Source organism: Dendronephthya gigantea, unplaced genomic scaffold (assembly GCF_004324835.1).
Source record: "Dendronephthya gigantea isolate DGI-Jeju-01 unplaced genomic scaffold, DenGig_1.0 000020F, whole genome shotgun sequence".
NCBI classification, from domain to species: Eukaryota; Metazoa; Cnidaria; class Anthozoa; order Malacalcyonacea; family Nephtheidae; genus Dendronephthya; species Dendronephthya gigantea.
The window spans coordinates 136,913-585,054 of record NW_021163030.1 but is presented as its reverse complement, the minus strand read 5'-3'; the positions used below and the strand labels follow the sequence as shown (position 1 = coordinate 585,054).

The 448,142-nt window shown below is 36.0% G+C and overlaps 58 protein-coding genes, 2 long non-coding RNA genes and 1 other non-coding gene across 77 annotated transcripts; 27 read left to right on the top strand and 34 right to left on the bottom strand.

The window, feature by feature from the left end:
• The first annotated feature begins 7,931 nt into the window (after positions 1–7,931).
• Positions 7,932–20,320, top strand: LOC114521354 (endothelin-converting enzyme homolog). The gene is made up of 17 exons (XM_028541770.1): positions 7,932–8,695; positions 14,142–14,195; positions 14,360–14,476; positions 14,740–14,820; positions 14,969–15,096; positions 15,325–15,547; positions 15,722–15,820; positions 16,273–16,359; positions 16,609–16,712; positions 16,793–16,851; positions 17,268–17,322; positions 17,429–17,496; positions 17,599–17,729; positions 17,855–17,920; positions 18,063–18,155; positions 18,654–18,730; positions 19,374–20,320. Exons 1-17 carry the CDS (start codon positions 8,009–8,011, stop codon positions 19,660–19,662), a joined length of 2,418 nt encoding a protein of 805 aa, XP_028397571.1. The 5' UTR covers positions 7,932–8,008; the 3' UTR covers positions 19,663–20,320.
• Positions 20,321–20,712: 392 nt separating this feature from the next.
• On the bottom strand, positions 20,713–29,369 carry LOC114521353 (endothelin-converting enzyme 1-like). Of its 2 annotated transcripts, XM_028541768.1 has the most exons (18): positions 28,509–29,369; positions 28,355–28,408; positions 28,124–28,240; positions 27,519–27,599; positions 27,299–27,426; positions 26,784–26,960; positions 26,210–26,432; positions 26,034–26,132; positions 25,621–25,698; positions 25,422–25,525; positions 25,290–25,348; positions 25,152–25,206; positions 24,776–24,843; positions 24,395–24,525; positions 24,097–24,162; positions 21,905–22,000; positions 21,605–21,681; positions 20,713–21,423 (listed from the first exon to the last, which is right to left on the bottom strand). In XM_028541768.1, the coding sequence occupies exons 1-18, from the start codon at positions 29,214–29,216 to the stop codon at positions 21,324–21,326; spliced, it is 2,421 nt and encodes an 806-aa protein (XP_028397569.1). In that variant the 5' UTR covers positions 29,217–29,369; the 3' UTR covers positions 20,713–21,323. The 2 variants fall into 2 exon arrangements, with proteins under 2 accessions (XP_028397569.1, XP_028397570.1); XM_028541769.1 differs by lacking the exon at positions 26,784–26,960.
• A 498-nt stretch (positions 29,370–29,867) lies between these two features.
• LOC114521404 (arfaptin-1-like) lies at positions 29,868–33,081 on the bottom strand. 2 transcript variants are annotated; one of them, XM_028541848.1, is made up of 3 exons: positions 32,942–33,081; positions 30,576–31,276; positions 29,868–30,250 (listed from the first exon to the last, which is right to left on the bottom strand). In XM_028541848.1, exons 1-3 carry the CDS (start codon positions 33,006–33,008, stop codon positions 30,098–30,100), a joined length of 921 nt encoding a protein of 306 aa, XP_028397649.1. In that variant the 5' UTR covers positions 33,009–33,081; the 3' UTR covers positions 29,868–30,097. The 2 variants fall into 2 exon arrangements, with proteins under 2 accessions (XP_028397649.1, XP_028397648.1); XM_028541847.1 differs by lacking the exon at positions 32,942–33,081 and adding an exon at positions 31,940–32,165.
• Positions 33,082–33,732: 651 nt separating this feature from the next.
• Positions 33,733–41,335, bottom strand: LOC114521563 (tyrosine-protein kinase Tec-like). The gene is made up of 21 exons (XM_028542036.1): positions 40,980–41,335; positions 40,380–40,475; positions 39,999–40,080; positions 39,493–39,627; positions 39,019–39,077; positions 38,874–38,939; positions 38,643–38,707; positions 38,498–38,557; positions 38,345–38,399; positions 37,865–37,929; positions 37,651–37,775; positions 37,153–37,221; positions 36,861–36,925; positions 36,557–36,663; positions 36,248–36,333; positions 35,790–35,923; positions 35,593–35,657; positions 35,394–35,512; positions 35,194–35,270; positions 34,852–34,932; positions 33,733–34,692 (listed from the first exon to the last, which is right to left on the bottom strand). The coding sequence occupies exons 1-21, from the start codon at positions 41,136–41,138 to the stop codon at positions 34,606–34,608; spliced, it is 1,857 nt and encodes a 618-aa protein (XP_028397837.1). The 5' UTR covers positions 41,139–41,335; the 3' UTR covers positions 33,733–34,605.
• A 546-nt stretch (positions 41,336–41,881) lies between these two features.
• LOC114521470 (microsomal glutathione S-transferase 2-like) lies at positions 41,882–44,906 on the bottom strand. The gene is made up of 6 exons (XM_028541933.1): positions 44,671–44,906; positions 44,202–44,245; positions 43,122–43,177; positions 42,836–42,906; positions 42,651–42,732; positions 41,882–42,315 (listed from the first exon to the last, which is right to left on the bottom strand). The coding sequence occupies exons 1-6, from the start codon at positions 44,741–44,743 to the stop codon at positions 41,970–41,972; spliced, it is 672 nt and encodes a 223-aa protein (XP_028397734.1). The 5' UTR covers positions 44,744–44,906; the 3' UTR covers positions 41,882–41,969.
• Positions 44,907–44,992: 86 nt separating this feature from the next.
• Positions 44,993–48,281, bottom strand: LOC114521441 (mitochondrial import inner membrane translocase subunit tim16-like). The gene is made up of 5 exons (XM_028541896.1): positions 48,174–48,281; positions 48,027–48,111; positions 46,782–46,924; positions 46,373–46,438; positions 44,993–46,001 (listed from the first exon to the last, which is right to left on the bottom strand). Exons 1-5 carry the CDS (start codon positions 48,174–48,176, stop codon positions 45,915–45,917), a joined length of 384 nt encoding a protein of 127 aa, XP_028397697.1. The 5' UTR covers positions 48,177–48,281; the 3' UTR covers positions 44,993–45,914.
• Positions 48,282–48,350: 69 nt separating this feature from the next.
• On the top strand, positions 48,351–51,521 carry LOC114521461 (leucine-rich repeat-containing protein 59-like). Its single transcript, XM_028541922.1, has 7 exons — positions 48,351–48,506; positions 48,609–48,668; positions 49,202–49,465; positions 49,562–49,646; positions 50,724–50,876; positions 51,118–51,171; positions 51,367–51,521. The coding sequence occupies exons 1-7, from the start codon at positions 48,402–48,404 to the stop codon at positions 51,489–51,491; spliced, it is 846 nt and encodes a 281-aa protein (XP_028397723.1). The 5' UTR covers positions 48,351–48,401; the 3' UTR covers positions 51,492–51,521.
• Positions 51,522–51,918: 397 nt separating this feature from the next.
• Positions 51,919–53,476, top strand: LOC114521365. Its single transcript, XR_003686799.1, has 3 exons — positions 51,919–52,066; positions 53,164–53,257; positions 53,363–53,476. It is a non-coding gene; the product is annotated as an uncharacterized LOC114521365 (long non-coding RNA).
• Positions 53,477–53,513: 37 nt separating this feature from the next.
• Positions 53,514–59,779, top strand: LOC114521364 (NACHT domain- and WD repeat-containing protein 1-like). Its single transcript, XM_028541781.1, has 7 exons — positions 53,514–53,598; positions 53,879–54,095; positions 54,911–55,113; positions 55,236–55,566; positions 55,778–56,505; positions 56,639–56,851; positions 57,171–59,779. The coding sequence occupies exons 2-7, from the start codon at positions 53,930–53,932 to the stop codon at positions 59,679–59,681; spliced, it is 4,152 nt and encodes a 1,383-aa protein (XP_028397582.1). The 5' UTR covers positions 53,514–53,598; positions 53,879–53,929; the 3' UTR covers positions 59,682–59,779.
• Positions 59,780–63,163: 3,384 nt separating this feature from the next.
• Positions 63,164–67,663, bottom strand: LOC114521584. Its single transcript, XM_028542068.1, has 4 exons — positions 67,572–67,663; positions 67,392–67,444; positions 65,201–66,702; positions 63,164–64,909 (listed from the first exon to the last, which is right to left on the bottom strand). The coding sequence occupies exons 2-4, from the start codon at positions 67,395–67,397 to the stop codon at positions 63,988–63,990; spliced, it is 2,430 nt and encodes an 809-aa protein (XP_028397869.1). The 5' UTR covers positions 67,398–67,444; positions 67,572–67,663; the 3' UTR covers positions 63,164–63,987.
• An 893-nt stretch (positions 67,664–68,556) lies between these two features.
• On the top strand, positions 68,557–71,236 carry LOC114521487 (zinc finger protein GLIS2 homolog). Its single transcript, XM_028541955.1, has 2 exons — positions 68,557–68,656; positions 69,813–71,236. The coding sequence occupies exon 2, from the start codon at positions 69,837–69,839 to the stop codon at positions 70,947–70,949; it is 1,113 nt and encodes a 370-aa protein (XP_028397756.1). The 5' UTR covers positions 68,557–68,656; positions 69,813–69,836; the 3' UTR covers positions 70,950–71,236.
• A 186-nt stretch (positions 71,237–71,422) lies between these two features.
• Positions 71,423–77,837, bottom strand: LOC114521486 (zinc transporter 9-like). 3 transcript variants are annotated; one of them, XM_028541953.1, is made up of 20 exons: positions 77,657–77,837; positions 77,092–77,202; positions 76,790–76,886; positions 76,499–76,597; positions 76,003–76,094; positions 75,463–75,533; positions 75,126–75,199; positions 74,895–74,997; positions 74,716–74,771; positions 74,388–74,523; positions 74,230–74,269; positions 74,071–74,142; positions 73,475–73,624; positions 73,304–73,364; positions 72,916–72,978; positions 72,811–72,842; positions 72,244–72,341; positions 71,866–71,979; positions 71,701–71,763; positions 71,423–71,503 (listed from the first exon to the last, which is right to left on the bottom strand). In XM_028541953.1, exons 1-19 carry the CDS (start codon positions 77,799–77,801, stop codon positions 71,719–71,721), a joined length of 1,659 nt encoding a protein of 552 aa, XP_028397754.1. In that variant the 5' UTR covers positions 77,802–77,837; the 3' UTR covers positions 71,423–71,503; positions 71,701–71,718. The 3 variants fall into 3 exon arrangements, with proteins under 3 accessions (XP_028397754.1, XP_028397755.1, XP_028397753.1); XM_028541954.1 differs by having other exon boundaries at positions 71,451–71,518; XM_028541952.1 differs by lacking the exon at positions 71,423–71,503 and having other exon boundaries at positions 71,576–71,763.
• A 101-nt stretch (positions 77,838–77,938) lies between these two features.
• On the top strand, positions 77,939–79,614 carry LOC114521382 (V-type proton ATPase 16 kDa proteolipid subunit-like). The gene is made up of 4 exons (XM_028541811.1): positions 77,939–78,117; positions 78,192–78,350; positions 78,804–78,828; positions 79,165–79,614. Exons 1-4 carry the CDS (start codon positions 78,033–78,035, stop codon positions 79,370–79,372), a joined length of 477 nt encoding a protein of 158 aa, XP_028397612.1. The 5' UTR covers positions 77,939–78,032; the 3' UTR covers positions 79,373–79,614.
• A 26-nt stretch (positions 79,615–79,640) lies between these two features.
• Positions 79,641–86,283, bottom strand: LOC114521381 (heat shock protein 75 kDa, mitochondrial-like). 3 transcript variants are annotated; one of them, XM_028541808.1, is made up of 15 exons: positions 86,044–86,283; positions 85,240–85,307; positions 85,012–85,084; positions 84,738–84,820; positions 84,249–84,640; positions 84,030–84,139; positions 83,744–83,817; positions 83,614–83,661; positions 82,413–82,984; positions 81,858–81,915; positions 81,632–81,767; positions 81,271–81,359; positions 80,906–81,063; positions 80,520–80,592; positions 79,641–80,268 (listed from the first exon to the last, which is right to left on the bottom strand). In XM_028541808.1, exons 1-15 carry the CDS (start codon positions 86,159–86,161, stop codon positions 80,167–80,169), a joined length of 2,154 nt encoding a protein of 717 aa, XP_028397609.1. In that variant the 5' UTR covers positions 86,162–86,283; the 3' UTR covers positions 79,641–80,166. The 3 variants fall into 3 exon arrangements, with proteins under 3 accessions (XP_028397609.1, XP_028397610.1, XP_028397611.1); XM_028541809.1 differs by having other exon boundaries at positions 85,240–85,277; XM_028541810.1 differs by lacking the exon at positions 85,240–85,307.
• Positions 86,284–86,374: 91 nt separating this feature from the next.
• On the top strand, positions 86,375–91,512 carry LOC114521433 (phosphoglycerate kinase-like). The gene is made up of 11 exons (XM_028541886.1): positions 86,375–86,525; positions 87,194–87,244; positions 87,383–87,535; positions 87,611–87,678; positions 87,871–87,947; positions 90,007–90,110; positions 90,197–90,316; positions 90,478–90,592; positions 90,699–91,059; positions 91,139–91,237; positions 91,410–91,512. The coding sequence occupies exons 1-11, from the start codon at positions 86,464–86,466 to the stop codon at positions 91,448–91,450; spliced, it is 1,251 nt and encodes a 416-aa protein (XP_028397687.1). The 5' UTR covers positions 86,375–86,463; the 3' UTR covers positions 91,451–91,512.
• A 3,203-nt stretch (positions 91,513–94,715) lies between these two features.
• LOC114521323 (cytoplasmic FMR1-interacting protein 2-like) lies at positions 94,716–105,656 on the bottom strand. 2 transcript variants are annotated; one of them, XM_028541725.1, is made up of 28 exons: positions 105,417–105,656; positions 104,548–104,589; positions 104,019–104,096; positions 103,631–103,914; positions 103,171–103,399; positions 102,916–103,020; positions 102,550–102,768; positions 101,991–102,104; positions 101,783–101,860; positions 101,535–101,582; positions 101,221–101,390; positions 100,814–100,964; positions 100,330–100,563; positions 100,013–100,086; positions 99,555–99,651; positions 99,328–99,404; positions 98,955–99,066; positions 98,608–98,727; positions 98,112–98,311; positions 97,776–97,863; positions 97,492–97,635; positions 97,219–97,309; positions 96,994–97,124; positions 96,555–96,627; positions 96,286–96,380; positions 95,793–96,031; positions 95,540–95,687; positions 94,716–95,370 (listed from the first exon to the last, which is right to left on the bottom strand). In XM_028541725.1, exons 1-28 carry the CDS (start codon positions 105,621–105,623, stop codon positions 95,212–95,214), a joined length of 3,807 nt encoding a protein of 1,268 aa, XP_028397526.1. In that variant the 5' UTR covers positions 105,624–105,656; the 3' UTR covers positions 94,716–95,211. The 2 variants fall into 2 exon arrangements, with proteins under 2 accessions (XP_028397526.1, XP_028397527.1); XM_028541726.1 differs by lacking the exon at positions 104,548–104,589.
• Positions 105,657–107,650: 1,994 nt separating this feature from the next.
• On the bottom strand, positions 107,651–118,047 carry LOC114521416 (periodic tryptophan protein 2 homolog). The gene is made up of 21 exons (XM_028541866.1): positions 117,935–118,047; positions 117,758–117,870; positions 117,244–117,338; positions 116,920–117,019; positions 115,193–115,336; positions 114,475–114,610; positions 114,221–114,323; positions 113,665–113,701; positions 113,250–113,387; positions 112,548–112,755; positions 112,173–112,321; positions 111,632–111,779; positions 111,245–111,395; positions 110,823–111,003; positions 110,657–110,750; positions 110,458–110,511; positions 109,982–110,084; positions 109,798–109,863; positions 109,485–109,703; positions 108,973–109,198; positions 107,651–108,686 (listed from the first exon to the last, which is right to left on the bottom strand). Exons 1-21 carry the CDS (start codon positions 117,950–117,952, stop codon positions 108,560–108,562), a joined length of 2,610 nt encoding a protein of 869 aa, XP_028397667.1. The 5' UTR covers positions 117,953–118,047; the 3' UTR covers positions 107,651–108,559.
• Positions 118,048–119,200: 1,153 nt separating this feature from the next.
• Positions 119,201–122,644, top strand: LOC114521585 (putative mediator of RNA polymerase II transcription subunit 26). Its single transcript, XM_028542069.1, has 2 exons — positions 119,201–119,675; positions 119,860–122,644. The coding sequence occupies exons 1-2, from the start codon at positions 119,367–119,369 to the stop codon at positions 122,080–122,082; spliced, it is 2,532 nt and encodes an 843-aa protein (XP_028397870.1). The 5' UTR covers positions 119,201–119,366; the 3' UTR covers positions 122,083–122,644.
• A 1,436-nt stretch (positions 122,645–124,080) lies between these two features.
• On the top strand, positions 124,081–127,642 carry LOC114521438 (putative tRNA (cytidine(32)/guanosine(34)-2'-O)-methyltransferase). 2 transcript variants are annotated; one of them, XM_028541893.1, is made up of 4 exons: positions 124,081–124,685; positions 125,586–125,974; positions 126,252–126,557; positions 126,687–127,642. In XM_028541893.1, exons 1-3 carry the CDS (start codon positions 124,398–124,400, stop codon positions 126,523–126,525), a joined length of 951 nt encoding a protein of 316 aa, XP_028397694.1. In that variant the 5' UTR covers positions 124,081–124,397; the 3' UTR covers positions 126,526–126,557; positions 126,687–127,642. The 2 variants fall into 2 exon arrangements, with proteins under 2 accessions (XP_028397694.1, XP_028397693.1); XM_028541892.1 differs by having other exon boundaries at positions 126,252–127,642.
• Positions 127,643–127,684: 42 nt separating this feature from the next.
• Positions 127,685–135,342, top strand: LOC114521437 (liprin-beta-2-like). Its single transcript, XM_028541891.1, has 21 exons — positions 127,685–127,985; positions 128,105–128,344; positions 128,710–128,781; positions 129,011–129,131; positions 129,206–129,247; positions 129,640–129,758; positions 129,834–130,020; positions 130,110–130,274; positions 130,363–130,403; positions 130,835–130,905; positions 131,254–131,322; positions 131,419–131,626; positions 131,834–131,891; positions 131,995–132,083; positions 132,344–132,417; positions 132,594–132,642; positions 132,725–132,850; positions 133,047–133,232; positions 134,128–134,316; positions 134,852–134,911; positions 135,189–135,342. Exons 1-21 carry the CDS (start codon positions 127,707–127,709, stop codon positions 135,222–135,224), a joined length of 2,481 nt encoding a protein of 826 aa, XP_028397692.1. The 5' UTR covers positions 127,685–127,706; the 3' UTR covers positions 135,225–135,342.
• Positions 135,343–136,274: 932 nt separating this feature from the next.
• On the top strand, positions 136,275–137,415 carry LOC114521411 (DPH3 homolog). Its single transcript, XM_028541858.1, has 3 exons — positions 136,275–136,403; positions 136,517–136,591; positions 137,330–137,415. Exons 1-3 carry the CDS (start codon positions 136,296–136,298, stop codon positions 137,387–137,389), a joined length of 243 nt encoding a protein of 80 aa, XP_028397659.1. The 5' UTR covers positions 136,275–136,295; the 3' UTR covers positions 137,390–137,415.
• A 331-nt stretch (positions 137,416–137,746) lies between these two features.
• LOC114521410 (transmembrane protein 185B-like) lies at positions 137,747–141,641 on the bottom strand. The gene is made up of 7 exons (XM_028541857.1): positions 141,072–141,641; positions 140,080–140,256; positions 139,691–139,898; positions 138,902–138,985; positions 138,512–138,688; positions 138,186–138,309; positions 137,747–137,977 (listed from the first exon to the last, which is right to left on the bottom strand). Exons 1-7 carry the CDS (start codon positions 141,107–141,109, stop codon positions 137,769–137,771), a joined length of 1,017 nt encoding a protein of 338 aa, XP_028397658.1. The 5' UTR covers positions 141,110–141,641; the 3' UTR covers positions 137,747–137,768.
• A 96-nt stretch (positions 141,642–141,737) lies between these two features.
• Positions 141,738–146,196, top strand: LOC114521409 (fatty acid hydroxylase domain-containing protein 2-like). Its single transcript, XM_028541856.1, has 8 exons — positions 141,738–141,842; positions 142,626–142,701; positions 143,020–143,111; positions 143,363–143,466; positions 143,620–143,741; positions 144,835–145,037; positions 145,219–145,491; positions 145,611–146,196. The coding sequence occupies exons 2-8, from the start codon at positions 142,636–142,638 to the stop codon at positions 145,774–145,776; spliced, it is 1,026 nt and encodes a 341-aa protein (XP_028397657.1). The 5' UTR covers positions 141,738–141,842; positions 142,626–142,635; the 3' UTR covers positions 145,777–146,196.
• Positions 146,197–148,078: 1,882 nt separating this feature from the next.
• Positions 148,079–149,501, bottom strand: LOC114521400 (nucleoside diphosphate kinase-like). The gene is made up of 5 exons (XM_028541839.1): positions 149,259–149,501; positions 148,789–148,890; positions 148,578–148,637; positions 148,399–148,451; positions 148,079–148,279 (listed from the first exon to the last, which is right to left on the bottom strand). The coding sequence occupies exons 1-5, from the start codon at positions 149,379–149,381 to the stop codon at positions 148,159–148,161; spliced, it is 459 nt and encodes a 152-aa protein (XP_028397640.1). The 5' UTR covers positions 149,382–149,501; the 3' UTR covers positions 148,079–148,158.
• Positions 149,502–149,626: 125 nt separating this feature from the next.
• LOC114521448 (KICSTOR complex protein kaptin-like) lies at positions 149,627–152,821 on the top strand. Its single transcript, XM_028541904.1, has 12 exons — positions 149,627–149,868; positions 149,969–150,039; positions 150,135–150,225; positions 150,353–150,410; positions 150,502–150,577; positions 150,756–150,829; positions 150,968–151,068; positions 151,218–151,319; positions 151,428–151,527; positions 151,875–152,010; positions 152,113–152,295; positions 152,451–152,821. Exons 1-12 carry the CDS (start codon positions 149,640–149,642, stop codon positions 152,538–152,540), a joined length of 1,311 nt encoding a protein of 436 aa, XP_028397705.1. The 5' UTR covers positions 149,627–149,639; the 3' UTR covers positions 152,541–152,821.
• A 644-nt stretch (positions 152,822–153,465) lies between these two features.
• Positions 153,466–155,370, top strand: LOC114521425 (probable 18S rRNA (guanine-N(7))-methyltransferase). Its single transcript, XM_028541875.1, has one exon. It carries the CDS (start codon positions 153,467–153,469, stop codon positions 154,310–154,312), a length of 846 nt encoding a protein of 281 aa, XP_028397676.1. The 5' UTR covers position 153,466; the 3' UTR covers positions 154,313–155,370.
• Positions 155,371–157,861: 2,491 nt separating this feature from the next.
• Positions 157,862–165,075, bottom strand: LOC114521421 (condensin-2 complex subunit H2-like). The gene is made up of 22 exons (XM_028541872.1): positions 164,811–165,075; positions 164,233–164,334; positions 164,020–164,075; positions 163,836–163,908; positions 163,644–163,712; positions 163,485–163,561; positions 163,277–163,316; positions 162,995–163,112; positions 162,878–162,925; positions 162,486–162,685; positions 162,193–162,256; positions 161,695–161,826; positions 161,250–161,306; positions 160,816–160,886; positions 160,416–160,503; positions 160,034–160,129; positions 159,614–159,675; positions 159,398–159,499; positions 159,221–159,281; positions 159,063–159,103; positions 158,547–158,591; positions 157,862–158,426 (listed from the first exon to the last, which is right to left on the bottom strand). Exons 1-22 carry the CDS (start codon positions 164,940–164,942, stop codon positions 158,286–158,288), a joined length of 1,875 nt encoding a protein of 624 aa, XP_028397673.1. The 5' UTR covers positions 164,943–165,075; the 3' UTR covers positions 157,862–158,285.
• Positions 165,076–165,726: 651 nt separating this feature from the next.
• On the bottom strand, positions 165,727–175,195 carry LOC114521436 (DNA damage-binding protein 1-like). Its single transcript, XM_028541890.1, has 30 exons — positions 174,900–175,195; positions 174,108–174,218; positions 173,756–173,904; positions 173,322–173,397; positions 173,086–173,200; positions 172,789–172,886; positions 172,516–172,671; positions 172,329–172,412; positions 172,029–172,145; positions 171,525–171,627; positions 171,357–171,435; positions 171,135–171,243; positions 170,906–170,958; positions 170,661–170,786; positions 170,410–170,459; positions 170,206–170,319; positions 169,886–169,990; positions 169,554–169,714; positions 169,302–169,348; positions 169,137–169,232; positions 168,653–168,894; positions 168,408–168,572; positions 168,000–168,094; positions 167,591–167,695; positions 167,425–167,490; positions 167,070–167,262; positions 166,849–166,932; positions 166,612–166,714; positions 166,346–166,469; positions 165,727–166,207 (listed from the first exon to the last, which is right to left on the bottom strand). The coding sequence occupies exons 1-30, from the start codon at positions 175,107–175,109 to the stop codon at positions 166,127–166,129; spliced, it is 3,417 nt and encodes a 1,138-aa protein (XP_028397691.1). The 5' UTR covers positions 175,110–175,195; the 3' UTR covers positions 165,727–166,126.
• Positions 175,196–175,581: 386 nt separating this feature from the next.
• On the bottom strand, positions 175,582–183,143 carry LOC114521324 (lamin-B2-like). The gene is made up of 13 exons (XM_028541728.1): positions 182,186–183,143; positions 180,222–180,504; positions 179,943–180,128; positions 179,622–179,747; positions 178,957–179,177; positions 178,674–178,858; positions 178,380–178,494; positions 177,320–177,398; positions 176,909–177,016; positions 176,669–176,788; positions 176,464–176,567; positions 176,062–176,263; positions 175,582–175,913 (listed from the first exon to the last, which is right to left on the bottom strand). The coding sequence occupies exons 1-13, from the start codon at positions 182,512–182,514 to the stop codon at positions 175,746–175,748; spliced, it is 2,226 nt and encodes a 741-aa protein (XP_028397529.1). The 5' UTR covers positions 182,515–183,143; the 3' UTR covers positions 175,582–175,745.
• Positions 183,144–184,993: 1,850 nt separating this feature from the next.
• On the bottom strand, positions 184,994–187,576 carry LOC114521325 (archaemetzincin-2-like). Its single transcript, XM_028541729.1, has 4 exons — positions 187,556–187,576; positions 186,771–187,450; positions 186,009–186,349; positions 184,994–185,799 (listed from the first exon to the last, which is right to left on the bottom strand). Exons 2-4 carry the CDS (start codon positions 187,330–187,332, stop codon positions 185,428–185,430), a joined length of 1,275 nt encoding a protein of 424 aa, XP_028397530.1. The 5' UTR covers positions 187,333–187,450; positions 187,556–187,576; the 3' UTR covers positions 184,994–185,427.
• Positions 187,577–190,636: 3,060 nt separating this feature from the next.
• Positions 190,637–192,642, bottom strand: LOC114521326. The gene is made up of 4 exons (XM_028541730.1): positions 192,535–192,642; positions 192,028–192,095; positions 191,207–191,527; positions 190,637–190,885 (listed from the first exon to the last, which is right to left on the bottom strand). The coding sequence occupies exons 2-4, from the start codon at positions 192,074–192,076 to the stop codon at positions 190,773–190,775; spliced, it is 483 nt and encodes a 160-aa protein (XP_028397531.1). The 5' UTR covers positions 192,077–192,095; positions 192,535–192,642; the 3' UTR covers positions 190,637–190,772.
• Positions 190,939–191,010, bottom strand: Trnap-agg. The gene has a single exon. It is a non-coding gene; the product is annotated as a tRNA-Pro (tRNA).
• A 492-nt stretch (positions 192,643–193,134) lies between the features above and the next one.
• Positions 193,135–195,557, bottom strand: LOC114521391 (ubiquitin-conjugating enzyme E2 A). The gene is made up of 6 exons (XM_028541824.1): positions 195,453–195,557; positions 195,210–195,290; positions 195,075–195,100; positions 194,880–194,969; positions 194,294–194,382; positions 193,135–194,104 (listed from the first exon to the last, which is right to left on the bottom strand). Exons 1-6 carry the CDS (start codon positions 195,494–195,496, stop codon positions 193,976–193,978), a joined length of 459 nt encoding a protein of 152 aa, XP_028397625.1. The 5' UTR covers positions 195,497–195,557; the 3' UTR covers positions 193,135–193,975.
• Positions 195,558–195,908: 351 nt separating this feature from the next.
• On the bottom strand, positions 195,909–206,222 carry LOC114521431 (protein diaphanous homolog 1-like). The gene is made up of 26 exons (XM_028541885.1): positions 205,982–206,222; positions 205,681–205,866; positions 204,565–204,663; positions 204,340–204,467; positions 203,895–203,963; positions 203,380–203,449; positions 203,073–203,197; positions 202,848–202,965; positions 202,486–202,596; positions 202,249–202,367; positions 201,819–201,935; positions 201,553–201,668; positions 201,382–201,446; positions 201,167–201,280; positions 201,056–201,092; positions 199,403–199,821; positions 199,114–199,336; positions 198,750–198,874; positions 198,596–198,664; positions 198,402–198,488; positions 198,206–198,274; positions 198,019–198,102; positions 197,698–197,827; positions 197,187–197,545; positions 196,787–196,967; positions 195,909–196,518 (listed from the first exon to the last, which is right to left on the bottom strand). Exons 1-26 carry the CDS (start codon positions 206,009–206,011, stop codon positions 196,268–196,270), a joined length of 3,501 nt encoding a protein of 1,166 aa, XP_028397686.1. The 5' UTR covers positions 206,012–206,222; the 3' UTR covers positions 195,909–196,267.
• A 1,556-nt stretch (positions 206,223–207,778) lies between these two features.
• On the bottom strand, positions 207,779–214,736 carry LOC114521489 (GRB2-associated-binding protein 1-like). Its single transcript, XM_028541957.1, has 5 exons — positions 214,355–214,736; positions 211,744–212,026; positions 210,168–211,154; positions 208,821–209,218; positions 207,779–208,410 (listed from the first exon to the last, which is right to left on the bottom strand). The coding sequence occupies exons 1-5, from the start codon at positions 214,442–214,444 to the stop codon at positions 208,261–208,263; spliced, it is 1,908 nt and encodes a 635-aa protein (XP_028397758.1). The 5' UTR covers positions 214,445–214,736; the 3' UTR covers positions 207,779–208,260.
• A 2,911-nt stretch (positions 214,737–217,647) lies between these two features.
• On the bottom strand, positions 217,648–222,948 carry LOC114521494 (transcription initiation factor TFIID subunit 7-like). The gene is made up of 12 exons (XM_028541962.1): positions 222,695–222,948; positions 222,054–222,126; positions 221,910–221,962; positions 221,736–221,816; positions 221,381–221,486; positions 220,738–220,796; positions 220,586–220,658; positions 219,926–219,971; positions 219,561–219,775; positions 219,234–219,346; positions 218,833–218,893; positions 217,648–218,443 (listed from the first exon to the last, which is right to left on the bottom strand). The coding sequence occupies exons 1-12, from the start codon at positions 222,755–222,757 to the stop codon at positions 218,430–218,432; spliced, it is 957 nt and encodes a 318-aa protein (XP_028397763.1). The 5' UTR covers positions 222,758–222,948; the 3' UTR covers positions 217,648–218,429.
• Positions 222,949–223,472: 524 nt separating this feature from the next.
• On the top strand, positions 223,473–233,208 carry LOC114521493 (cation channel sperm-associated protein 4-like). The gene is made up of 16 exons (XM_028541961.1): positions 223,473–223,496; positions 224,185–224,271; positions 224,703–224,800; positions 225,538–225,574; positions 225,768–225,971; positions 226,488–226,650; positions 227,302–227,380; positions 229,695–229,753; positions 230,171–230,281; positions 230,908–230,972; positions 231,065–231,175; positions 231,292–231,370; positions 231,521–231,603; positions 232,421–232,534; positions 232,726–232,836; positions 232,962–233,208. The coding sequence occupies exons 1-16, from the start codon at positions 223,479–223,481 to the stop codon at positions 233,148–233,150; spliced, it is 1,608 nt and encodes a 535-aa protein (XP_028397762.1). The 5' UTR covers positions 223,473–223,478; the 3' UTR covers positions 233,151–233,208.
• Positions 227,414–228,747, bottom strand: LOC114521495 (oocyte zinc finger protein XlCOF8.4-like). 2 transcript variants are annotated; one of them, XM_028541965.1, is made up of 2 exons: positions 228,598–228,747; positions 227,414–228,488 (listed from the first exon to the last, which is right to left on the bottom strand). In XM_028541965.1, exon 2 carries the CDS (start codon positions 228,460–228,462, stop codon positions 227,743–227,745), a length of 720 nt encoding a protein of 239 aa, XP_028397766.1. In that variant the 5' UTR covers positions 228,463–228,488; positions 228,598–228,747; the 3' UTR covers positions 227,414–227,742. The 2 variants fall into 2 exon arrangements, with proteins under 2 accessions (XP_028397766.1, XP_028397765.1); XM_028541964.1 differs by having other exon boundaries at positions 227,414–228,485.
• Positions 233,209–233,280: 72 nt separating the features above from the next.
• On the bottom strand, positions 233,281–237,949 carry LOC114521626. Its single transcript, XM_028542125.1, has 10 exons — positions 237,742–237,949; positions 237,144–237,610; positions 236,595–236,621; positions 236,459–236,503; positions 235,718–235,845; positions 235,404–235,521; positions 235,119–235,289; positions 234,788–234,898; positions 234,436–234,487; positions 233,281–234,152 (listed from the first exon to the last, which is right to left on the bottom strand). Exons 2-10 carry the CDS (start codon positions 237,324–237,326, stop codon positions 233,833–233,835), a joined length of 1,155 nt encoding a protein of 384 aa, XP_028397926.1. The 5' UTR covers positions 237,327–237,610; positions 237,742–237,949; the 3' UTR covers positions 233,281–233,832.
• Positions 237,950–238,419: 470 nt separating this feature from the next.
• Positions 238,420–246,858, bottom strand: LOC114521343 (SCY1-like protein 2). Of its 2 annotated transcripts, none has more exons than XM_028541752.1 (19): positions 246,180–246,858; positions 245,391–245,548; positions 244,710–244,809; positions 244,497–244,541; positions 243,968–244,114; positions 243,530–243,751; positions 243,234–243,347; positions 242,979–243,104; positions 242,519–242,695; positions 242,180–242,302; positions 241,837–241,950; positions 241,467–241,599; positions 241,154–241,272; positions 240,847–240,947; positions 240,546–240,658; positions 240,297–240,343; positions 239,629–240,046; positions 239,357–239,536; positions 238,420–239,019 (listed from the first exon to the last, which is right to left on the bottom strand). In XM_028541752.1, exons 1-19 carry the CDS (start codon positions 246,321–246,323, stop codon positions 238,844–238,846), a joined length of 2,757 nt encoding a protein of 918 aa, XP_028397553.1. In that variant the 5' UTR covers positions 246,324–246,858; the 3' UTR covers positions 238,420–238,843. The 2 variants fall into 2 exon arrangements, with proteins under 2 accessions (XP_028397553.1, XP_028397554.1); XM_028541753.1 differs by having other exon boundaries at positions 243,530–243,745.
• A 325-nt stretch (positions 246,859–247,183) lies between these two features.
• LOC114521518 (lipase maturation factor 2-like) lies at positions 247,184–254,587 on the top strand. The gene is made up of 21 exons (XM_028541987.1): positions 247,184–247,278; positions 247,481–247,531; positions 248,081–248,197; positions 248,304–248,500; positions 249,352–249,380; positions 249,521–249,619; positions 249,742–249,892; positions 250,141–250,214; positions 250,314–250,392; positions 250,539–250,683; positions 250,836–250,929; positions 250,997–251,214; positions 251,285–251,390; positions 251,604–251,700; positions 251,799–251,917; positions 252,167–252,236; positions 252,466–252,520; positions 252,682–252,919; positions 253,157–253,271; positions 253,607–253,776; positions 254,093–254,587. The coding sequence occupies exons 1-21, from the start codon at positions 247,197–247,199 to the stop codon at positions 254,406–254,408; spliced, it is 2,622 nt and encodes an 873-aa protein (XP_028397788.1). The 5' UTR covers positions 247,184–247,196; the 3' UTR covers positions 254,409–254,587.
• Positions 254,588–257,552: 2,965 nt separating this feature from the next.
• Positions 257,553–264,145, top strand: LOC114521344 (melanopsin-like). 2 transcript variants are annotated; one of them, XM_028541756.1, is made up of 2 exons: positions 257,553–257,743; positions 263,066–264,145. In XM_028541756.1, exon 2 carries the CDS (start codon positions 263,092–263,094, stop codon positions 264,070–264,072), a length of 981 nt encoding a protein of 326 aa, XP_028397557.1. In that variant the 5' UTR covers positions 257,553–257,743; positions 263,066–263,091; the 3' UTR covers positions 264,073–264,145. The 2 variants fall into 2 exon arrangements, with proteins under 2 accessions (XP_028397557.1, XP_028397555.1); XM_028541754.1 differs by lacking the exon at positions 257,553–257,743 and adding an exon at positions 258,257–258,280.
• A 176-nt stretch (positions 264,146–264,321) lies between these two features.
• On the bottom strand, positions 264,322–267,640 carry LOC114521455 (crustapain-like). The gene is made up of 8 exons (XM_028541912.1): positions 267,460–267,640; positions 266,511–266,751; positions 266,075–266,282; positions 265,769–265,998; positions 265,436–265,527; positions 265,127–265,285; positions 264,863–265,058; positions 264,322–264,697 (listed from the first exon to the last, which is right to left on the bottom strand). The coding sequence occupies exons 1-8, from the start codon at positions 267,616–267,618 to the stop codon at positions 264,390–264,392; spliced, it is 1,593 nt and encodes a 530-aa protein (XP_028397713.1). The 5' UTR covers positions 267,619–267,640; the 3' UTR covers positions 264,322–264,389.
• A 5,496-nt stretch (positions 267,641–273,136) lies between these two features.
• LOC114521480 (melanopsin-like) lies at positions 273,137–274,210 on the top strand. The gene has a single exon (XM_028541946.1). It carries the CDS (start codon positions 273,157–273,159, stop codon positions 274,135–274,137), a length of 981 nt encoding a protein of 326 aa, XP_028397747.1. The 5' UTR covers positions 273,137–273,156; the 3' UTR covers positions 274,138–274,210.
• A 234-nt stretch (positions 274,211–274,444) lies between these two features.
• LOC114521511 (cathepsin L1-like) lies at positions 274,445–276,156 on the bottom strand. The gene is made up of 6 exons (XM_028541978.1): positions 276,150–276,156; positions 275,843–276,073; positions 275,510–275,601; positions 275,202–275,360; positions 274,938–275,133; positions 274,445–274,761 (listed from the first exon to the last, which is right to left on the bottom strand). Exons 1-6 carry the CDS (start codon positions 276,154–276,156, stop codon positions 274,454–274,456), a joined length of 993 nt encoding a protein of 330 aa, XP_028397779.1. The 3' UTR covers positions 274,445–274,453.
• A 149-nt stretch (positions 276,157–276,305) lies between these two features.
• On the bottom strand, positions 276,306–279,373 carry LOC114521510. Its single transcript, XM_028541977.1, has 4 exons — positions 277,923–279,373; positions 277,538–277,725; positions 276,584–276,824; positions 276,306–276,355 (listed from the first exon to the last, which is right to left on the bottom strand). The coding sequence occupies exons 1-4, from the start codon at positions 278,434–278,436 to the stop codon at positions 276,306–276,308; spliced, it is 993 nt and encodes a 330-aa protein (XP_028397778.1). The 5' UTR covers positions 278,437–279,373.
• Positions 279,374–279,383: 10 nt separating this feature from the next.
• Positions 279,384–284,998, top strand: LOC114521429 (counting factor associated protein D-like). Its single transcript, XM_028541882.1, has 10 exons — positions 279,384–279,539; positions 279,724–280,067; positions 280,449–280,633; positions 281,840–282,080; positions 282,317–282,515; positions 282,628–282,854; positions 282,991–283,082; positions 283,240–283,398; positions 283,862–284,063; positions 284,332–284,998. Exons 2-10 carry the CDS (start codon positions 279,767–279,769, stop codon positions 284,601–284,603), a joined length of 1,878 nt encoding a protein of 625 aa, XP_028397683.1. The 5' UTR covers positions 279,384–279,539; positions 279,724–279,766; the 3' UTR covers positions 284,604–284,998.
• A 21,825-nt stretch (positions 284,999–306,823) lies between these two features.
• On the top strand, positions 306,824–336,778 carry LOC114521506. The gene is made up of 33 exons (XM_028541974.1): positions 306,824–307,062; positions 307,364–307,572; positions 307,872–308,193; positions 308,373–308,564; positions 308,749–309,028; positions 309,310–310,410; positions 310,613–310,891; positions 311,103–311,315; positions 311,439–311,929; positions 312,385–312,555; positions 312,805–313,224; positions 313,634–314,788; positions 314,957–315,170; positions 315,284–315,424; positions 315,548–315,750; positions 316,043–316,294; positions 316,413–316,661; positions 316,766–317,257; positions 317,362–317,667; positions 317,791–318,018; positions 318,274–319,035; positions 319,419–319,674; positions 319,919–320,822; positions 321,349–321,580; positions 321,731–322,946; positions 323,056–323,266; positions 323,573–331,677; positions 331,843–332,993; positions 333,071–333,446; positions 333,627–334,036; positions 334,174–334,908; positions 335,251–335,479; positions 335,679–336,778. Exons 1-33 carry the CDS (start codon positions 306,928–306,930, stop codon positions 336,761–336,763), a joined length of 22,725 nt encoding a protein of 7,574 aa, XP_028397775.1. The 5' UTR covers positions 306,824–306,927; the 3' UTR covers positions 336,764–336,778.
• A 322-nt stretch (positions 336,779–337,100) lies between these two features.
• On the top strand, positions 337,101–349,989 carry LOC114521259. Its single transcript, XM_028541625.1, has 14 exons — positions 337,101–339,641; positions 339,875–340,551; positions 340,720–341,703; positions 342,132–342,527; positions 342,982–343,277; positions 343,386–344,046; positions 344,593–346,341; positions 346,499–346,930; positions 347,158–347,301; positions 347,441–347,623; positions 347,718–348,575; positions 348,758–349,078; positions 349,375–349,680; positions 349,897–349,989. Exons 1-13 carry the CDS (start codon positions 337,123–337,125, stop codon positions 349,647–349,649), a joined length of 9,495 nt encoding a protein of 3,164 aa, XP_028397426.1. The 5' UTR covers positions 337,101–337,122; the 3' UTR covers positions 349,650–349,680; positions 349,897–349,989.
• A 1,113-nt stretch (positions 349,990–351,102) lies between these two features.
• Positions 351,103–370,948, top strand: LOC114521258. Its single transcript, XM_028541624.1, has 8 exons — positions 351,103–351,888; positions 352,161–352,290; positions 352,482–356,607; positions 356,846–357,421; positions 357,502–363,838; positions 363,948–367,072; positions 367,290–368,493; positions 368,811–370,948. The coding sequence occupies exons 1-8, from the start codon at positions 351,191–351,193 to the stop codon at positions 370,531–370,533; spliced, it is 17,919 nt and encodes a 5,972-aa protein (XP_028397425.1). The 5' UTR covers positions 351,103–351,190; the 3' UTR covers positions 370,534–370,948.
• A 4,353-nt stretch (positions 370,949–375,301) lies between these two features.
• LOC114521261 (formylglycine-generating enzyme-like) lies at positions 375,302–383,797 on the top strand. 5 transcript variants are annotated; one of them, XR_003686795.1, is made up of 9 exons: positions 375,302–376,130; positions 376,473–376,547; positions 376,645–376,727; positions 376,880–377,002; positions 377,194–377,422; positions 378,062–378,121; positions 378,437–378,543; positions 381,443–381,481; positions 381,782–381,858. XR_003686795.1 is itself a non-coding variant. In XM_028541630.1 (8 exons), the coding sequence occupies exons 1-7, from the start codon at positions 375,714–375,716 to the stop codon at positions 378,530–378,532; spliced, it is 1,083 nt and encodes a 360-aa protein (XP_028397431.1). In that variant the 5' UTR covers positions 375,302–375,713; the 3' UTR covers positions 378,533–378,543; positions 383,777–383,797. The 5 variants fall into 5 exon arrangements, 3 of the variants coding, with proteins under 3 accessions (XP_028397431.1, XP_028397429.1, XP_028397430.1); XR_003686794.1 differs by lacking the exons at positions 381,443–381,481; positions 381,782–381,858 and adding exons at positions 379,183–379,272; positions 379,414–379,758; XM_028541630.1 differs by lacking the exons at positions 381,443–381,481; positions 381,782–381,858 and adding an exon at positions 383,777–383,797.
• LOC114521262 (N-glycosylase/DNA lyase-like) lies at positions 379,046–380,793 on the bottom strand. The gene is made up of 4 exons (XM_028541631.1): positions 380,000–380,793; positions 379,679–379,858; positions 379,412–379,461; positions 379,046–379,200 (listed from the first exon to the last, which is right to left on the bottom strand). Exons 1-4 carry the CDS (start codon positions 380,649–380,651, stop codon positions 379,072–379,074), a joined length of 1,011 nt encoding a protein of 336 aa, XP_028397432.1. The 5' UTR covers positions 380,652–380,793; the 3' UTR covers positions 379,046–379,071.
• Positions 383,798–383,829: 32 nt separating the features above from the next.
• Positions 383,830–386,963, top strand: LOC114521260. The gene is made up of 4 exons (XM_028541627.1): positions 383,830–383,976; positions 385,532–385,755; positions 385,991–386,099; positions 386,216–386,963. Exons 1-4 carry the CDS (start codon positions 383,886–383,888, stop codon positions 386,878–386,880), a joined length of 1,089 nt encoding a protein of 362 aa, XP_028397428.1. The 5' UTR covers positions 383,830–383,885; the 3' UTR covers positions 386,881–386,963.
• A 3,862-nt stretch (positions 386,964–390,825) lies between these two features.
• Positions 390,826–392,524, top strand: LOC114521611 (DELTA-stichotoxin-She4b-like). The gene is made up of 5 exons (XM_028542102.1): positions 390,826–390,883; positions 390,976–391,063; positions 391,438–391,479; positions 391,813–392,263; positions 392,353–392,524. The coding sequence occupies exons 2-5, from the start codon at positions 390,982–390,984 to the stop codon at positions 392,453–392,455; spliced, it is 678 nt and encodes a 225-aa protein (XP_028397903.1). The 5' UTR covers positions 390,826–390,883; positions 390,976–390,981; the 3' UTR covers positions 392,456–392,524.
• A 1,132-nt stretch (positions 392,525–393,656) lies between these two features.
• On the bottom strand, positions 393,657–396,764 carry LOC114521408 (vacuolar protein sorting-associated protein 28 homolog). The gene is made up of 9 exons (XM_028541855.1): positions 396,593–396,764; positions 396,491–396,513; positions 396,362–396,399; positions 395,987–396,076; positions 395,697–395,802; positions 395,109–395,210; positions 394,864–394,917; positions 394,544–394,635; positions 393,657–394,269 (listed from the first exon to the last, which is right to left on the bottom strand). Exons 1-9 carry the CDS (start codon positions 396,645–396,647, stop codon positions 394,155–394,157), a joined length of 675 nt encoding a protein of 224 aa, XP_028397656.1. The 5' UTR covers positions 396,648–396,764; the 3' UTR covers positions 393,657–394,154.
• Positions 396,765–397,542: 778 nt separating this feature from the next.
• Positions 397,543–407,147, top strand: LOC114521481 (chitin synthase chs-2-like). The gene is made up of 12 exons (XM_028541947.1): positions 397,543–397,954; positions 398,837–399,070; positions 399,462–400,158; positions 400,284–400,681; positions 401,054–401,129; positions 401,410–401,603; positions 401,962–402,100; positions 402,383–402,638; positions 402,931–403,400; positions 403,914–404,056; positions 404,566–404,692; positions 405,032–407,147. Exons 1-12 carry the CDS (start codon positions 397,622–397,624, stop codon positions 405,439–405,441), a joined length of 3,477 nt encoding a protein of 1,158 aa, XP_028397748.1. The 5' UTR covers positions 397,543–397,621; the 3' UTR covers positions 405,442–407,147.
• A 189-nt stretch (positions 407,148–407,336) lies between these two features.
• LOC114521578 lies at positions 407,337–417,572 on the bottom strand. 2 transcript variants are annotated; one of them, XR_003686811.1, is made up of 4 exons: positions 417,457–417,572; positions 409,087–409,354; positions 407,830–407,878; positions 407,337–407,709 (listed from the first exon to the last, which is right to left on the bottom strand). It is a non-coding gene; the product is annotated as an uncharacterized LOC114521578 (long non-coding RNA). The 2 variants fall into 2 exon arrangements; XR_003686810.1 differs by having other exon boundaries at positions 407,834–407,878.
• A 1,527-nt stretch (positions 417,573–419,099) lies between these two features.
• LOC114521564 lies at positions 419,100–429,754 on the bottom strand. The gene is made up of 19 exons (XM_028542037.1): positions 429,520–429,754; positions 429,200–429,299; positions 429,029–429,078; positions 427,504–427,825; positions 426,826–426,970; positions 426,404–426,558; positions 425,964–426,012; positions 425,318–425,469; positions 424,454–425,015; positions 424,071–424,190; positions 423,440–423,562; positions 422,410–422,641; positions 421,981–422,276; positions 421,725–421,877; positions 421,419–421,509; positions 421,022–421,190; positions 420,737–420,800; positions 419,836–420,164; positions 419,100–419,475 (listed from the first exon to the last, which is right to left on the bottom strand). Exons 4-19 carry the CDS (start codon positions 427,822–427,824, stop codon positions 419,338–419,340), a joined length of 3,099 nt encoding a protein of 1,032 aa, XP_028397838.1. The 5' UTR covers position 427,825; positions 429,029–429,078; positions 429,200–429,299; positions 429,520–429,754; the 3' UTR covers positions 419,100–419,337.
• A 1,871-nt stretch (positions 429,755–431,625) lies between these two features.
• Positions 431,626–435,016, top strand: LOC114521504 (protein saal1-like). The gene is made up of 6 exons (XM_028541972.1): positions 431,626–431,841; positions 432,167–432,250; positions 433,175–433,254; positions 433,465–433,524; positions 433,771–433,883; positions 434,916–435,016. Exons 1-6 carry the CDS (start codon positions 431,626–431,628, stop codon positions 435,014–435,016), a joined length of 654 nt encoding a protein of 217 aa, XP_028397773.1.
• Positions 435,017–435,489: 473 nt separating this feature from the next.
• LOC114521503 (WD repeat-containing protein 25-like) lies at positions 435,490–437,719 on the bottom strand. The gene is made up of 5 exons (XM_028541971.1): positions 436,885–437,719; positions 436,538–436,668; positions 436,091–436,261; positions 435,875–436,015; positions 435,490–435,729 (listed from the first exon to the last, which is right to left on the bottom strand). The coding sequence occupies exons 1-5, from the start codon at positions 437,615–437,617 to the stop codon at positions 435,490–435,492; spliced, it is 1,416 nt and encodes a 471-aa protein (XP_028397772.1). The 5' UTR covers positions 437,618–437,719.
• Positions 437,720–440,317: 2,598 nt separating this feature from the next.
• LOC114521468 (visual system homeobox 2-like) lies at positions 440,318–445,007 on the bottom strand. The gene is given in 4 exon segments (XM_028541930.1): positions 440,318–441,150; positions 441,153–441,240; positions 443,387–443,631; positions 444,755–445,007. Coding segments are annotated over 4 exon segments (783 nt in total). The 5' UTR covers positions 444,963–445,007; the 3' UTR covers positions 440,318–440,908.
• Positions 445,008–448,142: the final 3,135 nt, after the last annotated feature.

The following is a 448,142-nucleotide window of genomic DNA, read 5'->3' as shown; positions in this document are numbered from 1 at the left end:
ATAGGAATATTCTACAATAATGATATTCTTTCTGAAAATATCCTACAAGACATGTGCTTCACCAAGTGGAATTTTCACGTTCTACGTCCTACCTCAAGTTGTAGTAACTTCGTCGTCGTCTTTGTGACAAAAATGCGATTACTAGCAATCATGCAAGATTGATTGACGGTCTCGTTGAAAACGAAGTTTAAACATAATAGTATTTTATTTAAAGAGATTTCCCTTTTTTTTCGCTGATTTCAATGTTTTCGTTTTTAACTTTTGTTTGCTCTCCTGTTTTGGCGCTATGGAATATTCTTGGCTCTGGTGATTGTATTGTTGACACTCTGTGTTAAATATGAATATTGATGAAGGAAATTAGCATTTCAGCTTGCATTGAGACTTTTAAGGAATCTTTCAGCAGTTCCATTGTAAAAATGGAATAAATGATGTAATAGTAAAGTGTTAAATACCCAGCTAAAAATTGTATGTCTGTGCAACTTTACACTTGAATATAGTTGATATTTAAATAGATTTCTTTTGAGGCTCAATTTACGCCCATATAAAGTAAAAGTTTACAGTTAAGACGTTTTCAGTAGAGTGGTGAAGCAAGCACGCACGCAATATTTTGTTGGGTGGGGGGTATATTCATATATTCATTGCTATATTCCTAGATCGTAGCCAGAACAATCAAATCACTCGCATGTCCGAGATTTTATGTTGCATGCATGGCGAGTCTGGTTTATCCAAGTACTATATAATCTATTTATCAACCGCAATATGAAAGACAGGACAGTTGAAATTGGACGTTCTTCATGGCAGAATTATCTTTTCATAACAGCCGTCTGATAAAAACGTTCTTGGTCAACACTGTCTGTTCACAAGGGCAAGAATGTTAAATATGAAAAACCCGATGCACTAATATCACGCTGTTTTAATCCTTCAGCTTCGTAAAATGTAGTCATTTGCATGATCAATTTGCCTTATACCAATAGACTGTGGCAATATCATTCACATTAACCATTGAAACAATCCGTTAGAAGACTTTCAATGTCTTGCGGGTAGTAGTGGCTAATACCCCTCTTACCATGAATACCCCTACCCTTACCGTAATACCCCTCTTACCATGAACGTGAATGAGAAAAAACATGTGAATACGACGGTTAATACTGCAGTATGCCGACATTTCATTCAACTTTATAAAAAAACCTTGAGTGTCCTCCTTCAATAAACTTATCTGCGATAACATTTAGTTATATTTACCTTTGCAAGAACCAGTTTTAATTTAACCGATTTTTAACTTATATATGTGAGATTCTGTATTATAGATCTCCAGAATACAGAAAAATGTTTGACTGGAAAGGCCTTTAATTCCAGAGTATGTTCGCAGTTTTCTGCAAGTTTGTCTGACCTCGTAACACACTGAGGTTATGCAAATATACAAATACTATTGTAATGAACTAACCATATTTTTCCTGCCTGCGTTTGCAATCCTTCGTGACATTAAATGTATGCATTTAAAAAGTTATGATTATTACTTAATGAAGTCTATGATGATGAACATCTGGTTTACGTTTTTGCCCCTCTCCAACAAACAGAAATTTACACACGCGATGAATATCATTGGAATCAATCAGTAAAATCATATACTCTCTCACGAAAATCTAATGTTAAAGCTATAAAACTGTCGACCGATCCATTCCTGCCCTCAACTATAAAAGCAAAAAAAATATGTTTATGTAAGCTATCGAATCATGCAAGTAAATGTGATATATCTCATTTCTGCTGAAGTTTTTGAGATGAAATCAGTTAATTCCATAGCTTACTGGCGCTGTGCCTATTTTTAGCTGTGTACATGTGTACATGCATATTTGTTTTTGGATTCAACTATTTTCCCGTACAAGGGAACCCTGAGGCGGTGTTAGTTTGTTTTAGTTCTAGTACAGGAAATCGTAACCACAATTAAATAAATTAATCATCATAGTATGTTCATATAAAATTAGTACACATAATATGGAGGAATGATAAACAGAACTAAAACTAGTCTAATAACAAATTTAATCTCTCTGAAGCATCTTATACGCCTTTGTTTTTTAGTAGGACTTTTTGAATGTTACTTTTTTAGAGATTTTTTTTCTAAAGCGAATACGTCTGAATTTGATATGGATTTAAAGTCACAATACGAGAGTTATTTTTTAGGGGGGGAGGAAGAATATTCGGATGCAAATTGAAATCAAATTTATCAGGATTATTACCAATCAAATCTAAAAATTATTCGGAGCAATCGTCTCGAGTCACGACCTCTTTTTGAGAGTTTTTCTAAATTAGCCGTGTAGTTTATATAGCAAATACAATGCACTGAATGCAGATGTAAAGTGTTGTACTGCTTGTAGGATATGCAATTAGATTCAAAACGATTCTGTCTGATAAACATTTCCTGTAACAATTTTGCTTATATTTTTGGATTATGGTTATTTACGTCATATTTACGTGTTTAAAAGCTATCGTCTAAACACTGTGAAATATTGATTGACACTGATCACTGCAAGGCAATCACGCATTTTAATTGCCTATAATCTGTATATTAATACTTCAGTCTGATTTTTCAAATCTAATTATTGAATATTGTCATACTAAAATAAATGAGAATCAATATTTACATTTCATAAATATTCAGCCGTCAATATCCTAACTTAGGAAGAGTATAAACTTGATGTTTAGCCATAGTGTTCATCTTGCCAAGAAATAACCCAGCTGAGAAGCCATACTACGTTATAGTTACTCACTGCACCGAATTTCCAGCCTGTTCTTGCCTGCGTTCCTTGTAATTCATTTCTCAGTGCAAGTTAAATCCTAAATTTTCGACTTTTTTGGCATCTCTAGCAACATCTTGCACTTACTCTTATTACGAAACTGTTTTCCGTGTTTTCATCTAATTAAAATCAAAACAAAAGTATTTTATTGAAAGAAAACCCTCGCAGCGAGCTTGCGATTTTTGGACATGGCGATGAGTGAAAAAGAGTCTGTTGGGTTAGATCAACACCGTTTAATTCATGCATGCAACTATTTCACGCTATACCTCTAATGAAAACTATATTTCCTCAGCTCCTCATTGGCTCAATGTTTAATTTCATCAATGTTTTAACTTTATACAAGAACAGTTTATTGTTCAGCTTCCTTTCTGAATGAAGCCATGTAATATCCAAGTATTTTTGCTTCATGTTTGTTGATAATGTTATTTAGAAACTTCAATGGAAATACTGAAAGTACGATACCTAGGGATTAGGTAGACACTTTCACCGCGCGCTTTATATTGGGTAATATGGATTCGAGCCATAAAACTTTGCCAAACAGACCAATGTGAAGTTGTAATTGTTGCTAACTAGAATGTTGCAAAATACAGCTATTAAGTCGACTAAGTTTCATCACTGATACTTAAGCTATAGATGCACAGCGGTATATGGCCATATAAAGAATATTTATATTATAAACGCTGAAATATATCTATTTAGAGTTCGCAGGTAGGTAATTACTGTTGGTAATTAAAATAACGTAGTGCACTTTAAAATGACAACTGAAATAGCAACCCTTGCCAAAATTTTCACTCTGTTTTCACGTTCAGTTATTAGCGAAGATTATACTTTCCAACAAACACCTGCGTACGACGACGCTAAGTGTATTTAAAAAATGCAAGTACTGAAAAAAGCAAACTTCACTTATCGCTGATAAACCACGTTTTAGTGTGAATACAAAACACATTTTTTTAGTAAATAATGCATTCGTCCATTCATTCATCCGTCCATTTGTCTTTGACCGCCTACATTTGAACTCGTCACAGAAGAGGTCAAGTCGACCGTATTATTTTGGGCAAGATGCGTTCTGAATTTGTTTACTAGTAACAAAACAAAACATTGTCCGCTTCGGTCGATATCAAGCTAAGACATCGTGTGCTCGTGTGCATTTAAGAAAATTCGTCTTTTTAAACAATGATGCTTTTGGGTAGACGCTGAAGAGATTTTGAGTTTTTATCCCTATTTCCTCTCACGTACATCAAGTTGTTTACAAGAAAATATTCAACAAGGTACTCTTGAAACCGCAGACGGCGCAAAATTGACCATATTTGCATGTACATTCTTTGCCGCCATTTTTTTTGTATGATCAGCGATATTATACATCCGGTGATAGCTCCGATACAACCGATGAAATCTACCTTACTGCTGCACAGCGCGTTTTACATGCAGAGTTGAATGATTAAACAAGCTGTTAAATATCTTTGAATGTCTTTCGCCTTTTAGAAAACAAAACGACTCTTGGGGTGTGATTACGGTATATATAACAAAGAGCTTGACGAAAAATTGTGTCCACCAAATTCTACCCAAATTATGAAAATTATCAAGCATCAACATTAGCTTACAGTCTTATTCATCTTATTCATTGTATGCCATAAAAGCACTGCCATAAAACGGCTATCCGTCATCGTGATAAAATTTTAATAGCGTACAGGAAATTAAACTATCATTGTGAGCAACATGTGTAAAAAATATTGTTCCTTTTGGCTCGTGCATGTCAATGTGGGCTGCTCAAACGCAAATTGTCTTGAAGACTTGAGGGATCAATTCAAACTATGACGTCTGCATGTCTACTTCCTTGTTTCACAACTATATCTTGCTAAAGACTGACTCGTCTGCACAGCGTCAGCCAACTTAAGTACGCATACGGCATATGTTTGTCTAGAGAAGAGTGAAAAAACAAACATTCGTGCAGCTATATAATTGTTGTGCTTCGTATAAATGAACCTTTGAAAATAATCCTGGGTCCACTACATAATTTGCATTGTACAGGCTACCGCATTTCTGATTATACATACAATACTTTGTTTAAGAAACGGTCTTTTCATCATATTGTAGTATTAGTATAGTATTTATTTCGGTGGTAAAGTTTCCTTTTGAAGTTCATGTCTGTAATTTTTATCAACTCCCTATCGAATGTGACATATATCCTCTATATTCTAATCTATATGTCTGTACAAACTGGCATTACCATAGCATTACCAATTGAACATGAAAAAAATGGCAGCGTGCATGTGTTTCAGATTACACAAATCACACATCAATGCATAATCTTGAAAAAGAATGAGAAAAAAAACCTATTAATATGAATCCTTAACATAATGACCAGACAAAAAATTTAATCAGTTTTAACTTTCTGTGCGTGGTTTTATAGCGTTGTGGTAGAAGACAAGCATTTGCTTGCCGATATTTTCGTTGTTTCATTAAACAAGTTGTTACACATTCATGCATGCAGTAGAAGCCTGCATGGCTTGCTGTCTCAACGGTTAACATGCAAATAAGTTATGCCTCATTCATTTTTTCAGTTTACAACCCCACGACAAACTAAAACTAAACAATAGGATTTAAAACTTAATTCTCTAAAGGTACAAGTATGTAATAAACGGGTTATCTTATGAGGAGCTTTGATTGATAATAGCAGTCTTGTTGCCCTCAGGATGATATCATGAGTTACCTGGGGATATAAAATTCATACCGTACGTCACGATGAATTATATAGATGTATTAAACTCGTATCCAGGGCTGTAGTATATAAAATAACGATTACCGATCGACTCGTTTGGTATTTCTGGCAAGGTTATCGTAGCGCCAATTTTCGTTGACTTGTCGCTCTTGCATGGTGAGAACTAGGAGTGTATGGAGATTTGTCGACTTTGACACTAGATTCCGCGAGTGTTATAATCTACCTCTTCCGTATCAACAAATGAAAACGTTTTCTATCTCTCCGCACAAGACTTTAACTTGTTTATTTCTTTTAAAAGTAAACTTGTAATAGTCATAACAAATTGCCTGTTGATAAAGTCGGCAAATTTCAAAGTGTCTGTTAGACGTTTTAGCTTTCAAGCGCGCAATGCGTGACGGTAGTTGATTATCAAGCAACTTTGAGTTGCAATATCGCTTTGCTTAGAAGCGATTTTGTTTGTAAGAAAACTTTGCCAATTCTTTTTGCTCCTTTATTAAACTAAATCGCTCCTAATCATAGCGAAATCACAACTCAAATTGACTTGAATGGGCAGCTGTGAACTGAGTTCATATGAAAATTTTAAGAATTGACAGAACATAAGCAGATCATGCACGCTTTTATTAACTACCCTTTTTGCACGACTTTATATTACTTATTGAAAAAAAAAACAATCTTCCTTGAAATAATTCTTTTATCCTGATTTCACAAGAGAATACCACATTTCTAAGTTTAACCACCAAAGAGGTTGACATCAGCCAAACGCATAGTCAAAGATGTATACATTTAGGACGATATGGCAAATTTATAGTACAACAAAAAAACAATGAAAATGCACAGTTATCACACAGTTATCATACAGTTATACACCATCTTTGTTCTTTTAGCATAAATATATTTTCTACTGGAAGACTACGAGGTATATATATAACAACACACAAATATTTCTTCAACCTAAGACGACCTATATCGGCATAATAAGGTTTATTACCATGCAGCACAGGTGTATGCGTGTGGTGATTAAAATGATAATACGGCTGTAAGTTAATTTTATTGTTTGACAGTTTGACCCCATAAATACATCAGTACTCTATATGTATTCATTTCAATCAATGTTTAAAGTTAACAATAGATTTAAACTATATATAAATATAGTTCCTGTACTTAATTCTATCTACTCACGATGTTTGGTCGCTGGAATTTCGTTATATGATCGGAAATATGTGTAACTGACAACAGTATATAAGATTGACGTCATTCATCTCATTTTGATATTTTTTACTTAGCCTTGACTTTTCTGTGACTGCATCGGATCACTTGTGCAAGTGATTTGTTTAATATGAAGACGACAAGTTGATCGATTCATATGTTAACTGACATACAGAGAAAGCATAATTTGTCACGGAAAGATCAGAAACCAATCTTCAAGTTATGAAGATGAAAGATATAAGCACGTGAATTTCCTAATTTGTCTGAAATGAAAAGCTTTTGGCAATTCAACATGCATACGCAGTATATATAAAAATTAGTGAGTTAAACAAAAGTGGGTTTTTCTGCCATTATTGTGCCATACATGCAGGCCCATACTCGTTTCGTTTGAACCACCGCGCGGTTAGAAGAACCACTCAGAAGTAAATTGGATGAAATAAGGCATTTGGCAAAACAGAACATCTTAGATATACGAATACGATCAGGAAACATGTAGTGCATTTTGAAAAAAGCATTCGTCACAGGTCAAGTACTTTGCCCTGTGTACCCGAGATGCTCTGTTTCGCTCAAATTAATATATTTTGTATCAACTTCAACTGTATAGTTGACAGTTACAACACTACGATGGCAGTATCACTTTGATAACTTTTCAAATGATGGCAGTACAACAATTGTAGGACCATCCTTCCTTATGAAAGCAAGGGCAGAAAGATCACAGATGCCGCCGATCCCGTGCACACTTCGATATAGATCTTTATTTGTACACTAATAACTATTTACTCAAAATTGTTTCCTATATTAATTGAATTCACCGCAAATACTAAGTAAAAGTGCTCAAGTTGTTCCTGCATGGTTGATGAAACAATGTTGTGCTGCAGGCCTCGAAAATGTTGCTACATGCAGGCTTTAACACTAGTTGCTTCAACTTGATAAAAACCAATGTTCGCGAGGTGCAGAATAACATTGTCTCATGAACCGCTGGGAACAACTTAAGGTGGGCCTCGGGTACTACGAATTAGGATCATAGAGAGTGTCCCAGACTGTGAGTTAAAATTTTGTAAATAATACGTGCATACAACATAATCGTTAAAATTTCTATCTAGAACTTATCTATGTTTGTTGGCAATGATCAAACACGAAACAGCAGGTGAATGTTTATATCTGAGCAATGATGTAATAAGTACCAGTTTTGTTTAATAACTGTATCAAGAGATCTCACTGAGCCATACCAAGGATTTTGTAAATAAAACTCGTCGAAGTTAATATGGATTAAGTTCTCTAGGAGATAGATATGATGTCTAATCAGCGTTTTACGTTAGGGAAAAGGACATACACAGTCACATTTATCCTCTCATTACTTTTATTAGTTTGTATAGTACGGGTATTTACTGGAAGCAAGAAAGATACAAAATACGATGATCTTATAACGACTGGCGGTGCTATACGACGTTCACTTTCTTTTAGTATTCCTTCTGACAAAACAACAGTTTGTGAAAGTCAAGAATGCAAAGACATTGCAAAATACGTCAAGAGATCAATGAACACTTCAGTAGATCCTTGCTCTGATTTTTATCAATTTACCTGTGGCGGTTGGATCAAAAAGCATCCCATCCCGAAAACGTCCTCTACTTTTTCGACATTTGCGAAGCTCAACAGCCATGTCGAGAAAGCATTGAGGAAAATTATTGAAGACAAAACTGGAAAGCATGACAATGAATACAGTGAAAAGGCCAAAACCTTTTACAAGTCCTGTATGGATTTAAAAAGTATCGATACACTCGGTGCGCAACCTTTGATAGATTTAATTCGTGACGTTGGTTCATGTAAGTTATTTGATAATGAACATTGGGATGAAAAGAATTGGGATTTACAAGAAACCTTGCTGAAAGTTCAGAAAAAATATGCATCCGCTGGGGGTCCATTGTTCTCCATTCACGTTAGTAACGACCCTAGGAACAACCAAAAACATATTTTGGAGGTAAGTTATTTCAATTTTGTTTATTGCCAATATATTAGTGAATGCACTGATCTATATGATTCGGGACGCAATTACAGTCAAAAAGTATTCAGATGCAAAATATAATTACATATTGCAAGGCCAAATATAATATTATAATAATAATATTCATAATGTGGAGTAACAGTTCTTTTAGTTTCTTAGTAACTGTGAAGATCAGAAATAAATATTATAATATTCAATCGGCTTTGTTCAACCGTGAAATCTGACTGCACAATTTTAACGCATTGTTTAACTATATACATGCATGAATGGTGAATATCTGTTATTATGAAGATAAGATATATTTTCCAATCAACTGCTAGATATAGTTCGCACTTCTTTGAAAAATGACATGCGCCAAATTAAATGCAAACTTATACTGACTATGCTGTGTCTATTTATTGCATATCAATCCACTTACAAATCATTCGAATTAATCAATTGAATGCCTATACTTGAAAATGCTCTTGACTTTTAGATCAACTTCGCATAACAACTCAGCGGCCTAGCCTAAAATAGACAAAAACACTTCTCGACGTTTCGAAGCAACTCTCGGCCAGACGAAGGTGTTTTTTTCTATTTTATATGCCTATATTGTTATATCACATTTGATGTGAAGACGCTAGCTGCCCTGCACGCTGCTCTCCGGGTATTTTTGATGATCATATGACAATCAGATTCTTGTAGTTAGGTACGGCGAGATGCATTGCGTTTTATAATAAGTTATTAAGTATTTTATTCATATATCATTCAATAAATTATATGATATTTATAAACATATAAAGATTTCAAATCTTTGTGCCAGTTAATAACCGAAACAAATTTAAGAATTTGAAGAATGATCTTGGAAATCATAGTCATAAAAGAATCATATCTTTCATCATCTTTACATATAGTCTTATCTTTGAAGTAAATCTCTCTTGTTATTTTTATTTATTTAATTAAAAGTCAGTTAGTTTTATTATAGAGGTTTCGTAAACAAAGTTACAAGAACAAATAGAATTCTTACCCGTGATATGGCGTAAAAACGTGGATCATCTATGTTATAATGCAAATGTGCTTATCGTATAGCAAGGGGGAATTTCAGATAAGCGTTTTAAACCATTTTTGGAGATACCTGTCATTTTGATATTTTCTGTATCATAGAGAATTAAAACAAAGAGAATAATTTGTCTGGTTTTAATCAAATTATTTCCATATGTTCTTAGTCAGAAACGTGGGAACATGATTTCATGTGGAGTTAATGAGAGACTAACCACGCCTTCATTAAATATTTGCCCCATGCATTGAATTAACCTCAAGTAAATTTTTCCAGATCCGAGCTTATGTGCATGACATAATTTCATTTCCTCTATAGTAAAGTTTCAATTTAAGTTCTTGTCATTTGATGTTAAAACATTCTAAACCCACCATGCAATTACATGGACAAATGTATTTTTATATTTCTTTTTAAGTTCGTATTTTTTTGAAAACAGAAAAAGAAGGCCCACTAAATATTCGACGCCTAAAAAACGTGGTCTTAAAATCTTTTGATTCGTTGGAAAAATTAACATGGTTGCTATATCTATGAATGACATTATTTTAAAATATATCAATATGTTTAAACATTTGACATAAATCTACAACTTAATTAAATTTGTTTCTCCAAATTTGTGCATAAATTTCTAAAGTTTAGAGTAACGTGTGTTGTTACGATTGAAACTATATGTTTCAATCGTTATCTAAATTGGCAAATATATGGTAGGTAATCTGTCAACATGACGAGGAAAACTGTAAAACACATATTCAATAGACAGCTTCCTGAATTTTCTCTTTGCCATAGACTTTGGCAATGAAGACTACATTCCAGTAACATGTCAATACTCAATAGTTTACATTGCCCGTCTCATTTTCAAACTATTGTTTTTTGTTCTGCAACAAACTCAGGAAGTATTGTTTGGACAAAATCAACACGTTCATTTGGCCAAAGTCATAATATTAAGAATTATAAAGGAGCACAATATTAAGAATTATAAAGCACGACGTTTGCTGTTATGAGGCGAAGGCAAAAACGGGTAAAATATTGAAGAGGGAATTCTTTCAAAGCCGCCTTTGTATCATATGGTGTTACCCCAATGAGGAATGCAATTGTTTGTCAGTAATCAAGAAACAAGCATATTAAACAATACACATACATCAATGCATGTTTACGAGTATATTCCTTCTCAATCATTCAGTCTCGGCACGTGCAGGAGCATTTGGGATATCGTTTATCGAAGGTGAGACGTTCATACTTTATATGATCTTTGCCACGCTCTTTGTCGGATTAAAGATGAAAGAAGGCCGACATTGATTTGTTTCCCAAAAAGTTCTTAAAATATATATTTTTCTTACAGCAAGACACTTTTCACACCGCGCATGCGGATCCTTGTCTTCGTTTTTTTTAATGGATTTTACGAAGTTCTCCACAGAAAGATTGGAATTTTCTTTTTGTCACTCATCTTCAATAATTGACATTATATTGTCGCCGTTTATTGCTTCAGACGGATGACGTTGACAATTAATGTCGTCCCGCGTTTTTCCAGGCACGACATGCATTTTTTATCAAATAATCTGCACGAAATACATGCACGTAGACGAGTTTTTTTTGCCAAATTCTTGCCTTGAGGTATTTATTACCTGCATGCATATTATAGACCGAAAAATATGAAAAAATATTTAAGGTTTCTTCAAAATATTCACGTTATTGACGTTAGCTACACATAAACAAAAATATAAACATATATGCATGTTGACGTTTATTTAATTACAGACTCTCTCTATATGTATATAGCTCAGTATCGAAGTATACTTGCCTAATAAGGAAATGGTATGAAAATTTTTCTGTTCAAGAAATACAATCAACTTGTTCTTAGTTATAAAATAATAATAGTAAATAATAATTTGAGTAGTCTTGAAGAAGACAACTCATTACGCGATGAAGTCAAAACTCTCTTACCATGGCCAGACATACATTGACAATTATTCGACTGTCATCTTATATGAATGCTGCCTGTCTAATTCTTGAAATTTTTGGCCGAACTGAACAAAGTTAGAATATTTCGTTTCCGAAGTTAATAGGTTTTCTTGTATGAATCGTGAACTATTTTGCGTTATTTTTGCCACTATACCTAGGGTAAACAAGCACGGGCGTTATATGTATGCATGTCAGGCGCGTGTTCACACACCTTCAGCAGGTTAGATCATGTCGCGTGTGGGTGAAGAATGCAAAATATGTTTGAATGTTGGCGTGAAGTTTAACACATAGGAAATGCGGCTTCAAGTATCAATAGCTATATATACACACTTGACATTAATTGTTTGGTGTTAATGTTCATATTTCCTGTAAAGTTATTTTACTAAAACCTAAGTAGCGACTAGCGTGATGTTGAAAAAATAATAGCTACTGGTGCTTGAAAATGTCTTTTAGCACAGGCAACGTAATTATTTTATGAGGCTCAAAAAGAATATTATCACAAGTGAAAGACATGTTGAAAAGAGAAGAATACTTAGGCTTGAAAATGTCTTTTAGCACTGCATGAAAAAAACTCAACTCATTTTTCAAAAAAATTAGGTTAAAAAAAATTCATGATTTTCTTGATTCCTATATCTAGTTATGTTTAAGTAATGTAAGCTAATTTAAAAAAGGTTATCCTCAACAAACTATAGTATAGGGCGCAAATTCCAACCTTATATATAGTTACGCTGCATCGCGGCATTTCAATATATTTCAAGATAACAATCTCGTACACTGAAAGATGATAAAAAAATCGAAATTTACTGTTTATTTAAGGTAAGAACGGGTAAGAATGATGAGCTTGTGTTTAATTGGCAAAAGATCGCGGCTGGAAGGAAATTCATGCGGGAAACGGGGAATAGGCATGCGTCTGAAGTAAGGTCATTGGGTCAAAAATGAATAAACATGAAGTGTGGTTAATTGGAATCTGGAAAAGTAAATTTGTTACCAGCAAAAGTTTGTATTCTCGCCAAAATCGAGCTGAAGGCGAGGTTGAAGTCTATAGAGGAACTGTTTTCGGCTTTCCTGCTTATCATGCATACATCAACGACAATGCTTTGATATCTATAGATCTGAGAAATTGAATGTGGTTAATCCTATTTTTACAGCAATTGCGCGACAATACTTTAACTCTACAAATCTCATTAGCACACCAGTTTAAACAAACTTGTATTCAACGGAAAGATTATTTTCGGTTCAAGCAAACGATGACATATGCGCACGAAACATTCATGCATGTGCGGACAAATCGCTTTATTTCGCATTTCTAATTACTGCATATAATTAAAAAAGCTTGCTTTATTCTATGGTTTTTCATTTTAAATAAGATAATAGTTGAATATATTAGAATTTAGAAGTTCGAGAATGCAGTTGCATTACGAATGATATAATTAGCTATAACTGCATGTACTTGATGCATGGTCTGCGTCCTTACGATCGCGTTGAAATGTCTTTACGAACAACTTAATGATTGTGTTTATTTGCGACAGGAAATAATTCACCTCTTTTAAACTATCAAAGCTCTTAATGGATGTACTTACGAATTGTCGTTCTTCAATGTAAACATCTTGCACAGATTTATAAACGAAAATATCCTGTGTTAATATTGTTGATCATGAGTTATTTTTTGCACATTTGCACAACACCAATTAAGGTTTTGTTTGGAATATCCAGAGCTGCAAGCATCATAGCAGCTGTTAGATTCCTTTATTAAAACTTCAGCTGTATAATCGCGCTAAAACTCAAGATCATTCAAGTAGGGATTTATGTGTAATTATATTCTTAAATGAGTCTATTTTTAAAAGTAATTAAATTCAATGTAACATGTCAGCAATGTTCGAGTTGCTTCATGAGCATTTGTGCTTGAAAATAACTTGATTAAATTACTGTTTTATTAAAAATTAAGTGCATGGCCATCTAAATTTAGGTGGCAATTCTTTCTTCTGCATCTTTACATAATAACAGGACGATTCTGAAATATAATAGCTACCAACATAGGTTTCATAAAATGAATTATTTATCCAACCGAAAATAAATGCATGCATGCAGTATCTCAAACTATATCCAACTATAAGGCTAAGGCGTGAATATATGTTTCATATACGATTTAATTTTGGTTGCCTCATCTTGGAGAGGCCACAGATCGGATACATTAGAGCAGAAACCCTCCAGAATTTCGTGCAAGGAAAATGTATGCCTTTTCAAAGTGGTTATACCCTTCTGTTCTGAAATGAATTAAATCACTCTTTTTCATTTTATGCTCTTGAGTATATTACCATTCGTAAAGACGCTTCAAAGACGCTTCTGGGGTTTATCAAGTCGATAAAAGTTTCAGCTAATCTTCACGCATGCCTCGTGATGGGAAATAATTGATAATTTCTTCTCATTTAGATAGATCAGGCTGGTCCCAGTCTATCGAGAGAAGTCTATTTTGATAACAAAAAGGTAAACTGACGTTTTGTTAATATTTTGGTCTGGGTTTTGTGAAAACTATACTGAGCCTCGTTAAATTATCTAACAATAGAATTGTTATTGCTGCTTGAATTCCTCTAATAAATGGATATATACATATACTGCACGTCGCTTGAACTAGTCAGATTTACTTTTAGATCATCAAAGCATACACAGAATTTATAACTGATGTCGCTGTAGCGTTGGGAGCAAAACAGAAAGATGCCGAAACACAAGCAAAAGAGCTGGTTGATTTTGAGAAAAAACTGGCTAAGGTAGAAAAGTAGAGTATAATAATATTATCATCCCGTCATTGTTTGGCGATTACCATGCATAACCCTTCTCAATGCTATATCATTTAAAGTATAGTTATTTCTTATAAACTGCATGCGCAGTTATGAAAATAAAAAATGTATTCTATCTATCATAGCATGCAGAAATAACTAATGATAATATACAGGCAGATCATCTGCACGTCATATGTGTTTTTGCATGTCCACTATGACGAAGAAAATGACCATGACGATTTAAATTTTAGATTAGTGTTCCAAGCGCTGATAAAACAGACACTTGGTTTAAACAAATGACGATGAAGGAACTCGGTCATGAATTACCACAGGTTTGAATTTCTTTTCATCAAAGCATTTTCTGGGATTTTTGAAACTTTACATGCTATGCTACTTTACATGTAACAAAGCAGGATTATATTCTGACCAAAACTACCCCCGCTGCATGGCTACACTTACATTGTCCAACTTAATGTTTAGTTTCCGTGGAGAAAATATGTACAAGAAATCTTCAGTCATACAAATATTTCTGACGATGAGCCAGTTATTGTTCCAGCTCTTCCTTATCTAAAAAAATTCGGAGACATCACTAAACATACGTCGAAATCGTGAGTATTTATATGCAACATAATAATTTTGTTGAATGAATGCTATTTATTTGAGATGACAGGGAAAATACTCCGGAATATTCCAAAATTATTATGTAAATCAATTACCTACACTTTCCTTATAAAATTACCAGATTTATACCTGTGTATAATACTGATATAGTCTGATAGTAAATCTATAACTCAGTAAAGTAAAATCCTAAAAGGATTGGAAACTTGTGTTGTTAGCATTCTCTCCAACTACGTTGTCTGGAACGTGATTCAAGACGAGATTCCGAATCTTTCCAAGAAATTTCGTGACATTCGTAATAATTACAAGAACAAAGTGATGGGATCTCGTGGTCAAAAAAGAAGATGGAAAATATGTGTTTCGATGACTGATGACTTTCTAGGCGATGTTATTGGTGAAATTTATAGCAGGAAGCATTTTGATAAGGAAAAGAAAACTCTAGTATGTTGAATTTATACCTTCATCGGCTTCATATGCACAACCTAGCTACTCCACTTCTTTACAAGATCAAAACGGTCTCAACTATAAATACCGTAATTAACATGACTTATTTTGAATACAGTTAAACCGTCATAAGCCACAAGATTATCACTAAATATGTATCTTTTTATACAGGCGGAAAAAATGATAGTAAATATACGTGCTGCGTTTCAACAAAATGTTGATAGTCTTAAATGGATGGATGAGTCAACAATTGATGCCGTGCAAGATAAAGTAATGAAATAAACTAAAATAATTCCTGCGCTGACGCTGTAATAATTGATCATGTCTCACAATGTTTCATGCACAAACGATTTACAGTAAAAAATTATTTTCAACGCAGGGTGCTTCTAAACCAATTAATTTAATTTGGCATACGTTCATTTGTATCGTTTATTAATTTTTATTATAAAAATTGTTCAGTGCTGTATCATCGGCTGTTTCTGGCATTCTGCATAGAATCTAAACTCTAATAACCAGAAACTTGTGAAGAAAGAATGCACCAATTTTAATGTGTGCGATTTATTAAACTGCGTTCAATGGTTTTCACGACGTTGAACTGTAGTTAAATATAGTATATGATGTAATACATACTTGGATACAATCCCGTTTTCCATCGAATACAGTACACGTATGTTCATAACTTACGCAACCATTGGTTTAGCTAAATTTATTTCGCTATATAGGCCCATGCAATGCGTGATCAGGTTGGCTATCCCAATTACTATGATGATAAGAAGAAATTTATGAAAAGATTTAAAAAATATCAAAAGGTGTGTTGGCTATATTTTGTTTTGTTTGTTTTTTACTTGACATGCTTTCTGATGATAAGAGTGTGCTTTCCATTACAAAGTCAGGGTGAAGTGGTAGTAGTAGTAGTAATTCCGTCCAATAAAAAGGTTTCACCATCAGCACCACTGCAATATTTATCAAAAAAGCTCATTTTCAGTGCTTATTGATGCATATAAATTTTGTCCTGTTTATTGAATGGATGGTAGAACATCTTAAATTGTTATCTTCAGGTGATATTTAAAGCAAATACTTTATTTGCAAACAAGTTGGCGTTATTAAAGATGTCACATCAAAGAATGTTGAAAAAACTTAGGAAACCTGTGGATAAAGAGGAGTAAGATCGGAACATTTCTTAATCAAAATATTTGAACTAAAATAGGAACAAATGTTTAGGAATATCTAATTTACTTTTAGGTGGCCGTTAGATCCACAAACCATCAACGCTATGTACAGTTTTAATGAAAACCAAATGGGTAAATATTGATATTTGCATGTTTATATTATATGCATTAAATATACAAGCCTGAGAATGAATTACTTCAAATCTTAAAGGGTTCCGTTCTGCCTTTTGAAGGATGGTTTTAAGGTCTGTTCACGCATTAAATGAATTACATAACAAATAAAATAAATCAGTTATTGAATAAAGCAGTACTGAATTTGCCTTTAGCGGTTTTTCTGCCCATTACATACATTGCAAGTCAACAGACTAAAAAGCAACCATCAAAAATTAGTTAAATTCCACAAAATTGGATTGTGTAGCAATGACATCACTACCAGTAAAAAAATTAGCATAGAAAGAATAAATTGATTGTCTAACTCAATGTTTATATTTTTTAGATGTTTGTATGCGCAATAAAATCTTATTATAACACGATTATCTGTATTTTAGTAATTCCTGCTGGAATATTACAACCGCCTTTTTTCCATGGCGTCAAAGCTCCTAGGTAGAAATGATAATATATTTCTATTATTCATTTGTTCATTTGTGATGATCTCAACTGTCTAGCTATTACCAACTTAGACATTCATCTTTTCATGTTTCATTTATAGAGCAATGGTATATGGAGCTATTGGTGCCATTCTTGGCCACGAATTAACACATGGATTCGATAATACTGGTAAGTTACATATCCTAGGTTAATCATGCAGGTAAAGTTTAAAATTTGCGTATTATGAATATCGTAATAAAATAATTGTATTTTTATAATATTACTCAATAGGACGAAAATTCAATAAACACGGTGAACTAACGAAAAACTGGTGGAGTTCAGATGCTTTGAAACATTTTAAAAAAAGATCTGATTGCATTGAAAAACAATACAGTAATTATAAGGTTCGAGGAAAATATAAGGTAGGATTCAAAGATGGTGTATTCCTATAATGTCTCTTATACATGACTAGAAATGCTGAAGTTGTTCCTGATTCATGAAAACAACTTAGACTAAACATTATTGTGCTGGTATCTTTCTTCTATAGTTGAATGGAAAACTCACTTTAGGTGAAAACATCGCTGACAATGGTGGTTTCAGAGCTTCGCAAAAAGTATGTTCTCATTGTTTTCGATAATTTGTAAAAATTGCACGCCCCTTGAACGAAGGAAGTATTGATAGGTTCTTTTCATAATATAGTTATTTTTCTATAACCCAATTAACATTTCCATTTAATGTATTTACTTTGTTTGTAGGCGTATAAAACTTGGTTGATTGATCACAAAGAAAAAGTTCTACCTGGGCTGAAGTATACCAATGAACAATTATTCTATATTTCATTTGCGCAGGTAGAAATCTAAAAATATTATTTCAACTGCATGAATTAATCGTGGGCCAAAGTTGAGTTCAAAAATGTCAGGTCACGGTGTATCAGTTAATGATTTTAAAACCGAGTAGAGCTTGCAACCAAATGTAAGATGATTTTGATGTATTAAAATGAGTCATTAATGAAGAAGACTTTATGATAGCCGGGATTAAGCTACGCTTTGTTGAATCCGAGTAACTGGGCTAATGACATGTAAACAGTCTTAGCTGATAAATAGGCTTAGCTAATATTAAATTCATAGCATGAAGATGGCGAAAAATCGTCTGTTTGATCGCGAAGCGTTTTTCACGCATGCATCAACAGTGAAAACGTTTGGAAATACTGTTTTATTCTAAACGATTAGACTACTTCTTCTCGACTTCTATGATACGACACTTGATTCAGGCTTCACTCTCCTACGTCTTGATAATAATCCGCTCAGAGCAATTTTATCGTTACTCATCATGTGAATGGTTTTCAGGCATATTGCAGTAATAGTCGACCAACACAAGATTACTTGGCAACTCTGACTGATCCACACTCCGATGAAACCTTAAGGTAACTTATACTAAGTCATACATGAAGTAATGTAGAAAATTGATCGGCGCACTGGCCTCACCATCCATTATGAAAACTGTATTGTGATATATCATATACAGTGTATGGTGCCCTGACAAAACAACAACATCGATCACCCTACAAATCTACAAAGAACTTGTAGGCAATTAAAAAAATGCAGAAAATATTCTTAGCTGCAGAGTATTTGTAAACTGGTTTAACATTTTCTTTCAAAGCATGGTGAATATCGCTGCAAGAGATTTATTTATCAAGATAATGTTATACAGGCCGCGCTCTACAACGTTGTTTATTTTACCTCGAAATACTTTTAGACCAAATTTTGTAGCTTGTTTCGTGCTTCCATAGGTTCAGCATGTTCTTTAAAATAACTTATTTATTTAAAACGACTCACAGCTTTCACTTCCAGCAAACAACACAGCCGCCATTTTAAAAAACCCGCTCTGTGTTGTTGCACAATAATCTGAGTCGCTCGGACCAATCAGTGGCCAGAATTTTTGATGATCACATTTGTAATTATACCACAAATTAATTAGTCATTCCATGCAGTCTGAAATAAAATGCCATTATTTTGCCTTATTTTTATATCTGCTTTGTTGATCGGATTCTATATCTTTTAATAAAGGGTGAAGGGAGTCTTGTCAAATTCAAAAGAATTTGCGCGTGCATTTAAATGTCCTTTGGGAAGTCCAATGAATCCTAAAACAAAATGCGCAGTTTGGATCAATGATGATATAGTCAAAGATGAAACAAAGACTCATAAGAAATTACAACCCAAGAAGAAGAAGGAAAGAGATGAGAAAAAATTCAAAGCTGAAAAAACCACTTCTAACAATGTTAAGGCAGAGGCAGGGAAAGCGAAAAAAAAAAAGGAAAATATATCCGAACATCCCAAACAAAAGACTAAACACTAAAACTTTAGGATGTTAATATGTTCTTTTTTTGAATCGCTATGATCTTGAGATCTTGTTTATAGTTTGTTTATACTGATATCATTATTTGCAAAATACATAGTAATATCAGTATACATGTACATACTAAAGAAAACCGAATAGACCTTTCTTATAATGACGTCAAACGCAGAAAGTCTGATGATACACGGAATTTGATTGGCTCCACAAAACCACAGTATAAAGACATAATATATAGACAGTATGTCTATATACTGTGACAAAACTATCGAGCTAATCAAACTTCGTGTAAGATCAGACTTTCCGCGTTTGGCGACATTATGAAAAAGGTCTATTGCGCTTCAGTCAAGAGGCAATGCGTTTCGTTGAGTCAGAGTTTCCATTAGATGAATCATTCCAATAATTAGTTTAAACCACTACTTTATCCAATTTCGAAAGTCTTGAAAGTAAATTAGTAATAAGTACAAGTCTCTTGTTGAAGAGCCGACGCAAAGTAAGTTTATTTACGGTTATATAATCTTGTTCCACATTACCCTTTTTGCGTTCCTTCGTGGTTTTTTTAAAAAAGAAATTTTCAAGCTTTCAACATTTGAAAAAAAGGTAAATTATTGACTGATGTTTTGTCAACGGATCTTTTAATAACGCGGAAATTATTTACGAGTCATAAATGGTCAAAATCTAAAAGGTTAATATTTAGGCATACCAATATGCATCAGTCTAATGTTCTAGCAGTTTGACTTGATGTATAGACTAAATTATACTGTTTTTTGTAGATTATTCACATTGTAATAATTATGTATAATAATATGGATAATTTGCTTGTCCACATGCATCATCGATACATTACATAGCCATGAGTAAATTCAACTATCCTTTCATAGTTTGGTTCAATACAATATTAAGTAGATTAAATTAATCCAAAAATGATCAGAGGAGTGCCCGCGGGTATATGATTTATCAAAGAAAATTTGTCTGTTTAGAAAAGGTGTGACTAGTTAGTTATATTTTGTTAATAGTTAATTCATGTCAGTAAAATGTCATTAAAAAATCTTTAGAAAACGTCAATAATTCAAATTCTAATTAATCAATGGAACTGTGCAAGAGGCAAGGGCGGTAATCCTGCCCCACGTTGCATGTGCATGTATGAAGAGCGTCAATTCCTCTCTGATACCTGGCTAAGTCGATCTCCATGTGCTATTTAAATATGATTGGTCCAGTTGTCAATATAATAGCAATGAATCTGGCAAAACATGCACCTTTATGACCTATACAATAAAATTGATTTCATCTTTACTATACATCATTAATTGTATACGATTGCGGTTTACTCTTGCCTTTAAACCACCCTATATAAATTTTAATCCAAATATAATCCTACATACTAATCCTACACTTAGCCCGTAATTCTAACCTCGATCCGTCGATGCCTTAACTATATCTAATTCTGAACACTAGCTGTAGAGTAAAAAATATGGGAATTTGTTTCAGTTTTTGTTTTTTATATGCCATAATTTTTGTCACTTATTCATTTTATGCCTTCCAGTCATCACCCGGGACTCATTTCTTCATTGCTGTGAAATGTTCATCACTTAGCCATGGAATATCCGCCGTCAGACTCAGTTCATTCATTATTTCCAACATTCTTCTAAAATGATATGTTTCGTTCACCAAACTTCACACTTTTTCTTTGGATTCATTGGCGATCCAGCTTTGCAGTTAAATGCCTTTGAAAATGGGCTAGAATTTGATAACGTTCCAATAACCCTGCATGAAAAAGAAATGCAATCATGCCATGCACTACGGCCACTACCATGTACGTATAAGCTTTAAAAACAGATGCATTTTGAAATCTAAAGATAAAACAGTGTATCATTTTAATAAGTCGTTGGAGTTTCCATTAAGCCACAAAGAATATTTCTGTAAATAAAACCTTTGAACTGTGTACCTGAAACGTGGTGGAGCATGTACTTCGCTCAAGGCTGATATATATTCAGTTTTTGGATTCGAAACACCACAGTATTCCTTAAGTAATATATCAAAGAAGTGTATTTAGTATTGACCGTTCTATTTACTTTTTTTGGGGGGGGGGATTCTAGTTGAAATTTCCATTGCCATTGGATTTGAATTCTTGTAGGAAATCAATCTATCTTGCACTTTTGATGTAATGGTGAAATGATGACTGCACTGGTGTTTTCTTGTGTATAATATAAACAGTAATGTATATTCAATGCCAACGTTATTTTACCTGGGCGTAACCTATGAAGAATAGCTGTTCATTATTGAAAGGAACGCCAGGAAGAGATCTCTCAACACCATTTTCCTTCAACCAATTTTTATACGCCTTAAAAAAATCATTTTGCTGAGGATATGGCGACAATCAACGTGTTAATATATACTTTGTACGAGGCAAAAATGATATTTTTCAAATATATTTTTTCGCCAAAATTTTATACAAATTTTAGTGGTGAAATATTTAACTATATATATTGTGGCCTTCTGCGACATGCAGGGATCTTTGCCACACAAACAACGTCTTCAACAAACGGTTAACGACCAGGAAAAAATTGACCCATATCCAAGACGCCCCTCTACAATGTGTTCAACGTCTTTCGTGCAAGAAGTTTTTATATGAGAATGTGGTGGCACATGCAAGTGTATTGTTTTCAAAGCTTGCTTTATTTCATTAAATAAACTATAAGGCAAAAAAAGAAAACAGACGAGAGGCTCTCGTTTTTACACAAAGCTACACAATGCAGAGAAATTGAGAATTGGAAAGAGTGTGAGAGAAATGCGAGCGGATATGAATGAAACAACGTCTTTTGTACGGTCAGTCGGTCACGGCTTGTTCATGAACATATTTCTTTTGCCAATTATTGTGACAACGAGCAACTCTCAAATATGTCAGCTGCATGATACTTTGCACTTATACACTGATGTCGGTATCTTTGTTTCTGTCAATAGTATTATTTCATCAGATTTATAATTGGAACACTTGAAAAATAGAAAAATATATCCTATCAGTGGCTCAAGGGCATGCACGCATTTTGTACGCAAGTAGCATATTTTTCCGACAAAGAAATTCAAATATGTTCAGATTGATCCTTAATTATATTTCACATAAAACACTTATGCGATGTTTCTTTACGTTATTGCCTTCAGCACTAAATCTCTCTTCAATATGCATACATCAGTTCTCTTTAGTCTTTACACCAAAGTAACGACAGGGACATGAGAGTAAAGGGACGGAAGCAGAATTCTTTACAAACGAATAAAGAAAAGAACCTTTGAATGCACAGACTGAAACCAGAAAAAGAACTTTTGAATTTGCATAAAACTATGTCCAGAATGTATTTGATTTCTAATGTCTGTCATACTGAACATTCCGTTATAACGAACGGCGTTAATGAGATGATCATCTTTATTGGATTACTTCGTTAATTAACGAAGTTAAGATTCTAATCGCTCTCGAACTCTTTACTCGAAATGATTACTTTTATTATGTCAGAATTTAGACGGTGACTGATGACAATTCCTGTTTGATAACATTAAGATTTCAAAAAACCCGTTGCATGACTAGTTTGTATGACTTATTGTTAGTAAATGTGATTAAAATGTTTTTTCAAAATCCGGAAATTACGGGAACCACTAAATATTTTAAATAATATCATTTAGAAGAGTAAAACTCATTAAAATCTTATAAATCTATCAAAATTCAAAACTTAATTGCCAGACAGAAACTTTAATGGGTATTTCATTCTTACGTACTGTGACGGAGAATGCTTTACGTTTGTTTCTCAAAAATCAGAAACAAAGAACAGGAATTTTATCACTGCAAATATTATAAGAGTTTGTAAATCACCGTGTATTCCTTCAGGCAGTTTGATAGGAACATTTTTATGCAACCGACTTTGATGTTAATTTGTATTGATTAGCAAATTATCCAGTGGATTATCACATAGTTGAAGGTATTAAATCTCATGCAGGGTATATTTTAGAAATTAGAATATAGACTATCCATCACTGAGTTTGTTGTGTATATCAAATATCCTAATCTAGTTTTCGTGCATGGCGTTCTAAGCAGATGAATCATTCATCCTAAGTGACGTCAGATCTATCATTTCCACAAAAGCTTTTTTGGAAATTCACGAAATGTTTTTGGCTAGGATCAACTAGTAAGCTCTAAATAAGCGGCTGGAGGGAGGGAAATAATTCGACGTAACGTAATTAACGTAATTAATAATTTTTGTGGCATAACAACAACTTAGAAGGTTTTAAGCTTAGTTTACGTGCTAACTCGGAGTGAATACATTGCGCTACAGAATTACATTAATGCGACGTTCATCTGATCTCAATACAACATGCTACATGTGTAATGATTAAATATTGGTCATTTGGCTGGTCGTAAAACAAACTCTTATTCATAATTTACAAACTTACATAGTATGACAGTTTTGTTCCTCCGTTATCTGCAATATTTTCACCCAAAGTGATTTTCCCATTGAGCTTAAATGTAAAACAAATATTTAAAAACGTAGACGGAAATACATTACAACTCGTAACTATGTCATAGTTTTACTCATGTTTTAAACCAGTTCCTAAATATTCTTATCCCAATTATCAACCGCTATTCCCATGACCCCTGCGACTCTTGCTCGAAGACACTCTGCATTCTGTCCCCTAGCAACCATAATGCATGCAACACATCACGTTAACACGTCGTTTAAAAAACCCTCACCGGATATTTACTTTGAATCTTGTATTTTGAATATTGTTTCTCAATGCATTTTGCTCTTTTATCAAATTCTTTAAGTGCCGATGCTTGCCACCATTCACTAATAATATTTCCATTCTTGTCGAAACGACGACCTTGAGTCCAAGTTATAAACTTTAGTAAACCACTGCTTTGTTTGAGTAAAACATATACTGACTTATGAAAGGAATTCTTGTAAAGCACTAAGTTGAATATTCTTAATGAATTATTCACCATATTGGCGTAATAGAAATAACGTTGCTAACTATTCAGGTTGTCTGAAGACATGGTAATGATGGTACAGAATACAGTCACCCCCAAATATTTTCCCAGGGTCTATACGAATTCACTGGCTAAGCCACTTACCAGTATTGTCAAAACCATGAGTTAGTTCGTGACCAATTATTGATCCTATTGCTCCGTAAGTTAGGGATCTATATCATTTGTAAAAAAATGTAAGTAGGGCCTTCCAGGCTTCTAACACCTTCCTTAGTACGCGATCATTAATATATATGCAGGAACTCCTGATGTCACGGCATTCATGGGAATATAAAACGCGCTAGGTATTAGGCTGGGGCCTTCCAAGAGAGTTTTGAGGCCTGGGGAAAAAATAGATAGCGTTTAATTTTCTTTATTCGTATGGCGCTCTATCTTCGCCCCCTCTTTTGCTCATTCGAGAGGCCCTGGATATCACGTGAAATATAATAGTCAAAAAAAATAAGACATGAAGTCATGAACATACCTGGGAACGTTTCCAGTGTAGTAAAATGGTGGTCTTAAAATTCCTGCAGGGATAACTACAGAAATATTTCGTGAAAAATAAGATTTATAGAAGAGAAAAAGATAGATATAGCATTAGAAAAATGATCCAAATTTTTACCTATCTCGTTTTCATAAAATTGATACATTGCATTGATAGTTTGTGGAAACATCGGCCATCTGTAATCAAGAAAGTAAAACTTCTCAAGCAGATAAAAAACTTCTCCGGAAACACAAGAAAGCATCTACGTACTTTTCTGCATCGACGGTTTTTCGTAGTTTTGCAAACAAGCGTTTTCTCACCCACTTGTCAACATTCACATTATTCCAAAAAAATCTTTTTGGATCAACTTCAAGCTATAAATCATAATTTTAGACGCTAGTTCGAGTAAAGATATAAAGTACAAAATTCTACCCGAAGATATCAACAACCCTCTTGTGATGCAACTTACTGATTTAAATCTCTTTCTAAGAGACCGTGGATTCTTTATATATGGAGCATATCCTACTTTACTAAAAACAGCATTTGCCTGCAGAAAAGGAAATGTTTAGACATTAAGACAGTTGTGGTACTTAAAAGGATTAATTATACATTACTTGTGCTTGTACATATATAAAAATCAGTATTTGTCGCCGTCTATGTTTAAAGCTTTTCTTAAAGGGCGGGAACCGAAAGAACTTTTCAAAGCTATAGAAAAGAAAAATTTGCGAGGAGTATGTCTATCTATGACATTATAAATTATTGAAGAAAATTTGTAAAGATTCCATTCAATTTGATTTGAAATTCTGTTAAGACAATTCTGTAATAAACGTGAAGTGCCCTCACTCGCAATAAATCAAACAAAATATAAAAGATAATTCATACCTTGTCCAAAATACCTTCAGTAGTTTTATTGTCAATCCAGTCATGATTTGTCACTCTACGTTTAAATACGTCCAAAATTTTACCAATCATTACCATAGTCTGAAAGAAATGTCAAGTCAAATTTAAGTTCTGGATTCTCCAGATAGGTAAACAATATCAGAAGAAATATTACTTACTGTATTGACTCTTGAATCATCAAAATATTTTTTAATGTACAAACTTCCAATTGGCACTCCCATGTTGTCATTAGTGATACTGGTACATGTCCTCCAGCGATCTTCGACGTCTTTCACTCCAGTTATTTTATTATTAAAGTCAGAGCGAGCTTTACGGAATGGTCGTGATAAAAGACCAACTTTCTCTCTCACCATTTGCCAAGTTATGTAGTTTGATAACAACCTTGATAATAAGAAGTCCTGTTAGTATAACGGACACACGTAATAGGGAAAGATCTCCAGGCAACCTCGCAAGCCAGGGTTTTCAATTTATGCACTCCAAACAGGTATTGAAGACACCGCGCTTGCTGGACTGCTTTTAAGTAATTTGGGACAATAAATATATTATATATTATTGAAGTCGTGAAAACTTTTTTCTGGCCCTGGGAAACTGAAAATACATTTAGTAAACCAGTGTTGTTTTCTACATTGCATGATCTAGTGGAAAACCAACTGCTTTGCACGGACCTATTCATATATAGCTAGACAGTTGTAAAGGTATGTGTTTAAATGTGAAAGGAAATTGAGTACATACGGATCAATGCTATGCAAGTAAGCAGTCTTGACTAAAGAATTTGTTGCAGTTAAATCTCGTTCCTTTAGTTTTCCCGGCATTTTGTAATAAAGATCGCCATAGGCTCTTCGAAATCGTTCCGAAAGAAGATTTACTTTTGTACGGATCATTTGCCATACCAAATAGTTTGAAAGTATTCTGAAATAGAGAGAAAAGATTCCCGTTGAAAGGGAACTGTTTCTTCTATATAATGATGCAAAAATAATTTGCTTATTTAATTAGAATCATCAGATCGCGATCGAATAAATTTTTAAATCAGAATTATAAAACATGGTGTAAAGGAAAGGAACTTGATCAATCCAAAAGTATCACTATTTTATCAATATTTCAGAGGAAAACCCTTTAAACTTTATGAGAAAGCAAAAACATTATTAGTGTTTTGTTTCTATGCATGGCTCACGTGCAAAAATATGCATAGGCAAGATAATAGCATTACATCCAGGCCACAACTAATTCTTGCTGTAATGTTGGCTTACTTTTTGCGAGTGTGTTTGATAATCTTTGCAATGTTCCGGAGATATTTAGGCGAGGTGGCCAAAACAACATCTGTCTTGCTAACGTGGGCATCAGGAAAGATATACTTTAAATGCTGTAGCCATGGGAACTAAAATGCAATAATAGGTGTCACAAAGGTATGGTTAGTGCATGGTTTAAATGGTTAAACCTTACTAGTTTTATCTGGAGCTATAATATCACCTGTGGTACTCGATGGATAAGCTCTTTTATCTTCATCCTACGATAAAGCCCTTCAGCTTTATCCTCCGCAGACGCAGTGATCTGAAACAAGATCATATAAGATAAGTTACGCTTTAAAACCTAGAGAAATTGCATTGAGGTAAGTGGGAAATGTCATAGAACAGGATTACAGTGTGTAGTGTGTATGTGGTGAAATGAAAGGACGGAGTGAGATGCTCAAAATTGCCAAAAGTTTAAACAAGGAATCATAGATAGAAGTCATCCAATTACAGTAAAATGAAGTATGATGATGTATGATGCATGCATTAGACACAGAACAGAAGGACTGCAAACCCACTGCAGTCTCGGCAGCAACGTATACAGCAGAGCAAACTAGCAGAGCTCCTCACTGATTGCAAGTGGTGAAGAAAGCTAAAACCTAAGGCTATCATGAACGGAGCACATGCTGACATGTAGCGTGATTTATACAACACACTTATGATGAAGTGTTTACAGTTTTGTTGTTTGCATGTTGTAAAACGTTTTTCTCTCGAATTACTAGTATCGTTTTTATATATTTGTGTAGTTTTTAGTGATTTACCTAAAACATGCGTTTAGATACTTACATATGCAAGGTTCGTTTCAAATTTCATCACTTGTTTCATTTGAAGTTTAGCAACCTCAGGTTTTGCTCCAAGAAGAACGGCAACTTTTGCCATGTAGTCTTCATATATCTTCACCATCTTCAATATTATATATAAACATAGTGAAAATGAAATGAGTAGAAAATAAATTAATAAAAAAACATTCAATGAATATCTTGGATTATTCATCAAGCTTAGTTCGAAATTTCCTACCTCGGGGTGCTTAAAATATATTTCTCTTTGCAAGCTTAGTCCAGACTGTTCAATCTAAATACAAATATATAAGTATATAATACAGTATAGGTGATCGCTTAATAGCTTCGGAAAAACAATGGTGGTGAAAATTATCAAAACTGCAAAATTTTACCTTTATTAAATGTCTAGTTGAATTCAAATGATCATTGGTTACTTCAACAGAAAAGAAAGGCGAAGCGGGATAGTAAAGTTTTTGAATGTGTTTCAGAACTTTATAAATATTCCACCGCCTTGCCTGCCATTTCTTCTTTCCTGCAACAGCCCAAGAACCAATGCTTTCGATGAAATTAAGCATCGGTAATGCCCCTAATCTTTCAATCTCTTCCACATCCATGCATGATTTATAAAAATGCTTTGCTTTCCTGACAGATGCTTGTTCTATAGTTCGTGAACCAATCTTGATATTGTCCTCAAGCAATCCTCTTAACTCTCTCTCAATGTGATGAGAAAGTTTTGAAAACGTGTTGAAGTCATTATAACTCTTAGGAAGTGGATTATGTTTTTTCCAGTTCCCACAAGCGAAGTTGTAAAAATCTTCACATGGATTAATGTCCATGTTTAGAGAACCACGGATGTGTTTCGCAACGTCAAGACATTCTGGTGACCGACAAACCGAAGATTTCGTTTCCCGGTGATGCTCCAGTGGTTTACGAGATATTTCTCGACGTTTCACCGAAGTATTATTATCCGAGTCCGTTGTTTCCTCGTATCTTTCTGTATGCAAATCATAATAATTTCTACCAGCAATATATAAGAGTACAGCCATTGCGGCAAAGGTCATGAGGACAGGCCCAATACAAGCCGCTCTTGGGGCCGACATATTTCTTCTTCACCGATCAAACTTCTCAGGCACACTTCATCAGATTAGGAAAAAAAGAAAACGCCTCGGGTTTCAAGTTTATAATGAAGACTCAGAAGACAAGAAACTTGATTCGTGACTTGATTTGAAATTTGTGTTTAACAACTAGTTACTTCGTGTTCATTAGAGCGTGAAAACTAAAATATAAACACCTGTTAAAAGTCTCACTTGTGAAATGAGTTTTGACCTGGTTTTAATATACGTCGCATCTCAGTCGAAGCAGTATTAAAATTCCTTGCTTATTCTCTAAAAAATTTAACCCCCCGGGCCTAGCAATTCGGTCATTTGAGGTAAGAATAAGTAAATATAACGGGACATCTTAGGAAATATGAGATTAATTGTGTAACCAAGTAAAACTATTAAAAACCTTGCAAATTATCGCAGCATCCAATGAACGAATTAGCATAAAATGCGTTTCAGAAATGATGCAAACTGCAAAAATGAACAAAATTGAAGCTAGAATTCCTAGATTGGAATTACAGAGAAAACGGGACAATATGTTAAGTACAATATTTAAATATTATCGCAAACCGTTTTATACAAAAGCGGTTTTTGTCTTAAAATAATCATAGGAATATAATTTATTTTCATCCATACTTTTCACACTTCGGCTAAATCATAGTATATTTAATGAAATCTTTAATGTTTTGTTCTTACGATTCTGTTTTCCTCTATTTCTATGTTCACACTCTGTTGAAACTAGCATTGATCTCAGAATGGCACACAGAAACTGTTCATTTGACAGTTTAAAATGCAATTGACATTCATGCAGCTCATGTACATCGTAAATACTATATACTAAGATTCTTTGTATCTTGACAATATTCTACCAAGATTTATTGTTATTTTTGTTCTAAGAACGACTGTCCACCATCTTTACTTGCCATTTTCACGTGAAATTCTTTCATAGTACTTTCTAGAGCTTGCTTGTTTCCAGAGAAGTACGCCGTGGTGGCATTATGAAATAAGAGTAGTTGTCTTTGCATTACCTTAACCTGAAATATAAAGATGAACTGATGAATAAAAATGACGTGGTATGAAACTGAAGTGTGTGGTATTTGTTGTATCATATGAAAGGTGCAAGGGGTGGTAGAGCTAGGGGGTGGGGTGCAAGATACAATTGGCAATATCACTATAGTAAGGGAAGTGGGGTGTAAGACACAAGTGGCAAGATCACTATAGTAAGGGAAGTGGGGTGTAAGACACAAGTGGCAAGATCACTATAGTAAGGGAAGTGGGGTGCAAGTTGCACATGACATTTTTAAAAAAAATAAAATAAACCCTAAGCATAGGTTAGTAAGTGTTTACTAAAATGTCTACCTTATTTTCTTCTAAGAACTTTAACTTTATAGTGAGGTCATTTCTAACTCGATCATATCTTTCTTTTTGCTTCTCAAATTCCTTTTTTGCTTCTTCAGCTTTAAATGATGCAGCAGAGGATGTTGGGGTTGTCTGGGTGTAATATTGATGATCAGCTCGGTAGGCATCAAACTCCACTCGAACCGTGTCATATGCCTTTACTGTTGCCATTGTATCTTCAATTGTTTTAGAGCATAATGTCTGCAGATTAGCTGTGAAGAAATTTAATGCTCCAAGTAAAACATCACCATTCCGTGCCAGGGTTTTCTGAGTCTCAGCATTATAGTTGAACTCGTCATGAAGATCTGGGGTCTTCAATCCAAGATCACTAAAAGCATCACCAAGACTCCGTTGAGTTAATAGCATAGCTGAAAACTGCTGAGTCAGTTGTTTTGCAAGACGTAAAATGTTCTGGTACTTTTTCTGTGTCTCTTTGAGGACTGCTACTTGACTTTCCAATTCTTCATCCACTGTTCTTGATCCTTTACCAAATTTTTCAGACAGCAATTGTCTAGTGCATTTATATGTTGATATGCTCCACTTCTTGAAGTTATCCATTTTCGCTGTAGTGTTGGACTGAACAACAGTTCCTTTACCCTCACCTATCAAGTTACTACTGCTGGAGCTATTTCGTGCATCTGGATAACTGTTGTACTGGGGACCTGGGAAATTTTTCATTAAAATTAGGTTATTTTCAGCTCAACATAAAAATTATGACAAAAATTTTATTGATTTTGATTGAAATTTACAATTTCAAAGTACCAAGAGAAAACTATTAGGAGCATCCTGCATTAAAAACCCTGTCCTATACAATTACCCATCAAAAATGGACAAAAGATATTCCCAAATGTATCAGGTTACAGCAATTCGGTAAAAACAACATGCCATTCAAGAAATCTCTCAGTGCAAAAACTGCAAATGAATTAAATATATGTACAAGTGTACACCTTGATTTGAATTAATACATATTTTAATCATGTGATGGTCACATTCTATAACAGTCCTCATCTACTATACAAAACTATGAACATTAGCCAGTAGCAGCAAAGTCAAAGGGTGCATATTAAACCAAGGACATTAGTGCTTTTTTATGACTTTATAATTCAATATAGCTCGTTTCGAATGTGAAATTCCGATTCAAAGACCTTATAAACAAAGACCGAATTCTTTCAAATCCAAACTTTGATGTTACTCTAAACAGTTTTATAGCTTACACAGCAAATATTACATTACCTAAATTAAACACGATAGTCAAAACTAGATATTAAAGTGACTATCCCGCTTCACATAAAAAATTTAAAATAAATTCAGGCAATTATTTATACCTCTATTTGTATCATGAACTGACGAACTTTCCTGCAAATCTGTTGCAACTCTCAACATATCTTCCATTCTGGTAATTGTAGGACTATCTGATAAATCTATAGTAGCAGTACCATCTGAATAATCGCCATTTAAAGCCGTTTCTCGTACTAAACTATCATCATCAACTGTGCTTACACGTTGAACAGAAGCCATTCTACACGACCACGACTCACAATTAGTGACGTGCTCACATCCGGGACATATACAATGACGTAATAATTTTGAATCATATAAAATGATTTTTAAATCATAATTAAATGGTCTTTGGTATTTAATAGTTTTTAATTTAGCTTAGTGCATAGTTTATATAATAGCATTGAATCGTTGAGTTATATGCTATTCATTATATTCTATATAAATTACGCGACATAATGCGACATACTTATTACTTACTGCGCGCGCGGTCAAAAAAGATGAAACTAGACTGATAGTTTTTGATTCATTAAAACCTGATTGTTAGAATCCTATGGCTAACTGCGCACACGTCATCCAACGGTAAGAAAATAAGAATGCATATATATATAAGGAAACCATGGTAATTAAGAGTAAAAAAAACAATTCACGATATTTGAAAAAGAGGGTATATATAGACCTAAGACAACAACTCATTCCTCAGTGTCAGATGTCTAGCCTCCGTCATGTGATTCTGGGGCAATGGTTTTGCCAGTGTTACTATCCATGAAGAACGTTTGTGAGAGTCAGCTTATATTCAAACGCAGGAATTGCATTGTATTATACCGCGATTAAATTGTAATAACCAAATCTTTTAAACTGTTCTGACCCTCTTTCCCACTTCAAAGTTCAAAACCAACATATAACACACAATTAATGTAGAACACACACTTTTTTAATTAAAACTAACGAAGGAAATGCACAATAAAATAATCGACAAGTGATGCAGTTTTTGCTATAGTCTAGTGCTAATTTATTTCAGCGACAACAAATGAAATTTCTGTACTGACCTCTGTATGGCTGAAATTTCTTTAGTATTGGCACCACGTCAGTATTTGCCACAGTCTTATTCCCCATAAAATATTTTAAGCTTTTTCAGAATTGACAACAAGTACTAACCAAATTTGCAATAAATTTGAATATCAGTATCTTTGTGGTATAAAGTTACTTTGTTTAGCCGTCACCTGTCTATCTTCAAAGCAGACAACACAAAAGATATCTTCCCGATACCTGCAATAGTTCTGGTTGCGGCAGATATAAAATGAGGTCTACTATAGCACTATAGTAACTATACGTCAGGTACAATAAAAGATAACGGTATGCTCATATTTTCAAAAGTCAATGCAAGTTACAGGACAACTATCTTTCGCTAGAGAGCGCAAATTATATTTCTATTTTTCAGCTAGGAAATTCAGCAGAAAGATGGATAGTGAAAACACCTTTTTAAAACACACTTTAACAGCTCATACGTGGAAAAACTTTTCAGTTGTCATACCTACATGACAATGAAGCTCGCATTTTTGCTGTTCTCTTTGCCAATCCCTAACTTGATGGAAAATACGGAAATGTTTCTTATCTCTCAGCTCACTGAAAAACATACATGTCTTGACAGAAATGAATGTGAGCTTGTAGACCGAATATACATTTTATGTATTCTAATAATATAGATGACGAGGTACATTTCTTATTATCCTGTTTAATTTGCAACAAAAACCCTTCACTGACAACCAGTTCTTAGTACTTCTCTTATGATGAACAATGTCGGCGAGATATAAAAATATATTACGACAAAATATTTCTCCAACTTTATAATATGATTCAGTATACATACACCACTATTTACAATTTCTTATGACTATTATTTATATAATTGAAATCCTGCAGGCTCCAAAGGCCTCGTTTATGAGTGCATGATATATCGATACTCATCTTTCCACGCAAGAAATGAGAAGCATTTGGATAACAGAGCATCATGAAAACAAAACCATTGGATTCGTTTATGTCGATGTTTTTTATCGAGGGTCGGTTTTAGATGGAAGCCATATTGGCAAACGTTACACTTATCATAATAGATTAACTCAGTCAATGAATTCCGTTTGAAAAAAGTAGAGAAACGCATTCTATATATTGAATTCTTTCACCTGCATAAACTTTGAAAAAGAAGCTACACTGATTATAAATTCTTATATTATTTAGCGCACTTTTTGGGTGCGTCAACCAGTACAATAAACAACGAGGGTTCTCGGATCCAAGTTAGCCTCTACAGCAAGCAATTTTAGTGCATATTTCAACCCTGGGTATATTACTATTAGGCTCTTGCAATATGGCGAATCTTACACACCATCATGAGTGGAAAAGCTGTATATTCAACTGAATGCTAGATATCCAGGGAGTCTATGACCTTTCTAAAATGACAGACAAAACTGTGAGCATCTCAGCTTGTTGGTATGCCTTTGAGTATTTTAATTTTCCATCTAAAATGGCGGACGACTGCATTTACGAACTATATATAAGGTTAGTTGCAGCACCTCATAGGATTACTGGAATGTCAAAGATCATGTCTAATTTATTTACAAATAGAGAGCCCTTCAGTGCATGTTATATATAATTATTTTTCCGTGCTATCTTTATACTGTCTAAATATGTTAACTACACTAGCATTTCCCACCCATTCTCATTCGAATGTGTCAGCGTAATCTTCTCCTAACATTTCTTTAAGTCTTCTAAGAATCAGCCCAAACGCTGGTCGTTGTTCGGCTTCCTAGAGTCAAAACAACTTTTTGTCAACCTGCATATCTAAAATGGAACTTATATGCTTCTACGAGCAGTGCACTCAATTTATTGCAAAGCCCATTGGTTTGGATACAGAAATTACATTTCTTATGCTATTCATATTAAACATAAGTAAAAAAATATTTACCTGGCACCAACATGATTGCATTACCCTATAAATATCTTTTGGACATTTCTCTGGTTGTCTTAACCGCTCGCCTGACATGATCTAAAAATTTGATCAAAACAGTGGATCTTAATTTTTATATTGATATATGGATTCTAGAGGATAATCAGGCAATGTGGAATATATCATTCGCACCATAACATTATATTAACTAAACCAACACTGAACTACACCAAGTATTGTTCCTCAGTTCTCACAACGGTTGACAAGGCGGTAGAGGTCAACTCTAAAGAGCTGAGTCGTGTACAAAGAAGATAATAATACTATTCAATATAAACGTTGACTTGAAATATTCCAACTTACAAAATTAACCACTTGAGAGTTACCCATGGCAGCATAAGGCGAGCTACCGGCGCTGAACACTTCCCACATCAAAACACCTAAACATTAATGGAGTGGCTGGTGAATATAACCACGTAAACTTCTTACTTTTTCATTCGTGGAAACAGAATACGCGAAGTATTGATTCTCACAAGTGGAAGTGTACTGAAAGTGTATCTTACCGTATGCCCAGATATCAGACTTGCTACTAAATTTACTGTACATAATAACTTCTGGAGCTGCCCATTTTATTGGAAACTTTGTTCCTTCTGAAGCCGTGTATTCATCGTCAATAACAAACCTTCAACGAAATAAGATGTAAAAGACGTGGTGATAAGATAGAAGTGATCGTAAATAAACTCTCGATCATAGGAAACGCACCTGGAAAGGCCAAAATCACAAACTTTAACCAAACGATTTGCGCCAACGAGACAATTTCTTGCAGCCTATAAACAAACAAATACAAGGATTTAGTCATATTAATTACAAGAACCAAACCAGGATAAAACAATCGTAGAGAAGATGGTTATATACTACACGCATAACACACTGACCCAACAAACAAGGATCAAACTTACCAGGTCTCTGTGAATAAAATTTTTACTTTCCAAGTACGCCATTGCAGACGCGACGTGAATAACCATCTCGGCTGTCACAGTAATTTTACGAAGCACCATTTCCCGATTCTTTCGCAAATAATTTAGAAGACAACCTTAAAATAATTTGTTCTGAATCGTTAATTGCTTCACGAAATTTTTAGCATGAATGAGGTTTAACTTCTCTAATACGTCTCACTGAGAAAAGTGGTTAATTTCTGACAACCCTTAAAAACACATTGATTATATCGCTCATTCTTATAATTATTACGCCTAATCTATATCGAAACTATTTGCTTTTTAATGCTGGATATCACTTAAGCTGAACGGGTCGACTTCAACCAGTAATTTCCTGGTTCGATTTCCTGGTTCCTCAACCAGTAATTTCCTGGTTCAATTTCCTGGTTCCTCGACAAACAGTAAGTCTTATATTCTCTTACCATTTGGAACAAACTCGGTCACAATATAGATTGGTGTCTGACTACAAATTCCATAAAGCTGGACGAGATTTGGATGATGGAAAAGTCTAGATTATAGGAATAAAATTATGTTAAACAAGCACAATAAAAGTCTCTTATGTACTAAAAGGTTAAAACGTCTTTATTTATTAAAGAAGATAGAGAAAACCTGGAAACTAGGATGTCCCAGAGGTATGCTAGCTAAGACTCTGAACTGCCCTCCCCCCCTGCCCCGACAATATTTCAAATACTGCTTGTTCGTTGAACTGTCAAATTAAGAATTATAATTACTTCATAACTTTAGCTTCCTCAATAAAATCTTGCTCGGACATTGTACTTGGTTTCATCATCTTCACTGCCACTTCAATTGAGTCTTTCCATAAACCACGCAACACACGCTAACGGAGAACAAAACACTTAATAAATAAAATATTTATATCTGCATGCTTCATCTGCATGCTTCATCCTACACGAAGTTTAATTGGCTCGTTAGATTTGCGGAGCCAATCAAACTTCGCGTAGCATCAGGCTTTCTGCGTTTGACGTCATTATGAGAAAGGTCTATGTCTGCTGTGGAGTTCCCTCATCTGCTTACCCCAAACTGTCCGGTTCCAATTTCACTGCCAAGGTGAATTTCTGAACGATTAATTTCCCATTTGTCTGCAAAACGTTATCAAATATCATAAACAGTCATCATTTGCTGTTTTAAAGGCATTTCCTAATTTAGAATTTCGCATTACGGTTGCAATCACTCTCTCAAGTCTCAATCACAGTACTTGGCTTGCACTGTGATAATGCTATCCTGAGTTACCCACCAGACAAGCTAAAATATTAACTTGACCACGAGCTTTGGTTTACAATTATTAGTTGAAATAATGAATAATTACCGTGTGCTAATCCCACCGTGGGAGGACTGTTATCTGACGCTGGTGGTTGTCTCAACCTTGTCACAAGTCCTTGAAAAACAATCATAATTCATATTCAGCTACTGCATTTACTGAATAAAGTAATAAACAGCAACAATTTATTTGCCTTGCAATGAAACACGCCCTTTATTCTTTACCCTTCCAACCAGGTGTGTGTTACACACTGTGTCAAGGTCGTGAGTGGAAAATCTCACAGGTAATCCAATGCAACAACTTAGAGCAGGAAAATTTTTAAAGAGACGCTATGGACAAAAATTTTATCTTCTAGGGTGTCGAAACTAGAAAAAAGTTTAGATAAAAACACCTGCGTCTTACCCAAATTTTCCCGAAAATATTAATTCATTACTGAGTAACATTTGTAATGAACTGAAGATAGAGAAGGAAGAGACAGAAGAAAGATTGCCTGGTGATCATCCAGTAATTTCTTAAGAACTATTGTAACAATTGACCTGTGAATACCTCCACTGTTTAATTTATGGTATTCGATGAGCTCTGGGATTGTTGGAAAACTGTGTCTTGCTGATATTTTATAGAAGTTGTTTTCGTCTTGTTTGATATGATAATGTTTCACACTGTCACCATGTCTTCTCAATGTAAATAACAAGAAATAAGAGAAAGATAAGAGAAGATGGAGGAATGACGAAGAAAACTTTGTACTCTACTTAATACTCACAAAACGGACAGAGTGTACAGGCCTTCTTTACTTGAGTTTCGGACAATAAAACAACCCTCTTTTCCCTTTCAAAATACAAAAGTAGTGAGTTTACCCCAACCGACTAACATACAGTTATTTACAATTAAAGGGTTTAAAGGGTCTTAATTTCGAGTGGAATAAAAAGGGAAAATGAGTCAACTATAGGTCCTCCAAACAGGAATCGAACCAACGCTTTTGCGATGCCGGTGCACTGGTCTTGCCAGTGAGCGATAATTATCGCATCGCAAAAGCGTAGGTTCGATTCCTACCGGAGGACCGATAGTTGATTCATTTTCCCATCAACTGTTCCTGGCTTGAATTTGAAGTGTGTATAATTCCACTCGAAATTAAGACCCTTTAAACCCTAGAATTTACGTGCATTGAGTGAAGTGCCAAAAATCTCAGTTAATTACAATGGTCTGAAAATTATATGAAAAACAACGAAGAGAATAGATTTACCTCTTTAATTAACATGTCTTCAGCAACATGCCTCATGATATCACCAAAATACCAACTAAACAAAGCAGAATGTTCATACTGTGGTATATATATAGTACACAGTCTGTATCTGACAAAAATCAATAAACAAAAAACATTAAAATGGAAACCTACACTTCAGTTCCTAATCCTTCTTTTGGACGAACATAATTAACTGGGATATAACCTTTTCTCCTACAGCAGAACAAAGTAGACCATTTTTTATTTACATAATAATTTTGCCTGGTTTGACAATGGAGTAAAAGGAAATCACTCTTACCCGTATCTGTCTTTTGCAAGACACCAATGTTCCCCTTCACATTTCAAAATTGTAAATTCATCTCCCTTGAATATGATTTAAGTGAATATATGTTTAATTTTTATAATCTTGTTTCCTCACAAGGATTCTATTTTGAATTCTGTGGTAGAGATGAACAACAGATTGGTTCTTTAGTAGCATTTGTCTATCAAATGAATACAATCTACTCTACTAAAATCACATACAGCTTACCTTTTCAAAACTGAGGTCATCACTTTCCTGCCCTTTGAAACTGTATAAAGCTACAACATTTGGACCCTAAAAATACATAAAACGATGTAAATAAGCCTGTTGCAAATACCTTTAATAAATAGAGAAAAAAACATTTAATAAAAACCTCCTTTCCCACAGGACGTCCTGGTAATGGTGGTAGTGGTTTATCTGCAAAATTATTTCCTAAATGAATAGAAACAGTAAAAACATGATTTCAGCCAGATAAGTCCAGGAATGCTGTTATGAATACAACTTATGCAGTTATGAATTTTGCAAAGGCAACAGAGGATTTCCATAAAAGGAAAATTATTGCATATTGGGAATTTTCACCAATCATAGTTGCAAGTTGTTGTTGGCTGTTTAATTGATTTCTTAATGATGATTCAAATTCATAATGAATAGTTGACAATGTGAATTCATACTGATTGCACCATATACAACAATTTAATTTTTTCACACTTCTTTATAAAGACTGAAAGGCCAATGGCATTGCATTGTTGCCCCCCTTCACCCAAACATAAAAAACATACTATTTCAAATGGCTACATTGAATGGCTTCCGGTACAGGTTAAGTACCGTATGATCCAAATTTCCTTACCTTTTTTCTCCAATGAAATAAATGTTTCTCTGCAACCAGGAACTGGTTTGTCAGGTTTATTACAACATGTCCATAGATTGTTCACATATGCTCCAGAATGGAAATATGACAGCAGAAACTTGTTCTTTCGACATTCTGTATTTAACATGATAATATCAAATTCTTTACTCTGTACTCATGAAAGTGGTTAATACCAGTACTTCAAATATGTTCTATTCATGTGGTATAACAACTGTGTAAAAGACAAAAACATCTCATCAACATTGATAGTTGTTGAGAAGTGCTTTTGTCTATTTTAGGCAGTTATTGTAGCACATTTGATGCACAGTTATCTGAAGACACTGTCACGCTGTTCCTTGGTTGTATATTGGAGCATCTTATTACAGTTTAGTGTTCACTGCAAGGCAAAGAGTGTGGGCATTCGCTCCATAGTTTTTAGTCTGGAGAGCTGAACCAGAGTCATAGGCCTGAAGTTAAGAGACTTATATATAATAAAATTTTATTACCATCTTGAATTGCAGCAATCCATTCAGATTTCTGTTGTTCATTATTTGCAATAATGTATAGAATATATTCATGATAAACCACCTACATAAACATATTCAAAAATGGAATGTAAATATGTAACATGTTGTCAATATGCAAGCCATATCACATCTTCATACAAAAAGGGATGGAATGGAAACTTAAAAACAAACATTGTAGCACACAACTTGCTTTGGTAATTATTTGCACAAAATTGGATTTATGCACATAATCATGACCATAGAAAGCTGTGCATATTTGTTCCTGGTTTATGAAAGATTACTTACGATAAGTGTTGATAAGCATTCAAATATTTATAGCCATGTTGTACTATAAAAGATAGTACCTAAAATTGTAAATACCTGAAAGCAATGAGCTTTATCAAATGCGTTATCATCAACAGCTTCAACTGCTTTCACTTTGATAAGTTCAACTGTACCCTTCATTTTGCCACGTTTCTATAAAATATTTCAAGTATATATGTAGTACCAATTCGAGTTGTGTTGAGCAACAAGAAAAACATAATAGAAAAAAGGGATAGAGGGACCAATACTGGTACTCATTTTAAAAAAGTACTCAACAACCAATGAACCAGTTAATGGCAAATTCATGTGGTATGTATCCATAGGGATTGATGTTAATTGTAGAAAACTGTAGGAAACTCTGTTAATTACTAATTCCTTTGAATATCACCTGTTCTAAGCTAATGTACACATTCCAATCTTTGAATAACGATAATGTTACTAATTTAGAAAAACTGTGAGGTCAAGCATTAGAGTAGGTCTGTTCTGCATGCCAACACACTGCAGTACAGAAATTAGACCTAATGATTCTTAACTATACATCTAAACTATACATGCATCCCTAAATTCCCAATATTATGAAGACTGGAGTGAAGAGGAAATTAACAAACAGTTTAATTATAAACGAAGCCTGTTGCATCAAAATACAATTAAGATTACCTCTTTAGTGCCTTCATAGTACTGTAGTTGCTTAGGTGTTAATACAAACACGCGTTCTTTGTAATTAACAGCGGTCAAAATCTTCTTTTTCCCTTGCGAACGTTTCAACATCAAATCGATTTTAATTTCTCTGTCATCCCCGCTCTCAAAATATGGCATATTGATGGTAGATTAGGACATCGTTCTGTTACCACATCACTGATTTTCATATATCTTGGTCATATATCCAAAACATAGTTTTTATAAAACATGCAGTAAGAAATATTTCCAGAATTATTCTTCTAAGGAATATCCATTGAAATATGAAATATTGTCTCAGACTCTAATGGAGTTTACGGAAGTGTGAATTTCGCCGACGCGTCCGGGAAGCGAAGCGGGCATGCAGGTTAAAACGTTTTGAGAACAACCATCCACCATGTAAAACATCAGCATTTAATTTGAAAATTTGTATAATTATTTCAAATCCTTTTTTTAAGGACAGAAATTTTAAAAAGGTGTTCTGAGTTTCTATTATCCTTAATTTCACTAATCAAGTTTCAGAAAACGATATTTTTAGGACCCCCATGGCTCGCACCTTTTGCCACCCTCACATCTAGGCCAAGTGACTCGACTTAATCTTTTGTGTGATAATCGCCCCCTTTATTTCAGAGATTGTTTCACAGCATGGTACCAACATACCGAAAATTTCTTTTTCGTTATTACTGTAGTTAGGAATTTTTTAGGAGTTTCACTTTGAAGTTTGAACTGACCAATGAACGTAGCGAGAATGAGGATATGATATGACTCCCCAATCAATTTGCAATGTCAAAAGTTGGTCAAATGCTTTGTTATTGGTCAAAGTTCGAGTGGATTCGTCAAGTTATTCGTCATGTAATGCTTATAATATAATTCAATTTCTGATTTCTAAATAAATTTTAACAGTGATTGAAAGTGAAATAACAACATCTTGAACGTTAGTATGACTGTACATAATCTCAAAACCCGTACGACTTACAGTTCTTGCTTTCCCTTCACAGGTTCTTGAAAATTAGATGAAAAATATCGTTTTTTAAAAGTAAACACTAAATCTGTAGTAAATGTTTTTACATCTTGTAAAACGTCAGAGACTTTTTTGCTTGCCGTCTCTAAATAAGGGCTCAACGTCTTCTTTGTTTGTTTAAAACTGGAGTTGATTTGATCAAATGCTGGCTTGGCGTACTCTAAGGCTTTATCTTCATAGAATGAAACATCTATTGTTCTTCCAGTGTATTTAGTATATCCAGTTGCAGCAAGACCAAGAATGCTCATTACAAGTAAAACTAAGAGAATGTTCAATGCCAAACCTAAACCAGGTAATCTACAGTTATAAAAAATGAAATTAAACTACGTTAAATATATCCTTTATCTCCAGATAATACAGTTGTTCAGGACAGTCAGTGAACAGTATAGTTTTAAATAGTAGCTCAATCAGTAACTGCCAAACTTTTCAAATTGACTAAATACTTTCAAACATTAACTGGTGAAAGATCGTCTGCAAGCAGAGGAAATTAAAGCTTGGAAACTAGATTGATAAAATGTGTATAATTTTTGTAATTGTGTTTGGCAAAAATTACAGGGATAAAACTAGACAATAATTGTTGTGTGGAATCATAGAGGAGATATCGGGATATATACCAAGCAGAATAAACATACCTCCTTTCACCTGCTTCTGCGTATCCATAAAAATACTTATATCTTGCGTATAGGTAGATCAAACCTATTATTGATGGTATAGCTGGGGCAAAAGGAAGAAAAATGTAAGTGAATAATTCTAATGCAAATGATAACACTTCACAACATCATTCAGTACAGAGCCAGAGGGAACTTAAATATGATACCATGATGTAGGAATATGGAGCTTATCCAGAGCAAAGTAATAAAAATTGGATAAAATTCCAGTGTGTTTTGCCTAAAAACAAATGAAAAAACACTCATTGCGTTTATTTTATGGAATACGTTGTTTGTCGTGTTGGATTCGTGGGTTCCTGCCAAAATGAAGAAACTGCATCATGTATGGCAGCAACCTCCTCAAGATGAGAATATTATTTGAATACATCCTAAGATATAAACACCGCAGTGCCTGGAATCCAAATAAAAGAATGACAGCTATAAAAACGAACTTACTGAGCTCGAAAAATTCTGGTAAAATTTGGGTCACCATCAGTCTTTGGTACGGGGATCTACAATTTTAATTTTTAAGTTATTAATTTTTGTATAATAAATATGCAAAGAAAAATTTTGACGGCTGTGTTGTTTATGTAAATACCCTGCATACATTGCGCTTTGTTGGGACTGACTCGATAATTCAACGTCAACGGAAAAGCGGAGGCAACTGATAGACGTCATCAGAGCCTGAGGCAATCAACGTCAACGGAAAACCCGAGAAGGCAGCTACGCTATTGTTTGCACAAATTAAAATAGTTGTTTATAGTTTTATCAAAATAGATTTGAATACTGGCACGCATTTCGTCCAAAAGACGTGTACATGCATACGTATTTAATTAAAATACCCACATACAGTAGGTACTTATAGTAATGACGATTGGATATACTCGCTTGCTCGTTGGAATACAATAACCGGTATCTATAATATATATGCCGATCTTTTTGCTAATAAAGCAATGTACATTGGTTTTAAAATTTCCTAATCACCAAAAGAATTTTCTTAAAAAGCTCACAATCTACGTGTAAAGGCACAGTGTATGTGGTATACCATATTAGCTGTGCCTTGACACGTAACGCCATTAGTTGTACGAATCTTTGAACAATGAACAAGGCGTACGGTAGTCAGGAACTACGTAAAAAATGACTACACAAGATTTCTCGTCTGACTAACGGGTGTAGTTCAACGTTGTTTGTTCCGCAACTGATTATTCTTAACTGATTATTCCATTAACCTGACGATTTTGCATGACCCCCTGATGCATGAGGGTGGTCCATGCGTTGGCCAATGATCAGAAAGACCTGACCGATGGTACCATGCATAACGCATGATTATCACGCATGATGCTACATCTAAATTGAACCAATTCCTATAAATTCAATTGGTATTTCTAAATTTTAATACAAGATTAATAAAGATGAAAGACCTCCAACCTAGCTGCCACAACATTTTATCTTACACACTTGTGATTGACAAATCATGCTGGGAAGTCTTGTTTCAGGCGTAGATATAAGAAGCATTATAAAAAATTAAAAATATACCCTGTACTTTCCTCTTGCTTCGCCGACTCTCCTGGTAAAACGAGCTGTTTAAAATCATTAATGATTGACTGTCAATGTCATCCATACATAAACAGTAAATGCAAAAGAATGGCATGCGTGTTGTCACACTGTCTGTTGATTCAACCCTGAATTAGCGCGATCCCGCATACTTCACTAAATCAAGACGTCTAGTAAATTTAGTTTGGCGAGGCCTGACTAGATGTACTACAACTTTAAATCTCTAACCATACAAAGACTCAACTTCATTCCATTAAATATGGTCAGATTTATTGCTATTTATTTATATAAATATGAAACCTAGGCTCAGTAGAAGCAGGGCAATTTATTATTACGTTAACAGCTTGTGTATGTTTATAATGTTTGTAATGTTAATCTCAGTTGAAAGTTACGAAATATTTCAGTGCAACTGAATAACGCGATTTTAAACAAGAAATGGTATTTGTCTTACCAAGCTGAAGAGCGCCAATAAGGCTTACTATGGCAGGATAGAAGATGTTTTCTCGACTCAGTACATCGGTCATGATGAAATAGTTCTTACATCGAGACCTTTCGAGATCGATATCGTGATTATACTTGGCCTCAACATCATTGGAATTTTTCTCGGTAGGCGGTGCATAGTTTAAATGTAAACATAGTCATTTGAGGTTTAATATTACATCTTTGCCAAACTGACCAAGTTGATTCTTAAAAGGTTTTTCATGTTTAAAAATTGTACACGGATCTACAGTATGACTATAAGTTATAGGACCTATAAAGTTCGAAGTGATAAAATATAATTGCATGAATTCAAATTTGACTGAAATATGTCAAGTTATATTAACAACCAGTCATTAAATGTATTAATCTTTTTTACCTCTTCAAAGAGCCGGTATATATGCAATATAACATAAAGAAACCCTTTTATTGTTTTGAATTTTGATATTTCACAAGAAAACGGGGCTGCCATTATCGAACCTACATATTGTTCAGACAAGACTATTGATAGAAAGTTTAAAAACACCGGCAATGAATTTGGCATGGCCATGGGGTCTATATTTTCACAGGACTAAACACTTTGTTTGTTTTCAAGTAATAAAAAAGTTATTGAAGTTTTAATACTTTCTCGTAATAATTTGTTCGATAATAGTTGTTTTAAGTCCATAAAATTTTACTGAAAATATTCGTTGTTATATTCTTTTTAAACTGCAGTAGATAAAACAATGTGAGATATATTTTAAAGAACTGTATTCAATGATAGAAATGAATTGTACTTGGATTTCTCGTGTAAAAAACTACGAGTTTGGCCGGGCATTAGAGCTGATTGAATCTCAAAGACTAGCCTTCTCATGCACTGTAGAGATATTTTGATTATATACAAACTTTATTATATACAGGGTATTTCAAAAAAGGCTTTTTTTGAACTTACACAAGTTACTACAGTGATTGAAAGAAGCAATTAACATCATGTTTAAATACAGTAGCTATGTGAGCACACTTGACAAGCACACGTAATAAAGAATTTCGGCTAACCTTAGTTTAAAACTGTCTAATAATTTCAAAGTAGAAATTTATAGTGGCCTTGTGGTTGGGTGTCACAGTGTTCATGCAAGCTAACATGGTAAAAATTGCCGCCCGGGGAATGATTTCATTCCATACTTTGCTGTGTGCTCCACTACGTCATTTGTTACGTCATTTGTGACGTCAGTTGTTACGTCATTTGTCATCATTATTCTCATTTTGTTGCGTTTCTTTTCCCGTAGCTTCCAGTTCAGCATCCAGTCTTTCCTTAGCGCGAACCACCTTCATTATAAACACGATTTATATAATCAGTAACTATGTCCCCCAGGCCCGGACTTTACAGTAAAACAAATGGAATGTTCTGCTATGACTGAGGCCAACAGTATGCTAAACACGTTTCAGACGTCGAACTTTTCATGTGTCTAAGTTATCTTGAAAATGAGTTTTAAATAACTTTGTTTGTCGCTTTCTGCTTACCATCATAGCTCACAATAATAATATAAAGCTACAGTCAAGTACATCGTGTACTGCAGAATTTTACAGTCCAGACGTTGGTTTCCACCCAGGAGTTCAGAATACGTGGATACAATACGGTCAATACGTATGTTACAAAGCAAGATTATCCCTCAAAAACAATACAACATAAAACGTACCTTTGACTGTATATAAAACGACCCTCCACCAGACTTTTCATTTACTTTAAACAAATGATCATAACTCTAAACAGAAAATAATAAAATACATCAAGATTAATTAAGATGAATCGCCACTCTCGACCAATCAAAATCTGTGAACTGCGATGACTTGTGAACAATATTGAGATGTCGACGAAGTGCATTTAATATTTAATATCTATTTGATCTTATCTATTCTTATATGCAGCGCAGCATATCTTTTCCACAATTTCCTTCGTTCCAGAACTGAATAAACTGAACTTCTCCTAATTATTACAACTTCAAATCCCATCCATCATTTGATTAGTGTATATCAACGCAGTTATAGCTCTTTACGTTAGACGTGATGTATATAGGTAACTATACAATGATTACAACATCCACTCACTTTAGTAATTGCTTCTTTGTCAATTGTTTCCACATTTAGAATTTGTTTGGCTTCCTCTAATGATATTCCCATCATGCTGTTTGTTGTGGCTCGTTTCGCTCCTTCTTTTGCAGTTTTGGCTGCACTTTGAGCAGCTTGTCCTCCTGAACAATTTTAAATGATAAACATTACATGTGCATTGTTTAAGGAATGTTTCTTTTTTTGTGAAAACATCCAACTACTAAATTTTCACTACAATATCATATCACCACCGAGAACCATAATTTCTCCCAAATTGTACTTGAAATATTACATCTCTCAATTCTGACAGTCGACCAAAAATGAAGGAAAAGGTATGGATATATATTTTACAGAATATGACAATGTGATGTTAATTGTAGGAAAAGGATGAAAAGGTGATCATTGGTATTGTGTCTCCCTTCATTAGTGGTTTTATTCTCACTTTTTGGGCACAAAACATAAAGCCATAGTATTGAGCTAACAGTGCTAGCAGGGCCATTGCTATGAGGGAGGTGTGGGGGTGTGATTCCCCTTAAAAACTAGTTGTTGGCAAATGACCATCACAGGACCTTTCGTTACTGTTTAGTTTTTTGACATTGTAACTAGTCTAAACCCAACATTTATCATTGAGTCCCAGCATTTTCATCAATATACAGGTAAAGTAAAGATGTCAATTTTCAAAAATTTAATTATGTGTAATAATGTAGTCAATTTAGAAAAAACCACACCGATTGATCACACCCGTTTTGTTGGCATATCGGATATTCACCCCCCCCCCCCCACTTAAACTGCTTAGCGACAGCCCTGGCTATTTGAACACTTGGATTTATTTCAAATATGTAGCCTATTGGAATTCCTATTCTCACTGTCACCACATTAATCACTTTTAATTGGAAGTAAAGTATACCATGTACAAAACATACTTTATACTGTATAACATAACCCACAATGCATTTTGATTCAAGATAAGGTTGCCATACTAATAACAATCTGCTAGCTTAGTTACCATTTTTTGGCAATGCCAGGGTTTAAGAGGATTAACCCATAACCTAAACCCTAAGTATTAACTAGTTAGTGTTGGTATAATTGAGGTTGGGATCAGAAATGACGTCAGGTGTCAGCCACAAGGCACATCCATGATTGTCAAATTGTTTCATGTTATCAAGGGGATATCATATCACACAACACTTTCCTTGCTGCGACCGCTCTAATATACTTTATGATTTTTCTTAGTTTTTTACTAACTTTGAAATTCCTGTCTCAATGCTTGAGTAAAAGCTCGTGCTACCACTTGTCCACCCAGGACGATTATTTGTGCTATAAACCTCGCCTAAATAAGATATGAAAATTGAGTAAAGAATATTAAATAAGTAAAGCATCAAATCATCTTACCATTTAAATATGTTTTGTCAGTAAAACATGACTTTGCTAAGATTAATTCCGCCTGATCGGGAAACGTTTTTTCACAATTTCTTACGAAATCACACTGACGAAATACGTTGTAAGATAGCGCAATACTTCATGTAAATCAGAGGTTGATATCGCGGGCCAATGTTCCAATTTCCAAACATTCGAATCATTATTCATTACGTGTAATAATAAAACAGAAAAATATTTAAAATGAGCAAGATAAAATTCACTAAAGAAGATCTGAAAAATAAATTGGAGGGGAATGTACTTGATTTAAGTATGTCTGATCTTTCTAAAGTACCAGTACGAGAGTTGGTAAGTTCTCCAATACTATTTAATAGTTTTTATGAAATAAATCGTATTATTAAATAGAAATTATTTAAATATAATATAATTCTTATTATTTTATCTTTCTAGGCAGCATTGCCAAAAGCCACCTCGCTTGATTTATCATCTAATATACTAACAACCTTACCTGTAAGTGTCTCAGCCTAAATCCAGGACAAATGACAAAGGTCTCTAAATTACTCTAATTGGGTCAGGATTCAGGAGATACAAATTCAGTGAATTAAAAATTTATTTGCCTTCTGAGTTGTAATTCACTGAATTAGTATCTCATGCTGTGGTGTAGCCAGCATCGGTAATTAGGGGGGGCATTCATATATTCATGTTAACAAGACAATTGATTTGAAAAGAAATTAATCCTGCATATTACAAATATATGAATATGGTCCCCCCCCAATTATTGTGCTGGCTACGCCACTGATGAAAATACTTATCTAAAAATACTGATTTATAAATGTTGTCCTTAATTCTATGTAAGTGTGCTTCATCATGTCCTGCAAATTGTTGTTAGGATCCATCCTTAATCATCGACATGACTTTGTTGACCTATCAATTTGAATAATGTAGTTCTCCTCAACTAATCAGTGAAGGTTCCTGCGGTTAGACAGAATATGATTTCAAAGAAGCACAGGTTAATACTACTCTATTTTCTTATTTTTTCACAGGCAACATTCTCAATGTTAACCCATTTAACCACATTAGACCTAAGCCAAAATACATTAACTGAATTGCCAGATGAATTTGGTCAGTTAGTTAACCTGTGGAGACTTGATTTATACAGCAATAAACTGACAGAAATGCCAGTGAGTTGTGTGCACCTTAAAAGATTAAAATGGCTTGATTTGAAAGAAAATCCAATCCAAGCATTGTTACCAAAAGTGGTTGGAGACTGCCTCAATGATGAAGAGTGTAAACGCTGTGCTGCTAACGTAAGTGTATTTACAAAATGTTGCAAATATCAAACATGTGATTCTTAATGTTTACAAATTGTCATCAAGATAAAATCTATTCTACTTTGCATCTAGATGATTGCACATCTCAAAATGATAAATTCTGAACAGGAAAGGAAAAGACAGAAAAAGTTGAAAGTAGAAAGAGAAATTGAAAAAGGTATTTCCTTAACTTTTCTTCAGGAAAACTCCAAATAATTTCTCTTCATTGTAGTACTGTATATGTAATTAATTGATAATGTATTATTTTATTCAAAACTTGCTTGATTGTGTCATGTTCTACCGTTTCTTAATTAAATATAAATAAAGGTGGAACAAAAAATTGTGAACATGAGATTTCAGAAGAAAACAAAGTATCCATATACAGAACAAGTCAATGATAATAACCTTTTTGGTGACAATAGAGAGTTCTTAATATTCCTTGGTGTTCAATGCTCATCTAACAGGATATTTTCTCACCTTGACTCCTCAATGGTCAATTAACATCATTCACTTGGCAATTTTTTAAAACTTTTTTAAACAATTTTTTGTGACGGGTGCTGATGTAGTGCTGATGTAACTGTGATAAGGATGTGGGTTAGGAAATTGGGCAAATTGCTGAATTAAACACAAGGTCAGAAATCTTCTTAAATTGACGATCAGTTTAGTTTGACAAGAGCGTAATAGACAGCTTTCTTTGTGGTAAATATGCTGTGAGTTGTTAGATGGGTTTGGACTGCTAGGGGACATAGATCACATGGTCTTGATCTGTTCGTGTCAATAGGCTTGAATGAACGAGAAATATCATGGAGAAAACAGGGAATGTTGTGTTCTGTTCGACTGTTCCACGCAATAGTTAACTCTTCAACTAGGTTGTTCATTTGAGACTGATGGGTATGCCGACGTTTAGAAATTGAGGGTGTTAAGTTTGCAGAGGGGAAGATGGCATCATAGTGTCGTTTTTAATTACCTTATAACTGATAGATTCACAAAAACGGCAATGTAATGACATTTTCGTTGGTGATCTTGTCTGAGTGAGGTGGTAGGTCGTGCCGTGTGTTCAATGCTTTCGAATGGGTTTTCATTGTCGAGTCAGGCGAGGTTGAGGTTTTTACAACGATAATCTTAAGCAGCCTGTGAAGTACCTCCTAGCATCCTTCTTATCGATCAAAATGATGCAGCAGAATAAGCTAAGAATCGTCGTACAAAATTAACCCTACTATTGAGTTGTATCTACAGTCGTATCTGCTCATTTTAGAAAAAAAGATTATCGAGGAAGCTGAAGCAGCCAAAGAACGAGAATTAAAAAGAAGGCAAAAAATGTTGCAAAAACAAGAACGTAGAGCAGCCTATGAGGCGATGGAAAAACTAAAGAAATCATCAGCTGAAGAAGCTGAGAGAAAGATAAAGGGTAAAAATATTTTTGCAAGTTTAAAGTTTTGTCAATAAACATACTAGATGTATTTCAGGTTTTCGCCGTAAATGAACACCAAAATAGTAGCTTCACTTCTGTTATACTTTCGCCCTCCCAAAACGCAACTCAGATTGTCCTCAGTTCTATCCGACAAAATGATAATTTTTATTTGATGTACACGGTGCTTTTTACTGTCCTTGGTTATGAGAATAAATAACGTACCATATTTTTGTTTTAGAAGAAAAATCTGTCAACGATGAACGCGTTTCACAGAACGGAAATAAGCAATCAGGTAAGATGGCCTTGCAATGACTAACCTACTTCTCATACAGAAATCTAGAGTCGTTGAGATAGTCGTTAAGTAAAAATATGTTGTGCGCTGTCTCTAAAAATTTTGAACAGTTGTGGTTTAATCCTTGACCTGTTTATATATTCTGGAATAAACCCTACGTTAAGATATATATCTGCTCTTTTATATATTGTCTAGAAACATCCCGCTGTTCTTTTACATTCATCGTTTCTCTTATTGGATTAATATTTGGAATAACTGCTCTATTTTTATACTGCAATAACAATGACTGTATTCCTACTAAATTGAAGCAGATGTTATAGTATATATAAAATAATGATGATTGTAAATTGTCAAATAATAAATATGAACAAATTCAAAATTAAAGTTGGTGTGATGTTACCATTGCTTGTTACAAAAAAAATTAAGAAAATAAAAATGCGTGATGTCCTCAGCAAACCTTTCTTACGTCAATGTGTGTGAATAGTCTTCTCTCGTATTTATATGACATTATAAAGTTAGCAATACAGCCAATACTAAAGTTAACAGTCAACACAGATAGAGAGCAGCTCTACTAATAATTGGAAAACGCATTTGTCTCTACAAAAGCTCAAACATGACAAGTAAAAATAATTATCATGAAGTGTTAATAAGACAGTATCTTTCATTATGATTGGACGATAAAGGATTAAAGTTTATACAAAGTTTTTTTGTTGTAACTTAGTGACAGGTTATTTTTGTAAACAAAATGCTGTGGAAAGTGTGACTCCGGCTGATGTGGAGCAAGTTTGAGGCATCAGTGAAAAACATAAAACTATCGAAAGAAAATCGTGCTTCAAGCAAAATGACGATCAAGGAAAACGAATGAATAAATCACATTCAAGATAAAATATTTGAGGTAAAGATATATAATAACACGTCATGAACCGGCATACAAGAGTTTGACAAGCATGTTTGTCATACTGATAATAATACCTTGGTATATATTACTTTTATAGAAGCGAATTTAATATGCTAAGAGGCTAAGCACGTTGAGAACATACTTAACAGATGTCATCGACTAGCAAATAAGTTGTTTTCATAGCTTAGCTTGTATTAATAATATAAATAGGTGAATATCTTGATCACCCGGCTATATTTTCCTAATCCTGACTTGATGCGACAACGATTTCTCCTACGCGGTAAATTTTCCCAGGGTCTGTCAAAGTTTGCCTTTGGAATGAAATTCGGAGCGGTTACTTTTGTACTCTGAGATGCAACAATTTGCGTTTATCGTTTAAGGGAGAATATTTCAGCAATCAAAAGCATAGTTATTGAAATGTCCCTCGTTATGCTGTTATTAAAATTTAAAAGCGTAAAAATATGGGGAAACTATGCTTATCCATCCAACGCCATTTAATGTTGTTGGATTATTAAAAAACCTGAATTAAAAACAATATCAGGTAAACAATTTCTGGCGTTCACAAATTAACGCGTTATTGGAGTCGCTACGTTGTTGCATTCACAGGTATCAAGCACTTTTTTGCATGATATTTGCATATTTTATCGCATGAATAAATATTCACACAACCAGTATTGATTTTCAGTTTGACTGCAAGAAACCTCGAATGACGCCTGAAATAAAACCACAGCTACGTTTTCCTAAGGAATTAGGAACACAAACCAAACTTGACTGAAGAGGATAGTCATTAAGTAATTCGAAATTCCCAACAATATTGAACTAAACCGTTTTCTGATCGTTAAAGATTTTTGAAGTTTGAATTATGTTGATAAGAACTAAACATATTTACTTGTAAGTTTGCCGGCAAGAAGTTTTTTTGTCAAGAATTCCTGCAATACATCATGCATGATATTGTCCTGTTAGACTGAGGTCGAGTCTTCGCTCAATTCATTTTAACGTGTTGTTGAACAAGATCTTAATGATGGAGCGAGCCCGGTGGGTGTGCCGCTGTTAATATCATAAATATATATCATTTTCTATATACGTTATATTAGCTTGAAACCGGAGCAAAGGGTGACCATGGGTTCAGCACCAAGCAAACTTTTCAGACGTAAAAAGAAATCAGGATCTACGATTAATTCTGATGAAGTAAGAAACGTTACAACAAGATTTGATTTCTTCCATTGAACTTCCCCTTAACCATTATTCAAGTTTCCCAGGCAGTCAAATGAATTTTAGATTTTCTTGTTTTAGAAAAGTCAATCAGTCTCTGAAGATCCAGTAGACGTCACAGAAGAAAGTGAGAAAGAGGATGAAGAGAATGAAGTACAAGAAGAAGACGTAGAACAAGATGAAGCACAAGAAGAAGAGGAACAAGAGGAAGAAGAAGAGGAAAGAGAAGGAAAGAAGAGGAAGAACAAGAAGAGGAAGAACAAGAAGAGGAAGAACAAGATGAAGAAGAAAAGGAACTAGAGGACGAGGACGAACGGGTAAATTGTATTAAAAAAGTTAAAGAAACCATTAACGAGTCAATAGTAGTTATTGACATTGATATTGTAGTTATTTCACAGTCTTTTATCTCTCTTGTTTGGCAGTTTTGAGCAGCAATTCATTTTGAATATTCTAAATTTATATAGTAACATTCATACGATACAGAATAATATCAAATGACGTTGTCGTGGTGTTTTGGACCAGAATGAATAAATTATGTGTATATCATATCATATTGCAGTATACTATTACTTAATTATCATGCTTATTTACTGACAGGATTCAGAAAACGAAAAGGAAGTGAACGAAGAAAGTGAAAAAGAAGAAGAAATGGAAGATGATGGTGAACCTGAAGAAGAATACGAAACTTGGGATGGAAAGAAAGTAAAAGTGGAATATTCGGGCACTAAACTGAAGGCATTACGAGGGAACATGAATATTGAATATCCTGAGAAGACGCAGATTGTCCGGATATTTACAAGCTCAACGTTTACAGGTTTACAACGTTTATAGCTCAATATTTAGGTTTTCAATGTTTATATCATTATGTTAATTAAGGCTTAGAGACTATAGTGTGTGTTTTGTTCACAAATAAACGCAAGCGCTGGCCATACAACGAACGAGAAATTTCAATATTGCACGAGACCGTCCGCGAGGACGAGTGCAATATTGACATTTTGAACAAAACACAAACATAAAGTCTCTAACACTTTTAATATACAATCTGCCTTCATTGATTGCTGCATTGAAGATCCAAGCCTCTTTGCAGGCTGTCACTTTTGAATAAACCATGATTTTCATGGGTTATTGCGAATAAATTATGATTCCCATGATATGTCACCTGGCAACAAGAAACCACGTGATTGATTTTGACCCATCGCGTGGCCTGATATACAATGTTCCTGCATTGGCTCGAAATTTCAATATTATATGGTCAGCGCGTGCGTTTATTTGTGAAGAAAACACTCACAACAGTCTCTAGCCCTTAAGTATACCCGTACCATGTTAGATTTTAAAAATAGGAATTTACAATCTTAGAAAGTTTTTTCTAACTTGGTATAACTTTTTGTAATCCCCGAGCGGTGCGGAGCGCCGTTCGAGGCCACTAGTTCCGCCTGGAGATTAGGAATTACACCCGGGTGTTGTGACCAGAACATACAGGAATACAAAGTTGTCCAAATTCTAAGTCATGGACCTTGGACGTTCAATGGTCATGGAATACTTGTCACTATAAGGAATCACCCCTGTATATCCCTGATAGTATTAAGTCATGACTCATGTACTCATTCCGTGCCATTTTTCTTCAACTAGATACATCGGTTGAACGCAATACTCTGATGGAAACTGTGTATCCCAAACTGAAAATATTTTGCCAGAAAAAAGGTTTTGAATTTCAAGTGGTAGATATGAGATGGGGTGTGCGAGATGAGGCTACAGATGATCATATGACCACAGAGTTATGTATGAAAGAGCTTTATGCATGTCAGAAGGTATCCACTGGCCCAAACTTCATAGTAAGTATGCAGTTAGAACAACATGTACGCGGTATGACTAGTAGATACTAGAAAATAGAAGTTACAATATTTTATTCTTCGATAAGATATTTTCAATTAATAATTTTAATCAATTAATTTAGACGTTCCTGGGTCAAAAATATGGCTACCGACCGTTTCCAGCTAAGATTGAGGAAAACGAATTCCAGCAACTCATAGGTGCAGTTGATGGTGATGAAGATCGTGCGACCTTACAGCGATGGTTTAGGTTGGATAGTAATGCAGTTCCAAGAGAATATATTTTACAACCAGTGACGTCTATACTGCCAAATTATCGTAATGAGTCAAATCAGGAACTGAGAAAGGCAGCATCGAGCGAGTGGTGGACTTGTTTTGAAAGAATGCAAATGGCGTTACGAAAAGCTGCAATGAAAACTCTGGGAAAGAATGAGCAACAGAAATATGTCATGTCAGGTATAGTACACTGATGACATAAATGATATTTCGTAGACAAGCTCGTGCAGGCAGGCAGGCAGGCGCACCACTTTCCTCCTTACAGGCCTTTGTAGATGTAACTGATGATTGCAATTCCAGAATATCTCATTTATCAAATGATATACAACAGACGAAATGATTCCTATAGCAAACTGCGTCACAAACTGTTTATATATTTTATATATTTTAGTTACTGAAGATGAAATTCGTCGAGGTATAATCACAGCGACCGAACCTGAAAAACATTGCTTCTGGTTTAAGAGAGTTATATCCGACCTGAACGAAAATATTGCAGATAAGAAGGCAGGTTCATTCATTGATAAAGTTTGGGGCCAATCCTCCGCGGACAAAGAAGCACAAGAATATTTGAACACTTTGAGAGAAGTCGATCTTCCAAAAGTTTTGCCTAAGAAGAACACAAATACGTATAATGTAAAGTGGAGTACACAAGGTATCGACCCCAAACATGAACAGTCTCACGATCAATACATAAAGAATCTTTGTCAAGACTTCCACTCTGTTCTTACAAAGATGATTGAAGAAGGTATCGCAGAGAAATTAAGCAAGGAAAGGAGTAACGACGAAGAAATATTTGATGAAGTTTTCCAACATGGTATATTTTGCCAAAAGAAATGCAAGTCCTTTCATGGAAGAGAACCATTCCTTGAAGATATAAGAAATGAAATTGAGAATGGTTCGACAACGGTTATTCTCCATGGGGAGTCTGGTTGCGGAAAAACATCAGTTATGGCGAAACTGGCATCTTCGGTGAAGAAATGGATTGGGGATCCAAAAGCAACGTTGATTTTACGATTTATTGGAACAACAGCCAATTCCTTTGCAATAAGAGACCTACTAAAGAGCATTTGCGTTCAACTTTATAAAGCAACTGGTCATCAGATAGAAGATATGCCAGATGTAAGTCAACTAAATCAAAGATTTTTCATCTTTTTTTCCACAAATGTCATTACTATTCTAGTTTACTCTTCTTACATACCTCTAACAAACGAAATGAATGAAGACCCATACATTATTTTCCTAATGCGTTTAGGATTTAAAATCGTTGAAAGAATATCTAAACACGTGCTTGGAACTCGCGGCTGACAAACATCCAGTCATACTTATCTTGGATTCTTTGGATCAATTATCTGGAGATGACGGTGGACTTCAATTAGAATGGCTACCGAAAACATTACCTAGTAATGTTTACATGATTTTATCCACGCTACCTGAAGAACAATATCTTTGCCTACCAAAACTCAAGGTTAGTTAATGATCATTAGCATCGTTTGTACTGGATAAGTAAGTAAAAATTCTTCAAAGCAAATAAAGAATAAGTGTAAAACTGGTGTGAATACATGCAAAAGATGATTTAGATTTTAGTTCAACCGACTGGCGCTTGACCTTACATGACTCTTATATGCGGTTGTTACAATAATTACGACTGGAATGAGTTTAAACTGCAGCCACTTAAATTTCGTTCGGATTTTATTTCTAATGGTCCTTAAAATGAGAAAACGTTGATACATGGATACAGTACATGTATCAGAAAGCAATAGTTCCTCTTATCATTCTATTTTTAGATGCATTTTCCGGCAAATGTTTTCAAAGGTGTTCCTAAGATGAACAAAGAGGAAGCTGGAGGTATTCTAGATAAGTGGCTCGGAGATGCAAAACGTTCACTAACATCTCAACAACGTCAAACTGTCTTAGATACTTTCAACAAATGTCCATTGCCATTATTCTTAAAGCTTTCATTTGATGAAGCTTGTCGATGGAAGTCTTATACCCCTGAGGGTGAAACGAAGCTACCGTCAACGATACGTGAGATTATTCATTCGTTGTTTGATCGTCTTGAAAGGATCCACGGCAAGATGCTAGTTAGCCATGCTTTGGCTTATATTTCTGCCAGTAAAAATGGATTGACTGAATCTGAGTTAGAAGATTTACTATCACTTGATGACGATGTCCTAAATGATGTTTATCAATATTGGACACCACCTGTACGTCGTCTACCGCCATTAATATGGCTCCGAGTGAGGTCCGATCTTGGAGATTATCTCGTCGAACGAGGCTCAGACGGTGCACGTGTTAGTTTCTGGTATCATCGTCAGTTTATCGAAGTTTCACGTGAACGTTATCTCGAAGAGCATGACTCGGTTAAAGTTCATTTCAATATTGCGGAATATTTCCAAGGCCTATGGTCAGATGGGAAGAAGAAACCATTCGTTAACAAACAAGGTGAACATCTTGAAATGGATCGTCTTGTTGCTCAACAACCGTTGATGTATGATGTGAACGAGGACTCTGTTGTTTTCAACAAACGAAAACTGGGAGAGCTCCCTTATCATTTACTCAAGAGTAACCAATTGACCGAGTTAAAAGAGGCGGTGTTATGTAACTATGAATTCCTCTTGGCAAAACTTCGAGCTCTGTCGTGTAGTTTGCTGATGGACGATTTCAGAATGGCTGTCAATGTGTACCCAGAGGATGAAGAGCTCCAGTTGCTTTATGACACGATCAGTTTGAGTGTAAACGCATTGACGTTGGAACCAAGACAACTGTCGTCTCAACTGATTGGACGATTGTTCAACATGCAAGATGATGACTCGTCAAATCCTTCCATATACAAACTCCTTCAACAACTTCGCTCTTCCTCACCTGTTCCCTATTTTGTTCCACATGCAAAGTGTCTAACATCTTCTGGTGGTCCGTTACTACACGCAATTGCAGAGCATGATGAGTCATATATTGATTCCATATGTCTTTCACATGACAACGCAGATATGCTGACAGTCATACGAGGAGACGAGGGCTTAGAAGTTCGAATATTCAACGTTCGTGCTGGTCTATTAGAACGAAAACTGATTTTGACCGAACCTGTTCCACAAGTGTATACCGTTTGGCATACAATCATGAGCCGCCATGATAAACAAAAACTTGTTATGGTTGGTGGAAGACATCTCTTAATATTCCATTTGAAAAGTGCCGAGATGATTCATCAGATCGAGGCTTTAGGTGAAAACCATGAGTTTAATCAAACAAGTGATGGAATACCTCCTGTAGCCCTTGGTAATGGCGATCATAGCCTTGCTTCTTTCACCGATGAAGGAATTAAAGTCTGGAACATGGAAACAGGAAAGTTAGAATTTAAAGTGTCCGTAAAAGGTGTGGACACTAAAGAAAGCATGGGTGCTTTAGATGCCAGTCGAGACTACGTAGCTTATTGCAAGAAAGGATCAACAGATGTCACAGTGATCAGTATTACTAGCGGCAAAGTTATACATACTATTAAGTCTTCTGTTGAGAAAAGTTCCGGGGCATATGTGAAATTCATCAAGTTGACTGACCAGGGAAAGCTTCTGATTATGTCAAGTAATTCGACCGAATTGAAAGTCTATGATGCGACGTCAGGTAAACTCTTGCAAAATGTCGCTGGTTTCAACGCTAATACGACCATAAAGGAGCTGCTCGTTACTAATGATGGTAAGAAATTAATCTGTCAAGATAAATTCGACATAGCGATATGGGATATGGAATCATGGAAATGTCGAAAAGTTCTCAGCGACATGGCAAACTATCATTCCCACAACCTGAAGACAAACGATGGGAGAATATTTGTTCATGCAAATGTCACAGATCGTATTGTTCGTGTTTACGATGCCTCTAAGGATGACGGCAAGGAAACTAAGGCAGATACCGATTCGACAAACCAGTGGTCGATTAACCAGATAAACGCATTATACCCCAGTGTGGATAATCGCCATTTTATAACAATCGGATCAACCAATATGGGGTCTGAGATAAGTATCTGGGATGTGAATCAGGGAAAACAAGTTCGTGTTTTCAAGAAACTGATGTTTTACCCGAGTGTTCTAAGAATGGCGTCTCCAACACTTGGTGTTGCTTATATCTACAACGAAAAAATGAATCATTACGCAGTCGTTGATTTCGCCGAAGGTAAAGTCGTACGGCAACTTGAGGGAAAAGCTTGCAAGAGGATGTATATGATGGACCTCCTGGATGAAGAAAGGATGGTGTCCTTCACAAGAGGTCGACGTCATCTCAAAGATTTGGAATATTGTAAGCGGTAAGATCGTCCAGAAAATCAAACTTGGCCAGAAGCATCGTCTGGAAGCATTTCTACTGAGCGGCAACAAAAAGATCATGGTGGTTGCACAGATTGGAACATACAGCGAAGAAATGAAAGACAAGACCATACCCTTCATTGTTTATGATTTTTCCACGGGAATACAACACGAAATTCGGGAGAACGAGGAACAACTGAAACTGGAAAGTGCAGGATGGTACGTCAATGGATGTATCTCACACACTGGTCGATACATGGTAACAGTGCATGAATACACCAGTGCTGTACTCTGGAATGTAACCGCAGGGAAAAAATTACATTCATTAACAAGCGAGCAACTAGCTGGAGCTATTTACTCAAGCATGATTCTTGAAGACAAAAACATTGTGCTGACGTCCTTTGCTGGCTCGAAAAACGGAGTGTTCATATGGGATATCAAGAGTGGAAGTTGCGTTAAAGAAATTACTACAGTCGCACAGGTGAATGAAATCAAACATAGTGTTGATTACAGTTTGGTGTTCTGGAAAGATATGCAAGGTCCTAATTTCTATGTCCATGAACTAGAAAGTGGCAAAAACATTGCGGCCTTCACATCTGATCAACCGATAGCGCCTCAAGTGTTTAACGTTATTAATGACCGTGTTGTGACTGGATCTACAGGCTCGATTGATCCTGTCATCTTTCATCTACGTCATGGTAATGAATCACGTGCTACGGAGGACGAGCGTTCAATCTTTGAAGATGGTAGTGATGTGAACAAGACGCTTACGTATGATCCAAATATCTTGCCATCAGATCCACGGAACATTGATGATGATAAAGACGATGATAAAGGACAGGCTTGTTAAATGCATGCATGGCATCTCTTAGAATACACCCTGATTTGATACTTGATTCAATGACACTTAATTCATGATTGTTCATAGTACTTCAAGATGACACTTGTTAATAATATTTCAATAATACAATAACGATCTTAGAAACAGCCGCGGTTAAAAGAAAGACCATGGAAAGTCATCGTCGTGGGCATGTCAGGAATCCTTGATATGAACTGGTATTACTATATTTGGTTGTATAACAACTTTTATTTCAAATAATTACATGTTTTCAGTAAAAAAATGTACATGTCATGTAATCAATTTGTATTTTATAGCTATATCCTCTTGACATTTAGAAAGTACTAATCCTAAAAGTCAACATTTCTGCATGATTGTCCCAGACTATAACTATATAACTAGTCAATATAGTGATAAACATATATAGATCATGTACAGTTTTAACGTATTTCCAATTAAATTATACACAAAGACAAGTCGTTGTGGCTATTTTAACCGGCATTTAGTATTATCAGACTTGTTTTGCGCTTCAGTAAAGAAATTAAGCTACGCATAGTTTGGCTCACCAAATACCTTTTGCTAGTAGCTTCTTAATTTCTTAATCTTTAAATAGATCTTCAACAAAAACCTTTCATACTACAATAATTGTTTGTATGAGTAATGCAAAGAATGTTTAATATTTTGAGTTTGGATGGTCTTCCGATGACTTCTTCCTGGCGTTCCATGTGTCGACCGGTGGTCTAGGTTTCAAGGCTGTTTAGCTTAAAATACTAGGAAAATCGATTTACCAAGATCATAAGACAGAACCGCCTCTTCCGTTCGTGCGTTTAACCACGATATAGGAGTTACGGCGGACTACCACTAGCCCTGTACATGCCCTTTTACAACTCGTATGTAGAGTGTTGGATTAAGGAAAATATTTATATCATGAAAGCATTCGCTTTAACGCACGCCAATCTTCCCATCACAAAAACGGCCTAAGACTATAATGATTCACGTGGAAGGGGATCCTTGGATCGTGTGAAGAGGGCGTCAAACAATGAACTAGACAAAATGTTGAAAACGATGCTCGTGTGCACACAGCAAAAACACGCAGTTATGACATGCGGTACGTCAAAACACCTCACGTGACTTCTGAACGAACGTAAATAAGGTATTTCGGTTTCAGCCAGTTGATTGTTGTAATTAATTAACACACCTATAACTATATATATAACTATATAGAAACTTGTCTTTTACTGGTATTGCCTCCTACTTGTTGCTTTATAGGAACATATCTATAAGAGTTTCTTACAAAATCTTTTAGAACCCAATACCACGATATGCCGATGGTATATAATTATAGGATACAACATTTGAATATACTTCAAAAAAGAATTTCTTTCATAAAACATATATAGCGTATAATTATTCAGTTTTATGTAGATTACGTAAATAAAGAGCCTCCTAAAACATCGACATTGCATTGCATGAATAACATCACGTATACATATATGCGAAGACCTATATAACATGCGAACACCAGCTCTCTCATAAACAAACTCAAGCATCCGAGCTGGACATTTCATTCACGCAACATTTTCAAAATGCCACAGATCTTAGCTAGCCTATATAAACAGAAGAATAAAGGGGTGAACAATAACTGTGAATGGAATGATGAACTAGTGTATGACAGAATGCTTTCCTTTATTTCTAACAGAAGTAAAACTGATTTAATAAAACAGAAAAAGGAGGACAGCGGAATGGAGATCTCTTTTGAAACGAAAAGTTGCGAGAACAAACTAGTACATGTAGATGAACATTCTGAATTCAAAGACGTCAATAAAATCATAGACTTCGATGTCAGACAGAAATGTTCGATTTCTGATAAATGCATGCTTACGAAAGAAGTAGCAAATGAACAATTCTGCGATTTACTTCGTAATGACAATAACTTTGGTTTTCAATGTCGACAATGGTTAGAAACATCAGAAAGAGATTTGTTTTTGAACGCTGCATTCGTCGCCCAATCTTCAAGAAAAAGAAAAGAAACACTCGATCGTAGTAATTTATGTTTTCACTGGCTAAATATTGCAGAAACCGAACTTTTCTTAAACACTGCGTTTGAAGCTAAATCATCGAGGAGACGACACACGCCGCATTAACATGCAGTAAACATACTTGGTATGGAAATGATGGAGGATATACTACAGTCTGTACAGATTATTATATTGCCATTATTTAGATCTTTAAAAGGAATAAAATGTTTGTAAAATATAATGTCTCATCGACCCTTAATTATAGGCCTTGACTTGTAAATATAATTAGAACAAAGCATATAGTTAGTGGGTTTTGTTTGCTCTAGTTCTTTATCATATAACTGATACAGCTTTACACACAAACTAAATCTATTATTGTGATAATATTTTTTGAGTTCGGGTGAGTTTGTTAGATGAGGAACATTTGAAACAGGAATTTTATAAATGCGTATCAATATGGAGAAATTAATGGCAAATAGTATAATATTCTTCTCGTCTAATATAAAACAGAACAAAGAACTTTCATTCTAAAGTATTTATATTTATAATTATATAACCGCAACTTAAAAAAACAATAACAATAAAGTTATCTCTATGCCTGATGTCATTTTAACTGAGTATATATATATATATATACAGAAGTGGTAGCTTACATCGTAAACGCGTCACAGAATAAGCACGTCATTGTGCCATAACGCAATCTTTAGTCAATAATATACGTCAACGTCAGTTCCTAGGCGCAAGGCCAAGCACACGTTCACAAATTGACTTTTGTCCAATGCCACACTTCATTCGAGTGGTTAAAATAGGTAGTGAACATGCAAATTTACAACACAACACTCAAACAGGAATAACGCAAATCGTTAAACGCTTGATCATGTGCGATGTCAATGGCCCTAAAGCTGAGTTTTCCGTTGTCAATACTATAGGAAGTTCAAGCTTCGTGTTCAGACGATCAACGAAGCACAAACTTAATGAAAAGAAAATGAACGTACTGCATGCTTTGAAACATAAAACGTAGAGATTAGACTGACTGAAATATTTAAAGTTTTAGATCAGTGAAAATTTGCAAACCGCAGATTTAAATTTTGAAAGTTTAAATGAAGGTTGAAATTCAAGGTTTCAACCATGCACTAAAGTGTGTTTTTACGTAACCTATTTACCTGAGCGTTTTATCATTTCAATGTTGTCTCAACGTATGACTAACGTTGATGAGCCGTTTATTTACAATATTATGACCTTGCCAAAGCGGTTAAAATATAATTAGGTTGAAAAACCTAAACTTAGTTATGCACTACGTTAACGGATAATAAACCAGTGTTTTATGCGCGGTAGCTTGTCCCGGCAAAGGCGAACAAAACATAATTTCATTAACAAAACGATTTAAAATGTTGTAGTGAAACGAAGTAAAACTCAAATGAAACTTTATTACATCGTCTTTCTGTTCTGTGAATGTTTAATCCACTTGCAGTACGGCTACGCCAACGGCCTTTCTCTTTGCTTGTGGTTCTCCCGTTTCTGACGAAGTTGTTGCGGCAGACTCTGGCTTCACCATACCTCGCAACTTGTTTAATTCATCCAACTGTCGTTGAACAGGAGCAAACTTTCTGTCGTACCAGGCTCTTGTTTTCTCGATCAGCACATACGCATGTCGACCAACACCAGCGGTTGTTGCTGTCGCAGTGTAAGATGAAGTATCACCTGGCCGTGCCCAGCTTCCACCAAAATAACTGTTGGCAAACTTTCGAGCTTGAGCGATTCCAGTGAACGCTTGATATTTCATGGTCTGATTTGGACCTCTCAAAAATGTTTGAACTTGGGGGTGATTATTAAAAACGGCATCATCTTGATTCCAGGTGAACGGTGGAATTCCGCTTTTCTCCACATCCTCTAACTGAGAAATCCTGATATTCAAAAGTTGATTCCAGAATTGGTTGCCACCCAACTTTTCTTTTTCTAGAAGGCGTATCAGATTCTGTAAAAGGGAACTCGTGTGCGATTGCTGGCAGTGCTTCAAGATAGCGTTAGTAAACTTTGTAAGAATCTCGAAATTGTCAATGGCAAACAAAAGGGAAGCAATTCTTTCAATTCTGCTCGCGCCAACAGATTCGAGTTGTTTATTTCGAGCATCATCTTCAACTTTCTGAGCTAAACATGTGACCATAGCAATGAAACAATCATCTTTCTGCAGAACTTTCTTCACATTTCTTTGAAAAAGCGACTTAAGATACTCTGCCCAATTTCCATATTGAGAAACAGGGCTTAGATCAAACAATTTCTTAATTGCTTCAGAGATGGAAGGCCAACCAAGAGTGGTGGTAAGCTCGAGAAGGGGCGGAATAAGATGATTATCACAGAGACAATACAGACTTGACGTTCTTAATAAGAAAAAAAACAACAACATAAGAAGGTCAATTAAAATGCTATAACATCTATCTGTGGAATATTAGCAATAGTGTATTCATTTATCAAGCGCGCGATTTTGTTTAAAAAATAGGCATGCGGAAGATTTTCGCTAATAGTTGTACAGTTTCTTCAAAAAACACAAAGACGTTCACTTTATGCTAAAATCAAGTTAGCAAAATGACACAAGTTAAAAATAGTAGATTTAAGCAAGGCTGAATAACATGAAAAAGGAAAAATGATATTAATAATGAAATTCTACTTACTTTGATTCAGGGACTTTTCCCATAACATCGGTAATGAAGATTCTTGACAACATCACAGCATTCGTACGAAGATCAGTGAGCGTCTTCAGCATTGAATGCACTGCTCGGAATGACAATGAAACTTTCTCGGAAATTGCGTAGTCAATTATCATCTTTAAATCTGACATAACTTTCTGATATGCAGAAGATGAAGGATTCTTTTTCTCGACACTCTTCAACTGATTTGACACCCAATCTACAGCCGCTTGGTATCCATTCAACTTGCATCTAAGGATAATCTCATTATCTTTCTGCCAAGCAAAGATAGCGTAGTTGTTGTACCAATACGTCTGTGTGGCGCCTTCATTACCAGTAGGACCAGTATTTTCTTCGTCATCTGGTTCTCCCCAAAGTCGTTGAATGGCATCTTTCAAAGGCAAATGTCGTGGTTTTTGGAGGTTCACCACATCATTTTCGATATCTAGTTCAATATCTTTAAATACTTCAATTTTGGCAACTTTGCCATCAAATTGAAACCAATTTTCGATACTGACTTCCTCCTCTTCGTCGCCATTTGGCTCGAATCCGCCTGACCAGGAATTTTCATCCCAGAAATCACCAAACTGTTGAAGCTCTCGTTTCACTTCAGCAATATAGAAGTTGAATTGCTGTTCTTTAGGTAAAAGTTCGTTTGCTTGTTGCAAAGCTCTTGCCACAACTTCATCAGGTCCTTTTAGTGCATCAATTCCACTACCAGACAAACCATGTTCGCTGTACTTATGAGAGAGAAACCACGCAAAAAGGTTCCTACTACCAGTGCAGATTTGTGGTAAAATCTTGGCAACATTTTGCACTATAGCTTTACCAGTATCAGCAGATGGTGGGGTACCACCTGCTGTCCAACATAGGGAATAGACTAAAGCTAGTCTATACCCACTGACTATCTTGCTTACCTCATGCTCACAATCTGAATAGTGGGCAGCATATTTACAACAGTATGAAGAGCGTTCTCCGTCCATTTTAACAACTTTTTCATCTCCTGCATGTCGGACTGTAATCTTACCACCTTCAAACTTTGATGGTAATTGGAGAACCATGGTAGCAAACATTCCATTTTCCTTTTCAGTATCTCTATGAGCTTTGAAATGTCCACCTTTCTCATACAAGAGGACTTTATACAGTTTAGCTTTAACTGCCTTCTTGTCACAGCCAAGGTTCTTCTTTGCAGAGGAAACAACATTTTCAACACCAGTAAGAAAATGATCATTTTTTATCGTAATTTGCTTTGGATCCAGTTGCCATGTTTTTCTTACAGTTTCGTCAACCAATGTTTGATCACCTAAGCCAAATGGAGCTTTCTTTGCGACTTCAATGATCTTTTGTGCTTGTTCATCTTGCACTGGAAGTGAGATATGTCCAACATTCTCAATAACCAAGCCAGGTAAGCATAACTCAGGCAAAAATCCACTACAAGCAAAATCGCCTGATGCATCTTTTAAGTCATTCAGCAATTTATACAGTTGCTACATTAAGCAAGGTAAAACAGTATGTCATTGTAATTTAAATTAATATAGTTCAATAGTAGTTTATACCCTGTGAATGTAGAAAGTATGTATTGCACAACCAAGATATATTAGGTGTATATTTGACGTCTTCTATTTATTTACTAGTTTTTTAAATATTGGGTGTGCAATTTGATAAAATTTGATAATGATATTTGCACACCTTCCCATCGGGAAACCCGATGATTTTAAATAACAAAATGAAATTTGAGAAAGCCGATATGTGTAAGTGGCATAAGAAATTTAAGAGCTTAGAATTTGTACTATTTAAATTAAGAATTGTAGAATATAAAAATTTGGGCAGAATGCAAAACAGTGGTGAATGCAGTCATATGTGGAATTCAAATGAATAATTATTGAGATTAATTAATATTATAATAGCCAGGTGCACAAAATGTATATTTATTTAATGAGGTATTAAATATGTTGACAAAAAGGAAATTTTGTCACACCCAACTTTGTTTGGTATTACAAAACTTTGATAGATGATAAAGAGGATAGCAAATTTTACCTTCACTTAATAAGCAACTGCTTAATTTTTTTTAAACACCTAGAATAACGGGCATTTAGGGCTAAAACTTTTGAAGGCTAAAAGAGCTAGTAATTGGCACTTATTTCCTATTAACTTGAGATAATTCAATACATCTTACCTCCATTCGACCAAATAAATCTATCTGGAACTAGCATACACCTCCAGGTGAACCTTCAATAAAACGAGAAGATATGAATATTCAAAATATATTTACATATAAAATTCCTTCGCAATTTGCAAATATTTTGATATAATTAACACTCAGCTTTTGTGAGCATAGTGCTGCTTAGTTACTTACGTCTCAATAACTAAGTAAACAGCGCTGGATTTTTGTTAAAACGATGGCAACTATTGAGAACCTTGAGAACAAAATACTGAAAATACAAATACCATGCTTTCAGAGAGAACGCTAGTTGGCGGGAACCGAGCAAAATGTTGGTCAGATTAGAGGTCTGGGTTTGGAGTGTTCCATCATATATGGTTTCATGGGGAGGGCCGAGGGGGGAAGGGTATTCATGCATGATTAAGCTGGTTCTAGGGTGGGGATAATTGTTTCTACTAGGGAATGGGATACCGTCCAACGGGGAAAACAGACATCAATATTCGGTAAGGGAACGCAGGGGGTTTCTTTCATATTGTTTGGTAACTCGTTTTCAGTTTACGACAATGTTTGACAATGTTATTTCCTCTTCTTAATGCGGAAAACCACTGACCTATGCGACCTGAATCTGCTCGTTCATATTACAAAAAAACTAGCCCTAATGACTAAATGACGAGGAATTGCCGCGACACTGATGAAGACACAGATTGACAGACACCCTCGGCCTGTTACTGTGCGGTGCCTACAACCATTTTTTAATTATTTGAATTTTTTATATTTTTTCAAACAATGGCAAAATGCAAAAGTCTTTTTTTGTCAAAACACAACCAAATACTCTGCAATCATCACCATTCAGTGATAACTTCATAACACGATATTGTAAAAGGACATTCGTCCATGGGCTGACAGGGTTGTGAAACTGAGATTCCCTGATCCTCTTGGCAAAACCACCAATGGCAATGGCAACGTGATTAATTCTGTGGTGGGTCAAAACTTTTGTTTTTTCAGAGTTAGAGTTAGGCGGAGCGCAGTCTTATCTTATCAAAAAAGCACGAAAAAGAAAAGTAGACATTCTTCGTTTTTGGCCTGTCATAGGCACTGGTCATAGGCTACCAGATTTTTGCCCGGGCGCAAATAACCGCACGGAGTTAAAGACCCTCGCTGATTCCCAGGGATAATTTTGTGCATTTTTAAAACATTTTATGATAAACACCATTGTAGAAGAAGGATAATTTCTGCGATATCACATATATGCCATATTCATCACTCTAAAACACCAGAGGGTATGTATAGAGAAAATTTAGGCTAAAAATCTAATTATTATTCAATTGATTTATACAATTCACTTAATCGTATACTTATATTGTAATCAACTTCATAAATATAATACCAAAACTCCAAAGGTTTATGATTAATTTTTCTAGAAAAAGCCCCTATTTTTTCATGAATTTTGTCTAAAGACCCGTTGAGTCATAGTGTTTAAATGACGCCAACAATAACATTGTAAATTGCAATTCCGTGAAACAGTGTGGGGTTATACAGGTCAGATAAAGACTTGAAACAAAGTTAAATTTGATCCAACATCTTAAACAGTTTGTTCAAATGAGGTTGACAATTGCACAGAAATACGAGAGGGATAAACAAAGTGATTGTTGCAAAATTAACCTATTTTTGGAAGACAATAGAGGCTTTGCAATTGGCATGTGACCAATTTCTAAAATCGTAAAGTGAAACATATAAAGTTGGATACATGTTCAATAGATATATATTGTATTTCCTTAATTTTCCACATGCATTCTTACCCAAGTTGATACAATTCATCTTTTGTGATTTTAAGGCAGTTAAGATGTTTTGAACTGCTGATACCAGCATTATTTTGAGTTACCACTATGAGCTTTAATATATATAAATATAAATAAATTTGTTTATATAATATTTGTGTCATTTTAGGTAACTAAAAATGGCTGCATTAAAAGCTCAGTATATATAAATTTTACTGCTTAAGTACACAACTCTTTTTCCTATCAAACTGTATGTACCTTGTACACATTTTCAAAATATAAATTAAACTCTGTAAAAGTATTTGTGTATTATCTTTAATGTTGGCAGGAATACTTTTTTTGAAAAATTGGTCATGTGAATCTTTAAATCCTCTGGGAAGCATTCCATATGTTGAGATAAATTCCATAGACATGTCATGATGAAATGATTGAAGATGTGATGAAATGCTTTAAGATATAGAACACGCAGTGTGTGTGAATGAATTTATGCAACAAAATTGTGTGAAGTTTGACTAAAATGCATCCATTTGATAAATAGGACTCTAATAAATTAATGTTGTTATGAAATAAAACCCTATGCAAAATATTTCTTGCCTTATGTATGAGAATAATATTATTTGACTAATATTCTACAGCAATACCTATGTTTCATTTTCAGATAATAATAGTAAGAATATTTGCCATGGATGATACGAAAGATGACAAGAAGGATCTACGTGATATTATACAAGACCGGTGTGCAAGTGATGCCTCTGAATTGATGTTAACTGGAACTGCAAAATGTCATGATACTGAAACTCCTGAGTTATCTGTTCATGAAACTAGTGAGCAACATCTTTCTACAAGTGAAACCCCAGAATTAACTGTACATAGGACAAGTGAATCACCTCCATTGTCAGTTGATAGAATTTTTCAGTCGAGAGGTCATATCATGCATACTGAAGATCTTGTTCAATGTTCTACTGCTGTGATATTTAGTGATAATAATGTCATTCATTCATCACCATCATCACAATCAAACACTCTTGTTTTGACATCTGTTTTTAACAACACACCTATTCTGGCAGTAGGTGATCCATCTAAAACAGATGTCTCAATTATCACCAAGGTGAACCCTTCAGATTTGTTGCTTCCTAAGTCCAACAATGATCATGATGATGATCTTGCAAACAATGGACCAGTTCTTGTTAGTTCACAGAGTCAAACCACATTATTAATTCCAAGTTATTATCATGAAAATGATCATTTGATTCAAGTATCTCCTAACAGTGAACCATTGTACCAAAATAGCTCCAGTTCCACTTTATATGGCCATCTTGCTCAAGTTCATACATGTCAATGGCAGGTTTGTGAAGAACAGTTTCTTACTGTGGAAGAACTGGTTGACCATATAAACAATACCCATGTACTAACAAGTAAAGAATCTTGTGAATATTCATGTCAATGGAAGAACTGTGTAAGACAGGGCAAGGGATTTAATGCAAGATATAAACTATTAATACATTTAAGAACACACACTGGTGAACGACCACATGCATGTCACTTTGAACAATGTGATAAAAGATTTTCACGCCTGGAAAACTTGAAGATACATTGCAGAACACACACTGGAGAAAAGCCTTATGTTTGCCCTTTTGAAGGTTGTGAGAAACGTTATTCAAACTCAAGTGATAGATTTAAACATACTCGCACACATATTGAGAGCAAACCATATCGCTGTAAGGTTGATGGGTGTTTTAAACAATATACAGATCCTAGTTCCTTAAGAAAACATCTTAAAGCTCATAAATTGTAAACACTTCATGTAAGACTTTAAGCAAACTATTTAGGGAGATCATTTTTCATATATTACGTCTTTTTAATGTTATTTACATCTATACGGTATTTATCATATTTTTTAAGATGTTTTGTAAATAAGTATTATGTAAATTTGATGATTTCAATACGCCACAGGCCTCAGAAAATATATAACTTTGAACTGGCTTTCTCACTTCCAAACTCCATGCCAGCATAGTAAAATAAACCGGGCCTAAATTAACTATTTCTTTTAGACTTAAAAGTAGGACTACCATTACCTTCCGTGTTCTGTTCAGGTATTGCCAGGAATCCAGTACCATGCTATTAGCTGAACAAATTGCCTGTTCATGTTTTATCCGAATACGGGTCAAACGTTGTAACATTTCTTGGTAGAATTAAAATCTATTGCTCAGTTGATTCCATTCCTTGTCTCATTTGGAGTATCAAGTTGGATTGTATTTGAATGATTGGATTCAGTTTCTTTATGACATTCAATTCTATCCACTTCATAGACATTCATTCATTTTGTTCAGTGAGCATTCGAACTAATGACTATCAAATATGAAACTAAAAGTAATTATGACCACAAGAAAAATTAGAGGCGGGGCAGAAATCGGACAAATGTTAGTAACATTCCAGGAAAAGCGAAGAAGAAAGTAAATAATTCATTATATTAATAATTAAATAATAATTAAACATCTTATTAACAAATATTTATCTTAAAATGGTAAAACGGAAATTTTTTATACTTCATCATATGTAATAATTCACAGTATCTCCAGATCAACATGGCGTACTTCTGGATTTTTATTCTGCAAAAGAAAACAACAGTTTTGATACTTCTACACGCGATTGATTACCTGACTTGTGTGTGCCCAGGCGCCTTGTGTTTTAGAGAACACACGTGCACTCGCCTTAATATTCCTCTCAATTCTATCAACTTCTTGACCCAAAGTATCAATAATTTGTTCCCCATGATCCATTAGAAACCGTTCAAGTTCCTCAGGCGTCTGAATATCCCGCACTTCCTAATGAAGAAGATGCCAAACTATTAGTCCTATTGGTCCCACATAAATTAATCTAGAAAATCATTTCTTACATAATTGCGCCAGCAAAGCATAAAGAAAAAGTTGTCATGAATTTTCATTCTTAGCTGGGGAGTCCTATTGAGCAATTTCATACATTACAATGTTTGTTAAACGCTTCCATTTTTTGCTCTGGAAATTTTCGTGCCGTCTTCGCGAAGGGTACTGCTTGCGTTAAGTACTGTATCGTACTACAGGACGATGTACCTTTAGTAATTGAGTGGTCTCTTTTCTGCTTAAATGTCGTCTAGTTATTTCTCTGCCATCAAAATTGATTTCAGCTTTGAATCTCACCGTATCTGCGCCTGAATGTGGCCATAAAATATATATTAAACATTATTAACCCAAAAGACGCATATGGAGTATACTGTCCCCAGTGGCGTATTCATATATTCGTGATACGCAGGATTAATTTCTTTTCAAACAATTGTCTTCAGTCAGTCAGTTAACATGAATATATGAATATCGCTCCCCCCCCCCAATTATCGATGCTGGCTACGCCGCTGACTGTCCCTAATACACACAGAAAAAAAAGACAAATCTGGCTCATGTAGATACTTCTGAGGCGTTTAAAAATCGTGAATAGCTCTATCTATGCAGCCAACCGGCCTCTGAGATATCCAAGATAGTGAATTGAGAGTAAACAGATATTCAGTAGTGAAAACTACTTTTTTTCACTTCCAGTGCTTGGGTTCTTTTGTCCCATTCTTACACAGGAGCAAAAGTATAAAACTAGGCAAGTAAGTTAAATAGTGAAGTAGGTATGGCTACTACCTAACTCCGTTGCTTTCACGTCATGAATAGATCTATAAGAAAACTATATATATGAAAAATATTCCTGATGAATTGCAGATCAAAATCTTTTTTTTTTTAAATTACCTGACCATTATATCTTGTTCTAAAACGTTCATAATTTGCTTCAAACGATCTTCTGGTATTGATCTGAGATTCATAAGTATAATAAAGTCAATCATCGAAAATCTTAAAAACGAAATTATATGCAAACAGCCGGGAAATTTGTTGCCGTGAAGCAGGGCTATTGCTGCCACACGCGATGTTTTAGAAAAATTCGAAATAACGTTCTGTAAGTTAGAACAAATTAGACCTCGAAACAGTCGAAAAAAGAATCTGACTTTATAAATCATGTAGCTAGTCATTTTAATGAATATATTACAAAATTCCTCAATAGCTATTTAAATATTAACCTTATAACGAAATATATTCAAGTTCATGTACGTTAGTACAATAATAAATGTCGCATTCATACCTGCCAACTAAAAAATCAGCGTTTCGTCTTATTAAAAATATCGCGACGGCACCCAATAGTCCTGAAACAAATGAGGTGAAATGATTATGAGAACAAGAACACGTGGGTAGGTAGAAATATCACAAAAAAATAGGATTTAAGCGCGAAGAGTGAGATCTGCAATCAGAATACCTCCAATAGCAATAGACCCAACAGCATCATAAACAACATTTCCAGTGTACGAGGTAAGTCCTAAACACGATGCTGCTATTAACAAACCAGTTACAGCTGCTCCATCTTCAGCTAACACTGCAACAGCACTTGGATCACGACCACGAACAACTACATTAAATTCATAAACACTTTATACAGTCAACCAACTATACATTCATCAACCACGTACCCAAGGCTTTCTCGTAGGGGGAGGAAAAGGCCCTGGAAAAGGCTGCCCACGGGGCACAATTTTTTGGAGTATTCGGTCAACCCAATACCTTCTCCTCACCCCTACGAGAAGGCCCTGGGTACGAGGTTGTACATTCATATATATCACGATCCTAATGGAAATGTTTGATATTTCATTTTTAAATCCTAGAAATACGTAGAATACTCGGTGAGATCCGAGCCTTTATTGACACAGCTAGGGAGTGTGTGTGGGGTAGAAATATTAGCTTTCACTTTGTTGAAATAACCCAGGTATATTTAGAGATCAGTGGAATGGAATAAATGTATAAAAAAGAGAAGCATGTTGTATCTCCAAAAGGCGCAAACTCAGCATGCATAAAACTCACCATAATCAGAAAACGAAACACCAGCCTCTCTTGCGCTCATGGAGACTTGATTGACAGCCATAACAAACGTCGCTAAAAACATTGCATATATTCTTTGTGTTAGCGTCCGATAAATTCACGCCCAAGATGCAACTGTTTTGTAATAACTCGGTCTCATACCTCCCTCTGCCAGAAGAGAGCCAAACAAAACAGAAAGTGCCTAATATAAAGATAACGGTCAGATATTGATAGTCAGTGACTATGAAATTAAAAATGCATGAAATTTAACCATTGTGTCAAAACAACGACTTGTTTGTCTTGAAATGAAAAGCACTTACCAAGGGTAGTGAGGCAAGAACAGGAGGATTAAATAAATCACTAATACCATGATATACTGAAACACCAGAACCAAGGAAAAATATCCCAACGCCACTGATTAAAGAATAAACATATCGCGCCCGTGACCACCCATATCTATAGAAAAACACTGATCATTGACGTTACAGGATATAAACGTGCATCGCAGCGACTTTGAATATAATTTTATTACATCTTCTGTAACGATATAAAATTGTCTCTTTTTGGAAGTTGTTATTTCCATGTATAGAAGAAGTGTACGGTCAGCTACAGTATTTCAATCTTCTACTCAATGTAACCTTTACTTACGGGTGATCGACAGAGGGAGCTTTAATGGACTGCAGAATACCAAACGCCAGTAAACACTGAAAACGTAAAATGCCCTGTCAATATGACATGAATTGTATCCGTACGAACGTGAGCAGTACTTGTTCATTTCAGTCTTCTTGTATATCAAGAGTCGTAATAATTATGATGCGACGACTTACCTGGTTTGCAAAATCAGCTAATGAATGAACAGCCTCTGACAACATGCTGGCAGAACCTGTGTACAAATATGCTCCAAATTTAAACACCATCACTGTAAAATTGCTAAAATAAACAAAACTACATATTAAACAAATTAATAATGTGGCAAATTATCGCCACTATGAGAAGTGTCTTTAAACAATGCAGTTATAATTCATTTTAAATTTGAAGAATTACATATTTAAGCGTACCTTATAATAGCATAAGTTACAACTCGTGCAGAACCTTTGAGAAAGTTTACTCTTTCGGTATGACCACCGTAAACCTCAAAGAAACATTTTTAATCGTAGAAATATCAGGCAAAAAAGATACGTATACATCAAATGATGAATGTTATACAATTATTCTGTAGAGATGAAACGTGCCTTTACTTCATTAGCAATGGGTAAAGGAACAAATATATAGACTTTCAATGAATATATACGCTCCTGGAAACTACATACGACGGGGGTGGAAACGAAACAAACATAAAACTGTACACCATGGAGTGTACATATTGAATAAAGGTAAACTGACTATTTTAATAACCTTCTTATCAGCATCAATTTTCGTTTGATCTTTTATAGTTTTCTTTAAATGGCCGATCAAACCACTGAAATCTAAGAATAGATCATTTGATCCAACATGAAGGTGACAGGTTCACTGTGAGTTTATTGACAGGATTGGGTAATTTGGGTTGTTTAAAGCCAAGTTAAAAAGCCTGTAACTCTATTTTGTTAATACATTATTGATTATTGCGTTAGAAATCGGTTACAAAAGTTTGGGGAAATTTCTTTCAAACCTCAAAACCCGATAAGCTGTTTCAATGTCAGTAGCTAGATTAGGATTGCGCAAAAAACAGCAAAACAATCACTAATCTTTAACCAATGAATATTAAACTTAAAGTATCTTCTGTCATAAGGATAAATTAAAGATATACGAAGGTTTTGGGTATCCAATGGATTGCACAATGCAACAAAGATTGATTATCATGCAATTAAGCTTGAATCTAAGTGGAGAATGTGCCTTAATGCGATACGTACGAGAACACTATGACTTCATAGGTCTAGACTCAAGGTGTGTCAGTACCTCGTCTGTATGTTTCATCCGCTTCAAGTTGCTTCTGTCTTTCACGATGTTTGTGTTTGATACTTGCTATGCTACCATGTTTTTCAATTGCTCTATAAATGTTATTGCATGCACAGTGTTATTACATGTCTTTTGTGATGTCTTTGCTTTGGTGGTCCATTGCTCCACCAACACTCACAAGAACAAAATAATTGGGCATGGAGATAGATCACCTTGGACCATGACTGAAGAATTATTTTTCATCTCTCAAAACAGCCCCACTTATCATGCCTGCTGGGGTCAAGTTGGCTTCACCACAGAGAAGACAGCAAAGAGGGGGCATGTGATTCTTTATTAAATGGTGATGTAATGCCAAAAATGTAGATAAGGGTAAATTATAGATTATTATATAAATTGGGGCATTTCACCCAATCAAGATAAAATATGAAAGAGTTCACAGTTAATAGGAAAGTGAGAAGAAATAATAAAATACTTGTAAGCTTTTCAATTTCTTCACCTTTTCTTTACTTGAGATTTCAAGTAACAATATGTAGGAAGTTCAACCTCTGAACTATACGCATTTCGAACTGTGATTTTCTGAAGACCTTCAAGATCACTATAGAAACGAGAGAGGTTTGAAAATTAAACCATACAAGTATAAAATGCTATATTTACAGGCAGAGAAGCAAAAGTAATATTCACAATATGGCAGATCTAGCATAAGTCAAAATAAATTACTACAGCATAATTTTAAATTCAAATTAAGCACCTAAAAAAAGCACCCAGGGAGAAAACAAGTTGTCCTTACCTTTGGTTGAGAATATAATCATTAATGGCCCTTGTTTCAGTCACATATGTGTTTTCATCATGAGCAGCATTATAGTCAACCTTACTAAGCTGAATGTCTACATTTGAGAAGAAAACACCTGCAATTCAACTATGTACCTCATGTAGTAGTGTATCAGGTGAGGTTCAATGATAGAAATCAATGAAACATCCTTTTCTATAAATGTTCTTGCATATGGGAATTCAAATTATAGAGCAATAATCACAGTAAAACAGTAACTAAAGCAGAGCAATGTGGATTTTGTCAGGAAAATATTGTAATACCATTCTTTTTCTTTGAAATGTCATCACTTGACATTTGTTGACAGCAGGATGTTGACAAAATCCTTCGAGGGTTTAAATTCTTTAGAATTGCTCTAAGACTTTTATGACAACCTGTAATGATGTATTTTATAGAGATTAGTTGAAACAAACTATATTGAGTTATGATGGAAACCATGCGTCCTGACTTCAAATTTCTCATACAAGTTGCTATTGAGATGTTGTTTGATAATAGTATATGGGATCATGCATTCTAATTTAATGTATAGTTTAATGCATGCTATAAAGCCTATAATTATTATTGTTTATTTTATTAATGTTATATATTTCAAAACTGAAAGGTTATCTTAACTATTATTGCTGACATCAGCAATTTCTATGACCAATTGTTAACTTGGAGAATAATCATGAAATGAAAAAGTGGAAACAATATTTAAAGGCTCTCAAAAACCTTACAACAAAACTGTACTCAACACCATAAAGCCAAATAAAGTTAGCTGTAAAATCTAGACAATATTTCATTCAAATGACTGAATGGTGGTCATTCATGAATCCACAAACGACAAACCTGCACAAAGATGAAGTTTTCTGAAATTTTCGAAACATTTCTTCGACATCATTGCATTCTTATCATGGGTTTGCAAAAGTTCTCTTCTCACGCTACAAAATAAGTTGTAAGATAATCGATTCATTATTTTTTCAAGATCAAACATCAAATACTGTGCACAATATCTTTTTAAAATTTCATGATTTTTTTCACTTTGTCTTATACTTCATGTAATTTGAGTGTAAATGATGAAAGAAAGGGAAGTCCTGGGCCTGGGACGACTGTCATGTGACCGCATGTGACTTTCTTATTTTCCAATTCACGCGAATTAAGTGGCATTCTCGCCCAATTTTTTTCAATAAAACTTGGTGGGTTTTCTAGTTTATTTCATTTCAAAATGTCGTCTGCAAATGATCCGACTAAACCACCCTATGTGCATTTTTTTGGAGTAATGGGAGCGACTGCAGCTATGGTTTTTAGTGGTAAGTCTAAAGGTTCTCTTCAGGACTGTAAACGTCGCCATCTTTGTTGGCTAAATGAAGAATGTCATATTTAGCTTTAGGAGCTGCTTATGGCACGGCGAAAAGCGGCACAGGAATCGCTGCTATGAGTGTGATGAGACCTGAACTGATTATGAAATCTGTTATCCCAGTCGTAATGGCCGGTATTCTTGGGATTTATGGCTTGGTGGTTGGAGCTTTGATCGGAAATGGAAGTGAGTAGACACTAGACACGCTTCACGTCATATTTAATTTGATGGATTTTTCAGCAGTTTCAACGTGTATATATCTGTTTTATTTGGCCTTTTTGATTGAAATAACTTGACAACAATGCTACTACCTTTTTTAAATCCAATATTGTACATATTTATATAAGTTAGATGTCACGTATTTCATAACATCGATATCAGTATAAAAGTCGTCAGGGACGTTGTATAGATCATCAACTGAGTTTCATTTGAGTACTGTGCATTTTATACTTCAACTAGTTTTCTCTTTTCACTTTGCAAATCAATACAATTATTGTGAAATGAATTATTGAAATGAAGTCTTGCCAGAGTTTTGGATGATAATTGGATTAGATCTTATGAAATAATACTTTTCCAAACTTTACTATGATGTACTTGTTATGTAAAACTTGTTACATATACTTACTTTTTCTTTTCTAGTGGATGCAAGCTACACATTATATAAGTAAGTATGGTCATGTCTCCATAAATCAAATTATTTCAGCCTCATCCAGGGCATAGTGCATAATATATCACATATAGTGGGTTCTAAATATATATATAGGGATATGTGTATTCAAAAATCATCCGGTGTCTTTCCCCACTGTTTGCCCTGTATTTGAGCTATTCGACCCTCTAAATTGTTTCACTTTTGCTTTGGCAAAATCTGGCAGTTTTGCCAACAGAGGTAAAAACATTATATTCTTCAGAATTTGCTGCGGCTAATACAGAGGCAAGTTACAAGGACTGGTTGTGTTTATAGGCTATGGGTTTATAAACAAATGTTAATATATTTGTATAGGAGCTTCTTGGATTTAGGAGCTGGCTTGAGTGTTGGTCTCAGTGGGCTTGCTGCAGGTTTTGCTATTGGTATTGTTGGTGATGCAGGTGTACGTGGTTCTGCACAACAACCACGTCTCTTTGTTGGAATGATCCTTATCCTGATTTTTGCTGAAGTTTTGGGGCTTTATGGTTTAATTGTTGCTCTTATATTACACACAAAATCATAAACTTCTAACTATCATAACATTATTTTATTTTCAACATCTGTACTAAAACCAAGTCATACCATTATCAATCAGCAACAGCGTCCGGAATTGTAATTTCTGGCTTAAATTCTCGCTAGTTTGCAATAAGGCAAATCAAATGTGCGTAAATTGTTGCTGTATTTAATTTCCACTCTTAATTATATTGTGTAGCTTACTGCATTAATAAAAATGTGAATATTGAATGAAGACTGTCAATTTTAAGTTCATTTAGAGCAATAAAAATTATTGTTGCAAAACATCATTGTTCTAATTTAATGTTTTTGGGTTTGGTTGCTGTCTTGACCCTGATTATCCAGTGTTTAGGAAGAGAAGGAATAAGGACTAAATATGAAATTACTTGCAGCATCTTTAGACAACTTCACATTAAATGTGCTTCAACAACCACTTCTTGATGTTTCAAGCTAAGAGCCTTCTGCAGGGGGTTAAGTGTCATACTAAATCTCCTAAAAAGGCCCTCCAGGGAGAAACACCACAAAGGGTCCATTTTAATCAGTTGTTATACCTTATTTGATGCGTGCAGTATTTAGCATAGTCACAAAACAGAAGATACAACAAAGATCTGTTGAAAATAGCCAGGAAATGTTTTACATTATTGCCGACTTGCGGTTAAAACTTAAAACTTTAGTTCCAAGTTTCTAAAATTTAGGCTGTATCCTCTGATAGGGCAGAATTGTTGTACTATCCTCTGATTGAAAGGACTTACATATGATGCACATTACCAAATCAAATCCATCCAAACAGATCCATCGTTTTTTTCAGTTGACATCTAAAACCTTAGCTAACAAGGAGTTCAAACGTGCCACCATTGGACGAGGATCATCGATCAGCCCGGCAGATATTAATCCATTGTCATACAACTAAGAAAAAGTGAAAAACTGAATCCAAAAATACAAACCAAAAATAATTTTTAAGAAAAAAGATAACGCGGTGAAGCAAAAATTGGATGAAACAATCATCCGGACTTTTGCGCTGGATTAAAAATGAAGTTTGGGATTATCAAAAATTTCGAAATGTCGTCACGTTTCATTTTGATTTGAGTCGCAGGATTGCGCGAAGTGTTTAAAAATCCTTATTATAATTTTATTAAACCAGGAAAAACATGGGTTACCTGCTCAGCAACAAGTTTTGCAACCTTTGGATCCGAGTCCATGATCTCATGGAGCTTTTTAATGACGTCATGACTAAAAACAGGAAGGTTTTCAAAAGAATCAGAAACCGCACAAAAAATTGACCTCTTAATAGTTCATTTTTCGACTATATTTCGTACGGCATTAAAAATGACGAAGGCGATGAATAGGGACAATATTATTCTACCTTTGTCTATGATCTTAGTATGGAGACGAAATATTCGGACTCAAAATATTTCAGATTTTCTTTGCTTTTTGTTTGATCTTTTAGTTTAGTTTTTTAGTTTTGTAAATTGGCCTTTTTGCTGCGACTTTAGAGTTTAGGTGTAATTTTCTTCATATAAACTAGCAAAGTAAATGATGTTACCTTGGATTTATTTCCATTGTTGGTTGCAGTACATCAAACTTCATATTTTCTAATTGTTCAGCATGAGGAGCTGATTTTATTATCTTTAACCAACGTCTGGCAGCCGCCATATCAGCCACTGTGATCATTACGGGATGATTTGTCAAACGGTGAGATACCTAAAGAAACATACTCAGTCATTCTCGTTTATATTCCTACGACTCAATTGAAACTAGAATTAGCCATAATCGCAACAGCTCTGTTAGTAAATGAGATTGCTTGGATTTTTTTTATATATACTCTATATACTTTTTAAGTGAGCTGTAAAATATCGACACGAGGAACAAACCGTAAGTTGCAAGTTTTATCGACCATGAGTTAAATACCTTGACACTTGCGACTTTTTGTTTCCCAAATAAATTTTCCATCCATTTTGCAAGTTGATCAGAATTTTCTTTTGATAAACGTTCACCCTCTGAAATGGTGATGCATACGAGAGGTTTAACTTGGGCGTCGCGATTATTCCTAAGCGTATACTTTTCTCTTTGCAACGCTTTCATAGTAACTATCTTTTACAAACAAAAACATTCCTCTTTATGGGATGAAACACATTTAACTGTAGTCGTGAATAGACCATTGTATAAACTAATCCTTACTATCACATACAAAGTCATAGATAATAGATAATCTCGCCTCAAAAAATACCACCACACATGCAGACACAAGATTACAATAAAACCCCGATACCTGCAGTATCGCCGCTAGTTTCGTCAACTTCTTGACTGGTGGACAAATACGTTTCTGCTGATGTCACAGTTCTACCATCAAACTTTTTTAATTGATGTAAAACCATTTCATCGTTATCGTCGTAGGTAAACAAAACCTAGGAATTAGGGTGGATTAACTTTTTAAACATTGTAGATTTATTCACTGATATTTTGGTAAAATTCTCGCGCGCATACACGATACCCACCTCAACGTCATTTTTCTTTAAAGCTTCAAAGTATGGTGAGGTTTCTGCAAGTTCCCGACTAAAGAAAATAGTGTAAATGTTTAAAGCACAGAGCATGTGTTTGACATGTGGTCGAAAGTTTAAGTTTTTTGATGATGAAAATTGCCATAGAACTCACAGAGTATGGAACTCACAGAGAATTTTATGGGACCCACAGAGGATGGAACCCAGAAGGTGTCGAACCCACAGAGGATGGAACAGGGTATGAAACAAACAGTTTAAGAACCCACATGGTAAATTATGGGACCCACAGAGGATGGAACAGGGTATGAAACAAACAGTTTAAGAACCCAGATGGTAGATTATAGGACCCACACAGGATGGAACAGGGTATGAAACAAACAGTTTAAGAACCCACATGGTAGATTATGGGACCCACAGAGGATGGAACCCAGAGTATTTAAAAGTATAATCATGCACGTATCAGGACTGCTACATTATTATGCTAAACGTTGTAACATTACTAATGGTAGCGGGGTTTTTTTAAATCATAAAATATATAAAAATCATAAGAACCTGGGTGCACAGATGTAATAAATTGACTTTTGAATCGGTTTCATCCGGGATACGTAATGCTCCAACGAAATTAGATCTCCAGCCTTTTCATTGGACGATTCAAAACGCAACAATTTTGCAACATCTTCTTTCAAATGTTCGTCATTTGTGACCACAACACCCTCTCGGAGGAAAATGCCATATTCTTTAAAAAATTCTTCGTATTTAACTCTATCTTTACGAGCTTGTTCTTGAAGAAACTTTATTAACCGTCTTGTCAAAACATCTTTCAATCTTTGAATTAAAGCGCTGTCTTGAAGCATTTCCCGACTCAGATTGAGCGGAATATCTTCACTATCGACGACACCACGAACAAATCTTAACCATTCAGGTAACAACTTATCAGACTTCGTCTGTATGACCACGCGACGACTAAACAGACTAACCCCAGTCTCCATGCGACCAATACCGTACAACTCTGGTACACGCTCGGGAATGTAAAATATACTGCGGATGTTTAATGGTGCATCCGCTTTGAAGTGCAAATGATATCGAGGTTTATCGAATGCGTTTGAAATAAACCGGTAAAATTCCTGAAAATAATATATCACAATTTTATAAAAAAAATTCTTTCATGCTAGTCTTGACGTCACGAGGACACTGCATGCAGAAATATATCATTCTAGTTATCTCATAATTTTATTTTTCCGAATGGAAGGAGGGCAACCGGCTGGGGATGTTCGTCGAAGGAAGCAGCAGCACAAAGCAAGAGAAAAGATAATAAAAAAACACAAAAAATTTCCGCTAAATGATGTGATCAAAATAAACTCTAGTCACCACGATGCTTGATGATTGAAAAGTTTTGTGCATCGTCTTTCTCAGATTAATATTCATGGCAAATACCTCTACCTTGGCTCTATTCGTAGCCAGCGGGACGATTTTTTTGAAAGTCATTGAACAAAGGAATATTTGATTTTTTTGGACGTCATTGAAAATAGAAATTCTACCAATTTACCATTCCGGAATAAAGCGCTCTCAGTTAAACCACGCACAATTTTGGGGGAATTGGTACGGATGAAATTTTAAATTCCGTACTGAACCTAAAATCGTGCGGGGCTTAGCGCAGTCGGGTTGGCTGCACAAGTTTCCCACCTTGCTGTTCTTAGTTGCAGGGTACAAATGGATTTCAGTTTGATTAAAAAAAGACCCCGAATTTTTATACCTCGTGTTGCTCTTCAGTAACATGTTTTGGATCAAGAGTCCACAAAGGCTGAAAGAACAACAACAAATACAAAGCAATTACAATCATTTATAACCATCTACTATCACGAAAGACCCAAACTTGAACCTACCTCGACAGTATTTATGCAAACACCGTTAAGAAATATCGGAAATCCTACAAAGTTGCTGTACTTTTTAATAATCTCTGAAAGAAAAGAAGCAGAGAATAGCAGCTGAAATCTGTTATTTGTAATTTTACTGTCTTGAATTTAAATATATTGAATTAAAAACGCACTAATTTTTGTTTCGTTTTTGAATTAAAATGTAGTGCATCAATAGGCACAAACATGATTCCCTTTTAATAAAAATGCGTACAGTGTACAATATGTACAAGTTATATAAATTTAATATAGCTACCTTCCACTTCAGTCTTCAATGAAAATCGTCTGCAATCATTTTTCAAATGAACAATAATTTTTGTTCCTCTTGCAACACCTTCAGCTTCGGCAATTTCATAACTTCCAGTTCTAGTGAAGTGTGTGAAAGATATAAAACAATTTTTAATGCAATTACCATCTGCTTGTCTCGATCACTGCAGGCAAATAAGATGTAAACACAATCTATACATCAACTCACCCATCAGATGACCACAAATATCCCTTACTATCTGGCAAATATGACTTTGTATAAACATCAACTTTATTCGCGACCATGAAAGCAGAATAAAATCCAACTCCAAACTGACCAATAATATTTTCAGCACTACTTGCTGAACTGTCGCCTTGCTGAAGTCTTTGAACAAAAGCTTTAGAACCTGAACGAGCGATTGTTCCTAAATTTTCAATTAATTCTTCTTTAGTCATTCCTGTTCCATGATCTTGCAAAATGAAGGTTCCAGTCTCTTCATTTGTAGCTAAATGAATCTCTAAACTTTGTTCTTTCTCTGTCATCTCAGCCCCAGTTAAAAATAAATGTCTGAGTTTTTCCATTGCATCAGATGAATTTGAAACAAGTTCACGAATAAACACCTAGAAGTATCATGAAATTTTGACCTTGTTAGAAAAAATGGAACAAAGAAAAAACAAGAACAATAAAGATGTCACATTTCTAAAACACTAAACTTACTTCTTTCTCAGAATAAAGAGATCGGGCAACAATATCCAACAATTGTTGAGTCTCCGCTTGAAAACTGTGCTTATCTCTTGGTCCTTTAGACAGAAATAAACCACAATTAGGCTTTAGTTTGTTAAAAGGTAAGCCATGTATGTACACTAGTCGACATGCAGCTTGATATTAAAAATTTCTAGTGTGACTTTCTGTACAGTATTAACCTTATTACTGGGGATGCAGCAATCTTCATAGCAATATACAATATTATAAAGTAATGTGTTTTACAAACCTGAAACTGACTCAGTTTCCTGAATGACATGTATAAAATCCTGGTCCTCATCCACACCATTTTGGGCTTCAGGCTAAAATACAAGGTAAAAATATGTCAAGCCAGTTATATGTAAATAACTGTTTTTATTGTTAATGTTCAGAGTTGGGATGCCATTGATGGCTTAGAAGACTACCTTAAAATGAAGATCATGCACTTATTGAACATTCATCAAGGGCATTTATCTACCTGTATTGGCTCTTCAGAGGAAGTTGATGAATATCTCACTGTTGGACAAAATACTCCTATTGTTATTTCTAATATAAGAAAGACAAAGTATATAAAGTGCAGATTTACGAACATTATAACAAGAAGCTAACTTTTCATCTTTGATGTGAATCATTTTTGAAGCAAATAAAATACGATATGGAATTGCATGATTATGACCATTTGCACCATTATGCAGCCTCAAGGAGATGTATAGAGCTACTGTGCAGGTGAAGAGTGTCAGATTTTGAAATGAGGGAACTCCAACACATTGTTCATTTAGGAAAGTCTGCCGTGCCCGTCAATACACAATGTCACAAGTCTCTGTTCACAAACTATCAACAAGAAATGACTATTCTGCTTATTGAAAGATTTTGTGGTTGTTACATGATTGTCAATACAAGATTGTAACAATGTTACATCACAGATGTACCATAGACTTTTTGTCACAACAAGACACTCAGGGGCAATATGTTGCTATTGTTCCGTATGTACTTGATGTAAACTTGGGCAACAGCGTATAGTCCATATACCTGGCAAGTGTTTCAGCAAATATTTATTTGTGTTTCTGCTGTGTCTCTCAAGACCTGGCCCAGAGGCCTGGCAGCACATGCACAAGAAACTGAAGAAAGTGGGTGAACTAATTCATCTCTGGCTCTAAAATATTGATTTTTTTCTCTTTCTGACTCTTTCACCCTTCCTACAAATCGTATAAACTATTTATCTCAGTAATAAAATTTCTGAGCTATTATATAGCGTTCTGCCATCAAATAACTATCAATTTACCTTTGTGTCTGTGATTTTCAAATATTGCCACATAAGGTCTGCACATGGAAACACCACGTGTTAAACACATTCTGGAAGCCAGCCGAGGGAAAGCTTTTACCTGATGCAATCTACTCATTTTTCCAGTTTTTCCAGTATATCTAAATCTACTTTCTTGTCGGGATGAAAATTTATTAAAAAGATAAACTAATATATACAATATTGCTTTAATAACTTGCGTTGTATTTCCCTTTGCACATTTTCGACATTTTCAACCGTGAGATGGTTTGGAACCTGGAACGAACCGTGCTCGAGGTGCGTGGATAGTTCGTGGAAATCGCGTGGAGAAGTTTTGTCGTGCAGAACAACACGATTTATAAATACTGTATCTGTCTGTCATCTGTGACTGTATATATTTATGCCGAAGAATTGTTCATCGTTATGGCATTAAATAAACTCGGTATTAATGCTGTTGATGTAAAAGACAAAAGAGTTTTGATAAGGTAAGCTTGGGCTTTACGTAATCATTTGAAGATTGACGTGCATTCGTGTAGACTGTACATGTAGACTGTTGAGGCACAGAGGCAGTAGACCTAGATACTATTTTTAAAGAAAATAAACCTGACACATAAGACTCCCTCAAACCAAAAGGTATTGTTGTGATCAGTTTAAGAGTTAGCTATTAATATTAAAAAAATTTAGCGTGAACTGGAGTTGGTAGGTCTTCAACCTGCCGAACCTAGCACAGGGGGGGGGGGGTGCTTGTATAAGCAATGGAGAATGCTCTATGATATCTTGGTTCATCTCATTCTAGTAATATAGGACAGTACATTTAGATGAACATAGAAGCAAGAGTAGAAAACTGGCAGTGTATATACCTAGTGCAATTACTTGCAGACTTTCATGCAATATGACCATGCAACTTTCATGTTATGAGAGGTGGTTCTGAATGGGTGTGGCACCATAAAAGAAAGGCAATATAATTCTGCTAACTTGGATGCTTAAATAGCTATAAGAAACATTTCACGCAAACACTTCCAAAGTGTGTATTTTGGAATTTTAAAATTATAATTGGTATCATATTTGAACAATAATCTACATTCAGTCTTCTCTACTTCTATACTGCAATAGTCACCATTTTAGACCATGTTATACATAACAATTTTAACAGAGTTGACTTCAATGTTCCATTAAAGGAAAAAGAAATAACAAATAATCAAAGGTTAGTCAATCACATTGTTAATAATCTCGTTAAGTTTCATTCGATCAGTCCCAGTGCTCTTTCATACAGAATGTGTATATCAGACAGCAAAAATTTATTAGGATGAGCGTTCCAAAAGATTTATTAACATCATTCCAGAATAGTTGCAGCTCTGCCAACAATACAATATTGTTTGGAAAATGGGGCAAACAATGTTGTACTAATGAGTCATCTTGGAAGACCTGATGGTTTAGTGAATGATAAATATTCACTTTCTCCTGTTGCTCAAGAATTAAGAAAACTACTTGAACGGTATGAACATTTATATCTGTTTTCATGTGCATATAGTTGCAATTTGCTCACAAATATTTTACATTCTTAAACTAGAGAAGTGCAATTTTTGTCAGACTGTGTTGGTTCTGAAGTAGAGGCTACATGTGCCAACCCCACAAAAGGTTTGCATGTAGTTCAATAAGAATATTCAGTCATTGTTATAAATGCTTATGAGTTAGTTTTACCAGAAGGTAATTACTCCTGTGTGTTTTTTCCCACGTTTTATTGCTGCTACGACTCTATAAAACATGTACAATAACTATATTGATATATATACCTATATAACATAGATCATTCGTGTTGTTTAACGTCAGGTGCTGTTATTCTTCTTGAGAACTTACGTTTTCATGTGGAGGAAGAAGGAAAAGGTGTTGACAAGGATGGAAAAAAAGTAAAAAAATCAGCCTTTTAATTTTAGTTTATATTTGCGAGCGAATCACGGATAAACTAAACCGTGTTTGCTATCACTAATCGCTCCATCATTCATTGTTACCCTATATACATTTCCTGTCCAAACGGTTCGTCTTTCCTTGTCCAAAGGGTTCAATTAACAAATGGCAAATCATATTTAGCGTTTGAAACTTCGTTCCTCCGGTGGATTAAGCATTTTACTGGACCTATTCTAACGAGCCAGAGGTACACAGTTCTGATGTACCACCACCTTCAACCTCTCTCACTACCCGTTTCATCAAATGGAAATAAGTTATCCTATATCAGGAAACTATTGTACTGACACAATCACTTTAAGGCTTGACATATTTTGACGCCTTGAAAACATTTTAACAGCGTGACTAACATTATCGTTCTATTTCAATGCATGCAATAATTATTTTGTTATAATTATTGTCTATTGAATCGTCGGCAAAGTCGTTCCCATAAAGTGGAAAAAAGTAACCCATACGCTTGGGTATAGTTTCTATACCTCAATGCATAGATAAAGGGATTAGCAATCGAGTTTATACCAACCAACTCCATTATGATGATGCGAGCAGAGTTCGAGAGATGATATCCTGACGTTTCAAGCGTCGCTGCGACAATACATGGAACAAAACTACACATCAGCACGGCAAAAATTACGGCAAATGTTTTTACATCTTTTAATCCCATTGCAAAATGATGTAACCAAGTCATCGTATTGTTAGTGGATTGTCCTGGGTCCTGACTCTGACAGTGGCTCAACATTAAAGACCTTTCTTTGTTTTTGTACTCGGACGATCCGGAACATTTTGTAGTTGAGAATTGCTATTAAACAAATGAAAACTGACAACAATGTGACATTCACCCACAAGGATGCTCTTGGAAACTCGCACCATTTTGAGTCCTTGTCTTTCTTCATGCAAATATATATTATTGGAAACTGAGCAAACGCAATCAACCAAATAGAAATGAGAACAATAGAAGTTCTTCGTGGTTTCACAATAAGTGGATATTTCATTGGTTTTGCTATGAATACATATCTGTCGAATGTCATCAATAAAAGAATTGACATTGAAAGAAATAAAGAAACATAAAATGCAGAACCCAATATCTTGCATAGTTGTGCATCGAATCTCACTTTATGTAGAGAAAAATGGACAATTTTTATAGGGTAAATTGTCAAACAAACAAGAAGATCAGCTAATGCAAGGTTTGCTAGCAACCAGCTGCTCGGGGTCTTGTCGCGGTTCAAAAATTTGTTATAAATAATGACAGCCATGTTTCCCAACGCTCCAACAAGTAGGAAGATGAGACTAAATACCAGTATTTCATATCTCTGAGATGATTCGCTTGAAATTGTTGAGTTTTGTGAAGTCATTGTGTTCTTTGTTGATATATGAGTTTTTTAAGGCTCCATTCATTGCTTGTATTGAAAACATCTGGTGACACTTAAAGCGAGACTTGAGGCATATATTTACGTTTAAAGCGTTGTGTAGATTTGAAGCATTAATATTCATTTAAGAAATATTGGAAAATTCTGTGAAAGTATGAAAATCATTACAAAAAAGTTTAATAAAAAACCCCGTGGTATAAAAGTAAGGATGAAAGTGTCGCCTGATCTAAATCATCTAATATCTTATACACTATTAGCGAACTCACGAAAATTTGTCACTGTAAATGTAACCAATCACAAGTTTATTAAAATAAATAATAGTCACTTTTTTATTGTGCATGTCGAGTTTACACTAATGTTGAGGTATCAGTTTGTGCATGGGCGCACCAATACGAACTGAAATATATTGACTCGTGGTGAATAATTATTTACGTTTATTGTAATTTGATGAAAGCCTCAGGAAAGGGGACGAACTTGTCAAAATCAGTGTGAATCTCAAGTATTCTAAATAAAACATGCAAACAGAACATAAATTAAGCCTAGTTTATAGAACTACATATAGTTTATCGATCTGAAACTAAATCTTACGTCGCCTCCTGCACAAGCATACAGTAATCTCGCAACTTTCGTGCTTATTCAGGTGAAAGCCAGCGATGAAGACATAAAGAAATTTCGCGAGTCACTTTCTAAACTTGGAGATATTTATGTCAATGATGCGTTTGGAACAGCTCATAGAGCTCACAGGTGATAAAATCATGACATCTTGGCATACGGGGATAGTGCAGATAATTAAAAAATGATCTTGTGAGATTTTATTCTTATTCATGTAGTTCAATGGTTGGAGTGAACTTGCCTCAAAAAGCAGCTGGTTTCTTACTAAAGAAAGAACTGACATATTTTGCAAAAGCGCTGGAATCACCAGTTAGACCTTTCTTAGCCATATTAGGAGGGTATGTCTTGGGACAACTGCAATGTATTATTTCCTGAATTGTGAATACCGTGCAATGTTTAATGAAAAACTAATTAAAGATACAATTTATTAGCCCAGTTTCCTCCAGGTATGAAATGTGGACGACAAACACGTATGCATTAAGGCTTTGTTTTTTCTTAGCGCTAAAGTAAAAGACAAAATTCAATTGATTGAAAATATGTTGGATAAAGTGAATGTGATGATTATTGCTGGTGGAATGGCTTTTACTTTTGCGAAAATTCTGCACAATATGACGGTAAAGTGAAGCTTTTTACTCGCCAGGACTTGTTGGTAATAGTATAAAGTCGTTTGGTTAATTTTTACACTACCCGAGATTTTTTAGTTGTTTCGTTTCATTATAGATTGGAAACTCATTATACGATGAAGAAGGTTCAAAAATTGTTCAAAAATTAGTGGATAAAGCGAAAGCAAATGGCGTTGAGTTTCATATTCCAGTTGACTTCAAAACTGGAGATAAATTTACAGCTGATGCTGCTGTTGGAGACGCTACATTGGAGTCGGGTATTCCTGATGGTTGGATGGGACTTGATATTGGACCAAAAACTATCGAGAAATTTACTAAAGATGTCATCCTCCAAAGTAAGACTATCGTTTGGAACGGTCCGCCAGGGGTGTTTGAATTTGATAATTTTGCAACTGGAACAAAGGCGCTTATGGATGCTGTTGTTGAAGTTACTAAGACTGGAGCAACAACTATTATTGGTGAGATTGATTAGGATGTTTTGAAGTGTTTCTCGTCGTCGACGTCCGAAGCAGTATATTAAATATGATCTGTCTCTAGGAGGAGGAGATACTGCCACGTGTGCTGCTAAATATGGTACTGAAAATCTTGTGAGTCACGTAAGCACTGGTGGTGGAGCAAGCCTTGAGTTGTTGGAGGGTAAACGAACATTATTAAATTATTCCATCTTTCGCGTGGGAATGAAAGTACCTGTCTAGAGTTGTCTAGTTTATATCATATATTTGTCTTAATACTTTAGCAACGATGAACCCAACCAACCGTAATAGCACTACGTGATGGACAAATGTCATATGCTTATATTCTCTTTTAGGAAAAATCTTGCCTGGTGTTGCTGCTCTTTCAGAGGCTTGATTCTCTTTGTTTTTCAATATTCTTGTTGCCATCGTTGATGAAATAAATCAATCCTCTATACATCTATACAAAAGTTGTGGCGTGTATCACTGAATCGTCTTTTAAGTATCTAATTTCACACATCAATATTGTTTAATCTGGCCTATTTACCTTTTGGTATGTATTAATCCGTGAATAGTAGATATTACGATACATCTTTTAATGTTTAACAGGTTCCAAAAAGTACAAAATAAATTGTAACTAAATTGTGTGTCTAGTTGTATTCTTTATCTGATAAGTATCCAATACAATGGCATGACCTCCACAAATACATGAAAATTTATGCAAACACATATGTAACCGCGATGTCGCGAAGTGGTTGCTCACCCGCCAAGGTGGAAATCTTTCCGTGTGTCAAACTAAAGTATAGACTATATGGTCTCTGTGTGTTTTCTGTGTATCAAACTGGAGTATAGACACTAATAGACTATATGGACTATATGGTCTCTGTGTGTCAAAATGGGGTATATGAACTATATGGACTATATGGTCTGTGTGTTCTCTATGTGTCAAACTGGAGTATAGACACTAATAGACTATATGGACTATATGGTCTCTGAGTCCGTGTGTCTAAATGGGGTATATGAACTATATGGACCATATGGTATCTGTGTGTTCTCTATGTGTCAAACTGGAGTATAGACTATATAGTCTGTGTGTTCTCTGTGTGTCAAACTAAAGTATAGACTATATGGTCTCTGTGTGTTCTCTGCATGCGTGTCGAAGCCGATTTTACTCAAGCCCGTTTAGCTTAAACGGTGGATAAGTTCAAAATAGAAAGCAAGTCTGACGTTTTATTCAGCAAGCGAATTAAGTAACAGTTTACAACTCATATTCAGTGTATAATACATGTTTATAATATTCAAGTTGACTCATTCAACTTCAACAGAGTTGTAGGAGTGTTACAACCGGCCCCTGGTGAGGAAGCATAGACTATATGAAATACATAAACGTTTATCATTTTTATGGCGGGTCAGATAAAACGATGTTTTTAAATCCCCTTAAACCATGGGTATGTCATCAACCGTCCCACTGCCGCCGTCATGCAATGCGCCAAACGGCAGGTTTTGAGTTTTTTGACCAGGGTTTCCCGTCTTGTTCGCTAGCAGCGGCAGCAATTAATGCCATAAAGTTCATCCTTTGTCTTGAAGCTCAGACTATAGGGCGCGGAAGCCAATAGACAGGAACTTATAAATGCGGCATTAAACTGCTAAGCTCGAAGTTAAAGGACAACCTTTTCTTGAGCTGTGTATCACGCAGTTCGTAAATTGTATTTGGGTGAATATAAAATAACTATAAAATAATAAATATATAAATTTGTGGGGGAATAATTTTGGCTTCATCACATGACACGAATGCTGTTGACGAATGCGAAGGCTAAGGGTACGTCATGCTAAATGCTTTATTATTGTACTTGAAGTTTATACTTTCGAATATCTTATGTTGAGTAAAAATTAGTTAATTACACGCTTGTAACATGTACAGAGTAAAAATTAGTTAATTACCCGCTACAACGCACTTTCAGATTTTGAAATCTGAGAAATGTTGGTATTGGTGACGGTGAGACAACAAATTCTGATCAAATCATTAATTAAAAGAGTTTACAACTTTAGACTAGTCACTATTGATTACAAAAGTCTATCTGACCACGCATGTCTATATCTATAACTATAAGCTTTTAGCTCAGTCCTATTTTATCAAAGAGATAATGTTCGTAGAATGAATGCACATGCAGAGTTGTTTTAGTATTGCTTTAATTCATTTGACTGTGGCGGTGGATAGGCTGCTGCTTGCGGTTGATAAGGTGGTGGTTGTTGGCTTGGATACCCTTGAGGGTTCTCGAAATACATTGGTTGTGCTTGTTGTACAGGGTATTGCTGATGCTGCTGCTGTTGGGTTGAGATGACTGTAGTTCCCGCAGTATTAACAGGTTGCGTGACAACAACACCGCGACCACGGCGGGAACCTGACGCTGCTGCAGCACAGCAACAGCAAAAGATGGCAATTCCAACGGGTATAACGACGACAACAATAACACTGATAACAATTACTGCGACAATCCAACCAGCAAGATTACAAACCGAGGAACATGTGCCGTCCGAATCACAACATTCACCCGTTGCACAGTCGGAATTTGAAGAACAAGACTCATCAAGGCAATTACTTTTGCATTTTCCTACGAAGCCCGCCTTTTTGCAGCAGTAATCGTCGGAATATAACCAAATTTATCTTCACAATCCGATTGGAAGTACAGCCAACTTGGTAAAAGAAGCCATAAAGAGCAAAAAATATAAGGCAAAGAACCGCAGTATTCTTTATACCCGCCATTCTGTTGCGAATTTCTAACAGGAATGTGCGGTGACACGAATGTTGACATTGCGTAGGTTGCTACCTGCTTATTCTGATTGGCTACATAATATCATGTGTTAACTGGGTGGGCCAATTATTTGATTTGTTGCCAAACATTTATAATACCTCGCAGTTTCACTTTCATTTTCCCAGTCTTTGTGATTCTCCTTTCTTTCATTTCTCCAGTCTTTTCAATTGTGAGAATTCGACCATAGCGGATTCCCTTAGCGGCCACAATTGAAAAGAATTTCAAATTAAACAAACTGGATTTCATATATAAAATTCTTGAGATTTTGCATGGAAACTAAAATACAGTGTACATTTATCTGTTTATATATCTTCGTCACTGCAAAGCTTCGGTCCGTCATCCCATCAGTGCAATTAAAAATTTTAGACTGATCCAAAAGGCAATGGTCTAAATAGTGCATGATTTTACAATTTTATTAATTCTCCTAGGCTACAAAATGGTAATTACCGGAAATGATCGCCATAGATTGAAACGTGTTCAAATAAAGGTTTAATAATAATAATTCTTTTTTGAACGTACTAAACCCGTAACAATAAAACACGACTGAGAATTTGATCACAGCCATGCAGAATATAACAGCAAATATTAAAAGTTTTTTTGTTGCATATCTTTTACAGACGACTCTCTCGTGAAGAAGTTCTAATTTCTCCTTCTTAACTCCTTGACCTTGTGGTCTAACACTTGTGCATATCGTTGATTCACCATGTAAGCAGTATGCGGTGACGTGAACGAGTACCACAAACCAATTTCGCGCTTTTTCTTTTCTATGCACTCACTCTGAAACAAGCGCCGCTGTCGAATAAGCACAAAATAATAATGCTGAAATAATACAAATATCAACAAAGTCCATGCAGTTCGAATATACATTTATTGGTTTCTTTATATATAGCAAAAATAACTTCTATTTCGTGTTGACACACAATTTATCTCGATTAAAGTGCACAATCATTAAAGCGGTTAAATTAAAGTGGTTCAACTGATAGCAGCCTTAATAAACATGCTATGAGTATCTTACTATTTGTTTTGTTCAATTTCAGGAACGCGGGACAATAAAGACAGCCCCGGTCAAATATCAAATAATCTTTGCCCCGGTATTATTACTTATTACTATCTTCAGGTGATTGCGCGTGAAGAGTTACTATTTCATGTTATATCGTGCGTTTAACATAGACTACATTTAACATACAAAAGTAATTTATATATCTAAAAATGATCAATTCGCACTTTAGCAATGTAGTTATTGGGATAACTTTAATCGAATATCTTATTGTTTATTATGCATTTAAACTATGGTCTATGGAACACGGATTTAACGGATTCTCTAAGGTAAAAGACGTAATGTTATTTAGATGGAAGAGACGTAAGGATGGTGAACGGGCGGTTGAAAGCATCGAACTTGTTCCAAGGAACTTTCACTTGACTTCAAATATTTATTGAGAGAGGCAAATATTTGTTGATTCAAAACTTTTACGTTCCTTGCTTTCTCCACGAGACGTTTTAGACTCTATAAATACGCAAACGACAGTAAATTCAAAAACTATTCTGCGGTTTATAATGGCACTTCATGTGTACGGGCTATATCTTCACTAAGGCAATAATATGCCATTCAGTAAAGGAATATTAATAAAACTTTACTTCATATTAAACTTGTTTAATTCGTTAAAAAAACTCACCACTCCTCCAACTGTTTCATCTCTGGGATCAACGTCATAAACCTTCACAATATGTGAACAAAAATCTAGTGCTTCAAATCTTTTTTGTTGACTCAGCAATACGACGAATGAACAACCGGCCCAGTAAAGACCCTCACCAAACAATTGCCTAGAAATCGTTGTTTAGTTTTAATTTCACATGTTGAAGACATTCAAGATTTTAAAAAAATCATTCACCAAAAATATACCATAAACCAAGAATAACGGCACATACTCAACAGAATATTCATTCTGTCCAATGGGTTGACAGATAATGAATAATATAGCACTCCATAAAGAATGAAAATCTTTACATTCCTCAACTGTCATGACGCCATTTTGAGGTATTGATGTCTGCCATACTTCATCGTGAAGAAATGATTGAATTCTCTTTAACATCACTTCAACTAACGATAAACCACAACATAATCTTTCCTTTGTAAGAAGTTCCCCCTCTTGAGCAATGTTCAGTTGCTGCAAAATAACTATACAGTTACAAAGCATGACACTTTAGACATCTAAGCCCCCCCAAAAACAATAAAAATACAATTGTGGAAACGTCTTTACGATGTTCTAGTCAATCATAATCTTGCTGTTATTATATCTGGTATTTCTAAAAATTATCTCGCACAAAAAATTGATGGTTCATATTCCATGGTTCAGCATATACTCGTCAGTATATGCTTTCTGCCACTCATGCAAGCATTTACAAAATATTAATTCCATACTTCTTTAGTGCCCAATTTGGATATCAAGGAAACGACTTGAAATGGTGCATATTGTTGTTCAAGTTTCTTCATTTTACTCTCCAACTTTTCACCCTCTGAAATAACGAGTCATTATAAGCAAATGCTCTCTCACCGACCACTGTTAACCAATCATGCACTGTTGAATTGCAATGGTTTTTCGAGTCAGTTTATCAGCTGCATGAGTTTATCAACTGCATGATAAGAAATCTATTAAAGTGGAATTGCATGTTACAGTAATAAAAACATACCTTGAAGATATGGTCTTGGTATAATACCCTGGAATGGGGCAGCTTGCAGTAAATCAAGGACTTCGTCGATTGACTAGATTAGAGTAATTATTAAAGTGGTAAAATCGTTAGCAATACAAAATTACCTACAAACGGATGATTTAATCTGGTACCCAGTAAAACCACTATATGTACTTCTTTGTCATGTTCCAAGAAAGACCCTGGGTACGAGGTTGCGCAGTACTTCATTAAACTGCTAATGTAAAGAATAAACAAATCTTGTATGTTTTATATATACGTAGATACAGTGTATATCACTACAATCATTCACTACGGTAACTTCTGAAATGATCGTGTACTGCAATTGTATATCAAAATATTAATGGTAGACCCCACAGGTTTTCAATATTCTATTCACGCCTATGTCACCACGATTAAGATCCGACTAATTCAGACTCACCATGCTCTGTTCAATTAAAATAATAAACAAAACTCCGTTTCCAATTTCTCGGAATGCTTGAAAGACATCAGTTCTTAGATAACTGTACTGGACTAGGGGCTCCAAATGGGCGTGGTAATATTCCAAGACGGCTGAAAGAAACACGTTCGCATTTTATAACAGTTAATTAAAAAAATAACGATGTCACGAACTAAGTGTGTTAAGACGATCAGAATCATACTGTACCTTTTGATCCATATTCATATCGCGGTAAACCACACTTCTTTGGTAGACCTTGTATCAACTCAACGATGTATTGTTTCAATTGACCTTGTACCTACACCGAGTTAAATTTAAGTTAAGAATTGGGGTAAAGCAACAAAACATTCAAGTCAGCTAGATTCAAAGTAAAACTGATCGCTATACGTACTGTATTCCCCTATGATGCATTGCATGTCTTTGGTCTAGTTTTTACTCGCGATGGCTCAAAATGGCGCAACTTTTATTATTATTACTCACCAAACTTTTGATAACTTTGAGCAACTCTTCAATAACAACAGCTATCCCTTGATAACCCAAAAGTCTTGTCATTGATTCAAAATGTGCAGGGCCAACAAAGCTGTTATACAATGCATTAATGCTGGCAAATGCTGCATTCTGAGCCTAAAACAAATCAAATAAAAACAGAACCGTTGTCCAGATATTTTTCTTATTTTATACAAACACGTAACCGACATACAGTATATATATATATATATAGTCCAGTATAATCACCAAATTTAAATCTAACTGTAATAGTGTACCTTGGTGCCAAAGAAATAATGATGCGCCGCTTTGGGAGGATTCTCTCGTTGTACTTCTTCGACAAACGATAACGGCGTTTTAACAAACCTGATAAAATATACAGTAATCTTTCAGAAAGACTGATTTTTATTTCACTGGACATACAAGGAAAATTTCCGGAATTAAAGGACAAACAACGTTTTGGTTGAACGGAATAAATTTACTTCATTATGAAGTTACGACTGCATGTGCCGTACAATATTAGAACGTTTTTCATTTTTCGTGCGTGCATTATTGTGCGGGGAATTCAACTGTTTAACTGGACTAATAAAGTAAACCACAACTATTTGACGTACCTGTTTGTTGCTGAGTTATAACAGTAGTTTGGAAGAAAATCAAAATTTAACTCCCAGAAAACATGAAGAGTTGTTCTACCATAAGGAGCAGAAACACAATGATTTACTTCCTTCAACATCGCGTCGTATGGTATGAGTGTCATGTACTTCGACAATAACTTGTGTGTTTGGTGGATAACATCTAATAAGTTCTCCAGTTCCTGAAATACAGCATGATATATATACCACACATATTGAATCATCAGAGAAATGGTGTAAAATGAATCATGCACATTTTCTGCAAAACAAGATCATGATCAGAAATATAACACCAACAAGAAAACGTTGCATTTTCTTCTGATTTTATGCCCATTGACTGACTGTGTTGTGCGTTCTGTACAATTCATCCCATAATGACGAACACATTGAGATGTTTTCACTATACAATTAACTTTGATTTTAAAATTCTTATCTTCTACTGATGCGTGCGATAAGCCGTTCTAAAACGTCAACTCACCACAATTCCACATAAACTTCCACTTTCAAACCTCGCGATAGCACAGTCCATAGATTTCAACATGGCGGTGTTGATACGTTGCGTAAGCAGACGATTCAGATCAATTGAACGTCCAAGTAACTTTATAAAACGAAAATTTTGCTAGTTTCATCACGTGTAAGTGTAAAACACAAAATGTTCATTATTAGAACGATATTCTAGTAACGTAATATCGCAATGATACCAAAGGCCAGAAAGATAAACAGAGCACATCATAAAATGTTTTTTTTAGGAAACGAAGATCACCATTTACGAATATCACTATTTTGTTCGTCACGGTCAAGGAAAACAACAAAAACAGTTCTTACTTGTACATGGCGTTGTTTCAACAAAGTTTCATACAAATTCGAGGGAGGAGCATTTATCTTCCCAAGTTTTTGTGTTGAACACTCTGAGACAAATTTCTTTGCAAGGATCATGCTGTGGTAATAAAGAAAATAGGGGAAAAAATGAAATCAGGAACAGAAAGAAAAATATCCTCTCGTCCTTTTATACATATGGAAAAATAATTCAATAATTTTGTGGTTCTAGGTATATAATACCTTAAACTTATGAGACAAACATGCCTGAAACCATTGGATGATTTAATCAGCGATTGTTTATTAAATTAAGTCACAACTTATCTTGTGCAAGCCGCGACTTACGTTTTCTTTTATTAACATTGATGTTTATAGTGTTTACCTGCAAGCCTGAGCCTTAAAATAGGCAAAAATATGTTCACTCAGTTTGTACACAAATTGATCAAAACACAAGTTGACCTAAATGAAGGATGATTTGTTTATTAATACATAAAAAGAACAGGGAAATAAACAACAGCGAGTATTAATAATATATAAAACATGCAACAGCAGAAAAAATACATAACTTTGTCTGTTGTGAAGAAATTTTCAACAACAATAAACACTGACCTCCGCTTCAATTTCGTCGTATAAATATTGTTTCTTAAACTTCGACTGCGCATACTCTCCACTGTCATTATACAAATCCAAAGGATACAATACATACCTTGAGAAAAACGAATGATTAGAAATTGTATGTAATATGTAGTTGAGCAGCAAAGATGTTTAAGTACATTGGTACATACAATCATACCAACCATCTAACCATTAAAATGAAATCACTAATGTGCATGTTTGCGTTATGTTTCTAAAAGTGAAATAAACTGCACGGGCCCAACTATTTATTTATTTTATTTATTTCTTTATTTAGCAAATTTTACGTATACATGTAAACATATAAACCTAGGCTAGTGACAACAGGGTTATAGTACCCTAGCTAAGGTCACTAACTTTTACAACACACGGACGTTACAGATATATTTCAGGAGCTATATATGTAAGTTCACACAAATTATTACTGCACTTACTCCATCATACTGGGCTCTTGACTGTCCAAAATATGTTCCGTCAAAATCCATGGCATTGACATCTCAATTGGAAACTAAAAACATGAATTTAATTGAGATTTCATGTATACTCAAGATACTGGAATGTTCATAGTCAAGTTTATAATCATGTAGCGCCTGCCAGCAATGTTCATACATTTATGAGGACGACTAGAAAGAATTACGATAAAAACATTCAAATATAGCGTTTGCCAGAACACTGACTACACACACAACACTATAGGGCTGCCAATAAACTAAAAAGGAAACCTTTAATTTTGCCCTTTCGACTTTATTACCTGTATTCGTTTACCCATAGTAAGTTCCAAGAAAAACTCCCTAAACCACAATTGTGAAAGATCACAACATTCTCGTAATGTTTCACTGAAATGTAACAAATGACGGAAAAAGAAAGACAATTTCAGGAACTGTTCAATTGCTTCAACTGTTTCCTTCTCTAATTCTTTGCGCATGCTCTTCTTGCCAGCTTTCTCAGAAATAAGCGACTCGAGTGTAGTTCGCACCATGTAAAGCTAAACGATGGAAAATAATGATCAGTATTCAGTAAATACTTGTAAAGATAAGTTGACTTGTATTCCTGAAAATCGTGTCAGAATTGATAGAATGATATGGTATAAAATGCTACAGTACATGTGATTGCCATACAGTGAGAATTTATACGTTTTCCGTCAGTTATCTCACTAATGAAATAAGCAGCAATATGCAGCAATAATTGTTAGTCTACATGATCTTCACATATACCTTGATATGATTTTTGTATACCTGAGTACTTGAAGGTCCCACATCTCTGTCTGGCAAGGTGACCTGGTAGCCAGTTTTGGAATCTTTCTCGCCTTTCAGAATTGGATCTTCGCGTTTTTTCCTGATGTCACTCGCAAAATCTGAACCCGTGTCTCGTATTGTCATAAGGACTCTAGAATCATGAAACTCTTATTTTAATACAGGTTCTCATCTCAACCAAGAGCAATTGAAACTCTTATTCTCTCTTCTTGCTTATAGATTCGTATTCTGTTAATTATCCATCAAAATGTTTTGACTGCATTTGTGAGCAATACTGCCTGCCTGCGCTTACTGTATATGTATAGCTACGTTCTATACACACATTTCAGTCGTGAAAGTCCAGATAATTCGAAAGCCAAACCGCTCTGGAAAAACAGCAAACAACTCACGTTTTAACAAGCGTTGCTTGTTTTTTCTTGATCACTTTCCTCAGAGGTTCTCTTAATGTGATCTGAATAAACTTCTGTAAATCATTGTGAATAGAATGTCTGATTGCTTCACAAAACACAATCTCCAACTTCAGCATCAACACGTATAAACCTTTGATGAAAGCAATGACCTAGATAAGGAAGATAATGAAGAATTTTTATATTTTTATATCATTCACATACGGCACATTGTAGCTATATGTGAGAAACACGACTTTGTTTTGTGTAAAACGTTTACTGCATTGCATCGCCATGGAACTAAATGAACAACATACCTCTACCAAGGCATATTTTTCCTCACTGGTGTAATTGTACCTTGTTGCCTAAGTAGTTTAGAAAATAAAAATTGAAATAAATAAGAATGATGGCGAGGTTTTTCTCAGTGCTTCAATTGTACGACATTTTAGTGAATTCTTTGAATTATATTTTTGAGCAGAGAGAAAGATGCGTGGACGTCACTTTAAGCTGTTCATTTACATCATAAATACACAGTACAGGAGTTCTGCGGGAGAAGAGTCTTTACCCTTTCATAATCTTCAGCTTGTTCAGGACAATGTGGGTTAGCATACTTGTCGGTAGGATGGATCAACTTCCATGAATACTGAAAATAAAAGAAATATGTGGATCATCAGAGTTTTCGAAATCACTTTGTAAGAATGTTTAACATCCTCTCATTCACTTTCGCAATTATCAAAATGTCTTGGTTTATCCTGACATGAATTTTTACTAACCAGTTCCATTAATTGCGTATTCCAGCTTGATAACAACTGTAAACCACGCAAAGCAAGTTTTCGCAACTCAAGATGCTGGCTGGCATTTCTTGGCGCTGTGCTTGATGTGATCATCTAAAATACATAAAAACTGTCTATAATTACCTTGTGTGGGTTTGCATGCATGCTCATGGTTGGTAAAAAACAAAGTTAAAATAAACGAGGGAATGCAAAACAGAAAACCTGTTCTTCCCCTGAACATATTGATCAGGAATCTTCAATCGTGTTATTTTTCGTAATTTTTTTCGTCATCTAAGTAATTAGTTTTACTCGTAAACGTGGTAGCGTCGAACTACTAACAATTTTGTACTTTCCTAAACCATTTGTGCGCCTGACACTAACACTACCATGTACAATACTTATACGTTATTTTATCCTTAACAGCCGAGACTGAATGGCTTGAACTAGGCTGGAAATAATCGTACAGTATTTGTGATAGTAATCATAGACACCAATTCAATATTTACTTTTAAAAAAGGCCGATCATATAAGGTCTCTTATTATTATTATCTACATGTACCTCGTTGTTATAACGCGCCAGTTCACTAATATAATGCAAATGTTCTTCACGTATTGTGTCCATCTTGGAAAGCAGATTATATTGAGAAATGATCTTTTCTTCAGCATTTCCTCCAGCGCAAGTCCATTTATCAGCATCAGCCTTGAAGTTTGGACACATTTTTACATAACTCACGAGTTCAATCTGCATATCACCAAAGAGAGGAACCACAGGTAGTTGCTATGGAAAAACATTAACAATTAATGAACAGAATAAACTGCAAAAGAACTGTTGTAAAGGTTTAGATGGAAACCAGGAAACAAGTACACAGAGTATGATAATGAAAGGACAGCCAATATTGGCAAAATGCTGATGAAGATTGTTTACCTTGAAAAATTTATCAATTTTTGCAATATTTATACGTTTCTTTTGATCAAGTTTTGCAATTTGTGTGACATTGCCATCCATGAGAAACAAACTAAAGCCAATCACCTGGGGAATGAAACATCACAGTTAATTTTCTTTGGTTGTGCCTCTATTTATTTCCTTTGGTTGTCGATGTCAAATTCATTAATTATTCAATTTAAATTGTTGAATTGTTAGATATATATACTGTAATGTAGGAACAGTGCTTCAACATACCTTGAGTAACATATGTTTATCCTTGGGTAGTAAATACATATTTTGTTCATAAAGCTTACAACACAAGTTGACAACATCAGATAAGAGTTCGTCAAATCCTGGAATTTTTTCTAAACCATCTTTAAGAATATCTCTGATCTTGTTCTTCGTTGCCAGAAATAAAGACAACTTCTGGGATAATTCGATGGCAGCGGCATCCACTGTACCGCGTTTAAGAAAGCCATTAGCTCTAAAATGAAATTAGGCTATGATAATGAGCTGGTTTCTTTAAAGTATTGTGCTGTGAAACTATATATACAAATAACATTAAATGTAGTATAACAACTGCGTAAATAGACAAAACATTTCTCCACGTTCCGACCTGAAGGCCTTCGTCAGGAGAGTTAACAAACTATAATATACTATATAATGTACTATAATTTGTTCACTTTAATTCAGATTATGTCATTTGAAAGGTTACCTCTTAAAACAGGAGTAGTCGTTATTGATACAAGCCTTCATATCTTTGAGAGCATCCAATACAGCAAACATATTTAGAACTTTACCCATGGTCAACAAATATGTCTCAGAAATGAAATCTTTTCTTCTCTCAGGATGGCATAATGTTTTTACTTCTTGACAAAATCTTGAAACAGCATTCTCAGCAAAGTCCATAAAGGTTTTCAATTTATTGATTTCAGGTTCAACAACACTAACAGTTTTCTCATAAATTTCAACTCTGTTAGGTTGGTCATCACTTTTCACCTAAAGATGGTTGATGATTTGGACATATTGTTAAATCACGAACTCTTTAGACTTAAACTAAAACATTTTTGAAGCATTGCTATAATCTTAGTGAATATACATACTGATGGGATTGCTCGAGAACAACATCTCCAAGTATAAAGCATCACAGCATATGATTCGCCTTGTTCAAGCATTTCATTCTGAAATACATAACACAGTAAGAATTTTTGAATGTTAGAACCCTGCAAATATGAACAATTTTAACAAACTAAAGATTTTGCCTTAGTATCAGCCTATATGATTTTGATCATGTACCTGGGTAACATTGATTTATTAGCATTGTTCAACGTGAATGGTTTAAAAAGGTTATCAAATCCTTTAAAAATAATTTCCTATGATTTATGACTATAAACTATATGACTATAGTTTAATAAAATACAAACCTTAATCTGAGATAATTTAATGTACTGATATTCTTTAAGTATATTAAAACTTCATACTAAACAAAGCTACAATAATCCTTTTGAATTTTGAATACAGTATGAATATTTGATGCAATATTTATATTAATTATAAGAATGACATTATTTATAGACTTAATATTCATTACAATCATGTACATATTTATATTAGTTTAGGTTTAAGACTTACGACAACTTCTATAAACTTTATGTTTAATCTGATTGAATCAACCTGTAGGAAAAGTAAATTAAAATATAATGATTTTCAAAATGCTTAAAAAAATTACTTACTTATTAACTTGGCAATTATCAAATGCCAGCAGTATTAGACATCACACAACAGTTGTATTAAAGTGGTTAGTTGTTTGGGAAAAGAATGTCCACTCATTAAATTTAAGAAATTTAAGAAGTTGAGATATTCAATATTCATTAAATTATTAGCCATGTCACAGACAACCCAGACAAATCTACACTGTCAAACATTTTTGAGGGAAAAATTGTACGTTTCTATATTTTGATCCTATTGAGCCACCTTAATATTGCTTTTGATTAGACTATCTGCAAGTGTGTTTGCAGAGTTTGCAAGTTCCTAATTGTCTGGAAATCAAATGAAGTACACATAAAGATGCAAAAAATTTATCAACCCAAATAATCTTGCACACCCCAAAAGAATTCACTGGAAAGAAACATCAACTATGTGTAAACCACAAAGAGATTGATAATAAAGTTTAACTTCCTTACTCAGAGGTCTAGTAACTCTAACACCTCAATATGTACCATTGTCATACATATCAGGGTAGGAATTTGGAAATTTACAAGTATTTATTAAATCGCTGGATATTGTTTACTATTGAGAAGTTGGAATTTTCAATTTTGGTGTTTGACATTTAAAAGTTATGACATAATAATTAACAACAAAATACGAATGAACAGTCAATTAAAAAAACGGTCAAACTGTTAATATTTCGAGCAAGAATATCACATGTGTCACAAAGAAGACTAGTAACGATGAAAATAAACTCTTTTATCAAAATAGAATAGAATATAACTGGAACTTACTAGACCTCGGTGCATCGCGGCTTCCTCTAAATATTTGCTGTTACATGTGATAAATGCCTCGCTGTCTTCAAAATTTGTGTCAAAGTTAGGATTATATGTGAGTGAGGCAGCTGGTGCCTCAATAACTGGCTGTTCATCACACAAAGCTAAATCATCGAGTAAATTAACATTCTTTAAGGCTTCGTCAAGAGAGTTTGTCGCATCCATTTTGATTTTGGGTTGGTTCCCTGCCCACAATGCATTCGTTCCTGCGGTTGTGTTGTTTGCGGATTGCGGAATACAGGGTACGGAACGTTTTGAGAACTTCGATTTTGACGTCACTTATACCAGCTGACATAATACAGCTGTTTTAAAATGTTCACTAGTGTGGCGTTTCCTACAACCTACTTAATCCAGGGTCGTCAAGATATTTTTTATGACCTTGAGCGTGAATATATACTAATGGAAGAATGTAATTTTCAGCCGGTAACTTTCAACCATAGCTAATTATTGGTTATTTTTCGCTATTATATTGATATGAGAAAGTTTAACTCCTCATCCGACCATGCTACGTCAAAGTGAAATCGATTTTGACTCGTTATAGATGAATAATGCATTGTGACAATCTAAATTCGATTTCGTTTGAAGTTTAAGTGGTAACTAACAACGTAACTAACAACGTGGCAGATTCTTCAAATAACTTCAAGTTTGAGTTGTTGTTCAGCACTGCCTGTCAGTAATTTTTTATTTTTCAGCTGAACTAAAATTTTGCACAGAGCGAGTCTGATTCGAAGGCTGGTATACAACTCCTACTATAAGAATCGTTATCAATGTTAAACAATGCCACTAACGAGTCTATACATTATTATATGAGAATAGATTTATCAACCGTAACAACCCTATTTCTATTGTTTTAAAGCACAAAACGACACAGGAGTTGTCCTTATTTAACACACGATAAAATAACATATTTATTCTATGAACTTTTCTGTTTACATATTATAAAGATAAATTCTATTTTACAATGTTTTATTTTTGGAAAAGGTTTTTCTAAACAATATTCACATTTTAAAATTTCCTAGGAATGTCTGAAGAGACATGAACATTAGTTGATATTTCATCATCATCGTTGTTTATTTGAGGTTTAGAAGGATGATAATCTTGTTTTCCTGTTCGCAGCCCGCTGAGATAACGTTGTTTTGTTGTTCGATTACAAACAGTTGCCGCGCAACATACACAACAACACACAAGGGTAAGTAAGATGAAAGCAAGAACGGAAAGTACGCCAATAACGACATTCTTCAAGTTATTGTCAATAAAATCCTTGAAATCATTCGGCTTCGTTTGTTTTTCAATGTCATAGCTATTCATCGATTGTACTTCTTGTGCATTTGCAGATGGAATTGGAGGTGATGTGGATTCCAATGTCTTGGATGAATTCTCAGCATATCCGTTCATAACTGACATTGATATTCCTCTATTTGAACGATGGTGTGATCCCAACACCGTTGTTTCAGAAGTAATCAAAGCAATCAAAGAAAAAATATACAGTTCGTAGACAACCATTTTAAGGCAATCTTAATCAAACAGCCAAGTAAACTGAAGAGTGTTCAATCCGAAGTGCAAAACGAGTATCGACATAAGGGCAGTTTTCCAGCAGTCGGTATTTTGCACTCCCCCGCATGGTCTTCGCGCTTTCATGCAGAACTAATGTAAGGAAAACAAAGAAAAATTCCGCTTCCCGCACAAAAATCGTCTACAAGAAAACAGGCATTCACAAGCACATAAACATAAGCCAAGACAAAACAAAAGAAATTTCAAAAGAATATATTTTCTGCTTTGACTTTTTTTGCATATATTTATGTCGAAATATTTTGGACATGCTATACAGGGTGTATAAAAAAAAGCGCAACCACTTAATATTCATGAATATCCTCTTTGTTCTACAACACAAAAGACGTTTGGCCCCTGGAATGCGAAAAAGCTTGTAATCATATTCTAGCGGCACAATCGTCGGTAAACAAAGTCGGGTGGGTAAACCAACGAGCTGAATTGAAAGTATCTAACGAGTAAAATTTTATTTACAATTTATTTTACAAGGTCGACAGTTAGCATTCAAGTTATCATGCACGACAGTAAAAACTCGTTGTTCGGTTGTTAGCTGCACCATTATTAGTTTAGCTGATTTGACTATTAGCAGTTGAACTGTACGATTAGAAGCCATTTTAAAATCCCAGGGGCATAAAATCTATTGAGCTTATGAGCAATATGAATTTTAGAATATTCAGTAGTGGTTGCGTTTTTTTTTATACACCCTGTATGATACACCCAGTGTCGCCCTTAAAGGCTTAATGCTGGTTTACATATTACATAAATCGTCGTAATTCGTTGTTATGCGAAATCCCACAGTCATATGAAAACCGAATTACGACAAATTACAACAAATACAACGCGAATTAGGAAAACAAGCATTACGGGCGTCGTTACACTATGCAACTTTCCTTGCAAATTACAAGTTGACAAAAACGAACATTTCTTACGATCTGCTAACGTTTTCTTATCATTTCGAACACTCTAATTAACATCACTCAAAATTATAATTGCACTGCAAGTTTCAAAGAAAATTGCATAATGTATCAGCGCCTTTAAAAATGTTCTCTCAAAAAATGGCGCTCTTTTGTTTTTTTTAAAAAGAAAAACCTTGTGAAATTTGCGTCTACAAACCGGAACCTAACAGCAAAATATACAATGTCGAATTTCAAATTCAGGCTCTGTGCACACGCGGTAACGTTTTCGAGCGTTTTCACATTCGTTTTCACGTTAGGTTTTCATGTCAAAACGCAAACACCGTCAGTGTCAACAGAAGCTAACTTAACATATTAAGAAATAAGAATACTTTCCTTGGGTCGTGTGGACGATTTTGAAAACGCCCAAAAACGACGTTCGTGTGCAAATAAATCGTTTAATCCCTAAACCAATCGTTTAAACGGTAAATGGAACAGCAATGACTTGGGTTGGGTCTTCTTATGGGTAAAGCCTCGTTGGCATTGACAGTGGACCATGGTGGATAATGGCCTCGATCTAAATTACAACTGCCATTAATTTCAGGCATGAATTTGAAGGTGTTACTCAAACAGTGATGTTCAAATAACTTCCATAATAATTCAAAATCCTCCATCGTCCATCATAGCGACATTTGTTGAAATAAGATTATTTAATTCATCACTTTCCTGTCTTTTAAACTTTGATGTTTCCAGAATAAACTGAAGGTTATATCGGTTACTATCGCAACTAAAGAAAAAAAATGTTGAGATTAATCCAATTTGTTTATGCATTGTTTATTAACAACATGTCATGCGCAGTGCAGATAACGCGCAATACGTAAAGAGTTGGGTGCAAAAACAAGGAAAATTGTATAAATAACGGTTAATTAAAAATATTAGAATGACACAGCGCTAGTAGCATTAAGATAGACGTGTCCCTTCAGATCATCATGCTGTTTGGGATAATTTATTGACAAGCAATTACTGTTTGAATGCAAAGTTACATTACATTACACTGTCCGTGAAAAACTTACATATTCCCAAGATATTTTTGATGTCTTGTCATATTTTTCTGCAATGTTCGTAATAATGGCATTATTTCTCCAGCTCGTTGCTTTAGTTTTGGGCCGTGACAACTCAACAAATGATAAGACCACAGTAAATAAAAGTGTAAATGTTTAGATATTTCAATTTGGCTCGCAACAAATAGTAACAGTTTATCCACGTAAACATCGTTGAGATTCTGCACCACAAGTTGAACTAAAATAATGAAATTTCGTATTTATTTATAAGTCCTTTTAGTGTGTGAAGGAATTTAGATCAACGAATAAAAAGATATAAGAACTAAGAAGGTTGCATATGCACCCAATATATACCAGTTTAGAAAGTTGATGGAAAATAAAAGGTAATAATAGTAATATGTATTAATCTTCTTATAAAACAAAAGGCATAAAACTCAACGTGTCCTCTTGCGTGTAGACAACTCAGAAACATCGTCATTCTTCTATATTGCGAATGAAAATATGATAGATACGAATATACTCACTGTCCTCTGACGGAATACTCTCAATTACATGAAGAATTAAATCTTGTTCGTTCAATCTGAAACTCAACATCAAAGCCTTGGCAAACTCCTTGTTGTTTAAAACTTTTTTTATACTTTTCGGTGTTACATCCATAGCTAGATCATAAGGATCAAATACCATGGCAACATCTAGTGAATACGTTAGCAATCCCTCAGTCGTGGCAGCTGACCAAGCACGGCCTAAAATATTTTCAATTTTATTTACCACCTCAGGCAATAATTGCAGAAACATGGTTCAAAGGCTTATGGTTATAGTAGCATGTTTCCATCTTACCTGTCGGTGAAAATCGAACGCATTTCACTCTAATTTCAGGTTTAACTCTTCTTGAACTCATATTATCTGGGTAAAAGAACAAATTTATTCGCATTTTTGTAACAAAACCCAGGGATTGCAGTCACACGAATGAAACGTACTGTGAACAATGTTACAATTGTATAAACTGAATTAAGGTACTTACCCTTACGAAGGCCAGGAAGTCTTTTTCCATCGTTTTCATCATCACTGTCATCAATAAGATCCAGTGGTCCAGCGTCAGTCATCTGACTACTATTTAGAAATTCCTACAATCACAATCGTGTATTAATGAACAAGTTGGCAATTAAGGTGAAATTCCTTTAGTAGGCGGATGGCGTGTAAAATTCGAGACAAACCAACGGCGTGATATAAAAATATACGAAAGCTTCGTTCCTTACCATTACTTAAGGAAGCATTGAATGTGTATTAAAATAATTTAAAGTATGGTTTAAAACATCGCATCAATGCAGGATCCGCCCCTGCTCACGACGAATCAGCATGCATCGCGTAATTCTATCGCCTTTAAATGGCATCAAATATGTCGGGCAAATATAACCCGATGACTGTGAGATAACCGTCATGCAGTTACCGTTCCTGCGTCAAAGATCTGTATAACTTTATATTCAGTGATTTTGGTACCTGCATAGCATCGAATGATCGATTGCGAGATATTTCAAATCTTTTCATCAAAATCTAAAATCATATTCAAATGGTAACAGAAAAATTAAGCTGTTGATGATCTACACATGAGCACCTTTTTCCGTTATTCAGAGTTTCAAAAGGTTTATACGTCGGCAGAAAAACAAAAAATATAATCTGAACAGAAAAGATAACTAACCTGCTGTTCTACGTTATAAATACAAATAAATTTGGATTTCCCTCCTGCCAACAAACACGTCCCATCAGCTGTGTAACACAAACTTGTATAACACCTGAAGAAAAATCATATTGAGTTTTGTTTATTAAAAATAAAACAGTTGATATTGTTGATTTTAACGACATACTTGGAAGCTGAAGACGTTTTAGCGGTCATTCTATCGCTGGATTTTCTTCCTCCGCCTAAATCATGGCGACCTTCTATGGAGTGCGACTGAAGAGCCGTTGAAATGTTCCAGAATGCCAGTTGACCATCCAATGTTGCGACAGCCACCTCATTTCCATCTGGTCTTACACATAGTGCAATAACTGATGAAAAACAAACATATTTATGAGTGAATGAATAGACCTTTACCCTTCTAGCTTTCAAGCGCGCAATGCGTGACAGTAGTTGATCAAGTTTAATTAACAAAAAAGCAAAAAGAATCGGCAAACTTTTCTTACAAACAAAATCGCTTCAAAGCAAGCGATATCGCAACTCAAAGTTGCTTAATAATCAACTACCGTCATGCAATAAGGAAACAGAATTTCCGAATTATAAATAATCTACCGTCTGAATTTAAAAGAAGCGTCTCTCGGGCGATTCTGCTGGAGTAAACATCCCAAATTTTAACTGTCTTATCCCACGAGCCGGAAAGAAGAACTGGATGCGATGAACTGAAGCAAAGACTGGAAACTGGAGCTTCATGTCCAGCTATTACCTAAAGAAAAAAAACATCATCGTTACCCTAGCAGGCAATATCCGACAGTTCTAAAAGCTCATCAATACTCCGAAGTCGGAATATCGATCTACTTTTCGGCTCACGACAGCCACTCGATCAGAGAGGAAATGATATATCAAATCGGAGGATATATGTTTTCAGATATTCAGTGAAAACCATGTGTGTACTAATGGTTCATTCTAGCCAACAAAATATATTTTGTTGATGCAAAATACCTCAAGTAAACGTCCTGTTTGCATTGACCAAAGAAATATTTCAAATGTATCTAGAGACCCTGCACAGATGACTTCACCGCTATTATCGACCGCCAAACAAGAGAATTGAGCTGGGCGAGGCGACGCAAAAGTTCGGAAATTTCTGTATCTAAATGGATGATGGAAATGCATCTTAATAAAGTCTTTATATTACTCCATTTCCTTAAGGTAAAAATATCTTGACAAGATGAGTGGTTGACACGTGTTACAGCATGCCATTCAAACACGGCTCCCGCACAGACGCTTGTATGACAAGAGTCAAACGTCTTACACGTCAAACGTCTTTCGATACAGATGTAATACACACACACACATGCCAGTTTTCGTCAGTATTTATACTCTTACGATGTTGCACGGATAAATGATACTATGTATAGAGAAAAGGATGTCAAGAGACCGACTCATCATCGGGCCTTCAATATCACTTCACGCGAGATCACGCAATCGCGGTACTTGTTTTACAAAAATATCTTTGCGTATATGCATTTTGAAGATAACGAACCTATTCAAATCAAAAGCACGAACTGTACCATCAAGAGAAGAGCTAAGAACAACTTGGCCATTAGATATAAAATTAACACCAGTAACTCCAGCAGTGTGTTCATGAAATGTTACAAAACAAAAGCCCGAAGATGTATTCCACACTTTTACCTAGTAAAAGTTTAAATTAAAATATTAACAATGATATTAGAAGCTTTCAGATATATCAAACTTCTAAGTAATGGTGATTTTATCGGACAAAATATAAATTTTGTTCGTCTTAATGGTTAAATGAAGGTGTTAAAGTAACTTGCAGACTTTGTGTATTTAGTCTGGCCCGCAATCAGCTAAAGTACTACCTAGCTTTTACAAACCTGACGTTCAAACATGAACATACCTTGCCATCGTCTCCTCCAGTTACAATTAGTTGTCCATCAGGGGAATACGAGAGAACATTCATATCATAAAAATGGCCTTGTTGCTTAAGAATGTACGACTCACTTTGCCATTCCCAAACCAATAGTTGCCCAACTGACGAGCAACCAAACGCTAACCATTCACCACTCATGTTTACTGCAACAGTTGAAACAGATTTCTGAGAAATACTAGGGAAAGAAAAAAAATATATTTGCACTGTTTTATTGTTTGTTTGCAACTGTCTTCTGTCTCGTACACGCAAATGTTGAAATCGTTATTAACGATTACTGACGTTATTAACGCTGCTTGGCAGAATTTAGATTCTGTATCATACTATCGTTGAATATGTATTCGCTGCGGTGTTACGTGAAATAATATAAAATATAAAAACTTTTCTGATCTTGTACTTGCATGCATAAGAAATACAGCCTTGGCTGAAAATAAAAGCGAAAGATCTCCTCTTATATAGTGATGCGTGCACACATGCAAAATAATAAATCTCAATTCACCTTTGCAAGCTTTGAATGTTCCCTTTCTCATGAAATATATGTAGAAAAATATGTAACTTGCGGTTCGAAGGAACAGTTTTTTGAACATGTTTTTGCATGCAGGGTCAATATTTATCATATATGATATTTAGTCGTAAAAGATTCAACGTCAGATTTAGAGTTCGTTGATTTACCTTAACGTGTGAATTAAATTAAATTCTGGAAGCTCATGAAGTGCAAATATCCCAGACGAGAATCCAGCAATCATAATTTTGTTTTTCTTATGAAGAACACAACAAGTTAATTCAGTATTATCTTGGTTATAGAAGTGTCTAGAGGATGAGAAAAAAACTTGTAAAAACATGGTGATCTCCACTCACTCACCACTCTTTCATATATCCAGAGTTTTGCCGGGTTGCAAATCAAGATACGAAAGGGATGAAATTTATTTAAACAAAGTTCACATCCCGATTACATCATTCATGCTGATATATTGTTGTTAAATTAGATCAAATATTTGTCTGTGGAACAAAATATTTTTTGACAATTCTATACTTGCATGGCTCTCATTATCGTCAATATAGCTGCTAACTATACGATATGACTTACTTGAATTCTCTTTTCCATCTGACATCGATTTCTCTTTCTGAATAGTAAAAAACACTACAGTTAACTAATTAGCAAACGGATTGGCATTTGGCATGCTTTATATGGTAAATAACTTACTACCACCACAAGTGCCAGCTGATAAGTCTATTTTTAGTCGCTCGTTTTGAAACTATGCATCCGTTACGAAGTCGGAACGGGGCATAAGAAGTCTAAATACATTGATTGAAAGCACCTATAACTATAAGCAACTTAACCATGTAGTTGCATTCTAAGTGGAACTGAAATATTGATGAACGAAAAAACCTTGTGTGCAACCTCGAAAGTAATCTAATTGTTTCAGTAAACAATATAGTATTAAAATAATTGTTTTCAAAGGTTTTGACCATCAATTCGTGAATAACGTCCTAAGAATTCGCGAGGAGAGCTTTACTAACTTACGAGGAGAGATTAACTGATTTAACTAGCTAGCAAGTAGCATAGCTAATTATGCATCAATGAGGCTCCACACATTTTCACAATAAAGAATGTAATATTGACCTGCGAGGAACCCACATACCTGAATCTTCATCAATAATATTCTTATCCTTCATCACAATATCATCGATATTTTTACTACACGACCAAGTAAATAACGCACCATCTTTACTGACTGTAAAAATCTTTGTCATTGTTAAGAACTCTCTCAGTAAACAAGATTCTTATCAAAAGTGCGTTATTACAGGAATGTTAGATGAAATTGATGAAAGATATCCCAGGTTTGCAATCAAAAATCGCTTTTTTTTGTTATACTATATTTTCTATAAAAGATACTTTTAGAGAATCCTCTTCGAAGAAACAATTCACTATGGAATTTCTATGTCCTGTTAAAGTCACAGGAATGAAACCAATAACGGGATCAATTGAAAAAACACGAGCAGTCATATCGTTAGACCCTACAACCAAAAATCTGAAATAAAATGATAAAACAACACGTCACTTATGCATGACGTTCTTTACTAAGTAACCGATGACGCACGTGAAACACATGCGGTCTTGACGTAAATATTAAACAATATGCACATTCTCGCAATGTCACACGACCGAGAAAAAAATCAACGAGGATAATGAACACCCCTCCCCCCCCCTCCAGTATAGCATAAACAAACTATGAAAAACCCTCCCAAAGAGGGTAAGTTTCAACAAATACTCGGGAGTGAAACAATCAGTTACTTGGAGCCCAGAGAATGGACTTTTTCACGAGCGGATTTGGACCCTTGCGTATTTGGATCACACGAGGATTTTTACATAGACTGAAAACTCGATTGAAACTTGTATTTAACCTTTTAGACCCTTTAAGCACGCCCTGACAAGTTGAATTTATAAATTTATAATTGTAGAATTTATAAAGCTAATTGATTATATTCCTAGCATCCTCAGCTCTAGTATCCTTACAAACAACGGGTTCAAATATAACCCAGCAAGGGTTACGAGCGTTCTTATATTTTATAAGTTGAATTGTATTGACTGCAAGTGTTTCATATTGATGTACCTGGAATTTGATGACCAGTCAACTGAAACAGTATCATCATATTGTCCTGTGTATGTTCTGTGAAGGGTAAAAGGAGAAAAGTCCTTCGTGTGCCCCGGTGCGAACCATACTTGCATTTGCATCCCAACTGTGGCTGCAAAGAATCTAAAAGTTAAAAAAAAAGATATGATAAGATAACGTAATTGTCTATTTGAATTGAATGATCGAATTTTTTCAACTTTACTGAATTATTATGGCCTGTAACCACTCAAGATTATTCTATAATGCTCTTGGAAAGAGTTTTTGCGCAAAGTTGCGCAATCGCGCAAAGTTTGTCGCTCCAAATACTACGAGGGCAGAGTTCAACACCTTAAGGAATGTTCCCGAACCGGATGGTGGAACGAAGTAAAGAGATTAGGCGGCATTGCTAACTCCTCTGGAAAAAGAGACAATTTGCTCAAGTCCAACCACCTTCCAGAAGGAATTAGAGATCTCACACCGAATGACCTGGTAAATCATATTAATAACACTTTTCTGACACCTACTAACAGATTTGAACCAGTAATCCATTTCGAGATGACGATGACGAGGATGAAAGAAATGAGTTACTAGTAGTATCGGAATTGTCAACCTTCCACAAGTTACCTGCGGTCAATCCAACGAAAGCAGAGGGGCCGGACGGAATTCCGGGCTGGCTGTTCTCTCCCGCCCTTTTGGCAGGACCCGTCGTAGAAATCATCAATACCTCTTACCCCGAGAGACGCCAGACATACTCCCTGTTCCAAAACAAAAACTGGTCAAAGACGTAAACAAACACCTCCGCCCAATCTCCTTACATCAATTATATCAAAGATAGCTGAAGATAATGTCGTTCAGGGGTACGTCAAACCGGCTGTGTTAAAGAAAATCGACCAACGACAATTCGGAACCATTCCTAATTCGCACACCACACATTCACTTATAAGCATGACTCACAACTCGTACGTTAATACTGATGGCAACGGCGCCACGGCCAGAGTCGTTTTGTTAGACTTTCGAAAGGCTTTCGACTTGATCGACCATAACATTTTGGTGCAAAAATGTTTGTCGTCGACATATGACCTCCTAAAACGGGTTTTGTGCTGGATTGTGGATTACCTGATGGACCGGAAGCAACGAGTGAAATAGCGAGACTGCCTTTCTGAGTGCCGTTCTGTGCTGGCCGGAGTCCCTCACGGGACAAAGTTAGGTCCCTCGCTGTACTTAATCATCATAAATGACCTTGATACAACTGCTGACATACGTGGACGATACCTCAATTTCGGAATTAGAGGAAAAGGGCCAGGTGAGTAATGTTCAAGATGTTGCGAATGACCTATCCCAGACAATCAATCAGCGAGAGTTTTGAGCTAAATGAATCTAAACGTAAGGAGTTGAGGATCATCACTTAGAGGTGGTAACGAGTGTAAAGGTGCTAGGACTGAATATCAGCAGTGACTTAAAATGGAACATACATATATGATATAATGGAACTAGTTAAGAAAGTTAACTCTGGACTGTATTTTCTGAAATAACTAAAGAGAGTATCAGTTGCACAAATAGAGTTGACTCTATTTTACGTCACTTGTATTCGTTTTATTCTCGAATATGCATGTTCAGTATTTCACCATAGCCTACCAACATACATGAGTGACAACTTGGAGAAACTGCAGAGATGTGTGTTGAGAATTACCTATCCAGATATACATTACAGTCAAGCTCTCTCTTACCTTCCATCAGGGCTAAATTTCAAATCATGAACTTTTGTTTTAAAATTAAAATGATGAAGAACAGCCAAGCTTTGTAGACTGAACAAAATACTTTTGCCATCTGTAAATAATAGAATATAAGATTAGGCTGCATAAAACACATTCATTGAGATTTTTCGGGGGAATATTGGAACATCTGAGAGATGATTGAGGTATCCTATTTTTAGATGCTTTTGAGAGTCAAAAACTATATGGTGCATGAGTGCAGTAGGTCTAACATTCTAGACTCTAGTATTCTTGGTCAAGCAAAATGGGTTTTGGAATCCATTGTCTACAACAAAATACCTTCATCAATTGCTAGAATAAGACTATCATCAGGCGATGTTGCGATGCAAGTAATATCTTTTCCATTCTCAAAAGGTAGGGTCAAAGATGTATTGCTAGAGGAAATGTATGTAACAAATTTATTTTCATACGTCTTGCTGCTTAGACATAGTGCAGGTCTGTTTGCCTAACTGAAGATTGTGATCAAATAAGAGCAAGTCAACTGGGAGAAAGAGTCAGACAACTGCCATCAACCGCAACCTCTACAAATCTGTGTTATCATACTCAATCAAACACAGCAGTGATAGAAAAACTTTTAACTACGTGCAAATGTTAAACAACATTGCCACATTGTATTTAATCAAGATACTGAGGCGGGGGGACAATTGCACATTAATGCACTTCCCCTGGCCCAGAGAATATTCAGGGGCCGCTTGGAATCTGAAGGGGTCCCCCATGAAAAACACAATCTTTATAATTTAGTAGAATCGAACTGGGTGCATGTGTCACAACAACGTGAAGACAAATGAGATACCTTTTTAAATCAAAAACTGTCACTCGATTGCCAACAGGACTCAAAACCCGATCACCATGGGAGGAAAATATAATATTTCCTTGTTTGTACACTGTTCCAATGAGATTGGAGAACTAAAATATAGACCGTTGGATGAATTATATCATTATCTACAGTATTTACAAATATATTTTTTACCTTGTAAGAGAATTTCATTTTTAACTAAACGTTTTTCTTTGTGAAGCTTGGTTTATTTACCATCATTATTCAAAATTTAGTACTAGTTTACTTGCTCACTGAAATTTTCCCACGTGGGGCGCAGAAGTAGGTACGCATGCGTATCAACATCTCCCAGTAGATTCTAGAGCAATCTGGAATCTAGTCCTCCTCAAGTCCTTTTTCATCTTATTGCCTGCATTAATGTAGTGTCAAAACGTAGAATTGTAAAATAGAGCTGTCGGAAATATGCCCATGGAAGCTACGAACTGTTCTATGAAGAAATTAAAACTACATGTCAACAATAGTTACAATACAGCCTGGACTTCGACGAAACTATTATTTTTTATCGTAGATAAATTTTCTTTTTTTAACGTTGGCCAATTATATCATAGGCAGCCCAGCAAACAATGTTGGTTATACAACATATTGTAATTTAATTTTAATGTGCTTGGGTCAAAAAAATTATAATTTTGTGAAGTGTATTCTTGTTTTCCCATAAAAACAAATGCATTGCTGAATCCTTCGTTAATGCCGCTTTAAAATCCTATACAGACCAGTCATAACATGCAATTATTAGGAGAAATAGTATGGTAGCAACAAATTTTACGTGTAAAATTTTCCTTTCAGAATATAAACATTGAAGTTTGAGACGCGCACCGGAAATCCGATAGAATTTCATGCTCAAATTACCAAAGCTAATTACTATTCTTTTTTTAGCCAATCACAGGCAAAGTAGAAAAGGCCTGCTGCAATGTCGACATGCAATACCACACACTCTATCGTAGTAAACAGCTTTATAATAAACCTCAATAAATTTCGTTTCATTGTATTTAATGTTTATTTAGAGTGCGTTTTGATACATTTAATGGCATATAGCAACATTGGAATGTATCAAAATGCTTAGACTAATGGGAAGCTTCCAATGAAATGTAACAAATACTTGATAAATGTGGCCATTTTTGCATGTCGACGTATATATGGACTTCCGATGTACATATAAAAATGCCTTCTTTTAGGATACGTTTTACTGAATTGTTCTATGAGGAAAATAGGTTTATGAAACGTTTAAATCATGAAATTGAACAACAACAATATATTCACTAACGTATTTAAGCAAATAAAGAATTTAAACATAAGACCAGCCGTGGAATACAAATGTTTACGAGCTTAGAAATCGTAATTATGCAGAAGGAAGTCTGTTTTGATTTGAAGCTCTTGTGACGTCACAACACGGCTTGGGCGAAGAGAAGAGTTTTATATGTAGGACGTACAACAGATGAACAATATTAGAAACGTTTGCGTGGCTTGGTTGCTTTTAGACTTTAACAAATAATCATTCACGGCATCCTATGATTGTGATACGATTAGGGTGCCTAGTTTGTTAAAATCTACTGATTTGTTCCACCAAGAAATGAGCGAAGCGCCCCCGAACACGCCAAAGCGGCAAGCGATTGTGGAACGGCAAGCGATTGTGGAACGTTTGAGACAACGAATCGATTGCTTTCGAAAACGTCACGATAGCTGTCAGGCTCGACTTGAAGAAACCCAACCATCGCGCGAATTAAAACAGATACAAGAAAGCCGGATTTTACAGTCGAAAATTTTGGAAAATAAAGTAAAGATGAATGCTAAAATTCGTCCGGAGCAAATAAGTAATAAGCTAGCGAAACAAGAGGAAACTGTTCCGGAGAAGACTACGACCAACAATACTGGATTGCAGGTACTGTACTCACTATACTTGCTGCTTCTAAATTACAACCTAATTACGACCAAGTAGACTTTATATTCACTTTAAATCTCTTGTTAAAGATTAATTTTCTTCACTGCATTTCGCACATGTTTCATAGAACATCAAGATAAATTCACCGCATCTTATATTTAACTTTCTCGAATAAATATTTTAGGCAAATGCGAAAAGAAAATTCCAAGGGTCGCAGATTGACAGCGAAAGGCAAAACGAAGATATGTCAAACCCCGTCCCACAGAAATATGCTCGTTTTGAAAACCAAAACGATGTTCATTGTAACGTAAAGCCGAGCTTTAATACAGCTGAGGAGTCCGAGCCTCCGTTATCGTCCAATAACATGCCTTATAGTGCGGTAAATGGACATGCTGCGGACTTTGTTAAAACTGAAGATCATGCTAATACAAGTTCAACGTATAATACTTCTTGCGACAATTTAGAGCGAACAATCTCGCGAGCTTCACAACAATATAATGCCGCTGCAGAGTATGCTACACCGACATTTACAAGCCGTGGTCAACCAAGCGAGAAATCTAGAGCGCCTGAATTCACGGGAACTTTTAAACAAGAAAATGGTTTACTTAGTCCAAGTAACGATACCTCTACACCTAATGGCTTATTACCAGCTAGACCAAAAAATGACGATGATTTCCGATTATTAACGGACACTGAAGGTAATAATACAAGTACTAGTAAAGAGGACGACCTCGAAAATCAACTTAGTCAGTTCGAACGCGTTCTACAAGGGATTAAGAGTCGAGACGAGAGTTCTAATGACACTGAATTATCCAATGACATTCCAAAAACTTTGCGACCACCACAAAGTCAATCTGTAGGAAATGGCATAACTGAGAGTCCAGATATAAAAATTAACAATAATCAATTAAACTTTCCAAATGACAGTACAGCACAGCTATCGACCTCTTCAGCTCAACAATATGGCATATCACGTTCAACAGCACAAGTACTACAACAATTTGTAATGGCCCAACAAAATGAGAGAATTGCTAGTAAAGTTCGTTTTGATCGAAATATGTTTCTGAATCCTCAAGGAGTTGGGGAGCAAAATAACCCTCGATTAGCAGCAACACAAAGAGCAAGTAATTTCCCTGTACGGCAGCGTGTTTATCAGCAACTACAACAACGAAAAAGCTTGCAACAAATGCAGCAAAAGAAAATTGCTGGAGCAACCCCCCAACAACTGCAGGCAAGAAATCCTGTGATCAATCCATTAGTTGGAAACACAGCTTATCAAATGCATCCTAAAGTCAGATACTCAGGCATAGCACCAAATACACAACAAAGTGTTTCTTCTTTCACACATGCAGCTGGCAGAATTCATCAGAATTTAATGCAACCACTACGACAGCCTGTAAGTTTACAAACACAAGCTCAAGTACCAGGTCAAATGGCAAATCTCCCCCGTCACCAAATCAATATGCTTGCACAACAACAGCAGCAACAACAACAAAAACTTGCATTCCAACAACAAATGGCAAGCCGTTTGCCATCATATTCACAAGCACAGGCACAGCATTTAGCAAGGTCATCCTCTGTTATGGACATTAGGCAAAAATTTTCAGGTGGTGTACCTTCAACACACGTGAGTCAGTACAACTCTGTGCATCAACAGGCAAATCGAGCACAACAACCATTATCTCACTTGCCACATTATAACCCTCCGGGCTATGGTAATCAATCTGGTCCAGCAGCACGACCTGTTCAGGTATCTTATAGTGGTGATTACCCTGGTTACCAACACCCATATCAATATGGTGTTAACCAGGAGAATAAACTTCATTCATCCTATCAAAGGCATGCAAGTATGGATGATAATATAGTGGCCAACAGGTTTCATAACCCTGAAATGAACCAAAGAAGCAACTTTCCTTTTCAACGAAGTAGTAGTTTACCTCCTGGACATGCTGCTGCTGGTAACAATATTTTCAATCAAACATCACCACCAGTTGTTCGACTTGGTCAAAATGAACCAAACTTGCCTGACATGAACAATAATGGTAATGATCATCAAGAGATGGCGGCACGTGCTCACCCACAAGCCCCTCTTACACATATGAAACAACATCTTGGGCAACAACCTAATAACCTGGGCATAAATCAAGAACTGTACCAAGGTAATAATATGTCACTGGCTCAAAATAGACAACAGCCGTCTAATAATTTACAGACTCCGCTATCAAACTCCTTTTCTAACCTTCTCGACATGAAGTCTAATTCTGAGACATCACTATTTCCATTCCTTGGTCAAGACCTTGGTGGGGGCACAACAGACAGTTCAGATTTTGATTCATTGTTAAAAAGTCCACCTTCCGACTTTGACTTGCTTAATATGCTAGAAGAGCCTCAGAAAGCATTGCAATAATCTGTAAAATATATACAAATAAATTTCATAACCATTTCTTACAGAACAGGTATGTATGAAATATTTCATAGAATCACTGTACTATAAATAGCATTTTAATCTAAGTTATTATTTTAGTCAAAGTTAAATAGTAAAATTAATTTTGGCTCATTGTTGGTCAACAATTTCAAAGACATAATTTCTAGAACAGAAATTGTATAATATATGTGTCAATATAGCTGGTAGTGTGCAAATAATTATGTAATGTAAAGTTGCTATATTTCTGTAAAGAATTAGTTAAAATTTGCTGTTAAAACAGTATGATTTTCTAATAGTAAACCAATTCTAACAAAAAAAATTGTAGCCAGCAGTCAGTTGTAAAGCCTGATATGTTATTATTGGGTAAGACTTATATTTCTCAGACTGAAATTTGGTTGAATCTCATTAGGATTCTGATGTGTATGATATTAAATGGAGACAAATTACATTTGAAGACCAAGACCTAGGATGTAGACAGTTGGACCATGCAAGCATATTTCATAATTGTTGACTTGCTTGCCTTTAGTGGCATATATTAGTGGTGAGCAACATCTTAAAATGAGTGACAACATCTTAAAATGCCATTTTTCAAGAAGTTAGTTAAAGGGTCAGACTATGGGTGTGTGTATTAGTGGGGGGAACTACCTACTTTATTAAAGTCGAGCTTTGGGAGCGCCTTTTTATATTTCACAGAGATTTTATATTTATACATGCATGCGCTTACAAATACAGTTTTTTTCGATCATTCCTACAGGAGCTATTTGACGCCTGTAACGTGAAGTAGTTTCAGGGCCATTTATTTTAACTCCCCTTTGCTAAAAAACACGTCAGCAATGCACTCCTGCCCGCCTTGGGTCAAACGAAGAATCTTGAAACGCTGAAGTTCTCTTTGTGCTTCTCAGCCAGTCAGTCAACCATACCGCGCTATTTTTACTAGGAAGCTGCGTGCACTTGGCAAGGCTATATTACGCATTCGTATTCTTTTGAACTTTATGAAAAGTAATAAAATAAAGTATGCAGCTTTGATCTTAATGAGATTATTGTAACCCCGAGGTCATATTGAGGGTATCGTTTTTTTTACAATTTCTGAAACCTGGTATAAAATTAAACAAATTGAGTTATTTGGTAAACGCAGTATTTTAGTTATCAAACAAAAAGCCCACAGTTGCAAGAATGACAGTACCGACTCCGAGCATGTTTAACTTCCTTTAAATAATTTTGTTCCTCTAGTTGACGTCATCACGTGACGGTGCATTAGATACAGCCCTGAAAGTGGAATACAAAAGTTCCTTTGAATGATTGCAATTTACGACACATATTAAAACAAAGAAATCTTTTCTTTCAACATACTATTTTAAGTTTGTGAGTTTAACGCACAGAAACAGCAATCCGTAGGAGGGAAGAAACTACCCCTCCCTCCCTTCTACATCCTTAACAACGCCATTGGAAGTTTGGGCAATGCTGAGCAGGAAGGCCCGATCACCCAATCCTTGACGTTTTCGATCTTTTTGAGAGCAGTTGTTAGACGAACGATTCAGGATCACCAGCCGACCACTTTTTACTATTTCCAAATATTTTGGAATAAATTCGTGTTCGTATTTGTTTAAACTCCAACATCTGAAAGAAATGATCGGGGCGGACAGAGTAATAGGTGTAATGCAACACATTGAAGCATATATTGTATTGGCATTTTTGAAAGGAGAGAAAAGGGATGTGTTCAAATGAAATGGAAGGGTGTGAGACTGTGGAATGTATCCCGTATTTTTTTAATTAGTTCAATATTACTGTGATAATATTAAACGTTTACCGAGAAAGAGTGTTTTAGTGTCACACCCCCGCATATATCTGTATGTGTAGAAAATAATAAATCCGAAAGACCCTCATGTTAGTAATTAAGCTAAAAAAAACACACATATAGATATAAGCCTTGAATGGTTAGTTTTTCAACCGTTGCCGAGCGTTGACGTAAATGTAGTTGAAAAGCAGTAGAAAGAAAGTAGTTCAAAAGCATGGAGTAAAAAATAATAAAGACAAGCTATACTTAATCTGGGTTTTATGAAACTACGGCCGACTTTAAAGCGAAGACTTATCTAAATGAAAAATGGGAATAAATGCACTAAATAAAGTAATCCGCGAAACGCAAACGCTGACAACCTTTTTGAGTGGAGTCGGGCTCGTATTTACCAACAAGTTCTTGGATTTCAATCAATCCTTGTCACGTTGTGTTTCTTTGTTATTTGTTTATTGTTTGTTTATTGTTTGTCAGTTGTGAGAAGGTTTCCGAGAAGAAACTTAGAATGGGTCGTACATCAAAAGACAAGCGTGATATTTACTATAGACGTGCAAAGGAAGAAGGTTGGAGGGCTCGTAGTGCATTCAAATTAATCCAGATTGATAAAAGTTTTAACTTATTTGAAGGAGTGCGTAAAGTAGTTGATTTATGTGCTGCACCAGGCAGTTGGAGCCAAGTATTGAGTAGAAAGTTAGTTAAAGATGAGGAGAATCAGACTAAGATTGTGGCAGTTGATCTTCAGGCTATGGCACCACTACCTGGGGTTATTCAGATACAGGGTGATATTACTAAGGTAATATATCAGATTAATATAGGCTAAATAAATAAATAGTGTAACTAGGGGTCTTAATCAAAAACCTTTTGGTTGTGTCTAGTAGGCCCCTAGCCCTAGATAAAAGCATGTACATATAATAATAATAAAAAAATTCATAATGGGCGAAATAAATAAATAAAAAAGAATTATAAATAAATTGTGTTAATCAGTGTCATAATAGACCCTTTGCACATGATGTCACATTAGGCATCTGGAGGAGAAACTTTGCCTTGTTAATTGCTTTTGACCTTCATCACTTGCATAATGATTATTTTTAGTGAAGCAAGGAAACATATGAGGACAACTTTTAATGATTATGAAGTCAGTGCAATGGGTCTATAGATTAAGATCAACATAATAGATTAAGTTGCCTATTGCAGCATTTTTCTTAAATTAGAATCCTGGATAAGGAACTTTCTTGCATTTTTCTCAAAGATCTGCCATGGTCTGCATTTTTCTTGAGATCTAGACTTTTTGAGTAAACCTAGTAAACTATAATAATTGGCAGATTTTAAAAAAAGCCGATTATCAACTGATTTTTTAGCAAAACCGATTAATCGGCACAATGCAATCTCTTTTTTCAACCATCTGCTATATACATTTTCTATGTTATACAGTGTTTGCACATTTTTAGAAAATTTTTACATTGATAAATCCAACATATGAATTACAGTGCTTTTGTCAAAAGCTCTACTTTAATTACTTTTGATTTGCAATTAGTTGTGCATGCCATATCATCATATTGTACACCCATGAAGTACACTTGTCTCTGTTGTATATGTTCCCAGATACTGAGATTGTGTTCTTCCAATTCCAGCTTGAACAATGTCTGACATATTTCCCTCTGTTATTATATGAAGTTTCTTAATGCTTTTTTAGGTTTCAACAGCAAATGAAATAATAAGTCATTTTGAAGGTGAACATGCAGATCTTGTTGTATGTGATGGTGCACCAGATGTGACAGGGTTGCATGATATTGATGAATACATTCAGGGACAATTATTACTTGCTGCCTTGAATATCACTACTCATATCCTCAAACCAAATGGAACATTTGTTGCTAAAATATTCAGAGGAAAAGACGTTGATTTGTTGTATTGTCAGTTAAAGATTTTCTTTCCTGAAGTAACCATTGCCAAGCCAAGTAGTAGCCGTAATTCAAGTATAGAGTCATTTATTGTGTGCAAAAATTATAGCCCTCCCGAAGGCTATAAACCCAACATGTCCAATCCTTTACTGGACAGTTCACAGGATCCTGCTTTTGACAGGTATATCATTTGCTTTTGTTTAAACTCTTTTTAAAACAGTTAACACTATTATTGGTGCACAAGATACCGTATCTGAGAGGATTGTGGCAAAATGGCAAAATCTAGTATTTGGCTGGATATTCTAATGAAGGCTCATGCCTTACTCTAAGATTTGCTCAAACGAAAAGACGCAAATATTTCACTGGCAAGCTATTTAGCCTAACAGACGTACAGGTTACCCCGAGTTTCATCTCTCGTTAGAATATATAACGTAAAAGTTTTGATTATTTTCTTACAGACTTAAAGGTGTAAATCGCGTTATTGTTCCTTTCTTGGCATGCGGTGATCTCAGTGCGTATGATTCTGATAAAACGTATAATGTGGACGAGAGAGATGACTATGTTCCATTACCTCCAGTACAAGGACCAATCAATCCGCCGTATCAAACCGCATGTTATCTGAAGAAAAATAATTTACTAGCGACGCAGAAAACTGAAACTAACATTTCACAAGAGGGTGAACACAACCGCAACAGACGAGACGATCATTTTCCACGAGAGACCGATGATTAAAGATGATTTTATTTCACAAAAGCCAAGGGGATGTTAGTATTAATTACGCTACTTTAGTTATTTTGTTGCTTGTTCAGCGAAACAACATTTTAATATAATCATTTTCTTAGTTACTGTATTTAAGTCTCTGAAATTATTTATTTCTATTTTTACATGGCTAGCACGAAATCTTCAAACAACTGCCTATGACAACTGCCTATCACGAGCGGATCCAAACTGATGTCGACTCAATATTCAGTAAAAATAAATATTTAAAAAATAGTCAAAATTTCACAAACACAAAAAATTAAATACGAAATTGGCGTAAATTAGGAATAGTTTAAATTAAAAAGGGAAATGCCCAGGGAACGAGGTTGCTAAATTAAGACACGATAAAAAATAGTGATGGTCTAATATACCTGAATATTCCAGAATTCGACCTTGGTATATGGTCGAGTATACTCCAGTATATTCAAGAATACCGTTTTTTGGCCGGTACTATTCAACCATAGTCGAGTGTACCGTTTTTTGGTACATTCGACCATGGTCGAGTGTATCGTTTTTTGGTACATTCAGTCATAGTCGAGTATATCTTTTTTTTGGTACATTCGACCATCGTCGAGTATACCGTTTTTTTTGTACCATATAGACCTTTTCAGCTTGCATGAAAATAAACCATTTCAGATGTTGTGAGTTGTGACCATGGAAATGATGGAATAGCCAATGAAACTTAACCATTTCAGACCATGTGATTGAAATGGTTCAATTTGCATTCAAGCTAAAAAGGTCTATTCCTGTATATTCGACCATAACCGAAAAATGGTATACTCGTCGACCATGGTCGTCTAGTCCAAAGTCTATACTTTATAGTTATAAAACTCGCCAATATTTTAAGTTAAAAGTAGTTGAATCCTAGTTTCATGTCTAATACGCAATACTGTCACTAACTATAAGTTAACTATTTAAGTCAACTATAAGTTATACATGGTCGACTGACATTTCAGTTCAAAGTTTAAAGATTCATTCTTACCATTCTTTAATACGTCGGCCTTCGGCTTGCATCGTGAAATGACGGAAATGGACGTAAAACAGAATAACGTCACAGTTGTTGTTTGTGCTGTTCATTTTATATTTCATGCTGAAATAAATTTTAAAATTTTACTTATTAAAAACACCATGTGATTCTATTTGATATTATATAAATGGCGGATCGTAAGACAGATGTTGCTCATACGCTAGCCGATGCCTTACAGAAAATAGAAAATATATTGTCTGATGATCGAAATCAGGCCCATTATTTAGCAGAAGATATTCTTCATCCCAATGACAATGACAACCCAGATGATTTGACTCTGAGAATTCGCAATTATGCCGTTGAGCTTGGCTCGTGTGTTGAACGATTAGATAAAAATTTTGACAGTAAAATAAATATTCCTAGAGACACCATTAATACTTTGGCAAAATGGCTACAGCGGTTTGAGGTAAGAATAAATAACAACCGGTTTAATTGATAATGCTGGTTTAATAAGGTGCAAAAACAAATGACATTTGATTCCTGATTACATAAAAGTTCATTGCATGATATTCATTCCAATGACAGCCAACACAGCTATCCCATGAAGAAAGAAAACCCCAAGTATTGAATGATGATACCTCTGCAGAACTGCTCAAGTGTCGTAAAAAAATTAAACTTCTTGAAAACGAGAAGGATTCACTTTTGTTGCAAGTCAGTGTACTAACTGATCAAGTTGAAGTGCAAGGTGAGAAGATGAGAGAGCTGGAGTTCTTAAGAGATGAACTACAAATTAAACTGGTAGACTTGGAGGAGACAGTGAATGAGGTATCCATATAAACTGCTCTGGTAGTATCTTGATATTCATATCAATATAAGATAACATTATATTGGTATTGAAATGATAATAAACAATTATCAGTTGCCAATGCTACTGATATTTGTTCATATATAACCCTCATGACAGGAAAGGGCAAAATTGTACTTATTAAAAATTCACAATAGTTGATGTTGCAACATTTCATTGAGATCAATATCTCACAGAGTTGTTTTAATACAGTCAACAAATATGTTTAAATTGGGTAATTTTCAATGAATTGGGTTTTCAGGTTAAAAATCCATTAAGATCAAGATCAGCGGAATAAATTGAATATAATATTAACAAATTGCAATAAAATTATTGTATTTATCAGGTTAAAAGAGAAAAGGATTTAAAAGTCATGATCAATAAAAATGGCACAAATGATGAAACATGGATATTAAAGGTAGTTAATTGTCCTTGTAGAAAATGTTTATCATGCTGGGTCAATCCTACCTTATTATTGTGCAGTTTTCAGGGTATTTATTTCATAGGCAGCTTTAAAAACTGTAACAATATTTGATTCATGGACAGCTTTTAGCATCATGATTGATAACATAGTTCTCTGGCTCTAATATTTGTAGGATTAGAACTTTACATCATTCTCTAACATAATATTGAATTTTTCTGGTAAGGAGAAGGAAATGGCAGATGAAATAGCAAAAAGAGATTTGGAAATTGAGGACTTAAGAACTCATCTGGAAACTTTGCTTGATGAAGAAGAGAGAGAGAAACGACTTTCTTGGAATAGCGAATGTGAGTTATGTAGTTGCTGAGACTTTTTCAAACACAAATTTATATTTTCTAACTTCTTTTTCCGCGTACTGTAGCAGGAAACAATATGAGTATGAAAACACAACTAAGAGAAAAAGGTATTATAAAATAACATGTATATAACATATGTTCTGATTGGTTGAAGCCCGTGTTTGGATCAGACCATCCAAACACGGAAATTTTAACACCACCTTTTTGTTATTTTATAAAACAATTACTTCATGGTTGCCCATGTTTGGATGGCCTGATATAAACACTTGTTTGAATGTTGTTTGAGTTAGCAAAAGCTCACAAAATTACGCTTTTTCGTTTTTGCTTTCTTGTGTTTCCAGCGCTTTTCTTAAATCTTGCAACATTCCCAAGTGTTCGGATCAGCATGCAAACATGAAAGCCATTAAGTAAATGTTTATTCCATAGATGATTTCTTTGTTAAATTATAAACCATCTTATGATGATAACATTCACAACTTACGTTATCCTTGTCATTCAGCATCAGAAGTGAGCAGACTGAAAATAAAGCTGGAAAAACTAACAGAAATACTGTCAACTAAAGAAAATCAGATAGAGGATTTGGAGAGACAACTACATGTAAATACCTCAAAATCAAGTGTAAGTTAATTTCATATTAATTGTGTTGTTGACTTCATTATGAGAAAGGTCTATTATTGATATCACATTTTATAGAATGAAGATGCAAGAAGTGATACATGCAGTGTCAATAGCTCAGTCACAAGTGATGCCTTCACAGAACAAAATAAGAAAGATGATGCTAAAGATGTTTTTTCAAATCAAAAATCATTGAATGCTGTTGAGAATGGTCAAGATGAAATACCAGGGGAGGCAACGTGTATATTGCTCAATAACAATGCAGGCAAATATCTTCTCAGAAAACTATATGACCTTTAGTTCAAAGTGCAACTCTAGTGGCAGAACTTTTATGGATTTTCTTCAAATATTTAGAAGCACGTCGTGCACTGGAAATGAAATCAAGTCCAGCAAAGAAGACAGAACAACCAGTAAATAATCTTCAAACTCCGCTAAAGAGAGATGGTAAAACAAGGTCATCATTTGGTAAAGGTTTCCTAAAGTTTAAGAGAACTCGGAGCTTCAGCGAACCAAACTTATGTGAGAAGGATTTGATTAAAATTCTGATTTGATCGCTTTTTTACGCGACAGACTTTGTTAAACAACAGCAAATATATTTCACCTTTAGCTCCTACTGAACAAAGTTCGACCGAAGGATATAACAATAAGGTATTCAATATATCTGACTCACTCGTCTTGGTAAAAGTAACTACGTAGTTTATACTATCTACGCTGAATTACTTAGAAGCTAAAATGAAGTTTTTACCCACTATCTGCATGTTATACCTGGACGTTTCAAAGGAAAATTTATTGGAAAGAATTTTAGAATGCTGTAAAAATACCTTTTTCTAAACGTGAACATGCAGCGCTTTGTGCATGTCAGCTTTACACAAAATGATTTCTTGGCTGCAAAAAATAGGGTCATGTTCAAAATGATAGAGTCTCAAACACCTGACATTGAATGATTATTAGCTAGAAAATGTGTAAACACATCAATAATTTAACGTATGTAACTGCTATTAATATGTGTAATCAAGACCATTTACCAATCAATGATCTTCCGAGATAATCTGTTTATAAATAGGAAATTGTTTTTCCAGGGTACCGAAAATCATAATAACCACAACGACAAGAACAAAAAGAAAAATATAGTGGGCAAAGTATTTGGGAAGTAAGTGTTTTTCTGCCATAGATTTCTTAAAGAAAAAAAGTGCGTGGTGATTTTCCGACATAAAATATGTTGTTTTAGTTTATTAATTAGCCTTAATGATTGTCCTGCCGTTACGGGCTGTAAAACAAAGAAATTTATTGTTTATATACAGAAAAGTACAGAAGTTATAATTTCCCGGGAAAGGTCCTTTAGACACCCTTCTTACCAATGTCGCGGGTAGGACGATGCATAGCGGGCAATACAACTAAGCAACGTTATGTTGCAAGACACGGCCTTCCATATTTAGGCTGAGAGTTAAGAAAGCTTCATCATTGCTTATCCAATATTTCACTCGTGTTTTTGTTACAGACTGCGTCGTTCTAATTCGCAAGGATTAGAATCAGCAATGAAAAACAATGATACAGTAAACCAAAGAAAGTACGTTACTTTCTGATCCATGCGTGCATGTGCATATTATTTTTTTATTCATCTTGTATGCGCTTAAATGATCAATCAATCTTCGTATATTTTTAGACTCCATTCTGATGTTCCGTTTTCATCTTGGAATACAAATATGGTAATAAGTTGGTTAGAAGATGAAGGTTTAGGACAGTATTCTGACGTTTGTTCATGTTATATCACGTCCGGTGATGATCTCGTCAAGATGACATCGGCAGACCTGGAGAAAGTTTTGGGAATGAAGAAGATGTTGCATCGAAAGAAACTCCATTTAGCGTTGCAGGTAGTGATCATTATTCACTCACGTTGTTTTTTACTAACCTTTTTCTAGGACACGCAATAAGACAAGTGCGAAACAAACATTAATATATAAAATGTATATAAAAATGTATATGTATGAAAATCGTAAATGGCGACTCGGCTGGGGCGGAAATGCTGCGAAGACGTCTTTTCTGCATTCGACATTAATGCATGTCATGGTGAATTTTAGGCTGTCACAGAAGTCCAAGAAGACGTGATGGAACAGTTGGATAACAACTGGGTCTTAGGTTGGTTGTATCATTTTACAGTATATTCCATGTCTTCACGTCCCTGATCTATATACGGTGAGATTTTATACGGGAATATGCCTAATAACTTTGGTGTTTCTAGATTGGTTGGAAGATATTGGACTTCCTCAGTACAAAGATTCATTTCGTGACAATATTGTTGATGGTAGAATGCTGAATTATTTGACCGTGGTAAGCATAATAACTACAATGACATTTTTATTTTTCCTAAATAAATGGATGATATAATATACTGAAGACTTTTCATTAGTAGTTTTTGCATTCAATGCCAGCCTGGTACGATAGCCACATACTCTTGCCTTACGGGAAAGGGAAGCCCTAAGGGATACCTTTGAACCATAAGGGACACCCTTGAACCATAAGGAACACCGAGGAGAAAATGAACCCGTATTGTCAACTGAGTATCCATTCGTAACTTTATGTTATTTCAGAATGACGTACTCCAGCTCAAAGTATATAGCACGTTTCATCAATACAGTCTGAGAAGAGCTATCCAATGTTTAAGGTTTGTAAATCACGTTCTATTCACATTTTAGATTAGTTTCTGTGCTTTGCCCAATGTTTATGTTCCACCAGGCGTTAGAAAAAATATAGGTAACCCTGCAACCGGTCGGCTTTTCCACGGTAAACAGGAGCAACTATTGTTTTTTGTTAAAATAACTGCAATATTTTTTCATTTAGAGTGCATAATTTTCATCCCAATTATTTAAAAAAGTCACCAATTGATGAAGTACGTATTTTGTCTGATCTTGTAGCTAAGAATTATAGATCTTAGCATGCAAAGAACCTACAAATATATCGATTTTTTCTAGTCATGGCAGCAAGGTGCTCATGTGGTACTTTGGACAAATCATCGTGTTATAGAATGGTTAAGACAAGCTGACTTGTCAGAGTATGCCACGAACCTACGGGGCAGCGGCGTTCATGGATCACTAATGGTAGGGTACAATGTACATTTAACATATCTGTCTTTTTATTTGCCTTTCCAGTCGTTTTTAAAATATTGGAACTGGAAGGATCTTTTAAAATATCCCACTTACTGTACAGAACTAAACTTTTAAATCTTGTAATAATCGCATTCAAGCATATGCAACCTCTCGAATATTTCTTCAATTTTCCAAACTAATTGTGTAGATATTGGAGCCAAAGTTCACAGCAGAAAGTATGGCAACAATCCTGTCTATACCGGCTGGCAAGAAACTACTCCGACGTCATTTAGCGACGCATTTTGAATCGTTAATTGGTCCAGCTTGTATGAAGTTGAAAGAAAAAGCCTCAGCAAATGGTCTTGCTCCAATATTACCAGGCGAGAAACACAAGGTATGGGAGTGATGTTTAATAATAACAATAGTAATAACTACACCAAAGATGTTTTTCTCATTTAATTCATCCATTTTAAAGTCATGTCAAATTTGCAATTGGCCATCTTGGTCGAGTGTGATAAAAGTTTATATTTATGTTTAAGCCTTGTTCTCATATATGTCGTAATTCATCGGCGATGTTCTACGATCCATTGTCAGTGACCAATTAAGTATTTAATTCTTTTCGATAGTCCAAACATTTTATGCATCAAAAACCACCGACAATAGACATTGCTGATGAATGGAGATATATGAGAGCCAGACCTATAATTGTTACGATTTTAAAGAAATAGCTACTATATATACACAGCGTGCAAATAAGTATAAATTTGTACCTATAAGTACATATAAGTTGCTTCTATATGGTTTTCCAACTGAGAAAGCGTGATCTCTGCATTTTTCATGTTTTTAAAATCATATTTTGGTAGTATACATATTCTTCCATTGCACAACCATTGCACTCTTTACACGATTTCTGACATGAGGAAAATGTTATTTAATGCAAACACTACTATACCAGGATTTAAAATGGCGAGGGCTTGTAGTAATTAACCCTTTTGTTTTGCTTAATGAAGACGAAATTTCTCAACTTATTGGAGAAAATACGTATTCTCGTATGAACTCGTTTGCTGTATCGTGGTTGTTTGTGTATTTAAATTTGATCCATACAGTACGTTCGTTATCTAATAAATTATTTTGAAAAGGGACAGTCTATTTTGGTATTAGCTATATAAAACAAGTAATAAATGTTTTCATTCGTTACATTTTACCTAAGCTTTTGTTTCAACCTAAAGTCATGTCACATGCACTCAGGTAATCATTAAAAACGTTCAAAAAATGCATTGCCCTTTCAGACCAGAAAATTGTCTATTGGTGGAATGCGAAAACGAACAAAATCTGAAGCTGAATACGAGGAGTATGTTTGCCCCATGGATACCGAAGTCCCAGCACCTTTGCAGAAAATATTCTCACCAAGACAAAGAAAAAATGAGAATGTTCAACAGGGTCTGTTACCCAATCAAAAGGCTAGAGGGGACGAGCAGGTTTGTTGATGATAAATAAGTTGTGTAGTAATACGTTGTGGTTTTGTCTATGCCAGGAGTGTCAGAACAACAGTTATTGTTCAAGGTCACGAGTTAAGCCGAGTAACCTGCGAACTCTAATTTACGCTATTTTTTGCTAAGATACGGTTAATTAAGATAGAAAACTGACTTCGTATTAAAGAATAAATGCAAGATTTTTCTCTTATAATATGTTAAATTGTTTCATATTGCTCTATGCATGGGGTATAGATTTTTTTATAGAATCGGTGTGTTCAAAACGTAGCATATTACAACGTATAGGAAAACTAGAAATGGCAGTCGCAATATTTACAAAATGACTGACAAAATGAGCCCCAAATAACATTCAAAACCATAATAGGAATTATGGCTGGTTTGACAGAGTAGTACTTCATGTTTCCATGTTATAATACTCAAGTATAACCGAAAACATTTTCCACAAATGGCGGTCAATTATGTTAAAAAGACTTCCATTGTTTCACTATCAGGGTTTGTAAAAGTAACACTTGTGTTTTAGGGCGATGATGAATTAACCAAATCGCTTGGAACATTTTCAAAAGAACTGAATTCCCTGACGGTGAATATCAGATTAATTTATATTATTGCCTAGATAATCTCCCATCCAAATTATCTTTATACTAGAAGAAACTGCTACCTATGAGTGTTTGTTCTTTCTTGGAAATGTTCACATCCTGAGGAGGGGTAAAAAGTCTGCATGTTCTCTTAGTCAAATATATAGCAACAAAGAGATATCGACGTTTTTGCTCATATCGTAGATTTCTGGTTTCGTACTGCGTTTATAGCATTGGATAATTACACGCAGTTGCTAAGCTATTTTCCTTTTCCTTCTTTAGGATATGTTAGGTCATGATGATGCAAGTGAAAGATGATACTACGCTATATATATACAGATACACAAAACTTCAAAATCAAACGTTCATTGTAATTTAATGTAAATTTTGTAAGATAGCATCAACTTTAGCACAACTGAAATACACCAGGCCTGTAATTAGCAACGTTTAATCTCAGTATCTCCTTTTCCAGACGTCCAGCCACCACTGTCACTTTAGAACTCCCTAGGCCTGAACCCTAGGTTGGGAAACTCGCTTCTGCTCGCAACTATTTGACTCTGACCAAGAATAAAAAGAACTTCATGTGGGAATCTACTCGATGCAGTGTACCAAAGCAAGCAATTTTTCTTTCCATTCATGAATTTAATTTTCCGCATTATAATTGTGATTTATTAAGATCCATGCCCAACAAATTTGCTGTGTTAACAATAGTCATCTTTTGAACGCTTCCCGTTTTGCGCGGGAACAACGGACCTCACAAATTGAATTCGTCGTTCCCCGCCACAATTTTCGCCATGGATTGACGACATCTTTCAGGATACAAGATATGCATGAGAAAAACAGAACAACAGACAAAATATAAATTATAAGCTGGAGAAAAAAATAACTGCAGAAAAAGGTTCCAGTAAATCTTATGGTGACACAAAAGTCACATTTGGTAATAGGGAAGGACTACACACAAGGAAATCTCTTATTCTAAAGGTCAACTAAAGGACAACTATATAAAGCACAACTAAAGGACAACGAAATGTCAACGAAAGGACAACCAAAGGACAACTAACTCTCCTGACGAAGGCCCTCGGGTCGAAACGTCGAGAAGTGTTTTGTTTATTTTAAGCAATTGTTATACTACATTTGATCATTTTGATGCCAACTATATAAAGGACAAAGAAAGGACAACTAAAAGACAACTAAAGGACAACGAAAGGAACACACGAATCTCCTTTCTAGACTCTAGTGTTTCCCACCACCCACCACTAATTCTTCTCGGTACCAGATTCGTTGCCACTGGCCAAATCGGTCGATGGTTGGTACCTGAAAGACATCACAGTGTAGAGACAATGAAGTACTTCAAGGGATTAATGTAGTCTCGCAGGCTCATATCTGGTAATGGCGGTGTTTCATGATGAAATTGAAATAGAAGATTTCGAATATGATGAAGATAATGAAACGTATACCTATCCTTGTCCATGTGGAGATCAGTTTGAGATAACCAAGGTTTGTCTTAATACGTTGTATTACAGCAGCATCATCATGATTTAGTCTAAATCGCAGCCGTGTCAGAGGGAACGCAAAGTGAAGTTTAAATGTACAAATTTTCATGTACTAAGGAACAACTTGAAAATGGGGAAGATGTTGCCGTTTGCCCAAGCTGTTCATTAATCGTCAAAGTAATATACGATTTGGTAAGTTAAATTTTTATTCCACCGACTACAGTGTGATTTACAAGTGCTTTGTTGATATCAAATTACAGTCTAAAAGGGTATTCTTTTTCTTCTTGTTAGAATTATTAATGTAGCTTACATATACTGGGTATATATTTTGATGAACTGATTACCTTAAAGGTAATCAATTCATCAAAATATATACCCAGTATATGTAAGCTACATTAATTAACCATAGTAGACTTTAATAATTAGCCATATTTGATAGACTCAGTGAAACTGTGACAGAACAGACAGGTATCATTTAACACACACATTTTTGTGTAGAGATAAAATAAAAAAAGGAACAGTCGAAGTCAGATACTATAAAAGTGTAGATCACTAGCATATTGTTGGTATAATAAAAGTAAAGTATTGAAGTAAATTGTGATTAATACTGGTGTGTGCAATGATATTTCAAGAACCTGTGGCCGCAAGGCTAACATATATACCTTTTTTCATTCAGTGGTGTACAATGTAGTTGACCAAAAAAGTTATCTTTTATTGTCTTTCACAACATCATGTCTGCCAGAACCCACTTCTGGCTATAATGCTAGCTGCCCTTTTATGTTTGGCTTACATAAAGTTATTAGCACCTGTTTTGACCAAATAAACAGGGGTTCAGAAGTCAATCAGTTTGAAAGATCATTATAATATAAGAATTTATAATATTTTAAATGTAAATTGTTTCATCAAAAGACATTTTTATTTTCATTTTAGGAAGACTTTATGCAAACTGAAACAGTCAAATGTGCAACAAATATATTGGAAAAGGTTTGACAAATATCGCCGACTTTTAAAAACAATTATTTAACAATGTCAGCACATATCACAGAAATTTATCTACCGCAACCACCAGTGACAAAAAGTGCACAATCTGTACCATGTGCAAATTGTGAGCCTTAGTGCAACTTTGCACAAAGCAAGGCCCTATCAAGTTGTCAGTTTAGTTGGACTAGACATGGATTTGAATTGATTTGTGTGATTGAACAAGCTTAGATTTATGCCTTCTTGACTTCGCAAGATCTATATGCCTGGGTCTATTAGATTGTATTCATGTACAAATCTTTTTCGTAATTATAAGAAGTGTATTTCTCTTCCAAACCAATTCTGTGGTTGTCCATCGCACAGCTACGCTACCATTACTGGTCATTGTATATCAATCCGGTACTTCAATATGTACCACAGGTGCAGTTTGTTTGGGTAATTCTCTCTGCAGAGATGTTCGTTTATGAGTTATCAATTCTTCACTTATCGCCTCAGTGATGAAACTTTCTGGGAATTTGTAAGAAGTATTGCCATATTCTTGTAAACATGGAATCATACCAAGAAGGTATTCACAGAAATCTTTTCGAATACCAAACCACCCTAAAAGTAGAAAATTGTGACAAATATAAATTGTAAATGAATGGAAACAGAAATTTTATTGGCAACAAGCTGTTTGGCATCATTGTTGGTGACGTAAAAACAAGGAAAACCTTGACTTCATACATTTTGAGGAGGGATTTTGTTTGAACATTTTTATCCAATTTATTATGTAAATATTTACAGAAAAATCATATTGTTAGATACTTACAATGGTTGCCACCTTTGTTACAAAATGAAGTTGTTAACAATGTTAGTAATCCCATCTGAAGGGGAATCATAATTTTTACAAACAGTTCATCACTTGATCCATCAAGACGATTCACTAATAAAATCTACACCAAAGAAACACACAGGCATTGTAATTGTTGTATCTCTCAGATGCATCAGCTAACACCCCCTTCTTACCGCTAATATACTATTGGAGTAAATTATCATTTTATAATTAGATGAAACATACTAACTTAACATTTTACAAAATTGAATGTGTCACATGAAACATATAACATCATCCTAGTTATGAAACATCTAGCTTACCTCGAAAACCAACAGTGGAACAACTAAGGTTAAAGAAACAATCACAATAGTTATGTGACTTTGTTTTTGTGCTGGAGAAACAATATCAGATCTAAGAAACAACAGTGACCAGATGACATAATAAACAACCAGTAAACATAACAATGTCATCACTATCCATACAGGAATGAATACAACCTAAACAAGTAAATAATCATTCAGTATTTTCTAGCACATGTTTTATATATGTAAATGGCAAACCATCAGTTCAACCCCTTCTCATCCTGTATGGTAAAACACTCAAGAAAAATACACTCATTGGTAAAGGTCTTTAGCTTGCAAAAGCATTACAGCCTAGTATTGACAGTTATGACCTGTTTTTTGACCATAGCTGAGAAGATGTTTACTCACCACCCATGACCATGTAACAACATTGTCTAGTTTTAAGGACAAGAAAATAAACTGTAGAATGTTAACTGCAAAAATCATTTCAAACTAAAAAGAACGAAAGTAATTCATGATAAATTTTGTGTGAATACACATGCAGTCAAAACAGATGATAAGATGTTGAACATGATTTGAAAAATTAATTAAATTATCAAACCATGTTATATCAGTGGCGGATCTAGGGGTGTGCAGAGTAAATTACTACAGCTTCAAATTGGAATCACATTAACTGAATTAATTAAATATTCTTTTTAAATGTATAACCAATAGTGTTGTTATTAAGGTGCTTTGAATTTAAAATTAAGCTGCACACCCCTAGATTCACCACTGTTTTTTGTGTTGGCTTGAAGAAATTCTAAGTTTTATTGCTGCCAATTTTAATTTTTGGTGGAATATTTGATGGAAAACAATAGAGAGGTGAGAGATTATATACATATTGCAGTTCCTGGTTTGCTGGTGGCATCCAGGAATTCTTCCTTATGGCAATGGCAAGGTTTGGGACAACAAAAATTTTAACAATTATCTTAGAAAGCTTGTTTTAGTGTTACAATTAGCCTTGTTTTAGTGCTGCAATTTATTTCCCCATTTATTGGTCAAAATTTGCATGTGGCTTGATAATGAGACCTAGAAATCCATTTCATTTAATTAAGAGTTCTAAATTTATAATGATGTTGTGACATAATTATTGAAAGGGTTTATTACAAAGGCCTTATCCAGTGGGCCTGATATGAGAAAGTTGTCAACTGATCCTACCTCAACTGAACGATCATGTCTTAACTCCCAAATACAGAACATAACAGACAAAGGACATATAATGTATATGGGAGTAAATGCAAGAATCCAACTGTACTTCTTTTCATTTATATTATTGCACAACAATATTTCAAACAGTAGAAGTAAGATATGAATTATCAAGGACAAGATCATGGCTTTAAATTCTGCATTTCCGTCGCCATCTTGCCTAGGAGGGAAAACGGTAGAGAAAAATGTCACATGAATTATTAAATTATTAAGATATAGATGTTTTTATTTTTACTAGTAGACTTGCCAGGTGCCTACATGGTGCATGTTGTTATAGGGTTGTGTCATAACTGTCATTCCCTAGCTCTTGTAAAACAAAAATTATAATAAATTAATAGTACCGATATTGTGGATTTGTTAGCCAAACATAAATCCCAAAAGTTCCACCAGTTAGGGCAATAAACTTCCATAGCCATATTGGAAAGAAAACTGCCCAGTAACTCCAATGAATTGTTCCATCAAGACGTAGAGCAAGAAGAACAGAGAACAATATCAATAGGAAGAACAACAAAAATTTGCTAAAAATATAACAAAGACACACTATCATTATGATATTCTTGGTACCTTGTCTTTTAATGATTTGATGAGGGATATCAAATATAATCTTTGGCAAAACAAAATGCGGAAAAATTAGAGGGTGGTCACGCAAGGCATAATACCAGGGTAATTTCAAGATTTAGACTCAGGCTACTCTGGCTTTGGAATTCTTTTGGAATATAGGAATAAAAGGGTGCATTCTCTGTTGAGATTCATGCAATATCAAGATTCCAGAGTATATATGTTTATGGTATGTCTAGATATTTGGTAGCCAGTACTTTTAAGACATTGTTTTAATTCAGTACAACACTATATAAAATGGTAAAAAAATCTTCCCTTTGAGGAAATAAAAATTTTTGTTGTCAATGTCCTTTTAGCTTTTAAATTTTGATAAGTTCACTAGCCTGCTCTGGCAGGCTGAAATGAATAAGTGAAGGAAGGGAAGGAAATCAATCAGTCATGTTGAAAGATGAAAGCTACCTAGCTCTTACTACACTAAACTACACTATTAATTTTGGTCAAAACAATACAGTCTCATATGCTGCCTGAATGTGACTAAGGAGTAAGGAATTTTAGCCTTCATTATTATCAATGTGTTTTGGCACATTTTAAGTATGATTATTGAAAATACAAACTAATTAGAAAAGTAAACAGAATCTTCGATATCATAACGTTTCTTTTACTGTATACAGATGATAATATTGATTTATAGAGATCATAATAATGACCATCGTGTTGCCAATTTTTCGGCGATTTCGATCAAAAATTAGCCTTGCAAATTTTAAAATACTGATACCTCGGATTAAATTCTTGAAACAAGGTTCTCAAGTTCATTTTACTTCGTAAATAAAATTATCACCCATAACAAAACCCATTATTTTATAGCTATACGTTTCTGGAGTCTGAAATAAGACTGAAGTTTCTCATAAAACATTGTTGAATGTCGAAAATCAACGAAATTATGTTAATTTATGTAAACATTCTTCACACGCGTGCATCGTGCAATCATATCTAATTATCCATGGCTTCTTGTCCCAGTTTAAATTCAATCAATACCCGTCTGTTTGGACCGGAAAGTTAGACCATACTATGATTGGAACGATCAATTTTCCACAATCACGTTACAGCCTTCCTTTGCTTCACTAGTACTAGATCAGTAAATGGTCGCGTTTTCGTTTTTTACGCACGTACACGCACAGAAAATTTTAAATGCTTCTAAATTTTTATTTTTTTATCTAGGTAAACAAAGGCTTTTCATTGTACGTGCGCATGAAAAGGAAAGCAGCCTCTCTAAACACGTACTTGCCCTGTAAAAATATTTCCGGTAAACTGTCAATCAACCGCTGAACTAGGGGTGTGGTGGTGGGCGAGGGATCACGAGACTTATGATGCCAATGTAATCCAGTGAAATATAGAGTCCAGTGTCTCTAAGAATACTTTATAAGGTAATAATCACATGACGTATGGAAAAAACAACAACACAATTTACAGGGCAGAAACAGTTTTAGAAATACCGCGAAAACGTGAACGTTATCAAATAAATAACAGAAGAGAAAAACCAAAAAAGGTAGGGAAAATGTTGCTAAAGATTGAATTTTCATGTTCCATCAAATTACGTGCTACCAATTGATGTATTTATCGTTTAAATTCGCGAGGCTTCGCGCGTCAGATATAAACGACGTACATACCTTCGCGAAATTCTGTTTTTTAAATGTTTTGAAATAGTGTGACTGAATTTCCACTATATTGCCCTATGTTTAGTGCACGAAGATCAATTTTTATGATGTATAATAATCTGCCGAAAATAAGAATGAAATGATTTAGAGAGAGACCTAAATATATTTTCTTAGTTTCGACAGCACAACGCTGCACTTTACTATTTTTTATATGCCTTGAATATTTACAATCATGTGAAAGTACTAAGTTGTAATTCGATACCCTGAAATCCATTGATTTGTTGGTGATCTGTTTCACCTTTCACCACTTATAATATATAGTTTTAGTAAATAGAAAAGTTTGAACAGCTTTTCTTCCTGATTGAAAATAGAAAATAGAGAATGTTCCAAGTACGCAGTCAAATATACAAATTATGAAATATGTAAATGCTTTGCCCAATATTTAAATTGCGTGTTACCAATTTTGACTGCGACATAAGTCTGGAGATTACGGTTAAGTACTTTTTCATGCAATAGGAATATCTTTATGTTGGAGTGTTTAAAAGTTTCTTAGATTTTTGAAGCAAAATAATTTTACTCTATTTATAACTTACTACAGTATAAATTATTTAAACAGGCTGTATCCATTTATTTTGAACGTAACGTGTCAGCTAATAGTTTCTACTTGTTTTTAGTTTAAAAAAAATGGCATCAGCTTCGCAATCTTGCCATACAACACCTAAAATTCCCCAAGTCAGTGAAGTACCGCAGGTATGATTATGCACAACTGTTTTAGTCTGATAAACTATTTACAATACAAATGGAAAGTAGGTGTATTATGCATTAAATATTTAGCATGCCACAAGGTTTTAATGCCAAGCATGCAAAAACTTTTAGAAAGTTCATAGATTTGTATGGTATTTTAATAATTATTTGTGTTTCTGGCTTAATGTTTAGTGTCTAACATTACGTTTCACTTATATGGACATGATGAGTTTTAAATATTGTTAGAATATAGGTTTTGAGTATAGGTGTAGTTGTAGTTGTAGGAGGTTACAGATGTATAATTTTTTTCTTTGCATTCATCAGCGTGGTTCTGTCATTGGTGCTATTAAGAAAGCAGTATTTGTTATTGGAACTGCATTGATTTTGTTTGGAACAGTTCGAAACACCATTACATGGCAAGTATTTCCTGGCGTTGCATTAGTTTTAATGTAAAACAAGATTTATAATACTTATGACAAGTATTTTCTGACATTTCTATAAAAATCAACACATTACAAATACTAGCTACCAGGCTTGTGATTGAGCTTTTTAAATTTTTAAATAAATCAATGAAATTGGGTTGTATGTAATTTTGCTAAATAGTCTGTTTAAATATAGTGAAAGTGTCTATGTTCTCAGACCTAATTAGATCTTTTACTCTGGTTAGGTATTTTGAATTAATATGGGGATCATCAAAAGATTTTTGGCAAAGTAAATGGCAAGCGATTCATGATATGGTTGGTGGTGATGAAGTATTGTTGTCCATCGTTGGTATGTATATAACACTGAACTCTCTATAAATCAGTACCGTCAGAGCAGCAGTAAAATCGTTGTTGAGTCAGAAACTAGTATACTGGTAAAATGCAACCCTTTTGGCCCAAGAGTTTTCTCATGAAACAACTTCTATCCTAAATTATTCTATAGGGACAAATTTGATTGGAATTTTGGTTTACTGGATTGGAGGTGCATTTTTCTGCTTGGTCGACTTAACTGGAAGACCAGCGTGGGTCTTAAGATACAAGATTCAGGATGCCAAACAAGTTCCGGTAAGAAAAATTAATGAGCTAGTACATGTAAAATATTTTTTTCAAATTTAAGAGTGTTTGCCAGTTAGGTAGTTAAAACTAAAGTGTTTGGTAGCTTATTTCACAGAACTGAAGATATTTATATGCACCTTTCTACTACCATTATAATTTAGTAAACAAAATAAATATAATTATAATAACTTGTAGGTACACCACGTAAGTATTAAATACTGCAAAGCTTTCGGTCCGTTAACCCGGACCTTCATCAGTGCAATTACTTGAATACACGTTTGCGCGTCACTTAAATATCATGTTAGTCGTGATTAGTTTGCTCGCGCTATTAATTAAACGGTTTCATTTAATTAAGTTCTAATTAATGCGCGCGCCCTAGACAAGTATCTCGTAAAATGAGAGAATCTATTGAAATTTATAAACATCAAACTATCGTCCAAGAGGGAAAGCCACTTAATAGTACGTGGCGTGCTCTTTTCGGTGTCTCTTAGTCAAATACTTGTCTAGGGCGCGCGCATTAATTAGAACTTAATTAAATGAAACCGTTTAATTAATAGCGCGAGCAAACTAATCACGACTAACATGATATTTAAGTGACGCGCAAACGTGTATTCAAGTAATTGCACTGATGAAGGTCCGGGTTAACAGACCGAAAGCTTTGCAGTATTTAATACTTACGTGGTGTACCTACAAGTTATTATAATTACTAAAGTCGCCATGCAATCATACAAGAAAATTATAAAATAAATATAGTTTAGCAATTGTCAATATGTTGTTTGAGTTTATATCAACTTAGTCATTGGGCATTAATAATGATTTGTAACAAATTAAAATATAGCTGACCACCGACACTGCTTTTGTATGTTCCATCCCAATTAAGCTGAATTGAATAGTTTCAGTCAGAGAGTTGTGTCTGTTTTATTACAAAGAGAAAAAATGCATGCATACATGCAGAAGAATGACAGTAACAGGGTAAATTCAGTGTCAGTGCTTGAAATTATCCTATGAACAAATAAAGCAGCAAGCCTACAATATATAATCTGTCCTGGTAGTAATTATTGTATCATTATCAAGTATTTCTTACCAAGTCTTAACTTTGCAGGTTGACAAAAGAAAATTTGCAAAAGCAGTTCTTCTTGTGCTATTCAATCAGACAATTGCCATTCCATTTTCCGCCTGTTTTTACTATCTCTACAAATGGCGTGGTTGTGCTTTTGGTCGTGAACTACCCAGTTTTCATTGGGTGCTTTTTGAAATTGGCATGTTCACTTTGGTTGAAGAATTCCTATTTTATTACGCACACAGGTAGGTCATGAACCTCATCATGGATAAGGTAAATTTAGCAGTGTTAAATCTAAGCTACCCCATTGTTTTAAGAAGAACCAGTGCACATTTTGAGATGTTCATTTTATCTTGTTAAAGTTATTGCAAAATTATATTTGTTGAAGCCTGGAAACATTTTCTCAAGAGTTGCAATATCCTCTAGGTGTCTTCATCATCCCCGTATTTACAAGTATATCCACAAGATTCACCATGAATGGACAGCTCCAATCAGTATCACCGCAGTTTATGCTCATCCGATTGAACATCTTGTTTCGAATGTTTTCCCTGTTCTGATGGGTCCATTGGTCATGGGCTCTCATATTGCCACCAGTTGGTTGTGGTTTTCCCTGGCTATTTTAACAACTCTTGTGTCACACTGTGGCTACCATCTGCCATTACTACCATCTCCAGAGGCCCACGATTACCACCATCAGAAGTATGTATAATTGCGGTTATATATCAACCCTCTTAGGACACTTGTAATTTTAAAACAATTTGTTGTTTTATGCATTATTTACTGCGTTGTATTAATAATGTTTCATGATCATTTCTCAGATTTAACCAGAACTTTGGTGTTCTTGGTGTCCTTGATTGGCTTCACGGGACTGACGCCATCTTCCGCCAATCACGTGCTTATGATCGTCACGTGTATTTCTTCAATGCAACTTCCATGAAGGAATTGTATCCCGATGATTCTGGCAAAGGATGTAAGAAAAACTAAATATTAATAAAGCATATTGACTCTTATTATTGCTGAACGTGCTTAATTTGTGAAGCAACCAGTTCATATTTATCCAAAAGGGAAAATATATCTATGTATATAGTGTTGTATCTTAGTAAAGGGCCTGCGTATCGAAAGATCGTTGTAATATATCCGAATGAATACAAGCGTGCTTATAGGAGTAGATGATGTTTCACTGTGTGTAAGGAAATTTCAAGCAAATATTTTTATTTATTTAAAGCAAAGTATGTGATTGTGTTCGACTAGCATCACTAAACATGCACTTGTACATGCATACAGTCTTTCTCAATCATGATGCGGTGCTCATGCTGATGTCCACCATGACATGCACATCGCAAAGAAACTACTCTCACTTTGTCTTGAATGACCGGGATCCATCAACATCTGCAGGATGTTTGCAATCGCGGGAGCGCATCAGAAAACCATTTTTTTCTTTGCAACCGGGTATTTGATAAAATGAGAAGATTGTCGATCAGGACAGCGTTCTGTATCGTTGAGAACGAAATTAAAAGAGAAGTGTTCTTCCTGGCTATCTGTTGTTCCCCAAAGCATAGGCAGCCCGGTCAATGCGGGTACCGCGTACTATCTTATGGCCAAAGGCATAGTCAAGCAACTAAGAGAATCAAAATTCATAAAAAATACTCTTTACCTCTTCACCTGTGTATGCGTCTGACGTCTGTGAAGTCGTACTTGTGCACCAGTGGCAGTGCATGCTGTTTTAGTAAAATTATCTGGACGAAAGCCAGATTGTTGTTCAAATGTGGTATAACAACTGCCTAAAATAGACAAAACACTTCTCGACGTTTAACTCTTCTGAAGACGGCCCTCGGGTCGAAACGTCGAGAAGAGTTTTGTCTATTTTAGGCAGTTGTTATACCACATTTGAATGATTTGATGCTAAGTTGTTTGAAGACGCTGCCACGCTGTTTCCTGGTTATATTAGATTGTTGTGCACATATATATTTCATTTTCATTTATACATAACTGATTTGGTCGCAAATTAACTAAAATTTTTGCAAGCGCAGGTGTATCACGTATACAGTATACATAGGTCTATAGTTCCTGCATAACTGACTCCCCTTTACCGTACCGTATACTCAATTTTTTTTCGGATATAACTTGACAAATTTCTATACATGGCTATGGTTTGGTATGTATATGTGTTCACATTAAGTCATTAAATGTTTTTCTTATAATATTACAATATACAAAGAGCAAGTGACCCAAAAAAAGCGTTCCGAGAGATGGAACCAAGAAAGAATTGTCTGCTATTATAAACGAAGTGATTTATTTAATATAAATAAGAATTATGAATTAGGAAATAAACTGATTTTAGGGTCGCATTTAAGTAATGATTCACAAAATGTACGTGGTATCTTTTAAAAATACGCCATGAAGAAAATATCTCATAAAGAGGTTGTGGCATATGAAAGTAAGTCAACGAAGTACTATGTTGTAAAGTTTGGACGTAATGAAAAAATAAAATGACGTTTGGATAGCATATCACATTAACATTAAATAACAAAGCACATGGTGTCAACAAAACAGATCACCTACAGTAAGACGGTCAGTGTTCCATAATTCTTATTAAACATTCCTTATTCCTATGACCACGCCCTTGTCATTCTCACATTTCGTGTTTTCCCCGTTTACTTTAAACTGAATTATTTGAAGGAGGTATTATTGATCCATGTGATTTCATGAGGTTACGATAATAGTGATGTTTATATATTCCTCTCATCACGACTGCTATGGTACACGATAACAGAGTAAGTGATAGAAAAAATATTCCAGCAATGGTTAACGCGTTGTGCGAGAAATCTTGAAAACGTGTTTGAGTGATCAGAGATATTCCAATAACTGCAAATACAGCAGTACAACATACAGCACAGGCTGATAAAAGACAGTATTTTATTGTCGAAGGTTTTGAAATATTGCCACTCATTCCAAGCGACTTTATTTCTTCGCTCATTTTTCCTGAATTCCTGAATTTTGCAGCAATTTTCAAATGATGGAATGGACGGATGAAATAATGGAATATTTACATCCAATCGTTTTAACGTGAAATAAGCGTCTGGCATCGCTTCCCAATCAAAGATTAACGAAAACTCAAAGAAGATTGGAACACGTGCAAAGACATTAATCCTAATGCTTTCAGTAATCCTCTTCCAAATAGCAATAATAAAATCTCACAATGACCTCCCTTATCTCACTGCAAGGTTTACGAGCAAATCATTCTCTCAATATCATGCAGGGAACCATATTGAACAATTAAATAAAGTGAATATTGACAATGTATTTTTTAATTTAAATCCTAAAATTAAGATTGACTACATTGCAGAGTATTTTGTCTAGCTGTTTCTATTTCTCATAGACACAACATGCGTTGTTGGCCTCCCAGTCAACTAGTTCCTCATCTTTGAACCACAACTTGATCTCACGAGCAGCAGTTTCAACAGAATCACTGCCATGGATAATATTCCTATGAAATAATAACCATTAATAAAAATATTTTGTTCTGGAAATTGTAAATTCAAAATTTGCAGTAGTCTTTTTTGTGCAAACAGGACAATCATCACTGATTCAGTAATATATACTAACCTTCCTATGTCAATGCAGTAATCACCACGGATTGACCCAGGCATGGACTTAGCCTAAGAACATAAAATTTGTATAAAAATGCTAACAGTCATAGCAGCTAATAAGGAGAGTCATGGAAATTGTAGGTAGAAATTTTTGACAAGCAAGCTGTGCTTAGTATCCCTATCTTCTACACTTACTGGATCAGTCTCACCAAGCATTTGACGTGCTGTTTTTACCACACCTTTACCTTCCCATACCTAAAACATAAATTAGGATTTAAGTTTCAAATAGTGACCATTCTCTGACATTAGACGCTTTCTCTTCACATAATAATTATAAGTGTGTATATAATAGCACATAATAATTAAAGTGTGAATTCTTTTTTTCTTTTAACCACTTAGAGCTTACCATAGGTACAACTGGTCCAGATGAAATGAACTTTACTAACCCATCAAAGAATGGCTTTGAACTCAACTCTGCATAATGTTTTTCCAGAAGTTCTTTATCAGCCTAACAAAGAATTAAAATGCTAGATATATTGATTTAATAAATTATATTATAATGCAGATTCCAACATGGCAATAATATCTGAAATTTTACTAAAATCTTTTACTGAAATTACATCCAGCTGTTCCTGGTATGATCATTTCCCAGCTTTCTGCACATATTTCAAATATATATGGTAATATATAGAGATTCATTATGGAAATTAATGCAGCCAATTAAATGACAGTACATCTGTGATTTATTAATTGTAACTATTAACATTTGTACAATATATAACTTGTTCAAATCTTATGCTGAATAAAAATGCAGTTAACGTAAGCATGCAATCAATGATATTAAAAACTTATTACAAAGTTTCAGCATATTTGCACCTTCATAAATTTCATAGCGACCAATTTAAATCCTTTTTGTTCGAATCGTTGAATAATGGGAGCAATTAATCCTCGACTAACACCATCTGGCTTAACCATTATGAAAGACCTTTCGGAAGACATGGTATAAAGTATAGAGATTACTCGTTTGAAAAAAAACCACGTTGTTTTTCGACAAGAAAAGACACTCAACGCAACTCAACTCAACGCTGTGAGAACTAAAAAGGAAATGTGGCAAATCACGGGCACGTTTTATAATATTTCATAACTCGATGTTTCCACAATGATGGTATATTCATCCATGATTTAAATGAATTAGATTTGAAGTAAAGTGGAAAGAAAATATTATCCAATCAAGTTTCGAGAACGAGGAGTTCCAATATGGCGGACGAAGAGGATGAAAACAAAATCTGCTTTCAGGAAATCCAATTTTTCCCCATCGTCTCTCAAACTAACGTTTATGGCCTATCTACATATTATGAAAGTAAAAATAAATGTAGTAAAGTGTTGTTAGCCTGTCTTAAAGGCAATATTTTGTGTATATCTTCACCTCAGAGTGGTGGACCTAGTTCTATAACATCTGCAAATGTACCGCTTAAGAACTTACAAGGTAGAGACTAGAGACAAGAGACTAGAGATGAATACGACAAAATATATGATATCTTATTTGTGACTATATAGGTTCATTTCTTATTATCTAAACTGTTTAGGTGCAGATATTGTTTCTATCGATGCATTTAATTCTTCCAATGGTTTGCACTTTGGCATCACATTTTTAAAGGTACATCATATTGACATTGTGTCCCATAAATCATATGATATATACTTTAATTAAGTATTGCATGGTGAACTTTATGAATGTTAACTTGATTTTAGGATAGTCATTCAAACTTTCAGAGGCAGTATTTCAACATTTACTATGGGAAAGGCTCAGAATTGGACACATGCAAGCTTGAGTCTATTGCAGGTTAGCAATTATATCGCAAATATATTGCAGGTTAGCATCATATGAGTGTGTTATAAAAGATTCATGTGAACAAGCATAGCTGTAGAGTCTAGTATTTTTTGTTTGTTTTTTTGATGAAATCTTTTAGACAGCTGTCAAACAATAGAACTGGATTTTGTACCATTTCAGCTTATCCATGCCCGCCAGTAAGTATATAGTATGTAATACTTCAAAAATTTATATTGTGAAGTGTATATGGAGTACGTTCTTAATAAGAATAGTTCAACTAATATGTAGGTCAGATGATAATGAAAAAGATGAAAATGTATTTCTATTAAGTGGTAGTGATGGAAAAATACATCTTTATGAAAAAGTAAGAGATCTTTACCAAATTTCCTCTGAGAAAATTTGATTGATGGTACTGTATATAAAAAATAATTACATTGATATACATTTCTGTTAAGTAATCCCTGTACGTTTTGTTTAGAGTTTTTGTAAGCTAGTGTGCAGGTGGGAAGGAAAAATGTGATCATGTACACATTGATTTTCAGGCTTCCATAAATCAGGAATTTAGAGAACAGAAGGTGGAAGACTATTTCCCAGAATTCCAAAATCTCCCTAACAAGTAAGAAAATAAATGATATCTATATTCAGAGTGACTAGACTTTTTAATCACCCTACATTTGTTTTGCAAAAGCTTTAGTCTGACCTTGTCTGCCAATTTAAATATTACTTTAATTCCTTTTTGAATGTGTGTTGTCAGTGTTATCTGGATGGATGTTTATTATGATGGTGACAGGAGACGCCTTAGTTGCTTTGCTTGTCAAAATGGTTTTCTCAAAATGGTTGTTGTCAAGAAAAATGGTTTGTATTTTGTGGTTTTGGTTTGTTTTTATTTGGTTTGGTTTGTCTGAGTGCAAACACAGCTAGTCCAGTAGTTTAGATCAGCATATTCAACTACTGCTTGTTAGCAAAATATACAGTCCTAAATAAGTACTTGTTTTGTTTTTAAGTGGTCATAAAAGAGTGGTCTTCTATGCATGATGGTCCAGTATCATCTGTGAAAATTTTTACTTTTGAAGCACAGCAATGCAAAATATCCAATGAACTGAGAGGTACTGATCGACTTTTACCCAAACATTTTAATATCCAAATTAAATTTTCAATTGTCTATCTTTTAGACAAAATTAGAGCATTTACCATTTCTCTTTTATATATCACAGAAGTCCTTGAACTACCTGAAGAAAATGAAGTTGCAGAAACAGCAAACAGCGAAATTCATGTTTTAGTGACATGTGTAATTGAACCATCGGTCATATACGAGTGAGTAATAATGGTACACCAAATATATTGAAGTTTTAAATTACCATAAAAGCACTTTTTTATGGACAAAAACTTATTTTGTGATACATATTAATTATGAGGTTCGATGCACCTGGCAATAAGTGTCTGCGGGGCGCCGTAAAAATAGGCGGGAAAAAGCGCATGTGTTACTGTGATCAACATCGTTGCTTAGATTTTCGTTATTAATATGTCTTTTTACAATATTTAAACCGTTTGTTTTGATGTGTATATGGGCATTATGGGCATTATGGGGATATTTAACTTCATGTGTATATCGTTCTCTACACTGTCACTGGATCATCATCATGACTTTTGTTATATTTTAGAGATGTTTTAAATAACGGTTTATCAAAACTTTCTATTCTTCCTGATTCTGATAAGTATGATTGTGTTGTTTGCTCACATATCTCTGATGTTGACTGGGACGGCAACAATGAAATATTACTAGGAACGTTTGGACAGGTACTTGCAGTAAAATAATGCAATATATTCCTGCTTTATAAAAAACGGCGAAAATATCTATACGAGAATTAGGCGACAAATAAAAACTACTCAATTATTTAGGAATTAATGGTGTACAAGCTTACAAAAGAATATAACGAGAATCGTAAGAGAAGATTACAAGCTACACTTTGTTGGAAAAAGAGCTTTGCCCAACCGTTATACGCTATTGATTACGTTGATTTGACAAACGATGGTGTTCGAGAATTAATTGTAGCTTCATCAAAAGGACTTCACGTGTTACAGGTTAGTGACATTATTTTACATAACATTGAAAGTACCTGAACAGCTTCAGTTTAAATATTACACTTCAGTGCACAAATTTAACTGATATATACTGAATCCTGCTGACCTGCTCCCTATTCTCTTAATCAAACGGTGAAATATTCTTTTCTCAACAGCACATGTTCACTGACATAAGAAAACGATTCCAGAATGAGTTTCGGCTGCGTGATAAAGAGGCTGAAGCAGACGATTCTTCTGAAAATTAAAAATACATTGTTTTTAAGATGCACCCAGGTCAAGAATTGTGATTCGTCCAAATTTTTAGTTTAATATGCATGTCACTTCAGCAAAAATCGCAATGGGGAATGTTGTCGATGAAAAAATATTTGCATAAACTAGCTAGCTTATCGACATTACTCCATTAGGTCAGATTACAGGCCTAGGTATAGAGAGGTTACGCTTAAATCTATTTTATGAAATTGTTGAAAACGAAAAACATAAACGGAATCCTATATTTTAGACATGGTATATGTATATAGCTTAAATGCCTATTTTTAAATTTTGTATATATAATAATTTTTTATAATTTCTTGTATACCAAGTTAAATATACGATAATAATTAATAATAATAAACTTTAATAATAAACTTTAATTACTGATAGATTTGACAATATTTATCGATCCATCTGGAAAAGGACGGTGCATATTTTGTATGACACCGCAAACATTTTCACTGTAGACGCGTAAGTATGAAATATAATAATTTAAAACTACTTTTATAGATATTGTATGCACTAGCACCAGTGACTAGCACACAAAATAATCGGTGTACAATTTGTACCAGTTATGGACCCTACTCTGGACTTTCTGGAATTTTTCTTATTCACCCTGGTACCATGGCATACTTTGCTGCGTGTTATTAATTAACACGGTATGATGGTGACACACTTGTGACAGACTGAATGGAATTGCCGACGATGTGGAGACGCAAATTTTTCAACTATTCTGCTGAGCGCCTTGTAAGACATATATGTATAAATATATGAACATCTATATCTAAAATGTGCAGCACCATCTGCCCTAAGTACACGTGGTACTTTCTCATGGTATATAAGGTCAGTGGGATAATAATTTCGCCGACATTTTTTGCTTTCATTGAAGATGCGAATCGGGTGTATGTGAGAAAACAATATGGCGTCCAAACGGCCAGAAAATCGTGGTCCTCCAGAACTGTTTTATAACGAAGATGAGGCAAGAAAGTACACTTGTAACTCAAGAATGATTGAAATTCAAGTATCTCTCGCTGAAAGGGCTTTAGAATTGCTTGGTATGAACGATGATGAACCTAGATTGCTGCTTGATATAGGTTGTGGTTCTGGCCTCAGCGGTGAAGTTTTATCTGAAGCAGGACATTATTGGGTTGGATTTGATATCAGTAAAGCCATGTTAAATGTTGCTAAAGAAAGACAAGTTGATGGTGATATAATTTTACACGATGCTGGTCAAAATCTGCCATTTCGTCCAGGATCCTTTGAAGGATGTATATCTGTATCTGCTCTGCAATGGCTCTGCACCTCTAACAAAAAGGAAGATAATCCTGTACGTCGCCTCCACACCTTCTTTTCATCATTATATGCGTGTTTATCTCGTGGTAGCAAGGCAGTGTTTCAGTTTTATCCAGAGAATCCACAACAAATGGAACTGGTGACAGCTCAGGCAATGAAGGCTGGTTTCACTGGCGGTATTGTCGTTGATTATCCTAACAGTTCTAAAGCAAAGAAAATCTTCTTATGTCTTTTTACTGGTGGTAACTCAGCTACTTTACCCGAGGGTCTTGGACAAGATGTAGTTGGAAGAGTAAGCAATGAAGTTCAATTCTCCAGCAAGCGAGCAAGACTAGCAAAGCCACAATGGGGAAAAGCACCAAAGAAAAGCAAAGAATGGATTGAATTAAAGAAAGATAGAAGACGCCGTCAGGGCAAAGAAACGAGACATGAGTCAAAGTATACTGGACGAAAACGTCGACCTGTGTTTTAAATGATTTCAAAGTCATTGTACAATATATACATGGAAATTTAGCCTCATTTGTTTATGACTGAAATAAAATTTACGAAGACAAATTAATTTTGTTCTTGAGCATATTTGGTCGGTTTTTCGAAAATCGAAAAAATTAATCAAAATTTGCAAAATCGTAAAGGGCCAAAAGGTACCCTTACCATTTTGGCCAAAATTGACGATTTTCGAAAATTTTCCAAAATCTCTTAATATCCCGAAAATGGCTTCAAATATTTACTAAGACAAACTAATTTTGTTCTTGAGGATATTTGGTAGGTTTTTCAAAAATTGAAAAATTTATCAAAATCCTAAAGGGCCAAAGTACCCTTAGCATTTTGGGCAAAATTGACGATTTTTGAAAATTTTCAAAAATGTCTTAATATGCTGAAAATGGCTTTTAATATTTACTAAGACAAATTTATTTCGCCCTTGAGCATATTCGGTAGGTTTTTCGAAAATTGAAAAATTCATCAAAATTGGCCAAAATCGTAAAGGGCCAAAGATACTCTTACCATTTTTGCCAAAATTGATGATTTTCGAAAATATTCAAAAATGTCTTAATGTGCTGAAAATGGCTTCAAATATTTACTAAGACAAATTAATTTTGTTCTTGAGCATATTTGGTAGGTTTTTCGAAAATTGAAAAATTCATCAAAATTGGCAAAATCGTAAAGGGCCAAAAGGTACCCTAAGCATTTAGGCCAAAATTGACGATTTTCGAAAATTTTCAAAAATGTCTTAAGACGTTGGTCTCTATTTATAGTCCAAAGGTTCAAATATTAGATTAGCGTATTTTATATTCCACGAACGGGCTAGACGAAGCGGCGACGAACAGTCTTGAAATAAATATTCAATATCTGTATAACTGGATATTTGCTTCAATTGCAATTTCAGATGTAATCTACGAGACTATCACGGAGGTGCATGCTTGTTACCTCAAGACTATACGCGTTATACACATTGAAATACATTCTCAATTTTTGTACTTTTTTCTTTTAAACCTATTTTGAAATGCATTGTTAACTTTTGTACTTTACTTTTACCTCTTTTCATTAAAAATACAAAACAATCGCACCGTAACCATTAGCTTCACTTGCGCCGCATATAACTAACTTATGGAAAAATAGTGCTCTAGGGCACAGGCGTGCTTTAAGTTGTGTGCGTTTTAGACGAGAGAGTCAATCATGAACATTAAAATGAACTCATTGAGATTGTTATTTCATTTGAGATCCTACCAAAAAGGTATTAAGTAATATAAAAAAGTGTAGCCTTTCACCGCAGGTTGTGGTCTTCTGGTTAAAGCAGTGCTCTCCGAGTTTAAAGGCGGAAAACTTTTCGAAAAGGGTTAGGTCAAATAAAGAACAATAGGCTTTCGACAAATGACGCGGTGGTCTAGTGGTTAAGACCGTGATCTCTCTATCCCGGGACAAGGGTTCAAGTCCTGGCAATGCAAAAAAATTGGCCTTGAAAATTTCGGTATGATTTGTAAGCTTGAAAAAGCTAAGACTCTCAGCTTTCAGGAAGGCTGTAAATTTGAAAGAAATTGGAAGTAAAAAAAAATTGAGAAACATTTGAACAATTTTCGCTTCATAAAAGTACGTGGAAATTGACAAACAAATGCAAGTCAAAAAATATTGAAAAACATTTGTCTCTTGAAAAAATTCAAAATTAGAAAATGTCCGACTAAAACTTTAAAAAAAGTTGAAAAATTTCCCGCCTTTAATGCTAATGTTTACTTACCTTAATAATTTTTTTTCACGAAAATTTGACAGGGTGATTTTCTCGAGACTGAAAAAATTTACTTTTTTTCACTTTTTTGAAATTCTCTTAGATTTTTTTTTTGACGAAGAAGTATTTTGTCTTGGGCTACCTGTGTTGGTCCTGACACAGGTAGCCCAAGACCAACACAGGTAGCCCAAGACAAAATACTTCTTCGTCAAAAAAAAATCTAAGAGAATTTCAAAAAAGTGAAAAAAAGTAAATTTTTTCAGTCTCGAGAAAATCACCTGGTCAAATTTTCGTGAAAAAAAATTATTAAGGTACGTAAACATTAGCATTAAAGGCGGGAAATTTTTCAACTTTTTTTAAAGTTTTAAGATTCAAGAGACAATTGCAAATGTTTTTAAACATTTTTTGACTTGCATTTTTTTGTCAATTTCCACGTACTTTTATGAAGCGAAAATTGTTCAAATGTTTCTCAATTTTTTTTTTACTTCCAATTTCATTCAAATTTACAGCCTTCCTGAAAGGCTGAGAGTCTTAACTTTTTCAAGCTTACAAATCATGCCGAAATTTTCAAGACTATTTTTTTTGCATTGCCAGGACTTGAACTCTAGTCCCGGGATTGAGAGATCACGGTCTTAACCACTAGACCACCGCGTCATTTGTCGAAAGTTTATTGTTCTTTATTTGACCTAACCCTTTTCGAAAAGTTTTCCGCCTTTAAACTCGGAGAGCACTGCTTTAACCAGAAGACCACAACCTGCGGTGAAAGGCTACACTTTTTTATATTGCTTAATGTGCTGAAAATGGCTACAAATATTTACTAAGACAAATTTATTTCGTCCTTGAGCATATTTGGTAGGCTTTTCGAAAATTGAAAAATTCATCAAAATCGGCCAAAATCATAATGGGCCAAAGGTACCCTTATCATTTTGGCCAAAATTGACGATTTTCGAAAATTTTCAAAAATGTCTTAATATGCTGAAAATGGATTCAAATATTTACTAAAAACTCAGTAAAATTTGAAGTGTTTTAAAAATTGCAAAACACTAGAATATTTGTGAAAAATTTGAAAATCTAAAAAATTTAAAAACACATTAGTAAAATGTGAAAAATTTGAAAATATTTGAGCACACATCAAAATTGATTTTAAAAAACACCACAATATATGTTTGAAATTTTCAAAAAACTCATATTTGGACACCAGAAAAAAATTTGACAGAAAAATAAAATTGGACAAAAGAAAAAAATTTAAACGAAAAAAACTTTTACTGGAAAAATTATTTGGACACGAGGAAAAAATTTGGACGCGATAAAAAAATGAAGCGAAAAAAAATTTGACTGGAAAAAAAATTCGACACGAGAAAAAAGATTTTGACAGAAAAAAAAATTGACAGGAAAAAAATTAGGACACAAGAAAAATTATAAAAAAACACCGAGCATATGAGAAAAATTTGAAAATTGCAAAAACACTAGTATATTTGTCAAAAATTTAAGAAATTACTAGAAAAATGTGAAAATATTTGAGTACATTGATTTTATTCTACAAAATTGATTTAAAAAAAACACCACGATATACGTAAAAAATTTTCAAATTGAAACATTTTGACACGAAAAAAGAATTGACAGGAAAATAAATTTGGAGAGAAGATAAAATTGGTAAATAAAACACCAGCATATTGTGAAAAATTTGAAAATTGTAAAAAGCACTAGTATATTTGTCAAAAATTTAAAAAGTTTCAAAATACTTGAGTGCATGTCAAAATTTTTAAAAATTTAAATATTTTAAAAATGTTAAAAACCCTAGTATATGTATTTAAAAAAATTGAAAATCTTAAAAATTTGAAAAGTTCTAAAATATTTGAGAACATGAGAGCAAATATGTGAAAAAGTGTAAAGATTTACCCACTTGACCAATCTGACCACGTTCTGGAACACGCTTTGTTCCAACTACTGCCGACCTATCAATTTTTTGGTCCAACGTAAGCGAAAATAGCTTTGCGAAGTGTAAAGCTAAAGTTCGTGCTTGTCTTTAACGAAAAAAATTCTTTAGAACCAGGGTGGCGCCATCATTATATATACATTTACATATGTATAGAAGATAAATTTATGTACATCATTACATAATGTTTATAGACATTTTAATACATGCATGGTTTATTACGTCCTTCCTATAATTTTCAGAGCAATATAAATCCTGCCTCATCTGTCTAGAACACAAAACTGTGGAGAATCAAGTTAGAACTGATGGAGCTCTATAATGTGATATTGCTTGATGAGCAGGCGTACGATGTAATAGTTTAAGTTTCATACAATCCATATTATTATTATTACTGCTGTCATTCTTTAAAATTTCAACATTGTTGTTATTCGCCTAACACGAAATGAAAAATAATATATATTTAGAGTGCAACATTAATTACTGTAACCCATATTAATAAATACGTGAAAAAACAAAAATCCACAACGTAACGATCAAATATATTTCTTATACCAGTTGCAAAGAAGCGAGGAAATATCGACAGACTTCCCATGGTTCCTGGAGAAAAAAAAAGGGAATTCCATGAAACATCTAGAAACTATAAATGCAAAATATATTATTTTTTAATGTCACCTGAGCAAAGTGAAATTTGGATTTGAAAACGTTCATATTTAACGTTAAAGGCCGACACAGACCGGGCGCGAAGCGGCAACGCAGCGCGAATTTTCAGTTTTCAGAAGCATATAAATTAAATTCTGGGATCAAAATTTGGAATCTATGGACGCTAGAGCAATCAAAATTTATTATTTTAATGCAATCTACAAGAAAATTTTGATAATTTAAAATTTATTTGCTTTTGAAAAATATAAAACGTTGAAAATTCGAGCCGCGTTGCCAATTCGCGTCATGTCTGTGTGGGCCTTAACATACATCTATTAGCGATCGCTAACATATTTCTTTTTTTTCTTATAGTTTTGTCTTTAAACTGCTGAAATCATGCGAGCTACAGAATATGTAACATTGACGAACCTGACTTGGAACAACTTCGTCAAATGATTTCAATGGCATATCTTATATATCAAAACAAAATAAGCAACGTCAGTGACAGGCAGAAAAGCTGATTACTATATATTCAAGGGAGACGGCAAAAAAGAAGCTTCTTGTACTTTTCATGAAGTAATTCTTACCTTCAAAACTTGCAAGCAATTTTTCGCCATATTTATGAATATCATATGGACGATGGGTATCCTAATAATCATAGAAGAATTATAATATTTAACTTATTTTTGCTACTATGATCACGTTCGGCGCTTGTAAGAAAAATAAATTCAAACCAAATGCATGAAAACTCAGTGAATATATACCTCATCTTCCAGTTTTGGCACGACTTTTCTCTCCCAGTCCTTTACTCTTTTTGATAAATCAGTTTCTTGAACATAAGTTTGAGCTTGTACAAGAAAACCTTGCTAAAATTATTCAAGTGTTGAGATTATTATATATTCAGGTTCCAAGTGTAAAAATAAAAATCATATCATCCAGCTTATCATGCAACTAATAGAAGGGACAGATATCATACATACCACATATTTCTGAACTAGTTCTTCGTAACTGGATACCACTAATTCATCGGATTCTTGCAGCTCTAAAATAAATTCTTCTATTTATTATTATAATACAATCATTGTTTTAGTTTCATTATATGTATTATATTAATGCTAAAAGATGGATATCTGTTCTTAGGCAATGTGTTAAAAAGTAGAACGAAGAATATAAGGAAAAAATCAGCCTTGAAATACATTTTCACTTTTTGAAATTCGAATAACCTTCGCGAAAACTCTTGTAGTTGGCGATAAAACCTCGGACAATCACTGCATTATGAGTGGGAAAAAAGGAAAAAGCCTGTTGAAAATGTTATCAAAATATATCGAATTCTAGACTATATCTGTAGCAAATCGTTAATTCCCTAATAGCACACTTGCAGGGTCACCTGCAGTACGTACCCATAGGTTGTACACATTCTGCTTGTTCATCGTCAAAGTTGTTATTGAAAGCACCATCGTCATCATTGTCATAGTCATCCACCCCGGCGTTATCATCTTGAAAGAAAAACAGATAATTGAATACACAATAAAACCAGTCTACGTTAGAGAATGAGTTACAATACTGGCTGGAAGAAAGCACGAACGGGTGCATTGCATGCTAGTGCATCAGAAACGTCTTACTTATGAGTGATAAGTTTTCTGAAAGAATACAAAATTTTAAAGTTTCGGGCAAAGCCTCTTCCTTCAGAAGCTAATATACAATATGCTTGTATTAAACCGAGCCATATTGCATAATCTACATATATTTTCAAAAAATATTTTGACAGGGTTATTTTCTTACCAAAACCGTTTTCATTGTTGTTGTATTCGTCAATTTCCTCCGCTGATGGTTCCAACCTTATTTGATCCTCAAAAAGACCCAAGCTAGCCTAAAACATATTTGTTTCACATACAGTAAGGCTACAAGATACCACCATTATTACGTTTCAGAAAACAAATAAACTTTTCCTTTTCCGGATCGGACTTCAGTTGTGTATACGGTGCACGAAGGAGAACAATTATCTATTAACTTTACTGCTTACATGCAGTACAATGATGACACAGCACGGAACAGAACAATATATGTTTACTATCTGGGTTATTGAACATTCACAAAAATGATGTTATCATGTTAAAATCATACAAAGAACGCTGATACATGATCACAACAACACATATGATATGAAAGTAAGAAAACTGACCATTGCTTTGCGGTGTTTTCGTTCCAAGATTTGTCGTCGTCTGAACTCGTTCCAGTAGATGTATTCGAATTCTGGCAGAAATTGTAAAATAAACGCACCAAGGAATTAAGAAATGCGGCGTCAAATGCGAACTATGAATTTATGAGAACAAAATTTTGATACGTCATTATATCAGCTGCTGTTCACTGCTCATGATAAAATGTAAATTATATCTGGCTCTAAATATTACCATGTTTTTTTCTAATATTAGCAAGTTCAAATTTAGCTACGAATTACATCGTTACAAACGAGAAAACTAGACTAATCAAATAATAGAAGGTTCATCAAATTTATCAATTAATCGTCCAGTTATTTGAGAGATCTGCTGAGTGAATGTTCACATTTTTTAGGTCCCTAAAGTTCTATAGATATAAAGAAATATTTCACAAGGTTACCATGATAAGTGAGAGTCTTCAGAGGATTTTTTGGTAATTTCTTTACTTGTGAATGATCTATATCGATGATATAAGTACATAGAAACAAGTTAAGGTGCTTAAGATACACAAAATCACGCGCTATTATACATTGATATATCTGTCTGATTGTTGTCCTATATTCAATCTCCTTTCATCAAATTTATTTCTCCAACATTTTGACATTACTTGACCGCATTCAGTTCACATTTCCGTCCAAAAACATAATGAACGTCAATAATCATTGTTCAAAACTTCATCGCTCTCTACTATAAATTGCATGATCGACCATTGCCAACAGAAAGAAGCATGAAATGAAATTAAGACTCGATTTTTTAAATCGCAGACAGTGGCAGCTGGTTTTTGGTGGTGCCAGTCTTCGTGTTAAATAAATTACTATACGAGAGTTAATAGTTTATCTACTCACATGCTATTCGACAGAATTCAGCAATAGGAATTAACTTGTTATTCATTGTGATATCTTCTTGAGATTTTCGTTTCCGTTTCTTTGCGGAGACTTTGTCATTTCTAACAGACGGAGGTATCTTAAATGGTCGTCCTTAAAGAAAAAATGATAACACGAATGCACTCCACGATAACTCATGCACCACAGATCCAGATAACCCATGCATCATGCATGTGAATCTTTTCGTTCAAATTTTATTAAACAATCAATGAACCACTCCTCGTAACAAGGAACTGGTATACGGTTTTCGCCGCCTCCAGCGCTAGGGAGCCCGTTGGATCTCCTACATCGTCAGTTAATTGCAGACACTATATTAGATGGTAACGAGCGGGAAAACACCGTCCTAACTATCGCAAAACTGCAGCTATTTTCTGGTTAAAAATTCAGACGAGATAAACACGTCTCACAACGTGGTTAGTTAGTTGCATTGCAAAGTTATTAGAACAATTTGGACAATACCTTGTCTGAATGGCTTTTCAGTTCCACCAGTTGGGTCGTGAGGATCTAACGTATCCCAGGGATCCTGTATTTTAGAATACGAACAAATGTTATTTTTCTTGTTTCACGCATATTGCATGAAAGTATCATCATTTTCATATCGTTGAAATATCAGTTTTCGATTTTCCCACTATATACAGTACGCGTAACTATATTATTTAGTGTCAATACGAGCAAAGATCAACTTTGAAACAAATCTGCAAATTTTCCTATGTATACAATGTAGATTAAATAATCTATCCTATGTCTTATACCTTCTGTTTCACAGCGTTCTGTGTTTTTTGATCAAATTTCCTCTCGCGTAATTGCACGTCCCGGTCACGTGATGATGCATTTCTTTTTACATCTTCAACTCCAAGTGTTGAAAAAGGAAGATCATCAAAATCATCATCTGGACTGTCACACAACATATTGTTTCCCAAATCTCCTTGCTCTTCAATTCCATCACAAACATCTGCAATGAAACTGACTTTATTGCGGAATATATACAAGCCTTGTTTCTTTCGAACATGTATAAATATTTTTGCGGTAAAATGTCTCGAAGAACGTGAGGGGAGAATGTTGAGAAAACAACGTCGTGTCAATGTATGGTGATGCAGATACAAAATTGCGAAAACGAAACCTTCAGAGTAAAGTTCATTCTTGCCTTGTATTTCAGGTTGACTTTCAATATTTCCTTGTAATATGACATTATCTACCAAGAGAATGTAGTTAATATAGTGATATATACGCATGCACAAAGGAAAACACTGTATGAAATTACCCTGAGAAAATGCACTTGGGGAGTTGCGTTGGAATGCTTTATTACTTTGTAAACAATGCAAGCTTGACATATCAAGAAGTAAAGCTCCAGAACCCAAATGGATTGAGCATGTGTTCATCTGAAAAAAATTTCATAGTTGAAAATTTAAAATATTAGCTTGCTTTCCTATACAGCTATAATATTGGGAAAAACCTAATTTTATATGAACTGTTATTTAGAACTATAGAACTGTTATTTACAATCAAACTTCAGACTGGGTTACAATATGTTTCACTGCCTTACTTTGAAGTCATTTCTGTTTCCCATAACTTCACCAGTGAGACTAAAAGTATAAACAGATGTAAAATGGTAAATTCTCCTTGAAAGAATACAAAAATATAGGTGTCGATTGACATAATTTACTTTACTTCATATTAATTTGTGAATTTCAACAGCACAAAACTACTTCTCTCCTCATCTAAACCTAAATTACACATGTTGACTTAATTACCTCATAAGTGCAGATCCTTTCTTGGAGTCATCAAATGTTATAAGTGTAACTGGTGTTCTTGGTATTAACTGTGGGGCCTTTAAAAAATCATTATTAGAATTGCAAGAAAACATTGCTAACACTACATGTGTAAACAACAAAAGTTTTGCAATAACTTACTTCCAACTGTACAGATTTTTCTTTCAAATCAATATTCTTTGCTTCTTTAATATCATCCAATAGTAAGAACTAGCATTGAATGTTTGGTTAAATAAGGATATAATTGGTTGTATAATATAATAAGGTGGGAAATAAATAAAGAATGTTGAACATCAGAAAGTTGCACTTTAAGTTGCAAACTGACTTTCTTACCTCTTGTTGTTCATGAGATGACACATCCTTATCCTGTCCTTGATCATCTACGGATGGTGCTTGCAGGAGTTGTCTTGTTAATATATAACATAAGCAGGTTACATTAAGTGCAATATACTGAATATTTCAAACTAAAAATCACTGACAAATAAACTTAAAGAACAGTTAGCTTAGGCAAGTTTACCTTTTACTAGCAATCATATCAAGAGTTTGATAAACCAAACTGTATAAATACTCAACCTGAATATTAAAAAAATCAACAAAACTACACTTGTAAATACACAGATACAACCAAGAGAAATGTGTGACAAAAAGTTTTGGAACAGACTGCACTTTCCCTAACTTAAGTTGAATGTTTAATTTCGTGCATTAACATAGTAATATCAATTTTACATACCTTTTTACTATAAATACATGCTGATCCTTGTATTAGCAAAGCTGCCTCAGCAAAATTCATTACAGTTTGACCACCATCAAATGAAATTTTAATCTGTTCCATCTAGCAACAAATGAAACAATTGCTGCAAAGATTGACAGAATCTCTTACACTAATAATTTGAAACAGGTTTGAAAGTGGATGCTATAATTTAGGAGGTGTGTGATGAACCTATAATTCATTCTGTCTGAGGGATTGCTGATCTAAAAGCAAAATATGGAACTTGCACGCACACAATTGCTACATATTCTATCTGTTGATATAAAGAATGTCACAATTTAGAAACAACCCTACAAGGCTTTTCTTACACTTGCCATGAAGTTTGGTTCTGAACTGTGTTTGTTTATTACTGATTCCGAATTCATGACAAAATGGTTTAATTTTGTTGCTCCCTGGCAGGTTTATGATTGCTTGACTTCGAGACAAAAAGGCAAGCACTACAATTCTGGCAAGAAAATGCAGGAAACAACTTTCTACCATTCTTATACGCTCTGCAAGCCCAGCAAAACGACCTAAAATACTTTGTTTATGACAAATACCTCGTTTAGATACTCCTCGAGTTCTGCGGCAATGTTTACCTCCCAGTTTTTAAACAAATCACGAATTGGTTTCAATAAATATCCATATCGAGATTGAACTTCATTTAAGATTTCGCCTCCTTCTGATGGCATATTTAGCGTCAAAATTAGTGTAGAAAAGCAAAGAAAATCACAGTAAAAGCTAAAAAAATTACTCAAATTATCAACTCAGCTTTAGAATATTACTTTAGTAAGTTAGTAACTCCCGCCTTTTTTTGAGAGCCCACAGTGCAGATGACCGAGTACTTCAAGTTATCATTTTTTACGGGGGGATTGTTTCTTGTTACGGGAAAAAGGATACCTACGGGTATAAACATATATTTGTAGGGCATTTCTTTCAGCGTTTCGTTTTTACAGTATACTTCACCGCAACTTCATCTAACCTTGTTTGAGAGGTATTTTAGGGTCCTGTATAGATGAAATTTTAAGTTCGTCGGAGTGGCCTGGCCGCCCTCCTGGGTAACAATGGGGGATATGCTTAGCCTTCTTGTATTGTTACGTAGAAGTTTTGAGCCTTTTCCACCAATAAATGGTAAAGTAAGGCCTGTTTCATGCGTCACACTATCGTCGAATTTAACTCAGACGAATTTAATTGAACGAATTAAATACGACGGTAGAGCGTCGTATGAAACGAATTAAATTCGTATATAAATTAAATTCGTCCAAGACGTTGTATCCGTCATGGTCTGTCATACAACGTTTTGGACGAATTTAATTCCATTACACGAATTTAATTCGTTTCATACGACGCTCTACCGTCGTATTTAATTCGCTCAATTAAATTCGTCTCAGTTAAGTTCGGCGATAGTGCGACGTATGAAACAACCCTAAGTCTGAGATCCCACGATTACAAAATTAGGGTTCCTTATTACTGCAATGATTACAAAATGTACATCTATTCACCGTCATCTTGTACACATACAGCAGTTATCGTATAATAGAGAAATTTCCTGGTGAGGAACGTTCAGACAACAGTCACAATGCCTAAACGTTCCTGCTTCTACCATTTATCGATTATTATATCTCCTTTAAATTGAATAGACTATCCACATTTAAAATGAAAGACAACGGAACATCTGAATTTTTCAACACAAAAACTTAAGAACTTATGTGTTAACAGATGCTCCAACCTAACTCTACATTAAGAATATCTTCGCCAGGAAATCGAAAGATGGCACATTGGCAGGATTAATCACTCGAGTACTTTTTCTATCAAACGCTGTCATATTTTGCATGGTTCTCTTTTCACAACAGTTTTTTCTTCAGGTGCACGTGTCTTAGTGAATTCGGGTCAAATCTTCAACCAGTTTCACCAAGTCCTCTACAGTCGCTTGCCTTTTCATATTTTCTTCTTGAATCTAAAGAACGTGTAAGCAAGTTTAACCACGATGACACTTCGAGCGTTTCATTGTCCTAATTCAATGCACCCTTCTAACCCCTATGGTCCAGCAGGAAATTCACTCCACACATTGTATTCCCGCCCTGAATTCAAATACCTGAAGATTTGAAGCTACTTCATCCATTTGTGCTCGCGGAAGATCCAAAAAGCTTTCTATTAAATCCCCATCAATAAAACCTCTGGATTCTTCTATTTTACGCTCGGTAGAGAATGATCTCCAACTGTGATTATATGTCAAGAAAAATAATGAAAACCAAAGGAAGTTGGAGACACGCACTTTGTCAGAATTTACATCTTTACCGAGTGGACTTTGGCAACACTTTCTCTCCCAATAATCTCATAACACGCTCACAAAAAGGATACAAACTATGATCTATTTTTCCAACACTTTTTATCACTTTGTTCATCTGTGCTTGTAATTGAGTAAGAAATTCATATAAATCTTGAGATATTTGTCCGATGATGCCTAAAAGTAAAAATGTGTTTCTAATATCATCTACGAAATAACGAGTCGAAATAAGGGGAAAATCATCCCAGACAATGGACGACAAGTTATACAGCAGCAGAGCGTAATAAGCTAACATATGTATAAATATTTACCAATTGCTCCTGTAACAGAACCATACAAAACAGTTCCTTGAAATGGATTGGATGTTTCTCCAAGATGTTCCATCACCAACGACCCTGAACATAAAAAACATCATCTTTAGCAGAGTTAAAATTCATATTTGGCATGGATTTGATTAAGATCAGGTAGATTATTTTATTTACACAAAAAATTCCATCTAGAGGTTCAAAGGAATTGTATATAGTAAACGTACCGTGTCTAAAGACATTAACACTTTCTCCCAGATGATATTTACCAATATCTTGTAATGTTGTACGATCATCTTCCGCTGTTGAACTGTCTTTTTGAACGGTAAATAAATTAAAGGAATTTTCACTCCCAAGAAATGTTTCATCATCTAGTATCTCTATAGCCATCATCCAGTTAGGATTGTAATCTAATGCAATCTGCAAGCGAAACATAAAATTTTTCATTTCTTAAAACATGATGAGGTAGCTGAATGTAAATCTTATGGATGGGGAGAGCTTATTCTGATTGATAATAAAAATGGTTGAATTGGAAAAATTCATGTCAAATGCCAATTTTGTTTCCTCGGTTTTTGTCAATACCTCTTCTAGAGATCCTTCAACAGGCTTATAAAGCAATAGTTTCACAGACCGCATTAAATCACCAACCTAAAAAAAACGAGATCGTTGTATAATTTCACACATTACAATACAACTGTAATTATTATACTACTTACACTGCAATTAAAGAACATCTAGAAAAACTTACCAATATAAAATCACCTTTACATTTGATGTAAAGTGCAAGAACAGTATCATGATAACTACATTCCACCTTCAGTTCACCATCGCTAGTCCATTCAAAGACACTCACCTAAATTGTAAAATATGTGTGCACTTAAACAGTACAACACTTTTCTAACAATTGCTACCACTCTAATAGGCTTTTGATTTCTTAACACGTTGTCTGGTTCAAAATATTTCTTATTTACGAGATCTCAGCTGCCATGTACTGCACAGATGCAAATTACGTTAATATTATAAAAACGTTGTAAATTATAATGCTCAATCCTGGTGAAGCTATATCAATAGTTATTATTGATATTAAAATAACATTTTTCTTATTTACTACACAATTCTATACAACTGCACTAAACATGATGAAAAATTGATCTTACTGTGCTGTTGATACCAGCCACAATTTTGCCATTAAATTCTACCAAGGAATAAACAGACCCCTTCACTTCTTTTTCAGCCACTTGTGTTAGTTTTCCTATTGTGATCATGAAAGATGAAAATTCAGCCGCGCGTCAAATTTTAATCTCCTAAAATGCTTAAACTAAAATGATATTTTATGCTATTTTATAAAAACAACAAGAAACCCGAGAACTGCATTCTATTTTTTAATTTTAATTTTTCTATCCTTTAATAATGACTAATATTTAGCGACATTTAAGATGCTGGAATAAAATACGACATTTAAGATGCTGGAATAAAATGTGAAAAGAACAAGAAAATGTTCAGTCTTCTGGCCCAGTGGTTTTGAAAAACTAACGCCTGTATCAAAGTCCTGTAAAATATCTCACCATCTTCAAGATGAAATAAAATTAATCGACCACTCTTCGGCTCAGCATCCTCGGGACGGACGAATGCAGTTCCAACACAATAATACTGATGTGAACCCTTTGTAAGTTTACACGAGATAAGACTGACAGGACATTCCATTTCCTTGAGATGATGAGCATGGGTGACTGATGAAAACATTGCAAAAAGGAGTAATTCAGTATGAACTATAAAACAGTAACCACTCTAAGAAAATGTTTTATTTCACCTTCAAATGTATGTTGATCGACAATAAGAAAACTTCCACATTCCACATCATTGCCAAATGTTATTCCATCAGGTAAGGCAGTGCTATTGCTTGTTATAGCTCCAATATTCTTGGTAATATTCTGTGCAGTGAGACTGGCACTCTTTCTCACAGGACGTGATTCGCTGCTGTATAAATCTTGGAGTTCTGTTCTTGTCGTTGCAACACCAAAACTCTGAGTTGTCTCCTGGTAAGCTATACGACTGAAAAGAAACTTACTGCATGGTTATGCGTTCATTGCCTTGTCAGAAGATATGTGGTAAATAATTATAGTTTTAATATCGGGGGCTTCATTATATATTAATTTGTATGTGTTGGTTTCACTAAACGCATTTAGATTTTTTTGAGATATCATCATATCAACATTCCAGGTGAAAATGAAACTCCCAGTATATGAAACTTAGACGATGAGAATATTTCGTCACTGGCAGTGTACTGAACTTACCGCGGTGACTCAGCAAGAGGAACAGTTCTGATGTGCAGTTTTTGAATCTCGTCAATTGTTCCAATTGTCAAAGAATTTGCATTTGATAGCGCCAAACTAAAGCAAACATAGAAAATTATACTAAAACGAATGAGAAATAATTATCTTGATCAAAATACTGCGCACCTTTGAGGATATCCTTGAGTATTTAGAGGACACATACATCCCACTTCCTAATTAAGAAATTAGATATTTTAACGAGTGAGGCAGTCCATCAATAATCTTTCAAATGTTTGATCTCAGCAGCGAGGGTTCCTTTAGAAATGATTAGATTTGAATCTTTACAACGTGCTCTAGTGAATTGTAAACTTTGCAGTACATTCTTTACACAGGCATTCCTGGATGTTTATTAGTTTAATATTATACTTTGGAACTTACCTTCAGATTTACATTGGAAAAGACAAGTTTATGGTTGCTAGAATATATTACAGTTGGTCGATCAGAGCAAGCAAAAACATTAACAGTTGAAAGAGAACGGAAAGTCTTGAGAGCTGCAGGTTGAGTACCAAGAGTGATTTTCCTTTTCTCTGATAAAAAACCTGTCATAAGATCAGAAATCATCAACAACACTTAGAACAGATTTCGACCGTGGCTAAACATAAAACTTCACAGCTATATTTTTAGACATATGTATCATTATCAAATCATTAAAGAAAAGGATTTCAAAAAATGCAAAATCTGGGCTTTACAGTACCATTTAAAAAATATACCTGTGCTGTTCATGATGAAGTAGAAGAAAGTTCCATCACCAAGTGCACAAAGAAGATATTTAACACCTTCAAACATCGCCATTAATACAGATCGAGGGATGATCTCTATAAAATACAATACATACAGTAACTTAAAAGTTGTGCTTATACAGTTGAAAATGTAATTTCGAATTTTGAGGAATATAGTACAGTATATAAATGTAGCAACTTATTTAATACACTCATTTAATAATTACGTCATGCATGCACGTGTATGGCCTGCAAGCTCACATGAATCGCCAACTATATGTAGCTAATCACGATTATGAACATATTTTAACCTCCACCCAAGTTTTCAATGCAGAGCTGATCCATGCTTGGTAACTGGAGTACTCGTAATGATATATCAGTCCACAAACCAACCACGACCAACGTAGATTTTTCTTCAGCAGCCTCTACAATAAAGAACCAATTCTTCTACATTGAAAACGCATGTACCTGCATTTACTATATTCGAAACAATAAATTTTGATTGTGATATATACCTGGTAAAGATATGTCTAAGCAAGCGACTTCGTGTTCTAAAATGGTAGTGCTGTAGAGATGACAAAATATTCATTGAAAGGGCATTTTTAAAATATTTGAAAGGTGGAAAAAAATACATATTATTCAAGAAATGTGAGTGAAATAACATTTTAGAGATACTAGGAAATGGTGTCCAAAAACGACATGGAAAATGAATTCAAAATATTGGTAAATATGTAAAAGAGATGCAAAGAGATGTAGGTAAAAGTACCAAATTTGAACAATATTTTCATCTTGAAACTCAAGGTAAAACAAATCTTTTCCAACTGCTGCCACAATCTGCTTCTTGTTACAGGAGACAACGCTGATTGTCTTGCTTTTGGGAGGTCGCCACTCACTATAAAGACAGAAGAATGAATAAGCGGGTGAATATCCTCCCAAAAAATTGCGTTCAACAACAATATTGCTTATGCAAAAAAGAAAATTCGCGTTTGATATAAATATACGACTACTTACGAGACAAGTTTCAAGGTGTCACAGTTCACCAAACGAATAGAGCTTGATGTTACCTAAGAAAATAAAAAATAGGATAAAAACAGACTGACACGATTTATGAAGGTATATTCGACCTTGGTATGGTCAAAGTATGGACACCCCTCAGAGGTGCTGCAGTATAGTTAAAAATATCTCATCAGTCAGCCAAAATGATGGAAAACTAGGTAACGCATTATGCTGTGCTTTATACCTGGACAATTTTCTTGCCACAAACATTTCCACTGTAATATGTTTGTTCATCGTCGACAAATCCATCGATCTCTGTTTCCTCTACTTCCTCGCCAGTAAGAGTTAAAATTCTACAAAAAATACACTCATTCTAAGCTGAATCACTCTTTCAACACCGTAAATGGTATTATGTAGCTATCACACTGGAATTGAGCGTAAAACGACGGAATCATAGTTTTCATACCGTGTTTCACCCACAAAGGACAACACTAACGTATCATCGTACTCCGAATCCGGTTCAGATATTTTTAACGCCCATATACCTACGAGACATGATTTTTGACATTATGATGAGTTATTTAATACACAAGAACGATCGAGGCAATATAAATAATAATAAAACAATGATTACCCATAATTCCAGGAAGGTCGACCGTTGCATTTTCATGAATACCAATTCCATTTCTAATAATTTTCAACGAACCCTCTTTACTAGCTCCAGAACATGTCACCAGCTTTTTTAAAGATAGATGTAAATATTTAGCGTGTTAACAAGGATTAGACAACGAGAGATAACGGAGAGAAATTAGTTAAAGATAACTAAACATATCTAATACACGTTTGAGGGTATCATTTTGAAGAGTGTCTGCACAAGAACCACAAGTAAAAATTGTGTAAAAAGCACATTTGAAATAATCCAATACTGATTAACTATAGTAAGATAATGACACTCCAACAACAGTAATGGTGGGCACTCCAACTATAGTACGAGAACAACATTTAAACTACAGTAATGGACTAATGGTAGGACACTCCAACTAGAATAAGAGTAAACTCTCTATCATATCTACACAACAAAAACCAGATCATTATAAATTTAAAAAAGGAGAAAAACTTTAAATATAACTATATGTACCTGTCCTTGACCCTGTCTCTCCAAATCAACAACAACCATGTCTACAATTGGCCCAAGATTTGTGAATGATTCCATCACTTGCACATAGCTACCATGTTTGTCAGCTTTTGTACTCAACTGGGAACAAGTTAAAACAGACTTACAATATGGTGGTATGTAGGTATTCAGATAAACCTTTTTCTAAACTACATATTCACCCCACACATGGCTCATATTGGTTTTGCTACATGAGCAACCAAAACAAGGTTTTTTGCATCTCAAAATAATATCATGTTAGTAAAAAGGTTGTCTCTACTGTACCTTGACTAACTGTGAGTCTCCTAAAGCGGATCCCACAAAAACAACACCATTATCCAAGTATGCCAAACAATGAGGTATGGAAACCTGAATATGACAGGTTGACATACTGTAGAACATTTAATAACTCTAGAAATCAACATTTGATGTATTATCACCTCATGCTACCAAATTAACCTTCCAAAAATACCTCCCCCAAAGCTTCCAACTTCAAATCTTTAATTTCCACATTTCCATCAACTTCATGTTGTTCTAACAGCAACATAAACAACATTCCTTCAAGATCTCCCAGCAAATATCGTGAGCCATTTGGATCAATTTGACCATAACACGTGGCTGTACTTTGCTGAAGATCATCAAATATATCATCAAAAACCACAAAATATTTTTCTCAATAATCAATTATATCTTGCATCATTAAGCTATACTTTTATATTTACAAAATTTTAGTTGAATTACTCACTCTCAAGGCTGCAGGAGCTATAGCATGATATTGACGACCATTGTGATATGTTATTGACTCTTGCCCAATAATGATCACACCGCCAAGAGGTTTGGGAACTGAAGATAAGAAACAAATCCAAAATATTATGATTGCCTTATAGTACCTGTGGTATGACTGATAGTCACCAGGGGTTAACAATTAAAAATTATTCATATCTATATAATAGTCTTATAGTCTAGTAGAAGAAAACAAAGATGACATCAGTATTTTTGAAACTACAATAATCAAATTGTTAGTTGTTACGCAACACAATACCTGCTATAAGCATAAATGCCTCAACTTCAATATTTTCCTGCTGCCAAGGAATGTTAGAAAATTCTTTGTCTTTTAATGATATTTCGTTAGTTTTAACATGACGGCCATGAGGGTCCTGAAATAAAACAACATCCAATGAATCATGAATCTTGAGCAATGAATCTTTGTGTTAGAAATCACCAATCTACTTGTAACCTACTTATAAAGCAAACATAACATGATATAATATTTCAAACCTGATATATAAATGCTATGGTAGGATTAGCACATCCATGGAGGAATTTTATATCAGACACTTCTAGTTCTTCAAATCTAAAAGATCAAAAAATATTTTTTAACCAAGGATTCCGCTAAATAACCTACATATCATATGTCATAAACATTGAAAGAGCATATTTAAAATTGCCTTGCCCAAAATTGCATTGCATAATGACAAATATTACCTACAAGACACAGCTGATATTTAGCAAGGGAGAGGGTGATAAAAATCTTATATGCAGTAATGCCCTCCCCTGTTTGACATAATAGTTCCTTCCTATTGTTCCCATGGGTGGTAGTAAGGGGGGGTGGCAGGGAATGGGGGGTGGCAGGGGAGAGAGGGCTAAAGCCTAAAATGTTGCATTTCATCAAATTGCATTTAAAAGAATGTTACCATACCAATGAGAAGTACCTTATATTAAAAGCCTTCAATTCTTTTGATGAGTCAAGTTCCAGTAAAATAACTTTGAAGAGACCATCATAAAGACGTAAGCCTATAATCCGACATTCCGGATCTATGATTGCCATCACTCCTGTGTCAGATGGCCTGCCAATTTTGTCCTGGAATAACCAGAGAAAAATATGATTGAAAGCAATGAAATGCATATATATATAATTTAAAATATTAGCTAGGGGTCATTCTTAGGGCTTCTCAGTGCTAAGTGAGTGTGTAGATTTACATAAATACGCAAAATTTTGTACCTGCATAGTACATGAAAAATCTGAAATTATCTATGCTGAAAACCTTTTAACTATGGTTGTACCTGAACATCACCATATGCCCTAGTTATAATATCCCCTGGTCCAGCATTATAACTCAAAATAAACACTCTGTATCTGCATGTTAAAATAAACAGCAGATCTTGTGATTCACCCTATAAACAAATAAATTTATTAAAAACATTACAACAATAAACATGACATTTCAGTTTGGGAAAAATAGGTAAATTGATTTATGAAATAACATGTATATAACATGTGTTCTGATTGGTTGAAGCCCGTGTTTGGATCAGGCCGTCCAAACACGGAAATTTTGCAGGAATTTAAAAAAAAATTATTACGGTTTGTTATTTTATAAAACAATTACTGATGATCTGATCCAAACACTTGGGAATGTTGCTCACCTTCGGCTCATGTTTTGCGCGCTTTTCTTAACTCTCCCAACATTCCCGCGTGTTTGGATCAGGCCATCCAAACACGGAAACCATTAAGTAATTGTTAAATGATTTGAAATATGATTAATTTAGTAACTATGATTCTGTTATTTGTGATGATAATTATATTAACTAATATTGTGGAGATGAGTCATGCAAACATCACTCTTGGGATCATTCACCCAATATAGCATTCATTTTTTAAATATTTGTTGTGGCTGAGGAGAATGGAAATCACATGCCTTGAGATATTTTCAAACAATGCCATTGTCCCCCAAAACCTATAAATCATTCATTGGGTTTATGGCGGTCAATTGAAATATTATTGCAATGTTATACTAAAGACAATTTCCAAAATAGAATGTCTGAAATTGCTATTGGCGCTGAACGAAAATTACTAACCTTTGGACGAAATAAATGCATACATGCTATCTTGCCATATATTCCAACGTCAAGCAGAGGTCTTAAACCTTCTGCGGTTACAAGATGGATTTCAAGACGTGTATTTTTTGCAATAATTAGATTGAGGTCTTTCTCGCCTGTAAAATGTCCGACGACTGCAGCAGATACCGCAGTGGGTTTCTGAGCTGTAACAACGTAATTAAACGCCATGATCACACATTTCTCATCATTTTATAAACATGATCATGAATAACGTGATGATTCCAATACAGAAGAAAATATGGTTGATTCCCGCGTGAGGGTTGAAGCGCTTTCTGAGTCCGCGACAGTTTTTGTCAGGGATACTTTGTGTTAAACACGTGATAGAGTACATTGGACAACGCGCTCCATGCTCTAGAAAGTCACACGAGTTAAGCTTTCAGTGAATACAAATCCAGCTGATCTTTGCAAGGCTGAGCACTCTACTCTCTTGTAGAGTGATGAGTCGCCTTGATACTCCTTCACCACACTTTAACCCAATTTGAGTTCATCTCATTCGAGTAACATTGGAGTATTTCGAGTTTTAGTGAGCTTCTATAACGTTTTCACCTGCATTTGGTAAAGACAGTCGAGCAAGTCCATAATGCAGATAAGGGCGCTGCTATACACTTTGACACATTCACAAACATTAGCCATAAACACTTGCTATATGTATACACAGTTTAATTAGGAAGAATAATGAAACAATTCGTAAATCTACCTTTACACAAAAAACCTCTGAGAGGACGGTAGTCTTTACATCAATTACATGGATTATCTCATTTTCGCGGGTATTCGCGGATATCGTATAAAGGTGAGGGTCTTAATTTACATTTTTCTTGAGGTGTATGGCCTTGGCATCGGTCCTTTAAAAGACACTCTTTGTTGTGAGTTAAGAGCAGCTAACCCATGACTGAATCTTTGAGACGGAGAACTAAAATTCGTCGAAGACGAAGGGACAACGCGAATAGTTCCACCGTTTTTGCTTGTTCCGGCCTAAAATTAGTAAATAAAGCGAACACGTATCGTAAATCTTGTTTTCAGCGATGTAACGGATTGTAATGGGGGGGGGGGGGGGGGTATTGGGCAGGAGGATTCAAGATTGTAGTGCCATGCAGTATGCTGATTGCAGTATTGCAGTTACCTTAGATATTGGTGAAGAAGAGGTTTGCTTTGACGAGTTCGCGTTTTTGTCAGGACATCTGGATTGTGATCTTGACTGGGCATTCGATATCATCCCATCATTCCCTGCGATTGTCACACGTGATTGACCAGCATTAGGATGTAGGGAATGATCAGTTGGTAGCGAGTATGGTAGAGTTTCACTACTACCAGGTTTCAATAAACTAAACATGTTAATAAAAATAACAATTATGAGAAGGATGGTGTATAGTATATTTTAGGGATTTTTTTTTCAGCAAAACTGTTTTCCATATGTAAAATCCTGACTGAACAAAACACTATATGTTATTTTAATTATCTGCGTTGTGAAACACTTTTCGGGACGCCAATATATAGCTTTTGTTCCGTTTTAAACCAACCCTACCTTCTATTCAGGTCATCATACTGTAGACTCTCTCCTTCCTCTTCACGGCTGGAAACTGGTTTAGGAATCCCGAATGGAAACGCGGCCGTCGTCCACGCAACAGCCTGCAGAGAATCAAACACTAGTTTATAGTCTTCCACAATCTACAGTTTCTGTTTTGCGTATGACGCTAACAAGAAGACAACACAAATATTAGAAGACCGACCTGCCCATTTGGTTTGCAAAGAATCGTGGTACATTCTGGTCCAGTTCCCCATTTATGTTGATCTTTCCACAAGAAATCGGACGGAGGATTGTGAGGTACCAAGCTTACCGCTGACCACACCTGAACGATGAACAAACTTAATACAAAATATTTTTACATATACCTAAGGTCAATCTCAAATATCTAAGGTCATTTAATGAGTAAATATACAGGTTCTCGCCCCTGCTTCTTACGCCGTACCGTTACATGCGAGTTTGCTTTGAGTTTAGTTCGTGGTGGAAATCTGAAGACTGTCACTGGACTTCCAGAAATATTTTGTTGAATCATAAAGCCACCAATTTCTTCATCCTATGAATTAAGGTGAAAATCATGATGAAACGAAAAAATCGTTTAATTACACATCGTTGAAAAAAAGAAAGAAGCCGTCTCCTCAAATAACTTTTCTTTAAATATGGATGCAACTGCTGTATATTTTATTTTGGGAAACAGGTAGTTTCCTACTAGCTCTGTAATGTTCTTCGTCTTGTAGCCGTTAAGGGTGAAATACAGATTTCATTTTACCTCATAGACGTAAGTGTTAAATAGCAATGCAACTATATCTCGAACATTACATATTTACCATAAAATTATCACTTTTGTAAGTTTACTCACTTGAAATGTTGAACTGTTAAACAGACGAACATATTTCCCTGAAGGATTCACTTCTAAGATTTTTACGTGGCCAGTATGACTAGAATTACCAAAAATGGACGAACGTTTATTTACAGCTAACCTCGAGCGGTAATATAAAATTGCACTTTCACCAAAAATTTACGTGGTGGATTTCTAATGATCTGAACTATATTTGCAGAGAGAAAGTTGAAAGATAAAGTAAACTTTGCATTGCTACTTGTTAGGTATAGGTTGAGAATATATAGTGTCATTCAAGTTGCTGATCAAATATTCAATTAATGAGAATATTTCAATAAAGAAAAACACAATTCCAGTGGATGTTACTTGTATTATACTGTATAACACAAAAACATGCGGGTATACCGCCTGCCATGCAGGCTGAGGGTTTACCCGCATTGTTTACATGCGCGTATCATGCTAAATAAATATCTCAGGTGAAAGGCTTTACGTCATTTCGTGCATCACGTTTAGCATAATTATGTTTTTATAATTGTTCATCGATTCTTTATACACTTTTTAAATGAGTAAATTTAGTGCTAATTAGGGTAAATATAAGTTTAAATTACATTTAAATACAATTCTATTATAATAGACACACATATACATGCACTTTTACGTAAAATTGTTATATATATAAATATGCAATATTTAAAAAAAATCGGCAGCAAAAATTAATGTGCAACTTATGTGATAAATTAAGTCTTAAAATTCGTTCTGGTTATTTGAATGATTTTACGGCAAAGGAGAAGTGAGTGTTCGCGGGTGAATACGTCGTATACGAGCAGGACGATATGAAACACCTTTCACATATGGCGACCTCAAGAAAGAAAATAAATAGATAAGTCTCTTCATTTGATTCGATTTTATTGGCAGAAAACTCAAACTAAAACCTTAGTTTAACCAATGATACAGTGATGGTTTTATCGAGCATAACTTTATTTTTATTTTAGGTTTTTTAATATGTGTAAAGCCCTTCACCACATGAGATGAATTCCGAGAAAAAGAGAAAAAAGAGACTGAAAAAAGCCTGTTCTCTTACCTGGAGGTCGGAGAATAGTAATCAACATAGTTTGGAATGTACGACATACTGGAAGACAAAGGGAAAGACGTAGTGATTGGTCGAACAAGAGAAGCTGTTGTGGATGAAAAGTTTCCTGAAATTAAATTAACGCAATGTAAAAATTAATGTGAAAATGTAGTCCGGAATTCTTTAATAGCGAACATGGTGTATTTTTTTAAATTTATTTGATTTTTTTTTAAGAGCAGGCAAAATTAATTACAAAGGTCGATACTCTACAATCGTGATTTAATTCAAGACTAATTCATTGTATACCTGGAGATGTTTTTGGCCTCAGTTTCTGTTTCACTTTTGTTTCTTTGGCCATGTGAACATCCGGGAGACTAGTGGCATTTCTTGTCAAAGTACTGGTAACGACTGGCTTTGGTGACAGCGAAGATGGTAAAATGGTTGAACGGTAGGATTTCAGAGGAACTTTGTTGGATAAAGACAATGAAAGCCTAAAAAACATTATTAGTAAAGTATTACGGTATCACTAATATATATATTGACGTTTAATGGTTAATATAAATAGACGTTTTTACTTCTAATTTTTTACCTTTTTTCTTCCGCCTCCAGTAGGGCAGTAAGTGATCCAAGTTCAAGGTCGATTGGAGTATGCATACTGTAGGCTAAACCCAGCTCTCTTATCTTCGCCATCAATGTTTGTTGCACTTCTCTTAACTTCGCTTCAAGACTTTTAATTGTGTTTGCTGCTTGCTGACGTTCCATTTCAAGATCTTGAATTAAGCCTCGATTTTGACCATCCAAAGTTTGACACTTAATGAAAATAAATATTCCAATCAATAATAGATGTTTAATCAATTTGTCTGATCATACAGTTCCCGTGAATCTACAGCGTAGAACAGCGTACAACGCGGATTGACGATGAAGACGGGGATTAAAAGCTCGCTGAAGTAATTTTGTGCAATTACAAGGCTTGACATGCAGTTTATGTTAATTAGATGCAAACACTCGCAGCGAGCTTGCGAGTTGATTTTGCGGTGAGTGGAAAAGAGCCTTCATTAAACAGAGAAAAGATGTTTGGCACAAAAAACAACTAAGATGCCAAAACAAAGAGAGGACATTTAAAAGACTAGTAAGTTAGAAAGGCGAATAGCAGAAAGAGTGAAAGAAGCACACGCGTCACACGATGATAAAAAACTGAGGGTGGCAACTACGTCTAAGGCCAGGAACGGCAAACTACCCGAAATATTGCCTCACCTTAGATTCCAGACCGATACATTTTGTATTCAATTGTTCTAAGGCAGCTTTCAGTTTAATATTTTCTTCAATTGCCTCGGTAAAATTTCGAGTTTCATTGTCCAACTGTGTCTGCATTTGAGTCATCTTTATTAAGGACAATGATAACACAAACATTAGCGCCTTTTGTAAAAAAACACAAGCGTTTATTACCTTTCAAAATTGTAGGTAAATCTAGTCCAAGAATTAGATATTTAACTCGACAGCATGATCTGGCACGGCATATAGTTTTTGTCAGACCCTATAACACTAGTACAACTGAAAAAAACAAGGTGAACGTACATGTGATTGATAGGAACACTCAGACTCGTGTTTATATCTTCTCAACTGTTCATCAGAACGAAGCTTGAGCTGAGCCAACATGGACGAAAGATTTTCATCAACGATATTGTGTTCATGCAATCTCTCATCAGCAAGGAGCAATGCTCTTTCCAACTCAGCCAAACGATAACGGTAGTCTTGCAACTCCTTTACAAATTATAGAAAAATACCTTGCTATTACTATCATTCCTATATGATATGGTAGATAAACAACCATTCAAGACCCCATATACCCCATACCTTCTGATGAACCTCCGAATCAAACTTAAGTTTATCTCTCAAACTTTGAACGGTTGCCTCCAAGTTAGCTCTTGCAGCACTTTCATTGTCTAAATCATGTTGTGTTTTTATCAAATTATTAGCGACATTATGTCGATCACGTTTTGTATCTTCATGTGAGTTCATTTGCTGTGTTGTTGTGACTCTTGCTTCTTGAAGCTGAACTTCTTTCTCTGCCAAACTGCGATAGGCGTCGGCAAGCTCATTTTCCGCCTTATTACGCAAGTTTCGTTCTTCTGAGAGTCTGGAATAAACGACTGAATTCAGTTTCATGATAAACCGGCATATCATTGCTGGAGCCATACCATTTATATTAAGCATGAATGAAGGGGATTAATTCATTCATTTTGTATTGTATGATTCAGATACGTGCGTAAAGTCGACAAATTGTGAAAATTGAGAACCGCGGCATCTCAGCAGGCACATTTCACATCTACAGAGTCAGAGTATTCAGTAACTGACATGCACAAAACTTCTCTCTTCCGCCAGCACAAGAAATCGTCAATATCTTAACAGCTGAAAGTAAACGGAAGGTGCATGATTGGCAACGTGTCGGGCCAGGTAATTAAAAAAATCTATTATTCACCAGTTCTGTCGGTCCGAATAGGGAAATATTTCCCTCAGTCTCTAAAACGTCCCTTGGTCTTTGGCCTCAGGCTGTTGAAATATTTCCCTATAGGGACCTCCAATCTAGTAAATAACATATAATATAATATAATATATATAATATAAATAATATAAAATGTAATATATATATATATATAATGTAATATAAATATAATGTAATATAATATATATATATATACATGTATATATATATATTATAAGTCTGCAATAGTGCAATAATAGTATAACAGTTTGCAAAGTTAATTTGGTACATCCCTTATTAAAATTTAGTATAAATTTAGAATAAAATCATTTCAAATGCGATTGGTTCATGCGTAGTCACATGACTTTAAATAAATGCAATGTTTCCCGCCAAGGAAACAAGTGAAAAATTGTTGCCTGCTTCATGTCATAACAAAGCAAAGTGTTTCTTTTTTAAATGAAATTGTTGTGTAACATATATGTTTTTGTTCCAATATAACAAAACACTTAATGTGCACTACCTCGAGAAATAGTGAGTTTTTCTTCGAGTCTCAACATTCAGACTTTCAGGAAAACAAAACTCACTATTTCCCTCTGGAGCATACATTAAGTGTATAATATACATACATTCTTAAAGATGCAAAATATTTATGAAACTGCTGTGATACATAATATTGCATATTTATGTATATTGCATATTTATGTATATTGCAGTTTTACCTGTCAATAATTGTGGTGAGAAAATTTACATATTGCAAAACAAACAGGATTTTACTATATCAACATAGTCTGATAGTAACTATATGGTTGCCAAGGAGAGCAATTTTATACAATTTGAATTATATACATCATTTCACTTTGTCCATACTGTATGATAGTGCAGTTGATTATAGAATAAATCTATTAAAAAAAATGATATGATATTATATCTCTTTAACGTAATTTGATCTGAGCTCAGCGACAATATATCTCTTTTTTGTTGTATCTGCTCCATATAAACATTTTTTTAAGCCTCTTAACTGATATAGACATTCTCTAGACATATTATTCACATATATTTTGCTTCAAGTTGCCGGACTCAGGGGGCAACATCAACATTATTACAACAGTTTATACACCAGTTTAATACACGGTCAGTACACTAGTTATCGAATGAGACATTGCCCCATATTATATCAGTAATCACGAGTTAGTAGTAACAAAAATTTGATAAAATATATTGCAGCTGGCAATGATATCGTTTTGAATACATTATTGTGGAACAACAAAACTTTATCTGTCTATAGCCGTATATAGGCTGAAGTTGTAAAACGCAAGATATAATTGGGATATCAAACCTTTGGTTAACATCAGCTAACTGAGCAGCATTTTTTGCTGCCATCATTTGATACGAACTTCTTTCTCGTCCAGTATCTTCCAACTGATTCCTCAGTTTTTCTAACTGACGCTCGTACATTGCTTTCAAAGAAATAACTTCATCTTCCAAGATTTTCGTAGAGTTAACAAAATTTATATTATCCATGTGAATGCTCTGTTCTCTCATCTGTCTTACGCGTGATAAATAAGCTGCAAAACGGTCTGTGAGATTATTTAACGCATCTTTTTCTAATCTCTGGGTAACTAATGGAGTCATAGAATGGCTGGAAAGCATTGTTGTAGCAGACATCGTGAAGCACAGCCAGTAATAAAACTCAATCTCTTGGACTTTTTAGTCTTTTCTCATAGTCAACCTTCAACTTATACACAACAAAAAACGTGGTTAATAATACACATATCACCATAACAACAACAGGGTTATAATTAGATACTTTGATTGGATGTTAGGTGATGTATTATTTAATAAGCTTATCATTGTGTCAGCAGGTGGGTCCTGGGTCCCATAGAATAATAAAGACGAATATCGTGACTATTGCAACAAAACAAGTTTATTTTTGCCATTACTGGTTGCCAAATTTGCTTTATAAAGCATCTGTGGTCAACATGGGCCGCCAGCAATATGTTCAACCGATTTATTTGCATACTGCTGTCTTCATTACAACGATGAAGTAGCAATAGAGAGAAACGTGGAACTTTTGTTCTTCTGGCATTCCATATTTTCATAGTCTTATAGAAAGAAAATTCCCTAATTGTGAAACTCTGTCACTCATTACTGATCTATATTTTAAACCCTGAAATAACCAAATAGTAAAACAAGAATTAAATTTTGAAATAAGTTGCACAAGAAAAGTGAACGAAAACGAGGATAATGCTCGGATTCTCACACACAGCATGTCACACATTCATCCAAGGCCGGGACATTTGCTGGATGAAAAAACAACAGAAATTACATTCCATATTTCATGTTATCTCAACCTTATGACGTCACATTTATATTAGAGTAGACAGCCTGCGCAGATAAAATTCCAAACTAGGATTTATTCTCAAACTAACACGGACGATTTGTCATCTTCAAGACCAAAAGTCAAGCATATAATCTCTTTTCTTGTTAACATTTCTTTCTTCTCATTACTACCAATAATAATATCTCTGTCACGTCTTGGTTTTTCATTGATATCCTTGTCAAAGACTTCGTTCGCTTGGGTACGAGTAGTGTATATTCTTTGTGTCTGACATTCATCGTTGGCCCCATGCTCAGTTCTAGTATAGTTATCATCAACATAATAATCATTTGTGAATTTATTTTTGGTTAGTCTGGGAGAGCAAGGCTTTCTTCTAAAATTCGTCTGCTCTTCCGGGTTTATTTCATATTTATTCATTCTCCAGTTCAGAATGTCGAGTGATGATTGAAGTTCTTGAAGTTTATAATCATACATTTTCACTCGATTATAATTTTCCTCTAGCTCTGCAAGCAATGTTTCCTTTGTTATTTTCTCGGTATAAAAACTTGTATTCTGCTGCTTTGAAAGGTTTTTAATTGTAGTGGACTGTTTCTTGAGAAGAATACCCATTCTTGTTATTTGATTCTCGACTATCTCATCTTCAGATAGGCCATCTTCAACATCAGTGTTTTCATAAATTTCGATGGTTGAATCAAGGAGACCGAGCATTTTAGACAGTTCCTCTATTCTGCTATCATATAATATTTCAAGTCTAGACTGGCATGAGATATGACCGTTCTTGTTCATGTTGCCATTACTGATGTTATTTGAGCTGTCACTTTGCTTTGCAAACAATTTGTCAAGTTTGTACTCCCAAGCATTAACCTCAAAGGAATGCGCTATTTGATTCACAGGAGGTTTAATCAGTAGCTGTATCACTTCATCACATGTCGTCTGCTCATTTACATCACACAAATATTCTTTGTCGTTTAGCCATATTCCTAATTGATTCGTCATGCCTGTTGTAGTTTTCTGTTTGACTTTGACTATCCAATATTCAAAAGGTAAACGACAACCGCAAAGATAGGTTTTGGATATTCAACACGAGATAGTGTCATGTTGGAATACAACAAAGATAATCGATAAAACAACTGCTACGCCTGCGAGACAATATCGAAGGTCGTTGAAACATATTGTTTTATAAACGTTTTGTAAATCAGATTCATTTTAATTCTAGCGTATTTTCCCGTTTCCCTCGCTGAGTTCTGCTACTGAACATTGTAAAAAATCAACACATATTGTCTTTTCCAATACTTGTATTTAATATTGGCCAACGTATTCACAGTCACTGCATTTTGAAAGTGTAACTTGAGCTGCTTTTAAGGATTAAGCGCTACGAAATCTGCCAATTATTGCTCTAGTCTACAATTTTATGAAATCGTTCAATATTCAACCAACTTTTAATAAAAGTAAGAATCGGCCTCCTTCTTAACGCAGAGCAATACAAGTGTATAACCTAAGACATTTAGACATTAAAAAATTCTAAACGATTGTATCCGACTTCGTAACAACAGCACCTTAGCAACGCTTACACATGCAATATACAAACATGCTTTACATAGTGCAGTCCTTTGGCATAAATCACATTAGCAAAATGGAAATCGGTTATGGTTTGTTCTTTTCTTGCATAAATAGCCAAATATGCAACCTCGCAGGCGAGTGTTTTCCCTTAGGCTCAGCAGAGGTTGACGATTTTTAAGGACAGCCTCGGGAGGAGTTTTAGGAACTTCTAACGTAACTTGTGATGACTGATAAGACAGTGATGAGTGAAACCACATCTCGTCTCTATACTCTTGTTATATCTTGGCTTTCACGCACTCATCGCAAAAACCAACACGCAAAGCTCGCTGCGAGTAATTTCGTGACTTTCGTCCCATCACAAAATAAGACACAATGCTTGACAACTTATGACAAAATAGACGCCAACAATTCGCAGCGAGCTTCGAGTTCGAGATAATTTTAGCGATTAGTGGAAAACAGCCTGGCTTTATTTTTCGGACTCGATCGTCTTGACTATTATTTTTAAGTTCCCAATGGCAATGCCAAGCAGTTTCACCTTTTTCTAAATTTAATGTATTATTCCAAAGATGCTTTCCCTAGCCAATTTTTGCATTTTATATATTTAGATCATAATTAATAAAAATTGCTGCCCCTTCATCCCAATTCACGTAAATTGAACACCGTAAGTATGTCTGTATATATTAACTAATAAACTCTAAAATACTGTCAAGCCAATTTAAAGAACTTCTAATTTTGGTCATAGCAAAGGAGTTGCAGGCGTGGTCATTATCGCTGGTTATTGTCGACCAATCAGAATATTCTTCCCATTTAGTGTTATCAAGTTGGAAACCCGTAGTTCCCGCAGGAAAGTGCAACTGCAAAAAGTCTTTCAGCGTTTTATATCGTAACACTGTAGGAAACTTTAGAAACTTCTGTAACTTTCTCAAACATATTGGACAAAGAAACATCGGCTGATTTTGAGCCTCGGATATATTTTTACTTTCATTCATTAGACAAGAAAAGAACGTACAATGATGTAGCCCCAGGAGATGGCAAACTTCGTGAGTCAAGACCTAAAATAATAGAGAAAAAACAAACTTGAGCAAAAAGAGTTGCCCATGAAATTATTGGCGTTTAAACGGGATTGATCAGCTTTAGCCAGTTTCAACGATGGGTAGTATATCCGCTATTCTAGGGAACTTTTTCCAAGCCTGTCAGCGTAAGACCGCAAAACGAGGCTTAGCAGAGTTGCACATAATCAAACATTTCACAACTATCTAACCTTAATTAATCTCCAGACAACTTTATCATTAGCAATTGTACAGCTCCAATGTAAGCAAACATCATCATGGACTGTTGATAAACAAGAAATGTCACCACTCAAAAAAGTCTCATTTGGGTTCTGTGAGTTCCATATATTCTGACCTCTTGTGACATTATTCTCAACATTTTGCTTTTCAACATCAGCATAATGAGCAAAACTGATCACAGCACAGCCAGTGTCAAAGCATGCTTCACCCAAAACAAAATTGAGTTCTGCACAAGGATATAAGTCTAATGAAGACCATCCAATTACGCAGAATGCATCATTTGGTCTGAACTCTTTCAAGGAAGTGAGAATATCTTAAAAAAGGATAAAATAATTATATTTCATTCATGTAGTCTAATTATCTCATTAATAGTGGTCAATCCAGGGAGGATAGGCAGAATAAATTACTTACACTAATTTGCCATCACATTTGTATATCTTTATTCAAAATTATTCTCTGAAAATCAATTACCAATATAGTGTTTTCATTAAGGTATTTTGAGTTAATTTAAAAATAAGCTTCATAATTTATTCCACCTGAACCTAGAATCACTACTGACCCTGAACAAAATTGATGCCGAAGGTTATTTTACATTTTATTCAGTTATGCACACACTTTGCACATGCAGTTTCTAGTCTTGGCGGTACCTGAAGGGCGTAAAGACCTAGGCAGATATTACTTTATTATTTTGATTGAAAGTCTTTTTGTGATAAATGTAATTGTCATATACATACCAGTAACTAAAACCTGTTTTCTATTAGTCTTTTCATGAACTCTCGTTGTAAGACCAAGATTGTTGATATCATGAAATGGTAGAAGCTTAACTTCCATGCCATAGAAGAATAAAGATGTAAACTTTACCACAAATTCAAACAAGTTTGAACAATGTTTTGGTGTTCCATTTTGTTGGTATTCTTTCACCATGCTATCAATAGTTCCTTTTTCATTCACAGTACCCAGTGGCAAAATGTACACAATTCTATTCTTGAATCGTTTCCTTTTTTGTAAACTATGCAGTTTTTGAATGTCCATCATGACTTTCCACTGTGGATATGTCTGGCTGAGTGGTTCATTATTTTTACCATCTCTCCCACATGGTGGTTTATTAGTGCCAACTTCCTTCTCAAATTGTCCTTCATTCTCATGAACAATGCCAACAAATGGATGGAAAAGTATCCGGCCTGTCTCTTCTTTATGTTGACTAGAACAAAAATTCATGCTAAGAGCAAAAAGCTGTTGTATTTGGGTCGGAAATTTTTTCAGTTTTCCAACTAAGGCCTTCTGTTGAATAACCATGTTTTTTCATTTGTTTTATCTCCACTTATTCCACCTGTGATTCCACTGGCATAAGTTAGTTTTGTCACTTTTGTGGGGCCGGTGCTTTCACAAAATTCTTTAAATTTCCTCGTCATTCCTAAAATGATTTATTAGCCTCGTTAACCAAGGTAAAGTAGTGAACTGGCTGCAAAGTCAGCTGTGTGGGACCAGCTAAAAGTAAAGTTATGAAGTAGAGAGTTACCTCGAAGAACTTTGATTTTCGTGAGTTATGTTCGGGCCTTCGGGCCATACCATTTCCACGCCCATTTCCGACCACGCTAAACTATTGACACTCCTTCCTATCACTAATGTGGAATCATGTTGGATGAACGCACTTTAGTCTTATAATTGATATTTTGGAAACTTGTAGTTTGGATTTCAAACGGAAGAAATTGCTGTTAACTGTCATGTAAAACATTGATCCGGTGCCGGGTTGGAGTCGTTGGACTGTGGTTGGACGCAGTCGCACGAAAATACTGAAGATTTTACTATTAAATGTTCTACAACTTCCTAAAATTTTACTTAAATAAGGTATTAAAAAACTAAAAAAAAGTCAGTTTTTATGTTCGATATCTGGAGAAAAAAAAACAAGCCAATTTCAAACGTGATCTGGATAATTTGACGATTGGCTTATTAGATTATAGAAGTTGTTTCAGGTGGTTGAGCTGCGGTTATTCAATGGCAGGTACCTTGAGAAATCAAACGCTCATTATGTATGCATATACTAAGTTAGTATATACTAAGTATTCATTGTATAATTTCTCCGGACACAAGAACATAATTCATTCGGATGCGATGATCTTGGTAGCCAATCCTTGGAGAACAACAATCTACGTTTCCAGCTTGTAAGCAGCGAGAGATGGTGCATGGATAGGATATGGATGGGATAGCATTGGAATTCTTCTACGATGTTGTTGCTGAATGCATATTAAGCGCTGAAAGTGTATTTAGATAACAACGAAGAGTGTTTGGAAAAATCTTATACTTTTATGGTAAAAAAGGTCCTCTCCGTCTTGGGCCAGAGCCAATAGGGCAATAAGTCCAGTTAGAACTTTCATTACCAAGTCATCAAACATGTGTTTCAACTTTCAATTGTGTACATGATGGGAGTATATATGATTCGAACTGTGGCGCCTCTGAGATGCCAAACGAGCAATGCGTCCTTCTCGAGGTCTTAAAGTTTTCAACACTATGGAATATTTATTTATATCTACGTCTGTTAATTTGCTAATTGTTCTAACTCATTTTCTTTTCCTGAAAACAACTAATGCAGTACTTCACTTTCAACTCATTGAGTCTGGACATAATAATCCTGTGGATATTAAACGACAAGAATTGTACGTTGCACAGGGAGTTGATGTGAAAGTAATATGCATGTATTCTTCAAATGAAGGTTTCAACAACAACTGCAGTTCAAAACTATTTTGGCAATGGAATGAAAGACGCTTCGAAAACCGCAGCAAGTCAATCAGTCAATGTTTATCTATCTTGCATATTGACGAGGTCCAGTGGAAAGGAAAACAAACATTCGTCTGTATATATGAAGGTTATATAAACAACAGAAGAGAGCAAAGTGAAAATAGAAGCCTGGACATAATCTCTGGTAGGAAGCCAAGAAACACTTCACAAATCTCAATCCAATGGATAGAAGATGAGTTGGAAATTGCGTGGATACCAAATGAAGATAATAATTCAATAACAGAAACCAAGTACACTGTCGAGTACTTTACACTACCAAAAAAAGACCAGAATGCAAAAACTATCTTACCAGGCTTTTGTGACTTTTCCCTGTTAATAACAAATTGCAGCCGAAGGAAAGAATTTCACTGTAAAACGTCGTTTCCAGCACGATTAAAAACAACCTACAATGTTCAACTTGTTGCTGAAAACAAATTCGGAATGATAGCAAGTGAACATATGAAAGTGAGTATTCCAGTTTCTCAGCAAGGAATGATGGTTAAACCTGTCAAGAATCTCAAAGTATTTTTAACCAATTCCGGTGTGGAAATAAATTGGAGCGAGGGTCTGCATTATTTAGAAAGCAAGAAAGTTTGGTACAGATGTCAAGGAAGCGCAATTATTTATAAAAATTTTACAAAGAGTAATATTTTTGAAATTTCAAAAAATAATTTACCAGTTTTTACGTTCTGTTTGTTTTGTGTAAGCAGACAAATATATCATGGTGGTCAATATTCATGCGACCAATGCAAAACTATAAGAACTGCAGAAGACATACCACAAGGCTTCCCCCAATTGATGTCATGTCAAAATAATTCTTGTCCTTTTGCTCGATTTGGTATCTTCAAAAATGTTACAATTTCATGGCGACTGCCAAGCAAGCGGTTATGGAATGGACAAATAAATCGTCAGTTGATATTTTACTATGAAGAAAATAAGCGGGAACTTAGAAATATCACCATTAGAGACAGTTATGTTACACAGTGGACATTGAAACTATCTGTTAAGAAAAGCTATCATGTTTTTATGGTCATATGTACAAATGCGGGATGTGGCGGGAAAAGTAATGTTATCCATATCCCAGGCTTATTATCATCAACTGAAACTGAATTTCAGTTTCTCTCAAATACAGGACTTATTGTTGGACTTACTCTCGGTATTCTTATGCTGTGTTTTACTTGTATATTTGTTTTCCTTTATATAAAACGTCACGCTGTAGAGATGCTTCCGCCTCTTCAAGAACCTGAGAATGTCCCCGAAGAAGAATCAAATCAACCTTCAGCATTACTTGAAGCTGAATACGACCATTTGGAGTACAGAAATAGCGCAAAATTATAAACAACATCATCTATTTATCATTTTATGACGAGCATTGGACGAGTTTATGAAGTCACCCTGTTTAAGACCTTTTTGCCTGCCGGTCCAAAGCACCATAAGCACGCTAACTAAATCGTCAATTTTGCCTCATGGTTAATGTTTCAGTATTCAGCATTTAACTCTTAGGGACTAATAAACAGGACTACTAAACATACATGCAGAACCAGAACTTTGTAATTCTCCTTTATTGAAGGAATGAGTATGAATACGTTGGAACTAAGGATGTGCAACTAAAAAAACATTGCTAAGGAAACACTTTAGATATTTATTCTTGATTTAGTAATAATTGTTACCGAACTTGCAACAGCAGTTGCAAACATTTAGCATTAGCGAGTTGCTAGTATGATATACCATACCGTATTTAGATTTATAAATGATATTGGAAGGGAGTATAAATAACATAATGCAATTATTATTATAAGAAAAAAATAAATCTATTATTTACCAGTTTAGTCAGTCCGTATAGGGAAATATTTCCCTTGGTCTCAAAACGGTAAATAACATATATTTATTTGCAGATGTGCAAATTTGCCGCGCTGATGGGAAAAAGACTGGGTCTGGGGTGAGTTATTACCATAACTTTATTACTCTTCATCATCTTTATCATCATTTTTTTTATCATCTTCGTGTTTTTTGCTTTTTGAAAACTTTTTCTTGTGTTTCTTTCCTTTTTTATCTTCTGGGGGATTTATATCTTCTAGGTTAGAAAAAAAAAGAAAAACATAAGGGCATTGGCTCTTGACAAAACAAGGGCCCGCCCGGGAATTGAACCCGGGACCTCTCGCACCCTAAGCGAGAATCATACCACTAGACCAGCGGGCCACAGCCGGCAGTTAGCTCAAATTTGCGTTTATCATTCATAGCAACAATAAACTATATATGGCTATATCACTGATTTCACTGATTAGTCGTTAGCCACTTAGCCTATTTCCCGGCCATTGAGATGAATGGTTCAAAATTTAATGGGTCCAGATTTTGAAGTAGTTTGCACCCGACGTGAACAGTTAAATTAACTTACTGTCGTGATCGGGTATTGGACGATGAGAATATAGTACACCAGTATGTCCTTTGTTGGCAGAACCAGGGGTTATTTGTTGTCCAGCCGTTTGTTGAGGTTGTTGACCATACTGTTGTTGACCATACTGTTGTTGATCATACTGTTGATGACCATATTGTTGTTGACCATTCTGAGTATCAAATCCTGATGGACCATAAGCTTGTTGGTTACCTGTAGTTCCTTGTACAGGCTGTTGAGCCGCTTGTGAAACATATTGGCGCCCTTGTGATTTAGCTTCAGCTGAATCTTTAGAATTAGATTTCTCAGAATGCGATGGAAAACCTTGAAAAGTTAAACCGATTTTAAATTTGACGTTCTTTTCTTAACAGCTGTTCAGTGTTGCCTGACTAACTAGTTACCACGAGTTTGTCGGGCAATGCCTATTTATTTATTTATTTATTTACTCATTCATGCCTCATGGCATGCATTCCAATTTTTATCGAGGATCGAGTCAGAACCGTCTTTTTTACGTCTTTAGAAGGGTTGGCTCGAAGGGATCGCCAAATTATTCATATAGGACATCTTTGAAAAATGTCAAAATTTTGGCCCCACAATCCCCCCAACCTTTGTTCTCTCATCATTTTACTACAACTAGTCCTACCAAGTGGTCAACTGAGCCAATTGCAAATCGATTTGAAATTTCGTAAAAAAGTTCTTGCTTATCCATGACCATGAACTTTTAGTTGTGTTTTCTGTAGTGTTTTGGCACTGCCAGAGACAGAGAGACTGAATTACTACCGTCGATAAAGAAGTATTGTTATTTGTCTTATTTAAAATTTAACCTTGACACAAAGAAAGAATAAGCACCAACAAAATCAATCTCTTCATCATTCCGCAATGTTTCTGATCGCTACAAAAAAAATTATTATCAGTATTGAACTATGCTTGGACTAATAAACAAATAAATAAACAAGTCTTAATAGAAGTTAAGAGTCTAATGGTCTTTTCACACGATGCAATTTTGTCGGTGCCAATTCACTTCTGATGGGTGTTTTATAGTCTTTTGACTTGCAATATACATGAACAGCAAATAATCAACTAAAGCCCATGCAGACAGCAGAGCGATAAAGTACTGCTTTATCATTAACAAACTACATTCCATACATCAGAAGTGAATTGGATACCGACAAAGTTGGATCGTGTGAATGGACCTTAATATTCTTAATTCAACGTCATCATGATCCACTGGCGGTGTGGGAAGGGCATTGTTAGAACATCAATGTTTAGAATAAAATATACTAACTAGTAAAGTGATAACTACTATCAATGAATAAATTAAGTATACCCACCTTTTGGAGTATAAAATTGTGTTGAGATTTAGCCAATTTTCTAAAAGTAAAACTGTTTGATATTTTCGAGCAAAATCACTCAGGCGTACCTTCACTTTGCTGTTTGTTATGTCGTGTTTAGCCCATTGGTTTAGCCACCTGCAATTGCAATCTTCAAGTCGATAATTATTTCTGCGACACTGGTTTAACTTGCGAAACTAACAAACGTATCATTGTTATTAAACATCTTAACCTTTATATAGTAAAGCAGTTTATGATGATGTAGAAAATTAAATCTCGCCTTTTTCTAGACTAAAACGAAATAATCTCTACATGAACTGATTGGTGATGTAACCGTGGGTCAGATTTCTCCTGTCCCCGAAGAAATACTTGTTATAATGTTATTATATTTAAGAATTCTACAGAACTGATAAAGATTTTAGGAAATATTTTCCATTCAAACTAGTATAGGCAAATTATTTTCCATATAATGAAAATTACGTATGACACTGACAAATATAAACTTTTTAAGATCATTGTAGGTGCTTATTTTTAAAAAGGAAAGCTATAATTGAATGGTCAAATGATACAATCAATCATCATTAGGTTATTAATCTTACAATGATATATAGTAAGCTTATGGTTTCCGCGGTTGCAGAGAAATACTTCGGGTAGCTAAATATTTGCCATTTTTTTATTGAGAAAAGTCAAGTTGAACTAGTTATTTATGCTGTTAAAATTCAAAAGAAAATGCGCAAATATTTCGCTAACGAACAATTAATCTGCAAGTGAAAATTGGAAATACAGCCAGAAAGATAAGATTCCGCCTCGTTTTGGTTTTCAATTAATATCGTTATTGAGATTTTGCGCTAAGTTAATACTGTAAAGTAATGCCTTTTTATCATTTTTTCCCTCCCCTTCCGAGTTTTTTATACTTTGGAATTCGCGCAGATAAAAATAAATAAATAATAACCCATCTATATAACAGTAAAAAACCATGACCACTATTCTGTTGGTCAACTGTACATGTTAAAACCTGTGTTTTGTTGTCTCAAATACGACTTCGTCAGCTTATTATTGCTCTACACATTTTACGCACAATCACTTAGGTATAAAATTTTAAAAGCGCTAGAATTTTTTATCAAAATTAATAATAACCATCATATTAATAATAATTGTGCATAAACATTTGCCAATGCCAATTAAATGAAATCGTTGAGTCAATGTTGCTAACTAACAAACATTTTAATACAATTCACGACAAAGGAATACTTGGAAAAGAAGTTTTCTATCTATTTTTCACATGTGCTCAAAATAATTTCAATTCATAAAATGTTTGTGATATTATACAATTTTACAATGGAAATTATTTCCCGTATGTCGTTTTTGATATATTGACTTCCTAACAATGAAATATTGATTTCATTCCTACACACAAGTCACAAATCATGTTCTCCAGATGTCAAGAATTAAGCCAACTCTGTTCAACTATTGCATTTACTTTTTTTTCATATTCACGTCTGTTCTCCTGATAAAGTTGAGCAGCTAAACTGTTCGCAGGACTGTTTGGGTTGGGTTCGTCTAGTAAAGACTAAAAATAACACCATTACTATAGACTGACTCATATGGCTAATTTATGTTTTAACTTTTTATAAAGACATTTTTTTTAATGTAATATCTTTTATATAATTTTATTATATGGCAGAAAATTATATTTTGCAATAAATTTATTTTGATACATCGGACCCTTCAGAAATTTCTTGGTCTAACAGTCAGTTACCTGTATTGATGTGAGTATTGCTGACACATCATATGTAGGACTCCATCTGTTCTGTAAAATATCTAGACAAATACCACCATCTGCATAAACTAAAATAAAAAAATGCATTCAGATTATATGGTCAACCATTGCAGAACTAAACTTTACACAATGAATTCTCATGATTGACATGGTTTATATACAGTTAGCTTTGAAATAAAGCAAATGAAAGTGAAGAACTCTAATGGCTGCCAAGCAAACTCTGCCAAACCTTCTTAGAAGCAGAACCAGTGCAAGGCTGGTGAGGTTTATTGTGATATTTGTTGATCATTGACATTTGCTAGTCACCAACTCGCATTTTAATTTTGGAGTAAAAAAGGCTTGCAACAGACATGTTATAAACAGAGTTAGAGCTCGCTATGTTGGGCATGTCACAAACAAGATAGTTTACTCGAGCAAAGGCCAGTTAATTTGGTACATTCTGTCATGAGTGTCATGCACAGTTGTAATCATTACAAGCAGAAAACAGAACAGAATAGCAGTACCTAAAATCAAAATTGGTTATTTACTACAATTCCTGCTGGTAACAGATCTTCCTTCTACTCACCATTGGGATGAAACATCCTGGACAAAAATCTAACCGTTGGTGGTTTGTTGGGATATTCTTCTGTAAATTCTATTTGAAGTTTGAATGTACCTCAAAGAAAACAATATAAACAAAAGTTGGACGAATTACAACCTATATTGTAACGTAATTTCAAAGATTGGTAAACAATACAATGCCTTGCTAACTACTACCTACCATCCTCGAAAGGAGTATCTTGTGGTCTAGAAATAAAAATATCTTTAGTTCATTCAGAATACGGTGGTAAATTTAACATTTGGAATAATTCGTCAGCAACTTTTTGGTTTTTAACATACCATAAATTTTACTTACCCAAAAATAACAGCATTCCATATCATAATATTATTTTCTGATGGGGCGCCACTAATTCCCGCCGGAGGATCTTCTTGTAACCTAAAATCAATCGAAAGATGAAAGATTTTACTTAGTAACTTAGATATAAACAAACATGGCCGCCATCAAAACATAACAAATATGTACGAGAACGAAAGTACGTAATATATCCAGATTTGGTACGAATGACTAGCAGAAATTCTCAGTAACTCAAACAGAAACCTTTTGAAATCCCTCATTAATCGTCTTCTGGCGGGAGTAGACATTTTCTCCCAATTATTGAACTGCTTTCTCCGTCTTCCTCTGTGAAATTCTTCTTGGTCTTAAATGACGTATTTATTCATTTCCAGGCCTCTTACTGCTAGGCTCGGTTGCATGAGATAATTGCATACTATGATAATTGCTGCATTGGATTGGAATGTCGTCTTTCGTATTCCGGCTTCACCATCACGTGGTTAATTAATTTACATTGTAATTGCTAAATTAACTCAGTCTCCAACCACCCGGAAAATCATGTGGTCAGCCGACACCATAGTGACTCGTTGTCAATTGTCATTGTCTTTAGTAGACATTCTTTTACAGGTTCAATATCTTGCCACTACTATCTTCAAGAACTATATTTCACTAAACTGACAGTTAAGGCAGTTATAACAAGAAATACACACACATTGTCGCATATAATATAAAATAAAATCACACATTTCATTTTCACAATTTATAACAGGATAATTTCTACAAAAACTAATGATTGTGTAATGATTGGGAATGTAGAAGATTAATCACACTGTTTACCATTTTAGATATTATTCATTCAATGTTTTCTACTCGTGTTTGGTTTGTAGACCTCATTTCATCCTCCAAAAATAGACTATACAAAGGTTCGCTTCTATTTATATATTCTGCAACTCAAGCAATTCAAGGCTCACACTATAAAATATCTGACTAAGATTTAATTTTTAGCTTTGCTGGATTGTGTCATAGCTTGAAGCAATATAATACAGAAGTTTATTTCATTTATTACATGGATTATTTCGTTTTCACATTGCTTTAAGTTCATCAAGCAAAGCATTAGCTTCGTCTTTGTCCTCCTTTTCCTTCTTATTTAAAGCTCCAGCAAGAAAATCAGCTCCCGGCATTTTAATAGCTCCAGGAGGAGGTTTTTTCACCGGCGAGTTATCCTCTTTCTCTTCCTCTTTGACATTTTTCATTGCTTCTTCTTTTAACATCTCTTGAACTGGAATATTTGTTCGCGTCCCTGAACGTTGCAACGAAGCAGGAGCTTGTCGTGCTAAAACATAAACAAGTTTAGTTGAGGTTAGCTAAATTAATCAGACACTCACAAATAATCGTGTGAGATATAGACATGGATAAAATGAATGAAAACGAAACAAACCAACGAAAAATCATGTGATGAATTGGAGAGTTATTTATGGTGTACAATATCAACATGCAAAGTAACAAGAATAAAGTTCAGTTCTCATATGTTGAAAAAGATAATCACTGGTTAAATTTTTGGTATTGGATTGATTTGAAGCGTGCCTTGTTTCTAATCTTACCTCGTCTCTCTTTCTTTTTTCTTGCAGGTCTTGAAGGATCTCTGAAAGCACTTCCCGTCTTCAAGGCTTCCATCAGCCCATCGAGAACACCTTCTTGATTCTCTGATGATATATCTACGATATTTTTACTTCTGTTAGCTTTCTCTGCCTCCATTCTCTTCTTCCTCTCTTTCTCCATTTCCTGTAAAATTATCAAACGTAAGAAAGCCTGTAACAACAAGGCTGCAAGATAACTTACAGCTTAGACTGCAAAGACTGTGAGTTAGCCTGCAAAGACTGACATCTAGTCCGCAAAATCTGACAGTAAGCCAGGGGAACTTAAAGCTATATATTGCAAAACCTAACAGCAAAGTTTGACAGCTAGCCTGCTAAGCCTGACAGAAAGCCTGAAAAGACTTACAGCTCGTTCTTTTGCCTTCCTCTCTTTCTCTTCTCGTTCTTTTCTTTTGACATTATCTTTCTTAGCATTTTCATATTGTTGTAAAAATGAACTTAAATCCCCAAAGAAATCTTCTAGTTGTGTTTTCTTTAGATCAAAGCAATAAAAATCTCCTAATTCTTTGAACATATTAGTCATATTGTTAAACATTTCTACCAACAATTCGCACTGATCTTTTGCTTGATTGTAAAATTCCGACATGACTTCTTTAAATTTATCTTCTGGGTCATTTGCTTCTCCCGAGTTCTCTAATTCCCGCTCTAATTTTGATAAATTTCCTTCCATTAACTTCGTGGCTTTCTGCAGGACATCCTGGGAGACTGGATAAAAACAATTATGTTGTTCCAGCACTTCGAGTACAACATGTAAGTTAAAACTTGAAATTGAGTTGAAATGAAAAAAGGAATATCTACAAATGGCTGAAGCAAAAACTTTCTAAAGAATCGAAATAACCTTCTTCTTTTGAAAATACCTCTTGCCGCTGCTTCGACGTGATTGATTTCTGTCTCAAAACCAGCAACATCTGGATAGTTAGATGATATCACTTCTTCCAAGAAATGCAAAAGAGTAAGTTTGCCATCAACTGACTTGGTCGAACTTAACTAAACCAGAATAATGTAAGAACTATTTCATAACGTCAAAACGTAAAACGTATACGGGTGTGCATCAGAATTAGAGCGATGGAGATTATGGATGGGATAGTCATTTTTAGGCCATGAAAACGGGCACTACAGTTTTTTAGGCCATGAAAAATTTTCCAGCCAACAAAGCAGCAATTTCTGCATCCTTATACCTTGGTTAAAAACGCCATTTCAAATCCAATCGTTTGTTCATTCTTTGAGCCAGCATTCATATAATTTCCCACCATCAAAACAACCTTAATTACATGATATATCGGTATTTAAATTGCAAAAAAATACGTTCACTCATAGGGAAAACAACAACGAAAACATTCTCATCATCGCTGGTTTGAAAATCACCTCTAAGAACTTGGAAAACTTTTGACTTGTCCTCACTTCCCGGCATGCGGCAGTAGCATTTACAATATTCTAGAACAAGACACACTAGTTTTAAATTTCAGGTTTGGGCAGGCTAAATAGATCATTAGTTTGCAAAATATTTGCGACCATTGTACACTGAAGTGAACATGATATGACGTTATATGGTTCAACTTACAGGTTTAATATCCTGAACATCTTCAGGAAATTTTTTCTTGACTAATAACAATTTCAACCGAGATTCCAGTTTTTTTACGCTGCTCATCTGAGAAAACAACAACAAGTTGATAAATTTTGGAACAGATTAAGTATTTTATCTTCCCGTCAGGAGGTTCAAGTCCAGTAGTAAAATATTAAAAATTGCAATCTTACAGTGCACGCAAACTGCTCAGCTTCACTTAGTTCATCGTACTTATCTTTCATACCACCCAGTTTCTTTAACTACAATAATTTAAAATATACTTTAAAATATTGAATAATTTTGGCTTCACATAAGTGATGAATGTAACACAAAATCCCCACTGACCTCAGCTGCACTAGGAAGATATCGCAGCAATGCTTCAATAGCACTCTCCTTCAGGTTCTCATCACAATTTAAGATCATCTTTCTGAAATTTTCGAAAGATGTTTTCTGCGAACCCAAAAATATGGCTGAAAAAAAAGCATAACTGCTCATTTATTGTATATGGCTTTTAGCAGGGACTAAAACGAAAACAACAATTATCTGACGACTAAGGAGCTGTTCACATGATCCTGCTTGGCAGAGATGAAACAAAGCGAGAAATATAATGATCCTGATTATAGCAAGTGCTGGTTTGGTTTCATTTCAATACCCCAGCTCCCCAAGTCATCTCACCCTCGCGTGAAGAGAAAATGTTTTTCAAACTTACATAAGTTTTGTGCACTTTTTGGATCGAGAACTTTTAAATCCCTGGTTTTCTTTTTGCTGCTTTTAGCTGGAGTGTTTCCAGCATCATCTTTATCCTTGGTTTTTGGTGTAAAAACTTTGGCAGCAAAAGTTTTTGATAAAGCTTCAAATACTTCATTTTTTTCAAACTTATCTTCTTTTGCTTTCGCCCAAAATGAATTTTCTTTTATATTCTGGTTTTTGATCTACATGGAAAAATATATTTACAAAAATCTGCAAATTGTCGTAAAAATCTGTAAAATCATCAATACCTTGGTCCAGTTAGCTCTTTTAGTTTGAATCTCAGGTTTATACTTCTTTTTCGGTTCAACTCCTGGTGGCAACTGAGGACCTCTGTTGAACATAGGCATACCTGGAGGTGGTGGAGGGCCAGCACCAGGGGGAGGTGGCGGTCCTCCACCAGGCGGTGGAGGAGGAGGAGGAACTCCACCAGGGGGAGGCGGAGGAGGAGGAACTCCACCAGGGAGCGGTGGTGGTGGTGGTACACCACCTGGAGGCGGCGGTGGGGGAGGAACTCCACCGGGAGGAGGTGGAGGAGCTGGTATTCCGCCAGGAGGAGGAGGTGGAGGAGGTACTCCACCAGGAGGCGGAGGTGGTGGTGGTACTCCACCAGGAGGTGGGGGAGGGGGAGGAACACCTCCAGGTGCTGGAGGTTGTGGTACTCCGGGTGCTAAACATAATGGAAAAAATGTTAAAGAATATGATAACGAACTACATTGTGTTTTCCATTTCGCGAATACGAGCAAAAACGAGCGTGATAGGAATGACTTCTTTATCATTTTTTAGTATTTTGTTTAAAATAACTCCTAAATTATAAAAAAATTGAGTAGTAAGGAAGCTATTTAATTGATTATATTAGTACCGTTATTAAAATCTGAAGATGGAATCAAGGTGTTAGTACATGATGGTATATTGTTTTCAGGCGGATTAACGGAAGGAACTGACATCAATTTAGCTTTCTGAATTGGCGGGCACTCCATATGTGCCACCGAGGTCATCATTACAAGTTCTTCATCTGATGAAATTGATGGTTTAACACTGAGTTTTGACCGGGATCTATCTAGAGATTGTGTGGAGTTGTGCGATGACTGTGAAGGGATTGAGGAGAGTGACGTAATGTCTAGGTCATAAAGCGAGGAAGAAGTAAAGGATTGGGGACGAGAACTCAAGTTTGAATGTGTTGCATCTTGAGATAAATTTTCAGTCGAAGATTGTCTCAGCATGCTTGAGAATGGTGACGATAATGTGTCTAAGAATTTCTTCATATTGACTGAAAAGTAGAGTTTAAGTATGGTTAAAGTTTAAAAATTAAAATATTTTAAGGCGATACATTTTATTTATGTTGTTTACTTGGTTAGAATGTCAACACCTATAATTTAGTTTTAGATGACTAACGCCTGTATTCAAAAAGCTCACTCACACTCAAACTCATTGAGTGGGAAATCTTAATCTTCTCATAACGTTTCAATGGCGGTATTTCCAGACGAATAGGGGCTTGATTTTCAGTGATTTACTTTATATCTTTCTATCTATTCAGAAAAAACTTTCTCATTGATCAGCATTAACAAAATATTTATGTCATACTCAATGAGTGTGAGTGTGAGTGAGCTTTTTGAATACAGGCGTAAATGTTTATTTTATTTCAACGGGTTTAGTTATCCTCATTTTTATTACATAAAATGCTTTAGTTCAATGGACTGAATATTTGGTTATGGAAGAAGAATATGGGCAGGCTCGTAGTCGTAGCGAGTTTCTACTGGATTGATATACCTGGACTAGGCTACTAGCGCTCTTTTTTTGAACAGTTATTTGCACAATTGAATGTCAAATATACACTACATGAGCTGTAGAAACATTTGCGTGATTTAACCTGAAAACAACTGATAATGCAATAAAAAACATACCACTAGATGCTGGAGCTGCAACTACCACTGGAGGTCTCTAAAATTTAAAGCAACGATGTTACAACGATAACTATTTACTGCGATATAATCAAAATCACCTCACTCACATACCGCTTTTAATTCTGCGTTTTCTTTTTCAAGACCAGCAACTTTCTTTTCCAGATTACTTGTGGCTAAATTAAATTTTGCCTCAGTTTCTTGACGTAGAGTTGTCTCCAACTCAAGCTGTAAAAACACTTACAAAATCAGCTGACAAATCTTACAATACCACGCAGTAATACTTAAAAACATTAGGCTTGTATTATTGATACGCGAGAAAACTGAACCTTAGTCTCGAGTGAAGTTGCTTTATCCATATATTCAATCAACTTTGCTTTATTCACCATGTTATCTGAGAAGAAATATGACATGATTTACTCTTTAATTGCGCGCTATTTCAAACCAGGAAATAAATCTATCAGAATTATTATTGTGAACAATATTTAAATGTGACTGACCTATTAGGCTTTCGACATCAATTTGAAATCTCTTCGTTGCAAAATCTGGATCGACGCCACTTTTATGAAGCACAATCTGACTAACACATTCTTCAATTAGATTAAAATATTGTGTCCTATATGAAACGATACGCATTTCAGATTCACCGCCAAATAGACATAATTATCAACATAAAATAAAAAATCAGCAAAATTATTTCCATTGCGTTGCTTATTTCAATTCTTTAGTTCACGATCAGAGCTGGCAAATGAAATAAACACCTTACCTCGCATAAACATCATCTCGGATGAGAAGTAAATGTTGTAAGATTGAGATGAAAGCATTCTCGGAAACACTGTCTTTTGTTATGCTGGTCAACATCTGAAATAATTCCGATGGCTCTCTAAAAACTTGTTAAGGCTGACAAAAACACATACCCTTGAATGCCAAGATCGCGATAAAAAACACCGAGTGAAATTGCGTGAACTACAGCAATAACGTGAAATTTTGATATAGTCAACTTTTGTGTCCACTTCGCAAAGCCAGGGTCGGATTCCCTGTGCGATGTCTGTCCTTCAAACGGCGTCAAAACGGTTTTAAAAACAATTACAGACAGCACGTATCTCATGTATACCTGGCATGTTCCACGCAAAGTTTATGTCTTGATCATGACAAATGTGTTTAAAAAAATATTCTGGTTGAACGTGAAAGGATACTCAAAATTGACTTGAATATCTGTCAATCTGTGAGACAGTTCAAGAAAGTCATCTTCTTTATGTTCCTCAAAAATGTCCAGTTGTACATTGAGCTCATCATTACCAACGTCACGAAGATCCTAGAAAAATATGTCATTGTTAACTACAGTCCATCAACGTCTTGGAAACTTTATTTCTAGATTCAATATTAACATAATTTATTATCCAGAAATAAACATTTAGAGCACAATATTGTACCTTTAGGACTTCGGTTAATCCACCACGTAAAAATTCATTTCTCAAATGAAGTCTGAAATCTAAATCATCTGGCTTGCTGACGAGAGCATTTATGAACTGAACACAAGCAACCTAAACAAGAGTAAAATTCAGTTAACGATTGAAAGTTTGAATTAAAAGAGAATTCAAAAAGTTTTTATGAAATTTTAAGAGGATGATGCAGGTCACGTGATAGATCATACGTGAATATAAAGTTTTCAATGTTTAAACCCCCAAAATGTCAGTTATTTAGCATAATTACATTAGTTTGACTGTTTCACGAGAATGGATTATCATGACGTTGAGAGTTTTATCATTGAATCACAACATTCAGTAAAATATACCTTAAGTTGAACACTATCACTGTCCTTCAGAGCGAACAAAACTTTAAAAAATCTTCCTCGCTTCTCGTTTTCTTCACTTTCACCATATATAGTCATTACTTGAAGTGCTTTGGAATGACTAGAGAAAATAATGATAAGAAAAATCGAAATTGACAGGACATCCATATTATTAATTGTTGAAGTGAAAGCTACAGAAATGTAAAGAAATGGATTATGGACACTTACTCAACTAAACAAAGAGCGGCCATAAGTTTAACAACATCAGTCATCATGCTCGGATCTTCAGGATACATTGACTTTGCAATTAACAGCAGACCATCTTCACTTTTCATCATCAAGTTCAAACCAAACTAAGAATGAGAAGACTCTTGCAATAATGCATTGTAATAAAATGGTATACACACTACTCTTGTGATTTCATTTAGGATGTCGGGGTGAGGTAATATTTCTTTACATATTACTAGGACGGACCATACCAAACAATTGTGTAGCATTATTTGGTTAAAAACTATTATGCACCAAAAGGACATACATTGTTATTCATAAAAGCTTTCAAGCACTTGATAATTTCATGCTGAATTTTATGATGAATTGGACCAGTTCTAAAGAAAAACAATAAGTGTGAAAAACTAACAATAACGAATAACCCAAGGATAAAATGGACAACATTTATTACTTATTTGCAAGTTGCAAGGTACCATCGCCGTACCTAGACACAATATAAATGAATAAACATATTCGTTCTAACTGTCTATTTCGCTTTTATTTCTTTTTTACGTATACGAGTTTTCAAAAAAATATGTAGAGCAGAAGAACTGATTATGTGAATATATGCAAAAATAACGTGACATACACTGTTAATCGTAGTTAACTTAGCTATACACGACTCTGACTGGCCAATTCTGTCCTTAAATACAGTTAAAAGTTAACTAGTCTTTTAGGAGTGGGAAACCTGAATATGGCAAGTGGGATCTCAAGTCAAACATGCACTTATCCTGGATAATCAGGGCAATTAACTTAACAGGCTTTAATTTTATCAAAACTTACTTTACTCTATGTTCTCTGAGGTGCTTTAACAACAAATTCATTCCCGTCTCTCCAAAAGCCTGGATCCATCTAAGAAATGATATATTGTGTTTAGTTTCTAATGATGTGAAAATGTGATCCAAAACAGACAGATATTCCTATTTAATATCTTCTCAAAACAATCTATTAACATTAATGCTGTTATAATTGATAGTTTTCAATAGTCACCTGTATTTATAAGTAATTATATTTGTATGCAGTGTTTGGGTAGAAACTGACAAACAATATTAATTTTATGACAGCTGGTATATATTCTTTTAAAACATGCCTTGGATAAAAAAAAGTTGTGGAATGCAGAAAACAATGAAAATAGATCATTTATAAAGCTTCATTTATGCCTAAAACATAATTTTCTTATGAGCACATTTCTAAGACTGACATCTACAATATGTAGAAATCTTAATACCCAAGAGGTCTTCCAGTTAGCGAGACACGTGTTGAACGCAAAGAACGAAGAAGATGTTCAGATGAGATATCAGTTCTTCGTAGTTCTTCTATATAATCTGTAGGTGTTTCCAGTCCTTGTGAGGGGACCTAGGGTGCAACATAAGAGTACAATTATAACATGCTAATAACAAAGTAATATGTTAACAATGTTAGTTTTTTCTGTAAGTAAGTAAACAGCTCTTACACTCTGTTTTGACATAAATTGAACCAACATATCCATTTTGATAGCTTTATCTCTGTTTCGTATTGGAATTCTCAAGTTCTCTGACAGATTCATCTCATCCTGTAAACAGTGGATAAAACCTTCGTGTACTATAATTTTGACAAAAAACGATTTTGACAATTCTACAGTAAGAAGTATTATATTTTTTTAAGAAAAGATAAGAAATACAGCATAGTCAATAACATGGGATCACTTGTCACTTGCTGAATTAGTTAAACAATCAAATTTAACCTCATTACCATAAACAGGTTATGATGCAGAAATATTTTATTGCCTTCTAACTTTCTAGCAATACTAGGGATATGTAAAAATGTTTTTAGGGTATTTTTCTGTTATTATCATATAATCTATCCTACAAAATTATGTTGTCTTTCCTTTCCATCAACAAGGCTAATCAAATATTAGCTAACAGGATGACATCAATATATTGGAATGTAATGTAATTTGCATCATGCTGTTTGAGGAACTTCCTTTATTATTGCCAAATGTTTCAAACAATCTATGTTTGAAACAACAATAGACAATACAAATCTATTCACACTTTCTGTACATTAGTACAGCAGCAATATCATGAACAATTTATATGCCAAATTTGGTTTATACATGTAAGACAATAACATTATTTTATAAAAAAACAAACAAAGATCTTAAAGAGGTATTGATGCAGCACGAGTGCAGGCAGTGAAATTTTTACAGCATATTTGAAAATGATATTGTACTTTTATTACAACTTTGGGAACAATACGTAATAAACACATAGTTGCTACTATTAAAAACTATGACACACCGCGGTAACAATATAGCCAGGGAATATACTAATACTGTTAATTGTATTGGGTTACGGAAACAAGAAACTTGAATTTACTATAGAAATATATCCAAGAATAGCGTGATATAAAACACATGTGGGGTAACTATCTTTCACTTTTAGGAATGTGCCTGTTATACGAGTTCGAACAAGTAAGTAAATTTAATAGTTTATGCACACAATCTCAACGGAAGGAAGAGACTAAAGAGTGTGTACGAAATATATATATGAAATATAAATATATACTACAAATACGAATATAAACATACCAACATCATTTCAAACTTTACATCAAATTGATCACCACCGAGTCCGAGTCCATTATCATCCTTGACTTCTTCATTTCCAGCAGGATCCTCTTCCTTAGACGATGCTAAACGAGGCTTGTAGTTGCTGCTCGATTTATCGGGTTTGGTTTTCCCTTTAGGTTTCTTCGTGGATTTCAGTCGATCCAGCTGTCAAAATACAATAACATTAGACACAGTTCAATTTATCATACCCAAGTTAAACACTTCCCCTAAAGTTTCATTTCATCTTCATAATCATTTGACTGAAATAAACAAGACTTACGAATCCTCCTCCACTGTGTTTGTCGCTCATGTTGTCGCTATCTGTAGTTGAGCAAAGTTATCGTAGCACTTTCATCATATAGCATGGAAATTCCAAAAATAATAACGCAAATGAACATTCATCAAGTTCATTTACTAAACGGAACAAAACAAATTCAATACATTCGTTACAATACTTAAGTTCTCCTGATGTATGGACTCCAGTCAGTCTATTTTCCAGCCTATAGCATTCGATCCGAATTCCAAACACAACCCTCGTAATTTGAGCCCGCAGCTGTCTTTGTATGGATACTTCCTGTTGTAACTATTGTTGTAACTTCAACTTTACGGAACAAAAATATGATAATTATCAGAATCTGTAAAGGCTTCCTGCCAGGTATGGCAGTCTGGGTATTGCATATTCAGCATGCTTGACAAATTTAGTTCGTGCGTTATTATCTTTGCCCCCCTCTTGTCTACGCCCGTATAAAAAGTACAGTGAAAATCCGCTTGAATAAACTGTTAAGACAATTGCTGGACCTAATTATGATCATGGTGTTACTTATATAATAGGAAGGAGGGTTTAAAATGACATCATAAACTGTCATCACATTGCGCAACTATACACTACACAATATCTCTTTTTATAATATTACACTGAATATACTTACCCCATAAATAAAGGAATGTCAATACGAATATCGCAAAACCCTCACTTAATAAATTGCTGTAGCATCGAATAACCGCTAAATTATAAATATCTCATTGGTGGAACAATAGACGCAGTCGGTTACCCAGAGTGACGTAATGCTGCCCAAGACACTCATGCAAGACCACACTTGCTGATTAAATGGCAAACGCTATGCAACCAAAAATTGAATGACGGTGATAATATATCATATGTTTTCAACTTAAACGAGGATTGTGTGAAGAAAAGAATAGTTGGGTGGGGCACTTTCTTTCAGCACGGAGTCAATCAATCAAAAGACTATTAACGAAATATAGGCAATCAACATTTTTTGTATTAAAAGATTTATTCCACATAAAATGTATAACTTAAAATTAAGATGCAAAACCAAATTAAACATATTCGAGACATTAATATTTGCTAAAATAATGCGTTATTTATTATCTACTTCGTAGAAGAGGGAAGAATGCAGATAACATAAATAATTAGTTTTTCATTCTTAAATCACGCCTTTTTTTGCATAATTCCCTGAACATCAGCAAGCTCAATCGTAGAGGTGGATGGGAGAAGAATGTCAACGAGATAATCTCATGTCGTTCATGGAAATGTTGCACACTTTGGTAAATATATTTCACATGAAAAAGTTGATCGCGCGACATCCTCCGAATCCTGGCTTGTTCGCCACAGCTCTGCATCATTTCTGACGGGGTAACATATATTTATATACATATAAAACAGTGGAACGACTACGAAATTTAAATCTCTGAGTAAGATTAGACTATCAGATATGCTTTAGCTACACAAACTAAAGGCCCATTCAGTTTCACTTGTGATTTTTGCTGCGATTTTATGTGCGAATTTCTTCTTTTGATAGATGTGAACGAGTAATTAGTTAAGAATGCTCTGATGTATAAGAACTCATATTTGAACATCAATAACTTAATCACTCGTTCACATCTCTCAAAAGAAGAAAATCGCACATAAAATCGCAACCAAAATTGCAAGTGTAAATTGGCCATAAGTAATCACACCTAATTAACAATTAGACAACGAGTCCGAGTTGTCTATGAGCGAATAGTCAACGAAGGGTTGTCTGGAACGAGTTGTCTAATTGTTTTAGTATACACCCTGTACGTAGATATATTAATTTCGAAAAAATAATCGATACACCGCAATTACACCGAAAAATAATTCAATTTTATACAGTCGCGCGAGCGAAATTTTCCCAACCGTGCATCATCACTAATAGACAATGGTTGAGTAGCCAATCAGAATGTAGGATTTGTAATAGACAATAGTTGGGTGTATACTAATATTAAATAGACGCGACCTAAACTAACGATGAATGTTATTTACTCCAAAATAATCATTTCGCCATCTGTAATTACAATATGCATCGTAAAAAGGCGAAACCAGACGCCTAATTAGGGCTGAGGAAAATATTCATATATTCATTTCTTGCTTTCATGATATCTTTTGAAATGTTCATGCGGTAAATAAACATTAGATATGAAAGTTCACCCACTCCCCAATTACGCCTCTAGTTACGCCGCTTAAAAAACGACATCTGAGTAGATCCAGCAACAGATGGTTTTCATTCCTTCTCTGCACATTCACTGCCCCTTTCCTGCATCTTCACACGTTTTACGAAATCCTTTAGTTTTCTGGAGGTCAATAGTTGTGTACTGAGTTCGAACCCTCTGTGGCACAGAAGGGACATCACGTGAACAAACCACAGAGATATCTTGGTAATGCCCTCTCAACTAATAAGACAATTTATAACTTACAATCAATTAATGAGACACAAACCTCATGCTCATACGCCCTTGCGATAATTCCTTTTCTCACGTAAAAGATTGCCTCGTTCTCTTTCTTTTACAGAGAATAGGAAATGCCAATCTCAAGATAAGAAACACTCAAAATTTTCACTTTCAAAACTTGTGCTAGACACGGCTATCTTATTAAATCGTCACTGGGACTTACGAGACTTGGTATGGCAAGAGGTATTCACGTAACCGAAAGATTGTACTGCATAATATATATAGACGGAGAGGGGAAAGAATATTCGTAATATTCGTAATAGTATTCAATGAATTTAACGGTTGTACAAAAAAATTAATCCATATTCCACGAAGCTACATGATTATGGAACAAGTGACTCTATTAAACTTACGGGTGGGGTTCTCTCTGGTTCTTTCTTTGTCGTCTGCGGCGAAGAAGGCGTGTCGCAATTCTGATAAACATTTGTGTCAGTTTTTAAAGACATGTATTCATACTCTACTTCTTCCTCCGGCAACGAAGCTTCCTTCTTACTATATCTTAATGATGATTCAGTTCTCTGAGGACTGTCCATATACAAGTACCCTTCACTTTCATAATCTGCAACCGAACTTTTACTTCGCTGAACATTCCCACCTCTTCGTGCTTGTTGATATGAACTGTCTTTAACTGTGGCGCTTCTCATCGGTATATTGACGTATTCACGTCCTTTGCCTGGTTTACAACTACGATTCACCAGCGGCGGTGTCGTGCCTGGTTTGCTTCTTCTGTCCACACTTGGGGCAGAGTTTCCTTGATAAAAACAAATTACATACGTAAATTATAGCTACATTGCAGCTTGAACTGTGAACGCAAGGAATGAAGGTTTGGGGAATGAAAATTTACCAATTTTGGTATGTGTTTATATAACAGACTAAATACTTTCAGAATTGGCAAATAAGGTTTGAAAATAGTTTTAACTCTTGAAACAAACGAAAGAAACTAAATTTTCATTGTCAACACTCTAGCTACAATCCTGGTCAAAATATTGACGACACTCAGTGTTAATTGACACTACAGTCAGTAGCCGCGGATTATATTTCAAAATTCTCCCCCTTTTCCCCACAAATCAATGTTGAGTGATGTGTCATAATTCATTCAGGCATTTAGCACGGACTCAACATTGATTAGGGGGCGAGGGGGAAAAGCGACACGGAAATGTTGATGTTTTGCGTAAAAAAACCACAAATCATTTAGAGTATATAGTCAACGGTTTTGGCCAGGATTGTAGCTCGTACACTAGCAGGAGACTCTCCAGGAGACAAAATATAGGAGACTCCCCAAAAAATTCTAAGCACCTATAATAGGTAACAACCTATCATCCTTTCCGAGCTCAAAGTTAAAAGTGTTGAACAAACCTATTTGAATCTACATTATATATATATTTACAACTATATGTGACGCTAAAGGCCCACACACAACGGACGCGATTTGCTAACGCGAGGCGAACTTTTCATTTTAAGAAGCAAATAGACTCAATTCTGAAAGAATATTGTGAGAGATATGGGTACCAGGCTAGTCAAAATGTACTATCATTCAGTAATTACCAAGAATATCACAGAATTGTCAAAATGAGCAAATTTTGAAAAATGAAAAATTCGTGATATTCTCGTCGCGTTGGCAAATCGCGTCCAGTGTGTGATTGATTCAGTGAAATCACACAAAGTTTTAACAGCTGATCCCGCTTGTGCCTGATGCTTACCTGGGGGTTGAGGAACGGGAGGAACATCGTAAATACCCCCCTCATCATCAAATCCTGTTCCAGAATCTCGCTGAGCTGGTGCCTTTGGTAACGGCTTCTTGTATGCATCTAAACCCTGATCCATTGGAGTTTGTAGGTTTACATAAGGCTTCAGTGTCTGAGGTTTCCCCACTCTACTTATCGGAGGAGCCTCCTCTTGATCATAGTCCTGGTGTAATGGTTTAGGTGGTGGTACAAAGTCATATTCAGAACGCGGTCCTATGTCATAACTAGGTTGTGGTGGTGGTACATAATCATATTCAGAACGCGGTACTATGTCATAATTAGGTTGTGGTGCTGGTACATGATCATAGATATCTTCAGGTGTCCCATTACTTGACGGTCGTACATTAGATCTGTTATGAATTTCTATGTTATTGTACACAGGCCTGGTCATGTCTGACATTGGGTGACGTGGTGGAGTATCGTAGTTTGAGTGTTGAGGTGGTATGTCATAAATATCTCCGCCATCTTCATTACCCGAACCACCCGACAAACGTTTTGGTACGTCATAGTTCGATTGAGGTGAATGGTGGCCAAAACCTCCTGAGGTGAGTGGGTAGCTTTGTTTCGTGGGTGGTGGTGGGACATCATATTCTGACTCATGCTCATTTCGGTAGATATCACTGTCTCGTCGATCACTTATACTGAGAGAACACCCCGAAGATGACGACCAATCTACTGGACATTTTTCAGAAGGGTGGTGAGGGGGAACATTATATAGATTATCAGCATCCTCGTTTGTTGTGTTTACAGGTACTGGCGGTGGAACATCATCATAATCTGGTATCTCAGGTTCCATGGGAGGAACAACTTTAACTCGACCAAAATCACTTGTATCATTTGAGTCACCAGTCCCACTTTCTGGAAGTAGTATCCCACTATCCCTAGATTCAGCTTTAATTTCCTTCTCTAGTTGAGCCCGATGACGTACGAGTGTTGTGGAATCTAAAAAAATCACAGAGAATTAGGCAACAACAGCCCTGGTGAGTTTGATATTAATAAGATGCAATAAATAACACGTCATTGCGATGATGGTTATATACGGTGTAAGAATGGAAAACCAGCGTGGTTATTCCAGGGGACAGCGTTATTTCGTAGAAATATAGCGCATTTTCATTGTTTAAGGGCATTATGCATTATATGTAAGGGCTTTTTTCATGTGCCGAACCTAATGTCAATGAGCTAACGTCTTTGTTTATATTATATTTGCATTCAATTCGGAAAAGTTCGAAGTTTGAAACGGTCTAAGTTAGCGTCTTTATACGTTCTACCGTACATATGGTGCATGGACGTATGACGTATTACGCAATAACCATATAAAGCAAGAATGTCTATCAAAATTTAGGCTCCGTTGACACGGGGCCGGACAAATTAGAAATTCAGGTGTTAACACGATCAAAACGAATGAAAATGTGACCGGTCTACGTGTTCACACGAGGAAACCGGACGAATTCGAGAACGATCCTAAATTCCTCCGGTCCCGTGCAAACGCAGCCTTATTAGTCTCTATTTGTAAAACAGGAAACAAATTTACCGTTATTATTGTTTTCCGTTGGTTTAAAATCACACAACTGGCAAATCGTATCAATCCAAGTCCTCATTTCATAAGGACTGTCTGCGGCGAGATAGTATGTCCTGCCATCTCTTTCGCCTCCTACTCTGATACTAAATATGTTTTCGAACTTCCTGTCCGATAAATTTGTATCAAGAAATTCACAACGACTTAAATCAATTATCTTTTTAGGGCGAGCATCTCCTCTTTCTTTGTAATACTCTAATGTTTTATCCTCCCATAGAACAAACCATCTTCTCATCCACTACAAAAAATAAACAAAATACTATTGTCATTGATGCAACCATGGCCAGGGAGCAGCGTCTTTAAACATTTCATGCATCATATGTGGTTGAACAATTGCCAGAAATCGACAAAAACTTCTCGACGTTTAGACCTAAGGCTAAAAAGGGCCTTCGTCACAGCAGAGTCATACTAACTCTCTTGACGAAAGCCCGAGAAGTGTTTTGTCTATTTCAGGCAGTTGTTATACAACATTGATGCGAAATACTATCAAGATATTTTCTCAATTGAACTGGGTTGGGTTAGTTATCATTCCAAAGGTGTGTTTATAATTAATTACAGAATATTGGCATCCTTGTTTATTATATTACAGGTCTCATCCGTTTGTTATAATAGGCGGACAATATTGCCATAACACTGGCACTGACACCGTTACAAACGTAGTCAGTGTAGAGTTTTTCGTGACATTATAAGCGCTGTACTGCAGTATTATACTAACTCTCCTGACGAAGGCCCTCAGGTCGAAACGTCGAGAAGTGTTTTGTCTATTTAGACAGTTGTTATACCACATTTGATGCTAAGTTGTTCGAAGACGCTGCCACACTGCTACTTGGTTATATTGGAACTTATCTGCAGTATTATAGTTTGAGGTATTCTGGACCTTGAGCCACAAAACGTTGTAGAAACGTAAACCATCAGCGAGTTATTTGATCAGCAAGTTAGTTAAATACAATTTCAAAGAAAGTGACAGGTTAAACCGTGAAAGAATCTAATGTGTTATACACACCTGTAGGAATTCACACATGCATAAAAGACAGGGCAAGCATATGACAGTTATTTCTCACTTAATATTGTAACACCTCAAATGATGGTAAATGTTTTAATTCTTGCCCCTCTGGTGCACCATGAAATGATGTAAATGTCACCTAGTATACTGGCAATGGCAATGTCCTAGAATATTCATGATGATTATGCCATTTACTTAGTAGCAATAGAGAAATAATTCTGTAATTGTGGCTACACAAATCTTTAACGTTGACACTCTCAATTTGAAAAGGAAGTGTGGTGGGATGTTTTTAAGATGTTTTAGCCAAATTGGCACTGATGAAGTAGGATAAAAACAAGATTGGAATACTAGAAAAATCACAAGGTTAACCAGAGCTTAACACACTAGAAGAAGGTTGGTTGTGTGTGAAGGTCAGTCAATCAGTTCCTATTTCAGAAATAGCCAATCAAGTCAATTAAGAATCAAGTAAATTCATATAGAACAATTTCCCTGCTAAACAACATAACATATAAAATAAAATATTACAATTATACAAGAATTATACAAGTGAGTGAGAATATACTCCATTTCTTCAGTCATAGCAACATATTGAACCAAAAAACTGTCATTTTTTATAAGCTAGAGAGTAGAGACATGTAAAATCAACAAATTTCTATTCAGTCTGGTTGATATGCACTCTGTACTACAGCATTGACCCAAAGATTCCATTTCCCTTTTATATGTCATTATGGATTGGTCCTGGAATTTTAAATCCCTCCAAACTATTTTGTTAGGAATTAAGTGTCTTTACAAACCAGCTGAAAATTAGACATAGAGATCACACTGTATTGCTTATCCTTACAACTACAATAAAGCAGTTGGTTGTGTTAAAAATTAACAACCTTGTGTTCCCCGGACTTAAATAGTGAAATTGATAAAAATACTATATGGAGGAGGGAGGATAAAGAAAGAAATGTTACAGGGTATTTCTACATTACTTTTGCTAAATTGTCATCAATATTACCAAATAAGCAACAAAAAAACTTGACATAGAAAAGTTTTATACTTGATCAGTTTAGTATTTGATTGCAATAATTTGATCGCAAATAATTTGCGGTTATCAACGCCACCTTGTGATATATTTTGCAATTTGATCGGGTTAATTTACATGTCATAATTAATATATGTCCAAGTTGTGTCAAATTTACCCGTATATATTGAGAAATATATCATGCTTCTTGTTTTTGTCCTACTCGTTAAGCTGTTCAAATTTTGACATTTGACAATGAAATATAAGCTATTAAATAAAAACCTATGTCAATGTTGTTGCAAAAATGAAAACTATTATATTGTATCTGTTTATGCAAAATCATAAATGTCATTCTATATATACATACACATATCACATGAAGCACTATATTAAACAATGATCTTTGATTCAGTTCTGAAAGCCATGACATTTCCTCAATTTAATGATAGAAGGGCAATCAAAATTACAAATGAAGATCATTTATAACAAAAATAAATCATGAACGCAATGTGGCAATATACGTATACACAATCACAGTTCCACAATCTACATACCCGCTTAAAGTTTCCAGTCACTCTGTTATCTGGTGGCGATTTAATCAAAAAACCAGTGTGAAGTGGTAACATAGTATCATGTGTGCCCATTTTTAGCTAATGGTAGAAAAGCTTTAAAACGATATAAACAGCGAACACAATAGTTTAATAACCTTCAAATAGAAAGAAGGAAGTAAGGTAGGTCAAATTTTCACCGGATGCGAAATCAGAAATCACGCCTAACCCAATAGGAGCAATACCGAAGCACGGCTGTGATTGGTTGAAAATTTGGCATATGAGCTTCCCACGCAGTGACTATTCAGCTAAAACATAGCTCAAACGACGCTACAACGCGCGTCTTCATGGTTCATGATTTGCTGGTGTTCACGTACAGCTCAGTCATCTGAGTCCTAATGACTTCCTGAAGGGCTATCTTTAAAACAGGGAACGGGGAATAGGGGAATGGAACGGGGAATGGAAGGGAATGGAATGGCTTCGGGGAATGAGCCGGGGAATGAGCCGGGGAATGGAATGGCTTCGGGGAATGGCCGGGGAATGGAATGGCTTCGGGGAATGTGCAGCTTGTGCGTCAGTGCGAGTTTGTTTGGCCCATTTGGCGTGATTAAAACCTGTAAACGCTTCCATGTCACGAATCATGAGACAGCTACTCACAGTTTGAATTCCTTGAGGTAAAAGACAAAGCGATTACAAGCTCATAGTATAAATGCGATGTTTGCATTGTCATTGTGATGTACATTGATGTACATTAGATAGATAGAATTTGGGTAGGTGGTTCAATGTAAATCTCCAAAATCTGAAGGCAATTAGTATAATATACTGTAATAGTATTTTTTGCAGAAATCTTTAGTTCTTAATATGCCTTATAAAGCTCAATGTGTGTGATTAAAAGGTGAATAAAGATACTGACACAGTGTCACTTGTTTGTTTTTATTTCAGGCTATGTGAACAAGACCTCTGGACAGTTTTGTTTAAGCAGAAATAATGGTTGTGGTGGAAATGTGGTGAATGCATTCTTGACAAGTTAATGGGTTTGCTTCCAAGAATACACTGAAACTTGGAGCAACAATGACTTTGAATATAATTATGTAATTAATATATTATTTATTAATCTTAATTTATATGACTTTTACCTCACATAATTCAAATAATGTTCAGATAAAGAGGTAAATATTTCACTGTTAATGGTGTAATAAATATTTTATATGTTGATTATATTCATAATGAATTATTTGTCCTGCTCCATACTTTGGCAATTCTGTTTAGGAAATCCCACCATAGTAGATCTTTTTTGAAATAGTTACAGTCAAGTTGTTGTCTAGTTTAGTACAAAATAAACAAGTGCTACAATTAAACAAGAGAAAATAATAAAAATTAATTACATAAGCAAGCACATTTTCTATTTTAAAAAGGTCTATGAATTGAGATGACATGTACTAACAATTTTGTGCATTAATTAAAGACAATTGTATTATTACTGTGGGTTCTTTAATATTGTCCAATACTCCCAGTGACATCCCACTGAAATTCCTGCAGGTGTCTCAATCCATCAAACCAGTTTATCTTTTATTTCTTATATTTAAGTCAGAATCAATGTATTCAATATCAATGTTATCTTTTTGGAGACCCCCCAAGAAGAAATCCAGAAATTTTTCAACACCCCCCTTCTCATTTTGTACCATAATCATCCTGCCAAGGAGGGGGGTTGGCTTCAAGAACATGGTTCTCAATTCTGATGAAGAGAAAAAATTGCTTTTCTCCTTTAACAGACTTGTCAAAATAATGTTGTAGAACTTAGATATTATTTTTACATATTGATATTGAATACATTGATTCTGACTTAAATATAAGAAATAAAAGATAAACTGGTTTGATGGATTGAGACACCTGCAGGAATTTCAGTGGGATGTCACTGGGAGTATTGGACAATATTAAAGAACCCACAGTAATAATACAATTGTCTTTAATTAATGCACAAAATTGTTAGTACATGTCATCTCAATTCATAGACCTTTTTAAAATAGAAAATGTGCTTGCTTATGTAATTAATTTTTATTATTTTCTCTTGTTTAATTGTAGCACTTGTATTATTTTGTACTAAAACTAGACAACAACTCGACTGTAACTATTTCAAAAAAGATCTACTATGGTGGGATTTCCTAAACAGAATTGCCAAAGTATGGAGCAGGACAAATAATTCATTATGAATATAATCAACATATAAAATATTTATTACACCATTAACAGTGAAATATTTACCTCTTTATCTGAACATTATTTGAATTATGTGAGGTAAAAAGTCATATAAATTAAGATTAATAATAATATATTAATTACATAATTCAAAAGTCATTGTTGCTCCAAGTTTCAGTGTATTCTTGGAAGCAAACCCATTAACTTGTCAAGAATGCATTCACCACATTTCCACCACAACCATTATTTCTGCTTAAACAAAACTGTCCAGAGGTCTTGTTCACATAGCCTGAAATAAAAAACAAACAAGTGACACTGTGTCAGTATCTTTATTCACCTTTTAATCACACACATTGAGCTTTATAAGGCATATTAAGAACTAAAAAGATTTCTGCAAAAAATACTATTACAGTATTATACTAATTGCCTTCAGATTTTGGAGGATTTACATTGAACCACCTACCCAAATTCTATCTATATAATGTACATCAATGTACATCACAATGACAATGCAAACATCGCATTTATACTATGAGCTTGTAATCGCTTTGTCTTTTACCTCAAGGAATTCAAACTGTGAGTAGCTGTCTCATGATTTGTGACATGGAAGCGTTTACAGGTTTTAATCACGCCAAATGGGCCAAACAAACTCGCACTGACGCACAAGCTGCACATTCCCCGAAGCCATTCCATTCCCCGGCTCATTCCCCGGCTCATTCCCCGAAGCCATTCCATTCCCCGGCTCATTCCCCGGCTCATTCCCCGAAGCCATTCCATTCCCCGGCTCATTCCCCGAAGCCATTCCATTCCCTTCCATTCCCCGTTCCATTCCCCCATTCCCCGTTCCCTGTTTTAAAGATAGCCCTTCCTGAAGACTTTCAACTTGTTCTCAAATCTCAACAACTACGTAATGTGAGACACTTTCAAAATATGTTAATTGCAGTAGCTGATTGGACTCTGATTCAAAACATAGTTCAAATAATTTGGTATGATATTTTGTAGCTGTGTTGTTAACCGATTGTTTTGCTTCACTTTGGATCCGAGTTTTGGATATTCGCCATTGAATGTTCCCGGGGAGGTTGGTCTTGTAAGAGATCAATTAATCAAGATACACACAACAGTTCTTTACTATAATTATAAGTAATACACATTTTGACTCACAGAACCTCAAAAGAGGGAATGTCGCATTTTCAGGTATAGCAACGTCAAATACATGACGCCTCGCGTTCACTGGTAAACTTCCTGGTAAACTGGCACGCAAACACCTTGCACTCGTGACAATTTTCACCGACCGGCACATATTCCTAGTCTGCGGGGACCAATATGAGATATTTTGTCATTCGTGCTTAATTTTACGAATTTCACGAATGAAAGAATGGCCGGACAGCTAATCAGACAAATAAGTCAATGGAAACACGCGCGAATATATTACATTAGAATTTCTTTCCAGAATTATTCGTCTATGTGCCGTCTTCACACGGGCAGACGCATTATCCGTCTAGACGAACTATCGTTGGTTATGCGTCTGTTGTTCGTCTTTATACTGAAGACGAATAACCAGAGAAGACGCATTATGCTTCTCTAGCGTGAAAACGGCCAATATCTCCATTTTTTCCTCGCAGACTTAGGAATAGTACGTGATAGTTTAACCAGTGTGTTCCAGCCTTTAGGGGACATTGTCACACCCTCTAAAATGATTTTGGCAAATTGCTCAAGTTGACCTGTTCACTAGTTGGCCCCAATTCCCCAAATGAGCCATAATATGTTTCTCAAGTCAAGTTTTCATGGTCAGCGTTGATTTGATAATCAGTGATACTTTTCGGGTCAAAATAAACTTCGCCCAGACACCAAGGACATGGTGTTCAATACTATACCGAAAATGCAGTCAGGATTGGGTTGCTAGAAAAACGGAGAATTTACGTTTTAAAGCCACAATAAAGATATAAAACTAGCATTTCATTTTCTTTTAAACTTGCAGCAAGCATTAATCCGCAGCATAATGAGATGAAGATTCATTTTCATAGGACAATAATTGAATGTTCTGGACGACCCCATCAGCTGTAGCTGCGTGTAAACTTACTTATCGTGGGTAAATAAATGCTATAATAATAATAGTAACTGTGCTATGCTATTCTATACGTGTTGTATTCGAAAGGATCGATTGATTGCACAGCTATCTTTTATAAAAGAACCTCGTCATGAGAAGAAGTTCTGATCTTCTTTTGAAGATCTGAGTCTATTAATAGCACTGAAAGTTACAACTAAGATTCATAGATCATGTACTCTACCTTTACTTTCTCTTTCTTTAAGCTGTTGTTCGAGTTTTTCAAGCGTACTTTGAAATCGTTGCTGAGAGTTAAATAAATATAAAGTTATTTCAATATATATTCGTCAGAGGAAGGTAATAAATCATCTGAACAATAATAAGGCAAACAAAAATTGTTTTTGTTGTTCGAAGTCCGTTTTAACTTCATATTAATTAGACGCGTGTTAACGTGCAATTTATGAACACTCTAAACATAGGAATTCGCAATTTCAAGTCGTGCATCACGATATTGATATGATGATGTTTGCATATGAATATTGCGTACATAATTACGCCACACCTATAACAGAACACAGGCTAATTCTTCATGGTATATCAACATTTATCAACAAGGATTTGGAGAATGACTTTTTTTCTTTTTACCTTAAGAAAGGGATTTTCTGCGTTTTCTATTCGAGCCTTTTGTGCTTCGATCTTTTTTCTGAGCTCTTCACAATCATCAATAGCGTCATAACTGACAGGCTGAGATGTTTTATCTGTTAATATATAAAACCATTCAAATTATTATTTCCTATCTTTACCTAAATTACCATTATCCATACCCGACACCCGAGGGTTCTGTTTCAAGTCTAAGGAGAGACTAAGAAGACGTGATTTTTTTCTAATTCATTTGAATTTCAGTTTGAAAAGCATCTCTGGATTATAAAAGCAAGTAAGTTAAACAAATGCACACCAAAGATTCCTACCAACCTGCAAATGCTTGAGAAAGTTGTTTTTCTTTAAAATTTAGGGAGGTGTCGCGAGTTTCATCAACAACTGAAGCAGTAGACAGTTGACTTGATGACGGAGTTTCTTTCTGAATATTTTCAATATCCAGCTCATCTTCCTCGTCGCTCATTGGTTCTTGTAGGAATGCCAGGTGATCTATCTCATCACCATGGTGACCAAGCGGTGATGATATTAAACTGCATAGTATAAATGACTATTATATTAGGGTATTTTACATACCGAAAAACAACATCATGTAGACACAAGGAAATTGTTCTTTAGAGTACTTTTTTTTCTTTTTTACGAGTAATTTAAAGAAAAAGTTATGTCTCATAAAAATACTTTACCTAGGATTCTCTTCGTTCTTTTCTTCATCCGCTAAAACTTCGAATGCTTTACAGAGTTAAGGCAATACATAACAACATTTATAATATACGCGTGTTTTTGTTTTTGATGTAGTATTCCAAGCCGGGTGAGAATATTTGGAATGAGGAAATATCAAATAATTCATATCTCATCGAATGAAAAAACACTGTCACTATGGTGGCCCAGCATTGCAAAAAAGCTACATCATTTTTCCAAATTGAAAAGAATTGTATAATGCATTTTTGCGTTCATACCCTGAATATTTGTAGATATACATGTTATGTCACAACAAAGTCCACGCAATATTTCTGTATGGCCATTATAGCCATTTCACACGCAGAACTATAGAAGGTATATACCTGTACCGAGTATCAATTAAGATCACTAAAAACCTACTTTAGCTTATCAACATTTGTTTAGCAACGACTTTTCGTATACGATGAAAATCTATATTGCTACTTTCCTGCAAGATTGATGTCGCGGTATTCAAGCACCCCCAGGTCATTTGTGCATCATGCAAGCACTTTTTTCTGTGGTATTCGACGTTTATTCTCAAAGCACACCTCGATTGAACTCTCCTAAAAGCTTTGATTCCACTAAACTTATCAGAAACGCTAGCATACATTGATTTAAAAGGATACTGACACTCTCTGCTTGAACATCTGCTCTCAACAACCTCTTTAACTCCTTTTCAACTTCTGGACATTCTTGATGCTACAAATCACAAAAAAAAGTTGTGAAGAATCCTCCGACATTGCCACAAGATTTCATTACAATTCAAAAACCGAAATACCTTTTTTCTCGCTGTCTTTCGAAATCTTCGTTTTCGTACATTTTTTAGTGGCGGAGTTACTAAAATTAATTGATATTTTAGCAGTGAGGCGCTGGCAGTGAGAGGGATGTTCTCAAAACCACAAGATTCAGGATTGATTTTTGCTGGACCCGACACCGCGAAAATTGGCTTAGCCGCAATACTGAATACTTAGGCTTCAAACTTGGTGAGAAAAAAATACGTTCAAATATAACAGGGAGCAGCGTGGCAGCGTCTTCAAATAACTTAGCATCAAATGGTTAGATTTTAAGGGTTGAATTAACTTCATAAAGTGTGTTGCTGGCCCAAGAGATAGTTTCAAACAACGTTTCTGGTTTTGTCTTAAAAATTGTAATATTACATAAAAACTATTCATAGGTATAATTCAGCTCAAATGAATTAAAAAACTACTTAATTAAAACAAAAAACTTATTTCTGTCCATTATCTTCAAAGCACTATTAAAGCATTATCAAGGATGTTATCAGTTGCCTAGTTCATCTTTGACCCAAACACAAACTTTTGCATATTCAATATTAGAGATATCATTACTTTAGATGGCATACAATAAAAACACTTTTTCTTCCTGTGTTTTGTCACAAAAGTAGTAAAGAGTCCATCACTTACCACCGTGGTTGAACACAAATTTCTTATCTTTTTTATGAGATGTTTGTTCTGATGTTTCTTCCACATCTACATTTGGCTCATCACTCTCGTCAGTACACACCAACATCTGAAGTAATAACATTCTGTTCATATACACGGGTCAGTAATCTGCTCAAAATCACAGTTTTAGCATATCAGATTTCACCAAAATTACTTCTGACAAAACACAAATGCTTAAGAATATAACTGCACTTAAAATTTTTAGGTATTACTTTTTTGTCACCAAGATATTATTACTCTTTCCCACAATAATTTCACCTGATTCTATTATATTTTGGGATAAAAGACAGGCAATTACGTATCATTCAGTATTTACCTGACATATATCTGCTGTTTTATAAAAACTTTTCTTATCTACTGTTTTCAGGGATTCAACAATACTGGGTAAATCCATCAACTATGAAACAAAATAGAATTGGTACATAATATACACTTCATTACTTCTTGTCAAAAAAATCCACATCCAAAGATCTTGTTTAGGTATGTTTACCTTTCCTGTAAGGCATGACTTTCCCACTCTGACCGTTGAGTGACGATTATCAGCTGATAAACCAAAAAACAAACATTGAGTTTTCAGCCAAAGTTTAATTCTGTCATTTCATTATGGTTTCTTAAAATTTCATGTCCTAGTTACCTTGGAACTCAATACTAAGATAATCTTTAACAAATCCAGCATGAAGAGTTTTCCTCACCATCTCTGCCTGTGGCTATCAATATTCAAAATGAAACATGAGATTCAGTGCATGACTGAATTTGTGCTTTACACAGTTTTAATCACCCTGAAGCACAAAATCCAATTCTCTAAATATTCATATCATTATATAGTTTCTCAATATGAGAATATTACTAAGCATATATAATATTCCTTCTGATCTTCTTTTTACTCTAAAGCACACAAAGGTTGTTTTCAACCCTTTGTTATTGCAATAGGTTGGTAAACAAAACAAAACAAAACTAATCTACATCTTACGAATTAGTTGAAAATTGAAAATGATTTTTGCATAATTCTTTAAATATTTTTGCTTGCATTGATGAGATTTTGGTAAGAGCTGCAACCTTTGTACGTAACTGCTGTTGCTCCTTGATAATATTGTTATCGCTTAAGAATCTTCAAACTCCAATTCCATCACCATCTAGTATCTACCATATACATGGCTATCCCTTGGTATATAAGAACTATGCCTTTACCAGACCATTGCAGTGCTATTCAAACATCAATAAGCCATTCCTGCTATTAATTCCCTGCCTTCATAAGATGTTAATGAATGTAAATACCTCAGGTAATCGTAGAAGAAATGAACGTTCTAGTTGTATTCCATCTTTCTGTTTAGTACCCATCGCTACTAAAGGCTGGTGAAAAGCGCATTCCCAGGGAAGTCAATCAATTGAAAGTGTTTTCTAACAAGTATTAAACACAATACCGCTACTCTTGTCTACTTAGAGTTCGCTGACACCAAGAATTAGTATAATTCTTCTGGTGTTTTCTTTCCACTTCGTTCATCCTCCATATTGTTTTATTCTAATTTCTACCCTGTTTTATCCCTTTTTATCCCACGCTCCCAGAATTCTCAGCTATATCATATATAGCTCAGTGGGTACTTACAGTTGTTTTTTTCGCTGCTTCTTTTATTCTCGTTAGAAAATCATTTTAATTCCTTTATAAATATATTTGCAGGTAGGTTTTTAACTAGTAGAATATTAACATGTTTTGAATAAATTGTGCAAATGTATGCCGACACAGGTTCATGTATTTTTGCATAAATCAGACTAGTGGAAATACAGAAAAACTACCTCAATTCACAAAACGAGAAAGTTGACGTCTTTGTATCAGGCTTCTTCGTCTGTTGCCAGTGTTGGTTATCTACACAGTTACCTGCACAGTTCAAGATAAAGTAGTGGTTTAATATGTCATATTTTCCACTCGTAGTTGATTTTCATCTAAGTTCAATATCCCCTGTTTACCAAGTATATAAATAATAAATTGGATTGATAATTGGTTTCTTTGCTTGTAGTTATTGTCAGAGGACAGGTGTTGCGTATTGGTGCAAACAACTTGAAAATGAGCAAATTTAAAGCGGTAACTATCTTTTGCCATTTGCCTACTACATGTGGCATGTTGCCAGCGATATTAATGTAAGGACACGATATTGCTTCGTGTTAAATTTCTCAGTTTAATAATAATGAATCACATAATTTCTTGACTTAAAATATCTGTGAAGCAGCGTAGTAAATGTATTGAAATGAATATTATTAGAGGAATTTTGCAGAACTTCTTCCTCCAAAAAGAAAATTGGGGTTTTTTGGGCAAGATTTTGCGTGCCAGAATTCTTCTACGTCTACATTGACATTGTTAATGAGAATGATAGTTATGATACACACAGACCGACTTACGAGTCACAAAAGGCATTGATTAGCATTAGAATAAGGATGGATTATACGTATTCTGTATATTAGCTGATTCAGTGATTATCTTCACTTCCGAACAATAAGCCGTGGGTTATTCTGGGACCTAGGTTGAACACGACGTTTCCAAAAATTGGGCACACCCCCCGCACAGTACCCAGACAACAAGAACACGAGCCAGAGTTGACTTTGGGCACCAGTGCCGGACAATCATTATCAGTCTGAACGCCCTCTACTGACTTTGTAGTTTTAGAGCTTTCTTTTATTGCAAATTCGTATTTATATTAAATTTCCCATGCAATCATATTGTCAATACTGAGGTATGTCATGTAACATGATGGTGCATTATTAACTTTTAACAGGCTGCAATTCAGGCTGCTGCGGCTGAGAATCCCTCCTCCGATAAACTAACATCAAATGAACAAGAACCAAAAAACGCCTTCTCCAATGTATGTATTTGTTACTACTACGATTGATTCATCTTGAAGCACGATTGACTGAGAAAAAACATTAACACCATATTAAAATCTCAGCCTGCATGAAAACAATACAGTTTCTCATAAACTAGAAAAATAGTCGACATAGAAGATACATGGGTATCTTTATCACAAAACGTCGACGTTTAAGACTCGGCTACAAGGTTGATTTTTGATGGCGATTTTCTTCCCATGGTATACTTTTAAGTACATCGAACAGAATAGATTAATTTATACCTCGTCAAGCTTATACAACTGTATTCATAATGCACTCAATACCATGCGCTAAAAAGAGAAAATGACATCAGATATTATCATACATTGCGCCAGGGTTGCGTGCGTTAGATAATATTATATTATAAGTTGTAACCTGACGGAGGGTTTGTGTATATTCCTTCATATAGATTGTGACGAAAGCGATGGAGGCGAAAACTTGGCGAAGTCGACTATCCAGTCTGTTAAGAGATAAAACAAAATTTGGTGATGATGATTCAGGAGAGATGTATGTAGTCGTGACTAATATTGATTCAGGAGAGATGTATGTAGTCGAGAGATATATGTAGGGGTGATGATGATTCAGGAGAGATGTATGTAGTCGTGACTAATATTCAGGAGAGATGTATGTAGGCGAGATACTGGTTCAGGAGAGATGTATGTAGGGGTGATGATGATTCAGGAGAGATGTATGTAGTCGTGACTAATGTTGATTCAGGAGAGTTGTATGTAGGCGAGAGATATATGTAGGGGTGATGATGGTTCAGGAGAGTTGTATGTAGGCGAGAGATATATGTAGGGGTGATGATGGTTCAGGAGAGTTGTATGTAGGCGAGAGATATATGTAGGGGTGATGATGGTTCAGGAGAGTTGTATGTAGGCGAGAGATATATGTAGGGGTGATGATGGTTCAGGAGAGTTGTATGTAGGCGAGAGATATATGTAGGGGTGATGATGGTTCAGGAGAGTTGTATGTAGGCGAGAGATATATGTAGGGGTGATGATGGTTCAGGAGAGATGTATGTAGGCGGGTGATGATGGTTCACGAGTGATGTATGTGGGGGTGATGATGAATCTTGTTAACTAGTTATCTTCAAACTGATCCCAGCTATAATTCGTTTTCGCAACCTCATGGGGAGGCGGTGGAAAAAGCGAGTCTTTAGAAATTTCATGATGGCGGTGCCACTCCCTAATCCTATGGCGCCATATTAGTTGGAAAAAGGTCATTTCTTTCATGTTTTGCAGGCAATTTCAAGCCATATTTCACACTGAGAAAAACGAAGTATGTATTTTACAGACTATAAAATATTATTGGCACACTTCGTTAGAGAGCCTGTAAATCTTGATTTAGAAGAGAAAACACTCTAGTTTATAAAATACAACTTCAGTGTACGCTATATAACGCGGGGGAAGAACAACCATTGTTTGCCAACCCTATAAGACTATTCACACTGACGCTATTTGATTATTTCCAGCCAAGTGATCAGGTTTTGCGTGATCTTGAAACTCAAGAAGAAAATCTTTGGGATGTTGTTGATCAAGACGACGAGGCTATAGAGGAATATGCATCCAATGAACTCATGGGAAATCTCTTATCTAATAAATATTTTCGTTCAGCGATATTGGCAGCTATTCTTGCCAATAGTCTATTGATTGTTGTTGAAACGGATCAAGAACTGGTTAGTTGAATCATGTCTCACAATAAGGTTTCAGTGTAACTGAACTGTTTGCTCAAACAAAACGTTGGATTATTTAATACCAGAACGTTATTAAAAATTACAAATGTTGTAGACCTACAACCTTATAGGCCTGGTTCTCATATCACCCACAATCGGACGAAAAAAATAACAAAAAAACCCTTATTTTTAAGTGATGAGAATCAGGCTTTAAAAGGGACAAAGCTCTTTGCCGTTTACGTACCATTTAAAAAGGCAAACATCTATACCACATACTGTAAAGTTGCTGCCATTTAAAATTACGCCCTATTTTTCTTACTATATTGTTTGTATTATTTTTTAAACTAAGAGCCAATTTGATTGTTTCTGTTAATAGGACCGGGAAAACGGTAGTCGTGCATCAGTCAGTTTAGTGCACTTGCCAGTTAATGCGCGTTTATCAATTTTGGCTTTTCCCTTTATACTTAAAATCCATTATACTCAACATTTTAACCATTCGTCGTCCCTATCAATTTTTAGGAAAGAAGATACAAGCATTTATTTTCAGTGCTGGATCAATGTTTGATGACTGTGTTTGTTTGTGAAATATTGTTTAAATGGTATCATGGTTTCTTCATGTTCTGGAAAATGGGATGGAATATCTTGGATTTCTTTATCGTTGTTGCGCTGCTTCTTGGACCACGTAAATATAACTTCTTAGTTTTCAACCATTTTCAAATACGCATTCCCTTTTCCCGATCCCTTACTTCTTTATATACATGTAGTTTTAAGTATTTAGCGAGAAAACCTGGGCCTATTTATTAATAATATACGTCGCATTTTCATCTCATCAAATGCAATTCAAACACTAGGAATTGAGATGATGATCTGATGTCGTTCAGTAACTATTGTTTAAATTTCATTCGAATCGACCAAAATGCGCGTATAAACTAGGCCTTAGGGTAAGAATCATTCATATAGACCTACGTCAAATATATTTCATTCTGTTATAATCGAAATATATTTTTTCTGATCAGTCCGCACGAGGCAACGCAGAAGCCTTCAATGCACCACACTTCTACCTATTACCTTCTCTGCGTCACGACCCTGTTTCATGTTTGGGTGTTTTCCTAATCAAACTGCCTGATTTACTCAATCAGCGACTAACTGTCTAAGGCCTCAGAACGTCCAGGATTAATAATCACCGCCATATTTTCATGAGTAGTTTTATTAACCGCTCTACTTCATAACAGCGAGTTAATCTATGGTGTTTGTAGACATGTATTCACGATGGAACATTAACGGCTTCAGAATATAGCCGAAGAGTCCTTACTCTTTGTTTTAATTTTGCCAGTTCTGACTGGATCAGGATCTGGAAGCAGAGGCGTTTTGAGAATACTCCGAGTATTGAGAGCTTTTAGAAGTCTAAGAAGGTAGGCAAATCTTGTTTGGTGAATGGTCAATTGTGATTTTGAATGTAAATTTTTAATCAACTGTATCAAATACAATGTCAACGAGCTCGCCCACACATCTCCTTCAGCATAAATACCGCTACACTTTTCTAACGGCACAAAAATACTTCTAGATAAAACAGTTTCTACTTCATATTATCCTGAAAATAAGTGATCTGTTGAAATAGTGCGTGAAACCTTATGTACTACATCAATTAATATGATCTGGATCGCAACTTTGTTCAAATAAAAACATATGAGACCTCCAAGACAACTGAGCATATTAACATATTAAATATCTTTAAACAGGTAGTCTTTGTCATGCAGTATTAAGGAATTTCATGTTATTTTCTCCGTCTTTTTATCGCTGGACACAGATGCATCATCGCATCTCTTTTTGTCATAAATTCTCCATGACATTCTGCACAAATGAAAGGTTTTTCCTTGATATGACTCCAATGATGCCGCTTAAGATTTGCTGGGTCATTAAACGGCTTACTACACACACTGCATGAATACGGTTTCTCTCCGGAATGAATTAAAAAATGACGGCGTAGTTTTGATGGTGTAGGAAATGGTTTGGCACAAACAGAGCAATTGTAAGATTTAACCGTTTTGTTTGGTGTTCTTGGTAAACTTCCTTCAGAATCAGAGCTGTGACTCCAGCTTGGCGAAGGTAAACCTGATGATGTTGTTGACGTGTTGTTAACGGCCAGCGATGTTTGGCTGCATTCCTGCGCATCGCCTGTTGTCTGTGTAGACTGATCCTTCTTCACAACAAAACATGAACATTTCGTCGCATGAAGAACGGTTGCTGGTAACAGTTTAAAAGTGAAAACTTGAGTATTTTCTACATCATTCTGCGCGACCTTCCTTACGTCTGGTGAACCGTTGAAATGTATATTGTTATTCATCTCAGATTTCACGAGACCTTCACTTTGCCTAGGACAGTTCTGATCTTTGGATAATGGCATCGCAACTTCATTCTTATCATCTGTAGTTTCATCCTTCTTTTCTGAGACATTGAAGTACGCTCTCTTTGGGTTCACTGATTTTGTCCGCATAATGTTTGGCGTCACTGCAACCACTGCTAAACAAAAAACGTTATCATGCAATATATTAAATATCTGTCTGTTTCGTCAAACGATCAACGGTCATAGAATACTATATTACCAGAAATACTTTACTAATATATTTACCTTTAGCTTCGTTGTGCGTCTTCACGATAATCTTGTACTATCTTAGTGTTTGATCTGCCTGTCTTGCTGAAGCTTGGGTATTTAACTATTTCTTTAGGTGGTAGTTACGTATCAGTGATTTCAAACAACACCTTCCGATACAACCTTCATCTCAAATGCGATACTTGCTGCATACTTGCTTATTTTAAGGAAAGCTACTTCCGGCGGAAGCCAACTCTATCAGTCTATCCTTGCAATTTGACCGTTGCTCTTTTTTATCGATTTGTAGTTTTTATTTCAATCAGTATAAACAACATGCTATGCTGGTATTTCTCTAGCAAAACTGATCACTATCATAACAAATTATTTCAAAAGCTATATTGATATATTATTCATGTCGGGCAAAAATATTGACCGATAACTACATTATTTATTGAAGTTTATATATTAGATGATACTAACTATATAGTCAGCACAGTTTATTATGGTCTTCCTTGACATCTTTTTAGTTTAAAACTTTAGTGATTTAAAGTGCACTGAAATTTGTGTTTGCTGTGTAAGACTGAGTGGTCCCCTTATATGATTAAGGCACATTTACTTAATCTTCTGCGGAATATGGTCTTTATCATGTAGGACCTATTGGCTTACCTATTGCACTGGGTTTCTCAAGAAATAAACGTAACGGAATTTTAAAAATTATGATACAGCCCTACATCTTTTATTTAACTTTTATGTTTAATGTTTTACTTTAAAGGAGCAGTTATTACACTATTCATCGATGCCTTTCGTACATTAAAAGAAAATGAAATTATTCTTTGTACGAGTATTCTTTGTAAATGAAAATTGAGGGAATGCACGCACATGCAAACTCTTTGCAATTCATTGATAAAATTTGCGTCATTCATTTTCCAACGTTGGACTGGACGAATGGAATTAAAACGGATAATTTTTTGCTTTATCTGTCCATTTCCACTTGTTAAGATTTGAAAATATAGTTGCTTTCTATATTTTCTGTGTAAAAACTAGATCATTTAACTTTATATTTTTTGAGACACCCTGTCGGCATACTATACAGTGAACTCATGCAATAATAACTGTATTTTTTCTCTTCCATCCAGTATCACTTCGTTGCCAGGTCTACAAATTGTGGTACAAACAATCTTACAATCCATCCCAGGTAAAGTACTATATATTATTACTGTGTAATTTTTACACAATTATATAAACAGTAATAATTTAAATTTTGTTCCTCATGCACTTTTTATTTATTGCCAAAAAAAACAGCAACGCTAAGCATAGTAGCATACGAACAATAAGCTGGTGTGCCTGAGTGAACACGTTTATCCATTAGTCGATTAGATGAAGAAAATGACACGGCATTCACTGAAAATCTTTTTCTTTAGATGGTTTAGCCCCTCAATAACGGATTCATTATCCAAAACATATCAGACTCACCTTTTCAAGAATATTTTAGATTTGCATGCTTTCAGATTTACAAAAACGATTAAATATAAGCTACTCTATTTGTATACATGCAATGAACTCCAGGGTTTTAAAGACTCAAAATTAAGAGTTTTTAAAATGTTTTTTATAGATATGGCGAATATTGTCCTGTTGCTGGTAATAATAATGCTGGTATTCTCAGTCATTGGAATTACTTTATTCAGAGATTCAATACCAGAGCATTTCAGCAACTTGTCAACTGGTATCCTTCAATACATATATCAAGCAAGCTGTTCCGGATAAAAATAGAATAATAATGTCACCCGTTAGAGCATTTCCGGCTGAACACAAGATATTTAACCACAGCCGCAAATGTTGGTTGAATCTTGATCTTCGGTTCTTGAATTTGAACATGGTCATGGACATGGTCATAAAGTTTTTTCTTTTAGAATAGCTTTAGAAAACATTTCAGTGACTATACACGTCTACAGATTTACAAAGTGCACTTTGTTTGCATCTGACATTACTCTTCAAGTTTTATATAGGCTTTCGACATTACTAACTGAACATCCGCTTCTTTCAGACAAGTCGTGTCTTCATATTTCTTCCCACGTTTTTTCCTTGCATGTCAAGACAATCTTTATTGTGCAATAATTCAACATGCAGTTTGAAGGATCATTAAAACGCAATTATTAAACTTTAACATATCGCTTGCATGGAAATTTCTTTTAAAAGGTTTAAAACTGGTCCTGTCATGTATGTCATCCATATAGTTACCGCGCGCTCAATCATTCACAATCAGTGATGTCAATCAGTCAATGATGGAGTTATGATGAAAAAAATTGTGTTTATATAATGACAGAATGATCCTTAACTATAGACTATCAGCCATGTTTTCACTTTTCATATGTTTGACAATGGATGGTTGGATTAAGTTAAACGAAACCTTTCTTGTAGGTTCACTCAGAGTGTTGTTGTATTTCTGTCTTTAAATTTTTATCATGCACGAAGCTATGTCCGGCTTCACGAGCACGTATATTTGTAGGCAAGTGGAGGGATGACGTATGTTGGTGGAACTTTATATCTGAATACTTTCATTGCAATTGGAGCTTTCGTTTTTGCAAACTTGGTGGTCGCTGTTGTTGTTACGAACCTCGTAAGTCCAGAAATATAAACAAGACTGGTTTTGTCCACTGCATGTGGGACAAGCATCGGAACGTCTCCCTCAATGACTAAATACTGATGAAATCTATGTTCTCTGCCGTGGTTTAGGAATTTGCAATGGTGGATGTGAAGACTGAAGAACGACACGGACATGAACACGAAATTTTATTGGGAAAATATGAAAACGGTGCTTATATTAATTAATATCATTAAAATTCGAAGCAACGAACGTAAAAACGGAATAGTTGCTTTAGCGACAACATAAATGTGATGCCTGGTATATAAATCCAGGTTTTGAACTATTTATCATATTGTTAAATTATGTTTCCTTCTGCAGATAAGGACATCACCACACCTATTACAAAGGCTGACAATGTTTCTCCGCATGTTCTCTTCAACCAAAAGCCTTACCAATTACCAGTAAGTACTAGATCTTATAACCTTTCTACAACCTTTTTTCTAGACTAAACACTTTTACTGAGCTGTGCTTCTATTCTTTTTTTTAATGATATGCATGTACAGTTCTCTCTATTTAACAATTAGACAACGAGTCCGAGTTGTCTATGAGCGAATAGTCAACGAAGGCGAGTTGTCTAATTGTTTTAGTATACACCCTGTACCTAAATATATTAATTTCGAGAAAATAATCGATACACGGCTGACGGCAAATACACCAAAAAATAATCCAATTTTATACGGTCGCGCGAGCGAAATTTTCCCAGCCGTGCACCATCACGAATAGACAATGGTTGAGTAGCCAATCAGAATGTAGGATTTATAATAGACAATAGTCGGGTGTATACTAAATATATATATGATCTCAATCCATGCAGTCAGGGGAAAAATTGCATGTGATTGATCAGGAGCCGAACGCATTTGAGGGTGGCCTGTCGGAAGGAACTTCTTTCTAAAGTCCCGGCTAAAATTAAATTTATATAAAAAATAATTATATATAAAATTGCTATAAAAAAATCTTTATTAATAAATCTCTTAGATATATATAGCTACGATCTCGAAAAAAGCACCTATGAATAGAATCCATTCCATTGATAGTTCGCCTTAAGTGCTGTCCAGAACTTGAATATTATATTGGTCACTATCGTCTGGTAGAAAACATATATTTTTGACTATATCATCTCAGTTACCCCCTCGATGGTCTATATAAGCAAACTATTCGCTGGATGTGTTTATCAATGGTATCCACACCGACAAGAGAATATTTTATTTTTCTCTGTAGGAAATGAATGATATCAACACTCGAACGGAAGAATTGGAGAATTTTTTTCTTATTCTCGCAGCATTTGAAGACAATCTTGCTCAATATATGAACATCAAAAATCAAATCATAGAGGTAACCAAACATATCCATATTGGTACCAAGATATCCTACCACATGTTCACGTATTTCTATTGGTTGAATTTCGTTTCAGCTAAACTCTAACATCTCTTAGTCGTCTGAGCTTGTATAGATACTAACTGATATAGACTAAATTGCAAAACTATTAATTTGCGAGCTGATTAACCGTGACCTTTACTGTGCAGATATTTGGGTGTATTTGTGATCTGCATAAAAGAGCAAGACTGGAAGGAATGTTACGTGAAGCTGATGAAGCACGTGCTGCGGGGGAGAATGCACGTGATAAAGTACTCAATGTAGGTATTCAATCATGTATTAATTAGTGAGAGGTAGATTATCCTGCAAGGGAAAGTGAGTGTAGGTATTCAATCATGTATAAATGAGAGGTAGAATCAATTACATAGAATTAATTGTTTTCTAGCTCGAAGGTGATATCTTGTCCAATCTGATAGAACTAGAAGAAAATAAAATGATCAGTTCAAAACGTCGCAGTTTGGACAACTTGATTCGAGGTGGTGCAACAGCATTATCAAGCACGACATCTCATAATAACATACCTGCAAGTATCATTCTGCCTGCTAAACCTTCGCCACACTCGCAAAATAAATGACTGCAGTGGATGATGAACATAAACAGAACATTGGCATTCATTGTGCTTATTTGTTATATTGGCCTAGTTTTATTATGTTTATCACTTTTCTCTTCATTGATAAAAAATTTATTAATCTTATTTATGGTATTTTATATTATATCATTAAAGTGTTCTTAGATCTTTTATTACGTTTATTAATACTTTTGTGATGGACAGAATATTTCTGACGAGTTTTTTACAGAACTGTTTCACCAGTGAGATTTTCAAAGTGTGACCCAGTTTTACATAAATGCAGTATGTTGTTTCTGTCGTTGTTCAATGTTCTGTGTTTCGCTTTTTACGTTGATGATAAATAACATTTTTCCTTTTCTCGGGTTCATTAATTACATTTTATCAGGTTATATATATTAAAAAACACTATATTTTTTGTTAGATATACTTACTACCCACGGTACGTACTGACTGTATACAAGATTATCGTATTACACGACCTGATCAGTTGCATGACTGAGCAACTCACGGTATTTCAGCTCGTATACGATAAGTAGTGACAACAGCCAGTAGCTAATACAGCTAGTGAGAGTTTGCAATCAGAATTAAATAAAAAATTACACAATATTACGATTGCTGATTACTCGACTATCAGCTCATATATGTAGCTACGATTTAAGCTCATGGTATAATATTGATCATATATCTTTTACCCAATGGAAGCGTTTATCAAAATATTTCCCATGTCATTCTCATCTTTGCCATCTTCCTCAAACTCTTCAAAAGATGTTGTTGAATACATATCATCAGTAGCTGCATGATGCAGTTCCGTAGATCTATAACCACCTGGTTCATCTTCACTCAATGTCTCAATATCATCGCTAATTACGAACATTTGCCTCGTACAATGACGGAAATAATACTTTCGAAGTGTTGAATAAAAATCAAGAAAGAAACGAATGGTATAATGAATAAGGATTTGCGAAAATGTCGCAAGAAATATGCACAGTCCACCAACGTAAGCAAATACTAGAAAAGGAATATTACAGTAACAGTAAGGATTAAAAGTAGAACAAAAAAAACAGGGTATTTACGAACACTTGAAATGCATAATTGTCTTCACTAAAGGCATGGACTATATATATATATATATTACATGCTCTTGCATCTTAAATGCTTGATGCGAGAACTTTTACAGTTTTCGTTATATTTCTTCAACAAGTGTGGCGAACACACTAAATTACACAGCATCAACCCAACGCTTGAATCACATGATAATACTAATATTCACCATATTTTGATCCATACATACCGGTTAAAAACGTGTAAGTTCCAACGTTGTAGTTAAAAATGCAAAATGCTTTCTAAAAAATGTTTATATAGAATTATTTTAGAATGATTTCTTAGGAAAGGATTGAACAATAGAACCAAAATCTTTTGAAACAAGGATCTCATTTTTCTTATTCACTTTGTGCACACAGCAGTGTGTCAATCAATGTCCATACTGAATGAAATACAAACAGGCTATTGACAGGTGTAAATACATGCAAGCACATTTTTCATTTCCTTCAAACTGTGAATTTAATTTTTCGACGACTCAATATTCCCCACTTCCGGGCAAGTTTTCAACAAAACAGGTAAAGACGTAAAGTATCATTTGTTACCTGTCTTGACGAATTTCTTGGTGACTCACAATGAAATGATCTATAACTATCCTTTGCAGCACACTCTGTAAATGTGTGAAAATTACATTCTTCGCAGAAATAACATTGAACCTATGGGAAAATAACGTTCAAAATTAAATGTGATTAGAAATAAAAGAAAATATTTTGAAATCGCTATGCAAGTGTGAATGTAACGCTTTTATTCTGGTGTTTATTTACTCCCAGATACAAAATGAGGAGCTTTAAAACAGGAAAACTGCGATATAGACCGATCAATATTCGGTCTACGTGAAATAAATATCAATACGAATTAACGTTATGTAAAACTTACCATATTTGTTTTCTCGCAAAGTTTCATAATTTCGCGTTGTGTTTTAAAGCAAGCCCAGGAAATATACAACTTTGAAAACCACAGCAATAAACACGTAAAACAAACTAAGAAAATAACGCCAAAATTCCAGGCCAAGTGAACTTTACCAAATTGTTGGACTGTTAAAGATGACTGAAAAATAACAGAATTTAATGACGTCTTAGTTTCGTTTCCAAAGATTCGACTCTTCCATTAACCAGTCAACCAGAAAAGAGACAATAAGAAAAAAGTTAAAACATAGGGTACCTTTAATTTGAATGGCATTTTTCTTCTAGTGTAAAATATGACCATAAAAATTGCTGACACAGAGATTGTTAACGAGAGCACCTGAAGTTCCAAACCACTATTACGAGAGCTGTAATACCTGCAGGAGAAATTCATGCTTTTATTCCACACATATATGACTTGAGAGTCTACAAGATTGCTCTCTGAGCAATACCTTATTTTGTGCATGACTTAATAGATGGTATTCTAGGTACACTAAAAACTGAATGGATGGTATATTCTAGGTAGTAGGTACACTAAAAACTCTCGGTACAAACTCTCTACAGTGTACTCACTTCCATGAAAACATATCTTCTGCCCAAAAATTCACAACAAAAAAGCAAAGAAGATTCAATAACATGCTTGCGGTGAGTAGCCAAGATAGACCACGGAATCGTAACCAACAACAACATGCAAAATATGCCTAAAGTGCACAGAAAATTTTTTCAATATCTTGGTCTGACAACTGTATTGCTATATGAAAATCTAAGGAGGTCTATTGAGAGCTGAGGAGGACAAGGCAGGTCTAAGGAGGAATAAGAAGTGCTAAGGGGAACTACTTAAGGAGGCATGGCAAAGGCTAAAGAGGTCCAGGGAAAGCTAAGAAAACCTAAGGAGAGGTAAGGAGAGTCAATGAACTCTTATTTGAGTTCAATAAAGCTCAGAAGTTCTACTGAGGCTGAAGATGGCTAAGCAGGTCTAAGGAGGCCTGAGGAAGCCTAGGGTCTAAAGATGTCTCCCGAGGGCTACAGATATCTAAGAATGTCTAAGGAGGTTGAAGGAGGGCTAAGGAAGCTAAGTATATCTAACTAAGACAGATCATGTGATAATCTAGCTAAGACAGATCATGTGATACATTTAACGTAGTATGTTATACACTATAATCAGGGTCACATAAAGTAACTACCAATTTTTGCAGGTGTGAATGCAAAAAAATTGTCATTGGTGAGAGTTGATTGTCATTGATTGCCATAGCCATGTAATAAATGACATGACATGTGAAAGTATGATTTACATACAAAAAAGTTTTAACTCACCAGAATCATCAAAAATATTGGGAGATCCATTAATCGAAGGACATTCTGAAATGTAATGATGCCAGAAATTGCATTACTCAACTTAATTGACAAGTTAACAAATGAATGATGGAAATGGTATAAAAAATCAACTTACAGATTCATTGGTAACTCTTGGATCATTCTGTTAATGGAAATTGATTTATATTTAGGTGTCAGGCATTTTGTCATTTTTACCTTACCCTCTTTTACTTTTACCCTCACTTTTACTTTACTTAAATATAAGCAGTGGACTACATTTCAGTCACTAGTTTTCTACCATTTTTCTACCATAAAGTTTTTCATTATTAACCTGGGTTTGTCTACCAGGAGTTAGGCCATTTCATTGGTACATAATCCATCTGTTTCTAACCTGGTTGATTTTACATTCACATATTTATTTTACTTTTGTTCTTGCAATTTGCTTGAAGCAATATGATTAAAATTCCCTAAAATCACCTATTATATTGTATATTTCTTATGTTTTTGGTTGTGGGATAAAAAAGTAACCCCATATCATTACCCCCACAATAACATATTTGTTCTTTACAGCCAAATTGATCTATTTCAAAAAAGGTTATGGAATTTGTAACTAAGCAATTTGGTACTTGTGATATCATAAATTATCAGGGACTTACTAAATATTCACTTAAACAATGCACTTTACCTGGAATAAATTCTCTGGTAATTGTTTCTGTGATGCCCTAGCATCACCATACCCATCAAAATAAGGAGGGTTGCTCACAAATTCTACCAAACCAAATATTAAAAATCCTAGTGCAATAAGACAATGAAATACTTGAATAGCTATATTCAACAGCTGCCGTCTGTCCGATAAATCTATTTCCATCTTTGAATGCAATACACGACATTAGTTTCAACCAGAGCTGACCTGCCTGGCCGTGGTTTGCTATTAAAATAACAATCAGCAAATTATCTGATTAATTAACTGATTTCATATAAAAATTGAAATATCAAGCAATTTCCAGACGACTTTAACAAAAACACCAATGATGACACATCTTCTTTCTTTCAGCACTGCAAATTTTATACATTCAAATTCTCTGAACAGAATAAAAGTATTTCTATTCTGCAATTTTTTGTATGATTGCGATGTTGAAATTCTTTCATGTTCTGGAAATAAATTAAATTAACATAAATTAACATACATCATCCAGATAATGCCAGATTCCCGTCTTTTGCCAATCCAAACGATGCCAGCAAGGCAGCAACCTGTCATTATGTTTATAAAACAATACATTTACCTCTCTCCAGTAAAACATTACATTTATTTATTATCTTCATCTAATTTATCCAAAACCTTTAAAAACCCACAAACTAGCAAGCTCTTGCAGTCGCTTCTGGCTCGAAACGCCCAATGACCATGTACAGCTTCTGATAACGACAAACGAACACATGAAGGTGATGAAAGAAAACCAGGAAAACTGAAGAAAAACTTTCCAAGTCAAATAAAGTCAGTACATCCTCGTCCCCAGGTTTTTCGCGTGAAGCAAGTATTGCTAAACCTCGTACCCAGGGTTTTCCTTTGCAGGGTACGAAGAGTTTGGAGTATTGCCATCTTACCCAGTCGAATCAGTCAAATATACCATATACCGGTAGCTTAGCATCAAATGTGGTATAACAACTGCCTAAAATAATGAGACAAAAGATCAGGCCCTCAGATCGAAACGTCGAGAAGTATTTTTGTCTATTTTAGGCAGTTGTCATACCACATTTGATGCTACGTTATTTGAAGACGCAGCCACGCTGTTTCCTGGTTATATGGGAACATATACTGATATAATGGTAGGTATACTGTGGCAAGGAGACCCAAGGCAAAGTGAGGCAGGTCACGTTTACGTTTATACAAAAAACAAAGATTAAGAGTTTCAATTTTAGATTACCATTAACAACATATCATTATAAATAGTAGAGAATAGAGTTATTCACAATGCCTGATATTGATTAAATAATGCCTGATATTGATTAAATAATTACAAGTAACATCAGCACCGGCAGTGCAGCTAACATAGTAAATTCACCATTTTTGTGTTCATAGATATTTCTATTCATTCCAGAAATATGTCTTAAAAATTCCTAACTGTTTTCCAACAGGAAGATTATATGGGATGAGCGAGAGCCTGAGGAAATTTATTGATTAATTGTTTTAAGTTAATATGCGAATTAGCTACAGTGTTTATCTCTTGATGGTTTCACTCAGGTGTTGAAAAATAAAATCCTTGCGTGTTCATGGCTCGTAAACATGTTATGAACATTGACGCTCGTTTCATTCATGCATGTACATGTAGAGTACCTGGTAAAACGATTTTCATTCCAGCAAAGTGGATTTAACGGCGTGCATGGTTATTATCCAAAAATATCTAACAAATCCGTATTGTTTTGTTGCCTTTGTTCCGGTGTGGAATTTTGATTAGACAAAGCCAGTGTTGGGGTCAAGTTAAAATTTTGGTTTCCTGGAAATTGTGGAGCCTGATTCCCTGGTCTTGAAAGATTTGTGGAAACTGTTTGACCGTGATACGAGCCTAGTGAGAAGTTTTAAGGAGACTTAATAAATGTGAAGACTATGGGATATCAGGTGATATATCAGGAGGGATGGGAAGGGGTATTCTTACGCCTGTATTCAAAAAGCTCCCTCACACTCATACTCATCGAGTGTGACATATAAATTTCGTTAATGCTGATCAGTGAGAAAGTTTTTTTCTGAAGTGAATGAAAGATATAAGGTGAATCACTGAAAATCAAGCCCCTGTTCGGCTCGAAATGCCGCCATTCAAACGTTATGAGAAGATTAAGATCTCCCACTCAATGAGTTTGAGTGTGAGTGAGCTTTTAGAATACAGGCGCTAGTTTATTTCATACCTAGTTTAGATGGAGCAGTTGATCCCATTGTCTTCATCTGGTTTAGAGTTCTTGATTGTGATTGGTTGCTTTGAAACCCTGGAAATTCTAGAGAATGAAGCGACGATGATGCATTTGCTGGTGCACTTGATCTCATCGATGCTGCATTAGAAAATATATTCGGATTTCCAGGGAACATTCCTGTTAAGAGTGCAAAGTATGATTAACGTGGAGTTTTCAGGTAAATAACTAAAAACATCGCAAAGCGAAACAGTTGATAAACCAAGAAATACCTCCATTCCTTGTGTTAGATATTCCCGTACTTCCCATTGGGTGAAAATTAGCCTGGTAGTTAACATTGAGTGAATTCATGTGACCAATCGGTGGTGACATCAATGTCTGACCAGATGAAAATCCAGTAAGTCCAGTTTGATTGCGTGGTTGAGTAGAAGTACCAACCATGTTAATATTTTGGCTCAATGTTGAGTTGAGAAGAAGTGTGTTTGTAGAAGCGTTAGGTTGAGAGCCTCCTGCATTTGGCTTTAAGATCATGTTAGGTCTTGGGGCGGATTGATTTGTATTCGAGTCAATTAGAGATGTTTGTTTTGTACTTTGAGAATTCTGAGTCTGAGTGTCTTTGAGACTGGCTTGAAGTTCTTTTGTGTTCTGTGATTGCTGTGATTCATCAGCGAAGCCGAAGAACTTATTAAACTAGAAGAAAAGTAAATTCTATTTTATTTCTATGATACTTGATTAGCGAGTTAACGAGGTAAACATTATATATCGCTACGCCTTGACCTGATATATTGAACGGGCGAAGCCACTTTAAATATAACCTATAAATAGGGTTGGTATCACAGTCTATATTACACATCGTTGAACCCGAGTAGCCATCATAACTACAGATATGATATGCGTATTAAAGATTATACACCACGTATTTCACTTTTACCATACATACCGCTGCACTGCCATTGCCTATATTTTTTTCCTCCACATTTTCTATTTCTGAAATATAACAGTAATAAATTAAACAGGCGTTATGCTATTCTACATGTAGATGTAGATGTATACTAAGTCCCTTCGTTTCTTCCTGCGTGTATATATGTTTATATACATACTACCTATGTTTACTAAAAATCTAGTACTCGTAAAAACATGCATTGTTGCACCAGGCATATACTTGAAAAAACGAGTCAATTCGAGTTACCTTTGGGTCCAGTTTTTGGCGGGGTATTTGCGGAGAACAAATGTGTAACTTTCCCCATGAGGTCATCCATTTGTTTACTGTCTTGAACTTCTTGTGCGAAAGCAAGGGAAGATCTACGAAATAAATCAATCATAAATGCAAAGTACAATGACAAACGCGTTGAACGACGTTTTTTATGCGTATTTTAGTAAATCTAGGTAATGAGATTTTGTATATATTTATGTTGAAGATCGCTGGAGGTGAAAAATATGTATTATAAGTGATACATTGTAATTTTAAAATATTAAAAATTATTAAATACTTAGTCTCCTCCTGCATCTGCTTCAATTGTTGTAGTTTTCCTTTTTGTTCTGTCTCTACACGACTGACCATTTCTCGAATCACTGACATGAACTGAGTGAACTAAATTGTGATGAAAAAATCAAACAAGGTAAATTGCATTTGTGAAAATTATCTTCCTTTCCCGCACTTCATACAACAATCCTAGCGTAAATGTTATGTCAGTAGTAGCATTCACATTGATTTAACGTGATACCGTTATAACATTTACTACAAAATACTTTGCGAACAAAATGTTGAAAAATTAATTATCATGTTTCCCAATATACCTGAGAGATATTTAGACCCGGTTCCACAGCAAGAGGTAACAAAAATGGAAGTGCTGACTTAGCAATGTAATCTTTGTCCAAACTCAGCTTTTTGTGCAACATTGTTTGTTTATAAATACCTGAATGTAGAAATAGTCGATTAAAATTCAAGTTATACAAACTTCTAAACAATCCACCCTTTCAATCTTCATTTTAATTAATGGTTATTAAAATGCAACGATCATGGAAAATCATCTTTTCTCGCTCAGTGACATATGGCTTAGATTCATTAATAGATGCAGGCATGCAGGCTCTAAATAAAACGTAGTTTTACCTAAAATAGCCATACAGATCGCAGGTTCACGAGTGGGAATGTCGAGTAATAGTGGGAATATTTCGTCAATTATAAGAAATTTATCCAAGAATTCCATAATCTTTCCAAGACACACGAGACAATTTACACGAACCTAAATAAGACATCGATAGCAAATATTTAAAAATATCGGAATGCGTCTAAGAAAGTCTTAGTAATGCATGTACAAATCATGTACAAATCAAATTATAATATTTGCAAGACTGAAGAAAATCACTCTTCATGGAGGTACATAGACAACCGTTAGACAACTGTTTCTGTTAATACGATTGTGAATAACAGATGTGCAAACTTCACCGTTGATAATGACAATTAAACAAATAAAACTTACAGAAAATGTTTCAGTTTTAAGGCAGAGTGTCTTGATTCTTGGAATTATGGAATGTTTCATTGCGGAGTACTCAATCATTTTTGCGAAACTTGGAATAATAGTCAACGCCAATTCCTGAAATATGAAACGAATTAGAAATGCTGTTTGCTTTCAGAGGTGTTGCTATTCTGGGGTAATACACCTCCTCACTATGTCCCACATTAGAATATTACAACACTTATTGGTGAGTTGTTCAAAATTATTCCCTGGTTCTAAAGCGAACTTGCAGCGCCAAAATAACTCAGTGTTAGAAGTGAGAGACAGCTTTCTCAGGATTTTGCAGAACACAAAGTTTGATTCTCACCTGGACTTGATCAGACGGTGCTTCTAAAGCCTGGAACACCATGGGCAAAACATGAAATTGAACAGCTTCTTTAGGAGTTTTGGTCAATAACAAGTCCATTTTTTTCAGCAAAATTAATACAACCTACATTTAAAAGGAAAATATTTGATGCATGGAATAAAATAAAAAGTACGAGCATAGTTGAAACGTGAAGAAAATAAAAAAATAACAGCATTAAGAGGTTTAAACATCTACACTACACTTGCAGTGAAAATGTCTCAAAGACACAGCTCATGATATTCGAGTATTTTATGGGTTGTTGAGTTTTTCAATGGTTTTCTACGTCTACCATAGCTATACCTGTATAGGATCTTGAATCTTTAAAACAAGTTTAAGTTTAGGAAATATCAACTCATTATATTCTTCATCACTGCAACTCTCAGCAATCAACAAGACGTTTGGTAATACAAAAGGTATCATTGCGTGGTTACTAAACTCCAGGCAGAGATGTGGCAGTATTCGTTGAATAACCACACGCTAAAACATAAGAAATTGTTAATAATAATAATATAAATAAACTATTTATACATATTAACTAAATATTTATACTGAATAGCTGTCATCTGCTATCACGTTTAAGCCTGCGACAAAACATCGAGTATATACTGTAGTAGAACTGGAAACAACGCGTGGTTATCGCGCGTATCAAAGAGCTTCGAAAGCTCCCGGAAAATGTCTGCTACGCAATGAATAATGAAAATAGTATTCTGGCATTAAATATGTGAGACAGTATATGTAAATATATACGGTTGTCACTCACCTTGGGAAGCATTGATATAATCTTGTACAAACTTTTGAAGAATTGAGATTTGGTCATGTTGTCTCTTTGCATCAATGTATCCAGGTAATGAAGAGTTTGTGCTGCTACGTTGTCAAAATATCTCACCTAAAACAAAAAACGAGGCACTTTGATGGCCTAGCCGACTGCTTGGATGGTAATTTAAGACCAGCTTATTAACTCTAGGATCATTCCCCAATTGATAAAACAACAGAAAAGATGTTGATCAGTACAAACCTTGGATATTTGGTGAGCATCAGGTCTTATTTCTGGTGAGACAGAAAGCAAACATTTAACTTGATCGCTAACTTCTGCTGGAACATCGCCAAGTGCTGGAGGATTTCGACTGATCTAAAACACGAGTTAATAATGAAATATAATAATGTTAAAGCTATATACACTATATGTGTAAATATTTGCATGGTAGTTAAAGTTAGCTACATATCATAAAGCAGGTTAAAAAAACACGAAATAAAACCAAATGTGCAGAATAATTGCCGAGATGCCAGGGTGCATAAATATTAGATAATTACCTTTTCAACATGTCTCTTATAAGTAACAATATCACCCTGACAATCAAACAATGGTTTGCCGCCATTATACACAGCGCAAATTAACATTCCCAAAGAGAAAAGATCTGCAGAAGATGTGCAAGTCCTTGACAGGATATGTTCTGGTGCAGTGTAATTTAATTCTGGTTGACACAACGGATTCAGTTGTGATTCCCATCCTTGGCAGTTGAAAGATACCTGAAACTTCAAACAAATAAATATTAAGTTGAGTAAAGTACACGCGGGACACCTATAGATGTGCAGAGTCAAAGTATAATTAGCAATTTAATGTTTTTTTAAAATCACCATACATTTTTTAAACGTATTGGTGAGGTTGGGATTTTCATGGATCTATTTTTTTATTCTACCAATCTTTCTTCATTCTGGAGGATTGATATACTTCGACACTCTATAGCTCACCTCCTTATCGGCCGTTGTGGCGAGTTTGCTAAAGTGTAAACCCGCAATTTTCCATTGTCCATTCTTCGTTATAACAATAGACTCTGGGGTTAAATTACCGTGAAGTCGTCTCGCGTCATTGTGAAGAAATATCACACCTTCAACAATCTAAAACAGAACAGTTCAGAAATCTAGTTTGTTCAACGCATATTTAAAAATATTACAGAGTTTTCGCCTGCTTTTCTTTACTTTTTAAAAGAAACCTTCGTCAAAACGTCTGTTTCACTGATATAAAGACGACCCTTTACGAGAATACCTAATGACATGAAAAAAGGGAAAGAGAAAGAAACGTCTGTCCTACAAAAAACACTGATTTACTTTCACACGCAATTCCGTATATTATGAAGTGAATTTTATAATATTGATCAGTCTAATCTCGTTTATACCACAAGACTCTTGAGGTTTGTTCATTCTTTTTTAACAGTGAAAATGATCCTGCATTATGTGAAGACAAAGCAAAAGGAAATAGTGTTAATTACTAACAAAGTACCTGATATAATCCATAAACTTTTTCAACATCATACAGCTCATATTCCTGAATTGGATTTTACAAATTGGATTTTACAATATGAAATAAAAGGAGCAAACAATGCAGGATTATATGTGTGGTAATTTAACTGCATTCATGTGTGTTTGTGCTCAACATGATAAGTAAGTACTGCATGTGAACAGTATAGTATTTAATAACACAATTTTAGAGTACCTTTAGTTCTTTAGGTACAGCTGGTGAAAAATTTTCATGATTTCCAAGAATATTTGACAAAGATGAAAATACAGGCTCTGTAGCAAAAGCTAGACTGTCTCTGATAAAATTAAATCAAAGATGTTAATAGACCTTAGGCATAATGATGTAAAAAGTTGTGACACCTGCAGGGAATTCTGGTTATAGTAGTCACAACGGGAAATTTTGAAGTTTGAAAATATTGCAATTCCCAATACCGGTATACATTAACTAGGCCAGCAATAGTCAGAATACTACCAATATCTACGACAGGGAACCCACTATGGGAAACTGTTCGTATGTCACTTATTCAAACAGCATGGACATTATCGAAGATTTTATCAAGTACATGGACCTACGATCAAGCTTCCTAGTTAGTAGGCAAGTTAGTATTTTTTTTTGTCAAGGTTAGCGTTTGATTTAGTGTATCTTCGACATACAGTATGAGACAAAAAAATGAGAATAGTGAGCTTGTACTGTAGGACTGGTTCTAATGAGCCTGAATCATGGCAATGTTTTGAAAACATCACAAAAAATATTTTAGACAATTAATCATTGTTAACTACACATCTACACCCAGTTCTCTGTTGCAAATATATAATGAAAAATTTTGGTAGGTACCTCATTAACAAATGTTCTTAGTTAATATTCATTCATTCATACCGTGATTCCTCCATAGGATGTTGTACGACTAATACTCGTGGATGACGTAATCTTGCAAGATGTGTAGGTCCAGATCTCATTGTTTCCAAGATCAGTTCAGCAGATTTCTTCTCCATCTTTTCTAACATTTTCTTTTCAAAAATAAACACAGAAACTTCCTGAAAAAAAAAAGAAACACAATACTGCAGATTATAATTGAGTGACTGGGCATCACCAAACTGCGAGCTTTGAAGGATTAGATTACAGATTGTTGTTATTATAAATTAGTTTGCAAACTTTATCAGATTTTATCATTTACAGTATAAGTACTGTACACTTTGTGAACACAGCATGTGTCATAGACCGCAGTAAAAAACTGGATAAATATTTTTTAGGGCTAACTAGGATAACTAGAATTCACCAGAATGTAGATCATAATGAGGAATATAGGAATAGTGACTAGTTGATGTTTGCTTACGTCATTCCTTCTTTTATACTTTCTCCTCATAAATAGGATTGCATCCATCCGTTAGCATTAACATGTTTATAATGTTTATTTAAATCTAGTTCGTCACAGAATGACAAGTATAAAAGAAGGAATGATGTAAGCAAACATCACCTAGTCACTAGTCCTATACTCTACATTATGATCTAGAATGAAATGCAAGAATCAAACATAAACACCACTGTAGCTGACAAAATTAAATTACAAAAATCACAATAACTAATTAAGTCCTAACTAATCAAACAAAAAAAATTCCAGTACTAGACAGGCAAAATTAAACATTTTTTTGCATTGGTGAGTTATACCTGTCCTGTTGATTTCTTTCGTCCATCGTAAATTTTCCACGAACTTCCTGGACCACAAGTTCCTCTTTGAACAGTAGTTTCATATTCACGAGTCACTGGGTTGCCAATGACTGATGTCACTGATTTCTTCAGTCGATCAAGCATTTGTATGCTGTATTACTCATAGATATCTATGATATTATTTCCCTCTATGTTATATTGTATATTATATACCAACTCCAAAAAATAATAACGTTTTTATATCAACTTTACGTTTGACATTTCTGCCCAATTTATATATTTTGTACTTTTATGAAAGGCTGAAAGCACCAGATGATTTTTATACCAAAGTCGAAATCCACATGACTATCATTCCAACATAATAATCTTAAACAAAAACCTCATCTTAGTTCATATCTGTGAATTTAACAAAAAACAAAATTTCTAAAAAAACTTTCATTTGCTTGAGATAGTGCATGGAGATATTTATTACGTGCCAATGATCAATGATCAAAGGCTGCCACTGAATATCCCAAATTCACCTGGAGAGAGCCCTCAATTCCCCTATGTTCCCCTACGTCTTACATACTTGGCAAACTCACTGATCAGATCAGTGGGCCAACTCCATTGAGTTATACTATAATTCCATTTATTATAGTATTACTATGGCTCAGCGGCTAACTCGGAGTGGCTAAGTAAGTTCTCCATGAATTATTTTAAAATGACAAAAACCCTCGAAAAAGTCGGCACTAAATTTGCGGATTTGTGTAATGCAAAAAGTTCATGGTGCTGGACTCAGTGGACTGCCTTGAAGTGCCTTTACTCTCTCAGGTCAAATATACCGGATTATGGTATATTCAAACTTGGTAAAGTCCAGTATACCGGTATATGGTACGTATATTCAATCTTTCCCTGTAGGTATCCCCTAAAAGAAACAATAATCCCCAACACGCATAGACTACCAACACAAGTCTTACATAGAGTATTTCAGAAAATAAACAAAACGAAGGCTCAATAAACAAAATGTCGCACAAACACATGGTTGTTTCTGATGTATTTTTATGGTCTTTGGCCGCTATATATCTCTTCGCGTTTTCATCTCTATATGTTCAAATACCTGGTAAATATCGCGCAATTCTTTATTGTTTCCTAGTGATTGAAATTTAGTGCGATTTCAAATAAAACAGAGCAAATACAACGGAGTAAACGACTTTAAAGACGCACGGTTACCGTGCTTGGAAGACATATATAAATTTGCACATGCGAAATTGCATGTTTTTAAATTTTTCGCTATAATATTGAAATAACCCTAAATATTTCAGGACTTTATGGAAAGGATGGAATTTTACCAGCACGGAATGTGATTCATGATTGTAAGTGAATATTTCTTTATACTTATATATTCGAAGTACCTGCTGATGAATATCAAAGAACAATAGACCGTTCATTCTCTCATCTGTGCGAAGTCGCGATGCTGCTTTTTTAAATAGTGTAGATAATCTTATTAAATCATTATTATTACATCATATATACGATAACTTTTTGTTCCCTTTATACCATGCAGTACCTAATTAGCCACGATGACGTTTTTCAACTTTTCGTGGTACTTTCAATTTTCTCAAACGGGTTTAAAAAGTTAAAAATTAATTAGAACATGAACAGCAATTTTTTAGAATCAGCAGACCATTTGAAGAATAACTCCAGCCTAAAATTAAGACTGTGGCCATTATGAGGTCTCACGCTTGCGGTTTTGAAAAAATGTACCCCAAAAATGGCTGCATACTCATGAGCATCATGAGATGTGAAAAATGCTAATTCATCACTCATAGCATGATTTAAAATCATGCCAGTACCTTATCAACCCATAACAGTAAAAGTTCAAGTGTTTTTGCAAAGTCACTAGCATGTCCTTTGTTTTATAGTGACATCATGTATAGACCGTGACACAAGATGTCCAATGTGGCAATCATGGGGGGAATGTCAAAGGAATAAAATTTGGATGTCAAAACATTGCAGAAAGAGTTGTAGTAATTGTCAAGGTATATATTATTAGAGAACATAAAAATGCCACATATTACTTATCATCCAATTTCATCAAAACCAAAATATTACTTTACTGATTTCTTGTGATATATTTGTTTTTAGATTCTGATATTAAACTTTTCTTGCAAGAGTTAAACCTTCTCTTACTCACTCGCAATTTGGGTTTTGATACTGAAACTGGAATGGAGTTTCTTTGCCTTGTTGGGATGCTCTTATCTGTTTTTTTGTTGCTATCAACATGGATGAGAAACTGCTGGAGCTTTGGATTTTTATTTTTGCTCTATTATTCTCAGCACAAGGTAACTGTGATTCAGATCCATGGCCCCTGATTCAGATCCATGGCCCCTGATTCAGAGCCAGCCCTTGATGAAGGATTGTTAGGAAGAGCCACCCCTAATGGATTGATGGTGTGTGTCAGAAGAACCACCCCTAATGATTGATGGTGGGTTGTTAGGAATTATAGAGACTCTGAATGGATGATGAGGTTGTTAGGAATTAGAGATATTCTAAATGGATTGATGGTGGGTATCAGAAAGAACCACCCCAAATGGATTAGAGTCTTTAGAGATACTCTAAATGGATTGATGGAGGGTGTCATGAAGAGCCGCCCCTGATTATGGATTGATTGTGGGTTGTAGGAATTAGAGATACTCTAAATGGATTGATAGTGAGTTGTTAGGAATTAGAGATACTCTGAATGGATTGATGGTGGGTTGTTAGGAATTAGAGATACTCTGAATGGATTGATGGTGGATTGTTAGGAATTAGAGATACTCTGAATGGATTGATAGTGGGTTGTTAGGAATTAGAGATACTCTGAATGGATTGATGGTGGGTTGTTAGGAATTAGAGATACAGTATTCTGAATGAATTGATGGTGGGTGTCAGAAAGAACCACCCCCAATGGATTGATGTGGGTTGTCACTCACATTAGAGCTACTCTGAATGGATTGATGGGGATTGATACTGGGTTAAGTCAGGAAGAGCCACCCATTGATCTATCCATGACCATTGAGTGTCTCATTTAAATAAATATTCATACATTTCAAATTAAATCAAGCTAGTGCAATATTTGCACAGTCAACATTGTAATTCAACAATGTTTCTTTTATCACCATTTTAGTAACTGTACATATTTTAAACATTTCAGGTCGGACAAATTTTTCTTTGGTATCAATGGTGAGTTATATTGTGATTTTTTTTAATAGATTTAGAATATTTATTAGAGATATGTAACTCAAAGTAAGAGTAATTTTTTTTCTTCTTGCGAATGTTTCTTCGTATTGTTCATGAGACTATCTGTTTCAAAATACACGCAGGGATGCATTGCTGTTAGAAACTGGATTCCTGGCCATTATTATTGCTCCATTCAATATATCGTTAGATAGAAAAAACAAATGCTTTATCAAATTTAGAAGGTAGGTATCGTAGATTTGTGCTTTCTTGTAATTTCACAAAATTCCTTGTGGTCCGCTGATTCATCATACTACCTGGTGCTACCTGGATGCCAAATGTCTTTACTTACATATTTCATTTACAGATCAAAAGTATCTCCTGCTGGCAGTGTCAGTTTTTGGTTGTTAAAATGGTTGTTATTTCGTCTCATGTTCAGTTCTGGCGTCGTAAAAATGACATATAGCGACAAAACGTGGTGGAATTTAACAGCTCTTAACTGGCATTATGAATCACAGGTAAAAAAATTGGGTACTCAACGAATTCCGACGAAAGAAAAGTAAATTTTCCGTGCTTAAAGTACAGCTCCAGGAACTCATCAATTTTGGAAATTGAACTTTTCTCTAATAATAAAAAAAAAATATTTTACGGATCTAACTTTTTTTCTGTAAAACATTTCTATGGATTTTGATATGGTTCTGATTTTGAATCCTAATAAACACATGCAAAATGCAAAGTGCATGAAGAATTCTTGTTTTTTTGTTAGTGTATTCCAACACCTCTTGCATGGCATTTTCATCATCTGCCTGAATGGTTTCAGAAATTAAGTGTTGTTATGACGTAAGTTTCCTCAGACTCCTTGGAACTCGACTGTCAACAGGTATTATAGCAACATTTATAATTTTAACGAAATATTTTTCTGTCATCCCACATTTTTAGGTATGTTATTGAAATAGGAATCCCGTTCCTTTTCTTCATTCCTGTTCGATTTCTTCGTATTTTTGCAGCGTTTGCTCAGGTCAGTTGACTTGTACTATGCAACAGGCATGCAAAATAAGCCGTTTGTGTGATTTGGTTGGACCTTTACCCTAGGTTTTTTTATAACATGTGTAAATTCCTAAACGCACCTTCGTTCTGTTTTAACTGTCAATTCTCTTCTTATAGGTTTTTCTTCAGTTGTTAATAATCCTTACTGGAAACTATAACTTTTTCAATATACTTACGATCATTTTGTGTTTGTCCTTGGTCGATGATAAGTTTTTTGGGATAGAATCAACTCCTGAGGATCATGAACAGTCTGAAGCGTTGGGTGTGTATATATATTGAATCTGAACATTAATTATTCCATATAGACTAAGTTACGAATTCTATAATCCTGATATAATATACCCTCAAATATCGTGTTTGTCGCGAGGGTAATATTGACAGGTGACAATGAGATTGCTTTATGAAATTGTTTAGAGAAAAAAGACGTCGCAACGCGTAGGGGTGAAATCACAAATAGTGCGAATGAGGCAGAATTAAAGCCACTTTTAAAAAATAAAAAGCAAGGTGTGTACGTATAACCAATTTTTATATATCAACAAAAGACCATATCAAAAACATTCTTGTATTTTTTCCAGAAAGCACGACTTGGAGAAAAGAAATAAGAAGGAAAACCGAAATTTTCAGAGTTTCTTTTATCAGTTGAGAGAATTTTATGAAAGCAAGACTTGTTTTAAAATACAAACGATTGTGAAAGTTTTGACAATTATTATTGTCTTTATGTTGTTTACCATCTTAACTGTGCGATGGTTCTCACTGAGGATATCTTCAAGTGAACCTGTTCACACAAAAATAGGTAAAGTGTACTTTCATTCAAATAATAATATCCATTATTATTAAATGATATATTTCCTACGTTCATATAGCTTTTTCCTCTGATGCGTTTTTTTCTGCTGTGCGAAGTGCTACATACATCTCCATCTTCTTGGGTCTCTGGTCTTTATCTGTTGAAATAATAGAAGCATTTATAAGGTTGGTATTTACGCCGCATATTTTGACTATTACCTCACGGGCGCGGGGTGTCCTGGGATAAAAACTTTAGCGACATCCATATAAAGACCTTGCATTGAGGAAATGTGTTCTATGCATGAGCGTATATAGAGTGACTTTTTCTTGAAGTAAGTCTACTGAAGGTAAGTTTCCTAATATGGTCAGGATCATAAGGATATTTCTATTGATTTTTAGATGTTTGAAACTGGAAATTAAACGGGATAAAATAATTCAAATATTCAAACTTTTGCAAGTGTCTATTATCTCCCTTTTTATGTTTGGATTAAGTTTGGTAAGTATATAGACGCCAGTCGCTAAAATTAAATCCTTTCTGAAATAAAATCCTAACTTGGAATAAAGATTTTAATTCAACCTTTACTATGATAACAGGTTCTTTATACTGGTGAAATTGACAAAGGCGTTCAGGCGAATATTCCACGATTCTTGGTTACCTTACATGACAATACTTATCATTTAGAAATGGTTCATTCTTATGGATTGTTCAGAAGGTAAGGAGCAATTTAATCAACGAGCTCTTTAGTACAGATTCAGTGAACCACAACCTTTATAGATCAGTTGCCTTTTCAGCCGGCTTGTAATTTTATTAATGTGCAAGAAATTTTAAAGTAGAAAAACGAGAGCTCCGTGAAAAAATACTTCTCGAGCTCGTAAATGCAAACAGTTGTTTCATATATGTTCAAATGTTACTGTTTACAATGTTGAGAATCTAAGTCATGTTCTTTCTTTTAATATCTTAGTATGACTGGTGTTGGTGGTCGACCTGAAGTGATTATCAAAGGAGGTGAAACACCAACTGGACCTTGGAAGGTCAAAAAGCTTGTTTGTAACTATAGTAAACTGTATTTAGTGCTGTCGATATTCAGACTGTACTTGCCGGCATATGTTTGAAGCCCATTTTTAAAAACGGAGAATTTTAAAGGAGAATTTTACTGAAAAAATTTGGTGATATGCCGTACGTATATTATCATCAATGCACTATTTGTATTTTTAATTATTTTACTTTATGTAAATGAATGAATCAATTCTTCTATCCTAGGAATTTGATTTTCTGTATAAACCAGGAAATGTGAACACAAGGCCTCCATTTGTTGGTTGGTAATCACCTTTTGTTGTATTCATGCATTGTATTACATTTTTATAATTCCCTATAGAGTAGGTATTTATAGATATTATGTTGTCGTTGCTATAAATTTTAATCGTGCTTCAAATAAACAGTTTCAACGGAAATGAAATCAACCATATTTTTGTTTAGCTCCTCACCAACCTCGACTGGACTGGCAAATGTGGTTTGCCTCATTAGGGAGTTATGATCACAATCCTTGGTTTTTAAGTTTAATTCATAAACTGCTGCTTGGAGAAACGCAAGTTCTTGGTTTGTTGGACAGGGGCCATTTTGAAAACCAGCCACCTCAGTACATTAAAGTTGATTTATATCGATATCATTTCACAGAAAATTCAACTCGTTTTTGGAAAATTTTGTCACAAACCAGGTAGGCATTCCAAGATTTTAAATACCTTAATTTTTTTCGCTCGGCTTCAGACAGGCGTATAACGTCAATAACGCTTGTGAACAAAAGGCAGTAAAATATTTAACCATTAAAAAAAGGACGACGCCAGAACTTGAACTACCATGTTCCAAAGCGAATCAGGAAATAATATCTTTGGCAGGCGAGAACTTCACAGCTAAGCAAATCTGCTATAGTCCGATGTGATTATTTTTATTATAGTGTTAAATCATGGTGGTCGAGAGAATATGTCAACGACTATACTCCTTTTATAATAAACAGAAATGATACTGAATCATTTGAAGTTCTTCTCAAGAATCGTTTCAAATTACTCAGGGTAAGTTAAATCGAGAGTCTATATACATACCAAAAAATCAATTCATATTTATTATATGGCTTTTCAAAATTCTGTATTCTCATTGGTTGACGAGCGGTCCGTAAAACCCATACCTGGACCAGTATCCCGGATGTCTCATGCAGTTCAGCCATGTAATAAAAAGAATTTTGACCTCGCTTGTTCGATCTGTACTGTGAAATATCTGACTGAGGTTTTTGCATCAACCTCGCTCCTTCCTCGCTCGGTCCGTACTAAAAAGTCTCGGTCTGATATTTCACAGTGCAAACTTTACGTTCGGTCAATAATCAGTGAATATATTCATATATCTTTAATAGACTGACGTGCCCGATGAGGCTACATTTGGCTTTCTATATTCTTTGGTGAATAATCTTCGCAGCCCTCGTCAAGGAAGACTAGGCCCTAGTCTTATACTTACACTGTTTCTTTCCTCACTGGTTTCATTAATTACCAAAATATGGTGGAGGCGAACTGGACACAAGAACCTGTGAGTAGAATGTGTTGTTAAATCTATAATAATGCTTGCAAAAGTAAAGGTTGTCTTCCCGGTATTTTACCCCGATAGAATAAAAATAATTTGTGTCGTTATATTCTAACAAATTGAAACTTCAACGCGGGACTAATCTACAATAATATATTTAAACTAATATGATTAAATTATCTCTTATAATGACGCATTCCGAGCAAAAAGAGCTCGTAAAATATTATTATCAACTTTAAAAGCTACAAATGGGTAAATAGAAAATTTGAGTGATTTTATTTAAATTAACGAAACCTTTTAATAAAAATTAACATTTCGATAGTTCTCCTGCGATAACTTGGTTAAAATCATCCATTATGAAGATTGTTCCTAACAAGATTACTAACATTCGTCCATACTTGTCGTCTTATCGTAAACGCATACGTCACTGCTGTATTTTATGCAAGAGAAGAACTCTTTCAAAATTAAACAAAACGGTTTTTAAATGGGCAGACTGGTCGAGGGGTAAAGAATACGCATCTCATGTTAAAAGTTGGTCTAGAGTTGAATGTTTGAAGGTAAAGGAGAGTGTGATAAAGCTTGCGAGTTTTGACATGGGACTGATGGGAGGCGAACATATTTTGTTTTCTAAGGGATAGCACCCAGCCCCAAGCACCCAGGCCCTAGCCCCTCTCGGTTCTGCTGCCACTGCCCCACTATTTTGAGACACGTTCGTCTCATGCTATTTCAGGTTTTTCGTTGTAAGATGATCCAAAGTCGGTTATGTGCTGTAGAGCACAAAGTTTTATTTAAAAATAACACAATTATATCATAAAATTCTCGAAATGAAGTGTATCTACGTTTTTGTATGTATTTTATAGAAAACAACATGACAGATGAGAGATAATCGATATTAATGCAAATAATGGATATTTAATATAGCTAACTGCTATTTGAAGTCGTTATCAATTTAGAAGAAAATTTTTCTCAAGAATTTTAAAATAAATAAATTTTACTGATAATTTTGAAATAAATAAATTTTACTTATTTAATGTGGAGACAAAGTTTAGCCCATCTTCAAATTTGGGTATTGTTTGTAGGGTATATTCTATTTTTAACTTTTATCGCTTCCGCGCACAGCTATATACAGCTTGCCTGCATGATTTTCATTAATTACCGGTGATAGTCAGCGATCTTTTATATTGATTGCCGCCAGTGGCGAAGAAAATTTACTCTAGATAGCAAAGCTCTTCATTTGTTATATTCATCTCTACCTGAAGCCTATATTTCTACACAATTCAGCGATAGCCGGCGATGGATATGGTCGGTGATCGCTGGAGAATTAATTAACATCGCCAAGTGGCCGTAATTAGTTAAAACCAGACTTAAATGATGGAACTTTCAGTAAAATATCGTGTATTCTGATTAATAATGCATGCAATTTTGTAATCAGTAATTTAGAATGTAAAGTCTTGACTATAATAGTCTATAGCTCAATCTATATTATAGAGCAGTCTTTTCAGAAGTGCATCCCCAAGTGCGGCAACCACGTTTTACTAAAAATTAAAATGAAAAAATATATTATCATTATATAAATTGCATGTATATCATGCAGCATCTTCGTAAGCGCTACAGTGCCATGCATGCGGTCTTCATTCAGTTGATCACATGCATGCAGATAATATATTTTCATCGGCAGTCGATGCGAAGCGTAAATGCAAAGCGAAAGTTTGATTCACAATTACTCAATTAAAACACTGGGGTCTGAAAAGAGGTATATAGTGGTGCATATATAAAATGTCCGATTTAGTTTATACTGCTGGGTATTTGTGTATATATGATTTTAGTTTTGTCACACAAGCCATGCAGGATGAGAAGATAAGTTTCTTCCTGACTTTTTTAGTGTTTTGGCCAAACTGTGTTGCTTGCGGGGAATAAATGTATAGCAGCTACTGAACGATGTTTTGTCCTCCAGGCTCCAACACGTCGCAACGCAAATGATACTGTGTAATATATTGTACTGCATGTGCAGGTTTTATTCCTGCATGAGTCTTTCAAATGTTGCTTCATATTTAGGCTATTCTAGGGTCCATATATATGTGTAGTTTTGTTGGATTCTTCACTTAGTTCATGCACTATGTTTGTCCGATACTTCATGTAAGCCATTTATGCATGTAAACGGTGCTTTTTAGTAATATTTTCCTGTCATGCATGTTCTTGTCATAAAAATGACAATTAGGACTTAATGGAAACCAGGGTGAAGATAACTATTTACAAATACTGTTTTTTCTTCCAATATATAACCAAGGAGCAGCGTGGCAGCGTCTCCTAAAACTTCGAATCATGTCTGAATATGAATCGTCGCAATGTATTCTAACGGCAGCAGTTTTGTTTGTTCAGCTAATCATACATACAGCCGTAAAATATTAATAATCCTAAAGTAAAATTAACTCTTTCAGACAAGATATATACAGCAAAAACTTGATTTCAGAACTTAAGGATTTTCAAATTCAGAACTTGAGTTTATTTAGCCTTAGGCTTAGCATAAAAATATTTTGTTCTGGAGGGCCTCCGTGCATGCATTCATAGTTTTCAATCTCGTGACAATGTATGTATATATGATTACTATAATACTCGACGGTCAGGAAGTCAGGGTTAACCTAGTGACAATATGGCGGTACCTTGACGTAAAAATTGGCTTTTTTGTGGAAACATACAATCATAAACGTTTACCACATTCAACAGTGTACATATCTATAGCTATCAAAGCTCTATAGCGCTTACATCTCGTTTTTCACATGTTTGTTAAAATCCCTTGGCTTGGGGCAAGTTTAATAATTGGCTTTCAGAGGCGCTCTTTGCAATTTTTATCATCAATCACTGTTGTTTTTCTAGCATAATGAGAAGGGAACAATTAAATAACTTAATATGCCTGCATGCCTTTAATATATGCCTATATATATATATATATATTATACAAGAAAAATTTCCGGTTCTTTTATTATACATGATCATTGGTATGATCGTGAGCGATAACTTGTGGGCTGCTGTCATCTTGGCCAACGTAATTGCATGTGATTGTTTTTCAATTCATCTTTCTCTCTGTCAGTGGAGCCTGTGGAGGGTATAAATGATGTATAATATAAAAGAACCGGAAATTTCTCTTGTCTTGGCTTCACAGTAAATAGAATATACATGGTTTGGCAACCACATAAAACTACAATACAACTCATTAACTATGTTGAGGTAGATTTTGCAAAAAAATGTTCCTTTCTCATCACATGTCTATTGTATATTGCACAGATAAGCAATCTTTTCATTAGCATATTTTTCAAGTCAAGGTTGAGGAGCTTTTAGCAGCAAGACGACCATTTTTTGCATATAAGCCTGGACAATAACATAGTTAATAAATTGTACTTTTATTTACTCTCTAAACGATGTATATTCTAAATGTGATTAGGTCGATGTCTCTAACAAGAAAAAATAAAGTTAGACGTCTTTGACTTATTTTTCCTTCAAGAATTTCTTAAAATAGGCAAAGAAACTTCTGGATCTGAGCCTGGGGAATGTAACATTCTTGACAAACGCACTCATGCTGAGTTTATCACGAGAAGTCCTTTCTACAACATGAGACGAGATTATGTTGCTATGCACGTTGCTTTCTTGGCTTTTTTATATTGTCATAAAAGAATTTGCTAGCTTGTTGGTATGGTAATAACTAAAAAAATTTTTAAATATGTTATTTTGCATGCATGTGAACGTGACCTGTATAATGCTAATTATCCAAAATACTGTATCTCTTACGCAAGATAAGAGATCACTGATGTGTCTCCCACGTATTAAAAGTGATCTTCACATATAAAGCTGGACAAATAATTAAGTTGTTTGTCTAAGTATATTGAAGAGGTCTGGCTTGACTTTGAGTTAGGTCATCAGGTCATGTCTATTGAAGATTTATTATCAGTTCAGTAATACTATAAAACTCTCTCGAAAGGTAGGTCGTAGGAGTATATCAGATGTATATAGAAGCTATAGTTCTACTGAATATTTTAAATATATAATTGAACGTGCTATGAAATAGTAGCTTAATTGAAACTGAAATTCAGCGTGTAAGAGCAGCATTAAATATCGACGATGACTAATATTTTTATCGCATTGTATATGACAATATTAATTGAAATCATAAGGGGAATATAGTCGGATATATTTATGATAGCATGAATGAGTCCCTGAAACAAGACCTAACACGTTTAGTTTCTCACATTCTTGACGGCAAGGTTATTTATTAGTTGATGTTTGGAAATTGGAATGCACGAATATATTGTGTATTCATGCATACATAAATTATTCAAATCTTTAAATTATTAATCTTCTGTCGCAGCATATACTGTGCTTAAAAGCTAAACATGTCTTTATGAAGAGGAATTGCTGTGCGATTCTAAGACCTTTTCGCCAAATTAACAGATACCGGATAGATGTTTTAATATATATACTACATAGGCCACACACAACTACGTGGTCGTAGATAATGGTATGTATGTAATATGTATGTAGTAATGTACTCTTTAAATTTACAGATTTAAAAAATGTGTGATTTGCATTAGACTTCGGCATTCTGTCATATATTGTCGTTGAGATCTGAAGGAATCCTTTTTCAATAAACTGTTTTCGCGCTATGGTTAACTGACAACAAGGATCGAGTAACGATCCTAAGCTAGCTCAGATCAGTAAAGGTTTAAGATCACATGTCAATCTAAATAGCAAAATTAATTTGGGTGTATAATTGTAATGTCAACTCAAGAATCATTCTAAATCTAGAAAATGAAATAAAAGCGGCGTACGTAAAATTGAACAAGATGAATTGATTAGCTCGTACAAAACCGTGTTAATGCCCCAGATAAAATTACATGCAGGAGTTATAAAATTGATGTCGTGCTGCATGTATGCATTTTATATTTTCTATACATTTTTATAGTATTTTTACGATATAATCTTTTATTTTAAAATTTCATTGTAAATTGTGAATGCTGATTGGCTGAAGGCCATAACTCAATATACTAAGGCTGCATGAATATTTTCCGCAGTTATTTAAGTCGCGTTTAGTTTTTATTTTTTAGCGCCGGTATATTTTTTGAAAATATATGGAGAATGCCGTGTGTGTATATATACTTCTGCATGACTGCATGGCGAATGTCAAATCATCAAGATATTGATTTTATCATTTTAAATATTAATATAGTTGTTCTATGAAGCAATTTCATCGCATTTGAAGAATTTTATGTACTCGCCGTACCGTATAGTAAAACTATATCGTGCACATACATGCATGCATGTATCATACAGCTATTGCAGGAACTATAGGTTGTTTATATTATCTGCAGCACAGAACTTGCATTCATATTGTACAGAACGTAAATTGAACCAACACATTTAGAATTTGTTTCAAGAATGAATAAAATCTATATATATTGAAATATATCGTTTATAACGATCAAGATTCGCTCCACTACACCCTGGGTCGATGTATGTGGGGTCTGGGAGCAGCGTGGCAGCGTCGATCATCTTACATGCAATTTAGCAACAAATGTTGTATAATAAATGCCTATAATAGACAAAACTCTACGTTTCAACTTAGTCATACAAGCCCTTATGTGTTATTGTATTTAGTTTATATTAAGTTATATATATATATAGCTATAATATATATAATTATATATATATATATATATATATATATATATATATATATATATACACCCATTTGCAAAAACGTTGTCCGCAGATAGATATATAGATAGATACTCGAAATCTAATTAGAATTGCATATGTTGTGTAATATGATTGAAATCCCATGCAAATGTAATCATATGCATTTCTAATTAGACTTCAAGTATCTATCTATCTATCTATCTGCGGCCAACGTTTTTGCAAATGGGTGTATATATATATATATATATATATATATATATATATATATATATATATATATATATATATATATATATATATATATTATAGCTATATATACTAGCTATATAACTAGATATACTATATAGCTATATAACTATATATACTAGCTAGAAATAAGGGTATATATGTAGACCTATATATATAGTCTATATATAAACCGCGACTTCTATATTACACCACGAGACTAAATTAATTCAAAAGTCCGTAATTGGATGAACATTTTGGTAAATTTATAATACGATCCAGTAACTTTGTCTCTAGTTAGGCCGTTAGGCCAAATTCAGTTTCCTGAATGTGACTGAATCATGAATAGCCTACAAGCTGACAAACATTAGCTTTATCATCATTTACAGGTAGTTTGTTACGTTAATTTTGAAAAATATATAATTATTTTTCGTCACTCATGTTTAAGGACTCACGGCAATCGTATATAAGATATATATAGCTATATTTATATGATATAGCTTTATATACTAAAGTTCGAATATATTGTTACCATGCATATATTGTGGTAAGTAATATTGTGTAATGCAGTTTTATCTCGTAAGTTACATGTTCACGTAAACATGAAATCCAAATGTTGTTCACCTAAATTATTATCTGAATCGTCATATATTAATGCCCGCGCAATATATCACGCTCTCTATGTTCACTATACTTAACTTTGTCTTTGGGTGTCATCCATCGTCGTATTCATCAGTAAATATTTATGTATATCCTTAAAACGTCTTCGAACTCATTCATAAAAACCTTTGACTTTGTGTGGGAGATCAAATGAATTCACGGCATTTTATTTAAATAATTTTATTGGATATCATGTCAACTCCAATTTCAATCATTTTCAATTCTGCCTTAGTTTATCAAATTTTACTGAAATGATGCTTGTTGCCATTTCTTACTGATTTCTAGACTATTCATGACAAGTTTTTCTTTAAACAGGGCATTTTTACCGATGCGAAATAGTTTGGATGTAACTGATTAGCCTTTATTACTGTATTCAAACCACTGCATTGTCGACTGCACATGCATACATATACTGAGAAATATTCAATCACATCAGCCATGCATGTTGAATGATTCCGGATAATTTTTACACGCGGAGGCGGAGCCTCGTGTTTCGTGTTTTGTAAACTTCATATGATAAGTTAAGTATATATAATAAGTGAGTTTCAATAATACGGTTATTATGTCGTAGACGTAGTCAAGATCGCTGGTGTAAAATATACCATTAGAAATATGCAAATTTTCTTCGCGTTATTGTTTACCTTAGTTTAAGCCCTTTAAAAACAAAGCATTAGCCGTACTCCGTATACCCGTTGTTCGTTGTGTTATCTCCATGCAATATGTCGTAATGAAAACTATGAGACTGATACGGTAACCATGGCCATGGGAGGTTGTTTGGTCTCTGTGCAGCATTTGTTTAAATAAATAGATCTTGGCTTGCAGGCATTGTCATTAAAGACTTTAAATTGCACTTTGTTGTGGCTTCGGGGCTGGCATGAAAAGAAACTAAAACAAAAAAGAGCCACTTGAGCTTTTAAAGCAGTCTGCTGTTACACGATTCTATAGCTTAGTTTCGTTTTATGTCTGGAAGAAATACTCCCCTGCTCATAGCCATGGGTCATTTGATCGCAATTATATATATACATTGCTATAAGTGATAAAATTAATAATCTCTGGCTCTGCAGAGGTTCGAGTCAGGAAACAATTTTAAAATTGAAAGTATATTCTATCTTCCTCGTGGATGTATATATGGACCGGTCATAAAGTATCTGCTTGGCTAGGGTGGGCTGGAGGTAAATAACAAATTTTGCCAATAAGTTTGGTGACCCATCTTAGGATGTAGATAAAAATTTCAAAGTCCATCTAATCTTACCAACTTTATTTCATGACCCAACCCCTCAATCTAAGCTGGGAAAATACACTTACATTATAATTATATTAAATACACCCATATTTAAGACGATATCGAAAAGAAAAAGACTTTTTTGACATTGTTGACTGCAAACACATCAGCCATCTTGACTTTACGATGAAAACCAGGCATAAACGCCAGATATTTACTCCAAAGCGCGTCTTATTAATGCTATAAGTCGATACAACAATCACTATAAATATTTATAAACACTTATGTACCACAACCATTATGTAGTTCTCTATTAATTTTTCAATGTCATTTTTCTACTAATAATACCACGCAAAGCTCAGAAAGCCATGATATCATGTATACTGATTTTAATCAGCTTTATTTCAACCGTACAGATGGATAGACTGAAGATTTATATTATTCTAAAGTACGGCACACAATAGTACATAAAAATTTGTCATTCGTAGCAAATTAGCTGCACAAAATTTTCGTGTGCGGGGAATAATTGCGGTATTTTAATCATTCTTGTCCTGATATGAAACATGTTTGATATTTCTGCCACAAGTAACGACAACGACAAAGTTACCACAGGATAAATTTACGTTAAAAGTTACCACAGGATAAATTTAGGTAATTAGATTGCACACCACGTAAGTATAATGTAAGTACGTGGTGTAGCTACAAGCTAAGCTACTTTATATTGATGTCACCATGCAAACATACAAGAATATTAATTAGATTATGCATGGTAAGGCATGTAAAACTGGAGTGATATAGTTGAGGTACTGACACGGTGAAGAGCTAAAGATCTACGAGCGAAGAATAAAGTATAAAGTAAAGTTCAGACCATGTAGTCCAACCATGTTTCACGTGTCGCGTTCATATGTCTTCAATTTCGGGTTATTAAATATCTACGGATTATAAAAGTTTATGATCTATATCATTCTTGTTACCGTTGGCAAAGGCGTATCCACTTGCGTTCTACGTCCGTTTAAACAGTTTCCTCACCTCAATTGCGCCCACATGCATGCACGTAAGCATTCGCCAACGCATGATGTCATCTGCACAATTTATAAGTCTAAAAATAACCGGTAATATCTTATAAATTCCAATCTGCGTTTTGTGTCCATGGTTCACAAATGAGTCATCCCATCCGGCTGGCTATTTCCCATATTTATTGAAGCCGAATTCTTTGAGTAATAAAAATTATCACGCGATCATGGAAACACGAAGACACGTTACATAAGTAGAAAAAATGTCGCAAAATGCTAGTTTTTAGTTTTCACTGGAGTTTATAAATATGGCTTCAGGTAAGCCTTGGTGCACTCACTCACGAGTATCCATCTATTTAGTTCCATAGTTTTCTAACAGGCAAATTAACAATATTTTTCATATATGCTTTGCTGTTAGCTAACCAAACCCTCTTCTTTAAATGGACTATTCATTTCAAATGTAAATGCGTTTTATTACTTCTTTTAGATTATAAGCAATCAAAGATTTTAGCAATGAACAACACCACAGTTCAATCTAATCCATTTGAATTCCCATCGCAAATCTCCATTTTGGTCATTGCTTTCCTTGGTGTTATTGCAAACGGGATTTTATTAGTTGTTTTGCTTTGGGATCCTTTGAAATGCTTCCGAAGACCGAGCATGTACTTTGTCATAAGTTTAGCATTTTCAGATTTCTTTACTGGTATTGCATCTTGTCTGTTTGCCGTGAAGGATCATGTTACCTCAGAGTACTTTGGCCTTATTCTCCAGTCAGCGATTTTTTGCAGCATTGAAAATTCTTTCATCACAATATTACTGATGTCGATTGAGCGTTTAATTGTGATTATGTTTCCAATGAAAGCAATAAGCATTATAACTTCAAGACGAATATTTATATCTATAGGAGTCACGTGGTTTTTTTCAATATTACTTGGTGCCGCAGTGAGTTTTCCTCCTGGTGCAATTTTCAACGACTACGTCAAGTTTGGAATTCTTATTGAATGTTTCCTTATTATTCTTATTATGCTGGGAATATATATCCGAATGATCTTTCTGTTAAAGAACTCGTCAAATGTATTCCGTGAAAATGGGTTTATTCGTCATAGCTCTTGCGACGCGAGATCAAGAAGATCAATTGACAGATATCACAGAAGTCTTAATACCGTTGTCTTCTATCTTGCATTGGTTCTTATCATAACCGTTTTACCTCATTTAATTCTCGGACAAGTGTACTTGGGTTATAAATTCTTTCACCCGAACCATCCTATGCCACTTTCCCTTCAGTATGCCCCGTATGTAACATTTCCAATCGAGTTGCTGAATTTTGTCCTAAATTCAGTCATCTATGCCTACAGATTACCTCAATTCCGAGCCTCGTTGTTTCATTGTTGCAAAAAGAAATCTGGAAATCAGCGTCAGGAAACAGCTTTAAGGCGCATCCTATTTCACAACAATGTACCAAATGGTAACCACACTGTCGATGACGACGTATAATTGTAGTTGAACATTGGCCCAAAAACAGCAACTTTTTCATCCTATTCAGCAAACTATTAGTTTCTTTCTCCTCTCCAATACCCTTAGTTCATTAGAGTTCGTCAAGATATTCGTTAATTTGTTGTTTTTATTTATAAAATACCATTCCTAACAAATGATGATCAATTAAAAAAAGTCTAAACATTTGTAATACACTGCCAACACTGGTTTTGGGAGTTATTTATTTTAAAATGACAAGGTTAGATCCTTTACAGCAATTAGCAATACATCGAGCTCTAAATTTATTAAAATTATAATATTATTGGAACGAGTATATCTTACTGAAATGGAATGGAATTGAAAACGGGTTTGAATTTGTCTTTTGCGATTTTGTCTTCAATATTTGCATGATATGGTGTAACAACTTTCTTCATTCGTTCAAATGGGAAACCATGCGACGTATTTCTAAAACTTGCTATTACACCATTACTCGACAAAATGCCACATGTATCAAAGTCATTTGATATTCGCATATATCCCTTTTGACCCCAAAATGGACCCCACGAGTTCTTAATTATCCAGTAATTTGGACCGTAGGCTTGCTTTCCATAACCAACTAGTATTAAAGAATGTTGTGTAGCATCATCTGTGCAGGAAAGAGAAAATAACATTTGCAAAAACAATGATACCATATTGAAACGAATGATGAAATTAAAAGAGAAATACTTTTATATTAAATTAAATTTACCAAAATATAAAATAGAGTTTTAGAAATGGTATATTACATCTAACTGATCTAGTTCATATTTACCACAGTCAAAATCGTCGTATACTCCATCTCTATAAAACTTGAATGATTTTGGGGCTGAATTTATTCCAACTGATACGGGACCATACGTTGCTAAATTCACCTTCATTGCCGTTCGGTTTGCCTTCAATACGTCGCCAAAACTGGTAGGATGGTGAACTGTGCAATTGTCCGCGGTCCCACAGTGACATAACCCTTCCTGCGTCAAAAATGTGTTTGTAAATGGCAGTTCAACGAGACTTTAGTGGTTTACAATTTCTGTCTTACTTGTGCTAAATATCGTCCATAACTTTCATGGGTTGCAATACCATTTCTTATAACCCATTGCATTGCTTTCCAAGGCCATCCACCACGACAACCATAATTATTAAAACCATATGTACAGTCTACCAACATTTGAGCTGAAAATTCGATGTCTTTTCCTGTCTACGGTACAAAATGTCGGTGTTTTTGTAAGTACTTTGCAAAGGCTTTCCGTTCACCTCATGCAAGGGTAAAAGTAAAAAACCGTGAAGACTTTGTCAAGATTTTCCTGTATGTGGTATGAGTTTAGTTGAAAATATTTGAGCCACTCACAGCTATTTTATAAGCTCCTTCAAGAATCCCTGCTGTGGAGAATGCCCAACATGATCCACACATTGACTGTCCTCTTGTTGGCGAGATAACACCTTTTCATAAAGAAAGAATCCAGTTTTTCTACTCCACCTTTAATGCAATATCTAGTTGATATAGATAGATGTCATCGTGTATTTACACTGCATTTTTACTGTGCATTTCAGTCTTAAAGGCAGAGCTCAAATAGCGCTCTCAGTGATACAAATAAACGCAACTGAAAATGGCGAATTTCGAATTTCAAATAGAGGGATCATTAAGCTTCTTTAATTTAATTGCATGAATTTCTATTATTACCGTACTCTCTCCAGTCCAAGTTTTCTGGCAAAGGTTCACTCGGTTCAGTATAGTTTACGACAGGTACGTCATCATGACTTGGGAATTGATCTTTCATAAACTCAGGCACTCTATTATCTTCGTCATATAGTAAATCATTCATTGCTCGGAACTCCTCGGGTGTTAAATCTGCTAGATTATTCACAGCTAATGTATAGTTTAACCGTGCTCGGTTTTTGGAACGAATAAACCTATATGCAATGTATTATAAAATGAACAATTACAACTGTTTAAAGCAGGAATGTTATAAGTTATCGTGTCACTTACCTTGCATTATGGCGGAAAATGTTCCTTCTTCGCGAGTGTTCTATTGCATCTTTATAAGACTTGCCATGTCTACGTTTAAACTTCTTGAACTCTTTATTAATGGTTTTATGATGCTTACTGATCTCGTGAGGTTTATGAACAAACTCTGACATAGGATTAACAAAATATCTGGACCTTGCTTGTTTTGCTGCTTCATGACACCAAGAACCTGTTAGTAGTAACATTATACATACATTATTGCATAGATTGAATGTTCTGCTAATGCTAGAATCCTGAGATAGTCATTAACTTACTGTACATATGGATACACGTCTGTGCTATCGATTGCATGCTGAATACGAGGTCCAAAGTTCGCCAAAACAACTGGTTAATTGACTGAATATGTACCCTCTGTACTTAATCGATGAATATAAATACGAGTTGTAAAACAGCATACCTTCCGGAATCTCCATGATCATATAATCAAAATACCAATCATTGAAAGTGATATAATCTAAGTAATAATGGTCATAATATCCTCGAAGTAGTAAATCAAAGCCCTCAGTCTCGTATCTGATTGGTCGGTGTGGCTTTTCCTTTGACACCCACAATGTGTACGTATTCTTCAAATTACCAGTTTTTACGTGACGTTTCAGTTTTATTGTTAAAGTACCTGACCTATATTCTTCTTTTACAAACTATAGAAAAGAAAGAGAGGTGCAGATTTAACGATCCCGAACCTTTATTTAAAAAAAAGTGAGAACTTGTCGTTTTATCACGTAAAGCGTATTTTTTTAGCAAGTCAGCGAAATATGTTGGGGAAACATGAAAAACCATAGGCGGCCCAGAACTGATCTCGCTGACCTCGTGCGACGCTCATGTTGTCTGAACAATATATGACTGTTCAGACAACATGAGCGTCGTGCGAGGTCAGCGAGATCAGTTCTGAGCCGCCTATGGAAAAACTTGTGCATCTATAATGAATTTACACAAAAAGTAGGTTTAGAGTAAACTACCGTAAATATATCAGGTCGTACTAAGAAGCGATAATTTTTCACGAGGGATTGACTGCTTTAAAATAATATTATTTACCTGCTTCACCCTGTATTTTACTATTAACATTATATTTGCTTAGTATGTATGAAATTATGAAACCGACTATAACAATTCAGTATAACTACCGACACCGATTGTTCGGAAGTCATGCATAGGTTCCTTCACTCCTCATTTGCACATCTAGGCTATTATAGTTTTTCCAGTTTGTCAGAAAAGAAAATACATATTTTGCAAGATGATGACTCCTATATTACTTGTGGAAATTATATTATGGTAAATCTATTATAGTAATTAGTAGATTATAGAAAATATTCAAGATGATGATTCCTATAATTATTACCATTACCTACCTTAAAATGGCTGAGATCCATAGGAACAATACTCTGGGGTCTAACAACATCATATTCATCCCCCGATTCATACCAGCATGACTTCGTATTATTTTTATTATGACCAACTTTTGTTTTATGCATTGGTATTTCTTTAATGTATATTCCATATTCTTCCATATCTCCTCTCTGAAAGGTTTTATCGACTCCTACATTTCAAAAAATATAATAAAACATGTTCTATGGCAAATATTGACTCGCTTGCTTACAGATGTAACTGAGATGTATAATGCCTCCTGTTGAAAAATTTAGCGTAGTTTTGAATGTCAGAATTCTGACAAGTTTGCAACTGAAAGAGACCATCAATACTAAATACGATGGAATAAAGTGCAGTAAATTAAATTACCATGATATCTATCCTGCTCATGTTTAATTCCCCAGCGTACCAAATCTCAAAGGGTTCCATAATACCATCATAAGGTAACGTCAACAATCCTGTAGCATGATAAGTATCTGGAAATTTAATATTTATCTTTTCATGTTTTGTCTCATTCACTTCGTTTTCCATTTCTTCATCTGTGTTGTTTGAGAGTTTCGTGTGATGCGAGTTATTCTTTAGACGTTTTTGCTGAATACCTTTTGTATGTTTTGATCTGTGAAAGTTGTTCTTTGTGTGTTTCAATTGATGATATTTATTTGAATGCTTTAATTTATGATAATTGTCCTTGATATTTTTTAATTCGTGATAATTATTCGCTGAATGTTCCTCTAGATCATAAGATGGCTTCTCAATATGATTCCTTGTCTGAGATTTCATCACATTTTCTCCATCATTACTGGAGCGGCTATGACTGTGCGTACATGCTGTACCAGTTGCAATTGTAATCGCGAATATAATATTAACATACCCCAGCATTTTAACTGCATGGGCATTCAAATAAGTTGCAGATAAATCTAACCTATTTAAGGTATTTAATAAAGTTTTATTATTGTTGTTTTTAAACACATATAAACAATTTCTACGCTGGTACCTGCAAAACTTTACTACAACTTACATTCGCCAATTGCAGGAACTTATAGTGACACCATGGACTGAAAAATTAGTCACATCAAGAAAAACAATTCAAAAAGTTTGAACTTGCAATATTTGAATTAATACCGATCTCGAACATTGTTTTTTCTTTTATTGAATTCCAAACAAAGTGTCATGGATTAAAAATTGAACTTCTCTTTCATTTTTCAATTACTCTCAACAACCTCTGAGACAGGGGGATTTTATAGCGTTAAGGATTTACAGAAAATCAATGATTAAACCCTCGGTAATTGGTTAGCCGCCAAACCCTTGGTAATAGCCAAATATTTGGTCTAATAAATGAATCGATCCACTGTACAGAGGTTTACCACAATACTGAAGTAAAATGCAGCAGAGGTCCACTGAAATCAGAAGTACAGAGACCCACTCATCAAATATACAGAAACCTTTTGAGTTTGAATTTACTCTCATGCACTGATCACGTTACATACGCATCATTGTCTGTCATTGCTCAGGCCTGTCATGTTAATAAACCTAGCTTCTAGGGCAGGTTGTATGAAATGTAGTCTTTTACCTTTAGTTATGACGGAACTGGCCAAACAGAATAATTTATTGTGGAGACGACTACGAATGCACACATTAGACTGGCTTGCCTGCTACTATACTGCGGGAGACCTGAAGATTGCGGCCTGAACGACCCTTACATTTATTTCCCATACTGTGAATTAAGGTTTATTTAAGGCCAATAAATGAACAAGTATACCAGTTGTACGGATGAGCAATCATAGTTCACAAATACATAATTTGTGTATTCACTTCAATGGCCACGAAATAAACATTGCTGTCGTTTCTACCTTTTTTGATATGGCATTTCATCCACCAAATTTTGTATAGATTTAATAAAAGTATCAAAACAATTTTGCTTCATCGTCCCAAATCACTATCCCCAGGAGTGGACGATCAATGATCTTATTTCATTTGAGCAGGTAATCCAAAACTCTACGTTTCAACTTAGTCATACAAGCCCTTATGTGTTATTGTATTTAGTTTATATTAAGTTATATATATATATAGCTATAAAATATATATATATATATATATATATATATATATATATATATATATACACCCATTTGCAAAAACGTTGTCCGCAGATAGATATATAGATAGATACTCGAAATCTAATTAGAATTGCATATGTTGTGTAATATGATTGAAATCCCATGCAAATGTAATCATATGCATTTCTAATTAGACTTCAAGTATCTATCTATCTATCTATCTGCGGCCAACGTTTTTGCAAATGGGTGTATATATATATATATATATATATATATATATATATATATATATATATATATATATATATATATATATATTATAGCTATATATACTAGCTATATAACTAGATATACTATATAGCTATATAACTATATATACTAGCTAGAAATAAGGGTATATATGTAGACCTATATATATAGTCTATATATAAACCGCGACTTCTATATTACACCACGAGACTAAATTAATTCAAAAGTCCGTAATTGGATGAACATTTTGGTAAATTTATAATACGATCCAGTAACTTTGTCTCTAGTTAGGCCGTTAGGCCAAATTCAGTTTCCTGAATGTGACTGAATCATGAATAGCCTACAAGCTGACAAACATTAGCTTTATCATCATTTACAGGTAGTTTGTTACGTTAATTTTGAAAAATATATAATTATTTTTCGTCACTCATGTTTAAGGACTCACGGCAATCGTATAAGATATATATAGCTATATTTATATGATATAGCTTTATATACTAAAGTTCGAATATATTGTTACCATGCATATATTGTGGTAAGTAATATTGTGTAATGCAGTTTTATCTCGTAAGTTACATGTTCCCGTAAACATGAAATCCAAATGTTGTTCACCTAAATTATTATCTGAGTCGTCATATTAATGCCCGCGCAATATATCACGCTCTCTATGTTCACCATACTTAACTTTGTCTTGGGTGTCATCCATCGTCGTATTCATCAGTAAATATGTATATCCTTAAAACGTCTTCGAACTCATTCATAAAAACCTTTGACTTTGTGTGCGAGATGAATCACGGCATTTTTTAAATAATTTTATTGGATATCATGTCAACTCCAATTTCAATCATTTTCAATTCTGCTTAGTTTATCAAATTTTACTGAAATGATGCTTGTTGCCATCTCTTAGTGATTTCCAGACTATTCATGACAAGTTTTTTTTTAAACAAGGCATTTTTACCGATGCGAAATAGTTTGGATGTAACTGATTAGCCTTTATTTCTGTATTCAAACCACTGCATTGTCGACTGCACATGCATACATATACTGAGAAATATTCAATCACATCAGCCATGAATGTTGAATGATTCCGGTAATTTTTACACGCGGAGGCGGAGCCTCGTGTTTCGTGTTTTGTAAACTTCATATAATAAGTTAAGTATATTATATAATGAGTGAGTTTCAATAATACGGTTATTATGTCGTAGTCAAGATCGCTGGTGTAAAATATACCTTTAGAAATATGCAAATTTTCTTGGCGTTATTGTTTATCTTAGTTTAAACCATTTAAAAACAAAGGATTAGCCGTACTCTGTATACCCGTTGTTCGTTGTGTTATATCTCCATGCAATGTCGTAATGAAAACTATGAGACTGATACGGTAACCATGGCCATGGGAGGTTGTTTGGTCTCTGTGCAGCATTTGTTTAAATAAATAGATCTTGGCTTGGAGGCATTGCCATTAAAGACTTTAAATTGCACTTTGTTGTGGCTTCGGGGCTGGCATGAAAAGAAACTAAAACAAAAAAGAGCCACTTGAGCTTTTAAAGCAGTCTGCTGTTACACGATTCTATAGCTTAGTTTCGTTTCATGTCTGGAAGAAATACTTCCCTGCTCATAGCCATGGGTCATTATATATTAACATTGCTATAAGTGATAAAATTAATAATCTCTGGCTCTGCAGAGGTTCGAGTCAGGAAACAATTTTAAAATTGAAAGTATATTCTATCTTCCTCGTGGATGTATATATGGACCGGTCATAAAGTATCTGCTTGGCTAGGGTGGGCTGGAGGTAAATAACAAATTTTGCCAATAAGTTTGGTGACCCATCTTAGGATGTAGATAAAAATTTCAAAGTCCATCTAATCTTACCAACTTTATTTCATGACCCAACCCCTCAATCTAAGCTGGGAAAATACACTTACATTATAATTATATTAAATACACCCATATTTAAGACGATATCGAAAAGAAAAAGACTTTTTTGACATTGTTGACTGCAAACACATCAGCCATCTTGACTTTACGATGAAAACCAGGCATAAACGCCAGATATTTACTCCAAAGCGCGTCTTATTAATGCTATAAGTCGATAACAACAATCACTATAAATATTTATAAACACTTATGTACCACAACCATTATGTAGTTCTCTATGAATTTTTCAATGTCATTTTTCTACTAATAATACGACGCAAAGCTCAGAAAGCCACGATATCATGTATACTGATTTTAATCAGCTTTATTTCAACCGTACAGATGGATAGACTGAAGATTTTATATTATTCTAAAGTACGGCACACAATAGTACATAAAAATTTGTCATTCGTAGCAAATTAGCTGCCACAAAAATTTTCGTGTGCGGGGAATAATTGCGGTATTTTAATCATTCTTGTCCTGATATGAAACATGTTTGATATTTTCTGCCACAAGTAACGACAACGACAAAGTTACCACAGGATAAATTTACGTTAAAAGTTACCACAGGATAAATTTAGGTAATTAGATTGCACACTACGTAAGTATAATGTAAGTACGTGGTGTAGCTACAAGCTAAGCTACTTTATATTGATGTCACCATGCAAACATATACAAGAATATTAATTAGATTATGCATGGTAAGGCATGTAAAACTGGAGTGATATAGTTGAGGTTCTGACACGGTGAAGAGCTAAAGATCTACGAGCGAAGAATAAAGTATAAAGTAAAGTTCAGACCATGTAGTCCAACCATGTTTCACGTGTCGCGTTCATATGTCTTCAATTTCAGGTTATTAAATATCTACGGATTATAAAAGTTTATGATCTATATCATTCTCGTTACCGTTGGCAAAGGCGTATCCACTTGCGTTCTACGTCCGTTTAAACAGTTTCCTCACCTCAATTGCGCCCACATGCATGCATGCACGTAAGCATTCGCCAACGCATGATGTCATCTGCACAATTTATAAGTCTAAAAATAACCGGTAATATCTTATAAATTCCAATCTGCGTTTTGTGTCCATGGTTCACAAATGAATCATCCCATCCGGCTGGCTATTTCCCATATTTATTGAAGCCGAATTCTTTGAGTAATAAAAATTATCACGCGATCATGGAAACACGAAGACACGTTACATAAGTAGAAAAAATGTCGCAAAATGCTAGTTTTTAGTTTTCACTGGAGTTTATAAATATGGCTTCAGGTAAGCCTTGGCGCACTCACTCACGAGTATCCATCTATTTAGTTCCATATAGTTTTCTAACAGGCAAATTAACAATATTTTTCATATGCTTTGCTGTTAGCTAACCAACCACTCTTCTTTAAATGGACTATTCATTTCTAATGTAATGCGTTTTATTACTTCTTTTAGATTATAAGCAATCAAAGATTTTAGCAATGAACAACACCACAGTTCAATCTAATCCATTTGAATTCCCATCGCAAATCTCCATTTTGGTCATTGCTTTCCTTGGTGTTATTGCAAACGGGATTTTATTAGTTGTTTTGCTTTGGGATCCTTTGAAATGCTTCCGAAGACCGAGCATGTACTTTGTCATAAGTTTAGCATTTTCAGATTTCTTTACTGGTATTGCATCTTGTCTGTTTGCCGTGCAGGATCATGTTACCTCAGAGTACTTTGGCCTTATTCTCCAGTCAGCGATTTTTTGCAGCATTGAAAACTCTTTCATCACAATATTACTGATGTCGATTGAGCGTTTAATTGTGATTGTGTATCCAATGAAAGCAATAAGCATTATAACTTCAAGACGAATATTCATATCTATAGGAGTCACGTGGTTTTTTTCAATATTACTTGGTGCCGCAGTGAGCTTTCCTCCTGGTGCAATTTTCAACGACTACGTCAAGTTTGGAATTCTTATTGAATGTTTCCTTATTATTCTTATTATGCTGGGAATATATATCCGAATGATTTTCCTGTTAAAGAACTCGTCAAATGTATTCCGTGAAAATGGGTTTATTCGTCATAGCTCTTGCGACGCGAGATCAAGAAGATCAATTGACAGATATCACAGAAGTCTTAATACCGTTGTCTTCTATCTTGCATTGGTTCTTATCATAACCGTTTTACCTCATTTAATTCTCGGACAAGTGTACTTGGGTTATAAATTCTTTCACCCGAACCATCCTATGCCACTTTCCCTTCAGTATGCCCCGTATGTAACATTTCCAATCGAGTTGCTGAATTTTGTCCTAAATTCAGTCATCTATGCCTACAGATTACCTCAATTCCGAGCCTCGTTGTTTCATTGTTGCAAAAAGAAATCTGGAAATCAGCGTCAGGAAACAGCTTTAAGGCGCATCCTATTTCACAACAATGTACCAAATGGTAACCACACTGTCGATGACGACGTATAATTGTAGTTGAACATTGGCCCAAAAACAGCAACTTTTTCATCCTATTCAGCAAACTATTAGTTTCTTTCTCCTCTCCAATACCCTTAGTTCATTAGAGTTCGTCAAGATATTCGTTAATTTGTTGTTTTATTTATAAAATACCATTCCTAACAAATGATGATCAATTAAAAAAAGTCTAAACATTTGTAATACACTGCCAACACTGGTTTTGGGAGTTATTTATTTTAAAATGACAAGGTTAGATCCTTTACAGCAATTAGCAATACAACGAGCTCTACATTTATTAAAATTATAATAATATTGGAACGAGTATATCTTACTGAAATGGAATGGAATTGAAAACGGGTTTGAATTTGTCTTTTGCGATTTTGTCTTCAATATTTGCATGATATGGTGTAACAACTTTCTTCATTCGTTCAAATGGGAAACCATGCGACGTATTTCTAAAACTTGCTATTACACCATTACTCGACAAAATGCCACATGTATCAAAGTCATTTGATATTCGCATATATCCCTTTTGACCCCAAAATGGACCCCACGAGTTCTTAATTATCCAGTAATTTGGACCGTAGGCTTGCTTTCCATAACCAACTAGTATTAAAGAATGTTGTGTAGCGTCATCTGTGCAGGAAAAAGAAAAAATTAACATTTGCAAAAACAATGATATCATATTGAAACGAATGATGAAATTAACTAAAAAAAAAAGAGGAATACTTTTATATTAAATTAAATTTACCAAAATATAAAATAGATTTAGAAATGGTATATTACATCTAACTGATCTAGTTCATATTTACCACAGTCAAAATCGTCGTATACTCCATCTCTATAAAACTTGAATGATTTTGGGGCTGAATTTATTCCAACTGATACGGGACCATACGTTGCTAAATTCACCTTCATTGCCGTTCGGTTTGCCTTCAATACGTCGCCAAAACTGGTAGGATGGTGAACTGTGCAATTGTCCGCGGTCCCACAGTGACATAACCCTTCCTGCGTCAAAAATGTGTTTGTAAATGGCAGTTCAACGAGACTTTAGTGGTTTACAATTTCTGTCTTACTTGTGCTAAATATCGTCCATAACTTTCATGGGTTGCAATACCATTTCTTATAACCCATTGCATTGCTTTCCAAGGCCATCCACCACGACAACCATAATTATTAAAACCATATGTACAGTCTACCAACATTTGAGCTGAAAATTCGATGTCTTTTCCTGTCTACGGTACAAAATGTCAGTGTTTTGTAAGTACTTTGCAAAGGCTTTCCGTTCACCTCATGCAAGGGTAAAAGTAAAAAACCGTCAAGACTTTGTCAAGATTTTCCTGTATGTGGTATGAGTTTAGTTGAAAATATTTGAGCCACTCACAGCTATTTTATAAGCTCCTTCAAGAATTCCTGCTGTGGAGAATGCCCAACATGATCCACACATTGACTGTCCTCTTGTTGGCGAGATAACACCTTTTCGTAAAGAAAGAATCCAGTTTTTCTACTCCACCTTTAATGCAATATCTAGTTGATATAGATAGATGTAATCGTGTATTTACACTGCATTTTTACTGTGCATTTCAGTCTTAAAGGCAGAGCTCAAATAGCGCTCTCAGTGATACAAATAAACGCAACTGAAAATGGCGAATTTCGAATTTCAAATAGAGGGATCATTAAGCTTCTTTAATTTAATTGCATGAATTTCTATTATTACCGTACTCTCTCCAGTCCAAGTTTTCTGGCAAAGGTTCACTCGGTTCAGTATAGTTTACGACAGGTACGTCATCATGACTTGGGAATTGATCTTTCATAAACTCAGGCACTCTATTATCTTCGTCATATAGTAAATCATTCATTGCTCGAAACTCCTCGGGTGTTAAATCTGCTAGATTATTCACAGCTAATGTATAGTTTAACCGTGCTCGGTTTTTGGAACGAATAAAACCTATATGCAATGTATTATAAAATGAACAATTACAACTGTTTAAAGCAGGAATGTTATAAGTTATCGTGTCACTTACCTTGCATTATGGCGGAAAATGTTCCTTCTTCGCGAGTGTTCTATTGCATCTTTATAAGACTTGCCATGTCTACGTTTAAACTTCTTGAACTCTTTATTAATGGTTTTATGATGCTTACTGATCTCGTGAGGTTTATGAACAAACTCTGACATAGGATTACAAAATACTGGACCTTGCTTGTTTTGCTGCTTCATGACACCAAGAACCTGTTAGTAGTAACATTATACATACATTATTGCATAGATTGAATGTTCTGCTAATGCTAGAATCCTGAGATAGTCATTAACTTACTGTACATATGGATACACGTCTGTGCTATCGATTGCATGCTGAATACGAGGTCCAAAGTTCGCCAAAACAACTGGTTAATTGACTGAATATGTACCATCTGTACTTAATCGATGATTATAAATACGAGTTGTAAAACAGCATACCTTCCGGAATCTCCATGATCATATAATCAAAATACCAATCATTGAAAGTGATATAATCTAAGTAATAATGGTCATAATATCCTCGAAGTAGTAAATCAAAGCCCTCAGTCTCGTATCTGATTGGTCGGTGTGGCTTTTCCTTTGACACCCACAATGTGTACGTATTCTTCAAATTACCAGTTTTTACGTGACGTTTCAGTTTTATTGTTAAAGTACCAGACCTATACTCTTCTTTTACAAACTATAGAAAAGAAAGAGAGGTGCAGATTTAACGATCCCGAACCTTTATTTAAAAAAAAGCGAGAACTTGTTGTTTTATCACGTAAAGCGTATTTTTTTAGCAAGTCAGCGAAATATGTTGGGGAAACATGAAAAACCATAGGCGGCCCAGAACTGATCTCGCTGACCTCGTGCGACGCTCATGTTGTCTGAACAATATATATGACTGTTCAGACAACATGAGCGTCGTGCGAGGTCAGCGAGATCAGTTCTGAGCCGCCTATGGAAAAACTTGTGCATCTATAATGAATTTACACAAAAAGTAGGTTTAGAGTAAACTACCGTAAATATATCAGGTCGTACTAAGAAGCGATAATTTTTCACGAGGGATTGACTGCTTTAAAATAATATTATTTACCTGCTTCACCCTGTATTTTACTATTAACATTATATTTGCTTAGTATGTATGAAATTATATGAAACCGACTATAACAATTCAGTATAACTACCGACACCGATTGTTCGGAAGTCATGCATAGGTTCCTTCACTCCTCATTTGCACATCTAGGCTATTATAGTTTTTCCAGTTTGTCAGAAAAGAAAATACATATTTTGCAAGATGATGACTCCTATATTATCTTGTGGAAATTATATTATGGTAAATCTATTATAGTAATTAGTAGATTATAGAAAATATTCAAGATGATGATTCCTATAATTATTACCATTACCTACCTTAAAATGGCTGAGATCCATAGGAACAATACTCTGGGGTCTAACAACATCATATTCATCCCCCGATTCATACCAGCATGACTTCGTATTATTTTTATTATGACCAACTTTTGTTTTATGCATTGGTATTTCTTTAATGTATATTCCATATTCTTCCATATCTCCTCTCTGAAAGGTTTTATCGACTCCTACATTTCAAAAAATATAATAAAACATGTTCTATGGCAAATATTGACTCGCTTGCTTACAGATGTAACTGAGATGTATAATGCCTCCTGTTGAAAAATTTAGCGTAGTTTTGAATGTCAGAATTCTGACAAGTTTGCAACTGAAAGAGACCATCAATACTAAATACGATGGAATAAAGTGCAGTAAATTAAATTACCATGATAATAGTCTATCCTGCTCATGTTTAATTCCCCAGCGTACCAAATCTCAAAGGGTTCCATAATACCATCATAAGGTAACGTCAACAATCCTGTAGCATGATAAGTATCTGGAAATTTAATATTTATCTTTTCATGTTTTGTCTCATTCACTTCGTTTTCCATTTCTTCATCTGTGTTGTTTGAGAGTTTCGTGTGATGCGAGTTATTCTTTAGACGTTTTTGCTGAATACCTTTTGTATGTTTTGATCTGTGAAAGTTGTTCTTTGTGTGTTTCAATTGATGATATTTATTTGAATGCTTTAATTTATGATAATTGTCCTTGATATTTTTTAATTCGTGATAATTATTCGCTGAATGTTCCTCTAGATCATAAGATGGCTTCTCAATATGATTCCTTGTCTGAGATTTCATCACATTTTCTCCATCATTACTGGAGCGGCTATGACTGTGCGTACATGCTGTACCAGTTGCAATTGTAATCGCGAATATAATATTAACATACCCCAGCATTTTAACTGCATGGGCATTCAAATAAGTTGCAGATAAATCTAACCTATTTAAGGTATTTAATAAAGTTTTATTATTGTTGTTTTTAAACACATATAAACAATTTCTACGCTGGTACCTGCAAAACTTTACTACAACTTACATTCGCCAATTGCAGGAACTTATAGTGACACCATGGACTGAAAAATTAGTCACATCAAGAAAAACAATTCAAAAAGTTTGAACTTGCAATATTTGAATTAATACCGATCTCGAACATTGTTTTTTCTTTTATTGAATTCCAAACAAAGTGTCATGGATTAAAAATTGAACTTCTCTTTCATTTTTCAATTACTCTCAACAACCTCTGAGACAGGGGGATTTTATAGCGTTAAGGATTTACAGAAAATCAATGATTAAACCCTCGGTAATTGGTTAGCCGCCAAACCCTTGGTAATAGCCAAATATTTGGTCTAATAAATGAATCGATCCACTGTACAGAGGTTTACCACAATACTGAAGTAAAATGCAGCAGAGGTCCACTGAAATCAGAAGTACAGAGACCCACTCATCAAATATACAGAAACCTTTTGAGTTTGAATTTACTCTCATGCACTGATCACGTTACATACGCATCATTGTCTGTCATTGCTCAGGCCTGTCATGTTAATAAACCTAGCTTCTAGGGCAGGTTGTATGAAATGTAGTCTTTTACCTTTAGTTATGACGGAACTGGCCAAACAGAATAATTTATTGTGGAGACGACTACGAATGCACACATTAGACTGGCTTGCCTGCTACTATACTGCGGGAGACCTGAAGATTGCGGCCTGAACGACCCTTACATTTATTTCCCATACTGTGAATTAAGGTTTATTTAAGGCCAATAAATGAACAAGTATACCAGTTGTACGGATGAGCAATCATAGTTCACAAATACATAATTTGTGTATTCACTTCAATGGCCACGAAATAAACATTGCTGTCGTTTCTACCTTTTTTGATATGGCATTTCATCCACCAAATTTTGTATAGATTTAATAAAAGTATCAAAACAATTTTGCTTCATCGTCCCAAATCACTATCCCCAGGAGTGGACGATCAATGATCTTATTTCATTTGAGCAGGTAATCTATTCATACTCTGGTTTCGTAAGGCTTGAAAATGTTATTTTGATTTTACATTGTAATGGAGAGGTTTGGCCAAATAATATCGCATCAACGTAGCTACAAGTGAATGACTATTCTGCCCAGGTGATGCCTAATATGAACTTTTATATTTATGTACTTAAATACGTTTGGGAATATGAAGATGGAAGCGATGAACTAAATTTCAAACATAATTCAACCAAACGATGCTTCAGAAGAGAACAGACGGAAGATCTAAGAGATTCAAGTTAGCCTGGGTCGCATTATTATCCGTTGTTGTTGTCATTGGATTCTGTCTTGAAATAAAGAAGTATATACTAGGAACTACCCGTGTTGAATTGAAGAGATATGCAATTGTTGGTGAATTTGATCCAAGTTATGACAAGTTATTCCCGCGAAATTATCACGCAACAGGCTTGTTGACATTGCCTTATGACAATATAGTAGAACCGTTTGAAGCCTGGTATGCTGGGGAAAGAAATATGAGCAGGATTGATTATTACTATGGTATGTTGTTAAAATGATACAGCTTTAGGGAAGCTAATTCATAATACATACGTCTCAAACTGAAATGCAGAGAGTTACACAGCAGCGGCTTCGAATAATATCTTGTATCAAAACGACCACGCAAATGATGGTAAAAAACATCTTCATTTTTCGAACTTCATTTTGCGATTGCTTTCTCCTCTAGAATGCGTTCAGTCAAGTGAAGTCAAGTCATATTTTATTCTCTTTATGAAAAGTCGAAAATCTTCAGTCGCCATATACACTCGTCTTGTTTCAAATGATCTTTTTTTTCGAAATTTGCTCCGTTTTATATTTTTCTAAATTATCGGCTGGTAGTTCTTCTATAATGAGATGGTTATCACGATTTTTTATCCAATATAGGAATGGACAAAACAATCCAAAGAGGAGATATGGACGACCATGGATTATTGTTTAAAATTATTCCAAAACATAAAGATCCCGCACCTTCTAAGACGTTTTTCAGAAGTTGTTGGATAAGACGAGTTCCATCATGGGATCCTATACAAGGGCAAAGTGTTATTCCGACAAATTTATCAGAATTTAAGGTTTGTAACTTATGACTAAGCAGCGCGTGTTTAATTGATCATTATTACGTGAAAATTATTATTAACTCGGCTCAACCCAATGGTTCAACCCCGTTCATGCATATTACATGTTTCTCTGCTGAGGAAGGATGCTTAGATTTTTGATGTAGGACGAATGAATTTTTATTTCACCGTTTCGTGTTTTCTGATATTTTGTTTCTTTTTTGTTTTGAGCCAAAGAAAGATCACAAGGGCAAAAGGCACGAAGTCAAACAATAAATTCCAGGTTTTTTAAGACTATCCAACAAACAAACAAACAAACGAACAAACAAACAAAAATTTACGAGAAACAAAACGAAACAAAAAACACAAAACAAGGAAAAAAATCATGCAAATAACGACAAATAAACTAGTATACAAAAGAAATAAATTAAGACATTAGAATTATAATTGATCTACCAGCCGTACCAAGACCGCAACCATAGACGGCTAGACTATAGCTGTCCAGGGGCTGGTTGTATCAAACCCGTTTACCTTAAACGGTGGTTAAGTTCAAAATAGAAAGCGAAGTCTATCGTTCTATTCAACCAGCAAACTAAATGTTTTTAACCTCAATACAACAATACTGTTTACAACTACATATTCAGTGCATAATATTCAAGTTGACTCATTCAAGAGAGATGTAAGAGTGTTATTTAATTTTGACTTATCCACCGTTTAAGGTAAACGGGCTTGATACAACCGGTCCCAGCTGAATATCATATATTCATCTTGTGTCTGGCTTGAAATCTAGAATGTAATGGTTTTCACGGTATGTGAACGTGAATATATGAATAACCAGTCCCGGGTTAAGATAAGTTTTGTACTTCTAATGTTGTCGACCTGAACTGACTTCTGACTACAACCTCTACTAACTATACTAAAACTAAAACTATACTAACTATATCACGCAAATAAGTGAAATCCGTAACAAATATCACTAAACCTTCTCCAACATACAGTACGCCGACATGTTGGGAAATGAACGGTAAGAATAATACTTAATATGAATGAAAAGTAATGCTGATCAATGGTCGACTCCCATGCAGTGCATGAAGATGAGTATATATAAAAATATATATTAGCCTCTTCGAGCATCCATCAATCATGCAACCACAAGAATATCATATGATTTTTAGTTTGTGATCAAACGACACAACTTTTACAGAGTATCTGTTTCTTTTTCAGCTACAAGGAGTGGAGATTTACAAAGGACAGCCATGTCGGAAATACGTGCGAAAGATTGTTGAATATAATAAGACAAATACATATACATTATTCGTCACCGATAATGAACCACACATTCCTGTCAAGTATGAAATGTTCGGATATGATGATCTTCTGACATCCCACTATGATCATTACATATTGGATTATATCACTTTTTCTCCATGGGCATTTAACTTCTCCATTTTCAAGATTCCAGCTGGTATGTAGCGCTGACTGAATAAAACTTTTCCTTTTTATAAGATAACCAGGGAACAGCGCGGTGCCTGTTGGCTTACCAAAATCCCTACTTGAAAAAATTGCGAAATGAAATAGGCGGACTTAAGTCAGTTATATGACAAATTTCACATGTCATATACCAGTTAATATGATCGGCTAAAATCAGAGTTTCCTCTGTCGCTGTGGTTGCACATTATTTTGTAAATATTTTCCTCTTAGACACCTGGTGCGGAAAGAAAGCAAGAAAGATTAAATCACGTTATTTTGTTAACCCAATGGCAGAATTTGTTCATTTCCATCATTCACAAGATCAAGAGACAGAGAAACATTTTAAAAAATTTAAGAAACTCCATTTAAAAGATTATAAGCATCATCATGAAAATGAAAGAAGAAAACATATTTTTAAACACAACCTAAGGTATTCTAAATATGATAGACATTCATAAACATCTACTAAGTTACCACACAGCTTTTCCTCAAATAGCTCTGCCGTTTTTCTGTGATAACTACGATACAACGATATTTTCCAGGTTTATTAATTCACGTAATCGCCGCAACACGGCTTACACTCTCTCTGTGAATCACTTAAGTGATTTAACCGAAGAAGAGATGGAATCACATCGTGGAATGTTGTCTGATGATGAAAATGACGAGGAAGAGGGAAGTCTCAATGAAAAAGAAAAGAAAAGGATTCTAAACTTGATGCATGATAAACACTTTGATAAACTACCAAAAACACTGGACTGGCGAGATTACGGTCAGTATCGAGTTTTAGTCATAGACATAGGATAACTGCATGCGTTTGGTTACGAAATAAATTTACTCCTGGGTTTGGGCAGAATAGTGATATAACTTTCTTCTACCTCTTATATTATGCGTGCTTGGTATCACAGGTGCTGTAACGCCTGTCAGTAGCCAGGGATTGTGTGGATCATGCTGGACTTTTTCAATTGCTGCCCCAATTGAGGCACACTATTTCTTTCAGGTATGAGACTATCAGGTATCTATCTGTACAAACGACTGTTCCTCCCAAACTACTGTGTCTAGAAACTGCACAAGAATGCAATATACTCAATGTTTCTTAGACTGATTTTCTTATTCACGTTCACCCATCAATAAATCCGTCCGTTTATTTTTCGTAGACGGGCAAAATGACAGAGATATCAAAACAACAAATAATGGACTGCTCTTGGGGGAGTGGTAACCACGGGTGTCGTGGAGGACTTCCTGCAAAAGCTCTGGCATGGGCTGTTCGCAATGGAGTAGCGACAAAGAAAAGTTATGGCCCATATTTGGGACAGGTAGGCCGTATAGCTATGTGTATAATACGCATAAACTTGTCTGATACATTTTTCTTTCTTCAAAAAAATTACCGTAAATGTGTTCGTAAAAATGTAATGCCTAATTTATTGATCGTTCACAATCATAGAGATATGATTATTCTGAATCAGCGAAAAACATTTAATTCCATCAAGATATGTCTAAACTCGCAAGTCTAAGGATAGTTATGTCTAAACTCGCAAGTCTAAGGATAGTTCTTATATTTGAATATCGTTCTGCATTGAAATTAAACAACGTACGTCCTCCATGACAGCAGTTAAAAAACTTTTACCAGCGGATAATTTTACAGCGAAATATAACTAGAGTACGTTTACTGAGTACTGAGTACGTTTTCCCTTGTCGGGCATATAATCAAGACTAGGGAAAGAAGAACTTCTGTGCACTTTTACAATAGATAATAAATGTTTGTGTTCTTTACCTCAGGAGGCTTATTGCCATTGCGGTCAGGATGAAAACTGCACAGTGATTGACAATGCTAAAGATTTTTATCGCGTCAGACCCAATACAGTAAAGACACTAAAACTTGCTCTTGCCAAATATGGGCCAATATCATGTAGTATTAATGCCGATGCTAAGACATTGCGATTTTACAGTAAAGGTGTCTATAACGACCCGGAGAATTCAAGTAAGGAACTATATTTTGATGTTTTTCTTCTGTCATAATAGAATACTAAATATAAAATGTAATTTGTGATCATAATTTACCGAAATGAGTTCATTAACTGAGACAGTTCTAATGACTGGGTTTCAAGTTTAACATTTATTAGCAGTATGAGCTCAACTATGGCGGCTCAACGGGTGTTTCATCTTTATCAGTGTTGTGTTAACTGGGGCATTTTGTTTGGGTTGAAATTATTCAAATATTTACCAAATATCTTTTAAATTTTTTTTAGAGAAGCGAAACAATCATGCTGTAGTTTGCATTGGCTATGGTATAGAGGATAATAAGGAACCGTACTGGATACTAAAGAACACATGGGGTCCACTTTGGGGAGATAATGGTTATATAAAAATTTCTCAAAAAGGAAACATTGCAAATATCCATGGTGGTCAATTATTAACCATCAAAAAAGATAATAAAATTCCTGATTTTCCGTATCAATCTTTGAAAAAAGTTAAAAGAAGAGAAAAGCTTTATAACAATTTAGCATCAATTTCAGTATGATCCTTTTATATATTTTGTATTAAAATTAAAACTTTTTAAACGTTTTCAGTTTTGATAAGATAGGGTTAGATTATAATTAAACGTCACTGTTAAAATTACACTAGAGTTGTCAAATAGCCGAGGGTCTGCGACACCACCCGTCTAGGGGCCAGTGAGGAAGTTTTGTCCGCATATTTTTAGTGAATGAATTTGCTTAACCCTTAACCATGCCCGTGTTTAATAAAAATATTTCGAAGCATTTAAAATGTGTTGTAAAAGAAACGGGTGAAGGCTGCTTTCCACTTACGCGTTTTTCATGCGCATGTACACGCACGCCAGTTAAAGTCTAAATCCTTATATATGTTATATATGCATTTATAGATCAGCGGCTAAGAAAAGTCTCTATAAAGGCGGATTTCCACTTACAGCGAAATCGTTCGCTAGCGAAATATTTGCATATTTTCTTTTGAATTTTAACAGCATAAATAAATTAGTTCGACTTGACTGTTTCGAATTCAAAAGAAAATATGCAAATATTTCGCTTGCGAACGATTTCGCTGTAAGCGGAAATGGGCTTTTACACTTGCAGCGATTTTGCTGCGATTTTGCTGCGATTTTATGTGTTTAAATATAGTTATGGATGTTCAAATAAGGAGACTTATACACAATAGAGCATTCGTAACTTTTTGCTCGTTTCCATCTGTCAAAAGAACAAAATCGCACATAAAATTGCAGCAAAAATTGCAAATGTGAAAGGGCCTTAATATTGCATCTTATAAAAGGAATACGTTTTCAGCAGCCTTAAGGGTGGTTTTCATATGACATAATTCTTCATATTTCGTCGTAATTCACATGTCGTAGTTGTTGTAATCGGTTTTCATATGTCGCCTTTTCCGATAGCAACGAATTATCTCACGGTAATTTCGACGAATTATGACATATGTACAAATAGTCTTTGTTTTATTCACTTTAGTTAATTTATTATGCAGAGACAGTGCTATTAATATGCGAAACAGCATGTTATTGAAAATAAACCATAGTTTACGTCACGGTAATTATGCGCTCACTCAACATTATCATTAGCCTTAAATATTACATCCTGTTTCAAACTCAACTCATTTGCTATCTCGTAAATGATACGAGAACAGTTTCTTGCGTATGAGCAGTATTTTATAAAATGGTTTAAGTAACTGAAAGATAACGATGACTAAATCAAGCAATATGCTTGCTGGTGATAAAAAGCTTTTAAAAATGTGCATTTTGATGGTATTTCTTATGTTAGTTATTTGCAAAGCTAATGAAGCTAGTTTATCATTGTGCACAACTGGTCTGAATGTTGTTATTTTATCACCGTGTCGTTTCATTCCTGGCCAGCACAACTACGCAACTTTGGATATCCAGAGCGATGTATTTCTTGAAACCTCATCAAGCAATGCCAAACATACATTTCTAATCTCAGAAAATTTCACCATCCGCTCTGGAGCTGTTTTAACAGTTGGTTATAATCAAGAGTTGAATACTGGTGTTGCTCCAGGAAATTCTGGTGGTAGTCATGGCGGACGAGGAGGAGCTGAGAGTGGAACAACTCTAAAAACAAACGAGAGTGTTCCCTATGGTTCGATGATGTCTGTAAATACTCTTGGAAGCAAAGGCGGGAACGGAGGATACGGTGGAGGACTCTTAGAGATCCAGGCATATCGATTGATTGTTGACGGTTCAATCTATGCAAATGGTGAACATGGCCACAGAAGTCGTAAATCGGGCGGAGGCAGCGGAGGTGGAATCGCGATCCTTTGTACCTATTTAGCAGGATTTGGAAAGTTTGGGGTGCGTGGTGGTCTAGGACGAAATTATGGTGGGGGCGGAAGCGGTGGAAGAATCAGTATCAACTGCACAAATGATGCATTTCTAGGATCGTTTTATGGCTATGGTGGAAAAACAGGTTTGTTAAAGTTTTATTGTCACAATTGTTATTTAACTGTTAGGGCAAAACCAACACGGTTAATAAAAACGTCATTCAGCAAACTAAATCAGCCTATAATTTCCACACAAGTCATGGTTGGCAACATGTTAATTATTCATGCTGCTTGTGGTATTCTCAAAAAAGATTTGCGTCACGTTGTTCAGTATTTCCATTGAGACTATCTGCTGTGCACGACATGTTTTAATTTCTTTACCAAAGACTCGATTATCTACATCCGATATCTTAGTAAAATGTTTATAATATAATCAAAATTGACACAATATCACGCTATTTCCGCATATTGACAGGCGAGTTGAAGGAAGTTCAATTTGCAATGAATATTTAAATAGTTTGCATTTGGTAAATTGACAACAAATAATGAATTTTTTACAATATTTTTTGAATTGTTTACACATTATAGGAATAAAATTCTTATATACTTGGACTTTGTAAATGTCTAGGTTTCAATCACCAGTTTTCGTATTAAAATATATGTGTTAAGTGACATTCACAAAATCCTTTATAAAGCGGAATCACGGGTTTTTAAGCATTGTCATCCCCTTGGCTTGTTTACGTTCAACGACACTCATTTCACCACTTAGACTTAGAAAACCTTCACTCAAAACAACTTTGCATCGAAATCATGGAATGTGTGATTTTTTGCACGATATTTAAGAAAGAAATTCTAATCCTACCAAAAGATTAATTAATTTAATTTCATATTCAATTATTGTCTGATCTGAAAAGACCTTTATTGGCTTTAGTCCTGAACGCACATGCATTTCGACAAACATTTATATTATGTTAGACATTATTAGTGAACGTTCGGTAGAGAAATTTAAGCAAATTAAGCTAAAGAGAGAATTTTAGTTTTTGAGCGAAACTATAGCTACTTTTCAAACTATACCCTAAGGGTAGAGTAGATTAACTCTTTTAGCAATGGATAGAGATTAGAGTGTTCCAAAAAAACTCAAAACCATCGAAATAAGCCATAGCAATGCTATTAGCTAAAGTTTGAATGCCTAAGCCACCTGTTAGGACCCACAAGTGTATAGCTAAATGTTTGACAAAAGCATTTTTATGCATGATGATAGTAAAATTTGTTTGTATCCACAATTGATTTTTATTAACAATATTCACACTTTACAAATAATATTTAAATTTACAACTCAAGCACCATGATCTTCGACATGTCCTTCCTCAAACAAATTTTAATCTTTTGTAGGCCTATTTAGTAGCATTTTACAAGTTGCGTTAACCTCACGAGCAGAAATTCGTGAACAAGTCATTCAAATTTTAACAATAGATGATTTCAATAGTTTCGAGTTTTGAGATGTGCTACCTCTAGGAATTTCAGTTATTTCAAATGCTTCATAATAAAAACCTATTAACGTCAAAACAGTTTAATGTTTCCTGGTCAGGTTTGAACATGTTTGAAGATCTATTGTGTTTGTCGCAGCTGGAGTGCGAATTGCTTCGTCACTGCAGTCACAAGGTTATACATATTGCAATGATATCTGGTAAAAATGTGGAATATTATATTTTGAGATAAAAATCATGCTGTTCTGTAGACCATCCACTTCCTATAGATTCAGAATTTTCTGCTTACTAATGATCCCCCTATCATTGGGTCACAATGGTCCATGCATGTCACAATGAGAAAACATGCGCCTTTGCATTTGCTGACACGAATATGTTTCCTCAAGAGGTTTTGACAACATTCCAAAAATTATTATTTCCAGTTGAAAACCGGGAACCCTTGCCAATTTTGTAGTGGTTATTCTATAATTATTTTCAAAGAGATTCGCTTGAGACTGATATTTATTGTCGATTCTTTACTGAAATTTAAACCAATTCAGCAAAGCTTTTCGTTAAATGATTGCTCTATTATTGTAAAAAGGCACACGTACTCGTTTTTGATTTGCGCTCGAATCTGCAGTGCGGCTAGACTAAGTGGCGTCGTGGGATGAAAACACACAAGTTATTCGGCGTATTTCGGCCATTAGAAGAAACTGTTTTGAATAAAATGCCAAAATGTGCCAAAAACGGCATCCAACCCTGCTATCATCAGCGTGACTTGCGTCAAAATATATATGCATATTTATATTATCTTAGCTTAATTCATGAAAGATGCCGCGATATATTGCATTGCAAAAAAAATAATGGATATAAATATAAAGATGGCATTGAACTGCCATAGGAGAAAAACATTCTTCGTAACCCTGGGGGTAAAACTAGCTAATGCGATTTTTGGATAAGTAGGGCGCGCAGTTGACAATCAAATGCCTGCAGATATTAATCATTGCATCTCGGTTGATATGCCTATTTGGCTAGTGTTTGGTGTCCATCACGTGAATGGGTTTGCGGAAAACATTGCGCAACTAGCGGGTAACGATAATAAAACGATAATAAAAGTACGGATTTGTAATGAGTTTGTACTAGAGTTACTAGAGTTTATGCCCAGAAAGATCCGAATTCAAATCAACGGTCCGGCCTGCATTATTTTTAGCAAAACCAATGCGCATATATCCGACTGGACTAAAAATGAGGCATAGCCATCGGCCCATCGCAACCTTCAGAAAAAAATATTCTATGATAATATTCTCAATATTTTGCATGGTGAATTAATAATGAAATAGCCAATTCTAAAAATCATTCACGTAATGTTTTCTACAAATTTATCATTCAATTTAATTTTAGCTTATTTGAAGTAGCTACCGCACACTAGGTTAAAGGGTTAAGGTTAAAACTTCGAAATGACGAAATCTCTCTTTGGTTGTTCCAAATAAGGTGTTTTATCGTTAAACAGTTAAACTATGCTCGAGTTTTGTTTTCATTTATGATCAGCCTTCTGAAAACAAAATTGTTGAGCTTTTGTCTGATATGATTTTTGTCAAGCTAGTCCAAATATTTTCATATCAGTAATAAGTTTTTCGAATTTATACAAATCGAGTGCAATACAATAGTTGTCAAATGTCTGATTTTCAACATGATTTTAAATCAAGAAAATGAAACCTGTTTTTATTTATCACTTGACGACCGGCGTTAAAAATTAGCAATTATTAAATGAAGTTGAACATGATATGACGAATTATCAAGCCGAAGTTTGTGGTTAGGTGGGTAAATTAGGCAGGCACGTTTTTTTAACAACATGATGGTCAATGTCATTTCTGGATATGAAGAAAACACTTTATTAAAATCAATTATAAAACATAAAAAAATTAAAGCAATAAAACATTAAAAGGCGTTTACAATGACTTCAATATGTGCAATGCTGGCAATCTCAAAAGAAGATCCAACAGTTCAAACAACTTGTTTGGCTTCCAAATTTATTTTTCTACGTGACTACGTCTATACCTCACCCTTTGCATTGTAGAAGAAGACATGGCGTCGCTTGGCATACAAACTGGTTCATACTCACTCTCTGCATCAAGTACAAAATCTATTAGATACGGGGGCTACTATAGGTACTATTATTACAGTGCAAGTAATGCTCGTCTGTATGGCTCAAGTTCTTGGATGCCATACAGGTCACGAATTGGGGAATATCTTGAGGTAAGACTGAAGCCTGTGTAGGTTTTGCATATGACGTCAACAGTCTCTAAATCTTTTTATTTGCCTGCCAGCAAATATCGTCTCTGTGATTCTCGCACATGAATAATCTGGATGGTTACAATGTAAAGGGGGCTGATGGTTACTATGTAAAGGGGGGCTGGATGGTTACAATGTAAAGGGGGGCTGGATGGTTACAATGTAAGGGGGGCTGGATGCTTACAATGTAAAGGGGGGCTGGATGCTTACAATGTATAAAGGGGGGCTGATGGTTACAATGTAAAGGGGGGCTGATGGTTACAATGTAAAGGGGGGCTTGATGGTTACAATGTAAAGGGGGGCTGGATGGTTACAATGTAAAGGGGGGCTGGATGGTTACAATGTAAAGGGGGGCTGATGGTTATAATGTAAAGGGGGGCTGATGGTTACAATGTAAAGGGGGGCTGAATGGTTATAATGTATAGGTGGAAACCTAAATATATCAATCCGTCTTCCTGACTGTGAATCGTTAACATAATCATAGCACGTATTCAAAATGACACATTCTCTTGATTTTTTTAAGATAAATTCAGGCGGGAAAGTAATCACGGGTATTGCGACTCAGGGCACTGGAAGAGGAAACGAATATAATTTTGTTCGCAGCTACAGTCTGAGGTACTATGATGGACAAAAATGGATATTATACAAGGTATGTGTTTAAAAACGTCGAAAGGACACACTGGCACTTTCTTTTGAGGCAACAATATGTGGAATCCTGATTTGCGCAATGTCCACTGTGTTCAGACTAACTATTCAGCTTGCCTGGTTGATTACTCAGAGCGGCACCATAACACTATGCGTATTCAGGCCCGGGTTAACGTACCGAAAGCCATGCAGTATTTAATACTTCCGTGGTGTACCTGCAAGCTAATTTAATTATTAAAGTCACCATGCAAACATACAAGAATATTACCATTAATTCGCCAGAGGCATAGCTCACATACAGTCAGTATAATCATGCCCAGTTTTTCACTGACATACTTTTCAATTTACAAGAACACAGCCATTTTATAAGTCCACAACGTGTGTGCAAGCTAGGACACGCTATTTAATGCCTGATTTACTTAATCGTATTTCCAAGTGATTTTTTGTAGAAACACAACCCATCGTCACCGAAAGCTAACCAAAGCTCTTCAATGTGGGAAAAACTGTAAAATTAAATCTTTCATTTAGGAATTTGGCGAAAAGAAGATATTTCCTGGGAACACAGATGTCTCAACTGTTGTGAAGAATTTTCTCTCAGTCCCGACAACTATGCAACGATTAAGAATATATCCTGAATCATGGACAAGTGAAATTGCTTTGAGAATTGAACTCTATTCAAATCGTATGTTATATATTTTACTCCACTTTTAGTAATTTTGAATATAGGTTTAGATGGAGATTATTTGAGGCACTGGAAGTGGTTTAGGGTGTTGGGGGCAGAATTCTTTCTATAGCAACCACACGTCTATAAGAGGAGACATAACTTTCAAGTAGATGCTTGCACATCCCACAGAATAACGCATCTTCAATAATGTTATGGGTTATTTTAATGCGAAGAGCATCGTCATAATGTATAGGAATTAATCTCAAGCTAAAATTTAAAATCAAATAGTGAATTATACGTTTTGTTCGACTTTAGTGATCATAATTCCTCATTTCTTGTTAGTTCATCACTAACATTGGTTCATTCTAATGTGTTATTTTGTTTCAGCATCTGCTTCAGCGCAATCTTGCAATCAGTATACGCCAACTAACACTGGTAAGAATATGAATCAATGTTTAGGCACTTGTATAGTAGCGATTTTTATTGAAAGAAAGACTTCAAATGTTTTGGTCATAAGTGGCGCATAAAATCTAATTATGCTTCTCTTTTTGTAGTAAGTCGTGGCGAACCAGGGGCTGCTGGGACAGTATTTCGCTCCCGATTCATCAATGGACGAATTGTTAAAACACTTTTTGTTCATAATGATTACAATAATCTACGGGTAAGCATTCGAAACGTAAATCATATTCATATCGTATTAACTTTTTCTCCACTGAAATAATGCTCTGATTAAGCTCATATAGTTTTCTTAAACGCTATTAATTAAATAATATATTTTTAGATTAATGATTGGACTAGTTATGGAAAGTTAATGGAAACAGGTAGCTGTTTTATGCATAAATGTGGACAAATATTGGATGATTAAAATTAAGATTACTGAAATGAAATAACGAAATTATGTTCTGTATATTTGTGATGATTATATAACCGTGCAACGTCGTGTTAGTTTATATAACCTGCACTGTTACTTTCACGCGAAAATCCCCAGAAAAATTAAAGTTAAACGACTTCAAAGAGAATATAAGAAACATTAATCGATGACAAGTCTGAAGCATAATTATTCCTAGTTTAACAGCCTCTTCACAAAGACCGATGACGTATACTTACGCATAGCTGTGAACAACAAAAATCATAAAAAAACTTTGTAGTAAAAATGAGTATTGCTATTAAAAAACATTTACGTTTTTATTAAGGTGCGATAACATGGCTTATCTTGGAACAAGACGGAGTACAACTGGATAGTATTGATCTTCGTGGGAATGCTCGTGTTCTGATTACTAGTGCCAAGTCAAAACATGTCAGCGTAAATAAAATCTTCAGTGATAATAGTGGTCAATTATTCCTTGCTCCGTTGCAGTCTATTGCTAATGTTACACTCCTTTCACCGTGTCTGGTCGCTTTTAATACTAGTGCTCTGTCGTTTGGTAACAAAGCATACGGCTTGGTCGAGATTCAGAGAACTTTGCATGTATATGGAAATCTGGACTTACGTTTTGTTCCCGCGGTTGTAATTGGACGATATGGTGGCTCTTTCACCATGCAACCTGGCTCGTCGCCCAACAAATTTCATGTAAAAAATTTTGTCATTAGTGACGGCTCTGGTTATCAGGTGAACTTCCTTCAGAATCAGGAGAAGAAAGTTTTGAATGTTGCAGGAGGACGATTCACAATCGGCACTAGATCTTCATTTCGGTCCCTTTCACAGTTAACGTTGTCTGCAGACCACGTTACGATCAACGGCGTGTTAACATGTCCCATTTTAACCACTGCAGTTTGGGATTCATTATCGATTGGATCAGGTGGATCCCTCCTGTACACTAACATTCAAAGCAACACATTTATTGTTAGTAATGTTATCATAGATGGGAGTCTCAGTTTGTCCAATGGAAACATATCCATGAGCGTGAATACTTTCAGCGTATCTGGTAACTTTCAATTGCAAGGCTTAACGAACTTCAACGGTCGCAGTCAAGCACGGGCTGATGCTATTATTGTAAAAAGTGGTGGTCAGTTAACCCTGAACTCGCGCAAGGGTGATGGTGTATCAGTAATCCGTGCGTCGAATTTAGAAGTCAATGGAACACTTGTAGGAGGACGGGTAAACCCAGCTGAGGGATGGAACACTCTCAGTGTCGGACGACAGGCACATTTACAGATTGAGCTTTCTGACGAACTTCGTGTTGATGAAATAATGGTTGCTGGAAATTTCGAAGTTTCAAGAAACGCCTTGATTCGTGGCTACACCAATGAAAGGACTAAAAAACTTGTTGTAACTTTAGATGGTTCATTGATTTTGAATTCTGAGAAAAATGGAACCTCAAATCTTAGAATCTCAGAAGTGGAGATCAATGGACGGTTTACGGCAGGCAAAGCATCAACTGCTGAAGGATGGAACAGTCTCAACGTCCAGGCACAAGGCAGAATGACCATATTCTTAGTGAGCGATTTTTTACTTGATAATTTGACAGTTTCCGGGAGCCTAGAAGTTGTAAACAACGCAACAATCCGTGGTTACAAAAATCCTAGAATTGGTAAACTTTTGATCAATGCTGGCGGATCGCTGACTTTAGATTCACAAAAAAATGGAACCTCAAATCTTAGAATCTCAGAAGTGGAGATCAATGGACTGTTTACGGCAGGCAAAACATCAACTGCTGAAGGATGGAACAGTCTCAACGTCAAGTCACAAGGCAGAATGACTATATTCTTAGTGAACGATTTTTTACTTGATAATTTAACAGTTTCCGGGAGCCTAGAAATTGTAAACAACGCAACAATCCGTGGTTACAAAAATCCTAGAATTGGTAAACTTTTGATCAATGCTGGCGGATCGCTGATTTTGAATTCTCAAAAAATTGGAAACTCGAATCTTAGAATCTCAGAAGTGGAGATCAATGGACTGTTTACGGCAGGCAAAACATCAACTGCTGAAGGATGGAACAGTCTCAACATCCAGGCACAAGGCAGAATGACCATATTCTTAGTGAGCGATTTTTTACTTGATGATTTGACAGTTTCCGGGAGCCTAGAAGTTGTAAACAATGCAACAATCCGTGGTTACAAAAATCCTAGAATTGGTAAACTTTTGATCAATGCTGGCGGATCGCTGATTTTGAATTCTCAAAAAATTGGAAACTCGAATCTTAGAATCTCAGAAGTGGAGATCAATGGACTGTTTACGGCAGGCAAAACATCAACTGCTGAAGGATGGAACAGTCTCAACATCCAGGCACAAGGCAGAATGACCATATTCTTAGTGAGCGATTTTTTACTTGATGATTTGACAGTTTCCGGGAGCCTAGAAGTTGTAAACAATGCAACAATCCGTGGTTACAAAAATCCTAGAATTGGTAAACTTTTGATCAATGCTGGCGGATCGCTGACTTTGGATTCACAAAAAACTGGCAACTCTCAACTCAGAATCTCAGAAGTGGAAATCAAAGGACGATTTACGGCAGGCAAAACATCAACTGCTGAAGGATGGAACAGTCTCAACGTCCAGGCACAAGGCAGAATGACTATATTTCTTCTTGGGGATTTTCTGCTTGATAACATGACAATTTCAGGAAACTTGGAAATCGTAAATAATGTTACAATCCGTGGTTACAGGAAACCTAGAACAGGCAAAGTTGTGATCAACGCGGGGGGATCGTTGACCTTAAATTCTCAAAAGAATGGAACCTCGTTTCTCAGAATGTCAATTGTAGAAGTTAACGGGATATTTCAAATTGGCAGGGCATCAACGGTTGAAGGATGGGATCGACTGATTGTCAAGCGACATGGGACTATGAAAATTAATTTCATCAACGATTTTCAAGTTGACAGGCTGGAAGTATCGGGAAACTTAGAGGTTGAAAGCTCAGTGATAATTCGTGGCTTTAGTGAAATTCGTACACGAGATTTAATAATTAGTGACAGTGGATCTATTACCCTAGACTCTCTGAAAACGTTAAGTTTCTCAACAGTCCGCGTATATAACGTCAGCATTAACGGTCGGTTCGAAGCAGGACTGGTTTCACCAGCAGAAGGTTGGAGTTTTTTCAGTATTGGTTCCAATGGAAGAATGAATGTTGGATTCTATCACGCATTGCACGTGGATAAAGTGACAATCTCTGGATATTTGTATGTCGCAAATGAAGTAAAAATTCTTGGATACAGTCGAACCAAGACATCGGAATTTACACTTGAGAAAGGAAGTTATGTGAAATTGATGAAGGATAGTTATGATTTGAATTGTGGTAAGAATAAAACACATTCCGAATTTCAGGTCACTCGTCTCGCAATAAAAGGTATTTTTGAAGCTGGATCTTTGTCTATCCATGATGGAATTGATGATTTTAGTATCTCTCAGACCGGCACATTTCTTTTCTATGCTGTTGGTGAGTTCTGGTTTACCCAATTCAGTGTAGATGGGAAAATGACGTCATATCGTGACGTGATAGTTGAAGGTCGACATAACCTGCCTATACCACATGTGCACTTTGGACCAAATTCAAACGTTGAACTAAAAAGATGTTACAACAGTTCTCGGATTATCGCTGATCGTGTTACCGTTGAAGGGAAGGTTAAAACAGATCTACTCACGATTGGTCAAAACTGGAAGGAACTCACCGTCACAGGGACATTTGAATTTCTCCCAGCAGATACATTTAATATCACCAAAACTGTGATTAGCGGAACTTGGAGGAGCACTAAGCCGTTTCGCGATCCTATGTCATTGTTAGGTAACACATTGATTGTGAATGCAAATGGTTTGCTGAGTTTAAACTACAAAGAGAAGCTAGAAGACCCAGCATCAGGTAGTAAACCGTCCACAATTCGAATGGAGAAGTCCATTTCTATACATGGACGCTTCGAAGCAGGCTCTGTCAATATGTTTTCAGAGGATCTTACAATACCAAAGAATGGCTTGACTACCGTGGACTGGGGAGGATACGCAAGTGGCCAAGGGCCTGGTGCTGGCTCGGCAGCAACGTCTGGTTCATCAGGAGCAAGTTATGGAGGAAGAGGAGGAAAGGGTCGTGGAATATCCTGTCATAGGTTGCCTTATGGGTCTATCTACACCAGAGGAAGCTGGGGTAGTGGTGGTGGTCATACAGGAAACCTGGGGGGTAGGGGTGGTGGAAAAATATACATCCAAGTTCAGCAAGCAGTACAAATGGATGGAATCTTACAAGCCTCAGGAGAAAGTGGCAAGGTAGGCTACATCGTTATCCTATTTCTAAAAAGAAAAGTCATTTGTTATTCCAAGAACTTGCCTTTTTTCAAATGTTTTATTACTGAACTCTAACAAAACACCGACATTCTGACCTGAATATCGATTTACTTCACAAAAGTATCACTACGAAAACGGGTCTTTTGTTAAATTTGTCTGGTCGTTAAATTTAATCGTATTAGGTAAATATTGATTCGCATGTTATCAAGTAATCATTCAAACATACACTTCTTTCACAGGGAGGAAATGCAGGAGGTGGTAGTGGTGGATCGATATGGATAGACTGCACACATTTTAACGGCAATGGTCATATTTACGCTAATGGCGGGAACGGATATTCTGACGGGGGAGGTGGTGCTGGTGGCCGCATTGTTGTAAATTACCAGGATGGTGTATACCATAGCGATCATACGTCAGCCTATGGAGGCACTGCAAGTGGTACTAATGCAGAACATGGAGGACCTGGAGTCGTCTACTTGTTTGGACAAAGGCCATTAAATAAAAATTTACGGATTGACAACAGAGGAAGATCAGCTGTGGTAAGATGTTGTTTAATAATTTTTACTTCAGATATTTAATCAGAAATTAATGTCGTCGCAATTTGCGAAGTTTTTTGTTGGGGTCTGGAAGATTGTCGTTGGCGTTTACTGAATGATCTAAGGAATTGGAAATGTTACGAGCTAATTATTGAAGAAGTCGGGGTTGTATTTTGACACAAATCAATGTGCAATAGGAAAGGATTTTGATATTTTATTCAGAGATTTATTTCCTATCTGACTTGAACACACGTTTGCTTCCAGGTCCACCAAGGTCCAGATTTTCAAACGTTCAAATCTTCAGGTAATTTGCATTCAAATCTAAAATTTTCTGACATTAAATTGGCGAACATGAACCTTTATCAGCTGATGTGATATAAATAAGTTTCACTGTTTCAGTGTGAGCATTTTAATGGTGTCTATTGTATAGTAGAATGATCAGTGGAAAACATTCAATGTTTAATACTCTCCGGTTGTATTTTGCGATGATGATTTATGTAATTTTATCTTTTAGGAGCCGTTGCATATCTCCTTCCTAAAACAGACAACTTCATTTTTGACTTCACATTTGTTGAAATCTACGGCACGTCACATCTTTATATTGACGGTAAAGGAACAGAGCTGTCCACTGATCTTATTCAAGGTGATGACACTGGATATATTCACGTCGCTCCTGGCAACGCTTTACGACTTACTGCTACCTCAAATTATCGCCGTACAAATATTACGTGGGCTCCTCTTATATACAAGAATGCATCTTTCATACTTCCAAATGCTACAGTTGAATTCCGAAAAGCAAAGAGTCTCTCGTATCCATCACTACAAAGACCGTCATATGTTGATATTTGGGGACAGGTTGTCGGTAACTTAGGACATCTAATCGTCGGTTTCGGTGCCACATTGACCTTCAAAGAAATTGCTCCAAGGTCACTGACATTTGTTGGTATTACAATACAGAAAAAAGGAAGACTCGTCTTTGAGAGTGAGTATGGTAACGTTACAGATCGCTGGACTATTAATCTTCTCGCTGGCAGAGGTCCAATAAGGAGAGATGGGAAACTAACCGTACAAGGTGGCGGTATCCTGGAAGCTAGACGGTTACGAATACGTGCTGAATTTCTTGATGTACAATACGCTGGAGTTATTAACTTGGATGGACAAGGTTATAATGCAGGTATGAAAGGTTATAATGCAGGTATGAAAGGTTATAATGCAGGTATGAAAGGTTATAATGCAGGTATGAAAGGTTATAATGCAGGTATGAAAGGTTATAATGCACGTATGAGACCTTATAGATGGTATGCTTTATGCTAGCAGTATTTTTGCAGCATGTTTTGTATTTTAGGTCAAGGTATTGGTGCTGGAGATGTCACTGGATCAGGAGCTGGTTATGGCAGCATCGGCGGTTGGGCAACAAACGGAGCAAACCCTGGACGTCCATATGGATCAATAGTTCACCCAAATGACTTCGGCAGTGGAGGTGGGGGAAGCCGAGGTGGCAGTGGTGGTGGAGTGTTGGAAGTAGACATTAAAAAATCACTCGTTGTTGATGGTATGTCTTACAATATATTTTCTACGCAACTTACCTCTTATGTAACCTTATGAAAGCTTTTATATTGTCTTTTATATTGTCGACAAAATTTTCTGATATTTAGGAAAAATCAGTGCAAACGGAATCACGTCGTCATCTTCAAACAGTGGTGGAGGTAGTGGCGGAAGTATATTGATTACCACAAACGCATTTGAAGGTTCTGGCCAGATAACTGTGAATGGTGGTAATGGTGCAAATGGCGGCGGATCTGGTGGTAGGCTGGCTGTACACTGGTATGACAGGGAATGGTTTTTTGGTAATCTTCAAGCATTTGGTGGTTCTTCAGCTAGGAGAGCTGGAGCTGGAACGGTCTATTTGCAGGTATGGGGTTTTTTAAACTGATTTGTATCAGGCACGTAAATACTTGTTTTTAGACTTTAGATGCATGGTCTATATTTTGATAAAAGTGTGCGAATCTCTTGGTTTGACGTAGTTTGTGAAAAAATTCTCAGGATAAACAACTTGGAGTATTGAATAGAACTCTCATAATCGACAATAACAATCAACCAGTGTCTACATCTGAAGTTGATTACTCAAACTGGCGAGTTGATAGTGGACGAACGTGGCTTAATTCAAATGAAATGGAATTTGAAGAAGTTCATATTTTGCGTAAGGGCGAGCTAGCAATTCATCCTGATGTCAAACTGTAAGTTTTTTGTATGTATTTTTTTGTATATACGACATATTCAATATACTCTGGTCAATCATGTTTGTAATCTTTATAGACCTCTCAGAGTAAATAAGTTTGTTGGAGACATTACGGGTGTATTACACGTGGGGCCAAATCAAACTGCGATTGGCCAGTTTGCAGATGACGGAGAGTTTGAGATAAATACTTACGTTTATCAGGATGGTCTACTACATCTTCCCAAATCATTTATCTGCCGTAATATTCGCATGGTAAACAGGTGGGTGAGAGATCCGATTTATTGCAGGTGTTTGTCTAACGCATTACCCAAACACCTCGTAGGTAGGTCGGGTATCTTCGGGGAAATCATATTTATCGAGATTTTATTTTTGTAGTTCAAGATTGATCAGATTTAACATAAGTCATTTGAATGTTTGTGTTTTGCCAGTAAGAGCATGCGTTTAGAAAAAAGAATACAAATTATTTCTATGACCAGTTACAACAAGCATTAAGGGTCGAAAAATATACTGGTTTTGGATAAATCCTTGCCTTTTGTTCTAGGGGCAAGATGAACATGCGTCACGTAACTTTAGGACAAAACTGTCATCTGTTGCTCTCAGTCACTGGCACTACAACTCTGGCAAACCAAAAATCCAAATTCCAGTTTCAAAGTTTGACAATCGCTGATGGAGGTCAGATGACGTCAACTAATGACGTTAAAGATACACGCCTTACTCTGGTGATGAACGAGGGGAATATTCAAGGGGGTGGCTGGCTACATATGACTAATATGGCTATCATGGCAGGGAATTTTACAGTGGATGATCTTGGTATTGTGCAGGGAGATTTGTATCATAAAAGGTGCGCAAAGATTATTGTTGAAAACGATAAAAGATTATTATTATTTCACGAAAAGTTGAAGAGTCTGTCCATACTGAACGTAAGGAGTTTACCAAAGCCTAGTCTGCATGGGCTCTCTAATTAAAATGCTGTATTTTAGATGTAACATGTAGTCAGGAACAATTATCATTTTAATAGTTTTACTTACATGGCTTGAAATGTATTATGTACTAACGAAGTCGTTCATAAACGTTTTAGTTGTTCGAATGGAAATGGCCTATCAAGTTCATTCGGTTCATCTGGTGCTGGTCATGGCGGTACAGGAGGACTGGGTTCCAATCAAAATCGTGTTGGTACACCATTTGGAAATCTGTATGAGCCCGCAGACTTTGGTTGTAAAGGAGGCGGGGCAAGCGGAGCAGGTTTGGGCGGTGGAATTATAAAGATGAACATTCAAAACAAACTAAAGGTAGACGGAACCGTTACATGCAGTGGAGCGTCAGGGACATCTAGCGGATCAGGTGGTGGTAGCGGGGGAAGTTTATGGATAGAGACGAATATTGTGCAAGGTTGGCAACTGGCTTATTCGATTTGTTGTTTAATTATAGCCACAGTTAGTAGATTAAATGGATACAAGATAACGGTGCTGCTTTTCTAGTTTCACACCAAGTTTCACAATTCTAATTTTTTTACTCCAGGTTATGGTAAGATGCAAGTGAATGGTGGTAATGGTCACCATGATGGAGGTGGTGGGGCCGGGGGAAGACTAGCCGTGTACTTTAAAAGTAACCGTACTTACAGCGGAACATTTGAGGCATATGGCGGGAACAGCGGTAAAAATGGTGGTAGTGCAGGTGGTGCTGGAACTATATTTGCTTATCATCGAGTTTATCGTCATCGTACTTTGATTATTAGTAACAAATTACGTTCACCAGTTAAACCACGTGATGAACCCATATCCAGTTACACTGATTTGTCTCTTATTCCCGGAGTATCTTGGCTGCTCACAGAAGGAAAATTTCACGAGTTTGCGAAAGATTTGAATTATCATTTTGAAGAACTTCAAATATACGGTGGCACACATTTAGCTATCCACGAAACCTCTGGTGTTAAGCCGAGTTTACATTTTCGACACATGATTGGTGACAGATCGGGTACAATTCATCTTGGCAAAGATCAACTGATGGATCTAAACAGAACGGAAATCGATTTACCATTTAATGTCCATGTGTACAGCGGAGGCTATCTAGGGTTAGCTCCGTACACTGAGGTGCATGGAGTGAACATGCATATAAATGGTGTTATAGAAAATATTGATGACCTGACATTGCATCACAGCGGAGTGTTGTATCTGAATGAGGGAGCAAGAACTGGAAATACTCATAAGAAGGATAAGTTTAGGTGAAGTATTTTTATGATATTATAACTGAAACATTGCTTAATTTATCTGACCAATTTTTTGTCCTTCCCAATCTAGGTTCAGAAATATTCGTGTTCAAGCAGAAGGTGTGATTCATATGCACTCCTCTCCGGTATCTCATGGCGGTATGGCTCTCAGTGTTACGACATTAACTGTTGAAGGTGGCGGAAAAATGTTGGGAACTGACTTGCGTATTGAAGCTACTGATTTGACCATTGAAGCTGGCGGGAAATTATCTTTGAGTGGAGAAGGCTATAAACTAACTGACGGTTCAGGACATGGGGTCAATGGCGTCATAAATTTCGGTCGGGGACTCGGTTCTGGCAGTGGATCATCTGGTGGAGGTCACGGAGGTACAGGAGGTGAAGGCTCAGCTACGAATTATGTTGGATTGCCTTATGGGAATTTATATGAGCCAACAGATTTCGGCTGCAGCGGTGGTGGTGTGGCGGGACAGGAAGGTAATACTTTTTAGGCTGGAATATAGTGATAAAATCAATTAAAATAAAATATATTGCTTTTATTTTCTGAAAACAGGACCTTAAGGGAATATTCACAAACGCTAACGTTAAGAGTTTAGTGTATGAAAAACCTATATAAGTAGTTATTAAAATCAACACTGAGGCTTATAGCGTGTTAGAAGTCTGAATAAATTGAACCAATTTTTTTCTTAGGCCGCGGCGGAGGTCGTCTCTTTCTGAACATATCAAGGTTGCTTGAAATTGACGGTGAGCTGAGCGCTAATGGACAGGATGGCACATCGCATAATGGTGGTGGTAGTGGGGGAAGTATGTGGATATACACCGATATTATAAAAGGATATGGCTTAATGCAAGTGAATGGTGGAAAAGGATCAGGATACGGTGGAGGAGGTTCTGGTGGTCGGATTGCAGTATACTTTCAAATCAATGAAACTTTCACACATTTTGCTTACCAGGCATTTGGTGGGACAGGTAGAGAAGCTGGAGGAGCTGGAACTATATTCCTCTACCATTTATACCATGAACATCGTACACTCTTGATTGATAATAACGGGCAATCAGCGAAGAACAAACACATGACGTATACCCAACTTGATCGCGAGGGTGCCAAGACCTGGATAATGCCTGAATCAGGAATTCATAAATTTGCTGATACAGAAAATAATTTCCATTTCGAAGAATTACAAATTTACGGTAAAGCACATTTTGCGTTTTGGCCATCTAACAGAAGCAACATTTCCATATACTTTCGAGACATGATTGGTGATCGCTCGGGAATGGTTCATGTTGGGCCAGGACAAGACCTGGATTTACAGAGAGAGGAAATTGATTTACCGTTTAGTGTTTATGTTTATCGAGACGGTCATCTTGGATTAGCTCCCAGGACTTACGTACACGGCGTTGAGATAATACTACGAGGAACATTGTCACACGTACGTAATATCACTCTACGTCATAACGCGGAACTCTGGCTTTTGCACGGAGGTAAAACAACAAACATGAGTATTCATCAATATCAGTTTGATTTTGTCCGTATTCAAGATACTGCCTTAGTCCATGCTGTTACTTCCCCAGTTAAAGACCCTGGAATTTCCTTCTTTACCGTGTCAATGTTGATTGAAGGTGGGGGTGAAATGCGTGGGACACGATTAACTTTCGTCGCTACGAATCTAACTATAGATGACGGAGGTGAGCTTGTGGCAGACTATCTGGGGTACAATACATCTCATGGCTTCAGCGGCAAAGGGTTGCACGGTGTAATAAACCCCGGAGCTGGACTAAGTTCGCCAAATGGGGGATCTGGGGCAGGACATGGCGGGCGGGGAGGACGTGGTAAAGTGACTAATGGAGCAGATATCACAGGTGCCCCGTACGATGACTTATATGAACCAGATATGTTTGGCAGTGCTGGAGGGCGAAGAGACAGCAGCCAGCGAGGTGGAAATGGAGGAGGCCTAATCTGGATGAATATCACAAACACAATCAATATCGATGGAGTTGTGACAGCAAATGGCGAAGCTGGTCCAGCAAGTGGCAGTGGTGGAGGCAGTGGAGGAAGTATTTGGATGTATTGTAAGAGAATCCTGGGATACGGAAAGATATCCGCTAATGGAGGAGATGGAAATATGACAGGTTCATCCCGAGCTGCAGGAGGAGGAGCTGGTGGTAGAATTGCGATATATTTTCAGGAAAATGAAACGTCGACGTATTTTGTGTACGAGGCGCGAGGCGGTGCAGCACGAGGCTGCCAAGTGGGGAGAGAAGATCTTTGTCAGGCTGAGGCCGGTGGTCCAGGAACGATATTTTTATATCATATGATTGAAGAACATCGCACGCTTCTTATTCATAATGGAGGACAGAAACCTTTAATTTCTGCCATTGCAGACTACAATGATCTACGGAAAGACGGCTGCAAAGCTTGGATTTTGCCTGAATCTGGCAAACATCATTTTGCGAAAAAGGGTCAAGATTATCACTTTGAGGAACTTCAAATATACGGAGGTGCTCATCTTGCAATTTCTACTGATCCAGTGGGTAAATCAGCATCATTATTTTTCAAGCATATGATTGGTGATCGCACTGGAGTCATCCATATTGGCTTAAACCAAGTAATGGACTTGCGCCGAGACGAGATCGATCTACCTTTCAGTGTACATGTTTATCTAGGAGGATTTCTTGGTCTTGCCTCGTATACCGAAGTCCATGGTGTAACAATATACTTGTCCGGTGTTCTTGCGCACGTGGAAAATATGACATTACATCATGAAGGCGCGTTCTGGATGTATCATGGTGGCCGGACAACAAATCAGAGCAACAGTACATACAAGTTTGACACGGTAAAAATACAAGATAAGGGGGTTATCCAGGGATTAACTTCCCCAGTTGACCATCCAGGAGTGACTTTTCGTGTCCGCGCACTCGATGTCGAGGGCGGTGGCTTATTTCATGCGACGCGTCCAACTATAATTGCTGAGAATATTACAATTGATGATGATGGTATTATGTCAGCTGATGGACTTGGTTATAACAGAACGCATGTCGATCCTCGAGGTCTCCATGGCATTGTAAATCCTGGACTTGGTTTCTTGTACTCAGGCGCGGGTCACGGAGGGACTGGTGGACAAGGTAGTGAATCTCAACGGGCAGGACTACCATACGATGATTTGTACGAAGCAGTAATGTTTGGAAGCAGCGGTGGCGGATCAAATTCAGGAAACGGCGGAGGAGTGACGTTCTTTAATGTCTCAAATGTATTTCATATTGATGGCGTCGTCAGTGCTAACGGCAATGATGCCGAAAAGGGCAGGAATGGAGGTGGAAGTGGTGGTAGTATTTATATACGTTGTTATCAAATTCAGGGGACTGGAACTCTCTCTGTGGTTGGAGGCCGTGGAGGCCAAGTTAGAGGCGGGGGAGGAGCTGGAGGTCGAATAAGTCTTTACTTCACGAAGAACTCAACCTTCACTGGTAAGACTTTAGTGAGAGGTGGGGCGAGCAATATAGAAGCTGGAGGATCCGGAACTGCATTTTACTATCATCTTGTACACACCCACCGCACTATATTGGTGGACAATGATGGACAACCACCACTTAATAAGGTGGTCGATAACTACGCTGACCTTTCTCTGCAAACTGGGAAAACCTGGATATTGAGTAATTCTGGTGAACATGAATTCGCTGATAACTCGCATCGATTTCATTTTGAAGAATTGCAAATCTACGGCCGGGCTCATCTTGGGATTACATTATCAAACATTACAAACCGTGTGACCTCACTCTATTTCAGCTTTATGATCGGTGATCGTACAGGAACTGTCCATGTGGGCAATCATCAGGTAGTTGATCTTCGTCGAAAATTCATCGATTTTCCAGCGCATGCGCATGTCTATCAAGGCGGATACCTAGGACTTGCTGACGTCACGGAAATTAATAAAGTTTCGTTATATTTGGCCGGAACTGTTGCCCATGTAAAGAACTTAACTCTTCTTAATGGAGGCATTTTACATCATCGTCCAACTGGGTTCACTCAAGATGCTGAAGAACGAACTCTAAAGTTTAACGAGACTGTCCGCGTCATGGCTGGCTCAAAGATCGTGACTTACAGCGGGAATGCAGATGAAAAAAATTTTACTTTGGAATGTAGGATTTTGTTGATTGAAGGTAATGTTCATATATTTTATGAAAATTCTCAAAAAAGGCTAATTCGTTTTTTTGCTAAAAGGTTACACATCTCTTAGGTGGTGCTCTACTGCAGAGTAAAAATATTCACGTGAAAGCCTCCAACATGGAGGTTGACGACGGAGGAATGATAAACCTAAACAATGGTGGATATTTACAAATGCAAGGACCTGGAACTGTAATTACAAAGAACTGGGGCGCAAGTGGTGCTGGACACGGTGGTACTGGGGGACAACCGAGGTGTTCTGGATACACAACATGTCGAATTCGAAAAGGTTTAACTTATGGTAACATGTTCGAACCTACAATGTTTGGCAGCGGCGGCGATGGTAGTCGTGGTGGAACTGGCGGTGGCAAGATTAAAATTGATATCAGTCAAACCTTAAAGGTAGGAGAGATTTTGACATTTCGGTGGTCGAGATAGCTATTTTATTCTTGCATATTCAGTAGAGCAAATTATACTTCGATATTAATTGAACTGGGATATTAATGAGAGCAATGGAATAAATTTACGATGTTATTATATCCCCACGAAATCGTTGGGTGAAAAACAGGAAGATTTAAAGTGATTTAAATTGAATCTAATTTTCAATGTTATTAAAGGTCGATGGATATATTGAAGCGAATAGTTTGAAAACAACCGCAGGGGGTGGTGGTAGCGGTGGAAGTATCTTTATTCGGACCAATACATTCACAGGCGGACATACGGGAATATTAAGTGTTACTGGAGGTTTATCTCAAACTGGCGGTGGTGGGGCTGGTGGACGTATAGCTGTATTTTACAACAATAGCCTGACCGAGCCTTTCTACGGCGGAGTTTTTCAAACATATGGGGGTGAATCTCCATCTGGGGGCGAGGCTGGAGCATCTGGAACGACATATCTTGAACACGTGTCAAACGCTTACAGAACTCTCAGAGTGGACAATAACAAACAGAAAGCAATCCGAAACATCATTAAAAACGAAGGCCGGAGACTACCCACATCCGGAGGTTCAAATTCACATCAGGTGTACACAGTACCTGGTGGGGTAACTGTATCAAGCTCTGCGACGTTTTACAGTCATTACTATTATCCATATAATATTGGTAGAATGTTTGACGGTGATCCTGGTACCAAGTTTATAACCACAAATTCAAGACCAAGACTCAGCATTGATCTCAAGAGAAACGTTTTTGTCAACCATGTTCGAATTTATCCTTCTTGTTCTCACCTATCGAAATTTAAGGTATTTTAAAGCTTAAAATACTTAATGTCTTTGATACCGTTAATTTTATTGACGAATTTATCTACTTGTCTCATGAGTCCTCTCGAGCAATCTGCGACAGTATGAATAACATTTGTTGACAACGTTCACATAACAATTGAGGTGATCAACACTTTGTTCTATAATTGAATATTATGAATATTATTCAAAGGATCGCTGGTCTTTTCCCAGTTGTGTTATTTTAGTCTTATACAAATTCGGTCCAATGCGCGAGCTTTTTCTTTAAAAAGTACTTTAATCGTTTAATTTTGTTTTGTTTTAGTTGAGTGGTGAGGATGAAGAAGGCAGAACTTTTGCAATCCATCGGGATTACGTTAACATGAACTATGGCTGCACACAAGGCTCTTATACTGATGTTAACTTCACGAGGAACACGACTAAAATATTTATAGATCTTGTGGCAGCGCAACATAGATACAGCAGTCTCGCAGAAATTGAAATATTTGAAAGAACTTCGTTACCCTGGAAACGGTAAGCTAAGACTCTGCCAACAGTAGCATTGATTATAAGAAAGTTACCTTTGATTTTTAAATTTACCATAAGTTACCTTTCTGCATTGTGCCAATGTTATCTTTTTGACGTGAAACAAAACTATTACAATCAGACACTGACGAAGACAAGTGTACTAGCAGACTGTGTGAACAAAATCCATTTGTAGTAAAAGCATATTTCACTTATGGTTGATCTCTTCTTTACATTTACAAAAGATGACCTACCGAATTTAGTAACCTTACCTTTTTAACCAACCAATTTATCATATATTTTGTTAGTTATGAGAACCTTGATGTGGACGGTGCAGTAACGTGGCTACTTCTAAACAACTCCAACTATCAGTTTGATGAAATTCATCTTTTTGGATCTGCTCAGGTTGCTTTCAAAAATCCTGAAAATTCACAAGCGCAAATATCCATAAGTAATAAGAGAATGTATGGTGATAAATCAGGCACCTGGCATGTTGGTTACAATCAAAGTTTTGCTGTCAGTGTCACTGATCCTGACACGCCATTAAGTCTACAGGTTTACGAACACGGTCAACTTTCTCTGCCCAGGAAAAGTTTCCTTAAAAGTGTTAGCGTGTTCCTCTCTGGCAAGGTAACTTGAAGAAATTGCACTCATTCAAAAATTTAGAAATGAAATTTTGACACCGTCACAGTGAAAATAGTTAGACAGAAAAACTCGAGAATATATAATCCAATTTCAACGTCTTTTCGAATGTGTTTTGATGTAGAAGATTTTGCTGCGATTTATTGATATTTTTTTCATCTCCATAGTTGACTGGTTTAAAGGAAGTCTATGTACTTCATGGAGGTCATCTCGAGTGTTCATCGGCAAGCTGCATCGGTTCTCAATGCAAGCCATCGCAGTACAGTTTGGAGACATTACATGTGCAAGATGAAGGTTTTGTCAAACTTGGTGACTCAGAACACTTGCCAGAACTACAGCTAAATCTCATCAACTTTACGGTAAATAAAGAGAATTTTTGATCAGATACTGCATGAATATTTCAGTCATTTGTGTTGGCAGGGTTTTCACCTAATATTTGTGTTGTGATAAAATAACTTTCTGTCGCTACCTTTGAAATTGGGTTTGCATGGAGATTTTATTATCATGTCATATAAATGTATATTCCTGCTTCACGTGTTGAAGATCTACGGTGGGGGACACTTACTATCTCATGGACGTCTCACAATCAATGCATCAAACACAGTGGCTGTGAACTCAGGTGGAAAATTGGAACAGAATCATTCTGGTTTTACGACTGGATCGGGACCCGGCCAAGGAACTGGACACGCAAATGGCGCATCAGGCGGTGGTTATGGTGGTAATAGTGGTCGTGGGAAAGGAACTCTGTTAGCAGGACAGACTTATGGTTCCCTTTATACCCCTCATCATTTTGGAAGCCCTGGAGGATTCGGCAAAGATTACGGTAAGATTATTTTTGAACGTGGTACCTAAATTCAACATTTTATGTATGTAATTACTGACAAAATTACATTGTGTCATTTTAACGGTTATCACGCACAAACTACAGTGACATATCCTGCAGGAATAACCGCTTCCTCTTGCCACTCAGTTTAAATCAAAATCTAAGAACTGCTCTATTTACGAAGCATTCCTTATTGTTACAATAATATGATACCAAACTCGATCTGGGTTAACCTTTAGTTATGAAATGTCTAGCGATATCAAAACTTTTTCAATTTTCAGGCAATCTTTACTACGGCAGTTACTATTATCAAAGCACAAGTTCTTACTCAAATCCGGTTACGGTAGGAGGTATGGGAGGGATTGGTGGTGGATCTTTACGAATACACTCTACACGTACCATTGTTGATGGTACTGTGTCAGCCAATGGCCAAGATTCGCCAACTGGTGGTCAGCGAAGTGGCTGTGGAGGTGGTAGTGGGGGAAGTATATGGTTAACATGTGATGAGCTTGATGGGTATGGATCTATTGAGGCACGTGGCGGAGTTGGTTCGAAAGGAAGAGCAGGCGGGGGCTCTGGTGGACGTATCGCTGTAAACTATCGCGACATTCATAATTACAACGGTTCGTTCTCTGTCCGCGGAGGGCCTGGATTTGAAGATGGAGCGTCCGGAACTGTGTACCTGGAACAGAGAAATAGTACCCATGTCACGTGGCGAAAGTTGGTTGTTGATAATGAGGGCCTGGCACTACCAAAGGCAGTAAATAGGAACGCAGGGAACTTGTTGAATCTGTTTAGTGGTGTATATAGTGACATTAGCCAAGTTGGCACAGTGACATTGCTCAAAGAATCAGAAAATTACATGTTTAATGAACTTGTTCTTCAGGGAAACTCACATCTCGTCATTTATGGTAACGCCTCTCAAGAGCATGTGAGTCTGCGAGCATATTTATTAACAGGAGATCGATCAGCAGTCGTGCATGTCGGAACATTACAAGAAGTTTATTTCCATGATATCGATGTTTACTTTCCCGTGAATACGTTTGTCTACCCTGGCGGCTCGTTATTCCTTCCTAAGCGTGTTTCGTTACGAGAAGTTTGGATGTACGTGAATGGTTCTGTGTCTGATTCGGAAGAATATGCAATAGATAGAGATGGACAGCTACATCTGTGGTCAGGAGGGAACAGCGAGGGTGAACCAGAGGGAACTTTTGTATTTATGAACATCACTATACGTGCTCGTGGTCGATTGATTGCTACTACCTTGGCTGGACATGGTAAGATGGCGATCCACGGCAGAAGAATGGTTGTAAATGCCGGGGGAAAGTTTATATCCAACGATGTTCATCTGACTGCGGTTAATATTACAATTGACGCTGCAGGTAAGTCTCTACGATATGCAATTGTGTTACGGGAATTCTTATTCATCCATGGCCATGTTATGTCTATCAAATGCTTTAAAACCACATGTTAATAGTCGCACTGTCCTCCCGGCTATTATCATGACTTAACTGAGTGAATGAGTGTAGCACCATTGTGCAAACACCAGCTGTTCTAACTGATATTTTCTCAATCATTTTCCAGGTGAAATAACTTCTACTGGACTTGGTTATCCGATTCGAAGTGGACCCTCGTATAGAAGCGGCTCGCGCCCAGGCTCTGGAGGGGGACACGGAGGTAACGGTGGTCGAGCATTGTATCAACTACAATCTCCTTTGGCGTATGACTCGATATACACGCCTATTAAAGCAGGGAGTGGAGGAAGTGGAGCCCCTGGAGGAGGGATTATCTATATCAATGTCAGTAATCTGTTCAGAGTTGAAGGAAATGTTCGCTCAAATGGCCAGAAAAAGAATATTGGGGGTAAGAAACCGATTTGATGTTAAAGATGTAGGGATGTTGAGAATGGCAAAACATTTATGAAATGTTTTAGATATATTTTATGTTGCTTTTAGTTATTTTAGTTATTTTGTAACTATGATGCGAATAAGTAATATTTGAATATAAGATAGCAAGATAATAATTAGATTTTGTTTTACTAAGTATTACAATGTATTGCAATTTTCTTTCGCAGGTGGTGCAGGAGGAACAGTGCTTGTACGTACCAATCATTTTGATGGCATGGGAACAATAGAAGCAAATGGTGGAGATGGTGCCACTGTTGTTGCTAGCGGCACTCTGGGTGGAGGAGGTGGGGGAGGTAGAATAGCTGTGTATCACTATGGGATAAGTACCTTTATAGGCCGTCTGCAAGCGTTTGGTGGAGAAAGTGTAGCTGAGAGAGGAGGTAAATAAATTTATGCTTCAAATAGAAATATTTGTTTCTGGTTACTGTGTTTTCAATTTATAATTCAATTATAGCATGTCAGATTGACCTATGAACTAAACACAAATATATATCACCTACCAGGTCCTGGTTCAATTTATGTTCAAGATGATAGTGGTAATAAAACTCAAAGACAACTCATAATAGACAATGGTCACATATCAGCATCATCAAACATTATTGAAGTTCGACGGTTGTCTATCACTGGTAGAATACGCTACAGCTCTTCATCATACACATCACCAGAGGGAATTTATATACATACAACTGGTTCACCACATTGCGTCTATTCATGTCCATACAATGGTCAATTGTCCAATTTATTTTCTGGGACAAGTCTATTTTACTCTACAACATCTGCAACACCTGAACTAACCTTTACTTTCCCATATACAATAACGATTGATCATTTGAGAATTTTCCCACAATGCAGCTCGAAATATTATTGGACAAACTATCGAGTCCGCGCCTACCAGGGAACTCTAAAGGTTTACGAGCAAGTTTCTTGGACTGAAACAAAGTTCTGTAGACAGGGGCAATATGGAAAAGTTGAAATACAGAGAGATGTTAATAAGGTGAAAAACGTATTTTAATTTGGTAATACAATGTTAGACATGTTGAGCTGGTACCATTACATTCTGTTGCTCTGTTGGGAATCCTCAGAACCGTTTTTTAGAAGTCTTTTCTCCCCTACGATAGCATACTTGCATGAAAGTGATGAAACTGAATTATTTTGGAAAATTGCGAAAAATTTTAACTTATTAAGCACTATAGACAAAGGGTTCCAATTGATAACATGCAGTACGTGTCATGTAGATTGATTGTGCATGAATTACGATGTTTAAATAAAGTGTTTTGTCGTCACCACAAGACACCTCAGGATGTTTTCATTTACGAGACTTTGAGATTTGACAGGTTTTCGTACACGTATTTACCACGACAAATTAAATGCAGACGTACTTTCGGCTACACTTGGAGTTGTAGGCTCCGATACAAACGGTGATAACGTATTAGGATTCCTTTCTCGTAGATTGTGATCTCACTGAGTAAAGTTTCCAGTTACGCAGCAATGAACAAAGTGCAGTTATTCTTTCAAGAAGTTTTCCCCGGAGCATCGCAGACCGTGATTCAAAACCCGGAAGCTTGGATTGTTACAGAAGATGAAGATCAAACAGCAGAGAGTTTCCTGAAGTTTGATAAGGTAGGGAACTCAGGCCTTTACGAGAAACTTTGATCACTCGCATTTTTCATGATTTTTTTTGCTAGAGAAAATAAAAGTTGTCGTTTAAGAAATAACTGAAACATCGGATTCTAGATGAAACCGCATTCAATTTAGGAAAGTATCGAAATTTAAAGAATCGAGGGACATGTGAAGCTAGAAGCTTCTACATCCTTGGTATTCAGTCCTGGTTTGATTTGAGGTTTCCACATTAGGTTTCTTCTTTTGAAGGTTACGTTACGCCACGGAGGACGTTTGAGCTGGTCAAATAAGGAAATACATCTTGCAATAGAAGAGTTAGATGGAGATGGAACAGGATCAATGAATGTTCGTTCAACTCAACGACTTTCAGTGAATCGTACCACTAATTATTTCAAGACAGAACTCTTGGCTCATATGAACTCCTCGTTAGATCTACCTCAAGACTTCAATTGTCATTCAGTAAATGTTGTAGTCCGAGGGGCTGTAAATACGTTAGAGAAAGTTACTGTTGGTCCTCAGTGCTTCTTTTCTCTCACGAATGATGACAAGAAATTAAATTTGACCATGGAGAAGTTGGTTGTTCAAACTAATGGTCGAATGAAAGTGTTAGCAAAAGAAGACGCAGCCTTGATTAAAGGTGTATCACTGGATATACGCGGCGGTGCTAGTGTAAGTACATATTGTACTGTATATTAAGAAATTATTTTCAAACTGAGAGCTCAGCTAATTCTAGACTAAATTACAGTATTACGAGGCGATAAGATCATTTTTTACTGCCTCTCTGCCTCAAATACGGAACGTTGCTGGTTGAGGACATTTTAATAGGACTACATAAAGTACAGACCTCGAAAAGGAAAATGGCGGACACAATTTAAAATACTGTGATTTGCTGTTATTTTCTCACGTTTACCGCCGTGAAAAACAGCTAAATTCCTTTTTTATACTGTGTAGTACGATGGTGATTCGTAAGGTTACGTCATGGGTAAAGCTAAGGTTACGTTCTGTACAATAACGTAACCTTACGAATCAACATATACTATGGCAAGAAAGTTAGTTTAAACATACATGTCGTTTTTAGTTGGAAGCAAATCGTTTAAAATTGGAATTCACGAACATCAGTTTGGAACCTTATTCCACGTTATCAGCAAATAATCAGATTATACCCTCCACACTTCATGTGGGCGATGGTAAACCTCATATTTCAGGCAGTAGTGGCGCTGGTCATGGTGGTCATGGTGGCGTGGGCTATGGTGAAAGTTTGGTTGGGGTCTCTTATGGTTCATTCCGAATTCCACGCTTGTCTGGTCGACCAGGCGCCGCCCCAATTTTCCCTCGTGTACCTGGTTATGGCGGAGGTTTCATAAAACTTGTTGTTCAAAATACAGCTCATATTGATGGTACTCTCTCTGCCAGAGGTGGTTCGGCAATATCACCACAGGGAAGTGGTGCAAGTGGCGGAAGCATTCTGATGTATGCGAAACATTTTCACGGACAAGGTTTACTTGACGTTACCGGGGGTGACGGAGACCGAGCTGCCAGTGGGAGTGGGGGTGGTGGAGCTGGAAGAATTAGTATTTATACAACTGCTAATAATTATATAGGCCAGTACCAGGCCTTAGGCGGAGCAAGTAACTTTGAACCTGGTGGAGCAGGAACCGTTTATCTAGAACGGATCACTCAGAATAGTACAGATAATATCGAGGTTTTAGCACACCATAATAAATACACAAACGAAACAGAATTTGAGATCCAAAATCGCACTTTGTATATCAATGCGCATGGTCGACGGCCACGTGATCCAGAGAGGAATCTGAGTTCCAGTTTTGATGATTTCTCTAAAAAAGCTTCGGCACGGACGTGGGTAACGCTGGATCCTGACGATAACGACATCAAAATAAGTGAATTACAAATTTATGGTGGTGCACAAGTACTGTTCATTATTCCTGAAAAGACGAGGCATCCATTGTTTATCACAATTACTCGAATGCAGGGCAGTCGTGATGGTTCTTTCTTCATTGGTTATAATCAATCTTTCATCTCGCTAGAATCTTATCTTCCTTTCAATATGGTGATCTACCAGGGTGGTGTTACCACCATGCAAGGTGAACTGCTGGTTGCTGGTGTGACAGTCGACGTGGATGGAATATTACAGAAATGTCAGAATATAACCATTGCTGATTATGGTATTGTCAAGATGAAAGAAATGTATGATTTCCGTGGCAGATCTACTAAAGTATGTTACAGGTTTTTTCCCAAAACTTATGTTCGCTTATACAGTAAAAGATTTATTAATTTTTTTTATTCATATTACAAATAAATGTAACCGCAGGCTAAATTTTATTTTCACGAAGATCAATGTGAACTTCTGAAACTTATTTTTTCCCACTTTGTTTTCCTTAAGACCTTTGATTTTGAGGAGATCAGTATCCGTAACCATGGTACCATGACGGTGACGAATCAAGACAACATACGGGAATTTAATGGACGTTCTATTCACGTGCACGCTGGTGGAAGGCTTTCGGCTGTCAACCTTCATGTGAATGCAATAAATGTGACGGTTGATACGCTAGCTGTGTTTGAAGCAAGTTTAGTTGGGCAAAACTTCGACTTACCTGGTATAAATTTAAATATATTAAATTGTGTTATTCACTACTACATATAACAAAATGACTAGACGAACGATTGAAAATAAAACTGACTTAAAGAGAAATTTTCTCTAAATTTTTAGGTCCAGGGAAGGGCGCTGATTATATCCCAGGATACCTTGCGGGTGGATCAGGAGGAGGTCATGGTGGGCGTGGTGGTAGAGCAGTAGGACGAATAATGTCTGGGAATACTTATGGATCAGTTTTCAGGCCACTGGAATTTGGTACGCAATAGTTTGTTTGTTGTAACAAGCCTACTGCCAGGGTGTGTTGGTCAAGGGGGACATAAAAATAAACATTTAATTTTTACATGCAATTTAAAACTTAGTGTATTCGACTCTAAACAGGAAGTTCTGGTGGTAATGGTGGACCAAATCAACGTGGAGGGGTTGGAGGGGGCATTTTGTTCCTAAACATATCTAATCGTATAACAGTGAACGGCGATGTTCTGGTCAATGGTCAAAATGCCCAGGGTGTATACTCTGGTGGTGGAAGTGCTGGAAGTATTTATCTCGTAACTAGAAGGTTGGATGGCAGTGGAAAAATACAGGTAAAAGCAACTGCTAATATGTTTATAATTTTGTAATTTTCCATGGCAAATTTACAATATTATTTATCATTTAGTAGGAATACTACAATTGTTTTTGCAAAGCTATGGGTTCGATAACCTTCATCAGTGCAATTAAGTAAATATCAAAAATAATGGACGGATAGCTTTTCAGAAGCAAATACACATGACGTGGTGTTCCTACAAACTGATAATTGATATATAATTTGAAAGTGTCCCTTTCCCCACACAATTCATATCCCAGAAAATTATGATGCCAAATTTAAAATTTCAGGCAAACGGCGGTAAAGGGTACAATTATGGACACCGAGGTGGAGGTGGAGGGTCCGGTGGTAGGATAGCACTGTATTACGGGGATAATGAGGATTATGTCGGCAAAATTGAAGCTCATGGTGGATTTGGTAACGAGGAATATGGTGCAGCTGGAACATTATACCATCATCATACGATGTCAGATAATTTCACAAAGAAGAGTTTATTTGTGAATAACGATGGTCATGGACCACAGACAGACAGAGTGAACCAGGTTGGTTACTTTTATGTCCGATAACTGGGCATTGTTCGAACACTCACTTCAATTTTGGTACGTCAAAACGCATGTATTAAAAAATTATAATTTACCAAATAAAATTTCTTTAACGTAGCTCCTTGAACCGCTGAAATTGGTTGGTGGCTCAGGTGGAACTCAATCTTCCACAACTTACAAAGCTCGCGAAGGTATCACCATAACAACTAATGCTTCTCCATTACGGACATATTATTATCATTATTATCAACTCTACAATCTATTGGACGGTAATCTAAACACATGGTATGTGAGTACCTCAACGTCTGCTACCATCACCATAACGTTCTTCCGGCAGACATGGTTGCAACGCATTAGGATATATCCGGTACGTTTTGTCTTTTTTTATCAGTTAAATATATCGCATTTTATGTGTAATTATGAACCTGTAAAATGCCCAGCCACAATTATCAGTATTTTTTTCGTTTTTAGTCCTGTGGATCGCAATATCGTGTCAGCTACAATGTATTCATTACAAAAAATCAACGAAAGATTAATCTGACGCCTTCGGGAATCTCATCTCGTGGTTGTTTCAACACTGGCGTGTTCCATGATGTTAAAATAAACAATGAAATAACATCAATAGAAATTAAACTTGGAGCCTTGGAAAAATACATTTCATTGTCCGAGATAAAGCTTTTCATTGGTCGGGATTCTGGAGATTTCAAACAGGGAAATATCGTTGAAGATAGCGCAAGAACGTGGTTGGTTCCTGACATTTCTAACGACTTGGAGTTTGATTATCTACAAATAAGTGGTTCGGCGCATCTTGGAATATTACAACTACCATCACTCAACCGCAGTATGATTATAAATGAAGTGAATGGTGATCATACTGGCAGCCTACATGTTGGTGCTCAACAAATAGTTAATATATCAAGCCAAAAGATTACTGTATTACCATTTAACGTGCAAACGTATAAGGTACGTATCTAAGAAATATAAATTTTAATTTCTTCCCTGTCTTTCGTTTGTCTGTTTTTTATTTATACTATCTTGGTAATGAATTTTAATTACTTTACTTGCAGCAATCCACGATTGTTTTGTCGGAAGAAACGCATATAACAAACGGTATATTCGTCGGAAGAGGAGAAATATTGGGACTAAAAAGATTACGAATTGATGAAAAGGGCATATTTAATGTTTTTCCTGAAACCAGTTTGGGTGCAGCGACCACAAGTAGTTTGAAATTTGACAGCCTACATATATTTACAGGTGGACTGTTGCAACAGTCATTAGGTGATTTAACAGTTGGAAAACTGAATATAATTCTTAAAGATGATTTTGTTGTAAATGCTTATGGTACGGCTGACATTAGTGGAATGTTTCTTCAGGTGTGACATTATGTTGTATTAAAATACTGAATATTTTTTATATGCTGTTCAATCTCCCTCGATTAACCAGCGACCAGTGATCGAGATACCTCTAGATTTCACGATCATTATGTTCCTTCACAGGCAAAAAAGATTCAACTAGACACGTCTTCATTATTGAAAGCTCGTGGCCGAGGTTATCCCTCAACCCAAGGAACTGGCTCTGGTGTTTCATTGCTACAAGGTGGCTCAGGAGCGGGACATGGTGGAACAGGAGGGCGTGGAGACCAAATAAGAGTAGGGGTGGCTTATGGCTCCGTGAAAACTCCTCAGGAATTTGGCAGCGGTGGTGGACGGGGTTCAAGTCAATTGGTAAGTTAACGTCGAAATCATATGATCCTTTTTGTTTCATTCGAGTTTTTGGTTTAAGGTTAACGTATTAAAACTCTCTTTGAACCTCAATAAATGTATAATTTCCGACAGCCGCGGTATACGTATTAAAGTCCAACAGCTATTTTTACGTGACGTTTATGCAAAGAAAATTAAGGCTTTGTTTGGCGATTATTACGGCAATCATTACCGATTTGAATTCACCATAAGTCTTTGGGCCGATTTTTTTTATTATAGCCCGGAGGTGCAGGTGGTGGCGTCGTGTCTCTTCAAGCTCTACTTATCGATATTGACGGCACTATTGACGTCAGCGGAAGTGATGGTCAAGCAGGAAGTGGTGGTGGAAGTGGAGGAAGTGTCATGTTATTGGCTGAGAGGTTCATAGGAAAAGGTCAACTGCTTGCTAATGGCGGGAAAGCTGTAAACAACGGAGGAGGTGGAAGCGGTGGTCGACTGAGCATTAATTGCAACAAAACTGATTTCAATGGTAAAATGTCGGCACAGGGGGGGACGAGCAATCGTGAACCTGGAGGACCAGGGACGATTTATCGCAAAACTGGAGCATTGCAGACTTTGGAAATAAACAATAATGGATTGGTTCCTTTGAATAGTTACCTGGTTAGCAGCAATCAACATGAGAATGGTGGAAAAGCTTGGATATTAGTGGATTCACCTGAAGATTTGGACTACGATGAACTGCGTTTGTTTGGAGGTGCACATGTTTCTTTTGTGTTGAGCGTGACTGGAGATATATCAATAAATATGTTCACAGGTGATAGCACAGGTATGTTACACGTACGAGCGGGTCTTGTCATCAAATCAGCTTCAGCCGAGTTTCCATCCTGGTTCCGCGTGTACAGAGGTGGATATTTATCTCTTCCTCGTGTCGTTCATCTCAACAAGCTCAGCGTATACTCGCAGTTATTTATTGAAGGAAAACTTGGTTTTATCAGCGATTTTCGTATTGGTACAGGTGTCAGTGTATTCCTTGGAAACGAGGTAAAGTTAAATTGTATTTTAATAATTATTCCCAACGAAAAATGTACTTCTTTAATGTTGTTCGCCTTGTCACGTCCATAATTGAAGTCTTAACACCAAGTTATTGTTGTGTTATTCATGATTTATTGTGCTGAGTGTTATCTCTTGTTGGGATAAGGCTGCTAATATCCGTTATAGCACTTGGAACTATACTATTACCTACACTGAGTGGTATCACTTATTTATCTAATTGTATCAATTTTTGCGTATTACAATTTGTCGCGCTAACTTCAATTTTTGTTTCTATTTTGTTCGCTAAAAATATATATTTATCATTCGTTCCCCAAAAATTATCTTTTGCTATGCCAGGTTTATCTCTCATATATTTTGTTATTTATTCCTAGGCCAGTTCTTATGGGTTAAAAGACAACAGTTTTATGTTTGGTTCATTGACAGTAATGCCAAACGCTCGCCTTAACTTCCAGAATCCTAAGTTTCTTACCCAGTCTCTAAATTTAAATATCTCCGACAAGTTTCACGTATTTCCTGGAGGGATGATCAGCGGTCAGAATGTCGATGTTCACGCACGAAATATCACAATAGAAGTCGCCGGCAGTATTGTCACAAAATCATCTGGGTTCTCGCTGGGCACTGGAAAAGGTATAGTATTTTTTTCAGTTTAAAAAGATATAAAAAACAGAATAGAAAGTTTGGAGAGATATAAAGATAGAAATATATGTAATTGGAAATGTCAATTTACGTTTTCTGGGTTTAATTCCTTCTATTATCTCCTGGTACCGTTATTATCTTGTAAACAGTATTTTGGTTCAGGTTGGGACAGTCACATTACCTGGGAATTAATTGTATATTTTTGTAATAATATTTAATTATCTATTTTGATAAGGAAATGGAGGGGCTGGTCATGGTGGAAGTGGTGGTTATGGTAGAGTCGTGTTTGATCGTCCCGGTGCTTCCTATGGTGATTTCCAGAATCCAATAATGTATGGTAGTACTGGTGGCAGCAATGGTGCTCCTGCTGGAGGGGTTGTTAAATTGTATGCCGAAGAATTAACCACAGTAGATGGTACAATCGTTGCCATAGGTAATGACAGTCCTCGTGCAGGCATTGGTGCAAGTAGTGGTGGTAGTATTTGGATCCAAAGTAAAATTTTTACTGGAAGAGGTACCATACAGGCTAATGGTGGAAATGGTCTTAGCTATGGTGGTGGTGGTGGCGGTGGCCGCATAGCAACCACATTTGAAAACAACACGTTTGCAGGTAAACTCGAGGCTTATGGGGGAAAGAGTAATTTATCCCCAGGGGGTGCTGGGACTGTGTATCTCTCAAGTAAGGATGGCAGATTTAAGAAGTTAATTATCGACAACCAAAATATTGGTAAACCATCTAGTGATAGCATCACAGACATTCAACGCGACGGAGGAAGGACATGGTTGACACCCTCAGAGGGTTCACACCAAGTAATTTTGAGTCACCTTGAAATACGTGGCCTGGGTCAGTTAGCATCAATGAGGAACTCCAGCGAAGGTATTTTGGAGTGGGACATAGGCAGCATCACAGGAGATAAGACTGGTCTATTACATATACTTGGTAGTCAAAAACTTGTTATTACGGGTGAAGAGGAAGTAAGCAAATCAGCTGACTTACCATGGAGTATAAATGTTTACCCGCGGGGAGAGCTGACGCTCTCAGAGAGTTTTGTGGTGAACGGAATAAAGATTATTGTTGCGGGACGATTAAATGGAGCCAGGAATCTTACGGTAGCGAATGGTGGTAAAGTTATTTTAAGGTGAAAACTGTTTCCTATATTTCATATCATAACCACGTTACGGTATATAGGATGGAGCAACAGTGCATGGCATAACACAATTAAACAGCGGAACAAATAGAGCAACACACGCTGTAACAAAAAAACAAGGTTCCACTCATTACAATGGGTAGTAGACTCCAGCTCATATTCATTTAGAACTAGATCGAACCAAAATAGTGTAAAATATTTTAACAATTCTTGATATTTTTAGAAATAAATTGTAAACAAGGTGTTTGTTTACATTACCGACTGTAACCCAACTTTAAATTTTACTGTGGTTGCGGACGTGGTCGCAAGTCCAAAACGCATTTCATGGACAAACGACTTTCCAGTTTTAAATAAGAAGTATAAAACATATGGTGGTTAAAGTCGAACCTAAAAAATTCACCACGTCGGTTGAAGTCATTTTGGGATGTTCAAAGTGTTCAATCGCGTCTGGGTTTTTGAAATCTTGATGCAGCCATTTCTTTAAATTTAAACGGCACAACACTATTTTTTTTATTAGAAAAATGATTGACCCTGAAGGAAATATATCACGTCACACTACATTTGATGTCATCAGCGTTCAAGGTGGAGGTATTTTCGAAGTGGAAAGTGATTCTGGTGGCCTGTCTGTGTCATGTAATCAACTTATTGTTAGCAGTGGCGGAAAGTTTCATGCCACCAAACTAGACCTTACTGCAAATCTTGTCAAAATTGACCAATCTGGCATCTTGGAAGCAAATTACGAAGCAAAGGTAATGATTTTCATAATGTAAGCGTGTAGTTACTATTTGCCTCAATTCTACAAGGTGAATATATCCTGTAGTAAAAATGAGAGATTGTTGGATCTTGCTTTAAGGTTAGAGATCAAATGATAAAAATGTCATTTGTTGCGTATATTTTAGAGTATAATCAGTGGACTAGGACCAGGTTATGGAAGATACAATCCACGTGGTTCATCAGGCGCTGGCCATGGTGGTACTGGTGGTCGCGGGCGCTATGACGTAGACACTGGTGCATTTTATGGTAGTATGATCCGCCCTTCATCATTTGGAAGTGTTGGGGGTGGTGGGCAATCCCCAGGAGGTGGAGTCATACAAATAACCACACGTGTTTTACAGTTGGACGGAAATATCGAATGTAAGGGCGGTGTATATGCGCAAGGTACGAATCATGGCGGTGGTAGTGGAGGTAGTATATATATCAATACTACGACGTTTGGAGGTGAGGGTATGATTGATGCATCTGGAGGTCCTGGTAACAGTTATGGAGGAGGAGGCAGTGGTGGAAGAATCGCAGTGTATTATCGCTCCAGTTCATTTACCGGTCATATATCCGCTTATGGTGGAGGTTCATTGTATGAAGCAGGGGCTGCTGGTACCGTGTTTCAAGAAGACTATAAAAACAATAAAAAATATCTCTCTGTTTCAAACAAAAATCAAAAGCCTCTAACTGTACTTGTCAACTATGCCAACCCGCGGAAAGATAATGCTCGAACATGGTTGCCTGCACTTCCTAATAAAAGCAAATACGATTTTAGTGAAATTACTCTGACTGGAGGATCACATTTAGTTCTTCAGTCTAGCTCATTTGATCAGGAGATGGTTGTTGGAAGACTGAAAAATAATGACTTAAGAAATGGCGTGACAAGCTATTTACATGTTGGTCAAAGACAAACTGTTCATGTGCAGGAAGCTGGTGTTATATTTCCTGTTAATATCCAAGTGTATAAAAGCGGTACGTTAGGGTTACCACCGAGTATTGAAGTGAAAAAGACTGTGTTTAACTGCGAGGGACGTTTGAAGGGGCTTAAAGAGCTCACTGTATCTGAGACAACAATGAATTTTGGCGTCAACACGGGATCATTCATCCGTAGCCCCTATGTTGATCGTCACTTTGTATTTGAAAGAGTAACTGTAAAGGCAGGTGGAAAGATGATATTTACGAATTCCGAACACGGAAATGTTCTGGAAACGTCCAGGCTTGAAGTGAAAGCTGAGGGTTTAGTGCAAGCAAGAAGGTTGACAATTAAAAGTAATATTGTGGAAGTAGAGGAGATGGCAAAGATCACAGTTGATGGTCAAGGATTTACTCAAGGTGTATTGAAGACGAGTTATGGAGGTTAGCAGTTTATGTTAACTTAATAATATAATTAATTATACAAGTAGAACATAAATGTTAAGAAGTTCACGTGTACATGATTGTTGATCAGCGATTTTCGTATTTCTAGGAGCAAAACAAGAGTCATCAGGAGGCTCCCACGCTGGTTATGGAGGCCAGCGATCACTTGGAGGACCTTATGATTTTGTGATGGAGCCTGTATATCCTGGCGAAGGCGGTGGCCCTCCACGCTACAAATCCACACCAAGTGCACCTGGGGGTGGTGTGATTCGTGCTATTGTTAATGATCGTTTAATCATTAATGGAGAAATATCTGCAAGGTTTTTTTTACGTTTTAGTAAATGATTTTCATCATTATGCTAACAAAGATGAACGGTTTCTTAACGTATAAATGAAGATGGGTTAAATCATTATTGCATTGGTTGACTCTAACGATTGATAACGATAGTAATTGAGTTATTTAGCGAGTTATCTGTTTTTTGGTTGAATTATCTGGTCGAAACTTGTGGACCAGTTCAGTCACAAAACACGAATGTCATAAATTTGTGCTAACTGTGATTGTAGGTTGAGTTCTTTTGTTTGATAATATTTTAACGTACAAGTTTTAAACTATTTACTCTTTTCAGAGGAAAGCCTGGTATCAGTACAGCAGGTGGCGCTGCTGGCGGTAGCATTTGGATCACGACGAACATGCTTCATGGTGATGGCATCATCTCAGTTTCCGGGGGCAACGGAGGTTATAATGGCGGAGGTGGAAGTGGTGGAATGCTTGCTATATATTACAAACAGAGCTCGCTACTTTTCGACCTTCAAATATCTGGTGGGACTGGAAATACTCCAGGAGCATCAGGAATGATCTATTTACGAAGAGATAACTCCAATGGAAAACTTGTTTTGGACAACAACAACCAAAACTCAGCTGGATTTTCCGCTTTGGTTTGTCAAACAAAAGCGATCGACTACCATTTTAGTGAGATTGAAATCCGACGTGGTGGAAAGCTAAAGTTGATTTCCTGTGGCACTGATCAATCCATGACATTGCAAATATCTACTAAACTATATGGTGATGGAACTGGTACATTAAGAGTTGAAAACGAGCAAAATGTTTATGTTTCTAGTACAACAACAATGATGTTGCAAACTAATATCGATATCCAGAATAATGGATTTGTTCTGCTTCCAGAGAATGTATTATTGACTGATGGTGTAAATCTAAATGTTGGCGGCAGCTTGACTGGCGTAAAGAATATCAGCATTGCAAAGAACAGCAAATTTACCGCCGTGTACCCAGGAAGTACAAGCTACAGAACACATCCAGGAGTATTTCAATTTGAAACATTACACGTACAGCGACGTGGTATTGTTGAAAGTTCACATTCAAGTAAAGTTAAATTAAATATAGACGTGTTAAAGATAGATTATGGAGCATTTTATCGCGTCTCTCATAGTGCTACCACGTACAACGAAAAAATCGTGCAAGGAAGAGGGCCGGCGTTGAGAAGTAGTCTATGTCCTTATGGTATAGTAAAACATACTTCAAAAAATAGGGAATACAATCCTTGTGGTGAAGGAGAGTGGAGTTCAGTCTCCGCGCCAATTCCTTATCAAGTTGTGATGAATATTTCAGACAGTGATGGGATTTATAGACTAGTAAATGTTACGAAATACACGGAGAACTACAATATAACCTGTGATTATACAGACTTCCGTCTGTTGCCCGGTCAAACTTGTGTTTTCAGACCAGGAGTCTACAATTATAGACGTTTAGATATTTTGAGCGAGGCTATAATGAGCTTCGAAGCCGATCCTGGCCGTGTAAATAAAAACGCTCTAAATGTCGAATATCTTCGAATTTATTCCAACGGGCAACTCGAGGCTAAACCCGGGCAATGGTCCAGTCAATTGTCATTGGGTACAGGTGGATCATACGGCGGTATTGGTGGTAGGGCTAGCCCAAGTGACGTACACGGTGATGTCGTTTTACCGGAAAGCTATGGTACAAGTGGGGGTGGGTCCCAAAGTGGCGGGGGTCAACTTAAGATAAACGTAGCGTATGATTTCATTATTGATGGAGTGGTGGATGTCAGCGGAAAAAGTGTTACAAATGGGGGAGGAGGTAGTGGTGGTAGCCTTCTTGTATTTGCTCACAATTTAAAAGGTACAGGAGTGTTAAGAGCAAATGGTGGGGGAAGCAGAAATTCGGGTGGTGGTGGAGGTGGTCGAATTGCAGTACATGTGAACTCATCAGTTGATAATTTCCAGGGACACCAAGAGGCATACGGCGGCAATGGCGTGTTTCGAGGTACAGCAGGGACAATCTACATTCATGATAAAAATAGCATCAATGGAAGTCTTGTTATAAAAGGTCAGGGAGCTGAACCTGCTTTCTTACCTCAAAACACAACATTGACTGAAGTTGACTCGCTTTATATTGCACAGTCTTCTGTTTTCAGGGTTTCATTTTCTGAATTGACAGTTAAATTATTACAGACTGATGGGAGTGGAAAGATTGTTATACCTAAGGGGCATAAATTAGTAATCACAAAACTGCCTTTAAATGAAAAGATTACATGCGAGCTGGACGTAAGTGGTGTTGTGGACATTCAAGTACCAGTTATTTTTACCAGAACTGTGAATCTCTGGGGTATTGTTAAAACGCCAAGGTTGACTTTAGCAAAGAAGACGAATTTCAACTGGAATAACGGTACATTGAAGACGAATTCCTTTATAATGAGGCAGTACTCGACAGTCCATATTTCTGCACTCTCATCCAAACTCCAAATAGATGAAATAGTCGTTGGACCATATGCAGAATTAATGGTGTCCGCTTTCGATTTCGTGATTATGTGCAAGCAATTGATATTCAAGTCTCGTTCTTCTTTACTCTCAAAATCCGTTTTAAAGTCCTTCAACATCACTTCCAACCATTTGGAAATACATAGTTTTGCGTCGGTGGGAGTAACGGGCGGGGGACACGAACAAGGTCCAGGGTATGATGGTCACGCAGGAGTTGGTGGAAGCCATGGAGGACAAGGTGCTGGTGCTAAGAAAGATTCTGTTTATGGTTCTGTCTTCGAACCAACTGAGTTTGGTAGTGGAAGTCTGGATTCAAGTAGGGTATCTCATCGCGGGGGAGGAAGAATTGTTATAATTGTCGCTGGAGTGCTGCATGTGGATGGTGAGGTGCACGCTGATGGTGTAGGGTCACAGAGGGATGGCGGTGGTAGTGGAGGAAGTCTGATGATAAAGGCAAAATTACTTAAAGGATCAGGGGTGTTTAGAGCAAACGGGATAAGTGGGGGCTCTGGAGGTAGAATTGCTTTGTATGTTGAGGACAAACGAGATTATTCAGGAATAGTAAGTAGTTTTGGGGGATGTAGAACCAAATGTGGAGCCGCTGGAACTGTGTTTATCAGAGAATATGTGGTGGGTATTCCTTATGAAACAACGATTGTGGACAATGCTGGACGACAGAGTTCGGGTATCACCAGTATTATGCACGGAACACAAACTAAATACACTTTGCAAAAACTGAAGATTACCCAGGGAGGGAGAGTTGAAGTAGTCAACCCAAGCTCAAATAAAACGAGAATAAGTGTTTTGGATTTAGAAGGGGATTTCACTGGTCAACTACGTGTGTTAAAAAACCAGGAATTGCTCTTGGGATCTAGTAGCGTGACAGGTTTTCAACCATTTGTGCTACGTTGTGCGGTTAGCGTTGAGATGGGTGGTGAACTGGTTCTAGCATCACGCGTGTTTGTGAAGGAAACAACATTGAAGCCAAGTTTCGATGTTTTTGGCAAAGTACAGGGAGGGCAAGAATTAATAATTGGACGAAATGCTTTAGTTTCAGTTGCTCCTGAAGGAATCATTGGAACAAAATCTTCACAAAAGGGTATTCTCACGTTCCGTGAACTTCATATCTTAAGTGGCGGCCGTGTTGTATTCAACAATGGTGGAAAATCAAGGCTCGAAGTCCGTGCCGTATCCATTAACATTGAATACAATGGTATCCTTCAAAGTCCACATGTGCTCCTTAAGACACCTGTGATAAATATACACATGGGAGGCCAGATCATATCAGATGGGCTTGGGAACAGGTCAGGACCAGGTTTAGGTGGTTTTTCTGGGGGCTCGTTGTGGAAGGGGGGTAGTTACGGTGGATGTGGTGGAGGTTATACTGGAAACTCTTGTCCAATATATGGGTCAATGTTTGGGTCAGCTCAGCCAGGTAGTGGTGGTGGTGCTGCAACTGGGAGTAATGGAGGTCAGGGCGGAGGGGTCATTGTATTAGATGTAGGCATTCTACACCTTGATGGTACGATTACTACCAATGGTGGGAATGGTCTTGGAAGTGCAGGGGGAGGAAGTGGAGGCAGTATTTACATGTCTATCAAGGAAATATTCAGAGGGCGAGGTTCAGTGTATGCACGGGGGGGTTTATCGGGAACCGAAGGAGGAGGCGGAGGCGGGGGAAGGATTTACATCAATACAGAGGGAAATGATATTTTTACTGGGACGCTTGATGCTAGAGGAGGTACTGGTGTAAAATTACCCTCGGGTTCCCCTGGAACAATATGGTTGCTTCAGAAGAAAAACGGATTAACGATAAGAACATTGATTTTGAATAACAAAGATATCAGTCTTTCAAAGCAACTTCCCATTGTTCTAAGTGAAACTGTGAGCAGTTATTACATTGATATACTTCATTTAATGGGAAGCATTGAACTAATACCTGATCATCACATGGTTGTTGAAAAACTTATCACCAGTTCTCTCAGTACTTTGAATATACCTAATGGGATTATCGTGGAGATTGATACAAGCCAGCGTGCGTCTAGTCCCTCGTGTAATTTTCATGTCGCAGAACATGGTGAACTACGACTTCCTTCCTCCGTTACTTTTCTTGGATCAAACAATCGGTTTTCTGGAACTATTACTGGTGTTTTAGACATGGTCATCGGTGAAGGACGTCAAACAGTTCTTTCTGCTTCTGCAAGGACAGCACTTTTTGTTGATGGAAACTATACATTTATATCAAAACGAGGTGAATACAAGTTTGCATCCCTGCTTTTAAAAAGTAATTCGATTGTGTCATTTGAGAAGTCTGACTTAACAGAGGTTCCCTTGGTTTTTGCAACATTGGAATTACGTTATGGATCGGTATTAAAGGGACGTTGGCTGAGCATTCAAGCTGTGACTATACTTGTTCATTCAGGTGCAAGGATAGATCTTGCTGAAAGAGGGTATTCTAGTGGTCGTGGTGATGGTGCTGGTGCATATAAATATGGCTATGGGCGAGGTGCTGGGCATGCTGGTATAGGGGGTGGTGACATTAGTTCTGGTGGAAAATGGTATGGTGATATGGTCGCACCTACGAACTTTGGAAGTGGAGGTGGAGGATACTTTCCGTCACATGGTGGAAATGGCGGGGGTTATTTGAATATATTAACAAGCGAAAAACTTATAATTGATGGTTCAATATTGGTCAGTGGTGAAAATTGCAAAGGATCTGCTTGTGGAGGGGGTAGTGGCGGTAGTATCTACATCCAATCAAGAAGTTTAGAAGGTGTTGGCGTAATTGGGGCCAGAGGTGGTAACGGTAATGTAGCGGGTGGTGGAGGCAGTGGTGGTCGCGTTGCTGTTCATCTTCATAGCACATTACTTTTCCAAGGAGACTTCGAGATACATGGTGGGTCAGGGAAGTACATCGGGGCATCAGGAACTGTTTACATCGAAGATAATAAAGATCGTATTCCCAGGAAAATTGTAATTGTAGACAACCATGCCATGAAATCAGATGCAAAACCTATGACGGCGTTAACAAACAACCTTGGCGATTATGTGTCTTTAGATGAACTTAAGATGAAAGGACCAGCAGGCGTCTATTTTTTCAATAAAAATAAAAACTATAACCAAAAAATGGAGATATCTGTGGCAAAACTCTCGGCTGATACTCAGGGTGAAATCGTGATTCAGGCAAATCAAGTTATGTTCTCAGAAACTAGCGAATCTGAAGAGACATCTTTTACACTTCGAACGAATCTCATTATTCAGTACAAAGGTCTGTTTGTTACTGCATCAAAATTGTTTGTTGATAGCGCAGAGCTTACAGTCAATGGGCAGCTGATGAATGTACGGCATTTCACACTAGAGACAGGAAGTCGTGTGACCTTTTCTGAGAAGTCGCAGACTGGCGTTTATCTTAAAACATTTGGTTCTGTTTATTTATCTTTACCCGGAACTCAGTTGTTTGGAAGTTTGACTCTTAAAAGTGGAACTACGTTTAGTGCACCTGAAAATTTACGAATTCAGACGGCTGATATGATCGTGAAGAATGGCGTGATGATTCGCGTGAAAGATTTGGAAATTGCTGCAGGAAGTCTGATCCTCGAACGAGGAACGATCACGTCTGCTGATGGCGTGTCTTCCGGAGGGTCTGGAGCCGGATCATCAAGTTCTAACGTGGGGTTTGGAGGGAGTTATGCAAGTCCTGGAGGCAAAACGCCAGATGATAAGTCATACGGAAATATATTTAAACCTCAAAATCCCGGCAGTGAAGGAGGAAGAGGATCATCATCAGGAACTGGAGGAAATGGTGGAGGCGTTATCTTTATTGAAGCAGCATTGCTGCAAGTTGATGGTAAGTTGACTGTGAATGGTGGAGATGCGCACCGTGGATCAAATGCAGGTGGAGGAAGTGGTGGAAGCATATACCTTGTGGTTGATAATCTCGTGGGTAAGGGAGAAATTATTGCCGATGGTGGTCGAGGAGATGGAAGCGGTGGTTGCGGTAGTGGAGGACGTATAGGGATAGTCTTGAAATCAAAGTACAATTATCGTGGTAGCATCCGTAGCGCCAGTCTTAACTGTGGTTCTTCGCGGTTGAATGGAGGACCCGGAACTATCTTTATTAGTGAAACAAGAAATAGGCGCACTTCTACACAACTGATACTTGACAATCGTTTTTCCACGCAGAAAGTTTTTGTTACTCTGAAAGAGGACAAACATGAATATGAGTTTGATGAAATTATTTTACGTGGCGGCGCCGCATTACAGTTATTAAAACAACCAAACATCCATCAAAGGTTACGAATTGGGTTACTTTCTGGTGATAGAAGTGGTTTTATACATGTACATCGAAATGAGACAGTGGTCATCAGCGAAAGAACCCCGGCTCGTGTTCCTGTAAGTTTTAAAGTAGACGAGGAAGGGCTGGTTATCCTTCCACATAGCGTCATTGTTGTGGGTCAACGACATTATTCCATCGAATCACGTGGTATCATTCTCGGCATGCGCAATATGGAGCTAGCACGTGACCGAGTGGTGAGGTTCTATGAAAGTTCTATACTTGGGATAGGTAAGGATAGAAGAGATTTTACGGGATCCAAAGGAGTATTGGAATTCGGTTCACTCATCCTGCACAGTAGCAGTGTATTGGTGATCGATGATATTCACCAGGTAAAGATAATGGCGGACAGCATTGATATCAAGTATAATGCATCACTAATCTCAACCTCTCTTTCATTTACTCTTTCGTCCCTCCACGTTGAAATTGGTGGTCGAATTGACTGTTCTGGTGAAAATGGTGTTATCGGATCAAAATCAGAGCTGTCTCACTTACCAAAAGGGACTGGTGGCGGTCATGGAAGCGAGGGAGGAGAAGGTAGTACTAAAGAAAAAAGTCCATACCATGGTTCCTTATATCACCCAACTGAACGCGGTAAACCGGGGGGTTTAGGAACGAATAATGTTAAAGGCGGGCAAGGGGGAGGAAGTCTGATCCTGAAAATTGGATCGCAGTTGATAGTTGATGGAATTATAACTGTTTCTGGTGGAAACGGGATAAGGGGAAGTAACGCAGGAGGGGGAAGCGGAGGTAGTATCCACGTTACCACACATTCGTATCGTGGCTTTGGAGTAATGGATGTGCGTGGGGGAGCATCAGGTGGTATTCTCTCTGGCAGTGGGGCAGGTGGTAGAATTGCAATATACTCTGAGAAAGATATTTTATACAGGGGAGTTTATCGAGCGTCAGGAGGACCGGGAGATCAAAGTAGGTATGGAGGCCCTGGGACGGTATTTTTGCGGTATTTAAAGAACAAGCGTTTTTATTCTCAACTGAGATTTGGTGAAAGACAAGGAACTAATCTCATTTTTGTTACACTTGACGAAAGAAATGTCACCGATTTCATTTTTAATGAAGTTATTATTAAACGAAAGACAGCCATAAAACTTAAACCAGATGGTGCAAAGAGAAGTTTAAAAACTGATAAACTTACAGGGGACGGAACTGGGTATATTTACGTCGGAAGCAATCATACATTCTATCTGCGTGGTTCGACAGGTCATGGCGGAGTTTCACGACCATCGATAAATCTAAATATTGACAAACATGGCACTGCTGTACTTGATACATCGCTCTATGTGGTCAGTCACAGCCGTGAAAGTCCTAACGGCCATGCGCTGAGTGTTAACGGTCGTATCATCGGTGTTCAACATTTGTTTTTGACAAAAGAAAGAAAAATGGTCTTTATGTCGGAAGCTCAGACTGTTAGGTTTCATAATCAAAGTCTGGTGCCTAGTCCACCCGGAACATTTGTTTTAGCGACGTTAGAAATTCATGATCGAGCAGAGCTATCTTTTATGACGTCACATGGAATGAAAGGTCTAGCAGGAAAAATTGACGTGAAGTATAGAGCAAAAGTGTTTGCTGACCAATTTCATATGAGTAAGTATTTGATTATGATTTCGTAGATACTTTCTTTTAGATATTTTGTTGGTTAATTCTTTTTTCATTTTGTGCCTTGAGGAAAGGCGAAAAACGATTCTAATCAAAAACTTGGTCCGACAATGTAAACAATGTAAAGTCTTAGTATTTTACCCTATTATTTAGACATCACATCATTGAATGTTGAGACTGGAGGTTCAATGACAGCAGCTGGATCTGACAGACCAAAAATAATGAAATCTCATTCGCCATCTTCCAGTTGCCATGGTTCTGGCGGCACTTATGCTAGTGGTGGCGGAAATGCTGACCCAAGCGTATCTTTAAAGCCATATGGAAGTTTGTATCTACCTAAGGAATTTGGCACAAATGGATGTGGAAACAGTGACGCAGGGGGAAATGCTGGTGGGAGGTTTTTCTTAACCGTCGGAGATGCATTACATTTGGATGGTTTGTTGAGCGCACGGGGTCAAGATGGCGGTCATCTCCCATCAGGCGGGGGAAGTGGTGGTAGTATTTTGGTCGATACAATTAAGTTTACTGGTAATGGGGTCCTTGATGTATCTGGGGGAAGCGGAAATGGTGGAAAAACAGGAGGAGGATCTGGTGGAAGGCTTGCAGTATACATAAAGACCCAAAGTCGTTATTTTGGCCAATTTCTTGCGATTGGTGGTAGCGCTGGTGATGCTGGGAATGAGCTTACTTTAGCATCTGGTGGACCTGGGACTGTCTACATCAAAGAATTACGTAACCATGTTTCCCATGACCGTTTAATATTAGACAACAAAAATAGGCCATTTAGTCATTACGTCACGTTGAACGAAACTAGGGACTCATATGAATTTGACGAGGTTTACTTGGCGAGGAAAGCCTCGCTGCATATGATCAACAATGGAAAGCGCTTAAATTTGACGATACATAAAATTATCGGTGATAGGAGTGGCCTTGTTCACGTGCACGAGAATCAATTCCTCATCGCAGAAGTGAAAGATGCTAAGCGCACTATAACTCGTGCTCATGCTAACTTCAAGTTGGATGTAAATTCTTCTGCTATAATGTCAACCACAGTTCACATGATTGGAGAAGGAGTTGTAGCATTTGATTGGCGAGGAAGGCTTATCAATGTTATGCATTTGCATTTGGCCTATGGACGACGTGCAAACATTGGTGTTGAAGCTCATACAGGAACTATTGAGAATAATAAATTCGTATCCTCAGAAACGGAAGGAACATTTCATTTTTCAACATTGGAGTTCAGTAGCAAGTCACAAGTGGATTATCCTTCACCTCATGGAATGCATTTTACTGTTGGATTACTGGTTGGTGATGAAATGTTTGAAAACTTAAAATATCATACTTAACCGTGAATCTCTTCTGATATTCCTTTTTCTTACAGGATATGAAGTTCGACTCAAGATTCAACGCCGAATTCTTTAAAATCGAAGCAACAGAATTTTTCTTAGAAATTGATGCTGTAATCAACTCTAAAGGTCGAGGATTTAATTTCTATACCCTGGGTGCTGGAAAGAATGCAAGTGATGGAGGATTTGGCGCCAGTCATGCAACTCATGGTGGGAGTAAAGATGATTTGAAATTAGAAACAACCTACGGATCCTTGTATGAACCTGTTAGTGAAGGAAGCCGTGGAGGAATGGGCTCTAGCGGAAAACTCGGTGGTCGAGGTGGTGGGAAAATGAGGATAACTGTTGGACATTCATTCCATTTAGATGGCGTAGTTGATGTGGATGCAGAAAATGCTAATGTCAATTCTGGTGAGTTTTGACCAGAAATTTGCATAGCAGAACTAAAGGCTGGCTACGCCACTGCTGCAGTGTAACTTCCACAAACTTTGCAATTTTTTTGCGATAATCTTTGTTTCAAATTCGAAAATGTCGTTATCTTATCGTTCAGCTCAGCTTGTCACTTATATCAGCTTGGTATTCTTTCTTTAGGTAGTGGAGGTGGAAGCGGGGGTAGTGTCTGGATCACCACTAACTACTTTAAAGGACATGGTGAAATAACTGCGCGTGGTGGACTAGGAAATACTTATGGTTCAGCATTAGGCGGGAGTGGTGCGGGCGGACGAATTGCCATACATATGAGAAAAGAAGACGAATTCCGGGGTACATACTCAGCGTTTGGTGGAGAAAGCAAAGGTTCTCTGCAAGGAGGACTTGGAACAGTTTATGTTGAAGAAACTCGTGGCATTTACATTCACAGTAGATTGTATATTGACAATAATAACGCAAAGCCAACAAAGAAATTTGTGTTAAATGAAAGAAATCCTCGGGAAGACTATCATAAACGAGTGGATGGTGTTTTAACAGATTATCATTTTGATGAAGTTATGATCATTAACAAAGTAAGTTATGCATGGAGTTAGTTCCTTAGAAATTTCATTTCTACGAGTTTATTCATGAATGGAAATTAACTATGCTAGAAATTTTTTGCGTATCACCCAATCACCCGGATATCAAAGTTTCACGTTTTTTTTTGTAGGCCATATTTGAAATCATTACCCCTACTCAAAATGGAACTCTGAATCCCTCCGTATATGTTGGTTTAGTGTACGGTGATGGTACATCTCTTGTCCACGTTCAGTCCAATCAAACCTTTTACATGGAATATCAAAAAGCAACAAGCAAAAGATCTAACCCTAAAATTAATCTCGTTATAAAAGAGGATGGGGACTTGATAACGGTAAACGATCTCCGTATAAGCGGCGGTATGACCCCGGCAGTTGATCTACGGGGAACAATTCGGGGAGTGACTAAATTTACATTGAGCACCTCAAAAGTCTGCCACGTCAGCAAAACTGGTTCAATAACGGTCGCATTACATCGTAAAAACTCGTCCGCTGTCGCCATTAATCTCGGAATGCTGAATTTAGAGTATAATGCAAAGTTGGTGTTTACAGATGGTGCACTACTTGATATTGGCTATTTTACCATGCGTCAAAAGACGTTAATGTCAGCAAAATATTTCAATATTAAATCTACAGCGATTGATATTGAAGGCGAGGGAAGGATTACTACGTCTGCGCGAAGCGAAGATCCAGGTCTGGGGACAGGAAACTATACACAGAGGTCGGGATCTGGTGGTGGGCATGGGGGATATGGAGGTGGTTATGAAGTCAACGGCGGTGGCGAACCCTATGGATCCTATAGTGTACCTACACATCCTGGGAGTAAAGGTGGAGGTATTCATGGGGGTGTTGGTGGAAGTGTTATTAAGGTATGTCATACGGAGGATATTAAGCTGGTGTAAAAATTAGTGAAACAATCCTTGGAACCTTTAAAAAAGCCAGAATAACTTTGAGGTGTACAAAATCATTTCAATCTTGACTCCGCGCATTTGTTTCATGAGTTTGGTGATCATATGAAAGCTTTCAATGTCGTAATTAAATTAAACCATCGTTTTGATTCTTGTAAAATATAAAAAAAAAAGTTTAATTTTCGCAAACATGTTTAATTTTCGCTTGATTTATACAAAATATTTAGTGCAGTTGAAATAAATAGATAATGAATAATAAATATTAAATAATTTTTCATTTGTTTAATATTTTTTTACCGTTAGATTGAGACCGGTCATTTTCTTCATCTCGACGGTGTGATTGACAACAACGGTGGAAACGCTTCAAGTGACGGTTCTGGCGGTGGTAGTGGAGGAAGCATTTTTATTAAAACTTTGATGTTCTCAGGTCATGGAAGTATTCAGGTGAATGGAGGAGAAGGTCGGGGAAGTGGTGGTGGAGGTTCTGGAGGAAGACTGTCTGTCCATGTCTCCTGGTTGAGAGAATATACTGGTAGGAATCTTAGTTTTTTTACCCACTGTAGTGAAATTTTGATACCAGCAATGTATCATATCCCTACGACTTGTCACTTTTCAGAGCGATAACCCTGGACACATGGATGTTTTTGCTTCCCCATGACCGAACCTTAACTCGATTATAAATTCTTTCAAGAATCTCAAAATAAGTGGTATATTTCAATATTTTTATTCAGGTACATATTTAGCTCTCGGTGGCCTTGGTAATCCTGCAGGTGCATGTGGAACAATTTATTACACGGATACAAACAAGGGACTCTCACATCGCCCTTACACTATTGATAAGCATAACAATACCGTATTTGGCGAAGGATTCACCAAATTGATCTTAGATAACCAAAATAGAAATAGACACATAGCCACTTTAATTGAAAGAGAGGTTGATAAGTACTACGAATTGGATGAACTAGAAATTCGTAATCACGTCATCTTATGGATTCATGGAATAAACGCGACGTTGGTTGCACATAAATTTTCTGGCGATAAAACAGGATTAGTACATTTGAGACCGACACAAAAGATGTTTGTAGAAGTAGTTGAATCGGAAAAAGGTTACTCTATAGCACCTGTCAGTTATAAAATTGATTCAGGTTCAGAGATAACGTTCCCTTCATCTCTGACAATACTTGGCACACGCTGTACCTTTGATGGCTTCATTGTTGGTGTTCACCAATTTTATGTCGCTCACGATGCGTCCGTGACCTTTGCATCCACTTCTCAAACAGGTATACGAGAGAATGGGACATTTACATTTATTACAACTCCGGGAAACATAACGTTTGGTACTTTAATCGTGCAGCGCGGTTCCCTGGTTTCTTTCTCCCGAATTAATAACACCTTAGTATTGACTGCAGGAATATTTCGTGTGAAATACGAGGGCGAAGTACGTATTAACCACGGTGAGATTGATTCTTCTTGGGCCTGGGTCGAGAGCCGCGGCCTATTGCTTTTAGAGGGAACTGGGTACCTCAGTGAAGTTGGACCTGGAAGAGGGATTACATCGTCGCAGATTGGTACCGGGGCAGGTCACGGCGGAGAGGGCGGATCATCTTCCTCTCGTACTGGGGAGTGGTATGGATCAATACTTAGACCTGTCCATTTAGGAAGTGGAGGTGGGAACGGACGTGGTGTTGGAGGACGAGGAGGTGGATCATTACACTGGAGAATTGGACAAACTTTAGAATTGGATGGCTTGGTATCACTAAAAGGATTTAATGGCACGGGCATGACGCAGGAGGCGGAAGTGGGGGTAGTCTATTGATAGAATGCACCAACATAACTGGATATGGAACCGTGAATGTGATTGGAGGATCGGGAACAGGTCAAGCTGGGGGAGGAGCAGGAGGTCGAGCAGCAATCCATATTCGATTTAAACACAAGTTCTCGGGGATATATGAAGCTTATGGTGGATCAGGAAAGGTATATGGAGCAGCGGGGACAGTGTACGTTGAGGAGACTGCACGTGGTCCGCAGTATGCTGATATTAAGTACAGTAAAAAAACAAACAGAACCGAAGCTGTTTCAACACACAGGTTCATCAAAATTGACAGCTGGAACAGAAAAACTACATTTTCAACAAGTCTAGTGGAGAACAGAAATGTGTATTACGAGTTTGATGAAATGTTTTTAACCCGTCATTCTAATCTACAGATCGACCATCCTCCTAATTCTCCTAATGTGACAGTTGTTGTACATCATTTTCTTGGCGACGGAACTGGACGAGTTCATTTGCGAAAAAATCAGACGATTTATGTGGAAGTCGTCGAGTCAGAGACAAATGAAACTACGGCCCCATGTAGCTTTAAAATTGACCAGGATGCGGAAATTGTGTTCCCGTCCAAAGTACATATATACGGAACACGTTCAGAAATAGACGGTAGAATTACAGGCGTTCACGATCTTGCTGTTGCACTTGGTGGTGTCATTGAGTTTTCATCCACAGCACAGACAGCAATAGTTGAAAATAGAGAATATTTGAGAATTGATAAAAATGGCAATTTCTCGTTTGGCTCCGTTCTTGTAAAACGTGGTTCAAAAATTGTGTTCAAAAAAATTAATGACACGTTGATACTTAACAGTGGGTTATTTAGAGTGAAGTATGGAGGCTTGATGATATTAAATCACGGAATTATACGAAGTTCGTTCGCTTGGGTGGAAAGCGAGGGTGTTTTGCTGCTTGATGGCACTGGATTTACAGGAGAACAAGGTCCAGGAAAAGGTATCACTAGGAATGGTATTGGTGGAGGGGCAGGTCATGGTGGTGAGGGTGCTGGTTCGAACGGAGGGTTGCCTTATGACTCTGTATATTCACCTCATGTTCTAGGTAGTGGCGGCGGTAATGGTCAAGGTGTTGGTGGTGCAGGTGGGGGTAGCCTGTTGTGGGAGGTAGGAAAATTCTTGCAAATAAATGGTCGGTTGTCTGCTAATGGCGTAAATGGTACCGGCGTTAACGCTGGTGGTGGTAGCGGAGGAAGTATCCTAATTAAGACCACAAACATGTCAGGACATGGTGAGCTTGCAGTAGCTGGGGGGGAAGGCATGGGAAGTGGAGGGGCAGGAGCAGGTGGACGTGTAGGAATACACTGTAGATGGAGGTATAAATACGGAGGGAAATTAACAGATCACGGAGGACACAGTACAGTCGGTGCCCCAGCAGGAACTATTTACATCGAGGAAAACTTCCGACCTTTACAATATCGCCACTTGAAGTATTTAAAGACCACGAACACCAGCGTACTTGCAGTTGATCACACGTACTTGCACGTAGACAATGAAGGCTATGACGTGAACGGAGCAACGATGATTATGGAAGAAGATACTACAGTGTATGAATTTGATGAAATGGAACTGACAGGCCATAGTAGATTGCTAGTTTATCATCCCAATAGTTCTGTAGTTAATGTGACTGTTCATAGGTTTATTGGTGATAAATCTGGTCAGTTCCATATCCAAGACAAACAGAGAATCTTTGTTGAAGTAGTTGAGTCTGTGAGTTCCAAAACGGAAGCTCCTTGCAGCTATAAGATCGATATTGGTGGAGAGATAATTCTTCCTGCAGAATTTCATGTTCATGGCACTCGGACTGTTATTGAAGGCCGCATAACTGGCGTACATCGATTGTATGTCTCTGACGGTGCTACAATTGACTTTAATTCCACCACTCAAACTGCTTTGATTGAGAATTCTACGTATGTGTTTGTGTCTGAGCCAGGAAATTTATCTTTTTCTGAAGTAGTTGTAAAGCAGAACGGTGATGTTGAGTTTCGACGTAATACCGACTTTCTCCGATTGAATTGCGACATACTTACGGTGAAATACGAAGGAAAGTTATATATTAATCATGGGGAGATATTCACGTCTTTTGGCACGCTTGATAGCAAAGGAATAATAGATATTGAAGGTGTTGGGTTTTCTGCGGAGAAAGGACCAGGGGCAGGAGGAAGTAGCGTTGGCATTGGTAGTGGAGCTGGCTATGGTGGCCAAGGTGGACGTAATGGTGGAGCGGCGTATGGCTCAGTCTATACACCCATGCATTTAGGAAGTGGAGGGGGAAATGGCCATGGCACTGGGGGGTCTGGAGGAGGTTACCTTATCTGGAAGATCAGTAAATATCTGGAACTGAATGGTCTGCTTAAAGCCAATGGTATGGATGGAAAAGGTTCCAATGCTGGTGGTGGTAGCGGTGGGAGCATTTTCATTGAATCAACAAATATGACTGGACATGGCGAGATATCCGTTTTGGGAGGTCGAGGTCAAGGTCAAGGGGGTGGTGGAGCTGGAGGAAGAGTAGGAATTCATTGTCGTTGGAGATACTCTTATGGTGGTAAGTTTTCTGATCATGGTGGACAATCTGACGCACGGACTGGTGCACCTGCTGGAACTATTTATCTAGAAGAGAACATGAGACCTTTACAATACCGTGAACTCAAATACAGCAAGATTAGAAATACAACATACTTGGCTGTTGATCATACATATGTTCATATTGATAACGCTGGTTATGATGTAGAAGAAGCTACTGTTTTGATGGAGAAAAACACATTACATTATGAGTTTGACGAAGTTGAATTGACCGGCTATTCCAGATTGCTTGTGTATCATCCGAATGACGCTGTCAATGTAACTGTTGTCGCCCACAGGTAAATGATAGATTTCATTGTAGGTTTTGGTATTTATCAAGATTTATAACTGATAATGACTTCTTTAATGAATCTTTCTAAATGGCTGTGCTTATAAAATGAATGTATAACCCAGATACCGTAAGAGATATTTGTGTCCAATTTCACACTAGGGACTGAAATATATATGAAATATTTACCGTAAATGGGAAATTATTGATACATTATTATTCTCATATCTGGTACCTATCTAGATTCATCGGAGATGGTACAGGACAGTTCCACATAAGACGAAATCAAAAGATTTATGTTGAATATATCGAATCACAAAACAACCGAACTGAAGCACCATGCAGCTATCGGATTGACCAGTTTGCTGAACTTATTCTTCCATACGAGTTTCATGTGCATGGTATTCGCACAGAAATTCATGGCCTTATGACAGGTGTTCGTCATTTCTTTGTAGAAGATAAGGGGTACGTCCGAATTTCGTCAACAGCGCAAACCGCTATACTTGAGAACCGTACATATATTGATGTTACAGACCCCGGAAACACATCAATTTCCAACATTGTTGTTAAACGAGGTGGCATTCTTGATATTTTACGTCAAGATGACGTCATAATTCAAGTAACCTCAAGTCTATTTGAGATAAAATATGAGGGCAAAGTGCTCATGAATCATGGTGTCTTGCAAACGTCCATTGGGGACTTGGAATCTAAGGGAGAGTTAGTTTTAGATGGACGAGGATGGAGATCTGGTGCTGGAATCGGGAAAGGCTTCCGGCATGGACTTTACGGAACTGGTGCAGGTCATGGTGGGCGTGGTGGTCGAAATTCGGGCAATCAGGGTCAGTCGTATGATTCAGTTTACAAACCTCTGATGCCAGGAAGTGGTGGAGGTTATGGGCAATATGGAGCTGGTGGACAAGGTTAGTATTCCGTCCATTATAGCCCCCCCCCCTATGAGATGAGGTAAATCATGTAGATGAATTTCTAATAGTGATAACAAATTTTGACAGTGGAAACCAGACCATCGGCAAAAAAATAACAACACCAAGAGACAGTTTTTGAAAATTGTGTCTAATTATTTTTTCAAGGTGGTGGCAGCCTCAGGTTCCAAGCAAAGGATCATTTACACCTGGATGGTTTGATTACAGCTCAAGGGAAGGCTGGACAATCACAGTCAGGAGGAGGAAGCGGTGGGAGTGTTCTTGTTGAGGCCTTGAATATGAGTGGACATGGTGAAATTAATGTCAATGGTGGGGAAGGGGTTTCAGGGGGCGGTAGTGGATCTGGCGGTCGAATTGGAATACATGTGGACTTCAGTAACAAATATGGCGGAACCTACAAGGCTGTTGGAGGACGAGCGAGCTCGGCAAGTCTTGTTGGAGGTGCGGGTACTGTGTATAAATATGAAAGCAATCGTGGTCCACAATATCGTGAAATTAAATACCATCATGGTGAAAACATTACAGGCTTCAAACCACAGCACTCGAAGTTAAAAATAGACAACGAGGGAAGAAATACTGATTCACCGGCGGTTGTTATGGAAAATAACACGTTATTTTACGAATTTGATGAAATTCAGGTGGAAGGAAGGTCTCATGTAGTTTTCTATCATCCAGCAGGAGCACGGAATGTCACAGTGGTTGGACATGAAGTGACTGGGGATAAAACTGGTATTATAAAAATGACATCGCGACAAAGATTATTTGTATTTATCGTTGAAAGTACTCATACATACTTAGATGTCCCCTGTGGATTCTACATCAGTGATTTTGCGGAAATTGTATTTCCAACTGAAGTAATACTTCGTGGTGAGACTACTACTCTTCGTGGCCGTATGACTGGTGTTGAAAGACTTGTAATAGAAAGAAATGGAAATATTCAAATCAGTGGAACCGCTCATACGGCTAAACTTCCCGAGCATGCGCAGTGGTATAATGATCGACCATTCGATCCATTTATTCCCGGACAACATGTCATTCCTGAGCTGGTTGTTGCAAACGCTGGTATTCTTACTGTTGCATTGAACCCGTATGGCGCTAAACTCATTGCGTCAGATGTCGTTATCAAGAAAGGTTGGGCTTGATTTATTTTTACTTGTGAAAGTAATGCTTGTTCGGATTAGTTCTTTCATCACGAACAATCGGAGATACAACTATTATTTACAAACATTTTAGAATAAACACAAAATGTAATCTCTCGCTGTTGTTCACAAGAATTCGTCTTTATTAGGCACAGATTTAGCGTGAAGACGTGAACGTCAAAGACGATGTGAAAATGGCGAATAATAACGTGTCCATAAATAGACGTATCACGCCTTTGATTCGCCATTTTCACGGCCTCTTTTTAGGTTCACCTCCTTGTGTTAAATCTCCCTATTATGAAAATTGTTTCAGATTTGCCCTGAACTATCGTCGACCAATTATTTCACATTTCAAGTATGATGTCATGTCATTGCTATCAGTTTGTCAAATATCATGATTTACTTTTAACTTCTATAAAGGTGGAGTTTTCAAAGTCAACACACGTGAAATGTTTTTTGTTCTGGACCGCGTTGTAATTGAGAGTGGCGGGAGACTGGATGGAAACGGTGGTGGATACCCTAACAATCAAGGTCCTGGTTCCGGCTCTGGATCTCAAGGAGGAAGTTATGCTTCGCTTGGCGGAAATGCCGCCTCTAAAAAATATTATGGATCTTTATATGCACCACGTTATCCAGGGAGCGGAGGTGGTACTGGTGCTGGTGGTTCGTGGATAAATATGACAGCTGGTGGATATGTGAAGGTAGATGGTACATTCAGGGTTGATGGTATTTCAGGATCTGGTGCAGGGAGTGGAGGAAGTTTAATGATTGCTACGCCGTTCTTGATTGGTTATGGATTAATTTCGAGTCATGGAGGTAAAAATATCCTGACAGTTACTTGAATTTTGAGAAATTTGTTAAAAGCTTTGGAAATGATCAATACTTTTATAACAGAATAGTTTTAATTTATCGAGAATCATAAAAATGCAACAACATTGGGAAAGTAAGGTTTAAAATTTTTGATTTGGGAAACGATGTCATGGTGACTTAAAGAAAGAAAAGATACATACACAACAATAGTAACTCCGAATATAGTAAGCAATTTCATTCAACGTTTCGACTTTATTTAGTCAGGAATGATTAATCATTCCTGATGATGACTAAATAAAGTCGAAACGTTGAATGAAAATGTTTACTTTATTCGGAGTTACTATTGTTGTGTATTTTATGAAAATACTCAGTGGTTCCGGCAATTAAAAGATACATCCTGCATGGAATAAGTCTTCAATCAAGTGCAATTGTTTAAATTTGTAAAATGATTTTGTTGCAGGATTTTCTCATCAAGGAGGTGGGTCAGGTGGTCGAATTGGTATTTATCTTTCTCAACCACTTGATTTCCGAGGTAGTATTGCGGCGTTTGGTGGAAGCGGATCACCTTCTGGGGGACCCGGGACAATTTACGTTGAAATTGACAATGGAACTTCAGTGCAAAGGTTTTTGACAATAGATGGAAGTAATAGAGGGGAAGCCACTGGACTGAAGTTATTCTTAGACGAACCCGGCGGATTTTATCATGTATTTGATGGGATCGAACTGAAGAGAAAGGCGTTTATATCTTTGCAACAGGTAGATATTTTTTATATTCTTAAACTATTAGTTATGAGTTAGTTTTCCATGCAGTAGGATTGCGCAATATGGCAGCTTGAATCTAACTGTTTGTATGTATTTTTTGAGGTTTCTAACCGCGTACCTGAAGTCAAAGTCCGTCGCTTCACCGGTGATGGAACAGGAATACTTGAAGTCATTTCTGGCACACGTTTCTATACACACGAAGATATTGTACGCGTGCGTACTCAGGTAAATTACGTCATCAGGAAAGGAGGTGAGCTTATTCTGCCCGAGATAACCGAAATTGCTGCACAACGTCAACCAAGTTTAGAAATACATGGCAGTGTCTACGGAATTAGGGAACTGCGAGTATACGCTTCAAGTAAAGCACAGTTATTTTCAAGTGGTCATTCTGGATGCTTCAAATGTGCAAGTAAATACACCAGAAGTGGAAATGACCGAAAGTATTGGATTCAGACGATAACTGTCAAGGCTGGTGGAAAATTTGAAATTATATCTGCTGTAAGGAATGTTGAGAGCGCTGTTCAAGTGCACACAGGAGCTTTTTGTGTAGAATATAATGGGCTGGTGACTAGCGACGCAGTTGAAATATTCTCAAAATATCTTAAAGTCGATCATGATTCAAGATTTGATAGTTCTGGCAAAGCATCATCAAGTGGTCAAGGCACTGGTGGTAGTTGTGGTGGTGCTACTGGGGGCGCAGGGCATGGTGGGAACGGAGGGAGAGGATATAGTTGTAGTTGTGGTTGGAATCGTTATACTTCAGGTGATTAGAATTATTTATTTTTTCCTGGGTGAAAAAAGGCGGGACGAAATTAACGAATAGAAATTTAAGGAAAGCACTTCTTTGCTGCTCCAGAGTTCTTATTGTCTTAACCGCAAGGCCTCACTTCAAGACAATATTTCTTGTTCACCAAAGTGGGGAGATCTACGTAACAAGAGAAGACCATACTGAAAGACCATAGTTGCGAAATTTTTAAATTGCATAATATGCAGTTAATATATTGTGTTACATCCTTCCGCCTATAATATAAAAGTATACAAGGATATATATTTTCTAGGGGTGGATCCAGCACTAGTGCACTAATTTGCATTACAAAACAAAATGGCTATTTTGAGCAGTTTTCTTGTGTCATGCAAATTAGTGCACTAGTGCTGGATCCACCCCTGAATTATTTTCCTTACATTACATTTCGTAGCCACAAACTTACAATTGTTATTAGTTTTGATATGAACTTTCCAGCTCTTTTTTATCGCCATGATAAAAAAATACTTTAAAACACAAATGATTCATTGATGCTTTCCCTTGCAGGTGGTTCGAAATATGGTACAGTGTGTAGCCCAGTGCTATCTGGAAGCAGTGATGGCAGTGGTGGTAGTAAAGGTGGTGGTGTCATTCGTCTGTTAAGCAGCCGTCTGGTGGATCTTGAGGGACTATTAGTATCTAATGGAGTCAACGGAGTTTCCAGAGGTGGTGGTAGTGGGGGAAGTGTATGGTTAGACGGCGAAGCGATTGATGGTCATGGATCAATAAGTGTAGCAGGTGGTAGTGGTGGCTACACATACCGTAGTTATTCATGTAATTATTACCATGGTGGTGGAGCAGGAGGTTATATTCGAACTCAGTCTCCAAGGTATATAAACAGAGCAGTATTGCTAAATTTGGGAGCCACAACAGCTGTTAGAGGTGGGAGTGCACATGGCAATGGGGCTTTACCTGGTGAAAATGGACAGATTTGTTTATCTGGTAACGAATGTAATGGACATGGGGTATGGTCAAATAGTGAGAAAAAGTGCAATTGTAATCAAAATTATTATGGCGTGAGTTGTTTGTATTACTGTGATCCAAATCTTACATGCTTGGGTAATGGACAGTGTACAGCGTCAGGAGGGTGCAAGTGTAAGAATGGATATGTAGGATATCGATGTGAGCATCTCTGTGATCCCCAACGCGATTGCAGTGGTAATGGTATTTGTGATATATTAGGCAAGTGCGTATGTGATCCCTGCTTTAGCGGAGGAAAATGTCAGTACTTGTGCTCGGGGAAAGGAACGTGTAAAAATGGTTTATGTAAGTGTGATAACTGTTATTCAGGAATGTATTGTGAAAGCGAGTGCAGTGAACGTGGACAATGTCGTAATGAAACTTGTATATGTGAAAAGTATTGGCAAGGGACACATTGTCAACGTGGGGGGTGCCCTGGTACACCAGCGTGTTCGGGAAACGGTTTGTGTAACAGTGCTTTACAAAAGTGTTATTGTAATCCAGGATGGTCTGGTATCGATTGTGGTCAGATTGATTGTCCTGGAGAACCTAATTGTAACTCACGTGGCATATGTGTCCCGTATATTGAGGGAAGTAAATGCGTAAACTGCTCTCAAGGATGGATGGGTCCTGCTTGTGATGATCCATGTACGCATGGAGTACAGTCTCCAATGAACAGCGGTATATGTGATTGTGATCCGTGTTACGGAGGAAAGGGCTGCACAAGTTTATGTTTGGAACGAGGAATCTGCCAATCGAATACAACATGTTTTTGTGACCCAGATGTCGGATGGCGTGGGGCTGTCTGTGAAATTCCAGGATGTCCAGGGATAGAGAAGGATTGCAGCGGTCACGGAGAATGTAACGCAGCACGTCACCATTGTTCATGTTACGAAGGATGGACTGGTAAAGCATGTGATATCCCAGATTGCCCTGGTGCACCAAACTGCTTTGATCGTGGTTATTGCAATTCTTCACTCGACGTTCCTCGTTGTCAAAACTGTTCTCGAGGTTATATGGGACCAGCGTGTGATGATCCCTGCACATTTGGTGTGCAGATACCCATGGACAGCGGTAACTGTGATTGTTTTCCTGGGTATAGTGGTGTAGGATGCGACAGTGAGTGTTCAGAACATGGTACAGTTCATAATGGCACATGCCAGTGTGATGTCGGATGGAGAGGTGCTTTATGTGGTATCTTGGGATGCCCAGGAATTAATGAAGATTGTTCGGGTCACGGGAGTTGTAATGGGGCTATCCAAAAGTGTACTTGTTACAATGGCTGGTCAGGAGAGGGTAAGTACTTTTTGTATGTTTTTTGCTTGTTTAGTTTATGATCGTTTGATTTAGGTACAGATGATATGTAGTTTTTATTTAGTTACGCTTGCGAAAATGGTGAAAATCTATGAGATGTAAAATGAGAAGTAAAATAAGGGACATCTGTATTTCTTAGGTTGTGAATTACCAGACTGTCCTGGGGCCCCAAACTGTTTTAATCGTGGTTACTGTAACAGTTCTGTGAGTCCGCCGATTTGTCAGAATTGCATAGCAGGTTGGATGGGACCAGCTTGTAATGATCCATGCGTCCACGGTGTTCAACAGCCAATGGATAGCGGTAATTGTACATGTGATCCAGGCTGGGCTGGTATTGGTTGTGACAGTGAATGTTCTGGTCATGGGAAAGTTCAACATGGAGTATGCAGGTGCGATGTAGCGTGGTGGGGTACATTATGTGATAATCCAGGATGTCCAGGTGTTGGTGAGGATTGCAGTGGCCACGGAGAGTGCAACAGCGCGCTACACGAGTGTACATGTGAAAGTGGGTGGACTGGAGATGGATGCGAGATCCCTGATTGTCCTGGAAATCCCGACTGTCTAAACAAAGGTAATAATTTTAATATCAGTTTATAATTAACTGGATGACATTGCGCGTCATCGGGCTTCTTTCATCATTACAAGAGGTTTTCACGTGTATAGAAGTAACGGAATCCAATGTTGCCCTCCCGTATTCATCTTTATACTAGAGCAAAGATAACGTTTAATGTAGATCACGACTGACATATTGTACAACGTAGATCATACTCCAATTAAGTTTGCTTTTTAAACGCGCAGGTTTCTGTAATGCGACGTTCAACCCACCTCGATGTACGAATTGCAGCCTCGGATGGATGGGGGCTGACTGTGGATATCCGTGTAAACATGGAAGACAAATACCAATGGACAGCGGAAGATGCAAATGTGATGCTTGTTATGTTGGTAAGAACTAGCACATAAGATTTTGAAGCTTTTGCCACTAGTTTTAAAGCGTATTATAGATCAACTACATGGAAAGGTTCGATTGTCAATATGCCCAAGCTTACGTCACTTTCTCTACCATTCCGCAATGTTTTTTTAGGTCTTGGCTGTAATCAGGAATGTTCAGGTCAAGGAAAATGTCAAAATGGTTCTTGTGTTTGTGATGAACTCAGTGGATGGCGAGGGTCTCTGTGTGAAGTACCAGGTTGTCCAGGAATCAAAGAGGATTGTAGTGGACATGGTAGCTGCAATAGCGCTGAAAAAACATGTATTTGTGATCCAGGTTAGTAAATACAGGTTTATCACAGATGATGCCAGGATATAGTTATAAGTCGCAGTATGAATGTGATGATGTACCTTGCTGTGTATTTTCATAGGATGGACAGGTATTGGATGTCACGTCCCAGACTGTCCTGGGACTCCAAACTGCTTCGGTCGTGGTTTCTGTAACGGTACTGATCGTGAAACACCGGAGTGCACCGACTGTTCAATTGGATGGATGGGACCAGCATGCAATGATCCTTGCTTACACGGACATCCTGTGGACAACGTCTGTGAGTGCGATCTATGTTACACAGGCAATGGCTGTCAACTCGAATGCTCTGGTCGTGGAGATTGTATCAATGGATCATGTTTATGCCATTCTAATAACGAAGTTGGTTGGCAGGGGATTAACTGTGAACTTGATGGATGCCCAGGGGTTGATGGGAGCTGCAACGGGAATGGTCTGTGTAATACTAACACCCGAGAGTGCGAGTGTGATCCGCTGTGGACTGGGCCTGACTGTGGTACAGCGAATTGTGCGGGCAGCCCACCTTGCTCAGATCGTGGTAGTTGTGATGCAGCCTCGCTCCCACGTCGGTGTAATTGCGAAAAGGACTGGGCGGGAGAGGCTTGTGACGTACCTTGTCTCCACGGAATGAACTATGGAAATGCTTCAGGATGCTTATGTAATGCATGTTATCATGGGATAGGATGTAACGTGTTATGTTCTGGGCATGGTCGTTGTGAACATGGAAAATGTGTTTGTAATGCAAGTCTTGGATATAAAGGGGTATTCTGTGATGAACCGGGATGTCCTGGTTGGCCAGAGGATTGTAGTGGCCATGGTACATGTAACCTAGCGACGAAAACATGTTCATGTGATCCAGGATGGCTTGGACCATCATGCAGCTGGACTGACTGTCCTGGTACTCCGGATTGTAATGACCGCGGAACCTGTGTACTTCCAGGAGGTTGGTTTATCCAAGTAACACTAGAAGAATGTTTATAAGCTGTCTGTCCTGTTTTGTTAATAAAATATTTCTGCCGTGTTTTCTGTAATTTACAATTTTTTATCATTTGGTCAGAAACAAAATATACAAGTGTTATTACTTGGATCAGGTAATGTTTATTTCTAATTTTTTCCATTTTTTAGAAAACAGTTTGAGTACTCAAGGTGCATGCAACTGTTCTAAAGGTTGGACGGGCGACGCTTGTCAACAACGATGTATCCATGGTAACCCAACTGATAACTATCTTTGTGAATGTGAACCTTGTTACAATGGTCTTGATTGTTCAACGCTCTGCTCTAACAAGAGCAGTCTATGTGTTGAAGGCGAATGTGATTGCGGATTTGAAGGATGGAGAGGAGAGTTTTGTGACCGAAGAGGATGTCCAGGAATTGAGAAGGATTGCTCGGGTCATGGCACCTGTTTTGCAGACACACAGACTTGTGTATGTGATTCTGGATGGACAGGTGAATTATATTGTTTGTGATAAAATTATTTGTTCAAACATTATTGTAAATTTGTGTAAAATAAACGACGTCAGGACGATATAAAGAATTAGAGTAAGATCAAGTTTTTCCGATATTTTTTGGTTTGCTGAAGAGCCTCGTTCTAAGCAACAGGGCTCCTTGTTTGTCCACCTCTCATGTAATGTTTGAAAACAACATCATGTAATATCGAAGTTAAGATATATGACATGTTATTAATCTAAATTTAATTGTTTTTCGATGGAGATTAACCTGTATTTCTATATTTTCCTAACCAGGTGTCGGATGTCAAAACTCTGACTGTCCAGGCGACCCAGACTGCAACGGAAGAGGTCGATGTGTAGTTGATAATACCGCTGGTCCAATATGCGTCGACTGTAAACAGGGTTGGATAGGTCCTGCTTGCGAGATACGTTGTGAGCATGGCTCCGCCACAGAAGAAAACCCAGATGTGTGTGTATGTGACTCGTGTTATGCTGGTTTTAATTGCGATAAGTTGTGCTCAGGTCGCGTTAATGCTACATGTGTGGAAAACAAGTGTATTTGTGGTTGAAGGATGGAGAGGGAACTTTGCGATGTACCAGGTAAGTCCAGTTTATATTCTGCAAATCTACTTTACTATAAACTTCTACTTCACAATAAACCCTGTAAGAACGTTTATAATAAATGCCAATTAGATGTTTCAACGTTATCGATATTTTGTTTTACCAACACTCAGTCGGTTTTAGACAATTCCTGTATTATATAACTACCCTTTCACTCTTAGAGACAATATCAATTAGAGTCTTATTTTTTCAAAGGTTGTCCTGGATTAAACAACATTGATTGCTCTGGTCACGGGACCTGTTTCAGTGTGCAACAAGTTTGCGAATGTAACAATGGATGGATAGGTTCGGGTTGTCATATTCCTGTTTGTCCTGGCTTTCCACAATGCAGTGCGCACGGCAAATGTGTTGTAACCTCAGATACTCCATCATGTACCTGCGATCAGGGCTGGATGGGTAATGCGTGTCAGACTAAATGTCTTAACGGAACTGTGCTGAGGACAGTGGACAATCAAGAGTCTTGTGAATGTGTAGAATGTTTCAGCGGGATCAGCTGTGATGTAGAGTGCTCAGGAAAAGGGACTTGTATGAACAGAACGTGTGACTGTGGATTTGACGGATGGCGAGGGGCAACGTGTGATGTATTAAGATGTCCAGGGTGGGGAAGCGATTGCTCTGGACATGGAGTGTGCATCCCTTCGTTGAGACAATGTACGTGCAACCCTGGCTGGAAGGGCATGGGCTGTCAAATTCCACATTGCGCTGGTGGGGGAAACTGTAGTAGCCATGGAACCTGTGATGGAGCAAATCATGATCCCCCAGTGTGTACGTCCTGTGACCACACCTATTTCGGTAGAGGTTGTGAGCGACGCTGTTTCAACGGAAGTGTAGTTAGGTCCAGTAACGATTTTTCGATCGAAGAATGTCGATGTGATGAATGTTACAGCGGGGTGAACTGCAGTCAAGAGTGCAGCGGCCATGGTCAGTGTGAGAATGGAACTTGTAATTGTGATGTAGGATGGCGTGGAAACACGTGTGGAAGAATAGGATGTCCAGGAATAGGAGAGGATTGCAGTGGACATGGCAGGTGTCTTAGTCTAAATCAGGAATGTCATTGTAATAAGGGATGGAAGGGAGATGGTTGTGAAACTCCTGACTGCCCTGGAGTGCCAGATTGTAACAATAAAGGTACGTGTGATGGAAGCGTAGAACCACCAAGATGTGTAAACTGTACTGACAACACAATGGGAAAAATGTGTGAGTTACCGTGTATCCATGGGAATGAAGAACCGCCTAATAGCGCCATTTGCAAGTGTGAACCATGCTTCTCAAGCCAAGCTTGCGATCTTGAATGTTCATTCAACGGGAAATGTGTTAATAGCACTTGTGAGTGTCAGCAGGGTTGGCGAGGAGATCTTTGTGAAATCTAAGATTGTCCTGGTGATCCTGATTGTTCTCGACGCGGTGTTTGTGTACGTTCGTCAGAAAATGTTTTACCTGAATGTCTGTGCGATCAAGGTTTCGGGGGTGCAGACTGTAGCAAGTTACTATGTCCTGGCAATCCTGCTGTAACAACCGTGGAGATTGTATACTAGAAGATGGTGATCGTGTCCCCCATTGTTCATGTCGACATAACTTTGTTGGACAAGCCTGTGAACTGTGTGCCAGCCGGTATACAGGAGCAAATTGCGAGGAATGTGTGTATGGATATATCGGTTGGCCTATTGGATGCAACGTCAGCTGTTTTCATGGGAACGCATCTGGGATAAAAGAGAATAATTGTGTATGTCATAATGATAGCAGACTTGGTTATTGGAGAGGTGACGATTGCGCGACATGTCAAGAAGGTTGGGACCAACCTGATTGCACGAGCTGTGACGTAACACATGTTGGAGAGAGATGTGATATTTTATGTTACACTGAGCATGCGATGTACGCAGATCCGAGAGATGGAGACGATGGAAAGCTACCTGTAGTACCTATACTAAATTGCATCACAAACCAATCTCAAGATACCATTCTAGCATGGTTTGGCTACCATAACAGAAATCCACATAATGTTTATCTCGATACCGGACCACTTAATTCCTTTAGCTCGCCGTCACCGTCCATAGAACCTGGAGGAGAGTTAGGATTTCTTAAAATGTCTTCAGGCAAAACAGGGAATACGTATCCAGTGATTAGGAAAGATTTGGGGCAGCCAAGGAAGTTTTTAACTGGAGAATACAAGAAAGTATTTTCAGTGAAGTAAGTTACATCTGGATGCACTCTTATGTTTAATGAAGAGAAAATACAGTAAGAAAGTATAAGCGATTAGACAATAGACCTTCTCCAACCTGGCATTTTTTTTCTCTTTCGATACTGAGAAATGTTTTCACCTTTGTTAGATTAACGAGACTCAGTTTATCAGTTTAAACGGACGTGCTTGTTTACGTCTACAAAACAAAATTCCCCTTACACTAATTTTTATCCATTCATAAAAGTTTTAATATGTATTATCTGTTATTCTACTAATCCAGCTTAAAGAGGTCAGTGCCTGTCGTCTGGACGTTGGAGTATCCAAAATCTAACACAAGATTGTTTGTTAAATACGATCCAAATAAGAAACAATATCCATCCTGTTCTGGAATTAAAAGCACAACACAAATGGTAAGTTATAATGTCATATTTTCTCGTATTTTAAAATTAAGTAAGTTATGATGTCACAGAAATTTATAAAACTTACACAATTTGTATCTTCTAAACGGTTTTACCATAGGAAAATTTATATTGCATCTCTGATGACCAGATGTCTTTCTATATAATGGCAAGACTTGAATTATTGTTACTTGTTTTAACAGGAAATAAAACAATGTCTGTGCCGTAGAGGTTTCTGGGGTATAAGTTGTGACAAAGAATGTCCTGCTGGATCGTCCTCTCCTTGCAATGATCACGGCAGTTGTAACAAGACCACCGGAAAATGTGTTTGCGAACAAAGATGGCGTGGTGACATGAATTGTTCTTCCTGTTCTCCGGGATGGACTGGTAAGGACTGTTCCGTTGTCGTCAATAAAGCTGCAAATCTCAGCGCAATCTGCACAGGATATGGAGATTTCATTACGTTGGATGGTGTTGGTTATAGTGTCAAAGGAACTGGCGAGCATATCCTGTTTTCATCAGTTGATTTGGAGATTAAAATAAACATCGTGCCATGTTACGGATCTGAAAGATGTATCGACGCTGTCGCTATGATATTGATGTCATCTCTCATGACGATTCATGCGCCGAATGAGGATGGTGGTGATCCAACATTATGGATTGACAGAGTGCAAGCATTTTCTCTTAAAACCGTGTTCAACTCAAATCAAAACACATTTACTGTTGAAAGATTATCAAGGGGAAGTTTTAAATTCTACTCTAAACATCTAATTCTTGATATCAGAATTTCTGGCCGCTATCTTGACCTCGCCATCAGTTTAACCGACAAAACATGGTGTTTGCATAGCAAAGGTTTATGGGGAAGCTGTGATGGAAATAGAATAAACGATTTCACCCTAAAGAACAGTGTCAACATTTCCCGAAATTTCTCAAATATCGACATGATTTCCCAACATTTTATCGAAGTTTTTGTTAGTTCTTGGAGAGTGTCTGGTGATTCAGTGTTTGGAAATAACAAAGTGAAAGGGCCTGGCATGAAAACTGAAGCAAGGTATTGTCTTCGTTTTCGTGATAGTGGTGTTACGTCCAGAAACCTGTTTACATTGGCTGGTGGGGATGTTACCATTGAAATGATGGTAAAATCTGATGGTATTGATGGTACTATATTGTCATATGCAGCTACGTCAACTCTAGCAATCGTTCTCAAGACAACCGTAAAGATAATTTATAACACGCAGGAATTTGACACGTTCTTGAACATGCAACAAGACCGTTGGTATTTGATCTCCTTGATCTGGCTGAAAAGTAACGGAATTATCCAGTTTGTTCTAATTGAAGACTCGGGGAAAACCCATGTTAGAAATTTCCCAATGCGAAATCATCAAGATATCTTACAGCCAGGCGGAACTCTAAGCCTCGGTTACTGGTTCCCTTCAGGAGGAACTGCTGGGAGCTCTGTTCCAGGAGCTTTCGTTGGGGAAGTGGACGAAGTTCGAATATGGAATAAGCAAAGGCTTGTTACAGACATTGTTAGCTCACGATCTATGCTTTTAGATTGTGCATCGAAAGGTCTTGCAAATTTGTGGCGCTTTGACGAAGGTCAAGGTAGCCTAGCCACTGATTGCGTTGCAGGAGCTCGTTTCAATTTCCCCACTCAAGCGCAGGGACCAACATGGATGTACTCTAGTGCAAACCTTGAAGTGCAAAGTCTGATCACGAGTGTTGTAAATGTGAATGAAGGGCTTTCGTTGGAAAAGATCTGCGAGGATGAGATATTCGGTGGCAACAAAAAGTGTCGTGTTTTGAATGCTGACATCAAAATGTTTTATACTTTGGCATGTTATAAATTGGTTGTGAGCGGTGGGGGGTTGAAGGAGCGAGTTTGGAGCGTTTTTACGTACTTGGATTATTGTAAAACAAGCTTAGGTTTATCTCATTGGCCTGGAAGTAAATATTGTGATGAAATACGAAATCTAGAGCTACCGAGTTGGGTAAGTTTACCTTGTCAGACTGACTGCGCGTTTGGAAATATCGTTAAGAATGCAAGCTGTCAATGTCAACGTGGGTTCTATGATGGAACATGCTCTCAAGAATGCCCCGGAGGTTATGCCGACCCTTGTGGAGGTTTCAGCGACTGTAACAAGGCTTCTGGAACATGTAGTTGTCCGTTAAATGCAAATGTTAGTAGTGATTGTAAGACTTGCTCTTCGGGTTGGACTGGGGAGAAATGTTCTGTTGCAATTACGAATTTTGCGAGAGAGCAGAAAACGATTCCTGTATGTCAGAGTTTCGGTGGTGGACACTTTACGACATTTGATGGAAGTAATTACGACTTCAAAACCCCTGGAGAATTTTATTTAATACGATCGAAAGGCTTCATCGCACAAATACGCCACGAGCCTTGCATGAACTCAAGCAGATGCGTCACAGCGATTGCTTTGGCACTTGGGAAGAGCAATATTACATTGCGTGCGTCATATGAGGAAAAGGGAAAACCATTGTTATATATCAATCAATATAAATCAGACTACACAATACGGCACGACATTGGGGGAGGATATGTGTTCAATCAGGAACAACTAGGCTTATTCGGGATAACACGTGGTAAAGATCGTGTACTTCATGTTAGAGCTCAAGACACGTTTTTGATATTTAGTTTATATAGCAGTGTAAAAACGTGCTGGAATATCTCAGGTTTGTGTTCATCTTGTGATAACAACACTGCGAATGATTTTGAAACAACAAATCTACGCAGAAGAAAAAGATCAACTGATGCTCGAACAGAAGACATTTCAGCATTCGAAAAACGTTGGAGTGTACTTCCACCTGATTCTATGTTTGTTTACAAGGAAGAGGAAGAACGTAAAATGTCACTGTCAGAATATTGTCTGCAGTATAATGGAACAGCGGTTGACACTAACACAATATATGGCTCATTTACAACTAGTGAGGATGTAACACTCGAGTTCTTTGTCAAAATAAAAAAGCATGGTGGGACGATTTTATCGTATGCCTCTGTAAATACGTTCGGAATCATTAATGACGTGACGATAAAGATTCAATTTTCACGTAATATCGTTGATACTGGAATAAGGTTGACCACTGGTCAGTGGTATTGGTTAACTATTACATTCAGTAAGCGTACTACGATCATGAACGTGTATTGCTTGGATGCCAGTGGTGCAATGAATCAACGGACAATGCTTGTACCATATGCTTTGTATTCAAGTGGTGGAGTGCTGGCTATTGGACACTGGCAAACGACGGGAAGTGGTGCTACTGATGTTAATAGAAAACCTTTTGTTGGTTACATTGACGAACTCAGGATCTGGGATGTAATAATTGAAGCAGCGGCGATCGAACAAAGCCGAGATCGTTTTATTAAATATCAGGTTCCTGGTCTGGTCTCTTTGTGGCTGTTCGATGAAGGTTATGGAACTGTTGCGCGTGATATAATTGGTGGTTACGACTTTCGCTTGCCACACGAAGTGAGAGCTCGTCCACGTTGGGTATTTAGTTATGCTCGTATTAGTCAACCTGAAGCACCTCTCGAGAACATAATCTGGACCAACGAAACTTTGAAAAAGGATGCAGAAAATCTCTGTAATAATTTTATAATGAAAACTTTAAACAGTGGCGAATGTGGTAATGTGTTGGGACTGGCGCATGCTCAAAATTATTACATGCGTTGTTTGGACGATGTAAAAAATTCTGGTGAGATAAAATCAGCATTTCAGTCTGTCGTAAGCTATGCGGATTATTGTCAAAGCATTTTGCAACTAAAGACGTGGCCTCTTGATCGGTTCTGTAATAAAATACCCAAGGCGTATGTGGGCATTAGGAAAGGTCCGCATTGTAATGTCACATGTGTGTTCGGTGATGTCATTTCGGGTAAATGTGTTTGTCATACTGGATACTGGGGTGATGATTGTTCAGCTGTTTGTCCCGTGGGTGCTATTAGGCCATGTAATGGCAGAGGGTTGTGTGATCCGAAGACTGGAAAATGCTCATGTGATTACAACTGGCAGGGAAGTGAGAACTGTTCCAAGTGTACCCCAGGTTGGGAGGGAAACGAATGTACTGTTGTATCAACAACACATGGAAACACATCATCTGTGGGATTAACTGGCGGTCATTATCAAACATTCGACGGGGTAAAGTTTACATTCCTCGCGACTGGGGAGTTCAGAATCATACAAAGTTCAGAAATGGTCGTACATGTTCGTCAAGTGCCTTGTTTTAACGGACGTTACCGATGCATTGATGGTATTGCCTTCTTACTGGATAGCAAAGTGGAATTAGTATTACTAGCCACGGTGCCTGGAACAGGTAACACTGATAAACACAAACATAAGACACAAAAATAATACAAACATAATACAAACACAACACAAACATAATACAAACACAACACAAACATAATACAAACACAACACAAACATAATACAAACACAACACAAACATAATACAAACACAACACAAACATAATACAAATACAACACAAATATAATTACAAACACACAAACAGGCAAATAATTTTGAAATTAATTTTAAAATTTTTCAACAGAAACAGAAACCCCTGTAATTTGGTTAAACAAGATGAGAGTAGAACTCAACGAAATTTCCACTTCAGTTGGTGAAAAGTTTACTTTGGTTAAAACTACATCAGTAACTCTGGAATTGCGTTCGTTGGTTTATAAAGTGATCATAAAAATAAGATTGGCGGAGAGTGGACTTCAGTACATTATTGTTGCCCCGAAGGAAATATGCGGAAAATCTGTCGGTTTGGGTGGTAGTTGTGATGGCTTACGTGCAAATGATCACAATGATTCCTCGGGAACACAATTGGAAAATCTTTTCCGAGTTCTTCCTTCATCAAGTCTCTTTTCTGCTGCAATTGGTTACAAGGATTTTTCGAGCGTTTTTACTGGTGCGGAGTTTGCTTTAAAATTTAATGGTGTAGGAGTAACAACGGATTTAATTGGTGAAGTATTTACTGAGAACTACGTAACATTAGAATTACTATATCTCAGTGATGATGGAAGTGGAACATTATTTACGTACAGCAAAGAAATTACCTTCTCAATTGTTTTGTTGAATCGAGAGTTTTGTTTAAAAATAAACGACATGGTTAATCACACAGGTTAGTTGTCTAGAAATGACTTTCCAATGTTTTTGTTTACGTACATGAATAGTTACACATCAGCTTTCTACATTGTTTAGGAATTACAACAACTCTTGGCATCTGGAACCAGATTGCCGCGGTGTACCATCGTGAAACAGGACTCTTGTATTTTTACCACTTAAATAGTCATAGGCACATGATTGTCAAGTCGTTCTTCGTGCGACGAAATATGTTTAGGACTGGAAGTAAAATCGCAGTTGGACAGTGGATCCCAGGAGAAAGTGTAGTTTTGTCCTCCTCACAGGGCTTCCGAGGAAAGATAGACGAGGTTCGTATTTGGAATAGACAGTTCTCTGGACCAGATATTAGATCTTCCTGGGGAGTGAACATTCAATATTCTGCTAAAAACCTTGCAATTCTCTGGAAATTCAACGAAGGTCGAGGTTTGTTGATAAAGGACATTAAATCTCATGTTCATTTGTATATTCAAGAAGTCCGCCACACAGTTGAATGGATTTATGGCACAGCGAAGGTGACAATATTGCAGATAGCTTCACCCGTTGCTTCTAACAAAGTGATTGATTGGTGTACAGGAAATATTCTCAACTCTCCAGTCGGACTAATTTGCCGACGTCTTGGTGTCCCGAGTCAAACTGTTTATTATCGTACGTGCTTGGAAGTGTTATTAACGAGTGGTGACATAGCAACTGGTGTGACCATTGTTGTTGCTTATTCAGATTACTGTCAAGTTTCTCTTGGTCTTACATCATGGCCTGCACGTTCTCTTTGTAATAACCCATCATTCCCCTTGACGCCACATATCCCATGGACTGGTTCAGCTTGTCAACAAGCTTGTTACTTTGGTACAAGAACCGTACACCGCTGCTCTTGTTTACCAGGATTTTACGATACAGATTGCTCACGTGTGTGCCCAGGTGGCTTTGCAAAGCGTTGCTATGGAAATGGTGCGTGCTCTCAAACAACGGGCCGCTGTTCATGTAATTATAATTGGTATGGCTCATCTTGTAACCGTTGTAGACCAGGGTTCTATGGAATCGACTGTTCCTTAAACGTTGGAGGCTTCGTATCATCAGGACTGAAGACTTCTTTATCTTTATCCGGGAGTGGAAATTTCATTGGATTAAACGGTGCTGCTTGGACCTACCGTGGTGCAGGTGAATTTGATGCAATTGTTTCTAGAAGACTCGGTGTTAGTGTTCAACTTCGGCAAGTGACATACGGTAGAGGAGTTGCAGTTCGTTGTGTTAGAATTCAAGCAAGTAAAGGAGTACTCGAAATCCACAGCGGAGTTCGAACAGGAGTTATAATTACCTTTAATGGAAAACCTATTGATCGCACCAAAAACATCGTAATCGGATCTGGCTTTGTTTACAGCAAACGTTCCCACAATAAACTAGAAATCAACGGACCTGAAGGTTTCTCTATGTTTCTCTACTACAGAAAAGTTTATTTTGGTGTTCAAGTCAGCATGGATAAATCATTCTGCCGTGACTCATGTGGTGTATTTGGAAATTGTGGGGATTCAAAGAATGTTAATTGCACATCAACTGGATTACTAGAACGCTATAACAAGGCACGAATAAGCCAACAGGATATTGATGAGTTTATGAACACATGGTTAATTCCTAGAAATGAAAGCCAATTCCAAGACGTTCTCGCAGTTGCCAAAGAGACCGTTAGCATTACAGCAGCTGGCACGTGTTTGTACTTTTTCCAAAATGCTATCATCACACCGCCATTTGTGGACGTATTTCATGGAAACTATGTCACCATGCAGTTTTATATTAAAGTTAACGACATTGATACAGAGGGAACTATCTTGTCATTCGTCTTAAATACGAATTTCGCTCTTAGAATAAACGGAACATTGAGGATTCACTTTGGTGTAAAAATGTACGACACAAATATATATCTAGAAATTGCAAAATGGAACCATATCACGTTTGTTTACCAACGTGTGGTTGGAATACTTGAAGTATATGTTCGGCATTCTGAGAAAGCAATGATGACGAAGGTAATAAAAATTGGATTAGGAGCTTTTGAACCTGGGGGTAAGCTCGCCCTAGGTCTATGGCAGGCTACAACAGAAGTAATCACTGCTCCTGGAGGATTTATTGGTTGGATTGATGAGTTGGTTATTTGGAATAAACGTTTTGATATCACGCTGATTAACAACTATATCCGAGTGAGTATTGTGAAAAGTATCGACGGTATTTTAGGGTTATGGAAGTTCAATGAAGGAACAGGGTTGGTTGCAAAGGATCTTGTTGGGTCTTTACATTTCCATCTTCCGGGATCTCCGTGGAGTTCGCCATCGTGGGTGCCATCTGATCTCTACATCGCTGTTCAGTCTGGAGGAATATCTAGAATTGAGGCATCAGACAATAAGACCGAGTCAATTTGTAGAAAAATATTCAATTCGAAGTCATTGAATGATTCATGTGGGTCGATGGATGAACGAAAAGAATTTTCTTACCAATCGTGTGTGCAAGATGTTCTCTCAAGTGGTATGGTTGACGCTGGAAAGGATTCTGTGATGTCGTTTGCGAGAGAATGTCAGATTGCACGAAATCTTACCACTCTCCCTGGGAACGACTTGTGTGACGTCTTTACTGACGAACGTTACGATGATTGGTCTGGAAATAAGTGTGACGTCATATGTATTTTTGGTACTATCCAGAACAGCACTTGCCGCTGTGATGTTGGATATTGGGGTGTCACGTGCTCGCGGGAATGTCCCGGGGGAGCTTCAAATCCCTGTAACAAACGCGGAACATGTGACGTCATGTCTGGTGTATGTACATGCAATTGGAAATGGCGTGGTGATTTTGGTTGCAGCCGATGCACTCCTGGATGGATGGGAAGTGCTTGTGCAATAGCCATACCCAAACCTCTTCGACCTACGCCGACTGTGACTGCGATTGCCGGACCAGGTGGAATACTAATTGCGGGTGACGGGACAACGATTCGTTTGAATAGTGTCGGGGAGTTTACCGTTTTGAAAGGTGGGAATATTGATGTCCAAGTACGCCAAGTGCCTTGTCGTGATGGGAAATCTGTGTGTTTAAATGCTGTTGGTGTTTCTGTCGGATCCACTAGAATAAGTATTCATGCCCCGTACGAAGATGGAGAAGATCCTGTTATCATGATCAACGGAACTAATATTGGTACGGTCGGAAAAAGTCAAGCAGATAAAGCTGGAGTTAATGTTAGTTTTCCGGGTCCAAATGAAGTAAAAATTGATGGTGGAGGTAAAATTGCAATTCGAGTAAACATCAAGGGACAACATATGACTTTAGAATCTACCACGTCGACATCATTGAATAAAAAACTAGGCGGTCTTCTCGGCTCTTTTAATAATACATCCGCAAGCAACGAATCCGTTCCTTCTTTAAAAGATGTACTTAATGCGACTAATTTCGACGTAGCTGTTCGTAAAGTGTTCGGGATATCCTCCTCGTCACAACGGACGATCGTATTAGATAAGAAGCGGCATGAAACTGTTCTGGTTTACGGTGGTGGATTTTCCCTGTTTTTCAAGTTCACAGCGATATTTTCAAAACCAGTTACAAATTTGTTCATCGAAAATGTAATAACTTTAGAAATGATGGTAAAGATGAATTGCGAACCTTCAATTTGTGGTGGACCAATATTTTCCTATACTTCCTTTGAGACAGTCTACATATCCACCTACTCCACCCTAAGAGTGATCATCGGTACAAACATGTATGATTCAGGTTTGCAAGTTCAGGTAGGACACTGGAATCAAATTACAATGACATTCTGGAGTTTAAGGCTTGAGATGTCGCTTTGCCTCACGTTATCCCAGGGTACATTACTTTGTAAGTCCTTCAAAGTTTTCACAAATCCTTTTCTGACCGGAGGAACTATTGTTATTGGCGCATGGCAACCTTCTCCTAATGGACGGCTGGGACTCGTGCCCACGACAACTTTCGTAGGGGAAATTGATGAATTTCGTTCTTGGAATCGCGCCTTTGATTACGCATTACTTCAACAGCATTGGTTAGTGAATTTAACACCAGATATCGATGGTCTGACTGGGTTATGGAAGTTCAACGAAGGAGTAGGAAAAATTGTGAAAGATCTTGTTGGTAAAAACCATTTCTATTTTCCTGGTAAACCGTGGAATAGGCCTGTATGGTATTACTCAGATTTACCAATTCCTTATAAAGGCATTTCAAGGCCTGATGTAGAAAATGATATCATTAACCAGCTCGCGAATTCGACATGTTCTCTGCTTTTCCAAAGTGGTCCTTTAAAAGACTATTGTTCTAGTCTTCCTTCTTTAACACGTGGACAATATTACGAAATGTGTGTTGAAACAGTTACAGATACAGGACGAAATACTAGCAGTTTGGAAAGTGTCTTGTTATATTCTGATTATTGCATGAAAACACTCATCCTCGATCTCTGGCCAGCGCAATCTCTTTGTAATAATTTCCCGGGAGAGCTGTTCCCCAAATGGATTGGAGAAAACTGTGACGTTCCTTGCGTGTTTGGCACGAAAGACAAAAAAGATCATGAGAAATGCAAATGCAACTTTGGATACTGGGGAGTGGCTTGTGATCAAACTTGCCCAGGTGGAGTTAAGACCCCATGTACGAACCATGGTACTTGTGATCCAAATTCCGGGCGATGCACATGCGAACTTGAGTGGATTGGTAACGATGACTGTTCCACCTGCGCAGCTGAGTGGACTGGGAATGATTGCTCGTTAGCTATATCAGAAGTGACTGTAGTAAGCGGAGGTATTCGATTTTCTGGAATGTTTGGTTCATCTTTATTTACAACCCTCGATGGTCATAGTTTTACACTGGGTGTAATTGGGGAATATTATCTTTTCTTTTCTATACATGTCCATTTTTCAGTTCAAATTCGTTTGGTTTACTGCAATGGTCGTTCATCGTGCGTTAATGCCATCGCTTTTCGCACAGCCAGCCACACCCTAGTTCTACATGGCCCTTATACAACCGCTGGTTATCCTGTTTTATGGCTTGATGGCTCCGTTATCGATTTGGATGAGCATCACGTGGCCACCTCAGTCTATGGTTTCCTTCTGCAAAAAGAATCAATGTCTCTATATATCTTTGAATATTCAACATTTAAAATATCAATTCGAGTACAAGGTCGATATCTCAGCTTCATATCCAAGGTTTCTGGGGTGATCTGCGATCATTCGTATGGTTTATTAGGCTCTTGCAATAAACCATTTCTAGAAAGTCTGTATCCTGGTTTTCCACTGAGTAACTGCACGGAGAATTCGTCGGTGGGAAGAGTAAATTACTATGAGATCAAGAATGTCACAACCAAAGTTATCGAAAAACTTGTACAGAATGTCAATGTTCAAGCATGTGACAGCCTCTTCATATACCAATATGGCTCATACCATGAATATCGAAGCTCGAACGCAGGATATGCGCTACATTTCCATCAAACGGCCATTGTCTCTGGTTTGATACAACAGCCTTTTGAAACGAATGATATTACCATAGAGTTTTATATCAAAATCAACAGCGCTGGAGTGATTTTCAGCTACACAAGACTCAAAACATTCGTTCTTACTGTGACTTCTACTCGTTATACTTTCTATTTTGGAGACAAGAAATTTGATACAAACATTGCAGTACAACTTAACCATTGGAATCAAATTGTATTAGTGTTCAAAAAAATCGGCCATATATTACAACTTTACCATTTCAACTCTAAAGGGCAGCTTACCAGACAAGATTTTAGTACACCGGAGGACATTTTTCCGCCTGGAGGAGTGTTAGCAATAGGAGCTTGGCAGCCGTCTGTGGACGGATCTGGGCCACAACTGCGAGAGTATTTTACAGGGTTTATTGATGAGTTTAAAATATGGACAATGAGTTATCACCCGGCAGTTGTAAGTCAAGCATGGTTGAGAGAGGTTGGTGTAAATACACAGAATTTAGGTAGACTCTGGAAGTTCGATGAGGGAGAAGGTGTTTTTGCCAAAGAAGATCGAACAGGAAGTGTGTTGGATTTAGAAACATCCCCGTGGCGTAGTCCAGTTTGGGTTTATTCAGAACTTCACCTAAAGTCCCCATTACCAGGAACAGCAAGCACAACTCTTCCTTGGAATATAACGTTTGAAAATATCGCTCAGTCATTTTGTACAAAAATTATCACTCAAGGTCCTTTACATTCATCTTGTAATCAACTGGGAACTGCTGTATCAACCTTTTATTTCAAAGCTTGTGTCAGTGCTATTATGACAGCTGGAGACATTACTGCATCGCTGGACATAGTTATCGCATACTCAGATTACTGTCAAGCTATCCTAGCTTTACCCTCATGGCCTGCAATACAACTCTGTAATAGATTTCCCGGGAAGGAGTTTCCGATTTGGTTTGGGCGTCTTTGTGATAAAAAGTAAGTATAAACAGTTTTACTTTCTGTTCTCGTGTTTACACTTCCTTGGGGGCTGTCCTGCAGGTGGGTTGCTGATATGAACAATAATTATTCATGTTTTATTTTTTAGGTGTTATAACAGAGATTATAAAGCATCCGTTGATTCTTGTGTTTGTCGCCAAGGCTACTGGGGCCCCGAGTGCCAGAACATTTGCCCGGGCGGAGCATTACATCCCTGTAATGATCACGGTATTTGCAGTCAAAATACAGGTGAATGCCTTTGCCATGACAATTGGAGTGGATCACGTGATTGTGGTGTATGTGGAATAAACTGGGAGGGCGTTGATTGTTCATTAGCTATTGGAAGACACGTTTCATCTGCTCAACTGTTTGTATTTGCTGTGGTTGATGTCAGTGCTTACTATGTGACATTTGATGGCATGGGATTCCATCTCGCTGTAGTGGGAGAATACTATCTTTTAAAAACACGCCTATATATAGATCATTATGTAACAGTTCAAGTCCGTCATTCACCATGCGCATCACACAGTGTGTGTATCGTAGCCGTCGCAATCGAGTTATCAAGCACAACTATCGTCATTCACGCACCAATGTCAAATCAAGGTCCACCTTTTATTTGGGTTAACAATAATCAAGAAACAATCACTCAGAAAAATACTCGATTTGGAACTGGTAACGCTGAACTAGTGATAACAAAGGATACTCGTACAGCCTATGTTATCAAGCACAGGGATTTGTTTTCATTAGGAGTTCATGTGGTTGGTACTGCACTTTCGTTGAATGTGGATATTAAAAAAACCAACTGTAGTGGATATGGAATCCTTGGTGACTGTGATGGTAACCCTGAAAATGATTTGCCACCCCGCAACGGAAGCGTTTCCCTTGGAAACCAGAGCTTTGCTATTCATAATGTCAGCCAAGGTGAATTGAACAAAAAGTTGGTTAAGTTTGTTGAAGTAGCTAAGAGCGATAGCTTGTTTATTGTTGTGGACATTATATATCCAAGAAGAACGTTGTTTACTGGTGCAAGATATGCCTTAAATTTTCAACAGAATGGCTTAATATCTCAGGCATTGTTTAAGACATTTAAAACTGGCACAGATATTACAATAGAACTTCTTTTCAAAGCATTTTCTAACGGGACTCTACTCTCTTACGCTCATATGAAAACATTCGGAATAGTAATAGACAGTAACCTTCGTCTTGAGTTTGGTCGTGATTGGTCAAAAGACACTGGTATTTACATCAAAGTGGCAACGTGGTATCACTTGACTATCACATGGCATTATTCTCGCAATTTAGTAGAAATATACGTAATAACAAAAAATGGCGCTATTAATCGTAGACAATTCAACATCACTGAGAATCCTATTTTGCCTGGTGGCATTTTAACCCTCGGATATTGGGAACCTTCATCTGGGGATACAGAGATTCGTATTCACGACGTTTTTACGGGCGTTATTGATGAGTTACGGGTATGGCATCGGGCATTTAACCCTGTTACTGCTCAACAAAATTGGAGAATGAATGTTCTTCCTAACACGCCGTCTCTATCTGGGTTATGGAAGTTCAACGAAGGCTCAGGAGAAACAGTACACAACCTAGTTACCTCAGAACATTTGTTCTTACCATTGGAAGTTTGGTCCCAATCGGCATGGATCCTGTCTGATGCTGATGTTGCTTTGAACCTGAGTAATGTTGAACAATCTTTCGAAAATCATTTTGCAAATAACACAATACAAGACTCGGCCATAGCGTGGTGTAATGATCTGTTTTATCGTGGGCCCTTGTATAACCATTGTAAAAATCTTGGAGCAATTGTGCAGTTCTACTATTTAACTTGTGTTCAAACCATTGCACGGACATCACAATTGCGTTCTACGTTATCTATTGTAGTGCAGTTCTCGGATTACTGTAAGAAATCATTGTCATTATCCAACTGGCCTGCACGTGAATTATGTAATCATTTCGGTGATATCGAGTTTCCTTACTGGATTGGTGACAAATGTGACATACCGTGCGTCTTTGGGCGAAGGGATACCAAGGATAATAATAAGTGTCAGTGTTACACTGGATACTGGGGAAGTGACTGTTCTGAAGTGTGTCCTGGGGGATACACTAACCCTTGTCACGGGCATGGAGTGTGTAGCCCTCGTAATGGCGTATGCAAATGTGATTTAAATTGGAAAGGTGATGTCACTTGCTCAACATGCAGTTCTGATTGGTTCGGTGACGTGTGTCAATTTTCTGCTGTAAGACATTTGAAAAAATTCTCAATCGCCTCTGTTAAAGGTCAAGGTTACTTTACAACTTTTCTCGGAATTTCCTTCCATCTACCAAATTACGGGGAATTTTACCTTGTGCGATCAAGATCCTCACATTTCACCGTACAAGTGCGTCAAACACCGTGTATGTATCACTCTTTATACCGACCACTTTGCACAACTGGTATCTCAATACAGTTCAACCGTCATTTGTTTGTCACGATAAGATCACGTGTAACAAATGTGAACATATATTATCCACTTCTGTGGACCAATGGAAAGCCGGTTAGGGTCGACCATGTGACCTACTTTAGTTCAAGTATACGCATGACAAGAATTTCGCTAAACCGTTACGAGATCACTGGACCAAATGGAATGCTGATTATGCTAACCGTAGGACAAAGTCTCTCGTTTCGTCTGCGATTACCGACAATATTTTGTAAACATTCCACCGGAATCCTTGGCTCTTGTTTGGAACGGTTATCTTATCAAAATATAACTGATATTCAAACCTTAAATGATGCAATCATAAACGGAACAGTCGACAAATCCGATAGCCAATTTGTCTACAAACAGGAACATTTTCATGAATTACGACATATTACTGGAGCCTGGTTTAATATGCGCATTATCGATAGCCAGGTCGTCTCAGATTTGTTGTCGCTAGGTAACCATGACGTCATCACGATTGAGATATTTGTTAAGATCAAGAGTTATGGTGGTACGTTACTATCTTACGGTAAAGATGAGTACCTGAAAGTTACAAATGAAAGAAATATACGAGTAGTGTTTGGTTCAGTTGAGTATAAAACAGATCTGAAATTTGGAATTAACGTTTGGTCACAAATAACGTTGGTGTGGATAAAGTCAACATTTGTGCTTCAAGTTTATTATCACGATTATCTCGCGTCGTTTGGGTTACCTCTTCTAAGGACCTACCAGTTTAACACACATGTATTCCCAATTGAAGGTAAGTAAAATGCCAAAATATTGTCACTCTTTTCATTTGGCTCACTAACAATTCTTACGTTAACGTATAACCTTTGCGAGAGCAAATTTCTTTTTTCTTTTTTCTAATATCGTTATTACGTTGATCACTTGAGAATAAAAAAACAACCGCCTTGTCGATGTATCAAAGGATCCGTAATTAAGTAATTAATCAACCGTGGAACATCTTTTCCTTCCAGGTCATCTATATATTGGGTCATGGCGGGCAGGAAAAAGAGCGACAATCCTTGTTCCAGAAGGAGACTTTAATGGTGAAGTAGATGAAATTCGGATCTGGAATAGAATATCAATTCCTGATGTAATCAAGCGGCACTGGAACATCAACTCCAAAGCCTCGTTACCTGGTTTGTTACATCTCTGGAAATTTGATGAAGCACAAGGACCCAGTGCAGTTGATCCAATTTCTGGGAAAAAATTACACCTTCCACTCTTTAATAAACCTGTTTGGGATTTCTCAGACCTTCCCATTCCAAGAAATGATTTAGATCTAAAAGTAGTTTTCCAGAATTTCACGCTCAAAGTCCTTGCTGAAGAGTTTTGTTATTCAGTTATATTAGCAGGTCCTCTTCATGACGAATGCCAATCACTCGGACCTGCGGTTACAGCATTTTATTACAAAGTATGTTTACAGGATGTTGCTTCAACACAAACAGTTTCCATGGCAATAGAGACGGTGATTGCGTATGCGGACTATTGTGAAGATGCTCTTGATTTGAGTTTCTGGCCTGCTCGTGAGTTATGTGATCTTTTCCAAGGTGAATACTTCCCGTATTGGATTGGACCAAAGTGTGATATTTCGTGTGTGTTTGGAAGCCCTGCCTATAAAAACGGATCCTTGGTTTGCGTCTGCGAACATGGATATTGGGGACGTGCATGCGACAGTTTATGTCCTGGGGGATTGTGGGATATTTGTAGTAACCATGGGTCATGTGATCCAAATAATGGCACGTGTACTTGCGATTCGAGGTGGCAAGGTGGTCTAAAGAATACAACTTCTGGTAACGTAACTCTCACTCCAATCCCATGCTCGGTTTGCACAACTGGTTGGAGAAATCAAAACTGTTCAATTAGTGTTGAAACTGAATACTCGAACTCAAGCTATCTAAAGGACTCGGCCATTTGTGTATCGTTCGGTGATCCTCATGTGACAACATTTAGCCGTGCCAGTTATCATCTTGGTATAACGGGACCATTTGAGACATTTAGATCCCGATCTAGTGTGATAGAAGTACTGCAGGTACCATGTAAAAATTCGCAGAGATGTAGAAGAATTCGAGAAATTGCGTTGAAGACACAATCTTTGAGTACTTCCGTGAGGATTTCAAGATCAGGGAAAGTCTTTAGCAATCTCAGTTCTAGTCTGGTACAGGATACTACATTAAGGTAATTATTTAGTATATTCATTAGATACATTGATTCTTCGCCTCATCCAAGTTTGTCTCATCCAATTACAATTATTTATAAACATTAAGACATAAAAACCTCCACTACAAGGGCGTGGTCTGATTATTAAATATAATGAAAGGTTAAATAATGTTTAGTCTTCAATTAAATAGCTAAGAACGATTTCAAATTGTCAGGGTGAACTTGTTGTTTATTTGAATGGTCTTTTTTCAATTAAAAGGATATAGTTGTGAATTACTACAAATGTTTTCATGAAATCAGTAAACCATATACTTAATAAGTCTTAATTTCCCAAGGTATTCGACATCGTGGCAAGCAGTTGGTAAAGAAAGATATCGTTGGCTAGATAGAAATCGTTTGGAAATCCTGGACAGAGACGATACCAAATTAACAATATTAGCGTACTTTGATACTTTAGCCTTTGCCATTGAAGTGTCTAGAAAACTGAACAGTGGTGGACAAGGAATGTGTGGATCATCGAATGGAGACTGGGAGCGAGATATCCTGGAGTCAAGTAATATGACATCATCAAATAAGACAACAACATTCTTACCACTGGATGACTTCACACAAGCCACCCACGATGATTATATTAACAAGTTGATTCGAGTAAAGAGCACGAGAATGATCACAGGATATGCAGTGGCATACAGGACAGGTGGTGGATACATGCTGAGGCTAGGGATAAATTACCTATCACTAATCGTTGACTTCACGTATCCAGTTCTTTCAGAGATCAGCATTGAACTGTGGATAAAGTTATCTGTGTTTGAAGCAAAGACGACAGTTGGAGGAGTACTAAAAGGGAAACGAGTCTTGTATAGTATAACACAAAATGAAAATAGTTTGACTGTCTGGTATGACAATCAGGTGGTTATAAAATGGGGGAATCAGACAATAAAAACGGGTTTGATGGTAAACAACTCTCTCTGGACGCATCTTTCGTTAACGTGGAGAAACACGGATGGACGACTTGTTATAATGCTGGTAGATAATAATGGTCAGGCAGAGAAGTCAATTCACTATGCTATCATGATCAATCATTTCTTCTATGTTGATAAGGGATTTTATTTGGGGAATGATGGAAAAGAAAAACTTTCCAGTATTGAATTGGTTGTTGAACTTGATGAACTTCGAATTTGGCAGTTTGCACGTAAAGATGAAGATATTATCAGAGGATTGATGGTGAAGGTACAGGGCTATAATGCTGGATTAATCATATTTTTTGGTTTTGATGAAGGGTATGGCAAGACCACAAATGGCACATTATTTGAACTCAGTGACAACGCTACAACAGCTGGTTTCTATTACCGTGGAAACAAGTCCTTGGACAGAGAAATCGTTTGCGAGATGAAACCCAAAAGTGTAAATCCTATCTGGAAACCCTCAGGTGCACCTTATTCCAACGTAGGTGATTATGAAATTAGTTTTGACTCCAGGAAGTTCAAGAGTGAGGCTGAAAATAAATGTCATAAATTGTTCTATACAGGAAAACTGTACAAATACTGTAGTAGCAAGCTTGTCACTCAAACTTTGTTTTATTACGAAGCCTGCCTAATGGATGTTGCTCATTCAGGAAACATAGAACACAGTAAATTATCAGTGAGCACCTTTGCATTTTATTGTCAGAAAGTTTTAGTCGTCCGCTCTTGTCACTTACATGGCTTTTACGATGGTTTCCTGGCTTGTGATGTGGAATCTGGTTTTGAAGTGATTCATATTGTTTATATAAGTGTTGGTGGTTTCATTCTCCTTCTGCTCATTCTTCTGTGCATTATTCTGTTGTGTAAAAGACGACGAAAGAAAAAGAAATTTAATGAAAGCCATGGGACAGCGGTTGGTTTGAGGGCCATATCATCACCAGAAATGTATAAAGGTTTTGGGGATGACGATAGTAATGCTGGTGATTTAGGACAGTCTGACACAGCGAAGGAGGCAGCATCAAAGTATAATCATGGTTTACTTGAAGGCCCGGATGAGGAAGATAGTAGCAAAAAGTTGCAAGAAAGTTCGTTTTGAATAAGATTAAGTAAATAGCTATTTAGATTATAACTCTTTAATTACACAATTTAATTTGACTATAGGAGGACTTAATTTGTCTTGAAACATAATTTTTATTAAATAATAATGAACAAAATAAGTACATAGCAAAGTGACAATGTAGATATATAATTTGTTCGATGTTAAAAGTTGCGCAGAACGATGCACTATGAATCTGCATGGCGCATGATACTCAAATATTACTGTAATCACGTATCTAATCAGTTTCCTTATATATATGGTTTAAATTTTAGCAATTTGCACAACAATTACTTGTTATTTTAATATATTTTTGTGGTATATGTATAGTCTACACTTGCGTTATGTTATTATTGGTCGCGAGTTGGCGGTAACATGAACTCGATAGATCAGATTCTAATAATCTTATAAATAATCTTGGTTTTCGATAAAATTAAATTTTGTTTTTTACGGTATTTTCTGAGGAATCTTTTTTACGGTATTTTCTAAAATATAATGGTTCGTTAACCATACTAGCCAAAGTCCAATTTCCTTATTCGTTGCCAAAGTAAAAAATCTGTGGAAGGCTTAGGCCTTTATATTCCTTCTCGAGTATGAAGAACCTCACACAGACCATTGTCGCTCCACGGACTGGCATTTGATTAATCACATGCAACGTACAATAGAAATATGCAAAACATATTGCCCTAAGGCTAAGGTTGTAAAAATTTGTTTGGCTAATTTATTTTGGGCAAGTCTGCCAAACTGGGTTGGGGAAATTACATACAGGGTGTCTCAAAAAAAACGCAACCACTTAAATATGCAAGAATATTAATATTGTTCGGGTTTGCACCATACAGTTCAGGTAAAATGCTTTTAGCATTTTAAATGAAGGAATAAAAGCCATTTTCAATTCCCAGAGGTGCTTTGAGACACCTTGTATACACGATGCCTGTTTCAAACGTCGTTCTTTCTGCGAAAGAGATTTAAAACAATGGTTAATCAATGGGGAGTCCGTCCCATGAGAAGCACAAACAGGCCTCATTGTTGACTTGAGTGCCATCGATGCATAAAGTGCATTGTCCGATGCAATGTTTTTCAGGCAATAAAAGGTGGTTGAACTTGTGGCAAAAGTCATAGGAAAGGAAGGATCACTCGAAGCAGTATAGAGAAAAGTTGGAAGAATCTTTACTCAGGTAGCTACATCAGGAATAATAGAATCTATTTTAACCATGGCATGGCTGGTGGTTGATTGTAGAATCTGTTGGCTTGATCTTAGGCAAAATTGATTGATCGTCGTGTTGTTTTGAATAGCCAGACGACATTAGCGACTGGAGGCATATTCTCACCGATTTTCACTGCTATATCTTGTCTATTTCGATTGAAAATGTCAAATACAAGTGAGCTATTAACTTGAATTTGTTTTTCCTTGCTTATTTGATTTCAGGACGAACTACGGCGCCGAAAGATTGGGAAGGCGAAACACAAACGCTTGCTCGCAGCGAATAATAGGTATTGTTCTACTTGGTGTGTTTTGCATTTGTGATTTGAAATAACACGTTTGTACACGTTGGGCGAAACGAGTATATTGGTTAAATGAACTTTTTGGGGTTTATCCTAAATTTTTCCAAGACGAAGTGGCTGAAACTTTTCCGTCTGGCGCAATGCCGTTTTCGGACACAATTGTCGTATCGTGAATACTTGCCCGTCAACGTCTCATGTGAGTTTAAATATTTTTACAGGAAATACCGGTATATTTGATTACATGTATGTATGTCATGCTAGACATGACGTGTACTGGGTTATTTCAGTTGATCTATTGTGGTTTTGTACTTACAAAACATCTTACCTGTACCATGCTGTACTTTGCTTCTCATATCTACTATAGTTTTACCACAAAATAAAAAATTCTCGGGAAAGCAAGTTACGTTTACTAGGCTTCATAATCATATGGCCGTGAATAGTTTTTTTTTAATAAGGTTTTCCTTTTTATTTTTTCAGGAATGAATGAATCGTCAATCGTCAGAGATGGATGTCGCCTTGGGACATTTATGCACGCAAATACAAAACTCAATTTGATTTCGGTTGAAATATGCATGAATAAAATAAATTGCATGGGATTTGGCTTTTTTGGCTGAGATGCTGAACACTCTTCTGTTTGCCTCCTTGATTTTGAAATTTTCGGTTTGCGGTTTTTGCATGATAATCTGGTCGTGTCAAGCGCATGCGGAGTAAATACAAGTGATTTGGGGCCCCATCACTTGTATTTTTTCCATCTTGAACGGCAATAGTCCGGACAAAAAATATCGCTCACAGAGCACCTAAAACCTGAAAATGCATGAGAAATTGTATTTCTAGAAGGAGAAAAAAGTCGAGTGTCATAGTTTTCTCAGGACCATGATGAAAACGATGAATATTTCCTGCAAAACGTGCATGAAATTTTGTATTCGCGTGCGCAATGCGAAGGCCTTGGACGAGTGGCGTAGGAGATGTCGAAGGTATACAATCGTGTTTTTAGTGATCATTTTATCCCGAATGCTATATTCATAAGTGACATCTCTCTCTTGTCGAAAGATCAGATGTTGTGAAGGATCATCGCAGGATCAGAAGGATGATGAAGGATCGTCGCAGGATCGTCGAAGGTATACAATCGCGTTTTTAGTGATCATTTTATCCCGATTGCAATATTCATAAGTGACATCTCTCTCTTGTCGAAAGATCAGATGTTGTGAAGGATTATCGCAGGATCAGAAGGATGATGAAGGATCGTCGCAGGATCAGACGGACGAATGGACGACGCGAATGGTGTACAAGTAGAAGCTGGTTGAGGTACATACTAAAAGTATACCAATTAGAGTAATGCATGATTAATGTATGTGCATGTTTTATTCTCGGATTGATTCCTGCTGGTGGTCTAACCTAGTATATTCACACATCAAGTGACATTCAACTATTTCGACAATGCATGATAACAGGAAATTCTCACAGCTCTTATGAGGGCGTTTTCGAAGTTATGAAACATTCCTAGTTACTGTATGTCACTTGAGTGTGAATTTTAACGATTTATCGTGGAAAAACTTGAAAAATATAAGACCAGCTTAACTCACTTAACTGTCTACGGAAAAATGCGTAGATGGCATAGATTTGGCGTTAAATGTTGAAATAAAAGTAAGCGAATGCAATTAGCAAGCATTATCGACGCGCACGCAACGAAAAATATATCGACTTCGTATTGGCCTAAATTTAGATTAATACGAAGGTAATCCAGTGTACTTATATGATTATATAAGTTCTCTGTTTAGCCTGTTATAATGCGACCTATCCGAAGGACCGTCTGTCTGTGGCATCAAAAATTATAATTTTGTCTTTGAGCATTTAAATTCTAATGATTGGAGTTTGAATTAATGAAGAAAAAATGACTGTTGCATGTTTAGACATTATCACTCTTCTGTTTCCCTTGTTGTTATTAGTTTTTCGGATTGTCGTTTAAACTCTGAAAATCCAGTTGAATGAGTTGATCTCAAACATGAAGGAAATAAACATATTCTTATCATTTTGACCAACTTGAAGAAGTTTGATTATAACTTTGATACATCACAATTAACATATTGCATGACTGGACTGAACTTATATAGTGGGGTTATCTGGGGGAATACTGTTCAAACTGCAGGTGTTAATATTGTATAATATCATCTTGCCTAAAAAGATAAACCTTTAAAGAGAAACCCTTTGCATTTTGACACACTTACTATGTTGTTTAATTTTTTTGCACGCCCACCGTCGAGATGTTGTTGGAGAAGAACACAACTGTTTGGAATGGAGCAGAGAAGCAAGTGAAATTCTGTACATTGTTTACCAAGGGTAATTATTATACGGTGCGAAAGGTAAGGGACATTGATTATATAGCCCTAGTGAGTAAGTTGCATGTTGAGCCCAATTACGTTTATTTCTTTCATTTTTGTATAAGACCTTCAACCGTAAAAAAATCGTAATCCAGAAAGTAAAAAAAAATAAATAAAAACGGTGCATGAGGTGCATGTTTTAAGAACTGGGAGTAGTAGAAGAGTGAGTGTTGTCTACATCGGTTTGAGATGAAAAAGATTCGTATTCTTTATCATAAAATGATCATTTGAATAATTGAAATAATTTTTGTTGCCACTGTCAGACAAAGCGCTTTTAAATTTCTAAGAGCACGGTTTTTTGCAACCGACGAGCATGCGCGCTGCGCGGGTTAGACCACCAGCAGGACCGAGTTAACGAAGCTCGAGAATTTCATTGGTAATTCCTGAGATTCGGTTCGGATTGCGCGGAACTGAAACAGTGCATGAACTATAAATAAAAACTGAACCGTAACAGCGGACGATTTCTAATAAAAATACCAAATTCGGACCGCCGGTCAGGTAACCTGAAATTCAGGTTACCATTGGAGGGTTTTTCTCCGGGCACTCCGGTTTCCCTCCTTTTCGTTTGGCTTTGAAAAACAGTGTCCATGTCTGGGGCCAAACCAAAACGTGTTCGTTCATAATGATAAAAACGCGTGTGTGGCTTCTGGGTTTGATCCCCACAACACTGTCGTAAAAGAATTTTAAAAATTTGCCGGTAGTGAAAAGTTTTGGGTAATGAGAATTTTACATGTACTAAAAAGGCGTCAATCCATCGCCAATTTAAAAATTTGGGAGGGGGTTCTCGGTTTAAATTGAATAAATTAATGTTATATTAATTCAACAGATATCAGTTTATTTAGGCTGTGATGAGTCGAAGAGTGTTTGGCATTAATTAATACATTCTCTTCGCCTTGCTCTATTCTCTGAGCCATTGCTTTTGACCCCAAGTTGCTTTGCTCTTTACATCTTTTAAAATGTGTATAAGATAGTAAGAACAAAAATAAATGGCGTGTTTAGGCCGGTGTTTAAACAATGCATTTCACTTCTCACGCCGAGATGAAAATTGAAAAATGCAGTAATCCATTTAAAAAGAAACAGGGGGGAGTGACCAGACTCAGAATTGAGCCTCTGTGGTAATAACTATGGTTGTTCACGATAAAAACGATAAATAATATATTGAATTTCGATTTCGGATACTGTTCCTTTAGCAACTTGATAAGAAGAATGTTTTAAAGATGTAAAATATTCTTTACAACTTTATTAAAAGGATATAACTGTGTATTTCTTGCGCTGACCGTATTTCAAGTAACCAGAGCAATGTTCGTTCTTGCAATTTGCATACTGCTCTTTTCTTGTGTCATTTCAACTGAGGATAGCGCCTCACTGTCAAATGATTGTAACGATGCAACCGTAGGAGATTGTGGGTGTTCAAAAACCTCTCGAGCTGATAGCATAGTTAAAAAGTCAGAAAAACTGGACAATCCTGAAAAGAATAAGTGGACAGAACCAAACGTTTTCCATAGCAACCCAGAACATATTCATGGCCTTAAGTATAGTTCAATGGTACTTTTAAAAGGTGAGACATTTCTGATGGGAACTGATAACCCAAAAATTGTATCTGATGGTGAGGGTCCAGCAAGAGCTGTTAAGCTGGGTGCATTTCATATGGATCAATATGAAGTTAGCAATCATGATTTTGGAATTTTTGTTAATAAGACTGGTTATGTCACTGAGGTGAGTGAATCATTATTATGTTAGAATTAAATACAAAAAATACTTTGTGTTAATGCCCAGAATATAATATATTATTTCCTCATTTGAAAGCAGCAATTATAGGTTGTACTAACAAAGTTAATAATTGTTAATTAATTACTCCTAGCTATAGTTGCTAATTTTCTTGTCACAATATGACCTGATGAAGAAAAGAATTTATTACCAGGTACTAGGACGTACATCGCCTGGTGTTAAGAAGGTGTTAAGCAAGAATTATGCAGAGGGTTAAAATTCATGGCCAGTGCAGACTATTTTCCAATCATTACATATTCATTGTAGTATAAATATTTAAACAACAAATAGGCAGAAAAGTTTGGCACCTCATTTGTCCTTGAAAGCAAACTGAATGAAGACATAAAAAGAAGAATTACCCAAGCAGTAAGTGGGCTTTTTTAACATTTTCTGATTAAAATATTAGAACATACATAGAGTATACAGTAGTCATCCATTCTAAGAATTTTTTTGAAAATTTCAGGTTGCTGGTTCTCCTTGGTGGCTACCAGTTGAAGGAGCAAATTGGAAACATCCAGAAGGTCTGGGATCTAGTATCATGTCAAGGTGCATATTGTACCATATTTTACAAAGTTGCAAGACATATAGTATGTTTGCTGTGTATCAATCTGTAAATATAGTTAGGCAAAATGGGCGAAGAGCTGTTATTTATAACTGAGAAATGATACAAATAAATGCAAGTATGCAGTCCTTTTTAGATTAGATCATCCTGTTCTACATGTGTCATGGAATGATGCAATGGCATATTGTACATGGCTTGGTAAACGACTCCCTACTGAAGCAGAATGGGAATTTGCTTGTCGTGGTGGATTGCAGAAAAAGTATGGTTTACCTGGTTCTATGCTAATTTAAGTGATCTCTTAAATTTTATATTGTAGATCTTGTACCGTGTTCGTGATTGATTGGAACTTTTCCTACTGGTTTTTCCTATATTGTGTCTTATTTGTTTATTTTACTTTGGCTAAAGATTTATCACAGTATTCACATCTTCTTTCCTCGTATTCTACTACAGGATGTTTCCCTGGGGAAACACTTTCAAAGTGAAAGGAAAACATCAATGTAATACTTGGCAAGGTGATTTTCCAAGCAGTGACAAGGGTGAGGATGGTCATGATGGACCAGCACCTGTGTGGACATTCAAACAGAATAATTTTGATCTTCATAATATGGTTGGTAACGTTTGGGAGTGGACAGCTGATTGGTGGGGCATCAGACACACCAAAGAATTCTACGAAAATCCTGTAAGTGAAATGTTTAACCACAGAATATCTCTAAAATAGGAAAGAACATGACATGTACAAACATTCGTCAAAAAGCAATTCATCGACTTTGGCGAAAAACACGATCTTAAAATTGAAAGTGTCGGATCGATTTTTTTATTTATTTGTTCCGCGAAAGACTTTCGATAACTTTCAACGAGACACTTTCAATAACTTTTAAAGTTATTACGTCTTTTTTCATGGCAAATCGTGCTTACGCCGACTACTAGAAATGATACTTGAGCCAAGGTAAAGTTTGACTAAGACATTTGCCTGCGCTAATGAAGCTCGTTAAATCATGGCAATCTATTAAGGAACATGCAAAACTGTGATTTCGCTCCAACACACACTTTTCGTGATATTGTTAATTTGTCAGAATTTTGCTGGAATAACAAATTTAATTTCAGCGTGATTAATTCATGGGAAATTTTTATGGAAATTGGATTGTCCTTTTTGACTGTTCGTGATCAGTATTTTATAAGCAAAAATATTTCACAAATAAAATGTATTTTAAAATATTGTAAAAAATCATGTTGTCAGACAATCGATCAATAATATTTCGTGCTAAATATAAATTATAAAGTGAATTCTGGCTGCACTATGAATATCTATTTTATTTAGGTTGGCCCTAGTTTCGGTAAAGACAAAGTAAAGAAAGGAGGATCTTACATGTGTCATAAGGTGACGATGAAAACACTGTTAACTTCATATTACGCTGGATTATCGAGGTAGCGGGTGCGATTGAATAAGACTGAAATGGTTGACGAAAGTTGAAATTCTCGCGAAGGAAGTTTAAAGATTTTACGACGTAAAAATGAACTTTTCATTCGGTATCAACATCATTGCAATAAACGTACCACCGCTCACAATAAACTAGTGAAAATATATTCCTAGCTCAAATCCTTTTTTATTTTCTTAGTTAGACTTCATACAAAATTGCAGGTCATAATTATAAAGTCCATTACAGTAATTTATCTTATTTTCCCCTTGTTTTAGTCATTCTGCTACAGATACAGATGTGCTGCCAGAGGTAAAAACACACCAGATAGCTCCGCATCAAACCTTGGTTTTCGTTGTGCAAAGGATTCATAACCTGTTATTAGGTGAATATAATAAGATCAATACTTTGGATGTATTGCATTTTTTAATCATGATTCATTGTTTTTGTCTTTTCAAAAACAAACTTTAATTATTTTTATTCGTTTTTTATTCCCCACTGGCACTGAACTAAACCATAATGCGTTAAAACCTTAAAAAGTGCGTTACCGGTCAAAATGACCGTGTAAGCAAAATTGTTACGACAGTTACGGAACAATTTCTTATCAAGTTTATGCTGATCAGAATTGTGTCGTAGGATAAATTAGAAAGTACATGAGAACGTGATAAGAACAGAATATGACATAGCAAAATTGTAGTGCCATTCTTTGTATTTATTGCTGTTAGAACACCATGCCAGGCTGCTTTTAAAACAAAAATACATTAAGGTGGTGGGTAACACCATCACAGACCTTCACAAAATACTTTGAGAACAACACTCAATTGTGTCATAGATAGATGTTATAGGGCCAAATATGTTATCATACAATATAAATTACAATCGTGGATTAGGAAGATCTATATATATAATGTACTTATTTCTTACGTTCCTTCTTGTTTTTGGTAGTCACAGTAGTACTTGACTTTCTTTTTAGTTTCCTGTTATCATTATCATTCTTTGTCTTGAAATTTTGAAATTTCTTCAGATCTCCACTGAATAAAACCTATTGATTGAAAAGATTAGTTAATGGAGGATAGTTTTAGGGAGCAGTGGAATCATACCAATGGTGCCAACTGTAAGAATTTATTCATTTTAAGAAGTCATCTATTTCACCTTGGATATATAGATAATTCACTTCAAATATCAATCACATTGTTTTACTGTTTTACTATTAAGCCAACCTGCATAATCTACTTTCTTCAAAATAAACTTACAGAATTAGCCCAGCCAGCATGTTGTCCAAAGAGCTCACGAAAATGATCACCTGGAGCAGATAAATTTAAATAATCTGGTCAAAAAAAGTATTAGCTGGCAATACAAATATATATATAATGCTGGCAATATATATGTATATATATGTAGCTCATCAATTCATTGGTAACTATTAAGACATGTCAACATTACCTGCAGAGCTACCGTAACAAAGTACTTCAGTAAAAATTCATGCCAATTACAAAAATGATTTTATTCCAACAACTTACCGATGGCTTTGTAAGCTTTGTTTGTCAAAGTTTTGCTCTTTTTTAACTCTGAGATATTATAATCTCTGCATGATATCTGCCAAACATGAGTATCAACAGGAATTGCATTGGTTTTGTCCAATGACATAAGACAAACACAATCAGCTACCTTGGCTCCAACACCTGGCAACTCACAGAGCTCTGAAACAAACCAATACACAAAAAAAAATGTTAGGCTTAGCTATTCTGGATACATTCCGTAAAGCAGGCTCTTATCTTTTATGCCTTTCCATGACTAAATGCATTATCAATTTTATTTTGGAATAGTAACTTTTAAATTACCAGCATGTGCCTCTGAATATGGAACATCTCGTAATGACATCAACCAATTTTTATCAGATTTCTTCATTAATATTTTAGCTGTCTCATTAATGAATTTAGCTCTATAACCAAACTTCATCTCCCTTAATTCCTGTTCTACTTGAGGTTTTGCTAATGTGGCAATTGATGGGAAATCGTGATATACTACACCATTAACTTCAGCAATGATGTCTCCATACTTGGCACATAATGATTCTACCATTGAACTTATACGAACAATATTGTTGTTTGAAGAGCAAATGAAACTAAATAAATTCTCTACTGGATCTTGTCGAAGTAGACGATAGCCAGGAATATTTGAAGCTACATGTTTAAAATTCTCATCTTTGCTATTCCACCTTTCGTAAAGATCCTTAAGATTAATATTTAATCGGAAATAATCGTTCAGAATATTCTCATTTGCAGTAGAGTCTAACTCTGACAAACTGGGACAGTTTATTTTGTAAAAGATCTCATCAGAGCTTTGCTTGAGGGTCCAAACTTTGCCAGATAGAACACCACACCATTCTTCAAAATTTGTTTTCCTCCACCTAAATGCTTGCCCACATGCAAGAGTGATTGCTAAATTTAAGGCATCGGCTTTGCAAGACAATCGCTTCCAATCTGCAGCCATATTGAATTTTGCAACTTGGTCGCGCCAGGCCCAGGATTACCTTTTCACTTTTCAGTTTTCACCCACCAAATTTCACCCCCGTTTTCACCTAGCAGTAGCGCGATTTTAGCGCGATTTTCGCCTCTCCAAAGTCCAAGGGAATTGTCCAAGGGACTTTAGGGACGGTTTTTACAAAAATTTAAAAAAATATTTATACTAATTGAGATGGGATAGATTTGCCAGGCATACTTGGAAAGGTAATGATCGGAAACCCCTTCTTGGCTCTCATCTATCTCTCTATATCTATATGGCTATAGGACCACCTTCACTATCCTTCTTATGATGATGCTGTGGAAGTTTTTACTTGGTAGTTGGTAATTTGGTGTTCATTGACTGTAAAAATAATTATTTCCAAAGAAATAAATGTTAATAACTTGCATAGCAGGACTAAATTGTCAGGCTGGAAATGTAATATACAGAAACTGCATTGTTGCATTGTTACCAAATGATTGATGTGTGAGTTGAGTAAGGGGCTGTTTACATGAGCCCAGCTACGCAGGCCAAAACTTTCAGCCCAGCTTTAAAGGGAAAAATTCAAGGAAATGGGTTGTTACAGAAACTGGTCATGAGGTAGCAAAAAATATTGAGGGCAGTAAAATCAACAGACATGCTTCAATAGCAGTTCAATGTATAATACTAATATTTAGTGTTGATTTGCAGATGTTGTATTAAACAGTTTTATTGATATTTACAGTAGGTGAAAAGATTTACAAAAATTTAAATTCTCAATGACATTTTCTGTACTATTCTAGCAAACAAAGCATCTAGCAAATTTGCACAACCACTAAAATGTGAGTTTAGATGCATTCCACAATATAACTTGTTATTTAAAAGTACTAAAGTCAAGTTTACAGTTGATGTGGTTCTTGCACCAATATAAATATCATGCAGAGAAAACGGCCATGTTTCATTGAAACAAAAGCTTCCAATGTCTGCAATTTCCAAAGGTGAAAATCTGCCAAAACATTCCCTTTGATATTTATGCAGCCATATCAAATCTAAGTGTTTCTTTTTCCTTATGACTGATTGCAACAGATCCTCATAATATCTAACACTTGATCCAAAATGTCTTATTTTTTTCTTTTGATCAGATAATAACTGAAGTTGCAAAGTTGAGCTGCAATTGCTAATGATATATGCCTGTGACAAATCAGTTTCCATCAATGGTCGATAGTCTACAACTATAGATATTGGTTTTTTATGACATAAAGCTTTACTACTACCAACACGACCAGACATAACACTGGACCATGCTGCAATGAATAATGCTGTCAAAGAACAGTTAAATTTGCTACAATATCCTAGCAGCCGAGCAGTATCTTCCTCTGATAGACTTCTCATGACTATTAAAGGCTTAGATTGTAATTTGCATTGGCTATCTTTCTGCTGGCTAGAAACCCGACTACAAGCAAAACCCATGATGACTTGTTTTAACACTGAAAATATCCTCAATAAAAATGGCTGTCTTAAGTAATCTTCTGTTGGGACAGGTAAATGCGATGTTCTTGTGGTATTAATATGAATGTCACAGTTGACAAGTTGACATAACATGGTGATAAATTCCTGCGTGAACTTTACAATGGAGATCCGATCAATGATAACAGGATCAAATAGAAACAACAAAGTATTAATGTACATTTTGTCTCTTGGTTCATATTGTTCTCGTAGAACAATGGCATTCCAAAAGAGTTCATCATCTGATCTTTCATTATTTACCATTAATTCTTCTTCTAGCACCAGTTTCCAATTACTTGTATTTACAAATCTTAGTTCTGGATCAAATGTTTCTTCATGATTGACAATAAATTCCCTTTTTATACAAGAAATATGCGCATTGTAATAGCTTTTAGACCTGGCTTGAAGTACGGGATACTTTTTAGCTAACAAAAGTAGACTGTTTTTTATATAGTTGCGACTGAGAGTGATCAGAGACTTGAATGATACGACAGCGTATATCTTATTTCCGTATCTGGAGCTTAATTCAGCTTGATAAGTTTCATAAGACCCCATATCTCTTCGCAAATCATGTTTCTTAACATTCTTGACAAATGAACTTTGAAGATATTTTTGCTCATTCTTGAATACAACAGAGTAAGATCTTGATACAACACGCAGAATAAGGTAAATTGAAAACGAAAAAACAGTAAAACTAGCAAAACTGTCCAAAACATAGTTCATTGCCCATTCAAATAAACTGAAAATACAAATTATGCTAAAAATTTCTAGAATTCGAGCGAGATAATTTGAGCATGAAATATGTTTAGTCAGCGTTTGTTTGGAAGAAAGAACGTGAGGTACTTTATGTAAATTTTATGTACATTACTGTAAACGCATCGCATTTCTACATTTACATAGATGATTTTATCAATGATATCCTGGATTTTATAAAGTGATCGCACATTTTTAATAGACAAAGCCATTTTGTCAAAGTCCCACGAGAATAGTCCTCTACACTTAAACAGGGGCTGATTGTTTGTGCAGCGTTTGGCTTAAACCAGTGAATGAGCCAAAACTGATATAAAAATGCTCTCATAGATCTTGTGAAGGAATAAACCTGCATCTTATGCATTAAATATCTTCTTCCATTGACAATTAAACTATTTACATTGAAATATTTCAGCTCAGTTGTCCAATAAAGAGATAATTTTATTTTCCATTTTGAACTTATCCGCTGTTTTAAATATAAAGCTAAACGGCTTTCGTAAGGCGGTATGATATTATTAATATATTAAAGGCCGAAACGTAATTCTCGGCCGTTTTCAAACGTAATTATATCGAGTAACGCCTATTAGTCACTATCACATTAACTCCAAATGGCAACTGCAGTTTGCAAATTAACAAGGCTGTTTTTATATCCGCATTTTTCATGCGCACGGGAAAAACTAGGTTTCTATAGCATATATAAGTAATGGATGATACTTTGTCTTTCACGACCATTTTGGCCGCAATATTACATTCAACAAAAAGTGTCATTTTTATATTATTGTAGCCTGTAGGTTTGTTTCAATTATAAACTAGAAACACCTGCTTTACTCCATTACCACTACAATTACTCCAAATGACATTGATTGGATATTTTGCTGTAGGACGCCAACTGGCAGGTGCTTGAGAGGAGCTGTTACCGTGCACACTGCATGTTGTAAACTGCAGTTTACTGTCGCCAGAATGGAATGAGTTTGTCTTAATCAGTTTAAGATGGTTTCTTTTATATTCTTTGCTTTTATTGGTTTTCCTTCCTCCTTTCCTTTTCAAAGTGATGTTTTTTTCCAAAAAATTGCACAGAAAGGTAAGCTGTAAGTATAAAACAAAACAAAGTATACTGAAACAATCTGGCAAAACTGAGTACAACGTTTATACATGCATATAGCTCGGGAAATACTTATCAAGTACATATAGCCATATAGCCATATATTGTCATAGGCTAATTCCTTTCAAATATATACTGATGCGAGACTGCGAGCGAGTCCATGCAGCTGCACCAAAACATGTAAAACTGATAATGTTTCATTTGAGCACTATTTGCTTTTTTATATTTCATATATTGCTTTAATTTAAAAGAATGCCCAAAAATATTAAATCTTGCATCAAAACCTAGCTCTAAGGCTAGAAACGTGTACATGAAGGACTTCATCAGGTTATTAAGACTTCTAGTTTAAAATTAAATGGTCGAAAAAGGGGGGGGGGGGATATGACCGTCAGGCGGAAAATATCTGTAATTTTTACGCCAACACGAACCAGTAGAAACTATTCATATTCTGGCACTGCAGGTTTTTGATCGCGAAATAGCTAAATGAACGGCTGCAGAAATAAATTTATATATATAAATAAATTTATTTCTGCAGCCGTTTATTTAGCTATTTCGCGATTAAAACCTGCAGTGCCAGAATATGCTTATCGATCAAAGTGAGAAAATGCAATCGTAAATGCATTAAAAATGTTATCCATATATGGAAATATAATGTATATGCAGTTTAATATAAACCATTATGAATGCAGTGTCAATGTGAACAACGTTAGGTGTTACGAGATGCTGATGATGTTTTTTACGTGGCTGCTCAAAATACTCTGTGCTAAGAATTCTAAAGAATTACTACTACAAAGATACACTGTGTCGTCTGTGTCTCTGAGTATTCAAGTGTTCATGCGATAAAACTGCAATAACTTTCAAAAGTAGTTGGGATACTTAGTAATTAAGAGCGAAAATAGCTGTAAACCTCGTCTATAACGGAACTATCAGTTGTTCAATCCCCATATTCAATGTTATTGATGCGATGAGCAACATCCACGCATAAGTTAGGTCTAAACAACATTGATTAAGGGGTGAGGGAGGGAGCAAAATATTGTACGACTTTGTCTACATGGCCCAAGACTTTTGAAACTGTTTGAATATCTATATTCATTATAGTCAATTCCATAAGATCTTTCGAAAACGCACTGACAAAAATAGTATATATCGCTAAAAAGCCAGTCCTTTCTCTTCTCAGATGCTCTTGTGAGAGAGGCTGGTTATTCAAAAAGATGAAAAACGAATTAGGTAGTTGGCTATATATGGTATATCTTTGGAAGCATACCCAGTAAATTCTTTGTGGAGGAATATGGGGAGGGGGTAGCTGTATCGCACATGCTTGGCCGATTGATCCAAATCTCTCGTCAAAAGCGCTGATAAATATCCACAGATCATATTTCATCAAACATTTATTAATACAAAAATCGGCGAAACAATCCGATGCGAGATTGACACTTCTTTACCATCTTACTCACAATGCGAATGCAATTAATGGTGACGCTGAACTGACTTTGTTAAATGTGTGAAACCAGTCCCGTACATTTATCATTTTCAGGGCTCAGATTAAGTAGTGAATATGTATTGAAAAACATCTCTGCAACGTCTGCAGTCGATTGTGGCTTCCAATGTTTACATGAAGAATGTTGTGGATCAATCACCTACCACGAACAAACGTTATACAAGGGGAATTGTCAGTTAAACAAAGTGCTTTTGAATTCTTCCAGCACTTTAGTTCGAGATGAAAATGCTAGTTATTACGAACTTATTGATGTTCACAAGGTAAGAGCAATGCTGTACAAAGTCAAACATGATCAACATAAAATAGATGCTTTATTGAATAAAATGAGGTAGAGTCCAGAAATGTTTAACATATGCTGTAATAAATGGGATACATTGTCATTGCAATTTTATATCCTTCAAAGCACTTTATAAAGTCTACACCTTATATATAATGTCTGGTGCAGAGTATACGTTATTCGCACGTCAACTATGCAAGTTTTTATTGTAATTTCAGACTTTAAATCGCTGCTGCTTCATCGAGTGTCAAAATAATGGACGTTGCGATAAAATGACTGAGACATGTGTGTGTTTGGATGGCTTAACGGGGAGTTTGTGTGAAATATGTAAGTCATTAACTTACAGCACTTTTTTATCGCGCATAGAAACTCTCCAATCTTTGATTATATGAAGCTTTTTCATAACATAAATAAATGTTTTAAGCATATTTCAAATTTTTTAGCAAATGAAAATGACGAAAACGATCTTCCCGAGTCGTGTTTAGAAATTAAGAGTCGGAGCAACGAGTCCAGCTCTGGCATGTACTGGATCAAATTAAATATATCAGACGGAGCGATGATCAACAACAAAACCCAAGTTTACTGTGACATGGATACATACGGAGGAGGCTGGACACTTGTCTATTCTTACACCTTCACTAATTACGACGACTTTTTTCATGACAGCAATGCTATAATCCCACGTCCAAACTGGCCAGCTCCCATAGCTGATGTTGAGATCTCTGTCGTTGCTCCACAGAATGAAACAACACTAGGGTCAATGGATTATAATCTTTGGCAACAGATTGGAGAAGAATTCTTAATCAAATCAAATATTAACGACTGGATTGTTTGTAAACCGGATGGTGGAAGCTTGGTTCGTGATGTTGATGGAGATCTATCATGTAGAAATATAAAAAATGTCGCTACCGCATGTCAAGGAGTAGAACCATATGCTATCTCCTGGGAAAGCGATTGTGGGCCTCGTATATATGCATCCACCACGTTTTATCGGTTTGATGGATCAGAAAATTATTGTTATCCGTCACACGATCCGTGCAACTCAGGAAGTACAGACAACCACAAGAGAAATGTTCTTAACCCTGGTGGGAAAATATTTCTTCGGTGAATAATAATTGACAATAATAACGTGGTACTGTGAAAGTACGATCGATATTGCTTCATTTGCAATAAACCATTGTCCTCGCAGTGCAAAGTTTTCATAAATATATAAAAAGTAAAATAGCTATCACTAAAACTTTAGCTATCTTAAGGAATACATGTAACATGGGGTAAACATATATAGATTGCACTAAACTTTTGGTTCTTTGAAAACCTAGTTAAATGAAGAAACAGATGCTTATGACAAATAGTTTTGTCAATTAAGGAAAAATAAAGTACTTTTATTGCTTTCACTGTCAAAAATTCATGCATCAATTGGCGTACATCAAACGCTGTTTTGGAGAGACGCAGTGTCTTTCCTTGAGCAACTTTATCGTTATTCTATAGTGTTTATTCTATCGTACAGCAAGTATCACTTATACTAGCCATGCTAAGAATTCCACACATTATTTAAAACTCGATACTAATTATGCTTTCTCGCCTAACACCATATGAATACCTGCTTTATCGAAATATTTTCTATTTTAATCGTTTTTCTCTCTTAGTATTTTTATTATCTCTTTCTTTTCTTTAATCTTTGCTTCTAAATCGGAAATAATCTGTTCCTAAAAAGAAATTCAGGTATAAAAACAATAAATTTACTCGCTTTAAATAAGAAGCCAATGAGAAATGTATTAAAACAACGGATGCTTGTGGCAATTAATTCAAGAAAAAGTGAAATATGACTCTGGCAACCTAAAAAAAGTCACACACACTCAAACTCATTGAGTGGAAGATCTCAATCTTATAGCATTTCTACGGAGGTATTTCCATTCAAATGAGGGGCATGTTACATACGCCCGATGTAGCGGTACGCCTGAGGTACGTGGTATTACATACTCCCGGGGTAGCGGTACGCCCGAGGTGGTATTACATACGCCAGGGGTAGCCGAGATTCAACGAAGTGCGAGATTCGTTAGTGTTAAATTGTCTGGTTTATTACATTACACCACTACCAGGATCATGTTATTATAATATTCATTTTGATAATCAATAGTAAAAATCATTTCACGCATAATTAAGCTACGCCTGACTGTGTGCTTTTGCTTTACTTTATCCAAACAAAATTGAATGATCAGCAGTGTAACCTAAATCCTATTATTACAGTATTTCTTGATAGTTGTCTTTAACAATATACATACATTGCGACAGGCTAATTATCGTCGCTCTTTTTTCTTTAAACGCGCGCTTTCTACCTTTGGGGATTTGCAACACGGAGCAGCAAAATACAAGCAATTACAAATTCACTGTCGGCAGTTTACTAAAGCAGGAATCGAACAGTTCAACCAACTCTCCGAGCAAAGAGTATTTTACAACCCATAGACTTTAGCGCCACGAAAGTCGAAAACGATTTTCTGGACTTAATCCGCCTGACAAAATGACAACATATAAAAACGTTCAAAATAAAGAAAACATCGTTGCTGTGAGAGCCTTGCTGCGAGTTTTGTGAGTCGAGAAGGAAAACTACACGTGGTATTCAATCGCTCGCCGCTCGCGTAATGTTGCTGACGTTTCAAAATCCACCTTCAACAGGATTACAAGGTTAGACTTATGTTAGTTACCACACGAGTTATTGTCCTGTCAACTATGTTATGTCCAATGGTTAACTAACGCTGTAAAACCCCCGATTTTCCTTCGTTATTAAAGACGAAGCAGGAATTGCATTAAAGATGTCTATAGATTAGCCAACTCCCGACATGGGAACAAATAATCACCAAAGGAGTACCCATACAATAAATACTTAAACTCTCATGAAAATCTCAGCGTTTGCGCACCACTTTGTAGGAACATTGTGCTTGCATTGCAACATTATGCCTTACATGATAACCATTTGGAGCTAGATATGCTATACCTATATATTTACGTAAGCGACAGTGTTACCTGTAATAGCACGAGAAAATCTTTGTTAAAACATTTAAGATTTTTATTCCAAGGCACTTTAAATATATCAGAGATATCACTGTGTAAACAACAAAGCAAAAACAGTGAAAACACCACAATCCTTTGTCCTTAGAAAGGGCGGTCGACTATTGTAACCGCAATGGGAGGAATGTTAGATCAAATTTTGAACCAGTTCAGAACGTTATATCTTATCATAGACAATCCAAAGACAGTTTGGATTGTCTATGGTCTTATATATCTCCGATGGTTTGTGGGTTACTGTTAAGTGTTTCCCACCAGACCCACCTTTTCAACGGACCAGACTTTATTTTGTATATAAAACCCAATGGCTCCCCCAATGCCTGCTGCCAGAACTAGTTGGATAAACAGTGATGTTTTTGGTCCAATCATTTTATTTCTTAAAATTTGTAAAAAAGATTTACTCAGGTTTGCTGTGCCGGGCTTTACGAAGTCAGGTTTTTACTTTGTTTATAATGATACGATGTCGCCATATTGAATATCACAACAGATGTACTTTATGTAGTAACAGTTGTTGTGTACAATAAACCGTCTTTGTCTTAGCTATGCTTGATGCTCGCTCAATTTTCTACCGGTGTAAAACAACTGATGCTGTGCGGCACTTCAATGACTTCATGCTGGATAGTTTTTATTAAGTTACAGCTAAGCCAACCCTCTCCGAGAAAAAAATATTTAGTAGCAATGCATAGAAGTGTTTGCTGTTAAAACGACCAGAGGTGTTTCAGTCTATGGTAAGGCAGTCAGTGGCGTATAAACTAGAACGATAATTGGGGGGGTGAATATTCATATATCCAATTCGAATTTTTTTTGTAATTGCAATAGTTTACAATAGAAATCCGTCGGGCAGAAGTGAATATATGAATATTCACCCCCCCCCGCCCCAATTATCGCTCTAGTTACACCCCTGAAGGCAGTCGTGAGTTGTCATCCACATTGGATATTTTATATCCTTATTTTAAACTCGTTTATGCTTACGAGAACCTACATTACGCCGGCGATACGCGTGTGTGGAAGAGTGCAAATTACTGTTCAGTGTTCATATCATTAGTTAGCAATAATTTCTAACTGTTTGTGCTTTAAATTGTTGGCATTGTTGCAAACATCATATCCTTCAAAGTGAAGTAATGCACTGAGCCGTTTCACATTACCAGTGTGATTAATGTGATTAATTTCATACTTTCTTCAAAATAGAATGCGCAATTTTACGTTCTTTAAAACGTGCGGAAAAGCCCAAATTAGTCTTGCATCCTAGTTAGTTCTACTTTCAGAAGATGTGTTTGCTGAACTAGGTGCAGTTGCATTTCTGAAATAATTTCAGAAGAATCAGATTTTGATGCAAAAGCTTTCCTTCGGAATTCTGAGGACAGCAAATATAATTTCAAATTCAGTGTTATTGAAATTTAATTTCCAAGATGACGGCTGCGGTTAAAATGCTAGCACAGCTATATTTGTTCAGGATTATTTACCCATGGCCAACCTCGTATACACCTTTGATTATTAATATGAAATCACAGAAAAAACTTCACGTTACTCAGCAACGCAACGAAGCGAAAATAAGATGACTGATAGGCTTAAAACATACAAGTTTATGATGGCTTAAGAATTATCATACATGGCGTCACCTGAAAGTTTAAAAATGACTTCAATTTTGATTGCTGTGATTCTAATTAACTGTTTGATTACTTAGCTGGCAAACTTGAAAATCCCAATTAACATTGCATTCTCTATTTCTTTATTACATACCTACTTTTTTAATTCATCTTCCCAAGCAAAGGTTTCTATAAATTCAATATCGATTTTAACCACACAGTTTTACTGCAAGTAGTGGTTTTACCCAGCCATGTTTGTCAAAAAGCGAAAACATTGCTATATTAGTCATATCTATATATCAGTAAAGTAAACGATGTCTAAAACATCACTAAACATTAACCAAACCTGATTCAACACTGGATGACAAATATAAAAGTATATAAGTTCTATGCATGTACGACAATGCATTTATTTTTGCGTCCATAAAGATTATAAAGAGGCGAAGAAAAGTGCAAATTAAGGTATGCTATTGTTATATAGCGAAGTAGATTTTCAGATTTTTCACTATGTGCGGCAAGCCTTAACAAAACAATTTATGTTTTAATATTTTTAGCTGAAAATGTTGATTAAAATTCTAATCGTTTTGTCTGTTTTTTGTCTCATTGGGTCAAGTGGCAACTTTATAAAGAATGTTGAGAAAGGTTAGTAATGCACCACAGTATGTTGTAGAATAATAAAAATAATTCGTCTCAAAGGCTTATTAAAACCATCTATAGAAATTCCACTGAATAATATTCAAATCAAACAACCAGTCTTTTAAGTTGGGTATAAACTGCTTGCTTTGACAATGTTTATCCTTGCAGTTTCGGTTTTTTAGAATAATTTTTTTAACATGCACTCAGTAATTTAGTTTCCACCTCTAAAAAAACAACGTACCGACCCATCATTCACCTCGCCATTCATAACAATGTTGGTTGGGACTTGGTTGCCTTATTATCTCTTTCCAACGAGCTATGCCTCACCACAAATCTTGACCATACACCGCCACAAACCATAAGTATCTTTGCTTTAATAGAGAAATCATTGGACGAATCAGACAGAGGAAACGAAAATGAAGGTAGTAAAAAAATCTTTCTGATAAAATAGATTCAGTTAATCCAACACTTTAATTTTAATCTTTTTAAATCATATTGGCGCCCAAGGACAAGATAAATTATATTATATATATTATATATCAAGTAATTTCAAAATGAACAAATTTAATTTAACGAAACGGAGAATATTTTCGGCCTATATAGAGTTACGGCAGAACACGACAGTATATAACTGTACGAATGTAGGATTGAGACACCATAAACTGCAACGATACCCGTGACTCTGTGGCAACCAGTGTATGGTAAAAATACCATGCATTAATCTAGGTCACATAAAACCTGTCTCCTCGTTTTAGGTAAAGTTTCTAAGAGAGGTTTGGCTGCAGCTATCCCGTTAATAGAACTCGGGGTGACTGTCTTGCAGTCGGTGCTCGAGGCTCTTGGAAATATTGAAAGAAAAATCGCAATTGGTATTGGTAATAACACACCATACGAATGGAGAGCTGATGGTGTCTATTTTCGCTCTGGTACATCTGATGAATTTCTTCCTGCTTCTGTGAGTTCAGACGAAGGCGCGATATTTCCAGCCAGAAAAACAAGTGGTCCAGTTGCAACAGGAGTAGTTGGCGTACTCTGTTATTACATTCCTAAAAAACAAAAATCTTTGTGTGTCATGTTCAGTGTACCATTTGATTATAATCTCCATAGTAATTGGTGGAATGTGAAAATGTTCTCTGGTAGGAAGTCTCCTGACCAAGGCTTGTATGAAAACCTGTACTATAGCAAGCCTTACAAAGGTGACAACAGGTAAGACTACTGGGAAAATACTCTAAACATTGTATATCTGGGAAAATACTCTAAACATTTGAAGTTTTTAATTCTTTTTTAACTTGCAGATATCATACGCAGAACCTTGGTTATGGTTTCATCATGGAGGAGGGCATCATGAACAGCGCAGGGAATGCTCGACTTTTGATAAATATTGCTGAAAAGAATTAACCTCAAGTCCTCAATGAAAATTCAATATATTTCATTTGTTAAAAAGGAAGAAAAATAAAGCTATAACTAAACAGACCGAGTGTACTATTCCTTGTGTAATAGAGTAAAAAATGTAGTAACGAATGTGGAGAATTGTTTTGGTAAGAAGGGATGAGACAGTAAAGGTTAACTTTCTGTAAGTATAAACTTACTAAACACTCTAATTGATCACATGCGTGTACCAAAGAACCAAATATTTCAGCCCCTATTTACACTACAATCGATTTATTGGCACGGCTAAAATGGGTGCCCGGTTTTGTTTTCGTAGCCTGAACACTAATAAAATTGGGTACGGGTACCGGAGGAAGGTTGAACTCTTTTTGCAACTCTGTATGTCACCATCCTTTGTATGGCATAAGAAATCTAGTTGTGTACGTTATCTTAATCAATAACATTATCACAAGTTCATAACACATTGTCATATATAAAAATATTTTGCTCTCTATTCTCTGCGGCCTGTGGCGGGACCTTACATATTTTCAACATTGGTGGATGACGTTGATTACTGTTAGTGTAGAATCAAACCAATTATATGTCTGTGTTTAGCGTCTTTATTCTGTTATCATAATATACAACTGACGTTTAAAGATTTTCAATTTATAAGGGCGTCCCAAAGAAACCCAAAACAATTGAAATCACCCATAACATTAATGTAATACCTAGAGTTTAAATGCTTAAGCACCTGTTGGGACCCACAAGGGTATAACTTGGTGTATAAATGTTTGACATAAGAATGTTCATGTGACAGTAAAATTTGTTTGTATACCCAAAAATGATTTTTATTACGAATACACTTTACACATATAGATAACAATATTCAAATTTACAACTCAAGCAGCTTCGACATGTCTCTCTTACTGTATTTTTTGTAGGCCTATTTAGTAGCATTTTACAGGTTGCGCTAATCCTCAAGAGCAAAAATTCGCGAACAGGTCATTCAAATTTTAACAATAGATGATTTCAATAGTTTCGGGTTTTTTGGGACACCCGGCAGTAACGGCAGTATAATATGTACAGGGTGTCCCAAAAAAATGTCCCCTCTATTGAAATCGAGCCTTTGTTAGAATCTGATTGCCTTAATATTATGATAAACCCAATTGAAAGCAAGACGTTTTATTTGAATGCCTCAACCTAATAACTATGCTATTTACACACTACTGCGTTGATCATGCATTCAAATTCCAACAAAAGCTTCATTTCAATAGCGGGGACTTTTTTTTGGGACACCCTGTAGAATTAAGCATATACAACGTTGTCGTTGATTATCCTGTATGGCATCAGGGTATAATTTAATTCACGTTCGTCATTACTATTGCTAAAATTCCAATAGATAATAGCCTCATCATTTCAAACTACTTTTGATATGCACGCTTTGTCACAAAAGCTATGTTGGACGAATATTGGATTGGATATACCTAAGCTAATCGGAATAAAGGAATTACTTGGAAACGAGAAACATTGTGGATCTACACTTAGCAGATCCTAAAAGCAGTTCCTTGATGTTTTAACATTTCACGTTTTCTGAATGGGTTTAAAATGGGAGAAATGCGGAATATAAACTATTTCAGAAGTAACTGATTAAGGTATGTAGATCGAGGGTTTCTGGTATATTACCGACGAAGAATACTTCAAAAAACGTTTACCATATAATGTGAAATAACTAATGTAACGATTTGTTGAAAGCATTATAGGCCGTTTCTAAATCAAACAACATTTGTCTTGCTTGATCTTCTGATAGCTCGTCGCTAGCTTTCATTTGACCCATTGTGTCAAGCCTAAATATATTACAGAAGTATTTTTTACTAAACTGTTACTGATAAAGAAGTTACTTCCTGGAAATAGTGGAAATTTGTCAGCATTGTTACGGGTGTACAACAGCGAATGCTTACTTAGTTGATGACATTATAGTGGAAAAATGGATTCTGAAAATTGCATGAACACCATATAACTTGTCAATGTTGGTGTAGATTGGGCAGAATATAGTAAATGAGTGAGGTGAGTCAGGTGACACAGTTTAGGGAACAGCTTGTGTGACCACAATTAACCTACCAGGATTTCACTTTTACTTTGCCTTCAAAATCCTCAGCAAGCTTACTTAAACTGTTCATAGTATCCATCAAATCCCTTAAGTCTGGGTGGATCTGATGAGATAAATATTGAATCATGCATGTGAAAAAAAAGCATGTTGACCATATATATATATACAATACCATATTATGCTGAAAACAATAGTTGATTATCAAATTGTTTATGATTTGAATTTAAAGAATATAGTGACCAGACACAGTTGTGTACAGCTCCAATAGCATAAAATATTGTATACAAATGTATCGATCATTTCCAATATTGACAGGAATTTTATTTTATACCTCATCTGTCGCTCTTATTTGCAAACGCAGTTTATCCATTATGGTTATAAAAAGCTATAAAAAGAAATAAATAGAAAGTGCCTTAATATATGAGAGCTTGGTTAACATTTTAAATAGTATGTTGCAGCATTATTAATTATAAAACCAGTAGCAAAATTTTAACATTCCATAGCATGAGCAAATATTACAGTAGGACTATATCTAAAGTGGTAGTTTCAGCTATAGTATACTGATTGGATTCATACCATAACAATGTCAGCAATACACTTGCTTGTGTTTCCTTTGTCATCCTTTATTGTTATAGGCCGATCTTCTTTGATTCTTTCTAAGGCTGCCGGACAATCCAACTAAAATATATCAAAGATGATGTATTAATTGTGTAAACTGGTTTTGGAGGGGAGGAGGTATTAGTGTATTTCACTGTAATTAACAAAAACAACATAAATGCTTGAGTATAAAACTAAAAGATCAATCAAGTGCAACTATATAAGCAATCACTGAGTAATTAATGTTTTAGTTGTGTTTTAATTAAACAGATGTTGGCACTAATTTAATTTGTGAACGGATCATTAACATGATAAATGAGCAACAAATGACAGCACCAATGACACTTAACAAAAATATCTGCTCTAAAAACATTGCATGCGTGATTTAGTTTTGTGAAAACAATGAAATATGGGTTATGGAAAAAAATATTATGAAAATTCCATATCTGATCATTTCTCCAACACTGCATATCTATATTGTAGTGATCCAAGAATTGGTCAGGGAATATACTATTAATAACCAAACATGTATATAGAATTAAAGACTATATGTGTTAAGTGTCTTACCTTATACTTTTTCATGAAGCTTTCAACAGTTGGAAATTCATCACTTTGAACTTGTTTGAATGCTGCTTTGTATTGAACAAGCAATTTGGAACAAGCAGCAGTGTATCTAAAGAAAAAATTCAAATATAGATCTTGTGAGTATGTTACTGTATATTAAATAATAAAAAATACATTACACATATATTTTTGCTATACAGAATTAATTGTAAAATATTATTGTCTGGCTGCATGGTTAGCTATACCAATGCAGAAGATAAAATTTAATATGATATGCACATTATTGTACATACTCTTTTGGTGTGACTGCATCCTTGATATAAGCTTTCTCTAATGCCTGCAATGTATTGATAACTGCAAAAAAATCGGCTAAATTGTCATACCTAAAAAAAGTAAAATGAAACTAATCATAACGTTTGGAAAATTAGAGACACTAGCTGGACAGCTGCATAGTCTCAAGGACGTAGGTTGAAAGGCAGCTATGATGTTGATATATCATAATATAAAATTGGCAGACATGTAAATATGTTTTGACCATCCACAGCTACGATTTCAGCATAGCTATACATAGCTATACTTCTAACAACAATTTTATATTTTTAGCCATTAACACTGTTACTAAATATAGGGAAAGCAATTTCTCGAATAAAGTATAAAGATATTTTTACTTTTCTCTTTCTCGTCCGCTTTTATAAAGCTTTACCTCCTGTAAGTATAAAAATCTACCTTTATCAAAGTGCTAAATAGTTTTCAACAAAAAGGAAAACATTTTTACGAGCATATTTAATATTTTATACCTCATAAAGTTCAGGTCTGTTCGCTATAGAAAAAACCCAGATATTTTAATTATAAACTGAACATTCCCAGTACAAAACTAGGGATCCATTTCGAATACTTACCTCTTCGAGACTCTACATTTAAAGATCGGTTATCAGGAACACTTTGAAACATCATTTTTATGATACGTTTTGTCTCGAGTTTTGTTTACGTTTCATATCCTCTGACAGTATTTCTGAGCTTCGGATTACGTAATAAAGTTTACTTGTATCCTCGGCCCACTGACTTGTATACTGATTACTGAATACTGTATAATTAGGTCACTGCAGAGAGGTCACTGTGATGGTGACAATAACACGGACTAAAAGTAAAAGACGGTTGAGGGGATTAAACAATTCACTGGGAAAAACAAAACTACAGATCAACTACAGATAATAGGGTAAAACACGAATGAGGGTTAAAAGTAAAATGGGGCTCGCCATTTGCCCGGCCTATTTGACGTGCACATCCTGTGCTAATCTTCCTAGTAGTCAGCCCAATGGCCTGCCCGCAGACTCTGTAGTGTAGAGATCATAGTAGAGATAGAGGATACCAGTTTTTTTACCAGAGATTTTTTGCAGTATCGATACCAAATTTTGATACCTATTGCAGTAAATCTGACCAATTTTGCAAAGTTGTATTCTGGAACTCTGTGATGCTGAGTTGAAAAACCTAGTTGAAACCTGGTTGAAACAAGACTCTTAGTCCACTTCTAACGTGTGCTATTAGAAATTTCAAATTTGTTCTTAAATCATGCATGTAAAATGTTGGTAAATCCGGTGCACCATACTGAAATTGCGCTGAATTGCGATGAACCAAAAACAACGTACGACCGGCGTACAACGTATGACAATTTAAAAAAGTAAAGTAAAAACATGACATGTCCTGTCTTTTCGGAACTTTTTTTAAAGTTTTTTACTTTGAAATGAATCAATAATTTTGCGTATGCGATCTTGATACTTGATACTTCCTAGCGTGTGTGCGACCTATCAACGCACGACATTTTGTCACAAGACTGGTGAAGTATCCGCCAGCATGGTAATGTGGTTCCTGCATGTGCTCTCACTGACTCACTCTCAGTCTTTGCGGATATTGGTGATACAATTCTAGTCATGGCTTCTTCATCTTTCGAATTCAAGCTTTCGGCGTCACAGAATTCTCGGCTTGATGTCGAAATCCCATTTCTGTGGCCTCGCTGGGGCGCAAGCGTTTGTAAATGGTTATTTACGATTGTGGTAGCAATATTGACCCTAAGCGCCGCTGTTGCAAGTAGAATGGCGTTAATTGCAATTCCTCGTTCAAAACATAGTGGTAATGATGCTGAAATGTTTTTAGCTCTGGTTATTGTTATCATGGTACCATATTTAGTGGAGTTTTTGCGCAGTCTATGGTTACATGGAATCGTGCCCGGACATGAATGGCCAACACCTTGTGCCATATTTGTTGTAAGTATTATCAAAATATCGTTGTACAAGGTACATATCTCTATGGTGGTTATCATCATCATCATCATCCATATTAATCTCCTAGGGGCTAGGGAATATCAATGCAACAAAAAACCCGAAAAGGCAAAAATATAAATTGTATCTGCATTGTTAGCTAGCTTTGCCCTAACTTCCTTAATTAATATAAAATCTTGACATAAAGTCAATCATAATTTTAATTTAAAGAATTTTAAAATTGAATGTGAAATAACTTATTGTTTTAGCTCCCTCTAATATTCAGCAATCATTTGATAGAAAATTAAACCAGAAATTTTGACAATAAAAATATTAAATTCTAAAAGAATAAAATTCTAAAGTCCCAAGACAGATCTTGTAAAGATTCTAAGAAGTAAACTAAGAAGTACTATTAAAAATTATGCATTGAGATGGGATGATAGTAAAACCCTTATTCTTAGAATCATCATTGATCTGGGCTGAAATTTTTTCCTGAAGTTAGTTGAACATACATACTTCCAGTTCAAATGTTGATTGATTAAAAAGTTATGTTGTATTTTGAGCCATCACTAAATCCTGGCTTTGACCAGCAGTTTGCTGATTGTATACACACAGTTTGGCTTGACCTGTCAGAAGTGTCAACTCTAAAAAGTTGGTGATTCAAATTTGTAATTAAACGGTCACATTAGTAAATCACCTTTTCGGTTTCCTGAAACAACCACCTATTTTGTTTCACTTTGATCTGAAACTTTGAAACATAAAATAAGTAATAAAAATATGTAAACTGCACTTTGACCTACAGAATAGTTATTTGTCAAACAGTCAGAGTTTGGTAGGGGTCATTTTTGGGCACCCTGGAAACAATTTTTTTTTTTTTTATTTTTCTAGGGTGTTTTTGATTCTCTTTTAGAAGTTTTTGGTGTATGTTATTTTACCATTGCTGTCCTGACATTACCTGATCTGTCCTCTACAGAGCTGATTCTCTACATGAATGCAGTGTTCATTTTGCCTGCATTTAAATTTTACTTTGGCAGAGAAAATGAGCGCTTTTCTGTGATAAACATCCTAGCTTATGTTACAGTATTTTTAGATCTAGCTGCTTTGGGATGGGGAATATACAAGGTATTGGTTGCCATTTATTGCTATTCTGTAACATGTTGAGTCGCATTGGTGCAATACCTCCATCAGTAATGTAACAAAGTCAATGGTATCTGTTTTTAACTAATTAATATAGCATTGCACTTTTCACCCTTATTGTACACAGCCAGAAACGCCACAGACTTGCTGCAACTTGCGCGTTTCTGGCAGTGTAATACTATGTCATATCCCGATTGAATTTATTTGTGAATGCAATAATATCGTCAGCCAATGGCCTTACATTATATTACTTGGGAAACTTCCTGTATCAACCCTTAGGGCAAGGCTGGGGGAGGGATTATGTACATTTATACAATCATATATACTTTTAATTAACGACGACAATTTTTAATCAACGGCGAAATAACTTTTTTAGTTTACTGGAATAAGAGAAAGAACAGCTCTACCTGCATCTCTGGTGTTACTAAATGTTGCATGGTTTTCACCACTGCGGAAATTGCAGCTTCGATCTCGTGTTGAATCTCTAATTGACTCACGAGATTACAATCCTTTGTCCAACAGTGAAGCGGATTTGAGTTCAACAGACCGTTTGACAGAATTTGATGTTTTATCGTCTTCATACGGTCGAGCTACGAGAAAATCTGGAGTTATAAACAGCGCTATTAAGTTGATAACAACTCCATTTGTCTGCGTTTTTTTCTGTCATTTCTATGATGTTGTTAGTCTGTATGATGTTCATGGCTATCAAATCAGTAACGGTCTTGAAATATACACTGTCTATATATGGGTGAATGTTATTTGCAGTTTTGGAGTATATCTCTTGGGTTCTCTATCTTGTATGGTTGGTATACAACGTCAGGCGTTTGCTTTTCCATTGTTACTTGTCACTCCAGTTGCGATATTTCTATCATCAGCACATTGGTCATGCGAGTCTTGGACTATTCCGTCATCCTGTGGTTATGTCTTGGGTGTAGAACATTATCATGTGCTCATTATAGCAGCGATGTTGTGGCTTGGTCTTATGGCGTATGTAATGTTATATATTTGGAAAGGGCAAGAAGAAACGATGGTTCCAGAGAAATACCTGTTCTTAATTCCTTACACATACAATGGTATGTACTCTATATACCTTACGCCCGCGGAGCGTATCAGTCCCTAAGTCCCTTTTGGCTGCCAAAAAATGTTGTCCCCGCGGTCCATACCAACCACTAATGTATTGTATTGCTTCATCTTTTAGGAGTATTCCTAGAACAATACTTGATTCTTAACAGAGAGGATTCCGCCATAGCACGTCCATTTCTACAAACATACCCGCACAATCAAGCTAATGTGTTTCTTTGTACCACCGTGTACCACGAAGATCCCAAAATCATGGCGCAATACTTAGTATGTTTGTCACGTATTAACAACAATAAACGGAAGTATAACAGTTTAGAAACACACGTTGTGTTCGACGATGCCTTTACAGCGTCTGGGACATTGAACACGCAAGCACGGTGTTTTGTCAATCTTTGTAAGGAGATATTGAATATTTCTACAATGACACGAGATATAAAAATGCCTTATGGTAGTGAAATGTTGATAACACTGGAAGACGGGATGGCTGTTTATCTGCATTTTAAAGATTCTCTTAAGGTAATTAAAGTTTAGAAAATGCTGATTCCGTGGTTTTCAAACTGTTAGTCTTTTGATGATACCAGACATTCCTGCTCTACATGCTCTTTTACTCTTGCGATTTCAGGTGTGATTTTTTTCTTTTGATAGATGTGAACGAGTAATTAGTTACGAATTAATGATCTGATGTATTAGAACTCTTATTTCAATATTAGTATTTCAATATTCACTCGTTCACATATATCAGAAGAAGAACTCTTTACAAAGTGATGTTTGATATAACGACATTCAATGTTCCTTTTGTGTTCATTCGCCCTGTATAGACACGTGCAAATTGCTTTCTCTATATTGGTAAACAATAAATAATCTCTGCATGTGTCGTTTTAATACTAGGTGAAGCAAGGTAAAAGATGGAGTCAAATGATGATTATGTCTTGGATAATTGACACGAAAAGAAATTCAATTCACGGTGTGTTTCCGCCCCTCAATGTTGCTGCTTTGTTCACTCAAAACTTTTTTCATGTTATTTCTGATTTTTTTAGCGACTTGAGAGTTCTTTCTGCTCGTAATTATTTCTTCATTTGTAGTTTTTTGCTAGCGTTTGCTACGTTGCAAAGTCGGCATATAAAATGATTTTGAGGGGATATTTTGTTTGCAACAAGAGACACCGAGAGTATGGTGCTTGTTCTACTTGCACTACCTATTTGTAGAAATTCACCTTTTTTTATTATTCTTCATTTGTTTTTTAGATCCTGCGAATACTTATTTCCTTACTTGTGACGTGGATGTTTCGTTTACATGTTCTTCTATCGAGAAATTGCTGGATTTAATGCTTCGCAAATCATTTGTTGGTGCTGCTACTTGTCGTGTGTTTGCTGAAGGGTCAGGACCTGTTGTCTGGTATCAAATATATGAATACGCCATTTGGCATTGGTTAGTTAAGGTATGAGATAGAATATTTTAATTTTTAATGAATGATTTGTTTGAAAAGGTTGTTATTTCTAAACATTTTTCTCGGTCCATTTACAACAGTTCAAAATTTTGTTGGTTCAGGCTTTATAATTGTAACGGTCGTTGACATCCTAAAGATATACAATTACGCGGAGATCATATTAATCCCGCTACTGTCGAAAACATTTGAAATGAGCGTTTAAGGTGAAAATGGCGGAGAAACAATTACTGAAACCTTGAGAATCATATCTGTCGATTATCTGCCTTTTGGCCGCATTTTGTCCTATTGCTATTTCATAAGCAAAACTTGTCCGCTGGCGATTATTCCTGATTTTGCTTTATTTGTGCAGGCAGCAAACAGTGTGTTTGGATCACTCTTGAATTGTAACGGATGTTTCAGTGTTTTTCGTCTGAAAGCTTTATCTCAGGTCATTCCAGTTTTCTCAAGACAAACAGAAAATGGAGGCGACTACATCAAAAAGGACTTGGGTAAGTCAGTAAATCTTATGGTATATGGAGTCCCAGTTTACATAAGAATACTGCACTGTGACGAGTTCAGAATAATATTTTCTCGCGTAAAATGGTTATTGCTGACGAGTTCACTGAATAACGAAAATTGTTTTTATTTTGAGGTTCGATTATTAGCGAACCCCATTAGATGATTAAGTTTATGCTCATTTACAATGATAATTATATCAGGAAATATAAGTACCTTGAAAGTTGGCTTCGTTGACATTGTTATATAAATCAATCTGTGTTTTTTCTTTTTAGGTGAAGATCGTTTCCTGAGTTCTTTGCTATTAAAATCAGGCTGGGTGTTAGACTACTGTTCCTTGGCCGAAGTTTCAACTTTATGTCCTGAAACATTCGATGGTTTCTTTCAACAACGGCGACATTGGATCATGTCAAGTTTTGCCAACACTTGTTGTTTAATCAAAGATTTTTGGAATATTCGACATTTTAATTATAAGTTGTCTGTACTTTTCTTTGCTTATCTTATTATCAGCGTATTTTTCATGGTTATCAGGTAATCTTCCGGTTAATCTGTTTTGCATGTAGTATGATTCACAACTCACACTGACCTTAATCATTTTCAGTGTCATAACTCATAAGTATCTGGTAATGTAGAATTTTAGAGACATTCCTTGAAGTGTCCTTAAAATTTATTCGCACAATCCAATTTTGTTTTAACTGATTCACTTCTTACATGCATGGATGTTTTATAGTATGTTAAAGTGCATTGTATTAATAATTGTCATCAATTAACACGATACTGCTCTTGTCAATGTGTTTCACTTTTTGTGTGAATATTTTTCTAGTCCTTCAGTGATGATCTGGATGATAACAGGATCAGTATTCTACATCACAGGAGGACATGATGTTGTTACAGCTCTTGGTATCACCCTTATGGCCTTGTTACTCCTATATATCGCTGTATGTATGTTTACACTCCCAGATGTTCATCGTGCCTTCGCTAAGGCTGGCTCGTACATTCTTGCAGTTGTCATATTTATCCTCGCTTTGGTTTCATTGGGTCGCGTAATTTCCAACCCTTACAACACCTTCCACCATTCTGATGACCCTCCTCATGATCTGGATAAACAAATGAAGATCAGCGTAGCGATGGTTTATGTCATTATATATGTAGGAGTATTTGTAGGGACAGCTCTTGTTTATCCCAAAGAATTTTTATGTAATTTACAATCATTATGGTATCTGTTGTGTCTCCCTGGATTCAATATCTTCTTATTTCCCTACACTGTTGTTAATATGGCCAAGACAAATGAAGGTATGTTTTACCCACATTATATTTTTGGTAAATCGTTTGAAACGACGTTCAAATGAAGCGCGCTAAAAGCACTGTGAATGGGACCTAGATGTTTGTTTTTCAATCTAAGTGGCATATACGACACCTTAAACTTTCATATCCATTAATTTATTATACGATTAAAAGGCTGTTTACATGAGCCTGGTTAGCCGAGATTTAACGAGGCATGAAATGATTTTGAGGTATTGAAATGAGTATTAAGATAACATGTTCCTGGCAGTGGTGTGATGATGTAATCAACCAGACAATAACATGGTTTCATAAAGATTTATTTCAATACCTCAAAATCATCTCGCGCTTTGTTGAGTCACGGCTAACTTGGCTCATGTTATGTAAGCAGCCCCTAAAAAAACACTTAAAAACATTTGGAAATTCGATTTTTAAACGAATTGTTTTATTCCTAAATAACGTTTTTAAAAGAGAGACTTATATTCTTTACAATATCCAAAACCCCGTTTATTACCTACCTTTCAGAATTGGACACACCCGCCACGGTTCATTGGTATTACCGTCTGTTAGAGTTCGTGTGTCGAAGAAAGAAACCTGCAAGTCCACAGAATGTGCAGAGTTTTTGTTGTAGTTGTTGTCCTAGTATCATTGATACCGACCATTATGAGGTATGCAAGATCATTTATAGCTGTAACTTTAATTGCGTAAAAGTAAGTTCACATGAGTAGTCCCTCCACTTCAGAGCCCACACATAGCCAATACCGTGAGAATAATGAGGTTGCCACTTACACGTAAAATATTCTGCCATATCTATACAAACTACATGGTCGTCAAGACTATTGAACTTAAGAATGCATAACGTCTTCTAAACTATATATGAAACCTCAGATAAAATTGTACAGTTTGTAGACAGTTTGTTGAAATACAGTCGTTTTGAAAGGCAGCGGAATTAATGAAGTAATCTAACTACTTTGCTCGATTTCGTGTTTCCATTCCTAGTGGCTGTGTCCATGCATATGACACGGCATCCCCTCTTGACTGTTTATCTATTTCTTAGAAGTGCATCTCTTCACCCTTCCCTCACCTTTGTCGTCATTTACTTGAAAACCACTGACATACACTATATGAAGTATTGATGCAGCACCAGTTTAATATCCGACTAATTGTTTATATACAGGCCGTCATCAACCATGAAGAAGAAGCGACAGAAACCGCTGACAAATGTGAGGGAGTGGGACCTGATGATGACGTCATCGTGAACAAAGATGAGACAGTAGAAATATCCGATGAAGGTGAAGATGAAGGTTAGTTAAATTTGTTTGAAATTTTCATCGTTCGTATACATCATAAATTCGCGGCCTTTCGAACGAGAAAACAGCTTGCGAACTCACTTTAGCTTGCGCAGAGAAAGGGGAATTTTTTGAGACGTGGGGAAATTTTAAAAAGGAATGAAAATTGAACTTTTATATAACCTACATAATTGTTAGCGCTAGTAATTTAAGAATATAATGACAGAATTACATAAATGATAAAAAATAATTTCAAATATGAAGTTACTACTATTTACAATGACGAAAATTAACGTTTTATGATTAAACTAATAAAATAAAAAAGTAAACTGATATAATAAAATGTATTTTCAGGAATAATTGACGTTGGTGTCAGTGAACAACGTAAATATTGGCAAAAATTATGTCAGGAATTCCTTCTTCCCTATGAGAGAACCACTTTGATCGAAAATCGCAAACAACTAGTTTTCATTGCTAATGGATCTCTGCTAGTTTTCTCTCTTGTTAATATTTTGTGGTTTATTGTTGATTACGGGTTTCTTCTCACAAGCCCGCTTGGTTTCGGCTCTTTAACATTGTTCACTGCCGTATTAATCATGCAGTATATTGCAATGTTGTATCACCGGCTTATGACGGTCTCTTACGAACTTTCCCAAGCATGTTTCTACCCGAATATGTCGCAACGACCTCGCCCGTGGGAACTACCGTCGATACCATATCCTGGTTATCAGCACGGAAAGAATACCATCGATGCTTCTGCGTAAATCTTCGTCTGTGTTGGGCGGTATCTTTTAATCTTTTATATCTTGTCAGAAATGTATTTCACTAATTTCTGCACTTAGAAATGTAATTTCTTAATTTCTTAATGTTTCTCTAACGCCACTTGAAAAAAATGAGACGATTGTTAATAATTCAATGCCTCAGTGAAGACAAAATGAATCCCTGAAATATGAAAAAGATGACGGCTATATATAACATGGTAGATTAGTTAATATTGCATAATTTAAAAATATGATGATAAACGTCAACATATCAAATTCTTGTTTTCTTTTCCATTTGAACTTTTTCTCTTTGAAAGACTTCAATTACGTCACATTCTTCACATACAAGTGCGTAAAAATTGGCTGAAAAAGACCGCAAAATCGTCATACAAGAAGCGTCCAATTTTCGCAACTTTGAACACTCCAGGTGTGACCCTCTTGAACAGCTTATAATCTAATAATTTAATTATTAGACTAATACTGTGCTAATCTTTTGAAGTCAAAATTCCATTTGCAGTCCAGTTTCAGTCACGTTTAAAGTGCATAACATTAGCATTGACATGCATTATGCTCTCGGGGTGCAAGTATTTAAAACAATATGTATATAATACTATAGAGTTTACAATTAAGTTCTTAATTTGGTTATTGACATTGTATAGTACACCTTAGTAAGTCAGTAACCTTTTAGGAATAGCGTAGTATGAAATGAACCCACACTTCACTGGTATTCATACGGGTATAGCTGCTTAGCTAGATAATATTAGGCATTAGTTGTAATATAGAGGTCATAGTAATAAATCCTAATTGATAAGTAAATAATTCCTTTATCTATGAAATTAGAAATGCCAATGAAGTGTGCGTTAATCTTTGCGTTCCTAAAAGGTTACTGCATACTTACTGAGGTTCACAGGATATTATTCTTTTTAGAGCCAAACGTGTAATCTCGAAAGTGTAATACCATGGATAGTTAAAAGATTTTATTATCCATGGTTATATACACATTGCATAAAAAATCCGATTTTGACATTTTTAGACAAATAGACTCGAAGAATTTTAATGGAAGTTCGTTATTTAACACTATTGAGAATTACTTATTTTTTATTGATTTTTTATCTGTCACGGTTCCCAAAACGACTTGTCACCTTAATCCGCTAATAAGCTTGGTGCACTTAGCACACACACACACACACACATACCACTCGTTAAAAATGTGATTTTTGCCATATAATGATATAAGCATAATATTAGCATTGCAAAAAAAGAAAATTGTTTGTAAAAATATCTTTGTAACCATTTTTGATAATTATCTTTGTAGTTATAATAGTGTGAATACTACTGGAAACTCCTAGGAAATCAACTTAGTTTCGGGACGTAAGTTATTTTAGCCGTGTTTATATTAGGCTTGCGTTGATTTTTGTAGTGTAATTCACCTGGCTTCAGCCAAGAATTCTGTTCATAATCGCAGGGCAGGCTTTACTTTTTGGGTCTTGCCGTCTGAGAGGGGGCCTAAAGCCGGCGGATTTCCATTCGGTGCAAATTGCCGCGCGAAAATATTCTTTTGAAATGTGTTCAGTTCAGCTCGTCCAATGGGATGAGTTACGCCTGACCCAGTAGGGAATGTTGTGCTTGTAACTTCTGTGATCCCGCTTTACAAGGTTGACCTTTCTTTCTTAAATCTCTAGTCTATTGGAGACAGGGAATTTAATGGACAGAGGAATTTGATACAAAGTTATACGCTTCAAGCGGGGCGTTTATTAGATAATTTACAGTAAACACTTTCGAAAAAACGTGGTATTTTGAACCTGTTCGAAAAATAAGTGTAACTCCCCGTGGATGTTTCCATTTCCAAAAAAGACAAGAATTCTTTGTAATATATTTTATTATCAAAATCACCTTTTAATTATATAATCACGTAATAATATTTAATTTTATGCTCTTTATTTAAAAATTACTGTCTGATTTATTTTTATCTGTTCTGTCTTTAAATTATTCCTTTCTTAATTTCGTTCACCACAACATCGCCAAACTTGAATGTAAGCTTCGTTTCAGGAACCTTCTGTACTTCACCATGCTTATATTGACGCATTGCGCGACTCATTTTGTCGTAATTCATGTGTATGTTATTCTTTTCCATCCCCCAGCGCATCGCCAGACCAGCTGTGTCATACACACGAAACACAAACTCTCTTTTGTTTACCCAACGAATAAGTTGGTAATTTGGTGCTTCCAGCAAACGGTAAAGAAACTTCCATAAACTAACTTCGCGGTTTCCTGTGTAATAAATATTACATATTACCTATTGGTCTATATTACATGAGGTGAACAAATGCCTTTAGCTGATGGAAAAGTACATAAAATGCACACAGAAACAAGATAAAGTAGGAACTTTACCTACTTCTTGATGGCTTTTTAATATCTTTCTTACCACTGGTTGCCGCTCCTATAAATTCATAAACCAAAAACAAAAGAAATTCAGATTCTCCAAGTTGTTGAAGTCAGTTCAAACGCACCGAAAATCATAAAATTGCAGGGAAGTCGTCTCTTTAAAAACAAGGCAAAGAAAATAAAAACTTAAAAAACTGGGACAAGTTGTATAAAAGGCTAGTTTCATTTTAACTGTATAGTAGCTCAGTGGCAAGTGCACTACACCGGCATCTCAAAAGCGTAGGTTAGATTCCTGACAGAGGATCGATAGTTGACTAATTTTTCTGAACTGTTTCTGGCTTGAATTGAGTTGTGTATGACTCCACTCGAAATTAAGACCCTTTTAAAACCTTTATAAAATATCGAGTGAAGTGCCACAAAATCGTAATTGATATGCAAAATATAGTTAAGAGTTTTATACAACTGGCCTCTGGAAACAGCTCTTATGGCCCTATTATTTTACTTTAATCTACAAGTCATTACATACATGGAAAAGCTCAAAACAAATGCTATTAAGAAAAATTTTGGACAGTACAAAACAGAACTTTCCCTACTAGAAATGCATCAGTTATTCCGGCACATATGGATGACACTTCAATTAGTGCGAGGTAAATCCTCATTTGATCTTTATAATTTCTTTAGTCCCCTCTCCATACTTATAGACTCTTGTATCTAACACAAGTTTTCACCTCTAATTAACATTAAATTAAATTTGAAAAAGGTTGTATTTTACCCAAATTATATGCAAGCAAGCTTTACTGAGATGGTTGTGTTCGAAAACTGAATATTAAACATCACCACAAAATCACTACAAGGGCTGGCTTGTATACGGCACTTTGCTGTGCGGGGGTGTTTTGAGATTTGAAATAGCATGACCTTTTTCAATTCATACTATACAATATACAAACGGTCCAAATTATTTAACAGCCTGTTTTGTATTAGTTAATTGAGTTAGATGCACATGATATGTTACAACCCGTCAACAGTTTTAAAAAACAACCTTTACTAATTTAGCTGTAATTGTTTTCCAGAAACACTAAGTCGTATTAATGAGAAAGATATGAGCGAGGTTTAGATTTCAACTCCACTAATAGCTACCTCAGGCTGTTACCTCGCTGATAGCTATTCATATTTCGTACATGAATCATTCGCGAAACTAAGAGAAGGACTTGGGCAAGTCTATATCTCATAAGAATGTCGTTTAATGGCTGTAAGTGCACTTACCTTCACTAACGCTCCCTGAAAAGATGCCAGCTGGTATTCCCTCATCGCCACGTGTTGTGATCTCGTTAATAATTGGTGTAAACTGTAATTGTTGTTGTTGTGGTTGTTGTTGACCAGTGATACTTTCAGCATCATTCAATTGTTGGAGGAATGTTGGCGTCTCACTGCCCTCCACATACCTCACCAGTGAGATGCAACATTTTAAAAGTTGCTCATCAGTTGGCCAAGAAAACCTTTTTCCTCCAGTAAGATTTTTTGATGTGACAATCTATATTTGAAGTGACGAATTTCTCATACAACCATAAAGTCACGAACTGTCGGAATTGATAATAATCTAATCATCGGAACTAGCTAATCGATGTTTTTTGTTAGTACATAATACTCTTGTTTCTTAATAATTTTGTCGTTCATGTCTTTTCCCCCTAGTGGTGTGAAAACTGAAAAACCTAGTTTACATTCTATGACTACCGTGCAGTGTCTTGCATTTCATAGGCGGCATGTCGCCTTGGGCTTGGGTGATGTTGTGATTGCAACTGATACAATCTTCCTGCCTGAAACAATTAGTCCGCGAAAATAACGATGAATCCGGAATGTTTAGAATTTCACAGAATCCGTGATTAAATTGTTTGCAAGACTGTGTCACGACAGTCGGAAGTTTTAAACTGCGTGAGCCTTGACGAACAATGAAAGAAGAATTCCGCGTCGTGCGTAATATTCCGCCTACTGCGCCTAGTGTGTAAGCGCATTCATTGATCACACATGTTATAACTACCTTGTTTATAAGATGTTCATATTAAGAAGTTGATAGCAACGGAATGAGCCGTGTTTGACTTGAAATAAACCTATTTATACGCAAGCTAGGTTCCGCGGAACAATGCTAATGATATATGGTTTCAATGTGAAAAGAGTTGCGATTCTCTCTTACATCGTCAAACTGAAATCCCTTCTCCTCCAAAGGCGAATTTTTTCGCGCAAACTTATAAAAGTAGGTAGAATCCTATTTTTTACAGACCAACATTAGTCGAATTCGGGAAACTCATCTTAGACGGCAAGGTTAATTTACAAAAACTTCAGAAACTCATCGGATATACCGTCTAAATGCGAATTTAAGACGAGTTTCTCGTCCAGACGGGATTTTCGTCCAACTTACCCGTCTGTTTATACGGAAAAGTTAGACGGGAGAATTCGGATGAGAAACCCTTCTTTGACAGGATTTACATCAGACGAATTTCCTGTCTTCGATGAGTTTCCCGTCTAAGACGAGTTTTGCGTCTCTATTATGAATTCGGCTGTTACTGGTTTCCGCTTTCGCTTTGCGTCGCGCGAGCAGATTTGCCTGGTGAAGAACGGGCTTAAATCTCTGCGACGTATTAAAGGAGTTTCATTGAAGGGCAAATTATACAGCAGACACTGCATTAACTGTATTATTCTTGTAATTTACATGGCGAAAAACAATATGTTATTTGTTCGTGTATCTACACAAGGTATATATAGGCTATGATGCATATATTTATTTTTGTTATTTTTGTTTTGTCTCTGTTCTTCAGAAGAAATATACCAATATACGCGGGGTACCTATCAACTAATACTATTAACACAAATTAAAAAAAAACATTGTTAGAGTAATTAAATTCCATAAAAAAATTTTCCTTGTGAAATCCTGATTATATTATGTATCGTAATACACTTCCTCGAGCAGCCGCGTCGTTGTTCGTCATGATGAATTAAATACCATGCAGTCATCAGTTGACAACGGTATAAGCTACAGTTAAGATCGTCTTTCAAACTGATCATATTGTGAAAACCGCATGTTAGCTCTAGCTGTTTTTTTTAGAAATTAGAACAATATTATTGCTGATGCTGATAAGATATTGAGATATTACAGTGACAGCGTGCAAATGAATATGTGCGATTGATTTTTTCAATCTATTTTATCCAAGAACATTTAGTAACATATTTATGCGAGCTGGTTTTTTAGTTAAGATACTGTAGATGCAAGGTTAAGACCTATATTAACATGCACTAAGGAACGCAAAAGTGTGTATATACCTTTGTAAATGTACCTTCGTTTCGTCTATCTTGCACCTCATTATGACCTTATAGCATGGAATGGGGTAGTAATATGAATATATATTTGTGAAGTGTGTATACTCGGAAGTTAGATGTGTAAGTGTGAAACATACTGTGTTACCCAACACACAATTTTATCCCCGTTACACTCACGGCTTTCAAATTTCACATTATTTTTGCAAGAAAGTTATCTTAAATGCTGAGTAGGATTTAAAATACATTGATATTAAATCGATAGATAACCTGGGCCCTGGCTGTTCATCATTCCACAGAAATCAGGTGTAATATAATACAAACCTCTTAAGTTAGCGTAGCCGTAGATCGCAAATAACGTGTGAGATTAGCTTGTTGGCAATGTTGCTATGCGATCTATTCATTTTTCATTTTAGTTTTTTAATGGGATAATATAAAAAAAGCATACCAAGATATTTTCCAAAGAATCTCACTTTGTTCTCAAAGCACAAAAAAGTTTAGTTCCCGGGAATTTTGAATAGCGTTTAATTGTATTCAAGGAGCATATAACTGTCGAATTTCTACGTAAAATAGAATGACTTGATGGAAACTTGATATTGACTACAGTAATTCGTTGCTATGCGAAATCCGACATATCAGTATGCAAACTGAATTACAACAAATTACGACTTGTGAATTACGACGAATTATCTGCTGTATTAAAACTGGTTTTAATTTTCACACCGGTTTCGGTCCCCCTGTGCCTTTGGCTTCGGACCTTTGGTCTATATATGTTATCATACGGCTGCAAGAAGTTACGTTCAAGTGAGATATTGTTTTTCACACGAGAACAAAATTTCATATCTTCTCGTAACCGGTTTAATGTTCTGTTTAATATTCGGGCTTAAATTCAGAATGACAAAAATACACACTAAGACGACAAGTAAATAAACCGCAAAAGACCATTATAAAAGCGAATATTTTTTAATTATAGCCTAAACATGAAAGTAGAATAAGTTTTGCCTATCTAAAGATGACTTTTAAGTGTTTTCGTTTGTATTTCCAAAGTTAATATATATACGAAAGGCCATTCGCATTTTGACAACAACAACAATGAAAATAGCGGGAAATTTTTGAAACTTGTTATGTCAAACCCAGTGGCCACTTCTAAATTAAATGTGACATACGGAAAATACGCGCACCGTACCCCGGATGTTGTAGCGTATGAGTTTTACGAGTGTTTTACTGAGTTCTCAATAAACTATCCCCATCCAAATAATAACACTTGATATATAACACAATTGACATGCTTTTATGCTCCTGTGGTCAAAGTGTGGGCAACGCCTTGTGACTGATTGGCTATCTCTGTCACTACTCACTAACTATAGTAATGACTAATGGGTTTGAGTTTTGCCTTGGTTTTCGTAGCTATGTCTCAATAGAGACTTTGAATGACATATTTTGCACAAGTACAGGGATCAGTTATATTCAGTTCTATTAAAACGTTTATGATTTTACATACCAGTAAATGGTACATGCAGGTCAATCTTATGACCCGATAACGTCACCACGATTACACATGAATTTTGGATAAATTATTTTATTCATCCCATTTTCTCTGATTTTGCGTTTCTTTATAGTTTATGATCTTTTTTGTTATCGCTGACCCTCCAATGATACCATTGTACTTTATCACAGGAACAAGGAACTTAGACCGCTCACACGAGCTTTAGCTATTTCATTACAATAGTGTATTTACTCATATGAGGAGATGTTTTTCGTGGGATAATCACTGCATATAATACTAGAAATACATGCCTGCAGAACCTCTCGCTGTTTCCAACCAAAGAAATAATATCCTGGACTAGCCACTCCTAGATTGGCTATAACTATTATGAAATGAATCAATGACAATGCATCGATAACCAATATTTCTTTCAATAGTGTCAGGGTAGAAAATATAGTCATAACATTGAAGTTAACGTCACCCATTTCTGCAGGCGTTTTATACACCCTGCCAGCTAGCTTAACCTCGAGCTTAACTGTTAAAATTTCAAACTTTGATGCTTCAGAAAAACATCAAAACAGTACAAAATATTCAAGTACAGAACGTCACACTTTTCGACATGATTTTGAAGCGACAGTTTCTATTAAAATTTAAATTTACGCCTTCAAAAGCCCTTTGAAAGTTAAAGCGATGGTGTAAAAGCCTTTCATAGTCAATTATGTCTTTAGAAAACGACGTATCAAGGGATTCGAGCCATTGGCGTTAATCGAACGGTAATTAAGGGGGACCATAAGCCTGGCTAATTTGTTTTGAAAACAATTTCATTTGCAATAGAAATCAGCTTGTCATAACAGAATATATGAATATGGTCCCCTTCAATTAACGTTCGATTGACGCTCATGTATCAAGTTCATGTATCTCTTGGAGGCAGGTATATTGCAAAAACCTGCATCCTTTCTAAAGGCAAACACAGAATAAACAACTATACTATAGACACGTACCGGTTTAAAACATTTCATAGCTTTATACAGATTGAAAATCGTTTCTTTTTCGCTGTTCAGTCTTGAAGAGCAACCTTTTTTGTTTTTGACAAATGTTTCCTGACGATTTTCATTGGATCTGTTATTATTGTTCCCATTTCATTTGGTGTACTGTTCATAAAACAGTTTTATGAAAAAGTTTGCAAATTAGCAGTTAAATTTCTGACGTTATTGTTGAAATATAAATTTTTGTTTCAGCCAATCAGTAGGTTGCTGATTAACAGTTTCCCTCGTTTAAATTTCGCGCATGCGCATCAACTAACAAATGTTACAAAACCACCCCATGGCATGCATAGAATTTGCACAACATTGGATTCCGCTATGCTCCCTGTGTAATTCCTAATCTCCAAACGGAATTAGTACCCTCGCGCGGGCGTTTAGCGCGATTATTGGTGTGTTATTGGCCATATACTTGACTACAAAACAAATGAGTTCAATTTCCTACTTCATCACGCGCCAGCTCTTTTTTCCGCCGGTCGAAAGAGGACAAGTGTCACGAACGAGAATTTTAGTTAGCCTTTAAGTTTTTTAACATCGCATGGAAGAGCAAGATTTTGAATTCAATATATGGTACTGTCGTTGCAAGGGAAGTATTGATACAATATTGCACCAATTCCTTTGATCAATTCATTTGATAGAAAATTGATCAACTTCCTGTTACGCCTAGGTGAGCCAATTAAATTTCGTTTCAGAACCGATTAACCAATAGGAAACACACTGGAAGTAAATACAAATTTGAATTCACATGAATTGATCGACTTGAGGAATTGAATTAATGCGATATTTTATCAACACTTCCATTTCAACGGCAGTAAAAGTGCTCTTAAAAGTGATTTCAAGATAATTGTCATCGCCAGAATGTCATACCAGCAAATTTTCCTATGTAGGACAGTCATCCCCAGGTTGTCCAGTTGGAAAATATATACATATACAAATATACACATAGTACTAGTATATATCAGTCACGTGGGAATAGACAACTTTTGCGCAAACCCTTCGTCACTACTGCATGGCTTCGCTTTTGCTCCACCCGTCGTGCTATACACCCTAAAATTTAGTCGCATAATATACTCTAATATAACCATAATACACCCTAAAATTTAGTCGCATAATATACTCTAATATAACCATAATATACCCTAAAATTTAGTCGCATAATATACCCATAATATACCCATAATATACCCTAAAATTTAATCGCTCAAATTGAGATACTAAACGTGGGTGTCTAAATGCTATTTATAAGAATTAGTGAAAAAAATTTCAGAAAAGAAAATCAGTTGAAGTCTGTTCAGGAATCTCTTGGAGGCAGGTATATTGTTTAGTCCAAATGATTTAATCTACTTTCAGAAGAAAAGTGCACCGCAGTATACTTCAAGACTCTTTTTCATACTTCAAAATCATCTCACGCATAATGATAATAATAATTATAAAAAGAGGGTAATTAATAAGTTATCTGGGAGAATCGGAGATGTTGAGAAGGTCGCCCCTTTACCTTTATATAGATGATTTGATACTGATAATGACACATGTCGGATGATTGCAATTAACATTACAAGCAATGCTTTCCTTGTAAACTTATATTTCAACATTTGTTTGTTTTCTCTCTTATCACTTTATTTCTTATCAAACGGCTACACCTGTCTTGTCAGACGGCTAGGCTTTAAAACTGAGAATCATTGAACGATGAATCAAGAACGGCGAACCGGGAAAGAGAATCTCCGGAATCTTTAAAACCCGGAATGAGAACCCCCGGAATCTTTAAAACCCGGAATGAGAAACGTGTAAAAAGAAGGAGTGATAAAATCTGGTTAAATCTGCTGCTCAAATCTGGTTAAGCTCCCCCCCTGGTCTAAATGTGGTATGATTAAAATCAGAAGGGGCTGTCTATGTGCACCCAACTGGCTCTCGTGGAGAAAATGTATCAATTAAATCTGGTTACACACTGGTAGCACCCACGGACCCTACCCTTCATTTAACAGTTTAATCACAGAAGATGTGATGCGCCTGACAAATGAGCGCAAAAGATAGTTCACTTTGTAACGTTTTTCACGGATGTGGATACCACATTCCTTTCATATTGATTATTAAATGACTTCTGTCATGTCACTTGTCCTGTATTCCGATGTGCATGTGCTTTGTTAGACAGCGTGGACTACCTCCTCCACAGGCATTACCCGAATTTCTAGTGCTGCCCGCGCCGATCGCTCCCTAGAGAAAGGCTCCCTAGAGAAAGGCTCCCTAGAGAAAGGTTTGTCCCTTCCCATCCCTGTCAGAAAAGGTCAGAAAGATGCATTTTTCATACCAACTACACACCAATTAACGCTTGAGGCTGAGTTCTACACGGCCAGCGGTTGAATTAAGCTAAACTAGGCAACGCGATAATGAACGCGAGTTATAATTGCTGCCTTTTTTTACCCATGTTTTTGCTTATTAAAAATTGACAGGCTATGATCCTCACCCCTCGTCCCAACAGTCCTACAGACAGAGAAGCCGCGAAATTATTAATATTTTTTCAAGATCGAATTTACGCTTGGTGTGGGCCCGTCATAATCAAAATTGCACACATTTTAAAAGTTTAAAACAAGAATTGAAGTACATTAATTCGTCTTTCAACCAAGTTTTATTATCGGGCCACACGCCGAAAAGCAACAAGGGCCAGTCGAAAGATTCCCATTTGCGTCACCCACGCATGCAAGAGATACCCACGCATGTAAGAGATAGGCCTACCCACGCATGCAAGAGATGGGCTTACCCACGCATGCAAGAGATAGGCCTACCCACGCATGCAAGAGATGGGCTTACCCACGCATGCAAGAGATGGGCTTACCCACGCATGCAAGAGATGGGCTTACCCACGCATGCAAGAGATACCCACGCATGTAATATTGATAACTAACTCGCCGACGGCAAGTTTTGTGTAGAATGTGAATGATGTGATCATGGTCTTTGTTAGCCTCTTTGTCCAAACACTTTTATTTTGAAAGCCACTTGAAGATAAAACCAAGACTAAATTTTTATCTCACCCTATAAGGATTGAGTTTAACACCGAATATATACGAGCAGCTGATAGGGATCTTACCTGGTACATTTATATTTTACGATCAACTTTATGGTTTTTGTCTTCATGATGTACACAAGTATTAATTACACAAATTATCACCCAAATATTATAATCCGTTAAATTAATAGTGTTGTGTTGATACGGTTGCATTCTTTCAGCGAGTATACTACAGTCTGTCAAGGTTCCTGTACAAACCGAAATTGACGTATACGTATGTTGTTTTCGCGTACGATTTAGAACCGCAATATGACAAATACTAGAAGCATATAACGTTTTATATATTAGTTATACATTTTTTGTGTATTCTGTGTACCCCGCTCGTGGAAATCTTATCATCAACCAAGGTATTTAGCGACGCACGCTAATCATGCATATTATTGTTAACAATCAATTGATGTAGATCAGAAGAAGATTTTATTTAAATATGCAAAACTGTCTTACTTCTTGACTAACAAGAAAGAAAGATTAATATTTTATATATCGCGAGCAAGTTAATCTAGATCTATTCTTATAAATGAATTTAATCAGTATGCAGATGTCGCATCACGAATAGACGAAATAAAGCGTAGAATTGTGCGCAAAATTACATACTTGTATAAATATGTAAAAATTGTTTCTGAGGAATATAAAGGTATTTTCATCCGGGTTGTATGGAATTTAAGTAGCTAAGTGGTGTACATTCCTATAAAGATCCTACGTACAGTATCTGAAAGTTGTATTATGATAATAAAGCTTACCTCATTGCATCAAAATGTGGCGTTCAATAGAGCCAAAGAAAAAAGGTTGGTTGTTTGTTTATGCAATCCACTACAATCCGCTTCGGAGACCAGATTTAACTCTGTACGAGCAGCTAAAGAATGTTTGTCTTTATAAATCTGTCCACAATTTGTTCTGCTCATGTGATCCTGTAATCAAATGGTTGCTAAGCGCAGACCAATGAAAAAGACTTTCACTGCGTCTCGTTTGTCTATGATTGGCGAACTCAAATACTATAACTACCCATCAGGTCATAACGGTCATTAACAAATTCAAACATGCAGAGTTCCAAATATGGATTACTGAAATACCTGGAAGTTGTTAATGAAATTATATATTATGAAGGTGCGTTTTTTCGGTGCATAATTTGCGACCGATTCCCGGCTATTCTTATGTGTGTCAAATTATATGTCACTTTTTCACTGCTTCCTGTAAACTAATACTTCCAGTGTTAATTAAATGAACTGCTAACAGAAACACTTTATTCACATGGTTAAAGTTCACAACAACAAGACTAAGGAGATCATCTTACTCACATTCATTAATTAAAATCAGAATTTCTCAAAAATATCTTTGTATTCGCCTTGTCTTCAACTAATTTGACAATGTACTTATTTGGTAAAATTACTATAGAAACCCTGGCAACCATTGACTATTCTTTTATGATTGTAGTAAAAATATGACCCTAGCATTGATTAAATACTAGTATATTGACTCAATGCTATCTGCAGATTATGCATGGTAGCTATCTGCTTGTCATATATAGAGAGATTACTCTATATCTTGTCGAGTGCGTACGACTTTCACGCACGAGTTGTGAAGTGTGAAAAATCGAACTGTTAATTTGTCGTTGAGAGTAAAAATGTTTTGAAATTTGAGAAATGTTTTCTGAATCTCGTATATTGCTATATTTTGACGCCATTGTAAGAATTTTCCGTATGAATCTAGACTCAGTATAGAACTCATTTTCTTTTAATGAAAAACTAATTTTAACCAAAAAATATTACTATGCCGTATTACTTGCCGTGATAAAATTACCAGCAGCTATGATCATCGGATTTTGCACTTTCTCATTTCAACAAATCGTGGCAAAAACCAAAATGACTGTCGGTAGATATTTTTTCTAGACATTCATAATCTAACCAGACTAACCTAGCTTGTGATGATTCTCGGAATGTTGTGTTGAGAAGTAAAAGTTGTGTGTGGAATTATTAGTAATTTTCCCATTATTTCGTACGAACTTTTCCTACAAACAAACTATACTGTTCCTTATATATAAGGATTATCTTAAAATAGCCCTTCTTATAAGGCTCTTGTTAGGGCCAGCAATTAGCTCCTATACGAAGCGTGGATACGTTTGCATTGTATTATTTCCTGATATTACCTCAGACAAAGATTATTTAGTTACCTCAGAAACTCGAGATTCTTAGAAGTTCATATGTAAAGACAGTGAAGTCCAATACCGATCAATAATATAGACTTTTTCCCACAGACAATTTTTTATGTACCATGAGTGACAAACCGACTGTTTGCGAGTAATCAAAACCTGGCTTAACTCCCCCTGAAAGATATTTATGAATCTTTTTATGAGAAGTAGACTCATTAAATATTTTTGCGCAATTAATTAACTGAAAAATTGATAATATCAGTATATATAAAGTAATTAAATTATTATAACATCAGTCAGTTTAAGAAACAATCAAAATGCAAAGATGATTGATGAACGTTCTGTGCCATCCGTCATGATGCAAATATCCTGAGTAAATAATCCTATTATGCTGAGTATACCTCCAGCATGCATGCATATTCGAGATATTATTCAAACAATCATTCTGGTCTCATAATCTGTACTGAAGAAAGTTTTAACATCCAATGAACTCCAATCTAAGCGAGATATGCTGATTCCATGATCTGGGATTAATCCGGAACGATTTAGCAATGATTGGCGGAGAAAATATTTGTTGTTCCACGCTACCTTTGTCTTTGTTTCCCGTGAATACCTATTTAACATTAAAACAAGTATTTTGCTAATTTGAAGTTGGGGGGAACGCCATAAATATTTTGCAGTGGCTACTGAGTTTAGTAGTGGCTAGACGTCATTTACTAGCACACAATTAAGTGAAATATAAAATGAAATAAATTGTCAATTCAAAGTTTTGCCTCTGATGATATAGAAATTGACGGTGAAAAACGGTGAACATCTTTTTTCAAAAATCTTTTTTCAAAAAAAAACACATACGTGCAACGGTACACGTTTATGTGTCTCAGCTTGAACTATTCAGGCCGGTATAAGACACAAGTTATTCTAAGATTTTTGGTCAAATTTCATTAGGAATTATACCGATCGCCGACCGACATACCTTTATTTGCCCGTGTTGTTTATACGGATGAAATATTCTTCCATCATTACTCCAATACACAGCATAACTCTTTACAAACTGATTACAACAATCCTCCCTGCCTTGAATTTTAATCGCAAGAACTACTATGCTTTTTTTCATATCAACCTGTATCCATTGGTGTACATCATTGACCTTCGCTGACCACGCCCCAGTCCTACCACGTTGTGCTCGGAAGTATAGTCTGCCATTATTTGCTCCGGTATTTCGGCTCCATTCCGAAGATGCTGAGATTTGAGAATCTTGTATTTCACCATTTCTCATACCAAGTTCATGGGAATTAGGGCAGACTACAAACAAAAGGAATAATATAATGTTCAGTCGTAAGAGAATAAGATGATAGTACGTGGTGTTTTATCATTCATTGTTCACTGGTTAAATAAAATCTAAACGCCCAAATCGAAGTCTGAATTTGATGGTGAAAAATGATTGCAGGTGAACTAAATGACACTTGTGACGGTATTCGCTAACACAGCCACTGTCTGTAAAAACAACAAGTGTTTATCAACGCCATGCGCAGCGAGTGATAAGTTGCAGAGTTAAAACATAGGCAACCCGTCTAGAAGTTTTTTCTTGACTCGACAGATATCGTTTTCATTCAGTAAGCTGTTAGTTCATAGCCTAATTATCTCATACATCAGCTAGGCCTTCCCGCGGGTCTAGAAGTAATTATCTTCCTAACTATCACTGCATGATCGTTTCTAACAATAAACATGAATGCATGTTCCAATTGCATGCAACTGGAAACCTTAATAGTACAATATATAAACCCATGTCTTATGTAGTTATTAGTATTATTACTGCCATCATTCATTTACAGTTATTTTGCTCTGTATATATAAATCGCAAATAATTATTTTACCTGTATATGGAACTGTAATTAATCTTTCCACTATACTTGGTCCCTTGCCTTGAAAATTATCAACCTGTAAAATTATTCATTTCTTGAGAAATTTATTGCTTTTACAATCAACAAACGCTTATCAGCAATAAAGCAAACATTAGCATAGCGCAACAATATCGTCAGGCTGGCAATGTACACGCTAGTCTTCAAGGGTAGTTATACTCATGATCACCTGACGAAGACTCTTAGGCCAATTAGGTTTTTATGTAAATAAATTCAGTTATATTTTATATTTTTACTTACTTGCTTGACAAATCCAGGCTTTGGTATTCCAGTTAATCCGATTAATGCAAACGAACCTCTAAAATCTCTTTTCATGGGTTCTGTAGCACCAATGGCAAGTAATGCTTTGTAAGCTTCAGAAGTCATAGATCCTTTTCCTTCGTCTTGGATTGCCGCGAGAACTATTTTACTAAAAGATACCAAAAAAATGTATTCACGAACTATTGCAAAATCCATTGCAATCCCTAAGAAAATACTTCGTTACAATGACTCTCGTACAATCAATCATGTTAAATTAGAATGCAATATAAAGGCTGGAAAAGGAAAGTGTTGTAATCTTTAAAGAAGAGATGCAAGAAAAGAATGTTCTGTTAAGCAGATTGAAATCTATAAAATCTATATTTCATATGTAGCTAACCTTGACGCGATTCCTTGCAAAAATTTAATCATTTTGTTAACATTTTTAACATTAGCGTGGGTATCGAAAGAGATTTCATTTTCAACCTTTCCTACAAAAAGAATAAAAGAAACCATGTTGTCAATGAAAAATTTCCATAATCCTAGATCATATTAGTTCCTTGCCGGTCAAAAAGGCGGTCATTTAGACGTGCTCAGCTTTACAAGGCTACACTTCCTTGGAAGACTCGTGAGATTTAATAGTTTTCTACCGGTAAATATAAAATAAAATGAAATAAAATAAAGTGAATCTAAGTCCGTCCGGTACCTGTCCAACCATCAACGACAACAAAGTTATATCCTCTACCATGTTTAGAATAATCTTTCCCATCGATACGAATAATAGCGAGACCACATCGTACTGTTTTGTGTTTATCATTGCATCCTTCACTCCGCACTTGAAGTTTTGACACTCTGACATCTATGTAACAAGTAAATATACAAATGTATTGTTGGTTGCCATTTTATGCTAAATTATATATGGTAGAAATCACATTTGCATATATTCATGGTAGTATACTTACCTTCAACAGACGAAAGCATACTACAACACATGAATTCTTCAATACAGTAAAGTAAATCACATTGTGATCGGTAAAGTCCAGTAATGTAATATCCATTTCTTGTGCAAGAAACCATTCCACTTCTATGATGATCAAATTTAGCCCAAACATTTTCTTTATAGCAATCTTTGTATATAAATGGTTGTGTTCTTGGTTTACAGCATCTCGCTTTCTCAATATTATGCAGGTTTCCACCATTACTTCGTTCAAGCCCGGCCAAATAGTAACCACGAGGACACAAATTCCATGTTTTCGATCTAAGACATGCATGACAAGACTCCTCTTAGTTAATATAGATTTGGAGTAATTCCTGTCTACCATGTTGCGTATGACAAACAGGAGACGAAATAGTTTTATGATCCAGAATTTAAAGAATCATGATAACGATACCTGTCAAAACTTCCGACCCAGTCAGCAACAACACAATCTTGATTATCATTGATAAACGGAATAGTTCCTTGACAACATCTAGCAGCTTCAAGATGATAAATAAAGTCATTGTGCGGTCTTGCTGATTTAGACCTTTCTAAACCAACGATATATGGCGCTGATGATGGACAAACTGACCATCCTTTTCTGTCAAAACTTCCCCACCAATTACCATAACGACAAGCAGGATAATCTAGATCAAGCAGAATACAATTTTAAAACATAAGAATAAAACAAACGCGGAGTTAGATTCAGGTTTGGGTCCCTCAGTCCTATATCTTTAGGATGTGATGTTTTGTAGCCTTTTCTTCTAACACCAAGTTTTCTGCTGAATATTTTTTTCTGATAAAGCACTTGTTTATACTAGATACGCTAGATATGCAATTTGAAATGCAAACAATGTACACCACTTTAAGTTTTTTAGCTGCATGTAAGATTATATTTGTGATTACAGCATTGCTTGATTATTAGGGTATATAACGTCAATTTCTCTATAGCAATTTTGTGGAAAGGCTAGACCAGTCTTAAAATGAAATCGTGCTTGTTTATTATATATCTTATTCTGCATCCGCATCCCCGTCGTTGGTGTTCTTGATGTCACTTGTTTTTTCATCATAACTTTCATTTTCACTTCCGTCTTTACTATCGTCGTCAGTATCCCTTCCACTACCACTTTCGTTTTCACCACTTCCGCTACTGCCTTCTGTAGCTGTGTTATAGAAAATGAAGTTTCCCACCAATTCTTTCTGGCTAAACCTTTTAGTGCATGGTCATAATTAAAATGTGTGATGCAATGTTTATTATAAAAAGAACTAACCATTTTGCCAATCATTGAAGCTCGCATTTCTACATTTGTATAAGTTTGGTGAAAAATAAGTTGTTACCGCTACGTATTCTAAACGTTTACGAAGTGAATCAACACTAGACGCCTCTCTAATAAAAATGACAACATTTAAAAAAAACAGGAAATTTAATGAGCGAGGAAACTGACCTGCTTTAGATTCACAATGTCTTCCTGCAAAACCTTGAGCACAGAAACACGTGTAAGAATTTTGCTCTTGCTGACATCTTCCACCATTTTGGCAAATATGTTGTCGACATTGACGAGATTTATCTGATTGAAAAAAAAAATAGGATAAAGTGAGGATGAAGTGAACACAAAATATTACTGACCTTGAAGAGAAAACTTATTGGTGTTAGTAAAGAGTAAGTTCATGTCATTCATAACAGGTAAGGATTATGACTTGGTGTGATAATCCTTACGTGTTATGAATGAAAATTATAAAAATATTTGGCGGAGTGTTCCATGAATATCCAGAGCATAATAAAATGAATTTAAGTAAACTCAACAAACTCACTAAGCATATTTATTACTAAATAGTTTTGTAACACAAAATGCAGCACTCCAGATAAACTGCCCTTAGTATAATCAGTGAATATATGCCTAGTCAAATTTGTTTCATTTATAATTATACATAATATAATTTATATATATATATATATATATATATATATATATATATATATATATATATGTAAGATTTTAAAAATCTTTTTGAGCGGAGTATTTTACCATAATGACAGCGTAAACGCAGATTGTCTTATAGGTTTAATATACCTACCTTTGTCTTTTTCACAGTCTTGTCCTTCGAAACCTTTGGCACACGCGCATACATACCCACCCAGCTTTTCTTGACATTTGCCTCCATTTTTACAAGTTGTAGAAGTACACCGAACTTTACCTGAAAAAGAAGAACTGATGATAAATAAATATATATATTATTTTATAGCTATATTGTTCTAGGTGCAGGTTGTGCGCGTTATAATTAAGTTTTATAATATTCATGTTGGCTGATGCTCGAGGATACATACTGTAAATCAATGCAAGATCGAGTTGAAAACTTGGCAATAATAAATTTAAACGTGCCGTATGTTCTCCAGCGCAAAGAGATAAGAATTTTGGTAAAATTTAGAAGAGAAATATTCAACATCCGGGTATACTTACCCAGTCGACCTGGTATAAGTTTCTTACATTCTTGAAGAAGTCTTGAACTCTCTTGTGGAGGTAAATCATACGTACTTGCCAGAGTACTGTAGTTTAAACATGTTTTCGTTATAACCTTTCTGTTATTCAACTCACAACTGGAATAAAAACCTTCTTCAAATGCCGAAATACGCAATGATTTCAAAACATTATCTTTGGTTGTATAATCTTTGCCTGAGAGTCCTGTGCACAGGTCTTTGTTTGGGAAGAAATCCTGAACAGCTTGACGATATACTGTATTAAAATTTTCATTTCCTTTTTTACAATGTCCTGTTACTGTTGTAATCACATTTTGCTTTCTTTTAAGACAGGAGAACGTATATTTAATCCCGGTTAAAATGTTTATAATATCCCCTTGCAGTCCAAACGTTGCACCATAATTTGCATTCGTTATTTGACGAAGGTATTTCTCAATTGTAGACACACATCCAGAATTTTGTATATCCTTACACAGAGCTTTGATATCTTCAAGTTGTGTTCGCAATTTTTGAGATGATAGCGCGGACTTCAGTTGTATCCAACCCTATATAAAGTCAGTACAATATATACACATAAGTCGAGAATTTATCCGAAGCAGGACTAAGAAGTGTCTTACTGCAACAAGAATCTGGAATGCAACAAGCATTGCAATAATTTGATATCCTCATTCAGTGCGTTTCACGATTATGATTTCACAATGAACATGCATGCAGTAATACTTTTTCACCCAGAATACTTCATTAGAGAATATGCATATTGCATATACTGTAAATGGTTAACATGAAAACAAATATTGCTGTCCATTTTCAAACATTCTATTTTGATATATACATGCATACATCAGACCTTTGCAAAGAAGCGAAGCAAGTCGTTGCTTTCTCTTAAGATGGCTACACATTTATCTCTGGCTTTTTTGAGATCTTTTAAACCACTTCGAACAGAACTTGCAACTTTAGGACATTGCCAGGCCATTTCAATCTGAACTAACGTTGTCACTCCTGGAAGAATAAATAGTTAGCATGCATGCATGGTTGGTATTTTTTTGTGCTAATTTAATGTCATGCATTTCGGTGTGCTTGAGGCTCTGCAGACATGGAAGTGACTTTAGCCCCCATTATACCATTTTGCAAAGCTGTGCAAAATCTTTTAAAAGATATAATTGTCCAAATAAAATATTTCATAAAACCGCTGTGAACCAGAGTGCATTGCATTTTGCCACTCTAGTTACATAACTTTCTAGTAAAGTCACTAAAGCCTTCGTGAAGTTGGGAGTCTGCAAGCCAGTTACGGCAATGAAAAAGACTATTATTACAAACCAATGAAAAGCCATATATAATAATAATAATAAATAGGATTCGTTATCGAGAATCCTATTGTTCTACAGGTTTTGACGGACATGTGAAACACGTTTTCACATTGAATTGCGCCAAAATTGATTGGACACTCTTGAACGATTTTTTAAAGAACAGAAAATAATTTGGGATGTTCAAACCTTGCCGAGTAAGATGCAGAACAGATGAATTCTTCCACTTGACATCTTGCTGAAAAAGGCGGTAAAGAAAGGAATAACAGAGGAAAATTAATACAATAAGAACTGCAGAGGGAAATTGTGGGGTCCGGGGCAAAATTTTTTTTTTGGGGCCTTTGTCATATTCGACCATGGTCATATTCGCGGGAAAATGGCAAATACGACCTTGGTCATATTCGCCGGAAAATGGCAAATACGACCATGGTCGTTTTTGCCATTTTTCCGCCGAATATGATCGAGGCCGCCTAAACTGAAATAGTTTTAGGTCCTTTCTCAAATCGGCGGCCCCTTCAGGTTTGGGGCCCGAGGCAAAATGCCCCCCTGCCCTTTCTATAAAAGTAAGCAAGGTAAACCAGACAATAGAAAACTATTCGTGGGCAAATTTAAAGATCATTAAAAATAACCTTTATCAAATTCATCTTATTGTTGTACTGAACAATCATTGGAGGATGTAACGGCTCCACAGAATCTTTAAGACCGGAAGTCAATCTTTCTACGTGATAACCAATATCCTCCACATTTTCATTTATCTTTATTATCCACTGATAAACTCTTTCAACTATGAAAGTGAAGATAAACAATTATAAGAAGGGATTTAAAAATAAACCCGTGTTTATCAATAATTTTTATATATGTTTTCATCAATTAATCAAGTTTAATATTTGCAAGGTACACCACATAACCAAACCGATTCAAACTGTTATTTAAGATTGATATTTATAAAAACGCGGGTAAACGGAGCTGAAAATGATTGATAAACACTTTGTACCCGGCTTTTCCTACTCTCATGTTTTATACAATTCAAACAATATATATTTATTTATACCTTCATTCCATTTCTTATCGATATCTTTATTGTAATATTTTAATCTCTTCTGAATCCTTTCGTATTCCCGTTTGGCGCGACATAATGAGCGGTCAAATGTACAACAGCCTCCAAGTTTTTTCCAAACAAACTTGACTATGTTTACCTAAAAATCAACTAAATTTAAACCTCGGTGATTAAACACTAAACAGGGAGGGGTACCCTTCCAGAAAGAGCCCACTAAAAAGTTACCCGGGTCACAAAATTCACAAACTCTCTTATTTCTCTTTAGACCCAACCCCCCAGCAAAGATGCCACAAAAATAAAATAGTTCGTTCATGTAGAAAAATGTAGTGCGAACCAAATGCTCGAAGCTTGGGGCAGCGTTCGCAAAACTATTTTTAGGGATAGAGCACTTTTAGGGTTATTCCAGGGCATACCTCTTCAAGAAAATTATAGGCTTTGAAGTTCTGCAGATGCAATTCCCTTCGTTTTAGGGGTCGAAGTTTTCACAATAATAAACAATATTATACTGCATTACTTCAAGTTCAAATAATATTTTTTTGCTACTCCTATAGTATTCATAGGTGTGTCCTGCAAACCTGGGGCCAAAGCAAATTGCACCTCCCCAACGCCCTCTGAGCGATCCTGTGCAAACGTCTTAATAGAAATAAGTATACAATGCTGATCAATACATACTCGATCTAATATATCTGAAACAAAGCTTGAGCTTGCGATAAAAGCCTTTCCAGTCGCTCTTAATCCTTTATAAAGATGTTTTCCAGTAACTTTCGTTGCCTCTTTTATTCCTTCACCTGCTTTCTTAAGCCCTTCTCCAGTTTTCCTCACTGCAGTTTTTGCACCTTCTCCAACTTTTCTCACTCCAGTTTTTACTACTCTCACTGTGCTCCTGACTATACGTCCAGGACTAGGAAGTCGTACGCCCCAACTATCAGTGTATGCTATATGAAGTACTATGACTGATAGAAGGATGATGAATATTTTCATACATATCTTCATCCTAAATTGAAATGATCAATGACTATCAATAATTCTATGGAAATTTATAGTATAATTTTAATACGAAAGATTCAGCTACAATATGTGAAAGAACTCGACGACATTCCCGTGCAAAATTGATGTACACCCAACCTCGTACCCAGGGTAATTTCGCTGTTCTATACTTTCTAAAGACCCTAGGTATGAGGATGGTGTACATTATTTTTTTTTTAATTTTAATTTGAAAAATAGCTATAAAAATCTTTTCATGCCATATTGCAAGCCAAGTTGCTCTGAGTGAAAAAAGACCTGTTGGAATCTTCAATCACTATAGTTACCCAGACCAGACACATCCAATGGTGCCGGGAGAATACACGATTTTTGTGAACACGATAACAAACTAGGTTTTAACGCTAGAACGACAGAATTAGTTTTATTTAGTTCTAAATATTTTTGCCTGGGAGCTGAACCTCAAAAAACTTTTGAAGTATTAAGCGTTTATAAGGCTATAAATATAAAACTTCAACGAACTATCTAAAATAAAGTATAAAAAGTCGCTATTTTACTTAGACGGAATACACTCAATACAGCACTTTAGGTTCAGGTTCGAGCCGGGCAATTGTTTTTAAAGTCAACCATGAAAATTTTATCAAGTTAGCTTTATTACTTTTTGAGTTTTCGTGCACGAAAGAAAGGGCAATGAGAATTTTAGTTTGCTAAGAAAAACGACGAAAAAGGTTTGCATATATTCATAAAATATAGAGAACAATACAATAGAAAAATGAAACAATATAGAATAAGCAAATAGGCCCCTTTTGTTCGCGTTCGTGATATATTTTCTTGAGATAAAATATTCAAGATCGATTACGGAAACATTTAAGTTTGCATCCCTGGAAATTTTTAAGAGAGGATAAATACATACCCTTATATGCCTATATACCCTTTCTGCACTAACCCTATCACGCCCGAAAAGGAATTTTGAAAGCTCGTTTCGTTTGCGGACGAAGCAAAAAAAACTGTGTAGATTTCGCAATATTAAATGATGGTAATTTGAGGTTAATAAATACATTTCATTACAGATGGTTCGGAGCAAGAAAGATGCTGATGTTTAAGGCTGTTTTTCATCAAGTCGAAATTGACGTGACAATTGCGTGACCGAATACTTCACAAAATGCAGCTAATACACATTTACACAATTGTAAAAATGCGCGGTATATATAGTTACCTCAACTCAACTCTCAAGTCTTTAAAAAGCTGCCAGCTCAATCAAAAAATCTAAAATTAAACAAGATGTCTCTAAAAATAATTCGGTGCACGGCAAATGATTCAGGTTTCCTGATCATCGTTATATTATTACCTTAAATTTCAACAAGAATGAAAAAATTCTTATATTTACCCTGCTTTGTGTAGTCTTCGCAGCTCGAGTTTACTTCAGATACTGTAGAAGGAGAGCGCACCGCCAAACTACAAGTTCAGTGAGGTGCTAGAAGTATATCCTGTTAGAGCGGAAACAACATAAGCATATTTAAATTCATCTGGCAGGGGAAATAAAATGTATAATAATATTGTAGTAACTGGTTCGTCCTACTATCACGCAATCAATATTATAGAATTGAATAGTTAAAAGTAGTAGTGGTTAAACGAGTTGGAGGCCACTGGTTTTGCCAGTGGTTTCCCGTGAATAAACTGGTAGTTATATAGTACTCTAATAATTACCTTATTACGCATTTATTTGGTCCAGGCTTGACTGACATAGGTCTGACCAAACTGCCTTTACTGCCTCTAGTGTAGAATGAAGCTAAGACTAATATCGCTAATGAGATGCTAATGAAGGTTAATCTAATTAATCTAATTAATTACTGGATTGGTTTCATTCGATGCGACCAAAATGCTACTTCCAAAACACGTCCGCCACTGTATTCAGAGGTAGTAAGCGTGGCTAAATTTGATAAGTTGCCTTCACGGGGAATTACCGGATGAATTTTGAACAGTGCTCGATTCGTCCAGCATTCTTCTGTAAACACAAAGAGCCGGTCAAATTTTCTTCCTTTTTTATTGTGTAAACACCTGAACAAGACGAATTTAAGCAAGGTTGAACTGATTGGTCCGACCCCGTGCGTGTGAACGGAGCCTTAAGCTCGTTTTCCACTAGGCGAATTTATTCGTTCGACGTGAACCGATATCTGAAATCCAGTGATGTGATTGGCTTACCAAAAAAATTCGCCGCGATAAAGTAGGATCGCTTCCTACTTTTTATCTGTTCGCGCGAACAAATTCGCCAGTGGAGAACGGGCTTCAGTGAAGAAATATTCCTCCGTTAAAACAGACAGTAAGACGATTTTTTTCATAACGCGTCAATTGCGATATGCATATGTTCATATTAATAACACAATTAACTACCTCAAAATGTTAGATCCCCTGTCTACTAATGTTTCCTCTCTTAACTACAAACGTCACCGCCAGGCTAATCGAATATACCGGAATATAGTATATTCGACCTTGGTCAGGTTGCTCGTGCGGTTAACTCAGAGTCCACTATACTAAACCATACTGATGAGATGACAGAGGCCTGAGCAGACCGAGTGCCTGATCACTCTGTTGCCCGTAACTTTTCCTTGAGTCTAGGTTGAATACGGCGTTTCAAAATGTAATTGGGCACAGTGCCCAAAAACAGGCACTTCCTCCAGCCGTAATACTCAACGACAACGAGGACACTGCGGTTAGCACATTTGACCAACCAAGCAATAAACTATAGCAAAAGGGTTTAGCTGAATGAAATCAACTAATATTATATATCAAATGCCTAGTAGAGAATTTTAAACCGCGGGCTCTGTCTCACATTGCCGGCGTAAAAATGCATGTGCTGTTATCATAGTTGAGCGACCAGCGAGTTCACTGTGAACAACTTAATATTGATAACAATTTCGATCGTGGTTCATTTGTAGCCAGCTTCCAGACGTAAATAAAGATTCATTTGTTCATGTTTATTACGAGTACACAGCAAAAAATTGACCGACACTCTAACACGAACAATCGTTTTTTTTTTCGCAGCATAATTTTTAGAACGCCTTTAAGGTATGATTACTAGATGCTCTAAAATAACAACTAAACTATGATCATTTGCTATTTTGCTTCAATTGATGCATCTCTGCGTTAATCTGCTGACTTACATAACCGCGGTATGCATGGTTAGTGTGTGACAAAAATATCTTATTTGGTGCTTTCTAAAATATTGTGGCACGCAGGCGTAAAAAGAAAAATGACCACACTACCATGTACAAATGCCGTGCCTGTAAATTCTATGCCTAAAGATTAAAAATGAAAATATAATTTTTAAGCGAGTACACAGCATAAAATCATCATGTTAATGCAAATTAAAAAGAGGAGTGAACGATGTTGTGCGTACCCTGTATGTGGACAGTATTGTTAGCAATGGTTGTTGAACCATTAATACTGTTGCAACTTGTTGTAACAAGTAACAACATTGTAACAATACCTTTCATGGGGCGCAGCATACACGCCTAAAAACGATCAGGTTGATGCAACATTGATATGAACAGCATCGAACAATGTTGTGCTGCCCACATTGTTCAGAGTTGTTATCAACTTGGAACAATATTGTTGGAACTGAATCGGGTGTAACAATATTGTTCCAAGTTGATAACAACTCTGAACAATATGGGCAGCACAACATTGTTCGATGTTGATGCAACAACCTGATGAGTTTTTATCCGTGTAACATTGACACTCGACGTCATTGCTCACGACAATCCATTTACGTCATGTAAGATACACTAATGTTACCTTAATTAATATTCCAATATGGCTGCTCGAAATCCCTCGCCTCCACCAATGTCAGAGCAAGAAGCAAACATATTGTATTCCGATAATATTGGTGACACCTTGTTTAGTAAGAAATGGGTTCTTAAAGTTTTATTTAACGCAACTCAGCAGATAAAGAGCGATAATGAAGACTCGATTGTTAAGGATAGTTTGGATTCAGAACTCTGTCAACTTTGGGATATGTCTATGAGTAAGGTACAGTATAGGCTTTAGATAGCAGGTTGACTCGCTTCCAAATCCTTTCATTGATATTAGGATAACTAAGTCCTTGTAATTGATGTTCACTTTCCAGATTAGCAAGTTAATTTTTTTGTATGCTAGACAAGAGTAAGACTTTAATCAATGTACTCCACTCAGTCCACTGTGGTTGTGATCTGTATTTGTGTATCGAGATTGCTCAATATCATTTGTAGAACGAACAAATCAATAAAAGTAGCACACTTTGGCATAGCACTGATGAGTAGTGCAGGTATACAAACCTGTAACGATACAAAAGACCGCGTCCAATTTCATTCTTTAGGATGTAGCGTTATTCCTCCAAGAAGTCAATGGTGTAGATATTTTTCTTGAGATAATTTTGGGATCTACAACCTCAAGATTAACTGTAAGAATTCAAGTTGTACACTTGTGCATTATATTCACTTTGCTGTTGTATTCTGTTATACGGTACTGCTCAGAAGTAAGTTAACAGAACAGAACGCGTTCCAAATTGCGTTCCAATCGCGTTCCATTTTGTTCCAAATGGCGTTCCAATCGCATTCCCTTTCCTTTCAAATTGCGTTCCAAATTGCGTTCCAATCGCGTTCCATTTCGTTCCAAATTGCATTCTAATCGCGTTCCATTTCGTTCCAAATCGCGTTGAATTTGCGTTCGGCTTTTAGCGAAAGTGCGAAACGCGTTGCATCAGTTTCGTCAATTAGCGTCATTACAATCAGTTAGCGTCGATTTATTTTTGTTTACAAATTTATTTACATTTTACACTTCAAAGGGGGAATAATTTCTTTGCAGACAAGTGGTGTAGTTCAGTGATTTTTACCAAAATGTTTTGTCATTCTACGCAACAATAACTTCGACCGTGATCCGAGTCGGTAAACGCTAATCATTCAGAAAAATTCGAAGAAGGAACGCGGTTTCAAATTCAAATATTTCATGGAACGCGTTTGGAACGCATTTTGAAACGCGTTTGGAACGCATTTTGAAACGCGTTTGGAACGCATTTTGAAACGCGTTTGAAACGCATTTTGAAACGCGTTTGGAACGCATTTTGAAACGCGTTTGGAACGCATTTTGAAACGCGTTTGGAACGCATTTTGAAACGCGTTTGGAACGCATTTTGGAACGCGTTTGGAACGCATTTTGAAACGCGTTTGGAACGCATTTTGAAACGCGTTTGGAACGCATTTTGAAACGCGTTTGGAACGCATTTTGAAACGCGTTTGGAACGCATTTTGGAACGTTTTAATATTTCAGAGCAGTAAAATTGAGTATTGTTAAATCAATCATCTTGAACACTCTTATGAACATTTAGGAAATATCAATTGGAATTATGGCAAATATGGCTTGTCAAGAAGATATTTGCAAGGATATTACAAACAGAGAAAAACTAATGTAAGTTATTTAGGCAAAATTTTTGACCCAAATTGATTGAACTTTTTATTTGATTAACAGTTATAAATTTTCTATTGAATATTGGGTAAGCTTTATCCTAATTGACAACCAAAAGCTTGAGATAGTTGATTAATTAATAGAATTTGAATCATTCTGTCCAGTGCTGTGGAAAAGATACCATTCTGACATTTAATGTGTCTTATATTTCAGTGAAGTTATGCTGATAATAATGGATCATCGTGATGCACCTATACTTGTAGAAGTCACAAGGTATATTATTATATGGCATATATTTAGCATATATAGTGTAAATATGTTCCAATATAACAACAAAAATAGATAAACTTTTCCTTGACATTTTGACCTCAGGAAATGTTGAGGAGTCTAACAATCTCTATTTTAGGCAGTTGGTAATCCAATTAATGAGAAGTAAATTGCTACCTCAAATTGTATTTATCTTTATTCTTACATTCCAACAACTATCCAGTTCAAATCATCATAAATCCCCAACTTTAGACTTGTCCATGTGGCGATTTCCAAGAATGAGACACGTGAGAAGTGGATGAGTGCAATACAACATTCAACATTCTTAGAAAACCTAATATTTATATTGGAAAACTCAATGCATGGTAAGACATAACCTTTATTGACTGTAGCATAGTTTATTGACAATTATTATTGTTAAAGGTAAATTTTAGATCCTTCAAAATTTTAGATCCTTCATCCAAATTCCTCACCTCCTCATCTAAGGGTTTTCCATTTATAGTAATCAATAAGTATTGAATAAGTTGTTTGTTGGTTGGCATTTCTTACTGTCAATCAGCCAAATGGTACCTAGCTGGAACTTAAGACTTACAAGGTGTACTAAATTTTAATCTAATGCTGACCTAATTCTTGGCAAGTTACCTTTGCCTGTAATGCACTCGTATAAAGCTGGCGTTTCCTAGCGTGTCTATGGTAGTGTAGCTAAACAATATGAATTTGCTCAAACTCTATGCAATTATATACGTGCATGCTGGCTGATCGGGACTTGAATATGTTTTTGGGCCTAACCGATCGACATGCCAGTCATACCTCAATAGAAATGAACCTTGATGCGAATCGAAATAAAAATATTAAAAACCTAACGCTAGGAGATAAGAAGAAGCCGTGAGAAGGTGAAGACAATAATTGATATGAAATGAATAGTAGCCTACTGATTAAACGTGACGCATGCTCCCTGTAAGGTAAAAAAGAGATTAGCGGAAAGAGCCAGACGAGTGTGTTATTATGTTTGTTATGGGGAATTCTTGTGACGCATCTCATGGTATTAAATCATTTAATGTGGGTGTGTTGTCACTCTTTACCTCTCCTTCGATAGCGAGCTGAATGACTTTGCTCCATTTTTAATTATTTTATTTCTAATACGACATGTCTTCAAGTGTTATGTAGTAGCAAGCTGTGTTTTATTGCGAAACGACCTTAAAACTCTTCTCGTCCCAAATATACATGTCTCGCACATAAAGTGTTCGCACATCGTAAAAGTATACAGTGCTGCATGTACACAGCCAGAAACTATGTTGATCTCCATATTGACTATATAGCTAGCTACCATAGTTTTTTCTTCATCTCTGTTGACATAAAATACCTTTTGTTTATTCTTTATTCTGTTTATTTTGCAGATGAACTATTATTAAATTGTAGCCTGTTATTATCGTCGTTGTTGACATACAATAAAACTTTGTTGGAAATCATTGACAAAGAGAAACTGGCTAAAGCGTAGTAGACCACATTCAACAAAACGAAGTAAGAGATTTTTTATATAGTGTTAATCTGAGTTACCAACCGGACATGCAAGCTAAAATATTAGCTTGACCCCAGTGGAAATTAAACCCGCGAGTATTGGTTTTGTTCATCGCTCTAGCAACTGAGATACCAATTAACAGTTCGAATGATTATATCACATTTCGGAACTCAATCCGTAAGTCCCTCTATAAAGAGTTTAACACGGAGTAGTAGCCTATTTATTTATATAGAGTATATATTTATTCCTTCGGCAAGCAGGGACGACTCCAAGAAAACTCGTGAAAATTTGTTGTATATACAAGAAATCTTAGTAGAGAAAGAGTGAACAAGTTTTGCGGTTGAACATGCTGCTTAAATGAACAAGTATCATCGTTGCACATATCACCATGACGAGAATTTTTGTTTGATGGCTAATTCCTGGTGTTCCTGCAATCATTGACCATCATGATGTCATCCAATAGTGAATAGTCTATTTGTGCAGAAATATTTACCACTCCAATCACAGCTTGCTAGTAAACTCGGAATGATTGGGCTCCATGCAACATCCATACAAGGTTGGGAATCTAAGGAATAATTCTTTATAATGTTCGACGCACGATAGTTGTAAATATACACTAAACCATCAGAAGAACCAGTTGCTATAAGACAACCATCTGGACTGATGTCGATACCAATATGGTAGCCTGACACCTGCAAGAAACATATGAAATTAGTGCAAGACAAACCATCCATGCAGACAAACTTTTCCTAATTTTTGATTTTTATCAATTTCTAATATCCGCCGGTTATTTGTCAAGACGAATCTCAAATACGGTATACATCTTGTATAACATACGCTATGTCCTTCATATCTCTTGTATTTGTTGAGCTTATAAGGAGGTTTTTGTGAGAAAACAGCGATATATCCTGCGTTACATTGCGCCAAAAACACGCTGTCATTTGGATGAATCTGTAGGGCAGTGCAAGTGTAGGCTTCCTGAAAATGAAGAATAATATTTGTAACAATTTACTCATGCATCATGCATAGAAAAGTTAGATATAAATTTTTAACCTGGAAAACCTGGTTTGACAAAACTGTCGATGTTTTGTAGTCCCAAACCATTATTCCTTTATCTGTTGAATTTCGCCTGGAAATCTCAGCAGCTGAAATAAAACTTTGTCCATCCGGTAGGAAAGCCAAGTCTTGTATTTGACCAAAGAAGGACTTGTATCTGCAAATAAACTATTTTTGTGCCAGTATTAAAGTCGCAATATTGATCGTAAAAACGGCCAAATAGGTACGCAAGCATAGTACGCAAGGAAGCCAACTGCTGTTGATAAACATGCATCATCATCTTAGGACGAACGTATTCGCAGCAGAAGCTTTTCGTTCAAATCAGAGCTATAAATTGGCTGTATTTTTAACGCATGCAATATCTTGAGCAGAAAGTCATTTTCAAACGCAGAAAAAAGCGAGTTTACATGACTTCGAAATGTATTTGAGAAACAATTTAGAAACCTGTTGTGTTCTAAGATCCCAGGAAAATATTCCATCGTTGGATGTCCCTGACAGGTACATATTGGGATCTGACGGGTGATACAGGACACACGACACAAATGAATTGTGTTTGTTTGCAGAAACCTCCTTTCCTGCAATAAAGGACGTGTTCATTACCTATTTCTGATATGCATGTTTGCAGTGCAGCCAGTTCTCTACAAGATGATCTCCAGATGCACGCACGTGCATGTCGCACGTACATCATATTTATTCCATTTGCCTTTATTTTAATACAGATAGCTTATTAGTAACCTTTTAGCTATAAATAAATGCATAACGAAGTAATTTATTAGTTATTACAATCATACCAGAACTAACATCAATTATTCTTGTGTACTTGTCATATCCACCACTCAATATTTTTAATCCATCATCACTCCATTTTGCGTCTTTCACGGCTTGTGTATGAAAATTAACTTCTCTCAAGCAAGATGGCTTGCTTTCAACATTCCATACTTTCACAAGACCATCCATTGATGCCGACAGCAAGAAATCCTGGAAACTTGGATTCCACGAAATTTTGTTAATTGGTCCTTGGTGCGCATCAAAATTAACAAATCTTTTTTCTGGAGCGTGATAATGTAGAATATTTTCCTTCGAGAATGATTTTGCTCTCTTGAAAAATGCGTTAGAAAAGTCGTTTTTGTCTTTTCCATGCTTTTCACACTCAATTTTTGCCCGTTTTGCTTTCGGTATGTAAGGCATAATCATATCCCCTCCAATTGTACCCCGATTTACTTTGGTGACAATTTCACTAGAATTACGCTGTCGTGAACTCTGAACATGATCTTGTGAATGATAAGGCTGTTGTAAATCTTTGTGATGTTTACTGGGATCAAGCGGTTGTGAATCCTTAATACGATCTTCACTAGGATTAAGCGGCTGTGAATCCTTAATACGATCTTCACTAAGATTAAGCTGTTGTGAATCCTTAATACAATCTTCACTTGCATTCGGCTGTGGTGAGATTTGCAAATGATTTTGTCGATGATCAGGATCTTCATCTTCTGAATATGTGTAAGAAGCAATAATGGCGTCCATCGTTACCTTTAACAAGAATATTCGTTATAATAGCCAGAAAATGATTGATCAGGAATTGCGTTATCAGTAGAGGCGTTGATGATTCATGTTTTTTCTAGTGGGGGAGGGGTGTGGTGGTCACGCCGTTTTTATTAGAGGCATTGATCAGGATTCAGGAATCACGTTTTTGTAGCGGAAGAGGAGGGGGGTGTGTCAGGTATTGAATTAGATGATTGATCAAGTGTTGTAAATTCCAAGGTCACTCAGTGTTCTGCAATATGTAAAGAGAGTTGTTCAGGGGTTTATTAATTTATTGCATCATAAAATTCTCATTACTTTTGGTGGGTAAATTCCCAACATATGTACAATTAATTCAAACAAATAATTATATTTTAAATAATTTATATTTATGTACATTTTAAATTTTAACTCATATTATTAAAACTGCTTTTAAATAATGTATATTTGAAGATTTTTTTGATAATTTATTACTATATTGTTTACATACAATATATGGCATTCAATTATTATTTAAAAGCCTTTTTTGGGTGTATGGTTTCAGTTTTAGAGAGCATTTCGAGTGATTTTGTTGGATGACGAAAGAAACGTCTAACTTTACCTTACTAAATTAGTCAATTATATACTCAAATACTAGAATTTCTCTTCTGGAATGATTTGGTTAACAGTACGTGTTCAAAATGATATCTGTCATTAAGTAGGTTTTTTTCATTCATTTTTTCGTTTTCTTGGCATTTTGTTTGATTTTCTCGTCATTTGACTCATTTCCAATATTATATACATGTGTAAGGAAATGAAAATCAGTCGGTGAATATTGTAGTGAAAAAAAAACTTATTTAGTGCTTGATCATTTGACATTTAACCTCTCATCGTCAATATTGACAATACTTATATTCAGAGGTTATAAGACTTGATAGATGTAAAATAAAATAAACTGAAAGTTATCATAAAGAAATTAGAAATATTATTAGTATTTCAAAATTTTAAGCATAAAAAAAATTGTCTAGATCCTGCATAGTTGACAACGCCCTTTTAAAAAGTCGTTGTTCTGGTAAAGTATACTCTTAGATTCATAAACAATTTTCTTTTGTTACATTTTCGCAATACAGATATTGTGCAAGTTCCAAATCTCAGCGGAGAATGGGGTCATTTTCTAATTTACCCTAAAACTGAAAGAGAAATGTTGATGCCTCACTAGTCATATATGCACTAGAGCTTTGGTGTTCCCTGGTGTAGTGCTGTATTGACAGGCATACCCAATCAATAAATTAAAATGGTAAAAAATGTACCTTTTTACCAGAAGTACCCACAATTTATGCATTCTGATTGGATTACTAACAGTGTAAACAAATTTGCTGATTGGTCTGAAACAAAATTCCTTATGTTGTCTTGGTGTTCATGATGCCACAAAAACATTTAGCCTAAACATACTGTTTGCATATCAATAAAGCATTAAACAGTGTCACAAAGTGTACTTTAGTATGAAAATTGTATGTAAATCATAGTACAATGATTCTACTTTGCTTGGTGCAATTCTTTCTCAATTCTTTCTAAGTGAATGGTGCTAGGTACTGTTCCTGCCAAAGGCCAGAGGAAGCCCAAAAATAATAATTCTCCTTAGCTATTAGACTCCAGAAAGAGAAGCATTAGTCTAAATTTCATCAAGTATTGTCAGTGTGGTCATCTCACCATCTTAAAATTACTGAATTTTTTAATCTTTATTACAGGGTAGTAATCACTTTGGACTAGATAGGTGTAGTCTAAAATCAATTTTAAATTATTTGTAATGATGTTAACATGTCAATTGCAAACTAGAGGAATTATGTACTGTACGAGGTATTGTGCTTGGCAACCTTATTTTCAACACAAATACGTGCTTCACTATCAAAATGTCAATCCAGAGGCAAAATTAATGGTTATCACAGGTCATGTATCTTTGAGATTTGAGAAGGACAGAAGGTATGATTTTTTAATAATAATTGACTGGACAGTATCTACTCACCTATAATTTGAACTCATGAATATTTGAGGATGAAATTTAACAAAAAAAAAAAAAAATTAAATATATGATAAATTAAATTTGGTATTGGTACAATAATATATCGTTTATATTTATATACACACAACATACACATTGCACACTGAGCTAGCAATATTCTGGACAAATAGTGCCATGAACTAGTATAACTAGATGAACTAGTTTACCCATTAGGTAGGGATGCTGCCATTACTTCTGAAATTTTGGCAAAGGAAGAGTTGTCACCAGGTGATTATTGAGTTTTGCTACTTGCATAATAATTATTTGGGTATTTACCCTAGTTTTTTCCACTGATTAAGAAATCATATTCACGTGATGTGACACACTCCTCCAGTCCATAGAAGCTTTTGTCATAGGCAGCCCAATATCGAATGGTTTTTTTCGGAAGTAAAAATGTACACTTTGATGAAATTCACACATATTTATTTATATGCTTATATACTTGAATCCTGTTAATTACAACGGGCGACTTGCGTGTCTGACAAAGCAATGTAGGTAGTTATTATATATTATACTATGCTTTTGTGTAAAAGGTATTTTAAAAACTGATTAGAGTACGGCGCGTCAGTTGTCACTAAATGTTGTTCAACAATTGGACTGCAGAGTTGCAAAAAGAGTTCAACTTTCCTCCGGTAGGATTTCAAGTTTTGAAAACATCCTCAAAATGACGTTACGTCACTGAGTCAAGTGGCAACCAGCATAAAGAAATATTTGTTTTTTTGGTTCATGCATTTGATCAATTAGATTGTTCAACTTTGAACTTTCCTCACAAACCTCTTTTAAAGAAAACCTTCCTCCGGGTGGCACCGCGTACCCGCAGCTTTTTTGCAACTCAGAATTGAGGTATTAATATACAGGAGAAAGTCTCGAAGAGACTAAAAAACTGACGACGAAACACTCGCGTTTTGGGGGTTGTGGTTAATAATTCCCCCATTTATATTATTGAACATTATTTCGATACATAGTTATAATTTTTCAACATTGTTTTTATATTACACAGTATTCATAGGTTTGAGTAAATTTATACATCCAAGACACACAATGTGAAAATGGCGAAAAACGTTTTATACATAATTATTTTCTATACATATATCTCATTACATTATTTTAATAGTTTCCTCGTTAAAAACTATAAAAGATTTACGTGTTCGTTCTTATTCATTTCGTAAGATTTAGTTCACACCGTCACACGACGTTGTCATATTGAGATTTCGTCTGAAATTAAAGAGAGCGAGGTCGTCTTCTAATAAACAGTTTCATGAAGATTCATCGTCATCAATTTGCATTTCACAAGTTTTCTCACTTTCCAAATTTTTGCTGTGTGCTTCAGCTTTCTGTCGCAGGTTTGCAATACTTAAGTTTCTTACTTCATCATCGTTTTCTTCATCTTTTCCAGTTTTTTCTGCATGTCCTGCTTTCTTATACATTCCAAGCAACCATCTCGCAGATGTTGCATCAGCCAAATGTGGTGGGAGCGGTAGAGAATGTCGTACCATGCACCATACAGACCATATTCCGCCATGATTGATGTGTTACCCCAAACCTTTTCCTTTTTACGCCATTTTGCACGACGATTTTGAAACCAAACCTGCAATGAAATAAACAGTTTTCAGACTACTTAGACACACACAGCTATTTCACGATAACACCAGACTTAATAACATATAGCGTTATATAAACTCAGCTTAGAATTAAAACAAGGCATATTGTGTGAAAAGATGGACAGCTAGTTCATTGAAAACAGAATTACATACGACTGAATGACGTTATTTAAATTATTAATATTTTATGCAATATTATTTGTAAGTTAATACACGCGATACACGCGTAATACCAAAGTAGGCTGTATAAATAAGGTGAGCCATTAAAAAAGTCTTTACATAAGTCATATTATTATTGGCGGCTTGTCAGCGGTTATTAACATCACAGTATCACACTTAATTAATATTTTGTGAATAACTAGACTGTTATATTTAGCGCCAATTTGCTTTCATGAACAATACTTGCGGCGTTTTTTTCTTAAGATCACCCTAATCATCCATAAAACATTAGTATTTTACATTACATATATCAATACAGCTAGCTTCAGTTAGTTGTATGTAGAATTATCAATACAGCTAGCTTCAGTTAGTTGTATGTAGAATTATCAATACAGCTATCTTCAGTTAGTTGTATGTAGAATTATCAATACCGCTAGCTTCAGTTAGTTGTATGTAGAATTATCAATACAGCTAGCTTTAGTTAGTTGTATGTATAGAATGCTAAAACCCGAAAGCTTAATTCGTAAACTGGAATTAGGAAAAGTTACCCCCATTTTATACACACAGTCACGGGGGAAAGTGTACAATTTAACAAATTATTCAAGTTAAAATGTAACGAAGAATATAAATGTAGGAAGAGTAGATACTTATTCAGTCTCGAAAACGTCTGCTTGTAAGTTTATAATATCTGAGAATATTATTGTGCATGCATGACTTTATATTTTTGAAGATTATTTTGGTTAAGATAATGTGATAAGCCTTTGTATGATGCGACGCTGCTCATTTTATTTTCCTGATGAATTTTTAGGTGCCATCTTGTTCACAAGAAAGAAAACGTCTTCTGTTTATAATTAGACCATTGAATGCTAGAAATTCACGCCAAACTACTGCAGTAGTTTGGAAGTTATTTCAATTGAAAATGTACAGAATATTGGATTCAAATAAATCTTTGGGTGGTTGGTTTGACGCGAGCCCTCGATGTATTCATAAATGTGCAAATTATGGTTCATCAAAGAGCACCTGCATGTAACGACATCAATTTTGCATAAACTTTAATTAAAGACATTGAAGATAAATTACCCGAGCAAGCTTACACTTAATGAACACAACTAAATATTATATTACTCGATCAATTTTAGTTATTACATATACCTCAGCAGCATGTTAAAACATAACAAAAACGTTTTCTTAAGATGCGTGGAAAGACATAAAATGTCTCATAATAAGCTATTTCAAAGCGAACGCAGGTGCAGTTTTTCTAGACTACTTCGTTCGTCCAAGACTGGCAATTAAGCTACAAAATTTGCCGATGTTTGTCAAGGCTAAGTGTAGTTAATCCATAATTGAAAGTCATTTTGTTAACCGTTATCTTTCAAAATTAAAAGTTTCGTTGTTTTTGAAATATAAAGTAGCAAAGTAGCTGCATGTATTGAACGAAAATATAAAGAAATGTAGAAGATATGGTAATTGACATGGCACTATAGATGAAATAGTGCTTCAAATAACAAAATACTAATTATTAGCACTCCTTTATCCTCTGTATACTCAGGCAAAATGCCTGCATGTGTATAATGTTACTGATTCTCCAGCATATACTAATTCTGAATTCTATTTTCCATTTACTAATAATAATTTCGTTTTTCCGCAGCAGGTAAAACTATACCCTCGACACACGATGTAATAGTAAGGTACAGTTACTATATTCATTTGTATGTTCCTAAAAGAAATTGTGGGAAACTATTGGATTGCATGCAAGCTATTCACTACTATACGCGGGTATCTATACAGACTATAGATAGAAACACATATAGTCTAATCACGCCATATTGTTAAGGCAAACACGCAGGTTATCAGCACAATTTAGAAATTTATACTGATTGCATGTGTATTATACACAAAGTTTAGTGCAGCCATTAAAGAAAAGGGAATAAAACAAGGATAAAATGACCATGCAAATGTTATGTTTTAGCGTACCTGTATTCTATCTTCACTCAAGCTTGTCTTGTTGGAGAGAGCTTCTCTGGCATACACGTCAGGGTAATGACTTTCTTTAAAAGCATTCTCTAATTCTTCTAATTGCTGACTTGTGAATATTGTTCGATGTCGGCGTTTCTTTTGTTTTTTAGTGGTGTTCAATGGTGGGGGTAATTTGTCCGAGAAATAGGTCGGGTTCATACGATCCAATTGCATGAAACTTGTGAAGTGACTCGTACTCCAATCTAGAAATACAACATCTAATATTACCTGGAGAATTGATTCATGTCACCAATATGGCTAAATACTAGGATAAATAAAAGGTTTGTGAAAGATCTCAGTCAACATGAAACGTTTTTATAAAGTTTCCGCAGTCAAGAAATAACCAGAACGAATGTCAAATCGGAACTCGGCTTGTCTTTGCATGCGCACTGCTCGTTCATGGCTGTTATGTCGTTGACCTTGCAATGTATGCGTTTAATGGAAATAAAAGTTACAGTTTTATCAAAGCAACGAAATATGCGGTCATCATATAAAACGTCAAGTTTTTTAATTTGAAACTGAGTTAGAAATTTTCTGCAGGTGAAATACGAATAAATATTCACGCTATGTGATTATGAACTCTATCCTTATAATACCTGATAAAAATTTGTACAAAAATATTTCGTAATTTAAACTTCACTGTATCAAATACGCCTGGATGATCCCAAAAGACAACTTGTACTAACTTAATTTAAAATAATGTCATGAAAATATTCAAGAGGACCACGAAGTGTATCAGTGTAAACATTATTAAGGCTAGGCATTATTTGCATTTTTGGTTCAAAGTTTATAGTTTAAAGGAACCAACCAACATTTTTAACGCTCTTTTTCAATAATGTGTTGGGAAGTGCAAATATTTAAGACAGGTCAAGTATAACTTCATGATTTACAATATTCAATCTACCCTCATCTTTCGTCTTTATATAGTTCGTGATATCAATGCATGCTTGCTAAGCATGCAACAATGATATGAACCGAGCTCTTCGCTTTCTTCTTGAAAAGTGGACTAGATATCTATATACCCTACTGAGCTATATGATCTTATATCCATTAGTGACATTATAGACTATTATCTTGTAGGGAAGAAAATAAGCTAATGGGAAAATGCCATGCACCTTAACCGTATTAATATACATGCATACCGATGAGAATAAAGCAAAAGCCTTATTCATGCATAAGCCAATAATATATATCAATGTATAGCTGAAAACAAGTTGAAATTTTCAATACAATATAAGACATGCAGTATAGTTGTCTTCCAATTATATTAACGTTAACACGCAGCTTATGGGAGTTCAGAGAATTCAATAAAACGTGTCTTCTTACCTAAATGTGTCGCCGTTGGACTTCCAGGCTCGATCTTTATAACGGTGTCTGTGTTTGAAAAGTGGTTGTTTTCACTATACAAGTCAGGTTTCTCTTGTGTTTTGTCCAGGCCAAGAATATCTTGAATTGAAAATGAATGTGACGAAGTGGTTTTATTTTGCGATTGTCGACATTCTACGTTATTCTCGTTGTTCCCAACACGGGCCATTTTAATATATTATTTAGTTTCTGACCTGCCAGAAGAGTATTTGGCGCTAGTCCACCGTCTAATGACTTTGTGAGCTTCCTAATCTGTTTTTTATCTCGCGTTGTGAATGTAATTAGCCATTGTATGGAAACAGCAATAATCGTGAAATAATTGGAGAAACAGTGGGCAGGTGCATAGATCGTTATTCTCTGCATGGAAGACAGTTCATATATTTCTTAATTACACTTCTTATTATTAGCTTTATTACAAAATAATAACCCAAATTCGTTGAAACTTCAACAAGCTAAGAATGATCCTCATCCAAGTTATTTTATTATAAGATATTTAACACGCGAAACAAAAAGGAAAAGTTTTAACAAAAACATTCAGGCTGTTTACATAATGACTTTAAAATGACGCAAGTATTAAGAAATGGACATCTGCTCTCTAGTTTTTACATCTAATATTTTGGAAACACTTGCTTGAAAGTTTGAAGGTATAGGTTTTATTTTAAAGGCATCGCAATGTATAAATCATTTTATGAAAAGAGAGCATCGTATATATCAGTTCTGCACTTGCAGGGAAGCTACAATTCAAAATGTATTTCTGTATAATGAGAATGTTGATTAAATGCCGTTTAAAAACTCATTAGAGACAACAAGATATTAAACTGGCATATCTAACAAACGAGCAGCTCATTAACAACTACCTATAGCTCTAGCATAGCGGGAAGACTGGATGTCAACAATAGCTCATGACGCTGTCATTTAACATGCAAATATTAGAAATACATCAACCAATAGTAAAACTTGACGGCACCTGTCCTCTTGACAATACTTGAAATAAACTGCAGAACTCTTTGTAATAGCTTTGCCGTTACAATGAACTTTGAAACATCACTTTCTTTCACCTAATTTCGCTAATAGTCTTATTTTGGACCTTGAAAATTTTATGAAAAATTTCAGTAATCAATATAGTTCTTTACTTTAGTTAAATTGCAGAAAAACACAAAATTTCTACTTAAAATCAGTTGTGCATGACGCGAAGACAAGATTCTAATAAACCAGCTGAGACACCTCGAAAATTGCCGAAAATAAACATTTTCCGAGACGAATATCAGCATGAATGTTTATTTGGTAAATTTTCAAACTCAGCTTGGCCAAAAAAAGGTAATTATCGCTTTATTTGATGCGAAATTCCCGCGTATTCATTTATAGCATATTGCGTTGTGGTACTGCATGATTTGATCCGCATTTCCAAAGTCCAGTGAGGAAAAATCCAGTGACGTGCGCGCCTTACCGTGCATGAGATGCATATATAGGCTACAGCCATAAGACATATAATCTTTCAATTTCCGTTTACAATTGAGATCTAGTTAATGTAAAAGCAAAACCTTCCTTGCCTTTATTAACCAAACTTTAAACAAATATGATTAAAAATTGGAACGCGCGGGATCAAGACTGGTCATTAAAGGACAGAGATGGAGAAGCAGAAGATATGTCAATGCATGTATGTAGACGTGTCCTTTAATTATCACTCTAAAATCTATGTCGGTTTTTGTACACAAATGTTTGTAATTGCAAGGAATTTTATCTCAACCGGCTTATTAATAAAAATATTCAAATCTATACAGGAAAAGTCGGCGTATAATGACTCGACAAGGGGACTTTTTGAAATGAAAGTATAAATTAGATCCAATTATGTTGAGCTTGGCAGAATATATAATATAAGCCTGAAAGTTGTATTGTAATTAGCAATCGTTTGAAGGCAGGTGAAATTCGAAGCGGTAAAATGAACATGCTTTGTTGTGATAATCACCAACTGACTGTTTCTCAAAGAAATATCCTACGAATTTTAATATCCTGAACTGATGACGTTGAGACTGTTTTAAGATCAAGTAACAATATACAACTGCATCTATTTGAGGCATGCATGTTTTCACTTCAGTGTGGATATATAAGTAAGCAGTGTGTCACTGAAGAAGAATATATTTATATATATATATATGCGTAAAGCTTCAGATGTATGGGCGATTAAATACATATAGTTGTAGGAAACAATTTGTTTTTAAAGTATACGATATTTCATGAAGTCTCTGTCGGCTCCCAGCATGCATGATCATGCAGGACAAGTTTTGGGCATAAACTTACATTGATATTGCACGCTGATGTAAAATTTTCTTTTACCGATCTAATTCAAATGAAGTATAAAAATCAGTGTATAAGAAATAGCTTTTATGGTCAAACTAGGAACAATTCGCTATAAAAGCGGGATGGGGATAAAGATGTGTGTAGCTGCCAACTTTGACTTCCCGTTATAGTGGAGTAAGAGTTAGAAAACGAGTCTAATAACTCGCGACCTCGCGGTTAATGCGGTCGACCTATGAGTATTGGAATTGTATATATATATATATATATATATATATATATATATATATATATATATATATATATATATATATATATATAGTCTTCCTTTCCCCCAACAGTTAAACATATTTTGATAACCGCTTTATAGTCAATGAATACATGGGAGTTTTGGCTGTTGAAGTTAAAGTTGCACCTGTGCCTTTTTAGCAGTTTTTAATTAAAGATAATTTGAAAACGATTAAAATTAAAAAGTAAAAAAGTGTCGTCTTACATGCATGCTTCAATATTTAACCAATAAATCCAACGCTGTATGATGTAAATATATATATTTGTTAATAAAGGAAACATTTGCCGGGTCATGCAACATGTTTTCACAACAGCTCGAAATTTCTTTCTCTTTCAACCAGGAAATCTCTTCAACATAATTATATACGTGCACAATATTTTTCTTAGGCGAACTGCACACTGCATGCATGAATCACAACAATATATATATATATATATAGCTATATATATCCCGGCTGCACTGTGCCCCTGTTCACGTGCATGTGCTGTGCGCTTGCATGGCTTTGTTGTAACACATATTAGACCTCATTGAAATCTGTGTGAGCCTGCATGTGAGGGCAGTATACTGCATGTTCCTGCATGCGACTTCAGTGATGTTGTTATAATATATAAATGATAAGTTGTTGATCGTTTAAACAAAACATTAATTGAATGCATATATAATCATGCATGCATCTATATATTGCTTCTTCAAAATAATTTTCCATATGAGTATTCAAACCTGATATAGCCTATGAAGTATTACTGCATGAACATGCATGCACCT

Bases quoted from the DNA above. Each gene is read 5' to 3' on its own strand.
- LOC114521354 (XM_028541770.1), top strand. From the start codon at position 8,009: ATGATGTCTAATCAGCGTTTTACGTTAGGGAAAAGGACATACACAGTC. The intron at 8,696-14,141 runs GTAAGTTATTTC...CTTCTCATTTAG, and splicing joins ACCAAAAACATATTTTGGAG to ATAGATCAGGCTGGTCCCAG. The intron at 18,731-19,373 runs GTAACTTATACT...CTTTTAATAAAG, and splicing joins CACTCCGATGAAACCTTAAG to GGTGAAGGGAGTCTTGTCAA.
- LOC114521353 (XM_028541768.1), bottom strand. From the start codon at position 29,216: ATGTCGGCCCCAAGAGCGGCTTGTATTGGGCCTGTCCTCATGACCTTT. The intron at 26,961-27,298 runs GTAAGCCAACAT...TCTCTATTTCAG, and splicing joins ATCAAACACACTCGCAAAAA to AATACTTTCAAACTATTTGG. The intron at 26,133-26,209 runs GTAAGTAATATT...CATTTCTTTCAG, and splicing joins ATGATTCAAGAGTCAATACA to ACTATGGTAATGATTGGTAA.
- LOC114521404 (XM_028541847.1), bottom strand. From the start codon at position 32,132: ATGGCTTCTGTTCAACGTGTAAGCACAGTTGATGATGATAGTTTAGTA. The intron at 31,277-31,939 runs GTATAAATAATT...AAAATTTCCCAG, and splicing joins AGTTCATGATACAAATAGAG to GTCCCCAGTACAACAGTTAT. The intron at 30,251-30,575 runs GTAGACATTTTA...TTTATATTTCAG, and splicing joins AGTTCTTAGAAGAAAATAAG to GTTAAGGTAATGCAAAGACA.
- LOC114521563 (XM_028542036.1), bottom strand. From the start codon at position 41,138: ATGCCATATTTTGAGAGCGGGGATGACAGAGAAATTAAAATCGATTTG. The intron at 37,930-38,344 runs GTAAATCTATTC...GTATTTTGAAAG, and splicing joins AAGACATGTTAATTAAAGAG to GGAAAAGAGGGTTGTTTTAT. The intron at 34,693-34,851 runs GTAAATATTTTT...TTTTGACTCTAG, and splicing joins TGCAATCATGTTGGTGCCAG to GAAGCCGAACAACGACCAGC.
- LOC114521470 (XM_028541933.1), bottom strand. From the start codon at position 44,743: ATGACCGATGTACTGAGTCGAGAAAACATCTTCTATCCTGCCATAGTA. The intron at 43,178-44,201 runs GTATATTTTTAA...TTAAAATTGTAG, and splicing joins AAGCAAGAGGAAAGTACAGG to ATCCCCGTACCAAAGACTGA. The intron at 42,907-43,121 runs GTAAGTTCGTTT...ATTTGTTTTTAG, and splicing joins ACCAGAATTTTTCGAGCTCA to GCAAAACACACTGGAATTTT.
- LOC114521441 (XM_028541896.1), bottom strand. The intron at 46,925-48,026 runs GTTAGTAAAAAA...AAAATTGTTCAG, and splicing joins ATTGAGACAGGAATTTCAAA to GAGGACAAGCTGCTCAAAGT. The intron at 46,002-46,372 runs GTACGTTTTATG...TTTATAATGAAG, and splicing joins CGTTTTATATACAGTCAAAG to GTGGTTCGCGCTAAGGAAAG.
- LOC114521461 (XM_028541922.1), top strand. From the start codon at position 48,402: ATGAGCAAGATAAAATTCACTAAAGAAGATCTGAAAAATAAATTGGAG. The intron at 48,669-49,201 runs GTAAGTGTCTCA...ATTTTTTCACAG, and splicing joins ATATACTAACAACCTTACCT to GCAACATTCTCAATGTTAAC. The intron at 49,647-50,723 runs GTATTTCCTTAA...TGCTCATTTTAG, and splicing joins AGAAAGAGAAATTGAAAAAG to AAAAAAAGATTATCGAGGAA.
- LOC114521364 (XM_028541781.1), top strand. From the start codon at position 53,930: ATGGAAGATGATGGTGAACCTGAAGAAGAATACGAAACTTGGGATGGA. The intron at 55,567-55,777 runs GTATAGTACACT...TATATATTTTAG, and splicing joins ACAGAAATATGTCATGTCAG to TTACTGAAGATGAAATTCGT. The intron at 56,852-57,170 runs GTTAGTTAATGA...TTCTATTTTTAG, and splicing joins TTTGCCTACCAAAACTCAAG to ATGCATTTTCCGGCAAATGT.
- LOC114521584 (XM_028542068.1), bottom strand. The intron at 64,910-65,200 runs GTAAGTAGAATT...TTTCTTATTAAG, and splicing joins GGAAAAGTCCCTGAATCAAA to AACGTCAAGTCTGTATTGTC.
- LOC114521487 (XM_028541955.1), top strand. From the start codon at position 69,837: ATGGATGATACGAAAGATGACAAGAAGGATCTACGTGATATTATACAA.
- LOC114521486 (XM_028541953.1), bottom strand. From the start codon at position 77,801: ATGTTTGATCTTGAAAAAATAATGAATCGATTATCTTACAACTTATTT. The intron at 74,772-74,894 runs GTAAGTCGTCGC...TTACGTTTTCAG, and splicing joins TAGCTGATTTTGCAAACCAG to TGTTTACTGGCGTTTGGTAT. The intron at 71,980-72,243 runs GTACATCGTCCT...CTTCTTCATTAG, and splicing joins AGACCACTCAATTACTAAAG to GAAGTGCGGGATATTCAGAC.
- LOC114521382 (XM_028541811.1), top strand. From the start codon at position 78,033: ATGTCGTCTGCAAATGATCCGACTAAACCACCCTATGTGCATTTTTTT. The intron at 78,351-78,803 runs GTGAGTAGACAC...TTTCTTTTCTAG, and splicing joins AGCTTTGATCGGAAATGGAA to TGGATGCAAGCTACACATTA. The intron at 78,829-79,164 runs GTAAGTATGGTC...ATATTTGTATAG, and splicing joins GCAAGCTACACATTATATAA to GAGCTTCTTGGATTTAGGAG.
- LOC114521381 (XM_028541808.1), bottom strand. From the start codon at position 86,161: ATGAGTAGATTGCATCAGGTAAAAGCTTTCCCTCGGCTGGCTTCCAGA. The intron at 84,140-84,248 runs GTGAGTTGATGT...ACACTTCACTAG, and splicing joins TATTTGTGGTCATCTGATGG to AACTGGAAGTTATGAAATTG. The intron at 81,768-81,857 runs GTGGGTATCGTG...CCTAATTCCTAG, and splicing joins TAAAGAAAAATGACGTTGAG to GTTTTGTTTACCTACGACGA.
- LOC114521433 (XM_028541886.1), top strand. From the start codon at position 86,464: ATGGCATTAAATAAACTCGGTATTAATGCTGTTGATGTAAAAGACAAA. The intron at 87,536-87,610 runs GTATGAACATTT...TTCTTAAACTAG, and splicing joins TTAAGAAAACTACTTGAACG to AGAAGTGCAATTTTTGTCAG. The intron at 91,060-91,138 runs GTGAGATTGATT...ATCTGTCTCTAG, and splicing joins TGGAGCAACAACTATTATTG to GAGGAGGAGATACTGCCACG.
- LOC114521323 (XM_028541725.1), bottom strand. From the start codon at position 105,623: ATGGATGCGACAAACTCTCTTGACGAAGCCTTAAAGAATGTTAATTTA. The intron at 101,391-101,534 runs GTATGTTGTTCA...TTCCTTATCTAG, and splicing joins AAAAATATGCCTTGGTAGAG to GTCATTGCTTTCATCAAAGG. The intron at 99,067-99,327 runs GTAAACACTATA...TTATTACCACAG, and splicing joins TTTAAGGCTCAGGCTTGCAG to CATGATCCTTGCAAAGAAAT.
- LOC114521416 (XM_028541866.1), bottom strand. The intron at 117,339-117,757 runs GTATCTCATTTG...CATTTCCTCTAG, and splicing joins ACAGTTTTTGATTTAAAAAG to CAATACATCTTTGACCCTAC. The intron at 109,864-109,981 runs GTAAGTACCTTA...TCTTTTACCCAG, and splicing joins ACTTCCTGGCCTTCGTAAGG to ATAATATGAGTTCAAGAAGA.
- LOC114521585 (XM_028542069.1), top strand. From the start codon at position 119,367: ATGAGCGAAGCGCCCCCGAACACGCCAAAGCGGCAAGCGATTGTGGAA. The intron at 119,676-119,859 runs GTACTGTACTCA...TAAATATTTTAG, and splicing joins CCAACAATACTGGATTGCAG to GCAAATGCGAAAAGAAAATT.
- LOC114521438 (XM_028541893.1), top strand. From the start codon at position 124,398: ATGGGTCGTACATCAAAAGACAAGCGTGATATTTACTATAGACGTGCA. The intron at 124,686-125,585 runs GTAATATATCAG...ATGCTTTTTTAG, and splicing joins TACAGGGTGATATTACTAAG to GTTTCAACAGCAAATGAAAT. The intron at 125,975-126,251 runs GTATATCATTTG...ATTTTCTTACAG, and splicing joins CAGGATCCTGCTTTTGACAG to ACTTAAAGGTGTAAATCGCG.
- LOC114521437 (XM_028541891.1), top strand. From the start codon at position 127,707: ATGGCGGATCGTAAGACAGATGTTGCTCATACGCTAGCCGATGCCTTA. The intron at 129,759-129,833 runs GTAAGTTAATTT...CACATTTTATAG, and splicing joins TAAATACCTCAAAATCAAGT to AATGAAGATGCAAGAAGTGA. The intron at 132,084-132,343 runs GTAAGCATAATA...ATGTTATTTCAG, and splicing joins TGCTGAATTATTTGACCGTG to AATGACGTACTCCAGCTCAA.
- LOC114521411 (XM_028541858.1), top strand. From the start codon at position 136,296: ATGGCGGTGTTTCATGATGAAATTGAAATAGAAGATTTCGAATATGAT. The intron at 136,404-136,516 runs GTTTGTCTTAAT...TCATGTACTAAG, and splicing joins ATCAGTTTGAGATAACCAAG to GAACAACTTGAAAATGGGGA. The intron at 136,592-137,329 runs GTAAGTTAAATT...TTTTCATTTTAG, and splicing joins TCAAAGTAATATACGATTTG to GAAGACTTTATGCAAACTGA.
- LOC114521410 (XM_028541857.1), bottom strand. From the start codon at position 141,109: ATGAACTTGAGAACCTTGTTTCAAGAATTTAATCCGAG. The intron at 139,899-140,079 runs GTACTATTAATT...TTTCCCTCCTAG, and splicing joins CTAACAAATCCACAATATCG to GCAAGATGGCGACGGAAATG. The intron at 137,978-138,185 runs GTAAGTATCTAA...TTCTACTTTTAG, and splicing joins TAACAAAGGTGGCAACCATT to GGTGGTTTGGTATTCGAAAA.
- LOC114521409 (XM_028541856.1), top strand. From the start codon at position 142,636: ATGGCATCAGCTTCGCAATCTTGCCATACAACACCTAAAATTCCCCAA. The intron at 142,702-143,019 runs GTATGATTATGC...TGCATTCATCAG, and splicing joins AAGTCAGTGAAGTACCGCAG to CGTGGTTCTGTCATTGGTGC. The intron at 143,112-143,362 runs GCAAGTATTTCC...TACTCTGGTTAG, and splicing joins GTTCGAAACACCATTACATG to GTATTTTGAATTAATATGGG.
- LOC114521400 (XM_028541839.1), bottom strand. From the start codon at position 149,381: ATGTCTTCCGAAAGGTCTTTCATAATGGTTAAGCCAGATGGTGTTAGT. The intron at 148,638-148,788 runs GTAAGCTCTAAG...TTTATGTTTTAG, and splicing joins CTGGACCAGTTGTACCTATG to GTATGGGAAGGTAAAGGTGT. The intron at 148,280-148,398 runs GTTAGTATATAT...ATTATTTCATAG, and splicing joins TACTGCATTGACATAGGAAG to GAATATTATCCATGGCAGTG.
- LOC114521448 (XM_028541904.1), top strand. From the start codon at position 149,640: ATGGCGGACGAAGAGGATGAAAACAAAATCTGCTTTCAGGAAATCCAA. The intron at 151,069-151,217 runs GTTTGTATTTTG...TTTGTTTTTAAG, and splicing joins GGTTGTTGTCAAGAAAAATG to TGGTCATAAAAGAGTGGTCT. The intron at 151,320-151,427 runs GTACTGATCGAC...TATATATCACAG, and splicing joins AATATCCAATGAACTGAGAG to AAGTCCTTGAACTACCTGAA.
- LOC114521425 (XM_028541875.1), top strand. From the start codon at position 153,467: ATGGCGTCCAAACGGCCAGAAAATCGTGGTCCTCCAGAACTGTTTTAT.
- LOC114521421 (XM_028541872.1), bottom strand. From the start codon at position 164,942: ATGCCATCAGAAGGAGGCGAAATCTTAAATGAAGTTCAATCTCGATAT. The intron at 159,676-160,033 runs GTACGTACTGCA...AATTTATTTTAG, and splicing joins AGAATGTGTACAACCTATGG to AGCTGCAAGAATCCGATGAA. The intron at 158,592-159,062 runs GTTCGTCAATGT...TTTTTTCTCCAG, and splicing joins ACGAAGTTGTTCCAAGTCAG to GAACCATGGGAAGTCTGTCG.
- LOC114521436 (XM_028541890.1), bottom strand. From the start codon at position 175,109: ATGGCGTTTAATTACGTTGTTACAGCTCAGAAACCCACTGCGGTATCT. The intron at 172,413-172,515 runs GTATTTTTGGAA...TGTCATATTCAG, and splicing joins AGTTGGAAGCTTTGGGGGAG to GTTTCCATACCTCATTGTTT. The intron at 169,233-169,301 runs GTGCGCAGTATT...TGTTTGCTTTAG, and splicing joins ACTCAAGGATATCCTCAAAG to TTTGGCGCTATCAAATGCAA.
- LOC114521324 (XM_028541728.1), bottom strand. From the start codon at position 182,514: ATGTCTGCTACAACAATGCTTTCCAGCCATTCTATGACTCCATTAGTT. The intron at 180,505-182,185 runs GTTTGATATCCC...CGTTTATTCCAG, and splicing joins TTAGCTGATGTTAACCAAAG to ACTCTCAGAAGAACGAAACT. The intron at 178,859-178,956 runs GTAAAAAATTAG...AATGTTTTTTAG, and splicing joins CTGGAGGCGGAAGAAAAAAG to GCTTTCATTGTCTTTATCCA.
- LOC114521325 (XM_028541729.1), bottom strand. From the start codon at position 187,332: ATGGTTATTCAACAGAAGGCCTTAGTTGGAAAACTGAAAAAATTTCCG. The intron at 186,350-186,770 runs GTATGTATATGA...TCCTTTTTTAAG, and splicing joins AAAACAGGTTTTAGTTACTG to ATATTCTCACTTCCTTGAAA. The intron at 185,800-186,008 runs GTTAGATAGTTG...CTATTATTTTAG, and splicing joins TTGTCTGGAGATTAATTAAG to GTCTTGACTCACGAAGTTTG.
- LOC114521326 (XM_028541730.1), bottom strand. From the start codon at position 192,076: ATGATGAAGAGATTGATTTTGTTGGTGCTTATTCTTTCTTTGTGTCAA. The intron at 191,528-192,027 runs GTTAAATTTTAA...TAACTTTTCAAG, and splicing joins TATTCTTTCTTTGTGTCAAG to GTTTTCCATCGCATTCTGAG. The intron at 190,886-191,206 runs GTAAGTTAATTT...TTTCTAACCTAG, and splicing joins TCCAATACCCGATCACGACA to AAGATATAAATCCCCCAGAA.
- LOC114521391 (XM_028541824.1), bottom strand. From the start codon at position 195,496: ATGTCTACTCCCGCCAGAAGACGATTAATGAGGGATTTCAAAAG. The intron at 194,383-194,879 runs GTGAGTAGAAGG...TTTTTATTTTAG, and splicing joins CAGGATGTTTCATCCCAATG to TTTATGCAGATGGTGGTATT. The intron at 194,105-194,293 runs GTAACTGACTGT...TGTTATTTTTAG, and splicing joins CAATACTCACATCAATACAG to TCTTTACTAGACGAACCCAA.
- LOC114521431 (XM_028541885.1), bottom strand. From the start codon at position 206,011: ATGAGCGACAAACACAGTGGAGGAGGATTC. The intron at 203,964-204,339 runs GTATTAAGATTT...ATCATTTCTTAG, and splicing joins CTAACTGGAAGACCTCTTGG to ATGGATCCAGGCTTTTGGAG. The intron at 201,281-201,381 runs GTTCAGTTTTCT...GTGTTTTTACAG, and splicing joins CAACTTCACTCGAGACTAAG to CTTGAGTTGGAGACAACTCT.
- LOC114521489 (XM_028541957.1), bottom strand. From the start codon at position 214,444: ATGGGCACACATGATACTATGTTACCACTTCACACTGGTTTTTTGATT. The intron at 211,155-211,743 runs GTAAATTTGTTT...TGATTTTTTTAG, and splicing joins AACGGAAAACAATAATAACG to ATTCCACAACACTCGTACGT. The intron at 209,219-210,167 runs GTAAGCATCAGG...GTTTTTATCAAG, and splicing joins TCCCGTTCCTCAACCCCCAG to GAAACTCTGCCCCAAGTGTG.
- LOC114521494 (XM_028541962.1), bottom strand. From the start codon at position 222,757: ATGGGTACTAAACAGAAAGATGGAATACAACTAGAACGTTCATTTCTT. The intron at 222,127-222,694 runs GTATTTACATTC...GAATATTGATAG, and splicing joins TTCTTCTACGATTACCTGAG to CCACAGGCAGAGATGGTGAG. The intron at 221,487-221,735 runs GTAAATACTGAA...TTATTACTTCAG, and splicing joins AAACAGCAGATATATGTCAG to ATGTTGGTGTGTACTGACGA.
- LOC114521493 (XM_028541961.1), top strand. The intron at 224,801-225,537 runs GTATGTAGTCGT...CATGTTTTGCAG, and splicing joins GATGATGATTCAGGAGAGAT to GCAATTTCAAGCCATATTTC. The intron at 231,371-231,520 runs GTGCTTATATTA...TTCCTTCTGCAG, and splicing joins ATTGGGAAAATATGAAAACG to ATAAGGACATCACCACACCT.
- LOC114521495 (XM_028541965.1), bottom strand. From the start codon at position 228,462: ATGCGGACAAAATCAGTGAACCCAAAGAGAGCGTACTTCAATGTCTCA.
- LOC114521626 (XM_028542125.1), bottom strand. From the start codon at position 237,326: ATGGAAATAGATTTATCGGACAGACGGCAGCTGTTGAATATAGCTATT. The intron at 236,622-237,143 runs GTAAAGTGCATT...TTCCATTAACAG, and splicing joins TACCAGAGAATTTATTCCAG to AATGATCCAAGAGTTACCAA. The intron at 235,290-235,403 runs GTACCCTATGTT...GTTATTTTTCAG, and splicing joins AAATGCCATTCAAATTAAAG to TCATCTTTAACAGTCCAACA.
- LOC114521343 (XM_028541752.1), bottom strand. From the start codon at position 246,323: ATGCTTGATCGACTGAAGAAATCAGTGACATCAGTCATTGGCAACCCA. The intron at 241,273-241,466 runs GTAAAACTACGT...TTCTACATTCAG, and splicing joins GATCTGTATGGCTATTTTAG to GTATTTATAAACAAACAATG. The intron at 239,537-239,628 runs GTATTTCTTGGT...CACTCTTAACAG, and splicing joins ATCTAACACAAGGAATGGAG to GAATGTTCCCTGGAAATCCG.
- LOC114521518 (XM_028541987.1), top strand. From the start codon at position 247,197: ATGGTTGTTTCTGATGTATTTTTATGGTCTTTGGCCGCTATATATCTC. The intron at 251,215-251,284 runs GTAAAGTGTACT...ACGTTCATATAG, and splicing joins ACCTGTTCACACAAAAATAG to CTTTTTCCTCTGATGCGTTT. The intron at 251,701-251,798 runs GTAAGTATATAG...CTATGATAACAG, and splicing joins TTATGTTTGGATTAAGTTTG to GTTCTTTATACTGGTGAAAT.
- LOC114521344 (XM_028541756.1), top strand. From the start codon at position 263,092: ATGAACAACACCACAGTTCAATCTAATCCATTTGAATTCCCATCGCAA.
- LOC114521455 (XM_028541912.1), bottom strand. From the start codon at position 267,618: ATGGAAGAATATGGAATATACATTAAAGAAATACCAATGCATAAAACA. The intron at 265,999-266,074 runs GTAAGTGACACG...CATTGCATATAG, and splicing joins ATTTTCCGCCATAATGCAAG to GTTTATTCGTTCCAAAAACC. The intron at 265,059-265,126 runs GTAAGACAGAAA...TTTTTGACGCAG, and splicing joins ATGGACGATATTTAGCACAA to GAAGGGTTATGTCACTGTGG.
- LOC114521480 (XM_028541946.1), top strand. From the start codon at position 273,157: ATGAACAACACCACAGTTCAATCTAATCCATTTGAATTCCCATCGCAA.
- LOC114521511 (XM_028541978.1), bottom strand. The intron at 275,602-275,842 runs GTAATAATAGAA...CTTTACGAAAAG, and splicing joins CTTGGACTGGAGAGAGTACG to GTGTTATCTCGCCAACAAGA. The intron at 274,762-274,937 runs GTAAATATGAAC...TTTCCTGCACAG, and splicing joins ATACGACGATTTTGACTGTG to ATGACGCTACACAACATTCT.
- LOC114521510 (XM_028541977.1), bottom strand. From the start codon at position 278,436: ATGCTGGGGTATGTTAATATTATATTCGCGATTACAATTGCAACTGGT. The intron at 277,726-277,922 runs GTAATTTAATTT...TTTGAAATGTAG, and splicing joins CAGGATAGACTATTATCATG to GAGTCGATAAAACCTTTCAG. The intron at 276,825-277,537 runs GTAGGTAATGGT...TCTTTTCTATAG, and splicing joins TGGATCTCAGCCATTTTAAG to TTTGTAAAAGAAGAGTATAG.
- LOC114521429 (XM_028541882.1), top strand. From the start codon at position 279,767: ATGCTTCAGAAGAGAACAGACGGAAGATCTAAGAGATTCAAGTTAGCC. The intron at 283,083-283,239 runs GTATGAGACTAT...TATTTTTCGTAG, and splicing joins AGGCACACTATTTCTTTCAG to ACGGGCAAAATGACAGAGAT. The intron at 283,399-283,861 runs GTAGGCCGTATA...TCTTTACCTCAG, and splicing joins ATGGCCCATATTTGGGACAG to GAGGCTTATTGCCATTGCGG.
- LOC114521506 (XM_028541974.1), top strand. From the start codon at position 306,928: ATGTTTGACGGTGATCCTGGTACCAAGTTTATAACCACAAATTCAAGA. The intron at 307,063-307,363 runs GTATTTTAAAGC...GTTTTGTTTTAG, and splicing joins CTCACCTATCGAAATTTAAG to TTGAGTGGTGAGGATGAAGA. The intron at 311,930-312,384 runs GTGAAAAACGTA...CCTTTCTCGTAG, and splicing joins TACAGAGAGATGTTAATAAG to ATTGTGATCTCACTGAGTAA.
- LOC114521259 (XM_028541625.1), top strand. From the start codon at position 337,123: ATGTTTTTAACCCGTCATTCTAATCTACAGATCGACCATCCTCCTAAT. The intron at 343,278-343,385 runs GTAGATATTTTT...GTATTTTTTGAG, and splicing joins CGTTTATATCTTTGCAACAG to GTTTCTAACCGCGTACCTGA. The intron at 348,576-348,757 runs GTTGGTTTATCC...TCCATTTTTTAG, and splicing joins AACCTGTGTACTTCCAGGAG to AAAACAGTTTGAGTACTCAA.
- LOC114521258 (XM_028541624.1), top strand. From the start codon at position 351,191: ATGTCCTGGCAATCCTGCTGTAACAACCGTGGAGATTGTATACTAGAA. The intron at 352,291-352,481 runs GTAAGTTATAAT...TTGTTTTAACAG, and splicing joins TTAAAAGCACAACACAAATG to GAAATAAAACAATGTCTGTG. The intron at 357,422-357,501 runs GTTAGTTGTCTA...TACATTGTTTAG, and splicing joins CGACATGGTTAATCACACAG to GAATTACAACAACTCTTGGC.
- LOC114521261 (XM_028541630.1), top strand. From the start codon at position 375,714: ATGTTCGTTCTTGCAATTTGCATACTGCTCTTTTCTTGTGTCATTTCA. The intron at 376,131-376,472 runs GTGAGTGAATCA...AACAACAAATAG, and splicing joins AGACTGGTTATGTCACTGAG to GCAGAAAAGTTTGGCACCTC. The intron at 377,423-378,061 runs GTAAGTGAAATG...TATTTTATTTAG, and splicing joins AAGAATTCTACGAAAATCCT to GTTGGCCCTAGTTTCGGTAA.
- LOC114521262 (XM_028541631.1), bottom strand. From the start codon at position 380,651: ATGGCTGCAGATTGGAAGCGATTGTCTTGCAAAGCCGATGCCTTAAAT. The intron at 379,859-379,999 runs GTAATTTAAAAG...GGTTTGTTTCAG, and splicing joins ATATTCAGAGGCACATGCTG to AGCTCTGTGAGTTGCCAGGT. The intron at 379,201-379,411 runs GTAAGTTTATTT...TTCAATCAATAG, and splicing joins ATGCTGGCTGGGCTAATTCT to GTTTTATTCAGTGGAGATCT.
- LOC114521260 (XM_028541627.1), top strand. From the start codon at position 383,886: ATGGTTTCTTTTATATTCTTTGCTTTTATTGGTTTTCCTTCCTCCTTT. The intron at 383,977-385,531 runs GTAAGCTGTAAG...TATCATTTTCAG, and splicing joins CCAAAAAATTGCACAGAAAG to GGCTCAGATTAAGTAGTGAA. The intron at 386,100-386,215 runs GTAAGTCATTAA...CAAATTTTTTAG, and splicing joins GGGGAGTTTGTGTGAAATAT to CAAATGAAAATGACGAAAAC.
- LOC114521611 (XM_028542102.1), top strand. From the start codon at position 390,982: ATGTTGATTAAAATTCTAATCGTTTTGTCTGTTTTTTGTCTCATTGGG. The intron at 391,064-391,437 runs GTTAGTAATGCA...TTGCTTTAATAG, and splicing joins TATAAAGAATGTTGAGAAAG to AGAAATCATTGGACGAATCA. The intron at 392,264-392,352 runs GTAAGACTACTG...TTTAACTTGCAG, and splicing joins CCTTACAAAGGTGACAACAG to ATATCATACGCAGAACCTTG.
- LOC114521408 (XM_028541855.1), bottom strand. From the start codon at position 396,647: ATGATGTTTCAAAGTGTTCCTGATAACCGATCTTTAAATGTAGAGTCT. The intron at 396,514-396,592 runs GTAAGTATTCGA...TTTTTTCTATAG, and splicing joins AAATGTAGAGTCTCGAAGAG to CGAACAGACCTGAACTTTAT. The intron at 395,803-395,986 runs GTATGTACAATA...TTTTTTCTTTAG, and splicing joins GATGCAGTCACACCAAAAGA to ATACACTGCTGCTTGTTCCA.
- LOC114521481 (XM_028541947.1), top strand. From the start codon at position 397,622: ATGGCTTCTTCATCTTTCGAATTCAAGCTTTCGGCGTCACAGAATTCT. The intron at 402,101-402,382 runs GTAAGTCAGTAA...TTTTCTTTTTAG, and splicing joins CTACATCAAAAAGGACTTGG to GTGAAGATCGTTTCCTGAGT. The intron at 404,057-404,565 runs GTATGCAAGATC...GTTTATATACAG, and splicing joins TTGATACCGACCATTATGAG to GCCGTCATCAACCATGAAGA.
- LOC114521564 (XM_028542037.1), bottom strand. From the start codon at position 427,824: ATGAAGATATGTATGAAAATATTCATCATCCTTCTATCAGTCATAGTA. The intron at 421,510-421,724 runs GTACCGGACGGA...TTCTTTTTGTAG, and splicing joins TGTCGTTGATGGTTGGACAG to GAAAGGTTGAAAATGAAATC. The intron at 420,801-421,021 runs GTAAGTAAAAAT...ATAATTTTACAG, and splicing joins AGCCTGGATTTGTCAAGCAA to GTTGATAATTTTCAAGGCAA.
- LOC114521504 (XM_028541972.1), top strand. From the start codon at position 431,626: ATGGCTGCTCGAAATCCCTCGCCTCCACCAATGTCAGAGCAAGAAGCA. The intron at 431,842-432,166 runs GTACAGTATAGG...TTCATTCTTTAG, and splicing joins GGGATATGTCTATGAGTAAG to GATGTAGCGTTATTCCTCCA. The intron at 433,255-433,464 runs GTAAGTTATTTA...CTTATATTTCAG, and splicing joins ACAAACAGAGAAAAACTAAT to TGAAGTTATGCTGATAATAA.
- LOC114521503 (XM_028541971.1), bottom strand. From the start codon at position 437,617: ATGGACGCCATTATTGCTTCTTACACATATTCAGAAGATGAAGATCCT. The intron at 436,262-436,537 runs GTTTCTAAATTG...GCACAAAAATAG, and splicing joins GGGATCTTAGAACACAACAG to TTTATTTGCAGATACAAGTC. The intron at 436,016-436,090 runs GTTAAAAATTTA...CTTCATTTTCAG, and splicing joins TGTCAAACCAGGTTTTCCAG to GAAGCCTACACTTGCACTGC.